Below are 567,634 nucleotides of genomic sequence, written 5' to 3' on the forward strand. Positions count from 1 at the left end.
ATCTCTTGGGTCCCCTTCTTCCTCCGAGAGGGAGAAGTCTTTTCTGCTGTCCTTTAATAAACTTCTAATTTCTATTCTGACCTTGCCTCGGCATGCTTCTCTGGTGTTATTCTTCAACATTGGGGAAGCAAGGACTCGTCACCGGTCAACAGCAGTAACAACCATAGTACCCCACTATACTGTAAGTGCCACAAGAGAAGAAACACTGTCTGGTTTTGCTTTCATATATATCCACCATCTAGCACAGGGCCTGGCACATAGTAGATACACAATAAATACTTGTTGAATGAATATGCACTGTAAGTATATCCTGAACAAAGGTGGCAAGGAATACATTTTCTTGAATATTGATTATATTCCAGGCACTGTACTAAGTTATGAAGAACACAAAGATATGCCAAAAAGATATTTCTGTCAGATTACTGAAACAGACATCTCTGTCTTCATGGATTTGTAACCTAGGAAGAGAGATGTGCATTCACTAAATATTGACACAAATAAATATGTACATTAGGTGCTCTAAAGGAAAAGCAAAAGGGATCATGCAAGTATATAAGGAGTCTTGGTCCTGGTATGGGAGTCAAGAGGCTTTCTTCAAATGACATTTGAGCAAGAGTCTGAAAGAATCAACTAGGAGCAAGCAAGGAGATGATGGGAAGAACATTCCAGATGGTATGAACTGCAGGGACCAGACCCTATGGTGAGGAGGAGCATAAAACATGAGGGGACAGAATGGAGGTCATCAGATCATCAGAGGCAGGGGCACAATAAGCCAGGGAAAAAGCACAACATGAGAAGGCTACAAGTGAAGGAGGAGCAGACCACAGGAGGCCTTGAAGAAAGGACTATCTGTGCCATGTGCCACCACATGCCTGTGATCCCAGTGGCTCAGGGCTGAGGTAGGAGGATCACAAGTTCAAAGCTAGCCTCAGCAACTGCAAGGCACTAAGCAACTCAGTGAGACCCTGTCCCAAATAAAATACAAAATAGGGCTGGGGATGTGGCTCAGTGGTCAAGTGCCCCTGAGTTCAATCCCTGGTAGCACCCCCACCACCACCAAAAAAAAAAAAGATAAGAAAGGGCTTTTTGTACTTTTATAGAACTCTTGTTAAAATGTAGATTCAGGATCAATAGGTCCAGGATGGCAATTAAAATTTTGCATTTCTAACAAGACCTAGGGATACACTTTGAGTACCAAGATTATATTTATTATTCCAAAAGAATGGGAATCCATTGAAGCTTTGAAGTACTTTTTTCAGAAACCAAACAAAATCAGGTATGTCATGACTTAATTACCTTCCACTAGGTTCCACCATACCAAACCATCACACTGGGGGCCAAGCTTGGGTAGGGAACAAACTATAGCCACACTACAGCAGCGTATCCCCAGGGCCTAAGGCATAAAGACTTGCTCACTTCTTTGGGTCTACATTGAAGTCAGGACTCTTTTAAACCTTACCTCATCAGGTGAGCTGGCCCCTGCTGTCACAGATTGGTTGTGAACAAAAGTCCATAGGAGGACAAGGCCAGGACCAGGAGTGCTAGAGCTCATGAGAGTTTAATGGGCATTGGTAAGACCATGGAAAGGAACAGGTATGTACAAAAGAAATAAAAAAGCACTGGGTAGAACTCTGAGCATCACTTACTTTAAGGCGATGGAAAAGAGGAGAAGAACTAGTAAAGCAAATAGAGGGATGGATAGTCAGCAGTGGTTAGGTCAGGGCTTGTGAAGTTAAAAAAAAAAAGACTGCATATGAAAGTCACAAAAGAAGATAGTGATCCATCAGTATAAAAGTGTTAAATGCAAATAGACGATTTATCATGTTTGGAGTCAGAACTTAGCTGGCAGAGGCTGCCATTCTGGTATAGAACTTTATTATACCTGACAACTAAAAGTCCACCCCCCCACTTGCATAATGAGATAGTTTAATCCAAAAGTAAAGGAACAAAAACCACAGTAAAACTTCCCATAATATTCCCTAACAAAAATAGAGAAAAGACATGTTGTAAAAATATAATATTGGGCTGGAGTTAGAGCTCAGTAGCATGCATGAGGCACTGGATTCAATTCTCAGCACTGCATATAAATAAATAAAAGGTCCATCAACAACTAAAAAAAAATACTTTAAAAAAAGAACATAATTTTATATATTGTGTGATAATTGTAAAATGAAATGGGATTTTTCAAAAGATGTTGGAGAAAGCTGAGGTCACCTGGGTGGTGACAAGCAGGGAATACTCAGAAAGGAACAGGGACCTGAACTGGGGAAGGTTTGGTAAATCAGAAGGAACTGATCACTGTATTGTTGGGGAGGGACAGTGGCAGACAGTCCCAGCCCAGCCCATGACAGGAGGCACTAGCCTGCGAGAGTGAGTGAATGAACAAATGAATAAATGGTTTGGGGGTGTCCAAGAGGAAGACTTAAGCCATTCTGACCAGCTGTAGGTTCAGAGGTCAGGTGTCGCTTGCTGGTCTCCAGTCTTAACAGTCAAATATTGAGGTGTTGAGCTGCAAGATTCAACACAGAGAAAATTGAGCAGAGACACAGCAGGAAGGTTAGAAGAAATGGGCAGATAAAGGGGAAAAAAAGTGTAAAAATGAGTAAGAGCTGCATATAGCTGCATATAGGAACAGAAGAGAGTCAATGTGAAGAGGTTGATTTCTCTCTGAGCCTAAAGTAACACAGGATAACTTGGCAACAACATTTTGAATTAACAATTAAAATAAAAAAGTAATTATTTGCATCATTGTTTTTAAAGTCTTCTCTTTACTTAACCAAATTCATATAGTGGCCTTATACTTTGAATTTTAGTGTGGCAGTTCTCTGTTATACCCTCAAATCAATACGAAGCTTGGACTACAGATACACATCACTAAGCCCGGCTAGAAATTTTCTTTTAGCCAGATTTTTATTGTTCTTTGACAAAATTATTTTTAGCCCCCTAACACCTGCTTCTTCTCAACTAGCATTTTGAGTATTTATCTATAAAAAGAAAACTGTAAGGCGAGAATGACATAAGTCTAATACATTTGAGTCAGCCTCAAGGGCTAAGAGGGTCAAAGGTCACCACAGACCAGCTTGCAGTTAGCAGAACCTTCTCCTTGGGTCACCTTTACAAACCTTATGAGGACTTCTCCCTCAGCTTTTGTCTTTGTTTCCCTGAGAACTGTTCTGTTGAATTTCATGTGCACCAAATTAGACGATTTTATTCAGCTCTGTATTAGCTACAGTTGGCCTTTGGCCAACTTCCAGAGACACGAAGCCAACCACCTTCCTTCCAGATCATTGTGTTCTCACATGTTTTCTCTGTTTGAAAATGTGCCCCAACACCTTCATCCCTCCTGCCTTTTCCTTGTATGATAACTTCTACACTTTATTTTTTAACTAGCACCATTTTACCAGGGAAAATGTGGAATGCCAAAGCCAATTTGGAGAAATTTTGACATGAATAAGATTGTTCATTCAAGAAGCATACCAGAACAAAAGAGTGAAGAAATCCTCCCGAGGAGATTATCTGTCTTGCTTGTCTAAAGGAGCAAAAATTGTGTTTAACCTAAGAAACAACCCCTCCTTCGTTTTTGTACTTTGGGGATTAATAAGACCTGACATTTTAATTGTATGGCTTGATAAAATTGTCAAGGACTCAAGTTTTGTCGAAACCAACTGCATGTCTCTCTTTTGTGTGTATACATGTAGAATTTATTTTTTGAGTTCTAAACTTCTTCCCTTTTCTTGCCAAGGGAATATAATTAGCTTTTTATGAAAAAAAAAATTCATATTTGTCTGAACTTGGCTCTCTTGCATTTTTTTTTCTGTCCTTTTTTTTTCTCATTTTCTTTCTCTTGAGAAACTTCAAGGATTAATTAATTTTGAAAAAATGTTTACTTGCATGCTCCCTCTAGGAATATAGTCTAGATAAGCAGTCAATTCCATCTAAAAGAAGAAAATAGTTTTATTAATCTGTGTTTCTTCTTGTTGACATTAAAAAGTATATTTACATAATGGCCCACATAACAGCTAGGAGATAAGAAGAAAAGGCTTTAACTCTAAGATAAAAGCATTTTTGTCACGACTGAAAGTCTGTAAAAATTAGTTTACCATGTAAAAATAATGTCAGCACAACAGTTTGTTCAAAGTCAAGGTCAAATTTCTTTTCTTTCCTTTTCTTTTTTGATACCAGGGATTGAACCCAGGGACACTTAACCACTAAACCACATCTCCAGCCCTTTTTTGTACATTTTTTTAGAGACAGGATTTCACTGAGTTGCTAAGGCCTCACTAAGTTGCTGAGGCTGGCTTTGAACTCATGATCCTCCTGCCTCAGCCTCTTGAGCCCCTGGAATTACAGGCATGAACCACCATACCCAGTAAGGTTAAATTTCTTGTGATTCAATCTTCTTAAAATCCCTACACTGGTTTTATGAATTAGTTAAATTATCACTGCGCCCATAATCTGCTTTAAATTAAAAATTACATGTATACAACTGTATATAACTAGCAGCTATAGTGACACATAACTGTAATCCCAGCCACTTGGGAGGCTGAGGGAAAAGAATCCTAAATTCAAGGCCAGCCTCAGCAACTTAGTGAGACCTTGTCTCAAAATTTAAGAAATAGGGCTGGGGATGTGGCTCAAGCAGTAGTGCGCTTGCCTGGCATACGTGCGGCCCAGGTTCCATCCTCAGCACCACATACAAACAAAGATGTTGTGTCCGCTGAAAACTAAAAAATAAATATTAAAAAATTCTCTCTCTCTCTTAAAAAAATAAAGTGAATTTATAGGCTTTAAAAAAAAAATAAGAAATAAAGAAAGAGGCCTGGGGTTGTAACTCAGTGGTAGAGCGCCCCTGGGTTCAATCCCCAGTACTGCCAAAATGAAAACAAAACAAAAAAACCTGTATTTTCTAAATGAATTGATAATGCATGTCTACTTAAAGGGTTTAATTTTATGAACTTCTTAAAATGTTATAAATCAAAAGGATTAATGTGTTCTCTAAATTTTAACTTCCAAATATTTAATTAACTTTAAGACCTTAGATAAATGTTTAAGTTAATTAATAAATATTTGAATGCAAAGATACTTTCTACTAAACAGATACAAAACACTGGTCATTGAATATAATTTTAAATTATCCTTAACAGATTAACAAAATATGCAAATGAATTTGGAAGATGTTGCCTATATCTATATTTTTAAGTTATCTCCGCCTCTTCAAATTTGTTAGAATTAAGTGAAATATATGTCAAAAAGAAAACAATAGCTATAAAAGCTTTAAATTAACCCTATTTGTATATTCATTTATTTTATATATATGCTGACATGTAATCATATAAAAGCACATTAGTAAGTTCTTTATTGCAAATTGTTATATGAATAATACCAAAGGAATAAAATTAGAATTTAGATTTTTTTCCTGTACAATGAATAAGTCACTTCATGCACATATCAGTTGAGGTTACCAAATTGTTCTGTTAACTCTTAGTGCTTCTTCACATGGTCCAAAATTATTTTTTGAGAATCCTTATTTTTTTTTAAAAAAAAGTTAAATTCTTAATAACCATTATTGTTTATTGTTGTGTGTTTTTACAGTTTCTCAGCAACTCTTTTGTCTCCAGATATTGATGAATAACCTTCTCTTTTTAACCATTATTGATGTTGCCTTTCCAAAATTAGACCTCAAATTTAAGATAACGGTTAAGATGTCTTTTGGGGGGGTAGGGGGTACCAGGGATTGAACTTGACACGAGCAAGGGACGGCGGCGAGGTCCCCCGACCGCTTCCGGGTGGTCCTGAAGTCATGGTCGCCCCTGCCCCAGGTAACCTCTCCCGGCCGACGATCCGTGTCTTGAAGGAAGAAGCCGCCACACGCGAGATGCCTTTTCGAATGCTCGGTTTATTCACTCCAAGGGCATCACATCACACGAGGCACAGGAACAGAGGCTGGCGGGACGCAGTTCGCTCGATGTTGACCCACCACATAGTGGGTCTGAACTGGCCAAAGAGCTCAGCCTTCCTGGCCTTTAAATACTATAGTTGTTTACAACACTTCAAACCAAAAACATGTTTATTCCATAACTTCTATTTTTTATCCTATCTTAACAGATGTCTCTATTATATCACACCTTGCTTACATCTGTGCTTATCTTAGACAATCACACTTGTTTTGTGCTAAAATACCTCAAAACATGTTTACCTTGTATCCTTATCTATTTCACACATTTTCTAGCTTAGGCACCTTTCTTCATCACAACATGTTTACTTCAAACTCTCCTGTCCTTTGTTTATTTCAAACTCTCCTGTAACTCTCCTGTCAGAACTCAAGGGTACTCACTTGATCACTGAGCCACATCCCCAACCCTTTTTGTATTTTATTTAGCTACAGGGTCTCACTGAGTTGTTTAGTGCTTCCCCCACCATTGTTGAGGTTGGCTTTGAACTTTCCATCCTCTTGCCTCAGCCTCCTGAGCCATTGGGATTACGGGTGTGCGCCACTGAACCAAGCTTAAGATATCTTTTGTGCCTAAACTATCTAATGGTTTCTTAAAATGTCTATTAGGTAACAAAGAGAGCTGCTCTATCACCCTACAAAAAAAACAGAAAAAAGAAAACATTAGGTTTGTCCAAAATTCTCCAAAGTTTAACTAATTCAAAAACTTATGAGAGTTGTTTTGTTTCCCAAACTTATAATAATTAATAATAATAATAATAATAATAATAAACCTACAATAAAAAGGGAACTTGCTTCTTTACTCAAATTATACTTAGGTAAAATGTGTTAATATAAATGTCTCTCTATGATTATATATTTTTCAAGTTAAAATGAAGGCATGCTTGTTTATAAGGATGAAAACTGTTACATTAACTCTCTCTCTTTTTTTAATGTTTATTTTTTAACTTTAGATGGACACAATGTCTTTATTTTACATTTTTGTGGTGCTGAGCATTGAACCCAGTGCCTCATGCATGCTAGGTGAGCGCTCTACCACTGAGCTTCAACCCCAGCACCACATTAACTCTCTCTTAAAATATTGTTTCCAAGATTTTGGACTCATAATCAGTATTTTCCTTTTTGTTTATAGGAAGCCTGAATAAACACTGTAGTAATAGTGTAAATACAGGGTGTATTGGTCTGTTTTCCATTGCTCTAACAAAATATCCAGAGCCTGGTAATTGTAAAGAGTTGTATTTTGTTTACAATTCTGGAGGTTCAACTGTATAGTGTTGTCTTCTTTGCTTAACTCTGGTGAGGGCCTAATTATAGATGGCATCACAATGGCAGGACTTGCATGGAGGAGATCACACTGATGAGACAGAAAGCCAAAGAGTAGGGAGAGGTCAGTTTTGCTCTTTTTGTAACAAACTACTTTCCTTTTTTAGTTATACAGGACAGTAGAATCCATTTTGACATATTTGTAAAAGCATGTAATATATATTGTTCTAATTCAGACCCCAGTACCTCTCCTTCCTCTTCCCTCGCCCATCCCCTTCTCTTTCCTCTATTAATCTTTCTGCCATTTACCCATAATATTATTTTTAAAATTAACCTTTTAACTTTCATAAGCAATAACTCACTCCTTTAGTTACAATAATTTCTTCCTAGGGCAACACCTCCAATAACCTAATTACCTTGCACTAAGTCCCACCTTTTAAAGGTTACCACTAGAGACCAAAGTTCCAGTTCATGAACTCTTGGAAGACACAATCAAACCAATCCATAATACGTGGTGTGATCTGTACAGGTCTATTGCTTATTTCAGAATTTAAGTGAGTAGCCAAGAAATAGCCACCTTGTCAAAAAATATACCAGCAATAATAAAATGTGTAAAAAACTTCAAGTCATTTTGTTTTAAGGTCTCTATAAACATAATGATTCCCCTGCTACATAGACTCTTCTGTTGATAGAAAATGCTCATGACTTTTCAGCTCATCACCTAACCTTTATAAAATATTGTTGTTTGCTCTTCCCATATCACTGCAATGCTCACCCAGCCACTTTCCTTCCTTTACTGAAAAAGGAGAGCTTTGTGATTACTTAACTCCTCTCAGGGAACTTTGCATTCCTTTGAAGACCCTCTAGAGACTACCTTAAGTATCCTTGATTTAATTTTGTGATAGTTCATAGTTAAAAAGAAAGATGAAAGATTGCTAAGTAGGCTAGGCTATCAAACTTGAATTTTCTCTTGAGATTTAAGCTTCTTCCAGAAACTAAATAATTTCAGGTGGTCACATTAATTGCTCTTGGGCAGACCTGTCAGTTAACAACAGATAAAAATGCTAGTACTGGTATATGTATTATTTTGTTTAGTTTGTGATTTCAAAATGGTTTGGAAACAAAGAGACTTCCTGATCACTACAGAGACCCTTATAAAATGACACTGAATTAGAAGAAACTTGAGATATTTTGTTAGTACTTAAAGAGAGCACCAAGACAAAAGTGAGAGTTTAGCAAAAATCCTTCATGACATTAACCCCAGCAGGAGGGAGAGAACCAACATGAAATGGAACTGACACTGGTGGGAAAATTTTAAGTATTTCTGATGATGTTACTAATACCCTATTTTCAAATATTTATAGCTGACTCCCTCATTTCCTTTGGGTCTTTATTCAGATATAACTTTATGAGTAGGTCTTCCCAGACCACTGTATGTGAAATAAGAAACTTCTCCCCGATCCTGCCCCATATTTCTTTATAGCAGTTTGTCTACTGCCTGTCTTTCCCTGTTAGAATGTAAACTCCATGAGGTTTCTATTCATTCCAGTTGGGCTCAGTGCATAGAAATGTCTAGCGCACAATAGTACTGAATAAACATTTCTTAAATATTTTTAGTTGTAGATGGACATGATATCTTTATTTTTATGGGGTGCTAAGAATCGAACTCAGTGCCTCACACATGCTCGGCAAGTGCTTTACCACTGAGCCACAAGCCCAGCCCCACATAAACATTTCTTAAATAAATAAATATGCTTTTCTAACTCCACTTCACTTGGAAGCATTCATTAATTTATTCAATGAGCAGTACCTATTATCTTTCAACACTGTGTTGATACCTCGTGATCTACAGTGACTAACCCTAGCCTTTGAGGAGGCTATGTTTTAGAGGGAAACACAGACAAGTAAATTGGCAATTATAGCATGATGTGATAAATGCTGTGATAGGCAGAAATACATCTAGATGTTGTGGAACCATGTACCAGACTCACCTAGCTCCGTCTTGAGGGAACTGGAATTCCTGGAGGAATCAACATCCAACAAAGACATGAAGGATAAGGAGTTAATCCGGGTGAAAATTAGGGTCAAGAATGTTTCAAACACTCTATAAAAAGGCTGGCATCAAGAGAAGGCTACCAGGGGCTGGGGATGTGGCTCAAGCGGTAGCGTGCTCGCCTGGCATGCGTGTGGCCCGGGTTCGATCCTCAGCACCACATACCAACAAAGATGTTGTGTCCGCCAATAACTAAAAAATAAATATTAAAATTCTGTCTCTCTCTTTCTATCTCTCCCTCTCTCACTCTCTCTTTAAAAAAATTTTTTTTTTGAAAAAAAAAAAAAAAGAGAAGGCTACCAGACCTAAAGATTATCCCTCCCCAAATGTGCTGATTCCTTTCCTGTGTCCCGTCTTTGCATGTGTGCTATTCTATCTATATGGTGAATGGCTGCAGTGCCACCCTGTTTACCAAGTACTCACTTCTACAGTGAGTACTTTACCAAGTACTCACCACATACCAACAAAGATGTTGTGTCCGCCAATAACTAAAAAATAAATATTAAAATTCTGTCTCTCTCTTTCTATCTCTCCCTCTCTCACTCTCTCTTTAAAAAAAATTTTTTTTTGAAAAAAAAAAAAAAAGAGAAGGCTACCAGACCTAAAGATTATCCCTCCCCAAATGTGCTGATTCCTTTCCTGTGTCCCGTCTTTGCATGTGTGCTATTCTATCTATATGGTGAATGGCTGCAGTGCCACCCTGTTTACCAAGTACTCACTTCTACAGTATGAAAAACCCTTTGCTCTGTGGCTTCTCTCTATGCACAAAAGCCAAAGGAATCACTCCCTTCAGTGTCTATAACCAGGGTTTTCCTCCATGGCAGCCTTTAGCAATGCTTTTCTTCAACAGTCGGTGGCATTCCTTAGAGAACAGAATGTATGTCTTATATACTTTTAATCCTTAGATCCTAGGAAGCCAAGGGGCCTGGCACAGAGTAGACATTCACCAAATATTTACTGAATGAATGAGTGAATTAATACTGCTTCTGAATATAATTTTGTGATTCCATTACCAGGTAAGGATTGGAAAATTTTAGAATTTTTCTGTGTCAAAAAGAGAAAGATAGTGCCACATGCCTAAAAGGGTCAACACTAATATACATATGGGTATAGATGTAGGTGTAGGTATATCTACTTCTATGTATCCGTATTCTTACTCTTGCTTGATTAATAATCGAGGTAATGAATTACAAATAAGCACATATGACTCCAGTCAGAATTGTCCCATGGTGACCTGAAGCAGGCAGGCCTTTACTCAGGATGCCATCAGTACATCAGCAGTTGGATGTAGGCCTCCAGGAAGGGCATGTGCTTGGGTGTGGCAGCAGTGCAGAGAAGCCCTGACGGAATTGACAGTGGAGGCAGTCTGGTCCCCGCATTCTCCGCAGCCAAAAACAGAAGTCCTTCCCTGAAGCAGGATCTCTGTATCTAGTCCAGTCTTTTTCCATAAACATGTAAGTCATAATTTCAAATGATGTCGGTTATGTTCAAATTTCTCTAACAGGAGTTTACTTGTAAAGGTGTGGAAAATAACAACAAAAAAATAAGATTAAAAGGTGTGGGAAAACATCAAATATGTATGATGAAAATCAGTATATGGGAAATAGACTACAAATATATATTTTTTCAGAGATATTGAAATTTAAAACTACTGCCACGTAGCTTCCTTTAAATTTGATGGACAACACTTTTATGCCAGAATTTTGGTTTACTTCATCCCAAAAGACATCTAATATTTTCCATGCCAGATTGCAGATCACTCTGTCCTCTGAATTTCATTTTTTCCAGCCCTTTTCCATGACATCAGGAGCTGACTATCCAAACAAATTTTACTTAAACTGATTCATATGGTAGCCTTTTACTTTGACGTTTATTTATTTATTTATTTTTATTTTTTTTTAGAGAGAATTTTTTTAATATTTATTTTTTTAGTTTTCAGCGGATACAACATCTTTGTTTGCATGTGGTGCTGAGGATCTAACCCGGGCCGCACGCATGCCAGGCAAGCGCGCTACCGCCTGAGCCACATCCCCAGCCCTTACTTTGAAGTTTAGTGTGTTCCTTTTATAATATCAAATGATTCTTAAAACCTATTTTAAGGCAATGAAGTCAACTGATTTCTTGAAACCTTTTCCATGTAACAGAAATTATTGAAGAATTTTTCTACAGCTGGAGATGTAACTCAGTGGAGTAATCCTAATTACTTAGGAGGCTGGGACAGGAGGATCACTTGAACACAGGAGTTCGATGCCAGCCTGGGAAACATAGTGAGACCCTGTTTGAAAAAAAAAACGGAGAAGCACTTTACTTTTATATTTATGTTTTATTTGAGAACAGTTTTCCTCTGAATCTAAGAAATTTTTTCTCCTTTTTTTCCCCTGCCCACATCATCTTAGATCATTCTATTCTATGTATTGTTCTTTCTTTCTGACTGCATTTTTACTTTAACTGATGTTTCCAGTTTTTCTTGTCTACCTCTATTTTTTCATAACGTACATGGATATGGCTACCAACAGGCTCTAGAGGTCATCTAGAACATACTAAAGGTTTCTGCACTTTAAAAAGCATTAAACTAATACAGATAATTGAAAAATAGTCTGCCAGTCCCTGAACCTCAAGAACCTTGGAACTCAGCTGTATATTCCTCTGTACTTACACTCTAGCTGTTATTTAAGGTTGTATTTTTCTCTCTGGATTTTTACCAGATTTTCACAAAATGGCATAAGGGTCAGTTCAGCTCGGTTCATTACACACTATTGGAGCACTTGTTTGCCAGATATTGTTAACAGGGTTCCTGCCAATGGATGGGATAGACATTCACATAAACATTTTTTTTTCCAATGACTATGTTGTCAATATTAATAGAGGCATACCCAATGTGCTGTGGGAGGACAAAGAAGGACACTTAGCTTAATCTAGGGGCTTAAGAAAAGTATCTAGAAGCAACGATAACTTAGAGTCTTAAAAGATGTGTAAGAGTCAGTCATAGGACTTTTATGTGTGCACCACAAGGGGAGATTGGAAAGGTAGCCTGTGAAGGTAATGAATGTTATATCAAGCAGTGTCTGCTGTGTTCTATAGATCATTGGGACCCAATAAAGAGTTTTAAGCAAAGAGGCCTGTCATGATTTAAATATGACGTATCCCCCAAAAGCTCATGTGTGAGACAATACAAGAAGGTTTAGAGGTGAAATGATGGGTTATGAGAATTTAACCTAATCAGTGCGTTACTCCTCTACAAGTGATTAACTGGGTGGTAACTGTAGGGAGGTCGGGTGTGACCTGAGGAGGTGGATCCCTGGGAATGTACCTTTGGGGATATATACTTTGTCCTTGTTGAATGAAACTATCTCTGCTTCCTGGTTCCAAGTTCTGAGCTGCTTTCTTCTGCCACACACACTTCTGCCATAATGTTCTGCCTCACTTTGAGTCCCAAGTAATGGAGTTGGCTGCCTATGGACTGAGACCTCTGAAACCATGAGCCCCCAAATAAACTTCTCTGAAATTGTTCTTGTCAGGTCTTTTGGTTGCAGTAGCGAAAAATCTGACTAAAACACATAATGTTCTCAAGTTCTTGCCGTTTTCCTGTAAATGATAAAATTTTATTCTTCTTTATAGTGGAATAAAACTTCACTGTGTATATATACCACGCTTTTTTTTATCCATTAATTGGTTGATGGACACCTAGAATGTTTCCATAGTTTGGCTATTGTGAATTGTGCTGCTATAAACATGGGTATGCATGTATCACTATTAGCATGATGACTTTAATTCTTTAAGTTAAATATACCAAATAGTGGAATAGCTGGGGCATATGGTGGTTACACTCCTAGTGCTTGGAGGAACCTCCATATTGATTTGAATAGTGCTTGTATTAATTTACAACCCTATCAACATTGTAAAAGTGTTCCTTTTCCTTCACATCCTCTCCAGCATTTATTGTTGTTTGTATTCTTGATGGAAGCCAGACTGACTGGAGTGAAATAAAATCTCAATGTAGTTTTTTAAATAATTTTTAATATCTTTATTTATTTATTATATGTGGTGCTGAATCCACATATAAATAAATAAATATTTATATATATTTATATGTGGTGCTGAATCCAGCACCTTGCACGTGCTAAGCAAGTGCTCTACTGCTGAGCCCCAGCCCCAGCCTCTCAATGTAGTTTTGATTTGCATTTCACTAATTGCTAATGTTGGTGAGCATTATTTTATGTATTTATTGGCCATTTTGTATTTCTTCTTTTGTGAAGTAGTTTGCTTAGCTGCAATATTTTTAAAAGTTAAAATTAATGCAAAAAAATCCAATACGAACAAAACCTCAATATTGTAAATAAAATCAGGCTGTTGTTGGTTTTAGGCGCCTGTGCTATTGTGCAATGAAGGCAGTTGTTTCTGAAAGTCTAGGGTTCCCAGGGCCCAAATGGATGTTGTATTTCCCATCAGGCAGATTTATGAGAGTGGACAAAAGCAAGTGAAAAGATTGGGTAATGTTGGTTTCAGGGGCAACTCATGAGACTCATGCAATTACACAGAGGACCCCATACTTAGGAGGGCTCCACACTTGGTTCAATGCGCTGCCACCACTGGAAATTCTTCATGATTTTTTAAAGAAGGGGCCTTGTATTTTTATTTTGCACTGGGTCCTCAAAGTTTCACTCAAGCTGTTTCTGAATGTCTTTTTATTTTTTCTTCAAATTTCATATCGGCATTAGACTGAATTCAGTCTTCTTTGTCATTATTGTAGAACTTTTCAGAAATTTTCTATGTGGTTTAAAATATGAGAGGATGTTTTGGTTTAATTTTTTGTTGTTGTTGTTTCAGGCTCCAAGGTAGGTGCTATTAGAATCTACAGATTGTGGCTCAGTGGTTGAGCGCTCACCTAGCACGAGCAAGGCCCTGGGTTCAATCTTTAGCACCACATAAAAAGAAATAAATAAAATAAAGATTTTGTGTCCAGTCATAACTGAAAAATAAAAAATAAAAATAAAATAAAAAGAATCTACAGGGAAGTGGTCAGGGATGCTACTAAAAATCCTGTAATGTACAAAACAGCATCCCAAATCAAGAAGTTATTTGGTCCAAAATGTTAATAGTGCTGAGACTAGGAAACTTTAGGGACAAGGAAGTTGTTAACAATATCTTGAACTGGATCATTGACAACAAATACGAATCTAGAACTTGATGATTAATTAGTTGGGAGGGAGTAGAGTCTGAGGCAAAGAAGGACTCCCAGAATTTTTCCTGATAGAGCACATGTTAATATGGAGAATTCAGGAGGAGAAACTAGTTAGTTAGAGGCAAAAAAGAGGACATCCAAATGGAGATGTTTGTTCAAACACATGCATCTGATGTTCCGAAGACAGAGATTTTAGAATTGTCAACAGATTCCTCTGTTGTGGTTTTCTACCCCATCAAGACCTCTGGGCAGTTCATACTTCCTACCTTAAGAATGGAGGCCACAGCTAGGCACAGTGGCATGAGCCTATAATCCCAATGACTCAGGAGACTGAGGCAGGAAGATTGCAAGTTCAGGTCGACCTTAGCATCTTAGCAAAATCCTGTCTTGATATTTAAAAAATAAAAAAGGGCTGGGGACATGGCTAAGTGGTAGAGTGCAACACACACACACACACACACACACACACACACACACACACACAGCGGCACATCTAGACCAAAGGCAAGAAAGACAATTTTGGTTATTTAATATCCTAAGGAAGTTTTTGAACCTTGTGGTGGAGAAATAGTACATTTCAAATATTCAATCCCTGTGTCTATAATTACGGAGTTCATTGTCATGCTATAAATTACAGGCTGGGGATAACAACCAAGGATCCAAGTACTTTTCCCTGAGAGGAAACAAATATTCCACAGGTTCCACAGGAGGAAGAACAAGAGATACAGAGGAAGGTATGGCTGGAACAAAGGATTGGGTCAGGGATACCAAATGGATGGGGGCGAGATTGGCTTGAAAATCTCCCTGGCTCTACCTAAGCAGGTAACAAGGTGCTGTGTTTTCTGATTGGTGCCACTTTGCTACCTGGGGGAGGGGAGAACAGCACAAGATCAGCAGCTGGACTACACCTAGTAGTGACATCTGCCAATAGGCAGCCTTCCTTTCCAAAAGCTGCAAACATTTGCCACCACAGGACATAGTGAAAACCCTGTCACCTGTTTTTGAGTAGAACTAAAGGGAGCCACACTCCATTACAGATGAATGCCAAAGCAATCAATCTCCCACTGATTTGGGTAAGCTATTTCTGAATGGCTCTCCTCCTCCCCTTCCTCCTCCTCCTCCCCCCACTTCCCCCTCCTCCTCCTCCTCCTCCTCTTCCTTCTTTTGTGTGTGTATGGTAAGCGGGGATTGAACTCAGAGGCATTCGATCACTGAGCCACATCCCCAGCCCCATTTTGTATATTATTTAGAGACAGGGTCTCACTGAGTTGTTTAGCTCTCCTTTTGCTGAGGCTGGCTTTGAACACATAATCCTCCTGCCTCAGCCTCCCAAGCCACTGGAATTTCTTTAATTTTTATATCATCTAAGAGTGAACTCAGCTTTTACCCCAAATATTTTCTACCATTTTATTGCCATCAATAAAAGACAAAGATTTTTCTTGATCTTATAGAATATACCATCTGGCTATGATTGCTTTATACTTCCTGATTTTTAAAACCCTGTTCATTTTCTCTGACTGCACTCCCAGGTGCCTTTGAAAGCAGAGATGTTATCTCTTTCAACATTGTGTCTCTAGGCCTTGGCACAATGCCCAGAACACCATAGGTGTCTGTAGTGGATGCTGGCGGTGTGCTTCTCAGATTCCACTGCCCTTTAGGATTAAAGTGCTCACTCCTCTGGATGAGGTTCATGTTGGCTGCTGCAGCTCCTAGCTGGTCCAGTGACTAGTGGAAGTAGAAGTGCAGAGCTCCCAGGATTGGCTGAGGCCTCCGTTGCAAATTCCTGCCTGTTCAATCCTTTCTGAACAGTTGCCTTTCCCTCAAGTTCTTACACGGGTTGTCCTCAAGAGTACTCCCCAGTCACCCTCCCTCACACAAATCTCCGCCTGGAATCTGTTTCCTGGGAAGTCAACTAAGACAGTGTTTAATAAATACTTGATGAAAAAAATTGATGAAGGAGCTCTTCCATTGTAAACTATGCTGTTCTTCATCCTGAGCAGAAACATTGTGACCTTTATTTGTGTATTTAATATTTTATTTTGTCATCTTAGGCCTTAAAAGTCAGAGCCCAGACTAAAATCATTCATCAGGCCCCTCAGGGTCATGTATGACTTAACATGATTGTATCAATACCCATTTGTTATATTTAGTTATATTGTCATTTGACCACCAGATGGCAGAGATGACATTTGGAAACCTCTCTTTCTGGCCCTGGGTTGCCTACTCAGGTATTTAACATTAAACCCAAATTACCCATTTGGTCATAAATTCCCAAGCCCTTGTAATTATGGCATTGTTTCACTTTGTGGGAAAATATCACTGCCATAATTGGACTCCTTTGCAATGTAAAAAAGTAAAAGCTTAGAATATAACAGAAAGAGCCCCGGACAGAGCATCAGAATCATTGCATACCAGCCACTTGCTCCATTTGAACTGGTTTTTTCATAAAAAAAAAAAAAAAAAAAAGGAGAATTCTAAGCCTGTATGCTTCACAGGCCTGTGTAAGGAAAATGAAAATTATTAGGATTGCGGGAAGGAGCCTGATCAAATTCCTCCATAGCCCAGAAAGGCTCTGGGTATGAGGGACAGCAAGATCAAGTTTGTGAGTGGAGGGGTGGGCTTCTCAAGGCTCCCAGGGTGGGCGACTGGAGACAGGAAGCCCTGGTTCCTGATAGTGCACTCCAACCTAAGCCAGATTCCTGGGCCCTCACGGATTCCTTGAGGTCCCCTGAAGTTGGTTCCCCCTCTTAGACAGCACAGTGGTGTGCAGATAATGTGGCTTTTATCTCCCAAGAATCTTCAGCTTGTGTCCCTTGTGCTTGTGTATGTTCTGAGGGCCTGACTGATAACAGAGTTTGGACAAGTTTTTCACACTGCTCACTGCCTGAACCCCTCCCCCCGCCCCACCTCATTCCCACATCAACGTCTGGCTGAGGGCAGAGGCTAGCAGCAGGAAAGCCAGAAGAATTATCAGCGCTGAGGTGTCTGAGCTGATGAAATGGGCTGAGGGCAGACAGGCGAGTACCCTGGAGCCGGTCTGGGTTGGATACTGGGGCTTGTAGCCTGAGGAGTCTGTTGTGATTTTCCCCCTTCTTTTTTCATTTAGGGGGTGTGCTAATTTTCTCTTGATGCCATAAAAATTACTACAAAGAGAGTGGCTTTAAAAATCGTAGATTTATTGTCCTGGGAGTCAGAGGCCAGAAAATTAATCTTAAAAATGAAGATGCCAGCTGGTCTGTATTCCTTCTGGATGCTGGGGTGGGGAGTGCTCTGCTTGTCTTTCCTAGTTTCTACAGGCTGCCTGTGTTCCTTGATGCCTGGCCTCTTTCTCCAGCGTCAGAGCACACTATTCCAACTTTTGCTTCTGTCATCCCATCCCCTTTTTGACTCTGATGCTCCTGCCTCATTTTCATAAAGACTGGAATGATCACATTGGACCCACCTGAATAATCCAGGTTAATCTCCTTATTTCAAAATCCTTAATTTAGATTTGCAAAGTCTTTCTACCATGTTCAAGAACATGTTCATAGGTCCTGGGATTATCGCATGAGCATCTTTCAGAAGATTTCAATCAACCAAAAAAGAACCTTTATGGTCTAGGATCAAAAGTGAATGAGAAAAGTCAAGTAAGAGACCATTTGTCAAACAGGTATTAGGTGTCAGAAACTATGGTAGGCACTTTACATGTGTACTTCATTTAATTCTCACATTAAAGCAGGAAAGTAGGTGTTATTACAGTACTTTTTTCTTTAAGTGATGAAAAACTGAGGCTCAGAGGGGTTAAAAAGTTTATTAGTCAGTGGTAAAGGTTCACACTGGGGTTTTTTGACTCCTTTCCCTTAATCTCTAAAAAAATGAGTTTTCTTATTGCAAATTGGGCACAGTAACTAGCTCATGGGTTTGTGTGAGGATTAAGCCAGAGACATCTGTAAGGGGTGGAGAATAGGGTGTGGCATGTTGTACGTGCTCCATTAGTGACAGCTGTTATTGTTGCTGTCTGCCAGCCCCAATCTTCCCAGGGCCCTCCTAGCTCAAGTCCCTCCTTTCTTCGGCAGACAGAGCCCTACTCAACTCTAAACCAGTTCTGAACAAAGTAGGCAGATGTCAGCTAGGAGCTCTGAAATTAGTGTGCTGCCACAGGGCTGCCAGGAGACACAGGGTCAGAATATTCAGTTGCCCAAAGAAGGTACTGTTTTTGGAAAATAAAGCTGAATGGTCCCATTTTGTGAACTTTCTTCCAGGAATGTCCACAGAAGTGAACTGGACTTTGCCTAAAATGGACAAGAGTGTTCAAAATGTTAACTGATACCTAAAATCACTCCAAGCAGGTGTTCTGCAGGCTCTCCACCTACTTCTGCCAGAGGATGAGTTACTATCATAACTCAGATAGTAACCACCATGCTTACCATCTGTACTTTCACTTATTACTTACACTCAACTAGTCACTGAGCTATCTATCTGGATTTAGATCTATTTAGGTACCTTTCATAAATATAACCCACAGAAAGGAGGTATCTCCTAGTCCTGCCCATAGGGAGGGCTGAGAATTGGGATAACACATGAACAAGGCAATGCAAATTCCCCATTTGTCTCTCTCAGACCATGAGCTCCAAAATAATAATAATAATAATTTGAGTGGCAGAATAATGTAGAGAAATGAGATTGCTTTTCACAACACAAATTTTTTTAAAAAAGCATTTTTAACCAAGGAGGGTGCTATGCATTTTAAATGTATATGTTTTTCTATCTGTGCCCAACACAATGGCTGCCTTTCTTTAATATAATAATAATAAACTCAAATGGTTAAAAAGGGCAACTTTTTGGTAATTCGAGGATATTCCAATTAGCAACTCTATAATCTCTAAAATCAGGCCTTTAAAAGATAAGTATAGTTGGGCTCCATGGTCCATGCCTGTTATCCCAGTGAGTGACTCAAGAGACTCAGGCAGGAGGATCAGATCGTAAGTTTGAGGCCAGCCTGAGCAACTTAGCCAGAACTTGTCTCAAAAAAAAAAAAAAAAAAAAAAAAAAGAAAGAAAGAAAGGGCTGAGGATGTAACTCAGAGGTAGCCTGCCCATGAGTTCATTCGCTAATAACACACACACACACACACACACACACACACACACACACACACACACCATTAAACCAGTGCTGAAACATTAAAGTTTAAGAAGGGAAAAAAAACCAATTCACATATAATCTTACCTGCCTGACAAACTTCTGTTCCAAATACATTCTCTTCCAAATGTTGTTCATAGCACCTGTATTTTATGAAGCTACAAACTTAATGTATATTTAGTTTTCTGTTCTAATATTTTCAGGTCATATAATTTCACAACTATTTTTTCTTTATTGCTAAATTACCTTTTAAAGTTTAAATATTTTTTATTTTGATGTAAAAAGCAGAGCAATGACATGGATAAATTTTTAAAATCAATATTGAGTAATTTTCACAAAGTAATTTTCTATTTGATAGTTATATTTTATAATACATACATCTTTAAACTGAATTGATAAGTTATTCTAACATACTTTTGGTTAGGAAGTTAATAAGCTAAATTTTTTATCAGTATTTGTTTTATGTACTTTTCTGTATCAATACTATATTTCACATAACAATATGTTATTATTTAAACAATGTGGAACCACACAGCATAGACAGTGAGGTCCCCCTGTAATACTGCTTCCAGAAAAAACATTGTCTCATGAGGGCTGAACTCAAGAATTCTGTAGTCTGCTGCCACATAGTGGTAAAGAAAGCAGCACTGTGCACTACCACTGGCAGAACTTGTTTGCCCTAGTATTCTAGCATAATAATAAACATTTGCCTTGCTACCCATAGTGGGCACTGCACTATGTACTGGGGATCTGAAGATTGTTTCTGTCTTGGAAAATTTCCTAACTTAGTAGACAAAACAAAATTAACAAAATTCCGTGACAAAAATCTAAGTTTGCTGGAGGAAGAGGGACTTCTTATCAGGCTTTATTGAGGAGGTAACGTTTGAAAGGGATTCTCAAGTGTGAGGAGGTTTCTCAAGGGGAAATAAAAAAGACCTCCTGCTAGATAGCAGAGACTGATATAAGGGAAAGAAAGAGAGGAGTGTTACATAGACAATGCCCCGCCCTCCTTTTTTTTGTGATGCTGGGAGTCAAACCCAGGGCCTTGAGGCAAGCACTCTACCAACTGCATTAGATCCCAGCCTCCTAGTGGCTGCCTTTTGAAGTGGGGGAAAGGATAATATTGGAATTTAGAGAGTTTGAAAACCATCTAAAATGTTCATTACTCATAATCAACCTAGTTTTATGTTTAAATTTTGTGCTGGCTTTGGTGAAAGTGTATGCCATTAAAGACAAATAACTTTATATGAAAACATGAGCATTGATATTTCCTTAGGAGACACTGGAGAAATTCAAACCATTCTTTAATAAATTATTCTTTGGTTATGATCCCTTTGTTAGCACATTTTAAACACCAAGAAAGTCTGAAGATGTTTTATAGTTCCATCAGCCTCCTAAATGACCCTACAATGATGATTTTTGTGTAGACCTTCCTACACTGAATATGGATTTTTTTTCTGGAAGCAAGTGCTCTACCGCTGAGCCACAACCCCAGCTCATGTTGTTGTATTTTAAGCCAGATAAATATATAGATAAATAATAGAAGTACTTTGATTTCTTTCACTGATGTGGAAACATTTATATTAAGAAATAAAAATGACAAAGTATCACTTCTGTGGCCATAAAAGTCACTGAAGCTTCTACTTTGCTGACTCTTGTTCTTTTGGGGGAAGGCCAGCCACCATGTTATAAGGTTGCTCAAGCAGCCTGGGGAAAGGTCCATGGCAGGGAGGAGATAAGACCTCCTACCAGCAACTAGCATAAAGGATTGTGTCTTTTTTTTTTTTTTTTTTTTTGTGGTCCTGGGGATTGAACTAAGGGCTTTGTGCATGCAAGACAAGCACTCTACCAACTGACCTATATCCCCAGCCCAGGAGTATGTCACTTTTAAAGTAGATCCTTCTACCCCATCCAAGCCTTTAGGTGATGCCAGTGTGAACCAACATATCCCTCCACTCCCTACTAGGGATTGAACCTAGAGGCATTTTACCACTGACTTATATCCCTGGCCCTTTTTAATTTTTTTAAGATTTTTAAAATTTGGGGCTGGGGATGTGGCTCAAGCGGTAACATGCTCGCTTGGCATGTGTGGGGCTCTGGGTTTGATCCTCAGCACCACATAAAAAAATAAAATAAAAATGTTGTGTCCACCAAAAAAAAAATATTAAAAATTCTCTAATTTTTTTTTTTTTTTTTACATTTCGGAGTCAGGGTCTTGGTTGGACTCAGATGTCCATACTGACCTCAAATTTGTGATTCTCTGCCTCAACCTCCCAAGTCATTGGGATTATAAATGTGCACCACTACAACCCATGTAAGCCAAAATCTTGACTAATAACTTAGGTGTTAATCTCTGAGATAGCACTAAGATTGTTCTGAATTTGACAAGAAACTGAGAGGTAATAAATGTTGTTGTATTTTATTTATTTTTATTTTTTTAAATTAATTTTTAGTTGTAGTTGGACACAATCTCTTTTATTTATTTATTTATTTATTTTTATATGGTGCTGAGGATAGAACCCAGGGCCTAACACATGCTAGGCAAGTGCTCTACCGCTGAGCCACAACCCCAGCCCATGTTGATTTTAGAAGTACTTTGATTTCTTTCACTGATGTGCAAACATTTATAATAACAAATAACAAATAAGAAAATATCATATTAATGAATAACAAAATGTTTATATTCATAGCACTAGTATGCTTTTGGAGTTCATTTTAAACATAGAACTATAAGGCTTTTTATGAGGATTACTTATATAAGTTACCATTCATTACTGACAGATTACTATAAATTATAATTTTAAGAAATATAAAGGTGACTATGAAATGGGAGAGTTTATTACACTTTCTGTTCGGAAAACAACATTTCAAGAGAACCTTATTTTTGTTCAGTTGTATTGCTTCTGAAGTTTTGGCTAGTATGGAGATCTTAATGAACAGGCAACAAATATATACGCAATTAAAGCCTTTTGTGGTCCTAAAAGGCTAGATTTTAATTATTCAAATGTCCTCATAAGTGTAAAAAAATTTCAAAGTTATATCTGAAGACTGGGAATGTAGCTAGTGGCAAAGTTCTTGCCTACCATGTGGAAATCCCTGGGCTTAATCCCACGACTACAAAAATAAAATAAAATGAAATAAAATTATATATGAAAATGTGTCATTCAAAATTTTTAAAATTTCTCTTTTCTAATTGAAATGAAAATACTATTTTAACAGATGCATATTTATAATGGTAAACTATATTGAACAAGATATGGCTATATGGATTACTTTCCTTGATTTTATCTAGTCCATTTTAACTGTGTCATTTAAGTGTTTTCACTTACACTTTCATATACTAAAGATTACTAGTCCTTTAAAATTCCCTTGAAATATTTTTACAAACAAAATAGTTATTTTTTTAAAAAGTTTTTTAAAAGTTTGTGGTTCACTTTTATGCTATTGTGTTCTGCAAAATCTCAAGCAGAGAATTTAAAAGTTTCAGCTTGGTGGTACCACCAAGTGCCGATAGAAACAAAAGGTTTATTTTTCTCCAAATGTGTTAATATTTTAACCTTTAAAACAAACCTTCTTTTGACTCTACTTCCCTAGGAGTTACCATCCATTTATTTGTCCTTTTGTATACTACAAGTACTGGGAGTTGCCTCTACAGTCGTCCCCAAGTATCCATGGAAAATTGGTTCTAGGCTCCTCCCCTGCTAAGAAGATACCCAAATCTGAGAATGCTCAAGTTCCTTATATAAAATAGCACAGTATTTACATATAACCTCAGCATATCCTCGTGTGCAGTTTGAATCATCTTTAGATTACTTATATTACCCAATACAACATAAATGATATGTAAATAGTTGTTACATTGTACTGTGAAGGACAAGGAAAAAAAAGTCTGTTTGTACAAATTGACACATTTTCCCCCCCTGAATGTTCTCAACCCATAGTTTGCCAGTCTGTGGATGTGGAATCTATAGTTAGAGGGTCAACTGTAAATGATTTTGCTAATTCCTCTCCCCCTAGTCTCTTTTAAACTCATTCAAACCTGCTCCAAGTGAACACCTGCCCATACCACTCTGTGGATGACAACTTCATCCTTCCAGCTGCTCAAGCCAGGAATCTTGGAATGATCTTTGACTCTTTCTTCATTTTATCCTTCATAAAATTCCAAATTACATCCAGAGTCTGTCCATTTCTCACAGTTTCCATTGCTAATACTCTGGTCTGAGCTACCAGTACTTTGCCTGCTTGCTTTACAGGAATAGCCTCACCATTGGTTTTTCTGTATCCATCCACTAAGGTCTCTTCTCAGCAAAGCAGCCCAGTGATTATTTTGAAATGTAAACTAGATCCTATTACTTTCCTGCTCAAAATGGCTCTTCATTTCACTTAATGGTGAAAATCAAAGTCCTTATAGTAATCCGAAGGCTTTACATAATCGGAACACCCTGTCTCACTTTGTACTACTTATCTTTTGCTCACTTGGCTCTGGCCATCCTAGCTTTCTTGCTGGTCTTCCAACAGGCAAGCCCCTGCCCCAGGAGTTTTCCTCCTGCTCTTCCCTCTATATGAAAAGCTTTCTCCTCCCCCAAGTGTCTACATCACTTGAGTCTTTATTCAATGTTGCCTACTTGATCACCCTATTAAAAATGGCAACAAATCTCCCTTCCACGCTCATCTTTTGTTCTCCAATTTTTTCCCCATAGCAGTCACTACCTCCTAACATATATGTTTATTATGTTTGACTCCTAGCCCACCTCCCTTTGTGTGGGTGATAGAGTCACAATTTTTGATCCTTATTTTCAAATGGTGTGTTCAGAACAAAAAAAGGGTTGGAAATCATTAAGAGTTATATAATTATTTTAGTGGGCCTGGAACAACACATTTTAAACACACCCCCTTAAAAATGGTTCAGATGATAAATTTTTTTATGTGTATTTTATCATAATTAAACATAAATGTAAATAGAGAAAAGTTAAGAGCTCTTGTGGAGTAACAAATATTTCAAGAAATTTTTGTTTGTTATATGTGCGAGTACTTAAATATACTTGTTTTTAAACAACAAGGTACTCCATACTATTAGTCCTCATCAATAAAACATTTTAAACAATTAATATAAAGTTGTGCACCTACTGATGAGTTGATATGAATAAAATAGTCCACAGCAGCATTATTAGAGTGCAAGCTAGAAATAATACAAATGTCCAGAGATACTAAAATGGATACTTAAAAGAAGTGTAGCACATTAAACAATGAAATATTATGCAACAGTGTTAGGATGGCCTTAGGCCTGAGCCTAAGCAACTCCGTTTTAAAAACTCCAGTTTGAAACCTGCAGTTTCACCAGGCACACCCACAGAGCCCTCCAGTATGGCCACAAACAAGTTACTGCCCCTCATCCTGATAAACAGAGTGAAGCCCCTGGCACTTGATAAGAGAAAAAGGCAAGAAGATCAGGGTGGAGACCACCAGACCAAATGTTTCTGACCCCAGGGTAAATGATATCACTGAGAAATCCAGTGGTAGCTGATAAGAATTGAAAGGGGGGGTCAACCCCCCCCCTCCAATTTAGTATAAATAATAGAGCAAATGAACAGGGATTCAGCCAGCAGAAACAAGGATACACTCAAGCTGGAGAGCCTGATGAAGACCTGACATCCCATCACTTATCACCGTTCCTGCGTGACCCTCACCATTCTTACTTGTCTGGACCTTGGTGAAAGTCGCAACTTCTCCCTACCACCCTCTCCTTAACCCATAGTCCACTCCAAGCCAGGAAAAGCCTGCCTTGGTTCCAGACCTGATCATCTCTGTCTGAGTGAGTGTGCATCTATTGTACACAAAGCCTAAGGCTTAAGACTTCTGAACTTAGCATGCGGAGGGAATGTCTGGCACTAGCCTATCATGATTAAGTGTGTTTTGCAGTGCTTAGAATTGTTTGCTGTGAATTGTTTGATTGTGTCTATTGCAGTGCCTGACATTAAAGATTGTCCTTTTCTTGATTAAGAACCTATAGAGTGAAAGTGTATTGAGTAATTTGAGAGACTAAAACATTGAAAGGGGCAGAAGCATGTGGATATTCTTTATTTCTCCCCTCCACTGTATGTTGCAATTTTGCCCCCCTCACGACAGTGAGGGAAAGAACTACAGTCACCTTTTTATGTGCGTGAATCCCAAAAAACTATGCTGAAGATTGAATTGCTGGAGAATACATATACAATTTAATAAAGCTCAAAATCATACACGTGCACCAAAGCTACAAAGATAAACAAGACAAGGTGACTTAAAATTCAGATAAATTGATTAAAAGTGCAATGTCTTCAACCTGAATGAAGGTTTAGGTTCCTGGAATGTATTTCCGCATGACCCTAATTAATGCCCCTCGAGATCGCATAGCATCTTTTTCCTGAGTTTTCGGCCTGTCCTGCCTCCAAGAGTAGTGTTTGGTACTCAGTGATTTTGTTTAAAGTACTGAATCCTGTGACAATTTCCCTTAGGGACCATTTTCAAGGCTAGAGTCTGACAACGCTCCAATAGTAGAGCAAATTAACTAGTTGCTGAAAAAATAAATGAACTTTGGCATACTTCTCATTTTAGGCCAAATTCTTCTTATGGCTTCGGTTCAGTTCCTGTCCCAATCACTACCCCTATAGAGTCGCTGGGCATCTCGTTTCCTCGGCCCAAAGTGGTTTTGCCCCGGTATCTGCGCTGGAGAAAAGGTATGGGAAAGGGTATAAAGTCGGGGTTGAGACCCAGGAGTGTGGAGGCCACAGTCCAGGGCGCCCAGAAGGGGATGGAGTGGACACGGAGCCCGCAAACGCGGCTAGCCCGGTCACTGCGCAGACAGTACAGTCGCTGTCTAACCAAATTCCCCTGTCACCGCCTCCCCGCGGTGACGTCACGGGTTTCCGAGCTCTTGATTGGAGGGGCTGCATTTGGTCCACTCTCGCGATGATTACTCCTCCAGGTCCCGGCCCTGCCCCTCTCCGCCCCGGCCCGGTAGTCGGCTGTAGACCACGTTGCGTGCCGCTGACACGACGTACACTGGACCAGTTTCCGGGGCTTGTCCAGACCGCTACGACTCGGCTCAGTCTCTCACGAGGTTTGGCTCCGAGGCGTCCTGTTGCCAGACCCGCGATAGCGCGGGAATCTCCACTGCTCGACCGGGCCAGTTTTCTAGGGCTGCCTGGAGAGTCAGTCACATCAGTTTCCATCTTATGGATCGTCAGAATTTGGCGGCTGTGAAACTCATTTCCGGTCGCTTGGGTCTCCATGGAGACAGCCCTTTAGCCACTTTTTCACCTGTCATTCCCCGGACTCCACGTGGTTCGGAAATCGCCCAGAGAATGTTGGTGGGAAGCATGGAGAAAGGTGTAGATGGGAGGGAAGCAGCGATCAAAAGGGAGGCAGTAAGTGGGACCCTTGAGTACAATGTGCTGAGCACCTCTTGGCTACTTACGTAATTAAGGTGAACCGGGAATTTTCCATTTTGGGGAGGTCCAGTTCATCAGGATACACGTTTAGGCATCACTTGAGCATGCATAATCCCTGAGCCTATTTTTGTATAGTCCTGAGGGCTCCAGCATCAAATCATGCTATAGACTTGCTCACCCTTCATCTGGGAATTGTCTCCCCAATTACCTTAAGATCTTTCTCACTTTGCGTTGCTGATTGTTTATTTCCCTAAATCTAATTATAGCACTTTTCAAATTCCTCACTTTTCAATGCTTCTCTAGCTGCATCCATTTTTAATAACACTTTTTGATTAAGTGGTTCCTCACCTGCCATTATGATACTGATACTTTACTTCCCAAACGGACCATAGTTTCTTTTCTTTCTTTCTTTTTTTTTTTTGAGAGACAATTTATTAATATTTATTTTTTAGTTCTCGGGGGACACAACATCGTTGTTTGAATGTGGTGCTGAGGATAGAACCCAGGCCGCAAGCATGCCAGGCAAGCGCGCTACCGCTTGAGCCACATCCCCAGCCCGACCATAGTTTCTTTAGTGGCAGGACTAGCTGTCCCTTTGTTATCGAATGCGCTATAGATACCAGGTAGTCTACCTTTCTGCCATTAAATGTGTATACCCCTTCTAGAACATCTCTGCAAATGCTTGTTAATTCACCAGATATTTATTGAGTACCTTCTATGTGCCAGGTACTCTTTTTAGGAATTGATAAGTCCAAAACTGAACAAAATAGATTAAAGTTGCTCCCTTCAAGAAGTTTACCACTAGGGGAGACAGACTATATAGAAGCGAACAAGATAATGAATTTTAGTTAGCTAATAAGTGCTGTGAAGAAAATAAAGTCATAGCAATGTTAAGTATGGTGTCATTTTAGATAAAACAGTCACAGAAAGCTTCCCTTAGGATGTGGTTATTCAAGCAGAAACCTGAGTGATAACAAGGAGTTGCAAAGATGTGGAATGAATACTAATAGGCAGATTGGGAAATGCACAGCTTCTTAGGTTTGAAAAAGAACATCAGGAAGTGCAAAGACTCTTGAGGTGGTGAAGAGTCGGTTGATGTGAAATGAATAGCAGAGGAAACCAGGGCCTGATTATTTAGGGCTTTCATAGCCAGAGCCTTTCAAGTTTGGATTTTATCCTAAGTGTAATTGGAAGCCCTTAAAAAAGGTTTAAGAAAAACAGCAATTAGATTTGATTAGTATTTTTAAAAGAATGGATCCTTTTTAGAGGCAAGGATAAAGAGGAGACTAGAAGAGGCCATGTTAGGAGTTCAGGAAACTGTGTTCAGTTTCTGTTTGGGTATTCCCATGCTGGGAAATTCTGCTTGAAAGGTTGAAAGGTAGCCCATTCCTTAGTTGGAACATGGAGTTCTTCCTGTGGAATCTGTCTTCCTGAAATCCACTGTTTCTTCCTTGGATGCTCCATTATTTGTGGTGGTTCCTTCAAGTACGTTACCATCCCTGTACATACATGTCACCTCACCTGGTTGGATGACTGAGGAATCAGCACTCTCTTGATCTGGCCAATTTTTTTTTTTTTAATAGTTTTTTTTTTTTTTTTTTTAAGAGAGACTGAGAGAGAGGAGAGAGAGAGGGAGGGAGGGGGAGAGAGAGAGAGAGAGAGAGAGAGAGAGAGAGAGAGAGAGAGAGAATTTTTAATATTTATTTTTTAGTTCTTGGCAGACACAACATCTTTGTTGGTATGTGGTGCTGAGGGTCGAACCCGGGCCGCACGCATGCCAGGCCAGCGCGCTACTGCTTGAGCCACATCCCCAGCCCCATCTGGCCAATTTTTAATGTGGCTTTTAGCAGTCAGATTGTGCTGTTGACTTAGGTATTGCACTATTTCAAGTCAGATTTCACCTCTCTCTGGCTCCCCATCCTGAATTTCTGTGGTGTATGTGTTTTTTTGTTTCTTATTTAAATGTAGCATTTTACTTTTATTTCTATTTTATCTTAGTAAATTCCATGTTGTTCATCATTGCAGTTTATTCATCCGATTCTATCACTCAACATGTCCTCCCAGTTTTTTGTCTTTTACAGAGGCACTATGTTACATCCTCCAGTGTTTGTTTCATAAACAATGCTAAAACTCCTAACTGTATCATGAAAAGAGGCTTATGGCATTTCCCTAGTGACTTTTTCCCGATGGCATGAGATTATTAGTATGTAGTCTTTGAGTATGGTTCTTTTTTTTCTTTTGTTTTATTTATTTATTGTTTGTTTGTTTGTCTATTTATTTATTTTCATGTGGTGCTGAGGAACCTAGTGCCTCATACATGTGAGGCAAGCGCTCAACCACAGAGCTACAACCACTAAGCTATAACCTCAGCCCTTGAATAGGATTCTGTAGCTCATTATGAATCCTTTGATCTGTTAGCTAAAACCAAACTCACAACAATAGTATGTAAAAATTTTCTTTATAAAATAGTTTGCAGAAAACAAGATATAGCTGTACCTTGTGGCTAGTTTGACCCAATTAATTATTTTGGAAAAACTGTTGGTTTCTCTAGTTTTTACTATAATGAAAGTTTGTGTATTTTAAAATACAGAAACTGGTTTATAATGGGTAAAAGTAACTTTAGAAAATAATAAACTCTTATTGAGCTTAAAAAAATCTTAGGTTTCAAGAAAGAAACCCGTAGATCAGTTTTTCTCTGCTTGGGCATTTTGCTCCCCAGGGGACAGCTGCCAATATTGGGAGTCTTCTTGGTTATCACAACTTGTTGAGAGGATGGTACTCCTGCCATCTGCTGGGTGGAGGCCAAAGAAACTCTAAACATCCTGTAGTGTAGGGGACAGCATTCCTCAATGAAGAATTATCCCACCCAAAATGTCAGTAGTGTTGAGATTGAGAAGCCCTCCTGTGAACAAGGCCTTAACACTCTTTTTTCTTACAGTAACTGCTGTTAATTCTATTTAAAATGGGTGTAAAGAAGAAGAGAGAAATGCATGTTGCTGCATTGACAGTTCGTCATCAGGACCTTGAAATTTTGAGATGTAGGTGATTTCAAAATTCATTTACTGAATACCTTTTTTTTCAACCAGTTTGCAAGTAGAGTGTTTTAATCCCTGCGACCCCATAGCACATAATTTTCAAATTCTATTTAATTTTTCATGTTTCTTATATCTAGTTTTAGATGTAAAATGGTTTTCTTGAATTTTGACTTCATACTAAGGTCTACTTGCTTTTTTGGTTTTAAAGATTTATAGAATTCATAACAAAGGGAAACTCATCTACATATAGTTAAATCATTAACTTTTCTTTGCATTTGTTATGTAGCTTTTGCTGATGGGGAAGGGAAAAATCTAGCTTCTTTGCTGTTACATTGTGTGCAACTCACAGATGGAGTGTCACAAATCCATTATATTAAACAGGTAAGGCTGAATTATTACTCATGGGTGTATCCTGAAGGTTATGCTATTATAGATTTTTAAAATTAACTGACAGCTTTTGGCTTAAATTATTCAATGTCAACTTATTGAATAATATCAAATTATTCAATATCAACTAAAGAATAGGATTAAAAAATCTCTTCTGTTTTTTTATATAGTATTTATTCATAGCAGTAATAGAAGCCATATTCAGACTTCTGTTATAATTAGAGCTATATAGATAGGCTAGGAAATTACTATACTTACCTTTTTAGTACTATTAAAAAAATTTCTGTAGATTTGAATCCTCAAAATTTTTCAGCAGGCACATTTAAAAGTTAAAATATAAAGATTGTCCTCATTAGTATTTCAATTACTATTTCAGTTTACCACTTGAGCTTACATAATATTTCTTTGGAAAGAAATTAAATAGATTACCTATACTACCATAATTTTAAGAATGCTGCAAATTTTCTCTACCTTAAGCCTTTAATAGGTTTGTAAGTCTTAAAGAGGTAGGTCTGGTGTAGGAAGAGGGATTTAGGAGCATATATTGAAAAGGTTAATAAATACTAAAAATAGATATTTTAAATCAGTACAATATGGAAAACATTCCACAGTACAATCAGTATAATTGAGATTTAAAAGAGTATTTGTAACCAACCATATTACTTTGTTATAGTTGATATTAGAAAAAATGACTTTGAATTTTTTTGGATTATAGATTGTGCCTCTACTGGAGAAGTTAGATAAAAATGGCCTGTGTGATCCCACTGTTCAAAGTTGTTTGGATATTTTAGCAGGCATTTATTTTTCTTTGAATCTGAAGAATCCCTTGAAGAAAGTATTGGCAAGGTAAGGAAAAAAAGGAAGGGAAGTTGGGTATTATAAAAAGTAACCAGGGCTGGGGTTGTAGCTCAGTGGTAGAGCCCTTGCCTAGCATGTGTGAAGCCCTGGATTCGATCCTCAGCACCACATAAAAATAAATAAATAAAGGTAGTTGTTTCCAATTACAACTAAAAAGTATTAAAAAAAAAAAGTAACCAAAGTTCCTTTCCTGTTCTAATAAAACAAATATATCACTAAAAATTTCATTCATACAATCTCTCTTTCTTCTCTCCCTCTTATTCTATCTCAGTTTCTTTTTAGGTCACAGACCTTAACGTACAGACTGTGGCTTTGGTCTGGGTGATAGTTCGCTGACTCTTAGTTCAGTCCACTTCTTGCTACTTTTTTCTCTATTTGTCTCAGCTGTTTCAATGTGGATAATGCAGCAATACAGAACAATATACTTGATTTAAAAATGTTAAGCAGTATAGAAATACACAAAAAATGAGGCTTATATTTCACCATTTCTGGTGAAATATCACTTAATATTTTGGTATCCATCTTTCTAGACCTTTTCTTTATGTTTAGCATATGTGTGTTGTATTTTAGTTTTTATTTTTTATATAAGTGAGATTATATTCTACATAATGATCTAGAGTTTGTATTTTAACTAAACAGCATCTTAGAGATATTTCCATCTCAGTATAGTCCTTTTTATTTTTTAATAATGGGAATTGAGCCCAGGTGTGCTGTATTGCTGAGCTACATCCTCATCTCCCCTCCCGGCCTTTTTTTTTTTTTCAAATTTTGAGATAGGGTCTCACTTAGTTGCCCAGGCTGTCGTTGAACTTGGGATATTTCTGCTTTATTTAGTTTCCTGAGTTGCTGGTATTACATGTTGTGCCGCTGTGCCCAGCTAGTTAGTTTTTTTGAAACTGTGGTAAACAGCACATAACTTAAAATTTACTTTCTTAACCATTTCTAAGTGTGCAGTTCAGTATTATGAAGTGAATCCATTCTGCTGTTCAGCAAATATCCAGAACCTTTTCATCTTGTAAAACTGAAGCTTTGTGCCCATTAAGCAACTCCCCATTTCTTCCCCAGCTTCTGGCAACCACCATTCTACTGAATGTTCCTAGGAATTTGGTTACTTTAGGTACTCCATGTAAATGGAATATTTGTATTTGTCTTTTTGTGACTTATCTTATCTCACCAAACATAATGTCCTCAAGATTCATCCATGTTATAGCATGTAATAGAATTTCCTTCCTTATGGATATTTGTTTATATGTATATGCCTCATTTGTTCATTCATTCATTGATGGATGTTTGGCTGCTTCTACCTATTGGTGACGGTTTAATGTATCTATGGACATAAATACTCAAATATCTCTTTGAAATCTTGCTTTTTGTTCTTTTGGATATATACTCAGAAGTGGGCTTGCTGGATCATATGGTAATTGTTTATAGTTTTTTGAGGAGTTGTCATCTTGTTTCCTATAATGCAACATTTTACATTCCCACCAACAGTCTTTATTTTAAGAGCTACAGATATATTCCATATTATGGATATATCAGAAATGTATTTTCTGATTTTTTTTAATCACTTTTCCATTGATGGATATTTGGTTCATTTTCAGCTTTCCTTATTTCAACAATTTTGCATTAGTATTTTTTTTGGGTCGGGGGGCTGGCACCAGGGGTTGAACCCAGGGATGCTTAACCACTGAGACACATCACCAGCCTTTTTTTTTTTTTTTTTTTGTATTTCATTTAGAGATGTGGTTTTACTGAGTTGCCTAGTGCCTTGCTCAGTTGCTGAGGCTGGCTTTGAACTCACGGTCCTCCTGCCTCAGCCTACCAAGTCTCTGGGATTACAGGCATGTGTCACTGTGCCTGGCTAATATTTTTAATCTTGTTCATAATCATGTATGTGTATACATGAGAGAATTCCTAGAAATTGAATTTTTAAGACCAAAAGTTATTCATGTTGAAATTTTTATAGCTATTATTAAATTGTACTCCCCAAAAGTTATTCCAGTTTGTACTTCCATCAACAGTGAATGAGTGCCTGTTTCTTCATAGCTCTCTAGCACTGGTGAATATCATTCTTTAAATCTTTAAAATATAAGGATGATAAATACTATCTTGTATAATTTGCATTTCCCATATGCTCATGTAGTCGAACATTTTTTAATGTGTGAAGTTTGTCTTTTTAATCATTACGTAACCTTTGTATATCTTCTCATAATTTTTTTCATTTGTAAGAACTATGAGTAGATTATATGCTATATATTTCTTTTTCTTGTTTTAAGTTTTCTTCATGTTATCTTTTAATAAAAATTAAAGAAATATTTTGTTATCAACATTATTAGCACTTTTCTTTGTATAGATTCCTGAGCTTCTTGCCTTACTTATATGTTTTCTCTAAGATGATGATGATGATGATGAAGAATCATCCTAGGCAAGCACTCTCTACTGACCTGTATTCCCAGCCTTCTTCTAATACAAGATTACTAGAGAATTATTTTCTTGTCTTATAATTATCATTATTTTTTTGTTCAGCTTTAAAATTCATCTGGAATTAAAGCCTGAGTATAATGTGAGACAGAGGCTCAACTTAGTTTTCTTTTTCATATAAAAGTCACTAATCACCAAACTCTTGAATACTCTTATCTTCCTCACATATTAGGGATGCTACGTTATTGTGTTATATATGCTTACGTAAACAAGAGTTTTATTGATTTTAGACTTGGGCATGTTCATTGATGTACCACATCATAGTCTTATTTATTGTAGTTCTATAATGTGGTTTAATTATGTAATTGTATGTTACCTCTCTACTGACTTTCTTTTTCAGAATATTCCAATTTTTGAATTTTTTTCTTCCAGAAAAGCTGTTCAATCAATCAATCAAAAAAACAAAAAGCCTATTGGTTTTGATTTAGATTTTTAAAAAATATAGTTGTTGTTTATTTTATTTATTTATATATGGTGCTGAGAACTGAACCTAGTGCCTGATACATGCCAGGCGAGTGCACTACTGCTAAGCCTCAGCCCCAACCTCTTGATTTAGATTAATTGAATTAAAATTGACATAAGTTTAATTTATCCACTCAGTAAAGTTTTATCGACTACCTACTATGTTTTAAACAACCTTCTAGGAATTGGAGATATAATGAATCAAATAATCTAGAATGGGGTTGTATTACAAGGGGAGATAGAAAATAGACAAAATAAACAACTTACAGGATATTAGATGGCATGGGAGCTAAGGGATGGGGGAAAGAACATCAAAGGTGGGGTAGTAAAATACACTGGCCATTTCACATAACTTTGCTCTATGTGATAAGGTGATTTTTGATTATTGGGTATTTGAGAGAAGAATGTTCTGGGTGGAAGAAATAATAAGAGTAAAGACTGTTAGGTTGTCAGAGGCTAGGGTTGTCAGAAGGCCATGTAACTAGAGCAAAGTAAACAAGGAGATGAGGTTGGAGAGTTAATAGTGGATGGTACAGATTGTATAAGGTCATTGAAAACTGTGTTTGTATGCATGTGTTTTGAAGTTGTTGAAGGCTTTTAGGCAGGTCAGCTCTACATATGTGTGGGTTTTGCATTCAGCCAACCATAGATCAAAATATTCAAAAAATTGCTGGGTGCTACACTTGTACAGACATTTTCCTTGTTACCATTCCTAAACAATACAGAATACTAACTATTTACATAGCATATACATTATATTGGGTATTTAAGTAATCTAGAGATGACGTAAGTATATGGGAGGATGTACACAGATTGTATGTAAGTACTATGCCATTTTATATAAGAGACTTGAGCATCCTCACATTTGGTATTTGTGTGGGATCTTGGAACTAATTCCCTGTGGATACTGAGGGAGGACTGTCACATGGCATTTTAGAATTATCACACTGGCTTTTCTATTGAGAATGGTATAGGAGATGTGAGAGAAGCAATATGGAGCCAGGGAAACCAGAAGAGAAATGATAGACCAGGGAATTCCAGTGATGGTGATATGAAGTTGTAATTTTCTGGCTATACTTTGAGGGTTTAGTTCAGTATTTCTACATTTGGATGATTATCCTCCCCCACATATTGGCAGTACGAAGTTGTCATATTTTTAATATTTGATTCTTTTTCTAGCTCACTAAATGGCCTACCTAAATTTTTTCTAACTGAGGCTGTACACAGTTTTACTTCTCGTCTTCAAGAAGAATTGAATACTACTGATTTGTACTCATATAGGAAAGTAATTGACAATATTTCTTCCTGTATGGAAAATTTTAATTTAGGTAAGCCAGCACTTTTCTAATACTTTTTCTGGATAATACCTTTCATGACATTATTTTTAAATGATGTTAAGTTTAGTGAAATTCCTTACTAATATTAATTTTTCCCCCTATAGGTAAAGCAAGTATTAATAATCTTCTTAAAAATGGTAAGTCCTATTATTTTATTTTGTTCTTAGGGTATTTTGTTGCTTATGTGTCATTTTGGAACTGGTGCTTTTAAGTTTTTTGGCAATAGGAAAAAATCACTAAAGTATATCATGCTGTTTTTAAAATCTTTGCTTCTCTATTATGATATTTTAGAAAACCGATTTAAAATATGTTCTTGTACTGAAGTTAAAATTCCCAATTTTAAGTTCTGTATTGTCATTATATTCTTTTTGTTTCAGTACTTCATTTTCTGCGGAAGAGTTTAATTGAAATCCTAGAAGAAAATAGGCAAGTGCTATGTATTTACATACTTGTGGTGTGTATGCTTATAGTTGTACATTCTCTCTGTACAAAGAAAATTTTCAAAAGTTCTCAGAATGTGTTCTTTTTGTCCTTCTCCCTTAATTAGACCTGATTATTTAAATTTATTCTATAGAGATTTGATATTTAATTTTTTAAATTTTATTTATTTTGTTTTAAAGAGAGAGAGAGAGAGAGAGAGAGAGAGAGAGAGAGAGAGAGAGAGAATTTTTAATATTTACTTTTTAGTTCTCGGCGGACACAACATTTATCTTTGTATGTGGTGCTGAGGATCAAACCCGGGCTGCATGCATGCCAGGCGAGTGCGCAACCGCTTGAGCCACATCCCCAGCTCACTGATATTTAATTTTAAAAGTCAAATTATTATGAGAATAAAGGTGAAAGAGAAGAGCCCTTCTCCTACCTTTGATCCTTTTTCATAATTTACTATTCTTATTTCATGGGGCGAAGTTTCCTATGTTATTTCTCTGATGATATTAATGATGGTTGTTTTTTGTTTGTTTGCTTCAAGTATTCTTATATTTACATGCTTTTATTTTTTGTAAGTTGCTTTTTTTCTGTTTGCTGAGTTTGGTCACTATATTTCCTGCTAGAAACTTTCCTGTCAGAAGTCTAGTGAACTTTTGGGTATTCATATTTAAAAACAGGGCACTGAGGGCTGGGGATGTGGCTCAAGCGGTAGTGCGCTCGCCTGGCATGCGTGAGGCCCGGGTTCGATCCTCAGCACCACATACAAACAAAGATGTCATGTCTGCCAACAACTTAAAAATAAATAAATAAATATTAAAAATAGGGCACTGAAAATTGATTTGCATCTCTGTGCATATGAATGGGGTTGATTGCAGGTTTTATTCTAGGCTGGTCTGGCTGGGCTGTATCTTGATGGAACCCTTTATGTCACTATCTTTAGGTCTTTTTTTGATCTAGTGGTAGATTCACTATGAAAGAATTGTCAGATCACTGTCTTAATATTCTGGTTGCTGAATGAGGGCAGAAAGTTGAGGTCTTGGCTGTAGGCATCTATTGTGCATGAATTTACACAATTTTCCTGTCTGCAATATGACATTGTGTGTGCTGTTATTTTTTCCCAGACACTTGACGGTTTATATTTTCTAAAGGTAAACCAATTGTCTGTTGGCAAGGGAATGTGATACAGAGTTCTCAAGTAGGCTTGTAGCCAGTCTTCCTGTTTTCAGCTATGCATTTATCTCCAATTCAAGGAATGCTTAGTGTCCACAATCTCTGAGCCTTTTAGGCTCAGAATCACCATATTTTTAAAGTATGGTGACTGTCTTGTTTACTGCCCTTATGTATTTATGTCTTTATGTCTTAAAGCTTATGGCTATTGGTTTAGGAAGGTTCTGGAAGGGAACAGAAGTAATACCTGTATGCCATCTTCAACTTGATGTCTCCTTCTGCCACACTAGAAGCTCCTTCTCTGTCTCTTTTTAGACAGTTCTTCATCAGCTCTTCTCTTAAATATGGGTTCAATTCTTTTTATTTTATTTGTTCTGACTGCTTAGAACCATTCTTCTTCTTTTTTTTTTTTGGTATTATCTACCATCTAAATATTCAGGATTCCCAAATTATCACTCTAAGTTCTCTTCTCTGGGTGGTAGGCTTATTTCTGGACATCTCAAGTTGGATATTTTACAGGTACCTCAAATTCAATATATCCAAAAGAGAGTTCCCTCTCCACCGCCCCTAGAACTAGTAGCTTCTATTCTACTTTTTGTAGCTTTTTGAATTTACCTGTTTTAGGTACTAATATAAAGAGAATCATATTTGTCTTTTTGTAATAGGCTTATTTTACTTAAAAAATGCTTTTAAGAGTCATCTCTGCAGTAGTATGTATCTGAAATTTATTCCTGTTTACAAATAGTCTCTCTATATGCCACATTTTGTTTATTCATCTGTATGTTGATGGACATTTGGACTTTCTCTACTTTTTGGCTATTGCGAATAATGCTGCTCTAAACATTGGTGTTCATTTTTGAGTCTCTGTAGAATAGCTGGATCATATGATAATTCTGTGTTTAATGTTTTGAGGAATGGTCAGTTTTTTTAAATTTTAGTTGTAGATGGACACAATACCTTTTATTTTATTTGTTTTTATTTTTATGTGGTACCAGGAATCAAACCCAGTGCCTCACACATGCTAAGCAAGCGCTCTACCACTTAGCCACAACCCTGGCCCCCAAGTGGTTTTTTTTTAACTTACTTTTTTTTCTTTCTTATTTGATAATGGGGATTGAATCCAGGGGGCCTTTATCACTTATTTTGGGACAGGTTCTTGCTAAGTTGCTTAGGGCTTTGCTGAATTGCTGAGGCTGGCCTTGAATTTGTGATCCTCCTGCCTTAGGCTTCTGAGTGGCTGGGACTACAAAACATTGTAGCATGTGCCACCATGCCTAGCTTGTCTTATGATTTTTTTTAATATTTATTTTTTAGTTGTATTTGGGCACAATACCTTTATTTTATTTATTTATTTTTATGTGATGCTGAGGATCAAACCCAGGGCCTCACACATGCTAGTTGAGTGCTCTACCACTGAGCCACAACCCCAGCCTGCCTTATGATTTAATAGGATTACTCTATGTTCTTCTGTGTTGAAAATAGACTGGGGGATAGGGTATAGCTCAGAGGTAGCGCTGTTGCCTAGCATGTGCAAGGCCCTGGCTCAATCCTCAAGAAGGGCAAGAACAGAAACTGAGAGATTGATTGGAAGCTATGGCAGGAATCTTAGGGAGGAGGAGGAGCAGGTTTAGGCCAAGATGGTAACAGTGGAGGCCATCAGATTCTAGATATTTTTTGAAGGTAGAACGAACAGGATTTTCTTATAGATGGAATGAAGGGAGGAAGGGAAAATGATTGCAGTGTGTTTGTAGATAGAGATTCCAGCAGATGGAGCAGGAGTTAAAGATAAGTTCACATATTTTGAGATAGTCAAGTGAAGATATTGAATAGGAAGTTAGTGAATGAATCTGGAATTAAAGAGATCTAAATCAATGAAAGTTTGGGTATTGTTAGTAGACACCCAAACTCTGGCATAAAAAGAGAGGGAGAGGCTGAGAACATTGCTAAGTGGTAGAGTGCCTATTTAGCAGGCATGAAATCCTGGGTTTAATCTCCAGCACCATCAAAGCAAAACAAACCAAACAAACCCCCAAAAACAATTAGGGAGAAAAAGGTAGACTGGTTCTAGTGTTTAAAAAGCGATGTAGGAAATCTAAGAGAGCATAGCATGTTGGAAGCCAGTTCAAAAAAGGGTATCAAGGTTGAAGGAGTATTCAAGTTTAAGTTGTATTATTCATTCTTGAATTTTTTCTTGATTTCTTACCTTTTCTCTAAAATAGGAAGTGAGGTTAGTCATTGGCTAAGAAAGAGGTGCCTGTTGAGGTAAGAGTGTTGAAAATTTACAAAATTGGAATGTTTGGAAGATAGAGGCTTATCTAGCATAATCTAAAATTAATTTTGGCCCTTTGAGGAGTGTTTATTTTGGAGAGGTATAAAAATGGTAACAAGTATTTGAATTTCCTTTTTTAATAATGTCTTTTCTTCTTTGTAGAAAATTTGCTGGAAATCATATTGTTCAAACACAGTTGATGAATGACTTGTTGGTAGGCATTAGAGCTTCAATGATGTTAATACAGAAAGCACAGACTTTCCAGGGGAGTCTCTGGAAGGCTTCCAGTTCTCCCATATGGCAAAGTATGTGTGACTTGCTGAATATTTTCACCAAGTTCTTAAGTGATGGTAAGTGTAACAGCAAACAAATTATGGTTCTAATTGACTGTCAGTCCATTCTTCCTAAAAATGGTCTGCAATACATTTTACTGAGATGTGGAACTTCTTTTCCACTCTCTCAAAGTGGGAGAAAAGTCCTGGATTACATGTTTTTAATGACTTTTTCTATAAAATGTACCAATTCAGCAAGGGTTAATATTGAAGGACTTTTCTAAGTGTGTGTCTATTGTATACAAAAGAAGAATCTTTTGAAGAATCAATCTTAGTGTTGAAAAACTACAGACTTTAAATAGCAAAAGAAAATTCTTTATAGAAGAAATTTCCAAATTTTGAGGGAAGTTTAGAAAGATGAGAACGACACTTACATTTCTCCTTAGCAGCAAGAGCTATTTTCAGATAGTGACAGTTGTTGTTTATTGTGGGCCTCATCAGTACTTCTTCTTTTATCTTACATGTCACTTCTGTCCATAGGAACTGTACTACTAGGATACCAAATAGATGAGAGGAAATTTCTATTTATTTGTTTATGGTGCTGGGGATTGAACCTAGGTCCTCATGCATGCTGGGTTAGTGTTCTACCACTGAGCTACATCCCCAGCCCTGTAAATTTCTCTTTATACAAGTCCTTTAACAGCTGGGACTGGTGGTGTAGATCTGTAATTCCAGCTGCTCAAGAGGCTGAGTCAGCAGGATTGCAAGTTCAAGGCCAGCCTAGGAAGACCCTATTTAGCAAGACCCTATTTCAAGAAATAACAAAAGGCTAGGGTTGTAGCACAGAGGCAGAATGCTCTTGGGTTTGATTTCTATTTAAAAAAAAAAAAGATTCATCTAATAAATTAAAAAAAGAAATGAAGTGATTGAATATCATCAGTTTGAAACTCCCAGTGATTTGATGTAGGCATTATTAAGCATCAACAATTGCTAACATTACAGAAACCAAAAACCAGGCTGTAAGAGGCTATTAAGGAAAGAAGCTATTTTCCAGGACTTTAAAGCTTCATGTTGATATTCAGTGTTTAACAGCAAGTAACAGAAACTGAACTTAAGAAACTTAAGCAAATGTGCCTCCTCTTCCTTCCCTTACAACAAGAAGTTCAGTAGCAGGTGATCCAGAACTGTGCTAGGCACAGTAGGACGCAAATGTTTTCTACCTTCCTTCTCTAGCATGTCGGCTTTCACCTATGTTGTTTGTTGCCTCATGTTTGCTGTGATTGCTGTACTTCCAGACATCATGTCTGTGTTCAAGGCAGGAAGAAAGAGAGCCCACTACATCTGTATCTTTAATTAGGAAAAACAAAGATACCCGAAGAACTTCTGCTTGTATTCTATTAGTCTGAGCGCTCTCATCTGGCTGCATTTAGTTGTAAAAAAAAAAAATTGGGAAAGTGAGTATCCTGCCTTTGGCTGGACATGTTAGATTTGCTATCAACAATAAAGGACAGAATGAATGTTTAATAGATAATTTGTAGTGTTTCTCATGCTTCTTACCCTTGGTCGAATAATCACCATATTATTAGAAGTTAATAAAGATAAAATAACAAGATATCCAGTTAAAATTGTTTGGTTGCTTAGAGTACAATACCAATCATAGTAAAGTTTGTGATTAACGTGGATATAGATATTTTTGCACAAGCCCTGAAATTTCTTTGAGAAAAAGTGTATGCATGTGGGTTGGGATATAGAGGCATTGGTGGATGGGAGGGGACAGGTGGTACCGCTATGAGGCATGCTGGGAGCCTGTAGGTGGAGAGAAAGAGTGGATGCTCTAGAGAGAAAGGAATCAACATTTATTGAGTATATAAAGCCTCTTCATTTATCTTTTTAAACCTTATGAAAATGTGTCAGAGGTTATATTTTCCCATTTTACAGAAGAGAAGGCTGAGTTCTTGGGAGGTTCAATAACTTGTCTAAGACTTACTCATCTAAGAAGTGGTCAAGCTAGAAGCTTTACCCAGGATTGACCCTACAATGTTTGCTTTTTGCATGGCACTGGAAATTCTGTCATTTAATACATGTTGTCTTTTCTTTTGCCAAATAGATGACCTATTACAGACTATTCATAGTACATCGGGATTAGCTGTTATTCTTTTTATTAAGACAATGTTTCATCCATCTGAAAAGACTCCTGAATTGGTAAGTGCATCCTCTCCTTTTGAGAATTAATTGTATTCTATTGAGAGAGTGGGACTGTGGCTTAGTGGTGGAACACTTGCTTCAAATGTACTAGACTCTGTTACCTGTTCAATTCCCAACACTGCCAAAAAGAATAAAAAAAGAAGAATTTGACTTTACTGAGAATTAGAATTTTATTTTTTTGCAGTGCTGGTAATTGAATTCAGGGCCTGTGTATGCTAAGCAAATGCTCTGCTAATGATCTATATTCCTAGCCCCAAAACAAAACTTAGTTTCTTTTTTTTTTTTTGGTACTAGTGATTGACCCCAAGGGTGCCTTAGTGCTGAGCTATAGCCCCAGCTCTTTTTTATTTTGAGTCAGGATCTTGCTAAGTTGTGGAAGCTGGCCTTAAATTTATGATCCTTCTGCCACAGCTTCCCAGGTTTTGAAATTATAGGCATGTGCTACTGCCTTTTGCTTCCCAATATTTTCTTATTTATACAGTATTTATTTGTTTTCCTTCTGTCATACCCTGAGCCAACCACTGTCCCAGGCTGCCTTTGGAGATATAGGAAAAGGAACATATAGGGCAGATAAGACACGGGAGGAAGAAAGCAAGGTGGAGACTGCTCTTTCAAATGGCAAAGAGCATGAGAAAGGCCACTATCTGGCTAAAGAGCCCTATGGCCCCTGAAAGGGCAAAGCCCAGAATGGGGTAGGAGAAAAGCTTTAGAGAGGGGTTTCTCAGATGTCAGTGTCTCTGGTCTGTTCAGCATCACTGCAGATAGTGGTTGGCTCAGCAGCTAAGAGATGCTCCTGACCAAAGAGTGGGTGGAGAGGAATTTGGAACAGGCATACATTTTCATGGGGTCAGGAGACATGGCAAGAGAGCTGCTGCCAGTACAGAGAAGACCTTCCTAAACATATTTTTAAGGTGAAATAAAAAATGCCATGTGTGGTGGCACATGCCTGTTATCCCAGGGACTTGGGAAGCTGAGATAAGAGGATTGCAAATTTGCTGCCAGCCTTTGCAACTTATGAGATCCTCAGCAAATTAGTGAGACCCTGTCTCAAAATAAATATAAAGGGCTGGGGTTGTGGCTTAGTGGCAGAGCGTTTGCCTAGCATGTGTGAGGCACTGGGTTCGATTCTCAGCACTATATAAAAATAAATAAACAAAATAAAGTCATTGTGTCTATCTACTACAATGACTTTAGGATTGTGGTAGATAGAAAGACAGCCCACTACATCTGTACCTTTAATTAGGAAAAACAAAGATACCTGAAGAACTTCTGCTTGTATCCTATTAGTCTGAGCACTCTCATCTGGCTGCATTTAGTTGTAAAAAAAAAAAATTGGGGAAGTGAGTATCCTGCCTTTGGCTGGACATGTTAGGTTTGCTATCAACAATAAAGGACAGAATGAATGTTTAGTAGATAATTTGTAGTGTCTCTCATACTTCTTCCCTGGGTCGAATAATCACCATATTATTAGAAGTTAAAATTATTTTTAAAAAATCAAGAAAACAAAAACATAAAGAGAACTGGGCATATACCTCAATGTAAAAGCGCCCCTGAGTTAAATCACCTGTACCAAAATAAAAAATAAACAGAGTGAAATAAAAAATTCTTTTGCATAGACTATCTTTCTGATGACTTTTTTGTTTTATAATAAGAGAACTTGAAAAATTCATCTGTATTAAAAAAGTAACAATTGTTATAAGTCTATTTTACAATCATCAACATTTTTGGTATATAACCTTTTCTTTGGTGCTGTTTGTTCAGTTCTATATCTCCTCAGTATCATAAAAAATACTTGTAATACCAAAATTATGCAGAAAATTAATGTTTAGATACATACACAGTACAACCTTATGATAAATAAATATTCTTTTTACTAGAAATAACTCTAGGGGCTGGAGATGTGGCTCAAGCGGTAGCGCGCTCGCCTGGCATGCGTGCGGCCCCGGTTCGATCCTCAGCACCACATACAAACAAAGATGTTATGCCCACCGAAAACTAAAAAATAAATATTAAAAAAATTCTCTCTCTCTCTCTCTAAAAAAAAAAAAAAAAAGAAATAACTCTAAATCATTGTAGGAATCATACTACAATCAGTTGTTAAGTGAGTTTGATCCATTTGGAAAAGAGTGTGCATGTGTGTGTGTGCATAAATATATTTGTGTGCACACACATACACACATATACATATATTTTTATTGTGTTATGCTGGAGACTAACCTAGGGTCTTTTGACTTCTAAGCATAGGATCTACCAGTGGGCTACATCCCCTGCACCTATATGGAAAGCATAATAATTTAGACCACAGTACTTACACTTACTGCTTGCAGTTCTTTTTCTTGCTGTATCTAGAAACTCATTTTGACGTTTTACTTAACTTTTTGCTATATTTATTATGTGTGCAAAAAAAAAATATACACACATATACACATACTATTCTATGAGATCACATAGGAATTATCATTAGATAAGATTGAAAAATTCTTTTCTCACATCACCTCTCAAAGTGTTAAACTCATCACCTGTAGGTGGTGGGGATGTAGTGTGCTATACTAGTACATTCAAATCAGTAAAATGATTCATATACCTAGTTTTAATATTTTTCCTTTTAATACTAATATAATTTAATGTCTATGGCTATTTTAGGTTTAGTTACTTTTCCAGGGATATTTCAGGAGAAAGCATTTTTTGATTTGTATTTTGAAGTATCTCTTGGAAAGTTTTAAACCTTTATATATATTAGTTTGTTTTTTTTTCTTCCAGATTAGCAGTTTGCTTCTCCGTTCAGTAGACTGTACCAGCATCCCTGAGTGGTTCGTGAACAGCTGCAGGAGCCTCTGTTGTGCTGACATCTCTGTGTCAGCTCTCTTATTCCTGTGTCAGGGGACACTTGCCATGTTGGACTGGCAGGATGGGAGCATGGGCCTGAGTGGAGAGGCCCTGCTTTTGGACACTGTGCATGTTTTGTTCACCTTGAGTTCACAGTGAGTTTTCATGCTGCTATTTCATATTTTGTTTAGCTTAAAAGACATTTAAAAGTTGTAACTGTACCAGTATACTTAGTAATTACATGAAAAGTGCTCAGGATGAATTCTAAATTAAAAGTAGAATATGTGTAGGGAATGAAATGGACGTGAAAGAGAGATGGGGTGAAGGGAAAGAGTTATAGGGAGTATTAGTACCAGTTAACCTGTAATTAATTTCTAAAATTAATTTTAACATTCAGTTTCTCTGTTACCATTTTTGGTTTGGGGGGTGATGGTAGTACTGGATATTGAGCCCAGTCACTTCACCACTGACCTACATCCCCAGTCCTTTTTATTTTTATTTTGAGACAGTCTTGCTAAGTTGCTGAGGCTGGTTTTGAACTTGTGATCCTCCTGCATTAGACTCCCAAGTTGATGGAATTATACGCGTGTGCCACCATGCCTGGCTACGCTCTCATTTTCTAAAAACTATAAAAATTTGGGACTGTGAGACTGCAGCTCAGTGGTAGAGCACTTATCATGTGTGGGTTTAATTTCCAGCACTAAAATGCCTATAAAAAACAAAAAACTAAAAATTTTTATATGTACAGTGCTAGAGAATTGATGAAGAATTTCAGCATGGATAATCTAATGTGACTTTCATATGTTTGATAGAAAGAATAAGAAATCTAATTTGTTGATTGGTTAAAGTAAAGCTTAGAAGAGTAAATGCTTTCTTAAGTATGTTGCTAATAAGAAACCCAAGCCAGCAACTCTATAAGCTCTTCTGACTTCACAGTGATACACTCTGTGTTTTTCTTTTGTGTATGTTTTTGCCATAATGGCTGAAAGTGCTCATGTGCTTAAAATGTCAAAACTATAGATATGGCTTGATAATAATGAGCATGTGGATAGCAGAAGAAAATGATTATGTTTTAAAATAACTGCTTATATAGCTATAATCTACATATTATACAAGTCACACATTTAAAGTGTGTGACTTTTAGTATATTCAGATTTGTGCAACCATCACTGCAGCCAACTTTAGAATATTTTCATTGCCCTAAACCCCATTTACCCTAACTTTCCCCAGCCTGAGGCCCTTATATTTTAAAACACTTTTGAAACTGTCATTGCTATGAAGATAGCCAGTGATTCATTCACCTCCAGTAGTTTCCAATAATTCATTTTGGATTATTTTTTAGAAGGTGAAAAGATTCATACACAAATTTGAGATCTGTTTTGGCTTTGTAACTTTTTTTAATTGTAAATTTAATAATAACTATTTTTTCTGTTTATTCTTTATATTTAAAATTTTAAATGGTTAAATGCTTATAAAATGAAATGACTTTTATGTGCCATTTTACAATAATATGGTTCATGTTTCATTTTTCTTCAGGATAAAGGAATCAACACTGGAAATGTTTCTATCTAGAAACTTTGCATCTTGGACAAATTCAGCCAAACATATCCTTGAATCAAGTTCCCCAAGCCTGAAGGACAGTCTGAATGGGAATTCAAGCATAGTTGGGAGACTTTTGGAATATGTCTATACACACTGGGAACATCCATTGGATGCTCTAAGACACCAAACCAAAATCATATTCAGAAATCTTCTCCAAATGCACCAACTAACTTTGGAAGGGGCAGACTCAGTCAGTGATACTTTCTTTTTGGAATTGACTAAGAGTGTTCTGCTATTGGAATGGCATATTAAAGGAAAGTACATATGCCTGGGGTGTTTGGTAGAGTGCATAGGAATTGAACATATTTTGGCAATAGACAAAACTATTCCATCTCAAATCTTAGAGGTCATGGGGGACCAATCATTGGTACCTTATGCAAGTGACCTCTTGGAAACAATGTTTAAAAATCATAGAAGTCATTTGAAATCCCAGACTGTTGACAGCACTTGGATTGGCCAGTGGCATGAGACTTGGGTTTCTCCTCTCCTTTCTATATTATGTGAAGGAAGCCTGGATCAAAAATCTTATGTGATTGATTATTATTTGCCAAAATTATTGAATTACAGCCCTGAAAGCTTAAAGTACATGGTAAAGATTCTTCAGACTTCTATTGATACCAAAACTGGTAAGAAAAATATGTTTTTGTCTTAGTTATTTTTATTATGATGCTTAAATATAGGCACCTTGGCAGATGTTGACCATATTCCAATTTAAATATTACCACTTTATGAACAGTATAGGAGAGCTATTTTAGGTTGAGATGAGTATTGCTGTACAATGCTGAATGGAGTTTTTTGACTTAAGTCATTTGTATAAATTAAGGAGTTATTCTAGTTACAGAAACCGGATAAGTTTCCTTAATTATAAGATTTTAATTTATTTTACAAAGTTTTTTCTTGTTTTTGGAATAAAAATATGTGTGCTTTATATAATTTGCTTATTTAAGTGATTGAGACAGTAATTAAAAATTGTTTTAGGCAAGTTGAAAGACAGGTACATTGGCAGAAGCAGTTTTTGTCTCTGGGAGAGAGACAATATTTGGAGTCATAACCTAAAGAAAGAACTATTTGTAGTCCTTTAAAATAGGGGTAAGTGTTCCGTCAAAACTCAAGACACTGAAGGAAATACTGCAATAAAGCATATTTCAGTAAATAATATGGAAAATGATGATCATGGTTCATTATACAAATCTTAAAATTATAATACTCTAACAGCATATCCTGCATAATTTAAACAGTATTTTCAACTAAAAGTTAAAGACTTTTGATTTCTGCATATAAAAATAAGCCATTATTTGTAATTTAAAAAATTTTTTGGAATGGGGTCTCACATGTTGTTCAGGCTGGCCTTGATCTCCTAGGCTCAAGCCATCATGCTTCCTCAATCTTCCCAAATAGCTGGGACCCTAGGTGTGTGCCACTGTGCCTGGCTTTCTTTAGGTCTAAGCTTTTTTTTTTTTTTTTTTTCCCCTTTTTGGTACTGGGGATCAAACCCAGGGCCTTGTGCATTTGTTTATAATTTTTAACAACAGTTTTCCTTGCCTTTTTGAGAAAAACCCTCAATCTGTTCTGAAACAAGGTTGTCTTTATTTTGATATCAAGGTACGCCAGAACTTGCTGTCCCCTTAGTAATGGCAAGTGTCTTAACCCCTGATACCAATAAGTTCTTTGTGATTTTTCTTTTATCTTTATCAGTGAGAAACAGTAAATCTGAAATGTGCAGAGAAGGTCAATGTTTGCTTTTAAAGACACAATGACCTTTAGTCACTGAAGGTTTTTCCTATTTTTGGCAGAAAATTGTTTTAGTTTGTTATTGTATTTCACTTTTTTCCCCTGACTTATTTCCTGGGTTCCCTTTCTAAGTATCAAGGAAAAAGTAAAAATATTAGCAAAAAAGTTATGATTTCTTTGTTAACAATATGAAAATTATGATTACTTTGAAATTATTGACACAAGAGCAATTAAATAATTTTAAAATAAGGATTACTTTGGGAACTTTAATTCATGTTAGAATTTATGTAAAATTTGATTTTTATTTCTGAAAACATAACTTTAATTGGAAACATGAACATGAACATGAAAATTAACAACTGAAAATTGCAGTAGTCATTGCATAACACTGTTAAAGTGCTTTTGGGACAAGAGCAATCTCTTTCATCCTTAGGGTCTTGTGATAGCAGAGGGGCTTTAGGAGCTTTGATGGCATGCTTGCGAACAGCTAGAGCTCATGGACATCTGCAGTCTGCTACTGATGCCTGGAAGAACCTTGTGTCTAGTGCAAGAGTGAAGCAAGGTTTAGTTCATCAACACTGCCAAGTAAGGAAAAAAATACCTGGGGATTTGTACAGGACCCTGATTCTTTCAGTCCCAGTATAGAGGCTCCTACATTGTATGTAGCACTGTTTTAGGGAGTCTATAATGAGGATGAACAGAAAGCGAAAAGTGTCATCCTTGTACTCCAGTTACCTAGTTGAGAGACAAGAAAGCCTTGTGAAATCTGAGAAAATAACATAGATTCAAATATGCCTTATGCATGAGAACTTATCTAGGAGGCTCAGAAGAGACTAATCAGAGGTGGCTGATAAGAAAAGTGAAATATTGGAGCAGAACTACAGATAGACAAGACCTGGAGGAGAATTAAGGATGTTGTCTGGCAGAAGGAGACTGTTTTGTCTGTTTTATAGACAGCTCCAATGCCAGGCTGATGCCTTTATTACTTCCCAGTCACCAGTTAAATGAAGTCTTTCAGCCACAGCCACTCTTTCTTCAGCAAGGAAGTGGCATTAATGGAAACAGAGATGAGTTTCCAGAGTGAGAGCAAAAACAAACCAGGAGACTAGTTAGAAGTGCATGACAGTAGTGTGAGTGTGAGGTAAGGCGGTCCTAGGGTAAAGTGGTCACTGAGACAGAAAGTATGAAGCTGAGCATTACCATGGAATAAAACTGGAGATTGTTGATTTTTATGTATCTCCAATTCATACAATAAGATAAATTAATAGAAAAGAGCTACAGGATTTTTGCAAGTTACATATGGTTAAATTTAGTTTTATTTTTGTTGATGGCCTGTGCAAATAATTAGACATTTCAAGTGGTTTAGGCTTTGCTTATCTCAATGAAAAATTAACATTTCATTACTTGGTATTTTAGGTACGGATAGATACATTAGGCTTGCTTTGTGAAAGTAATCGGAGCACAGAAATTGTTTCCACAGAAGAAATGGAGTGGATTCAATTCTTTATCACATACAATCTTAACAGCCAGTTTCCAGGAGTGCGGCAGCAGATTTGTTCTCTTCTTAAAAAGGTAGAATTGAGCATTAGAAAGTGGTGAACTTTGCTCTGGATATTGTTTTGAGGAAGAGCCCAGATTTGGGAGAGTGTAGGAATGATCATGAGATTGGGCTATCTCTTCTTGGTCCTTCTGTGACTTGCTCTGTGATATTGTAAAGCTTACATGTGGTATTAAAATCCAGAGTAAAAAGACCGTTCATTTTGGGGTGGCAAAACTGGAGGTTTTTTTTTTTTTTTAAGCCTTTTATTTACTTTTATGTGGTGCTAAGAATTGAACTAAATGCCTCACACATCTAGGCAAGTGCTATACCACTGAGCTACAACCCCAACCCCTTGTCCTCTTTTTTTGATAGAAAAAAATCTATAGTGTTTGGGCTCTTGGAATGTAAGGTGGTTTTAAGAAAACTTTGGTAAATGGAGGAGGGAAGCATTTGCATTTTTATAGTTCTCTAAGCACCTCACAAAATGGTCATTTTTGAATAATTGAATTTGAATTCATCACACAACACATCCATGGGGTGAAGAATTGGTATAGAAATGAGTATATAGTCTTTAGATTCATGTTGACTTAAAGGAAAATGTAAGAACTGTGGTTTAATGGCTGTATTCTAGTTGCACTAATACTGATTTTGGTTTTAAAATGTGAATGTTAATTTTTTGTCAAAAAGAAATACTGTAGATTTTGAGAGTTTAAAAACCAGTACTCTGTTTGCCTTAGATGTTCCCTTCCAGGGCTGACAGTTTAGTTTAATGTGAGGTTCACAGATGCTTTTTATTTTTATTTTTTGTCTCCAAAGTTGTTTTGTAGGATACAGGAAAGTTCCCAAGTACTTTACAAATTGCAGCAAAGTAAATCCAAACATGAACCAGAGAATGAGTTAGCCAAAGAAGAGCCTTCTGTTTCCTTACAATTATATAAGGTAGGTGATATCTTTCTAGACCTAGAGTTTTAAGAAACCTAAAATAATTGTACATAAGCATTAGAGGGAAACAAATGGAAGTCTCTTGGTGAATTGTGTTCCTGTGCTTTTTCCTTCAAGCTGGGTGTTACATATTTCTTTTGGTGCTTTGGTACTCCAGGAAAGGTAGCACATGACTCGGGGACCAGGCTGCACATGAGGACTGCTAGAGGATGACATTAATGGGCTCACCTCAGTAAGGCTCACCTTACAGCTTATATGGGCCAGGTGAAATTAGTACTTTAACAAGCAGGTAATTGCTGGCTCTGGACTTCTCCAGGCCTCCCCAGGGTAGGAGGCTACTGTGGCTGAGCCTTCTTCCTCTTGAGGCTGACATGACATTCAGTAGCTTGACGTTACTGACCCCTTTCCCATAGTTCAGCAGTGGAAGGAGGTTGTGTCTATTTGTTCGAGTGAGCTTGGAGAGTAGAGCTGGTTCAGGGCATACAGTTAATGGGAAGGATGGAGTCCGAAGTACAGCAGCTCTGGTCTGGACCAGGGCTCAATTTGACAATCTTCAATTTATTTTCAGCAGAATATTCTATTCTACTGAAAATCTAGCCTTTCAGAAGCAGACCCTTATTTTCTCCTAAGGTTAAAATCAAAGACAGAGTTAATAAGAAAAAACAAGGGTGGTGGGAGAGAAGGTAGATCTCATATCTTTGTGTTTTAGTTTGTTTAGGGGAACAGGTGTAATAAATTAATGATACATTTGAACTATGGCATACTCTCTACCTACTCTAAGCATTAGTATGGATGGTCTTGGTTTTTAATTTTACATTTGAAAGATAAAAACCCATTCAATGAAGGCTTTTCTCATATAAAGGCTGAAATCAGCTTCATCATCTTAAAATCCCAACAGTAAAGATTAGAAAGTCATAGCCTGAACATTAAGGATGTAAGATGAGTCCCACTTCTGCTGTTACTAGCTGAGTGCCTTGAGTCTCTTCCACTGTAATTGGGATTAGTAACTCCTCTGAAAAGGTTGGTTTTGAGGACTAAGTGAGAAAGCCCTTTTTAAACTATAAATCACTCTAAAAAGCCTCAGTGGGAGTCATTAAAAATGACTTAGAGTATATGTGGAGCCCTGCTGTGCGTGTGACAGTTTTTGGTTAGCTTCTCAGAACTGCTAGATTTAAGAAAACACATCTCTTTTGCTTCTTTCCACAAGGGTTAAAATGTCATTTGTGAAATCTCAAGTATGTAAAACATACAACTTGTTTTTTGGATTGAGGTTCTGAAATTTAATATATTCACGGTTTCTTGGTTTGAGCTTAAGGATATGTATTTTCTGAACATTGGTTCTTAGAGACTTAATCTGAGTCAATCTTGTGGTTATGATCTTTTCTCCTGACTGGTAGTCACCTGTGGCTTCTAGAGGCTGTGGCCATGGCACTATGTTGTCATCATCCTCATAACAATGGCTGTTGTACACAAAGTGCTGGGGAGGACAGGAAGCTATTAGTTGAAAAAAATGCCTTCTAGGCTAATGAAGATGATTTCATACCTTAATAATTAGTATTAATAACTAAATTTTAAATATATTTTCAATGTTGATGGACCTTTATATTTATTTATTTATGTGCAGTGCTGAGAATTGAACCTAGTGCCTCACACCTGCCAGGCAAGCACTTTACCACTGAGCTACAACTCTAGCCCTAGAGTACTTTTAATTTTATAAAATGCTTTATATCCATTTTCTTATTTCATCTTTAATAAAAAAGGCTGTGGGGTAAGCATTATCCCCATTTAAGAAGTGAGAAAACTGAAACTCAGTGAAGTTAAGTAACCTGCTCAACATCCCTCAACCAGTGAGTGAGTAGAGCTAGAGCCCAAATCAGATCTGCTTTTTTAAAAAAAATATTTATTCTTAAGTTTTAGGTGGACACAATATCATTATTTAACACTTATGTGGTGCTGAGGATTGAACCCAATGCCTCGTGCATGCTAGGCAAGCACTCTACCACTGAGCCACAACCCCAGCCCCTCAGATCTGCTTTTGACTGAAACATCTCAGTAGTTTTTTCCATGAGACTAGGTTAAGTGAATGTTTGGCGGTGAAAAAAGAGGGAGAACTTGGGGAATGGTGAATTCTCTGGTGTAAATGACTTAAGATTTGGAGGAATGGAGGAGTTGAGTAATGGGGAATGAGTTTAGAAAATCAAGTTGAGTGTAGAGAGTTTTCCATGGAAGGCCAAGGTGTTTGGAAGCCTCACTTGGAAGCATTAAAAGAGACTAGGGCATATATTGAGCTCCACCTGAAATGTAGGATGCTGTGCTCAGGACTAGGGATCCTAGTGTATATATGTGGTCTCTGTCTTCATTATGGTTACAGTATGATTTAGGGAAAGAACTGTATCTAAAAATGTAAATGACAATACATTTAGGGTAAGATAACTCTTAAAAGACGAGTTTGTGGTTCTTTAATGTGAAGGCTGTTTTATTTAAAGTTAGTTTAACTAGGATATTTTTTGGTAAGCACCCTATTCCTTTGAAACTCAGAGTAATTAATAGGCGAGTAAACAGGGCTCGTGAGGGCCTAAAGGATAAATTCTTGAGTTTATATGCCCACCAGAAAAATGCAGGGATTTTTGCATTCTTGACTCTTGTCTTGAGCCATTTGGAACCAGGGCTGCCTGTGTGCTGCTCAGGGTGCCGTAGTAACAGGATGCTTGAGACTCCTAGTCATTCTTTATAATTTTTCTCTTTATCTTATATAGAAACCATTATCATTATTATTTTAATTAGAGAAAAAGACTTTATCCTGGACTAAGTATTTTCCACTTTGTTTTTTCAAAATTGCATTTTATTATAAGCTTTCATTTTTAATCATTTGTATAAACAGAATAGTAGAGCAGGAGTTTCAAAGGGCCAGGCAGAAAAAGACAATGGAATAGTTGGATCTTTGAATGAATTATATTATAGCCAAACTTATCAAGTAGTCTATATTGGGTATTTCTTTGTTTATTTTAAAACATTAAAAAGTATTCATACCTTTGACACCTGAATGCCTCTGGTTAGGGAAATCAATATTCATATAGCTCTGTCAGAAATCAAGAGCTCAATAGATCTTTCTTTCACCAAAAAATATGTTTTTACTTGTCTGAGCTATAATAGGAATTGTATTTCTTTTTGACTCTGCTAAGATAAGTTCATTAAATCATATAATAGCTTATGATCATAGGTATTGTCTCAGTCTGTTTTGTTTTGCTATAACATACTACTTGTGGCTGGATACTTGAGAAAGAAAAGAGGTTGGTGGCTGGAAGGTTCAAACATCACAGTAATGACATCCAGCAAGGACTTCTTTGGCTGTGTCACAATATGGCAGAAAGCTTGCACAGAGTAGAAGCAACACGTGTGTGAAAGAGTGAAAGCAAGAGAGCAAGCCAAGAAAGTTGAATTTGTATATAACAAACTCATTCTCATAGAAACTAATTTAGTCCTACAAGACTTGACTCATTTTTGGGAGAGAGCTTTAATCCATTCAGTAGGGTGGAGACCTGAGTAGGCCTTGCCTCTTGGGGGTACTGCCGTCTCAACATCACCACATTGGGGGCTTTGCTTGAAGCACATGAACCTTTGGGTGACAAGCTGTATCCAAACCATAGTTTGTGCCAAGCTGAATTATCAAGAGACGTGAACAACCAGTATTAGTTTTAGAAATCTTTTAATTAAAAATGAAAGAAACACCCACTCTTGAAGGTGACACTTTAAAGATAACCTATTGTGAGTTAACTCAGTTATGCTTACTGTAAATTTTTTTTTTTAGAATTTCATGTCATCCATTTGCAACAGTCTTTTTGAAGCATTATTTCCTGGATCATCCTACTCAACTAGATTTTCAGCTTTAACCATTTTAGGTTCAATAGCTGAAGTTTTTCCTGTCTCAGAAGGTAAGTTTTCAGTTATGTTTAGGAAAGGTTTTCTTTTAAGACACATACTTTTCAACATTTTTTTCTTAAAGTTTCAGTTTATTGTCTTGTCTTTAGATTCATTTGTACTATATAGTTCTTATGTGTATAAGATCAAATTTGCCAGTAAAGGACAGAAGGGAAAGAAACTATGTCTCCTTTCCATTGATCATTATTTGCCAACTCCACACTACAATTTTCTGTGCTTATTATGAGAAGAGGGAAATGTTTTACCTCCCTCATTTTTTTTTTTTTTTTTAAGAAAGGGCCCCAATCTATTCCTCCCACCCTCCCACCTCAGTATTGGTAATTGAACCTGTGGCCTCACATTGTTCTTTCTGTTTTAAAAATTAGAATAATAATCGTTCCTTTTGTATTTAATATTCCTTAGTGAGTCTTTGTGGTTAAAATGTGGTTTCCCCTGTATGCTATCTGTTTCATATGCCTCAATCTGGTTTCGAAAGACATTATGAGGATGTCATTGCCAGGCATTCTGGTTTAGTGATATTCTGTTTTCCTTCTGTGGGGTACTCAAAAGGATAAGCACTTAGCTTCCCTCTTTGAATCATTTTATTTCCTTTTTGACAAGAAATGATTCTTTGTCCCTGTACATGAGTGTAATGTATAATTTAATATGGGTTTCTTTTTTTTTTTTTTTTGGTACTGGGAATTAAACCCATAGGTGCTTGACCACTGAGCCACATTCTCACCCGCCTTTTTATATTTTATTTAGAGGCAGGGTCTCCCTCAGTTTTTTAGGGCTTTGCTAAGTTGCTGAGGCTGGCTATGAACTTGTAATCCTCCTGCCTCAGGCTTCCAAGCTGCTAGGATTATAGGCATGCACCACACGCCCGGCTTAATGTGGATTTCTTGTTTGTTCTGAGCCTTCCTTGACTCTGGTCAAGTAGGAAAATACCCTTCTCAGCTGCTCTTTAGCAGGGAATGGCTAGAAGACTGGAGAATGTCATATTGTATCTGTTGTTTTTTTTTTCTCTTTTTCTAAAAAATTATTAGGCAAAGTATTTTTTTTTTTTTAGGTGGACACAATATCTTTATTTTACATTTATGTGGTGCTGAGGATCAAACCCAGTGCCTTGTGCATGCTAGGCGAGCACTCTACCACTGAGCCATAACCCCAGCCCCAAAGTATTTTTTTTAAATGGGAATGTGAGTTGTTTGCTGTTAATACATGTTTGCTTCATTTGAAGGACACAAATTTTTCTCCAGTTTTTATTAAAAAAAAAAAAATCATCCCAGCAGCAAAGTTTTAGTAGTAGTTTAATGAATAGCCATATACCTTCTACCCTAAATTCATTTGTTTTTAATATTTTGTCATGTTTACTTTATCTGTTATCTCTTATTAGTTTTATAACCATCACATAATGATCAAATTCAGGAAATTTAATGTTGATAAGTGCTATTTTCTAATATGTAGTCCATGTTCAAGTTTTGCCAGTTGTCTCAACAAATGGCCTATTATCGGAAAAACAGATTTCCCATGATCTGGGAAACAACCCTAGCTCACACATTGCATTTCAGTCTTAAGCTTCTCTTTACCTTCCTCTGATCTGTAAAGTTTCTTATCTTATGCCATTGACATTTTGGAAGATCATGTCTTAGTTGAGTGTTGTCTCATTGTTTCCTGATGATTTGATGCAAGTTATGCATTTTGGGCAGGAATATTACATAGTTAATACAATGTTCTCAGGGCATCCTAGCAGGAGATATGTGAAATTGGCTCATTCCATTATTCACAGTGATAAACACCTCACTTAGGTAGGGATGATAGGCTGAGAAAAGGTCCCCCAAAGCATCTATGTCAAATCCTTAGAACCCGTGAATGTGAACCTTACATGGAAAAGGGGCTTTTGCACAGATGTGATTAAGTTAAGGATATTGTGATAAGTTATTATCTGGGTGGGCAGCACATGCCATCAAAAGTTTTCTTTTAAGAAAGATGCAGAGAAAGATATGGCACACTGAAGAGCAGGCAGGGTGACAGTGGAGGTGGAGGTTGCGGTGAGGTAGCTACAAACCATAGAATGCAGGCAGCTACCACAAGCTAGAGGAGGCTCCTTTAGAGCCTGTGGAGTGAGCGTGGCCCTGTTGACTCTTTGGCTTTGGACTTCTGGCTCCCAGTACTATGAGAATGGATTTCTGTTGTTTTTAAACTACTAAATTTGTTACAGTATCCACAGAAAGTGAATACCAGGGTATCCATTAGTTCAGGGAATTTCAGCGGTGCTACAACTGAATTTGAGGTTTATCTGAGAGTGATCAATTACTTTACACATTCAACAAAATTTTTTTTTTGCATGTTTAATGTATTTATACTAAATCTAAGTGTATGGGGAAAAATACTAGACTGTATTAGATATGTATTTTTCTGTCAGGAGAAAAATTTAATATATTTAAGTATACTTTGAAAAAGAACAACTTAAGTGATCTTCTTAACGGAAGATGGAAAGTTTTTTATATGGAAACTTTATTTTATATCTATATGTATCTTATTTTTTTAAAAAATATTTTTTGTTTTAGTTGTAGATGGACACAATACCTTTATTTATTTTTATGTGGTGCTGAGGATTGAATCCAGTGCCTTGCAAGTGCAAGGCAAGCACTCTACCACTGAGCTACAACCCCAGCCTTATATGTATCTTATTATATACTTATATATAATATACATAATTAGGCTGTTTCTGATGTCATAAGTACTTATATTAATTAAACAACGTGGGGATAATGCAAATGTAGCAAGCCATACTACATCCATAACTTTTAAAGAAGGCTGAAGAGCCATGACTTTGAAATATAGGATGGAAAATGCAAATTCATCATTCATTTTCATCATAAGAGCTTTATTGTGGGGATTTTACATTATTTTATAGAAGAACTATGATTTGGTAAAAGTCAAAATGATTTCTGCCTTTTCTCAATTATATTCTAGACCATGAAGAATAGTCCACATGCATTAAGTAGAATTAAATGTCACAATATTCAAGGTGAGAAATTGAATTCTACAATTAGATTAAGAGGATTTGTTCCGGAAGTATTAATTTAGTGCTTATTATATGTCAAACATCTAAGGATAATGGAGTGTATGAAAGCAAGTGTTTCCTTTTTTGGAGTTTGTATGTTAGTGAAGTGAGTCGGACAGTAGTTAACAATATGTAGAAAATCAGATGGAGATGCGTTCTATGAAAAAAACATTTCAGGAAGATAAGTGGGAGATAAAGAGTGCCAGGGACAGTGGGGAATGCTAGCACTTTCATACAGTAGTGTAAGAGAAAACTTCAGATTTGAATGTCTCTTACCCAGTTGGTCAAAGAAAAAAAATCATGAAGCAAGTTAGAAAATACCTTGAGATCAATGAAAGCAAAAACATGACATACCCAAACTTATGGAATATAGCAAAAGCCGTGCTCATAAGGAAATATGTACCTGTAAATTCTTACATTAAAAAGTAAGAAAGGTCTCAAGTCAGTAACCTAACTAATGCCTTAAGAAATTACAAAAACAAACTTAACCTCAAATGAGGAGAAGGAAGGAAATAGTAAAGATTAGAACAGAGATAGATAAAATGCAGAATAGAAAAACAATAGAGAATCAACAAAACCAGAAGTTAGCTTGTTTTTTTTTTTTAAAAGATCAACAAAATTGACAAAATTTTTAGCTAGGCTGGACTAAGAAAAAACAAAAAAGTTGCAAATAACTAAAATCAGCAATGAAAGTAGAGACATTTCGGACTGGGGATATAGCTCAGTTAGTAGAGTGCTTGCCTTGTATACACAAAGCCCTGGGCTCAATCCCCAGCACCACAAAAAAAAAAAAAAAAAAAAAAAAAAAAAAAAAGAAAGTAGGGACATTTCTACACTTACAACAACAATTAAAGGATAATAAGCCAATACATTGAACAATCTCCTGGAATGAGCAAGTCACTAGAAACAAAAAATTCTGACTTGGTTAGAAATAGTAATTTGAACAAACCTATCACAAATGATTGAAATAGTTAATCAGAAGCCTACCAGCCATGACTAGAGTAACATCACATCATGTACAACCACAAGAATGGGAAGATATACTCCATGTATGTATGATATGTCAAAATACATGCTACTGTCACGTGTAACTAAAAAGAACAATAATAACAAAAAGCCTGCCAAAAGAAAAGTCCAGGCCAAGGGGCTTCCCTGGTGAATTCTACCAAACATTTATAACACCAGTCCCTCCCAGCCCCTCAAAAAATTAGAGAGGGATGACCTCCTAACTCATCCTGTGAGGCTCTCCTTACCCTGATACCAAAGCCAAACAAAGATACTGAAAGAAAACTGCAGACCAATATCCCTATGAATACAGAAGAAAAATTCTCAGCAAAACACTACTAAACACAACAGTGTATTAAAAATATTGTATACTGTGACCAAGTGGAATTTATCCCAGGAATATGGGGGGTGAATATAAAAATAATAAGACATAAGAATATGCCCTATTAAAATAAACCTCAAATAAAGATAAACATAAAAATAACATTATTCTGTCTCATTTCATTCTAAAATACAGTAGGACTTTGGATTCTAGGTCAAGTTTTTAAAAAATTAGAAAATGTTTTATTGGTGCATATTATTTATACAGAATGATGGATTTCATTGTGGCATACTAGATCAAGAAGTTTTATGAAGATTTTTCAAAAGATATGTTCCTAAATTTATTTGGTTTTATATATTTTTAAAAAATTACTTAGAAATCTTTTATATGATACCTTTTGAAAAAGAATGAAATTGTTTTAAATTTCTTTATAAAGCTTATTTCCTATTTGGAAAACCAATTTTTTTAATTTTGTCATATGAAGAAATAAATTAATGGAAAAGTGTTTTTATGCTAGTGTGGCAAAGTATGAAGTAAAGTAGTATTGTGATTGAAGTATGAAGTGTGGATTTTTGAACTAATTTTGTATAAATTTGATAACTTCAGAAGGTTTTCTTTTTCTTAAATTCATTTTAACTTTTTAAAAAAATTTTTTAAATTTCAATTTTAAATTCATTTTAACTTTTTTTTTTTTTTTTTAGGTAGAGGCCAAACAGTGTATCAGCTGAGCCATGATATTGATGTTGATCGTTTCCAAATACTAATAGAATGTTTTACCAGTACTTTTGAAGACGTGAAAACTTTAGCATTTGATCTTCTGATGAAATTATCAATAGCAGCTGTACAATTTCAGGTATTTGGACTTTTCCTATGGAAATGTAAATATGATATAGGCATGAAAATGTACTATTTTAGCATAGATAACGCAGTCTGAGAATTATCTTGATTCTTTGTGTCTGTCCTCTTATGTCTTTTGACTGTTTCTTTTAGTCATTAATGTCTCTGTTGTTGTGGGGTAGAAATATTGCAAAAGAGAAAGTCCAAATCAGTGAGCCTGGTTTCTTCTTCTTTTTCTTTTTAAATTGCTTTGTTCAAAGGGGTAGTATAGAAAGCAGTAGGTTTTATTATTTATAAGATTACTAGTAGATTTCAGTTAACGATAGTCTCCCCAGTTCACGTGCCCACGTAATATTTGATCAAAACATATCACTTACAGTAACTTGAGTTTTCTAAGTTAATCTTCCTGTTCCTGGGAAGCTGAATGTACATAGGGTAGAGAATATGCTTCTGGTCTTCCAATAAGCAATAGCTAAACAGAGACTGAAACTCAAAAAGAGTATTTGAGGTTAGCAACTATTCTCTCCCAAGTGTTCTGCTCTGACTCTGGCCTCAGGCCTAGCCTCCGCCTAGCTCAAGCCCCTGCTCTTCCTGTCTTGGAGTAGGAGCCAAATATGGGCTTCAGAGTGAAGGCAGTGAAGGCACAGCATGGGGTGGGTCTGCAGGAACCCCTTCACTAGGCTTTTCACTTTATACTTGAGGTGTATTCTGGGGCTGTCTGCTGGGGTCATCAGCAGAGTACTGGCTCTAGAGTTTTACTATAGCTCTCTGTTAGAGTGCTGTAGAGATCAAGGTTGCCTGCTGCTGAGCTCTGCATGGTCAGGGCATTAGGATGTATTTAGGGCTTGCCAGCTTGTAGGTGTAGTGGTATTCTGTAGGAGCACATGCCAGAGAGCACAGTGTTTGTTTTTGTGGCTTTTATGGCATTGCAAGATCTCAGGGTATCTTTTCTGATTTGGATCCAAATTGGGAACTGCTCTCCAGTGTCTACCTGTGCCTGTGATCTTCCAGGTGCCCTGGTGAGCAGAAGGTTCTTTGGTGCTTAGTTTGCTAACTCTTGTACCCAATAGAGTTTTAATATAAGAGACTCTTTCCTCTCTTAGCTCCTACTCCCTTACCATTCATTACTTGTAGCCTTGTATCACATATAAGGCTATGCTTCCTTTCTGGCAAAAATTTTGAGAGTTTTTGGAGTGAAGAAGGTATATTGTAGCACATCTATAAAAGACCTGATTCTTAGATAAGCTATGCAGGGCCTTTAGGGAGCCTCTACATCTCTAATTTGATAAAAATGCACTTGGTTATAAAGACACTAATGTCAAATTCAGAAAATTTGGTGCCACATGTGGCTTGCTGTAGGCTTTTGCTTATTCTCTCTGGTCTGGCTTGCATGTTGGTAAACTGGTCATTTGAATAGGTGTTCAAGATTTTTAAAAATGTTAACTAAGAACCCTATATTTAATACATTTTTGTGATGACATCTTTCTAAATATGTCTTTACCACTCACTTGGTTTACTGCCCTTCTTTCTGTGGAGCTTAGGTCTTTACATTGTATTTTGATTGATCTAAGATGGTAGAGCAAAGATATTTAGATTTCAAAGTCTATTTATTCTGTTTTGTTTTTTTTAAATAATTGCCTAATAATACCATTCAAGGACTTACTATCAGTTGTCAAAATGTTTTAGGTGCTTAATTGTTCCTTTTTATATTTATTTAAATTTGAGTTGGTTTTTTTTAGGAAGTACTGGTGACTTCCTAAAGTAGGGGTGCTCTACCACTGAGCTAATCTCTAGCCCTTTTATTTATTCAGAGACAGGTTTTATTGAGTTGCCCAGGCTGGCTTCAAACCTGTGTTCCTCCTGCCTCAGCTTCCTGAGTTTCTAGAATTCCAGGCGTGCACTACTACACCTGGCTAGCCACTATTTTAAATTTAGGTCATAGAAAATTAAACATATCAAATGACAAAGAGCTTAAACTGATAATCAAATCAGCACATTAGATATCTACTATTTTGAAATTATAAGACATCTTTAAATATCTATAATAAGCCTAAAAATTGAGGTTCTAAAATTTTTCCCCATGTACTAGACAATTATGAAATAATCCTAGTAGAATAGTATTGAGAATTCAACCCCTGATTTTTCCAGAGTGGTGAGCACATGGCCTGACAGCTGTTGAGTTAGAACTGGGACCCATGACTCGTGTTGTCCATCCAGGGCCTTCCATGACTATTGCAGTGAACCATTCTTTGTTCTGGCTTCTTTAGACTATGTGAGTGGATATTTATAGGAGATCTAGGTGTAGGAGCTCAGATGCAGATTTCTGAGGCTGATCTGATTACTTCAGTTCCCATTTTTATATGTGGAATTTCACAATGAATAACCTCCCTGTGGCTTTGTAATTTTCTGCATTGAACTACCTCTATGGGAAAGGGGACGGAGAAGAAGGGCAGACATATAACTTGGCCAGGTAAAACATAAACTGTGAGGAAAAAGATTACATTCTGTAGAAACAATGAAGGTGATTTGGCTGTAGCCATAGTGAATTTCTATAGGAAAAAATACACTTTTGCTGAAGAAAGACTTCAGTTTTAAAAAAAATGATAGCTGCTGGGTGTGGTGGCACATGCTTGTAATCCCAGCTGCTCAAGAGGCTGAGGCAGGAGGATCACAAGTTCAAAGTCAGCCTCAGTAAAAGTGAGGTGCTAAGCAATTCAATGAGACCCTGTCTCTAAATAAAATACAAAATAGGGCTGGGCATGTGCCTCAGTGGTTGAGTGCCTTTGATTTCAACCCCTAGTACCTAAATAAATAAATAAATGAATAAATAAATGATAGCTTGTAGTGTTGAATTTTCCAATTGAAAGCATTTTAAGCATCTTCATCTCTGAACTAATAATAATTATCATCAATTGCTATAAGAAAAACCAACATATTCAGGGAGAAAATAAATTAATCTTCATATTGAGTTAGTTATATGGTAGGCTGTGGTTTTAATTATGTGTTATTCCATCAAATTTTGGAACTCTTCCGTGTCAGTGACTGAGACTGAACTTCATTCTAGGATTCTGAGAAACTGCAAGGCTTATTCCAGGCAGCTCTGGAGCTCAGCACAAGCACGAAACCCTATGACTGCGTAACAGCCTCCTACCTGCTGAGCTTTTTAATCTGGCAGGATGCTCTGCCCTGGTCCCTTTCTGTGGCTACACCCCAGCAGGACGCATGTGGTGATGGAGAAAAATCTGCTGCCGTGGTGGAAAGGAATACACTGATGGGTTTGTATTGAGGAAATGACCTTTTGCTCCTTTTTTGTTGTTGTTAATCAAAACCATTATCTTATTCTCTCACCATTCATTGGTTAGACTATCTCATGGTTAAATATTTACTCATGTTATTTTTTTTTATAATTTTTTAAACATTTATTTTTTAGATGTAGGTGGACACAATACCTTTATTTTATTTTTATGTAGTGCAAAGGCTCTAACCCAGTGCCTCACGCATACTAGGCAAGTGCTCTGCCTCTGAGCCACAACCCCAGCCTTACTTGTGGTTTTTTTATTTAAAAGTTTAACAGCATATAAGTGCCTGCAGTTCCTTTTTTTGTGAATAAACAGTGAACTCAGCTATAATATTTGTTTCTAAACAGAGAATTTTTGTTAAATTGATATACAAATGTCCATTAATAAAGTACTTTTTTAAAGAGAATTTTTATGAGAGAGAGAGAGAGATATCTTTCTTTTTAGAGAGAGAGAGAGAGAATTTTAATATTTTATTTTTTAGTTCTTGGCGGACACAACATCTTTGTTGGTATGTGGTGCTGAGGATCAAACCCATGCCGCATGCATTCCAGGCGAGCGTGCTACCGCTTGAGCCACATCCCCAGCCCCAATAAAGTACTTTTTTAAAAAAAATATTTTTTAGATGTTGATGAACCTTTATTTTATTCATTTATATATATGTAGTGCTGAGAATCGAACCCAGTGCCTCACACATACTAGGCAAGCACTCTGCCTCTGAGCCACAACCCCAGCCCTAATAAAGTACTTTTTAAAAGAAGACCTGTTTCTCTTTCGAATGTCTACTCTTTTATTCTGCATAAATTTTACCACATTACAGACAGATCAGCTTCATTATTTCTATACAGAGCAGAGTTCCCTTATCTGTTGGAATTTATGTTCTGATTGACTGTCGTGGTCCCTTCCCTTTTATATTTTTATATAGCCTGTTCTAAAATCTTGGCTCTGAAATGGGTTAGATCTAGTGGTTTTCAGCAGATATTTGTTTGGGATTTATAGTCTTAATTTTATGCTAGTAAATCTTTATTTTGGAATTGTAGTGCGTATATGAATAGATACTTTTTTTTTTTTTAGTACCAGAGATTGAACCAGGTTAAGCACTTTAACCACTGAGTCCCCTTCTATATTTCATTAGAGACAGGATCTTTACTGAGTTGCTGAGGGTGGGTTTGAGCTCGCCATCCCTCTTGACTCTGCCTGCTGAGCTGCTGGGATTATAGGCATGGGCCACAGTGCCTGGCTAGATACAAATTTTGCAACTCAGATATAGGTCAGATATAGAAAGAAAGCTGCAAATTATTTTTCTCAAGATGACAAAAAAGGCCATGATGAAACCTGTAGTGGGAGAAAAGTAGGAGGTATAGGTAGTTCTGGTGGGAACGTGGCTTTTAAGTCTTCAGAGAGATGACAGAATCATAGAAGATGACATTTGCCCACTTTAGTTGCTTCAGGGCTAGGTTCAAAAGGAGACCCCGGTCGGAAGAGGACTGCAATTGGGGTGTGCTGGGGAGCGCATGCATCACAGAAAGTCTTTTAAGATATTTTATTTTTAATTTTTTAAACATTTAGTTTTTAGTTGTGGTTGGACACAATACCTTTATTTTGTTTTGTTTACTTATTTTTATGTGGTGCTGAGAATCAAACCCAGGGCCCTGCATGTGCTAGGCGAGTGCTCTACTGCTGAGCCACAACCCCAGCCTAAGATATTTTAGAACTTCATTTCAGACATGCAAAGAACACTTGAGTAAATAAGGTTTAAGTAACAGAAATAGAAAAGCTTCATAAATTTTGTTCACTAGCTAGATGACGACAGCTTAAGAAGTAGAAGAAGGGCTAGAGGTGGAGCTCAGTGGTAGAGCATGTGCTTAGACTGCCTAAGGCCAGGTTTGATCTCAGAATAACAAAACAAAACAAAATAACAATAGTAAAAAACCTCCCAAAACAAAATAAAAACAAACAAACAATTCCTCAGTTTTCTTAGCTGGGTGCAATGACCCATACCTGGGATCCCAGCTTCTCTGGAGGCTGAGGCAGGAGTATCCCTGCCTTGAGCAACATAGGGAGACACCCATCTCCTAAAAAAAAGAAAAAGAGGCCTCTTCTTTATTCTACTTAATCTTTCATTTTGTTTTCCTTTTTAATTTTACCACCAATGTATTGTCATAAATTTGGTTTCACATAATTTTGAATTTTATCTAAGTAGCATTGTATATGTTATACAGATTTACCACAATTTATTAATCGATTGTCTTATTTCAGAGAAGCAACAAATGAGCATAACACATTGGTTGAATCATCATGATAGCAATCTAAGTCTTCATATTTCCCACAGTACCTAAAATAAAAGTAGAAATATTAGACGTATGTTGGGGGTTAGGAGTAGGGACACAAACATTTATTCCTTAACAGACAAATACCTAGAGAAATGAAAATATGCCCAAATAAAAATTGTACAGGAATGTTCATAGCAGAATTATTTATAGTAGCCAAAAATAGAAATAATTCACATGTCTATCAACTGATAAATGGATAAATAAAAATGTATGGCCATACAGTGAACTATTATGCATCCATATGAAATAAAGAATGAAGCATCTGTATATGTGGCAGCGTGAACATGGAAAATGTTATGCTAAGTGAAAGATGCCAATTACGGAAGACCTTTTATTGTGTAATTCCACTTATGTGGTATGTCCAGAATAGCAAAATCTATAGGAACAAAAAGTAGGTTATGATTGCTGAGGGCAGAGGAAGGATAGAGGTGCAGAGAGGAAGAAACTGCAAATAGGTAAAGGTCTTTGGGTGGATAAAGAAAATGTTGTAGAATGTGGTATATGCCTATATCTCTGACTATACTAAAAACCATTGACTTGTATGCTTTAAATGTGTGAATTGCATGGTGTGTGAAATATGTGTCACCAAAGCTGTTATTAAAAGTTATCTCTTGACCAATTAGCACATGCCACACGGACCTGGGCTTTGATACTCCAGCTAGAGGAGGTTCAGAGTGAATGCATAATGAATCCAGGCAATTAGGGAAGATACTCAGTTCTTTAACTAGTATCTGTAACTAGAAATGGACAGTGGGCCAGATAACCTTGAAAAATCTCTTTCTGGTTCAAGTATGAAGTTCAGTTGAGTGTTTTTCGTGGGAACTGTTTTGCTGTCCATAAATTTATAAATGTGTTTTAAAATGGGTATTGTTTTCTCTTTGCTTTTTCTAGTTATCAAGTGCTTGATGGAAAATCTTGAGGAAGAGGTAGCTCAAGCTGAAAATTCCTTGCTTCAGGCAGCGGCATCGTTTCCAATGTATGGGCGAGTTCACTGTATAACAGGAGCCCTGCAGAAGTTACCACTAAAGTAAGAACATGCACAGCGCCTCTCCTCTCAGAAGCACACTTAGGCCCCAGCTTTCGCCTCTTATCAGTGTGTCCTGGGAACGGAATGTAGTCTGCTGCCTTAAAGAGAATAGAAAATTAGACTTATAAATCTGTTTATACTTTTTTGAGTTTCAAGTATTTCATGTATTACACAATTTTGAAACACATTCTTTAAACTCCTTTTATGTATCAATTTCCATTATTAATATTTGTTTTTTGCTTTTGGTATAAGTGTCCCTAATGTCCTTGTTGCAGCAGCCTGCAGTTGGTGAGTGAGTGGAGACTTTTGGTGGAGAAGCTCCTGTCCATGTCCTACAGGCTTTCTGCTGTGGTGTCTCCGGTCATTCAGAGCTCCTCCCCCGAGGGCCTCATCCCCATGGACACTGATTCAGGTCAGCAGACAAAGAGAGCTATAGTGCTGTTGTTTGATTATTATATCATCTGTCTCTCTTCTTTGGTAATCATATTTTGGAGAGATATAAGAGCTAAGTTAAGAAAATAAGAAAGGCCTGTAGGAGAAGAAAAATAGTAAATATTTATTGATTATGAGTATATTAGTGAATGAACAATTACTGAAAGGATAGGAGCCAAGCTTAGTGTCTGGGAGGTCCTACTGTGGCATGCATAGGTACTTGAATAAGTCCAAAAAGATTGGCTATTAAAGATGTGCACAAACATAAAGTGTACTTTAAAATGAAGTAAATTTATATTTCAGGTTAAAGTTTGTGAATGCATTTTGTAATGCAGATGAGAGCCTTTTATTAGGAAGAGTCTGAGTATATTATGAACACATGCTGTCCATACAATGAAATACCTTGGGATGATATTTAAAGTGGCCTGGAGCAGTGTGTTTTACATAGAAAATGTTGGCTTTTTTAAAAAAATAATAATAAGTTGGATAATGTGTTGGTTCATGATGCTAAGACACATTTATTTAGGTTAATGTTTTAGCTTTCTTTCTTTGTACATGAAAAAAAAGTAGTCTTTTTTTTTTAACTTTTGAAAATTATTTATTTTTATGTGGTGCTGGGGATTGAACCCAGTGCCTCACACATGCTAGGTAAGCGCTCTGCCACTGAGCTATAGCCCCAGCCCAAAACATGTAGTCTTATAGCTGATATTTGGATTAGGCAAATACCAGATTATTCTGGATCAAAGGTTTTGAATATTTCAGTTACCTATTGTAGAAAGAGCCTATAGGGTATGCTAAAATTCTTTGTGTAGGGAGTTTTAAAATATCTTTGGCTCACAGACTTTTTAAAAATTCTGTCTCATCTTTTGATTGTCTTTATTTTTCCTCCTTCTTCCCCACGTTATCTGTCATGCATTCTGATTTTCTTGGAAAAAACCTCCCAAGAACCATAGAATAAATGAACAAGATCCTTGAAATTTTATTCTGATTTTTCCTCATCTTTGTATGGTATCTTTTGGGCTAGTGTTACTTTTTCATGGCTATTGAAGTTTGTTTGGGGCAAAATTTCAGTGAAGAGACAAATGAGCATAACACATTGGTTGAATTTTCATGATAGCAATTTGAATCTTTATATTTCCAACAGTACCTAAAATATAAGTATAAATAATAGATGTATGGCTAATACCTGTTCTTTGATTTGTTCATCTATTCTGCATGATTACCTGTTGGTATTTTTAAAAAGTCAGAGCTTGGGGGCTGAGGTTGTGACTCAGTGGTGGAGTGCTTGCCTAACATGTGTGAAGTCCTGGGTTGGATTCTCAGCACCACATATAAATAAATAGATAAATAAAATAAAGGTTAATCAACAACTAAAATGTGTATATTAAAAAAAATGTCAGAGCTTGGCTAACTTCTTACTACCTAGCCATTCATTTATTTGCTCAGCCCATGTTATTGAAACTTGGCCATGAACCAGTTTCTGTTCTAGGCACTGGTACTCCACAGTGTACAAAGTGTTGCATTCATGGAGCTTACTCCTAATCTAGTGAGTGCTCATTGAGTAAAAATGAAATTTAATGTAATACTAGGACTGTAAACCACACTGAGAAAGCAGTATATTATATGATGTATTTAAAGCCAAATATGGAGTCTTCATGATATTCTTATGAAAGACTGTTTGGTTGTTAATTTTAAAGAATTTTTTAACATTTATATTTTTAAATTATATTGCAGATAGGGAAACAACCTCTTAAAATTAATTGAAGTTTATTGGACTTCTTTCACATGATAAGCATCATGTTTGAGATTCTTTTTTTTTAACCTTTATTTATTTAATTATTTAAAGAATATTTTTAGTTGTACATGGACACAGTATCTTTATTTTGTTTATTTACTTTTATGTGATGCTGAGGATGGAACCCAATGCCTCACACAGGGGAGGCAAGCACTTTACCACTGAGCCACACCCCAGCACACCTTACCTTTATTTTGCTGAGGATTGAACCCAGCACCTCTTGCATGCTAGGCAAGTGCTCTACTGCTGAGCTACAACCTCAGCCCCGTGTTTGAGATTCTTAAGACAACACAGAAGCAATGTAAATGAAATGGCAGCCTTTGTTCTGTGGATGGTTATGGTTGTATTTTTTATCATATCTTCAGCCCAAATTGCCATGTTTTAAAAGTACACTTAAAGGGGGCTGGGGATGTGGCTCAGTGGTAGAGCATTTGCCTAGTATGCACAAGGCCTCAGGTTCAATCCCCAACACTACACCCCTGCTTAAAAAAAAAGTCTACTTAAATATCATGAAGACTCTATACAAATAATTTTCACATTACCTACTCTGTTTCTTCTAATAGAGGTTATTATCAGGTGTTGAAAATTACACAATTTTTGAGTGCAGGTACCCCCAAGGGAATCTGCATGTGATGTGGAACTGGAGTTTCGTGTCTTTCTTGCAGAGTCAGCAAGCCGCTTACAGGTGATTCTCAAAGAGATTCAGCCACGAGATACTAACGATTACTTCAACCAAGCCAAAATACTGAAAGAATGTGATAGTTTTGATTTGGAGGACTTGAATATCAGTGTGTCAAATATTGATACTTCTGCAGAAATCAAAGGTAACATATATAAAGTTGATATGTAATCATTGTTTTTTCTTTTTTTTGTATGGTACTGGGGATTGAACCTGGGTCCTCATGCGTGCCAAGTAACAGCTTTATCTTTTAGATTTAGTTTCAGCCCCAGGTGATTAAGTAATAGTAAAATATATGGAATTTTTTAATATAATAAATGAAGTCTTTCTTTAAAAAAAAATTGGTTTTGGAAATGATCTGGTTTTAGGAATGAATTTATAAGACTTTTAAAACCAGAAAGTGATGTGTTCCAGTTCAGCATACAAGGTGGTATAGCAGAAGGCTTTTGAGTGCTAAAATCCTCTTGACAGGCCAGGTGCTGTACAAGCATGTTGCTCCTTGAATCTGAGTGGGGCCGCAGTCATCTCCTTGCAATGGGGTTCATTGGTATCTGCTGTGCAAGTTCTTAAAGTAGAACAGCCTTTTAATGGAAATAAACTTTAGCACTCATCAAAATGTGAGGTGCTTTGTTTTACTAGGCTACCAGAATTCCAGTCTCTACCGCTTGTTTTTATCATTAGTTGTTACTATTGAATTTTCTGTGGTACTGTGAAGTCATCAGAAGCAGTAGTTTCTTGATTTATTACATATTCTGCATTCTCCACTAGGTGGCGATATGGTTTTACAAAATTGTCTTTGCAATTATATTTTTAAAATTACAAAAACTATTATTATGTGTTTATTGTAATAGTTTCACACAACATAGAGATAAATACAAATTAAAAACAAATTACAGCTGACTGTTATTACTTCCTTTTCCACTTTCCTGTTTAGTATATGTTCTTTTATACCTATGGTATGTTATTTATATATATTTAATCATTTAAGTTTAGTGGAATTTTTTTTAAAAAACATGGGGTTACAGTATAAATATTATTTTATTATTTTGTTAATTTGTATTTTTAATTTAAAGTTTATTTTGGATTTTAAAAATGTCAGTACTAAAACACTCCTAAAGGGGCTGGGGATGTGGCTCAGGTGGTAGCGCGCTCGCCTGGCATGCGTGAGGCCCGGGTTCAATCCTTAGCACCACATACAAACAAAGATGTTGTGTTCGCCGAAAACTGAAAAATAAATATTGAAATTCTCTCTCTCTCAAAAAAAAAAACCAAAAAAACAAAAAAACAAAACACTCCTAAAATACTCCTAAAGCTAGAATAAGGTAGTAAATCAGGGTAATTGTAGCTTATTGACCATGGGATTTAAATATATCTTGAAGGAGATTTTGTATTTTTCTTTAATTTATTTTTCTTCAGTACTAGAGGTATCAAACCCGGGGTGCTCTACCATTGTGCTACAACTCCAACCCTTTTTATTTTTATTTGAGACATGGTCTTGCTAAGTTACTGAGCCTCGAACTTATGAGTCTCCTGCCTCAGCCTTCCAAATTACTGGGATTACAGGTGTGCACCAATGCACCTTGCTTTTTCCTTTGATTTTTCCTTTGGATAGGACAAAGGGGAGAGGGGAGAGGGCAAAGGGGTAGGAAAGACAGTGGAATGAGACAGACATCATTACCCTAGGTACATGTATGATTGCATAAATGGTGTAACTCTACTGCATACACAACCAGAGAAGCAAAAAATTCTGCTCCATTTGTGTACAATGAATCAAAGAGCTTTCTACTGTCATGTATAACTGATTAGAACTAATAAATAAAAAACAAAAGGAAAGAAAAAATAAATATGTAGAAATAGAAAATAAAGTTCTTTTCTACTCAACTGATATAACAGCCATATTTGCCAAAATAAATAAGAAGTGTATTTATTAGTCATTCATATAATACTTTATGGATATTAAAGAGGCAAGAGAATTTGTTTCATTAATTTCCAAAAGTTAGACTTAAGTTTTAAAGGAATATTTTGTTTTTTAAAAAATTGATTTTGAAAACAACAAATTAAAAAATACTTAGCATGATTTCTCCTCATGGCACATGCTTGACAAATATTAGATTTTTTTCTCCTGAATAAATAGAACATATAACAAATTGGTTTGTTTAAATGGATTATTCTTGGGGAAATTATGAACAAGCTTGTTCTAAGAAACCTAGGGTGTGAGTAATCGAGTGTCTAGTGTTGCAATAGTGTTTTTTTTTTCCCCTTAAGGTAAAGAAGGAAAAACATGTGATGTAACTGCTCAGATGGTGCTGGTGTGTTGTTGGAGAAGTATGAAGGAAGTTGCTTTACTTTTAGGCACACTGTGCCAGCTTCTACCTATGCGGTCTATGCCAGAATCTTCTGATGGATTATTAACAGAGGATCAGGTAAGGCTCCAGCAGGTATCATTTTTGGTCAAGATGTAAATCACAAGCTTCTATTTATGATCCAACTTTAAAAAATTTTTTAAATTTTTCTTGAATAAAATTTTACAGCTGTCAACTGAAAAATGTTCACAATAACTTAGGATTTTAGATCTGTAGTACATTTCAAAACTATGGCATTTTAGGAATATTTTTATATAAGCATAGTTTTTAACCTCACTTTTTACTGCGATATTATTATTTTAATTCTCTTTCTCCATTTAACATACATAAACTTAAATTTTAGTTGAAACTCTCTGCTAAAACTCTCCAAGTCTCTTAAATTTTGCAGAGGAATACAAAGTAACATATTGGTTGATTATGGATCTTATGTTTCCCACTACTTCAATAATAAAGTTGTAGTCACTTTGGTTTTTTTGGCTGACTTTTATTTTAAGACCACAAAGTTAGTTCACCATCTGGGACTGTTCAAGGGACTTGAGTGCAGTGTTTACAAGAAATTAGTTTACCACAAGCATTTCATTTGGAAATATTTTAGATTTATTAGATTTCTGTTTTTAATTGATTCCCTCTTCCTTTCCATATGGTTTCAACAAATCCATTTCCCACAATTTTTCAGCAAAGATATATAACACATACTTTCATTTTTAACCTTTTTCAAATAAAGATAATTTTTTCCTCTAGGGTATTACAACATTCAAGAACAAAACAAATATTGTAGTATGCTAATGCTGATTATTTCTATAATCACCACGTGACTCATTCCATGGAAATAATGCTAATATTTTTATTCTCACACTCTGTGGCTCATGTGCTTGCATCTGGTTAACAGCTGGCCTGTGATGTTGCAAGGCCCCAGGAAGGAGAGAGGCAAAGGCGAACACTACACTGTGGGCAGCATTATGTTCCTTATTCTCCTCCAAATCAAATAGGCGTTAATGTTCTAGAGTTATTTGGAGTGGTTGCTGGTAACTGGCTGTAGCGCCAATGCCAACATCAGTTATGATTAATGATTACTTCACTGTTGTTTACCATCTTGCTATGAAATAAACATGTGCCTTGATTTCTCATCTTCTCTTTCCAAGGACAAGTTAAAACATATAGTTTTGGGGAGGTTGTTGGAGTGTATTAAAAATAAATTAAGGGAAACATTTTGTTTCCACTATAACTGAGGCAGACCTGAGAGCTTCCTATGAAAATTATTTTGCCTTGACACCTTTTCTGATGCATCCAAAGTTTTATGCAATGTAAGTGAATTTATGTGGGATAACTATGTAAAAAATCTGAATTAAGATGAAAGAGATGTTTGTAAAAAAACTCACAGACTAACAATAACAATAATAAAAAGATGGGCTCTTAAAAATCATAGAGTACTTCCAATGGTGATTTGCTTGAATAAAAATAGAATTCTGACTTTTTTTTTTTTTGGTTAAACCTTAGTTTCCATTCTAATGCCCTGCAGTCATTTTTCCAGTGCGTTGTTCTGTGATAACTGTAGTTTTGAGAAGAAACTAATGGCTTAACAAGGGATCAAATATATACGTGATAATTGTGTTCTAGCATTGAAATACTTCTCTCTATGGAAAACTTTATTCTTGATCTTGCTGACTTTAAAGAAATGTCTCAGTTTAGGAGTATTTGGTCCATGAAAATCCAAAGTCATCAAGAAATTAGTTACATGACTGTTTTTAAACAAAAATTTTTGCTTCTTTAAAAATACTCTCATGTCCTTAGTGCCTTTAAAAATATAAATGACAGAGAAGAATGTAATTTACATTGGAATGGCTGGCCACACCTCAGGTATACCTTGCCAAGGGCATGGTTGCCCTGTTGCAGCTCGATCTGCTGTGCCTTGTGGCAAAACTACCAGTTTAAGAGTCAACACCTTAGGTGAATGTGACTCCAACAGACCTGGACACATTGAGGCCGTGACGTGACTTGTAGGCAGAATTCCAGCCTCATGGTGGAGAATGTGAAACCTAGGTTTTATAGTACCAGCAATAACAACTATGGCGGCTTTTACATCAATGAATGGAGGACGCTGTTCCATATAGACTAGCATACTGATTATTCCCTCCACTTTTGAAAAAGTAATATAATTCTATTATAATTTGAAATTTCATGGCTTGAGGCTAGAAGACAGGGAAGATTTCTTTTGTAGCCCAGTTTTCTTAAGACCATCCTGATTTTATGGCCCTTTTGTTAAAGGGAGTGGCCACTTAAATTCCACATATGTGAGTATATCTTATAATAAGGCTAACAGGAAGTAACATTACAATTTGAGGGCTTTTGTTGCTGTTTGAAGAGAAGAACTGAGGCTTGTTTGTAATTCTGAGTTTTCAGTGTTGTAGTCACAAACTATTGGAGCGGAAAGGGTCACAGAGATGATATTCTCCAGCTCCTTTGGACAGGAGGAAGCTGAAACCCCTGGATGCTACCTGGTTCTCCCAAGTCACAAAGCTGGTTTGTGGCAGCTCTGGACAGGAACCTGATTCTTCTCCTTCACAGACATGTTCACATGGCACAGTGCTGTCTTTGTTCTGTACTGCTCATTTAATTTTTCTTTAAATTGAATTTTTTTTTATTTCTAATACTCAAGCAAATATTTTCAAGCAGCAAGGCAGTAAGACAATTCCCTACTGAACTTTTTAACAAATGATCTTTTCCTTAGATCACTTTTTGTGAAGCAGTATGCTCTCACCCGCTGCTCCACGAGGCAAATGTGTTCATTCAGTGGCATGTCTGACTTTCCTCCTGCACTGTAATCATATAATGAAAGGTTCTTTCATAATGTCCCTGTATAAGAGGCAGAGATAAAACCAGCTTTGAGGGATGTAAGTGGAGACCCTTCCAGAGTGGGCAGTGCACACAGCCTTATCGCACAGCTTCCTGGATAGTTGGTGTGTGTCTAGGTTTCTAGCTTGATGTTTTGCTGATACAGACTTTTGCTTGATACATTTTCTTGGTCCTCTTTCCATGGGATATCTGATACCTGTTGCCTACTGATTTTTTAAAACAACTTCCTCTACCTGGAGTAGCAATACGTTTACATATCTTTTCTAATGTTCCTAAAAAGAAGCTTTTGTGCAAATTTTTCATTCCTCTTCCCTCTACTCGTAATTGTTGGCACAGAAATCATATGAATAAAAATAATTGCCAACTATTAGAAGAACTTCTACTTTATTTTTATTTTATTTTTTAATATTTATTTTTTAGTTTTAGGTGGATACAATATCTTTAATTTATTTTTATGTGGTGCTGAGAATCAAACTCAGTGCTTCATGCATGCTAGGCGAGCACACTACCACTTGAGCCACATCCCCAGCCCAGAAGAACTTCTACTTTAGATTTGGTTATAACTTGCATAATGCACAGGGCTAACTGGGTTGATATATTCCCTCTAGGTTTTTCATTATGGTTTTAGATTTTTTGAAATGGACTACAAATGAAGTATATGTTTATTAGCATTTGTAAATTTAAAAGTAATTGCCTTTGTATTTTATTTTGCCCAAGATTGATTAGTTTTTAGAATTTGAATTGTGTTGCATGGAAGTTACCTTTTTTTTTTAAATTTATTTTTTAAATTTTGAGACAGGGTCTCACTAAGTTGCATAGGGTCTCACTAAGTTGCATAGGGCCTCGCAAAGTTGTTGAGGCTAGCCTTGAACTTGCAGTCTTCCTGCCTCAGCCTCTCAGTTTGCTGGGATTATAGGTATGTGGCATCTTGCCTAGCTGGAAGTTATCATTTTTAAGTTTTGAAATAAAGTTGAGCATGAAACCACATCTTTTAGTCACCTATTTATTGGCTACCTTACTATATGGGTATGGTGGGGACATAAAAAATAATAATTTGTGGTTTTTCTGACCTCAGAGAGCTTAGAAGGATGATAAGGGGCATAAGACAAGTTCATTAAAAAAATTCAGACTAAAGGGCAATGGTTAAAATGGCTCAAGATTAAGAATTTGCTAGAAAGCAGAGAATAAACATTCTGGTAAGATATAGGTGAACACCAGAAAACTATGGCCTTTGTTGTTGTTATCCAGGAAAACAATGTTTCAGCTTTGAAGAAATCACTGTAGTAGAGAATGTACAGTTGAAAACATTAATTATCTTACTGGAGGATAAACTTTTGTAAAACATCTCATTTAACCAAAGTGGAATTTGAAACTCAACTGTTGACATTCTCAAAGTTATAAGAAGTGACCTTGTCTTGAATCGAGTCTTATTTTTTAAAATAGAAAGTAAAGCCCCAAATGGACATTTCTTGATTGCTGCTGTGCCAGGTACTCTACTAAACGCTTATATGCTTAATCTCATTTATTTCTCACAATCATCCTGTGAAGTAGGCTTTGGTACACCACCTCCTGGCTTCAAAGTCTCAGATCTTAACCACTGTATGTGCCCTTGATAGAAGTGTCCCATCTGTACTTAAATCTTCTTGGGTTTATGTATTTATGAATGGAATGAGTCTTGATTTGTCTACTATATTTATTATATAGGTAAATAGTAAGTTTTAAAAAGTGTTGTTGTTATATTCTAGATGAACATTTAGCATCCCTGATTTGTCTGGTGATAAATTGTAGATGTCTGGAGACAAGCATGTAGCAGTGTTTCCCTATGGCAATTTACATGCTATAAATACAAAAAGCATATTAATTTGCCTGCAGAAATAAGTTTATAAAAAGTTAGAAGCAAGATATGCTAAATTAAAAGACAATCACTTGAATTTAATTTAATTTTATTTTATTTAAAAAATTTTTTTGAAGTTTTATTTTAGTTGTAGGTGGACACAATACCTTTTATTTTATTTATGTGGTGCTGAGGATTGAACCCAGGGCCCCACACCTGTGAGGCAAGCGCTCTACTGCTGAGCCCCAGCCCCAACCCCTTGAATTTAATTAAAAAAAGAAAGAAATCATTGCTATTTGTTCTTCATTTTTAGCGTGATTCTTTTTTTAAAAATCCTGAGATGTATGCTATTTATATAAAAATATTTTGCAAATACATCATTCAGAAAGAAGGCATTTTTTTTTTAAGCCAGGTGTGCTCTACCACTGAACTATTCTCCCCCCCACACACACTTTTTTTCTTGTATTTTGAGACAAGGTCTTGCTAAGTTGCTGAGGTTATTCTCAAACTTGAGAGACCCTCTTGCCTCAGCCTCCCGAGTGGCTGTGATGAGAGGTGTGTGCCATTACAGGCTTTTATGAACTTTAAATAGGAACTCAATGGCACCTAATGAAAGGCAATTGAGTTAGAGTTTTCAGAGAAGTTTTTAATTAAAAATTAATTAAAAATTTTTTTCTTTTACCCTTCCATTGATTGACATATTGCTTAACTGATGTGATACAGCAATCTGTATACGGGGTAAAGTTGGGAGTTCATAACCCACTTGAATCAAACTGTGAAAGATGATGTATTAAGAACTGTGTAATGTTTTGAACGACCAACAATAAAAAAAAAATTTTTTTTTCTTCCTCTATTCTTACTTTTTAAGTGGTTTGAATAAAATTTGTTCTCCAGTCTGAGTATCTGCTGGGAGATGTCTGGAGGGCCCTTCTATGTCTGCTCATAGACCACATTGCTCACTACTCCATCCCAGTAGTTGGGTTCATCTCTTCCTTGCATCCCCATCATCCACTGTTTTGTAGCATGAAACCTCTAGGTCATTCATTCAGGTCTGCTAGCCTTAGCTTTGTTTATGTTGCATCCATTTAGATAAAAAGACCTAGCTCAGTGTCTAACAGGTGCTTAGAAAATGTTTATTCATTCATTCTAGCCTCCCAGCCTCTTCTCATGTCAATTATGCCTTTCCATTTTGGTCCACCCAAGTGTGTATATCCTGTTCAAGGTCTGGGCATGAAGCCTTTTCTAATTCTAGTGCAGAAGGATCTTTGATTTCTTAGAACTGGGTACCTCTCTGCATATTGATTTTTCTCTGCCAATCTGAACTAAAAGCCTACTGAAGACAGACATTTGTTTTTATCTTCTTTATCTACTCCAGCCATTAAGCTGCTAAGCATTTTGCAGGGTTCCAAAGAAGTACTTGTTTTCTGATTAACAGTACTTTTATATATCCTACAAAAGCAAAAAATTCATAATAAGCTTGGTTACTATCTGTGTGTGTTTCTTGGGAGATGAAGAGCAGAATAAAATGAGGAAAGACTCTTTTTTTCTTTAAAATGTCATTCTGATTTCTGAGGCCAAGATTAACTAAGGCAGAGGTCCAATCTTAAGAAGACTGGTCACCCTACTAAGGTCTTTATTATATGCCTTTTGGTTTAGGTCCCTTTGGAGGAAGTTAGGATAAAGGAAGCAATGAAAGTGGAATTACTGCTTAAGGAGACTGCAAATCATTACTGAGTCCACAAAGAAGCACTTTTCTAATAATATTATGTTTTCCTGAAGTATGTTTTGATATCTGTGACATTTTGGGAAACAGAATTAACTAAGAAAGAAAGAAACTATCTCTATGATTTCCTGTTTTAATTTTCTCTGATTTGAAACACCATAGAAATCTTTTATTTCTCTAATAATAGAAATGGTGGATGTGATGAGTTAGCTAATTGGCGTTTCTTCTGCTCCCCATTTTGTAGGATTAGATATTGAGCTTCAGATCTATTTTGAGGATGGAATTTAGATTTAAGTCTTGATAATTTTGTTCAAAATATATTCTGCAATTACTGTTTTGAAGATGAAATAAGACCTATTTTGTGGCCTTTAGCCTCATATAAAGTGACCTTTAAAAATATTAAAGGAGTAACATTGGGATATGAGGTGAATCATTAGATGGTTATAGGAAAGCTTTAACTGAAGAACATGACATATTAATCTTTGGGATCTGAAAGTGTTAGAATTTTAAAAATTTAACTTTATACTGTTTTTCTGGATCTTTGTTGGCCTCGTTTCTGAGTCTTCTTTCTCTATACATCACTTGTTAGGTCATCATAATCAGGTAACACTATGAGCGTGGATACTTTCCCTCTGTTTAGAACCCCAGAAGGCTTATGTCATACCAAATTAGATTATAGGTTATGGGCTGGTTCTGAACTTGGCAATTTATTCATTCTAACAGAACAACTTATGAGGTAAGTTCTGTTACAATCCCTAGAATGTAGATGAGGAAAGTGAGATGCTGCCTGTAGTCACTTTTTTACTCCTTGTGCCTCCTATCACCTCTGATATATGCAGAACACTAATCTAGTCACTCTGCTGAGATGAAGGCTGTTTCAGGGTAAGCAGATCAAAATATCCTGGGATGACTTGCCTTTCCACTCTACTGAGATCTGTGGAGATGTGGATCAAGAGATAGCTGATAACAGCTTTGGTTCTGAGTTTTTTGCAAAACCTGGATTTTCTAAATCCAGTAGCCACCAGATATAATGGTATAAAGCCCAGTCAGACTAACCAGTTTAACATCATAAGAACCAAAGCCACAATCACAATGAATTGTTAGTTGTGTTTTCTTTAAATAATCAGTTTAAAATTTGTTTGATTTTACATGGAGAATAAGTGTGTTGGAAAGTGATTGGCATTCTAGCATATCCCATGATTCTGAATCACAGTGGATAACTGTTGATTTTTTTAGGATATCCTTTGTACTAAATCTTATGTTGCCATTAACAGTGTATCACTGGAAGGCAGTTATTGGGGGTTATTGTTTACTGAGTGTATTGTTTCAGTTTGGGAAGGTGAAAAAATTCTATAGTTGGATGATGTTGAGGGTTTGGTTATACAACATGTTCCTGACATGTACTTAATGCCACTGAATTGTAATTGAAATTAATAACTAATTAATAATTTAATTAACAATTAAAATGGTTAAAATGGTAAGTTTTGTTATGGATATAAGAAAAGGAAAAAAAAACTTTTATAGAAAGCATGATTATTTTATCCAGGCCTATGTATGTGAGTGCTGTTGTTTGGTGTATTTTATATTGGTGTTGAATGATAGGAGCACACTTTGAAGTTTATGACTCTGGCATAGGAAGGCAATTCTAGTGTGGCACTTAAAGATGGCTGACTCTGGAGTCAGACTGCCTGGTTGTGTGTCCTGGCTCCACCACTTACTTGCCATGTGACCTTGGGAAGCTACTTACCTTTTCTGGACTTCAGTTTCCCCATTGTGGAGTAGAGATAATAATTGTACTGGGGCTGAGGTTGTGGCTCAGTGGTAGAATGCTTGCCTAGTGTGGGTGAGGCACTGGGTTCAATCCTCAGCATCATATAAAAATAAATAAATAGAAATAAAGGCATTGTGTCCATTAACAACTGAAAAAAAAATATTTTATAAAATGTACTTATTTCATGGAATGTGAGGATTAAATGAGATAATAATAAAAAATGCTTAAAACACCATCTGTCACACAGTAAGTGTTAAGTGGATGGACATCTAGGGGTAGGTTCTAAGTTACATTACTTATATACATATAAATGTAAGCATAAATTGAATATTTGTTTTTTATTTTTTTTAAAGGTAAAAGAAATAGGAGATTACTTTAAACAACACCTTTTACAGTCCAGGCACAGAGGAGCATTTGAACTGGCTTACACTGGTTTTGTGAAACTAACTGAAATACTAAACAGGTAAAACAAATATCCTTTTGTGTAGGTTTTTAAAAGACTAAACGTATAAACCATATGCTTGGAGTATAATTTAGTTTTGTCTTTTGATGTTGAAAAGAATAAAGACTTAGTTGGCTACAAAACTCTTGGAAGGAATGGTTTTCTTAGGTCTCATTGTGTGATTTACTGCAGATGATTGAGTGAAATGTCCATACCAAGTTGCTCTCTCATTGAAAGGTGATCTGAAGTCAACTCAAAAGTTTTTGCTAAAAATAGCTTTGAAATTACTATTTCTTTTCATTGAACAAAATGAATGTTTTGTCTGTTTGAAAATTACTTGGCATTTGGAATAAAATAAGCCCTGGAGTTTTTTGCATTTGTATGTATTACAGACAGAGAAAAACACTTAAGGATTTTGTCTTTTTCTTCATAATTTTGTTTTATAGAAAATGAAAAGGAGCAAAAAGGAGAAAAGATTATTTCACATTACCTAGAAAAATACTTAGGTATATTTCATATATTTAACCAAATGTGTATTTTTGACATAGGTGTTGGTAGTTTCATTCATTCATATAATAGATTTCCTCCAAAGAGCTTGTGAGGAAACCTTAAATTACTTAATGACTAAGTGTTCATGGCAAGTGTTCTCTAAATAAAAGGTAGTATTTTCCAGGAAAACATTTCTTTTGCCTGGAAACTTTTTGAAATGAAGCAGAGTTCTGCCAGCCTTGTAGCTTCAGCAAACATTTTATTTTGGGCTGTTAAGACATCTACTCCTTGAAAATTTTTAAAACTTTTCTTTCACACTCCTGGTGAAAACATTTATAAAACATCTTGGCAGTTATGGGCTGCACAGAATATCTTTAAATAATCCTTTTAAAATGTCCCTGACATTAAACTGCTGATCTTGAAAATATTTTGTTATCTTTTAAACTTTTGTTTCCAGTGTAGATATGACTTATGAATATTTTTTCTCACAATGCAACATTTTCTATTCCTTCAAATCAGTTGACCAATACATATTGAATGTTAGCTGTGTGCTTGGTATTGTGTTTATTTTAGAGAATATAGTACTTATTTGTAAGACATGGTTTCTGTTAAGAGTTTATGGTTTCATTTGGGAAATAAGCAGGGATGAAGTTTACAATGTTTAAAAAATGGTGTGCTGTGGGCACCGACTGGTTAGAACAGACACTGGATATAGGCATCCAGCATCTCTCTGTGTGTATGGGGTTGTGCTGCTTGCATAGCAGCCTGGAACGTTAGACCAACACACTTGAATAAGATGAAACTGCCAAACTTTTATATGAAATTGACGTTCTGTTGTAATGGCATAAGAATAGGCTGGTAGGTCTTCATAGGAAATATAATTTGTGCTCATGCTTGGGTAAGGTTTGAATGCATAGGAGAAGAAAGCAGGAAAAATCGTTCAGAAGCTAGAATCAGTATGGTTTATTGTTAGGTAACTAAGTCTTCTTGTAGTGCTGCTGCTGCTGCTGCTGGGGTTAGTTATTAGCTAGATAGATTGAGGCCAAATTCTTATCAACCTTGAAAGTAAATTTGCTGTGTTAGGGATGGGGAGAGACATCAATTGTTTTTGATCTGATTCAGATCATAGTGTCATAGACAAGAGAAACAATGATGGGATGTAATTTAAGCTCTTAGTTCTTGTTATACCCATTCTGTTAATTGATAGTGAACTGGTACAAAAGTTAACCTCCTTAGCTTCTTATCTCTTCATCTCTAAAATAAGAAAAAGAATATTTGCCCTCCTGAAAGATCTCTTTGGCTTTGGTTGTATGTAGCAAATAAAATAGATTTTATAAAAACTCTTTGTATTATTTAATTTCCTACAAATGTGAGATTCTGTGAGATTTGTTTTGGTTGTGGGGCTGGTTGTATTAAAGTAGTTTTTGGTTGGAGGTGTTAGGTTAGATAGATTGTGATGATAGATTATAGTGAGGAGAGTCTGGATTCAGTTATAATGATCTAGAACCCAGGTGATTGGGGCTTCCTTTATGTCAATGGCTGTGAGAGTGGAGACAAAGATGTGACATTTCAGTTAACTTATGACCTCAGGTAGTAATGGTTCCATATGACAGATGGAGTGATTAGAAGAAGACTCTGGGCATATTTTATTACATTTTATGAATTTGTGTGCCAGGAATTAGGGCAGGCTCAATTGGGTTCTTCTCCTCAGGATATTTGCTGAGTTCAATGGGTAGAATTTAGCTGGCAGATAAACTGTTTGGAAGGGATCTAAACACATTTCTTTGATGGGGACAGCTGGAAGATTGGGCCTAATTGGGACTATGTGTGACCTCTCACTCAGCATGGCAGTCTTGATATAGCTGAATTCTTATGTGGCAGCAGGCTTTACCCACAGAGAACAATCCAAGAGAACCAGGCAGAAGCTATCTGATCTTTTCTGACCTAGCGTTGGAATTCTCACAGCATTTTGGTTGTTAGTAAGTTTCTAGATGAGGCTGGATTAATTTTCACCTTCTGATGGCAAAGTGGCAAGATCATGTTGTAGAAGAATGTATAGATGAGAGATTCTGTGATAGCCATCTTTGAAAAATGAATCTGCTGCATGAATCATTGAATATGGGTGATGTAGGTCATCAAGGAGTGATTGCTTCTCTGGTTTTAGTTTCTAGTGACTAGAAAAATGGGATTGATATTGCCTAAATTAAGGAAAAATTGGCTTTGTTCTCAAGGAATGAGGTAATTGGTTTGATAAAGATGAATATGTTTGTTTGGTATGGATCAAGTGTGAGATAATGATGGCATATCCTGGTGGAAATATTTAAGTTACCAGTTGGAAATAGGGAATTAGTTTAGCTGATGTAGCAAAAACAGAGATGTAGATTGTGAGTTTTTTTCCCATAAGCATTGTAGTTAGTAAGATCAAAGTTATTAGAGGAGAGCAAAAATGAGAAAAGAAGAGAGGACCAGGTACAGAGGCTCCTGAACTACTGTGTTGGTATAGTTGAAGACGTTCCAGATACAAGGAATGGAGAGACTAGGGAAGGCCCCTAATCTACTTCAAAGATCTCCCTCATGGCTGTCACTGGTGGCTTTTAACCCACCTGTTATGAATTCTTGGCTGTTGCTTCCAAACCATGTGCTTTTTTCTCTTTTTGGAGACATTTCAAATCTGCCAAACAGAATGTTTTACATAGAATATGTTTATAGTATGTGTGACTTTCTTTTGTTTGGTTTTTATTTTTAAGAGAAAATTTTCTTTTGGACTCCTTTTGAAAGCTTTTTATAAGCTCTTTAGTTATGAAAAATTTGTTGAGGCATATAGCATTTTTCAAACTTGCTAAAAAGAATTCTGGGCGTTCATGAAAACCCACAGAAATGGAGGCCAGCTGCTGGCCAGCTCTTGAACTACAGCTGCGTCAAGGAAGGAAGCACTTAAAGAGATTAATGGGTACATACCCAAAGAGGTAAACATGAGCTATGCCATTTAAACTGGTTTTTAATAGGATTATTCAGAATGTCTTCAAATGTAAACTGATTTCACTCTCATACAATCATCTAGGAATAAATAATGAGGGGCACTCTTTTTCTGGGAAATTTTTTGAAGTAACACTTGTACACATAAGATACACAAACAATATGTTAAATTTTTATAATCTGATTTTCTTATGTAGTGATTTCTATTTAGAATTTGAAAACAATCATACTTTCTTTGAAAAACACAGTTACCTGTCATGCATAATTACCTGCCTAAACATTTGGTGGTTAATGGTTAACTACATTAAAATCATAACCCTAAATTGAAGTTCTGATAAAATTCACAATTGCTTATTTACTATATACGATAGTAAATTTCTTAGTATTTGAAGTTGTTCTTTCAATTGAAATGACCAGAATCCTACACTAGGGTGTAAAGTTGCAGAATCTAGTTTTCGTTTATCCAGCCATAAATTAAATACTTAATTATAAGTGGTCAAAATTATTGACTGCAATTCTAAATCTAGAAGGGATGTTTGTGACTACTTGGCAATATCTTATTCTTTGTATATTTGAATTGCTCTGCTTATTGCAATATTGATAGGGTTTATAAGATGGTTGCAGTGCAACCATTTTTCCACTGCCAGCTTAAAGATATAAATGCTGGCATTTAGCTGTTTTTGTCATAAAATACTTCTGCTGAGTCATGGAAATCAACACTTATGGTGGACAGAAGTAATTTAAATATGTATTTAAACTTCATTAATCATAGTTATTATAATTCAATAGAAAGCCTTTTAATGAAAAATTGAAATATAATAGTAAAAAAAGCCAATTTCTTTTACCTTTCTGGAGATAGAAAGACTATGTCTTTAAAGAAAATGCAATTGAATAAGAAATAAATGTTGAATGTTAATATATGAGAGTTTTGGAGGGAAAGTCATTCAACTCTGAATGAAAGAATATACAGTCTTGTCTAAAATTTAATCACTTTTTTTTTTTTTAAGTACAAGTGTCAAAAGGATTCTTATTTTGCACTGGACATCCTGTGAATTTTAATTAATAAATAAAGAATAACTAAGTTAAGAGCCACCTTGGGGAGCCATATGAATTCTTCATAGAAGAACAGTCCTGTTGATACTCTGAAATGGATTAAAACAATCTGGGGAAAAGCAGAATGTCTTAATATTCACCATCTAAATCATTGTGTCTTTGGTTTATGATCTGTTATTGACTCTTTAATTTTTATTTTTAAGTCTACTCCTATAGTGGAGTCAAATATTATATTTTTTTCTGGAAATTTGTACACTGGGTTTCAAAGTCCTCATAAAAATCCTGTGTTATTTCAGCCACAGCAGAGAGACGTATTCTCAGTGAATAATCTCTATCCTAGTTTTTTAGAACTTATTTTTTTTTTCCTTGATCTCAGGGAAATTGTATTAAGAGAACAACTATCTGTATGTTCTTCTTCCAACCACTTTTAATGGCCCTCTGGTTGCTAATTCAGTTTAGATGTTGTCCTTGTTACTGTTGTGTGTGTCTGTAACAGACTTTGGAGTCACCCCTGAGGTTTTAGCCTGTAGTAGACCTTGGCTGTGGGGCTGTGGTGAGGAGGCTAAGATGGCCCGTGCTGATGATGTAGCTTTCTCACTGGGTCTCATTAAGTTTCTCCATGCTTCAGGGTTCTGTTCCCTTTTAAAAACAAGCTGTACACACACACAGCCTTCCTGCACACATCTGTCAGCGTTTAGTTTAATTGAAATAATAAACATGAACCTTGAAATAATAAACACGGTACTTGACCAAAGAATAAATGGAGTTGGAGAATTTAGCTTATGAAATAATTGGAGATTGGAAAAATTTCTAAATTAGGAAAAATAACCATGCTGAAATAGTTTAAGGAAATAATAACCTTTCTCAATTAACAATTCATAAGTGATATAACTAATTGGAAGTATCAAAAAATAGCTATGTTGCCACCTAGGTGGATGGATGAAACCATCAGAAAGCCACTTTGTAGTCAGAGAATCTGATTTATTAGCATAGAATAATCTAATGACCAATTAGGGGAGTATACAGCACATGTAATTTGATTTTGGTCTGCGGGTTTTATGCTTATCTTAGAATACTTATCCACTACGAGTGAGATAGCTCTGTGGATAGAAGTTGGACTAATCTGTTTATAGAATAATAATTTGCTTTAGTGATCTGCTGAAGACAACTCAAAGGCCTGCGTACTGGCTCCTGCCCTGTGTGTTTCTGTAGGGGCTCAGGCCATAGCACTTGGCTTAGGAAAACAGCATTTTTTCCTGTCAACATTCTCCTCCCCCACCCCAATTTTTGGACCCTTCTTGATTTTGATGAGGAAAATTAGTGGTTCTGATTGTCCCCCCCCATGAAAGAATTTGGAGCTATGAATTTGAGTGAGTAGATCTATCTATTGGCTTGTTAACAAGTAGAACCATTTACCCTCACTGGGATTCTGTTTCAGCTCACCATGAGAGAAGCGAGTTGGGCTGTGTAAGCTTCCTTTGGGCATTTCATTGCACAGTGCTGTTTTCTAGTTTCCACTCGGGAAAGTCTGGGGATTTGGGGTGTGTAAGATTGTGGGAAGCTGGATACATTTTAGAAAGCTTCTTTTAGAACTGGTAAACTGATCTCATAGAAATATTTTGTACAATAATATTAATGTACAAAACACATGGTATTAGTGAGTTGTTAATGATAAAGCTTAGAGCACTGGGAAGAAACTTACCATTTTCTCTGTGGCAAAAGACACAGCATGTGTTGTATTAGTTTGAAAGGACAAATAGAAGAGCCTTCAGACAGAGAGGATGTCTGCCCTTTTAGCAGAGAGGCAGTCGCTAACAAAAGCAGGATTTTGGAATTCCCCAGGACTGTGGTTGGTGACTGCATAGAGCTGGCAAGGGTCCAAGGGCTGCTTCTTCACTCAGGAACCTTTCCCTTTTCCTTACTGACCCCTGGGTGTGTGATGAAGAACCAAAACAAACAAGAAGGGTTTTTTGCATTGTTCTTGGGATTCTTGCCTGTTTTTACCTCTCAGTCCCTTCATTATCATAAACACCAGCAACACTAGAGCTTTGCAGTCACTTCCTTATAAAGTCATCTTTCCTTGCTTGGAGTACACAGAATGTTCATTAACTGGCTTCAACTCTAGATGAGGGATATTACATTTTGTTTTATTTTATTTTATTTTATTTTATGATGTTTTATTTTTTGGTACCAAGGCTTTAACACAGAGGCACTTAACTATGGAGCCATATCCCCAGCCCTTTTTATTTTATGTATTTTTAATTTGGAGACAGGGTCTCACTTAATTGCTTAGGGCCTTGCTGAATTGCTAGGACTGGCTTTGAACTTGTGATCCTCCTGCCTCAGCCTCCTGAGAAACTGCACACCTGGTAGGGTAGTGTATTCTTAAAGGCATAGTGACTTGTCACCATTGAGAAGCCTTAAATTCCAGCCCCCCTTTTCCACACCTGCTTTTCAGTTTTGTACCTACCAGGGGGCACAGCTAATGTGCAGCAGCAGTACCAGTGCTAGTTGGGCCTTAATAACCCCATTTAAGAGAAGGAACATCTATTGTGTGCCAGATATTGTGTTAGATCAACTCCTTTGACAGTTACTCTGAACCTGGAGATAATCAATAGGGTATATATTTAGGGACAAAGGCTTATGTGGGGTCATGATATAGATAGTTGGGTGACATTCTCATCAGGAGCTTTGGGCACTTGTATATTTTAGGGTCATTGCCTTCAGTAGGTCAGGGAATCACATCTTGTTGGAGTTTTAAAGCATTTCTTTAGTGATTTTATTTCATTTTTAAACATTGAGAAGTGAAGTGATTTGTTCATAGTCACATAAGTAGGTGACAGAACTAGTACTAAAATCAAATATTTTTCTGGAATTTTCTTAGAGATTAGCAATTTAACAAAAGTTTATTGATAAGCTGCTTTATATACAGGATTGTGCCAGGTGGGCACTATAGAGGGTAAGAGTACTGGTAAAACACAGACCTTGTTCTTAGAGGAACTTCTAGCCTAGCATTTTAAACTTGGGAATTAGATAAGTGAGCTAGAGAATTTATAGACTCAGACAAAGGTCCACTTGTTGAGCTATTCCAGGTGATGGGAAAAATCATTAATGTTAATAACCAAAAAGCAAGGCAAGAAAAAAAGTGCTCGATGGGAGGCAGAATGGCGCTTTAGACGCATCATTTGGTGTTGGGGTGCTGCCTAGAAGGAGGACAGACGTTTGGAAATACCAGTCAGGAAATTGGGAGAGGAGTCAGAGTTGGAGATAGGGTGACCTGAGACTCCCCCAGTTTTTTCGTACTGAAGTACAGTGTCCAGGAAAGCCCTCAGTCCCAGGAAAAAAGAGAGTTGGTTACTCTGACTGGAAATATGTATTTGAAAGACAAACAAGAAATAGTAGAAGCCATGAGCTTGGAAGGAGGTCTCCTAAAGAGGCTTAAGACAGAAGGGAAGAAGTTATAACCTTGGATTAATGTTTTATCTATTGCTAAAACTTGAAATATTGGTTTGCAGCATAGTTTTTACCTCACTAACAACTGTACAACACTTTTTATGAACCTGAACTATCCTTGGTTTTGAGCCCTATACTTGGTTTTGAGCCCTATACTTGGTTTTGTTTTGGATTCTGGGGAAAAAAAAAAAACACAAAAAAAATATCTTTTGGGGCAACATTTAGACTAATGTTCATTTTGATAGGCTACTTGGAGATTTCAGTAGAAAATTTCATCTTGATGTGAATGCTATCCCCTTGGGATGTAGAGATTTGCTTAATGTGTTTATGCTTGATTTAGGAAGCTAAGCAGCTGACTCCATCACCGAAGAACATGTGTTTATGCTTTCTTCTCTAGTTACCATAGCTTCTGTATTTGTCAGCCTGGCTTATTAGAATGCATACTCAAGGCAATTGGTCGATCATAGACCATTCATTTATTTATTCAAAAATATTTCTTGAGTTCTCTGTTAGATGCTAGGCCCCATTGTAGATGCTGGTAATAGAGAAAAGAACAGAAAAGAGTATGTTTTTATTTTGAAGGACACATAATAGTCACAAGAAACTATCAGATTGCAATGGTATTTTGGCGTGATAAAGGTTTGGTGGCAAGATAAAGCTTTTCTTCTTGGACTAAAGTACCATTCTGAGTAATGAGAAGCAGCAACTTTCTGGGGAAGAATTTTTCAAACAATGGGAGCAGCTAGGCAAAAGTGCTTTGCGTATTTAAAGAACAGAATGGGATGAGATGAAGAAGAATGAGGTTGTCCAGATGCGCAGGGCTTTGTGAGCCACTGTAAGGAGTTTGGATTTTGTGCTCCCTGGAAATTATTTTTCTTTTTAAAATGTTCCACATGGTGAAAAATTAAAAGGTATCTTGGGAGCTGTACAAACAATAATGTTGTGGATTCTCATGAGTATCTTTGAGATTATGAACAAATAAAGTACGTATGTGTGTTACAGAATTGCCTATAATGAATGGGAAGGAATTGGATTGGATAATGAGAAATTTTGTTAATGTATAAAATAAATGCAGATAAAGTTAGCACTGGTCCCTTCTAAGCTGTTCATATCTTGTTCCTGACTCTTTGCCTGCCTGTTCTTAAACTTGAGATCATTTGCTTTGGTATCATTGGGAGATTGCGTGTGTGTGTGTGTGTGTGTGTGTGTGTGTGTGTGTGTGTGTGTTGTTGCTGGGGATTGAACCCAGGGCCTTGTAAATACTAGGTGAGTATTCAAACACTGAGCTATATCCCCAGCTCTAGTAGATGGTTTTAGACACATAGACTATTTGAAGCAAGTAGCTCATGAAAGCAAAGATATCTTTTTACATAGAAGATAATTTTTCTCTTCTAAATCTATAGGATGTACTGCTACAAGTGTTAGGGTGTAGAAAGGCACCCTCCGACATAGTTCAAAGTCAATACATTTTTTTATGTTACAGGCAGATAAAAGCTTTGCATGACAACATTAATATGATATGAGTTTGGAGGTGATTCTGACATTATCAGATTATCTTTCCATTTACTTTTTCTGAAAGATTCTTTTTAAAAATACATAGATACGTGTTTTTCAGTCTTTTATGATTTCATCTGTAGGGAAGAAAACAGCTCTTAGATCTTTACCAATTATCCTCCCCTTGGTTATCTGTGTATCATTTACTCTGAATGTATTGTGAAGTGTTTTAACAATCTAAAAGAGTGCTATCGTGAGTAGCCAGTCTTAGAGTTTGTTATTGTTGAAATTATTGTTTTCATTCAGATGATGCTGTTGATGACTGATGATGTTGAGTTTGAGTAAACATGTATCATTTACTTCATATCAAGGATAGGGACAAATTCTTGTTCTGACCCCAGAACTTTCCTTGGCATAACTCAGAATTGTTTAAATGGTTGGTAAATGAAAAATAAGGGGAGAAAAATAAGGAATCTTTGTAAGTAAACATTTATTAATAATCAGCAAATAAATGGCTGTGTTATTGATTTTTACTTTTCTTGACATAGTAGAAAGCCTTTAGTGATGACAGCATGGTAAGCAAACAGTTTGGTAAACAGAGGTATAAGCACATCTTTGCCTTTACTCATGATTAATTTCCTAGCAATTGGGTCATGGTACATTTCTGGGAAATTGCTTCATATATTAGCTTTAAATGTACTTCATGTTTCAATGTGAAATTAGTTGCTTTGTGTTTGTAGGTGAGATAATTCCTTGAGGCCACCATGAATCATTCAGTTAATAAAAGAAAGCAGTTTATTAACAGAAATGCATTTCCCAGTTCCCCAGGGGTATTGGAGTACCTCCAAAATGAATGAGACACAGTTCATTTCATGCCAGTCACAGTGGGTTATCCACCAAGAAGATTTTCTGTAAGATTTTCTGTATTAACTCGATGATATAGATGGTAACTTTCCATCTATATCACCGAGTTAATTTAGAACCATTTTAACCCCACCCTGATAGATGTTCAAAGATTGAAAACAGTCTGAAAGACAACCTAAATAAAACAAGGTTAGGAAGATAATTTCTTAAAAGTAATATTTTCTGATAATACATCCCAAAGCCACATGAAAATGCTTCCTGATTTATATGCTGCTCAGCATTTTTATTCTATTGTTCTGTTTCTAGAGCATAGGATTGTGCAACATAGGTAGTAGATGCATCATAGATCATTTTTTAAAATGAAAGAATGAAATCCATTGAAGCAAATAATAGAGAGTTGATGGTATCTTTATCACAAGACAGATAAGCCAGAAGTGTAACTGAGCATTTATAGCAGGTGCCTTGAAATCATGCCTTCTTGCTAAGCAAGAGCTTTGGTGTCAGTCTCCATTTTAATTCTCTTTCTGCACTTATTCACTCTATACCATTGGGCAAATATTTAACTTCCCTCCACCAATTTAGATTTTTAATTTTTTACTCAATTTATAAAAATAGATGTGAAATAGTTGAACATGCTGGAAGGTCTAGTGAAAACTGTCATCTAGAGTTTACGGCCACATTGTCAGTCTCTGGAGGAAGAACATTCAGGGCAGAGAGATGTCAGGTGCAAAAGTCCTGAGAGGTATGGACTTAGGGTATTTAAGGAATCAGGTAAATATGACTGAAGTGGCGTGCATCAGGGAAGGAGTTGTTGATGAGATCAGAGAGGTAATGGGAACTAGACATTGTGTAAGGACTTGGCTGTTCCTTTGAGTAAAATGGAGAGCCAGGGAAGGGTTTGTGAATAGAAGAGTGAACATTTGTGGTAGAGACTGAACATTTAGTTGGTTTGCATCTGATTCTTAAATAGAAGTTATCCCTTCATTTATCTTAGGAGTGTACTCAACACAGTTATTTTAAAGCCTCTATCAGACTGCTTCATAAGATCATTTTCATAGGGAGTAAATTTATGTTCTAATTACTGGATTTTAAGATTGTCTTAATATAAAATTTATTTCTGTAATCTGAATTTTGGTTTGCTGCTGTGATGGGAAGGCTTTTGGTTTGTTTACTTATTTTTCTCTTGGGAGCTCATTTCTCTATCTAAGAAACTATATTAGATGGTGACATTTTGCTCATCCACCCTTGATTCCAGTTTGTTCCCCAGTGATATGGGGGATACCCCAGATCAAGTCAGAGTTAGTAGCCAGCCTGATCCAGGGTCTTCTGGTGCCCACGACTTTCCTCGGCTGCAGCCCCAGGCAGCTTTGGCAGTAGCCCTTTTTCAGTGTCCTTTCATGAGAGAGGATGCCACTGAAATTCTGTTTCCCAGGAGAAAGGCAAGTTACACCATGAAAATGGACTTTGTGGCCACCACTGTTGCTTATAAACCTGTCACCCAGCAAGCCTCTGGCATCAACACACTCAATGCTTTGTGTTTTCATTCAGTGTTACCCAGATGATTATCTTGTTTTCCAGCTCATCTGGTTTTAGTGTTTCTATTTGTATATTTTGGGTATTTATTACTAGGATGTGTTGTGTGTGTGGGGAGTGTCTTGTTAAAATGGAAACAAAATAACTTTTGAGTCTTTATCACAAATTCCATTGAAACTCTTTAGAACTTGCATTTTTCATTATCAGATATCATATTTTTAGAAAACAACTGTTAAGAAGAACTTATTAAACATTTTACAAGAATCAAGTCATTGAACCCTTCCACCAACCTCATTTTGATAGAAGAGGAAAGTGAGAAATGGAGAGGTTTAGTAACTTACCTGGATCACACAGATGTTAGGTGACAGAGAAAGGATCTAAACCTGATAACTTGACTCTAGAGTTGCTATTTCTAACCATCATGATACATATTCTCTCATCTGTCAGTTGGGAAAAATAATAAGTTTCTCACAGATTTATTGTTTGTAATAATGAAGTAAGATCAGATATGAAAAACCTGGTGTTGACCGGATGTGTCATAATAGAATTTAATAAATGTTTTTCTTTTCTTTGTAGCAGGCAATATAGTTCTAGTGTTTCATAAAATATACTAGGTTTCATTTTAGTGAAAAACATGGGGAGTCCTGTTGTTGAACCAAATTCTCCTGTATGGCTAGGAGGATGAGGGGATTGGCCTGGAAGAGTTGTAGAGCTAGAAAGAAAGGGAATCAGAAAAATAGGATCCAATGGTAGAGTCTAAATTGGAAACCAAACAATTCAAAGATTCTGCAGAAAAGCTTATTTGAATTTGGGGAATTCCAGAGCAGAACAAGAAAGTCTGGACTAGATAGTAAGAAGTAGTGCCTTGAGCATTTCCCAGAATTCCTGAGGTTCCTAGTTTTCAGTAGTGGGCAAGGAAGGCTCTTTCTGAGGGCACTTTGCCAGCTATGACCTTGTAAAACATTCTTCTGACTTTTGTTTTCAAATTCCCCAAATTAGCAAGGAGCATTTGGTGCTTAGTGCACAATACTCAAGGGAATAAAGGGCCTGGCCAAATGTTTACACTTAATATAGCCAGGAATCTAAATCAGGGCCTTGCCTGTGAGGCCTTGACTTTCACTATTCCTACACAACCTTCAAAATGTAGCTCAGATTCCACCCCTTCTAGGATACTATATACCTTATGCTAAGGAATTGCTATAGATAAATTAGAAGGGTATAGAAAGAAAAGGTTCTTGTGAGATGCAGTTTATTTGGAGAAAGTTTTATCAATTTGGATGAAGAGGGATATTTGTAGAGAACAAAAACAAATGCTTGGAAATATGGCACATCCCAACATTGTGTTGTATGTTAGCATGGAAACCATCAAAGAGAACAACCTTACCAGAATCTTACTTCAGTCTATGTAGGAACTGAAAAAGCTGAGGTTTGATTTAAGGAAAAGGACTGAGTTCATATCATTGGTGATCTTTCAGACTAGGAGAATTTGATCAAGTTGGAAGAGGAGTTAAATAGATCAAGATTGGTTAAGAGTCAAGAGCCATTGTAAGTTCATGCAAAGGAGAGAGATGCATTGTGAGACAGCCCAGTCTGAACTCAGACCTGCCTACTTTCTAGAACCTCTGTATACCAGGCAGGCAGGCCCAGGAGTGACTCATTGAACATGTTGAGGATTATCACTGAACTAGGATTTGATGTATTCTTATTTCAGTGCACTGAACAGAAGCAAAGAAAGTAGGAAAGTACCCCTCATCTGATGCTGTTCCCTTTTCCCTTAGTTTTTCCTACGTAGTGAATCCCATGCAAGACGTCACCTTAGATGACAGTATTACCTGTACTCCAGTTAGCCCTGTGTTGGGGAAGAAAACACATGTAAATGAAATCCATTGATAATATTAGATCAATAGTTTTTATCTATCACCTGTATAGCTCCAGGTTTTTCTCAGGTGGTGAGATCACAAAAATGACTTATGCATTAATTCTCTTTCTTTCTTTTCCTTGCCCACTCATTATGGACTAAATTAATCCAAATGCACTATTTTTTTTTGACAGTAAAGAAGGAACAAAATAAAGCAGTTATATAATCTACAACTTTATCATTAGAACAAATAATGCTTGGAGGCATTTGGATTTCAGTCTTTTTTTAAAAAAATTATGTTTTAGTTGTAGTTGGACACAATACCTTTATTTTATTTATTTATACGTGGTACTGTAGATCGAACCCAGGGTCTCGCATGTGCTAGGCAAATACTCTGCCACTGAGCCACAACCCCAGCCCTGGATTTCAGTTTTTGATTGAGCCATGGTGTGAGGATTATACCAACTTGGCAATGTTAGTAATAAACTAAATAAGTTATTCTATGAAGCATAATTTTAAAAATATACAAAATCCAGTGGTTTATAATTTAATTTCAATCCTCAAAAATGTAAAAGGTATGAACATTGTTTTAATTATGAAAAAGTTCAGACATGTATAAGTGTATATCCTAAAAACATAAGTTTAAAGGAGAGAGACTAATAGAATGAATTGCCTTTGTTCATCACCCAGATTCATTGGCTATCAAAGGTTTGCCATATGTGGCTTTGTCTGTTCCTTTGCATTGTTGTTTGATGAAGCATTATAAAGTTCATCACAATTTGTGATTTGCACTCCTACACATTCCAGCATGCACCTCTAAAATTGCTTACGTTTTCACATCCATACTGCCATTGGCACATCTTAAAAATAATTCCTTGGTGTCATCTCATATCTGGAACTTGTTTTTGTTTTTTTTTTTTAAATATTTATTTCTTTTTAGTTATTGGCGGACACAACATCTTTGTTGGTATGTGGTGCTGAGGATCGAACCCGGGCCGCACGCATGCCAGGCGAGCGCGCTACCGCTTGAGCCACATCCCCAGCCCCTAATACTTGATTTGTTTAACTCAGGATCTGAAGAGGGTTCACACATTGCATTAAGTTCTGTGTCTTTGAATCTGATTTAATTCAGTGGTTCAGATTTTTATTTTTTTTATTTTTATTTTTTAAGAGAGAGAGAGAGAGAGAGAGAGAGAGAGAGAGAGAATTTTATTTTTAGTATTTATTTTTTAATTCTTGGCGGACACAACATCTTTGTTGGTATGTGGTGCTGAGGATTGAACCCGGGCCGCATGCACGCCAGGCCAGCGCGCTACCAGTTGAGCCACATCCCCAGCCCGGTTCAGATTTTAGAGAGCTGGTTTTGATGGCTGAGGTGGATGGATTTTTTTAAAAAAAAAAATTCTGTGAGAAGCAGGATTGACATGATAGCTTTTAATCCATGCTAACGTGAAGGAAACCTTTTAAATCACAGAGTCTGAGTAGGATGTTTTGATTATAATGCTTATGGCCAAAGTATTTTTGAAGTCCCTGTCAGATTTTTTAAAGCGACTCTTTTAAAGTAGTATTGTTTATATATAATCTGTTCTATGTGAAACATATGCCTGAATGTAAGCTGCTGTTTGGAATGTGTGTTGGTCAGTTTTTCTTCACTGTGACCAAAATACTCTATAAGAATAACTTAGGTTCCATGGTTTCAGTTAGTCCTTGGTTGGCCAACTCCATTGCTCTGAGCCTGAGGTGCGGTGAATATCATGGTGGAAGGGAATGGTGGAGGAAAGCTGCTCAATTCATGGTAGCAAGAAATTAGAGAGAACATGTAAGGAGCCCTCCCCCAAATATAATTCCCAAATGTAACGCCCCTAGTGACCTAATTCCTCAAGCCTTGCCCCACCTTCCTCTAGTTGCCACCCAGTAATCCATTCAGATTATTAAGCCATCAGATGAACTAACCTACTGATTAGGTTACAGCTTTCATAAACTAATTGAATCACTTCACTTCCAAACATTCCTGCATTAACACATGAGCTGTTTGGGGAATACCTCATATCCAAACCATAATATTCTGCCCCTGACCACCAAAAACTCATTTTGCATCTTACGGTTCAGAATGCATTCAGTCTATCTCCAAGAGCAAATGATTAGTCAGAAACTGAATTTATTGCTGGCCATGGTGGCACATGCCTGTAATTATAGTGACTTGGGAGGCTGAGGTAGAAGGATTGCAAATTCAAGGCCAGCCTCGGCAATTTAGCAAGGCCCTAAGCATTTTAGTAATATGCTGTCTTAAAAAGAAAAATTAAAAAGGGGTGGGGATGTGGCTCAATGGTGGTAAAGAACTCTGGGTTCATTCCTACAACCAGGAATAACAAAAACACAAAAAGAAAAAAAATAGGAACTGAAGTAATCTATTGTTGAATAAGGGGGAAAAAGAAATTCCAAACATGTTTCTAATTCTCAATACAAATCAGAAGCCAGTCATATTTCTGCAGATTGTTTTCCTCAATTTAAAAAAGAGTATATTTTTCTGACTTTTATATGTTTATTTTCACATATTAATTACAGTTATGTGTAAGTATTATACTTCTAAGAAAATTGTGTCTACCTATCACTGAATATGATATTTCTTTAGATAATGTTATATTATCTGATAGGGTATATGTTTAAAAATTACAAAAATGTTCTTAAGTACTCTAGGAAAACTGTAAAAGGGCAGAAACCCACTGATACAATGTTCAAATAACCTCGAAATGTTCTTGCCTCTTCCCAGATAGCTTTGATTCTTAATGTACCACAGGTTGTGTTGAAAATTTTATTTGTGGTAAGCCACATTTTGAGAGAGTTGAAAATAGAATTTAAAACATGTTTACTTTGTGTGTAATCTCTATAAAAATAGAACATAAATTATAGTAAACTGTAATTATATTCTCTGTTGGAAATCTTGAGTCTTACGTTAATCTTCTCTTGAACATTATGAATATGGAGGCAAGACTATGTATTAAAGCTTAGTTTGCAGATAAGACACTTGCTTGGTACATAGTAGTTCTAAGATGTGGAATCTTCAATAGCTTCAAATCCTAAGACCCATAGTAAAGAGGAGAGTAAATGAACAGTACAAAGGAGGGATTTTTTAAATAGCATCCCTTCTGCCCCCAATGCAAAGATATTTATTATTTTCTAACAGGGTTAATATATAGGACTAATTTGCACTTTTTTCTCTTGGTACCTGATAATTCCAAATGTTTGCTCATATGTACCTTTCAGGTGCCCTAATGTGAGTTTGCAAAAACTGCCAGAACAGTGGTTATGGAATGTTTTGGAGGAAATCAAAAGCAGCGATCCTTCATCTAAACTCTGTGCTACAAGGCGCAGTGCTGGAATTCCCTTCTACATACAGGTATGTATCTATAGGACCACAGCTGGCTGTTTGTTTTTTGATAGTGTATTCTAACCTCCTTGACATGTGAGTGAGCTTATTGCATAAGGGACATTTCTGTCTCCTTAGTACCATAGCATTTATGGCTTTGTTTTAATGTGTGGACAGTGTGTTCTGTGACAGCTCTTTCTTGGAATGAACCCTCCAAGAGGTCAATCTTGTAATATAAACAGAAGGTGGTATAGATTTCCGCCTGTGGATTAAGTAGACAGATATCACTGTGGCACATGCATTGCTCACTTCCAGGAAGTATGTGTTGCCCCACCTTCCAAATTGCAAAAGAATAGTTTTCCTCTCTTTTCAGGACCCACAAGATTTTCTATAGGCAACCAATGTTAATAGGTTCTTTTGAATTCTTCCATGAAATGACTGACCATAAGGTGATCATAATCCTAATAGTTGCTAACATTTATTAGTGGTTATTTCCTGTGCATTTCCTCATGTAATCTTTCCCCAAACCCTATGAGATAGCTACTGTTATCATTCTATATGTTCTAGGTGAAGAAACTGGGACTTAGGAGAGTTAAGTGACTTGCCGAAGGCCACTGAGATAGTAAGAACTCAAAAACAAAACAAAAAAACACCCCAAAACGTGAGCCCAGACCACTTGACTCCTTATCCCCTCTGGATACAAAAATGTCTGTGTGCACACAGTTCCTGAATGCAGAGGAAATCATACTAGAGCCACTGTTGGCTCTGTGTTCTTTTTCACAATACTTTAAAGATTGCTGCATATCAGAATACTCACGGTTCATTTTTAATGCCCCAGTCTGACCCATTTTGAATCTGTGTGGTTCTTTTGACTGTATCTCTTTCTTTCTCTGTGTATTTATGCATCATTCATCTATTTCAGGACAAATGTTAAGGTGACAGTGAGGTCATGCTGCATATTGTGCTTTGTACTTTTTCTTTCTGTGGTTTTCAACTAGTATGAAGTATTGATCTTGGTGACAGAGCACTGAGCAGGTGTTCCTTTCTACTTCAGCCTCAGTAAAAGTGCCATGACTTTGCCCAGTACTTTGGGGGAAAAAAGCTGTGGTTCCAAGAAGATATTTTGGTAATTGAGTGTAGCTTTTTTTTTTTTTTTTTTTAAGTTGAGTGAAGTCTAAATTATTAGAAAAATATGCTCGAAGATACTCTATTTCTCTCAGCAGGACTTACCAGTAACATTATATATACTTTGTTCTGATGAAAACTTCTGCCTAGTGTTAGCTATGGAGAAAAACTACCTGTTTAGTTTATAAGTTTACTTTTGTTTAGATAGATATAAATTTTTTTTGATAGTTATTAAAATAATATATATGTTTTCTGAGCATAAGTGTACTGTGAGAAATTTCTTTTAAACTTGTTTTGTGGTTGTCTCTCCCTCTGGAGATGGTCCACATTCTCCCTGGAGTGTGTATTTTTTGCTTTATCCCCAAAGCTTCTCACTCTTTTTAAAAATATTTATTTATTTTCTTAGTTGTATTTGAACACAATATCTCTATTTTATTTATTTATGTAGTGCTGAGGATCAAACCCAGGGCCTTTCATGTGTGAAGCGAGTGCTGAACCGCTGAGCCACAACCCCAGCCCAAAGCTTCTCACTCTTGAGATAGCCTGCATTCTCTCTTGAATATGTTGCTGCTTTCACAAATAACCTCTTCCTGTGTCTCTGACTGATGTGTACTGCAATTCTTTTCTTCATGTGTAAGTGCCATGGACCTCACTTGTCTTGAGTCAAAGTCCCTCTCTCAGGGATCTCCTCTAGTAATAGGTTCAAATCAGGGTGTCTCCCTCTGTTCTAGAGTTTCAGGGCTGAGGGTGTAGCTTAGTGGTAGAGTGCTTACCTAACATGGCCAAGGTCTTGGGTTTCATCCTCATCACTCCCCAAAATTAAAATAAAAATAAACTTGCATCTTTTAGATTTTCCTCTTTTCTGGCTTATAAATGCTTAGAAAATGTTGATTAGCTTAAAACTTTTGCTCTGGGGAGCCAGAGGTTACATAATTGAAGAAAAGTAGATATGGAAGAAGGGAATCTGAGAAGATGACTAAGTGATATTTCTTTAATAGCTTTGGGGGATATAATTCACTTATGATACAATTCGTACATTTCAAGTGTGAGTTAATGATTTTTAGTATATTTGCAGAACTGTAAACCATTAGTCCAATCTAATTTTAGAATATCACCTGAAAAGACCTCCAAACCCATTAGCAGTTGCTCCCCATTTCCCTCTACCGCTGCAGCTTCTAGCCCTAGGCAACCACTAATCTACCTTCTGTCTCAACAGATTGGTCTGTTCTGGACATTTCATGTAAATGGAATCATACAATATGACATCTTTGTGTCTGGCTTCTTTCAGTTAGCATTATGTTTCAAGGTTTATCTGTGTTGTCACATGGATCAGCACTTCATTCCTTTTTACTGCCTCAAGTGGATTGATATTCCTTTTTTATGTTTCTTGGATTTTGGTGAAGTGTTTGTTACAAAGTGAACGAGCAGCTCCTGCAAAATTCAAATATGAGATCCCTTTGGAATTCGCAGTGTTCCTTCTTGTCCCAGGGAGTTTCAAATACAATGATTTGATTAGTCTTCCAGGAATAGAGTCTTCTATGAAAAATTAAGAAGTTGATCAATCTCTAGGAAGCCTCAAATTCCTTACAAGAACTCTAACCCAGAGAGTTTAGAGTTTTGTTGTTGAATCAACCGAAGAGAATTTTTTGTTGGATAAATTTGTTATTGTATCTGATTCTTGCCACCTAATTGTGGCTCTTAAGGACTGGAGTAGTTAGAAAGAGCTGGGTGTGCTGTAATCCTAGTGACTTGGAGGAAATTGAGGCAGGAGGATCACAATTTCAAGGCCAGCCTGGGCAATTTAGTAAGACCCTGTCTCAGAATAAATAAAAAGATCTGGGCATTCAGCTTTGGGTAAAATGCCCCTGAGTTCTAACCCAGTACTGGGGGAAAAATAATAGCTGTATGTTTTTAAGAGAATTTTGAATATGGGAATTGATTATTGACGCACGAAAGCAAGAAATTGCTGTATGTAAAATAAGAGCTCATTAATAGCTGCATTTTAATTTTTTTTTAATAGGCATTGTTGGCATCTGAACCGAAGAAAGGCAAAATGGATTTGTTGAAAATAACAATGAAAGAATTAATCTCCTTGGCTGGGCCTGCTTGTGACTCACAAAGCACAGTTCCTCAGGTAATAATGAAAATAAATAAACCCTGCTAAGAGGGCAGTGATTTTAAAATCTTTGCTACATATTTATTTTCTAAAAGTATCTGGTAAAAATAAAGAACTCTAGAAGATCAGGCATTCGAAGTTTGGATTTTGTTTTCCTGTCCATAAAATAAGCTGTTATTTTAGTTGATATGTAGGTCAAAATATTTTTAGCCTGTTGTGGTGTCACGGGCCTGTGATCTTCAGCAACTCAGGAGGCTGAGGCAGGAGGAAGCAAGTTTGAGGCCAGCCTAGGCTGTTTAGTGAGACCCTGTCTCAAAGTTAGAAAGAAAAACAAAACAAAACAAAACAGGGCTGGGAATTTAGCTCATGATAGAGGGCCCCTGGGTTAAATCCCTAGTACTATTAAAAAACCCAAACCAAACCAAACCAACCAAACAACAACAACAACAAAAAAAACTATTTTTAAACTCTGGTGTAAACATAGATCTGATATAAAATATTTTATAAAATTACTATTGCATCTACAAATTGGAAAGTAGATATACAATTACTTTAGAATTCATGTTGTTTCTTTGAGTTAATGTACATTTTGAAACTAAGTAGTTGAATCTTTCCCTAAAATGTAATATCTGACTTTTTGATTTTAACTAATATTTTATCCTTTTTAGTCACTTCCTCTGTGTCTGAACTTGTGTTAAACATTCCTCACAACTCCACTGTAATGCTAGGTAGTAATTTATAATTCTTGATCCTTGTAATCTACACTTTCATAGTAAATGCTTCAAAGTTGGATGTTTCTACCCAAATGCAGGAGGCCCATGCTCAGTCAGGGTACAGTAAGTTTTTGTGTTTCTATTTTAGAACCTGTGGGAGGTGTTAAAAGGAAGCCATGGGTCAGAATATAGTTGGGCTAGGGGAAAAATACAGTGTTTATTAACATGTGGTACATAGTGACCAATGACTGTAAGATACTTTGTTTAAAAATTTAATGTGTTAATTAAGACCTTTCAAAAATTATCATTTCAAGATGTTTTCCAGTGAAATGTGAAAAATATAATTGTTTATATTTTCTTATACTATCATTTAAAAAATTCCTAGTTTTGTAAGAACATCTAAAAATAAAGGGGTTTAAATGTGGCATATACACAATGGAATTTTACTCAGCATTAAAAAAGAACAAAACCATGGCATTTGCAGGTAAATGGATGGCGCTGGAGAAGATAATGCTAAGTGAAGTCAGCCAATCCCCAAAAAACAAATACCAAATGTTTTCTCTGATATAAGGAAGTTGACTCATAGTGGGATTGGGAGGGAGAGCATGGGAGGAATAGATGAATTCTAGATAGGGAAGAGGGGTGGGAGGGAAAGGGAGGGGGCAGGGGATTAGCAAGGATGGTAGAATATGATGGACATCATTATATAAAGTACATGTATGAAGACTTGAATTGGGTGTCAACATACTTTATATACAAACAGAGATATTAAAAATTGTAGTATATATGTGTATTAAGAATTATAACACACACACACACACACAAAGAATAGCATTACCTTAGATTAGGTAGAGGGAAGTGAAAGGAGAGGAAGACAGAGGATGTGGGGATAAGAAAGATAGTGGAATGAAACAGACATTATTACTGTATGTATATATGTGACTGTATGACCAATGTGATTCTACAATATGTATACTCAGAAAAATGAGAAATTATATCCCATCTATGAATGATATATCAAAGTATATAAGTGTATTCTACTGTTGAGTATGACTAATTAAAACAAAATATTTTTAAAAAGCATATAACATAATTAGAGGAAAATTTAAAAAAAAAATAAAGGGGTTTTCCTTTAAGTTGTTCTGTATGATTATTGCTGTCCTCTATTTCAAGGTGATTAATGGCAGTTTAATTGTTTTTAGGAAATTAGGGAAATTTTAAAATTTAGTCTGTGATTTGTCTTCTAGGCTTTAGTTGATAATTTTCTTTCTTTCTCCCCTCCCATGGCTTATTTATTATATTTACTATGTATTTCCAAAATATGTCAGCATAAAATAAACTTTTCTATGCTGTGAATAATGGACATCTATGAAACCAATTCAGTATAAGAAATTAAATATTAAAGATACAGTTGCAGGGCTGGGGATACAACTCAATGATAGAGCACTTGCCTACTGGGTTTTATTCCCAGTACCAAAAAAATAAAACAAAAATTAAAAAAAAATTTTACAAGCATATTCGTGGATTTCTCCCCATCTCATTCCTTTTTCTTCCCTTTCAGTTGTGATCACTAACCCAAATTAGTATTTATCATTCCCATGCATTTTTGCTAGATTGTTAAAATCTTTTACCCAAATGGCATTATCTACACATCTTTTTTATAGTTTGGGTTTTTTCAGTCAACATTATTTTTTAAGATTAGTAAACTTCACTTCATTTTCATTCCTGAAAAGTATTTCAGCATCTTATTCCAATTCATACCTTCTTTGAATGGACACTATTTGCGTTGTTTCCAGTTGTCTTCTATTATAAACCAAGTGCAAACATTCTTTTGTTTCTCCTTATACATAGTGTGTTGCCACAGGTTGTGTACCTAGAATTAGAATTGCAGGGTTATAGGATATGTACGTATTCAACTTCGATGCTGTCATTGTCACCAAAGTGTTTGATGGAATTTACATTCCTACCCACAGGTATGAGAATTTCTGTTGCTTACCAGCACCTTGGTATTATCAGACCATTACAGTTTTTACTTTTCTGTATGAAATGGTGTTTACTAGTTTTGTTTTGTATTTCTTTGATTATTAGTTAGCTTTAACACTTTTCATATATTTACTAATCTTGTGAATTCTGTGAATTACCTGTTCAGAGATTTTGCCTATTTTTAATTATTTGCCATCTTTTGTAATACTTGTTGTTTTAAATATTTTTATTAGTTATTGATGGACCTTTATTTATTTATTTGCATATATGTGGTGCTGAGAATTGAACCCAGTGCCTCACACATACTAGACAAGCACTCTACCACTGAGCCACAACCCCAGCCTTACTGTGTTGCCCAGGTTATCTCTAAACTCCTAGGCTCAAGCCATCCTCCTGCCTCAGCCTCCTGAGTTGCTGGAACTATAGACACGTGCCACTGCACCTGGCTTGAAATATCATTTTTCAAAAAAACAAAAAGTATCAAGGAAGATCTGTATAAATAGAGAAATAAGCCATATCATTGTTATTATTGCAGAGGTGGGGGGGGGGAGTTTCAGGGGAATAGAATCCAAGGCCCCATTGCATGCTTCGCAAGCCACTCTCTTGACCTACATTCCCATACCTCATGGAAGATTCAGTATCAATAAAAGAAGTCATTTTCCCTAAGAAGCCAATTTTTCACTTTAAATTCCAACAAAAATTTCAAGAGGACATTTTGTTGAACTTAACAAAGTGATTCCAAAATTTAGATGGAAATGTAATGAGATGAATATAATCAAGGTAATTCTGGGGAAAAAATGATTCATCCTATATGATATTATAAGTTATTATAAAGTATAGTAATTAAAATCATCAGTTTAGTCCAGTGATAGACCAGCAGATCAATGAAATGGACAGAAACGATTGCCTGTGTATGCAAACAGTACATGATAGAAGTAATGTTACAAATCAGTATAAATGAGGAAGAAATAACAAATTGTATCAAAAATGCTTATATGTTATTTTTCTAAATGGAAAACAAAATTATTTTCATATTTTATATAAAAAATCAAATTACAGGTAATATAAAGAAGTGTGACAAGCAAAACTTTAAGACTTTTAAAAGAAAATATAAAATATCTTTCCGACCTTGGGGTATGCAAGGATTTCTTAAATAAGTTCCAAATGCACAAACCATAAAGGACAAAGCTGACATATTCCACTTAATTAAATTTTAAAACTTCTCTACAATAATCGAAACCATAAGCAAAATAAGAGAAGTCTCCAATGAGGAAAATATATGTGTAATTCAAATAACCGAAAAGGAATTACTATCAGGAAAATATTTTTAAAACAACAAGTCTTGGGCTGGGGTTGTGGCTCAGTGGTAGAGTGCTTGCCTAGCATGTGTGAGGCACTGGGTTTGATTCTTGGCACCACGTATAAGCAAATAAATAAATAAAGGTCCATCAATAACTAATAAAAATATTTAAAACAACAAGTATTACAAAAGATGGCAAATAATTAAAAGTAGGCAAAATCTCTGAACAGGTAATTCACAGAATTCACAAGATTAGTAAATATATGAAAAGATGTTAAAGCTAACTAATAATCAAAGAAATACAAAACAAAACTAGTAAACACCATTTCATACAGAAAAGTAAAAACTGTAAAGGTCTGATAATACCAAGGTGCTGGTAAGCAACAGAAATTCTCATACCTTGTGGGTAGGAATGCATATTTTTTCCTCATAAAAGTCTTACGGATCTTTTGTGAGATTTATTTCTATATATTTTTCTTATAAATGATATTTCAAAATTTTATATTATCTATTGTTGCTCTGTGAGAATGAAATTGATTTTTTGGTGATTGTTGTGCTTATGTTTAGCAACTTACCTGAACTGCTATAATACAACTAATGACTTGTCTATAAATTCTTGGGATTTTCTTTATAGATAATCGTATCCCTAGTAGGTAATCCTAAGTTTGTTAGCTTTCTAATGCTTAGTCTTTTAAAAATTTTCCTTATCTTATTTTGCTGCTGGAACCTGTAGCACAATTTTGCTAGAAATAGAGATAGCCGGCATCTTTATGTTGTTGTTACTTCTTGAAATTTTTAATCTGTCCTTTCTCTGATTAAAAAAAAATTCTTTAGTGCTTTCCTGCATCATTTGAAATAAATACGTTTTGTTTTTCCCTAGAATTTTCAAATATCATGAATTGCATGTTATTCTTTTTGTTGTAGTTTTCAGTGCTGGGGATTGAAGGCCTTGTACACGCTAGGCACGCGCTCTACCACTGAACTGCATTCCCAGCACTTATGCTGATTTTTAAATATAATATATTTGCATACTGAGAATGAACTCAACTTTGACATGTTTTTATACATTATTAAATTTTCTTTAGAAAGGATATACATTTATGCTTCTCACTGGGTTCATAATTGAGATTGGCTTATATTCTTCCTTTCTCATGCTGTCCCTGTCATATTTTATATGCATTTTTAGATTTATTATAATATACAGTGTGCAAGTCATTACAGCTTCACAAAGTGATCACATTTGTGTAACAAGAAAGAAGCAGAACTTTTCTAGGACACCAAGGCCCCTTCATGTTCTCTTCTAATCAGCACTCTTTCCCTGACAGTAACCAAGATCCTAATTTCTAACACTTTAGTTTTACCTTTTACTTTAATGTTATAAAAATGAAATCCTATATTATAAACCATACTTTTGATGTTTTTTTTTCTCAAATTAGGTTTATGACATTCAGCCATAAATACTATGATTTATTCATTCTTGTTACTATTTAATAGTATAAAATTTATCCATTCTGTTCTTTTGTGTGTGTGTGTGGGGTACGGGTACTAGGGATTGAACTCAGGGGCACTTGGCTGCTAAGCCACATCCCCAGCCCTATTTTATGTTTTATTTAGCTACAGGGTCTCACTGGTTTCTTGGTGCCTTGCTTTTGCGGAGGCTGGTTTTGAACTTTTGATCCTCCTGCCTCAATCTCCCCAGCCTCTGGGATTACAGGTGTGGGCCACTGCATTTGGCTTATCCATTCTATTCTTGATGAACATTTTTATATGTTTTAGATATGCTTAGTGGTGAACACATATATATTTTTGTTGAATATGCATATATATTCAGCTTTAATAGATACTACCATTTACACTCATATAATGCTGCTGGGACTGCAAATTGGTGCAACTGCTCTGGAAAGCAATTTGGAGATTCCCCATAAAACTTGGAATGGAACCACCATTTGACCCTGTTATCCCACGCCTCAGCATATACTAAATGACTTAAAATTAGCATACTAATAGTGCCTTGGCCATATCAATGTTTATAGTAGCTCAATTCACAATAGCTAAGCTAAGGAACCAACATAGGTGCCCTTCAACAGATGAATGGATAAAGAAAATGTGGAACATGTACATAGTGGAATGTTACTCAGCCATAAAGAAGAATTAAATTATGGCATTTGTTGGTAAATGGGTGGAACTGGAAACTATCATTTTCAGTGAAATAAGCCAATCCCCATAAGCCAAAGTCTGACCTGTTCTCTCTGATATGCAGATGCTGGTTCAGTAGGCTTGCCGGAGGGAGGAGTGGATGTTCACTGCATTGGACAGGGAGGAGTGGTGGGAAGGGAGTGGAGTTGGGAATGGGAAAGACAGTAGAATAAATTGGACATAACTTTCCTGTGTTCATATATGAATACACGACCAGTGTAACTCCATGTCATGTGCAACCACAAAAATGGGATGTTATACTCTATGTATGTATGATATGTCAAAACACATTCTGTTGTCATGTATAACTAAAAAGAACAAAGAAAAAATTAGAAATAAAAAAGATACTATCATTTCACCAAAGTAATTATTTATACCTTGTTTTGATAGTCAGGATATGTTAGATTCAAATCTGTGAGTCTTCTCTTGATAGCTTATCAAATGGCAATTTTCTATTCTTTCAATATTTATAGAATTCATTTATAAAATCGGGTATACCTTTTTTTGTTACTGTAGTTAATTTATTTGATTTTTTAAATTAAGTCTGGGAAGATTTTAATTATTGATTTTATTTAATGGTAGTATCTAGGTATTCAGTTATTTGTTTTAATAAATTCTATTTTTAGGAGATTTTTTATTTTATATATAATATGTAATATATAGTATGCATGATATTATTATTTTTACTGATTAGTATAGGATTAGTCTTGGTTTTGTTCTTTGCTTTATTCTCGACTTTGTCTGTAGTCATGTTCTCATTGGTAGTCATAATATTGTGTTTGTGCCTTCTCTTGGTTAATCTTCTCAGGTTTGTTACAGAGAATCAGCTTTTGGTTTTGTTTGCCCTTAATTGTATTTGTGCTGTTTAAAAGAAATTTCTATTGTTCTTTTTATTTTCCTTCTCTATTTTGAGTTTATTGTAAAAAATTATAATTGTCATTGTAAGTGGACTTAGCACATCCGATTTTGGTCTTTTTTTTTTTTTTTTTAAACAGACCATTTAAAGTACACATTTAAAGCCTTTCTTCCTTCCTTCCTTTCTTTCTTTCTTTCTTTCTTTCTTTCTTTCTTTCTTTCTTTCTTTCTTTCTTTCTTTCTTTCTGTTTTTGTTTGTTTGTTTGTTTTTTAGCTCCACTTAAGGTGCAGCCTATAAGATTTGATATGTAGCAATTTCATTATTGTTCAGCTCTAAATATGTTTAAAAATTTTCTTTGACCAGTGTTTTAAATGTGTCAATTTTAGAATTATTTAAAATTTTATTAGTTCTTTTTAATTATACATAACATTTGGATTCATTTTGACATAATTATAAAAACATGGAATATAATGTAATGTATAAGTAAAAATTCAATTTCTGGTATTTCCATTTTCCCTTCCTGTCTCCCTCACCTTATTCTCTTCCCTCTACTCTACTTGTCTTTCTGCTACTTAGTTACAGTTTTTTGTTTTTTTTAAAATAGTACCTGTGGGTATACATAAAGATGAGTTTCACTGTGGTATATTTATTCATATGTAGACATAGTAAAGCTAGGTCAGATTCTTTCTACTGTTCTTTCCTTATCCTGTCCCTCTTCCCTATCCTCAGTCCCCCTCCTTAACTCCATTGATCCTTCTTCTATTGAGATGGAATTCCCTCCTCCTCTCTTTTTTTGTCCCCCCCCCACCCCCTTATCTTGGACTATTTTCTGACTATCATAGAAAACATTCAGCCTTTGACTTTCTGGATCTGGCATATTTCACTTAGCATGATGGTCTCCAGTTCCATCCATTTACCAGCAAACACCATAATTTCATTCTTCTTAATGGCTGAGTAATATTCCGTTATTTGTATATACTACTTTTTTTAATCCATTCATCTGTTGAAGGACACCTAGGTTGGTTCCATAGCTTGACTATGTGAAGTATGCTGCTATAAACATTGATTGATGTGACTGTGTCACTGTAGCATGCTAATTTTAGATCTTTTGGATATATACTGAGGGATGGGGGATAGTTGGGTCATATGGTAGTTCCATTTTAGAATTGTTTTTGAAAAACTATAACTCACTTCCACTGTGATGACAGCATAATCTATAAGGTAATAATTATTTGGTATTTTATTGTTACTAAGTTTGAAGCCATTTTAAAAAATAAATGTTCCTTGTAAAGAATGTGTTTGTTAGATTCAGGATTCCTCATAGGTTCATTGGATCAAGTTTTTTTTTTTATTACATTGTCCTTACTAATGTCTAAAAATTATTTTTATCAATTATTATTTTATTAAATCTACTGTTTCATTTGCATATTATTACTTTCTTCTTGTAATTTTATATACAGATTTAGAATCACCATAGTTATTTACCCACAGCTAATTTTGAACTTTTTGTCCTAGGTTCATGCTTTGAATATCCTCAGAGCCTTGTTTAGAGATACACGTCTAGGAGAAAATATCATTCCGTATGTTGCTGATGGAGCTAAGGCTGCGATTCTGGGTTTTACCTCACCAGTCTGGGCAGTGAGTGTTTTTGCCATTTACTTTCATTGATTTAATTGTACTTCTGATTAAGTTTTAATAAACCTTTCACTAGATGATAAAAAATATATATATTGCATTTTATCAAGGAATTTCTCTAGGGAATAAATTCTTGGATCAGGCTATATTTTGATTCTTGATGTTTTATGGCTTCATTTTATCTCTTTTGTTGGTTTATTAGACTTAAGTCTTTTATTTTAGTGCAGTAAGGTATAACTTTAACTTATCACAGTCTACCCTTGAGTGATATTTTGCTGTGCCACTTAAAGTATAAGAACTTAATATTTTGCTTTCTTTTTCTTCTTCCTATCTTGATATTATTGTTATTGTTATACATTTTACTTTTTTTGTATGTTGTAAGCCTACCCTAGGTTTTACTTTTTTTTTTTAACTTTTGTCAGTTATCTTTTTAAAAAATTTGCCATTTTAACCATTTAACATGGCATAAGTGTATACAATATTCATCACATTACACATTTTCAGAACCTTTTTGTCATCCCCAACAAAAGATCTATACTCATTAAGTTTTGACTTCCTGTATTTTCTCATCCCCGGTAACCTCTGTAATACCTTTGGATTCTATGAATTTACCTGACCTAATATCTCTTATAAGTGGAATCATAACAAGATTTATTAATTTATGTTTGGCTTATTTCATTTAATATAATGTCTTTAAGGTTCAACCAAGTTGTAACGTGTCAGAATTTTATTCCTTTTTAAGTCTGCATAACATTTCATTGTATGTGTGTACTTTATTTTCTTTATCCACTCATCTGTTGATAGATTGTTTCCACATTTTACTTATTGTGGTAATTCAGCAGTGAGCATTAGCATATTCAGTTAATTTGGGTGTATTATAGGGTAATTCTATGTTTAACTTTTTGAGGAACCATCAAACTCTTCCATAGAGACAGTATCATTTTACACTCATATCAGCAATGCACAAGAGTTCCAATTTGTTTCCGTCTTCACTTAGGATTTTCATTTTTTAAAATGATAGTTCTTCCTGATGGGTGTGAAGTGGTATCCCCTTATGGTTTTGCTTTGCATTTCCCTACTGATTAGTAATATTGATCTAGAAGCAGACCCACTCTTTCTTAGTATCTTAATGTATCTCTTTTTGGATGTTGTAGATTCTGTATATCATATGTTGAGTGAGTGGTACCAATATATTCTATCAAAAGTTGAAAAATCAAGCACAAAGCATTAAATAGAAGTATAAATATTGAGTCACTTTTTTTTTCCAATATAACACTGTCCAGAAACCATTTGACTTAGAACTCTATAAAGACTGTGAGCAGTACCTAATGTACTTCTTAGATTTAAGAAAGGAAACTTTCATGTGTCTTTTTCATGATTCCTTGGAGAAACCCTTATTTTTTTTTCTCCTATGTCATTGTGTCTTCTAGAGTAAAGGACAATAACCTATGATTCATAGGCGCTTGACATGTGGCTTTACAAAAATGCTTGGCAAAGGGGAGGGGAGGAGCAAAGAAGCTAGGTCTTAAACCCACAGAGTGGTGGGGTGTGGTGGTGCATGCCTGTGATCCCAGCAGCTCGCGAGATCTGAGGCAGGAGGATCACGAGTTCAAAGCCAGCCTCAGCAACAGTGAGGCATAAGCATCTCAGTGAGACCCTGTCTCTAAATAAAATGCAAAGTAGGGCTGGAGATGTGGCTCAAGTGGTTAAGTCCCCCTGAGTTCAATCCTTCGTAACTCCCCACCCACAACTCCCACAAACAAAACAAAACCCACAGAGTGGAGTATTTACTAGAAAGGCAGGCTTTCCAATTAGTAGGCTGCACAAACCATTCCGTATCAATATGATAAGCCTCTAATTGAGATTCAGTCTGTTGCAGTGGCTGCCAAAGGCACAGACTCCCAGTGTGAGGAACACTCCTCAAGGTTGCCAACGTTTGCCTAGACAATTAGGCATCTTGTAAGAGATGCAGACTTTTGGAATTCTGTCTAGGAGCATTGCATAACTACCTTTGAAGGCACAGTGTTTACCTTTTACATTTATAGGAAGTAGAACAATACCCATATACCGTCAGTGTAATCAGAGATGTAGGAATGTGGCTTGATCATCAGGAAAATTAGAGATGGTAAAACTGATTGCCAGCAATATTAATATTTTTTTCTTCAAGTCTAATCCAGATAATACAAGAAACATTTTCTGTGAAAGGGCTTTACCAGTGTGAAACGTGGTGATTTTCCCAACTTTTTGCCAAAGCCAAAAGTGTCAGAAACAAATGATTCCTTTTGGAAGTCCATTTGTGAGACCCAAAGCAGTAATGCATGTGCCTGAAAATTTTTTAAAAATAAAGGAAAACATAAGAGAAACCTTAAAAATGAAAGTTACCTGTTAAGCCACCACAGAGATATCATGATTCTGATGCATGTTTTTTTTCTGTGAGTTTTATACATGAATACTATCCATATCCATATATATATCCACAAAAGCTTGCAATAATATAAGTGCTTATGATAATTTTATTAACTGGAATCTTCCTTTTGAACACTGGTTTTATAGGAATATTTTGTTTCTATTTGCTGTTCTTGCTTTGTCAGACAAAGTAACATCATAGCTGTGAAAATCTATACTGTTGCCATAATTTTTTTTAACTTTATAACAACAAAGGTTTATTTAGCTCACAATTTCACAGACTCCAGGCATAACATTGGCTGCGTTCAGTTCTGGTGATGATCTTCTTGCTTGTAGAGTCCTGAGCAAGCATGGGACTTCATGTGGGGTGGGAGGGAGCTCATGTTGCCATATGCTGATTGCTGTATTTCCTTTCTTATGAAAACCTAATGAAATTATAAGTCATCATAATCACTGGCTATGAAGAAACCTTCATTTTACAGTAACAGTTTACTATAGCATTATTTGTTGAAGTCATTTTAAAGGGTGATTTTCCCCTAGTGCTTGTGAAATATGGTTTGATTTACAGAAATTTGATTTGTGTGCATCCTCTCAGGAATATATTGTGCCTAAAGCTGGCTACATCTGTACTTTTGACTTAATTGTTTTTCCTGATAAGTTGGAGAGGCAAAAACCCAGGTAAAGTGAATTGTTTGCAGTAAAGGGGCATTTTTCAGAGAGTATTCATGTATAGATTTAATGTGTTTTTACAGATTACTGGCCATTTGTATTGAGACCTTACAGATCTTTCAATCTTTGCTACTTAGTTGGAATTTTTTTTTAAAGAGAGAGTAAGAGAGGAGAGAGAGAGAGAGAGAGAGAGAGAGAGAGAGAGAGAGAGAGAGAGAGAGAGAGAGAGAATTTTTAATATTTATTTATTTTTTTTAGTTCTCGGCAGACACAACATCTTTGTTGGTATGTGGTGCTGAGGATTGAACCCGGGCCGCACGCATGCCAGGCGAGCGCGCTACCGCTTGAGCCACATCCCCAGCCCGGAATTTTTTAAATACAGAGAAAATGTACTATTGTAAACATTGTAGGCATTAGGCATACCTACAGTGTAGTAGATGACATATTAAGCACTGGAAATACTAATATAAATAATGTACCTGGCATCATTTATATTACATTGATTAATTTCAGAAAGTTTTATTATACTTCATATTTTATATATAAATAAAATAAGGCTAAGAGACATGAAATACCTTTGTCTAAGAATGTGCAACTATTATCTGTCTGACTTCAGAATCTGAAGTGTGGTAAAGCAGTTTTGTGTGTGATAGGATTGCAGAAGAGGTCATTTTAGCTGCTTTGTAGGGCTTGGGCCCTGTGTCCTCAGAAAGCAACTGGAGGTAAGGTTTTATTGAGAGGTACAAACCCAGAGCAACAAGAATGAAAGAAAACAATAAATGAGGCAAGAAAGGAGGAAAGATGCTACCAAGTAGGCCTTAATCTTGCAGGAAAACTGAGCTGGTTGTCTTGTCACATGGTACATCTTCTACTATGTGAAACTACCACCTCTTAGAGGAGTCCCACTGCTTGTTTCTTGTTGGTCAGAGTTTACCCCTTGGGGCATTAACCCAACTTGGGCAGGTGTTGGCATAAACACTTGAAATGCAACTGTGATTCCTTCTGCTATTGAAAAGCCTATTGAAAAATCCTTCACAAGGGGGTTTTATAGTAGGGAATGATGGGTTTTTTATTAATCTAGATAAATGGGGACATGATTCTAAGGTGGCAAGAAGGAAGGAGGAAGACCAATCAGGAAGCTATTATAATAGTTCTGCCAAAAGGTGATGATGGCTTAGAATAGTGAAATGTTAGTAAAGATGGTAAGAAATGATTATATTTGACGTACATTTTGTAGATGAAGTTAGTTTACTCAAAATTTAAGTTACATAAAATGATTTATAGATACATATGCATAGATCCTTAGAGTTTTCTGGGCAGTTGTTCTTTTAAAATAGCATCTGATTCTCTTCATTATGTTTAGTGACTGTTGGACACCTGATTGCCTTTCCCTAGGCAACTCTCAGCCTTTCCAATAGAGCTTGCCAAGCAACCCAACTAGGGTCCTCCTATGACCCACCCTGAGGTTATATTTTTATCTAGTACAATTTTATCTTGCTTCTCTTAAGTCAGTTCTGATTCACAGCATGCAGGGGATTTCAGAGGAACATACAAAAAAGACCCTTTCAGATCTTCCTGGCAGCACTGCCATGGTTACTTTGTGTCTTGTTGGCACCAATGACTGCCCTCTGGCAGTTGTGAAGTTGCTATGAAGGTTCCAGGCTTAGGGCTGTGTAGTCTTTAAATCCAGCTGTGCTCCACTCATCATGCCATATGCCTTGGAATGGAGCTTCATTTACTCAGAGGAAGAGGTACTTTTTTTCTAATTCACTTATAGATGCTGTATGGATTAGTGGAAACCCTTTCTTTACTTTTGACCTCTCATGGGAGAAGTATCTTATAGCTTTGGAAGACAGTTACCAAGAACTCAAGTATTGCTGGTCTTCTCCTTAGAAGCCCAGAAAATCCGGCATGGTTTTTCTGGATTATAGGTGTAGGATTTCTTCAAAGTCATATGGCTTAGAACTCAAATCTCATTTAATTTTTTTTCAAAAAATGTCTCTTTTTGCTATAAACCTGTATCACATACCCTCGACAGAATATTAAAATGTTGTATCTTGATCCTATCCTTGACTGCCTACTAGGGGTGTATGGTGTCAGTGATCATGCTACATAGCAATTGCACAGGTGCGCTCCCCTTTCATATTTTTTGAATATTTATTAAGGGAGTTTATATGTTATGTAATAAAAAAAATGAGTGTACATATATGCTTGTACACACACATACAACCTAGTATAACCTAATTTTCTAATAAATTAGAGCTAATAAATTCTTCTATCTCTTATATAAGTCTATATATAGAAGCTTTCTTATGCCAAGAAAGAAAGAAAAAAATTATCTATTCAATGAATAGAGGAGAAATACTTTGGTAACAGTTGTCACTTTGCAGCTGACTACCAAGTCCCTACCAACCATATGTTGGAGACTCTGTGGAGAAGGAGGTAGAGAGTAGGAAGTATTCTGGTTTTCCCTGATAAAAAGGATTGTTTATAGGTAGAATTACTTGACAGTTGTTCTAATTTCTGCATGTTCAACTTTACCACTAATTCTGTCTTTAATCTTTTTTTAACTTGCATACTCCTTCATTCATTTTTCCCAAAAGGAATTTGCTTTTATTGTATTACTGTTGCTATAGTTTGGATCTAAGATTTTCCCCAGAGGCCCATGTGTGAAAGGCTTGATCACCATCCTGTGGTACTATTGGGAAGTAGTAGAACCTTTGGTAGGTGGGGCCTAGTGGGAGGAAGTTAGGTCATGGAGGCGTGCTCTTGAAAATCCTGTTGGGACCTACACCCCTCCTCTCTTTTCTTTTGCTTTCTGACTCCCATAAAGTAAACAGCTGTGCTCTACTACATGCTCCCTGCCATGATATTTTGCCTTGCCACAGTCTCAAAAACAATGGGACCAACTGACCCTTTATAATAACTATTTAGTGGTCTGTTTTTTAACTTCTACAGTTTTAAAACAGTATACACCTCAGCATAGGAAATCAGCTAATGTAACATGTAATGAATAAAGGGCAAAAATTAAATGATGTTTAAGCAGATGTAGAAAAAGCATTTGACAATAATCTAATTCCATTTCATGATTAAAAACACTCAATGAATTAGGAATGGAATTTTCTCAACCTGATCAAGAACAGCAGTGGAAAACATAGCATATACTTACTGGTAAAAAACTGAAAGTTCTCCCTTAAGATCCGTAAAAGGTCAAGGGTATACACTCTTGCCACTTATGTTCAGCATTACATTGGAACTCCTAACTAGGGCAATCAGGCAAAAATAAGATGTAATAAAGGAAGGTGTAACTGTTTTTATTTTCTGATGCCATGATCTTTTATGTAGAAAATCCTAAGGAACACACTCACATAAATTAGAGCTAATAAACAAGTTCAGTGAGAAGATATACAGATGGTCAATAAGTACATAAAAAGATGTTTAGCGTTATACAGGATAAAAGTTCAAAAATCATTTTTACTTGAGCAATGAATAGTTCAAACATGAATTTAAAAAAAATTTAAAAAAAGAATAAATGAAGAGAAGAAAATGTATGGCATATGTACACAATGGAGTTCTACTCAGCCATCAAGAAGAATGAAATTATATCATTTGCTGATAAATGGACAGAACTAGAGAACAACATGCTAAGTGAATAAGCCAGACTCAGGGAGACGAGGGTCAAATCTTTTCTCTCCTGTGTGGAAGTGAAGAGAAATAGGGAATAATAAAAGGGAATCTCATGAAAACAGAAAGGAGAGTAGTATAATAGAGGAAGGTCATTGAAGGGCAGGGTGGAGTGGAGGAAGAGGAAGGTATTGGGAGATGAAATGGACTAAATTATGCCATGTGCTGTATGCATATATCACAAAGAACTATAGTTTTATGTATAATTATAACGTACTTATTAAAAATTAAATAAATAAAGGTAATAAAATAAATAGAAGAAAGATCAGTAGAGAAAGAAGATTCAGGAAAGGAGGAAGGGAGGGAAAGGGGAAGTCTAGAGAATGAAATGGAGTAAATTACAATATATGCATGTATGTACATGTCACAAAGAATACCACTATTATGTATAACTATAATGCACTAATAAAAATATAAAGAAGAATAAAATACTTTAGAAATAAATTTAACAGAAGATGAGGCTGGGGTTGTGGCTCAGTGTTAGAGTGCTTGCCCAGCATGTGTGAGAAGCTGGTTCTATTCTCAGCACCACATACATATAAACAAATAAATAAAGGCCCATTGATAACTAATAAAATATTTTTAAAAGGAAATTAATTTAACAGAAAAAGTGCAACCTTTCACACTGAAAATTTGAAAACATTATTCAGAGAAATGCAAGAGGACCAGATATTCCATGTTCATTATTGGAAAACGTTCTATCACTAAGATGGTAATGCTCCCCAAATTGATCTACAGATTTAACATAATTTCTGTTAAAATTCTATCTGAATATTTTTTTTGGCATGAATTAATATGTTGATCCTAAAATATGTTTAAAAAAATGCAAGGGTCCCATACTAGACAAAACAATCTTGAAAAAACAAAGTCAAAAGGCTTATAGTCCCCAATTTCAAAAATTACTACTAAGCAGTAGTAAATTTGATTATGGATTTGACATAAGGATAGACATATAAATCATGGAATAGGATTGATTTTTCAGAAATAAATCTTCACACAAAATTTAAAAAATAGTGCTCAAAGATCAATGGAAAAAGAATAGTTCTTTCAACCAATAGTACTAGTACCACTAGATAGCTATAATGCAAGAGAATGAATTTCATGTTTGAGGAACTAAAAATGGATCAAAAATCTAAATATAAGAGCTATAAATATTTTAGAAGAAAACTCATGTAAGTTTTTGTACCTTGGAGTGGGTTAACAGTGTCTTAGATACAACACCTAAAGTACAAGCAACAGAAGAAATAGGTAAATTAGACTTGATCAAAATTAAGAATATATAGAAAACTCTTAGAACTCAATAATAATAAAAAGACAACCCATTTAAAAAATGGACAATTCATTTGAATATATTTCCCCAAAGAAGATATACAGATGGTCAATAAGTACATAAAAAGATGTTTCCATTAGGGAAATGGAAATCATAGCCACAATGAGACACCATTTTGTACTCACTAAGATTAAAAAGATGGACAACAAAAGTATTGAGGAGGATGTGCAGAATCACAGAATTGGTGAAACTGAAGCCCTAATATATTGCTAATGAGAATATAAAATGATACCACCATTTTGGCAGTTCCTACAAGCAGAGTTACTGTAATAATTTACCATACTACTTCTGGATGTATACCTAAGAGAAATGAAAACATGTTGATATAAAAACTTGTGCACAAATGTTTTCAGTAGCATTATCCATAATAGCCAAAAAATGGGAAACAAGCCAAATGTCCATCAAATGCTGAACAGATTTAAAAAATGTGATATATCTCTATTATGGGATATTATTTACCATAAAAAGGAAAAACGTACCAAAAAATGCTAGAATATGGGTGAATCTTGAGGATATTGTGCTGAGTGAAAGAAGGCTTACATAAAAGGCCACCTGTTTCATGATCCTATGTATATGAAATGTCTGGAATAGGTAAAATTTTTAGAGACAGAAATAGATCAGTGCTTTCCTACTATGGGTGGAGGGAAAATGATGACTAATGTGTGCAGGGTTTCATTTTGGGGCTATGAAAATATTTTTGATTTAGTGGTGATAGTCTCCCACTTTAGAAATATAGTAAAAACCACTGACTTGTATACTTCAAAATGGTGAATTTTACAGTATGTGTATTGTATCTCAAAGAAGGGAAAGTCATTTTTAAAATATTAAAACCAAGTATCATCAATTGATTGCTTTCGGAGGTTTGCTCTGCCCTGAATGGAAAATTGGTTAATACATGCAAATAATTCTGTATTGAGTGAACAGGATAACCAAATAGATGATTAGGGAAAAATTTTTAAAAGTTTTTCTGGGAATGTTAAGTAATTAATGCAGAAGTCCTGATAGAGTATCATCATTTTGCTACATGTATCAGAATAGGTGTTGATCATCATTGGCTACTAAATGGGGGAATTTTATAATGGATTTCTTGGTCTGTTTGAGCTGCTATAACAAAATGCCACAGAACGGGTGACTTATAAGCAGCAAAAATTTATTTCTCATAGTTCTGGAGGCTGGGAAATCCAAGATCAATGTGCCAGCAGATTCAGTGTCTGATGAGGGCCTGCTTTTTGGTTCATAGAGGTGCCTTAACTTGTGAAAGGTTAAAAGGGGCAATGGGTCTCTCTCTCTCTCTCTTTCTCTCTCTCTTTCTCTCTCTCTCTCTCTCTCTTTGGTCTCTTTAATATGAGCATTTAATATCCCATTTATAAGGGTAAAGATTTCATAACCTAATCATATCCTAAGTACCCCACCTCCCAATGCCATCACTTTGAAGGTTAGGATTTCTACATATGTATTTGGGGAAGGAGGCACAAACATTCAGCCCATGCAGGATGGATCAAGCTGATAGTATTGGTACCCATTGGTTCAACTTTTTTTTTTTTTTTTTTTAATTTAGAGACAGGGTCTTACTAAGCTGCTCAGGCCTCAGTAAGTTGCTGAGGCTGGCTTTGAACTTGTGGTTCCCCTGCCTCAGCCTCCTGAGTTCCTGGGATTACAGGCGTGTGTCACTGCCTCCATTTATCCATATTAATATTACTAAAATGCATTATCTGTCTCCTGCCTTCAGTCTATTGATTAAAAAAAATAATTTTATTTCTGCGTTGTGCCTGTTCACTTTATGAAACAGGCCCCTATGGTTTTGTTTAAAGTGTGTATTCTCAACATCTCCAGATGTTTAACTTTAGTGCATCTGGCAGCCTTTGTCAGAGAGTTTGGTTTAGGGCAAAATGGAATTTGTGTTTCTGTTGTGTTTTGTTTATTTTTTTGTTATTACTTGTTATCACTGAGCCCTACTTTTAACCTTTCTTTTTGTGTTTTATCATTGTTATGATTTGAGGGAGGTAATGGTGTCCTAAATGTCCTTACCAAGCCTTCTGAGACTGGGTAAGATAATCAGACCTGAGCTAGGCAGAGGTGATACTGAGAGTGACAGGATGGATCTTTTGTTACAGTTTGGGCATATTAGGCAGGGCAGTAGTAGGGACTCCATTAATGTTTGCTGACTATTGAATGGACCTAAGTAGATCTGTCCAAGATTAGGGTTTCATTGCAATTTTGTTATGAATTTTATTTGGACTCTATGGTCATTTTTCCACCACCCCTTTTCTTTAATTTGTTGCCAACATTTCAGAATAGTGAGACTTCACATAAAAATCAGGTTTCTGGCTTCTGTTAAAAAAGCAGAAGATCTGGCAACATTAGGCTTGCATTCCTTCATGGCAGCTAGTCAGCTGAAGCTGAGCAGGGACTACATTAGACACAGTCCACTGCTGCCTCTGTTGCTCCCCGCTTCTTCTGGGCGTTTGAGTTTGTGATCCTTATGCAATGGTTTCAGGAAGTGGTTTTCTAAATCTCGAGTTATTACTTTTTTAAAAAAAATCTTTGTTTATTAATTTATTTTTGTGTGGTGCTGAGGATCAAACCCAGTGCCTCACATGTGCGAGGCAAGGGCTCTACCACTGAGCTATGGTTCCAGCCTGCATTATTACTTTTAATGACTTTTCTTCTTATATTGCTACTTAACATACCATATGATCACTTACCTAATTAAAAAATAAGCTCTATGATGGCAGCAATTGTGTGTCTTCTATTTCTAGATATTCTCTGTGGTGCTGGTATATTGCCTTGCACACCATAAGGAAGGCAGTACATACTTAAACCTCTCTACTCTGATTTGGCAAGGTGATTGAGGAAGACCAATAATGCTAGAATATTCAAGACATTGTCGTGAAATTCCAAAGTATCTTGATGCATTGGCTTGGAAAAATATACTCTGTAGTGTCTTGGAGAAATGATCCAAGTTTATTAACATTAATTCTTGCCTCTTGTTTTTATTAGTCAGTTCTATCATATAATTTTAGGGTTAATATCCCTTGGTTATATTATTGGCATTGTGAAGTTAATGGCATTTGGAATATTAAGTATTTTCTTGACTATTTATTACATGGATTCTTTGAAATTAAGTCTTACAAGTATTTTCTCACAGGTAGGTAAGTACAGAAAAATAAGTGAAAAGAGTTGAGGTCTAGAATAATCATTGTCAGGAAGGATATGAAAAAATAGTTTTTTTTTTCTTAAAGTACTGTTTGATGATTCAATTCAAGGACATAATGAAATCAATTGATAATATTAGAATAGGAAAAAACTATATTGTGTGGTTGGAGTTAGGGCTTAATTTAAGAGGTCATTGAGTCAATTATTATTAAGTTTTTTTTTTAAAGTTGTCTCATTTTGTGAAAACAAACCATGTTTTCTTTAGTCCTATACTAGCCAATGGAATACCTAGTTGACCATTATACATGTTGATTTGATGCTATAAATATTCCTTGACCTATATTGTGTGTTTATTTTTATAATAGGTGAGAAATTCATCCACTCTTCTCTTTAGTTCCTTGATCACAAGAATTTTTGGAGTTAAAAGGGGAAAGGATGAACTTTCCAAAACAAATAGGTAAGTAAGCTTCATCTAATGCTAACTTTTCTTTTTACACAAAATTGTCCTGGCCAAAAATAATTGGTGAAATTTTGCTTACTTTTACAGATTCATCTGTAGCATAAAACTATAAAAATGGTATAATGAATTAACCAGTGCTGCCAAATTCTAAATCCTTGGGCAAAAATATCAACTGATTACAAAGTTGACCTTTCAAAGCAACAAATGTAAAGCAAGGAAGCCAGGGCTGAAATATAGACTTGTTTCTCACTGCAGTAACTATTCTTTTTTCTTTGTGTCTTCTTCAAGTATTCCTGAAATGTCCTACATTCTTTTTTCCTGATGTGTTATCGAGTATTTACTATCTGTGCAGTATCTTTAATCATATAGGCGAAAGTTTAAAAGATTGTGAAACTCTTATCAGAACACCTTCCAGACTACCTGTGCATTCATTACTCTCCTAAACGAAAGGAGAAAGTTGGAGATGTTGACTGTGTGATATAAATAATGCATTTACTTTTTGGACTTTAATTTACTCTATTTTTTTCAGTAAGGCTTTTTAATGTCTGGAAGGAAATCTATGGAACCATTTTGGTTATTATTATTATTATTTTTTAATATAATGCACAAGTTCTGTTTGTTCTTAAAGAGAAGCTTTGGTTAGTTCTTCAGCATTTGAGGATTTAATAGTAGTGTAGTTGGCTTGCAGCTGTTAACACTAGATGTCACTATCGCTGCATGTTTAATTACTCCTTTAAACTTTTAGAATCCAATTTGACATACAAGTCATTGTCTTAAGGACCTAAACATGAATTCAAGCCCAGCTTCTCTCTTCCCTAAACAAGTTACTATGCTTTTGCCTCAAATTTAGATTTTAAAATGGTATTTATTAAAATATGTCTTCTTGTGATGAAATTAAGTTTTAAGAACTAAAAGATATGATGAAATAATTTTTTGATATGCTTGTGGTAATTCTCGTGAAACCTGCTGTGGTGGTTCTGAAAATTGCTACTTATCAGCCTGTGAAATTGACCAAATATTTCAAAGAAAGGTAACTGGCTCTAAGTTTGAATCCCCTGAGTAAATGCAGGAATACTAAGAGATTTTTTTTTCTCCCAGAGTTGTATTTTTAAAATAAATATTACTATTTTGGTAGCATGATTATAATTTTTACTTTTTAGCCTGTTCTTTTTTTTTTAAAAAAAATATTTTTAGTTGTAGATGGACACAATACCTTTGTTTATTTATTTTTAGGTGGTGCTGAGGATTGAACTCAGTGTCTCACGCATGGTAGGCAAGTGCTCTACCACCAAGCCATGACACCAGCCCCTTTAGCTCGTTCTTAAAGTAATTTTTCCTGTCATTAACTGAAAATTACTAGTATTTGTTTCTCTTTAACTTTGTCTAATTTGTTAATAATTCTACAATGTGCTTAAGTTTAAAATAGTTGTATCTTTTTATGAGATCATGATGATGTTTAGTAGTATGAATAAAATATGATATTAAGTAACAATTAAAGTTAATGTTCAAATTGCTCTTCTTGAATGTGTATATAAATTTTACTGTGCACCAGAGAAAAATGATCATTAATTTCATTTAGGTTGCAACTGAAAGAGGATAGAAGAATAAAAGGGCGATGAGATCACACAGTTTTACTCTTTTAGCTAAAGTCACACTGATGGAAATTCATTTCTTTTGAATAGAGAAGATTACAAAATTAATAACTTTCCTAGAAGAAAGGAAATGGAATATTTGTATAATTATTTTGACTAATGGTGGAAAGTGAAATGAAGGAATTAGGAAGTTGATATTTTACTTAAGTGTGGTGAACATTTTTTAGTTAGAGCCTGTATTTCAATAATCTGAAGACTGGCATGTGTCATCTCCTATACAGGCTTCTCTTTTCTGTTTAACTCTTGAATTATCAGTTTCTTGGCAGGTCTTTTTAGAAGTTCTGCAAAACATTTAGTTTGTTAAATTTGCAATTGTTTGTGATTATTCTACTTTTGTAGTTTATTTAATTTTGTCACTTTTTGTTGAAATATTTATATGCCCATTCTCTACATATTAATTCCCCAAAGGATAGGACCAAAACGTTTCCATCTATTCTTTGTATATATAAAGGGCACTTTAAGAATGCTACTTACAATGTCTTGTTGGATGATTACTCAGTCATCAAATAACTAACCTCAGCTGATGACACCTCACAGGCCAGTTAAATTTGCTTTCACAACCACAGATTGTTCTGCATGCAGTCTTGCAAACGTGTGCTCTTGGTCAGAAAGGAACTGAACATAAAAAGAACATCTGCTTTTTTTCCATCTAGTGTGAAAAGAATGTCTATCTTGGAGTAAATAAACTTGGTTTCTAGGTATTTTGCTGCCACTGGAGATGACCTTAGTAGAGTCCCTTATTCACTCCATCCTTCAGTTTCTCAATCTATATGACAGGAGTAGTAAGATCTAGATTTTATCTTCATGGGGTTATTAAGAGTCTACAACAAACTATTACAACTTTATTATTAATTTTTTAAAATTGAAGTCCTAAACAACTAGAGATATGGTTTGCTGTTTCTGTCTGTTGCCTTGCTGTTAGACTGTGCCTTTTGAGGACAGCACCAGGGTCAGAATCCTGTGTATCTGGTACCTTGTATACTGTCTGGTGTGTAGGAAGCATATAGAAATACTTACTTAGTAGAAAAAGTAAATTTTATTACTGGGGAGGGGGGGATAAAAAGTTTGTTTTCTACTCCTGCCTTTGTTCTCATAAAGCCACAATAACCAACGAGGTTATCCTCTCTGTGCCTTGAGTTTCTTCTTGGTCAAATAAGAGGTTGGGCCAGGCCTGAGGTCTCTTCCCTCTAAAATATATAATGTTACTAGAATTGCATGTTTGATAAAATGCCAATGCCTTAGACAGTACCTGACACATAGTAGGGACAAGAAGTTTTCATATAATATGTGGAGAAAGGAGCAGGGGTCTGCCTCTCTGTATGAGTGTGTGGAATGCACTTAAGATTGAGCTTTTGAGCCCATTGGTCTGATCTAGATGTGTTCTTTGGATTATGAACAGTGAGAAAATACAAGTTTTACAGTCATGTTATTACACTGTAATTTCCTTTCTGTTTGCCATTTAACTGACTTGGTCTGACAGAATGAATAATGGATTCCATGTAAAATCAGAACATGCACAGTCCTGTTTTCTGGGGAAAGTGTTGTGCTTTCTGCTTTTCTATAGTAGCTGCCATCTGTATGTGAATGGACCATCCTTGATAGCTGCTCATTCTTTATAGGGTAGCAGCTAAACCAATTGCATCTTTAACTCTGGGTCCCATGTGTGTCTTAACCTTCAACTATGTTAGTTGCAGCTAAGTGGCAAGTGCCAATATATAGTAGTCTGAGAAGCTTTATTTTTGACTTTGTGGAGTGTCTGCTTTGCCAAAACTTCATACAGGTGCTCAGTGTGCAGAGTTAAATAGTATAGCTTTTGCATTTTCCTTTTGCTTAAACTCAACCTGTGAGCCAATAAGAACTTAATGATGAATAAGTACTTACCTTGAATTCAGTTTTAACATGAGGGCTCCAAAACTTGGGCTTTTGAGCTTACAGTTCAGCTGGGGAGAAATAAATTGTTACTTGTGAATCAGATTGAAAATAGAAGATATCATTTACTAATCACCTGCGCAATATGATATGGGTAATGAATGCCTTGGACATCTGTAAATGGAAAAAAAGAGTGATGTATTTGGGGGGAAATAGTATTTTTTATAAGGCTTTGGGGATGAGTAGATTTAAGGTCATGAAATAGACTGAAAAAGAGAAATGAATAAATAATTTTGTTTACTGTGTTAAGTGCAATCCCTATTCTGTATTATTAAGGAGAGCTCATATTCAAATTAAGAGCTTAGTACAGTTTACCATAATTTAAGAAGAAAATGGGTTTGTAAAAGCATCACTAGATCCAAATAAAATAATTTTCAATGACTGTATTGGGAGATGTTAGATTTATTTTATTTTCTTGGACATAAATGACAGAATTATTAGAATTATTTTTCTTAGTGGCATAGGTCTGGAGGAACCTTTCAAGGGGCATCTAACTCAGCCCAACTTCTTGCTTATCAGCAGATTTTGAAGCCATTTTCAGACTGACTGGCTTCTTTCCTGTTCTTCGTGTTTTCTAGGAAAAGAGATTCCACAAGTTTCTGTGGTTACCCACTCCATTGTTTAGGAAAGAATTAGTTTTTCAAAACTAAAATTGAGAGCTTTAGGGCAATTGAATTTTTTATATTTTAGAGAATGTAATTATTAGAATTCAGAATAGCTTATTTGCTTTGAACTACATAGAAGCTTGCGGTAAACACCTATTTGGCCAAACTGAAAATTGGAATTTTCTTTCACTGGGTCTGGGATAATATTAACATCCTCAGACCCAAAGAATTCTCATTTTCTCCATTGAATAAACGTTCATAATGTTTTCACTCTGGGCCAGGCCCTCTGCTAGGTACTAGCATACAGATATGAATCAGAAATATTCTGTGCCTAAGGGGAACTGACAGCCCAGTGAAAAATATGGCAGCTATCTGTTGCATTGGATTCTGTTAAACTTACGTTGAGAGAAGGGAGAAGTTTTGTAAGGCAGGTGGCATGTCTTTTAGTGTCTTTTGCCTGTTCCATGGTTGGCGTGTGCCAGGCCATTTTTATGTGTCTAATTTAACCTTCACGAGATCCCTGCAAGGTGAATAATATCATCATCACCTTACAGTGGAGTAAAACCACAGGGAATGAATTTTAGTTATTTGCCTGCTCTCGTATAGCCAGAAAGTGGCAGGACTGGAACACAAATTATTTTCATGTACAGGGCACTTATTTATCAGTACACAGAGCCTGTCATGAGTGGTATATTACTTTTTTGGTGTATGTCTTTAGATTTTACATTGTCCTAACTGTGGGAGATAAGCCACTTCATTCATTCATTCAAAGTCTGAATGTGGACCAATAATCACACATTTTTAATATGGTATGTTGATTTTAGTGGGGGCGGGGCGCAGGGGAGAAGTTTGCTTGAGTTGACTCTAAGATCCTTTCTGTGGGTGTTGGAGTCAGTATGAATTATGTAGTTTTTTTCGTTTGTGGATTTTATGTTTTTGGTGGGGAGGTTATTAGAGCAGTTTATTGCAAGTAAGACAAAGGCAAGAGAAAATACAATATACCCGATAGAGGGGCAGGCAGGTAGGCTATGGATGAGAATGCCCATAAGTATTCTTTTTTTGAGTGAGCCCCACTGTTTTCATGTATATAAGAGATGAGGCAAGAGTAGGCCTTAAAGTTTCTAACATTATGCTGTTAAACCAGAAAGGTAAAAATCATACTTTTTTGGTTGGCAAGTAGGGAATGAATTAAATTAGCCCAGGAGGTTATCAGTTTTACTAATGAGAAATTTAACTTTTTCATAGTTAACTCTGTAAAACTCAATTGTTTGGTGCTTTGAGAGAGGATTTGGGGTTTACAAAAATTCTTGGCTGTGGTTCAATTTCTTTTAGACTTAATGTTTTACAGAATCTTTGGTTACATTTTTCAGATCTTTAATTAAAATGACATAAATGATAGCAATTATTATTTGTTTTTATTTTCTAAAGGACCTAAAAAGTCACCCAATCCCATTTTCATTTAACAGATAAGAAAACTAAGGTGCAGAAAATTAAGTGATTTGCTCAAGATCACAAAGCTAGCATTAATATAATTTAATGGTTATTTTTAGCTTATAGCATGACTAGAACATTTGAAAAAATATTTAGAAATGAAATTTCTATTAGCAACAATAATATTCATTTGAATTTAAATGATTCTAATGTGGAATATGAAGTTCGTTCTCCCAAAGAGGCACTTTACTTGTCAGAGGATTTTAAATAATAATGATTTAAAGTTAAGAGCCCCATGATTTGATGTAGTCTGGAGGTGTCATTCATGCATTTACCACAGATCTTTGTAGAACATTCGATCTGTTGCTTTAGCCAGGGTAGATAAATGAGTATTTTTGGAGACTGAGAAGTAAAGTACAAGTCTTGTGTAACCTTGTTGAGATGGTCTAGTCAGAATTAAGTCTGTACTGACATTTTTGTTTACTGGAGAGTTTCGTGTTTCAACGTTTTGTTCATTCATAGGTTCATGGATTATAGGTAGGAAAACCACAAATGAAATTTGTAACCAAAAAGAAGTTCTTGAAAAGAAATATGTTCATGAACTTGAAGTGGGAATTACTCATTGTATGCTTAAATATTGACGCTTGCATGGACCAAGTAATCTTTGTTCCTAAGGACTGCTTCAGGCCATTGCCCTCTCTAATAACTGAGGCATTGTTGCTCTCGTTTGAGCTTGTTCTATGGAATCTTGGCAATGCATGCATCCTCTTTCTGCATCTTAGTAAAAGCATGAGTAAATATTTTTTCTTAGCTTTGGTATTTTTGTAGCTTACATTTTATATGAGCCAGACTAATATAATGTAATACCAGGATTACATAATTTAAGACGTCAGGATTGCTTCCAGGGCTATGAGATAAAGTATTCATTTATCAGGAAGTTTACAAGCTGTATTTGTTGCCCATTCACTACCTGTAGAGAAACACCACAGAACTGTTTTCCAAATGAGAAAATGGAGTCAAAGAACTTAAGGCCAGAGGGAATGGTTTCCTTAGAACTTAAGATGACATTTATAATTTGTTCAGAATTCAGTCCTAGTAACTATTGATGTTAGTAACGTATAGTTTTGAAATTCCAGAAATTTCCAACTATTGTTGTTACACACAAAACTATTTTTGATAAAAATATGATCAATAAAATTTTTTATGTGTGTCTAATTTAACCTTCATGAGATCCTTGCAAGGTGAGTAATATCATCATCTCCTCACAATGGAGTAAAACGACAGGGAGTGAATTTTAGTTATTTGCCTGCTGTCATATAGCTGGAAAGTGGCAGGACTGGAACACAAATTATTTTCATGTACAGAGCATTTATTCACCAGTACACAGATCCTGTCATGAGCAGTATATTACTTTTTTGGTGTTTGTCTTTACCATTATTAGAAGAAGATACTTTCCATTTTCCTAAAGTCATGACATGGGGAAAGTAGTACCGCCAGTCTGGATGATGAACTGGTCAGCAGGCTGAGGACCTAATCTGTCAGACTGTGGTATGTGTACTTATGTGTTTGCTTGTAAGTGGGGAAGGAGGGGAGGCAAATAGTGAGGGGGGAATAGAGTAGTAAACACCTTTGAAATATAATAGGCTTTAGGATTCACTAGGAGTACTGAGTTCTGTACCTTGGGCTAGATGTCCTAGTAAAAAATTAAGTAGCTATAGGTGGACACAATATCTTTATTTTATATTTGTGTGGTTAAAAAAAATTAAGTAGCATAGTTTTGTCATTGTCATTTTTCATCCCTCAAATAATAGCTCCATTTTTAAATATTTAAATGTAAGTTTGAAATAGTTCAGACTTAATAGTAGTTAGAATGCTTTTGGATGCAACTAATAAAAAACCCAAATCAGAATTTAAACAGGGGAAAGTTATTACATATGTAACCAGGATGTTTTAAGGGGGATTTATTTCTTTCAGGTTGAAGCATGTGTTTTCTCTGTGTTTCTACTGTGCCATCCTAGACGTGAAGGCATGGACCCAGGGGGCTTTTGGATGGTTACAAGATGGCTGCCATTATATAGATGTTGGAGCCATCCTCCAGATGTTAGAGTTGAAACACAATATTTAGAAGCCTTGTGTCTCTTATTTCTTTTTGAAAACAATGACACCTCCTCCTATGTGTGTTTCTATGTCCCCACCTCCACATCCTACAGGTTTTTATTCACATATTATTGACCAAAGTTAATTTTTAACATGTCCAGCTTAACCCGGGTGGGGGAAATAGATCTGCCATAATTAGCTTAGACAAATCAGGGTTCTTCAGTTGGGCCTAGAATATATGTTAGCTCTTCCTGAAGCACATGACTAGCCTGAGAATGGTAAATTCGCAAAGTCAAGTTCCATTAAAAGGAAGGACAGGATGGGGGAAAGAGTGTTAATTAAGCAATATGTGTTACTACATTGATGTCTGCTACTACATTGTTCAAGGTCATCTCAAAAGCATTGAAAATGTTTTCATTAGGAACAGTGATTTAAATATAGGAAGATAATAAATATATTTTAGCCTAATATGAAAATTTATTTCCTTTACATATTTCCTACATGTAGTTGTAAAGAAATATGAAATAGTACAAGGGTCTAGATATACTGTTCTGTATAATTCATTCTTTTTAAATTTTTTTATTTGTTCTTTTTATATGACAGTAAAGTATATTTTAACACTATACATACATGGAGTATAGCTTATTCTAATTAGGATCCCATTCTTGTGGTTGTACATGATGTGGAATTATACTGGTCATGTATTCACATATGAACATAGGAAAGTTATGTTCAATTCATTCTACTGTCTTTCTTATTCTCCTCCCCACTCCCTTCTCTTCATTCTCCTTTATCTAATCCAATTGAACTTCTATTCTTCTCCTTTCCACTTTCCCTCACTGTGTATTAGCATCCACGTATTAGAGATAACATTCAATCATTGGTTTTTTGGGGGACTGGCTTATTTCACTTAGCACGACATTCTTTACTTCCATCCATTTACCAGCTAATGCCATAATTTCACTCTTCTTTATGGCTGACTAACATTCCATTTTGTATATATACCACATTTTCTTTATCCATTCATCTGTTGAAAGGTACCTAGGTTGGTTCCATAGCTAAGCTATTTTGAATTGAGCTGCTATAAACACTGATGTGGCCATAATTCATTCTTGTAAATAGCTTGCATTTAAAAAAATTTCATGTAATTTCTTAGTCCATTTCATGTTGCTATAACAGAACACCTGATGCTAGGTAGTGCATAAAGAAAAGAGATTTATTTGGCTTATGATTCTGGTGGTGGAAGGTGGTCCAAACAGCATGGTGCTAGTATTCTGGAAAAGTTCCCTCCCCCACAGCCATGGCTATCACAACATGGCCAGGAAGTAGAAAGGAAACCAATGGACTGCGTAGAAGGGCCAACTGCATGGTGTGGCTTTGCTTTCCAGTAGCCCAGTTTATCAAGAACTAATTCAGTCCCATGAGGTTTGACCTATTCCAAGACATCATTAATCCATTCATGAGAGTATAAGTAACCCTGTAACCTAGTTACCTTCCATGAGGCCGTACCCCTTAAAAGTTTACTACTCCAACATCATTTCATTGGATACCAATCTTCCAGCATATGTCCTTTTGAGGGACAAACCATATCCAGAACCATAGTACCCAGGAACAAGGTATATGTATGTCTTCACACATGAACCAAGTTTTGTACAACATTAAAATAGAGATTCTGAATCCAAGCTTGAAAATGCTCTTTGACATTATGAATTATCTTCCTGGTTCACAGCTAATCTCTAATAAGCTAACAGTGTTAACATGTTTGTTATCACAAACTCTGGTTTACTTTTGGAATTTGACCAATATATTATAATATTGGTTTTCTTATCATAAGGCCAAATAGTGTGAAGTCAAATGATCTTTCTAAATTTATGGGAATTGGCATTTAATTATTTTTGTTTCTGTGTCAAAAATCCCTGTTCTATTTCAATTGAATGTGGTATTTTGATGTGACTTTTTTGGCCTCTGAACTCAAATTAGGCCAATTGTCCTGAATAATCTCTCTTTCTTTTTCTGCCAAGTTTCTTTCTTTTCTGTCCTCTGAACTCTGTTTTGTTCTCTACAAACTGCCTCTATAGAATTGGAACATGAGGCTGTCTGGGTCAGGGCAAACCAGCTGGGCTTGACAGAAGTTAGGGTTAGATTAGCTTCATTTGACAAGGATCAGTACGTCTGATCCAGTTGCTAAATCTTGGAAGACTAGAATTTTCCACTCTGTAAGCACAATTCCATGACATCTTGCCTTTCTTTTGCTCTTAAGACATCTTCATCTTAGTTGTATCTATTTCTACAACCTCTCAAATCTGAATAATTGACTTAGATCCATCTAACGGTCAGTTACATACTCCTGTCCCTTAATTCACTTGATCCCCTCTGTCACCCCTTTAATCAAAGCTTTCCTATGCCTGTGGTTCCATTTCTGTGTAACTGGTGTCCAGGTTAGGCATTCTGACATTTTTTTTCTTCATCATTCATTCAGCAAGTATATGAGGTAGGTTTAAGCACTGAGGGGATGAGGGGATGACAGACATTTATAAAATAGGATGCAAATCTTTGAAGAACAATGGAAGAGGAGAGGCAAGACTTGGACTCAACTGTAAAGTTACCTATAAAGCAAGGTGGGAAGCTGAAGGTAACTGTGGACTTTGCTTTCCCTCATGGGAAGAGCCTGGGAGCACCGCTCCTCACGTCTCCTCATTTCTGCTGCACTGTGCAGACGTGGCTGTAGCATAGCTCTTGCTAATGTCTTTTAAACACACTTTCTCCCTGTGTCTTTTCCAGTTCTTCCATTAATGTGGGAAAATCTTCCCTCACCTTTTGTTTATATTGCTGCTAGAAAATGTGGTCAACGCAGAGCAATACTGGTGCTCTGCTTCCCCTACCTGCATTTGGAAATGGAATTATGTGTATTAAAAATACTGTGCCACTGACTTCTAAGGGTCACAAGTGCCTATTTTCCCCCAGAAACCCAGCACAGGTCATCTCCAACTCCTTCATGCTTTAATTGAGAACTTTCCCTGAAGCTTCTATATTTCAGAGAAAAGAAGTTCTTTTAGTGGTGTTCTCCTTGATTGCTTTCCAATATTTCAATGAACTAGTTTTCAATTTTTTATCATTATAAAAGTATATTGTTTCAGTGGTGAAGTAAGAAACTTCTGTGGGCTACCTGCAATGCCACCATTTATAACATTATGTATTTCGTTTGCCATATGACTATAAGTTGTGGCCTTCCACCAAGGAACATACTGTCCCTAAATACTTTTTTGTGTATATCCTTCCCGTTTTCAGCTCTGGCTGCATTTAAAATTGTGCCCTCACGCATTGCCAAACTGGTTGGCTTGTCCATGAAAATTGAATCCAGTGGAATCCCTGGCATTTTCTGTGGATGTTTTTTCCTGCTCCCCATTAAATAGAATTTTTAATGGTTTTTCAGGGCCTTTTGTGTAATAACCTTCTTTTCTTTCTTCCTTTCTTTCTTTTCTTTTTCTTTCTTTCTTTTTTTTTTTTTTTTGGTAGTCCTAAGGACTACACCTGGGGCTTCATGCCTGCTAGGCAAGTGCTCTACCACTTAGCTGTATCCCCAGCCTTCTTTATTTTTTATTTTGAGATAAGGTCTGTTAAGTTGCCAAGGCTGCGATCCTCCTGCCTCAACCTTCCAAGTAGCTGGGCTTACAGTCATGTATAGTGACACCTGGAATAATGTCACTCTTCATAGAATTTTTTTTTTTTTTTAAATCACAGTAGCAGAAGGAATCATGTTTCTCAGTTTACCTTAGTCTGGAATGACTTTGAGTACCTAGCCTGATATCTATCAATAAATATGTATTAACTGTCAACTGTATACAGAGCTTAGTACTAGGTGACACCAAAAAAGATATAAGAATAGCCTGTTCTCAGAGAACATATACTGTGCTTACAATGAAATAAACTAAAACACAATCAAGGAATAGGTCAGTCTTATTGTGAAGTGACAGCAATGATAAAGAAGAAGAGAGAGGAATCAAATATTATACCATTATTCTGGTATAATCCAAGAGGCAAGCATCTGATGATTCTTCTGTCCTTCTCTATGGTATATATGCTATAGCTCATGTGGTAGGAAGCGCTTAGAGGTAGGCCAGCTCTTTACAGGAGATTTCTCAGAGGGACTCCCTGATTTCTGGTGTGTATTCTTTATAATCAGAGGTACTCTGTAATTGGCAATATCTTATTCTCTATGGGGAACAATAAATGATATGTCAGAGTATTTTCTCTTCTCCTTGTTCTGTATTTTTTGATCTGTTTACTTAGAAAACTCTTGAATCTTCAGAGACCTGGGTGCATTTGTGAATTAAAAGAAAACACTGGTACATTTTCAGTAGGTCTTTGGACTCCCAAGTCTTTTCCTATACTCTTTCTTTTCCAACAGTCAGCCTTGGTTTTTAGTCCTTCAGGTACTTACTGGTTTCAGTGCCATGGCTGAGCTTTCTTTCCTTATAGTCAAAAGGTTTGCTTTCCAACTAGTATCTCTCTTCTTTGTGGCCAGTGTGCCGCTTTGTCATTGGGTAGTTAAGTATGGACAGAACCTTGGTGGGGGGAAGATGACGCTGTGGTTTCCAGGACTTCACTCCTACTGTTCTGTTTCACTCTTCTTCTCTCTTTGTATGTTGAAAGTAATATGTGCTTATTAAGAAAAATATGGAAAAGTTAGGCAGTTTTATTGTCTTCACCTAGGCTATTGCATTGCAGTTGTCATTTTGCTGTGTTTTCTGGACCTTTTTTTTATTCATGAGTATTTATTTTTATAAAATGTATCTGTAGTTATTCTATACACACCCTTCTTTTTTCACTGATAGGAATCACTTTTCATTTTTGTTTGATAATTCATATTCCTCCTAGTTTAAAAAAAATTAACAGAGTGGTGTGTATCTTTGTTTATAAAGTGTTTTAATGGGTAAGCCTCTTTTCTGCAAGTAGAGTCTCCTGTGTGTGATTTCTAGGTCACAGGACACGACTTGTTGTTGCATTCTATACCTGTTAGGTTTTACATATTGTCATATTTCTTTTCTTTCTTCCTTTTTTTCAGAATTCTTTATTATTTATTTATTTTTTATGTGGTGCCGAGGCCAAGGATTGAACCCAAGGCCTCACTTGTGCTAGGAAGGGCTCTGCCACTGAGCCACACCCCAACCTACGTGTTGTCATATTTCTTAATAAATTAATTTTCTTGAAAAAACAGGTTCCATTTCACTTCCAGTCACACGTTTCACTTTCCATTTCACATAGTATAAAGTTTATCGCTCTAATTGGCCTTTTTTCTTTTTAAAAGACTTATTTTTATTTAACCAACCATCTTGAGCATTTTTTTTTACGAGTGATTAATCATTCTTTTATTAAGCATTAACCATGTGCTTAATAAAATGGATGGATTAGGCAAAATCTGTGTGAGCACCCTGATTTGACCAATGAGGTGCTGGAGTGTCGAAGAGATTAAGTGACAAATACAAAGTTAGTGGCAGAGCAGACGTTCAAGCCTACATCTACTGACTCTCAATCTGTGCAAATTCCATCAGTTTGCTCTACCCACTTGTCTTAGTGGTAATACCCTGTTGCACCCTGAGATGCCCCACCACTGCAGTCAGGGGCAAAAGATGCACACAAATACAGCTGAATCTGAAGGTGAGGGGCTAAAGGAAAAGAGCTGGCATTTTCTGAGGCCGGCTGGCTTGGCAGAAAACTGTCCTGCATCACCATCTTGAGCATTTTATCTGATTTTTCCCCACTATAGATAGTGATGCAAGGAATATTCTCTCATGAATTTTATCTTTGTCCTTTTTTTTAAAAAAAAATTGTTTTTTAGTTGTAGTTAGATACAATACCTTTATTTTATTTATTTATCTTTATGTGGTGCTAAGGATCGAACCTAGGACCTCGCACATGTGAGGTGAGCATTCTACCACTGAGCCATAACCCCAGCCCCTGTCCATGTTTTTATGATTATTGAAAGGGAGATGCTGAACTGAAGAATATAAACATTCCATGAAACTAATAGCCAAGTTTCTTTTAACTGATACCAATTAACACATTTACCAGCATGTGCAATCTTCCTAGTACTAAGATTAAGCATTTAAAAAAAATATTTATTTTTTTAGTTTTAGGTGGACACAGTATTTTTATTTTACATTTATGTGGTACTGAGGATGGAACCCAGTGCCTCATGCATGCTAGGAGAGCACTCTACCATTGAGCCACAACCCTAGCCCCAGAAATAAGTATTTTTTTAATGCAAATTTCAGGGAATGTGAGAAGGAAAAGACCTTGGTGTTTCATTGCTTTTATTTACATTGCTTTTATTACTAGGGAGGCTGAACATTTGCTCAAGTTATTTGTTGGTTAATTGCATTTTCTTCAGCTTTGCTTTCAAGGCCCTCTATAATTTAGACATCCCTTTTCACCTTATCTCGCATTATTCAAACTTACAAATATTTATTAAACTCCTGCCAACTACCTTCTCCCATTCCAAACATATACCCACACACTAATCAAGCTAATCTCCCTATTGTTCCTTTGAATGTTAAGCTTTTACTTTGAGTGCTTTTGTTCATGGTTTTTCTGCTCCTAAATGCCTGCCTCTCCCTTCTTCTTAAGCTATGCTGATTCCCATCCTTGGGTTCAGCCCAATCATCTTCCTAAAACTGGTTTTCTGGAGAACAGGCTCTGGGACTACAGCTCTGTAGTAGTCCACACTGCCTTCTTTAGGCTCCTGCGATAGGAGCAGGCAAAGAAGATGAATGTAGAAATAGTCATGTCTACATTTGATTTCTGGTGTAAGTGACTTAGTCCCCTGAGCCTCCATTTCTTTGTCTCAGCATCCTCATAAAATGTGAATGACCATAGAGTCTGCCTCTGGAATTGTGAGGAGCAAATGTGATAAAGCTTGTAGAGGGCCTAAGGCTGGTGCTTGGTATATAGGAAACTCTCCTTTAGTGCCCATTGTTTTAATTGAACAAATATACCTGTCATCTCAACATTTGTTGTTTTTTTGTTCCATAGGACTCTCCTGTACCACCCTAGAGGCTGTCTACTGTCTCTTTCTTGTAAATTAGTTATGTACTCTCAAGTGAACAGAAGGTTCTAAAGGAGAGGGATTGCATTTTAAGTCTTTTGTATGTCCTAATGCACTATGCTGCTTGAGTGTAGTTGGGTAGCTTTGGTAGTGGTGGAAATTAGAGGAAGGCAGTGATGAGGACCTCATTTTCAGCTTTTTATAAGACCTTTACTAGGAGAACTTTCTCCTAGGGCCTTTAAAAAAATGTTAGCTTTTGTTGCTTATTCAGCCAACTGGAGTTACTCAGTAGAAAATGTTTAAGAGATCCAGATTATACCACCGGATTTCACTTTTCCATATAGTGTTTCAAAGTGTTGTATTCATTAATATTTGTGAGAAACCTATGGTTAATATACCACAAGAAGCATAAACTAAACCAGATTCTTTCCCCTTTTAACTTTCACATGCCTTGGATTAACGGCAGTGTTACTCCCTCATTTACACCTGGGATTTCCTAGCATTCTCAAAAAGCTGAAACAATGATTCATGTTTAGTCACCATGTAACTGGCTATTTTCATTTATTTAAAATATAAATAACAAAAAATATCCTGGATAAAGATCTCCACGTATTTTAACTAGTGACAGATGCTCTGATCAGTATTTCTACTTAAGTCAGGCATTTTTTACATACACCTCAAGCCTTGCAATTAAGCTTTATGCCTTTCCAAGCATAACAGTTAACCAATAAACCAAAATATCAGCCTGGTCTGGCTTAGCTCAGCGGTCTTTTGATTTCTTCCAGTCTGTTTGATGTGGAGGCTTATTGAGATTTATCTACTGAGCTGTTCATAGTTTGTAGGGCTGGGAGCATTGACTATATTATATAAGATTCCATTAGTGACAGAAGAGTGTGGACAGTCTCTGCAGTGTAGATAGTCTAGCCAGTTGTACTGGTCATGATTTTGTTGAAACTTTTAAGACTGTTGTTGAGCTTTTTATTAAATACTCAATGGTTTTTCTTATTTCCCAGTTTATACTCCAAGCCTCAAAGCAGATGTGCTTTGATTGGTTCAATTTAGTAGAAAGTTTCTTAACTTTCAGTATGCAGATTTGAAAACTTTTGCAGTTATTTGGACTAGTTTATCATCAAGGGAAGTAAAAATAGAAATATACAGTAATCAATCATAAGTATTGCTAGATGGGGAGGTAAACATGCCATTATATTGTTCAAGGTAGAAACAGCATTGGCATATCCAACTTTATAACAAAGCCTGAGAGGGCTTTCTTATCTTATGAATTCCTAATAGGAATGTCCAATATGGTAAGTATTATTGTCCTCATTCTAGATGACACACTTGGAGTTTAGATGATTAATTTGCTACATGCCTCATACCTAGTGTGAAGCAGAGCTGGTGTTTGAATTCAAATGTGACTCCTAACCCAGTTATTTTTCCATTACATCAAAGTTTTTTTGCTCAATAATATACAGTATTTCTAAAAGTAACAAGAGTTTTGCCAAGCAGTTTTCCAGTGGTTTAATCATGTCCTCTTTCCTGAGAAGTTGAGTAGAATTACTCATGTGTACCCTGCAGGAGACAAAAAAAAAAAAAGTGTCATATTAGAGGAATAATGAAACTTACCATTTTTTTCTCCTTTAGTTGCTTCATGTACAGAATTGGGAAACTACCTGTAGGGCTTTTGTGTGATTGAGTAAGTTAGGAGTTGGCACGAGCAAATGCATGTTAGCATTCATTTGCTCAGTTAGGTTAATTGACGTACTCCTGTGTACCAACAATGTGCTAAGCATTAAAAGGCACATAAGTGGAAAATCTTTGGTCTTAAGCATCTCAGAATCCAGCAGAGTAGATATGTTCCAAACTACATGACCATAGTAAGGTATAGAGATGGCAACAAGAAATTTAAAAGCTTGAAATGGAGATAAATGGTATCTCTCAGACAGGCTTCCTGTAAGAGTCAGGGTCTGAGCTTGAAGGATGAGTAGAGATTAGCTAGATAAAGAAAAACTGTGTGGAGAAAGGGAGCCAGGAGAACAGTTGTGGCATAGATGGGTTGGTGTGAATGTGTATCTTCAACTCAGGCTTTCTTAAGCACTTTAATGTGAGCACTCATTTAAAATGTTGAGTCATGGGCTGGGGATGTGGCTCAAGTGGTAGCCCGCTCGCCTGGCATGCGTGCGACCCGGGTTCGATCCTCAGCACCACATATAAACGAAGATGTTGTGTCCGCCGAAAACTAGAAAATAAATATTGAAAAATTCTCTCTCTCTCTCTCTCTCTTAAAAAAAAAATATTGAGTCATGGAATTCTTCTTGTGGGATATTTTGTAAAGAACTGTGTTTTAAAGAACCCATTTTGGAAAACTGGATGGACCAAGTGGTGAGAAAAGAAAGTTGTGCTTTGGGGAAAAAATGAGGCAGGCAAAGAGGATGGAGAGGGATATTGATTACAAGAGAGCGTATAATAGTAGATTTGACAGGACTTGATGGAAAATGAGGGGACCAGGCAAGAGGAAAGATAGTGGAGTTTTGGCTTGGATAGTTTCTGGGACTATTTGTAAAGGTGAAGATTTAGAAAGAAGAACAGATTGTTGAGGGAAGATTTCAAGTTCAGTTTTGCAACTGTGTTTTGAGATGCTGAGGCATGTGGAGTGGGTCATATCCATTTGGCAGTTAGATATGTGAGTGGAGTCTGGGCTAGATGAAGGAGTCATCTGTATGGAGATGGTATACCATACCAGGAGTGAATGAGATCACCAGAGGGGTGAGGATAGACACCAGGCGACATCAGTAAGTAAGTGATGTGTGCAGGAAGAGGATCTGTCAGCTCACAAGCATTTCAATAATCTAAAATTGTTTGGGATATGCTTTTCTGTTTCAAGATCCATCAGTTGTGTTTTATTTTGTTACAAAGTGCCTGAATCCACCCATGAAGGAAGTCTATTCTGTGGATTTGCCCTCTCAAGATTCAGGGTAGTCGTGGAGGAGGTGCTTCACCCACACCCTAAGCTCGCCAAGGAGCACAGTGTGATTCCCACCCAGCCCTTCTGAATTCAGTGGGAAAGGTGGAGCCATCTTGCATTGTTAAGTTTTTGAGTGTTGGGTTCCTTAAATGTAACTGGAGAAATAATGAAAGAGAAGTAAGTATTCCACTGGATTAAATGAATTCAATGGATTTTAATTTTCTCGATAAACTGTTATTAAGAAATTGTTTTGGAGATTTACTCCCTGAGTAGGATTAGCTAACCTACATTTTTCATTTGGATAAGTAGTTCTTTAATTAGAAAGCAAGATTGGAGTAATAGTTTCTCCTTGCTTTATATAGTGTAGAGAAGATATGTGAAACTGCCAAATGAAGGTTTTCCTCACAGTGGTGTGAAGCAGGGAAAACAAGAGGAAATTATAATGTTAGGGGAAAGGATTCTCTTCATCCAGTGTACCTGCTTTTATCTTCAATTCTGGAAGTCTCACTGGAACGGTTTTTTACCCCCTTATTCTTGTCATACTAAGAGTTGCATATTTTCTGGCAAAACGTTCATTACTGGCTAGGAGTGCACAAGAAATCCTTTGCCAGAGAATTAAGCAAGCAGAAGTCTGTCAAAACAAATATTCTAGTTTGAAAATATAGTCCTGCAGGAGGGGCGGGGATGTGTGGGTAGTGGAGGAGGCCAGGGCATGTTCTAAGACTGAGTATTTATTTCATAAGAATTCTGTGTTCTGAAGGACTGTTGTTTGTAGGAACTCTGGAGGAATCAGGATTGTGCTGCATTAAATATACTGATGAGCACGGATAGCTTTTCTGGGATTTGGGGTTTGCTCTTGTGTTTAGTGTGCAGCTCATATGATGACAGCCTTTACTATGAGCGAGACATTTTGATAACAAATAGCCTTTTAAATTTAATTCAAGAGGCATGTAACAAAACTTTTGTTTACATGGAAAAACTCTGAGGCTTGAGAATATTAAACACACATAAACAAACATGCACATAAACACCAGTCCACTTCATAAGCATTTATTTGGCTAGGAAATGCCAACTTTATGTAACTCCAATCTATTTGTTGATTGATTCTTAAAAGCAAAACCTTGTTTTTCCTTCTAACTTTTCCTTCTACCTTTTCCTTGTTACTTTAAAAAAATCATCATATAAATGAATAAGAGCATAGACTGGATAAATAGAAGTTTTTTAGACTTCCTTGCTATATAGTTGCTCTAAACAACTACTAGAGAAGTCACTTTTCAAATTGGAGAAATATTTTTGTAAGTTAGCTGACTTTTTTTTTTTTTTTGTCATCAGTACCCACTGTGATGGGTGTGGGCGCTAACCATGTTAAGTAAGTTTCAAGATAAAAGTTATTGCTTGCAGAAGTGGACTCGAGTTCTTCTACAGGATTTCCTGACTGTATATTTACCTGCAGCTGACATTATTTTCTGAGAGAATTTTTAAAATAAAATATACTGCCTTGTAATATTGCAATAAGTGATCACACATGATAGAATGTATAGATAAAAATAAGCCCTCAAAATAATTTTAATAAAATACAGACCCTTTATTCTTTTCTCCTTCTGGCAGATTTTAGACCTGTTGCCATAAGCAGTTCAAGGAACACATGCTTGCATCCAGAGCACTGGGAGGAAGTCTGCCTGCACTTTGATTCCCTGATTTGATACACGTTAGTTACTGGAAGAAAGATGAATTAATGTAAATTTCTTTAGTTTTAGTAATTCAGAAGAGTAAAAATTTGTTGAGGGCTTGAAAAGATCATGGTGCACCATTGGAATTTGACTTTAGTAAATGTAACATTTGTTTTCTAAAGAATTATAACAACATACTTAAATTCCAGAACAGTAAGCAAAATAGCTTAAGTTCACTGACTTGAAAAAACATTCTTTTATACTGCACGGTTCTAAAATAAATACTTAAAAGAAACAGAGAGCAAGCCATTCTATCTTGGATTTCATTTTCCTTCAGATAGAACAGCTAGAACAAACATTCTTGCTAGTTAACATTGCCTGTGTTTTTATGAAGTTAATAACTGACCTGTCAATCACGCCCTATATAAATACGGTAGTTGAATGCTTTCTGCTTTAGAAGCACTTTTATTTACAAGAGCTGCCAGCCAAGATTTCCAAAGGACTCTATGGGCTGTTTGCTTTGATCTGTTTTGAGGGCTGGTCTCTTTATACCTGTTGGTTTGTTCTTTATGATACCTTTGTGTAATCAGGTATGGGGAGAGCAGATGTGCAGAATAAACACATCTTAAGGAAACCAAAGCTCAAGAGAAATCATGTAATTATGAACCAACAGCTCTAGAAAAGAGAGAGAGAATATTTTCTTAAATCAACTTAGTTGCTATTATGAAAAGAGAACAGATGTCATGATATTCACCCCAGAGAAGCCTCAGCTTTTCTTTTAAATCTCAGCTTCTAATGGATGGAGGTTGTGTGTGTCCCTTACCCCTTAAACTGTTGCTTTTCTTAAATTTGTAACTTGCTGAGATGTTGCAGCTCTTCTTAGTTGACTTTTACCTTTGACCTTTTTTCATTTCCCTAGGAAATGTTTACCACATGTCTCTATCCAAATAATTGTTGCTCAGTGGGAATCATTACCTTTGCATTTTGAACTGGAAATGCCTTTTAATATTTAAGGGAGGTTTCAAAACAGGAGAGCTTTGGATTAGTTGTTTTAAGATTTTGATTTTGACTTCCCCAGCACATGAGTGTATTGAATGATTCCATTTTTTTTAATCCTTCAGAATGCCATACATATTAGTCAGTGAATGAAAGAATGATGGAAATGAAGAGAAACCAGAGTTCTTGGTTCCAGAATAACCTATTCCAGAATAACCTATTCACCTTTCAATTAAATGTAGCCCTAACAATTCCTATGTATTATATTCACATATTACTTTTCTTTAGGAATCTGAATGTTTGGACATGTTAATTTGATTATTTTTGTTAGATTAAAACAGTTTCCCCTACTTTTTTTTTTTTTAAAGAGAGAGTGAGAGAGAAGAGAAAGAGAGAGAGAGAGAATTTTTTTTTAATATTTATTTTTTAGTTCTCGGTGGACACAACATCTTTGTTTGTATGTGGTACTGAGGATCGAACCCGGGTCGCATGCATGACAGGCGAGTGCGCTACCGCTTGAGCCACATCCCCAGCCCCCCTACTTTTTTTTTAAACTAGGAATTTTATCATCAATTTTATCATCTGGGCTTTAGGAGGAAACGAGATTTCCAGGCATTCAGAGCCATGTGCTCCACTACTTTGGGAGGTTCTCTTGATGCATTTTGTGTTGATTTCGCTGACATTTTTTAGTCAGCACTTTTAGCCTTTTGTGATACTGGCATCAACTTTAGATTTCCTGTGGAAGTAAAAAGCAGGTTTTTTTATTAATCAGTTTTCTCCTTTCTTGCTCAGAAAACTTTCAAACTCTAAAGTCTTTTAACTGTTATTGCATTTTATTTTGTTTCTAGTTCTTATTTTTTGAATACTGGTTTCTCTAGGATAACAAAGTATAAAATGCAGCCCCAAATACCCTTGGTTCAGCAGCTTTCCTCAGATAATCACTTGCCAGAGTCAAAGTATTTGGTGAATGTTGAGGTGCGTTAAAGCCAGGTTTTAAACTCTTGTTTCCTCTGCAAAGCCTTTGGGGTCAAAGGTGGGAAGGCTCTGAGGTTGCCTGGAGCCAGTGCACAGGGGCACAGTCCTAGTTGTGCTGCCTGCATTGAGGCAGAAGGGTGTATAAAACTCTAAAGGGTATAAAACTGCCAAAATTATGGTTTAGCATCTTTGGGCCATTGGTTGCAGAGCCCTTTGTCAGATATGGTTGTTGTAGGACAGCCAGAGATCAGGCCAGAGAAGCAAATTAGGAGTAAACTAGGGCAGGCCATGCTACAGACAACAGGGAAGAAACTGCCTCTACAATGCACCCAGGGACGCTCCTGAAGGCGCATGGGTCCACTTAGTTGGCAGATTAGCTGAGAGTCCCCTCCAGTGTTTTCCTTTTGCATTCATCCAAGGTTCAAACCTATAATTAAATTTTCTGAACAAAGACCCTATTAACCCACACCATCCAGATTGATGACTAACAGCTCTTCCTTCCAGGTACATAAAGAAACCTGTAATGCTTAAAGGAAAATAAAGACCCTAGTCAGGTTTGTGGGGGAGGGTGAAGTGAGGGAGTGGGTGTAGGAGGATTAGATTTGCCTTTCAGAAGTCATTTTTTAGTGCTGCTTAAAATGGATCTTTCAGTAGTTACAGCTCTTATTTAGGTATGTGTGATTTACTGCATGATCTAAAATTTAGTCACAGTGATATGACTTTATTTAAATATCTATGAAAATATGTTGGCTTTTCAATTTTTAACACATTAAAAAAAATTCGCTCTACTTCTTTTGTGTGGGCAGTGTAGACTTACATGAAACTGTTTAGGGCAGACCCAAACACAGTTCATTGTGATACTTCTGGGCCACAACATCAAGTATCTTACCAGTAATTGGAAATAATTCATTAGTTTGGAGTTTGAGGTCTCCAAGGTCTGGCCTGCTCTCCAGAGCCTTTTGCTGCAGCCTTCCCCACCTTCCCTGGCTGCCTTACACATCTCTGCCTTAGCAGTGTTCTCAGGCTCTCCCTTCTCCACACATTCTCTTCTTCCTCCTTCAGCCTCGCATGGCCCAGGGAGAGGTGATTCCCAACTGTCCTTTAAGACTGAAGGGCACCTGGAACAGTGTAGGACCTCTTCTCTGCTTTTCTCAGTCTGTAAACATCCTGGTGAGTCCCACTCCTTGTGAAACCAGCCTTGCTGAGCGTTCCTCTTTGGGCTCTCCCCAATTGATTTGGCCTCCAGAGCAACAATCTACCACTTCTCTGGCTCTTAGCATGCCAATCTTTCAATCTGGTTTGCATTTTTTTGTTTTTCCATTCATTTCTGTCTTATTTTGTAAACTTGATTTAAAGTTCCTTAAGGTCTAGAATTATATCTTTCTTATATGTGTGACTATGCTTCAGAGCACTTAGCATAGTACATAATACTGGCTTGTCAGTTGGTTGATGGATTGGTGCGTGTCTCAATCCCAAGGCTTGATGTATTTGCTGTCTGTAAAGACAGTGAGCTATTTTCAGAACCACGGGTACCTTTGTACCAGGTTTATTTTTTGGCTTTGAACTTGGTAGTGGAGATGTTAGGCCCCAGTTCTGCCCAGAAAATCTGTTTTCCAAATCTTTGCATGAACAGAGTGGTGTTACAGTCACATCCTGGAGCAGTTTCACCTGGGCACTGCCAACTCTTTCTTATGCTGACTGGCTGACCTGTGTTGAGTGTTCCTCAGATCTTATTTCAGCTTTCTGGGTTATTTTTATTTTTAATTAAAGGAAAGCTTATTTCTAAGACCTTTCTTGGACCAAAGGCAAGTGAATATTCATTAAATGTTTACTTTCTTGACTTTAATTTACTTCAGCAGGTGATAACTTAGGTAGGATTAGGCCTTGACAGTGATCTGACAGGGTCCTTGTTCATGGTAGTTATTGACTTTTCCAGTATTAACCTTTTATATATAGCATGAAGCTAGCATTCTGGTGTCCAAACCATATAAGGAACTGGCTTTCTTTTAATTTCGTGTTTTGAGTTTGAGGAAGATGCACAGTATGCCAAGTTGGGACTTTCGAGACTTCAGTGCTTAACTCATTTGATCTGAAAATTACTGGTAAAATTATGACTTTTGCCAACTGTAAAACCAAGTCTAAGTAGTGAATGGCCTGGTATGACTGACACAGCATGCTTTAGGCCTCTGAAAGCTTAGACCAGACTCTGAGAAGAGGTTTTCATAGGCCATACAGTAGACAATACTTCACATTCACATAGCACCTTTTCACACTGCTGTATTTATTCATTCAGTAAGTATTTTTTTGAGCACTGGCTAGGAGCCAGGCATTGTCATAGGTTCGTGGGATATAATGATGAGCAATCACCAGATATTCTACTTCTTTGTTATTATTTTGACGTTAATTTCTAGTCTGCTTCCTCTTACTAGAATGTCATCAGCTCCATGGGAAGGAGTTCTTTGACTTATTCCCTGTTGTATCTCAAGCACCAAGGGCCGGGTCTGACAGAGCAGAAGCTCAGTATTTGTCAAATGTATGAATGAAGGTCTTCAAGGAAGGATTTAAGTGTTGCCATGAGAGCATGTGGGAAAGTATGTTAGAGCACATGGGAATGGTCTGGGGCATCAAGGAAAACACCCAGAGAATGGCAGAGAGGAAGGCCGGGAAATGTTTGACTGGGAAAGAGAGTGAAGGTGGGGGTGACCGCTTCTGTGTAAAAGCCTGAGGATGAGGTGTGCACAATGCAAGGAGGGACAGCCCGAGGTGAACAGAGGACCTTGTCAGCTAGCTGAGAGCAAAGAAAGTATTTCAAAGCACAGGTGTAACAGGATTAGCTTTGTTTAGTATAATAATTTTGACTGCTGCATGGATGATACACTGTAGCTGGATGGGAAGTAAAAGCTGAAGACTGGAGACATCCATTTGTTTACGTGGATGGTTTTGTTAGAACAGTATTGAGTAAGGTACTCAGATTTTGGAATTTTGTGCATCAGTATTTTTTTTGTTTTTTAAATTTTGAAGATCAACTTTTTTGTTAAGTAAGGACAGTAAAAACTGTCAGAGTCAGAGCTGGGGGTGTGGCTTAGCGGTGGATCACTTGCCTAGCATGTGCAAGGCCCTGGGTTCGATCCTCAGCATCACATAAAAATAAATAAATAAAATAAAGGTATTGTGTCCAACTACAACTAAAAAATAAATATTTTTAAAAAATCTGTCAGTCATTTCACAAAATAAAGGATACAACTTATCTATACCTACAAACTTATCCCTTCCCTTCTGAGTCTCAAATAAACATTAGGTATCCAAGTGGAAATACTTTTAGCTTTTTACAAAATTTACTACATTGCCCTGTTTTTCCTATTTTCCTCATAAATGGGTGCTGACATGTGGCCAGATATTTGTAAACCAGTGATGTAGGTTAGGATAAACATCATGGTGTTTGAAATTAGCATAGTTGACAGTGGGGACCAGAAGAAATGAATAGAATTTGAAAGATGGAAAGCAGATTTGGCAGAATTTGGTTGATTTCAGAGTTCCTTCTGGTCTCTTACCTCATCTGATACTTCTAAAGGGGTAGTTACATTAGCACACTTATTGCTGTTTAACAGACAGGAAACAGACTCAGAACTTAGGTGACTTATATAAGTCACAGCCCTGATGAATAGCAGAATTGAAACACCATTCAAGTGGTGTTAGACTCTAGATATGGGGCACCCTCACCTTTTATTTATTTATTTATTTTTTAATTTGTTCACATTTCAGGGAAGAAAGGAAAGGGAATCCTGGACTCTGTGAGTCATGTCTTTTAGGTCAAAACATAGGATATAGCCTGTCCTTAAACTAAAATAATATTTTAATGATGACTTTGTTGATTCATCCTTATCTTGCAACATCTTTTGTTACCAATCCACGAACTTGAGTAACCTTATGTAAATTAAGCCAGAGGATTCAGAGAAGCTTCTTCAGCTGTATTTTCAATTGCACTGTACTTTCTATAAATAAACCTTGGCTGTCTTATTTTACTGTTTTTGTTGAGAGGAAGGCAGAGAGGAGTGAGGCTTTGTGTGTATGTAAGGGTATTTATCTCCTATTACTGCTTTCTTTTATTTTTGTTTCTTTTTCTTTTCCTTCCATTCTCTTCCTAGTATACTTGGAGATTAAGGTAATTTGGTTCTATATAAATTCCAGAAAGAATGGAATGGACTATAATGTCTATCCCTTGTAGAAGGGCAAAGGAAAGAAGTGGAAAGGAATTAGAATAAAATTGGACTTAAGAAAGGAAAAAATGAAGTAATAACAATTTGAATTGGACAAAAGGAAAAAATGTGTTAGAAAATATTTGTGGGCAGTTCCCTGTAAATGGCTTTATAAACAACATTTTTGGTGTATAGTCATAAAATCCTCTGACCTATGAAACACCAGTTTAATGGAATTAATTTAAAATGAGATGGATGCCAAAATTTGCATGTGAAAACTATCAGTAACTGTTCCCTCAATTAGTTGTTTTGTTTAGTCTTTATATCAATCATTTTTGTAGGCTCCTGTTTTCGGGCAAATTTGAAGACATTTTTAGAAAAATGTTAATAGTGACTTTAAATTGTTTCAGTATAGACTCAACCACTAGTCAATCCATTGTAATTACAAATAATAATGAGAAGTATGATTTCCTTTTCAAGGATGAACTATCCTTATTTTTTAAGTATTTGCATCTATTTCTGTGTATGCTCAGTTATAGAAGTGTCCACTTTTACTGCTAGAGTGGACACATTAAAAGTAAATGCTGGCCGGGTGCATGTCTGTAATCCCAGTGGCTCAGGAAGCTGAGACAGGAGGATATTGAGTTCAAAGCCAGCCTCAGCAATGGTGAGGCACACTCAGCGGACCATGTCTAATACATAAAATACAAAATAGGTCTGGGGATGTGGCTTAGTGATCAAGTGCCCCTGAGTTCAATCCTCAGTACCCTCTGCAAAAAAAAAAAAAAAAAAAAAAGTAAATGCTGTTTTCTTGTAGTATGTGAGTGAAAACAGCATTGTATACCTACTACCATTTTCATCTCTCACATATAGTGTGTGTGTGTGTGTTTTCCACCATGGTTTTTTTTACTAGTAAAGCTGTCTATCTTATTTTATAGCTTTCTTCCTGGCCTTTGGCGCATTCTCTCCCCACCCCCCAATACACAGAATTTTAGTTTCTGATTCCTGATAATTATAGGTGTTAACTTATTCAGAATACTATGTGAATTTTTTTATGCCAAACCCACATTTTAATCCTATTTTCAATACCTGCATTTCATTTTTAAAAGCTATTTGTACTGCAAGAGCACAAGTGAGTTATGTTCTGTGGTACTGTGGGGTCTCAGAGTCTCAGAATGTGTTGACCTTAATGGTAATTTATACTAATCTCTCTATTCCTTTCATCTCCTCTTTAAAGTGGGGAGGAAAAGAAAAAGTATTGGAGTAGCAGGAGCCAAGGCCAAAGAACAATGTGTTTATAATCTGTTGAGAAGAAATAATGTTAGATTTGTGAATGTATTAACTCATTTCTCAGAGTAATTCCACAAAGTAGCCATGAGTATTCTCATTTTATAGAGGAAAAAAAAATGTGGAAAGGTACTTAACAAGGGTGAACAAATCATCTTAGGTCATGCGGCCAGTTGAGTAGTACTCCTCTGGTAAGGCTGATTCCAAACCTTGCTCATTTTCAACACTGTGTTTCCTCATTCCTGCTTTACCACAGGATAAATAATCAATGGAACATGGTTTTAGATTTTATTCCATGGTATAGTAGCAGCCTTTTCTAAAATAAAATGCTGTGCATATTAGTTTTTAAAATTGCCATTTAAAATAGGCTTAATGTAGGCAGATAAATAGGATTTGAACTACCTTAGTTTATGTGACATATTATTACCTTTGTCTGAACCCATGGTGTTATGTTACTTTAAGTATGATTATATAATTAAGATGGGTATTTGGCTTAACATTGGTAAGTTTTACACATTTTTAAGACTACTTGGAGGTATTTATATACTTCAAATATTTACTGGGAAGTATCTTTGCAAGCTTAGGTAAAACATTTTACCAAACTCCCAGTTTCAATGAGTCTCTGTTGGGAAAGGTTAAATACCACTGTGGAGTAGACATTTGGAATTCAAGCAGTTCCTCTGCTCAAATAACAGTGAATATAATTGATGGTCTTAGTAATAAGGTCAGAAAGTCAGAAAGAGTTACCACAGCGTGGTCAACATTTTGACCATGGGGAACAGTATGTAAAAGTTGGTTAGCTAGAAGGATTTCCTGCCTCCTTCGTAACTATTGTGTCTGCATTTCTTTGGAGTCATGGCCGAATTGGAAAGAAGGGGAAAATCTTTTAATTTTGTGCTCAGATTAGTGTTCTTTAGATTCACATAGTGGAAAGCTTGTGTGGCCAAGTATAAACCAGAACTTATCCTTTGAATGAATGCCTTTATGCTGTATTGCTTATTCAGGTGGTCTTCATTTGGGTCCTCTTCTTGTTGGTCTGCTTTCTAACCTTTCTTTGACACATTATAGCACTTAATATGTTTCTGTTTTTAACTGACAGAATTATACTTTGTATTATAGGGTGGGGGTCGTGGGAGAGGAGTACTATAATTACCAAGAAATTGTGGCCACAATTATAAATTACGATTATCAATTATCATTATAGATCACTAATTGAAGGAAAATAGTGATTAAAAGAGAAGGAGTTAAATAGAAGCAGACATTTAAGGACCAGAAGAAAACTTAAAAAAAAAAAAAGTAATATTCTCAGATTAGAAGAAATTAGTTGTATGAAATAGGACAGATTGGTAATTTTAAAACAGCAATCTAAGATTAGGAAGTGTGGGAGATTTAAAAAACACGATAGCCCAAATAAAAATTTTAATACATTGGTGGAAGAGTAAAACTTACTTTTTATGCTAACTTAAGAAAAACCCCAAACAAGAATAATAATAATTCATCTCAGAGGATTGCTGTGAAGAGTGAGTTAAATGATGTGAAAGTGCTCTGTAAACCATTATCTTTTGTATGCCATGGAGAATGGAAAGGAAAAAAGTGTATATTTTTTCCAATTACAAAAGAAATCAAAGTTAACTATAGAAACTATAAAACATATGGGTTAAATTAAATTTGGTTTGAGAATGCCTCTGTACCTTTTGAGAGATTGAATGGGGGGGGCATGGGAGTGAGAAAATTAGGAGAGAAAAATTAGAAAATTATTTTAGGCAGTTCAGCATCCAGCTTACACGAATTCCAAAAAGAGTAAAGTGAGAGTAGGAAATTGTCAAAGAAATAGCACAAGAAAACTTCCTAGAACTGAAGAGTCCCATTACAACGAATGAAAAATGAATCACGTCAAGACATCTCATCATGAAATTTCCAAAATTTTGGAGAGACGGGGGAAAGAAACCCAAATTATTCACATTGATCCAGATAATTAAGGATCAAACAGCAGTGGACTTAGAAATTAATGAAGCATTGCCTTCAAAATTCTAAGGACATACAAGTGGGTTCCTTCCTGTTTTTCTATGCTCAGAAAAACCAAACTTGAAGATAAAGTTTTCATTTAAATTAAGGACAAGGAAAATGATACCTTTGTCCTTCTACTTTTGAAACATAAATGAGGAAAGTATCTAAATATTAATAAAAAATAAGTTGCCAAATAATATGTTCAACTGGCCTTTATTTGCCTCTCCTAAAGCAACAGTATGTATTATATGTATAATTTGATGTTTTTATGTGCATGTACAAAAGGTCCATAATGGACATGTGAGATTTATTTTACTTCTGGTTTGTGTTTTGCTCTTTTGTTATTTATTTATTTAAATTAGATATATATGACAGCAGAGTGCATTTTGATTCATTGTGCTTTGCTCTTTTAAGTGAGCATATTTTAATTGTAATTACTAGAATATAACTAAAAAGAAGGAAAGAAGAAACCTGATTTATTCCTCCACTTGTTTTTTTTTAATGTAGTTAGTATGCACTGTGTCTGTATCCTCTTCTAGGTGCTATAGGAGATGGAGTTGAAGTAGCAAACACAGCCTCAGCCTTTGAAGGATTTTTATTTTGGATCTGGCTGTTCTGAGAAAAATGCATGAAAGGGAATGGCTCCCAGTCATGTGGAAAGACTGCCTCTGTGTGACCTCAATGTACAGGCTGCTTTTTGGCCAAGCAGATAGCTTTTCAGAGTCTGCAAAGGGATGGCAGCCTTCTAACTTCAGAGTACTTTTAAAAAACCAGTATTCGTGAGAACACTAAACTCAAGACCCTGATTTTGGAATGTCTAATTTAATAAATTTTATTTGCATTTATACAGAAACCAACATGTTTCCTGCTGCCAGCCCCAGGAGCCAGAGGTTAGGGTTTTTAATAATAATAACAATAATGAGTTATACTTATTCCAGATTAGTTTTCTGGCTCTCCAAAAAACAAATGGCTAAGATGTCCAAAATGTTCCTTTCACAGCTCTGCCAAATGCTGGCTTTTCTCTCTGTCTGGAGATCCAGCCAGTCTGTTGAAAATTATCCCATATTTTGAGTACTTCCAGGCAGTTGTTCAGAGGGAAGACTAAATCCTACAGTCTGAGATAGTCACCCACTAAATGGGGACTTTTTTCCTACTGGTCTGTAGCAGAGGAAAATTACACTTAATATTCTGAGTTTTATTTCTTTTAGTTGTGAATTTGAGAAAATATATCTACACTGGACATGACATCATACCTAGATTTGGACAACATTGTGTATTAATTAGGAGTGTAACATTTACATGGTGACTGCTTGTTTTTTTGTTTTTTATTTTCCTTGTAAATACCCTCAGCCTGAATATCCCCAGATTTATAAAAAAAAAAAAATATTCACTGGGGAAAATGAAGCATTGAGCCCAAAAAAGAACAAATGTACACACTCTTTTCTGGTTTGATTTGCACAGCTGAGGGGAGGCAGAGGGTGATTAGGGGTATTCTAGTGTGTTAGTAAGATTTTCTTAGTTTGAATACAGGAGAGACAGGAGACTTATTGGACCAAACAGAATTATTTGTGGTCCAGTGATCTCTGAAAATGCTTTGTAAGAGCAGATGAGCAGATTTTTTTTTTTTTTTTCAGATTAGTTTAACTGGCAGTTTGCCTACTCATCTTCTGCATTTAGATTCAGTGGGTGGTCCTGGCTCAGTGAGTGGAAGTGAAGGCTCAGGTAGGGGACCTTTTTCTGACTTGACCATGCTGATTGACAGAAGTGGAGAGATTGCTATCTGACCCAACCATGGGGGCATGAGCTCCTTTGAAAACTGGCCTGTCTGGGTCACAGTGTGTTCTTTGCTTGTTAATCAGATGCCTATCTCAGGGACATTTGGGTTACCTGTGGAACAGAAACTCTGAAGCATCCAGTGATTGGGTTGGGAAACAGGAGAGTTGGGTTCTAGTCCTGCACTTGCCTCCAACCTGTATTTTTATCTTAGAAGGCTCACTTAATTCCTAATGATTAGTGGTTAGAGTGGTAGATTTTTTAGTTCTACTATGTTCCTTGAAGACTGAGTCTCTACTGATACCTCCCCCTCATTTGAAAAATGTGAATTGACAAATTAATATTAGCCTTAGTGAAAATACCTATATGGCTTAGGGCAGGATCTTGAAAAACAAAAGAAACTGAAGAAAAATTCACAGTCGTGTATTTTTTCTTCACATCCTCTCCAACACTTATTATTGTTTGTATTCTTGATAATTGCCACTCTGACTGGAGTGAGATGAAATCTTAGAGTAGTTTTGATTTGCATTTCCCTAATTACTAGAGAAGTTGAACATTTTTCATATATTTATTGATCACTTGTATATCTTCTGAGAAGTGTCTGAGCCCATTTATTGAAAGGGTCATTTGTTTTTTTTTTTTGTTTTTTTTTTTGAGGTGTTAAGTGTTTTGAATTCTTTAAATATCCTAGAGATTAGTGCTCTATCTGATGTGAGTATAGATGTTCTCCTATTCTGTGGGCACTCTCTTCATGTTATTGATTGTTTCCTTTGCTGAGAAAAAGCTTTTTAGTTTGAGTCTATCCCATTTAGTATTCTTGATTTTATTTCTTGCACTTTAGGAGTCTTGTTAAGTAAGTCAGGATCTAATCTGAAATGATGAAGATTTGGGCCTACTTTTTTTTCTACTGGGAGCAGACTCTCTGGTCTAATTCCCAGGTCCCTTATCTACTTTGAGTTGAGCTTTGTGCATGGTGAGAGATAGTGGTGTAATTTCATTTTGCTGCATATGGATTGCCAGTTTTCCCAGAACCATTTGTTGAAGAGGCTATCTTTTTGCCAATGTATGTTTTGGCACCATTGTCTAGTATGAAATAACTGTATTTATGTGAGTTTGTCTCTGTGTCTTCTATTCTGTACCATTGTACATGTACATTGTACAAGTCTATTTTGGTGCCAATACCATGCTGTTTTTGTTACTCTAGCTTTGTAGTATAGTTTAAGGTCTGGTATAGTGATGCGTCCTGCTTCACTCTTCTTGCTAAGGATTGCTTTAAGCCTTCAGACTCTAAACTGTGCCTCTGGAGCTCGAGGTGGTGTTTCAGGGCTAAGAATAAGAGGGAGAACAAACTGATGATTGCTTACCTCAAACCTGCTTCAACCAGAACAGATTTGGTTTGTTTGTTTGTTTTAATTTAACACACACTTTTTATTGTGGTAAAATATGCATAATAGAAAACTTACCATCCCAACCATTTTTTTAAATAATTATATTTTATGTATTTATTTTTATGTGGTGCTGAGGATCAAATCAGGGCCTCACACATGCAAGGCGAGTGCTTTACTGCTGAGCCACAACTCCACCCCTTCATCTCAACCATTTTTAAACTCAAAGTTCTATGGTATGATTTTCTTATTGTTGTAGAGCCATCACCACCATCCATCTCCAGAACTCTTTTCATCTTGTGAAAAGAAACTCTATCCCCATTAAACAATAACTGCCTATTTCCTCTTCACCCACCCCAACCCCATTGGTAACAAACATTGTTTTTTGTCTTTGTGAATTTGACTACTCTAGGAACCTCATGTAAGTGTAATCATACAGTATTTGTCCATTTTGTGACTGGCTTATTTATAGCCACTCTTGTTCTCTTCTGACTACTTGCATGGAATATCTTTTTTCATCCTTTTGCTTACAATCTGTTTGTGCCTCTAGAGTTAATCTCTTATAGACAACATGGAGTAGGATAATGTGTTTAAACCCATTCTTCTGGTCTCTTTTCTTTAGGTTTGAGAGTTTAATCAGTGTACATTTAAAGTAATTACTAGCCAGGCATGCTCACCTGTAATACTAGTGCTTTGGGAGGAGGATAGCTAGTTTAAGACCAGCCTCAGCAACTTAGTGAAGTCCTAAGTATCTTAGCAAGACTCTGTCTCAAAAATAAAAAAGGGCTGGAAAAATGACTCAGTGGTTAAGCACCCCTAGGTTCAATCTCCAGTATCCCCCAAAGTAAATTATTAGTAAGGGGGAACTTATTTGTATCATTTGACTGTTTATTTTCTACGTGCTTTATAGCTTTTTTGTCTCTTATTTCCTACATTACTGTTTAGGTGTTTTTTATAGTAAAATGTTTTCTTTCTCTTTTTCTTTCCTTTTGTGTATTCTTGTATGTACTATGACTATTTTCCTAGTAGTTACCAAAGAGATTACATTTCATATTCTAATTGTAATATTCTAATTTGAATATAATTTAAACTACCTTAAACTGGGTGATAGCTCAGTGGTAGAGTGCTTGCCTGGCATGCACAAGACTCAGGGTTTAATCCCTGGCACTGCTTAAAAAAAGAAGAAGAAAAAATAAGGAAAACAGGCAGGAAGGAAAGAAAACTGAATTTGTATCAAATTATATGCTAACTTCAAAACAGGGCTGGGGATGTGGCTCAAGCAGTAGCGCGCTCACCTGGCATGCGTGCGGCCCGGGTTCGATCCTCAGCACCACATACAAAAACAAAGATGTGTGTCCGCCGAAAATTAAAAAATAAATATTAAAATTCTCTCTCTTTCTCTCTCCCTCTCTCTCTCTCTCCTCTTCTCTCTTTAAAAAAACAAAAAACAAAAACATACAAAATCTCTGCTTCTATACAGTTCTAGTCCCATCACCTTTTTAGTTACTGATATCACATATTTATATCTTTATACATTGTATTTCCAAAGCCATAGTTGTTTTGTACGTGTATGTGTACCTTAATCTCAGATTATATGAAAAGCAGAATGTGAAGTTACAAACCAAAGTTAGAATAGTGCTGGCTTTTAAACTAATAATATATTTTAAAAATGAATTAGTCTCTTAAATCATGTGGAATATAAAAAGTGAAGTTACAATCCAAACTAACAAAAACACTAGCTTTTATAAATGAGATTTTTAATTCTTTATTGGCTTCAGTTCCTGTCTAGTGTCTGTTCATTTCAACCTGCAGGATTACTTTTATCATTTCTCTTAGGGCAGATCTAGTGGTAATGAATTAACTCAGTTTTTGTTTAATTTTTCTCTCACTTTTAAAAGATAGTTTTATCAAATATGTGATTTCTGATCGACAGTTTTTTCATCCCATTATTATGGATATATCATCAGCTCACTTGTGTTCTAGCTTTCAGAGTTTCTGATGAGAAATCTGCAGGTAATCTTATTGAGGATCCCTGGTGATGTGAAGAGTTGCTTTTGCCTTGCTACTTTTAAGCATCTCTTTTTATCTTTGTCTTTCAACAGTTTGATTATAATATGTCTTGGTATGTTTCTCTTTTAGTTCATCCTACTTAGAGTTTTTAAGCTTCTTTTATGTTTGTATTTCTTCAAACTTGGGAAGTTTTGCCTATTTTTTTTTCTCAGATTATCTCTCTGTTCCTTTTGAAACTTTCACAAACCATATGTTGGTCTGCTTAATGGTATCCAATGGGTCCTAGAGGTTCTGTTAACATTCCCTAAATCTTTTTTCTTTTTTCTTCTCAGACTCAATAATTTCAATTGTCATAACTTCAGTTTCATTGATCTTTCTGCCTCCTATTCAAATATGTCTTTGAAGCCCTGTAATGTATTTTTCATTTTGGTTACTATAGTTTTTAGCTCTAGAATATCTTTTTGGATTTCTTTTAGCTTCTTAACTTTGTTAATATTTCCATTTTGTTAGTTTATCATTTTCTTGTCTTTGCTCATGTCTTCCTTTAATTCTTGGAGCATCTTTTCTTTTTTTTTTTTTTTTTTGAGCCACATTCCCAGTCCTTTTAAAATTTATTTATTTTAATTAGGTATATATGACAACAGAATGCATTTTGATTGTGTAGAATGCATTGTACACAATTGCAGCACAATTTTCAATTTTTTGATTGTACATGATATATCATCACATCATATATATATATATTATATATATATATAGTCACATCATATATATACATATGTATACATGATGTATTGTCACATGTACCTAGAATAATAAAGTCCATCTCATTCTATCATCTTTCCCACCCCCATATTTTCTTCCCACCCCGCCCTTCCCTCCTCTTTGCCCAAAGTTTCTCAATTTTATTCCATGCCCCATGTGGATCAGCATCCACTTAGCAGTGAGAAAATTTAGCCTTTGATTTTTTGGGGGGATTGGCTTAATTCGCTTAGCAGGATATTCTGATTCTTTGAGCATCTTTTTAAAAAAATTTTTTTTGTAGTTGTAGATGGATAGAATGCCTTTATTTATTTTTATGTGGTGCTTAGGATCGAAGCCAGTGCCTCACACATGCTAGGCAAGTACTCTGCCTGTGAGCTACAGTTCCAGCCCTTCTTTGAGTATCTTTAAGTCAGTTGTTTCTAGCAAACCCACCATCTATATGGTCTTTCTCAGGGAAAGTTTCTGTTGTGATAATGTTGTTTTCCTTTGAATGGGCCACACTCTCTGTTTCTTGGGATTTTTTTTTTTTAATCTGGACATTTAAATCTAATAATGTAGCTCTAGAAATCAGTTTCTTTCTCTTCTCCAGAATGTGTTGATTTTTGTTTGTTTGTTTTTATTGTTGCTGTGCTGGAGATTAGCCTGAAGTATAAGCTTAAGTTCTTTTCAGTTCTTTTTCAACCTCCACCTTTTATTGGATGTGTGTGGTGACTTTCTAAATTTCCTTGTATATGTGGTTGCTTTTTTTAAATGTCTGACTTTCAATAGGGTAAGAAGTGAAAAATGAATGGGTAGAAAAAAATGAATGAGTAGGTTAATAAAAGAAAGAAAAAGGTCTCTGGTTCATTAAATCTCCTAGATTTTTCTTCAATCAGAGGAGGAGGAACTTGATTAAGTTGGGGGAGGATTACAACAATGGCTGCCTGCCCATGGGTTTGTGTCTCTAAAATCAGAGTAGTATCTGTCATTAATCAGAATGTAGATCCTCAATTTTTGGACAGAGTTCTTCTTGTCCTATAAATTTGTGCAGGCTCTCCCAGAGAAGTTCTACAGTTGCCTGCCATGAGACTGGTGCATAGGCAGGTGCTACAATGCTGTGAACTGAAATTGGCCAAAATTTACTACTCTCCAAATCTTAAGGTTGACTCCAGAGTTTCAAAGTACTTACATTAGATACATTCTGCCAGTGCATTTGTTGTCTGAGTGAGGAAACAAGTTCCTGGTGTTTCTTACTCAGCTATCTTCCCAGAATCCTCTCTTCATTTTTTTTAAGAGTTTTATTTTTTATTTATTTTTTTATTATTTCATTTTTGTTTTTAACTATTGGGATTATATTTGGGTGAAGTAGTCTATTGCTTTAAAGCTTTAGAAAACAACGGCCTTGGACTAAACTAGTATGTTCATTCTTGTGCTTAACTCTTGTCTGAGCAGTTGTGACAGGCAGAGTAATGGCCCCTAAAGAGACCAAGTCTCAATTCCTGGAACCTGTAAACGTTACCTTGTATGGAATAGATGGGGTGGGGCTGTTTGTTAATGTAACTAACTTAAGGGCCTTGAGATAGGGTAATGTATTAGTCTATTTTTGTTACTACAAAGAAATACCTAAGGCAGACTAATATTTGGGAGGCTGAAAGTCCAAGTTCAGGTGGCCCAGTTGGTTCAGCTTCTGATGAGGGCTTAATGGTGGACAGCATGAAATGGTAGGGAGCATGTGTGGGAGCCAGAGATCACATCACCAAACAGGAAACCAGACAATGAGTAGGGGTCTAGAGGTTGGGCTTGCTCTTATAACAACTCTCAGGAGAGTTCGGGGTTTTATGAATTCTGAGAGCAGCTACTTAATAACCTTAGGACCTTCCATTAGGACCCCCACCTCTTAAACAGTGTCTCAGCTCCCACCTTGCCACATTGGGACCAAATCTCCAACACGTGAACCTTTGGAGGGTAATATTTTAAAACTATATCCAAGGCATAGCAGGTGACTCTTTTGTATAATTTGGTTGGGCCCTAATGTAATCACTTATAGACATGAGGTAGAGGGAGTCTTCAGAGACAGAAGAGGAAAAAATGGCATGATTGCAGAGGCAGAGATTGAAACAATGCAACTTCTTATGGTTTGGATATGAGGTATTCCCAAAAAGCTAACAATGCAGCTTCTTATGGTTTGGATATGAGGTGTTCCCCAAAAGCTCGTGATCCTGGAATGTTCAGAGGTAAAATGATGAGATTATGAGAGTTGTGAACTAATCAATGGATTAATCATTTGAATGGGTTACTAAGTGGTAGCTAAAAGCAGGTAAAGGTTGGAGAGGGTGGGTCACTAGAGGTGCCCTTAGGGATTATGTATTTTGTCCCTGGCTCCTGCTCTCTCCCTGCTTTCTGGCTGCCATCAGCTGAGCAGTGTCCTTCCGCTACACCTCTCTGCCATAATACTCTGCCTCACCTTGGGCTCAGAACAATTGAGTTGACTGTGGACTAAAGCTCTGAAACCATAAGCCAAAAATAAATGTTTTCTCCTGTAAGTTGTTCTGGTTAGGTATTTTGTTCAGGGAATGAAAGCTGATTAACATAGCTATAAGCCAAAAAATGCTGGCAGATGCTAGAAGCTGGAAGAGGTAAAGATAAGATTCTCCAGTAGAGCCTCCAGAGGTGTCATGCTGACACCTTGATTTTCATACCATTGATACCATTTAAGACTGCTGGCCTCTGGAGCTCTGTTCCTTATTATCAGCTTTTCTTTTATTTATTATTACTTTTCCCTGGAGTTTAACTCAATGCTTTCAGTTTTATAACTCTTTCACTTTCGTATTGCTGCATAACAACCATCCCCGAGTTTAATGGCTTAAAATAGCAACAATTTATGATTTCTCATATTTTTCTGAGCTGACTAGATTCAGCTGGGGGTGGGGGTGGTTTCTTCACTGTGTGATGTCCTATGGAATCACTCAGAAGCTGCATTCATTTGAGACCTCAACCAAGGTTGGAAAGACCAAGATGACTTCACATTTATGTGGCTGGAACTGGAATTGCGGGCATCAGTGACTGGGGACTGATCGGGCTTTAAGAGGATAAACACGGAAGTTGCCATGCTTATTAAGTCCTAAGCCAGAACTAACACAGTGTCACTTCCACTGCTTTCTGTTGATTAGAGCAGATCACAAGGCATCCCAAGTTGAGGAACAGGGATGAAACAAACATATAGAAAGGAGGATTGTGGGGCCGGGGATATAGCTCAGTTGGCAGAGTGCTTGCCTTGCATGTCCAAGGCCCTGGGTTCAATCCCAGCACCATTAAAAATAATAAATAAATAAATAAATAAGGAGGATTACACAAGGGAAGGTAGGAATTTGCCAGTCATCTCCAGAAAGTATACAACAGACTGTTTAGAAAATGGACTTCAGTAAGAAACATTTTTTTCTCTTTCTTTCTTTAAATATTATCTATCTATCTATTTATTTTTATGTGGTAGTGAGGATCGAACCCAGGGCCTTGCACATGTGAGGCAAGTGCTCTGCCGCTGAGCCATAACCCCAGCCCCTTCAGCAAGAAACATTTTCTAAGAAATAATTTCTGGTGAGAAAAAAATCCATAGAAACTGCCTAAATAGAAAGTTGCACACATGAGGCGTTTAAGAGATGCATGTTTTCTCTGGGTGCAGTGGTGTTTACCTGTAATCCCTGTGACTTGGAGGCTGAGGCTGGAGGATTACAAAGTTTGAGGCTAGCGTCAGCAATTTAGCAAGAACCTCTATCAAAATTAACAGCTACCAGTGAAGTGAGTGCAAATATGTTTCTAGAACTGCTTCTGGACCAGTGACTTCCTTGGCAAATGGCAGAGCACTTCCAGAACTAAAACCTTTCACTTTCTCCCTGGATATGGTATCGTGATAGCCAGTTTAGCCATTTGGAAATTCCCCATCTTGAGAACAGCTTCTGAAAGGGAAGGGTTACAAAAGCATTCACCAAGTCCAGCAATCTCTCAGTCGTCTGCAGAGGATTAGAGGGGAAATGAAGAGACTGGGAGGACAGCTCATTAGTCAGCACTTAGAGGCCCTGGGGCAGATCCTTTCCTCAGCTTCCTACATGGTTTGCCTGTAGCTGAATAAAGGGACTTCCTGGTAGAACCACTGCTTGGGGTACGAGGGCTTGGTTTTTTGTTTGCATTTGTGGTGCTAGGGTTGAAATCCAGGACCTTGTATGTGATGCTCTTTATTCCTGAGCTATGTCTCTAGCCCAAGGGCTTTGTTGAGTATGAGATTCTGACTGTGAGACTCCTGATTTCTTTCTAATCATTCTTTTCATTTAAAAAAAATCTTATATAATCGTTATTCACTCCTTCTTTTACTCATTGCTGCTCTGGGGAATATGTGCTGGTGTTAGCCTAGTCAGAGGTAGGGAGAGGATTCCAAGAACAGAGTCAGAGATGTTCCTCCTGGAGAGGTTCCAAAGCCAGATTTCTCTTTTATGAGTTGTTTCTATTTTATTATTTTGCATTTGTTCATATCCTTTGAAATGCTTGTATGTGCTTTGTCTTCCTTTGTAGGTTTGTTTCCACTTGGGGGATGTTGTTTTTCTTAAGATGAGCTTGCTATTTTATCAGCAATCAGTGTGGCAAGGAGACAGGCCCTTTTGCTGATTTCTGTCCTCTGAGTTGGTTTTATTGGCGCAAATCTAGGGAGTTGCTCCATTTTAATAGTTTATTTGGTTCCCATTTGAAACATCAACTGAAAAGCTCCAGGTTTTTGCCTTTAGCCATTGTTTCCATCTAATGACTAGATTTAGAGTGTTTGCTCCATGGCCTGTGAATAAGTCCTGTCCTTTTCAAAGCTGGGCACCACCTATGCTTTTGCTGCTGTTCCCCAGCAGTTCCTCATGCCTGCAGGGTTTTGTTTGCCTTCTCTAGTTTTTTCCTTTTGTATCTTTGTGAGTTGCTCCATTGATCTTGGTTCCTGGGATGATTGAGAATGATGTGGATGTATACATAGGGACTAGGGGTGAATATACCTTCTTTTTCCTTAACACATTTTGCAAATTCTTTGTTTTTTTTTCATTGCATAATTGTTTTCATCATAATAACGCTTTTGTTATGAAGCATATACTTCTGGCATTTTAACTTTTTCTGTTTATGGCCGATCTTAAGGTTTCTAAGATAAATCAAAGCTTGATTCAAGTTTTTTAGACTATTAGACTGTATTCTGGATCCATTGTCTAACAAAATGGCCAAGTGTCAGATGCTTTCATAAAACTCAAGAACTAGACTCTTAGCATTTACCAAGATTATATGTGGCATGTGCAAAGGGATGTTTTAAACATAGCCAGAGTAAGAACTGCATTCCGTACATGACTTAGCCAAGATGGGGTGAGTCCTGGTTTGATATCTAGGGTTGATGCCCTGTGAAGACTTGATGCAAACCTTGGAGAAACCTGGAGTGTACCACATAGAGGGTACCCTGAAAAAGAAGTTCAGATGGATATGGAATATATTCTTTATTTATTCTTAAGTGTGAAAAAAGCATATTATAGAACAATATAAAAAAGGTAATGGATGTAAATGGGCAGACATCAAATCATAAGACTGGTGGCTAATGGGTGGTGAGATTAGGGGGAGTTTAGATTTTTCTTCGCAGTGTTCTTTATTTAATTTTCCCTTTGTAAACAATGGGGCTTGAATTATTTTAATATGGTTTTTAAATTAAAATGGTGTCAGGAACATATTTTCATTGATTCATTGATTCTCTATTACCTTCCTGGCTCTGTTCCAGGCCCTGGTGAGGCGCTATGGAATCAGGTGAACAGGTAAGGTGGAGGGTGCCATAGAGGTGAAGCTCCCAGCCACTGTTGCTCCCTACACTTTATACTTTATGCCAAGCAGGCCGAGTTCTGTATGTAGCTTCCATACTCCCCCAAGCCCTGTAAAGGAGGAAGGAATGGATACCGCCACCCTTCTAGGTTCTTTGACTGGGTTATGAATTAAATTAACATAAGACAGATTAGCAGGACAAATGCCATTTTAATTATGTGCATATACATATGAGAGTCCCACAAAATATGAGACTGGGAGAAGGGCCAGATGACCGAAACTTATGAAGTTTCCCAAGCTCCAGAGAGGAACAGGGGATCAGGGATTCTGGGGAGATGGGAACAAATATAGCAGGGTGAGAGGAGAAATTATATAGTGAATAAAGACTGTCTTGTGTGCAGATCAGCAGTGTCTCAGGTAATAAAAACTGTCTCTGAGCAGCCCTCTTCCTGAAATAGATCCTTTCACTAACGTAGATTTCCTTTATGGACAGAAATTATTTTATGAAAGCTTTTTTAAAGTTATTCCTGTGACTGTAGTTTCTCTGAATAACCAGATGAAAATATGGCAGTGAAGCGTATTTGGGTGTGGTGTGTCTGATCTGTCCTCATACGTATAGTCATACTCTTGGGTGGGATTCCCTGGGCCCAGCAATCCTCCCTCCCGTTGTGCCTGTGTATCCTCCCCGGGGGGCTAGGGGATGTGCACCTCTTGCACAGTCTGGCATCCTCAACTTAAAGCTGCCTTATTCTCACCCTGTGTCCTGGCTTGTGTGTTTTCACCTATGTCTGCCTGTTTATCCCATTTACAATTTTTGGTTGTCTTTTCTCTTCCTGGGAGCTTGAACTTACAGAGGTTTAGCTTTTCCCTTTTGGTTATCACTTCTCTTGTTTTCATGAAGCTGCTGAACTAGTTTTGACCATATAAATAAACAGGTTTGAAATGGCTGTCACTGGAGAATTCACCCCCAGGGCTTGTTATATCTTGTGGTGGTAACATCAGTCTGTTTGCTTGTTTGGATGAACTCAAATTGAACTGTTTATAAACCAGTGAGACAAGCTTTATCTATTTGTGTTTAAGAAAATGTCAAGCCCTGGCAGGATACTCAGTTTATTAACTCAAATGATGATTCTGCCATTAGGTGTGGCTAATGGTGAGCTTCATGAGATTATTCTGTTCCCGTCTTCATCATAATTCCTTTCTCTTGGTCTGTCTTAAGGACTCTGTCCTTTTCTTTGCTTCATGCAGTAAGTTTGCATTGGATACAGTTGTGAACTGGACATCATACTTAGTTTCAGAGAGATTGTGGAAAAAAGATTAGTTAGAATCTCTGCCTGGGCACAATTTATCATCTGGTGGGATAAATACACAAACAAAGAGGAAGTTCAGTGTATGACATGCTGCAAGTTCTGTGATGGGGAGAGCACAAGTTGCAGTGCAAAACCAAGGACAGGTACCTAACCCAGATGCTATGGTTTGGATGTGGTTTGAGCATGTCCTCTAGGGGTTCATGTGTGGGGAGTTTGGACCTCACTGCAGCAGTGTTTACAGGTGGTGGGACCTTTAAGAGGTAGAGCTTAGAGTGAGATCATTGGGGGTACTGCCCTCAAAAAGGATTAAGGTCATTCTCCAAAGAGTGAGTTGTTGTAAGAGTGAACATGACCCCAAATCACTCTCTGGCTTCCTTCCTGGTGTTTTAGAGAAAGATCTCTTATCACAACAGAGTTACATTGAAGCCGGTGGTGGGAAGCAAAAAGGGTATTATAGCATCTGGGGCAGCAGCAGTAAGGAGGGAGAGAGGTTGACTCAACAGACCCTCTGGAGATAGAAGCAGCAAGATATGCTGGTTGATTGTGCATGGGGCGTTTCGTTTCTGACTTGGGGAGTCAGATGGCAACTGGATGGATAACAGTCACTGAGAGAAATAAAAGGACATTGAAGGTTAGGTTTGAGATCAACCATGTTAGAAAATTTTTCTTCTCTAATTTTATTTATTCATTTATTGCCAAAATATTTTCTGGCCCAGTGGCATTTATGTAATATTGTGTTGTGTATCAGGAGGGACCTGAGGAAGTGTGAGTTCCAGTCTTCTTCAGAAATTCAGCCATAGTTGAGGTAGCAAGGTAAACATTTAGTGAGTGACTGTTGGGTCGGCAGGTTTCTACTCTCTCCCTGCCTCATCCATCTTCTTTGTCTCTCTGTGTCCTGCTCATAAACTTTTCAGCCCAGGCACAGATTTACATTTAGATAGGAGAAATAAGTCCTGGTATGTGATCGCAGAGTAAGATGACTATAGTTAAAATAATGTATACATATTTCGAAATAGCTAGAAGAGAGGATTTGAATGTTTCATCATAAAGAAATAACTTGTTTGGAGTGATGGATAGATATGCTAATCATCCTGATTTGATCATTACATAGTGTACACATGTAATGAATCATTGCATTGTATCCCATAAATTTGTACAACTCTTATGTCAACTAGAATTTTTTTTTACAAAGGAAACTTTCAAAGCCAGTAAAACATAAGTGACGCTGCTTAGCTTGGCATTCACATTTTTAAAAAACTTTTGCCAGTCTACCTTTTCTACCTTCTCTTGTCACAAAGTCCTTTTGTCTTACATCCAGCTGGGCCTACCCACTCTGTTTTATCTTGTTTTTAATTCATTGTTACTAGTATTTCAAGGCTCATTTTGTTTTCCCTCTTTCCCACAAAACTTTCCCTAACCTTTTCACCCCCAATGATATGTTTTCCAACTCTGAACTCTTATTATAAACATCATTCATTTGACCCTGACATACATATCTTGTTTTCTAAACAGATTTTAAGCTCCAAGAGCAGTAACTATCTTATATTGTTAGTTATCTCCCATAGGATCTAGCACAGTGCTCAATAGGAAGCTTGTAGGTACTTTTAAAAAATATTTGCTACCTTTGTGAGAAAATTACAATCTAATGATAATTTTAATTAAGTAGCAAGTGAAAAACAACAGTCAGGATTCAGAGGAGAAAGATTCATATGTGACCTAAAATGGTACCATGATCTTAGCCTTTTAAAGTAAGACTGTATTACAGACCTGTATCCAGGTATGGTCACACTGCCTATAATTCCAGCTTCTCTGGGAAGATAAGGCAGGAAGATTGCAAGTTTGCAGACAGCCTCAATAACATAGTGATACCTTATCTCAAAATAAAAAATAAAAAGGGGATGGGAATGTCCCTTGGTGGTAATCTTCCCAGGTTTTAATTCCTTGTACAAAAAAAAAAAAAAAAAAGGCAGACTTATAGACACCCCCAAACCTTTGAACTACGTCCACAAAGAAGCACTATTGTAAGTAGTGACTTTGCACTCAGTGTGGCCATAAAAACGAATATAGCCATTGTTACTTGGAATCTGTTATTAGCAGATTATCATTCTAAGCTCTGTATTCAAGGTGCTGTAGACTTTTGGATTTGAAAGTTATAGATGAGTGAAGTTTGAATTAAGTCCCTTAGATAACAATATCCCCCTGTCCTCTACCTCTTGGGGCTTTTTATAATACACAGAATTGTTAATATTACTTATCTTTCAGGCACAGTATATAAATATTTAGCCAAGTCTTTAGGAGCTTTTGGCAGATGCAGAGTTGAGATGATGCTTCCTGGCAAGCACACAGAGCTCAGCTCTTTTGTTTGTAGTAAATGGAATCCTGGTCCTTCAAGTGAGCCGAACCAGAAATAGGGTCAACGTTTTCTTACAGGATGGAGGAACCTAAGAATGGTGGTCTTGAAGAACACCTCCTATGTTCTCAGAGTGCTCAGGTGAAGTTAAAATTCACTTTAGAAAATAATTTTGGTTTTCCTTAAACACTGATAAGTGCATAGTTAATTCTTGAAAGTCCTATGCCATCTAGCATGGTGACAATGATTTTAACAGTATATAGTCGGTTCTCTGTATATACAAGTTCTGCATTCATGTATTCAACCAAGGATGGAATGAAAATATTTTGGGGAAAAATGCATCTGTGCTCAACATGTTCAGGCTTTTTCTTCCTATTAGCCCCTAAACAATACAGTGTAACAACTATTTACATAGCATTTATATTGTATGAGGTATTATTAATCATCTAGAAATGAATTAAAGAATACAGAAAGATGTACATGGATTATATGCAAATACTATGCCATTTTATATAAGGCATCTATGCATTTGGGACCTGTGGGGGTCCTGAAATAAACCTACCCACCATGAATACTGAGATACAACTGTGTACTTTTGAAAAAATGTAGTCAAAATCCTACTTAGCTTCTAAAATAATTAAAATATCCACCAAATGTTTACCTTTGAGTAATATACCTTCTTTATATATATATCTATCTTCCAAGATAAACTAGTTGGTAAATATTTGATAAGGTATCTGAATGAACTAATTTACTATTTGGGACAGTTAGCTTTAATTCAACTGTTTTAGTTGAGTTAGTTGTTTTAGTTGTTTTAATGACTTCAATCTTCAATAGTAGTTCTGCAGCCCTTTTTCATGGCAGTATTGTGGTCAACAGAGCTAGTTACCTATCAGGACACTTTCTTAATCAAAGTGTGAGAATCATATGATCTGCACATGTACAATTGCTTATTTTTCTGTCTCAATCAAGAGATACCAGGCCAAAAAAAAAAAAAAAGATACCAGGCAACTAAGAAGTGGCTTATTCCCTTAGACATTAATAATTGATTCCTCAAGAGGACATGTCCACTGACCTTTTTAGTTGTATATGAAGAGTTTCTATTGGGCAAGTGCACTTAGAGATTCTTCTGTGAGTTGTGATTTCGATAGGTATGTCCATCTTTACATTGAGTTCATTTTTTGCTTATTGATTCCCTAAAGTTCTTTATATATTTTGGGTATTAATTATGTAACTCTTAGATACATTTATTATAAATTATCTCCTTAATTGTGACTTGACTTTTATTTTTAATTAAAAACAGTTTTATTATGAGAATTTTCAACATATGTAAAAATGAAGAGAGTAGTATAATTGACCCTTACATACTCATCACTTGGCTTCAGCAGTTAGCAACATTTTGCCAATCTTATTTCCCCTGTTTCTTACCTTCCCATAAAGGAGATTGCAGATCCATGTCATTTTTTTTTCCTGTAAATTTGCTCATTATGTATTAATGAGTGATAAAGAAGTTTAAGAAGAAATACCACCGTCCTATGATCATGCCTAACAAAGTTAATAATTCCTTAATATTCAAAATTTCCCTTTTCTATAAATATCTTTTTACAGTTCATTTATTGGGATGAGGAGGAACCAAAACAACTTCCACACATCGCTTTTAGTCTTTAAAATTTTTTTTTCTTTTCTTCACTGTCCTGGGGTTTGAACCCAGAGGCATTCTACCACTAAACTATATCCCCGCCTTTTTAAAATTTTTATTTTGAGACAGGGTCTTAATAAATTGCTGAGGATGGCCTTGAACCTGTAGATCTTTCTCTCTCAGCCTCAGGAGCAGCTAGATTACAGATGTGCACCACTGTACCCAAAATATTTTTTAGATAGTATGTGTGCTTCCTAATTCATGAACCCTTTAGATGCATATGGCATTTTTAGTAATGCTGAGGTTGATCAGTGGATTTATTACAGATTGTGTCATCTTGATCTTTTTACAAAATTCCTTTCACTTAATAGTTTTAGTGTCCATCAGTAATCTCTGCCTAGACTCATTAGTTTTTTTTTCTTTTATCAGGTGTTGTAAAATGATGATTGTATAATTGTATTTTCTTTCAACATTTATTAGCTGGATGCCCCTCTACCCGTACCCTCCCAGTACTGGGTGCTCTACCACTGACCTACTTCTGTAGACCTTTTTCATTTTTTCTTTTGAGAATCTCACTAAGTTGTCCAGGCTGGCTTTGGAATTGAAATCCTGCCTCAATTGCTGGGATTATAGGAATGGGCCACTGCACCTGGCAGAATTCTTTTATAGAGGAACTATTTTTCATCAATTACTTGTTCGTATATAATGCAGGTTTTTTAGGGAATGTAGGAAAATGCTTTTATTACTAATTTTCTTCATTTTAACTTTCATAATATTAAGTTGCTGTCTTAGCAGCCTCCATATGGTCAGCAATTTTATGTTAGTGTCCTGAACTCCAGTGACCACAGGAAGTAAGAAGAGAGACAGAAGATACCTGTATGCTCAGTAGGTTGCATCACAGGAGTGGATCTCAGAGTTAAGGAACCAGAATCTTTTATAATGGGTAGTATACATGTCTGCCCTTTGCTCCAGATGGAGATATTCTGTCTCCTAAGGCTATTCATTACATAAACATCCTTGAATAGAGTCCAAAACATAAGTAGCCACTGCCTTACTTTTCAAGATGTATAGTAAGGAGAATTTTCTCTCAATTTTATCCATCCCTCATTTCTATACTATCTTGATTTTTGCAGAATTTTCCCATGAGTACGTCATGCTGTCAGCTTTTTTGATTAATTTAACTGACAAATTGGGACTAAGCCCATTCATTTTATCTCATACAACATTTCGTTTAGGTTACTGTCAACAGGGCTCCAAGCAGCAGGATAAGTATAACTTTCAGTATAACATCAACCATGCCCACCGGCATCTCAGATCCAATCAGTTGCACAAATTAAATAAGCCAACAGAGTCTTTGGTTTTCTCTTGAATTTTCTGTATTGACCTTTCCACTTAGCCCAAGGATTAATCCAGATAGCTTAAAATGTATCAGTGATTGCACAGGGTTTGTCTTAACGTATAAATTGGAGGTCAAGGACAGTTTTTCATCCATAAGAATCCTGTTCATGATTTGAAGCAAACCTGAGTGACCTCAGCTGAGGTACAATGAAGACTTCAGTTGAAGTCAGATGACAAATATGTTGTTTTTTAATTAAAAAAAAAACATGTTTTTTAAATTGGAGGACTCTCATAGTAGTATGCGTAAAAATTGAGCGACTTACATCTTTAGGAAGCTTCCTTGAATGACCAGCATGGCCTTGTTTTGAAGTCATCTTCACAATCATTGGAGGGCACATGATCAACTGGTGGCATTCCCTTAAACATTTGAAAGTCTTTTACAACTGCACCTAAGGGCATATTTTGAGGAGTGAGGCAAGTTAATGCCTGCTTTCTAAAAAGAATTACAATCCCAGGACACGCATGATGCCCCTGTAAAAGATAGCATTTGGACTTTTTGGAGCTCTCCAGGATCCTTCCAACATTACCTAACAACAAGCTCTAACAACAAAAAGTTTATAAGTGAGTCCAAGTAATTAATTCTAGTCTTTGGATTTGGAGATACTGCTTGTAGGTGGTATGTCTAACTTGTTTTGTTATACCACCACCTGAGAGGCATTCACCTCCCTCAGACAGTGCTTGAGTGGTGGCCTCAGAAAAGGGGAAGACATCCAGAGTTTTTGACAGGTGTTTTGCATAGAAGGGTCAGCCATTGGAGGCAGGGCCATTATGTACAGTTTTTGATAGATTTTTCAGTAAGGTTAAGGGGAAAGGAAGTCAAATTGTGAGCAGATGGAGGATGACAGACCCAGCAGGTGAATTTAAAGTGGTCACAACAGTTTGGGAGAGACATAGCAGAGCATTTTCCTAAGTGAGGAAGACTGTAGGGGCAGTTTCTTTCTTATTTTTTTTTTTAAATTATTAAAGATACTTATGGTCTAGGGTTGTGACTCAGCTTTAAGGCTCTCGCCTAGCACCTGTGAGGCTCGGGTTTGATCCTTAGCACCACATAAAAATAAATAAATAAAATAATATAAAGGTATTATGTCCAACTACAACTAAAAAAAAATTAAAAGAGATATTTATTATTCCTGATTGCATAATATAGGTGTAAGTGCCAGCTACAGAGTTTCTGTTTTGTGTTCTTAGTTATATGCATGAGAACCCTACACTTTCTTCTCATTGCAGTCTGCGTCTGTACCTGCTACTCTAAATCCAGCAAGGAATTTATATGGTGTGACACAGCTGACTTTATAGAGGATGCTTCTTTTTGCTGCTTCTGTTTAAAATTTTTCTTCCACGATGTCTGTTTTCTGCTTTTTCTCTTTTTGGAAACTGATTTTTTTTTTTTTCCTGTAACAGTTTCAAATGACACAGAACATTGGCATTCTTCCTTCTGTTGTATCTTCTAGGGTCAGGGATGTTCCCCTCCCAGGTGTCAAAGTTGTTCTCCCTCTACCTCCAGAGAATCAACTGCCCCACTTCGTAGCTTCACCTTTCCCCCATCATTCTCTACTGCAGCAAGGCTTTTTGTCTGGAATGGTCAGGTATAAGAGGGGCAAGAAACTTTTATAAAACTCCACTTTATCCCACAAGGGCCACCAAAGATCAAGGAATGAATCAGCAGCGTACTCAAAAAAGTGGTTATTATCTTATGATACAGAACTTAGCCTCGGGAGAATTCAGATGTGGTTGAACAGAATGAAGTTTGAGTCTTCTGGACACCCTTTGGCTAGAGTATGCAGAGGATGTACCAGCTATCTCAGGATATCCTTACTGGAAAAAAAGAAGCAGGCCAGGAATAATCAGGACAGAGCCATAAATTTCCAAAATAGGGAAAAATCTTCATTTATTATTTGTTCTTTTACTTTATGGCTGTTTTTGAGTCTTCAATTCAATGGAATTTAATTTTATATGTAGTAAGAGGGTAGGATCCAATTTTAATTTTGTTAGATAATCTATTACCCTACCATCCTTTTCTCTAATCTGCAGTATTAGCTTTTCCATTAATCAAGTTTTCGTGTGTGTGTCTGTCCTTGTGCTCTTGATCCTTTTTTATTGGCTTAAAAATTGTCCCCACACTGTCCTAATTACTAAACTTTTCTAATATTTCTGGCTATCTGATTGGTGAGTCTTCCAAACTTATTCTTTAAAATTATCTTGCTTGTCTTAATTCTTATCCCTTGGTGTGTCTATATTAATTTTGGAATCTGCTTTCGTTAGATCACTCTCTCTCTCTCTCTCTCTCTCTCTCTCTCTCTCTCTCTCTCTCTCTCTCTCTCTCTCTCTCCTCTCTCTCTCTCTCACACACACACACCCATTACTGTTTTTATTGGAATTGCATTGTCTTTATAATCAACTTGGGGAGAATTTCATCTTTATAATATTAAATCTTTTAAGCCATGAGCACAGCACACCTCTCCTGTTTGAGGAACATCTTCTTAAAAACATGATATACCAGTGCGGGGGTGGGGGGGGGAAGAACCTGACTTCTCTGTCACCCTATACACAAAAGTTAATTTTAGATGGATTGTAGACCTCAACATAAAAGCTAAAACCATAAAGCTTCTAGAAGAAAACAAGAAATGTTTTACTTTGAAGTAGGCAGAGATTTCTTAGGCCATGAAAAGCATGAGACATAAAGGGAGGAAAAGAAGGTAAAGTATTAGACTTTACCAAATATCTAAAATCCTCTGCTTATCAAAAGATTTTAGGAAGAAAATAAGTTAGCAAACTACAAACTAGGAGAAAGTATATGCAGTGCATATTTATGACTATAAAAGAAAGGAAAGAAGCAACCTGTTTTTAAAGTGAACAAAAATCTTGAATACTGTTAGTCAGCATCTATATATCAGAGAGAACATTTGACATTTGGTTTGGGTGAATTGGCTTATTTCACTTAGCATGATAATATCCATTTCTATCCATTTACCAGCAAATGCCATAATTTCATTCTTCTTTATGACTAATATTCCATTGTGTATATGTAACACATTTTCTTTATCCATTCATCTGTTGAAGGACACCTAGGGTTGGTTCCATAACTTAGCTATTATGAATTGAGCTTCTGTAAACATTCATATGGCTGTGTCACTATGGTATGCTGATTTTAGGTCTTTTGGATATATCCTGAGGAGTGGGATGACTGGGTCAAATGGTGGTTCCACTGTAAGTTTTCTGAGGAATCTCCATACTGTTTTCCATCGTGGTTGCACCAATTTGCAGTGCCACCAGCAATGTATGAGTATACCTTTTTCTCTATATCTTCACCAACATTTATTGTTACTTATATTCTTGATAATTGCCATTCAGTCAGGGACCATTTTATTTCACTGACTACATTTGGCAATGTCTGGAAATATTTTGATTGTCATGATTGGAAGGAAGAGTGTCATGCTATTGGCATCTATTTGGTAGAGACCACAGAGGCTGCAGGGCACAGGACATAAATATCCTGCAGTGCACAGGATGTTGCCCCCCACTGCCCACCAAAACATAGAGTTATTTGGTTCAAAATGATTGGTACCAAGGTTGGGAAACCTTGTTCTAGAACCTACCCTTATCACCAAAGCTGACTCAACATCAATCATATTTTTGACTGTACACATAGTCCAAATCAATTGCTCAAACTTGTGGCATTTTCACATGTTAAGTATTTCTTCCTGACAGACTTAGTATTAAATTTTTATAAATATATGTAATCTGGGCTGGGGATGTGGCTCAAGTGGCAGCGCACTCACCTGGCGTGCTTGCGGCCCAGGTTCGATCCTCAACACCACATACAAACAAAGATGTTGTGTCCGCCGGTAACTGAAAAATAAATATTAAAAAATTCTCTTTCTCTCTCTCTTAAAAAAAATAAATATATGTAATCGTAAATTTGGAGTTAGAAGTCCACAAATCCAAACATGTCCAAAGTCAAAATTATATGTATCATTTCTGTTAAATTTAAGTTGCTATAGGTTTTGTTTTTAACTTGCATTAAGTATCCAAACAAATGACCTTTGTTATTATTCTTTAAAGTGTATATGAGGGGAATGGATCAGGGAAAATACATGATAGTAATTGATCTTTTTTCTTTCTCCACAGAATGACAGGCAGAGAGTTTTTCTCTCGTTTCCCAGAACTCTATCCCTTCCTTCTCAAACAGCTGGAAGCTGTAGCCAGTACAGTGGACAGGTAAAAAGATGAAAGGGTGCGGCAAAGTAAAGTTAGGGGGTGAAGTACTTTATTAATCAAGATTTTTCTCCTAGGCAATAATTTTTAATGAACTTCTTCCTTATAAATGACAGTTTTTTAAAAAAATGGTATTTTTTTAATAATTATATTATGTTGCCTGGCTCTCTATAGTAGATTTGTACCTGAAAAGTTATGTAAAATCCTGTTTTTATATTTGATCGATATTTTAAAAACCCTGTTTTATGTCAAATTTTGTTAAATTGAATCCTCTTTCAGTGTTACATAGAAACTAGTTTTTCAGAAGCCCATGATGATTTCTTCTGTTAAGAGTTATTTTCTGCCAGGTGCGGTGGTACAGGCCTATAATCCCAGCAGCTCAGGAGGCTGAGGCAGGAGGATCAAGAGTTCAAAGCCAGCCTCAGCAAAAGTGAGGTGCTAAGCAACTCGGTGAGACCCTGCCTTTAAATAAAATACAAAACAGGGCTGGGGATGTGGCTCAGTGGTCCAGTGCCCCTGAGTTCAACCTCTAGTACCACCCCCCAGACCCCCCCAAAAAAGAGGGCTTCCAGTCTCATCAGGGCAGATAGAGAAGTTCATCGTTGCCCTTTCAACCACACCCTATCACTGGTAGTGGTTGTGGGATTTTTAGTATGGACATTAGAACATGTGCCGTTGTATTCTGCCAGGGGTGTTTGCATATTGTGTGAATATATGTGAATAGTCTGTAATAGGAAAATAAAATTATATCAATGAGTTTTCTTCTGTTTATGATACATTTCCTCATATTAGTAGTTTGTGCAGACAGACTTTGGCCCTAGTATGTTCATGCCTTAAATACATTTGGACACCAAAAGTTTCACATTTCATACAGAGTAGTAGACTCTGCTTAAGCAAATGACTGACTTTGAGAAGAAAATCATGTGCAAAAGCCAAATCCCTGAGTTTTCCTGGAGTTTTTTCCCTTTTGATGAATACTAGGAAGATATGAAAGGAATGGAGAAAAAAGTGAAAAAAAAGGAAAACTCAAAAGAGTCTCACTTCATATACAGAATTAATTAATTACTTAATGAGAAAGTGTTTGAAGATAGTGGCTCAATACTTAAAGTTCAGATCTTTTGTGTAAAACCACTTTTTTTTTTTTTTTTTTTTCAGTGATCTGGGGCAATTGGACCGTCACCCAAGCATGTTCTTGTTACTTTTGGTGCTAGAGAGACTGTACCCCTCCCCGATGGATGGCACCTCTTCTGCTCTCAGCATGGCACCTTTTGTTCCCTTCATTATGAGGTAGTATCATCCTACGTGAAAATAGTGGGGGTGATCATGGGAATTTTGTGAGGATATTTTAGTTTGTTTTTATTTCAGAAATTATTATATAATAAGAGATGTTAATTAATTAGTTTATTTTTTACCTTGGGAAGTATCTTGTATAGACAGGAGCAGGAGGCTTATTGCCCCTGCCCCAGACTCCCCTCCAGTGTTTTAGCTGAAGGTTCTTCTCTCATGGGTGCACCCACTGTGTAAGTAGTGTTTTCCTTGGATACCTGCCTGCTAATGGGTGTGTGGTACTGATACAAGGTACTCTTTTGAAAAACATAGCCTGGGTATTTGCATTATCCCTGTGTTAAGCTCACCCAGCATGGTGCAGACTTGCTCCTGGCATATAGCCCCTGTTCACAGTTCAAGAGGACATCAGGACACCTGGCTCTTCACTTGGAGGAATGTGCTAGGGCATGCAGGGGTGGCTTGTTGATGGCAATGCCATGTAGTACAAGTTCCCACTCATCTCCTTCAAGCTTGGAGTGCCTGAAAAAGAAACATGAACATAGAATATGCATGGAATTCAGAAACAGGCTTTCTTGCTTCTGGAGCTCGGGGCCCCAGTTTTCATTTTGGATTAAACACCACAATAAGCAGGCCTTCAAAAAGTATTCACATTTTCTTGAGAAACACTCTGGAAGCCTATAGTACTGGTTAACTATACCTTTCTGCTTACTTCTTGACAAAACGGCAACTTCATTTTATTGTATCCACTGAAAATTGAAATGGACTTGGAGCAAAAGGATAAGAATACCAAATTCAACAGAGTGTGTTTATTATTTATGTGGTACTCTGGGTTCCACTTCCGGTTTCACAGAGCTGACTTACGCAGTTTAATGTGAGAAACCATTAAACATGAGATTCTGACGTGTGATTGCTGTGGCCATTTGTTTGCAACAAGGCCTGGCTGTGGCTCTGTTATCTTTGATCACAGAGATGACTCACTCAAGCTCGTTTTGTTTCCTGATATACAAAGTTACCAGTCTCCCTCATCTAGCATTTGGTGATTCATTTTAGGAATTTGGGTGGTCAGTTTTACTTTCAAGTTCCCTTTTATGACTATCTGGGGGAAAAAAAACCCAAGATATAGTTTTAGAAAGTTAATGTAAGGGGGAAAGGCAGAGAATCCCAGTGTACATTAGAAACAAAAATATGCCATAGAACTTGGTCATCAGTCTGTGTTGAAAACATTGTTTGCAGAAGTTTTTTTTTTTTTTTTTTTTTTTTACTATCAGACTATGATGTGTTGGATCCTGGAAACCAGAAATTACTGCATTAAAAATATCTTTCTAAACTTATTTGTTTACATATAATCAGAATTCACATACTACTTATTATCTTCAAAGCAAATATTATATACAACAAAATTGCATTAATATAGAAAATTTAAATACTACTTTGGAGCTACTGTACTTAGTGTGTTTTTCTAAAAAAAAAAACTAAAAAGACACAAAGTAAGAAGTTTTTAATCATATTGTCCTGATGAAAATGTTGTAGTCAATAGTTGCTTTCTGCCTGAATACAGATTTATAGTGTACCACCAGAGGAGAAGCTCTGCAGTGGATTCTTTAGTTGGTTAGTAGGCTGGGATTCATTGAGGGTACGTGTGTCATAAAGCAATGTTTCTCAGATTTTAAGTTATAAAGATACCACTTGGGAATCTCATGAATTCTGATTCAATAGAGTCTGGGATGGGCCTGAAAATCTGCCTTTCAAACTGACTTCCAGGTAATATGATACTGCTGGTCTAAGGACCACACTGTGAGTAGCAAGATTACATTTGGGATATTAAACATCAGAGTCATGTACATGGAGACATTTAATAAACTAGACAGGAGTAGGGTCACGCTTGGATGTACTTGGTTAGGCTATTTAAGGAGTTTTATAAAAGTAGATTTTGACTCAGGAGTGTAGAATAAGCAAAGATGTATTCTGAGCAGAGAGGTCATTAGAAAAAAGCCTGCTTTTCTTTTTTTCTTTTTCTTTTTTGCCAGGCACTGGGCATTTTGTTTACCATGACTTCTAGAGGAGGAGTTTTCACTCCTATTTTTCCCATCGAGGAAATTGAGGTTCAGAGAGTGAGCCAGTTGCAGAGTTGAAATTTGAACCCAAGAGTGCAGAGCTTTGTCAGGAGTATTATATGTACTTTTTCTATTACACCAGAATAACCAGCTCCCTTTTGAGTTGCCATGCACTTAAGCCACTTTGAATGTGCCTGTGAGGCTTGAATATTATGCAATGAAGAGAGACTGAAGACTATGTCCCCAGTCACTGCATCTGAATACAGGTCGTTTTCAGGGTGTATCCATTGGTGGGATTGCTCCTCATTTTGCTTTTCCAGTACTAAAGGTTAGTTGATTGGGTTGATCAGCCATATGTAATCAGACACACATCTGTGGGATGGTGGTCCATGGCCAAATACACTCTTGTCCCTTGACCATCTACTGTGGTAAATGGAAGGAGCCTAGATTAAAATTAGAATACCCAGTTCTGAGTAGCATCAATTTGCTATAGCAACAACCTATGCTACCCCAAAATGTTCACTGGGGAGATGAACTATAAGTGGATCTTTAAAAAATAGCAAATTTGATAAATCTGCACACATTTGACTTAATGACCTCTGAGAACATTACTCATTAAGAATGTAAAAGATTGATTGTGAATCCTATTATTCCAAAGCAATGTTTGTGGTTCTGGTGAAGACTGGGCAGTTTTGATTTGGGGTAGCTGCTGAAAATATGGATGTACACATAGGAAATACGTGGTGTTTTATCTTGATAGCTTCATTAATGGGAACATAAGTACTTGGAAGAGCTCTCATTAGACCCAAGGATACTCTGAATCTAGCTAAAGAGAAAATTTTCAGCTAGTGGGAGTTGCACAGTTGCTTTGACCATACTAAAGTGAATCCTACAATGCAAAGATGATTAAAAGCCTAACAACAGCTTTTATTTCCCTTGATTTATGTATGCTTACCTGCTATTTCTATCCTCTCTGCATTGCTAAATACCATTTGTATTTTTAGTCCTTTGTTCCACATTTAAGAATATATCCAAGGGCTGGGGATGTGGCTCAAGCGGTAGCGCGCTTGCCTGGTATGCGTGCGGCCCGGGTTCGATCCTCAGCACCACATACCAACAAGGATGTTGTGTCCGCCGAGAACTAAAAAAAATAAAATAAAATATTAAAAAAAAAAGAATATATCCAAGCTTAAGGTTTTTGTTATTGTTGACTGAAATCTTAGAAATCTCTGGTTTGGATTTTCTAGTTGCGTGTGTGTGCGTGCATGCACACAGTTATAATTGTTGCAACATCTTGGACAGAAATAATAATATTAATCCCAACATCTTGTTTACAAATTTTCTTTAATCCAGTGTATTTTATGTGCCTGATGTTTTGCTGGATCCAGGTCCGCAGTCCTTTACCATATTAATATGATAACGCTGATTTAGGACTATTCACCCTTCAGTTGAAATACCACAGAGTATAGTAATTCATGTTTTCAAAGGAAATGTGACTGGCTTTGTGACACAGCTCACTAATGCCCACTGTCTGGGGCTTTCTAGACACTAGAAGTCTTTTCAGAGACTAAAAAGTCTCCTGACATGCATCTTTGAATTCCTTTTCACAGGCAAGTTTCAAGTTTCCCTTGAAGAACTATAAGAAACCACATATGCCCCAAACCTAGGATCCTGGAGTCTTGAACAGAGCAAAGACCCAGGACTCAAAAGACTGGGTTCTGTCCGGGTTCTGCCATTTACTAGTTGTGACACTTGGACAAAGCTCTTTATTCTCTGCAACAGCCTGGTGATCTGTTTGAGGGAGCGAGGGCAGTTGGGAAAGTGGCTCTGTTGCTGAAAACTGAAATTGCAGCAACTGATTAATATCTGTGGAGAAACTCTGTCGTTGCCTTTCATTTGCTTTTGAAGGTGCTTTTAAAAGGTCTTCCCTCCCACCCTCAACACTACACCTTTGGGCTTATTTTCATTACAAATGACTTTCAGCACCTCTTTTTCCCAATCCATTTTAGTCATTGTTCTCTTAAAGAAGTTTTCAGTGAAATCTACTCTTTTTCTGACAAATACTAAAGTACAAATAGCAATACAGTCTTAAACACATGGTATAGGAATTACCTATAGGGACCTATGTAGTAGAAACTTGTTTAGATGAAGTATGAAAATCTAGCTGACAAAGAATGGAAAAATACATGTTTTATGTATTTTAAAAATATTTCATGGAACCTTTGGATCATACCAATCTTATAAGAGAGGAAGGTGGGAATATAAAAATTGAGAGAAAGGATGGGAGAGGAGGGGAGGAGTAGGGGGGATAGGAAGGGCAGCAGAATAGAATAGACATTATGATTGATGTATGTACATTCCATGTATGTACTATATGTCAAATTACATTCTGCTGTCATGTATGACTAAAAAAAAAATAAAAATGAATCATATGGTTAAAAAAACAAAACAAAACAAAAAAACCTCTGCAAGATTACAACCCCACCCCCCCCAAAAAAAGGAGTTGATTCTTTTAAGCTTGTGTCATTGGGAAATAATATTGACTCTTGTTTTGTTTTCTTTGAAAGTTATCACTTTAGTCCTTACCCAGGCTATGAAGTGAAACAGCTCATTTTCCACGGTAGTGTGTTGGGGCTTTTGCAGGAGACAGTAGCTGACTTCTCCTTCTATTTGTGATTGTAACACTGGAAACTCTCCTTCAAGATTGCACATCACATTTCTATCGGCCATATTCCCAGCATCCTTATAGATAAATAAAGGACAAGATTTGTTTTACAGAGAAATAAAGAAGCACAGAGTGGCTACAGCACTGCTGAGCTGGAAGTCAGAAAAGTCCTCATTTTCTGACCATCTCAGCTCCGGATCACCTCCCCTCCTCTATAGCCTTTGTCATTAAACCTCTTTTCTTGCCATTCATCACAACTGTAATGTGCTGTCATGCTCAGTGCTTAGTCTCTCCAAGTAAATCTTAATCTCTTTGCACACAGAAATAGTTATGGGGTTTCTGTGTTTTTTTGTGGGTTGTGGTACCTTTCTATACTTCGTTCAGGTTTGGATGCAGAGCTAGACAGAGTCACGTAAAAATGAATCAAATTTTGAAATTGTGACTTTTTGTCTGAGCAGTTGTGTATCTCTGAAGTACACAAGGGATTGCTAGTCCTACTATATTGGAGCCACATTTTGTATCCCACTGGTTACTAGTTATGTAGAAAAGAGGCCCTGATAAGTTTCATATTTTACCTGGCTTTTGAGGAGTATTATGTTCTAATATAAGCTCTGACATTTTGTTTATATTGTGACTTCCCCTCTTTGACCCTGTTTCCTTTTCTGTCAAATTAAGATATTGGCTTGGTTGTTACCTAGGTCTGCTCTGGCCTCATGAGCCTGTGACCTGAGACCTTCCTGGACTGTAAACTTCTCTCCCCTGATTGCTTTTTAGGGACTCCTGTGGAAGCCCATCTTTCTGTCCCCTGCTGCATGTTTTAGAGCCATATGAGAGAAGCCTGGATTGATAAGAGTAGGAGAGGGGGTAATTTTTCTGTTCAAAATAATAGAATTATAAGTAAGCCAAAACAGGTGGGAAAATCCTCTCAGGTTAATGCAGCTTGAATGGAAGACTCATGCAGGAGAGCCCCGTGTGCTTCAGGCTATAGATCTGTGTGATGGGAATAAATAATTCTGCTTATGAAATAGTGCTCCTAAGTTTGCTTATTAAGAAAAATTTTAGAGAGAGGAAGGGGTTGATAGTATGATGGAGAGAGAGGGTACTTCCTTAAAAATATTTCTTCAACATTCAGTTGATAAATGTGTATATGTAATTTACGTAGGGCAACAGTGTATCCTTTCAATACATGTATACATGTATACAGAGTTCATAATCAGATCAGGGTATGTGGCGTATCCACCACCTTATGTTTCTTTGTGTTGGGAACATTCAAAATCTGAGAACAGACTTTTTCATCCTGCTTTGGCATGTCTCTGCTAATAAACTAGAAACTCCTGAAGCCAGATATAGGTAAACTGCTAGAAAAGAGACATCGTGGCCTATGAGTGAGACCACATGCCTGTACCCAGATAAATGAGGTGCAAGTGAGCCCAGAATCATGTCAGTAATTTGAGGGAAGTGTAGGATGGGAATGTTATGCCTAGGGCCTACAGAAGGATTTTTCACTAGCAAGGAAAATATTTTATTAATGACCAAACCAGTTGTGTTGATATCAGACTGGATCATTAAATGTATCACTTGCTGAGAACTAGTAAGGATTCCCTAAGAATAAGTCATGCCTGAGTCACCTCATTGTTAATGGGATTACTAGGCTGGTGGAGATATACAGTGCAGCTTTATTTAATATTTGATTTACTTAAATGAAAACAGACTAGATTGCATGTTTATCAAATTTGTGTGTGAAGTAAACATTACCGGCAAGGGAATAGAAATTCAGAATAGTTTTCAAGCATAGGCATGACAAACACAAATTCAGCCTTGTGGCCGTTACCTCTGTGTGGCTCTTACCTCTGTGTGGCTGTTACCTCTGTGTGGCTGGAGGGGAAGGGTTCAATTGAGAAGCCATATACTCTAGTTTCCATTTAATTTGTGATGTGTTGTTTTTGTTTGTTTGTTTATATGTCTGATATAGTCCATAATTGAAAAGTAATATTTAAAATAGCTTTAGATTGATGGACTGAGACTATCAAGATAACATTTAATAGAGATATGTATCATATTCTGATTTTTTCAATTAAAAATCATACAATGCAAAATGAGGGATATCTGGCTTCATAGAAGTTTTTATGAAAAGTAAACAACAAAAAAGTCTTGTGGAATGGGATTTCCTTGTGACCTGTGACAATTGTAGTGTGACAATTGCCACTTTTTGATAGCAGAGGCAATAATCCCCCTGAATTCTGTTGCTTAAACTAAACCCCATATTATTCTGTTTATTATTCTGCTCTGGGATCCCCATTTTAGAAGGGTCATTGATAATCTAATATTTATCCAGGGGAGGTGACCAACATAAGGAGGAAGCTAAACATCTGGAAATCATTAGAATGTACAAGACTTAGAGGCAACGTGGTGATTGTCTTTACATACTTGAGGGGCCGCCATATGGCAGAAGGCACATAATTTCTTTCTTTCTTTCTTTTTCTTTTTTTTCCTTCTCGATAAAATAGTTGGAGATTTCAGCTTTTAAAATAAAGAAGAGTTTTGTGAAAGTCAGCCTTCTCCATCAAGGACATAATTTTCCTAATGCTGAGCTGTCCATAGTGTTTGAAGAAAATTGATCATTTGTTGAGAATATTTTCTGAAGGATTTCTCTAGTGTGTCTATATTTGGGTTAGATGACCATCCAAGGCATCTATTTGGGATGTCTTATTTCAAAACAGTGGAACCACTCGGAATTTAGTAGATTCTAAATGGGCAGTGAATTACATGATAGAGTCTTCCTTTAAACTTTTGATGCATATTTGCAGATTTTTAAATGGATCTTCAGTTTCCCAAAGAAAGGGGTGCAGTTTTTAATGTGGCCTGCAAGGTTATGGTGATCTGCTCCTAAATGGTGCCCTCCAGGAATTAATTCACTAAATTTAACTTCTAAATAACTTCTATAACTTTGTTCTGAAAACATTTTTTTGGCCTATGTGATGTTATGTCTGAAAAGCATTCCTTATTAATTTAATTATCTTTTTTTTGTGTGTGGTTGCTATATTTTTCTCTATTCCAGATGTTGGCTTAAGCCACATTTGTTTTCTGAGAAGCATAAGAAACATCTGAGTCTTTGAGAAGTTAGAGATGGTTTTCTGAATTGATTGAAATAGATAACTCTTTGTGGTCCAAAGTTACCAGAGGAACTGTTTGAATGGAGATACCTGCAGAGAGAGTAGCAGAGTCCTCAAGCCTTGCCCATTACAAAAGTAGAAACACCCAAGAATAGGGCTTTCCCAGTACTGTTAATGTAGAATATCCTTCTCCACCCAGCATAAAATTCCCAGACTCCACCCTTCCTGTGGTTACCACTGAGTTCCAGGAGGCTTAGGGAAACAGGGTACAGGGAATGAGTCTCCCTACACCATCCTCATTTGCTAAGAGTTGTTGGTAAAGAAGGAACCTGCTACCTCATCAGTCTGGAAACCCTGACCTCTCGGTTTAAGTAGTGTGACTATGTGACACCAGGCCAGGCTTTGGGCCAGATGTCAAGGTGCAGATGTTCATTTCTGCTCAAGGGGTTTTCAGTTGCTCACTTTTCCTCTTTGCCTATAGACTAAATTATGCCCACTCTTTTTTTTCTCACAGACATGTCAATGACCCCAGTGTTAGTTTCTTTGAAGCTGATTGTATCACAGGGACATATATTTGAAATAAAGCCATGAGACTTTGGTGATGGCATTTTAGGACTTAAATAAAGAAGACATAGAAGCAGCGTTTGGAAGGTTCTTTCTCAGTGTTGGTGGAATCACACTGGGCAACTGCCTACTCTGCCTCCTTACTATGGCTCTGCCTAGTTTTTATTTGTAGAGCTGTGCTTATGGCCTTCTGAATTCCATGTAGCAGTAACTGAGGTTCAGCATGTGAAATGAAATCATGTTTTTTGTATTCTATGGCTGTTTGCATAAAAATATACTCTGTTGTCTGACACAACAACTTTTTTTTTTTTCCCTCTCGGTTCCTAGAGAGGGCCCAGCCAATTTCATCTCTGATGCCAGATCTCTTTAAGACCTTTTTCTAAGTATGTCTTTGAGCAAGAGGAATGAGGAGTTCACCTCTTATGGAATGCATTGACAAAACAAGCTAGAAAAACAAAACTTGTAGGGACCAGCTTTTCTTAAATGTTATCTGTTACTTTAACAGGCCAATTCAGGTCATGTTAGAACAAGTGATTTGATCTGCAAACAATCTCATTCTTAGGTGAAATTTCTGACAATGATGATAATCTGTGGCCTATTGCTGTCATTCACTCTAAAAGAATCCAATCAGTTGATTGTTGGCTAAACATTCCTTGTGTACTTAGTGGTGTTAGGTCTTGGGCAAAATGCTAAGTAAAGAAAAAGGTCTTCATCCTCAAAAGAATATCCAGTCTAGCTGGTGAGATAGAACAACAGCCTATAGGCCTGACCATGTATATTAACCACTTCCTTATAGGATATCTATCCTAAGGATAAGGCTTAGTGGGTTCCAGAAAGTCCAGAAAGCTTCAAGTAGCAGAGCAGGGAAAAAAAGGAAATTCAGCTTGCCATCTCGAGGACTTTTAGAAGTCACTCATAGTGATTTCATGTGAGAACAAAGTCAGGCCATGCACTCTGCAGACAGTGGGGCCCAACAAGGGGGAGATTGTGATAGAGCTTTATGATTCATAACTTGGAAGTCATCATAAAGAGCTTTGCTTCCACTTGAACCATGGGTGACCCAAGAAATTCACAAAATAAATGGCTTGTTGTTTAACAGGAGAAACCGTTGATATGGAATAAGAACAGTATTTGCCCCAAAGATGGCATTTTACTCTTGTGGGAATACTGAATAGTAATGGGGGAAAGTTTAAATTTAGTAATATTAAAATTTTTAAATGGTTTAGCAATATTTTTCCATAAGGAACTGTCATTTTCTTGGCCATAAATATTTTCTCAAAAATAGTAGACAAGGTGCTCAGCAGGCATTTTAAATTCTAACTTAAGGATTTCACAGTACCAAGTTCCAAATGCTGACAATATGCAGTTTTTTTTATCCTATGTAGTAGGGATCATTTTAAGTCCAGAAATATATATTTATATTTTTCTTTTCAAACAGAATATGAATTAGGGAATAAATAGGCAGGCAAAGATTAATTATAGTAGGCTTCAAATGAAGACATGGAAAAATAACATTATAGTAGGTTTTGGTTATCTTTCCCTGACTGGCATAGTTTTTTCTACTCTGCTTCTGAGTCTTGACCCTTGCTAGACTACAGTAGACCCTCCTTCCCAACCTCATTCTTAGGGGACAAGTTCAAAACCCCCACTGGTGCCTGAAACTATAAAGTACCAGATCCTACGTATACTATGTTTGTTACTATAATACCACAGACTATAGCTGTAACTTGAATTGTGGCAGAAAAACTAGCATGAATTTCTTTTTTCTCTCTTTACAGTTTCACAGGGACTACTTCATTTGTTCTTATCATAAATCTTACCACCAACCTGATTATTCTCTTTCCTTATTAAGTTGAGAACTTCCGCTTTTTAGGAAGCACCTTACAGCTTGTCTTGGACATATCTGAATTGTGAGCATCACTGTTGTTATGACTTGAACACAAGCACTCATTACTGCCATGGTCAGTCTGATAAGTGAGGTGGCTGGCTGTTCACAGGTGGGTAGCATCTATAGTGTGGATATGCTGCACAAAGGGCTGACTCACGTCTCTGGTGGAACAGAGTAGGGTCGCATGAGATTTATTCATGCTATTCAAAATGGTACACAAACTAAAACGTATCAATTGTTTATTCCTGGAATTTTCCATGTAGTATTTTTGGGCCATGGGTAACTGAAACTGCAGAAAGCAAAACCTCAGCTAAGCAGGGACTCCTTCATTTATAATCTAGTTAAAACAAGCTTCATTAGTCACATTGGCTGAACTAGATGCATTGTGACCTGCATGCTTTTTTTTTTTTTTTTTTTTTTTTTTTTTAAATTTTTTTTTATTGGTTGTTCACAACATTACAAAGCTCTTGACATATCATATTTCATACATTAGATTGAAGTGGGTTATGAACTCTCAATTTTACCCCAAATGCAGATTGCAGAATCACATCGGTTATACATCCACAGTTTTACATAATGCCCAATTAGTAATTGTTGTATTTTGCTACCTTTCCTATCCCGTACTATCCCCCACCTGCATGCTTTTGCTTGTTCCTCCTTAGCTTATTTTTCTCACTCACCTGGAACATTGAGACATTCCGCTGCTTGTCTCCCTCCAAGCCAGTTACAGACATCCTCTTTTTTATAGTATATGTTCTCTTTTTTATGTTTATGATCAAGAAGTTTATTTATTGTCATTGGAGAATGTTTGCACTATTGCATGACTACATGAAATGAAAATATGTAAAATATATATGAAATTGGATGGGCCCCTCTCATGAAAAAGAGAACAAGAGTAAATGGACACAGGTCAGCATTAATAAGCATTTTACCATGTATTCTCATCTCACTTGAATTTGTGACTATTCTTCATCACCATTAAATATATTTACTGAGGGCCTGTTCTGTGCCCTTGTCTAACATCCTGGGTCTCATCTCTTGTTTGAAAGAGAAGAGAGGTATGCAGTCCATCTTCTGTGGTCAGATGTTGGAAAAAGTTCTGTGTTCATAGGCTCCTACTTCCTCCCTTCCTATTCATTCCTCAGACTACTGCAGCCAACTCCTTCTACCACTGTGCTGAAACTGTATCTAGAAAGGTGAAATTGTGGTGACCTCCTAGTTAAAAAAAGCAATTGGATGCTTTGCAGTCATCTTTTTTGGTTTGTATCTGGAGTTGACACTATTGCAAACTTCCTTTCATATGATACTCTTTCCTCAGTGACCTTTTCTGGCCACTTCTTTCTGCTTCCTCCTGCTGCCTTTCAGACATTGATGCATCTCTTTGTCCTGCCCTCAGCCCACTTCTTTTTCGCTTTTATGCACTCTGGAGTTGCCACACACCTACACTGATAAGTCAATTCTAGATCTGGAACTCATAGAATCAAATGAAGCTTGCCCACCCCCCCGCCCCCCCACCAACTGGGAATTAAATCAGGGGTACTCTACCACTGAACCACATCCCCAGCCCTTCCTTCCTTCCTTCCTTCCTTCCTTCCTTCCTTCCTTCCTTCCTTCCTTCCTTCCTTCCTTCCTTCCTTCCTTCCTTCCTTCCTTTCTTTCTGTCTTTCTTTCTGTCTTTCTTTATTTTTTGGAGACAGGATCTCACTGAGTTGCTTAGGGTCTTACAAAGTTGCTGAGGCTGGCCTCAAACTTGAAATCCTATTACCTCAGTCTCCCAAATCACTGGGGTTATAGTGATGTACCACCTATTGGACAGCTTCTTCTGCCTGTGCCACAGGCACCCATAAGTTAGCAGTTTCAGTTACCTTGGCACACTGAGGGCTGAACATCCAGTCCTCTCCTCGTCACATGTAATGTCTGACATCACACTCCATCCACCTGGCCAGAAGTTCCCTTCTCCAAAGAAAATGATGGAATCTGGACTCACAGAGGCTTCTCCACCGTAACTGACTGTTCATGCTTGCTCGGTTTTCTTTTCTTTCCTTCTCTTCCTCCTCCTTCTTCTTTCTCTTCTTCATTTTTTTTGTCCCTCTAGTGCTGGGAATGGAACCCAGGCCTGATGCCTGCTAGGCCCTGTACCTCTCAGGGGCACTCCACCACTAAGCTACACTCCCAGCCCTCCTGCCTACTCAATAACAAAGGAACATTTGTCTTTAAATATATATATATATATATTCACTTTCTTCCCAAAGCCCTTTAGGGAGTGTGAAATGATTTTTTTTTCTTATATTGAGTATCATCAGTTTGAGGTAGCAAGTGTCAGGAGTTGGTAACTTTCTTTGGAGATAGAAAAAAACAGATGACACTCCAGAGTCCAGAAGGAATAAATCTAATGTGTCCACATTAAAAAATTGACTGTGGAAGGAGTCAGGGACTGTGAGTCACTCACTCAACAGATATTTATTGGGAACATCAAAGTGTCAGGCACTAGAAAAATGCAGTGTTGAGTCAGACCCAGGGTTCTGTCATGATGTGCTGTGACACTTCTTGTCTCTATCTTTTGTACTCTGATTTTTTTCATCCTAATTAGTGATTAATGATAACAATTAGCAAATGTTTACTGTGGGCCAGGCACTGTTTTAGAACCTTACACATACTAACTCATTTAATCATCACAAAAGTCACTGTGAGCTTATTATCCTTGTTATTATTATTGAGGGAGGGCGAAGGCTGGGCAGAAGAAAATTTAGAAATATGCCCTACCTCAGTCTGCTGGTAAGGCGTGGATTTGAATCCAGGTGATCTGACTTCAGAACCCATCTGCCATTGTCTTGGCTATCCTAACTCCTCACCCCATTAGCAAGTCCTTCCACTAGCTATCCATGATGCTCTGTGATGTAAGACAGGCTGGTTCTCCACCTGCCAGAGTTAACCTGTGGTTTTAAATAACAAATATTTAGACTTTGCTTTCTTGAAATACTTGCCCCCTTGGGCATTGCATTGGCAGTGGTCTCTTTTTCTAATCTGAAATCCACAGAAAAAGAAGAAAAAGTTGCAGTTAGGTCCAAGTGGTTATGTCAGGTTGCTAAATAAAACTGACTTAACTGAAGTTCTGAGATTGTTGAGAAATAACTGAGAATTTCTTACAAAAGAAAATTTCCTTAGTATAGGAAATCATGGGTCATTGCAGTTATAAGTGTCTTAGTAAATAGAAAATGTGGCTTGAGGCTAAGAAGCATAAAATCTTAATGAGATTATTTGTGGGTTGCTATTTATGCATACCTTTTAAACCATTAGAAAATGTTTCCTATCTGTCTTCAGTGTGTCATGTTAAGTTTCCACTGTTGAAATCTTACATAATTTTTGAGAATCTCCAGAGTTGCTAAAAGGAAAGAAAAAAACAATAGTAACAAAAATTTATGTAGAATTTGAAATTTACAAAGTACTTCACATACAGTAACCTTTCTGATCATCCCTGTTTTTATTCTCTTAGAAAGAAAATAGAATCACAAGGCTATCAATGAAAGTTTTTAAAATTGCCCATGTTTTCTTATATGATAATTCTGAACTGATTTGGAAAAACTCAAATCTGAATCAGTGATGTGTTTAAATTACTAATGTTACTCCAAATTGCAGGTAGTAACTTTGGGGAACTGCTCTGACAGATACATGACAGGAACATTTGGCTGACTGTAAGGTCTATGAAGTGGTTAAAACCTCCTTTGGTTCCTTAGTTTTGAATTTTCCTTGTGCTTAGTCCCACTTCCCTCCTTCACCAACCTGGGGTGAGGGCACACTGAGGGCGAGGTAGGCTCCTCTGAGGCTTTTGGCAGCAGGGAGAACACTTGGCTAGGCCATTTGTGCCCGACTACCAGCTCCAAGAAATCAAAGATTTCTCTCAGCTGTAGATGAAAACTCTTAGACCCATAGGAAAACTTTATATGTCTATATAAATATCATATATATATATATATATATATAGTTGTAGATGGACACAATGCTTTTGTTTTTATGTGGTGCTGAGGATCGAACCCAGGGCCTCACACTAGGCAAGCACTCTACTACTGAGCCACTACCCCAGCCCCCATAGGGAAACTTTAGTTCAGCCTCAGAATCAAAATTAGGCATGACCCCATTAGTGAGATTTTCCTGCTCAGTATATAAAGTGAGAGCATTAATAAAGTATATATTTGTATGAAAGGTGCTACTCTATAAATAAATCTGCTCCTTTTTGATTATTAGAACTGTACAGGAAGAAGTCATCTGTTTTGGCACAAACTATGGAAATATATCTAGGTAGCCAAGGAAAAGCTGAATTGTTACTGAAGGATGTGTCACACAGAAAAGAAATAATTTTCAAAGCAGTGGCCAGAAACTATTTTCAAACACGAATCAAGGGAGTCCCTTGAGCTGTCTGTGTGGGTGATGGGTGAGTAGTATTGGTTTGGTTCTTGCCGGGCTACTTATTTATTTATTTTCCCCCAAAGAATCCTTCTTTCCTGTGAAACAAGAGTTGAAGGTGCAGCTCCACTTCAGTGTAGATTAAACAAAAAGTAGAATTCATTTATACGTACTATAACTTGTATAAATCTAGTGAAGAGAAACAGGTTTTCTTGCTAAGCTTCAGTGTTATATAATTAATACAATACAATTATTTTCTTTAACCTTTTTTTAAAAACTACATGATTTAAGATATTTAAGAATTTAATTCATAGGAGATTGAAGCTGGACATAGGAGAAAGACTAGAGAAGGATCAGCATTCTGCTACCTGGTTGAACACATCTCTAAAGTGGAAGCCTTAGAATACCATGTCCTGATAGAACTCCCTGTTGAAAGCCAGCCAGCAGAGCCACTTCTTTATGCCCTACTCCTTACCTGAAGCACTGTGAATTGTCACCAGGGCCCTGAGTATGAACATAGGCGACTCCACAGGATTGCTACTCAGCCTGACAGAAGGGAACTAGTGTCACTGGGCAATCCACACTCTGGTTTAGAAACCCCAGGCTGTGGGTTTGGAATTGGCCAGATACCCTGGCTCAACCTTGAATAAATATTCCTGAGGCCTAAATAGGATAGGGAATTCAAAGCCCTATTTATCCCAAGTTCTTCCATAACCAATCCATGGCTGCTTGTTATGAGATTTAAGTGGAGAGGCCATGTTTTGGAGGGGAAACTGGGGGTCATTCTTTACTATAAATTAATTCTCCCATAGCAGTTCCCTTTTCCCTTAGAAGTGAAACCATTAGAGGGGCCAGATCAAACCCACTCTAGTCATTGACCAGGGAGGGCCAGCTTTATCACACACCCTGCCCAATGTAGTAACAACCTGTGTGAAATGACTTGAGAAATCTTAGGCAGTGCCCTCTCCCCACCCAGATATCACAAATGCAGCCTTCCTCTTAAGCCAGGTCTTGAAGACTCAGGTAGACTTTTATTCTTTTAGTATTTGGATTTCATCCCTTCTAAGAAAATGGACATCACAGTGGGAGGTAAATGACTTTTATGTTATTATTAGTCACTTATGCCATGATATAAATTAGTTTAAGTTTCTTTGGTTTTGAAAGAAAGATAATTAGATGACAATGGGGAGAAGGTGCAGAATTGGAACAAAGGCGGGAAGCACAGAGTCATCACTCTTGTGGCCTGGCTGAGGACTCTGTGACTTCTTTCCCATTAGAACTTGCTTCTTTGCTTTCAGGGAAACAGGGCATCCTATTTTCCATTTACCTCTCCCTTCTGGCAAAGAAAGACTTGGAGGTCTTTTTACGGCTTTGACTCTTCCTTACCCCTTCTAGATGTAGTTCCATTTCCTTTCCAAGATGAAAGCGTGTCTTTGTCCCCTCCCAGAATAGTTCCAGGCAGCAGAACACAGTGAATCCTTCCAGATAAAAGACGCTGCTGATAAAATGCCAGATTGTTATCAGAGAAGCAAAGTGAGGGGAGTCAAGTCCCTACCATTAATTACCTCGTTACAGCTTTGTTTATATCCTGTTCATTTGGGGCATGTTTTTCTTGGACAGTTTCTTGTCTGTGTTCTGAACTGCAGTCTGAAATTTGCAAAACTCCCAAAGGTCAGGGAATAGTGGGTTCCTTCTTTGCTTAATGGCAAGGAAGAGAAGATCAAAGTTTCTATCTTCCATCTGGAAGGAAATAGACAAATGCTTGGTTTGGGCAGCCTATTCCTCACCTCAGTAGACAACTCTACTGTGCTGATTGAGCTCTGGCTCTGAATATTGAGGAGGTTACCTGGAAATAGAATGGTATTTATCTCTGTGAAGCCATGAGCATCAACCAGTGATTGACTGTATATCCAGACATTGAGGCTGGAGTCCACTTGAAACTAAAGTAAAACTACTTGGTAATTTTAGTAAACATACTTGATGCCACGGAACTGTACTCCTAAAAATGGCTAAAATGGTTGACAAAGTTATGTTTCTTTACCAAACAAGTTCATATCTGACCTCATGTTGTCTTATTTGGTTTGGTCTTCAGCCCAATCCATCTTTGCTAACAAGACTATGGACATAATTCAACCCACCCTCTCAGCTCATTGGTGATGTGGGCTTCTGAAGACCAGAGCATTGTGTTTTTCATAAGACAAAATCCTACAAGCATGTTATCTGGTAATATACCTGCAGTACGAATTTGAAGAATAAAAGAAAGAAAAAGCGAATAAGAGAACATACCTTATTCTAAATCATGAAACTTAGTTCTTATTAACTCCAAAAGCCCTCGCTCAGAGCTCCAACGTAAAAAGTGTCTTGTTTTTACCTTGTGTGCATGTCTCCTGGTTCATCCCTGTCATCACTTGAAGTTAGCTGATAAAGTCAACTTGATTTTTGCAGGCGCTTGATCATATTTAAATTTAGTATTTCCTTAGAAGAGTCTAGAAAAATGAGGGACTTAGGGAAAAGTTAAGGTAAATCTTGAAATATATAAACAAGCCCTGGCCTTCTCATAGGTAAGAAAAAATTGGAATGGCGACAGGGGATGTATTCTTTAGGAAATAAAAACTTTGCCAGAAATAGCATGAGTGGTTAAAGCAATCTGGTGTGAAAGTTGCGTCGTTTAAAAAATAAGATATCTTTACTTTCTTCTTGACTAATGGTTTTGTCAGAATAACTGTTTAGATAATAAATGAAGTACTTTGAAGTGCATAGGGGAGTGAACATTTCTGTGCCTTGTACTAACTGGTGATACAGATTATAAACTAAATGATGCCAAACTTCATCAGTTTATCCCGGATCTGCACACTAGCAAACTTAGTCAAAGCCATAGAAAATCTACTGAGGAAATCATGAAAATGAATGGAATTGATCCAGAATGTTTTAATTTTCTTCCGAAATGTTATATTTATTAGACCTCAACACCCCAAAGTTAAACAGTATTGAATTTCACACATAGCACTTTATTTGTAATCTTAGGTTAAAGGTTATGGCCTTGGCATGACTGAAGAATAATGACTCATACATTTTGCACTGACTTTATTTTATTTCTGATAGGCATAGAGGAGAGCTAGGGAGTAAGATGATAGTGCATTAAGGCTGAATTTATTAGTTGATTGGACACAAATGGAAATACAGAATGTCACTTAATGATTTTTTTTGTTGTTGTTTCTTTTGATATTTATATGTATACTTTGGGTGAAGACTGTGGAATGCTAACTTATACTTAAAATGCAGTGTAAAATATCTCTTGCCTGTTAAAATTAGGAGTGAGAATTAACGGTGATTTTTTTTTTCTAGTAAATGTCTTAAACTATAAATGTCTTGTGGACATTTTGGAGAATGTGACCAGTACTCTGCATTTAAATGTGCCCCCATCTTAAAATATAATTACCATGAAATTAATACATTAAGGCATGGTCACAATCCAGGAAAAGACTTGAAGGTAATATGAGTCTCCCCATAATTAGTAACCTAATTAAATGCTAGATAGCTTCAGCTTTACAATAATGTACCATGCTTCTGAACAAAGATAACACCACCACTGAAACTGTATACTTGTAACACTAGTATATTTTTAATTAGTGGCAGGGTACGTGTGTGTGCTCAGTTTTGTTTCATCTTTGGACTTTGCACAGCCGTCTCCATTGTGCATTCATTTGGACTATATCCAGTGAGGACAGTCACTGATTTGGCTTGGTTTTTTCAGAATTTGGGATTATTCAAAGAAAGTTACCTTTTTGCTATGGAAAAGGCAACTTTGGGGGTATTTAATATATAAAACTGGTTTAATCTACTCAAGAAGAGGAGAAAATCTGTTTTACCTTAATAGCTTACATGGAAAATTGTACTACCAAATGCAGATGAGTTTATTGAAGACGGTCCATCAGATTTGGCATCTCTTGGTTGAATAATTTGAGTTGTATGTACACTTAAAAGTAATACAGCTGAATTTCTTTTAATATGTATTATTGTTCAGTTCTTTGATGGTAAAAAAAAATGCCTTAGAATTGGAGTGCATCAGTTTCAATAGTTAGTGTAGGCTTTTTTTCTTTCTTTCTTTCTTTAGTTGTACATAATACCTTTATTTTATTAATTTATTTTTATGTGGTGCTAAGGATCAAACCCAGGGCCTCACATGTACTAGGCGAGCGCTCTACCGCTGAGCCACAACCCCAGCCCCTAGTGTAGGCTTTGAGTTAGAGGCACCTGACTTTGAATCCAGCTTGTTCACTCACTTCCTTTGTGAGCTTGGGCAAGTTACTTAATCTCTCTGAGATTATCTAGAAGAGAGCATGTGAAAGCTTCAGAACATTGTCCTAAAAACATTTTTGGTTTTTAGTTCTTATGTGATTATTAGGACTTAAGTATTTATTGATTTGATTTTTTAAGAGAGCACAAGGAAAAGTTAATTCTGGTTGGAAAAGTTTAAAAGAAATAGCTGGACTTGTTTAATCTGAGGGAGAGAAGACAGGATGTTCCAGAGATAGGGCTAGAGGAAGAGAAGAGAAAACAAGACAGGATTATACCTCAACTTTTATAGTGGATATGATAGGATTTTCTTTAAGAACAGTTTCAGTGAGGTCTGACATAAACTGCACATGTTTAAAATGTATAGTTTGATAAGTTTATATACAACCTAAAACCATCACCATCGTCAAGATAGTGAACATATTCTTCACCCTTTATAATCCTTACACAGCCACCCCATTGCTGGCACTGGCTATTACGGGTTCTGTCACTCTAAGTTAATTTGCACTTCTTTGTATTTCATGTAAATTAAATCATACAGTACGCGTAGCGTTCTATTTTGTCTGGCTTTTTCACTCAGCCTAATTATTTTGAGATTCAGCCATTTGTTACATGTACCCATGATTTTTTTTCCTTTTTATCAACAAATAGAATTCCATCATATTGATCTACCATATATTTATTTATGTACTCAACTGTTTATTTATGTACTCAACTATTTTAGACATTTATGTTGTATCCAATTTGGGACCATTATAAATGAGTTGCTATGAAGATTTCATGTACAAGTCTTATTCTAGATATGCTTTCATTTCTCTAGAATAAACATACAGAAGTGGAATGGGTGAACTATATGGTTGGTGTATGTTTGACTTTTTAAGAAACTGAACAATTTGTTTTCCATTTTACATTCCCACCAACAGAGTATGAGAGTTCCAGTTGTTCCATGTCCTAGCCAACACTTCGTGTGCTCGATGTTTTTCATTTTAGCCTTTCTAGTGAGTATGTAGTTATGTCTACTTGGGATATTAATTTGAACTTCCCAAACAACTGGGGATGTTGAGCATCTTTTACATGTGTTTATGTGCCATCCATATATCTTCTTTGCTGAAGTGTCCAGAGCTTTGACCCATTTTTTTTTTTAACTAGGTTGTTTGTTTTCTTATTTCGAGTGTATTCTGGGACCAAGTCTTTTAGGCATAGATTCATTTATTTCTCTGGCATGTAGAACCAGGAAAACAAAATTAAATTACAGCAAGAAGGAGTCTACTTACACAGAAGGAAGTACTTTTTGACTGTGGCAGTCTAAACATGGGCATGGGTCAACCAAAGGAGGATGTAAAACTTTCCCTGGACTTATTTTTAAAAGGGCTGACTGTAGTCTATTTGGGATACTGTAGGCATGCAGAAGTATGACTCAGTTTACCTAGCTGAAGTTTTCATTTGAGAAAAGATATCTTCCCTGGGATGGGTCTCTTGCTAACATCTTAGTATCCCTTGCTCTTTTGTGCTATTTTTTCCAGGCCAAAAAAAAGAAAAAAAGTGCAATTTCTTGGGATTTTTCAAGACTTTCCATGTACTTTATGGTTTTTAAAAAATCATTCTTTCTGATTTTAGCTTGAAGTGTTGCTACGAAACATGAGGAAGGTCATTCAGGGGCATTAATTAACTTCAGCAAAAACAAATTGCAATCTCTACAGAGCAATCATATTAAAAGAAATGCTCAAATTTCTCTCATCCAGCAGTAGCACCAATCATTGTTTTTGCTGATGGTATTGGACAGATTAATTTAACTCTCTGTAGAGGTAAAATAATTAACTAGATTCTAGAGAGGAGGTTTTCTGTGATTAAAGGCCTTGGGGTTGTTGTGGCCCTTGGATGGGAAGAGTCAGGGGTGCTTTAATGACAGGATTCCAGTAGAGCTAATGAAGGGTTTTCCTGTATGTAGAAAACACTGGTCATTTGTTCTCCACAGATTGCCCAAACTGGAGGATGTTGGCTCCAACTGTAGGGAGATTGAGTATGGTTAGTGTTAGGCATAAAATTTTTATTATCAGCATCAATATTATTATGAGATTAAGCAATGGAACAAGTCAAAAGAGACCATAAAGATATGTGAGAATAAAAAAAAGATAGCTATCTGCCTGGACTGTTTAAATGCCCATTGATTTATAGGATCTTGTTATTGAAGGAAACTGTAGAGATCACTTCTTCTAAAATAACCTTTTACAGAAGGGAATATGAGAGGACATTATGTAACTTGCCTCTGGCTACATTGTTAGATACTAATATTTTAATTTGAGGATGTTGCAAAAGTAATCTCACTTAAAAGACACACAAAGGAAACCATGTGTTTCTGCTTCATGAGAAGATTTCACTTCACCAAAATAGTCCCTTTAAGCTGATGACTTATTATTTTTTCCTAAGCCCATGAAGATTCTGACCTATGTTTATCTTTGCTTGTCATTAAAAATATTAAAGATTTTTATTCAGGCATTTTGAACTTCTCTCTAAATAAATATGATATTTCAAGTGACTGAAGGGTAATTTGACCTGAAGTGATCAATGATGATAGAGGACAGCAGGGGACATTGCCAAATCCTTTGTGGAACCTAGCCCAGTATGATATGGATTCTATATTTTGAAGAAAGTATACAATTTGGTGGATGCCTTTGGCTCAAAGTCCTGTGACTAATTTGCCTTTTAAAAGGTAGTACTTTATAAAGCTATAAGGCTTTGTTTCGTTAAAGACTAATTAGATTGGTAGAAAACATATTTAGGCTGTCAATTCATTGTGAATGAGGTCTGCAAATACAAATTCTAATCATTGGAATTAGTAGGATAAATTGCTTGTAAAGGATTCCACATCCACAGTCATGACAGAAATAAATCAGTACAAGGCCTTTTATTTGGTTGTGGTTATGTTTTATTTGGACTCATCATTTTGTACATGTTCCCACTAAAGTGAAAAACCAACATATATTTATATAATATTGTGTACTTGTTGTATAGGGTTTATCTGAGTATAAAAGTGGGATAAAATACTTGAAAGTATCACCCCATGATAACCAATGGATTTATTTTCAAATTGCATTTGTTGTCTAGGCAAAAAATGATGAAAAATTTAAATGAAACATAATTTTCATACTTCATCTCTGTTTTGATAAGAATGAGTAACAAGGGATTAATATACAGAAATCATGCATCCTTTCATTTATTTAAGAAATATTTGACACAGTGGGCATCATGCTAGGCGCATGCCTGTAATCTCAGGATCTCTGGAGATTGAAGTGGGAAGTTCACAAGTATGAGGCCAACCTGGGCTACTTGGTGAGATTTTGTCTCAAAATATAAAGTAAAAAGGGGCAGGGAAGTAGCTCAGAGATAAGACATACCTGGGTTCAATCCCCCTTACTGCAAAACAACAATAACAACACAACAAAAAAGTGTTAGGGATGCAGCTCAGTGGTAGCGTGCCCCTGGGTTCAATTCCCAATTCTGCACAAAGAAAAAGGAAGAAGAAGGAGGAGAAGGAATATTAGTAATTCCGATTTTCTGTGTGTGGGGTGGGTACTGGGGGTTGAAACCAGAGCCTTGGCATACTAGGCAAGTGCTCTTCCACTGAGCTTGAGACAGGTTTCTCTATGTTCCCTCAGCTGGTCTTGAATTTGCTATCCTCCTGCATAATTCTCCTGAATAGGTAGGATTACAGGTATGTTTCACTATACCTGGTTGTAATTCTGTTTTGTGGCTTTTTACCCAGTCCCCATACTGGGGATTAAACCCATGGCCTTGCACATACTAGGCAAGTGCTCTACCACCTGAGCTACACCCCCAGCCCCTGGCTGTAATTCTAAATAATTAAAGCACATTCTTCCAAAAGCTTTTTAAAATAACTACCACACTGTAAACCTTTCCCTTTCTTTGGTGGAAAAATTCCCTTACTTTATTTCCTTGCACTAATAGGAATGGCATGAATGCTAGCAGCCATTATCTCTGTGACCTTGTGTCCTTGCCACATTATGTGGCTGAGTGCTGTGCTCAGTTCTTGTAGGATAGTGTAATGCCACATCATGTATAACCATAGAAATGTGAAGTTGTGTTGCAATTGTGTACAGTGAATCCAAATGCGTTCTTCTGTCATATATACCCAATTAAAATTAATTAATTAATTTTTAAAAAAAGAGAGAGAGATATCAAGGTGATGGAAACCACTTTCCAGCTCCTGGCAGCTCCTATTTTCATAGTCTAGAATTTACATTCTGTGGCAGATCAGCCTGGGCAAAAGCCTTGGTAACTGAGAGCCAGAGTCAAGGTGGCCTCAAAATCATGCATCTGCTAAGGCCCAGGCTGCTGTTAGGCTTGTCCCAATTGGTCATGCACTGAAGTTTTAAAATATTCTATCATGGCTTATTATTGTCAGCATAAAATGTCACTGCCATAAAAGTATATTTAGAAAGGTTTTAACATGATGAAGAGTCTTAATTTTTAAAGAGCAGTATTACTTTTGAGCTACTTGGTAGGTCCAGGGATTTAAACTAAACATTCTACCTCAAAAGCATAATAGGGTTTTTGTTTTGTTTTGTTTTGTTTTTTAATATTTATTTTTTTTAGGTGTAGATGGACATAACACAATGCCTTTATTTTTATGTGGTGCTGGGATCGAACCCAGGTCTCACCTGTGCTAGGCAAGTGCTCTACCACTGAGCCACAATCTCAGCCCCAAAAGCATAATAATTTTTGCTTTATTTTGTTTGTTAGATCTAGAAGGCTTTCCACCCAGACTTCTGGAGATGTACAGTTTTTAGCTCAGTACTCTCTACTGTTCTTACTCTCCCCTTAATACCCAAATGAAGGACTTTAGAAAATCAAACTTGAAAAGTCCTGAACCCACTCCTTTTCTAAGAAATATATTTAAATAAAGAAATTCATGAGTTGTGCAGAGTGCACAATTACAGTAAATGCAACTTTTTTGAGTTACAGGAAAGGAGCAAGTAGTTCAGGTGGTGGTAGATCTTTTGATGACTTGAAAATGGGTCTAGAAAGGACAAGTAGAGAATCTGGCAACCTTGAGCATTGCTGTATTCTCCAAGAATGCAGAGAATGGTTTTAGGGATGCCCGGAATTGCAACATGGTTAATAGTACCAAAACACAGAGAATGACTGCCTTTTCATATTCACTAGATACAAACTTATTTTTTTAGTATTTCTCTTTTTTATACATGTATATGTATATACACATGCTTTTAAAAGCACATGCTTTTCTCAATGCAAGATTTAAACCACATGAAAAAGAAGTCTGGTGGAATATCACCAGAATCAACAGAAAATAGATTTGGACCCTGAACCCAGAGAATAGTCAGTAGGTGCCAAAGAAACCCCAGCTTCCTGCGCCTTGTTGCAGCTCGTTTGGTGAGGAGGGAGAAGGGTAGGTGTAGTAAGCATGAAGAGCCTCTTTGGTACAGGCAGGGCTGTTTCCTGGACAGTTGTTGAGACAGAACACTGGAGAAAAATAGAGAGAGTGTATATATGTTAATGGAGGTTTTAAGTTTTCACATTATTCCACTTATTAGATTTGATAATAGCTACTTTTTGATCACTACCTGTCTGATAGGCATTGTGTTTTACATGCTTTATCTCATTTAAGCTTTACAGCGGCCCTTTGTGGTATATGAAGAATTTAGAAAGTTTACTTGCTTGTACAGGGTCACACAGTAGTAAGTGGTAGGACTTAGATTTAAACTTAGGTCTGCTGGATTCCAGAATATGTTCTTGACTCCTGTCCTGTGTGCTCTATGAAGACCCTGTTTCTGTTCTCAAGATCATTTCATTCTAGTAGACGTGATGGCCCGAGGGATACTGTGGGAAAGGTAGATGAGTCCTCCCCTGCTCTGACAGCCAACTGTGCAAGTGCAGTACCTGCACAGTGATTGATTCTGAGGTCATTCCTTAGCAGAATTCAGATGAGACGTTTCCCAAGGATGCAAGGGTGAAAGGACATTCATTTCAAGTGTTCAGGGAATTTCAGATTAAATGGTAGTTGGCTTGACAAAATAAATATAGGGAGAAAGTTTTTTTAAGAAACAAACAAAAACCAAAATGAGCAGTATGACCAGGAGGCTGCTTAGTCTTGCCCTACCTTCAGCAAAAGGGTCATCCCAATTGTGGGTTGCCAGTGGGTGACCATTTCCCAAAACCAGGCACCATACCATATGAGAAACAGTAATGGTCAGGCAGTCTTGAATTCCCTCAGTAGGTATCGTGAGGGTGGTCAGACACAGCTTATTTGAACTCAGCTCAGCTCCCAAAGTGCTAACTTTGATTAAGTGGGGGCTCCTGTCCATCATCATCTGAACTTTGGGGACCTTTACTATGTATAGAGTATAGCCTAAAAATCAAAGATCAGCACTGGAGGTAGGGGTCTTGGATTAAGGAGGAACCAGGGGAGCATTAATAATTATGTTAGTGAGGAAGAGTCGAAGAGGATATTGGCTAGAGCCTGAAACCAACTAAGACTTTCAAAGACTGAGGTTCCTGTGAAATAGGGGAACTCACCTTGAGATAGAATGATGCTGACCTTGGCCCTGAGAATTGTTGTTTCATTTTTTCATCTTCCCCACTAGTCTGTTGGTTCCTTGTGGCCTAGGCAGTAACTTTTCTCTCTACTCTGTAACCTAGCCCAGTGTGTGCATGCGCTGGGTACTTAGTGGATCTCCCTATAGGCTGGGTGGGCAGAAACAGTTTTGATGCTCTGCAGCCACTTAACCTTTGAATTCTTTAGGAAAGGAACAGATTCAGAGGGTGAATGTACAAGGGGAAACACCTTATAAGTACTCCGCTGCGCCCTGTGAAAGGGGAAGTTAGAATGGTCTCGGCAGAATAGTCCTCCTGTGCTCAGAATACTGCATTCTAAACTTGCCTGGTTTCTGAAGTGTTAGGTACAAAGGTTGGAAGGATGATATATACCTTGGTGCTCTCTCCTCCAGAAAGCCATTCCAACTCTCCCTCCCACTTCCCTTTGTTATCCTGCTCCATAGCATGTGTGTCTCCGTGGGTACCACAGATTTGTGACCAGCATGTATTCCCCTGAGCTAGTGGTTCCCCATGAGCAGTGTCCTAATTCCATTGTTATATCACATGAAATAGAGCACACACCTGACTGCCACACTGTGTGGCCATCCAGTGTGTGCCAAAGAATCTGGGGATTCTTGACCTGGATAAACTATATGGGAAAGTGTGTGTGTGTGTGTGTGTGTACACATATATGTTCATAAGTCTCTCTTTTGAGGAAGTCCATAGTTTATATTAGGCTCCAGTGTGTTTTCATAATCCTGAAAATGTTAATAAAAAACTGAACTTATTTGGAGATTTTCCATATACTTGTAAATGAATGTGTGTGTATTTGTGTGTGTATGTGTTTGGGAGGGCGGATTGAACTCAGGGGCACTCAACCACTGAGTCACATCCCCAGCCCTATTTTGTATTTTATTTAGAGACAGGGTCTCACTGAGTTGCTTAGTCCCTTGCAGATTGCTGAGGCTCGCTTTGAACTTGGATCCTCCTGCCTCAGCCTCCCAAGCTGCTGAGATTAGAGATGAGTGCCACTGCCCCTGGCATGAGCGTGTGTTTTTATATCTGGTAGATACTTTTATGCTTCCTTGACTTCCAGGTGTGAGCAACAGCTTGGGGTAGCCAAGGAACTCTCTCTTGGAGCCATGGATCCCAATTCTGTCCTGGGCACTGCTGCTTACACATCCTGGCAGGGGGGTCTACCTAACCTTCCTGAGTTTTGTCTTATTTTTCACCTGTTAATTCCCTCTTGTCCTACAGGAATGTTGCATAGTAAAGAGATTACAGGTATACAGGCATCTCATAAACTGCCAAGAACTATACAATTGCAGAATACAAGTATTGTAATTAAAAATACATCATTTTTCTTGTCACACAATGCCAGGATAACAAATATGTGATTAAAATGAACATTGGGCCAGGTGTGGTTGCACAGGCCTGTGTGCCCAGCTAGAGGAAAGAGGATCACTTGAGCCCAGAAGATCAAGGCCAAACTGGGCAACATGGCAAAACCACATCTTAAATAAATACATAAAGCGAACATGGAATGAATTTATTGGAGTGAGAGACTAGAAGTTGAAAGGCATTAGTATCTGCATGTCTTGTAGGCTTTGTAGATTCCCAGAACGGGCTTAGAGTACACACAGGGCTATTGAGGAAATGATTTTCAGACAATGATAAAAGTTGATATGACCTTCAAGACCTCAATTTGTTTGCTTTACTTTACAGAAGAAGTGGAGTCTGGGAGATGGAGGGTATCCTTTTTTTCAGAAAGGCTAGAGATGGGCAGGGGATGTAGCTCAGTGGTACTTGCCTGGCAGGTGTGAGGTCCTGAGTTCAACCCCCAGCAGTGCAGCACACACAGAGGCTGGAAACTCTTCCTCATCATTGTTAATAGAGGCCAAAGAAAGAACCCATTTGTCTTCATGTCATCAGTTTATTGTCTTATCTTTTTAAAACAGTGTAGAATTACCCCATCTCTCTTTGGGGCTACCTAGAGGCCAGCAGTTCAGCAGTGTGCTAGCACTTGGCAAGCCATGGGCACTGTGCATCGAAACAACTTTGTGTTTCCAAAGCACCTTCTTGGAGCGCTCCCTGGAGAGCACATCAGAGGGCTGGATGTAGATTACTGCACGCCTCTCAACTGGACTGAGACTCAGAGGTTACTGGGACTTGCCAACTTAAAAAACTCAGTGTCCAAAGCAGAGTGAAAACCCAGATGTTCCAATTTTTTATCCTGGTAGTCACTAGGTTCTAAATTTTCTCACTACTCCAGCTCCCTCCTCTCAATAGCTTGCAAAATGGTAACCTGGAAATGTGTTTTTGCTTAGTGTTTATGTATACATATATGTGTAAATTCAACTATCATCTAACCTTCCATTTAAACAATTTGTACTAGAAGGAAGTTTGAAATTACATTTAATCATTGCTTTATAATTAATGTCATTTAATTAAATACTACTTTAAAAAATGGCTTCTTTCTTCTTTGGCAATTACATTACCTTTTGAGCAGTTTTGTTTTGCTTTTTAACCTGGTTATGGGGTTTAGAGAGTACCCTAGTACAGGGTATCTGAAAGCAGAAAGTTCTGGCATTTTTCCCACTTTCCATTCTTTCTCCTGTATGGATGCCAGATTCCTTTGGGAAATCATCATTTGCAAAAGGTCAGGAGCTAAAGGAGGGGCATTCTTGAGTGTAGGGTTACTGCTAATTGGAAACTAAACATCTGTAACCATGTCAGAGTTATTTGTATTTGAAAGGAAACATTTATATACAAGAGCCCTTTCGGTAACATAAAACACACTATAACACAGAGTGTGTGCGTTGGAGGGGTGGGGATGGGGTGGGGAAGGACAGCCAGGGAAGCTTCTGACAAATGACTGTGCTGTGCTGAGTGAGGTCACTTGCTAATTAAATCTCAAAGCATTTTCAGAGTATTTTCTTTTCTTTGTCAAATGAAGTTTTCTTCCCCCATAGGCCAAAGCAAACATTTTACTGTGTTTGCCAATTACAAAAGAAACATTTCATCATTTTAAAGGAAAAATAAGGAGAAAATGGGTGTGTGTTCAGAACCTAGTCAAAGACCAGTGGGAACTCTGTAGCTACCTTCTAGAACCTTAGCTCTCAGCATCTTCCCATGGTATGATGTGAGACTGGTGCTTCCCTTCCCTGAAACTGTGTGCCTGTGGACTTCCTGATGCATCTACCCTTTCAGGGAAAAAATAAAACTGTTTTCCACCTGTATGTCTTTCTCCTTTCTTCCTAGTTTCTTCTTAGAATAAAATTTCTTGAGAATTCCTTTGAAGAAAGTTGGGAATCTACCCCTTTCCCCCATAGAGTCTATCATCTTCTGATTTTTCCCACCCTTGCCCTTGGCATTTAAGACATTTCTGTAAGTTTTTTTTTTTTTTAATTGGTTGAAAGATCACAAAGTCGAGAGAACTTACTTAAGCTAGGACCTATCATATTGTACTCCCCTCTCAAATAATCAATTCTGTGTCTGTGGAGGCTCTCCAGTGCACAGCTTCTGCAAAATGGTTATGGCCTCTTCGGTTCTGAGCTTTACAAAGTCAAATGGCGCTTAGACAACCTGTCTTTCCAGTGACTTTGTAGAATCTCAAAGTACCAGTTGTTCCAGGTTTAAGGCAAGGATGTAGTAACATGCGGCCATCTCTTGTCCTCTTAACAATAAGTTCAGAGCATGAGGTCTGGCATTTGTGGCACTCCCAGGGTGGCCTGACCCACTGCTCGCCCCTACCTTCCACTGTTATTCATCAGCCTCTACTTGAGCCAGACACATCTACCTATGGGCATTTCTACCCTTGCTTTATACAACTGTCCTTTTGTATAAAGCAAGGGTAGAAAACTGTTTTCTTTTCATTTACTTGAATCATGTTTTCCTGATTCCCGCCCTTCCTCCCCAGACTTCCTATAGGCATAACGTCACAATTTCTTGCTTATCATTTTCCCATATTGTCTTGTGCTTTGGTCAGCTTTTCAAATCGTACCAACCAGAGCATGGGCTCCCCAGAAATACTAGTAGTGATCTTATTTTTCACTAGCATTTACCAGAGTGCTTTTGCTCATACTAAGTGCCCAATACATATTGTTTTCATTATTGAGGAGGAAGCCATTTTTTTGCTACTACCTGTTTATTGTCTTATCCCTAAAACCTATCTACATTTAAACCCGTATGACTTTGCTTTTGTTAAGTACACAGTTATTAGCATCATAGGACTAATTGTTTGAGAGAGAAGTCCACTATGGCAAGTCCTAGCTAACAATGCTAAAGTTGTATTGAACAAAAGCAAAGTCACCCATAAAACTAAGACAAACATAGAGGAAGCATCATTTGGAATAAGTGTGATATAAAAAACATCATTTGGGATAAGTAGCAGCTGCAGCCAACCCACTTCCTGGGTTGTTCTAGGTATAGCACTGACATATACAAAGGCACAGATGTAGAGATGAGCACTGAATGGTCTTGTGTTTCCTTATCTTCTCAGGTGTGGTCACTCGCCTATCTACCGCTCCCGTGAAATGGCAGCTCGTGCCTTGGTCCCATTTGTTATGCTAGACCAGATTCCTAATACTATCCGAACTCTGTTGGCCACACTCCCCAACTGCACTGACCAGTGTTTTCGGCAAAACCATATTCATGGGGCACTTCTCCAGGTGAGTAAAGTTACTTTGTGTGACTTCTGTTGAGTACCCAAAGGTGCACATTAGTTTCTCATATACCATTAGTAGGTAAAGATTTGATATATAGGATTTTTTTAAACTCTGTCTGTACAACTTATTTCTATTGAGAGATTACCTGTCTCTAGGTATGCTTTTTTCATTCTAAACATGGATACAGTGTTACACTGTGATTCTGGCAGATTATCTTTTGCATTAAATTAAACCCTGTTTTCTACAACATACTTTTCCACTAAATATTCCTTCAGAGCATTCTGAGCTACTACTCCCTATTGAGGGTGAAACTGAGCATTCCTTAAGAGAGAGACAGGCTAGCCAAAGAGTCACGGGGGGACAGTTACGCACATCAGAGAGAGTTTGCCCTGTGGCACAGAGCCATAGTGCCTGGAAATATCAATCCTTTCTTTCCTGTTTTCTCTATGCTACAGAAGAAACTTTTTATTTTGAATAAATATGCAAGCTTATTTATTTCTGTTAAGATTTCTTTTGGAGGGGCTGGGGATGTGGCTCAAGCGGTAGCGCGCTCGCCTGGCATGCGTGCGGCCCGGGTTCGATCCTCAGCACCACATACCAACAAAGCTGTTGTGTCTGCCGAGAACTAATAAATAAATAAATAAATATTTAAATATTTAAAAATTCTCTCTCTCTCTCTCTCTCTCTCTCTCTCTCTCTCTCTCTCTCTCTCTCTTTCCTCTCTCACTCTCTCTTTAAAAAAATATTTCTTTTGGAAAAAACTTAAGCACAACATATGAATGAGAAATAGACTTCTTATTGAAACTGTCCTATTTAAAACCTGTCTTGGAGAAGGCAATGTTGCATGACCCATGTGTTCACTACAAGGGCAAGGGTAGGGGCTATTTAAATTTGAAATCATGTTTTCAGTTTGTGAGAAGAATTGAGGATTGACCTTGAGATCCCAATACAAGTTATAAGTCTGAGGTCTACACTGCTAACATGGAAGCCAGTGTGAGGCTCATAGCATGGGACTCTGCAGCCAGACTCTCTGGGTTTAAATCTGAGACCCACCCTTTACTCCCTGGCCATCTGTACTTTCCTTTCTGAAATTAGGGTAATGATAGCATATACGTCATAGGGACTTTGTGAAGACGAATAAGATATATAGATAATCATTATTATCATAATTTTAAGAGCCTGTCCTATAATGAAAACTAAAATTTTTATTTTTATTTTTTATTTATTTATTTTTTTAAAAGAGAGAGTGAGAGAGGGAGAGAGAGAAAGAGAGAGAGAGAATTTTAATATTTATTTTTTAGTTATTGGCAGACACAACATCTTTGTTTGTATGTGGTGCTGAGGATTGAACCTGGGCCGCACGCATGCCAGGCGAGCGCGCTACCCCTTGAGCCACATCCCCAGCCCATAAACTAAAATTTTTAGTAACTAATTTCACTTAGATTAAAATGCAAAACAGACCTGTCTTCTCACCTGTCTTCTGTGAATGTTTTACATATTCAGTAAGTATTTATTGAATGCCCACAACACAATGCTTTGTCACAGAACAGTGACTTCCTTGCTTGGAAGGAGACAAGGACAAAAAGACTAGAAAATAGGCAATCATAGTATAGAGTGCTAAGTGCTGGGGGAGCTTGTGGCAAGGCCACCTGACTTGTTGTAGGTGTCGTAGCATCATTGCCCATCTGAGAACTGCACGTTTAGGCAGGACTGAAATCCAAGGTGGTGATTCTCAAATTGTTCTCAGGACTTTTTTATACTCTTGAAAGTCATTGAGTTGTGGAGATGGGCCACAGAGACCCAACGATCACCATTTGCTCAGTGCTACAAGTTAGGTCCCTTACACTCTGCTGCCTCTTTGAGGACAAGGGGCTGGTGATAATGAGAGATGCAGAAGAAGCTTTTCAAAGTGTGTGCCGCAGCAGAGTTAGAGGGAAAGGCCACATTGTCCAGGGGATCAGCCATCAGACTTTCTTTGTTGAAGGACTATTCTTGGATGAACTTTGCCAGTAGTGTAGTTGCGACTTCTCTGCTCTTTCACTGTTGTATGCATGGGCCTCCTCCCCTAGTAGTCTCCCCTCCACCTCTCCCCCAGCATTCTGGCTATTTCACCAGTCTGTCCAGCAACCAAACGTGATCTGTCACCCTGTCTCTGGACTGCCTTTGGTTACTCTCATGTTGACTTTGTCTTTTATAATGGGAAAATCTGTGGAAAGGTAAAAATCCTCTAATCTGGGGTTGTGTTGCTGTGGCCCTTTTTCCTAAATGTTGGTGAGATAAAGAGCTTGTTAGAAAATAGCCAACTGTATGGGTATTGGGTATTGTGCTGGTGTTTGTCAAACAGACTCCTGGCTTTATCGAGGTTTGTTGAAAAAAGGAAGTCAAAGGTGTGTGCCAGGTCTTTCTGTTGTGTCCATTCAGGTGTTACATCTGTGTTGTAAGAGCTATTTCAGCCTGTGGTTCTGTATGGGAAAAGCATAAAGGGTTAAATCAGGGAGCCTCTTTTCTCTCCTTTCTTTGGCTTGTGTGTTCCTTCCCCGTGTAGCTGCCTTGGAAACCAGTAAATGTCTGCACCTGGAAAAGAGATGTTAGGCACTGAAGGGAATGATCATCTCCATGGGACCTTCAGAGCCAGCTAAGTAAATATAAAATTGTTGTTTTTTCAAGAGCAGGAAATCATTTTGTAATCAGAAAACAAATTCTTTCACAGAACATTTTCTTGAATTATACATTTTGACTTCTTTGAAAATGTTTACATAAATATATCAAACCTCAGAGTATTTCTATAGTATACCCTGAAAACAAGAAATGTGCTGATCTCTGAATTTCTGGGACTATGAAAGACAGACTCAAATTATAGGACATGCAAGAAAAGAACATGTGGGATTCATTTCTTAATCATTTTCAAAACCAGAGGTTCATAATTGCAATGTTGAAATGGATGGAAATAACGCACATTAGAAAAGGTGAGATTATGCAGCAGGTTTGTAAGAGCCAGGGGTAAATGACATTAAATCTCAATAAAGGCTAGATAAGAGCCATGGACATTACCTCATTTGGAAATAACACTGGCAGGGCTGCCCTGTCTTTTAAGTAGAATTAACCGTCTGTTTCCATTGCCAAAAATCTTCATGTCAGGGACATTATTACTAGGTTAGTTGTCACTCCCAAAAAATCATATTGGAGTTCAGAAAGTTCTCTTGTTTTGAGAATGAGTTTGGTTAACAATCATGAGGAAAGATTTATTTTGATTCTTGTGTATTTAAAATTCATATTTTAGTGTTTCATAAAGAAATGTGTAACATTTGATAGAAAAGTTTTGAGTTTGCTCATTTCCTGACTCTTTTGGTTATTTTTCTGATAGTTTAAGCACATAAGAGGTGATTATGGGCATAGTGGAGCATGCAGTTGATAGCTTGTGGAAAAGCAGAAAAAAAAAAACACTTCTGCATTTATCTGAATATGGCTGGGTAAGAGGAATCCTTTTTCTTCAATTAATCCAAATAGTCCTCCCGGTGCCATGCTTCCTTTTGCTGGTACAAACATAACCTATACTTTTCTTCTAATGCTTGTATTACATTTTCTCAGTTTTTACTAACAGAACATGTTAAACAACTGAATTCTTTCTTTTTTTTTCCTCCAACTTAGAGCCTTGATTTCTGCACTTTGAGAATTCTGAGTTGAAAAGATTCTGTTTTTCTGTACAGTTGAGCAACAATGCTGCCTACTTGGCCACCAGTCCATATTAGCCATGGGTGGACTTCAGATGACCAAAGCTCATGCATGTGGGAAGTTTACCATAAGAGAAATAGACAGGCATAGTGGCATATGTCTCTTATCCCAATAACTAGGCAGACTGAGGCAGGAGGTCGTAAGTTTGAGGCCAGTCTCAGCAACTTGGCAAGGCCCTAAACAACAAAAAATAAAAAAATTAAAAGAGCTGGGGAGGTGGCTCAGTGAAGCACGTCTGGGTTGAATCCCTAGTATCAAAAAAAATAAAAATAAAAAAATAAAATGAGAGAGAAGTAAAGTTAACATTTTGGGCAGCTGTATTTCAAGTGAATTACATATGTGATTTTATCCATCTTCTTAGAAGTCCTGCAAGGTAGCACGGAAGGCATCAAATCCTTTGTTTCTGTCTCTCTAAATGAAGAAATGGAGAGAAGACTGAGAGGGTGCCATGTAAAGGCAAACTTCTCTGCTCTAGTTTATCCCTTATCACTTGATTGATTCCTTAAATCCAGTGTGATATGCCACCTCAACACTGGAAGCAAAGTTGGTCCATCAGTGCTGTAGAGATGGACGTTGCAAGTGACAGACCCCCAGAGGAGTTACAACTGGGAAAAGACTCATTGTGTCCTCCCTCCCCTTGTCTCTTGTCCTCATTTCTCTTTGTTCTTTCATTTAAGACTCCTAGCCTGGAAATACAGAATCCTCCCATGTCGCCCAGGCTATAGCCAAGTCCAAAGCTGCCATATTTTCTGTAATCCCAAGCGCTTGATGAAATCTCTCCAACTTGGGCAGTGATAGGAATTATGGATCCTGGTTGTGGGAGTTGAGGAGGCCACCAGAAACTGGATAGAATTTGAATTTCATTTGGCCGACAGGGCATGCTTACCCTGGTCGAGGTGCTGGTGAGACACAAGGAGCTTGCTGTTGAAACTCTTACCTTCCAGCATAGGGAGCTGCAGGTTAGAAGCCAAGGGAGCACTAGTGACCAGGGAGCACATGAAGGAGAAGCAAAAGATAAAGCTGCCAGGCAAGGCATCAGGTGTAAAAGGAGAATGAAACTGAGACCATTTCTGCTTCAGTCTGGAACACCCTGGTAGCTGTGTGTGAGGCTAGAGGGAGGGTCTTTCTATGGGAACAGCAGTGCTGGGCCAACAGGGACTGCATGCGAATTGAAATGAAAGATCTTGGTATTACCTTTGTGGAAAGAAAAACAGAACCCTGGATAAAAGGAAAGGAAGGATGATTTGACCAACTTGTGTATGGCAGTCACTGTTCATGAAGCAGGGATTGGACTACCTAGCCTTCACTCTCTGCTACAGACACAAACAGTAGAAGCAAACAGAAAATCAGTGAGAATAGCAATCTTAAGGGTAAACTCTACTGGAGTCTCTTAAAAGAATTATTATTTCTATCTTTAAAAAGTGTAATCATAGGAGACACCTTACATTGTAACAAAGTACAAAATTGTGAAACAAAATAAAATGCTCAAGCTGTCCAGAAATGGAACATTACTTGATGGATTCCATTTGATTACTTAGATGTTGGCCTTGATCCATTGTTGTTTATTTTATGCCCAGAAAATATAATTTCAGAATGGAAAATCAAAAACAAAAAGCATGAAATTATGCTGATGTCGTAAGTTATAAATGGTTTGCTTGTCACTACTTTTTTCCTTTGGAATGAGTCATAATTTAATGGAAATGCTCGTTTTTGTCACTAGTGGTCAGATTCACGCTTCCTTTTTGAATACTTGTGTTAGTATGAAAGGAGAAAAATATTAAGTTCCTGGGAAAGTCCCCAGTCCAAGATGGGCTAAGGCAGAGCCTCTGCAGTGGACTGTCATGTGCCCAGGTGTTTGTTGGTTCTTTAGCTCTCGGGGAGCCTGAGTGTGGCCTATGGGGTGGAGACTCCGAGCACCCTCATGCATTTTACCCCAGAATGCTCAAGAAAGATTATTTCCTGCGTGTGTCTTGATGTGAAAAGGATTGGGAAGCACTGGGCTCTTAAAAAAATTAAAGAAAGAACTAAACCTTGTTAAATCTTACCTTTTGGCAATATGGTCCTTACTGGATATAAGCCCAGAAAAGTCATTTTTAATTAAAATGCTACTTTTGAAGATGAATTAATCCCTTCCTTAAAAATATCCAAAAGCTTTTATTCCGCATGTGTTATTTAGGGAGCTTTCCTGGGGTATTAGAGATAGCTCTTGGCTGCCAGTTCCCAAGCATTGGCTGTCCTGCATGGTCATTGTTCACTGGCAGTGCCCTCTGTTGTTTTGTCATGCTCGGAACTCAGGGCATCAGGCAAGGGTGGACCCTAGGGGACGGCCAGTCAGTGTTTCCCCAGGACTTTGCTACTCTTTAGAATTTGAGTGGGAAAGGAATGGTGACAGAAGAGAATATATTTTCCCCCTGTAATTGAGTAAGAGAGAGAAAGAGAGAGAACGCACCATGCAGCATGGGATATGAACTATTGAGCACCTACAGAAGTTCTTCTGGAAAATGGGTGCTATTCCCATGTCACTGATGTGAACAACAAGGATGAAAGATCTGTGAGATGTCTCTAAAGTTTCAAGGATAATCAGTAGAAAGTAGAGCTGAGATTTTCTCCTAGGACTGTTTGATGCCCTTGAGCTTGTGCACTTGACCACTCTATTATGCTGTTTTTCTGGATGAGGAAAAGAATATTCTCAGAGCAGAGTAACTCTCTCTTGGGGCCTTCAGGGTGTGAAGTGAATGGAATTTGACATCTTCTGTTTATTCACTTGTCCAGCAGTTATTGGTGACACCGGCTGTGTGCCAAGGACTATTCTACTTGGAAAACATCAGAGAACAAGAGGTAGATCCGTGCTCTCAAGATCACTGCTCTCCTGGAGCTGACATTTTAGCAGCAGAGAGACAGACAATAAGTAATGATGATATAATAAAAAGCACTAGAATTTATTATAGTAAATATAATAGGTAAATTATATAGTCTGTTAGAAAGTAACAATTGCTGTGGACAAGAACAAGTGTAAGGTGTAAGTTGGTAAGAGGATTCAGGAATAAGTGGAAGAAGAGGGCAGATGGCAAGGTTAAATGAGGGAGAAGAATGGTCACTGTTGAAAAGATTGATTCTGAGAAAATTCCACCAAAAGACAAGGGAAAACTTTGGGAGGATATATATCTTTTTTCCTGAAATTAGGTTGGTTATGGACATCTGTGAGCAGGTATGCTTGTGTGTATTGGAGACTGTCTTTACCATAGAGAAGTGCCAACTGGTAGGGCTAAACAAGGCCAGGGAGGACACCATTACTTTTAAAACTCAAGAACTCTCTAAAGTGGTCCCAGTGCTCCAGGGGCCAAGTTTCCTGGTGCCTCTCTGAAGGTCTTTCCCTTAGGGTCACTGTGAGTCAGATCAGTCTTCCTTGGTTCTGATGAGCTCAGGCAGAAAAGGAGGTAGCCACCACATCACCTGTTCTGCTCTCCAGGATAAACTTTATCTTAACTCTTTTACCTCCATCTGAGAGATGCAGAGTAAATGTAGTTTATGTTTTTATTTAGCAAATATTTACTGGGTGGTTATGAAGTGTATAATACTGTGCCAGGTGCCATGTAGAATACAAAGAGAAGCTAATTTATAACATGTTCTCTACCCTCTAGAAACTTGTGAGCTGCTATAGAAAATTAACTCTTGACACTGAGCACACAGCCACAATCACACATCTAAGAAATGAGCCCAGGATGGGCTGTGGTGATCAGAAAAGGCTAAACCTTTATACTACATTCCTGTTGCCGAGACAAGGGACTTGGTGTGAAGTAAAGCACCAGGAGGACATCAGGAGCCAGGTACGGTGGCGCACACCTGTAATCCCAGCAGCTTGGGAGGCTGAGGCAGGAGATCACGAGTTCAAAGCCAGCCTCCACAGCTCAGCAAGGACCTAAGCAACTCAATGAGACCTTGACTCCAAAAAAATATTGAACAGAGCTGGGAGTGGCCTCAGTGGTTAAGCTCCCCTGAGTTCAATCCCTGGTACCTGTCCCCCCAAAAACAGACATCAAGAAGTGTTTGTAGGGGGCCATGAGCAAACCAGTCTATCAGGTTTGGGAGTGTGTTGGAGAGAGCAGGATATGCAGTTACATGGTGAGTGCAGGTCAGCTTGACTACAAAGGCCAGGCCACACAGCCTGACTGTGGGTGTATAGCATGAAAGCAGGTGCATAGCATAAAAGTGGATACAAAAATGCTCATGTATGGGCAAGGCTATGTTAGCATTATCTTTCTTTTCTTTTTTAAAATTTCATACTGTTAAGTGATATGCTAAATAAAACATACAAAGTGGCTATTGGTAAGTAGTCTATAATATCTAAACTAAAAAGTGCTTAAAAGCTGGGAGCATGTGCTCAAAGAGCTCATTTTTGGGGAACAGATTTTGTAATCAGCTCATCTTGTGTAGATTCCATCTCTGCTACTAGCTAGCTGCATTTAGGTAAGTTACTGAATGTCTTTGCCTTGACTTCTTCCTCTGTAAATGGAAAACTTCATAGGGGCTGGGGTTGTGGCTCAGTGGTAGAGCACTCACCTAGCAACGGTGTGAAGTGCTAGGTTCCATCCTCAGCACTACAGAAAAATAAATAAAATAAAGGTATTATGTCCAACTACAACCAAAAAATAAATATTAAAAAACCCAAAACCATTTATGTGGTGGATGATTGAATGAGTTAATACTTGTGCTGTGCTTAGCAAGATCATATAGTAAATGCTCTGCAAATGCTGGTTGCTGTTATTACCCCTTACTGCTGCTGCCTCCACCACCACCATCACTACTTTCACTCCTGTTCAGGAGGGTTCTGTGAGCCACAAACATGTTTTAGGAAAATTAATGTTGTACCAAAATAATACTGCAAAATATGAGGATTTCTCTTGATGTGTCAGTAGGTAAGTCAATTTTCAGCACTTGACTTTATGTGTTAACATGCATTAGAAAGAGGTTCCTCTGGTGAGTCACCATATTCCTTGCCTTCCTGGAGATCATACTAAAGATCATAAGAGCCAAGATAAGCTCAAATTTTTAAGAGCAGAGTTCCTGCCTATCAGATTGTTATTCCTTGCACCTGTTTTGTTTTGAATTACATCCTGTACCTCAGACCCCATCAGAAATTTGATGAATCAGGAAAGGAACACTGTCACACTGTCTTGGACAAAGGACTCTTTTACCATTCCAAGGGGGAAGTTTGAAGTTCATAAAGTAGAAGGAGATACAGGATCTTCCTGAGTAGATTAATCTAGCACTTTTCCAAGTTTCTTTTTCATCTTTAGAAAGTTTGCTTTCCATGCCCTCTTAGCCATCTTATTTTTATTGTGTGAGACTTTTTATGACTCAGGATAATTCAGAATATACTTTAAAAACACAACAGAATAAAGCATCACACCGTGTGTGCACTGCCAGTCTTCTCAGTTCCTAGAATCCCTATAAAATAAATGTCTGATGGTGTGTGATGGGATTTCTTTGGTGGTTACCCATCCAGTGAAAATATAACAGAATATTATGTATTGTATGATTTTAGCATATTCCAGTCTATCAGCCAAAAAGTAATATCTCACTGTTTTTACTGGTATAGCATTTTTGAGATTTCCAAATGTATATGCTTGTTCCCATAATGCTTGGATTTATTTAGGGCACCTAGTGTATTCCAGTTATTAAGGACTTGATTGGCCATTTAAAGTATTGTGGTAGAGGGTGGCCATGGAATTGGCAGCGAGGTAACTTGGCAGTAACCTAGATGGCCAAAGTAAAATGAGCATATGGGCCTAAAAGTAATAAAACTCTTTTCCTATTTTAAACTATATTATTGTTTGTGACAGTTTTATTTTTCTCTCTACTATATCTCTATCCCCTTCACCATGTCTTCTGTGGCAGGGTCTCAACATTAGCACTGCTGCCATTTCGTGTTGTGGGTGGCCCGCCCTGGGTGTTGTGTGTTTGGTACCATCTCCCCACTAGATGACAGTAGTAGCCTCATCTCCTGCTTTGTGACAACAACAACAAAATGTCTGCATATATTTCCACAGGTTCTCTGTGGGGCAGAATTGCCTCCTCTTGAGAACCTTTGTTCCATGGTACCATGGATTGATCTTCTCCATCATTCTGTGGGATGAGGTGTGATGCAGTCTTTTAAAAAACATACCCATGGTCATGAAGGAAACTATTCCTGACCCAGGGACAGGGTGTGGCTCAACAGGCTTCAAGGAGCTACCTACAGAAATAAAAGAAGAGGAGGAGACAGAAAACTCAGCCTGGAAATCACAAAGGGAGTTCTCCTGGGAGTGCTCCTGCTCCTGGGAGGTCACGCTCTTCCTTTGTCCCTCTCTTCCTCCGACTCTTGCCAGCTGCTCTCCTCACCCAAGTGCTGTGAATGTGTGAGCTTTCTTTTCAAGTCATAGCTGCTTGGAGTTTGCTTCATGTCCTGTCCCAGCCTGTCTCAGATGCACTTGCACAATTCGTAGCTGAAATTTTGTTCTGCCCTCCCCAGGCTGCAGGAGCCTAGTAAAATTCTAGGCTCTGTTTACCTAGGGGGACTTTAGAAAGTAACACACAATTAGAATTTTCTCACTTCTTGTACTTGAGACACCAGTGTGTTGCCTGGTGCAATTGTTGTCTATTTCATTGAGCCTCTCCCAGGTTGAGGCAAAGGCTGTGAGGAATCTCCTCTAAGAACAGAGGCTCTGCTGAAAACTAAATCCATGACATCAAAATTTGTGTTAGATTCAAAGCTTTCTCCAGATTCCCACATTTAGCCCTCAAAAAGGAAACTAGTGAATAAATCTAGAAATACATGGTGGCAATTGTAACTATATTAATTTTATTTTTATTCCTAAATGTTGGATGGGCTGTATCTGAAAATGTCTAGTAAGCCAGTAATAAGTTTGTGACTTGATTCTCAAAAATGTTATCATATGTAAAAAATAAGGCTTTTAAAGCCACATCCTTATACAACTTTTAGAAATTGTCAGATAATTTTTTAGCATGTTTTCCTTTGTTTAAAAGAGAGGGATAACTACATGTATTGCAATGGAATCTTTCTGTTTGGGATCAAGACATTTGTTTGGGAAAAAATAATCAAGTCTTACCTGAATTCCTCTAATTGCTGTCAGTAGTATGCATTTCCTGTTCCTCTTCACATCATGTAAATTGGGTTGATAATCGAGGTAAGGACTTGCCCTCACAAATGCTCACATTTATTTTTTGCCAGATGAGGGTGGACTGTTGCCTTCCTGCTTCACCCTCCCCTTTTTTTTTATTAGTATTAATGAATGTGATCTGTGTGATATGCTTGGATTGGAGCAGTTGTTAGGTGTGTACAGGTATCAGATGTTTTAATACTGGACCGTGCTCATATTGAACAGGTAATTTCTGTGTTCATTTTCCTATTTGGGATACATTTTTAATCACTGTAAAGTGAAATTTTTGGTGAGGGAATATTTTTCATTAACTTCCTGAGAATCATATTTCTAAAAAGGGGTCTAAAATTGTTTGCTTGGAGATCTTTTTTATGTCAAATGGATTTAACAGGTTTTTTTTTATTGTGACTTTGGAGAGTTTACAAGTGCCAGAAAATTCCATCACCTTTGTTAATCTTCAAAGAGATCAGTATAATTAACTGATCTCTGGCATGTGCTGTTTGACTTTTCTCCCCTTATTCACTGCTTAAGCCTTTAAAAGTTCTTTACTTGTAGATAGTAAGACAGGTTTTACATGTTAGTTTAAGTTCATTTATAGCAGGTAGGCTTTATGCCTTTCCTTCTTCTTGGATTACAGGATACATAACAATTTTTATATCTTAACGTGTTTCTGAAATGCAGTATCAGTTTCCTGCTTTCTAATGATTTTTTTCAAATATGTATTATACGTACTTGTTCAATTACCAAAACCATTCTTAGGCTGAAAAGCAGTGTTCACTGACCACTTTATTTAAGAGGAAATTTAAGTAGTCATCAGGTCTTATTTTCTGATGTATATTTAGAGAACAGAGATACAAGGTAGTAATTTATATTAAAATTCATGATTTTGTTTTGTGTTTGTGTATATATAAGATTAAGGTCCTACAAGTGTGAGCCCATATTCTTCAAAGGAAACTCTGAGAGTGACTTAGTGATGTAATATAATCCACACCCACCAATCCAAAGGGCATAATGTGAAAATTTCTACAGAAAATCAATACCAGTCCCTTTCTACCTGTAACTCCTAAGCAGTGGTGGGCTCTTCATGGCCTGATTAAAGGAGGAGGGCCTTAGTATTCTATATGTCTTAAGATCATTGTTTTGTCTATTCTTGGTCAATGTGTAATTTATTTGTTAATTTCCCCTGGTCCTCACTTTCTCCCTTTGTTGCTTCTCTAATTTTTACTCTTTCTTGCTCCTGAAGGAATGCCCAGAATGAATGGATATGTACAATTTCTGACCACACATCCATTTCAGAAATTAAACTTTCGATATCATTGCATTGGTCACAGTGAATCTTGTCATTTTAAAATTCATATGTAAACCAACTCTTCTATTTAATATTTCTTGATATATTTTTTCATCTTTTTTATGTTCATTTCTCTTGTCTCATTAAGTTTTAGTTTTAGTGTCTCTTATAAACAGCATATATCTGGTTTTGTTTCTGTATACAATCTGGTGGTCACTGTCTCTTTTTAAATAAACTTTTTACTTTAGAATAGTTTTAGATGTATCAACAAGTTGCAAAGATAGTACAGAAGGTTTCTGTATATCTCTCACCCAGTTTTCCCACTGTGACCATCTTATATTACTATTTAACATTTGTCACAATAAAAGAAGCGGTTGGTAACTTTGCTGTTACCTGAACTCCACACATTTTTTTTTTTAATTTTACTGATTTTCATCTAATGTTCTTTTCCTATTCCAGGATCATCTTCAGGTTGTCTCCGTAGAGTCCTCTGATCTGTGACAGTCCTCTAGTTTTCAGTTGTCTGTGTCTAGTGACGCACAGGAGTGTTTCACACTACCATGGAGTTTTCTATCTGCAACGAAGGGATTTTTTTTTCCATGCCTAGACTTTTCCCCAAAACCTGCCTCTTATTTCCTCAGGATAATTCCATTTTTTGCTTATGGCTTTCATTTTTTCCATAATCATTTGACTATTCTAAACACATTGATTTTATAGTCTTTCCAAGTTGTTGTTTCCTGCAGTTTCCTGCAGAGTATGAGTTCTGCCTGTTCTGTCTGCTGCCTTTCCTGAGGGTTGCAGTTGCTTTTTAGCTCATCCCCAGGAGCCGCTTTTGTTGGCATTTCCTTGTGCACTGGAAGGTGGAGGCAGTTCTGAGGTGGTGCTGCCTTTAATCTTTTAGGGCCTTCCCTGCAGGTTTCACAGGTCAAGTCCCGTGTTAGGCTGATAGTTTGTTTCATACTGCATACTCACCTCTCAAACCTGGAATTCAGCTTGTGCATGAGAAACCAGTTATCCACCTCTGGCCCCAAACGGTAACTGGATTCCTTGCTATGGCCCCTGGCCAATTGATGGCATTTTCTAGTGAATAGAGCAGCTTTTCATGGCTGCAAGCTTTGTGTGGGTTCCCAGCTCAGGATCTAATACCCATGGGTCATTCTACCTCATTCATCACTCTTTGCTGTGGCTCTGAGTTCCTTCTTTGTGTCTGGTACTTGGAGATTTCCTTTCTTGCTTTTGAGCTGTGCATATTTAATATTTTTTTTTCTATTTAAAACATATCATTTATTTGTGTTTAAAGCAAGGGGGGAAGACCTCAGTTGAGCATTATTGACTGAATTTCCAAATCCCTTGGGGTCTGGGTTAGTGGCATATATGAGTGCATATTAAATATTCAGATAGGGGGCTGGGGATGTGGCTCAAGCGGTAGCGCGCTCGCCTAGCATGCGTGCGGCCCGGGTTCGATCCCCAGCAGCACCACATACCAACAATGATGTTGTGTCCGCCGAGAATTAAGAAAAAATAAATAAAATGTTAAAATTCTCTCTCTCTCTGTGCCCCCCTCTCTCTCACTCTCAAAAAAAAAAAAAAAAAAATGAATGGAGTTTTTAAAAAAAAAAAAAAAAAAAAAAAAAAAAAAAACAAAAAAAAAAAAAAAAAAAACAAAAAAAAAATAAATATTCAGATAGGAGAGGACTGTTTCACAGACCTAAACAGTTATAAACAGTCTAGGGTTTTGCCAAAGGCATTTTCAGTTCCTCTACCTGGTAGCTTGGTGGAGATGCTGTGTCTACGCTGACTCAGCACTACAGACCTCTCTGTCTTTGACATGATTCCACTCTAGTCACAGTGTTGAACCCATAGGTGGCCTTTCAGCTGTGGACTCCATGAAGAAGAAAAGAGGTCTTTGGAGACCTAACTTCCTTTAGGCTGCTTACAGTAGTCCACTCACCACTTAAATTCCCAGTGTGTAGCACAAGTGGGGCTCCTGTGGGACTTGCTAAGTATGAAGTCACATGAGCAGTTAGGGGCCAGAATCCATGAATCTTAATTCTCAGGACAAGTTCTTTTTCTAGCACAGCCTACTTGTAGTCCTCTCTCCCTTTGAGTGGTGAGGGTACAAGAGCATGCTGTGTGTGTCAGATGGTCAAAGCCTCTTCATTTGAGTATGGCATTTGGGTCTCAGTAAAGTAGCCACAGAGGCCTCGAGGTTGACTCCAAGCAAGTATTGTTGTTTGCTTCTGAGACAGAATTAGGCTGTGTTCAGTAACATGTAGGCTTCAGTAACTGAGGCTGAATGTTTAGAAGGGTCTTTATCATCATCTGAGAGCGCTCTAGTAAATCTAAGACACCAAATTTAATTTGGGAAAGGGACATTAATTCTGTTTTCAGAAAATGAATTTGAAAATGAATTGAGCTAACTGGAGACCATTTTAGAAAAGCAACGATTTTCATGTATGTTTTAGGTCTTAGCTCCATTGTCTCAGCTGCTTGAGGAGCATCTTCTGGGGTGTATGCAACAGTGCCTGTACCCCGATAGTCTATGTGTAGCAAGACAGGAGGAAGGTGTGTGCTTTCTGAAGTGTATCTTTACACACCAAATAAAGCAGGAGAGGGTTTGCTGGGTATGTGTGGAATCCCTAGAGAGGGTAGACACAGAGAAGGGCCATTCTGTTTTCTACAGGTACGATTAGATTGTAACCATGCTGTAAATATTGGCTCTAGGGGCTTCCCATGTTGATCTGGCTTCAGGGGCCTGTTTCAGATTTAAACGGCTTACAGTGGGGTGGTGTTTCTTGTGTTGGGTTGTGAACACTGACACTGATTTCACAAAATTCTCTTGCAGAGTGCCTTTTTGCTTGCTTTACTTCCTTTTCCTTGTTTTCTTCCTTTTCTTAGAGACCTTACTGGTACAGGCTGGGGGCTAATTTGCCTGTTCTCTCTTACCACTGTCAGCAGTTCTATAATAGGATTAAAGGGACACCTCAATTTCCAAAAATAGAAGTTCAAGAGTTTTACTGCCCACCAGAGGGAAGTCAGAATAACCAGCATGATATTCTTTTGGCATACAGATATTTAGCTTCCCACATTGTGACCTTGTGTATAGAAAATGAAAACAGTTACAAAATTTTCCCTGGTATAAAATTTTGTTGAGGTTCATGCTGACTTCACATTAACTCTCCTCTTTTGGAAAGAATTTCATATAAGGTAGTTCATCTGGAATGTCTTCCAGTAATTGAAATGCCAAGAAGCTACCCTGATAAAGTATAAATCAGATAGGGATCCTAAGTATACTTACCATTTTAAAATTTAAAAGCCTATAAAGAATATACTGTGTTTTATTACAGTTACTTCATGGTAACTGCTTGGAATGTACAGTCTGTAATCTGGCACTGTTTTTGTTGCTCTGATTGAAGAGTTTTGTCAACAAACCGGATTATTTTGTGGATAGAAGGTAGTATAGTGGAAAAAGATTTTGGAGCCAGGAAGACATGGATGTGATGTTCTCTTCTGCGTTTTCTAGATATTTGACCTCAGGCAAGTCATTCAGACTCTGAGCTGAACCTTGCCCATCTGCAAAATTAGGGGAACACATAATTTGCAGGGTTTCTATAAGGAGTAGACTTGTTATTATATGTACAAATTCCCAGTATAGTGGCTGGCTTGGTACATTTTCTTAGTAAATGGTAACTGTTATAATGATGACTTAAAAATAACAATATGAAAATTACTGAATATAGAGAGAAATTTTTAAAAAATCAATGGACAGCTACTGTATGGGGGTTTTTTGGTCCTGTGATCATTTATTGGAAAATAAATCTTGTACCTTAGGCTATCATAGTCTTACACTGAATTTCAATATGTAGTTGCACTTGTTTTCTAGATTTTTTGAGAGCTTATCTCTTTATGTATTGGTTGCTCACAGTAGCTTTATGTTTTATAATTTGGTAGGAATTAATTCTCCCTCATTGTTTGTCTTTTCTTGTACCTTATGGACTTTAAATCAACTTGTCTAATCCTGATCTTCAGTTCTGTTGTCATTTTTCTTTGTTAGCATGATTAAGTTAATGTATTAACTTATTAGTATATGTAACATCTTTATTATGTTGTCCTAATTAAGAAAGGGGATTTGTCTCCTTTTGTGTTCCTCAGTTGCATTACATTTTAAAATTTTCTTCATATAGAGTGCATATTTCTTTTTACATTTCTTGTTATCAGTGGGTACTTGTGATTGGTGGGTTTATCTTGTGGCTTGTGCTGTCTTTTTTTTTTAAATGATTGACTTCTGTGCATTCACAGAATGTGATGACTAATAATATTAGTCATCACTTGTATCACACTCTATGCCAGTCACTTATGTGCACTGATATGTATTTGCTCATTGAATCTTCATCCTAATTCTAAAGAGTGAATACTACTATTTAAACTGAGGCTCAGAGAGGCTAAATAACTTATACAAGGTTATACAGCTAGATTCAGGGTTTTAGAGCCTCTACTCCTAACTTTTCTATTAGACTGTACCTTATTGCTTCTTATTTATAATAATATCATTTGTAAAGATCCTTTGTTTCCCATTGATTCTCTTAGATGCTCAATAAAAATACTGAAGCTTTTTTTATGGAACTAAATATTAATAGAGATTCAAATGTTAATTTTCTCCAAATTAAAAAAGGGTTTAATGCATTTCTAATAAAAACTTTAATTAATTTTTTTCATTTAAAGATAATTTCACAGTACAATTCCAAAACTCATATGAAAGAATAAATTATAAGAGAATAAACAAATTGTGTTAAATCTATGGAGCAATTTGGGGGAAAATTGACATTGTTAGAGTATAACTTTCATACAGGTAAAATCATCACTCTCAAATGAACATGTATAAAAAAGATTTTGATCAGTATTTAATAAGGGAACCAAAAAGATGTTATGATCAGTTTAAAAAAAATCTAAAAAACCAGTATAGACAATTTAACAGGAATATTAGGATAAGATTACTAAGTTAGATATAAAGTGGTATTCAGTATTCAACAGATCATAGCTCTTTGAAGATATCCATTCCACTGGATAGAAATGGTTCATATCTCTACCTCACAAAATGCTACAAGTCCATAAGTAACTTCACTGGGACTGGGGACTTTTAATCGGTAGCAAACAGTAAGGTGTTCTAAATGCATCATCCTACAACACAAGTTGACAAGCTACAAGCTGTGCTCTACAATCCAAATCTAACCTGTTTCCTGTTTCTGTATATTGTTTTATTGAAACACAACCATATGTATTTGTTTACATATTTTCTATGGCTGCTTTTACTCTTCAGGACAGTTTTGAGTAGTTGTAAGATAGAACGTATGACCTAGAACACCTCTAATATTTACTCTCTGGCCCTTTTAGGAAAAGTTTGTTGACTACTATTTGAAACAATCCTTAGATGATGAATCTTATACATATTTTATTAGATTTAATCCATAATGCTTCATGTTTTTGATGTTCTTAGAAATGATACTGATTTTTAACTTTAACTCCCAAATGTTCATTGAGATTATACATAGGGAATATAGTTAATTTTCATATATAGATTTCACTTGTTAAATTTTATTAGTTTCAGTGTCTTTTTAAAACAGATTCTTGAAAGTTTCATTATATAGCTATATGATCTCTAAATAAAAGCACTTTTGTTTTTTTCCAATTGGTATGTCTTTTATTTCCTTTTCTTGTCATATTGTACTGGTTAGTAGCTCCAGTATAATGTTGACTAAGAACAGTGAGAATAAACATTCTTGTCTTCTCAATGTGGGAAGAAAGCATTAAATCTTTCATCAATACAGATAATTTTTGTTGTATGTTTTTCTGTATTTTATGAATTTTCCTTCCATTTATTGTTTTTGAGAATTTTCATCATGAATAGATACTGAATTTCATCACGTTTTTCTATATCTAGTGAAGTGATCATGTATGTGTATATATGAGTATAAATAAATATTTATGTATACGTGTGTGTGTGTGTGTGTGTGTGTGTGTGTGTGTGTTTACGTGTGTATATTTCTTTTTCCCATGCTGGTGATAAAACCCAGGGCCTCATGCATGCAGGGCAACTGCATTACCACTGAGCCACATAGGGACCCCATATTTTTCTCTTTTTGATGGGCTAATGTGGTGAATTACATTGATTTTCCAAAGTTGAATCAATTTTGCATTATCAGGAAACATCTTAGTAGTTCTCTTATAAATAAATAAAATTATTTACACTTGTTCATCTTTTCACCTAAACTTCAGTAAGAAACGTCCTAGATGATAGTTTGGAAGAGAAGAAGAAACATTTTAAGTAGGCACAGCACCTGTTTTCAACCTTCAAGGAAAGAATGTTCCTGGTAAACAGTACCCAAGTTATAATCATCAGAAGCTGCCCTGGGGGACAAAAATGCATAAAGAGGAAATAGGCTCTGTACCACATCTACTGCAGGATCTTGGGTGAGGAGCTATAACAGACTGTGATGTAAGACTGTGAGTGTACATGCACATGCACTGGGTATAATGAGCATATTTGTAAGCCCACCCACCTACCCTGCAAGAGACAGTGAGAGTTGGATCACAACGTGCTTTGGAATGTTCCTTTTGTCAGTGATTCCATGATGAACTGGGCATGGTGGTATGTGCCTGTAATCTTAGCGACTTGTGAGGCTGAAGCAGGGGAATCACAAGTTCCAGGCCAACCTCAGCAAATTAATGAGGCCCTAAGTAACTTAACAAGAGCCTGTCTCAAAATAAAAAAAATTAAAAGAGCTGGGGATAGTTCTGTGGTAAAGCTCCTCTGGGTTCTGTCCTCAATATCTCCACTGCAAGAAAATGTCTGAAACACATAATTAAGTAGTAAATATGCTATGGCATTAAATACACAAATATCAGTATAAAGCCACATACAATATTTACCTAACTTTCTAGATAACTGCCTAAAAGGAAATAATCCAAATGTTCACAATATTGCATGTGGAAATGTCTGCCCCTCATTTCTTCAGGGGCAGGAATGCATCCATAACATGCTACATTAACAAAGAGGTTCTCAGGGCTGCCAGCCTTATAGTAGAGGCTGAGTGGTAGTATATTTCTCCTACATAAAGAAAAACAAAACAAAGTGTTCACAGTAGAGATTCATTATAGGCTTTTTTACCTAATCAGTTGCTAAAAGATAATTTTAGATGTAAAATAGAAATTACTGGATGTGAATAATGAGTTGCATCAAAAGACTAAGCAGGCCAGGCATGGTAGCTCATGCCTGTAATCCTAGTGACGTGGGAGTCTGAGGCAGGAGGATCTCGAGTTTGGGGCCAGCCTCAGCAAATTAGCAAAGTCCTGAGCAAACTTAGTGAGGCCCTATCTCAAAGTAAAAAATTAAAAGAGCTAGGGAGGTAGCTCAGTGGTAAAGCACCCCTGGGTTCAAGTCCCTCAGTACCAAAAAAAGAGAAAGTTCCATTACGCTGTTGTTTGTTTTGTGATGCTGGGGGTTGAACCCAGGGCTAGGTAGGTACTGTACTGCTGAGCTATATGCCCAGCCCCTCCCCGCCATTAATCTATTTAACTAGTTAATTTTTACTTTATTCTGTTTATTGCAGGCCTGGGGTTATAGCCCAGGGACACACTGCCTCTGAGCTACATCCCAAATTCCCGCCCCCCTTTTTTTTGGAGACAGGATCTGCTGCTTCCCTAGGGTGGTCTGGAGTTTGCGCTCCTCCTGCCTCAGCTTCCCAGGTTGTTTCTGATTTGTTTTGTTTTGTGTGCCCAGCCATGTTTAAGTAATAACATTCTAAGTAGGCACAGCACCTGTTTTCAACCTTCAAGGAAAGACTAGCTGCTCTTTAAAGCTCCATTTTTGTTTAAATGGATATCTTGTGAATTGTAGGTGTGTACTATCATGCCCAGCCTCCATTAATCTTGTTGAAGTTCAAAGTTTTGGTAGGAATACTGAAACTATTGAGCTTTTTAATTTTTTAAATTAATTTTGTGTGTGTGTGTGTGTGTGTGTGTGTGTTGCTGAAGATTGAACCCACAACCTTACCGCATGTTAGGTAAGCACTCTATCAACTGAGCTATATCCTTACCCTGTTTTGGTTTTTTTTCGGTACCAAGAATTGAACTTGGGCACTCCACCACTGAGCCACATCCTCCGCCCTATTTTGTATTTTATTTACAAACAGGGTCTTACTGAGTTGCTTAGTGCCTTGTTGTTACTGAGGCTGGCTTTGAACTCTCAATACTCCTGCCTCAGCCTCCTGAGCTGATGGGATTACAGGTGTGCGCCACGACTCCTGTCATCTCACCCTGTTTTAATTCTTAAATCATCATTTGTAATTTAGGAATTATATATTGTCTAATTTGGTTTTTTAACGAAATAAAATTATGTGAACTTCTCATGATTCTTTTGTATGTTCACATGGCATTTAACCATAAATACTTAATATAGGATTGTTGAGTGAATGAATTAGATTAATGCTATTTTGAGTAATTCAAGGATATGATACTATTTTCTTCTTTTCCTCTGCTTTTCTAGCATTAGAAATAAGTGTGTCTAGGGTAAACTAATGGGGAGTTTAAGTACGTATTAGATTAGTGCTCTACTTTTGTCTCTTGGTGGTTGAACTCTCAACCACTGTTTTTTTGTTTGTTTGTTTGTTTGTTTTGGTACCAGGGATTAAACTCAGGGGCACTCAACCACTGAGCCACATTCCCAGCCCTATTTTGTATTTAATTTAGAGACAGGGTCTCACTGAGTTGCTTAGGACCTCGATAAGTTGCTAAGGCTGGCTTTGAACTCGTGATTCTCCTGCCTCAGCTTCCCAAGCCATTAGGATTACAGGCGAGTGCCCCATGCCCGGCTTTGACCACTTTAAAATACAGTTTAGATAGCCTGTTTTCTTTCTGGTGAAATGAAACAGGAATGTTGCAGAGCAGAGCAAGAGAACTCAAGTTGTAGACACCCCTCTGTTGGCTATTGATTTGGTGGAACTTTGGGGACCTTCACATCGTATAATTCAAGTTTTCCAAGTGTAGAAACCCCTGACCTTAGAACTCCAGGTTTAATGGCCTCTTCAGCTCTTATATCATTAAAAGGAATGAGATTTTTCTAGATTAAAGAAGAAATCTCATTAATTTGAATTTTACTGTTTTAGAATTTTATTTTAGTGTTGTAATTCAGATATCAGAACTGCCTAAAAATTTACCTTCATCCATGCTACTCATTATAAGTGAATTTTCTAAATGTCTTTAGGTTCTGAACAAAAACATTACTTGACAGACATTTGGGGCTTTTTAGTGTTCGATTTGTTTGTTTGGTGCTGAGGATTGAACCCAGGACCTCCTCCTGCATGGTAAGCACATGTTCTACCACTTAGCTTCACCTCCAGCCCCTCAGTTTAGTTTATGTTACCAACCACATTTAAGTAATAAACTCTTGGCTCTTTAAAACTTATTTTTGTTTAACAGATTTAATAGTTTTATTTTGTTAAATAGATTTCTCATGCATTCATATTTATTTTCTTCCCTGTTACTTTGTTTTAGCCAGAAAGTGTTACTGTTTTTAGATATTTACCACTGATGGGTACATTTGTTTAGCTGAGCACATAGTCATTGTAACCTACCAAGGAAGTTTATACTGTGAGGGTGACAACAGGTGGCCAAAAGATGGGAGAATGTGTTTGGATGAGTGGTGACAAAAGCTCAACACTTTGGGTGGAGTTATCGCAACACATCAGAAAGAAATCCAGGATACATTTCGAGTGCAGGGCCTGGGTTTTATAATCTTTTGCTGGCTTGTGTGTGAGGGTAGGCATTTAAACAATGGGAAAAGTTAACCCATAAACATAGCTGCAAAATGACAAGTGATTTTTTAGCACACCAGACAAGGGAAATGATAGCAGACCCTCTTAGCAATTAAGTGGCCAAATTGTGTGTGGAGGTTTGGCAAACAGACGGAAGTAATTCAGTCCATAGACAGTAAAACAGTTTTAGTCAGGGAAACTGTGAAGGTTTAATTTATTTTGTTTGCCAAAGAGTTGATATATTCAGGAATGCATTAACAAAAGAATCAAAAAGAGTTTGAAGATCAGTCTGTGACCTCTCCCATTTGTAGCAGAAGATTCACATTTTTTTAATTTATTTTTTCTTAATTTTTGTAAGAGCGCTTTCTTTTTTTTCCTGGATATTTTTTAATATAAAGAGGCAGATTCGTTCCCTCTCCCTACAAAAAGTGAGCACTGCTATTTCTTATCTTATCAACAATGAGGACCTCCGCTTAACATGTTGGGCCACTGCGGGAATTCTGTTGTTTAGTCACCGGTTCAAAAGAATGTTATAATATCCTTTTAAAAACAAACGTGATGTAACAATCTTATGTAATGGAATTATTTATTGGGTTATTGCAAGTGTAATTAGTGTTAAAACTCATCAAGCTGTACATTTAAATTTGGCACTTTAAATTGTATTGAGTTTTAAAAAAACCTTGGGAATCATGGTGAGGGCTAGGGAATTCTGATAATTTGGGGGATTACATTCTTTATAATAGTTATGAAGAGGATGTTCTTTATCTTAAAAGTTCTTCTAAGACTAAAGCATATAATGAATTAAAAACAAAGGAATATTTTCAAAATCTACCTTCAAATCACTACATAGAATACTTGGCACAATTGAAAATGCAGAACTGAAAAAAAAATGTGTTGTGGGCAGGTTTTCCAGCATGCACTTCAAAGCAGAAATGTAGTATTCCTTAATCTTGTTCTTTGATGGTGATGCTAGCTCTTTTGTTGCTGTCGAGTTTACCTTGGCCTGAGTGCTGGCAATTAAATGGCACAGTGAAGATTACTGGAAAACATTAACTTGTTATTGTTAGTTCACCTCGTGCTGAGGTTGATGGGAAGTGGAGTTTATTAATAGCCTCGTTTGTGCATTGATTTTGCAATCTACTGGGTTTCAGGGATGAATCTCATCATATGGGCTATTCATTATTTACATTTGAAGCTTTTAGCTTAATAAAGAATGGTTTTATCCTTTTGAAAAATGTAATATTTTACATAGCTGTAATATATCCCCATTGAAACGTTTGTTTTTAAGTGTTCTTGAATAAATTGACTTCCTGTCATTTGTTTATCTTTTGGATATTCCATAAGGGTGATCTTTCACTTTTTACATTCCTTTTCATTTGATTTAATTCACTGATGTTTAATCTAGAACAGTCTTCATGTTTTCAATAAGCATAATCTCAAGCAAGTATTCTTGAACATTTGCAGTGTTCCACATGAAACTTCTGTTTCTGAGAAGGGCGTTCCAGTACGTCCCTGCTTGAAAACAGGCCTGCTGCTTAAATTTTCATAATGCTCAATCAGATGCAAACTGCTAACCGAGACCTCCATAGCCTGATGGTGAAGAGCACGGAGTCAAGGCAGTAATCCACGGGGATGAAAGGAAGTTGACTGTGGTCTGAGAAATTTAGGTAGATCAGGTAAAACAGTTTCTGGAAGTCTGGCCAGATTGCTACTTAACTGCCTTATACTTTCAGGCCAAGACATAAACCCTAAGTTTTTATTCTCATTCTTCTTATTAATTGATGGTGAGGAAAGAATTCGGTAGTACTCAGTTAGACTTTAAAATATAGAGTCAAGGGCTGAGAATATGGCTCAGTGGCAGAGCCACATGGCTCACAATGCCTGGCATGTGCAAAGTCCAGGATTCCAACCCCAACACTACCAAGAAAAAGTTATGGAATTTTTAGATCTTTTTTTTTTTTTATGTTGGATGGTATGCTGGCCATAGTGATGTACACCTTTAATCCCAGCAACTCAGGAGGCTGAGGCAGAAGGTTCACAAATTCAAAGCCAGCCTCATCAACTTAGCAGGGCCCTAAGCAACTTAGTGAATAAAATAAATAAAATAAAATAAATAAAATGACTGGGGATGTGGCTTACTGGTTAAGTACCCCTGGGTTCAATCCCCAGTGCCAAAAGAATAAAGTTGGATGGTGCCTTTACTGACCAATCGGTAAGATTTTAATTGAGTTCCAAGTGAATGTTCAAGACTGTACTAATTCGGCACTGGATGGATATAAAAGAGCATAAATTCATCACTGGAACCTTAAAGCTTGACTGGGGAGACATAACCAATAGACCTTAAATAGAAAAATTAGACTGTACAGCTACAAAGTATTGGTTTCAAGTGCAAATTAATTGTAAGTTTCTTCTCAGCATGACTGGAACAGGCAGGATCTTTGTGGGCTAAATGATCCAGGCCTCTGGTTTTTAGGACACTGAAAAAAATAGAAGATTTGATAGGTTGTCAGTTTTGCCCACACTTCCCCAGTACAAGAGTCACTTGGGGCATTATTTGAAATACAGATTCCCAAGCTTCTTTCCTAAGGTTTTGACTGTGGCATTCTGAGGTTGGACCCCAGAATCTGCCTTGTTCATTGGAAATGTAGGTGATTCTTGTGATCAGGCAAGTTGAGTGGAAGAGAGGGACTCAGTGTGCAAAATGAGTATAAGAGACAAGTGATTCTTGTGTCAAATCCGAGGAATAACAGGTTTATCCCCCAAGTGATGAGTATTACATATCAGCAGGAAATGTTCCTTTGAGGTTAAAAGAGAAATAAGAAAATCCTGACATTTCTAAGTTTTAGCAATTCGGTGGACAAAAAGTATTCTGGATTTCATTTCATCACTTACTTTCTATCCCAAACCCATCCTGCTCTAGGGAGGGTGTGCTGCTGGTTATTCATGTGGAGAGCAGGCAGAGAGACATGAGTAAGGAGGAAGCTTTTGAAATAGTTCCTGGTATTAGCTTGGCGGTTGCAAGGAGGAGACTCCTCCAAGTTTAAAGGGCAGCTGGCAGGACTCTCCAAAGGCAGGAGTGGAGGAAGCAGGAGACAGAGTGAACAGTTTAGCAACATAATCTTTCATGGTCATGATCAAGGGGCATGAAGTAAGAGTTGTGAGAAATGAAACCAAGATAACAAAAAATAATTATAATTGCTTACAACACATCTCCTGAGGATCAAGGAGGTCACCAGTGCAGGACCTATGACTTCTTCATCTTGAGAGACAGAAAAAGGATGAAAATATTATTTCCATTTTAGCTTTTCAAGAGATGCCTTTGCTGTGGACAGTGAACTAGAAAAGAAAGTAAGAGGATTGGAGCCCAAGGTTTTCTGACCTACGATGTTAGGTTGCATGACTGTTGGGAGGTTAAAGAAGAGCAGAAAAAATGCCTTGCTATTGAGTGGAGGTGGTGAGTTGAGTTGTAAAATTTTGAGCAGACTTCAACATAAGACAATGGAGAGAAGTTACCAACTGTGTAACAAGTGGTGCGGATGGCGATGATGGAAGCAGGGGGCTGAACAGGTTGAGAAGGCTCTTAGCTGGGAGCGGAGAGAAGACAGATTTTGTATGGCAAGAAAAGTTGACGGTTCAGCAAAAGTGTGTAATGTAAGAATAAACTTTTGTATCTCCCTAACATGATGCAGGTGACATACTGATCGTAAGAATCTCTACCACATCTTCTAAAATCTGCAATGGAGACCTTTCCTTTTCTTTTCAGTAAAACTTTTCTGAAGGTTTGCTCTATGCCATGCCTCCAATATAGTAGTAGACAGGTGGGAAACAATGGATTTTTAGAAAAGCAATAGAGCAGGCCTTCTCAGTCCACGCAGACATTCCAGTGTCTCAGAATCACTTGAGAATTATTCCTCCTTCTGTTACTGCATAGTTCCAGCTTGCCTCTTGTTATAGATGTTATAGTTCTAGCTTGCCTCTTTTTTAATCAGCACCTTATACTTGTTGTCCTCTCCACCCCCCTTTCTCTCTCAATTTTCCTCTCTCTCTCTCTTTAGTAAGGGATTGAAAAAATCAAAATGGGCTTCTAAGAGGAACAAAGTATCAGTTGGTTAATCTAAAGTAAATGTGTAGTTCATCCATAGACTTTTTAATAGATGAATTCTATAAACAGAATCCAAACACATCTCAGAAATAATATCAAATACAGTATTATAATATCAAATCATAGGGAATTTTTTTAAAGGCATTAAGGACTTATGCCTTTATTTGGTTTTATGTGGTGCTAGGATCAAACCCAGTACCTCATACTTGTGAGGTAAGTGCTCTACCACTGATCTACAACTCCAGTCCCTAGGGAATGTTTTTTAAATTTTCTAAATGGCCAGGCACAGTGGTGCATGCCTATAATCCCAGCAACTTGGGGGGCTGTGCAGGAGGATCACAAGTTCAAAGCCACCCTCAGCAACTACACAAAGCCCTAAGCAACTTAGTGAAACCCATCTCAAAACAAATAAATAAAAAAATAAATGGACTGGGGATGTGGCTCAGTGCAGTGGTTAAGCACCCCTGGGCACTTCTGGTACCAAAAAAACCCCCAAAACTTTCTGAATGTTTAATTGTGATAAAGTACATATTACAAAAAAATTACCATCTTAGCCATTTTTTGGTTTACGGTTCAGTAGAGTTAAGTATATTGATATTATTTTTTTTTATTTTTTTGTTTTAATTAGTTATACATAACAGTAGAATGCATTTATGCACTTTGATATATCATACATAGATGAGATATAACTTCATTTTTTCTGTGTACTTGTTGCAGAACCATATTGCTCATGTAGTCACATACAGTAGTAATGTCTGTTTCATTCTACTGTATTTCCTAGCCCCAATTCCCCTCCCCATCCCATCACTTTCCTCTACCTAATCTAAGGTAACGCTATTCTTCCCTAGTGCCCCCCACCTTATTGTGAATTAGCATCCGCATATTAGAGAATACATTCGGTCTTTGGTAGTTCCATTCCCAGTTTTCTGAGGAATCTCCATACTGCTTTCCATAGTGATTGCACTGATTTGCAGTTCCTGAGTGTTCCTTTTTCCCCACATCCTCGCCAACATTTATTGTTGCCTGTATTCTTATCTATCTATCTATCTATCTATCTATCTATCTATCTATCTATCTATCTATATTTATTTATGTGGTGCTGAGGATTAAACCCAGTGCCTCACACATGCAAGGCAAGCACTCTACCGCTAAGCCACAACCCCAACCCCTTGTTGCCTATATTCTTGATGATTGCCATTCTGACAGGAGACTGAAATCTTAGGAGTTTTGATTTGCATTTCTCTAATTGCTAGAGATGTTGAAAACTTTTTCATACATTGTTGATCAGTTGTATTTCTTCTTCTGTAAAGTGTCTGTTCAGTTCCTTAGCCCATTTATTGATTGGGTTATTTGTTGTTTTGGTGTTAAGTTTTTTGAGTTATTTATATATCCTAGAGATTAATGCTTTATTGAAAGTGCATGTGGTAAAGATTTTCTCCTAATCTGTAAGCTCTCACTTTATATTATTGTTTCCTTTGCTGAAAAGAAGCTTTTTAATTTGAATCCATCCTATTTATTGATTCTGATTTTACTTCTTATGCTTTAGGAGTCTTGTTAAGGAAGTCAGATCCTAGGCTGACATGGTGAAGAATTGGGCTTATTTTTTTCTTCTGTTAGGTGCAGGATCTCTGTTCTAGTGCCTAAGTCTTTGATCCATTTTGAGTTGATTTTTGTGCAAGGTGAGAGATAGAGGTTTAATTTCATTTTGCTACATATGGATTTCCAGTTTTGCCAGCACTATTTGTTGAATAGGCTATCTTTTCTCAAGTGAATGTTTTTGCCACCCTTGTCTAGTGTGAGATAACCATATTTTGGTGAGTTTATCTTTGTGTCCTCTATTCTGTACCATTGGTCTACAAGTCTATTTTGGTGCTAATACCATGCTGTTTTGTTACTGTAGCTCTCTAGCATAGTTTAAGGTCTGGTATTGTGATGCCTCTCACTTCACTTTTCTTGCTAAGGATTGCTTTAGCTATTATGGATCTCTTATTTTTCCAAATAAATTTCATGATTGATTTTTCTATTTCTATGTAGAATCTCCCATGCTCCTGGATAGGCAGAATTAATATTGTCAAAATGGCCATATTACCAAAACGTTATACAGGTTTAATGCAATTCCTGTTAAAATCTCAGTGATATTCTTCATAGAAATAGAAAAGGCAATCATATATTATTATTATGTAGCCAATCTCCATAAATTTTTTCATCCTGCAAAACTGAAGCTCTGCACACATTAAACAATTCCCTGGGCTGGGGTTGTGGCTCAGTGGTGGAGTGCTTGCCTCGCATGCGTGAAGCCCTGGGTTTGATCCTCAGCACCATATAGAAATAAATAAGTAAAAATAAATATATTGTGTCCATCTACAACTAGGGAAAAAATTTTAAAAACAAAAACAAACAAAAAAACAATTCCCTATTTCTCCCTGCCCTCAGCCTCAGACACTCACCATTCTACTTTCCATGCCTTGGAGCTGGACTACTCTTGAATATCTTGTGTAAATGAAGTCAAAGAGTGTTTGTCCTTTTGTGACTGTCTTACTTAATATTACATAATATTCTCAGAGTTCATCTATGTTGTACCATGTGTTAGAATTTTCTTCCTTTTTCAGGACGAATAATATTCCTTTGAACGTATGTGCCACGTTTTGTTCATCTGTCATGGGACATTTGGGTTGCTTCTACATTTTGACTCTTATGAACATTGCTGCTATGAACATGGGTGTACAGCTATCTCTCAAAACCCTGTTTTCAGTTCTTTTGGATATATTCCCAAAAACTGTACTGCTAGATCATGTGGTAATCCTGTTTAAAATGTTTTTAGGAATCATCATACTGTTGTCCATAGAAACATAGGGAATCTTGATTTCCTGTTTTACTTAGATGGTAACTTCACTGAAATCCTGGTAGTTTGCTTCTTGGCCTCCAATTCTTCCAATATTAGGAAGTATTATATATAAACTTTTGCTTTCCCAGTTGTCCTCTGTACTGTGTGTGGATTCCAACCCCTCTCTGCCCTACCTTCATATCTCAATCCTATTGAAACAGTTAAACCTCCTACATTTTCCACTTAAATTGTTTGAAGATCTGGAGAAGTAGTTGGAGATTGGAGATTCAGGTGGTCACAAAGGGAAATTACTAATAATATGTATGTAATTTTAGGTCCTCTCTTGTCTGTGACTTTTTCCTAATAAAATTCCATGACCTTTAGGTAGTGAGCTTTCCGTCTTCACTCACCTTCCTCAGAACTTTCACTAACTGAAACCCCTGAGGTTTTGTGTTCAACTTGTTGGACAGTAATTTTTGCTTACTGGTATTTTTTACTTCTTAAGTGAAATTAATCTCATTTTGCATTTATTGGGATTGCATAGAACATATTTAATTAGTTCAGTCTGCACTAAATTAAGAAATATAAGGGAGAAAAGGATTAGCAGTTTAAATATTCCCTTCTCTCTCAGTAAGTATGTGCCCTGGAGTTAACAGGAGATGGAGATTGGGACTATACTGTCTCTTTAGTGTCTCTGGCTGTCCTGAATATGATTCAGTGCTGATTTTAACTGTATATACAGTTGGTCACTGGCTGTAGACCCTACTTTCCATGTAGGATGTATGCTGTTTCCTTAAATAAATCATAAATTCATAAGATTATCTTCCTTGCACCTCCAGGTCAGGAGGCAGTATCTATCCATCTGAGCAAATGTAATCTAACTCTACCCCTGGTCCAGCCACAAACCTGGCCTTCCACTGATCTTCTGGTCCTCAGTAAATAGCACTGCCATTCACCCAGCCTCTCAAGAGGAAATCTGGGGATCACGTTTTGATCGCTCCCTTTTCTCTAGCATAGTTTCTCATCTACCAGTATCTGTACTTCTCTCAACCTCCACACTGCTGTTCTTTTCCAATGCTCACTTTTTCCTCAGACAGTTGCATTTGCCTTGAATCTGACCTCACTGTTTGTTCTTTCTCCCTTCAAACCTATTTTCTATATAGAACAGAAGGGCCTTTTTAAAACAGGTGAGATTAACTTAATTCCCTGCATAAAATCCTTTTGTCATTTATCATCACACTTAAAATCATCTTTCTTACAATAGTTTAAAGCACCAAAAAGACCTGATCCAGCCCACGTCTCCAGTCTCACCCCTTGCTGCTTTCCTCCTTTTATTCAACCCTAATCCCACAGGCCTTTCTCTAATCCCCAGGCCTTTTCTTGCTCCTGGGCCTCAATACTTGTTCTTCATTCTGCTTAGAAAGCACGCAAGCAAATGTCAACAGATACTTGCAGAGTGAATGAGTGCTTCATAAGGACAGAAACTGTACTAAATGCCACCTTCCCAAAGTGGCTGTGATGTGTGGGTGCATACAGGCTAGAGTGCTTAGTGCAATGATTCTCACATCCTATAATACACAGGACAAGACCCACAGCAAAGCATCATCCAACCCCAAATGTGAGTACTGCTGAGTATGTAAACTCTGCTTAGGCTAATAGAGTTGAGCTCAGAGAAGTCAGGGTTTTTATTCTTGTGGGGTTTTTTGGTACTGAGAATTGAACCTAGGATCTTGTGTATGTTAAGTAAGTACTCTACTACTGAGCTACATCCCCATCCCAAGAAGTCAGTTTAGTAGCTCTGCTGGGCCTTCAAGTCTATTGTATTACATTAAAAGCTTACTTGACTATGAGGAAAAGGAATCCTCCTGATGAAAACCACCCTCCCTTGACCTCAGAAATGCTTCTCTCTAGAAGGGTAAACGTACCTAGTCCACAAACTTATGAACCAAGACTTCCTTGATGGTGGGCACCTTGCTCATTTTCTCATAATGCTCAGCTGCTGTACATTTCTTTTCCTGATGATAAAGTAGCTCACTGACCACTGAAGTTGAAGGCATCCCTCTGGATCAGGTTAGAAATCCCTCTCTCTCCCTCCTACCACTTCAGAGGTTTCTTGAGTGAACAACTTTTTCATGATAACCAGGATTCTTCCTTTTGTGGAGACATGGTTCATGCATACATATTCATACACCTTAAAAATAACACTATAATGGTGATCATAAGCCTAAATTCATTTTATAAATACCCAACTATCCATTCTTTGAGACTAATGTACATAGGAAAGACACTTGGCTTCCTTTGAATAAAGCAAGGGCAAACTGGACAGATTCACCCAGGAAATGACCTAAGTGGAAGCTGAAGCATTTGTTAAAGTGTTACCTGATTTGGGTCATTTGGGAAATACTTAGGAAAACAAGAGTGTGCTTACATTACTTCACCTATTTTAAAAGAGTGTGCCTCTTAAAGCAACACAAAGGAGCTCAAAACTGTACCTCTGAAGATGGGAATTTATAGAACATGTGCAGTTGGGAGACTATCAAGGATAAACCTCTGGAGGGTCATAACTAACAAAGCTAATACCTTCAAGAATCACCAAATTATTCTTTTGAGACATCTAACGGCACAACTTACTCTTAGATGTAAACCACAAACACTGAAAATTTAGCTTTAAGGCAAAAAGGGCAAACTTGGTAATAAGGACTATACTTCTTAAAGCACCCAAGGGATAATAATTATTTGTCTTTGCCATACACCTGTCATTGTTGGGAAGTGTGGTAAGATGATTAGCCAAAAAGCATAGTCTCTGGAAAAATCATCAGAGACCACTAAGGAAAGTAAGTGCTGCTAAGGAACATGCCACAAAAAAAGGAAAGAAAGAAAAAAAAAAAACAAGAAGAGTAGGTACTCAGAGGCATAGGAAAGATTCTAAAAGAGCAGTGCCAAGAGATGGCTAGAAGGAGTGAGGAGAGATGCCAACACAGAGAGATGCCGCAAATTGCCCACGTAGAGCATACCATCCATTAACACGGTAGACAAATTTCTTAAGGAGTAATTACAAAGCACTTCACAGCATCCTTGTTAGATGAGTTGTCTTATTAGCTCCATTTTAGAAGTGAGAAAATGAAGGCTCAGAAAGGTGAAGTAATTTTCTAAGTCACTAGCCTACTCTTGGTTACAAAGCATGTGACCTGACAGTTGTCCTGGGCTCCTCACCTCAGTGCTTGTGACAGTTTGGGCTGGATAATTCTTTGTTCTGAAATGTTGTATTGTGCCTTGTAGAGCGTTGAGCAGAATCTTTGGCCTCTACTATGTGCTGGTAGTTCCCACTTTCAGTTTTGACTCTCAGAAATGTTCTAGACATTGCCCGATATCCCCCAGAGGTACAGTTACTGACTTAAAGACTGAAGTTTATCAGTGTGAGTCTGGTGGAAACCAAGAACGTCCTCTTGTCCCACTGCTGTCAGTCCCAGGGGTGGGGGCCGGGGTATTGTTTAAAGGGAAAATCCATAACAGTTTTGAACTTTACAAACCTGATGCTCAGAACCTTCCAGCAATATAGTGAAAAAGGAAAGTCCAAAAAGGTTCATAGCATGGTGGGTGGGTAGTGACGTCATTGTTTCACTCAGCTGTGCGTCCAACAAATAATAGCTCCAGGGAGAATGGTTTCATAGAGGCATCAGTGTTTTCAATGGAGCAGATTTAGAGGAAAGATTCTGAGTTTCCTCAAATGAGTTTGGGAGATGATAAATTCACACAAATCACATGGCCTGTCAGTAGGTGAGGAGGAACAGGCAGATGGTCTGTCACAAGCATATCCAGTCTTAAGACTTGTATTCATTGGGCATCTTACCTTGTCCACCAGCCCATTTGCAAGGAGTTTCACTGTTTACTTTCACTATGGAGTTAACTATTGCCTTGCAAGTAATGTTTATCTCAGCCCGCAAGGTAATTGCCTTAAATTTAAAATCAAATCAACAAACTTTTGCATTCCGGCAAGGCTATGTAGGAGATAGAACAGCATGGTTTACTTAAAAAGATAAATAGCAATCAAGGCAACATTTCTTAGGTGCCAAATGAGTGGTTCAGATAATAAATACTGTGGGATGAGAGGATGGAAAGATTGCCATGGCCTGGAATCGTCAGGGAGAACTTTGCAGAGGGAGTTGGGGAGCTGAGCCCTGATGGACGAGGAGAAATGATATGAAGTCTTTGCTGTAGACTGAGAATTGCACTTTGGTTAATTCGCTTAGCATGCTGATGTAAAAAGTATCTTTTAAGTGATTATTTTAATACCATGTGGGGTTTGTTATCATGCAGTATGCCTAGTAACAGTTACAAAGTTCAGTTAGAAGCTCATTCATGATGACTGCTCAGAGTTCATTGTCAGCTCACCTAAGAACACTCCTGAATCAAGAGGTTTTGATCACTCTCAGGGATCCAAGGAGGCTCATAGGATTGATTTCACTGGCCCTTTGCTTCGTTTAGATCTTACAGAGTTGCCATTCTCTGAACAGTGATACCCTCTTAGGAAGCGGGGCTCAGGATTTGGAAAGACCTTACTGCAACTTGTCTGTGGGATGTTGGATGTCGCATAGCTCAGCAGGATTGTGGGAGGTTCAGTTATCAATAAAAGGGCTACAAGAGGCCTTCACTTGAGACACAGAAGGGTTTATTCCACAAACCCCAGCCATCCAGTAGACTTGTAATTCACACAAAATGTCCACACAAAATGGACACAGCAGATGTTCCTGGTCCTGGCTGCTGGAGGTGTTGAGTGGCAAATGAACAAACAAACTGCAGGGAGGGGGGTGGAGTGGCCACCCCAATCCTGTCTCTCAGGGCTTAGAGGGATAATTTTTTTTCCCTTCCTCCATTTGAAAATATAAACACTTTATAAACAGTTGTCACTTTTTGACTTTTAAAGATTCACAGTCTTTTCGTTTTGTTTACTTTGATGACCTTTGAAATAAGCTGCAACCAAAAGAGTAAAAGAAAAAAAAATTTCATCCTCATTTTTCAAAAAGAGGAGTCTGTTCGTTACCACAGCACACAGGAAGCCCACAGACTCCAAGGCTGCCACAGACCAGGCCCAGGTTTTTAAATTTTTTTGCCCCAAACCCTTTCTCTGGACAGCTCGGATAATGTGAGTTACCAGCCTGAAAACCAGATGCTGAATGCTCATCTATTTTCCATAATTAAAACTCTTTACAAGGCAAATTTTATAGCTGCCTTAAATTCTGGAAAGTGCAAATTAATTTAATAGCTTTACATGTCCTTGGACCTTGTTCGCTGGAAATCTCACTGCCACTCTCGAGAATGCTGCTGTGTGTCCACACCAGGGGCAGCCTTCTCTCCCCTCAATGGTCTTCTCCTCTGATCTGCCCTTCCAGGGCCACAGGGCTGCAACTGAGATGTCAGAGGAGGACACCAGGGAGATGCCTTGGTGATATCATGAGGTCTTCGTTGTACTGATGTCTTGAAAATTCCTTGTCACCATCTTTTGGTGAAAAATACCACATAGCCACCTGTCCCAATAATTAGTATGTGGATTTTCATTCTAAGTATGGAGTTAAGAAATATATGATTTATTGTTTCTGGTTCCAAAAGTAATATACTCTTCCTTTGTGACCACACTGTATCTTGATTGTGGTAGAACTTACACAAATCCATACACTGGATAAAATTACCCCCTGCCACAATGCGTGTAAAAAATGGTGAAAACTGAATAAGATGCATAGCCTAGTTAACAGTAATGTTCCTGTTCATTTTCTAATTTTGATATAAACTAATATAAGGTAACACTGTTGGAATAAGCTGAAGGAAAGGTACACAGACTACTGTTTTTACAAATAAAATGAGTATAATTCTTTCAAAAGAAAAGATTTTAAAATAATATATTCTTACTGTAAAAGCTTTCTAAATTACAAAAATATGAACATTGAGTATAAGAATCCCACCCAGGCTGGAGATGTGGCTCAAGCGGTAGCGCGCTCACCTGGCATGCATGCAGCCCGGGTTCGATCCTCAGCACCACATACAAACAAAGATGTTGTGTCCGCTGAAAACTAAAAATAAATAAATAAATATTAAAAATTCTCTCTCTCTCTCTCTCTCTCTCTCTTTAAAAAAAAAAAAGAACCCCATCCCCCACTGTTAATAAAAATGAGATCACAGTGCCTTATAGCCTGTCTTCACTTAAAAGTGTGATTTGGGGCTGATATGGTGGCACATGCCTGTAATCCCAGCAATTGAGGAGGGTAAGGCAGGAGGATTGCAAGTTTGAGGCCAATTTCAGCAACTTAGCAAGATGCTCAGAAACTTAGTGAGATCCTATCTCAAAATAAAAGAATTAAAAAGGGCTAGAGATGCAGCTTAGTAGTAAAACAACCCTGGGTTCAATCTCCAGCACATCTCTTCCTCCACAACACCCCCCAAAAAAAGTATGATTTTGGGATATTTCCAGTTCTGTCCATATATATCTCCAACACTTCTTTTGAATGGCCATATAGTTTGGCTCCACGTGTAGGAATATCCCATGATTGATTTCATCTGTTTTGTATTGGTCATTTCTAAACTTTCCTGGTACAACCAGTGTTGCTGAAGGTTATCCTTGAGCATCTGTATCTTAGTCTGCCCCTGGAAGGATGTCTGCAAATAAACTCCTAGAAGTAGATATTGCAAGATTGAAGAAAGTATATGTTTTCCATTCTGATGGCAACTGCTAGACTTCTAGGTTGCTGCTTTGCCCCAGTACCATGGGGGACACATTGTGTATGCAACAACATGGCTCTACTGGTTACTCTCCAAAGAGGTAGTGCCTATTTATATTCCCACCAATGATGAGTGAGTATTTATTTTCTTATCCAGATATTAATTAGGTCTTACCCATTCAATAAAAAAAGATTCTGTGCCAGATTTATGAGTTTAAAAAAATTGTGGCACTTCTTTAAACAATAATGAAATTAAACATTTTCTCATGTTTATTGGCTATTTGTATTTCATCTGTGAATTGTTTGTTTATATTATTTGCTAAATATTTGCAGTTCCCAAAGTGTATGCCAAGGCATGGGATATTTTAAATTTGGGGGAGAAGCATAGTGACACTTGCCATCTGTCAGATGATATGTGAACTACTTACTTGAAGTAATTTAGAGTTAACAACATTGGCTTATATTACATTCCTTTTGATAGTAGTAAAACTGAGTATTTGATAGTTACTGTGATAAAAAAAAAACAAGTGCCATGAGAAATCAACATGGAACAGGAATTAAAGTGGTACAGTCTAGTGATTCTAAGGCTTGGGCAGTTATGAAGTATCCAATAGGCACACAGGTCCCATGAGTTAAGTATTGTGGTTATTTAAGAATGAAGTAATACACAATAAGTTCTTTTAACTTTTATGTGTCATTTTTTAAAACAACCATTACTTTGTAAAGGCATAAATACTTATTGGGTTGTTTGGATATACCTACTTAATGAAACTATTAGGTATTTCCTTTGGTCAAGGGAGCACCATGAAAATATTATTGAGGTACTGAACGTGCTATGAACTGAAAAACTCTTAGAATCCCGGCCATATTTAACTTTATTTTTGTTATTGATAAGGAATCAGCAAATATTTTCCCCAGTTCTACCTTCACTATTGAATATTCACAGTAGATTTTGGTATGCAGAAGTTCTCAGTGCTTTTTACACAACCATACATCTTTTGTATCCATCATGGCTGCTTCTTTTGTGTGTCTGTGTGGAGGGTTGTGGATTGAACCTAGTGCCACTCTACCTCTGAGCCATTCCCAGCCCTTTTTATTTTGTATTTAAGATAAGGTCTTCTAAATTGCTGACAATGCCCTTGAACTTGTGATCCTCCTGCCTCAGCCTCCCCAGTAGCTGGAATTACAGAGGTGTGTCACCACACCCAGCTTCTTCATAAAAACCCTTTTTACCTGAAGATTATAAAACATTTTTTTTCTCTAGCATTTTTGTAGGTTCTTTTTTACATTGGACTCTTTTTTTTCTATCTGGAATTTATCTCAGTACAAGGCTTTAGGTAGTTTTCCAATTATAGTATTTCTCAAAGGACTGATTGGTTGTTTTAATATTTTTTTCTTGAATAAGTCAGTCTTTTCTCTACAGCCTGAATGTCATTTTTATCATGTATTCTATTTCTATATGCAGAATTTCCAGCAAGTTTATCTCTGGACCTTGTATATTCTATCTTATAGCACTTATATTTTTTCCACTTAAACTTCAGTTATTTATGCACATTTCTTATTTCCTTCACAAGATCATAGCTCATTATTAATTTCATCTTTGTATCTTATATACATTTTACTGTTTTTTCTTTTCTTCCCTCTCTGAATATTTTAAACTTCATATTATAGAAAACTTTAAGTGTATACAAGTAATATAATTAATCCCTGTGAATCCATCACTCAGCTTCAACAGTGATCAATTATTAACTGATTTCCTTTCATTTATTCTTCTGTCCACTTACCCCCTCCTGCATTGCTGTGTTGTTTGTTTTTTGGGGGGAGCGGATACTGGGGATTGAACCTGGGGAACTTGACCACTGAACCATATCCCCAGCCCTTTTTTGTATTTTATTTAGGGACAGGGTCTCACTGAGCTGCTTAGTGCCTTGCTATTGCTGAGGCTGGCTTTGAACTTGAAGTCCTCCTGCCTCAGTTTCCCAAGCTACTGGGATTACAGACGTGAGCCATGGAACTCAGCTCTGTGTTGTGTTTTGACTGAACAAATTGTCTATTATTTTTCATTAATAAGTTTTGCTACATCAAAGAGTTCCTTTCAGATCTCGGTACTATCTTTAAGGAAACTCAATAGTTGAAGATCCAGATAGACAGAAAAGATAAATTAGCCAGTATAGAAAAGGGTTCTCCTAAGGAATCTAAACAGAGCCTTATTTTGCAAATAAATATAACTTAATTTTTTATACATAGTTTCTCATAAGTAAAATTAGAAATTCTTTGGTTAGAACCAATTTTATGTCAGTGTAGGGGCCTTTGACACTACTGCTGGGTGACAAGACTCCTAATTGTATTGAAAACTTGAAACATCAGGCCAGAGATGATCCAAGATAAATATATACTCACTCTAAAGCTGTTAGGTTGTCAGGAATGGGGAGTCATCTCCTGTGGCCACAGAACTGGTTTATGCAATAGAGAATGTAGGAAGTGAAACTAGAAAGGTTAGTTGAATCTTCAGTTCCCAGTAAGTTCTTGAGAAGATTGAAAGTCATTGACAGATTTTGAACTTGGGAGTGATACCTCTGAGCTTGGCTTTAGAACTTCTGACAACTGTGTAAAATCAGTGTGGGAAAGGGGAGACCTGCCAGATTAGGTTGTTCTCATCATCTGTGTGCAAGGTCTTTTGGATTCTGAACAGGACTGTGGGAATGTTCTGGAAATGAGGGGTAGATTTGAGACACAAAGTGAATTGCTCATTTCTCACAGAGTTGGTATTTTTGTACATTTTAGTCCTTAAAGATATTTATGGCCTATTTCCTACGATTCTCTTCCCCCAGCCAGAGCTAGGTAGGAAGCAGTTACACTTTGTAATTAGTGTCCTCTTCCTGGTAGCATCAACATAATATAGGTGAAGTCACCTTTTTGGAACTTACCAAGACCTTCCTAAGGATGTGGTCTCATCTGGTAGACAGGGAGCAACCACTTGAAATGCTTCCTGGCCTGCCCTCTGGGTTCAGTTGGTGGGTGAGTGTGGGTGGCACATGCCCACTAAGTCCTTCTTCTAGGGAATAACTGGACCAAGGGGCTCCAGGTTCTTAAGGTTCTGTCTGTAGCCCACACTGACCCTCAAGACTGGTAATAGTTGGTCTGTCAATAAAAAATAGGACATGAGCTCTCTGTTCTTGTGACATAGGCAGGTACATACGTCCTGCAAGCATTGCCCTGAATTTGGAAGTCTGTAGCAGAGGGGTGCTCCTGAGAAAACACAGTTGGGCTGGGATTTGATTGATCTGCCTGAAGCAGAAAACAAATCCTAACCCACCTTGTTATGATTAGAAATGACATATAGGTTAGACAACTTTTCTCTCTCTTGCTTTCCCATCTCCTCCACACACATATGCAAGCACAGATCTGCCTTTTAAATGACTTTTGCTGTATCCGTTTCCCAGCAGTTATGTGATTAGGCATGTTTCTGTGAATTAGAAAGTTTAGATCCCTCCTTCAACCTCCCCCCACCCCCAGCTTGCAATCTGACTTACAGCCATAAAATACTTCTGCCTGCCTGCCTGCCTTTAGTTCTGTTTGTATGAATTAAGTCGACAGGATAAATATTCACATTCCCAACTACAGGCTGAAACAATGTTTGCCTGTTCTGCCCAGTGAGTCGAGAAAAAAAGGGGGCCTGACATCACCCTATACTGTACATTCCCGGCATAGATCATTTATTTAAGTCCCTGAAAAAATACAGATGTTTTACCAGCCGAAATAAAACCCTGTGTAAACACTGAGCTTGGAAAAATGCAGCACTGACTTAGCTGGGGGGTTAGAGCAAAGCAGAGAGAAGAGGCAGAAAGGCAGAGACAGGACTTTTATACTTGGCTGAATGTGATAGGGTCAGAAGTACGCACTCACAGTCTGCATGCTGCAAAAGGAAAAGACTGAATTTGCTTTTAAGAAAATACAGTTTCAAAAGTGGAGGAACTGGTTGATCTTGAAGAGTTTGGGATTGCTAATGGTTCCAGTTCATTCACTCCATAGAGATCTAGCCTTTGAAACGAGAATCTCTTTTCTTACTAGCGTTGGCCTTTTTCATGGCCTGTCTCACTGTCCTGTTATTGCTGGATCCTGCTGGTTTCTGGAGCTCAGCTGCTGTTGATTTTATAAGGGGGAAAATTGCCTGGAAGCCATGCTTGGTGAAGAGGAAAACCCATCTCAGCGTTGCATTCCCAAACAGCCATATATCATCTTGATCTTGTCTAACACAAGTCACTATTTTAGTCCAGCAGCGTAAACCAGACATATTTTACTGGTGCAGTGTGAGTTTTTTCAGGGAACTGCCTCATGACTCCTTTTAAGCCGGTGGCATTTATTCAGAGAGCCTTATATTTTGCTCTCTGGAGTTGCTTTTAAGATTTTGTACTGCCCAAGTGGACCCTGAGCTTTGCACAGATGCCTGGGGCTCCCCTGGCCCTCTCTGTTTAGAGTTGGGGCTGGGGTTGGGGACAGAGGGCAACCACTTCCAGGTTCTCCACATGGAGTTTCATTGAGCCTTGTGTCTTAGTGGCAAGAAATCCAGCACATTCTCTGGCCCCCTTCTGCATTTCCTGCTTCTTCAGTGACCACCCCTCTCCAAGGCAGGGCTGACCGTCCCATGCCTGTAATAGTCATGGGCAGTGCTGTTGGTCTTCTGTACTTTTGATCTCTTTGTGATTGGGCATAAGGCAACAAAGCTTTTCTTTGTTTTCTTTTGTTGACAACTCTTAAGTCTACCCCTCACCCTTCTCCGAGGGGCATGCTGTAGCTAGGGGTAATAACTATCTGTTCTCTGTTTGTTCTGATGTGATTATTAATTGAGCTTTCTTTCCTCACAGAAGAATTCCTGGTTTTGCCCTCATTAGAGCAGCCATAACCTTGATGTTCCCAGCCAGACTCTTTAAGTCCCCTCCCTCATTCTCAGACCTGTTGTGTATTATCTTGTGAACCTGGTCCTGAAAGATGCCCCTGGTTCACCAGCTGCCCCTCAGCTCCGTGTCCACAGCAGTTGTCAAGCCCTACCTTGCAGCCCCCAGAAGAATGGATCCTTTCCTCTGAATCCACTGCTACTGGAGTTGAGATGGGGTAGGTGAGATGGGAAAGTTGCAAAATGAGAGCCCTGCTCAGGCCAGGTAGCTAAGTGAGCCAAGAAGGGCAGTGAGGATAAACCCATGGCCCTCTCTGTCCACATTTGCTCAGCCACAGCCAGGTGACTGTCAGCCAGCAAGAAGGTGGGCCAGCTACAGCTAGATCTTTTGACTTTCCAAAAGAACTGGGGAATCAGGATGATTTCCATGTGATCTCCCAATTCATAAATGTTGGTTTAAAAGTACTTCAGGGGCCAAGTAAAGCCTCAGCCCACAGACTGTTGGCCTTGAGCCCTGGTTTCAATGCGCCCATCTCTTGTCTAGACTCTTGCTGTGGTCCTGGCCCTCCACACCTTACCCCCACCCCCCGACTTTTCCTCTCCAGGTCACAGCTCCCCCACTGAAGTGCTCTCCGAAGAGGCCTCTGCTGTCCACAGGGCAATGCTCATCCCAGCAGGTTACCTTTAAGTACTTTCTCAGTCTGACCCCACCACCCTATGCACACCCTGGCTGTGCTCTTGTCACACAGGATGCTTGCTGTCCCCCAAGCTGTATCAACATGTATGTTTTTTAATGACTAGACTATTTTCAAGAATAATTTTAGATTTATCAAAAAATCAAATTGATAGTATTGGAAGTTCCCATATACTAACATAAAGTCCATAGTTTATGTTAAGATTCACTCTTTCTGTTGGCAATGCCGATATTTTGATACCATTTAAATTTTTTTTTTTTTTTGTCACAGTGGCATGCACCTGTAATCCCAGGGGTTCAGGAGGCTGCGGTAGGAGGATCACAAGTTTAAAGCCAGCCTTAGCAAGTTTGGTGAGGCCCTAAGCAATTTAGCAAGACTGTGTCTCAAAATAAAAAATAAAAAGGGCTGGGAATGTAGCTTAGTGCATAAGCACTTCTGGGTTTAATCCCTGGTACCAAAAATAAATAAATAAATAAATAAAAAGATATAAAATAAAAGAGAAAGTGATGGTCATGCAGCTGAGCAAAACAGCAATTTAGAAGGCTGAGACAGGAGGAGCAAAAGTTGGAGGCCAGCCTGGGCAACTTAGTGAGACACTGTTTCAAAGTAAAAATTAGAAGGTCTGAGGATATAGTTCAGTGGTAGAGCACCCCTTAAGTTCAGTCCCCAGTGTCACCAAACAACAACAACAAACCCCACCAAACTTCTCAGAGTTCTCATGTGTGTTTAGTTAATTACCCTCCACCTTGGGTCTAGCAGCTTTGGATTTTCTGTGCTTGGTTCAGGACAGTGTGGGATACAGGCTGTTTGCAAATTATCCCAGGCCTGGGCCCAACCATGCTCTTAGCCCAGAAGTTCTTCTGGATCAGAACTGTAGGCAAGAGGGAAAAGGAGAAGGAGTAGCCTTGCCTCTGGCAGCTTAAGAGCTGGTGGACAAATGACCTTTCAGGTTGGAGCTACCTAGTATGCCTGGATCTCACTGTAGATCCCAGTTCCAGAGGCCTGGCTGTATGCCTGAACCTCACACCAAAAGATGGCCTCTTTTTCCTTGAACCCAACACTAAATGTCATGTGAGGGTGGTTGTGTGTTCAAATATTTTCATAAAGAAAAAAATATTATCTAAAAATTACTAACTTACTTAATACATTTGCTTTTAAAACTTTTCTTCCCTCTCCCCTTCCTCTGTTTTTCTCCTCCCTGTCCTTTCTACTCCATTTCCTCTGTGACTGCTCCGATTCTGTGCTTCATTTATATTACTCTTGTCACTCTGCTTGCTTCTTTCTGCCAGTTCTTCTAAGTGTACCTCTCTGTCCATTTGACCCATGGAAACAGATCACTCTCCCTTCCTGATGAATAACCAGGATCACAATTGTTGTCTGGTTTCTGCCCAGGGTAACAGAACTGATGGGCCTGTAGGCTGATTTTCCTAAACCAGAGCTACCAAGCGTTTCAAAAACAGTCTTGTTTTTGCCAAGCAAGGTGAGCAAATATAGGACTAAGTTTAAACATCCATCAGGAGTTATTTTTGAAGTGATTGCTTCTAAATGAGAAGCATTTGAAAATCTCACAGCTTTCTTTACAAGTAAATTCCAAAGTCATGTATTTTGCTGGTGTCTGCTGATTAATTACAATCCTGTGACACCATGAAAAGCCCTGGTGGTTGGTTTTGTGCAGCTGTGGAGAAAAGAAAGCAAGGCCCAGTGACTGTGCCAGCTCTTTCAGGACAGTGGGGATTGAGGCTGAGGGAGGTATTTTTCCCTCTGGCAGTTACCACATAAGAACAGAAGCCCCAGCCAGACCCACTTCTGCAGACTCCAGGCCGGGTGGTTTGGGTCCCTGCGGGGGTGTGGTGAGGGAGCGACATCTGATCTGTTGCTTCTGAAATAACAGATCCTTTATTAGAGAAAGCATTTCCAGTCTCCACACTAGGACTGTGTGCATTCTTCTATACAGTTACTTCTGTTTCAGAAAAAAAAATAGTAGTAACATATAGCAGAGTAATCAAAACTTACTTTGATTCTCCAAACAGAATGTGCTCAGCATGTATTTCTTGGTAGTGATTGCAAATGTCTGACCCCAGAATACCTGGCAGGTCACCCAGCAAGGTTCTGACAGCTCTGGGGGGTTTTATTTGTTTGTTGTGTGGTTTTTTTTTTTTTGGTTTTTTTTTTGTTTGTTTTTTTTGGTGGAGGGGGGACTGGGAATTGAACCCAGGAGCATTCTACCTTTGAGCTATATCCCTAGACCCTTTTATTTTATTTTGAGATAGGGTCTCCTTAAATTGCCCTGTCTGGCCTTGAACTTATGATCCTCCTATTTCAGCCTTCCTAGTTCCTGGGGTTACAGGGGTGTACTGCTGTTCCTGACCTGATCTATTTTATCTTGGCCTGTCACATTTCTTATTACTCCTTTCCATATTGAACTCTCAATTTTTTACTACCGTGAGCCCAGCCCCTTGTTGGCAGATGGGAAAGAAGAAAAAGTTGATTCTGTTTACTTAAAAAAAATTATCTGCAGCTCCAGCAAAGGATCTGAATAGGGAAAGAAAACAAATACCATTAAAATAGGCTTCAAAGTTCTTGGTGCATTTATCTCTTCTTGCTTTCCTCCACCCACCTCTTCCCCTGGATTTAGATAAGGGAGCTGAGACCAAGGATTTCTCTGACATGTATCTTTCTCCTTGGCACTAGCTAAGGTCAAAGGCTCTTGCCCACCCCTTATTCTCTTTCATTCCCTGCAGATTTGTACTCCTCTCAGAGGCTTCATGGATGTCATTGCTGAGTGTGAATTGAGCACACACACTTGCACTTGGCCTTAGTCACTTATCTGTTGGAACTATGGCCATCATTCTAAATATAGGCACCAGAGAGACAACAGGACCTGCTTTGCTCTGTTTAATTCTAGTGTATAATGTCATGTAAGGCTGGGGGTTATACATCTGCATTGTTGTCCCCACTTCTGACCCCTAAGGATAGATATGCTAAATATATATAAAATTAAAATTATCATTATTCAATATTTGCAAGGCAAGCATTGGTGTGCCTGCTTTTTTAGTCAAAACTATTCTGATGAACCCACAGTATTAAACCAGCTTGGACACTCAAAATTATTTTTCCTATAAGAAGACTGACTTGAAAATGCACATTTTATTTTCATGTAAAACTACTGACATATTTGTGTTTCTTTGCTGAAATAAATGATAGATTGTTTCTAATAATAAATTTTTGTGTGGTCACAGAATAGTCCCCAATTTTTGGAATTGTGTGAGGGACACAGAGCACAACTATGGGTCAAGGCCGCAGGTTTGACACCACTCTCCCTCCTCCAAAATCAGCATGCTTTTCTGCAGAGAGCAGCACCACATTCTGCAGGTGTCTGTCTTCTCCAAGGGGAGTATTTGGAGGAAACCTAAAGACAGGAACTGAGCATTTAGGAAAGATACATTTTCACAGCAGGATGTTGCTTTTTCTCTCTCTTGGCTTAGGTTTTTCATTTGTTGAAAGCCTACACGGACTCCAAACACAGAACGAGTTCAGACTTTCTTCAGGAGCTGACTGACATCACTGTTTGTACCAAAGCCAAACTCTGGCTGGCCAAGAGGTATGTTAAAACCCCACGTTAGCAAGGAGTTATTGGGGTTAGCAGCACATTTGAAAGTTGCCATTATCTACTTGTGGAGAGTTTTAAAAGTCATTGGCATGAGTTTTCTAAACTTACTGGAGTATGTATCTTTGTAGAACTTTGGGTTGTAGTAAAGAAAGAAGAAAAATATTTTTCTGATGATTTTTCTAAAATTACTGAGTTACTAGGAGGGCATGTAATATGGATTTTAAAAAAAATCTATGTAGTTTTTTTTTCTTTAATATCTTTATTTATTTATTTTTATGTGGTGCTGAGGATCGAGCCCAACGCCTCACACATGTGAGGCAAGCGCTCTACCACTGAGCTACAGCCTCAGCCCCTGAGCTACAGCCCCAGCCCATAATATGGATTTTTACTGCCCACCAAGTAGCTAATACCCATTATGTGCCCTATGTTAGAAATAAACAGTGAAAGACAGTTATGCTCTCAATCATGTGCTACAAACTCTTAAGTACCCTGGCAGCTCACAGCTGTGGGATTGATGTCAGACTTGAGCAGCACTGAGACTCAGAGAGATATCCTAGGGCAAGAATAGGAACAGGAGAGGGAAGTCGCCATTTCCAGGTGGGCACTAGGATAGCTTGACAGTGCAAGGCAAAGAAGGGGGCTACTTTTTTTTTCATCCTTGCCATTGTTCATTTATTTTGGAACTTAGAACTTTTTGTATGTGAAAGATAAAGGAATAAAAAGAATTCTGCATTTAATATACAGGAAGGGTTGTCTGTAACACTGTGTTCAAATGTATGTTGGTGTACCTGATACTGGTAGGACGGTAAGTGCCCAGCGACTGGATCCAGAGGAGACCCACGCACTTCCTCACCACATTCCATGCTGCAGTCTGCTGAGAGAGCAGCCTCTCTTCTTTATTTTTTTAAAAAATGTGCTTATTTTTTACTTTCGTTAGGTCCCCAATCTTATATGGCAAATCAAGTAATGGGTGGCATGAGGCCCACAGATCATTTTGGTCCAAGAAAATATTGTTAAGCAAAGGCTACAGGCCAACTTTTGTCTTAGGAGAGGTGAGGATACACAGAGAGAAGTCGTTCTAGCTTTAAGGGCCACCAGAGGTAAAAGATATGTAAGTAGATGATTTTCATTCACCATTTTTAAGTGACAAATGTATGTGGTACAGGAGTAGCCCAGAGGAGGAAGCAGGGAGGGCTGACATTGAACCAGCCATCAAGAGATGATTTGAATTTCTGCCAAATTGGCCACATACGGTGTCATTACCTTGTAATTCCAGTGTCTTGAGAGGCTGAGGCAGGAAGATTGCAGGTTCAAAGCCAGCTTCAGCAACTTAGTGAGGCCCTGTCTCAAAATCAAAAATAAAGGAAGGGCTGGAGATGTGGCTCAGTGGTTAAGCACCCCTGGGTTCAATCCCCAATACAAAAAAAAAAAAAAAAAAAGAAAGAAAGAAAGAAAGAAAAGAAAAGAAATTTTTGCCAAATGGCCAAGGCAAAGAGGAGAATTCCAGACTTAAGTAATAGCATAAGCAGAACTATGGCAGTTTGAAATGACAGGATAGGTTTGAAGAAGTGTAAGAAAATTAGCTCTCCCCTGTGGCACAGAATAAGGCTGAGGAAACATGCAGAAGCCACAGAGAAAGTTCCTTAAGGAAGCTTGGGAAAGGGGAGCCAGTGGCAGATATCCCACACAGCAGGCCTTAGTGATTGACCAGCAATAGCTTTGGACAGGGATGTTGATGGGGAAATTCTCTAGCATCTAAAATGCCAACAAAGTTATGTTGAATCTCTCATTTTTAATCTAAATTTTGTTTTCTCCATTTTATTTAGAGGGTAAAAATTGCCTAACCATAAACTCTTCCCCTCAGCCTTGTCCTATTTGCCTTCAGTGGACTCTTAGCTCCCCCAAAACACATTTCCTGGGAGAACAGGGACTTGTGGTCACATTTGTACTCAGCTGGTTACCTATTAACAGGTCAAATCCTCTATAGCGAAGAAGTTTCTGGCTCCTTAGCTTGCTACTCTGTCATGGGTCTCATAGAAGGTCATTGCCCACCTGCTTCCTGAGTCCAGCCTTTCTTGTTGCCTGGGATGGAGAAGGCGTAGTGACCCACCAGGCATTGGCTCACAGAGTCACCCCAGCTTCCTGTTCAGCTTCCTGTTTGAATTTCTTTATAAGCCTTCCTGGTGGCCCCTATTATTACTCTCCAATTGGGCTTCTCATCATCTTCATCACTGTCCCACACCCTTCTCTTGATTTTTCTCCATGCCCTAGAAAATAAAGGCATGAATCACTGCAGTTCACTGGGCTTCTACCTTCCTTGCCCAGAATCCAGGAAAGCCACTTTCTGTTGCCAGTACAGTCAACTCTCTATTATCCAAGTGTGAACTTTCCACTTGGTGGGTGGTCTGTGGATGGTTCCTAACACCAGCTTCCTCTTGCTCCCCAACTCACTTCTACCAGTATTAGTCAGGATGTGTTTAGAGACTGGAATAGAGTTTGGAAGGAAAACATGCTGCCAAAGCACAATGCGTTCCAAAGCTTTGTATCTGTCTTTCTATATTGTCTACACCATTGACAGGATAACCCTGATGATCCTGAAGAAGAAATTATAGAATTGGGGACAAGTGATGAAGCATCAGCCTGCCCCATGCCTGCCATGTCCCTAAGGACGTCTTGCTTCAGGAGGTGTTTGTCTGCACCACTTAGCTCCATGCTCAGCTAACCCACTCAGGTCCTAGTGGTCCCCTCTGAAAACAGACCCATCTTCCCTTCACCTGCCTTTCCCATGAAGATGTTACAATGCAGAGTATTCCAAATTCCACTACTCCTTTATGTCCCTTGAAATTTACACATGAAAGAAGAATGATGTTCTTTTGAGCCCACTAAGGATTTTCTGTATCTTTTTAATATAAGCTATGAAAAAATGATGTTATGGCAAAAAGAAAATGTTGGTTTAAATTTTAGCACCAACACCTTTTTCCTCCTAAATTTATTTGATCATTAGCCTCAGTTCATTCAGTCCAAAAAGTACAAAAATTTTAGTGGATGTGTCATTTATTTGTCCTTTTATTCCCAGAAAAGGTTTTTAAAAAATTCATTGGAGCCATGGGATCACCAATTCAGTTTTTAAATTTTGACTCTGAAATTGAGGGCACATAAAGACTTTTGTCGTGTATTTGGTATTTTGACTTTGCAAGATTAATAAGGATTTATATGAGGTGGTTGAGCAATAGCCATGGAGCTGTTGGGGAATTTGGGGTGATGAATGGCCAGCTGGCAACATGGCCTAAGTAAAGGACTGGGTTTCTGCTCTTACAGGCTGCTTTTCATCCCAAGATGTCAAAGCCTTTATGGAAATCAGCTCATTAATCCTTCAAGTCCCTTCCTTCCCATTTTCCTCCATCCCTCCCTCCTCAATCTAGTTCACTGTCTCTTCCCTGGTGCTAAGGCAATTTACCAATTATTGAAAGAAAACTAAGCTGACCCAGGCCAGGGACTCCGTGAGAATAAGGGTCAGCCACTGGCCTGGAAAGAGCGGCTAGGGGCCCATGAAAGAGAATTCTACGCAGTCCCCAAAGGTAGACAGTCTGCAAGCCTTGCTGTTTGCAGATTCAAGGTCAGCTGACCCAGCTGGATCTCAAGACCTGCCTGAGTAGGAAAGACTTTTAAAAGCCCTGTCAAGTAGGACTAGGAGGAGGAAAAGACTGGCTGACTTAAGCCGAGGGCTGGGATTACTATTATAATGGGCTAAAAATTTTGAGAGATGAATTTAGTTATCTAGTGTTTCCTTCTTTGGTTATCAAAGGGGAAAAAAGGTCTTGTGTGTGTGTGTGTGTGTGTGTGTGTATGTGTATGTTGTGTGTTCCCTTTAATAAACTTAGTGAACTGAACAAACTATTCTGACTTAGCACAGTGTATGATGTGTTGACCAAAAGTTTTCTACTAAACTTTTTTTAATTTTTTTGATCGTCAGTGCAGCATATATTTAACACAGAAAATAAGTGCAAAATTTGGAAAGGAGAATAGAAATCTGCTCCTGACCACAATCCAGTGGAAACCACTATTATTGGTTAACAATTTTATGTAGTTATTTCATCTTTTTTTCCTATGTCTTTTTTTTTTTTTGCCATAGTTAAGGTTAGACTGTATGTGTAAGTTACAGCTTCCTTCTTTTACTTGACAGTATCATGAAAGCATTTGTCATTACTATTATTACTAAAAACTCTATAGTACAGCTACTATGGAAAATATGGTGGCATTTACTAAAAATAGAAATTGAAAATAGAATTACTATAATCAGCAATTCCACTTCTGGGCGCATACCTCAAAAAATTGGAAGCAAAGATATCTATATAGCCATATTCATAAGCAACATTATTCATGGTAGTCTAAGTATGGAGACAACTCGGGTATTCATTGACAAATGATAAATGACTAAACAGAATATTATATATCTATGTATATATGTATACACACACGTATGTATAAATGTATAAAATGAAATATTGTACAGCTTTAAAAAGGAAGGGAACTCTGACACAAACTACAACATGGGTTAGGGTAGTCAATAAAAGAAAATGTTGTCTGGTTTCACTTATAAAAGGTACCTAGAGTAGTTACATTCATAGAAACAGAAAGTAGGTTGCTAGTTCCTAGATACTGGGGGAGGAGAGAATGAGGAGCTTCTAGTTAATGGAGGTAGAGTTTTAGTTTTATCAGATGAAAAGAATTCTAGAGATTGGATGCACAACAGTATAAATGCACTTAACCCCACTGAGCTATACACTTAAAAATTATTAAGATGGTAATTTTTATATTATATTTTGTTATGATTTTTAAAAATTGAATGACAAACATTGAAATCATAAAGCCTTTTACCATATCAATCCTTCAAGCTTTTCATTGTTTTGACTTTCTGTGATAATTCTTAGCTTTTATTCCCTTGTGCAACCCCAAAACTAAAATATTTTGCCAGTTTTCAAATGAAGAACATCTTTGAAAACATCATTCGTTGAAGGCAGCATATTTCTGTCACCTGAATAATCAGTCATTAAGTTTACCTAACCATTATTTTATTGCTGGCTATTTAGTTTGTGTCCCATATTTTAGTGTTGTAAATAGTGTTTCAGTGAAAATCTTTGTGGTGATTGTGTGCGTGTAAACGTGATTGTCTCATGCTTGATTTCCAGAAGTGGAATAAGTTGATTGGGAGACACAAAAATGTTGAAAGGTCTTGATATCACTGCTAGATTGTTTTCCAGAAGGAAAGTTTCAGCTCATCTTTCCACCAACAATGCTGTGGGAGACCTCTACCAAAATTTTAATAAGGATTTTTAAAATTAAAATTAGGTTAAGGAAACTTTTCCTTTTTGAATGCCTATTTTTCTCTGTATGAAGAGATTAGTATATGTTATTTCAAGAACTCTCCTCAGAACTTTCTTAGTATAAGAAATCAAACCCTTTGTGTACAACACCCAGTTTAGTTAGCCTTTCACCTTGGCCTCAGTTAACAGATAAGTCAGACAAGCATGAGTAATTTTTTCTTTCAATTTTTGCTTCCTGTGTCACAGCACAGTCACTGCTATACTTGCGAAGTATTGTGTTTTATTTGATCTGCCTAAGAAGGGCTCTTCCCCCAAGCTCTGCACAAAGTACTGCTCAGCACTGGGCAGACTGCACTTTCAGCCAGAGGGGCCAAACTGTCAGTGCATTTGGATCACGTTGAACATGCATGTACTTTGTTCGGCTTGTACAGGATTTAATTTTCTTTCTTTCTTTCTATCTATCTATCTTCTGATCAAGAAATTTCACAATAAATCAAGATATTCAACTTTTTTGAAAAACTAGAAGTTCTGGCAGCGTCAGACCCCTGTTGCCACCTGGCCTTGGTGGGCCAGAGCTCTCTGGATGGAGCATGCTCTTCATGCATTACCACTGTCCCCACCATTGCTCCCTGCTGAGCTCTCTTGGAAATAGGAATTTGTAACTATTGGTGTTGGCATTTATCAAGTACCAGGTTGGCTGATGGTCAGTTTTTACTCCAGGCAGTAATTCTTAGTGCATGTTAGAATTGTCTAGAGAGTTTTTTAAACCTATGCCAGGCCCCACCCCAGAGGAGTTTTTTTTTTTTTGGGGGGGGGGGTATACCAGAGATTGGCCTCGGTGGCACTCAACCACTGAGCCACATCCCCAGCCCTTTTTTGTATTTTTATTTAGAGACAGGGTCTCACTGACTTAGTGCCTATCCTTTGCTGAGGCTGGCTTCATGATCCTCCTGCCTCAGCCTCCCAAGCTCTGGGATTATAGGCATGTGCCACCAGCCCAGCTAGAGTTTTTGATTTAGGTATTTTGTTTCCTTTGCCCTCAGAAGTGTCATTTAACCCTGATGGATACTCTGGTGTGGTGGTTATCCTGGCAACTCGTGGCACATTTTCATTTTTTGGGTGAAGCTTGAATAGAGGGGACTATAGCTATGTCACTTCATTTGATGATTTAGTCAACTTTTTCATTGCTGTGCCCCAAACACCTAACAATTAGAGGAGGAAAATTTATTTTGTGGCTCAAGGTTTCTGTGGTCTCAGTCCACAGATGGGTCCCTAGGCGAGGTAGATGTCAGGGAAAGTAGTTAGGACAGGACACCCAGAAGCAGAGAGCAGCTCTCCTCACCAGATATAAACCCCAAAGGCATATCTGTCCCCAAAGAGCCACCTCCTCCACCACACCCTACCAGCCCACAACTCAATTTCTATGAGGGGATTAATTTGCTAATTAGTTTAAGGTTCTTATCATCCTATCATTCACCTCTAAACTGTCATGCATTCTCACACATGAGCTTTCAAGGGGACACCAATATCTAAACCGTAACATTCAATAAACTATTTCTTAAGCCCTGCCATATGCCATGCTGTATCAAACACTGTTCCTGGTTATTAAAACCACTACTTCATTGTAAAGAGGGCAGAAAATTAGAGTTTTCTGAAGTACACTCATAGACCTGGAATTTTAGATCTAGAAAAACCATGCAGCTTATTGTCATCCACTCCCAGCACTATGCATGTGGAAAACTATAGCCACGGAGGTTGGGGACTTGTCCATGTCCCCCAGCTGGCCAGGAGTAAGATCCTCCTGACTACTGCTAGTATTGTTGGGGACTGAGCTCCCAGCTCTCTGTGGGACTCACTCCTCTGGGCCACCCTGCCTTCATCTGTCCAGACACAGTTTTTATGTCAAGGCTTTGAATGGCAATAACTTCAGCATCTGATAGAACAGTACTTCTCAGGGGAAAAAAAGAAGAAGAAGAAAAAGAAGTGCCCATGAATCCCTTGGGGATCTTGTTAAAATGGAGACCCTCATTGACTAGGTCTGGGGTGGGGCCTGGGAGCCTGCATTTTTTTTTACTAGTTCCTATGTGATTGACTCCACTGCTGCTGGGACTCAGTAAGTACTTTGAGGAGCAAGGGCCAGCCCCTTTGATGGTCCAGCCCCTGGTCAGAAATACTACCACCCTTATGCTCTCGTTCCCCAGGGATTGGGGCTGCATCTGGGAGCTCAGGAGAAGGCCTGAGGTTACTTAAGGTGTCCGCCCAGACTTCTCTCCTCACCCACCTGAGATAACCTGCACTGAGGAGCTGCCTGGCGTGAGTGCTGTCAAGGGGAAGTCACATTCCCTGGTCCAGGTAGCCATCCCTGTGGCCTCAGTGCCTGGGATAGGACCAGTGTTTTGTTGGCATGCAGTGAGCAGTTATCATTTTGGAAACTAACAGTTTGATATTGTGGTGGAAAAAACAGCCTCTCAGGAATACAAGAATGGGTCCCAGGGTTACTAGGAAAGCATGCTTGGGAATAAATTTTTGAATAAAATAGTGTTCATGAAGGGAAGAGATGATGGCGGGGAGCTGGTGTTTGCCAAAGACCTAATGGTTTGCTACCCTGCATCGAGTCTAATTTACTATCCCAGGTTAATTCTAAATTGCAGGCTGTGTATGTACCGGGTAATCCAGCTACTTCCTCAGAGCTTTCCCCCAGTGCTCCTCACTCTTCTTTGTGCCCCTCATCTATTTCTTCTCCCCAGGACATATGCTTCCAGCCACCTTCTGGTCTCTTCCCCTGGCCACCCCTTATCCACACTCCCATCTTTTCTCCCTTTTCTGTTACTTACCAGTCCCTGCAAGCTGAGTGGTATGCCCCTTGAGAGCATGTGGATTTAAATGCCTAAGGAAAATATGCTTATAGACAGAGCCGGGCTTGCTTTTGTGTGGCAATCCCGGTTCTTCCCTAAGGGGTCTGTGGCCAGCTGCAGAAGATCTGGTTTAGGATTCTGTTTTGCTCTCCAGCAGCTGAAGACAGCATTTATTTTCTAACCACCAGATTTATTCACACAAGAGATTCACTTCCCAGGCAGAAATACAGGGGCTTAGGTCTGATTTCACCTTCCCAAATCTGTCCTGCCTCCCAGACCCTTTCCTTCCCCAAGAAAGAGGTCCTTCTTTCGCAACAACTTGAAATAAAGAGAGCCTGAGCCCTCTGCCAAGCTACAGGTTGCTGTTTCACTTCCATGCCACTGCTGAGAATCCCTTCCAGGAGGGTTGTTAAAATATTCAGATGATGTGGCATTTTAAGGCTATCATTTGTGGTCCCTGCCAAAACTTTCAGGGAAGCAAGTCTCAACAGGGACGGTTAGTCATACAGCAAGTTTCCAGGCATTGCTGGTGGTTGTGTTTTGCTTTTTAGTTTCCTTTCTCTGTCTCTCTCTGCACATCACCCCCCACCCATCAACAGCCTGGGCTCATGGAAACTAGTCTGGGTAAAATCAGTTAAAACTGATCAATTTGTTAAACTGAGACTTTGAGCAAGTTGCTCAAGGTCAAATCTTCTTCATATCACAACGAGAAACACAAAATCCTTTTATACAACTGCACTCCAAGAATTCACCCCCAATAGTGCCCTCAACTTTTTTAAAATATAGAACTCTGTAGCCCTAACCTGGAAATCATAATTTATTCAATAGAAAGCTCAAAAACATCTTCCTCCCCTTGTAGCTGTTGGCTCACTGGGCTCTTGTTGCTGGAAAATTCGGACAATGTTGTCATTGTCTAGCTCACAAGGAGTGCTGCCTTAGTGTCCTGAGCACATTCTCATAATGTTATGTGAAGCCCTCATGCAGTGGGATACTTTTTTCCCTTTGGCATGTAACTCGTTCCATCTTTTGAGTGAATCAGCACATTCCTTACTTTCATTGAGCCTTTCCTGGTGAACTAAAGTCAATTCAGATGCACAGACAGAACAAAGCAAGGTAGTAGGCAGAGTGGGGAGTAGAAAGGTGAGCAATGCGTCTGTGTTTGAAAAACTATGTGAGTAGGACAGGTACAGATTTAATTAGCTATGAACAAGTAAGAATTTAGTAAATATTGGAATGAGTCAAAGCGTGTTGCAGGAGCTGGGAAGGGAGAAATAAGTGCCAGCTCATGGGGGTAGAGGTGCCCAGGAAGTCTTCTAGGAGGCAGGGGAAGTCTTTAAATGCTAGAGGAGAGGTAGTTATTAGATAAAGTAATCTTAGATTGCATAATGAGGAAGGTGATGCTGGGATGGAGCCTGGTGCTAAGATCTCATTGCCCAGATACAAAGAAGGAATCTTGGAATAGAGCTGAGCATTGGTGGCCAGCACATTAGGCATGTATAATGGAGCCATAATAGGGCCTCAGTTGTCAGAATTGAGGTGAGAAGAGAGCTTATTCCTATGAAATTATTAACCAACAGTGGAGCACAAATAGAAGTATATAGAATAAGTACAAGAGTTTGGGGGTGGGGTAACGAGTGTGAACTGAGATGGGGAAGACTTTCTGGGGGAGGTAGGTATTGAGCTGGGCCTTAGAGCAAGGGTCTGATTTGGAAATGCCAAAAGCAATGCCAAAAGAGCAGGTCCCCAGGGGGAGCATACAGCGAGTGCAACGTGGCATACTGCAAGCAGTGCACGTCGGTCTGTTGTGGGCCGCAGGGAAATAAAGGTGAAGAAGAGGTGCTATGCTTAGGGAGCAATGCAAGATTTGATACAAGACCCATTGTGTCAGCCCTTAAGTGTCAGCCAGAGGAGTATGGCCAAGGGTGAAGAGGAAGTACTAAGCTCAGGCAGATACTGGTGAGAGGATGCTATGTGTGCTTACATGGAACCCGCCCAGAGAGGCTTTAAGGCTTTGGTCAACAGAATTTCCATTCTTTCCTGGTGGTCAACCAGAAGCTCCCTAGTAGCAGTCTACCCACTTCCTGTCTTGGTCATCTGGAAGTCCTTGTCATCTGCTTGGGCCACTAGTCATGGAAATAGAGACACTTGTATATACCTGAGACCACATTGCTTTTGTCTTCCTAAGCTTGCTAATACGACCATAGAACCTTAGAATTTATAGCAGGAAAGGGAATTTAGAGTCACTTAACCCAATGGAATTCTTTCTTCAAACAGAAACTTTTGTGGAAATTCAAGATGGGAGATGTTGAAGATAGTAGAGGTGGTAAATACAGTTTAAGCTGGGATCGGGGCCAGGAGACCCACCTACATGACTTCCTTCCTATTGGAAGCCTCAGAAGGGACTAAGAGAAGCACTCCAACTCCCTATTAATTTAAAAAAAAAAAAAAAAAAGATCTAATCCAAACTGATATTTGCAGAAGAGGTAATTAGACACGAGGTAGGGGGAGCAGGTGTGGCTGGCCCAAGAGGTGGCTCAAGTTATTGAAATGTAAATAGCAACTTTGCTTTTTTGCTGTTTGACTTGCTTCCCTCTCCTGCTTCTTGATCATCCTTTTAGAAAATCCTGCAACCCCTGTGCCCCAGAGCTGCCTGGGATCCTCCGTCAGTAGTTGTCCTTGCTGGCTAGGGTACTCGGCATCAGTCCTCTTTGCCATCAAAATAACTATTCCAGATCCTCTTTCCTTAGCAATCCACTCACAGGGGCTGTTGCTGGGGCTCAGCAGCAGAGCGGTCACCTAGCACGTGTTAGGCCCTGAGTTTGATCTTCAGTACCACCTAAAAATAAATAAATAAAATAAAAATATTAGGAAAAAAAAAAAGAAAGAAATCCACTCACAGATGGCTGACTACCACTGGATCTGACCAGCTAGTCATGCCAACAGGTTCTGAGTTCTAAGTGAGAGTAAGTTAGTTCTCCTGGGTTGCACAATTGTTTACAGCAGTGATCCTTTGGAGATAGTACATTTGATGAAGTTAGTAACTGACCAAGGCTTTCTGGCGGTGTGCAGACCTGGTGGGAACATGTCCCTGCCCTCATTTTGAGCTGACTCAGCCCTAATATGTTTGTCCTGAGTGGCCAGGCTTTAGGCTACCTTCAGAAGGGCTTGTGGGGAACGTGGACTGTTCTTACGTGAATGGGCCAAGGGAGCAGCTTGGAGAGGGGCCCTCCTCAGCTCCCTGTTCTCTCTCTCCTTCAGCTACCCCTGCTGCCCAGCCTTCCTGAGTAATTGGACAGACTTGCAGCCTCATGGAGTAACACCATCCCACAAAAGTTTAGGGGCCATTCCAGGACTCCCTGAGCCAGAGAGGGCCCCCATCAGCCTGTGGGCTCTGTATTTTGGAGTGACTATGCAGAAGGTCTCTTCTAGAGGTGCTTGGTGAATGGAAAGCCTCTAGTCTGAAAACAACTCTGTGCTGACATTGAGAGAGGCAGAGTATTCTTGCTGTCAGAAGGTCTGGGTTGCCCACTAGCATGGTGTGGCTTTATCTGTCTTCAGTCCTGAGTTTTCATCTGTAAAATAGAAAGCTCTAAAATGTGGGTGTGAAATACCTGAGGATGGAGAAGACAAGGTAAATAATGGCTGCAAAGCATGAAAGAGTATACAGATATGGAAAGTATCTGTTCCCAAGTTTTGGTTTTTTGTACTGGGGATTGAACCCAGAGGTGCTCTACACTGAGCTACAGCCCCAGCCCTGTTTATTTTTTTAAAGTTTGAGACAGGGCCAGACATGGTGGCACACAACTGTAATCCCAGTGACTCTAGAGGCAAAGTCAGGGGGATTGTAAGTTCAAAGCCAACCTTGGCAACTTAGCAAGGCCCTGAGCAGCTTAGAGAGACCTTGCCTCAAAATTAAAAATAAAAAAGGGCTGGAGATATAGCTCAGAGGCAAAGCACCCTTGGGTTCAATACCTAGTAACACCACCACCCACAATCTTTTTTTATTTTTTAAAGATAGGGTCTTGCCAAGTTGCCCAGAATGATCTGGAACTTGGGATCCTCCTGCCTCAACCTCCTGAGTTGCTGGGATTACAGGTGTACACAACTGTACCCGGCAGTAATTTGTCATCAACATCATCAGCATGCTGCAACAGGCCCTTGGGCCGATCATCACCAGAACAGCAGTGCTTGGAGCCTTGCTTTTCCCCAGATTGGCTCTCAGGCACAACACCAGAGCACGTGGGTACAAACTAACATGCTGTAATTGCATAGCACAGTATCTTCCCTTCATCTGATTGTGTTTGGGACACAAAGATAGAATTTGTTTGTCTAGAAAACCTTAATTTTATTCTTGGCTTTGTGCTGATCCTGGATAGATCACTTGAGCTCTCCGAACAACTTTGATGGTTTGCAAAAAAAAGGAATATAGGAATGATATTGCCTATTTCCCCTCCCTCTTAAGAATTTTATAAATATTAAATGAAATAGAATAGAAATATTTTTGAAGATAAGACTTTTAGTAAAAAAAATGCAGTTTACTATTATGATCATGATTACTGTTATTGATGGGGCTGAGGTCCAAGCATGTGCCAAGTTCATGTTACCATGGTTCTATGGAGCACGCTGTGAGAAATCCTCACCTCGATGTTTCCAGGCTTCTCATGCAACATCAAGAAGCTCCATTCTCCTCACCTATTTATCTTTTTATGCTCTTAGAAAGAAAAGGGACCTCTGTTAACATTCTGTGTAATAATTGACGCTATATATCCTCCAAGCCCCAAACTGTAAATAAAAGTTTTCTTGGATACTACTTTTCCCCCATAATTCCCAGCACATAGCTTATTAAGTTATTAACCAGCAATTTCTCTGGCAGCATATTAAACTTTACTTTTAAACAAGTCACAGAGGGAGGGAAACATGCATCTCTCATAAAAGGAATAAAAAACATACACCCTCTAAAACAGTTTCCCCGGGCTTTGAACAAATCCCAAGCCTCACACAAGGTCTCTTTTTCATCATTCTCTGCACATAGCTTGAGTGTTAGTGCATTAATGAGAAAAAGATGCCTAATAGAAAGATGGAAAAATACGAGGGCCTCTGGGGGTGTGGGTGGCTCCTGAGGTTCTCTGAAAAGGCAGGTGAGCCTTCACGAAGGAAAAAAGGCGAAGCTATGGCTTGAGGCTCTGGGCTTCTTCTGCAGCAGTGGCATTCCTAGGGGATGCAGAGCGGGCCATGGCTTTGGCCCTGCCCTGGGAAAGGGACCCTGGTACCTTCTGCAGACTGAGGGACTTGCAGAATGCCTCCCTGTGAGTCTGGTAAAGGGGTGAAGGCCCTCTACTCCCATGGACCCCACCCCTTGGAATGAAAGGTGCTTTCTCGAGGGAAGCCCATGCATTTGTAGTGCATGGACCAGGCCTTTGCTCTCTTTCTGGACAAACTCACAGCTCATGGCTCTCTTTGTGCATGGTGACCATAGAGAATTCCCTGGAAACTGGTCCACCATCAGAGCAGGGCAGCTTGTACCTGAGGGCAGGAGTATAAACACTGGCAAAGCTCCAGACCAAGGAAGGCTGGGTGGTTGTAGGAGCCTAGCATAAAAATGCAGCCCTGCCGTCACACCTCCCCTGGTGAGGATGAGGTAAACGTGCAGGCCCAGGTAGCCTGCCAGACCCTGCATGCTGCCTCCAGCTGGCCAGCCTACAGATTTGAATTCCCACTGTTACGGTAGAGGGAACCAGCCTGTGTGAAAAATACATATTCTACAACTCATGACCATTTGGCATCTTGGTTTAAACAAATACCCCTTTGCTTCTCCGGGAATGCCATATGATGGTAACTTGGCTGGGGGCTGTAGTGAAAATGGAAATCAGAACAGGGGAGGGGCTTTTTAAAAATTTAATTTACACTTCAACGTTTACTTGACTTAATGTGGCCCGCATCAAAGAAGGACCTCCTAACTCCTGACCACAGCAGCTCTTCCTTTTATAACCAAATGGGATGAGAGGCATCGTCTGCTCTATCGAGAGCCACCATTGCAAAGACCAGAACTGCCAGCACTACAAAGATGGCCTGTGGGATCTCTGGGAGACCAAAGGATGGTCAGCAAAATATCTGGGGTCAAGTCAGCTGTTCAGATTGTCTTCCGAGACTGTTTTTGATGGTTAGTCAGGGAAAGTTCCCTAGAGGACAGGCTTTGAGGAGCATTTTAAATCAGGGCATGGTGTGGCTGGAAATGTGTCAAGTAGGGGGAGTCATACAGCATGTAGGAACATGTGTTAGACTTTTCCCTCTCCTCGTCCTGCCTCCTGCACCCACTCTGCCTCTTCCCAGCCTGACTCTACAGCCCTTTCCCTCTTCCCTGTGGCTTCCTCCCATCTCTGTGGGTGTTCTGAGAGCCCCGGATATGGCTTCCCTTGCTCTCTGCTGGTGCCCTGCTGGTGCCTCTGGTTCTTCAAGGGCTGTGTCAGAGCCTTGATTACAGAAGATGGCTGTGATGAGCCCCTGTTGGGTCTCAAGACCAAGAGTCATTTCAAGCCACTAGCCTATTGGCTACCTGTTTGATATCTAGAATTCCTTCTCCTTCCTCTTATCAGCCCAAATCCTTCCATGTCTTTAGACCTTTCCATGGAATTCCTTCTGATTGCTTTATGTATATTTTGTTTTCCTCCACATACATCCTTCCCCGTGTCCTCAAACCATAAGACTGCAAGGCCAGAACCCTGCTCTCTCCTTCTGTTTCCCACCTCAAGAATGATACCCCATGGTTCTCACTAAGTTTCTGGATTGAAGAAAGTGAATCGTGGCTCTAATCAGTGTTGTAGGGGAATAGTTCACTGGGGACCAGAGTGACCCAGGCCCTGACTGTTGAAGTCCAGATTGGGTTTCTTTACTTAGAACTTAACATACACCAGCAGTCTACAGCAGTCTACACCAGCAGTCTAGGTCAGCTGTTTCTGACCTTCTGAAGATGGGAGTGAATTCTTCAGGAAGTTTGCCGTATCCAAAATGAATCATCTGTTTCTTCCAGGAGCCCACAAAGGCTTCACAACATTTTTTTGTTTGTTTTTTGTTTTTGGTACTGGGGATTGAACCCAAGGGCTTTGCTACCAAGCTACATCCTTAACGCTTTTAATTTTTTATTTTGAGACAGGGTCTTGTTGAGTTGCTTAGGGCCTCACAGAGTTGCTGAGGCTGGCCTCGAACTTGGAATCCTTCTGTCTCATCCTCTCCAGTCCCTGGGATTACAGGCATGTACCACCACTCTGGCAAGCCTTCACAATATTAAACAGGCACCTGAGCACTCCAATGTGATTGAGCTGATGAGGCCCCACTAGACTCTTAAACCCTTTGGAGCTTTGGGAACTCTTAAAAATCATTCAGAAGCTCTCCAATTTTGGGCCTCTGTTCATACATTCTGTATCATTTCCTCCTGTCTCTCCCCATACCATATCCCTTTAGCACTTACTATTATTCCCCAAACCTGTCATGTCCCAAATCTTCAGACCTGCTGCTTCCATTGCTGGGGTCACTGCCTGTGACCTGCTTCCCTGGCTCTCCTGAGTCTCCATCTGCCCTGGGGCCTCTGACTCCCTAGACAAACAGAATGGTCTCCTCTGCCATCATCGTTCAGTTTTATTCTGTTGTCTCCTCCTTGGAGCACCTGGCGTAGTCTAGCCTGAGTGAATATGTGCTTCTCTTGCTAACCTAGTTAGTGGCTTTCAATGTTTTTTTGACAGCCATTTTCAACAAGAAATACCTTTTACATATGGCTAGATGAACATGTGTGTGTTTATGTTGTATAAATACACACACATATCGTCCCATGAAATAAGTCTTACACAGTTTGAGATTTTAGTAATAGCTATATATATAAATAGCTGTATAGATTTTAGTAATAACTATATATAATAGCTATATATAGCTATTTAGTAATAGCTATACATAAACTTCAAAAAAAATTGCAACAGAGAGGGAATTTCTCCAAGTAGTTTATCATATTTAATTTCAGGAATGCTACCTTTCAGCATATCCACCATCATGTTGGATGCCAAGCATGACTCTGTTGATACCATCCAGTGTAATGTGACTTATTACCTAGAAAAGGAAAAATCAATTTTACCTAAAATTGTTGTATTTCACTAATTATTTACATCTTGTTTAAAGTTATTTATACATAACATTAAAAAATTCACTCGGGCCAAGGACTTTATAGAAATCCTGTATATAACAAATAAATTAATGAAATAGTGCTTACCCCTAGGACTTTGCTACACTGGTTTGATTTTCCTCTTTTTTCCCTTTCTCTCTCCCTACCTCCTTTCCTTTCTTCCTTGCTTTCTTATGCTGGTCACCACCCACTATTTGATTTCATAACTAATTAAATGAATCATAACCTGCAGTTGGAAAAACACTATTCAGGACTCTAAGTTCCTTGAGGGCAGTGACTACTGTCCCTGAATCATTTTATCTTTATATTGCCAAACTCTGACACTATTCCTGGCTCTCAGTAGCTTCTTAATAAAAGTTTTCTGAATGAATAGGCCCCAGTTTAAAAAGATCTGCAGCCACTGGGATTCCGGAAGGGACAGGAGAAGTGAATAATTTATCACAGACTTCCCAGGAGCTCCTGCTGCCCTCCAGACACTAGGGCCATTGTGGCCATGGCTGGGAGGCCTGCTCTCTGCCCTGCTTTCTGCTTCCCCCAACTTCCAGGAGAGAGGGCGGGATATTTATTGAAATGTAGAAACTTCCCAGGGCAAAATTATTCACCAAGTTCTTGGGTAGATATTTGTCAAGAGACAAACGATTAAAAAAAACAGTGGAAGAAATCAAGATTCTTAAAAAGACCTTCGTTCCATTTTATGTATATAAACTTGGTCCTCATACCTGATTCCTCATACTCTAAAGCCACTAACATGCTGTTTTTCAGTCTGTCTGTTGGACCCTAACGCCTTCTGATTTTTTTCAGGCACTATAAATCTTCATTATACTATGCCCCATGCCAGGATTTTTCCATTTGGGGGTAGAGAAAAAAATCCCCAAGCCCACCAAAACCCTGTGGCTTGGTTTCCTGTCCAGCTGGCTTGCTGTTCTCGGGATTTTATTCCCATCATCAAAGTGGCTTGACAGACCAAGAACAAACCTCTGGCTCACCCTGAACTCACAGTGTACCGTTTCCAAGTTAGAACAAACACCAAGTAATAGCAAGAGAAAAAAATTATTTTCCTGACATAGAAGCCAGTCCAGTGAAAACCCAACTCTGTGACTCCAGACAGTCCTGTTATCTGGAGGGTGGAGCCTTGAATGGGTAAGCAATAGGCCAAATTATTCTCTGGGCTATCCTGAAGTCATGGATGGACTCCACTGTGCCCCAGATCCTCTGCTCCTGGGCTCGAGAGCAGCAGTTTTGTGAGGGAGCCTCCCATGGTCCTCTTGATCATAGCAGACTTGGCCTGAAGCCTCTCAGTCATGGAGCGGTCCCTGAGGTGTGCCACAAGGCTAGTGAGGTCGCCAGCATGTGCCAGACCTAGGAAAGATGCAGAACACTGCAGCCTGACAGGGGGCTTTAAAGATTTTCTTACTTTTATTTCTTCTATTCATTTAGGAAAAAAACATTTTTTAAGTATTAACTAAAAATCTCATGGAAACCAGGCTCATCATCAAACTTGAAAGACAAACCAGTTTCCCACAAACTTTCCTTTATTCCATATGGCTCCACAGAAAAACATCCTGAGCAATAAGCTGACTGTGGAAGGCCACATGGTGGCAGGCAGAAAATAACGACACCGAGGAGCACCCAATCAGTGTGAAGTAGCCCATCTTTTAGGAACCTAGCCTGCCCTGTTCTTGTTCCTGCCTGCTCAACACATTCTCTAGTCCACCCAGGCTGGTGTCCATCAGTCCCTGGACAAGCCAAATGCATTTCTTCCCACATCGGTTGCCCCTTTTCAAAATGCTCTTCTTTATCAACTTTGTCGATCTAAATTCTTCCCATCATACACTGCTCAGTTGGAATTATATCTTCATAAGCCCTTTCCATGAAGTAGACAAAATTCTCAGGCCAGAAATTATCTCATGTGTGTCTCCTACTCACAGCCAGCTCAAAGCTGAATGCTCAGGAGACATTCCACCTGCTCTCTGGAGCCATGTTTTCAGCCCTGTGTGAGGTGTCTGGCGGCTCACCATTTCTCTGTCCCAGAACCAGCCCTCTGCTTTTTGGTTTTTTTCCCTGAGTGGCCCTTTCTTTGGAGGGGAAGTTCTCAGCTGTTAAAACATGGCTGTATAACCAATGTGATCCTGCAGTCTGTACACGTGGAAAAATAAGAATTCATACCCCATTTGAATCAAATGTATGATATGTCAAGATCATTGTAATGTTTTGAGCAACTAAAAAAAAAAAAAAGTGGAAGGCCCAGAAATGGGAATGATATCATCAAAGAAGTTTCTAGTAGATGGTGGGCTTTCCATAATGGGTGGGAGAGTGATAGCAAGAGGTTATGATTGAAAAGCCTGGGGAACTAGAGAGAGACAAAAGGAAGAGGCAGAATTGGAAAAAAAAAATTGGGGAGGGGGTCACATTTTATTAGGCTAAGATGCCTCCTCCCTGTCAATGGGAGTGCTCACAGGCACATCAGGCACGTTCCCATCATCTTGGAGGGACACTGGGTAGTTGTAGGGTATGGCCTTGTTGATCATGATGGCATACTTGGTGTAGGGGCTGAATGGGGGCAGAATTCAGAGAGACTTCCAATGGCGAAGGACACAACCACCAGCTCCTAGGCCCAGGCTTTCCTCAGAAAGGCAGCAAATTTCACAGCCATCTTGTTCCTAATAATTGGAAAACTGAATTAAAAAAGAAAGAAAGAAAAAATAGAAGTTGCAAATAGTTTTTAAGTGGAACTATAAAGTACTAGAAGACAATATGGGCATTAGAAATTTTTATATAGCTGGGCATGGTGGTGCACACCTGTAATCCCAGCATCTTGGGATGCTGAGACAGGAGAATCACAAGTTAAATGGCAGACTCAGCAATTTAGTGAGGCCCTGTCTCAAAATAAAAAATTAAAAGGGCTAGGGATGTAACTCAGTGGTAAAGTGGCCCTGGCTTCACTCCCCAGTACCAAGAAAAAAAATTATCTATATAAATGTGTGTGTGTGTGTGTGTAAATATCAGAGAAAAATTGTACTTTATAATCATAAAAAAACTCAGAAGATATAAAAATATTAATATGTTTAACACATAAAACAATACTTTTTAATTGGTAATGAAATTATAAAAACATGAAAAACTATAAAAACCATATGTGACAAGTGTGCAGATTTCCTTCATATGCAAAAAACTCCTATAAATCATTACAGGAAAAAATAGCAATGAAGGATTTGAACATAAGTCACAGAAAAGGAAGTTCAAATATCCTTTTTTTTTTTTTTTTGGTGGTGCTGAGGATTGAACCCAGGGCCTCATTCGTGCTAGGTGAGTGCTCTACTGCTGAGCCACAATCCCAGCCCTCAAATGTCCCTTTTTTGAAAGCATTTGAAGAGAGAACTGGGGACTGGCTCAGTGGTAGAACACTTGCCTAACATGTGTGAGGTGTCCTGGGTTCAGTAGCCAGCACCACAAAAAGCATATGAAGACCAGGCATGGCAGTACACATCTGTAATCCTGGCTACTCAGAATGCTGAATCAGGAGGATCCCAAATTCAAGGACAACCTGGGCAACTTAATGAGACCTCCAAATAAAAAGAAAAGGACTGGGGGTATAATTCAGTGGTAGAGCACTCGCCTAGCATGCATGAGCCCCTGAGTTCAATCCCCAATACAACAAAAGAAAGAAAGGGAGGGGGAAAGAAGTATATAAAGAGGTAGTCAACATCACCCTTAATGAAATTTTAATTCAAAACAAAGAGAAATTGTTTTTTACTTATCATCTTGGCAAAGGTCATAAAGTTTAATAATGGACTGTGGTGGCCAGATTGTGGGAAAATTGGAACTCTTAGTCACTGCTGGCAAACGTGTAAATTGGTTCAGCCTCTTTAGAAAACATATTACTAAAGTCAGTGAAAAACTTAAATGTGCAGATACCTCAATTCAGCAGTTTCTAGGAAATTTTCCTGTGAGGCTATATCCATATGCACAAAACCATTGAACAAATATATTTGTAACAACACTGTATTCAGTAGAAGATTATCTTAGTCTGAATTCTGTCAAAAAGGGACAGATAAGTTCATGAAATGGAGTATTTACTGCCATTAAGAAAATGAGGCAATCTTTATGTCCCTAACAGGATGGTGTCCAAAGCATATTAATGAAAAACAGTAATGCTCAGAACTTAGTATGTAGTAAACCACCGTTTATGTAAAGATAAACAAGTGGGTTATAAATGAATAGAAGGTGCCTGGAAGGATCAGCCAGTAAGTAATAACAGTGGTTTCCTAAGGGAAACAGACTGTGGGCAGAGGAGAGAGTCATGGAAGAGGGACTGGATTTTCACTGCATGCCCTTTTGTACTATTTGAATTTTTTTTTTTTTTGTACTGTGTACATGTGTTACCTATTTTTTAAAACTAAGTTTTAAAAATAGCTAATCATAGGTATTTAGGCCATACCTGAGGTGTCATGTAAACTAGCAGTTTGGGAGGTAGGAGTCAGTAAGCCAGCAGGTACTGTACCTGGACAAGTCATTGGGGCTCAGGTAGGGCAGGCAGGTCAGCAACAAAGAGCCCACCTGACCATTTTGCTTCAGGCCTTCGTGTCAGAATGTACGCCAGCTCCAGGATGTGGGCAGGTAAGAATAGAGGTGGGAATAAGCTTTAGAGAAATGGTAAAACTGTTAATTTACAGGGAATGAGAAGGTTGGGTTTAGGAAATCCACTAACTGGTGCCAGTTTTGGTGCCATCACACAAGTGGCAGACCTAGTGATATCTACTATTTTCACCACCCTTGCCAGATCATTAGCACACCGAAGAGAGTTTGGCCCCTTCCTTGATCACTATAACTTGGAGCCAGGGCCCTTCAAGAACTGTGCTCAAAAAAAAATCCCTTTGGGAGGCTAAGACAGAAAGATCACAAGTTCCAGGCCAGCCTAGGCAACTTAGTGAGACGAGACCCTGTCTGAAAATAAAAACTAAAAAGTGTTGGAGATGTAGCTCAGTGGTAGAGTACCACACTCACACTCAAACAAGAGGGGGATGGTACAATATCATCTCTCCCGCCCCATCTCATTTTCAATGAACTAGGTTAGGATCTTGGGTTTTGCTTGATTTCCACTTATTTTGTTTGGAACCAGAGCATAGCATTTTATGTGTTTGGTCCACACACAGCCCCAGCCTCCACCATATGCTCTTGGACTCTCACTGAATTGCTCATTTGCTTACCTCATGTTGTCGTCCATCTTATTTTAGCATTTGCCATGACTGCCTAAGCCTCCTGATGCGCCTGAGAGAAAACACCCATTTTCTTCTTCCTGTGACTCAGGCCTTAGAGAGAGAAAAATATCAATTTATTTTCTGTTCTTTTCCTTTCTAGGCAAAATCCATGTTTGGTGACCAGAGCTGTATATATTGACATTATCTTGGTGTTGACATACTGCCTCGACAAAGCCACAAAGGGCAACCAGCCAGGTATGATTCATAGTTATATCATTTTGGAATGGTCACAGGTCTTTGAAATGTGGGTGGGGTTTGAGTAGCTCCACCACACACTCCCACCTACTTCAATAAGACCAACCATCCGTCAGAATTCAACCCAGTGCCATATGGCTCCCTCCTAGAAGCTTCTCAAGGAAACTTGTCCTTGTTTACTTGGAAGTTTGCTGTTAAATATCTTCTATTTGGTCATTCAGAGAAGAGTATGAACTCTACTCAGATACCCTCTGTGTCTCGCAGACCTTGACTTTTTCCTGTTTTATGCATTTTCTTTAAGGTCATCCTTTTCAATGACTTGTTCGCTCTGTTCCGTGCTGTGGAGATAAGCGAGCTGGCTCATTTGGTGCTGGAGCCAGAACATTTGCGCTCCTGTCTCGAGTGTACCCTTACACACTGGTGCATGTCACAGTTGCTGCCTCAAGCTTTGAAATCCTCTGTGATTTTAGGTCATGTATGTTTCTGGGCATGTGCTCCAGACCCACATGCAACTGTTCTATTTTAATCACAATTCACAAAGTGATTTTTTTTTTTTTTAAGGGAGAAGGGCAATTCCAAATAAATTTTTTTGATGTGTTTATATAAGAAGCTACAGGAAGTGCTGTACATGAGTTCCAGGCCACAGACTGAAACTGATTTTCATCAACACAAACTGGAATGCAGGGTAATAAGCCTGCAACTGGTTAAAATCAGCCTCTTCTAATTGATTAGGCCTGTCTAAAGGGGGCTTCGATTACAAAGTAACTTTCTGAGTACAAGCAGGCCAGGCCTTTCCTCTGTTACATTGAGTCTGTCAGTGATTTGTTGTCTTCAGTAAATACATTCAGGCTGTCAAAGTCCAGCTCTGTCCATATGGAACCCTGTTCCCAAATTCAAACCAATTTAAAATGCTTTATAGGGGGTTTGGAGTGGGAGTGTGAAACCACCTCATGCAGATCCATGTATGCTAGCCCACAAAGCCCCTTTGGCCATACAGAGGTAATAAGAACACACTAGACTTTCCTCAGATACACTTCCCTGCATAGGGGCAGTTGTTGTATCTATTCAGTAGTATAGGATTATATAATTTTACAGCTATAAAACAATCCTGGTTGATCTGGGCATGGTGAATACACCTGTAATCCCATAGTGAGACTCCATCTAAAAAACAAAACAAACAAACAAAAAAACCAGTCTTGGTTTATGCCTCTTGTCCCAGCATAGTTATGAATAGTGTCCCCATTTTATTCTTGAGTGGGTCCAAGTTTGCATAATAAATTATAGGTTACCCTAGCTATAAGAGATTATTGCATCCACTTGTACACTTGAGTTAGCTGCGGTCCATAGATTTATAAAGAGATTATACAGCTGTTACCAAGTAAGGTGTTTCTATATTTCAGGTCCAAATTTCATGTAGCTTTATAATACATATCTGTTTACATATCTAAAGGACCTGCTTACAAATCTATCCAGTGGGATCCTGGCAGAGTCATGTAGTTGACTGTATCATTAGTTGATTTGAACTGAGTTTTTCTTGGCTCATTTAGCACCTTATTCCTATCTAGAAGAGGGAACCTTTGAGTGTTATAAAATACCTTCCCATCCTTTCCTGATAAGCTGGGCTCCATGGGGATGACTTTGGCTTTTATTTACATAGATAGATAGATAGATAGATAGATAGATAGACAGACACAATACCTTTATTTATTTATTCGTATATGGTGCTGAGTATTGAACCTAGTGCCAGGTATGAACCTGCCAGGCAGGTGCTCTACCACTGAGCTATATCCCAGCCCCAAATTTGGCTTTTTTAAATTGTTCTTTCCTCCAAACTCTTAACCTTATTTGAAGTTTATTCCCAGTTAAATGTGATCACAAATGGTCTTCATTCCTCTGCAGCATTGAGCTTGCAGGCACACGCTGCTCCTCTTAGTGTCCTTATTTGCAGAATAAGTTGCGACGGGAATGGGCACTTGGACCCTGACTCTAGGTGACAGCCACAGTTCTGAATGTGCTCTGTACTTTTCCATGAGGCAGCCGCTAGCCACACGTGGCGCTTGAGTGCTTGAGATGCAGCTGGTCCAAACTGAGATGTTCTGGAAGTACAAAGTACACTCCAGATTTCCAAGGCCAAGTGTAAAAAAGTGTAAAATTTATCAATAATTTTTATATTGACTAGATATTACAGAAATAATGTTTAGACATCAGATTAAAATTTTAAAATTTAAGCCTCACCATGAGTCCTGAGGAATGGAATCAGCCATCTGTGGACTGAGACCTCTGAAACTGTGAGCCCTCAAGTATACTTTTCCTTCTATTTAAAATATATATATATATATATTTTCAAAATTAATTTCACCTGTTTCTTGTACTTTTTAAATGTGATTACTACTAGAATGAAAAGAATAAGGAAAACAAAACTATTATTAAAATATGTGAATTTCACTTTGTCAAATGGAAAGATGTAAAAAGTTGTTAATAACTTATCACAGAAACCAAAATGTCACATTAAAGTAATATTATTGATGAAGGAAAACATGGCTACTATAAATTTTCAAATTACATATATGGCTTACACTATATTGAATTGTACAGCACTGGACTTTGGGAATTGCCCTCATAAACCACAGGATAAGTGTGCATGTAGCTATATCTACCTATAAGAATGTGTGTATTCATGGGATGCATCCACACAAATAGTAGTAGTAAGTTTTCATCCTTTGAGTTTGGGCTAGATTTTTAAACTAACTAAATGTCAAGTAAGTCAGTGATTAAGATGGATAGCACTCCTTGGGATAAAAGTAGTGACCTTAAAGTAGTGAAATCTGTTCTTGTATGTCTCATAAATTGTTTCCAAAGGCAGTTTGAGCAGTAGATAAGTATCTCCCCAAATCAGATGATCACTTGTCTGGATGTGTAGATTTTAGTATGCTTTCAAAATAATGTCATGATATTAAGCTCCTTGGAAGAATGGACCATGTCCTATAGTCTTTGTTACCCAACCAAGCACATAGTAAGCCCTCACTGAATATGTTTGTTAGTAACTGATTGGGTAAAATGCAATTTTGCTCAGTTTTTAGGATAGTACAGTTATTATTGAGTTACAGGTCTTGATTTAAACTCATGCATCAATCATATATGACTTTATTTTCTGAATTCAAATGAGATAATTAATTTTGTGTGCATGTTTATAAATCACATATATATCTACCTCCACAGAGTAGGAAGCATACACACAGACTCTGAAGCCAGATCCCTAGGTTTGAATCCCAGATCTGCCATTTATTTTTTGACCTTTTTGAACTTCTTTAAGACACTTTGTCTCCATTGTAAGTGGGGATAATAATAGAATCTGTATCTTAGGGTGGTTTTCAACTATATGCATAAATCCTTATGTGCAAATGAGCTTTGCATAGCACTGAATAAGTGCACAATAAAAATAGCTACTCTTATTATTATTTATCATTAGCTGGAAACCGTGTGTATAATACAGTCCCCTGCAGCCTGGCAAAACTGTGTTCAACCCTCACCTTTATAGTCCTCCTCATAGTTTAAGCATCTTCAGGAAAGAAGAAATGCTTGCACACCTGGCATAGATTGTCTGGAATCCTCTTGATTAGGGATACCCTTGCCCCTCAAATTGATCTAGAAAAAGATCTTTTTTTTCTTTTTTGTTTATTTTTTCACTCATGAGATATACTAGCTAGCATCAAACATATGTTGAGCACCTGTCTGGACTAGAGAGGAATATGTCTTGTGCTTTTAAATAAGCACAGTAAGGGATTATAGATGCTGTTCAAGAAGCATATGTGGGATATATTTGAGGCACTAAAGCAAAAAGTCATTTCTCCTTGGGAGGAGAATGGCTGTTAGAGGAGGAATTGGTTGAGCGGATTTTGATGATGATAAGCAGGGATTCACCAGATGAGCAAGGAGCAGGTGGGTATTATTGATTTTAGGGAGCATGGCCAGAGGGCATGGATCACCACAGCCTTCAAAGAACTAGGACAGGGTGTCTGAGTGCTAGGTTCAATACCAGGCAAGAGAGATTAGAGGTGAGGCTAGGGAGGCAGAAACTCACTCCTGGAGGGCCCCACAGGACACAGTCTAAGGGGCTTGGAGTTGACTCTGTAGACTAAGGAGATTACTGCAGGATATAAAACAAAAAGTTAGATCATGTGGTTTTTAAGACAAGGTGGTGGCATTTCATTCTCCACCCTCATCCTATAGCTTCTTGCACTCTAATGTAACTGAAAATTCATTCACCAACTATCAGGGAGATTTGACCAGTCTTTGTGATAACCAGTATGGGGGGCCTGGGAGGTGGGACATGGAGAGTGGAGGACTAGACAAGAAGGAAAGGCAGTACAGTGCTAAAAGCAGTTGTTTAGAATGGTGGGATTCTAGCCAGGCAGCATGGTGGCGCATGCCTGTTATCCCAGTGTCTCATGAGCCCGACGTAGAAGAATCATAGGTTCATGGCTAGCCTAACTTAGTGAGGCCCTAAGCAACTTAGTGGGAATCCTGTCTCAAGGTAAAAAAATAAAAAGGGCTGGGGATGTAGCTCAGTGGTAGAGCACCCCTGGGTTCAATCCCCAGTACCCACCCCTCTCAAAACAGGTGAGATTATAGAGGACTTCCTCCTATTTTCTATTTTCATAACTTTATGCAATAATTCTGTTTCGTGTGTGTGTGTGTGTGTGTGTGTGTGTGTGTGTGTGTGTGTACACATTTAGATGTTAGGTATTTAAATATGAATCTAGAAGGGGACTAGTTATTCTCAAAGAAATGAAGTAATAATTGCAGGGAAACTGTTTTCATGAAGGAGAATCTGCCCATAGCCTCTCACACCTTAATCTGAAAGTGACCTTAGAAGGCTATTCCTACCTCAAAAGTGTTCTCAGAACCACATTGAAGGCTGGGGGCATAAACAGTGGAAAACACAGTGAAGGAAAAGGCAAGGAAGAGAATTAGAAAAGCTTACGATAATGATGTGTTTTGTGTAATTCAAACTTTTATCTTAGTACTTCCCAATCATTTGAGGTTTCCTCAGCCATTAACTAGGTTTTGAAAAGTCCAAATGTGGGGGTTTGTTTGGAGTTTAAAAGTGATTTAAACCCACAAGGACTTTCTGTCCCCTGTATTCTTTTTCCTCTTCTGCATCCAGCTGTCACCAGTATATATCAGTTTCCTGCAGGAAGGAAAATTATAGTCTCCAATTGGAGTTGGGGAATGAGGGAGAAAAAGTCCACCACAGGACGCTCGGGCTGGGTTACAGGCCTGAGAAGGGACTGGAAACAGAGAGCTTTCATTCTAATTTTAAATCCATCTTAAGTTATTTGCTCCCAGATCGGAAATTTTCCATTGAAATATCTACCTACTAAAATACCCTCTGAGACTTGACTAAATATTTACCTCTTTTACTCTGAGAGATGGACTTTCTGTTTCTATCTATGCCCATACCCTTAAATTTGGTTTAAATATAGTTTTTCATAGCTATTTTCATAGCTATTTACCAAGTATTTAAACAAATGTTATACCGACTTACACTTTCAGACTTTCATTTGAAACTCTCCTGATGAGTTTATGAGTGGGTTGTTTTTTTTCCTCCAAGGCTCCAAACTTTAAGCAACCTGGTTCTTTTATAATAATATGCATATGTGACACATTGAAATATGAATCTTGAAGAGGATTTGTTAATTCAAAAGAAATGAATAAATGACATAACAATTTCATAGAAATGTTTTACTAACCTTGCAAGGTGGCCCACACAACTCAGGAGACTGAAGCAGGAGGCTGATGCAGGAAGATCACAAATTTGAAGCCAGCCTGGGAAACTTAGTGAGACCCTGTCTCAAAATAAAATTAAAAAGAGCTGGGGATGTATTATAGTAGTAGAGCACCCCTGGATTCAATCCCTAGTATCCTCCCTCAAAAGAAATTTTTTTTAACTGGAAAAAGATTTGCATTATACAAGGAAACTCCCCCCCCCCCGTCCCCCCTCCCCACTGGGGATTAAATCCAGGGGCATTTTATCACCAAGCTACCTCCCCAGTCTTCAAAAACATTTTTTTTAAAGTTATTTTGAGGTCGAATCTCTCTAAGTTGGCATGGTTTCCTCAAACTTGTGATCCCTCCTGCCTCAGTCTCCCTGATAGTTGAGATGGCAGGTATGTACCCCATACTGGCAGGAAACACTGTTTCCAGTATCAGCTTCCTTGAAGGAGTTGATAATAATGGCCAGCATTCTTTGAGCCAAGCACCACCAAGTTCAACATATGTCACATATTTATGTGCATTAATGAAGAGTAGGGGGTACCAGTGTTCCTTCATTTTGGACATGAGGACTCTGAGGCAGAGAGAACTCTGTCACATGAGTACTAAGGTGGCAGAGCTTGAGCTCTCCAAGTATGCCACATCAGGAAAGACCAGTCACTCTCCTCATGGATCCGGCTTTCCAGGCTTCTGCCCCTGCCATAGAAGCCCCAAGCCTCAGGGAGGGATCCCCTTTACAGGAGTTTATAAATCATGGGGCCTTTCCTGCCTGCGTTTGTTCCCCATCCCCAGGGTGTGTAGAATAATACGAAAGCATAGCTGGGACTGGAGCATGTTACTAGAAAGAGAATACTCGCTGCTCCGGGCAGCCACCTGCCTTTTTCCTTTTGATTGTAGACCTACGGCCACTGCACAAAACACTTCCCAGGACCAGGCTGCTGGGGACTGGTTTTGTGGTTTCTTTGTTAGTTGGGATTTATAGTTCAGATCCCATCATTCTGCCAAGTGCAATAAACATTTTGTTTTAACTGGAATGTAACTTTTATTATTGTTATTATTTTTTCTCTAAATGCCTTAAAAGTGACCAGCTTGAGAGTGAAGTCAGAATCCCTAAATAGTCTAAACACCAAGTCAGTGTGCTTTGTAAATCAGGAGAAGATTAGAAGACAGGCTTTCACTTATTACTGCTTTTATTTATATAATGGAAGTTGGGTAACATAATCCCTCCCACAGGCCAGCTTAGATGTTGCTCATGGTTAAATGGTTAAATCTGTGAGAAGTATTCAACAATGCCTTGTATTTGTACTGCCTAGAACATGAATAATATATGTGTGACATGAATAAATGTAAGGTCAGTGATTTTTATGACATATTAACTTCCTTTACTTAAGTTCTTGGGAAATAGAGCCGAACAATTACAGAGAATAAAAACATTGGCAACTTACAAACACCTGCTTTGATTATTTGGTCTAATTAGGTTAAATTTAACCAATTCCATCTGAACAAATTGAAAACAATTCTTATCTGTTCCTCAGTCATACACTTTTATCAGTGTTGAATGCAGATGTGTTTAATATGACACAGTTGGTGTGATTCTTTCAGCTCTGGGTGGGAGATAGAAAGGAATTGAGAACATATTTTTGAGAGTCTTCTTGAGGGGGAACTAGGGTTGTGGCTCAGTGGTAGAGCACTTGCCTAGCATGTGTGAGGCACTGGGTTCAATCCTCAGAACCACATAAAAAATAAGTAAATAAAATAAAGGTATTGTGTCCATCTACAATTAAAAAATATTTTTTAAAAAAGGAGAGTCTTCTAGGAACTTAAATTTCTGGGCCTGTAGCCATGAAATTTTCAGAAAAGGAAAAAAAAAAAAAAGCTTTGTTGTCAATAAATTAGTTGGTTTTCTCCAAAACATTGGGACTGTCCATCTAAACTATTACTTCTGTCAAAAAGTGTCTTACCCAAGGAACAGTGAGCTCTTAAAATAAGCAGATGATTCCTGGCTATCTTTTGGAAGTTCAAATAATATAGGGTGTTATTAGCTTGCTAGGTAATGTAGTGTTTGTTGCTTGTTAATTCTAGACCTGATGATGCAGGATACGTAGGCTGTCAATTCTTGGAATTTTAGAGATCATTTAATCACATGTAGATGGAAACTCAAGCAATTAATTGACTTCCTCAAGGTCACACTGTTGTTTAGTGAAAAAGCTGAGCTTTCCTGACTCTTGGTCCAACTGCCCATTTCGGTGATTCAAGTTAAGGAACTCATAGTATCTTGGACTTAGTGTCTGTATCGGTGACAGAACCATGTCCTGAAACCTTATTTCCACTCCAGCAAGGGTCTCAGAACATTTGTGATTTCAGTGTTTCTGAATGTCCCTTCCTCTACCCATTCTAGCCCCTCATCAAAGATAATCTGAAACTAGTTGCCCATGCCATGTAGTTTTTGAAAGTCTATTGTAAACATTTTGAATAAATGGATTCATAGCTTTGTGGCCTTTCATGTCTGGGTTCTTTCACATAACACCGTTTTCAAGATTCAGCCATGGTGTTGTATGAACCAGCACTTGATTCTTTTTTTGACTGAATAATATTCCGTTGTATAGATGTCACTTTTTGTTGTTATTGGAATGCTGGGGAGTGAGCCCAAAGCCTGATTCCCACATGCTAGGCAAGTGCTCTACCACTGAGCTACATATCCTCAGCTCTAGATATCATGTTGTTTATCCATTGCATCAGTTGATGGATATTTGGGGGCTATTATAAATAATCCTGCTGTGAATGTTCATGGGCAAATTTTTGTAGAAACCTGTGCTTTTGGTTCTTTTTGATACTTATCTAGAAGTGCAATTGTTGAGTCAAATGCCAACTCTTAATTTCAACTTGTTAAGGAATTGCTAAATTGGCTCCAAAGAGACTGCACTGTCTTGCATGCCTACTAGCAACATGTGAAGAAAGTGGATCTCATTGTGCTTTTCTTTGCGTTTTCCTAATGGTTAGTGATATTGAACATCTTTTCTAATGTTAACTATTAATTTTTAGAGAAATGTCCATTCAGGTCCTTTGCCCATTTTTTAATTGGTGTTGTCTTTTTTATTCTTGAATTATAAAAGTTCTTAGTGTGTTCTAATTTTAATCCATTATGAACTACACAATTTGCAAATATTTTCTCTTGTTATGTAAGTTGTCTTGACTTTTTTTTTTTCCTTGTGTGTGTGGGAGATACTGGGGATTGAAGCCAGGGACATTTTACCATTGAGCCACATCCTCAATCCTTGTTATTTGTATTCTGAGACAGGAACTCTCTAAATTACCCATGCTATCCTGAAACTTGAAGCCGTCCTGCCTTAGCCTCCTGAGTCATTGGGAATTACAGATGTGTGTCACCACACCCAGCTGTATCTCAAAAATTTTTAAATAAATTTTAAATTTGAGACCTACTGGCTTCAATCCCAAGTATGCTCTGGGATTATAGGTATGCACTACCATGCTGGTTTGTCATTTTCCTTTTTTTGGGGGGTGGGGGAGTACCAGAGATCGACCCAGAGGCGCTTAACCATTGAGCTATATCCCCAGCCCTTTTTATTTTTTGCTAAGTTGCTTTAGCCTTGCTAAATTGCTGAGGCTGGCTTTCAACTTGCAATCCTCCTGCCTCAGCCTCCCAATTGCTGGGATTTCAGGTGTGCACCACCATGCCCAGCTTGTCACTTTTCTTGATAATGTGCTTTGATGGCAAAAGGTTTTGGTTATAATGAAATTCATTGTATTTGTTTTTTTCTTTTGTTGCTGTGCATTTGATGTCATATTTAAGAAACTATTGCCCAATCTAAAATCATGAAGGTTTATTCCCATGTTTTCTTCTAAAAAGTTTTAGCTCCTAGGTCTATGATCTGTTTTGAAGTGTTTTTATTTTGTTTTGTTTTGTGTTTGTTTTGTTTGTGGCCTAGAGGACTGAACTCAGGACCTCATACATGTTAGATAAAGTACTATACCACTAAACTACCTCCCCAGACCTTTTTATTTTTTATTTTGAGACAGAGACTCACTAAATTCCCAAGATTGATTCCCCTGCCTCAGCCTCCTGAGAAGCTGGGATTATAGACACGTGTCACTGCACACCCTGTAGGTTAGTTTTTATATTTGTTATGAGAGGTAGGTCCATCCACATCCTTTGCATGTGACTGTTCATTTGTCCCAGCACTCTGTGTTCAGAAGACTATTCTTTTCCCATTAAGTTGTCTTGGCACCTTGTCAAAAAATTGATTAACCATAAATTATGTGTTTATTTCTAGATTCTTTTTTATTAGTTGCTGATGGAACTTTTAAATTTTATTTATTTATTGGTATGTGGTGCTGAGAATCAAACTCATTCTTCATACATCTCTAGGCAAGCACTCTACACTGAGCTGCAATCCCAGCCCTGTTTCTAGATTCTTAATTCTGTTTCATTGATCTGTATGTCTGTGTGTATGCCAGGACCACACTGTCTTGATTACCATTGTTTTGTAGTAACTTTTGAAATAAGTATAAGTTCTTCAGCTTTGTTCTTTTTGGTACTAGGGATCGAAACTCAGGGGCACTCAACCACTGAGCCACATAATCAGCCCTGTTTTATATTTTATTTAGAGAGAGGGTCTCACTGAGCTGTTTGGTACCCTGCCTTTGCTGAGGCTGTCTTTGAACTCACTATCCTCCATCTCAGCCTCAAGCTGCTGGGATTACAGGTGTGCACCACCACACCTGGCTGAATTCCTTGAATAGGGATTGTGTTAACTGTGTAGATCAATTTGAGGAGTATTGACATCCTAACAAAATTGTGTTTTCAGGTCCATGATCTCAGAATGTCTACTTATTTAAAAGTCTCCTTCATTTCTTTCAATGATGTTTTATAGATTTCAGTATATACATCATGCCCATCTTTTATTTATAGATCCTTTATTCTATGTCCTTATAGAGCTGGTTTATTAGCTTTAATAGTATTTTGTTTTGTTTTGTTTTGTTTTTTATAGACCCCTTAGAGTCCCTTTCTATATTTGGAATCATGTCATTTGCAATAGAGATAATTTTTACTTTTTCCTTTCCTATCTGGATGGTTTTAAATTTATTTTTCTTGCCTAATTGCTCAGGCTAGAATCTCCAGTACAGTGTTAAATAGAACTGGCAAAAGCAGACATCCTTGTCTTGTTCCTGATCTTAAAGAGAGAACTTTCAATCTTTCGCCATTAGGTATGTTAGCAATGGGTTTTTCTTAGATGCCTTTTTTTTTTAATATTTATTTTTTAGTTTTCGGCGAACACAACATCTTTGTTTGTATGTGGTGCTGAGGATCGAACCTGGGCCGCACGCATGCCAGGCGAGCACGCTACCACTTGAGCCACATCCCCAGCCCTCTTAGATGCCTTTATCAGGTTCTATTTCTAGATTGTTGAGGGGTTTTTTTTGTTATGAAAGGGTGTTGAATTTGAATAAGTGCTCCTCTGTGTCTATTGAGGTGATCATGTGATTTTTGTCCTTCATTCTGTTCATGTGGCATGAATCATTGGCCTTTTAATTGCCGAATAGTATTTCATCGTATGTTTAGTTTACTTATACTGATTTGCTAGTTGATGGACGTTTGGGTTATTTCTGTTTTTGGAGATTTTCAATAATGCAGCTCTGAATAGTCACATAGAAGCCTTTGATCAGGCATTTAAATTTCTCTTGAGTAAAAACCTAAGAAGGTAATTACTGGGTCATATGGTAAGAATACATCAGTGTTGTTAGAAACTGCCAAAATGTTTAGCAAAAGCACTTTTCACTTTGCATTTGCATCAGCAATGAACCAGAAGTCCAATTGTTCCACCTTCTCTCCTAGACTTATCCCTCTTGTTTTGGCTATTCTACTGGTTACATAGTGATGTTGCATGATTTTAAGTTGCACTTGCGTAATAACTAATTATGTTAAGCATCTTTCATGTGCCATACTTGTCTACATATATCTATTTTTGGTTAAATATCTATCTGAATCTTTTGTATTTCCCTCCTGCCTGCCCCAGTATTGGGTATCAAACCCAGGGGTACTCTGCCACTGAGCTACATCCCCAGCCTTTTTTTTTTTTTTTTTTTTTTGAGACAGGATCTAACTAAATTGCCCAGGCTGAACTCAAACTTCTTAAGAACCTACTGCTTCAGCCTTCACTAGGATTACACACATGTACCACCATGCCCAACTAGTTCTCTTTTAAACTGAGTTGTTTATTATTGAGTTGTAGTTCTTTACTCACATAAATATTTTGCAAATACATTTCACCTGTCTTGAGCTTGCCTTTTCATTTTCTAAACAGTGTCTTTTGAAGATCAGATATTTTTAATTTTGAAATCCAGTTGATCTATTTTTTGTGTATGTATTTGTTGTTTTGTGTGTCCTAGTTAATGAGTCTTTCTGAGCCTATTCCCAAAGTCACAAAGATGTTGTCTCTTGATTTCTTCTAAAGTTCTATAGTTTTAGATTTTACATTTAGATTTTCTGATCTATCTCAAGTTAATATTCATGTTGTCATGAGATATGCTTGAAGCCCCCCCCACCCCGTTTGGCATATAGATATTGAGTTGTTCCAGCACCATTATTTCTTTGAATAATCTTCTGTCCAATTCCCACTTTCCTCTCTTTCAGGGATTTCATTCATAAAAATTACATAACTTTTTTCTTCTCTCTCTCTCTGTCTCTCTCTCTCTCTCTCTCTCTCTCTCTCTCTCTTTGTTTTGTTTTGGTACTGAGGATTGAACCAAGGGGAGCTTTACCACTGAGCTACATCCCCAGTTCTTTTTATTTTGAGATAAACTCTCACTAAATTGCTGAGCCTGGTCTTGAACTAGCACCCCTCCTGCCTCAGCCTGGATTATAGGCATGTACCTGGCTTAAATTAGGTAACTTATCTGTTCCACAGATCAGTGATGCCCTGGTTTCTTTTTTAAAATCTATGTTTCATTTTGATAATTCTATTTCTTTATCTCCAAATTCACTTTTCTTTTGCATTGTCTAATGTGCTGCTAATTTCATCCAGTGTATTATTATTTCAGATTTTGTACATCTCTAGATGTCTGACTTATGTCCTTTTATATCGCCTATATTTCTCTTCATGTTTAGTTTTCTCTGGATTCTTCACCAAGTGTAGCATATTCATAATAGCTGTTTCCGTGTCCTTGTTTCTTTTTCTTTTTCTTTTTTTTAAAGAGAGTGAGAGAGAGAGAGAGAAATTTTTTTTAATATTTATTTTTTAGTTTTCGGCGGACACAACTTCTTTGTTTGTATGTGGTGCTGAGGATCGAACCCGGGACGCACGCATGCCAGGCGAGGCGCTACCACTTGAGCTACATCCCCAGCCCCGTGTCCTTGTTTCTAATTGCATCATCATTGTTATTTCTGGGTGGGTCATTTATTTTTGTTAATTTTTCTCCAAATTATGGGTCCTGTTTTTCTACTTCTTTGCACACTGGTAATATTTTATTAAATGTCAGTATTAATTTAATTTTATGTTTTTATATGTTGGATTTTGTTTTATGGCTTTAAAGTGTTGGTCTTGTTTTGGCCCACAGTTACTTAGGATCTGTTGGAACTATCCAACAGATGGTTTTGTTAGGTGGGTTCAATCTTTATAGGAGGCTTTTAAAATCCATTAATAAGATAAGACCCTATTAAATTCTCTACCTGATGCCCCATGTATTACAAGTTCTGTACTTTGGGTCAGAGAACCAAACTATAGTGACCCTAGCTGTGTGAGCTTCAGGAATTGTCCAGCCCACTGCTTTCTTCTTCTTTCCCCAGCCTTAAGGAGTTTCACTCCAAGCATGTATAGCAGCTGAAAGAGTCAAGGGGCTCCTTGCTCTGCAGATGTCCAGATGTCCAGGGTCCCCTTATTCACCAATTCCAGCTGTCTCTTCCCAAATTCTGATTTGTTGTCATTTCATCATTTCAACTGAACTGGACCTTGGGTTCTGGGTTCCTCCTCTCTATGCCTCTCTGCAGTAGGCTGGGACAGTTGTAAGGCTTGTGTTTGTTTTTTCTCCCAAGGATCTTCAGTCCTACACCGCTCATGTCCGGTTTTCTAATTATTTATATTAGAAGGCAATTCCTGTAATGGTTAATCCTTCATGAGCAGAGCACAAATTACTTCCACTACCTTGTTTGGGAAATTCAAGAGCATGGCATCAACATCTGCTTGACATCTGGGAGGGCCTTCTTGCAATATCATCACATACAAGGGCATCACATGGTGAGACCCAGCCTCCTGACTCAGGCCTCTCCTTGCTTTATCAGGTCTTCTCCTTATAAAGCCACTGTTCCATTGGGTTAGGGAGGGCCTCAGTAGCCTCCCAAAGACCTCCACCTCCAAATACCAAGGTCACATTAAATGTCTCCCCTCCTAATAACTCATAACGAGGATTCAGTTTCACCATGAGCTTTGGTTGGGACATTCAAATCATAGTACTGGGTACACTTACCAGACTCACCTCCATTGCTCACTGTGCAGAATTTATTTAACTCCTCTCTTCTAAAAAAAAAAGTCCAGCCAGATTCTACTGTATCTTGCTGTCTATAATTGCACCCTGCCCATCACTCCTGCTGAATGTTGGTTTGCAGTCCAACAGTGCCAGAAGCCTCTTCCTTCTTAGATTCTGTTTCTCAAATATAGACCCCAGAGCCCAGATGCACTCCCAGAACTGTCAACTGTAGCAGTGGCAAGGGACTGAGATGAGTGGTCCTACCCTCTCTTAATATTAGGAGGAATAAGGAAGATTTCAAAGAAATCCTTTCCGCCAGCTGGAGGCCCTCCTGTTAGTTTCATGCTACATCTGATTGTCTGAGGGTGTCAAAGAAAGTCTAGTCTTGTGGGCAAGAAGTTAAATTAAATGGGGAGGTGGGCATGGTGGGGAAATTTTTTTATATCTAGTCCTGCCCTTCAGAGCAAGTCACTAAAAGAAATAGAAGCTGTATAATGCTGAGAAGTAACTTTATGTCTATGTTTTTGGATGGTCATGTGTTTCTCCACAATATTTCCTGACTTCCCTCTTATTTGAGCAAAGGCCAAGACAGGGTGGTGCGTAGAGGCAAAAAGTAAAAAATGTTGGTCCTTCCCAGTGCGTGATGAGCTCATCTTTAGCCTCCCCAAATCTTTTCAGAACTCTTGATCACCATCTCCCAAACCAAAAGGGCTGTGCTTTTATTTTATGGAGTGAAAAGATAGTCTTCAAATAATATTTTCAGATGCATGTTCTCCTTCAGCAGATAAGGAATCCAGAGCTTGAAAATACACGCCTTTGACATTGTTCCAGCAGCTGGGCGAAGAGGGAGTGTTTTCAGAGGGGTGTGTGCAGGGGCCACACCTGTGTAAGCCACAGTGAAGGGGTTCAGAGAACTAGAAACAAAAGTAGACAACAAATAAACAACCAGGATCTGTTCCAGGGGAGACAATGGTGTGAATCCTCTACCAGGTCCTTCTGCGTGTTTGTAACTGGAAGGGCCCTTGAGTCAGGATTACAGTTTACTGGGAGGGGCAGAGGATTAAATAGAAGAATGGAATTTCCCTTGGATAAGGAGAGGCCAAGATTTATTAAATCAGTTATTTTTGTTGTTGTTGTTGTAGTTCCTATGGTTTCTTCTTGTCCTCAGATAATTTTTTTTTTTGCTAAGAAGTTGCATGATAAGTCATTAACATTCACAAAGAGGACAAATTATCAGCTGTGATTATTTTTAGAACCAGTTTATCAACCATTTCAGATAAGAACTTTTTTGCTCGATCTGATTACAGATCTCTATGACCAGAGCTACAATTCTTTGAAATAGAAAAAGCGGGCCTTCCCGCTTCAAGGGAAATCTGCTTTGGATTTTTCTCACCCCCACTTTCTCAAGGAGGGCGGGTGTGCTGGTAGAGAGAGAACAGGAAACTTGGGAACAATTGTCTGCAAAGTTTTCTTGACCTACTGGCATCAGAGAATCAGAATCTTGACAGTATTTGAAGGACAGAATTCATGTGTTTGCTTGTTGGTCCATTTGAGGCAGAGGGAACAGCATGTTCAAGGTCAGACAGATTTAAAGCTCAGTGGCAGGTGAATGGCATCAGCAATATCATTGTCATTTGCACAGTATCCTCATAAGTGACTTATTTCATAGCTGTGGAACCGTTTTTGTATTTGGCTGGCCTTTGCAATCCTGTGGAGGATTCTTTCTCATTCATAGATATGGATTGCTGCTAATCAGTACGATAAGTTTGCTGATTCCCAGGGCTTTTGTCCCTCCACCCCTAGCCTAGCCCCCTAGTCATCTCTGCTGGGACCAAGAAAATGTCACTCTGGACCCCGACACTTTTTCTTCTTGCCCTTTTTATTTTGGCCAGTTCAGCGCAAGACTGCTGGGCTGTCTTGGTGAGTGATGTATCAGCAAAGACCAGGCACTGTATACCATACAGGGGCTCTGCGCATGAGCACTAGATGAAGGGGTTGGTTTGTGATTAGGGGCCATGGTGTATTAGACACTAGAATTACACACACTGAGTGCGGCAAAGAGTTTGTACTGAGCAGCTCAGATGATCTCAGATGGTCTGAGGTAAAGCCTCCTGTAGTGTGTGTGGTCCCTGCACTAGCAGCATCAGCATAACAAGAGAGTTTGTTAGAAAATGTGATGGTGGGGCGTGTCTTTCCCCAGAGTTACTGAATCAGAAACGGTGGGGATGAACAGGTAAAATTCAAGAACCTCTGGTCTGAGATGACGTCACAGCCACTCTCTGGGACATTGCTAAGATGTGAATGCCAGAGGAAATTGTCCTTTTTCTTCTAACTGGTGTTTCTCTTCCCATTTCTCCTTTCCCCTCCCCTCACTCTCTCATTAAATCCACCTAAATTAAACCGTTGTAATGTGGTAACTCCACTGTATTCATAATTATGAGGTGATATGGCCTCGAACATTTAGCGAGGCCCTAAGCAACTTAGCAAGACCCTGTCTCAAAATAAAAAAGGACTGAGGATGTGGCTTAGTGATTAAGCATTCCTGGGTTCAGTCCCCAATACCAAAAAAGGGGGTAAGGGAACAGGGTTGAATTTCTGTGGTAGAGTACTTGCCTAAAATGCGTGAGGACCTGGGTTCCATCCACAGTACTATAAAACAAAACAAAAAAGAATTGTCCTTTATGATGATACTATATTCCATTTCCTGCTTTGGAGGTAAGATAGCTTTTCTTTAGTGAACTAAAGTATATAGTGGGTTTTAAAATCCTTACTTTGCAAAATAAAATGTTGGCATCTTATCCATGTCTTGTCACATTATTTATGACATTTTATTGGGAATTATTTCTCCAGTGAACCAGGACATAACACAGTAGGAGGTATTGTCCGTCTATGTGAATCCAGCCATTGAGCCATTCCCTTGAAGGCCAGAAATATACTTGCCCTAGGAAAGAGGGGAAAAAAATTCCAAAAATGAAATCAGATTGGATGTTTAGAATCAGTCACACATACTTGGGTGACTGAGATGACTGCACTGGTGGGAACATGAAAAGACTTTCCCAACAGAGAGGTCTGAAAACAGCTCCAACCAGGATGGCTTTGCAAGAAACATCCTAACCTAGGAAAAATACAGTGGGGCCAGTCAAGAGGAACTTGCTGCTTTCAGTGGAACCCTTGGCTCCCCAAGAAAGTAGGAACCCAAAGCATTCAAAGTTGAGATTATAAGTGGAAAAGTTAGTTAAGAAATGATTCTCTGCTAGAGAAGAAGCTGCTAAACTTCAGACTGAGGAACTAATATCATTTCTTTGTGTTCTACAGACAAAAGGCACTCATAGAAACAAAAATAAGTACCATCTGTTATCTAGACTTTGAACTGTATTTGATATGGCAGAGGCAAACATTGCTTCACCAGGGAGAAATCCTGGCTGTGAAACCACTAGTTGAGTCTACCTGTAGAGTCACTGTTGCTTTTCGTCCCAGCTACACACTAGAATGACCTAGGTTGCATCAAAACCAGACTTGCAGCTAGGCATGGGGGCACATGGCACAGGAGACTGACGCAGGAGGATCTCAAGTTCAAAGCCAGCCTCAGCAATTGCTTCAAAATTAGAAACAAAGAGGGCTAGGGATGTGGCTCAGTGGTTAAATGCCTCTGGGTTTAATCTCTAGTACAAAAAAAAAAAAGCAAAACCAGACTTGTGTTCTCATCCTAGAGATATGATTAAGTGTCCCCCATCATAAGTACTCTTCTAAAGCCCTTGGATGGAGTTAATGTGCTCCCCAGGCTGAGAGCCACTACACAAGAACAGGGCAAGGCTTCTTTTGTCAGTCACTGCAGCTGTTCATGGTGAAATGTGGGGCATTTCTACCTTCAGCCTCCTGGCCACCTAGAGACCCCACACTGCATACTGTGGTGTGGTGGGCATGGTTCTGGGGTTCCCACTGGAGCAGAGCCTGGTTTTTCTAGTTCATGACACTTCTAGTACTTCAGAGAGAACCTAGTGAGCAACGTCCCCACGGCTGCCTGCGGCAAGCCACTCTCTATGGTGCTTGTTCATTCCTTCTAATGTCTTTTTTGCTTGCTTTGGATTTTTTGTTTTGTTTTTTGATGGCACAAGGCATTGAACCCAATGGTGCTTTAGTATGGCACTACACCGCCAACCCTATTTATTTATTTTATTTTGAAACAAATTCTCACTAAGTTTCTGAGGCTCGCCTCAAACTTGTGATCCTCCTGCCTCAGCCACCTGAGTCACAGGGATTACAGGCGTGTGCCACCACGCAGCTCATTCTTCTACAGTCTTGGTGACTGTCCCTCTTTTGGCGTTTTTATTAGTGGGAAAAAAACAGTGCTTGGTGAGATTCTAGTTCTTCTGTACTGTGAGAAATGGGGCTGAAATCAGCAGTGCTCTGCTTGGAACCACAACCCCATGCTCACCATGAACCCCCCCACCCCAGAAAGTTATCCCCCAGGAGTGTGGTGCCCAGCTTGGGTGGAAACCAGAACCTCTTGCCAGCTTCTTAAAGTGACAGTTGTCTCACCCAACTGAATCAGAATGTATAAGAGTGGGATTCAGGACTGTATGGTTGAGGCAGCAGTTTGTAAAATACCTGGGGCAGCAGATATTTTGTGAACACTTTAGAAATGATTGTTCCCAGTGGGGCACCGCACACACCTGTAATTCCAGCTACTTGGGAGGCTGAAGCAGAAGGATCACAAATTCAAAGCTAGACTCAGAAACTTAGCAAGACCTTGTCTGTTTTTGTTTTTGTTTTGTTTTGTTTAAGATGGGGCAGAGAAAGCTGGGGCTGTAGTTCAGTGGTAGAGCACTTGCTCTTGGTTCAATCCTCTGCCTCAAACCAAAAAAAAAAGAAAGAAATGTGTGTTCTCAGCCCCACCCCCGACCTCCTAAGTCAGAGAACTTTGGGCAAAGGCCAGGATGTCTGGTTTAATAGGTCCTCTGGGGATTCTAGTGCACACTCAAGTTTGAGAAGCTCTGCTCTTGGGCATCTCTTTGGGTCAGAGTGTTGCACAACAGAGAATATTTTTTCTAAGCCACAGCTTGGAGAAAGTGCCCAAATGAATGTTGTTTGATAATTTTTCTACCCTGCAGTTCAGGACTAACCTCTCCTGCTGCTCCTCTGTTGACACATAATTCCTCAGAACCCTTTGGAAGGTCTCCCTGGGTTTGTTCTCTCCCAACTCTCCCAGGAGCAGTTGTCCTTTGCTCTCCAGCCAGGCGCCCAGCAGCCTTCAGGACCCATCTGAAATTTCCTTCCTGAAAGCCCTGCTTTTTATTTTTTTATTTTTTTGTACTGGGAATTGAACCCAGGAGATTTTACCACTAAGCCACATCCCCAGTCCTTTTTTTAATTTTGAGACAGGGACTTGGTTATCAAATGCTGAGACCAGCCTCAAACTTGCTGTCCTCCTGCCTCAGCCTCCCAAGTAGCTGGGATTATTATAGGCTTATACCATCACACCCAATCCTGAAAGCCCTTTTAAAACCTTTCCAATAGAAATTAAGTGCCCATTGTATTCATTTCGGTCTTTCTCATAGTTTTTGTATTCACTTTACATAACAAGGCTTTTTGTGATCCTGGTCAAGTAATTTAACCTGTTTCCTCATAGGAATGAGAGAGAATAATAGGTAAATAGTAATGAGAATAATAGCTAGAAGTGTGGCACACACCTGTAATCCCAGCAACTTGGGAAACTGAAACAGGAAGATTCCAAGTTCAAGACCAGCCTCAGCAACTTAGTGAGATCCTATCTCAAAATAAAAACTAAAAAGGGCTGGGAATGTAGCTTAATGGTAAAGTACCCCTGGGTTCAATCCCTAGTACCAAAAAAAAAAAAAAAGGAAGAAGAAGAAGAAGAAAAAAAATAGAGCCTACTTAGTTAATAAGTTATAATGTGCTCAGAGTAACACACAACAAATATCAATTCTTTTTTTTAAAGATAGGACACAATATCTTTCTTGATTTTTATTTATTTTTGTAGTGCTGGGGATCAAACCCAGTGCCTCACATGTGCAAGGCAAGCACTCTACTGCTGAGCTATAACCCCAGCCCCAACAAATATCAGTTCTTAAAGTAATGTTTATTCACTGCATTAAGTAATGGGTATACAAAATTCTGTAATAACAGAATAATGGATGGCAACACAAATACTCAACAAATGTTAAGTTTGGTCACTAACACTTTTAGGTCACTAAGCATTTTATAATTTTTATAGTTATCTTCTCATTATTATTTTATACTTGTCTAACCTTCTGTTAGTCTTAAAGCTCTTTGACAACAGATCATTCTTTCTTCATTCTGAATCTGTATATCTCACAAAGTACATAGCATGTGCTCAGTTAATGTTCACACTGGGCTCACAGGCAGTATGGATCAAGAAATGTCCAAGGAACCCTTGCTGGGCATGTCCCTTTTTTTGCTTTTCTTGATGTGGTTCCCTCTCCATGACCCCAAAGGAAGCCCCTGAGTCTGGATGTGCAGCTCTTGAGTACAGCAGACTATATACTCATGAAAACATGTCTTTCAGATAACACTTTCCTCTGAAAATCATCCAGAATGGCCTAGACCATTTTTCCTGGTTTTAATTACCTTTTTAAGAACAGATCTCTGAGCCATGTTCCTGACTCTTCACCAAACGAAATTCCTTTTTAATGAAGTATTGTCCTCAGGAAGCAGTGGGTGGGAAGGACAGGAAACCACGGGGAGCCTCTTTTCTGGACTTCGTTGTAATGAGGTTGGGAGTTTTAGGCACTGAATATGAAGATGACAAGAAGGTCCAGGATCCCCACTCCTGCTGCTTGGTGGGTGACTGCCACCTGCTCCAGCCAGAACTTTATGGAGTCTGAGTTAATAACTGAGGGCAGATCTACAACTACAGGTGGCAGATGGTGCCCTCCATGGGCCTCATTATTGCAGCCTTAGTCCCCACTCTGCCTCCTAGACTTCCTTTTTGAAAAAATTTGATGTTTTTTATTACATATTTCAAATTCCTGGGTTACTGCAAGCCTGTGTAATTTTTAAATTTCAAATAAGTTTTCCAAGTGTTAGCTTCATCTTTTACATTCTGTTGTGTTTATGATAGTTTTCTAAAAGTCAGCAGAGTTCACTGAGTAACACTGTGATGATGAATAGAAATAGCAATTTATATCTTAAACACTCCCTGGGAAGCCTTTATAAGATAAACTCATTAACTTTGGGGATAGACTTGCAAGTTAGGGATTTTCAGAGAATGCTATAGATGTAATATCTAAATTTTAGGACTGATGAAGTCAGTCGTAATATTTTTATAGATAAAACTCAGGGCAGAACGGAACCATTGGAGAATAGAGAATGACAGGAACCAATAGAGCTGGTTAATGAACTGATTAGGGCTTGCAGTGTGGGGTCAGCAGCAGGGGCAGGCACAGAACCAGCCCTAACACTCACCCAGGCCTCTGTCCTCCACCAGACTCAGTGAACATTATTAGTAATTTGATTTTGGTATTTATCGCATGCCTATGACATTGAAGTTTCCCCAATTTCTGTTAGATGATGACTTCATTATATAAAAAACCAAGTCCTGGGAATTGCCCAAGACTCCTCCCCTGAGTCAGCCACTGCCACAAATCCTGCCTATTTTATCTCCTTTAGTGCTTTAAACCTTCCTTCTCTCTCTCCATTCTGTCTCAGACCATTTTCTGCTGTTGTGCAGAATATCATGAACTGGGTAAAATATAAACAGTTGAAATTTATTCAGCTTTCCCATCAAATGGCTGGCAGGTCCAAGACCCAGGGGCTACATCCAGCTCATCTTTCTGTGTCATAACATGGCGGAAGGGAGAGGGTAAGAGAGGGATGAATTTATAACTGGCCCACTCCTGCAACAGGAGGGCAGAGCCCTCGTGCCAATCACCTCCTCAAAGCCCTCTCCCCTTAATACTGTTAGCATGGCAGTTAAATTTCAACACGCATTCTGGAAGGGACATTCAAAGCATTGCACCTTCCTTCCTCTGGGCCCTCATCGTTTCTCTGCTGCACTGCCCCCTGAGCAGTAAGAACCCCTCACCTGGCCATGTTGCTGAAAACATTCCCTTGCCTGCAGGCTCCTTCAAGTGTCTAGGAGGAACTCTGCATCCTGCCTCATGTGTCTTTCCCAGCCTCATCTCTCCTGCTCTTCCCCGTCTTGGTATGTTCAGTGCTCTTAGGGGACCTGTAGTTCCCATCTGCTCCCTTCTGGTTCATGCCTTTGAGCCTTTGCTCAGGTTCCTCTGCCTTGGGTGTTCCAACACATTCTCGCCTCCTTTCCCTCTTGAGACTCAGGCTATCATTTGTAACACCCTATTGGAATCATCTGTTCATGCATTTCTCTTTCTCTGTAAACCTCTTGAGGGCTGTGATTTTATTCTACTTAGCACCTAACACATAGGAAGCAGGATAGTGTTTTTTGATCAGAACAGAAAATACAAAAATCTCTCAACAACAAAAAGGCAAACCATAAAACTTAACAGGGAGATAAAATTTAACAGGGATATACTTGAGATTAAAACCAACGAAGAAAACAAGTCTCAACCTATATACAGGAGTGCTAGGTGGGAGAAGGGTGACTCAGCGCCTCAGCAGAGCACAGACAAGAAGGGCTGTGGTTCCAGCTGGCTAAATGCTCCGAATGAGTCAAAGGTGTGACCAGGGGTCTCATGGGCAGAACAAGGGAAGTTAGTAGTCCTGCTGGACAGACCATGCAGGAGTCACACTCTGTTCTGTGGGTCATACTTGAAGAGAGGAGAGGCCTGTCCAGAGGAATGCAGCTGGATAGTGAGAGGAGGTGAGCCCCAGCATGCAGGGAGGAAGGAAGAGGAAGAGGAGAGCGTGATCATTGTAATCAGATGCTTAGAGAGCTCTTTGGGAGCCTCATAATACAGAATCAGGCCAGCGAGTGGAAATTCCAAAAAGAACTGTATGTCAGGTCCATCTAGTGATGGAAGAAGCTGCCTGTAAGCTCCAAAACCCCAATATAGAAGATTGGAAAGAGGTGCTGTAGAGGAGCTCTGAGAAAAAGTTTGGACTTTTTAGTCATCTTTGAGGCTCAATGATTCAGGAGGTTGCTGCGTTCATATTTATTGAATGCCAAGGAGTGGTTCAGAAGCACAGTTTCAGATAGTAATGCCTTTGTCCCTCTGGGGAGGATAATTGGGAATTACTTAAGTAGAAATCACTTCTGGGCCCAGAATCCAAATCCTAGTGGGCTAGGCGCCTACTACATAGTATCTATGAGATCTACTTAGGAAGGATATTCCATGATCCCATCCCTCCCAGTGGGTTGAGAGCCTTCTATTCTCTCGTGTCCTTTTGTGGAAAGTTGAATAAGATGATTACCTCTTTCCCTTTCCTTTTCTGCTTTTTAGTTCTGGAGAGTCTTGGCTTCTGGGAGGAAGTCAGACGGATCATCTTGGGATCAGAGCTAGTGACAGGATTCCCTTGTACCTTCAAGGTGCCAGGCCTGCCACAGTATCTCCAGAGCCTCACCAAATTAGCCCTCAGTGCAATGTGGGCAGTGCTGGACAAGACCAAAGAGCAGACAGGAGGTGTTCCTGTCACCTTCTCGCAGCTGCTAGAGTCTTCCTTTCCTGAAGTTCGCTTGCTGACATTGGAATCCCTGTTGGAAAAGTCCTCATCAGTAGCCTCTGGACCAGGAGAAAAGGGACTGCCATCCTTGCTATGCAGTATGGGAGAGAAGTTCCTGCTGTTGGCAATGAACGAGACCCACCCAGAATGCTTCTGTAAGGTAAAGTCTCTGATGGACCAGTGTTCCCTCCACTCCCCGTTTTCAGGAAGAAGATGGCTTTGGACTCTTCGTATGGTAATGCATAGAGGGGTACTAAGAATGTAGTCGATGATGGTGGTATTGATAGCATAGATGTCCACCAAAAACAAGTCCCTCTGGGATGCTTAGAAAACAGATTATTGAAAATTGGCTATAGCTGGGGCTGGGGCTCAGTGACAGTACTCGCCTAGCAAACCTGAGGCACTGAGTTTGATCCTCAGCACCACATAGAAATAAAATAAAGGTATTATGTCCACCTGCAACTAAAATAGAGGAAGAAAAAAATTAGCTCTATCTATATTACCTGTATCTATAAATGTATCAGAGGTCATCTTTGCTAACATGCCAACTGAGGCAGCTGGCCACCTGGGAAACACAACCAAAAGGAAAGGGCACTGGCCTAGCAATCTGGGCGTCTAGCACAGATCATGAGTCACTAGAAGTTTGTCGTTGCTTCATAGCACCTTAGTCCCTCAGAGGTTCTACAGGGAAATAAAAGGTCAGTTGGGAGCCTTTTGAAAGATAGGCTTCCTTATTGGTACAAGCAGTTATTATTTAGCAGCTGGAGTCTTTTGCCTGAATATATTCTCTCTCTCTCTTTCCCTCCCTCCCCACCCTCCCCTTCCCTCCCTGCCTTCCTCCCCCTGCCTTTTCCCCCCATGGATTTGGCTCACACAGATACTGAAGATTCTCCACTGCATGGAGCTCAGTGAGTGGCTTCCCCAGACAGAGCGCTGTGTCCACCTAACCCCAAAGGAGTTCTTGACCTGGACAATGGATATTGCTTCCAACGAGAGGTTTGCCCCCTGTTCAATGGAGATACAATGTTACGATCCCATCAGTCATGCTGTGAACCTGTTAACACTCCTGGCCTAAGGGGTCAGGTCCTGCATTTCTTTCTAAACTTCAAGCAACAAATGATATCGGAGTTTTATGTTAAAAACCAAAGTTGGGCTGGCAGTATAGCTCAATTGGTAGAGTGCTTGCCTTACATGCACAAGTCCCTGGGTTCGATCCTAGCACCACCGCCCCCCCCCCCCCCCCGCTGCAAAAAAAAGTAATGAATAATTGCTTCGAGAGGCATTTGTATGGCCAGGAGGTGGACATATCCAATGTTCACATTTACATGGATCACAACTATCTGCAGAAATTATCTGGGTGTATAAAATATATTTGATTTGAATTTGTGTGTTTTCTTACTCTTTCCAGATCTGAAATACAGAGTGTGGCTCTGAGACTTGCCTCCAAAGTGATTGCCTACCACTTGCAGACATGTGAGGAGGTAAGACTGACTCCTTGCCAGTCCTGGGGCCTGGGTTTTTGTGCTCTTAATTACTTGGATGGTGGCAGTAAAAGTTCTAGCAGGAAGAATTACTGTGACCTGTGTACATGGCCTCTACTAAAAGATTGTTCCTGTTGATTACTCACTCAGGGAATTACTAGTGAAGGCTTCTTGATCCCCACCTTTCTTTTCTCTTGTTTTGGGTATTTTTTTATTAGAGTCCACAAATGTAACACAGCCTCCCCCAATATACACATGTCCATTGTTTTCCCCCATTTAAAGAAGAATAAGCAAGTCAATTAGAATATTTAGAATTGCAATCTAGTGAACTACAAATGAAAATAAATTGCTGAGGCTTAAATGCTCCTCCAGAACATGGCCTAGCAGGCTCTGGGTGGAGGCCCAAGTGTGCCTCACCTGTTTCACATATGCTTTGGGGGTGAATTAGAAATAAACTAAGCAAAACAACTTCCTGGGAAGATGCTTTAAGACAAACGTATATATACTTAGGTGCACACAGGAAAGGTAACCATCACAGAATAATGAAGGCATGGTGGCCAATACTGCAGTAAAATTACACATTTAAAGATCTTAGTCATAGCTGAGTGCAGTGGTACGTACCACCCAGTCCTAGCTTCTCAGGAGGCTGAGGCAGGAGGATGGCTTGAGCCCAGGAGTTCAAAGCAAGCCTCACAACATAGTGAGAACCCATCTCAAAGAAGAAAGGAAATAAAAAATCTTGATTACACATTTCCACAGTGAGATACGAGTGGCATAGCCCTGCATTCTGAGTCCCTACAATAAACTACTACCAAGATACGTGCTGAAGATGCAAGGGTGACAGAGACTAGAGGTGCAGTCTAATGAGAGAGAGGGCATTGAGTCATCACATCAAATGCACAGGTAGGGCTGTGAGAACCCAGAAGAGGAAGGGACAGTTTGGGAGCTGAGGAAGACTTCACAGAAGGAGGTTGTTAAGTTTAGAGAAGTAGAGTCCCAGGGCTTGCTGTGGAGGTTAGGGAGGTTCCAGGTGCCTTCCCCTAGATAGCCACTAGATAGGCTGCTAGTTTCTTTCACAGCATTTACTTTGAGTGTCCTTGGGACATGGGAGGGGAGATATTTTGAAATCCTAGCTGGTGATTAATCACCTAGCTGGTGATTAGCCCCTGCCTCATGTCCCTTTCCTCCCTGCTGTCTGCTGTGCCTCAAGAGCAGTAATCATGTAAATGATGTCACCACAACAGTTAAATTTCAACATGACTTACAGAGGAAGCGTTCAAACCATAGCAAGCAGTACATCTAGAACAATTCTCTTTCTAGAAAAAGTAAGAAAACAAAGTATAAAAGATGGCAATGATCCAAATGTCCATAAACTCAGAATGGAATATTACCTGGCCATAAAGAGCACTGGAGTACTGATCTATCCCACAGCATGGATGGACCTTGGAACATTAACCTGAGTGAAAGAAGCCTGTCACAAAAGACCACACATTGAATGATCCCATTTACATGAAATCTCTGGAAAAGGCAAATTCAGAAACCAAAGGTGGACTAGTACCTGTTTAGGGCTGAGGGATGGAGGATGGAGGAGTGATCGCTAAAGAGCACAGGGTTTGTCTTTGTGGTAATGAAGGCATTCAAAAACTGAATAGATAGAAACAAAAATTGAGTAGATAGAAACATTTACTGTTTGAACATTACACAAGTATACATGTATCAAAACATCACATGGTACGCCATAACATGTACAATTTTTATGCATCAGTTAAAAACTTTTTAAACAGTTTTTTAAAAAGCAAGATACAGCTTTGAACAGGTAATCCCAGGAATTTGGGAGGTTGAGGCAGGAGGATCACAAGTTCAAGACCAGCCTGAGCAACCTAGCAAGACCCTGTCTAATAATAAAATTAAAAAGGACGGGGATAGGGCTGGGGTTGTGGCTCAGTGGTAGAGCGCTTGCCTAGCACGTGTGAGGCCCTGGGTTCAAACCTCAGCACCACATAAAAGTAAATAAATAAAAAAGATGGGGTAGAGAGAGAAGAGGGGAGGGGAGGGGAGGGGAGGGGGGATAATAGAGGATAGGAAAGGCAGCAGAATACAACAGACACTAGTATGGCAGTATGTAAAAAAACGTGGAGGTGTAACCCATGTGATTCTGCAATCTGTATACGGGGTAAAAATGAGAGTTCATAACCCACTTGAATCAAATGTATGAAATATGTAAGAACTATGTAATGTTTTGAACAACTAATAATAAAAAAAAATTGGGGGGGATGGAATTGTGGCTCAGCAGTAGAGTGCTTGCCTAGCACACACAAGGCCCTGGGTTCGACCTCACACCACATAAAAATAAATAAATAAATAAAGGTATTGTGTCAACTACAACTAAAAAATAAATGTTTTTTTAAGAAGTGGGGAGTGACTGGGAAAAAGCTCAGTGGTAGAGCTCTTACCTAGCATGCACAAAGCACTAGGTTTAATTCCCAGTACCAAAACAACAATAACAAAACCCCAAGGTATCAAAACATGTAGTAATAAAATAGAATGTGGTGGCTGCACATATTTCTGAAATGTACCAAAGTTCATTGAATTGTTCATTTTAAATGGGTAGATTGCATGGTATATGATTATATCTCAATAAAGTCATTACTATTAAAAACAATGGGTCTTTGTTTAAACAGAGTATCAGTTAGGTTAGTGCTTTCAAATGTTATAACAAATTCATAAACACTATGGCTTAACCCAGGTAGAAGCAGGTATGGCGTCTTGACAGTGTTAGGCCCCAAGCCTTTCTACTTTGAAGTTCTTCTGTCCTCAACATGTGGCTTCCATCTTATGGTTCCAGATGGTTCCTCCAGCTCCAACCATCTTGTCCAATTTAGCTAACAGGAGAGGGAACCCCAGAAAGCAAAGATCATGGGCATTCCCTAAGGCACATCCTGCCCAGACACCACTTCCAGTGACATCCCATGAGTTAGACTGTAGTCACATGTTGCTTCTACATATGAGGGAGGCTGGGAAATATAGTGTTTGGGTGGGTGCCCACAGGCCCAGCCAAAAATCTGGGTTCTGTTCCTAAAAATAGGAGGGATATCTGGTTATCGGGTTCAGCAAGCTGCTCTTTGCTGCTATAGTCTTCCTCACAAGGTTGGTCTTTAGCTGTTTAATACATGGGTGTTGTGATAACCTGATACGTCAGAAAAGACTCGAGGAACTTGCTGTCTCCTTATAGTGACTCTACATTTCTGAAAGACAGGTCAGATTTGCTTCCTCGGGTTTGTTTAGGTCTGCCTGGTTGGTATAGAAAACAACTAAGAATCTTCTTCCCACTGAGGTAGGAGGTGGTTGCAGAGCAGTTTGGTGGAGCTCTCCCCTCTTCCCACATCAGCCCATGATTTCCCCTTCAGGGATGCTGATAGGTACCTTTTGTGCTTTCAGAGCAGGAACTCAATGGCCCCTGAGCTGAAGCAGTGGGTCCAGCTGGTCGTCTTGTCCTGTGGAGACCGCCTCCCCACAGCGTCAAGGCTGGCCGCTGCCGGGGTCCTCACCAGCACGACACCACTTTTCCTCACCAACCCCCACCCCATCCTTGGTAAGTGTTGAGGAGGGGGCCTGTAGTACCAAACTCAATGAACTCATGGGTGGGTTCTCCAGGCTGCAAGAGAAGGGAAGGTGACAAGTGGCAGCGTGATCCAGGCCTTGACGTCTTCCCGTGTGTTCCTCCCCTGCGTTTGTTCTCTAGTCACTTTTCACCTACAGCCTCTCAGTCCTCTTTCTTTGAATCTTATCCTCCCAGCCATTCTCCGTGGAGGTCCAGAGAGCCTCTGCGGTCTGTGTGAAGTGTAAATGTGATCCTTTCTGTCAACACCAGCCAACAGAAATGTTGACAGTCCTCCATGGGTTCCCACTGCCTTCAGGAGAAAATCTAAGCACCTTCCACGGGCCTCACGGGCCTCATGGGCCCTTCCTGTGCCGCTCATGGCCTAGCCCTCCTGCCTCCTTGTCCCCACTCCCCACACAGGCCCTTGGCGTCAGCCTTTCTCCATCAACAAACCACTGCTTGACCAGCTTTTGTCTTTCAAGACTCGTCCCAACCATCCCCTCTTCCAGGAAGCCTCTTCCATGATTAGGTGATGAACATGGGTGAGCGTGAAGCTGTGGAGCGAGGAAGAAGAGGACAGGCTCCAAAGACAATCCGGAAGTAGAGTCCCAGGGCTCGCTGTGGAGGTTAGGGAGGTTCCAGGTGCCTTCCCCTAGATAGCCACTAGATAGGCTGCTAGTTTCTTTCACAACATTTACTTTGAGTGTCCTTGGGACATGGGAGGGGAAGATATTTTGAAATCTAATGGATGTATGAGTCCTAGCTGGTGATTAGCCCCTGCCTCATGTCCCTTTCCTCCCTGCTGTCTGCTGTGCCTCAAGAGCAGTAATCATGTAAATGATGTTGAAGCAAACCAAACTGGAGGAAATCATCAGGAGAAAAGCATAAGGGACTTTTTGTTCTGTTTTAATTTTTTAATTATGTTGGTTTGGTTTTAAACATAGGGTTTAATCAGAGGAAAGCCATGCTTCAGTCCTCGCCCCTTCCTCTCCTGCCGTGGTTAATCCTGTATTGCCATGCTCTGGTGTACTTCCCATCTTTTAGTGGAATTTCTTTCTTTCTTTTTTTTCTTTTTTTTTTTTTTTGCTGCATCTATACACAGCCCTCAAGAATAAGACATGTCCCCTGCCTCCAAGGAGTGTTCAGTATAGTTGCAGAGAAAGATTTCCAGAAAAAAGGAAATAACTGGTTTTTAGATGATAAAATTCAAATCTTGAATGTCACTCGAGTTCAGAACAATGAGGTGTCTCATATCCCTGGATCTCTCTAGGAGACAAAATTTTATTTAATATCCTTTCCCATCTTCTTAGTGACATCTAGGCACTTTTCTTATACCCAAAGGGGGATTAAGAAGGAACCTTCACTGATCATGATTTAATCATTGGACCCAGAGGAATATGAACAAAGGATTATAAACTTTAGTGGGGGTGGGAGGTACACCTGTAATCCAGCACCTCAGGAAGCTGAGATGACATACCCAGGAGATTGAGGCCAGCCTGGGCAACATAGCCAGACCCCAACTCTTAACAACAAAATGGGGCATGGATGTCAAGTTTCTCCAATAAGATTAATACCATTTTGCAGTACATTTTCTGGGTAACTGGCTACTCTAGCCCTGATTCTTAGCAGCCAAATTTGTTTAGAATAACCTGGAATTCCTGTGTGGAATTGAGTCCTGGACAAAAGCTATTGATTCATAATGGATTGCTGATGCAGAGTGAAGCATTATAGAAATGAGGAAGGAGATCAGTGGTAGCTGGTGGCATATGAGAACATGAAAAACAGGCACTGATTAGAGAGGCCAAGGGTGTATGAGGACAGGTTGAAATGGACTAAAGAGGGGAGGATTTTAGCAATATAGATGGCCATGTTAAAGAGGGAAATGTTACTAAGGTAGGAACCCTGCAGACAGAGGATGGATTCTGAGACTGAGTAAAGGGCTGGTGGGGCCACTCAGTGGGAAAGTGCTCGCCCAGTGTGCTCAAGCCTCAGTTCAACCTCATACCACCCAAAAGGAAGCTACTCAACTCTGAAAGACTGAGTAAAATTTAAAGCCAGATCTGAAACAGAGAACAAAACCCCAAATGGAACCGTTTGTGCTCTTGGTTTGACTAAATTAGCGCCAGCAGCTCTGAGATAGCAGGTTCTCTGTGGACAGATGAGAGAGAGAGAGTATACCAAGAGGAGTTCTTGGGACAGGAGGACTTTCCTGTTGCAGGAAGAAGGTGACAGGTGGTCTGCCATGTCTCTCCACTGAGACCCTCCACACAGCTCTGCCTGTAGGATAGGGGTCCTGTCTGTGAGGCCTGCCTACCTCTCCTTGTCCTTGTGAAGTTTGTCCCAGGTTCAGTAGTCCTTTGTGATCTTTGTGATCTTTCCCTATTGTAAGTCACTGCCTCCTATTTCCTCCATGACTACTCATGGCCTTGTGTCCTGGACTTCATATTCTTTTCTGTTGTTCAAGGGCAGATACCATCCTTAGCAGCACTTAGCACAGGCTGACCAGCAGAGTCAGTACCCCAAGGAATGGCAGCATCAAGAGGACTCCCTGCCCTGCATACAAGTGACATAGGCTGGTGCATTTTTCCTTGCACTTTTTTCATTCTTTCCCCAAGGCATGATCTTTTTTTTTTTAGGTACTGGGATTGAATCCAGGGGTTATTCTACTATTGAACCACACCCTCCCCCCAACCTTTTTATTTCTTATTTTGAGACAGAGTCTTGCTAAATTACCAAGGCCTGCCTCAAACTCCTGATCCTCCTACCTCAGCCTCCTGAATCACTGGGATTACAGGCATGCACCACCATGCTTGCCCAGAGCAAAATCTCGATTAACACTTTGTGGTCATAATTGATGCATATCAACATTGGGCTAGTTTCTCCAAAGCACTTTTCATGAATAAAGTCATGACAATCATGACACTGGGGAGAACTGGGACTAGAGCCTTTGTCAGCCGGGCAGTATCTTCCAGGAGCATTACCTGTGACTAGTTGCCTCCAGAAACCCTGCCCCACCCTCACCCCCAAAATAGACATTTCCATTAGGACCCTCTGTATCCCAGTGTTAGTCCGACTCTCAGGTCCTCCTATCTTGCCATCCCCAGAAAAAAAGGAATGGCTGTTGCTCATTCCATGTACTCTCCTCCACCGTGGGGTTGAGCCTTATTGGTACCTACTTGCCGGCTACATCTAGGTAATTTGAATTCCCTCTGGTCTCCTTAGAGTTGCAGGACACACTTGCTCTCTGGAGGTGTGTCCTCACCCTCCTGCAGAGTGAAGAACAAGCTATCAGAGATGCAGCCGCAGAGACCGTGACGACAGCCATGTCACAAGAAAACACCTGCCAGTCAACAGGTACCTCATTCTTATCCTTTTCATTGCTTATTGCTCTAGGACAGAGTTTTCTGTAAAGAGCCAGAAAGTGGGTATTTTAGTTATTCTTGACCATTCAGTCTCAATTTCAGTTCTGCCACTTTAGTGGGGAAATAGCCATGAATAATAGGTAAACAAATGAGTACAACTGCATTCCAATAAAACTTTATTTACAAAAATAGGCAGCTTCCCAGACTTGATCTGCTAGTCATCATTTGCTGACCCTTGCTTAGAACATCCTAGAGAAAAAATTGTTTCCTAAAGTAGAAATTTAATAAGCAATGTTTGGTCTTTTGTTAATTACATTGTCATCTGTTTTAAATAAAGCCAGGTCTTTATTACGTGTGTGGTTACATAACCCAGGAATCACAGAGCCATCCTTTTGTTCCTACGTGAGTTTTTACATGTGACAGACACATGTAAGTTAAGTTTTCCTCTTTGTGTCTTGGCTCCTGATTTGGTAACAATATTAACCCCAGAGGCAGAAGAGGGGAGAAGGAAGAAGAGTGGCCTTGATGGGTAGCTTGGGGCTCATATCTGCAACATAAGCTGTCACAGCCCTGGGTCTGGGTTTGTCTGTATACCGTAGAAGCAGAAGGGGACTCGCCCATGGGTAGAAAGGGGCTGCTAGGTGGAAGGGACAGGAAGCAGATAGAGTACTAGCAGGGTCACATGTTTGGACCTAGGAAAGTGGCTGCTTTGGTGGACTTGGATTCCCTCTGCTTAGGGCTGGATGTCCAGAAAGGTGGCTGGGTCAGACCATTCTGAGGCAAAGGGTCACAAACTGAACAAAGAAGTTCCCCTTAATGGACATATGAATGGGAGAGGAAGAAGCCATTCATGGGCCCTATAGGGCCCTGCGTCCTCATGGCAAAGGCTGCTCACTAAGGCAGTACACAGGGCGATGTTCCCTAGAGGGTCCTGTGGGAACTTGTCCGTTTCTGAGTCCTTAGTCTTAATGGCCTAGGTGCATTTCTCTGCATATAAGGAAGAAACTAGTTTTTGCATAATCTCTCGGTGACACTACTAAAGGGCAGGTTTAGCAAGCCCAGCTTTGCTACTCACTAGGAGAGCATTCAGATGGTGCTTCCAGTAACATAAAGCCATATCCTTCCACCTAGCCCCTAACGGACTTCCTCCATATCTAAAATTCTGCTAATCCCCATTCATTCCTCTTTCCAACTGCAGTCTTTCCTTGCAGTGCTTTCAGCAAGTGCTCAGTAAATTGTTGGTGGAACATAATACTCATTCCCTAGGGCCCTTTCCACTGAAGATGGAAGGAATTTCATAGTGAAGTCAGAGTGGATTTCTCTCTTAATCTTTAACCTGCAATATTTTCCCTACTACTCTAATAATTTTATTCAGAGTTTTTTCAAGTTCCTTAATACAACTTGATTTTCTTAAGCATAGAATCTTTCTGCTATAGAGCCAAAGTTGTGGCCCAGTGGTAGAGAGCTTGCCTAGCACATGTGAAGCACTGGGTTCGATCCTCAGCACCACATTAAAAAAGAAAAAGTAAATAAAATAAAGGGAAAAAAAAAAGAATCTTTCTGCTTTAGACAGAAGGATAGCTAAGGACTGAGAATCACCCCTGATTTTTGACTTTTGATGGTTTAGCCAGCTGATTTGCCAGATTTGTGGTATTGTCATGTTTTAGCATTTCAAGGGTATGAAGCAACTGACAGTAACTTCCCCAAATCCTTCAGCATACCAGAATTTTGTAGAATGCACTGCTGATAGTTTTTCTCTTTGATGGTCCAAGGAAGTTATCCCTGTTAAATCTTGAATACCATAAAAATACCTGTTTATTTTGTCCTACAGATCAATGATTTGGTAAATACAATGGTAAAACAATATGATTAAATTATGTTTATAATTAATGTCTTCTTTGAGAAGTCAAAATTGCAATGAAAAAATTAAATTAATTCTTACTTTCCATCCAAAGAAAGAAACCAGGAGCCCTCCACACAGTAAATGGAGACTGGATACAGAAAGAAAGAGCTTTGCTGTTGAACATCTACTGATGGCCTGCCTGGGGACCAGGGAGAGGTGTGGGGTGATTCTCACTGTGGGGTCTAGAAAGGGTCTGGAGAGTGGAGCTGTCCAAAGAAAGGAATTTTGAATGGGACACAGATGAGAGCAAAACAACACAAAAGGCAAAGCTGAGCCAAACCTAGAGTTGGCTAGGAGTTAGCGGGACTTGGGAGCTGATGGAGCAGCTGCCAGTGGACATGTGTGGTTAGAGGCCTGCCTGGGGCCTGCTGAAGGAGGGGAGCAGGAGGTAAAGCTAGGAGGGAAGGAAAAACTGAATGCTAGGCTGCAACCTCATCTGTAGGCAGCAGGAGGCTGCAGGGGTTTCAACAGGAGAGCAACATGCATGTGTTGAAGGAGCTCCCTCTAAGAGCCAGGTATAAGATGGATCATGACTGGTGGTGAGTGAAGGGAATCAAGGGGAAGGGAGACCAGTTGAGAGGTGGTGTTGACAATCCTCATAAGCTGCCATCAGTGGTGATGGATGGGGAGGGGAGGATGTATTTGTGAGAGGATTGGGGGAAACTCAGCAGACTGCTGCTCATGGGAATTGAGAGAGAAGGAAAGCATGAGATGAAGTCAAGGCTTCAAACCTTCAAACCTGGGAGGCACCCAGGGAAATACCTGGCTGTGCCTCTGGCATTGATGTTGAGCTGTGGCATTCCAGGAAGTGAAATTGCCAGGAACCAGGAAAGGCACTCAGGCTACAAGGCATTGTGATCTGGGACAAAGTATTCTCTTTTTTTTTTTTTTTTTTTTTTTGTAATTTTTTTTTCATTGTAGATGGACACAATATCTTTATTTTATTTATTTTTATATGATGCTAAGAATTGAACCCAGTGCCTCATGCATGCAAGGCAAGCACTCTACCACTGAACTACAATCTAGCCTCTGGGACAAAATACTCTTTAGGCCTTGGGAAGATCACAGTGGAAATCGAGAGGGCAAACGGGGACCTTTATCTCTGGCGTAAACAGAATGAAGTGTGCAGGCTCTGTCCTGTCCTCTCCAGAACACAGCCCAGCTATCCAAGGGCCCCTCTGCTTCTTACCAGAGTTAGTTGTTGGTCCCAGTGGGCACTGGCTACAACCTGTAGAAGAGCCAGCATTGACTCCACTTGTTTACACTGCACCACCTAGCACATATTTTTGGACACAGTGGCTCTAGGTATAGATTTGTAGTATGAATTGGTTAATGATTCTAGAAGACTTAAAAAAAATAACTCAGTGCTCAAATGGCCTCCTGGAGATGGACGTGTTGGGTGCGTTGTTGTTCTTTTTTCCTGCTGGTTCTCCTGGTGTAGTGTACACACTTCACCGTACCTGGGCCACCTGGAAGTGTGAAACTAACAGCCTGCAAACAACTCTGTCACATCTGAAGCTCCCTCAGCCTTGGTAGTCATGTTAAGGAAGACCCACAGTAGGCCCTCCCAGCCCACCTCTTCCCTCCATGTCAGTCACAGAGGCTACAAAAAGGGGACAGAAGAAATGGCCTTTCTAGGACTTAAGAATAGGGGAATGGGGCTGGGGTTGTGGTTCAGTGGTAGAGCACTTGCCTAGCATGCATGAGAAACTGGGTTCGATCCCTGGCACCATATAAAAATAAATAGAGGAGGCTATCTTCTCCACCCAAACAGTTCACCTCTTTTATGTGCCATATTGGGTTTAATGTCAGAGTATGTTTGAAAAGGCTTTCATGTGGGGAACAAACAATCTGGACAATACTTTATTAGGAGACATTTCTGTGTGGTCATAGGGGTCTCTGGAAGCTGGAGAGGCTGTGGGTGATGGGGCAGGGAGGGGCCGGCCTCCTGAACCCCTCCCTCCCCAGCACTGGCTCTCCCTTTCCTCCCCTCTCAGCCTTAGGTAGGGTTTGCCACCCGATCCAGATGGCCTCCTCCATGTCTCCCTTTCCATTTGTGAAATTTGGGGGGGAAGGTTTCTGTGGAACAATGTCTGATATAGGTTAAAAAAAAAAAAAGAAGCCATTTAAAAAGGAATTTTAAAGGGCTGCAGACTTCATACCCAGTGTCAGTGTTTAGGTTCAAGAAGGTTGACTTCACAATGGAAACTTTCTTATGAAAAAAAATATAAAAGACTTGGAGAAAGATGGAGAGGAAAGGAGGAGAAAGAGACACAAACACAGATATAACAACATGGGGCTTTTTTCTTTGGAGTACAGGCTTCAAGTCATTTTGATCCCATCTTCCTGCAGATCCTTAGTCATGCTCAGCTTCTGCTCATCCTCCTACCCCATAGGAATGTTTGGTGGTGATGTACATCCCCCCTCCTCCATGACACCTCTGCCCTCCAGGATCTCCCCTTTCTCTGAACCACCATAACGCTGGACATCATGTCATCCCATATAGCCCTTGCTTTCCTAATCACTTGTCATTTTTCTCTTTCATTTCATTTTCTACCTCCAACTAGCTCACGAGCTTATAGAGACTGTCTTCTATTAGGTACACAGCAGGTACACAATTTGTGTTGATGACTTAATCTTTCACCCTAGCCAGTTGCTTGTCCCCAAGGAGACTCACCATGCCCTTTGTAACAAGAAAGCTCTGGAATAAGCAGACAGACGCTCCCCGCTAGAACTAGTTCAGGGGGCACCACTGGCATGAATTCGTGCACACTGCCGTGGCAGGCTTTCTAAATCACTGTCTGGGTTTTGTCAGTTCAGGAGTTTGCAGCTCTAGAGTTTGGCCCCTCCTTATTTTACCTCTCAGGTTTATATCTCAGACTGCAAAGCCAGGGAGCCAGCCTGGGGCACTGGGTTCCTGGACTTGGGTTAACTAGGAGACATCCAAGGAGCCTCCAGGCTTGGCATGATGATTCATAGAGGCTCAGGAACAATGATGAAACCTAGCAGAGAGGTGGAGAGTGAGTGAACACAACAGAGAGGACAGTATGAGACTCTGAGGTAGGAGAACAGGGCAGAAGGCAGGTGGTGTCAAAGGCTGCGTCCAGTCACAAGTAGGCCAGAGCAAGGTAAAGTGGAATGAAAACCAACGCTTGTTCAGTTCCCCCCAGGTGCATTTCTCCCATCTACACTCCTCCACTATGTGCATGCTGCATGGGCGCACACACACACATACACACTCACACACACATGCAACATTGTTGCCCACACATCTGTGATCCAGTGTGAGATGATGAGCACTTCTCACATGCTCCAACTGTTGAGCAATCAGGGAGAGAGGCCTAGGAAAAGAGATAGGGAGTGCTGGGTCACTGTGACATTTCACATGGCCCCACCATGAGACAACTCAATCAGCAAAGCCTCCAGACTGTGAGGAATTGTACTGAGTCACAGATGGTTCCACCCTGGAACCTCTAAGGCTGCCCACCAGATCCGACCTGCAGGAGGCCCCATGTTTTGCTCTGTTCCTGCCAGTTCACAGCGTCAGGCCCCAGAGGGCTCTCCAGGCATCTCCACTTCTCTCTTCCCTCTGCTTTGCCATCACTTTCTTCCTAATCTACTCACATACTCTCAAGAGTGGCTCTCTGTTCTGTAGTGCCAGATCTCAGCACCAGACTCGGTTCTATGTACGTATCAGGTACCTTTCTCTAAAGAGGGGCCCAGAAAAGTTAACCATTCCACTAGAATGTGTCCTGTCTCCCCATCGGATCTAACTTCCTCTTTCTTCCAATAATTTAAACTTATTTACCTCCATAAATTTTTTGTGCCTATTTTTAAATTCTAAATTGTTTCCTGACTTCTTTCACTCCCACCTAGATGACCCACGATCCCCTCGCCCCACAAAGCAAGAAGTGATCAGGGGCTGGGCCTGTAGCTCAGTGGTAGAGTACAGTGATCTGATGAGCATATTCATTCCCTATTCAGTCACCAAGAACTTACACAGCACCTGTGTACAGGCGTCCAGGCTACCATGTATCCTCTGGATTTTTGTAGAAACCTCCAGCCTGCTCCACTATTCTTGGAGCTAATGACTTGAGGGCTGTCCTGGAGGATAAATCAGATGGAGCTGGAGCTGTTCCCCTGCTCACAGCACTCTCTTGGCTTCCCATCTGACTGAGGGAAGCCCAACTCTCAGAATAGCACCCAGCCCTCACCCCATCTAGACCCTGCCTCGCTCTTTCCCTGCTCTTGCTCAGGGTACCGCAGAAGGCTGTAGGTTCTCCAGTGCACCAAGCTCATTCCAACCTCAGGGCCTCTGCCATAGCTGTTTCCTCTGCTTAGAATATTCTTCCTAGTGTCGCATTGCAGATTCCTTCATACCATTCCTATCTGACTTCAGGATCATCTCCACAGAGCACCCGCATTGACCACCCAGACCACAGTAACTACCCCAATCACCCTGCTGATTTAATTCTTTGCATAGTTTTTACTTATTGATTTGTTATTTGACTTCTGCCGCAAGGATAAAGATTCCAAGAAAGTAGGATTTTTGTCCATTTTGTTCACTGCTCTATTCTCAGATCCTGGCATATAATAGCTAGCTCAGTTTAAAAAAAATAAAATCACTTGTTGGGTGGTTAGTTGAATGAAGAATGGAAGAATGTATCAATCAAGGTAGTTGAACACAATAAGGAGATTGGTGTTTTTAAAACTGACTTGTGGGACAATGGGGATGGAGCTGTTAGGAGTCTGAGTTGTTATGAAATTGCCCTGTGGTGGTAGATCCTGGTTCTAGCAGGTTAGTACCAGTTACCTTAGGCCCTACCTCTTCCCTGGAACAGTAATTAAGCGAGGACCTGACTGAGTGTATGCGAAGACTGGGCAAGTGGCAGATCCTAAAGTAAATCCTTCTCTCCCTCGTCATGACATACTGTCTCACACAGGATGGAATTTCTTGAGCAAGAGTTTCATACAGGAGGGTCCGTGCACCTGGCACAGGGCTGCGCTGGGAATCCCCCAGCAGGGGAAAGGGGCCAATGCAGATGAGTCAATCTGGAAGACTTGGGGAAATGGCAGCAGTTCTGAAAATAGTGGCCCCTTCCTCTGGGGGCTCCTGCCTGAAGTCTCTTAACCTCTCTGAGCAGGCCAGTGGCAACGCAGGGGTCAGACGCATCCTCTCCATACCCTGGATGCTCCTGCCTTACTAGACCTCCTGTAATCCCACAGCACTCTATGAGACATTCTAAGCTTTTCTGTATTTTATGATGGGGTCGAAGTAATGGGCCCTAAGTCCTGTGGAAGTTAGTGTCAGCGCCAGAGTTGGAGCTCAGGTCCCTGTGGTGACAGACACCTTGCTCTTCCAGCCCCTCTTGTAAGACAGAGAAGTGCAATCTAACCTCTAGAAGCCAGTGGTGCCTGGAGGTATGTTTTCTTCCTTTCTCCTTCCTTCTTTCCTTTCTTTCACACTGGGAGTTGAATCCAGGGGCACTTAACCACTGAGCCACATCTCCATCCCCTTTTATTTTTTATTTTGAGACAGAGTCTCACCAAGTTGTTTGGAGCTTCACTAAGTTGCTGAGGCTGGCCTTGAGCCTGCAATCCCCTGCTTCAGCCTCCCAAATCACTGGGATTACAGGTGTGTGCCACTGCACCTGACTACCCTGGAGGTTTTCTAATGCCACTGTTGGGTTTGAAGGAAGATTCTTGAGTCTGACCCAGGAAAATGGAGTGGGGACCCAGCTGAAACAACTGGGAACAGAGTTGTCAGGAGGCATCATAGCAAGAGCGAGCACATCTCTTACACAAATCTGCTGTGTTCCTGTCTAGATCCTTTCCTGGAGTTAGGGAACCATATAAGCCTCTAAGCATCAGAGTCTCTGATCTATGGCATGGTGCCTGGAGCCTGATAAAGGTCAAGGATCCCCTGTGTCACATCATTAGTAGAGAATGAGGTCTAAAGCACAGATCCCAAGAGCCCCAGTGCAGCACTTTTGTTCTACTGCCCCAACCCTTGATTCACATCGAAGGAGCGACACACGGAGACTAGTCCAGGCTCTTGGGAGGAATGAACTCAGGTGCGAGGAGGGCAGACAAGATATTGCCTCCAAGAGGGCTTGGAGCAACTCCAGCAGCATCGCATGGGAGGACAGAGTGTGCTGTGAAGCCAGCATCTCCAGCAGTAAAACCACAGGAGCCACATCCTGAGGCCAACCCTGAGACTCGCTTGGCTTGGTGTGTCCTGGGCCTCTGTCTGTATTCCTCTCTACTATCTGGAAGGTTCCAGTGGAGGAAGCACAGGAAGTTAGAAATTGTAATTAGAACTGCCAGTGAGCCTCTGGCTCTGCCCCGTGAGAGGGCACTGTGGTTGTGCAGGGGCGAGTGACCTGATTCCTCGCTCGCTCATTCCTTCAGCAGAGATGTTTGGTTGAGGTAGGCAGTATTCCCTGCCCTCTGCCCACCACCACCAGCTGCCATGGGCTGTCTCAGTGGAGTGCCAGTGGCCACACACCACAGTGCCTTTCCCATCTGTCACTGTTCCTACGGAGCCAGGGCCCCTCACCTTCACCTAGATCTCAGCAAGTGCGTCATTGGCAGCTGGTTCCCATGACGTGCAAAAGCAGATGCAGACTAATGCTCACATCTGAAATCTGGGAGCAGATTGCGAGCGCCAGTGAGCACCCTGGCTGGGCCTTGTTGCTGGGGTGATAGGATTGTTTCCATGGCCTCCCAGTGACTTAAGCTCCAGAGAGACGACAACAGGCTCCTTTCGAGGAAATGCAGGTCATTTCTGCATCATTTTGCCTCTACTTTTGCTGTGCCTGAAAGCCAAGCTCCTTGGCCCCAAGGTGACTGACCTCTATGGGCGGCGATAAGCCCACACACAGCCTGGGGCTGAGGCCATCTGGTGCTGCAGGGTTTTGTCTTCCCTGTTGGTCACTCCACTCTCCTGCTCGAGGCCTCCATGCTCCTCTGCTGTGCTTTCCCTCTGCTCAGCCAGGCCCTGCCAGAAGCAGGGCTCTCTTTTCACCATGGCAGCATTTTTCCTCTTTGAACATTGCCAGTTTAGGGAGTTAGGTGACCACTCCATCAAGAGTAACCAGAGAGGCCCCCATTCTCGTGCACCCTTGATTTGGTTAAGATGATAAAGAAGCCTGCTGGCTAGCAGCCCTCTGCTACCCAGGCCCAACTCCAAGCCTGAGCCCTAAGGGAGCACCCTTCCTGAACATTCCAGCCACAGTCAACTGGTCCTTTTCCTGCCAGAGTTCATTCACTTCCGGACTTCTTCCTCCAATTCCAACAGACACATGATTTTCAGACTCAGACTGTCACAACATAACTCCTGAAAGTGCTGACTATATACACACTAACTGCTGGGGAAGAAGAGATGAGTAAGATAGCGACTCTGGCCTTAAGCGGCTGGGAGATTGCCTTCTGAGGTGTTACACCACCTAAAATCAACAGGTTTTCCTTTACTTGCACCAAATTGTTTTTTTATTTATCAACTCACATGGCTAGTGAGTTGATAAAAGGAAATAGTCATTAATAGATAATAAGAATAAGTTGATAAAGGAAATAGTCATTAATAGATAATAAGAATTTTGTTCTAAAAGTTCTAACTTGATAAGTTTGTTTTGTAATCCCTGTTCCATTTCTTAGGACCACACACATGACCTAAAATGCAAAAGCTTCACTCACAAGCCTTGTAGTTCCATTACCCATACCAGAATTTACTAGAAAGAGAACCCTAATGGGAGGGAGGGGCACCTAGTGGAATCTAAAGAATGGAAGATTGGCAGTCACTGGAGGGACCAAGAATGGGGAAGTGGGGAATGGAGTCCAAGGTCATCTTCTTTGTAAGCTTTGCCCATCCCTCTGGATCTCTTCCCAGGACTTGTCTTCCCTGCTGGTCATTTCTCCTAAGTATTTCCGGATTCTCAAGGCCTAGCACCAGGCCGTCCTTCTCCACCAAGCCTTTCAGGCCCAGGCTTTCCTTTTCCCTTGTCAGACCCTCCATATGCAGCTCGTAGGTTGTTTCTTGAGCAGGCGTCTCATCCTCCCACCCATACTGCAGGTTTTTTAGGGTCAGGCCCCCAGCACCACCAAGTTGGTGTGTAAATTCTGGAGGGACTCGCATCAGGCTGGCATATATCTTCTGTAGCTCAGTGGTTTGATTTGAAGTTGAACATGAACCTTGGGTTTGGGGGTAGGCAGCTCCCCTTGGGTTGGGGTTCCCTGCCCAGCCTCCCAGCAAGCCCCAGGGCCTCATGATGCAGCAATAAGCCTTTAGATCAGAACAGGTTGACAGGGCTTCCCAGGTCCAGACCAGAAAGTGAATCTCCCCTGTTCTTGGAAAAGCCAGCTATAGAACATAGGGGTTCTGCTTCAGAGTCGCAGGGATGTTAATTTTTTTTTCAAAAGTTTAAAGAAAGAAAGAAATCAAATTCTCACCCTTATATCCCTTAATCTCTTCCAAATGACAGAACCTTTGAGGAAAACTCCCAATAACTTACCGTCAAGAAAATTAGATTCTTCTGTGGCATTGGGTCGAGGCAGGGAATGCCATTTGGGAAAATACATGGAACCTGACATAGAAGATTCCGTTGGTGTGTGGAAAAAGATTGAAGTTGCTTTCAGGTTTCGAGTTACACTGTGGGAAGCAGAATTGAGTGTACCTCAGTCCACAGCCTGCATGGGCTTCTCTCAGTTCCTCCTGCCGGGACCATCTTGTTACAGATGGTCACACTGGCCAGGAGGCTTCCCTCAGAAACAGCTCCCTGGGCAGGCGATAAGGGTGGAGCAGAGCTGCCTGGCTGGGCTGCCATGGGCTAAAGGAAAGGCCCTGCTCCAGCCTGGCCCTGGAGCCTCCCTGCCAAAGCGGGTGCTCTTCAGGTTTTCAACTTGGTTACTTTAATTTTATTATTTCTCTAACCTTTCTCTCCAGCAGAGTGGTGATGGTGAGTCTTGTTTTTCTTCACACTCTATTTTTATGCCTTGAAAATGTGGTTATAAAATCCACACTCAAAAAATGTTAGCTCTGCACCCACAGGACCCAGGAGGCCATCACATGCTGTGTCAGGCAGCATCCAGCAGCCTTGCCCTGCCCCACCCCCCTCCCTGGAGGGACAGGAGTGTGAGCAGGCTTCTGGCCAAGTATTTTAGATTGGACTCTTGAGAATCTGGCAGGAATATTTTTCTGGTGCCTTCCCAAGCACACAGTGAGGGCTCAGGATTCCTAGAAGCAGAATTCCCAATTTAAGATAAAATGTTCCTTCAGCCCTGCACATACCATTACCCCAGCCCCCACCTTCCCTCAGCACCTGTGCAGGTGTATACAGCACCGTGAACATTGTGCCTGCAGGGCTGGTTCCTTGTCTGATTCACTGCCACCACTGCGGGTGGTGGGTGGTCGTTGTCATGTTCACTTTACTGTGGCACTTGGAATGGGCCTAAGAAATCTAATCTGGGGCCTCTTGCCTCCTGCCGCCTTCCTTCCCAGCCCCTCCAGCCCCTGCTGGGGCCTCTGGCCTTCTCTTTGCCCCAGGCTCCTCCCTTCCCTCTTTGCCTCCCAACCCAGAATAGATCTAGGAATCTCCTGCCCTCTCCACCTTGGCTACAAACAGCACTGGGTCTCTTTGAACAGACTTGTCCATAAATCTTAAGATTGTTTTTCATCTTTGAAAAAGCTGCATCTATCAGCAAGTCATTATTCACATGTGAGGGGTAGGGAAAAGTTCACCAAATTTCAGACTTCAAGGTCTCTTCACTCCATTTCACAACATCCACTCCCCAGAAACCACAGGAATTTTTTTAAAAATTAGTCCCCAGTAGGCAAGGTGCCATGACATAGCCTACTGGATTCAGGGCCAGGCACCTGAGGAGGGGGGACATAAACAAGGGTGGATTTGCCTGTCACGGGCAGGCTGGCTCTTATCCATGAGGGAAAATAATTTCAGAGTCTCAGAGAACTAAAAGCCACTGTTCTTATTTTAGAGTAGTGGATTTGGTGGGTAGGGAGATTTGGGAAGACCAGAGTGATATTTACAATGAAAGCCTTAACTGAGCTGTTACTATAAGAATATAGTATATTGTAGCTAATGGGCCAGATATCTACCTCAATTCTATGTTACACCAGCTAAAGGAGAGATGAAGGGAGAGTGAATTTGGAGCAGGTGGGAAGAGAAAGAAGGAATTGGGGGGAGATAAACAGACTCAGTCAAGGACTCCACCCTTTTTCCCCACCCCCATCTCTCATCCTCTGCATGTTGGCTTTTTGACCTCATGCCTGTCCTCATGGTTACAAGGTGGCTGTTGAACCTCAGATATCATGCCAACATTTTAGTTATTAGGAAGGGGCAAGGACATATTTTTTCTAATCACTAGGTTCATTTTATCTAGGAATAAAAAATGCCCCCCCAAGCCCTCAGCATGTATCACTGCTACCTTTGTGACCATGTCAGGGAATGTGGCCACCTGAACTACAACAGATAATGAGATGAGGCCAGACACATCGCCTGGAGCTGGGTGCATCAGCTCCTAGAACAAAACTGGGAAAGAAGGTGTGGCTGTTGGGTGGGCTCCTAGGGGACCTGTAAGTAGTCCAGGGTGAAAACTAGAAAATGGGGGTGAGGGGAACAAAAACTAAAACGCTAGACAGGTGAGAGCCAGATAGATGGTCAGAGGCCAAGGCTGTCCCACCAACAGCTTCCCTCTCTGTTGGGCCTTCAGAGGTTCTTGGCAGGGAGGGGACCTATATAGGACCTATGAGCGCCCCCTATAGCAAGAATTTTCACAATTGAGAATGTACACAGATCACCTGAGAACCTTGTCAAAATGAGATTCTGACTCCTTGGGCCTAATAGGGCATGAGATTCTGCATTTCTTACAAACTTCCAGGAAATGCTGATGCAGCTGGTCAAGGGACCCTGCTGGAAGTGGTAAGATCCTAAAGGATGCTCCTGGGAAACAACTGTTCAAATATGCTTGTTTAGCTTTGTTTTTTTTTCCTCAAGTTTCATGTGATCATAATAGATGTTTGTTTGCTAGTACTGGGATTGAACCCAGGAGGGACAAAAACTAAAAAGCCACCGTGCCTGGCTTTATTTAGCATTTTCAAATAATCACTAATATACCTGAAATTAGGAATTCATACTTTTTTAGGAAAGTAAAAGAAAAGAAGACAATAACTTTTAGATTGAGTTTTAAAATTTAAAAAAAATCTGATGTCTCTTCTGGGAATCCAGATGTCTTCATGTAACAGAAAAGTCAAACCGTGATTTAGATACAGTAGAAGAGCCAGGCTGGCTGGTAGCTCTCAGTCATGAGGGCCCAGGCTGCTTCTGTCTTTGTGCCTCACTGTCCTGGTATGTGGTTTCATCTTCAAGGTGGCCTCTTGGTCCCAAGTGACCAACAGAAGCATTAGCTGTGCCATCTTATTGACGATAAGAAGGAAGGAGAACAGCAAAGAGCTTTAACCCTCTCAAAGTTCCATGAAACTATATTTAGCTCTCACTTAATAACACGGTCATACTGAGCTGCAGGATGTACAAAGAAATGTGGTCTTTTGGGCTGGGCACATTACCTACAGTGCTCTTGCTAAGGACTGAAGGGACACATCCAGCTGTACGTCACTTTGATACAAGAGATACACCTTACGTAATATGCAGTCATCGGGAATAAAGAGATACCTAAAACCATTCCAGGCAAATGAAAACGAAAAGAAGGAAGAAATGGTATTGCATATGGCAGGAAGTAAGGGGATGATTAAAGTATGATTTCACAAATCACAGTTTCTTGCCATACCAAAAGAACTCTCCATAGATTCCTAATGCTTAGAGAGGGAGAGAGTGGCCTGGCTCAGTGGTAGACAGTTTTGCCTAGCATATGTGAGGCCCTTGATTCAATTCTCCAGCACCAGCCCCACATAAAAGGGAGAAAAAAGCATGCACAACCCTCACAGGGAATACACTTGCTAGACAAGATCCATCAGCCATGTAGTGAGTTTCAGAATCATTAAGGTCTAACTGCTCCATTAGGCTGGAAGCAGGACTCTGTGAAAAGTGAAGTCTAAAAATTTAAGGTGTCCCTTCCTACTAGCAGTTCTTTAGAGAAGCTGGCTTGACTACCATAGTGGACATATGATGACCCATGAGGTCTTGGTGTTTTAGTAATTTTTCAAGGTGGTAATTTTTAATGATTGTCAGTACCTCACATGTAAGGGTGTCAATAAGATTTAATGTCACATTCCTAAAAGGAGTACACATTTATTCCAGGTCCTCCCATGAGTTCTCAAGATTATGTACCTCTCATTCTGGGAAGCAGTGGGAAGGACACTCCAAAACCAAAATATATAGCAACTCATATGTGTGAAATCATTCCAGTGCTACATAATAATAGGTGGCACTAGGGACATCAGTTAATCAAAAATGTAAGACAAAAAGTATAAAGATGGGTAGGAAGGGAAGCATTGAATAGTGATGAGGAATGATCCATAAAGAAGCTGTAAGAGTCCCAATCCTATAACAGGCCAAATAACTTCAAAATTTACCCCAAAACATTAGAAGAAATATTGGGAAAAATTATTAAATCATAGTAATAATAAGATAATTTAACTTGCCCTTTGCAGAATTTAAAGGATCAAGTAGACCAACCATAAATAAAGTCACAAAGGATTTGAATATCCTATTTAAAAGCTTGGAGAAGTGTAAACCTTTTACTCTATAAGCAAAATAGAATTATTCATTCCAAATAGGCACATGACATTTACAAAAATTGATCATATTCTAGATCACCAAGAAAATTTTAATGCCATAAAATAGAAATATTTCTAGGCTACCTTTTGAGCAAACTGCAAGCACACTAGAAATTTAAAGTAAAAATAAGGACTAGGGGTGTGTCTCAGTGGTAGAGCATTTGCCTTACATGGGCAATGCCCTAGGTTCCATCCCCAGCACCACAAAAAATAAATAAATAAAAATATCACTTAGCTATGTAAGCACAATTTTCTAAATATATTATGCCAGTGACAAAGCAAAAATTAAAGACTCCTTTGAAGCCCAAACGTTGAAAACACTATCAATATTTAAGTAACAAATTGGACACTATGGTGCATGCCTGTAATGACGCTTAGGAGACTGAAACAGGAGGATTGTGAGTTCAAAGCCAGATTAAGCAACTTAGTGAGGCCCTTTCTCTGAATAAAAATATTAAAAAGGGTTGGGGATATGACTCAGTGGTTAAGCACCCCTGGATTCAGTCACTGGTACAAAAAATAGACACGCACACATGTATGTATATTTAAGTAGATGAACTAGGTGCAGTGGAATACATCTGTAATTCAGCTACTGAGGACCCTGAGGCAGGAAGATGGCTTGAGCCTAGGAGTTTGAGCCTGGGCAACAGCCAGACACCCATCTCAAAAAAATAAAATAAAAATATTTAATAAATGCTGTCCTCAAAAGAAATATTTGGACATATTAGACAATTAAATTGTTAACCACAATATACAAATAAGTCTTTAGAAATTAATATGATGATAATAGGAAAAGAGGCAAAATATAAAAAATCAAGTCCTTTATACAGGGATAATAGACTTGAACGGTACACATATAAAAAGTGTTCATCTTTACTACTAATAAAGAAATGCCAAGAAGAATAGCAGTGCCCTGCCATTTCCTCATATCCTACTGACTCAGAATTGAAAGATTGCACTCTGGCGGATTGTGACAGCTGTGGAGGAGCAGGCGTGATCAGACCCAGGTGGAACTTTAAATTGGTCTTTTGTTAGAGAGCGTTTAATGTTATATATGGAAATTGTAAAGGTATACACCAACTAAGCCAGTAATTCCACTTCTAGGAATTTCACCTATAAAAATATTTGTGCACATGGGCAAAGATGTATGTATAAAGTTATTCATTTCAATATTGTTTAGAACAGAAAGAGAAGGAACAACCTAGATGTCCATCAAATGATTAGATTAAGAAATGTTCGTTCCTCCACACACCAGGCACCAGTTAAAAATCTATATGAACAAATGTGCAAAGGTATTCATGATATATCATTGCCTAAAAAAAAGTAGAACAGAATATTTGGAATGATTCTACTTTAGCCATAATGAAAGTTATATATAAATAGTACTTTTTGTGCGTCTAGAAAGCTTTATTATGCACTCTACTTTCTGCTGCCTACAGGGTCCTGGCAGAGCAAAAGTACATGAGCTGGCTGGGCATGCAGTCAGAGCCAGTAGTGGGGACTGGCTGGGAACAGATGATCACATGCAGTCTCAGATGTGGCCAGTTGTTGCAGTGTGTAACCTTGCCAGGTTTCCCCAGCCAGCATCCACTGACCAGAACTCCACTGACTGGGAGCAGCAGCCTCAAGTCAGCTTCTTTTGGCCCCTTAGCAAGTAGTGGTGACCCCTGTCGACCTCCCTGTGGGTCCTGCTTAGCCAGTGCTGGGGGAACCCATGGCTGCAAGCTAAGGGCAGCTTCATACCCTCTACCGTGGCTGGTGAAGTGACTCAGTCCTGTCCTTCAGAAAGTTGTAGCGGTTAAGATTGATTTTAAGTCTTTTTTAAACACCCTAGGACTTAGGGACGGTGTTTCGTTTTGGCATTGCAGGTTTCTTCATGCTCCCACAAGCTCACTTCCTACCACAAAACTTCCAGAATTTTCCAAGGGTCCCACACAGGCCCAACTTGAACCTTGGTGGTTACTGTTTTTAGTCTCTGTAACCCTTGGCAGGGAGAGGGGGCTGGAATAGTCTAGGCTGAGAGAATAGCTGACTTGGGGGAAATCATGAGGATTGCTGTCCCCTGGTTGCTGCTTTCCATCCCACTTAGCAAATTCTCTGTGCTCCTTCACTTATTTCTAAAAGTCACCTTAACTTGATTCCCCTACCCCCCAGAGCCCCCATATGAGTTTGGCCTGGTCACTGGGGCTGTAGTCCAAAGAATGGTCTGATCTCCTATGTAAGGTTGCCAGACTGAACAAATGAAAATTCACAAGGCACCTAGTTACATTTGAATCTCAGATAAACAATGAATAAATTTTTGAATAATTTATTAGTATAAGCATGCCCCAGGTAGTATTTGGGAATACTTATGCTAAAAGTTATTAGCTGTTCATCTGAAATTCAAAGGGAACTCAGCATCTTGTATTTGACCTAGCAGCCCTTCTCCAGTGAGCTGTCCTGACTCTCCTGTTCCCTGGGAGCATCTGAAGGTTGAGGATAAAGATCAGGAGAGTTGTAAGCAGTAGTTTTCCACTAATAAGCACTGTCCAGGGTACGACTGGGGCACGCAGTCCTGGGATCTCCCAGCCCCCCACTCCTGCCCTTTGCCCCCCTCACTTGTCTTCTTGGTTCTGAGCTTGGGCCTCGCTCCTGCCTCTGGAGTTCTCGGTTACTCTGTGGCTTTCCCCCACCCTCACTTCTCCTCCTTTTTCCTCATTTTGCTCTCACTGGTCCAGAACATGTAATTAAAGTTTACATATTTGAATGTTGGTTATAATTACTAAATAAGGTTTTGTGTTCCTTGCTACAATTTAAATAGCAGGGGAATTTAACTTTTTGTGTGTTTTGCTTTTTTTTGAAACTTTTAGCCATGTGACTCATTGACCTTCACCTTGAGTGGGAAGAAAAATCTCCCATATCTGAAACAAACTCATGCTCATCTTTCTGGAATAGACACCGATGGAGAAAGTGGGGAGTAGGGTAGATTGAGGTGGGGGCCAGAAGGGGATCCCACTAAATTGACCCAATCAAAGAAGAAGACTCAGAAGTCTCCTGCATTGTCCGATGCCTAGCCTGTTAGGATTAGACCAGGCCGACTCGGGGCCGTCCACCTCTCTCCACATCATGATCGGTCACCTGACTCACCAGCCAGAAGCAGCTCTAATAGAGGGAAGCATGGTTTGGGCCCAAGGACTAGGGCTCCCGTGGCCTTCTACTTTCAGTCTCTGCCCTTCACAGTGACAGCTGACACTTCATTCTGGCTCCCTCCCCCAAACAGGTAGGGTTTGGACAATTCTATGCTCTTCCTCTACATTAGAACCTCTGGTTTCTAATGGCTGCCTTGAGGAATTCTGATGTCTCTCTGTCTTCTCTGCCTTTGTTTCTCTGTCTCCCACCAATAGAGGGACCTTTACCCATAGCCAGGGAGGTGTTTTCTATCATGGAGAAGAGGATACTGATCTGGCAACCAGGAGTCACCTCCATCCTGAACCAGTTGGTTTCACTCTCTTAGTCTCAGTCTTGTCATCTATAAAATGGGGGTAATGAATTGTCTCACAGAATATCTATAATAAGAAACAAAAACAAATGTCAAAAAATAGAGTGTTAGCTGGATGGCACATGTGCCTAATTCCAGCCACTCAGGAGATTGAGGGAGGAAGATGGCAAGTTTAAGGCCAGCCTGGACAACTTAACAAGACCCTGTCTCAAAATAACATGGAAGAATCAAAAGGGCTAGGGATGTAGCTCAGTGATAGAGCACTTGCCTAGTATGTAGGAGGTCCTGGATTCAATCCCAAGTACTGCCCCCAAAAAAGTTTGACCTAATGGTTTGTGACTGAGGGGAAGTATCTTAACCTGTAAAGGAGGTGGCCACATGAATTTGAGGGCTATGCTTGCCAAATGGCTGTAGTTACCCAAAGAATTTGGATCTGCTCTGTCACCTCTGAGGGGAGTGAAACAGCATGCCACACCCACTAGAGCCCTCGCCTTTGGCCCAGTGAGGTCCTGCCAGCCAGTTAGTGCAGAGGTTTAGCCCCAGTTGGAAACTGGTAATGAGGGGGGCTAAGAACCTGAGCTTCTCGGAGCATGTGGAAAACTGAGTATGAGAGGCCACAGCATTCCAGCTCCGATACTTGGACTGAGATTGTGTGTTCCCTTGGTTACAGCCATTTAGGGTTCCAGAAGGCACAGAGATCAGCCAGACTGTTCTCTCAGTGGTGGCTGGGGGGCCCAAGCCCCTTGTCACCTTGCAGTTCTTTTCAATCCTTCACCCTCACAGCAACACCACAGCAGTGAGAACAATGGGAATCGGCCACACCCATGGAAGTTCATGTGGAGGGAAGAAGGCAGGAAGGATCAAAGCCTCCTGTAACCCAAGAATTCCTCAGCAGCTCTAGTCCCCTAATAATTATGGTTTGGAGATTTGCCAGAAAGCAAAACCACTTAGCATGCCATATTTAACAATGAACAGTTTTCTGTGTTCATAATAGTCCCTGCGGAGAGCAAATAGGCACCTTGAACAAAAGATAGGATATTTATATGTGTATATAAAATAACCTGCACCTACCTTAAACCTAAACATGCTTTCAGGGAGGAATGCATTGCTTCCCTGTGTGCAGTGCCTGTTTTGTGAGTGCGTTGGAGAAAAGCTACATATAATGTTTCCCTCTCCCCACCTCCCTGAGCTTTTCTTTTTTTTTTTTTTCCCTCTCCTTTTGCTTAACCCTAAATCACCCATACTTATTTAATGGCCAAATCCCTCACTCCCCTTTGTTAATTTTGAGGTTTGGGACTTTACGTTTTATTTTAAATATCTGGCCTAAAAACCATCATCCCAAAGAAAGCTACTGGAAAATGATACCAGTGGGATGGAAAGCAAGAGTTTTGGGAGGATGGAGACACAGGTCCAGGCCCTGAGGACCATGTGTGCTAGAGGCCCAAGCCCCTGCATCTGGTTGGAGGAACCCAGGATCCAAGTTCACCGTGTTTGTGTTTATTCAGTTCATTTGTCTAATAAACGCTTGCCATGGTGGGACACTGGAGAAGAATGGCCACCTAGAGGAAAGTTCATTAGAATCAAGCCTTAAAGAATGGGCAGAATTTTAAGGCCAATCATGGGAAAAACGAGAGCATTGCAGAAAATTTGAGGCCTTTTCAGGAAAGGAGTAAATTAGAATGGCACAAGTATTGGGTGTGTGAGTAGAAAAGAGTGAGACGAAGCTGGGTGGGAAATGGAGGGCCTGGGATTTTAAACTGTAGTTGAATTAATGTTAATGCATAGCTCTGATCGTATTTCTTATTTGTTAAAATCTTTATGGGTTCTCTAATGCAAATGATATCCAGATTCTTTGGCCTGGCATTTCAGGTTTTAGTGAACATCTGTGGTTTCTGCTGCTGAGCTTCCATTCACCCTCCCTTGGATAGCTGGACCCAGCTTCCCCCTGGAGAAGGCAGCCTCTCCCCACCTTTCAGTCCGTGTGTTTTGGGTGGGCTATCCCCAAGCAGGATTTTCCTAGATACAAATGGAGGAAGTCCACCCCAACCTACTTCAGCACAAAGGGGCATGTAACCGAGAATCCTGGGCTAGGGCTGGCTTCAGACATGGCATGATTCAAGGGTCAGATAGTATCCCAAAGACCTGGCTTCTTGCCGTTTCTCTCTGCTGCTCCTAGATTGGCTCTGTTTTCAGATAAGCTCACATTTCCCATCAAGTTCAAGATAGGTGCGGCAGCCCTGGCCTTTACATCTTCATTTATTCAAGTCTTGTGTGGGTAAAGGCCATTGCATGTTATTGGCTATAGCTGGGTTTCATGCCCATTCCTTGAACTAATCTCAGAGGCTCAAACCTGGGGCGGTGCCCATGCCTGGGGTGGGAGTAGAGTTAGTCCACCCAAAACACATGGACTGAAAGGTGGGGAGAGGTTGCCTTCTCCAGGGGGAAACTGGGTCCGGCTATCCAAAGGAGGGGGAATGGAAGCTCAGCAGCAGAAATAACAGATGTCCGCTAAAACCTGAAATGCCAGGCCAAAGAATCTGGATATCATTTGCATTAGAGAACCCATAAAGATTTTTTAACAAATAAGAAACATGATCAGAGCTATGCATTAACATTAATTCAACTGCAGTTTAATAGCTGCCATGTGCTTGGCATATGGTAGGCCTTAATTAATATATAGAATGAGTGAATGAAAAGAGACATACGTGGACGGTTTGGAGGGTGGGGAACCTTCTTGGTAGGCCATGGGAATGGTGTTGAAGGGAAGCTAGCAAAAGAAGTAATGAAGATCCATCAGGAAAGCCAAGAGGTCCATTTCTTGGAAGCCCACAAAGGGAAAGACTCTCAAGGGAGGAGGTGGGCCAGTTGTTCCAAGTACTGTCAAAAACCAGGACACGGAGGATGAGGACCAAGAAGAGTTCCCCAGAGAGAGTTGAGACGAGGTTGAGTAGAGCAGGTTAGAGGTCAGCTTCCTGGAGTTTAAAAGCAGGCAGTGCCCAAATAAAAGACCAGCGTGTTAGCTGAGCTGTCTTCTCAGCCTCCCTCCTCAGCACCGTGTAAAAAGTTGCTCCTGTGCCTCCGCACACCCCTCAGGCAGCACCTCGGCCTCCCCTGGCCTTTGTCCAGCCACAGTTCCCTTTTCTCAAGTATCTTCAGGCTCCACGCACCACCCCACCCCAACTGCCCTAAAACAGCGCCTCCTAGATGCTGCCCCGCCTTTCAGTGAATGTTTCAAAGGAATCATTGGAGACATGTTGAAGTCAGGGAGGACGGAGGCTTGAGCTCCTGTCAGGTGTCCTCTGTAGAAGACAGGCTTGCCAGTCACAATGAACGCTAAGGACAAGCGGCCAGAGCAGGGAGAATCAGTTCCAGAGTCCAGTGAGGAGCCACTGAAAAACACAAGAAGAGTCTGATAGAATTGCCAGGGGGTAGCAAGAATCCCTCCGAGATTAAACTGTGAATAGAACAGTAGAATGGAATGGGGACAGGTGGTGACAGAGCACTGCTGAGCCTGCTAGCAGATCAGGCCGACCAGGGCTTTGGGGGCTAAGAAAAGTATCATAGCCCTGGGAGCCCTGGATGTGTAGAGAGAGACAAGGTCCAGAGAGAGGAGCGAGGTCCAGGATGTGCTCAGGGTCATGTGGAGGGGCATTTGGTGGAAGGGGCAGAAGGTTAGTGATGTTAGGGATGTGAGAGGGGCCCTGTGCAGCGGGAGCCATGGTGAGTAAACTATTCCAGATCTTAGCCTGTGTCTCTGTTGTGCCTCATTTATAAAATGAGGCTCATAAAACCTACTTTAAAAGGTCATTGTAATTAATACACTTGAAGCACTTACGATCGTACCTCACACATAAGTGCTTGATAAATAGTGGTGATGCTGAAGATGTTCACGTCAAAGCAATGACAAAACAGAATTTGGGAACTGGAGTTAAGATGATTGTAAGTAATAACAAGTTCTCAGACCTCAGAATGGTTATTGGGAGTGCAGCGAAATTGGAGATGGGAGAGTGTTGGAGTTGAGGAGGCTGAAGAAGAGTGAAACCAGATAATGGCAGGGACATCTTTGTGAAGTTGACGTCACTGACGGGGGCGTGGGGGGGGGTGACTGAGTCACTGAGAAGGCCCCACCTGTAGCTCAGCTTAAACAAGAATGAGAAATTAAGATGGACTTCAAAGGACGAGAATGTCAAGTTAAGGGGAGAGGCTGTCTGCCACAGGAGTGTGCTGGACTGTGCCTGGCAGAGACTGAGGACAACAAGCGACAGCCTCGACTGGAAAGTCAAGAGCATGGTGGCTTCTACCAGGAAGAAGAAACACTTGAAGTTTGCAAAAGAAGAATATGCTCACAAAAGAACAAATTTTGATTGAAAAGAACTATTTCACATAATAGGTTTTTGGGGTTTTTTGGTGCTAGGGATAAACCCAGGACCTCACACATGCTAAGCCTGTGCTCTGTCACTGAGCCACACTCCCAACCCCTTCATAATCCTGGCCATACTAGCTTTTAAGAAAAACTCTCCTCTGAGCCTGAGGACAAGTCTGAATGAGGCCTAAGGTAGGGGGAAATTATAGGAGGGTTTAGGGTCGGCTGCTGAGAAAGCTGATGGAAGGAGTCCCTTTCACCTCTCTTGAGTGTAAGGATGTGTGGCCGACAGCCTGGTTCAGGGCTGTGGGCGGGTGCCGGGCTGGACTCAGCTTCCCAAAGGCCCCACCACATCCCCCTGTCTGGGGAGCACACGTTCTGCAGTATTTCTCAGCTCAGTGCCCCTCCGACAGAGAGAGGGACCAGGAAAGCTGGGATCGGGGACTTCTCTTTGAGAGCTGAGAGCAACAAATGGCTTTAAAGGAGAGGAAACAGGACACCAGCCAGCTTCGTGGCTGCCTTCTTTTCCAAGAGCGCTGCTCTGTAATGCAATTGTATTTGAACATTTTTTTCGCATGATGTCAGGGAATAGCTTCCCTTAAAAGCTTTCATGAAAAAGCACAACTATAAAACAGACTCGGCAAGGAAATGGAAACCAGATGAGTGGGCCTGTGCGATTCGGGCGAAGAGATTGCTCTCTCTGCAGCTTTGTGATCCCATCTCTGCTCCCTGCACACTCCTCTGTTTCACAAGTTCTACTTTCATCCGAGGCTGGCATGCAGGTGATTTCAGAAGTGAACTGTCCTGCTTTATTACTGCACGTGATGAGGTACAGGAAGCAGCGGTTCCCTACCTGATGGTCCCACAGACCACCTAGTCATCCCCCTCCTCAGCATCTTGTCCTTGTGTGAGCCCAGGCCTCACTTTTTTATTTTTCCTTTATCTTTTTGCAGTGCTGGGGATTGAACCCAGAGTCTCATGCCTGCTAAGCAAGTGCTGTACCACTGAGCTGTACCTCCTGCCCTCATTCTTTTTTTAACCTCTTCATCTTTTCACCCACCTACTCCTTCTCAGGGTTGGTCTTTGAGGACTATGTCTTTTGGGAGCTTGCTTGTGTGCATGTGGGGGAGTACTGGGGATTGAACCCAGGCACTCCACCACAGAGCTACATCCTCAGCTGTTTGGGGGGAGGAAGGAATACTAGGGATTGAACCCAGGAGCACTTTAACACTAAGCGTCATCCCCAGCCCTTTTTTAAAAAAATTTTGAGACAGGGTCTCTAAGTTGCTTAGGGTCTCACTAAATTCTGAGGCTGGCCTTGAACTTGCAGTCCTCCTGCCTCAGTCTCCCAAGTCAGTGGGATTACAGGCATGTACCACTGTGCCCACTCTCAGCCCTTTCTAAGTTTTAAAAAAATATTTATTTTTTGTAGTTGTAATTGGACACAATAACTTTATTTTATTTATTTATATGTGGTGTTGAGGATCAAACCTAGGGCCTGGCACGTACAAGTTGAGTGCTCTACCACTGAGCCATAACCCTAGCCCCTCAGCCCTTTCTATTTTGAAAGAGAGTCTCACTAAGTGGTCCCCGGGCTGGCCTTGAACTTGCGATGCTCCTGCCTCAGCCTCCTGAGTTGCTGGGATTACAGGTGTGCCACTATGCAGAGCTGGAGTTACTCCCTAGGTCTGTTCTGACAAGGAATAACAGGCATTTACTAACCACCCCATCCCTGCACCCCCGAGTATCCTCTGCTAGATCGAGAAAGAAACTGAAAGAATAAGGCTGAGCTACCAGAAGTCTCTGAAAATGAATAAGGTCACCAAGGAGATCTTCATAATCAGTGGAAACATGATCTGGATATGGGTGAGAAAGCACTGAGAAGATTTGGAGCCACTAGAAAAGATTTGACTAGAGGCAGGGGTACAAATTCAGTGAGAAAGGGGCTCAACAGCCCAGGATGAAAAGAAGATATGTACCCCAAGTGCCCGTGGCTAGAACAGCAGTCTACTAGTGAAGGGGGAGTTGATTCCAGAGAGCTGTGATCTTTTTTTTTTTTTTTTAATTTGGGATTGAATTCAGGGACACTCAACCACTGAGCCACATCCCCAGCCCTATTTTGTATTTTATTTAGAGACAGGATCTCAATGAGTTGCTTAGTGCCTCACCATTGCTGAGGCTGGCTTTGAACTCGGATCCTTCTGCCTCAGCCTCCAGAGCTGCTGGGATTATAGGTGTGTGCCACCATACCTGGCAAAGAACTATGGTCTTAATTATTCCTGTAACAACAGGTGACAGGGGACCTGGAAGAAAGAGGCTTTCATGCTAAAAAGGGAGGGTATTTGGGCTTTGTGGGGCCACTGAGGGCTTTTAAACCGGGGCACAATCAGGTCAGAGTTGCTTTCACAGGCCACCCTTACCACAGGGCAGGGGAGCTCGGAGTCAAGGAAGACAAGACTTGAAGCCAGGAGGCTGCTGTGAAGGCCGCTGTGGTTTGTAAAGGAAGAATTAAGAGGATGAACCAAGGTAGTGGCAATGGGGGTGGAGCAGAGAGTGTGTCGGGTGTTCTGTCATCAGGACTGGGAGCCGTGAACACAGAAGAGAGGGCAGAGGAGGAGACACTGCTGAGGGCTGAAGGCAAACCAGAAGGCAGCAGAGGCTTCAGAGGGCTCCAGAGAGTGCCGTGGCGCTGCGCCCGCTGCCAGAGATGAAGTGACGCAGGACTGGGAAGCCCAGAGGAGAGGGACAGGGCTGAGGGGACAGGCGGCTTCTGCTCTAGCATGGGCCGCTCACACGTGGGGCTCACCTCCTTTCCTATCTTCAGGCCACAGACATTTCAAGATGACTGCAGTGTGGCTGACCTTGCCATTGTGACCTGGAGGGTGGTGCAACTAACTACCTTTTTTTTTCTTTTTTTTTTTTTTTTTTTTGTTGGTGCAACTACTTTTCATCAAGAAATTCTTTTTCAGTGAAACTCCATCAGGCCAATTTAGTTCCTTGATCCATGTTCTAAAGGGAGCAGCTAAACCTTTCTCAGGTTCTCCCTTATTTTATTAAGTAGCAACTCTTTTATGTATAAATTTAATAAGAAGAAGATTTTATTTTTGGTCAATAAGAATTGACTAAAATTTTCAGTCAATAAGAATTTGACTGCCAGGCCTGGTGGCGCTCACCTGTAATCCCAGCAACTCAAGAGGCTAAGGCAGGAAGATCACAAGTTCAAGACCAGCCTCAGCAACTTAGTGAAGCCCTGTGTCAAAATAAATAATTTTTTAAAAGAGGCTAGGGATGTTGCTCAGTAATGAAGTACTTCTGAGTCTGGGTACCAATGACAAAAAAAAAAAAAAGAAAGAATTTTTCCATGCCCAGTTTTAGACTTTGTCAGTTTTATTTGTGTGTGTGTGTTTGTTTCCACCAAGTCACACTTGACCTGGGTATTGTTGTCAGTATTTGCAATTTTTAGTGTTATTAACAAAATGACTTCTTTGGTTATTGTGAATTTTATCATGAGCTATTGCCATTGTCTGTTTAGTTTTGTGCTGATTATTTTTTACTAGTAACATTCATGGCAAGGTCAAAAACAACCTGCTTCTTTCCTCCTCCAACCCCACCCCCCTCAACACTGCCAAGGACAGTACTAGGAGAGCAAAGCTTTTCTACTTGATGGGCACAGAGTCTGACAATGCTGAAGACCCAGGCTCTTCTTAGCACCCAATTTAAGCCATTCTGCAGCAGTTTGTTCTTTCCCCCCTGTTCAACGGGCTGAAAACCCAGTCTGGCTGCCCTCCAGCCTCTGTTCTCTCTTCCATGGCTTGTTCTTGAAAGAGAGAGAGGTTTTTGGCTAGGTGTGGTGGGTCCACCAATAATTCCAGTGACTCAGGAGGCTGGGGCAGGAGGATTATAAATTCGAGGCCAGGCTCAGCAATTTTATGAGACCTGGTTAAATTCCCAGGACTGCCCCAAAAGCTGGGGGTGGGGGGGGTTGTATTCCCCACACTCCCTTCCCTCACCCTAGCCCCCACTTTCAGCAGCCTTGGGCCATATCCACAGGTGGTTTCCCAGGCCTTTGGGAAGTGACTATAATTTCAGAGCAGTTACTGGGGAATGTTGGTCACAGGGGACAGATAGGAAGGCCTTGACAGGCCTGGGAATAAAGATAGAAAATTTCTTACCTCAGTGGTAAAATTGCTTGCCTAGCATGTACAAGGCCACAGGTTCAGTCCCCAGCACAAAAAGAGAAGAGAAATTCCCAGAAACTTTGAGAATGTAGGCACTTAACATTTTGAGCACTGTTTATACATCTTAAAAAAATCACTTTGTGACAAAACACATAACAGTGTTTCAGACAGTGACAGCTGACAGTGGCTCTTAGATTATATCACCTAGTGATATTGTAGCTATCTTAGTTTTTGTGAATACATTATGAATTTTGCACAGCAACAGAATTGCCTAGAGATTGGTTTCTGAGAAGATGTCCATTTTATTAAGGGACCCATGACTGTACCTTGGTTTACTCGTGGAGTGTGTTTATTCTATTTAAAGCTATAAAATCCTGGTGGTACTTATAAGGGAACTTTCTGGATTCTATATAAGGCTGGGAGATGGTAATGGTAAAGTCCTCAGGAGAGAAAAATTATCTTCCTGAATGTTTCTAATTAAAATTTCTGGTTTTCAGTTATACTTTAGGACCCTCTGTTCCCAACACCCTCCGTGTCCCTCCAGTGTGTTGGGGGATCTGGGAAGCCCCTCCTAGAGCTCTGTGCTTGGTGTTCCAGGCAATGAGTGCACCCAGAACTGGGGGGTGAAGTACCCCGAAGGGCTCAAAGCTGGTGAGCTGCGCAGGCAGTGAGCCCTGGGAGGACCTGGGCTTTTTAGCAGGCAATGTCACTTGAGGATGATTGTTGTTTAAATCCATTCATTGCTCCTCAGTGTGGTTGGAAGTGAAAAAAATCGAAGTATTTTTATAAGCTTTTAGCCAAGCGTACTATTAACCAGCTGTAATTTAATTTATCAGTCCCTTTTCCATGAAATATTGCCCTATGGGATAAGAAGTGCACACTTTTAGCTTCTATGAAGTGTATATTTGTTTTCATTCATATTGACTGTATCCATTTTGAAATCAGTTAGAAAAAAAATATATTTACTTACTCAGTGATTTGAGGTAGACCCACATTTTTTGAATTATAGTTATTTTAACTTAAAAAATTTAAATGATCTTGTCTTTAAAATGAAAACAAAGGATTTCTAGGGTAGTTCTGGTTTCATAATCAGGAAAAATGTTGACATCAGACAGGCACAGATTTTATGGCATATAACCACATCTGTGGGGAATCTCATCCTTTGGGAGCTAGGCCTACAGGAACTTTCCAGAACCTAGGCCATTTGTTCCATTTGAAAATAACTAAGAAAATGAAGAAAAAGCAAATTTTCTAATAGTTGAAAGGGTTTTTTTTCCAAAATATTTTTAAAGTTTCAAATGATAGTGTTTTTAATCTCCTCCCTCAGATTGGGAAACACATTCCCACCTCTGCGCAAAAAGGGCTCTGTAGCAAGCTGTTTGGCAGAAGTGGCTGTACCTCACCTCTCTACCCAGAGGGCTGTTGGGGATGGGTGAGCTACAGGACACCTTCCAAGAAAAGGAAGGCAAAGAGATGAGCTTCTCCATATCTGGCCCAGGTGAAGGCCTGGCCTCCCCTTCCTGGGGAATGCTGAGTTTCATCCACCCGCCTGCTAGGCTGCTCACCGCAAGAGACTTTAATGAAGGGGCTGTTATGGTGCTGGACGGGGGTAGGGTGGGGTGCGGTGAGATGACTATAAACCAGTCCAGAAAGTTGGAGGGAGAGGCCAGGGGCTGGCAGGGAGGACCTGGTGAGGGTCTCAGTGTTCTCCTCTGTCAAGATAAGGGGCTGGTACAGAGCAGACTGCCTTCCTCAGTACCCTGGAGTAGGGGTCACAAACTCGTAAGTCCAAGGGAACAAACCTGCGTATAATGAGGTGGCAAACAGTAGGCCTCCCAGACTGAATGTGCATCTACCTGCTGTAGGGCACGGCCACTGCTCTGCTCTGCACAGACCTAGGGACACTAGACTAACATTCTGAAATTTGAAAAGGTGCTGAAGGCTGGAGGTGTAGCTCAGTGGCAGAGCATTTGCCTAGGATGGTCCTGGGTTCAATTCTGAACCCAGAACTGAAAGAAAAAAATAATATAAATGTGGATTTTTATAAGAAATTTTCTAATTTTGAAAACAGTCAAACATATGAACTGTTCCAAACTTGTATGAAGAGCAAACAATTCTATTGTGCCCCTGTCCGAGTGCTTCTGATGGGTCCCTTGGGGTCTGAGAAACCCTGTGTTTGGTTGGGTTCTGCCTCTTCATGCCCTTTATTTTAAATAGTGGATTTCAGTGCTTAAAATCCAAAAAGAAGGAGGAAGAGGGTCTACCTGTGCCAGTCTTGCGTTCCCCTGGGCACTTAGCACCATAGCCAGGAGGGAAGTGGGAGAGAGTCTGCTGTCGTCCAGGGACAGACTTCAGCATCAAGTGGGTGAGCCTAGTCCTCGGACAGCACACCCGGGCACTTGGCCCACTGCATGCTGAGACTGGGGCTGCCCTTGAGACCTCTGACTGGCACAGACATTCTCTGATGACATTTTTTAAATATTCAGATAAAGAACAAAGACCAATACCCATCCCCCACCCACACAGTCCCCCACCCCAACTTTCTGCTGAGTTCTTGGAAGCCTGAGGGGCCACCCTTCTCCACTGAGGATACCAAACTTCTTCTGGGCCATTTGTCTCTGGGATGGGTCATCTGGGAGCTCTTTTTGAGGTTGCGATGGGCGTTTCATGGTACAGACATGAAGTGCATTCCCTGGTGGGCTGCCTGGGAATCCAGCTCTGGACCCTAGCCCTGAGGACCCCAGCAGACAACCCTGGGCTTCAAGGGTGAAGGGCAGGGGAGGTGGGGACAGAAGGGCTTCCACATCCCTAGGAGGGGGAACTAATAGAGGCTTGTTCTCCATGGCTAATTAAAATGCAAGTTCGTGCCCTGCCCAGGTGAAGTGAGAAAGCCTGTGGAGTAGACTAGAAATTACGGGGTCATCTGGAAAGGACCCGCTGAAACCCGAAGATGCTCTGCTGAGGAAGAAGCAGGCAGAGTGATGCTCAGATTTGATCCCCCATTGCCTCCGGGCCTGCCCCAGCCTGTCGGCTCCCCCAGCCTGCACCCCCGCCCCACAAATATTCCTCTCCATGTGCAGATCCAGTGTCCTTGCTGCGGGACCTCTGGGCTCCTCACTTTTGTCCCAGCTGTGCTGGGCCTCCAGTACCCTGCCAGGCCCCTCCATGAAGCACTGCCTCCTCCCTCTCCCACTTCTTGAGTTTGTTTTCATTTTTGTTTCCTTTTCTGTCCTTTCATTACCACTCCTAATGGTATAATTAGTCTCTGTCACGCACCATCTTGAACTGTTTCCTGACGCTTCCTATGTGTCAGCATGCCTCTGACTAAATTGTTCACTCTCTGAGGAAAGGGACCAGGATTTTCTTTCTGTTTGTCACAGTATCCCCACACATCAGGTGACCAGTAAATACTGTGGGTAGATAAAAGCTTGGACTGATGGGTGCATGGTGCTGGCAGGGCCACCCTACTCCCTGGCCAGACCCTGAAGCTGAGGGATTTTCCACTAAATTGGGATTCTCCAGAGCTGGAGGCAGAGAGGATTCAGCCCATCACCACTCTCTCACCATTGACTGTGCTGACTTGACCTCCCTTGGGAAGGATTGGGAAGGAGACCTGACCAATGGCCTTAGTCTGAGAGCATCTCCACATGTCCTTAGAATCAGATGTTCTTTCTTCCCCCTGCAGTACTGGGGCTTGAACACAGGACCTCACACACACTGGGCAAGAGCTCTGTCCCCGAGGTGCTCCTGTCCTTTTTATTTTTTGAGACTGACGACTTGCTAGGAGGACTGTAGGTCAGTTGCACTCCTCCTGCCTCAGCCTCCTGAGTCGCCGGGATTACAGGTGTGCGCCGATGCACCAGGCTAGCTTCATTTTTTGTACATATCCAGTGTCCTAGCACCACTGGTTAAAAAAAGTGATCTCCCCTAATTCACTTATTTTGGCACCCTTGTCAGAAATCAGTTGACCAAGCCGATAGGTTGAAACAGGAAGATTGCAAGTTTGAGGCCAACCTGGGCAACTTAGCAAGACCCCGAATCAAAATAAAAACTTTACAAAGGGCTGGGGGGGTGTAGCTCAGTGCTAGAGTACCCCTGGTTTAATCCTTTTTTCCTTTTTTTGTAGTGCTGAGGATTGAACCCAGGGCCTTGTTCATGCAAGGCAAGCACTCTACCAACTGAGCCCACTTTAAATCCCCAGTAATTAAAAAAAAAAAAAACCAAAACATTATTTGTAAATGTGAATTTGCTTCGGGACTCTCTGTTCCGTTGATCTACATTACATGTCTGTCCTCTCCATTCTATTCATCTGTACTGTGCATCCTCCTGCCGATGCCACACTGTCAAGCTGGGGTGCTGGTAAAGAGCATGCTTAGAATGCTAAAGACCCTGGGTTTGATTCCCAGCGCCACACTGAAACAAAACAAAACAAAAACAACACTATACTTTCTTGATTCCCAAAGCTTTGTGGTAAGTTTTGAAATCAGGAAATGTGTGAAGCCTCCATTTTTTTCCTGGATTGTTTTGGCTATTTTGGACACATAGCCAATTCTTTGTTTTTTTTGAGGTTTTTTTTTTTTTTTTGTGGGAGGGTGGGGTGGGGTACTGAGCCACATCCCAAGCCATTTTTTGTGTGTGTATTTTATTTAGAGACAGAGTCTCACTGAGTTGATTAGGGCCTTGCTTTTGCTGAGGCTGGCTCTAAACTTGTGATCCTCTTGTCTCAGCCTCCGGAGCCGTCAGGATTACAGGAGTGTACCACCACTTCTTGAAACACACGTGTTGCTTGGCTGCTTGTTTTGTTTATCTGGGGGAGTGCATGTGTAAGTGAAAGTCCCTCGCCCTCCTCCTCAGCCTCCCTTCTCAGGGCACTTGCTAATAGAGGTCTAGGCTATTCTACTGAGCTGTCTTAGTCCTGGGCAAGGCTGTAAACAAGGAAGCTTGTGGGATGCACCTGGCCCTTCAAGCAGGTGATCTCAAGCCAACCAGTCCCACCTCATTCCCTCTCCTCTTGTATGGTTGTGCTTGGCTAATTTTAATCCACTTCAGCACCATCACCCCAGCTGCCTTCTCCTGGCCCTCCCTACACATGATTTACGACAAAATGTGAAGAACACTGTCTGTCCTGTCAAGAGGGGCTAGCGTGGCAGCCTGGCCTTCCTGGTGGCATTTCTGGTCACCGTTTTGTGTTCCTTCTGTACCCAGTGGGAATGTCGCCTGAGTTGCAGGCACTGATTTTTCTGGTGGGTGAAACTTTTTTTTTCCCTGAAGAGCTTTTAGTCCTTGCCTTAAGGGGGGAGGGTGCGGAGGAAAGCGTAGGAGGAGTGAGTCAGAGGGTAGAATTTTCTGGAAGATCTCAAAATCAGCTGACCTACTGCTGGTTCCACAATATTGTGGACTTTTTTCAAAATACAGCCCCCAGCTGACGGCTATTTTTTTTTTTTATGACTAAAGGTGATCAAGGCAAATACACCTTCATCGTGTCTGGGTGGGGCAGCTCTCCCCTCGACTTCCTGCAGGGTAGGTGGGGGTAGTTTGTGCCTTGAGATGGATTCACGCAGCACCACCGCCAACAATACATACTTGCACCTGCTCCCAACCTGCCCATATCAGCACTTCCTCCCTGGCTAAATAGGGATGGGGCAGTAGAAGCAAGTGAAGATCCAGTAGGAGGAAAGCATTCTTATTATCAAGAATAATACTAGTTACTATTTATTGAATGCCTTCTTTGTGCCAGTCTCCATGCCAGTGCTGAAACTAAATCAAGTGGGATAAAGGAAAGATTTCCTGCCAAGCGCCATGGCGCATGCCTGTAATCCAGCATCCTGGGAGGCTGAGGCAGGAGGATCATGAGTTCAAAGCCAGCTTCGGCAACTTAGTGAGGCCCTAAGTAGCTCAGCAAGATCCTGCCTCTAAATAAAATATTTAAAAAAGGGGCTGGAGTTGTGGCTCAGTGGTTAAGCGCCCCTGGGTTCAACCCCCAGTGCCAAAAAAAGAAAAAGAAAAGATTTTCTTGTATCCAGAGCCATAAGCAGGTATGTTTTGAGTATCTACTCTGTGTTGAACCCTAGTTTTAGTTCTTTAGAGGTCTGAAAGAGGTCCTCTCCATGCAGATTCTCAACCAGTTGAAAACTACACAGGCCATCAGCTAGAGATCAAAATGGAGATTAGATTGTAGGAAAAGGCTGACCAACACATGGCTCAAACCTACAGCCAAAATGCATTTTTGCCCCTCTTCCCCACCCCCTCCTTTTCTTCTTGTTTTCCTATTTCCCAGTTGAAATCCTGTTTCCAAGGATTGCTGCAGAGCAAGAAATGTGGAGAACAGGACCACTAAAGGGATCTGAGGACAGTGAGATCCATCCTTTGGGCTGCCTCCATGAATCTAGGCTCGGCTCTGTGACAGAATTCTAAGTAGTCCTGAGCCTGCCTGATGGTCACCCACTCTGTTTATCTCACCATAAAAACCTGCATCTCTGGAATGTTGATGCGGATCCTCCAAGTCTGTGCTTTGCATGCTCCAGGAAACTTGTTATCCATTCTGATTTCTTTATAGCCACTTGGCGTTCTATGGCTGCACAAGTGGGTTACCCTGTCTGAACCCTGCTTTCTCATCTGTGAAGCAAAGATGTTAATACCCAGTTTATAGATGTTGGGGGCTGGTGATGTGGCTCAGTGGTAAACACTTGACTAGCATGCACAAGGCCCTAGCTTCAATATCCATACCTCCCTCCCTCCCTCTCTCTCTTTCTCTCTCTCTCTCTCTGTTTTCACACACACACATACACACACACACATACACACACACACACACACGTGCAATAGTGCACACCTGTAATCCCAGCTACTTGGGAGGCTGAGAAAGGAGGATTCCAAGTTCGAGGCCAGCCTGGGCAAGACCTTGTTTCAGAAAGGAGTAGGGATGTAGCTAGCATTCACTGGTCAAGCATCCCTGGGTTCAATCTCCAGTACCAACAAAACATCATAGGTGTTGGAAGGATTGAAGATCAAGCACTTGATCAGGGCCTGACACATCATAGGCCCATGGTAGGGCCACATCAGTAAGCCTGGTTCAGTACCCTGGGGAAGCCTTCATCTATTCTCTACTCCAACTCTCAGCTTTCTCCCTGTGTGCTGAGCAGGTCTAGTTGGAGGCCAGATGATGGTCAGAGGCAGGACTGTGTGCTAAGATTGGAAGTGTGGATCTGGAAGAGCTTAGGTCTGGACTGAAAGGCAGGTATTGGTGTGGGAGGGATCTGCAGAGCCCACTGTCAAGTGGGGGACAGCAGAGACAGAGTTGGAGGAAGTGTCAACATTCAGCCTCCTGCAACTCCATATTTAGGACTGTCTGAGGTCAAACTGTGAAGTAAGCAATGGTTTTCACAAGGGACCTCACTTCCTCCTTCTACACCCCATTCTACTCTTTCAGCACCCCGCCCTCAGGAAACCAGAAAGTCAAGGGTCTGAAACACAAATTCACTCCAAGACAGCAGCAAACTATGAGTGAAATCAAACCCATAACCTGATTTTGAATGGCCCCTGAGCTATATATGGTTTTACTTTTTTTCTTCTTTTTTTTTTTACAGTACAAGGAATTGACCCCAGAGGTACTCTACCATCACTGAGCTATAGCCCCCTTTTTATTTTTATTTTGAGTCAGGGTCTTGTTAAGTTGCTTGTGCTGGCCTTGAACTTGCTATCTTCCTGCCTCAACTTCCCAAATAGGTGGGATTATAAGCATGCATCACTGTACCTGGCTGGTTTTTACGTTTTTAAATGGTTGAAAAAGATCAAAAGAATAATATTTTGTCACACATGAAATTCATATTTCAATGTCTATAAACAAGTTTTATTGGAACACAGCCATCTGTTTACAGAAATGTCTAGTTCTGCAGGTGGAACTAATTCTGTCCACATGGGAATAGGGGCATGAGATGCCAGGGTACAGCTATGGCTCATTCTAGCAGTGTAAACAGTAGGACTCAGGAGGGGATTCACATTTACCCACTCCCTTGCCCAGCTGATGGCAGGGATTTTGTCTGAGACCCTTCATGTTCTCAGAGTCCTGAAGGATTCCCCATGGTGGCCCCGAACAGTTCATTCATTGCTCTCTCCTCCCATCTCTGCAGAATTTGCCTTCTGCCAGGTGGATGCCTCCATAGCTCTCTCCTTGGCCTTGGCTGTCCTGTGTGACCTGCTTCAGCAGTGGGACCAGCTGGTTCCTGGACTTCCCATCCTTCTGGGATGGCTGTTAGGAGAGGGTGATGACCTTGTGAGCTGTGTGGAGAGCACACACCAGGTAATCCTGGGGACCGAGGGCACCAGGAGGTGGGCCTGAGTGTCCTAAACCCACTGGCGCTAAGAGGCTCGATGGGCCTAGTGAGCTGGCTGCTGAAGTGTGCTTCTGAATGCTGAATGCAGAGCAGGGATGGATCTGGAGATTGCCTGCTGGTGCTGCTGGGGGCACTGGGAACAGTCCCGCACTCACTCCTGACATTCCAGTGGCAAGCATTCAGGAGAACTGATGAGGGAACTTTGAAAGAATTTACTTGGATGCTGAGAGTATTAGTCAGCCTTGGAGTTAGTGTGGGGCTCCCCACAGTTAGATCTAGGGGTGAAGCATTTCCAGAGAATTAGGGGTCATTCCAGGGAACTTGCTGCTTAAAGAAAGTTCCCTGGAACTTTCGTGGTGCAGATTCAGGTGGGAAACTGAGGACCCAGCCACTCAGCAAAAGTATCCTAAGAACGGAGATTCATCAGACACCAGTGTCTGACTCTGCTGGCCAATTTGGCATCCACAGCAGGCCAAGAGTTCAAAAAGCAGCCTGTTTACGGGAAATGTGGAGACCGTGATAAAGTGTTTGTGATAAAATGACCTTGAAAATCTGCAGCATTTTAGAAATCAGGTCTCATACTCAGAGGCTGCTGTCTTGAGCTTCGTAATTCCTTGTCCTTTTGTCTGCAGCTAAGAGGTACCTTCCTCCCTCTTCTGTTCCTTAAGGTCTAGGGCCTACTCCCTTGTGGAGGTCTCCTTTTCAGCATCAGGCCCCCAAAATATCTTGGCTTTGAACTACAAACACATCTTTATCAAAGGTCATGTTAAGTCTGGGGGAAAAAATTCCTCTGTGGTGGAGAAGTACAAGGAGTGAAAATAGACAGTGACCTTCAAGGCTGCAAGTGGTGAGGGTGTGGGTGTTGACAGGTGGGAGTGGGCCCTCTGTCGGGTGGGAGAAGGGACACACCTCTTGCATCTGGCAGGGCACTGCTTGGTCTGACTGGGATTCATCAACGTTCCCCGTAAGGTTGACTTTGGGTGTTTTCATTTGATACAGGAGGAAGAAGACTACCTGTTTGAAAAAGCAGAAGTCAACTTTTGGGCCGAGACTCTAACTTTTGTGAAATACCTCTGCAGACACCTCTTCCATCTTTGCAAGTCTAGGTGGCCTCCCTCTAGCTCTGAGAGGCTATGTCACCTGCAGAGGACAATGTCAGAGCAGCGCCACCACCTCTCTCAGCTCTTCAGAGAACTTCCACCCACTGCTGAGTTTTTGAAGACAGTGGAGTTCACCAGACTGCGCATTCAGGAAGAAAGGACATTAGCTGGCCTGAGGCTGCTGGCCTTTCTGGAAGGAAAGGAAGGAGAAGCCCCCTTGTGCTCAGAGCCACAATCCTTCCTGCAGAAGCCAGTCAGCTAACTCCTAAGAACAGAAGCAGCTTTTGGCTCTGGGTACATTGGTGCTCACCCAGCCACTCTGGAGGCAGAGGCAGGAGGATTGCAAGTTTGAAGCCAGCCTCAGAAATTTAGCAAGACCCTATATCTCAAAATAAAAATAAAAGAATAACTTTTTTTTTAAGGGCTGGGGGATGTAGCTCAGTGTAAAGTGCTTGCCTAGCACGCATAAGGCCCTAGGTTCAATCCCCAGTATTCCTCTAAATCTGCAAGAAACATGTCAAACATGAATTCAACTATTTTCCCTTCATGCCTGCCCCATTTCCGTGAGTCTGGGCTTGCAGAAACACGTCAAACAAATTCAACTGTTTTCCCTTCATACCTCCCCCATGGCTGTAAGTCTAGGTTTCTGTCATTTCCTACAGGGGAGATTTTTCTTCAGTTCACTCATTCAAGGTAGCCTAGTTTATTGCAGCTACTGTAGGAAGTGAGGCTACCACACTGAATATTTATTCTGTCCCCAGGTGCAGGCCACCTGCAGGCCTGAATTAGCCTTTTCTGTCCCCCAGGACTGCTAATGTCCAGCCATAGCCACCCTCTATGTGAATTGACTACATAGAATTGAGTTCTAATATACTAATAACTCCCTACTCCTTTTGGTTTTTTCTTTTTTTTTGGGGGGGGGGTAGAGTACTGTATGTAGGGGTGGATTAGTTGGAAAATAGCCCATTTGGTCAGATTTCTAAATTTTATTCCATTTTAGCAAAGCAGAAAGATGTTCCAAATGTTGGATCCTGAGAGAATTAAGAAAGGATCGACCTCCTGCAAATAATTTATTTTTATTATCTGTACGTGTAAGTCCTGAAGTGGTACACATTCCATCCTAATTATTAAAAGAGTCATAGAGAGTCCCTTCTGTCTCTCCCCAAAATATGTGCTAATGTTAGGGAACCTGATTTTGCCACCCTGTGAAAACCTGTAGTTTGGTTGTTAGAAGGAACACAGGGAAAGGAGAGCCAAACCAAATGATTTTTCCATTTTTATGCTCGCACTGTTTACCATCATGTGCTTGGTGGCAGTAACAAGATTCTCATTTAAGATACCAGCAGAGGGCTGGGGATGTGGCTCAAGCCGTAGCACGCTCACCTGGCATGCTTGCGGCCCGGGTTGGATCCTCAGCACCACATACAAACAAAGATGTTGTGTCCACCAAGAACTAAAAAATAAATATTAAAAAATTCTCATTCTCTCTCTCTCTCTCTCTCTCTCTCTCTCTCTCTCTCTCTCTCTCTCTCTCTCTCTCTCTCTTAAAAGAAAAAAGTATATAAGATGCCAGCAGACACTATCCATTTCAATGATTTAATCTAGAAACCTTAAAGGTTTTTCTGCCTTTCCAAGCCCAGCCCAGTCCTCTTCCTCGGATACCCAGCAGGTGGCACTCTTGCATACATTTTGCTGCTGGTCTTGTATCTTGATGGGCTTGCCATTTTTAATTTACACTTTCAGAGTAAGTGTTACCCACGGTTATCTTGAGATCACAGCCCCATCCACCTTAGTTTGAATCATAGTATATAAAGTTTTAGGGCCTGTGAATTTTTACAAATACTTTTCAGGGGAGTCGTCACAGAATTTTATTGAGGGTCTAAAGGCACAGGTTAGAGAGGAAAGAGTTCAATATGCCATTTCTTATGGCAGAAGAGCAGCACTTTCAAGTGTAATTTGTTTCTCTGAGAGAAAACTATCCAACCAGTGCTGGGGATGTGGCTCAAGCGGTAGCGAGCTCGCCTGGCATGCGTGTGGCCCGGGTTCGATCCTCAGCATCACATACAAAACAAAGATGTTGTGTCTGCCGATAACTAAAAAATAAATATTAAAATTCTCTCTCTCTTTCTCTCCCCTCCTCTCTCACTCTCTTTTAAAAAAAAAAAAGGAAAAGAAAAGAAAGAAAGAAAACTATCCAACCCTAAAAAAGCCCTGCTAGAAGCATGGAGAAAGGGCTCTGCAGGAAGACGAGTAAAGAAGTCAATTCCATATCCAAAGTTCCATCCTGAAGAGAACAGGAAATTCCCTGGTTGGTTTCGCAGCCATTCAGCCCCAAATGTGGTTTTTGTGATCCTGAATTAATTACCTAGTTAGGCATCTATGTAGCCCACACCTGATGGAGAGTTGCCAACCTAATACTTTTTTGTTCTAAGGCCTTGTTGGTTTGAAGTCAGGGATTGCTGGGGTAATTTGGTGATGACCATGGGAGAATAATTCTGAGAGGGACCCAACAAAGCCTGGCTTGTTGGCAGAGGACAGTACTCCTCCTTTCCTTATTTGAAATGAAATAAAAGCAGTTATGTAATAGTAAAAATATTTCACACTAGCAGGTACTCTGTACCACAGCATGTATCAGAACATGTTTACATGTTATCTCTAGAATCCTACCAGGTCTACACAGTGGGTGTTCTCACCACTGTTGACTGGGAATTATCAGATTTTTATCTTGGCTGGCTATGGCCAGTCTGGGAGGGCTGGAGGGACAGATGTTTCCACTGGTTTTGTATCTGAAATCTTGTCATTAACCTGATATCAGTAGCTAGGGAATTAACTGGCTGCTCCACACGTTCCCGATCATTTCCCAGAGAAACCTTGAAGACTACTCTCAGGCTCTCAAACTCTTATGCTTGTGGTCATTTCAACAAAGAATAAAGAAGCAGCTCACCCTTGTCTGGAGGCCAGTGCAGCATGGGTGCAAAGAGTGAAGAAGTCACCTCTGCCAATTGTCACTTCCTACTCTTGGTGCTGAGCTCTGGGGTCCAAGATTTGGGTGGCCCCTGGCTCTGTACTCATGTTTCTATAGACCTCCATCCATCTAGTGGTAGCCAAGGCCTGGCTTTTTCTATTGGCATGCTTTGTCCATCTGTTTTAATATGTAAGATAGCTTGTACTTTTGAGTCTTTTATACACCTTTACAGATATCACATTTGCACTTTGACAAAGGTGAGGGATGAGTAAAGAAAGAATTTTATCTTTTTTGTCTTTGTTTTACAAGTAAGGAAACCTGAGTACCAAAGAGATTATGTGATTCAATGGACCATTCAATGGATACCAGGGACAAGGCCTGAACTCCAACCCTACATTTCTGATTCTAAAGTCCTCCCAGTCCTGCCTGGACTCCAGCTTCTTGAGCAGTAGGGGATTACAGAGGTGGGACAAGCACATGGGACTCCTGTTCCTTGAGTGACAGGCCTTCCATCCCAGGATAACTAACCAGCAGAATGGACAGAGTACAAGCAGACTAGAAAGGTCAACTTAGGAAGGAGCTGTGGGTCAAGGTTCCTTCCCTGGCAGGTCCTGGACCGTTTAGCTAAAACAGGCCTAAGTGGGTGAATTCATGGGCCAGTCTCCAGCTTTGGGGCAGCTGGTACTGAGAAGTGCCCTAGCCCAGACTCCAGATCGGCAGAGAAGGGCTATTGGCGGCTTTAGCCTCGCTGGGCGCTAGGTGGGGGTGTCCGCTCCGCCTCGGGTCTGGAGCGGGGGCCGATTGGCAAAGCACGTTTCCCAGAGCAAGCTCTTGGGCTGCGGGTAGGCAACACTGGGTGCCCCCACCTGGGCTGCGGAGCTGCCGCTGCGGAATTCTACAGACCGCACAGAGCCAAGGCGGAGCACTGTGACCCCCGCGGCCGGGGAGAGTGAGGACTTGGAAGGCGCGACAGGTCAAGGCTAAGCTGGGCAGGAAGCCTCGGCCGGCAGCTGTACCCCAATCCCCGAGAGGGTTAGGAAACACCAAGCCGACCCGCAGACTGAAGGGGTAGAGGAAGTCGCTTCCATGCCTGTACTGCTGTCCCGGCTTTTCTCCTGTCCTCTGAGTCGGCTCCCCCGCCCCGGACGCCCCGCGCCACTCCGCGCCTTTGGCCCAGGCTCAAGGTCTTGTGATGTGATTAGCAAAGCCAGCGCCTTGTCCTCAGACACTCAGCCCAGCCCAGCAGGCCCGGGCTCTCAAGCCCTGTTTACAGAGCTTGGGCGGGGAGAGGGGCGGAGAAACGGGCCCGGACTCCTCCGGGCTAGACTGCCGTGGCAGCCGCCCGCGTGGCCGCTCCTGCCCCCACCCCCACAGAGTCTCCACGTGCAGCCAGGCCCGAGCTGCCACCTAAGGGACTCAAGCCTAAAGCCCCTGCCCCTTGTCCGGGGCACCCTTTGCCAACCCGCCACGCCAGGCGGACGGTTGCAATATTCTTGCATTTTGCAATTCCCGCGCCCAGTACAAAACCGAGGGTCGAGATAAAAGCTGCGCGAGTCAGCCTAACAGGATCGGGCGGGGAAAAACACGTCCAGAATTGCAGAACCCCGGCCACATTGAACGTGCTGGGGCTTTCCAACACTGAAACCCCAGAGGCGGAGAGAGAAGTATCTTCCCGCCGCCACCCAGCAGAACCCAACTGGGCCGAGCTCTGCATGCCGCCCCGGCGCCCGGGCAGCCTGCCCCGCCCCGAGGCCTCCCCGCCCCCTCCCTCGGAGGAAAAAAATTGGCGGCGACCAATAGGAGGCCAGGAAGGCGCTTGACGTCCGCCAGCCGGCGGGCGGCGTTGCCTGGAGACCCCGGCGGGGTCATCGTTCTGTCCCCTCCCCCGGCGCGCCCGCCCCGCCGCTGCTGCACGCCTGGGCTCTATATAGGGCGCGCGCTCGCGGGCCGCGGAGTTCCAGCAGTCCGCGAGCTGCCGTCGGCTCCGCGCGGGGGGGCGGGCCGGGCACCCCGGGGCGCCAAGGAGCGCTCTTTGCTTCTTTTCCTTTCCCCCCACTCCGCACTCCAGGGCACCCTCTGCCCAGTCCACGCTGCTTCCTTCTCCCTCTCTTCTCGGACCCCAGCAAACTTTCGGTCCCTCCCCGCCCCTCGCCCGTTATTCGTCGTGGCTCGAGCTCGGCCGCGCCGCCCCGAGGGCTCCTCCCAACCACCCTGCCTGCAGCTCCGACCATTACAGGACCCAGAAACATGTCGACCACACTTCTGTCGGCCTTCTACGATATCGACTTCTTGTGCAAGGTACGCGGGGGAGCGGGGAGGGAGGAAGGCAGGCAGAAGAGCCTCAAGTTCCCAGACTTTGCTTTCCGACCTCGGCTTTTGGAGGACCTTTTCCACCTTGACTTTTCGGGTTGGGAAAAATCCTGGAGTTTGCAGTAGTGTGTGCTAGCGCCTTGTGGGCGGGGAGAAGGCGCAAGGAGGGCGGAAGGGAAGAAGGGAGCGGCTGTGGCTGTTTAGATTCTCCGGAGCCGGCCGCGGCCACGCTGCCCAGGGCTTCCCGGACAGTGTTTGCGCCGCCCACCCCACCCCAGCGGCCCAAGAGCCGAGGATCACATGTCGAAACCCAGCGCGGCCCAGGTGGGCGTCCTCCACTCTTCGTTCCTCGCAGCGTGAACTTGGTTTCTTTTGCGCGAGTATGGGTGTAAGCAAAGTCGAAATCCGCAGGGTGGGGGGGAATGGAGGGAGGAATCCAGGCTGGGAGTTAATTAATCTGCAGCCCCAGCACTTCTTCCCTTCCGATTTTCACCCCTTCCCCGCTCCCCCCCTGGCAGACGGAGAAATCCCTGGCCAACCTCAATCTGAACAACATGCTGGACAAGAAGGCCGTGGGGACGCCGGTGGCCGCTGCCCCCAGCTCCAGCTTCACGCCCGGCTTCCTCCGACGGCACTCGGCCAGCAACCTGCACACGCTCGCCCACCCCGCGCCCAGCCCGGGCAGCTGCTCGCCCAAGTTCCCGGGCGCCCCTAACGGCAGCAGCTGCGGCAACACGGCAGCGGGCGGCCCGGCCTCCTACGGCCCCCTCAAGGAGCCGTCGGGGGGAGGCGGCGGCGCGGCGCTGCTCAACAAGGAGAACAAATTCCGGGACCGCTCCTTCAGTGAGAACGGCGAGCGCAGCCAGCACCTCCTGCACCTGCAGCAGCAGCAAAAGGGAGGCGGCGGTTCACAGATCAATTCCACGCGCTACAAGACGGAGCTGTGCCGACCCTTCGAGGAGAGCGGCACGTGCAAGTATGGGGAGAAGTGCCAGTTCGCGCACGGTTTCCACGAGCTGCGCAGCCTGACACGGCACCCCAAGTACAAAACGGAGCTATGCCGCACCTTCCACACCATCGGCTTCTGCCCCTATGGGCCGCGCTGCCACTTCATCCACAACGCGGATGAGCGGAGGCCTGCGCCTTCAGGGGGCGCCTCAGGGGACCTGCGCACCTTCGGTGCCCGCGAGGCGCTGCACCTGGGCTTCCCGCGGGAGCCGCGGCCCAAGCTGCACCACAGCCTCAGCTTCTCTGGCTTCCCATCCGGCCACCACCAGCCCCCTGGGGGCCTTGAGTCGCCCCTGCTGCTCGACAGCCCTACGTCGCGCACGCCTCCGCCGCCCTCCTGCTCTTCTGCCTCATCCTGCTCTTCCTCCGCCTCCTCCTGCTCCTCGGCCTCTGCGGCCTCCACGCCCTCGGGCGCCCCGACGTGCTGCGCCTCGGCAGCGGCTGCAGCCGCAGCTGCGCTGCTCTATGGCACCGGGGGCGCCGAGGACCTGCTTGCGCCCGGAGCCCCGTGCGCCGCCTGCTCGGCTTCCTGTGCCAACAATGCCTTCGCCTTCGGCCCGGAGCTGAGCAGCCTCATCACGCCGCTGGCCATCCAGACCCACAACTTCGCCGCCGCAGCCGCCGCCTACTACCGGAGCCAGCAGCAGGGCCTGGCGCCCCCCGCGCAACCCCCGGCGCCGCCCAGCGCGCCCCTCCCTGCCAGTGCGGCTGCGCCGCCCTCGCCGCCCTTCAGCTTCCAGCTGCCGCGCCGCCTGTCCGACTCCCCGGTGTTCGACGCGCCCCCCAGCCCCCCGGACTCGCTGTCGGACCGCGACAGCTACTTGAGCGGCTCCCTGAGCTCCGGCAGCCTCAGCGGCTCCGAGTCCCCCAGCCTCGATCCGGGCCGCCGGCTGCCCATCTTCAGCCGCCTCTCCATCTCCGACGACTGAGGCAAGAGGGCGCCAGTGAGAAGAGGAGGGGAAAGACCGTTCTGGGGTGTTGGAGGCGCCCTCGCCATCTCTTCCCCCGGTGGGGGCCCGGGGTGAGATGACAAAGCCACAGGAAGACTTGCAGGCCCCACCGAGCACTTGGACTCGAACTCTGTGCTGGGAGGGACCCCCTCCCTTTTCGGTTTTCCCTTGTTTATTATTATTATTTTTATTATTATTATTACAAAGTTTCATTCTTGTTGAGCAAAAAATGCCAACGAACTTTTTGTATTGATGAACAAAATATTCACAACAGGGCAGTTGTGATGCGAATAAGAACAAAAAAAACCAAACACTTAAAACTTTTTTAGGTCTCCAATGAATTTGGGACTCTAGGAAAAATCAGCCCAGCACCAGCAGCTATCAACCACCATTCCAGCTCTTCACTTGAAAAGCATTAGTTAGAGTCCAGATGTGGGAACTTCCTATCTTGAAAGAAGTTCTTAATTATCTCAGACCAGTGTAAACAAACCAGCCAGCCACCACCTTGCTAAAACTATAAGCTTTTAGAATTCAATATTCTGCCAAGAATATGCCTTGATAGTAGCCCTCAGCCCCATAGGTTTTTCTGGGGGAGGGGTTTGTTTGTCTGCTTGCTTTTTGTTTTTAACAAAGTGATATATGTCTGGGGGAGGGGGACAGACCCTTGCATTCCAAAGTTTCATACTGGTTTCATTACCACCACTTAGTGGAAGTTTAGTTTAGGACCATTTTTGTCTGCTCTCTGGAAGCCTTGGGCAGAGCTTAGTTTGTAATTGTTGGGGAATAACTGCTGAATTTTTAGCTGTTTTGAGTTGATTCGCACCACTGCACCACAACTCAATATGAAAAAAAAAAACTATTTAACTTATTTATTATCTTGTGAAAAGTATACATTGAAAATTTTGTTCATACTGTATTTATCAAGTATGATGAAAAGCAATAGATATATATTCTTTTATTATGTTAAATTATGATTGCCATTATTAATCGGCAAAATGTGGAGTGTATGTTCTTTTCACAGTAATATATGCCTTTTGTAACTTCACTTGGTTATTTTATTGTAAATGAGTAAAAAAATCTTAATTTAAGAGATTGTATGTAATATTTATTTCATTAATTTCTTTCCTTGTTTACGTAAATTTCGAAAGATTGCATGATTTCTTTACAGAAATCTATCTTGATGCTGTGGAAGTAGTTTGAGGAATATCTTATGAGTTTTCTTAGAATGTAAAATGGTTGCAGCCTATCCAACTTTAAAGGAAAAAAAAAGAAAGGCCACATACTTTGCAATCAGGCTTACATGTGGCATACTTTTCTAATTCCAACTTTATAAACTAGCAAAAAAAAATGTATTTGCTGATTCCACCAGTTCTACTGTGACATACTCTTGGGTATAAAGACATGTAGCAATAATGGGGGGGGTAGTCTCACAGTGCCTTCAGAAGGGCCCAAACTTGCCTTAAATCTTCCTCAACCAAATAAGTATTTTGTTTATTAGTGCTTGAGAGAATTTGAATGTAGGATGGGTTCAACTGCACAAAAGGAGAAGATTTTTACCACTTTTTTTATATAGCTATAAAGTGAAGAGGCCACCTCTTAGTGCTGAAATGGTATGTAGTACATGATATGCCTTGTTTAATTACAGAAAATTCCAAAACTTGTATTTTTTTTTTTTTTTTTTTTTTGGTGTAGAAAGGCAGGAATGTCTCCCAAGCTTTCCTGGACATCGGATGAATGAGTAGTAGCTTAGTTTGTATGTAGGTACAGTTGGAGCACTATGTATGTACTCTCTGGACTACTTTGACAGAAGTAGGTTTTTGAATGTAACAAGATAAGTCAACTTGAGTTGTAATATATTTTGGGGAATCAGTTCACTACAAATTGTGACTGTAAACATTGTACTGTAAATGTTTTGTAGTTTTCCCCCAATAAAATCTTTGGGAAAAGAAATGTGTAAAGCAGCTTTCTTTTTTAAACAGAAGTGTCTAGCTTCATGGTCTTGTCAGGCAGTCGCCCAGGTGGAGAGGGTGGGGAGAGGATGTGGGCAGCTGGCAGGGCTCAAAGAGCCTACATTTACTTGTATGTGTATTTATTTTATAGCAAGTCCTTTCAGCTGAAAAAAAATGTTATTTGGACTGTCAAGGGCATTAGTTAGCTGTTCCCTAGTAATAAGATGCATCCCAGTGTTGGCTAACTGGCTAGTGGCAGGGCCTGGCGGGAGACCTCAAGGGGTGTGGCCCGCCTGTGAGTCACCCTGAGGATCACATGGCTGCAGTGGCAGCTGAAGGTCTGATTTTTCTCTGGGACTCCTGCCCGCTGGTGGCCCAAAGGGCCTTAGAGTACTGAGCTAGAAGTGCAGTTTAGGCCTGGCTTGGAGAACTGGGGCTTTGCCTGGACTTTGGAAAGCCCAGTTGTGTCCTTGTTGAGAGAGGAGGCGAAGGAAGATTAGGCAGGTTAAACTTCTATCTGGTGTTTGTTTATGCAGACAACTTCCTCTGGGAATGAGCAAATACGAGTTATTTATGCAAAAGGAATTAGTGTCTGGGCTTTGGATGATTATAAGGAGGCCAGAAAGCAAATTCAACCCAGGCCTCTAGAAAAAAAAAAGACTGCATCAGTTTTCCTGCTGGTTTTCTAAACAGTTGAACACAACTTTTACTATGGTGACTCCAGTTTTTTTTTTTCCTACTCACTTTAAAACAATCATTTTAAAAACAAACTCAAGTTCATAAATCCTGTTTTTCTTCTCGACCCCCTTCCCCCCAGGCTCGCACACAGAAATCAGACACTTTTTCCAAAGTAGGTAAGACATTTAGCAATATGCCTTATCAACAGCTGGGCTCTATCAACCAATCCCCTCTCGCGTGCATCCCCTCTCGCTGGCTCTGCACGAGCCAAGGGCTCTTGTGACTCACAGCTGAGCAAGGAGGGGTGGGGGCGTCTGGTGGATGCGCCAGGCCTAGGCAGCTGTTTCGCGTTAAGGATGATGGCGCTGGTGTTCACTGGAGCGTTTTGGTGCTTGGCCCACGCTGCCAAAGGGGATGGGGAGCAGTTTCAAAGTTCTCCCAGATGCTGGGCCTCAGCTGCAGGGGAGGGGAGGGGAAGCCTGGGGCCAAAGAGGGCTCAGACTGGGTGAAGACCCTGCAGCTCACTGGCCTCTCCACCAAAAAGAATGTGCAATGGGAGGAAACTTCTAAAATGTGGTGCTGTTTAGGCCAAGCTACATTTCAAAGGCCTTGTTTCCACTTCACTCCCAGGCTTCTTTTTCTGAACAAGTACTTCTGATGAGCTGGAATGTTAGAGTTCTTATTGGCTAAGGCCCATTCGTTTTTAAAAATTGATCTGTTTGAAAGCCCAGCTGCTAGGATCTGAAGTTTTGTATTTTACATCCAGTGGAGCCTGGAAATCTAGGGGGATCATTCAGAAATCTCCTCTCACTGCATATCAATGGCGGGTACTGGTCATTGTCCTTCTGCAGCGGCTGGAATTAACAGCAAACACAGCTCTGGTAGGGCTTCATCACCCTCAGGACGGTTTTCTTGTAAATTCAGGAAGTAGAAGTAAAACTTGCAAGTAAGGACAAACCAGCATTCCCATCAGGGACTGGAGAGTGGAACTAAAACTGACTGGCTCCAAGGCTGAGTCAAGATCCAGGTCATTTGTGAGAAGGAGCCCAGGAGGTGACGGTGGTCAGCGTCTTCACAGTGGCATTTCCTACCGGCTGTTGGAAGACGAAGGTGTTTTTTTTTAAGCTGCCCAATTGGTGTGCGCCACCTTCTTAATTATTTCAGAGAAAGAACGCGTGCGTGTACATATTTTCCACCCCTCACGCTGTCTGAATCTCCTGCTAAATGTGTAAAAGGAAGAAAAAAAAAACATACAAAAAAGCCATTGAGAGGCCAAAGCTGTGCACTGTCCCTTGGGAATAGATGGAGGATTGTGAGCCCTGCGGTGGCTCAGGAACCAGGATAAGAGCCAGGCCTGGTGGGCTCCGGGTGCAGGAAAGGCCAGCAGGCGTAGGTCCTGCCTGCCAGGTCCGCCCCAGCACCAGGGCACTCGGGGTTGAAATCGGCCTGGAGGTCGCAGAAGGATCGCAGGGTGCGCATGTGCAAGAAGGAACGAGCACCCGGCCCCAGGGCGCACTTGGAAAGGGCCGTCCCGGGCACCCGCTGTGCTCCAGCTTTGCTTTTGAGGGTAGACTCTCACCAGAAACCGGAAGTTGGGTCTCTGCACAGGCCTTAGAGGCTGCCCAGCTGCGGGGCTGAGGCCGGTCAGACTTACCTCCCAGCAGGGACCCAGAACCACTCTCCATTGTCACCCATTTCCCAGTATTTTTATTTCTTGTGCACTCCGGGGCGGGGTGGGGGAAGCGTTCAGAGCTGAGGCCGTGGGGCACTCGCAGCCCGGAGCGGCTGGCTGGGCCAGGGGGAGGGGGACAGGCGGGGAGCGCGGGGCGGGGCCAGGGCCTGGTGGCCCGACAGGCCTTTCCCAAGCGGGCCCTGCGGGGAGGAGAGACCTGCAGGAAGGAGGCGGGCGCTGGAAGCCACTGCACCAACCTCTCCCAGCAGTAGACTGGACCCTGCATGAGTGTGTGAGTGTGTGTGTGTGCAGGGATGTGTCTCTGGAGAGAGCTGTTGCGGGAGGCTGTGTGGGAGGTGTGTTTGTGTGTATCTGGGTTCTTGTCCTGTGGGTGCCCAGTGTTTGCAGTGTGGCTGTGTGCAGGTGTTCAAGAAAAACACTGTGTGGCCCGGTGTGTGTAGTGTATGCAGGAAGGACGGTGGGTGGATCTGTGCTTCTGTGTATAGGTGTTGATGTGCGTGGGGTCTGTGTGGTGTGAGGATCTGGGGGTTCAGGGTCTGGATGTGTGTGTGGATCTGTATTAGTGTGTCTTGTATGAGTAGGTATTGGGGTGTGGGGGTCTGTGGGTGCTCATCTGTGTTTGGGTCATGGTGTGGTGTGTTTGTTGTGATGTGGGAGTTGAGCCATTCACAGTGCCACACACCTATGATCCCTAGTTACTGAAGAGACTGAGGCAGGAGGATCAAAAGTTGGAGTCCAGCCTCGGCAACTTAGTAAGACCCTGGCTCAGAATAAAAAATAAAAAGGGCAGGGGTGTGGCTTAGTTGTAGAGCACCCCTGGGTTCAATCCCTGGTATCAAAAAAAAAGGAGTGGAGGGGGGGATTGGGGTTGTGGCTCAGAAGTAGAGCGCTCATCTAGCACGTGCAAGGCCCTGGGTTCGACCCTCAGCACCACATAAAAATAAATAAATAAAATAAAGGTATTGTGTCCAACTGAAAAATAAATATTAAAAGAGGATGGGGGCCTGTATACAGGGGTGTGTGTATATGTGTGGGTTGGTGCACGTGTGTGAGTTTGTTGCTGTGGGTTTGGGTGTGCCTGTGTGTAGCTATCAGTGGGAGGTATTGAGCCTGTGGGGAGTGAGGAGCTGCTGGTAGGCTGTGTTTGGGTCTGTGCGTCTGTTGTGGTGTGGAGGTGTGTCTGTATGGGGTGTGGGTTCACCTACCAACACCTCCAGAGGAAAGGCCGTCCCTCTGAGCAGGCCTCTTTTGAGTTTAAAAACTGCTTTCAAAACCCGGAAATGACTGCCAGGCTGCCTTCCACTTCCTGCTGGGTGGTGGCAGGACAGGGCTGAGTGGGAGCCCCCAGGCCCCCCACTTTCATTGCTGGGCACACCTGCCAAGGACAGGCCTCATATGCCCTTGCTGTCTCCAGGGACATTTTTAGACACAATTCATTGGGGGGGGGGGTGGCTTTTATTTTCATCTGGGCAGAAATAGCTCTTGTCAGATAGGAGTTCTTGTGCCCAGAGAAGAGCTCTGAAATAGAAGGAAAGATATTAAGGACTCGAGACAGACCAGAAAACTCCTGAGCTCTCCAAAACCAAGTTTAAAATATTTCTCTAAAAATAAGCTTTGTTTTCCTTGTGGATTCCTCTGGCACTCTGTCAGGGTGCTTAGCTGGCCTGGGAAGCCAGGCGGAATTTTTTTAAAAAGCGAGTGTTTCCCAGCTGTGGCCTTGGAAAGTTCTCTGTTTTCCATTTATTAAACTCCTAGTTTCCGGCTAATTAAAATTATTTTCAAATAAAACTCTGTAGCCCAGCAATACTTGATGAAACCCAGAATTCCCAGTGACCCCTCTGCAGGAGGCAGGCCAGCTGTGGGGCAGCACTGGCTCAGCGGCTGGGTTTATGGGCAGGGGGCCCCTGGCCTTTGAAATGCAGGCCTGGGTCTTGTGTTCTAAATCCCTCTCCAGCCTGCCCCAGCGGAGACTGGTGGAGACTGGTGGCGGGTTGGCAGCCAGTAAGCCCTGCCCCCTGAGGAAGGGGCTGCTGCGGGGTAATTGGAAACCTGCTGTCTCCCCCAGCCCGCCCCCTCCCACAGCCCTAACAACCTGAGCGAGAGGCTGCTCTTCGGGGGAGGGGAGTTTGGCTGGGGGGTGTCACCTGGTAGTGCTCCACTACCTGGTGTCACTCCCTGGCCTGGCTACCCTTGAAGCAACAGGTCCAGGGAGGCCAATGTACCAGGACTGTACTGAGCACCTACCTACAGGACGCCCAGGCCAGCACCAAGTCCCAGAGTAGGGTGGGACTTGACATATGTCCAAAGCCACATGTTACGCAGATGGCAATCAGAGATGCTGTAGGGCGGAGACAGGACACGCTTTGCAGAGGGCCAGAGATGGTGTGATTCAGACTTGCTGGTGGATCCCGCCCACTGAGTACATAGGGGCACACTGCTGGGTCTGCTGGCTGGACCTTTCCTTCATCCCACGAATAGCTGCTGATTGTCTGGTAAATGCCCGGTTAGGGGGTGAGAGGTGGGCTGACAGATGTCATCTCTGCCCTTTGTGGAGTGCTGAATGTTCCCAAGATCTACCCATGCTGTGGCAGGAGTCAGCTCTTCCTTCTTTTCTGTGGCTGAAGAATAATATTCCATTGCACGGATGTACTAGGATCTGTTTATCCATTCATCAGTTGATGGACCTTTGGGCTGTTCCCTCCTTTTGGCTATTGCTTCAGAGTGTACCAGTGAATGTCTGGGTACAAGTGTTTATGTGAACATTTGCTTTGTTTGTTTTTGTTGTACAGGGGATTGAACCCAAGAGGCACTCAACCATGGAGCCACATCCTCAGCCCTTTCTAATTTTTATTTTGAGACCAGGTCTCACTACATAGCCCAGGCTGGCCTCAATCTTGCAATCCTTCTGCCTCAGCCTTCTGAGTCACTGGGATTACAGGCATGTGCCACTGTGCCAGCTAAACATGTACTTTCAGTTCTTTGGGGCATATACCTAGAATTGCTGCTAAACCATATGGTAAATGTGTGTGTGTGTGTGTGTGTGTGTGTGTGTGTGTGTGTGTGTGTGTGTTTCAAAGCTGGATTGAACCCTGAAACCAGGGCCTCATACTAGGCCTGTGTTTCCATATGAGCTACAGGCACAGCCCTGTGTTTAATTTTTTGAGGAACCACCATACTGTTTTTTCAAAGTGACATGTCAGTTGTTATAATTATTTTGTTAATATCATCTCCCCCACATAATCTGATTTATAATGTCCCATAAGAAGCTTGTACACTTATTCACAATAGCCCAAATGTCCATTAACAAATTAAAAATAAACAAAATGTGGTATGTCCATACAATGGAATATTATTCAGTCATGAAGACTGAGGAAACACCTGCCTGTGCTACACCATGGGTGAACCTTGAACGTGTCGTGCTCAGTGAAAGAAGTCACGTACAAAAGACCACATATTATATGACTCCGCTGATATGAAACAATCAGAATGGGGGATCTATAACAACAGGAAGTAGATTAGCAGTTGCTAGGGGCTGGAAGATGGGAAGAATGGAGAATGACAGCTGATAGATACAGGGTTTCTCTTTGGATTGTTGAAAACGTTCTGAAATTAGGTCATGGTGGTAGTTGCCCAACCTTGGGATGAGGTGAACATCTGTACACTTGCATACTTTAATTTGATAAAGGTGATGGTATGTGAATTCTATCTCCATTTTTTCAAAAAATACACTCAAAAGCTGAAATGCAGGCTCTAATGAGAAAGGACAGGGTAGTAAGGGAGACAGGAATCCTCTGAAGAAGGTCAAAGGACAGTGGGAATGCTTTCCAGGCAAAAGGGACAGCTGGTAGAAAGGCCTGGGGGCAAGGGATGGTTCCAGAGAGGGAAGGAGGAGGTCTGGGGTGGAGAGCAGAGCACAAGGCACAGGATGGCACTAGGCCCAGCCCCCCAAGATCTCTCACTTGCCCTGTGCCCACTAATACTCCCGCTAGAGCATCATATACTTGGGTCAATGATTTCTACACTGATCTTTTATTTTATTTTCTTTCTTTCTTTCCTTCCTTCCTTCCTTCCTTCCTTCCTTCCTTCCTTCCTTCCTTTCTTCCTTCCTTTCTTCCTTTCTTGTACTGGGGATTGAACTCAGGGGGCACTTGACCACTGAGCCACATCCCCAGCCCTGTTTTGTATTTTATTTAGAGACAGGGTCTCACTGAGTTGCTTAGCACCTCACTGTTGCTGAGGCTGGCTTGGAATTCACAATCCTCTTGCCTCAGCCTCCAAGCCACTTGGATTTCAGGCACACGCCACCACATCTGGCTTACACTGATGATTTTTTATATTATTTTTTGACCGACTCTAAATATTTTAGTTACATTGTTTTTTGTTTGCTTTTGGTGTTTGGTTTTGTTTGCATGGGTAGTTTGGGTGCCTATAGTGATCTGGGGCCTTGCACATGCTAGGCAAGCACTCCACCACTGAGCTACATCCCCAGCCCTAGTTCAACATTTTAAATGAAATTTTTCAATTAAAAAAAAAAAATGCCCTCAAGCCTGGCAGTGTCCAAGAGCACCTGTAGTCCCAGCTATCTGGGAGGCTGAGGCAGAAAGATTGCTTGAGCCCAGGAATTCAAACTCTCCCCCTCAAATGCCATCACCTTTGTGGGGGACACCTTTAGAGCTTACAGCCCAGATCCTAGAAAGCTGTCACAAGTGGAAGAGCTGGGACTCTGGAATCAGAAGAGGGGATGGGTCCTGCCCGTTATTCACTGGGCAATAGTGAGCACAGTCCACAGCCTCTTATTTATTTATATGCGTTGCTGAGAATCGCACCCAGTGCCTCACACGTGCCAGGCAAGCGCTCTACCACTGAGCCACAATCCCAGCCCCAGTCCACAGCCTCTTTGAGCTTCAGTTTCTTCATGTGAAAAATCGATACTATAGTAACACAGCCACATCAGTGTTTATAGCAGCTCAATTCACAATAGCTAAACTGTGGAAGCCACCTAGATGCCCTTCAATAGATGAACGGATAAAGAAACTGTGGTATATATACACAATGGAATATTACTCAGCCTTAAAAGAATAAAATTATGGCATTTGCAGGTAAATGGATGGAGTTGGAGAATATCATACTAGTGAAGTAAGCCAATCATAAAAAAAAACAAAAACCAAAGGCCGAATGTTCTCTCTGATAAGTGGATGCTGATCCATAATGGGGGAGGGGGTTAATGAGGAAAATGGAGGAACTGTGATTGGGCAAAGAGGAGGGAGGGATGGGGAGGGTACATAGGGGCAGGAAAGATGGTGGAACGAGATGGACATCATTACCTTAATACCTGTATGACTGCACATAAGGTTCGATGCTACATCGTGTACAACAAGAGAAATGAAAAGTTGTGCTGCGATTGTGTACGATGAATCAAAATGCATTCTGCTGTCATATATGCCTAATTTAAATAAATTAATTTTAAAAATGGATTAAGCCATTGTTGTTGTTATAAAGATTAAGTAGCAGAAGTAGTCAGTACTAGAAGTAGTCAGTGGTCAGCAAGAGTTAACTGGCTGCAGCTGGGCATGATGATCCCAGATACTCAGGAGGTTGAGGCAGGAGGATCCCAAGTTCCAGGCCAGCCTCAGCAACTAAGCAAGACCCTGTCTCAAAATAAAAGAACTGGGGATGTGGCTCAGTGGTAAAGCATCCCTGGGTTCATTCCCCTATAAAAGCAGATTTCTAATAGCTGCTCTTTATGGTGTTCCTATGATATCCAAGAGTTTACCTATGTTCATGGATGTTCTCTAGACTAGGGCCTCTTACTACTCCCATTTCTTTCTTTCTTTCTTTTTGGCATCATGGTTTGAACCCAGAGGCACTTAACCACTGAGCCCCATTCCCAGCCCTTTTTTATTTTTTATTTTAAAATGGTCTCACTGAATTGCTTGGGGCAATTCAGAATATGATGTTGTGCGAGAAGTGTCCCAGAGAGCGCCTAGTTGAGGGTCCCACATCAGAAACTTGTGCAGGCTAGCATAGTGGTTAGCAGCCTGAGCCACTCCTGGGGGTCCCGGCCAGCTCTGCTACCACCACTGTAAGACCATGAGAGAGGGGCATTACCCTCTGGGCCTTGATTTGCTCATCCCTGAATGCTGAGGCCTGTTTCAGAAGGTTATCGTACCCATGCAGTCAGAGTAGAACCCGGTCCTACAGACACTGTGGCATAGTTTTTCTGGGTTTTTCCCCCACACCCAATGAGGGGCATCAGGAGGGTCCCATGACAAACTCCCACAGGTGGCTATTCAAATTCATTAAAATTTAAATTTTAAGCTCATTTCCTCCGTCACACAAGCTACATTCTTCGTGTTCAGTTGCCATAGACAGCCAGAGGCTACTGCATGGAATAGCACAGAACTTTTCTGTCCTCGTGGAGAGTGGCAAAAAGTGCCAAGTCTAGAATGTTCTATTAAAATGCAAACAGCAAGCCAGGCGCAATGGTGTGCGCCTGTAATCCCAGTGGCTGGGGAGGCTGAGGCAGGAGGATCGTGAGTTCAAAGCCAGCCTCAGCAAAAGCGAGTTGCTAAGCAACTCAGTGAGACCCCTGTCTCTAAATCAAATACAAAATAGGGCCAGGATGTGGCTCAGTGGTGGAGTGCCCCCGAGTTCAATCCCTGGTACCCCCCCACAAAAAAATGCAAACAGCATGGGGGCTAGGAGTATAACTCAGTGGTAATATGTACAAGGCCCTGGATTTGATCCCCAGCACTGCAAAAAAAAAAAAAAAAAAAAAAAAAATGCCAACTGCTACAAGGAGGCCCCCATCATCCACCTCTGGAAGAGTTGTCCTTTCCTGCAGGAAGCCCCGACACACCCATGATGCCTTTGATGACTGTTGTCTTTTAGGAGTCAAGAGAATCTACAATCCTCCAAACCACTGCTTTGTCCTACAGACTGAATGCACCCGTGACAGGAAGGGGAGGGACGGAGCTCCACCTGGCCACCCACCGTGTGATGGGACCTCGAAGCCCTGCCCAGCAGCCTGGGACCCTCCTCTTCTAGAGGCTCCTCAGGCCAACCCCTCCAGCTATCCCAGTCTCCCACGGCGGAAGACCATGTCTGCCCATCACCCACGCCCACACCTGCCTCCCCTGGTCTTTTCTCTCACCCCTGACACCCTTCCCTCACAGGTTGCCATGATCTGAACTCTGCTTCCTAACTTTGCCCCCTTCCTCTCTGCCATGCTGGCCTCCCCTGCTCTCACCTGGACAACCGGGAAACCAGGAGCCCTGGCTGGTCCCCTTCCCGGCCAGCAGGCCAGCATTCCTCTGGGACGAGCTTCTAAACAGGTGGCCACACCCCCACCCTGCAGGCCCCCCTCACTGTGGTTCACATCCAAGATTCCACAGTCCCGGGCAGCCGCAGGGACTTCCACCCCTGCCCAAGCTCACTGCTCTTCACCTGCCCGTGAGCTCCAACAATCCCGACCCTGTCCCCCACCCCGTGGGCTCCTCCTTCCCCACCTCTTCCCTCAGCCTCCAGCCCAGCTGCATCTCACCTCCAGATAGAGCTGCCCGCCCCCCCCCCACCAGACCCACCTTAGGCCCCAGTTCAGGCCTGTAGGGGGCCAAATCACGTGGTCCTAATGGCTGGTTATGGCTCTGTCTCTGTCTGGCTGCAAGTTCCTTCAAAGCAAGTGAGTCGCTCCCTCAGCCCCCAGCCTGGCTCCTAGCAGGGCCCCAGTAACTTCACCCAAAGAAACCAGCCTCCCTCTGGGATGGGCTCTGTTCTCTTGCCTTCGACAGATGAGGAAAAGACACCTTAGAGGAAGACACTCAGCCCGGGTCTCCCAGCATGACGGCCACAGACTCAGACCCCTGGGTCAGGATCAGAGGAACCCCCCGGATTAGCAGTGCTGGGTCTCGGGGAGCTAGTGTTCCAGTGATGCCTTTTAAAGTTGAAACCCGCCATCTTAGTAACCCTCCAAAGGTCTTAGACTCAATACCCGCTACCTTGTGTGCCTCAGAGGACAGGTCCACCCTCTGGTCCCCCGTGTGCCTGTCCCGAGTTCCTGAAATCCACATAAGCAAGCGCGCTTTCTCCTCCTCCCCGCCCTGTTCTCAGATTCTTCTATAGCTGTCCACCACCCAGGCTGGCACAAAGTCTGGAGCTGTCACCTGGGAGCCCTAGGACAGGCCTGGGTCAGTCCCCCTGGGCTCAGGGATCCTGGGGCCCAGGGTGAGGAGGGTGGGAAGGTGCCCCTACTGAATCCATGGGAGAGCTACCACCTGTCTGACCTGGGACCACAGCGGGGCCCGTTGAGGGAGTGTGTGAATGTGTATGTAAGCGTGCAAAACAGTCTGTGTGTGTCACTGCGTGCGGCCGTGAGCCTGGCGTGACCTGGCACACAGTGGTATGTGAGAGAGAGTGTGAGCGGGCTTTGGGGCGGCCGTGCCGGGCGTTATGTAATGCCAGCGCTCTCTGGGGCCAGCAAACCGCCGTGATGTAACCTCCTGGCCACCAGAAGGGAAAGGAGGGAAAATGTAAGCCCGTGCTGGGCCTCCCTTCCTGCTGCACCTGGGGCAGGCCTTGGACCGAGGCCCTTCTAGTCCTCCGTGCCCACTGCCATAGCCCCTAGGGGCCGTCTGGGGTGGTGACAAAGGAGGCCCTCAGGCCTGGGCCAGGGTCACAAGCACTCTACAAGGACTGCAAGTCCACAGCTCTCGAACCTGCTCAGGGTAGGACCAAGAGGAGGCCCAGCGATGGTCTACCGGCTTCTCCTGGCCTGTGGTGGGTGGGCCATGTGTCCTCCGTCCTCACCCACAGCGGCCCTCTCCTTCCAGGCCTCCTGTGTCCCAGAGTCCTCTGCCTGGCATTGGAGCCCCTCTTCCCGCAGTGACCCTCAAGGCTCACCTGTCTCTGTAGGGGCTCAGGGCTGCTCTCACTCTCCCTGAACCTCCCATTCATCCATCCATCCATGCCCAGCCGGGTGCCCGCTTTGCAGCCAGCTTCCAGCTCCCTTTAGCCCTGTACCTGAGGCTGCTGCTTCCAGGAACCCCGCCTCCTCCTCCACCGCAGGCCAGAGGCCTGGCTTCCTGCTCGGCCCTCCTGAGGAGCCTCTGGATGCACAACTGGAAATGGCCATGCCAGGCCAGCCCTTGCTCTCCAGCTATCTATTTGAATAATAAAGGCCACAATTTATGGGACATACTCTGCCAAGCTCAGTCCCCTGAGATGTCTTCATTCTGGCTTGTCATCTGCACACCGACCTCCCAACATGCTTACCGCTATTAGGTGGGCAAGAACCTCCAGTCACAAGCCCACGTCACACGGCCACACCCTGCGAGCGGCTGCTGGCAGAGCCTGTGTTCATGACCTCTCAGGGCTAAGCCCTGTGTCCCCACGCCTCCAGGCTCTTGGAGGCCGGAGCCTCTTCCCACCCCAGCCCCACCCTCCCCAGCATAGAGCCAGTTGGAAGCCACAGGTGAGTCCAGGTGAGTCTGAGTCGTTGCTGCCTTTTAACTGCTAGTTAATTGAATAACTGCCTGAACAGAATTGACTGGAACCTTTTACTCAGAACAGTAGGGTATAGGGCCGGGGCTGCAGTCTCCGGAGCACTTGCCTCACATGAGCCAGGCCCTGGATTTGATCACCAGAACCTCAGTGAACGGAGAGTAGAGTAGCATGTGAGGAACGGGACCTCTGGAGTCACACAACTATATGACTTTAGGCAACTCATGGACCCCTCAGAGCCTCAGTTTCCTTGTCTGTGAAATGGAAATAGCCACTACATCTTTCCCCAGGAAGTTACTGAGAGATTACAAGCCTTAGTGCTTGTGGTAGGCTTGGTTCAGTGCCTGGCAGACACTTAGGGGTCAATAAATGCCAGCTGCTGTGGCTATACCCTTACAGGGTCTGGTTGGGGCAAGCATTTACCCTTATTTTACAGATGAGGAAACTGAGGGTCAGAGAAATGGCTTCCCTGAGATCCTGCAGGGCCTGGGCTGAAACTGCAGATTGTTGATTCTTAGCCTACAACTTCTAACTGCACAGGCCAGTATTTATCTCCAAGTCAGGGCAGGTAGAGGTAATGGAGCCAATCAAAGGAGAATGTCTTTCTAGATTTTAAAAACTTTTCTAATGCAGGGCTCGTTGGTGCACACCTATGATCCCAGCAGCTTGGGAGGCTGAGGCAGGAGGATGGCAAATTTGAGGCCAGCCCCAGCCACTTTAGGAAGACCCTCAGCAACTTAGTGAGATTCTGTCTCGAAATAAAAAAGGCCTGGGGATGTAGCTCAGTGGTAAAGCACTCCTGGGTTCAATCCCCTGTACCAGAAACCAAAATAAAATGTGACAGATTCAGATTAGCCTGGTGCAGTGGTACACACCTGGAATCCCAACCACTCGGGAGGCTGAGGCAGGAGGATTATGAGTTCTGGTCCAACCTTGTTCTCTTACTGAGATCTTGTCTCAAAATAAACTAAAAAGAGCTAGGGATATATTAGATTGATAGAGGACCCCTGAATTCAATAATGAGAAAAAATAAATAAATAAAAATCTAAAACTCAGCCCCTGGGCACTGTCCTCTCAGAAGATGGGCACCCTCATCTTTCAACCCCAGTAAGGGAAGGGTTAACCAGGAGAGCTTCTGGGGAGAGGCAGCATCAGGGCAACTCTGTCCCCTTAAAGGAGGATGACACCCACCGTGACACAGGCTCCAAGTGCCGGGCAGTAGGTCTGACTGGGGCCTCCAACCTCCCTCATGCTGGGTTTCCCTCTGGTGGCAGAGACAGGGCCACGGGCCTGGCTCTCACAGCGGGAGGTGCCACTGGACGACCTCCCTCCTATGCTGACTCTGGAGCCCAGACCCTCAGGGGAAGCCGAGACTACCCACAGGGTGACCTGCCCCACTGGCCCGCCAGTGCCTGCTCTGGGGGCCACAGACGCGTCCTAGCCCTCAGACCCCCGTCCCGGAGCAGCACTGTGAGGAAATCACCCTAAACCCCACTCTGTCACTGTCATCTCACTCACATCTGCTCACGGTCCAGTCCCAGCTTCTACACCCGGGGTCCAAGGGAAGGCCGCACCCCCGGCTCTGCAGCCCCACAGCGTTCCGCCCATCCCTTCCCTCTTTACCCCTTCTCTCTCTTACTGTCCCCAGGGCGCTGTGGCACTGTCACCCACCGTCTAACATGCAACACTGTTTACCTATTTGTCTTTATGGTCTGTTTCCCTTAAAATGTCAGCTGCAGGGCCGGGTGGGGGGCCAGGTCTGTGTCCCAGGTGCTTTTGCTCTTGTGGTGCTGGGCGCTGGCGATCCAGGCAGGGCCTCGCCGTACTCACTGGGCCACGCAGCCAGCCTTCCAGGGGCTCAGCAGAGCCCGACTGTGTGCTTACGAACACTCCTGCCATTGCACACTCACGCCCGTCTGCATCCCTGCCTTGATTTCCCTGCTCTGATTGCCCTCCCAGGCCTTGGGCTGAACCGTGCCCGCTCTCACAGAAAACCTCCGGAGATCACACCTGCCCGCAGCTCAGCCTCTTGTCTGTGACACCCCATGCAGACGGTGCCAGGCCCTATCGTTCTCCCCTTCTCAAGGCCAAAGCCAATTCCAGAGGAAGAAGGAAAGCCCTGTGGGCCGGCTGCCATGGGCTTGCAGGGACTGGGAGTGACCGGTCCAGGTCCTGGGAGCAGGGCTCTGGTATCCAGCAGTTTTGCCCCAGGGCAGGAGAGGAGGCCTATGCTTTCTTCTTTTGACCACGAGTCTTTTGCTCCAAGTGTGACTCCAGCCAGGCCTGTGCAGGGGAGTTCAGGGTTGAGGTGGGAGGTGTTTTGTAACCCAGGTGGGCTTCTCAGGCCCAGTGAGGCCCGGCAACCCTGAAGTCCAGGCTCTGCCTTGGGGGCTTCAAGTGGGCTGAAGGTTCAGAATCCCCTTGACCTTGGGGTCCTTCCCCGAGAATACTTTGAAGAAGTTATCACCAGCAGGCTGTTTCCTGTGTATAGAAGGGGAGGAGAGAGAAGATTAAACATAGAAACCCAAACCAGGCAGGCCGGTGAGTGAAAACCAGAGAACTGGAAAGGGAAGAGGACTTGAGGGAGAGATGTGGTTGGGACAAGGTACAGGGCAGCAGGAAGAGGAGCCCCAGAGAGTGGCCTGAGGCTGACCCTGTGTCCACAGGCCCAGGACATGGTAGAAGACGCAACCTGTTGGATAGAAGTAGGCCTGCTGGGCTGAGAGGCCCTGGGTCCCAGGGTTCCCTCTCCACCTGCCTCACTGGGCCCATATGGTCACCCACCCTCATGCTTCTTGGGTGAGAAGGGAAGACATGTCCATGAACCGCAATGGCTTGCAGTAAAATAGTCTGTAGTACAAGGAGTAAATGACATAAAATACAGAAAACACACCTTGCCTGGCACAGTGTTGCTATATAATGTCAGGGCCTCCCCCAAGTCCCTGACTGGCACTGTCCCTGCAAACCTTCCTGTGGTCACTTCTAACAAGGTTGGAGTCCACAGAGAACCTCCTGGTGGTGGGCTCCATGGAGCGGGAAGGAAGCTGAGGCACTTGAGAGCCCTCGCCCTGCGCCAGGTGTGGGCAGTGCTCTCGCGTACCTTGTCCGGTTTGGGAGGTCCCTTGGCTTCCCTTGGCTCCCATCCACCCCCTGCCCTTTCTCACCCAGCTTCCTCCAGCCCGGCCCTTCTGACTCTGGACATGCCTGAATGGCTGTGCCTCCCCACGGCCATCACCAGCCAGCCAGCGTTCCAGAAAGCAGCCTTTGGAACTGACTGCCTTCCATCCTGGGTTTCCGAGCTGTGTGACTTTGCACAAGTTCCTCAATCTCTCTGTGCCTTTGCTGCCTCATCTCTTATTCCCCACCTTTCCTGTTCTCTGGAGATCCAGGTGGGAAAGTTTTGTCTCATTTCATCAAATGACCAGCAAGTTCTAGAAGGGTACAGGAAACGCATTTATTAGACCATTCTGCCTTTTTAAAATCTCTACCTCCAGCCTGGGGTGGTAGCTCAATGGTAGAGCCCCTGACAAGAGGCCCTGGATTCAATCCCCAGCCTGGGGGTGGGGGGCTGCAGGGGTTAAAAAAGATCTCTGCCTTAAGGGGGAAAGCTCACTCTATGTTATGGAGGCAGAACCTGAGTTTCCAAGAAAGCCTGGGCCCTGCCCAAAGCCACCAGGCCTCTCTGCCTCCGGGGCTCTATCTGCCAGCCTTGGGCCAATTGCAACTTGATTTCTGGACTATGAAGTGGGCCAAAGAAATTCCAGCCCAGAGGTGGCCAGGGGTGATAAGGAAAGATGTGAGCGAGCATCTAAAATGCTTTCACAAACAATAAAATGAAATGAGATGAAACGTTCTGGCAGAGGACAGTCACCCTGCAGAGGCCTGTTTGCGGGGGACCAGCCCACCTGGCATGTCTGTCAACTGGTCGATGGTGAGAGGACAGGAAACGGCTGTGTCTGAAGAGCTGTCCAGAGGTTGTCTAGGCAGTGAGGGGGACTTGGGACAGACCTGGCCTGTGCACCCTCTTGGCAGACACACGTGCCTGTGTACCGGCGTGGACAACTTTCTTCTGGCTGGCTCCACCAGACACTGTTAGCCAGTCACCTTCAAAGAGGTGGGGAGAGGCCGAGGGAAAGTGTAATTTCACTTCACACCTTTCTCTTTTGTCTGTCTTACATGTGCATCTATTCTTGTTGTCTTTTAAATGTCCACAGATGTTATCTGAGCATACGGGATTATGAGCCATTCTGTTCTTTTTCTGTGATGTCAAAAAGGAAAGAGGTAATGACCACCTGTGAGGGGGGCAGGTATGGTTCTGTGGGGTCTTGTTATTGAGGCAGGAAGGGCCTGGCTGGGTGCAAGAGGCCAGAGGACCCCAGAAGGGGACTGCACCCACTGGGAGGCTAGAGAGGTCCCTGAGGATGCCAGGCCAGGCCTTGGGCTTCAAGAACTCTTTCCTGCATGAGCTGAACTCCCAGAAAGCTGGCTCCTCATTTGAGGGCAAGAGCCAGACCCCCTCCATCTGTCTGCCTGCAGTTTGTGTGTCCTGCTACTGCCTGTCCTGCTTTCTGAATGTCTGGCCCCAGGCTGGTGCTGAGGATGGTGGCCAGATGCTTTCTCCTGAGTCCTGTCCTCCTGTTATCTCATAGGAACCTTCCTGTGTCCCAGTGGCAGGGGCATGGGGCAGGGCCCCAGCCCATCAGCCAGTCGTGGGGGACCTGGGCTGATGCTCCAGCTCTCTCCTCGGTCCTGGCTGCTTGTATTCCCCAGTTTGCCGTCGCCGCTGGCGGAGCACAGATGCAGAAGGCTGTGGTCTCTTGTCGCTCACTAACTCCTGAGCACCATGCCAAGCCTCGCCTCTCCTCCCTCGTGGACAGGTAGGTGGGAAGAGTGCTGTGAGCTCCGTGTCGTAGGCTGAGAAACTGAGGTCCCAGTTCTGCTAAGGCCAACGGGGAGCCGTTATAGAACAGAGCCTTAGATCCGGTATCTCTTCGTCTGGGTGTAGGACCCCCAAGGGGCTGAGAAGGAATGAAGTTAGTACCATCTCAGGATTCTTTGAGGAAAAACTTGCCTTAAAAGTGACCGAGATTGCCAGGCACAGTGGAGTACACCTGTAATATCAGGGGCTCTGGGGGCTGAGGCAGGAGGATCACGAGTTCAAAGCCAGCCTCAGCAGAGGCTTGGTGCTAAGCAACTCTGTGAGACCCTGTTTCTTTTCTTCTTTTTTGAAATTTTTATTTTTTTTAGTTGTTCCTAGACCTTTATTTATCTACATGCAGTGCTGAGAATGGAACCCAGTGCCTCAATCACACCAGGCAAATGCACTACTGCTGAGCCCCAGCCCAAGCCCTCGAGACCCTGTTTCTAAATAAAATACGAAATAGGGCTGGGGATGTGGCTCAGTGGTCAAATGCCCCTGAGTTCAATCCCTGGTACCCACCCCAAAAAAGTGACCAAGCTTGATCCCCAGTACTATCGGATCCCCACAAAAAGTGACCCATCAATATTGTATGTACCCTTAATGCGTTTTTCCCCTCTGGGGTGCTGGGGATAAACTCAGGCCTTTATTCACACTAGGCAAGCACTCTACATTGGGCTACATCTCCAGCTCTGTTTTAAATTTTAATTTGCAATTCCCTAATTGCAAAGGGCTAAGTATGTAGCTTCGTGGTAGAGCACTTGACTAGCATTCACAAGGTCCTGGGTTGGATCTCCAGCACCACAAAATATAAATATAAATAATAAAATAATAATGAGATGCCACCACACACCTCTTAGAATGACCAAAGTCCAGAACAATGGCAACACAAATTCTGGAAAGGACATAGAGGAATAGGAATTGATTGCTAATAAGAATGCAAAATAATACAGCTACTTTGGGAAGATAGTTTAACAGTTTTTTTATTCTTTTTTTTGTACTGGAGATTTAACCCCAGGATGGGGGCGCTTAACCCCTGAGCAACATCCCCAGCTCTTTTTATTTTTTATTTCGAATCAGTTCTCACTAAGTTGCTTTGGATCTCACTAAATTGCTGAAGCTGGCAGTGACCTTGTGATCCTCCTGCCTCGGCCTCCCAAGTTGCTGGAATTACAGGTGTGCACACCTGGCAGCCGTTTCTTATAAAATGAAACATACTCTTATCATAAAATCCAGCAATCAGGCTGGGGATGTAGCTCAATGGCAGAGCACTTAACTAGCACATGCAAGGCCCTGGGTTCCATTCCTAGCATGACAAGAAAAAAACAATCATAACCCTTTGCATTTACCAAAATGAATTCAAACATGCTCATACAAAGATCTGCCCACTGCTGGATGCCCTGGCACACACCTGTAATCCCAGCTATTTTGAAGGCAGGAGGCAAGGATTGATCACAGTATTGCAAGTTTGAGGCCAGCCTCAGCAACTTAGTCAAAATAAAAAATAAAAAGGTCTGGGGGTGTAGCTCAGTGGTAAAGTGCCCCTGGGTTCAATTCCTGGTACCAAAAATAAATAAATAAATAGGGCTGGGCATATAGCTTAGAGGTAAAACTCTCCTGGGTTCCATCCCCAGACTCCTGCCTACACATGTTTATGGCAACTTTATTCATAATTGCCAAAACTTGGAAGCAATCAAGATGTCCTTTATAGGTGAAGGGTATAAAATTAATTGTGGTATATCCAGGCAATGGAATATTATTCCATGCTAAAAAGAAATGAGCTCTCAAGCCGTGAGAAGACATTGTGCGCAGGAGCTTCAATGCCTATTTCCATGTGAAAGAAGCCGGTCTGAAAAAGCTCTGTACTATATGATAGCAGCCAAGTCACATATGGAAAAGGGTCAACTATGCAGGCACTGAAAAGGGGGGGGAAATGTTGGTTTCTAGAGATCAGTGAGGGAGAAATGGGTAGGGCACAGAGGATCTTTAGGGAAGTGAATCAGCCTGTGTGGTATTATAATGGTGGCATGTCCTTATACAGTCATCCAAACTCATACAACATGCACCACCAAAATTGAACCCTACTGTAAGCAATGGACTGTGAGTGGTAATGACACATCAATGTAGGTTCACGGTTGTAACCAATGGGCCACTCTGGTGGGGCTGTTGATGCCAGGGAGGTAGGAAGTATATGAGAACTCTTCATTTTTCTCAATTTTGCTGTGAACCTAAAACTATAAAAACTAAAGTCTATTTTTAAAGAAAAAAAACAATAAAAAGGGCCTGAGAATGTAACTTGGTGGTAAAGTGCTTGCCTTTGCATGTGCAAGGCCCTGGGTTCGATCCCCAGCCCCACCCCAAATTATAATATCGTAACAGTCATAATAATGATTCAGGAGGGAGAGTTCCAAAGAGTCCCCTCTAGACTCTTTCCCCAGGGTCCTTTCTGGTCCCTAGCACCGGGGAGGTGGGTTGGGGGGTGCCTGTTTGCTTTGGAGAATAAGGAAGTGAGAAGGCTTGGTGGGCTCGGGGCACTGGGGGCTGTAGGAGAAGAGTCCAGCTTTGATCCCTCCCATCCCACAGTTTCCTGGGGGAGGCTCAGAGATCCCCAGGCCGTTGGCCTCCTTCTACCCAGCTTCCTGTTTGGGTTCCAGAGAGACGTTTAGCCGTTTCTGCAGCTGAACTGGGAGCCAGTTGGTCTGATGGGAGGGAGAGCACCCGAGGGTCAGGGGGCTGCCAGCCTGGGGAGGGAGGAGTCGGACGCCGGAGGCAGCCTCAGCTTGTAATCGCTTAATCACTGGATGCTCAAATCCTCAGACCTGGAGGCCTTGAGGGGTCAGTTTGTCCAGCTCTGGCCTCCACGGAGAATACATCTGCCGTCAGCAGAGGCCCAGGACATCCCCCTCTGCCCTGGCCACCATAGCCTGCGCAGACAGACCTTCTTACTGATCTGCAGAAGGAGTGAGCCACGTTGTCTAGCTGAGCCCAGCTTCACGGACACACAAGTTTCTAAGTGGCAGTTAGGCCCCCTACTTGAGCCACGGCCTCTGCTCCCACCGGCCTCTGCTCCCACCTGCCTCTCATTGTGGGCCCCAGTCTCACTGCCCCGGCCCCACCCCCCATCCTGACCCCAGCTCCAGACTTGACAGGATCCTGGTGCCTGGATGGCAGCCCCACCTGCCACCAGAAAGCCTGAAGTGGATCACACTGCGCTCATGCCCACCGTGGGAGGCGGCACGGGAAGGCCGCATCAGGGGAGGATTCCTGGGGAGAGACGTTCTCCAGTCAGGTGTTCAAGGGGAAGAGGAGTTAGCCTGGCAAAGGAGGCTGGGAAGGGTGCCCCCATGGCGGAGGCCCAGAGGCAGGTGGGTACTGACGAGGGTGGGCTATGGTTACAGAGGTGCTGGGAGGGGGAGCCAGAAGTCTGGTGAGGATGGTCTTCAAGCCTGGGGTCCAGGACTGACCCAAGGCCTCTGTGGCCCTGGGGTCTGCAGGAGCACACCTGCCGGCCTGGCCCTGTCAGGCCTTCAGTCAGGCTCCCTGGATGAGCAAAGGCTGAGGCCACTGCCCCACCTGGAGGGCGGGGTGGGGGAGCTGATTCACTTGACGGAGAAGAAGGCAGGCCCCGCCCCAGGGCAGACCAGACCACATGCCCTCAGGGGCCAGGAGGAAGGGCAGGGAGGGGGCTGCAGGGTTCAAGCCAGAGAGAACCATTGGTGTGGATCCCACCTCAGTGAGGCCATTCCCCTATGCCCTAAGTGGGGTGTGGAGGGGAAGCTGGTCTTTGGGGGTACAAAGAAGTGGGAACTTTGTGTGGGGGAGTGGTACCCAATTTCTGCTTCTCCAGCCCCAGGAGAGCCACATCTCCTGCCACCATTCCCAGGAAGGGTCCCAGGTAGGCCAAGGGTGAGACCCAAAGCCTGGGTATGACTCTACCCCTGTGGAGTCCTGGCATGGACCCAGGGTTTCCTGGCCAGCTCTTGGCCTCTCCCTTAGACTAGGGCATTCTGGGAATGTCAGTCCTGACAGTCCCCATGCCCTTGTCCCAGGTGACGCAGGTCCTGGGCCCTGTCCTGTGCAGAGGCTCTGTGCTTTCCCCATAGGCACTTAAAGTTGGCCCTCTTTCGGCAGACCTCTCTGGGAAGGTGGGCTGAGGAGGGGTTCATGGAAGGAGAGATCAGGGCCACCTGCATAATTTGCAAAGCCCCATACAAAATGAAAAGTTGGGCCCTTTGCTTAAAATTTTAAAATTTCAACCCGGGACCTAGGGATGTAACTCAGTGGTACAGCATTTACCTAACATGTGCAATGCAAGGCCCTGGATTAAATCCCAAGCAACACACACACACACACACACACACACACCCCAAAAATAAAAGAAATAAATAAAAATAAGAAAATTTCAGGATGGAATCAACAGAGCATTAAACCAATCACTGGGCCTGTCTAGGCTTGTGCCAGGTTCATGAAGCTGGCCCTGAAGGAGCAGGCAAATGTTCCCGAAGGAGGCAATTGGTGAGGATAGGAAAAGAGGCTGGAGCAAGGATTCAGACAGGGAGGAACTGGCCCTACTGGGCACCAGGAAGGGTGACTGATTAGGTTAGATAATACCAGATTCCAAAGATCCTGAATGCTTGAATTTGAACTTGAGGTAGACACTGACGATTCCTGACCCCCGGGAAGTTAGAGAGACTGGGCTAGGGTGGCCCAGAATGTCAGACCTGGGAGGGCCCACAAAATGCATCTGCTCTCCAGTTATGAAGCAAAGACTCCCAGAGAGGGACAAGTTACCCAGCAAGAGGTGTGGAACCAGGCCAGAGCCTTGGCTTTCTAGAATCATCCCTCAGGTTCTATGGAAACAATTGGAGAATTGCTGTACAGGGCGGGAAGGCAACTAGTGTTGGGCTCTGAGGTCATTCTCCTAAAGAACAGGACCTCCGCATCCTGGGGCCTGGGCCTTCTCCTCGGTCCCCTTTTCCTCAGGTCTTGCCTCAATGTCTCTTTATTTGGCCACTTTTTTTGTGGGGTGGGGGGTACTGGGGATTGAACCCAGGGCTGCTTTACCACTGAATCACATTCCCAGACATTTGTATTTATTTTTATTTTTTAAATAAAATAATTTTTAAATGATTTATTTTATTTAAAAAAAATAAAAACAGTCTCACTAAATTGCTTAGGGCCTTGCTAAATTTGCTGAGGTTGGCTTTGAATTTGCACCATGCCCCACCCCCCATATACACACTTTTTTTTTTTTTTTTTTTTTTTTGAAGCAACATCTTGCCCGGGCTGGCCTCAAACTCCTGAGCTCTAGTCATCCTCCTGCCTCCTCCTCTCCAGGAGCTGGGGTTACAGGTGTGCACCACGGCACCTAGTGGCTCTGTGCCTCTTAGGTTCTCTGTCTTAGGTCCATCCTATTAGGAGGGGCACGGGGGTGGGGGGGTCCTTCCACACTAGGCCCCTAGGAGCTGTGCCTTGATATGCCCTAGGCCTTTTAGGCCCCCTGCTTTCAGCCTGGCTGGGTAGTGGCCTGCAGGTGGAGGGTGCACAGAGTGGGGCCTCTGCCACAAGAAGGCAGCCCAAGGCCCCCAGGGTTTCTGCTGACCCCAGTCCAGGCGCTTACTCCGGAGCGGCCGCTGCAAATGGACTCAGTGCTGGGTCCCCTTTCTACTCTCCCTCAACCCCAGGGCGTTGGGAGACCTTGCTGAGCCTTGCTTGGTGTGCTCTGGGGCCCACAAATCCGTTACTCTCCAGTGCTCTTTGGGAAATGGAAAACTTCCACAGCAGTCGATGCAAATGTATGCTTAAGAGATGCAAATATAAGAACAACATCCCCGTTAAAACCAACACGGGCTTTGGTGTTGCTGCCCTCTTCTCTGCTCTGCCTGATTCACCTGAATTTGTGAGTCTATGTGGGTTGGGGACAGTAAGAGCCCTCTCTTCCCTGCAGGGAGTCCTGAGAGCAGTGTGGGTTGGGGGTAGGAGATCTGAACAGTGTTTAAGTACATGTTTACTGGGCTCCCAAGTACCCCCTGAGAAACCTAGGAGGGGTCACTGTCACAAATGAGGGGAGCTGAACTCTGGGAGCAGTGGTCCAAGCAGAGGTGCCACGGCAGAAGACCCCTGCCCAAGGATGAGCTGGGTGTTCAGCTCTGAGTCTGTGACAGGGTCTGTGGCCATCCTAGATGTCGGCCTGGATGCCCCCATCAGTGCCATCGGGAGGCCATCCTTTCCGTAGTGCCATCACTGCCCTGGGGAACTCACGAGGGAGCCACCTGGCTAGCAAGCACTTGACCTCCAGAGGCCTCGGTTTCCTCATCTGTAAACATGAGCGATAGGGTGAGGAAACCACAGTGCAATGTTGATTCTACTCAGTCCTGTTCTGCTAAGATGATTTACAACCTGCAGGAGAAGGAAAGCAACAGGACCTTCTAGAAGTTGCTGCAAGAAGCTTAGAGGAAATGTCTGAAAGTAATGAGCCTCCCTTTAGGGGAGGTTAGAAGCCCCGCCCAGAGCCCTGGATTTCCACGCTGGGTCTCTTTGGGCCATGTGCTCAGTGCAGAGGAGACAGACGCACCTCTACCTAAAAACTGAAATCCCTTCTCCCCTCCAGGGGAGACGGGAAGGGACTGTTGAGTGTTCAGGAATTGATAGAGGTGACAGAAGTCAGGCATAGTGGTGCAAGCCTGTGATCCCAGGGACTCAGGATATGTAGCAGGAGGATAGCAAGTTCAAGGCCAGCCTGTGCAACTTAGCAAGACCCTGTCTCAAAATAAAAAGTAAAGGTTTGAAGGGCTGGGGATATAGCTCAGTTGGTAGAGGGCTTGCCTTGCATGCACAAGGCCCTGGGATCAATCCCCAGCACACACACACACACAAAAAAAAAAAAAAAAAAAGAAAGAAAGAAAGAAAAGAAAAGAAAAAAAAGGTAAAGGTTTGAGGGTATAACCCAGTGGTAGAGTGACTCTGGGTTCATTCCCCCATACAAAAAAAAAAAAAAAACCAAAAAACTCATAAGACAGTCCAGAGCTGCCCTTGCACTTGGGAGCTAGAGCTAGGAGAGAGTTGAGCCTGGAGTTGGGGTGGCTATGGGAAGGACAGCATTCTGGTCTTTAACATTGTGCATGGCCTTTGGGTCAGACAGACCAGCCTCTGCCACTTCCTGGCTGTTTGAAACTGGCTAAGTCCTATGACCTTGTCCAGCCTCAGTTTCCCCATCTGCAAACAGGGCTAATGATGAGTGTCATTGGGTTTGCAGCAGCAACGCAGTCCAGCAAGAGAGTAGGAGGGGCAGTTTAGGCCCAAACTCAGTCACTCGGGGCTTCCCCTAGAGCAGAGACAAGAGCATAAATAGAGTTGGGACTTGAGTAAGAATTCAGTTTTTCTAAAAAAAGGCAGAGCGAGCCCTGTGTGGCTCTGTCTGTGGCTGTTGTGGGGAAGCTGACCACCAGCACCAACTGGCTCACCCAAGGCTGGCCACAGGCTTGAGAGTGACAAGGTGCTCCCTGCCCCCAGCCTTCCGAGGGCCACAGGGGCTGAGCAATTGAACTTCAAAGGACCATTCTAACAGACACAGTTTCCTGCAGCTGTGCAGCCCTGAATCTGCCAGGCTCAGAGAAGCTGGTGGAGCAGAGATCTTGCAAGTGCTTAGAGCCAGGTTGATCTCAGAAGCTTCCTAGGGCCTAACAGCCAGAAGAAAGAATGGCTTGTTGGGGGATGAGCAGATCCTTTGTGATTCTTTAGTGAAATAACCCCCCTGTGGCTGAACCCTGGGGTGCTGGGACATGGTGCCTGCAGATGCAAGAGGGATCTTCAGGTGGAGAATGACTGTAGGAGAAATGAGAACCCTCACAAACCGCTCACACCTAAGAATGTGACCTCCCTAGTCCCAGGAAACACACAACAGCTAGGTCTTCCTCCTGAAAGCCCACCAGGAGTGCTTCCAGGGGTGTGGCCTGCAGCCACCAGGCTGCAGGAAATATCCTTGGGAGTCTGCAGGGACATATCCCCCCCCCCCCCCCCCCCGCAATGCAGTGGCATGGACCAGGTGGGCCGAGATCAGGGCCAAGGCCCCAGGTGGGTGCACAGAGAGGAGGTGGCCAGAAGCAAGGGGCTTAGAGGCCCTGTGTAGGGCTGGCCCACAGCAGGTGGGAGGTATTTTTAGGTGCAGACGGAGACATTACGCCATGGCCCGACAGGTGGTTAATATTTAATCCCCTCCTTAATCATTAACTCTCTGGCTGGCTGGGGAGGAACGGAGCTGTTGTCAAATCAGTAACCACAGGCGAGGAACAATGTCCACAGATCTCATGGCCTCTCCTGCGACTGGGGGTACTGGTTGGGTGAGGTCACTTCTGGTCCTGGGGGCTCTAGTGCAGTGTGTCTCTCTCCCATGGTGACCTCAGGACATGGAGAGAGTATGAGATCAGAAAGAATCTCCTCCAGGGCTGGGGATGTGGCTCAAGTGGTAGCGCGCTCGCCTAGCATGCGTGCGGCCCGGGTTCGATCCCCAGCAGCACCACATACCAACAATGATGTTGTGTCCGCCGAGAATTAAGAAAAAATAAATAAATGTTAAAATTCTCTCTCTCTCTCTCTGTGCCCCCCTCTCTCTCACTCTTTCAAAAAAAAAAAAAAAAAAAAAAAAAAAAAAAAAGAAAGAATCTCCTCCAGGCCCCAGGATCACCCTCTAGCCCTGAGGCGCTCACTGGTGGCCAGCGGCTGGGGGTGGTGTCCATTCAGGCATGAGGGTTCCAGTCCCTGCCCCCTCCTGCTAAGCCACGTGACCTGGGGCAAATCACGAAGTCTCGCTGAGCCTCGGTTTCCTCATCTGTGCAACGAGGACAATTATTTATAGCGCGGAGGATCGTCAGGAGGTTTGAATGAGAGGTGGGTGTATAAGGAAGTACTTTCTAAAGTAAAGATTGAGATAGCAAACTACTTACAGTACAGCCAGAGTCACTGTAAGACGGCCCGGAAAGAAGAAGAAATTGAAGCCACCCTGTTTCCTTTCACTGAAATGCAGTTCTTTTCGATGGAGTTTAATTCTGTAAAGTGTTTCTGAACAAGGCTGGGTCTCCAGTCCCAAGCTGGGCCAAAGGGGTAATTTGAAAAGGAGTCAACCTTGCCCTCAGGGAGCAAGGGTGACCAGGCTCCAGGCCTAAACCAGAACAAGATAGGCAGTGTTTGTTTGCGAGGAAGGTTGGCAGGTCGGGGCTGTGGGGTCAGCGGGATGCGGGGTGGGAGGACAGTGTGGGCTGGAGATCAGAGCAGGCTTCAGGGTGCGTGGGGCAAGCCGAGGTTCCTGAGAGATGAGTAGGAGTTGGGCATGGAGGGGGAGGGGGGCCTGGTGCCATGCAAGTTCACACGTACCGGGGCTGGGGGGTGGCGTTTGTGCACATGAAGTCCAGCATATCAGTAGACTGTCCAAATATGTGGCCTGTCGTAAGAGCGCATGTGACTCAGACTTCCACTCGCTAGAAGCAGCCAGCCACCCACACACACAATGCACACAGTCATCCCAGTGTGGGGACACTCATAAGCACCAACTGAGTGCACCCACCACCTCCGCCAGACCCTGCCCCGAGACGGGATAGCTCCGCCCAGCCCAGGCTCTGTACCTTCCGAGCTAAACTGACACCCACAGAGGATGGGAGACTTCTGGGGCCCTGAAGTCTTGGGGCCAGGTCAAGAAGATGTGGTGTCCACCTCTAAACAGCCAAGGTTCCAGCTGGGACCCAGTGTGGTGTGAGGGAGCAGGCAGGAAGTTCAGAGTGGACCTGGAGACTAGACATGGCCCCAGATAGGACAGGAGGCAGGTAGGAGGGGACATGCCATAAGGACAGGGCAGTCCCTGTACAACAGGTGGGCTTCTTGGAGGAGGTAGTCTTTGGAAAGTTGGGATGTGAGAACAGGGAACTCCTGGGCAGCTGTTGTAGCCCCTCGCATCCAAGCCCCCAGCCCTCCTCTGGGGACCCCACCAACATCTGAAGCTCAGGCTTGGCCCAGATCCCTAGAGCCAAAAGAAGCCGGGCAGTGGCTCCTGAGAAGTCGAAACAGAATAGATACAGCATTGGGTTCCTCTCCATGCTCCCTTCCAAATGGGGCTCTGCAGGTGGGATGGGGCCTGGGGAACTTCTGTGAGCGCCCTTGGTACCCGCTAAGACTCCTGCAACAAGCCAGTCCTGATGTCCAATCCCCGCTGTAGGGATCTTCTCATTTATTGTAGCCAGGACAGGCAATAAGATACTAGCATATCACCCAGGGTGAAGGGTCCCTAAAGGAGGTACAAATACCACCAGGGCAGGTCACTGGTGGTTTTGAGTTCAGACTCTGAAAATCCTGAGTCTAGAGACTGAATCCTGCCTCTGTCCATTTCCAGCTGTGTGACCTTGGATCTTTTGTCTGACGTCTCTGTGCCTTGGTTGGTCTGTGTGGTGATGATAATAGTAAAGTCCTTACTGCTGGTGATTGTGATGAGGGTTCAATGACACCCAGCAAATAATCAGTACTACAACTGTTAGAAGGGCAATTCAAGAGAGCTTCTTGAAGGGAAAGACATTTGAGTTGGTCCTTGATGCACCAGCAGGGGCCCCACAGTTCCCAGGGGAAGGAAAGGGATACCTTCCCTGTGGAGCGGCCAGGGCAAGCAGAGGCGGAAGGGACAGGCATGGTTGGGCCACTGCCACTGTCGGTTGAAGGATGGGGTGGTGTTTGGGAAGGGGACTGCTCAAGGAGGGTTTGGAGTGCCAGCTGCCCTGGAGCAGGGAAGCCTTGGGGACTCGGGGGTGGGGCTCCAGTGACCTCAGGGCCCAGGGAGAGCAGGCCTTGCTGGAGGGAGCATCCCAAGCAGAATCCCCCCAGGGACAGAGCCCTGCACCAGAGAGGCCCCACAGCTCTGGGCTGGGGGGCGGGGCAGGACACTGGCCTAGGACCAGCCGGAAGTGGGGGGCACGCTAGATCTTTTGTGGTCTGGTCTCTTTAGCTGGACTCAAGCACGCCCTCCACGAAGCTCCTTGGTGGAGCCTTTGGGCGTGCCTGCCGAGGCCCCACCTGCCCTGACATTCTATGCACTTGGCCCCTCACCTTGGGCAGGTCCTTTTCCATCTCTGTGTTTTCATCTGTGGACACAGGAAGGCCTGTCCCCATCCTTGTCCCCCGGTGGTGGGGAATTGGTCCAGGATGCCCTGCTCCCTCTCTGGACCATGTCTGGCCAAGGGTCAGGCAGGGAAGTTCATGGCTGGGGAGGAGCCAGGTCACAGCTTCGCCTCTTTTCTTCCCAGGGTGGCCCCTCGGCTTATCTGGGTCGGGGCAGAACTGGGTGGGCAAGGAGGGGATGCTCCTACAGTGGCCAGATAGCGCCAGGGGTGATAAAGAGCACCGGCCCAGCAACTGGCTGGAGAGAGGTGGGACAATGGAGCAGGCTGGGGTGGTGTTCCAAGACGGAGGTGGACTTCTCTGTCCCCTTCCCCACTAGCCACACCCTCCAGGTCAGCGGGGTACAGCCCCAGTCACCCACTACCCTACCATCACCCCCACAGGGCAGGGAAGAGAAGAGCATTTAAGGTTGGCGGTGGCCTTTGAACACTCTCAGGGAACCAGTGGGGGCAGAGGCCAGCCCATGGGGTAACCGCAGGGTGAGCGACTTGTCCTGGTTTGCCTGGGGCTTTCCCAGTTTTAGTGCTGAACCTGGGAAGCCCCGAGGTCCTGAGCAACCAGTATGGTGTGCCAGGGACTGTCCAGGTTTTAAAACTGAAAGCCCTCTGTCCCGGGAATCCCCTTGATCCTGGGCAAAAGAGAGTGGGTCCCCTTGGAGTAAAGGCATTTAGCTGGGGGTGGGTAATCAAGGAGGCAGACAGGGGCCTGGAGAGCTGTGAGCAGGACGGGCTCCTTCCCTGGATCTGCTCATGCCTTCTATGGAGGGGGTGAATGTGCAGTCCAGATCCCCTTCTCTAGAGGACTTTTGTTCTCTAGAGGCGGAGGCTGGCTTGGCTGGAGGGTCAGTGGGTGGGGCCAGGCCTCCCTGCCATCCTCAGCTACCTGTTCCTCTGCTCTTGCATCCTTGGGAGGGAGCCACGACCCCTGGGAGGGCTCTGCCTCACACACCACTTGCTGGTCTGTGAGCAGCCCCAATGCTGCGGAGGTGACCAGCAGCCAAACTGGGAGCAGATTCACTCAGAATCAAAGTCAGGGCACCTGAGCCGCAGGGCTTTCCCCCTTTTCTTCCCAGGGCTTCTGCTGACCTGGACCTGCCCTGCGTGTGCTTCTGAGGCTGATAGGGAGGTGTCAGGAGGGTGGCGGGGAGAGTCAGGGACACCCTCCTAGAGGGGACTCAGAAGGGAGGCTTGCTGCAGCCGGCCTTCAAGCCTGAGCCTCCCTGCCGGCCAGCTTCCACCTGGCTCTTCTCCCACGCCCTGAAAACAGGATGGCCCTTCCCTACCTCCCTGCTGACCCAGGGATGTGGAAGTCCCAGAGACCCTTGCCCGTAGCATCCCCGTCTCAGATGGGCACTGGACAAAGCCCATGGGAAGATGAGAGCAGGGCCTGCTGCAGGAAATGGCACCCTGAAGGGAGAGAGAAGGCCCTGGACTTTCTATCTGTGGCTGGACCTGAGCGGACAAGAGAGGAAGGCGGCACCCTGAGCAGCCCCTCAGTTAGGCCAACAGGTGAACTGGAGAGACCTTGTGAGCTCTGGGAAGACTCTGATTCAGATGTCCCCAGAGCCACAGTTTCCAGACTGGATGGGAAGTCTCGCCCACTACCCCTCCCAAGGATCCCAGGTGGGTTGGGTGGACAAAGTCTGTTAGCAAAGCTGACTGTGGTCTTCTGTCAACCTCAGGGTTGGCAAATGGGCATTCTAACTCCAGGCTCCTCCTGCTTCCAGAAATTCTCTCCTGCCCCTCTGCTCCCCCAGCCTCGCACTGTCCCATCTGCCCCACGTCACTTCTGTCGCTGTGGCCCATTCAGTCATCCAGTATCTCCCCACAGCCCTGGTCCTCGTCTGGTTACCTCTGAATCACCAACACCTCCCAGGTGGTGCGCTCAGAAGGTGTCTGGAAGATTCATGTCTGGCAGGAGATGGGACCCCCAATGGTGACCATGAAGTTCCAGACAGGCTGGGCCCTGGGGAGAAGGGCTGGTGACAGGAGCTCAGGGAGGGGCCCGGGGCCAGTCTGGGTGTCCTGGGGGACAGGCAGCCAGAGTGCCGAGTGGCCCCCGCTCCTGTTTGTGTCTAGCTCAGTCTCTTCTCCTGCCCACACCAGACTCAGCCACAAGACCAAACTGTGCGGACAAATGGTGCTGATGGTCCAGGAGCCGAGACAGAATCCCCCCCAGACAGGCTGGCCAAAGGGTCCTGTCCACCAACTTCCTAGGTCTGCAGGGAATGGGGTGGCCCAGTCTTGGGGAGGGGAGAGGCTGGGGGAAGGCCCTCCTCGAGGGGAGAGGTGCTGAGGGCAGGGGAGCCTGGCCCTCTTGGCCTTTGAAGGGCAGGCCTTCCTGAGGAGGACACTTTAATGCCCCCAATTAAACCATTGCCGGAAGCTTTTAACAGCCCCATCGGCCTTTTAAGGCCGGCCCTTTTGTTAGGCAGCCAAGCTGTTATGCAAAAGGAGAGCGGGCCAGGGCCTCTCACCACTTTCCCCAGGCCCCAAGGCCAGCCAGCCCCAAACTGCACTCAGCTCCAAAGAGGCTTCTTGTTGGGAATCAAAGGCTGGGGAACCTGCTTTGATGTGAGGCAACCCAGTCCTTCCCTGTTTCCCCAGCTCCCCTTCCCGAAGGCTTCAGGCCTTGGAGGCACTCACGCCCACAGTTCCCAAGGTGCCCAGGCTGATGCCCAGGATCCTGGGAGGCACATAGCCCCTGCCCCTCACTTGGAGAAGCAGCTGCCAGGGTGGTGGGAACTGTCACTGCCGCTTGGGGTCAGGAAGCCCTGGCCTCGCCTCTTCCACCTGCTCGAGGTCCTCTGGGCCCTTGTGACCAGGTGTGGGCCTCAAATAGATGTCAGCTGGGATCCCCTTAGAAATGCAGGCTGCAGACCCTTGGAATCAGAATCATCGGCTTCTCCCAGGAAGGCCCGGGAGGTTGAGGGCCCTGCTCTAGTGTCTTCCCTCCCTGTCCCCTTCCTCCCCGCAAAGCAAGAGGAAGTGTAGGGATGATATCAGCCCTGGTAGACTGTGAGAGGCCTCCCCCTTTGCTTTCTGAGTTTTCGACAACATGTATATTTAAAAAAACATCAGAGCCCTCTGGGTAAATAGGAGATCCTGGAGGAGTCCAAATGGCAGGCTTCCATTTGGTCATTTGGTTGATGACAAGATTCTCCACCACGGTATCTACATCTGCTCCCTCATTACTGCCTGAGGGAAGCCGGACAGGCCTCCTTATTATCCAGAACGAGAAGCCAAAGCCCAGGAAGTTTCCTGGGACTGGCCTGAGTCCGAGGCAGGGTTAGGAGGGAAACTCAGGAAACCTCCTTCTTCAGGTCAAGCAGGGCTGCCAGAGACAGCTGTGAAGGGGATGCACTGCACAAAGTCACCTGGAGTGGGGGGAGGTGGGGGTCATATAGCTCCCACTCTGCTCACCAAGGGTGTCCTTGTGTGAGGGCCACGTGTGCAAAACTCCACCTGGGCAAGCAGAAGGTGGAGACTCCTAAAATCCTCCATTCTCCACCCCTCCCTTCTCTTCACCAAAGCTAAGGGTCATCAAGCACCTACTATGTGCTGACCTTCAGGCTTGGTGCTTTCTTTCCAGACCTCACTTATTCCTCAAGTCAGCTCTCCCACTCCCGATTAAGATCTGTGCGGAGGCTTTCCTTGAAAACCTAGCAAGACCCGGATGCACTCCAGATGAGTCAGAGCCTGTCAGGACAAAGGTCTCCCATGGCAGTCCCTCAGGGCAGAGGGCCTGGCTCAGCCAGGGGACACCCAAAGGGGATGGTTTACAAAACACTTTCTGGATGTTTTCAGGTTTTGGAGTCTCCTCAATTTTTGTAGTGTTGGGGAATGGAGCCCAGGCCCTGCACAGGCTGGGCAAGTGTCCCACCACTGAGTTACTCCCCAGCCCTCTCTGATTTTTATTTTTAAACTTTATTTACTTATTTATTTAGTGGTACTAGGGACTGAGCCCAGGGGTGCTTTACCACTACATTTTCAGTCCTTTTCATTTTATTTTTATTTTTTTATTTTGAGACCGGGTCTTCCTAAGTTGCCCAGGCTGGCCTTGGATGTACAATCCTCCTGCTTCAGCCTCCCAAGTCACTAGGATTACAGGCGTGTGCCACCATGCTGGCAAGGGTCTTGGGGTCTTGAACATCTGATCCCATCATAGGCAAGTGCTGAGTACTTGCTTGTAGGAGGAGAACTAAAGCCCACCTGACCATCCCGCCACCATTTCAAAGTGACCCCCAGAGGCAGGTGGGCATCTAGGACCCCAGAGGGCTGTGGCATGGCCAGTATAAGGTAGGCAGTGTGGTAGAATCCTGTAGAGCACACTGGCACAAACTTGTTCTGTTGAAGGGCAAGTTGTCTAAATTTTAGGCTTTGAGGCTCTTAAAGTCTCTGGCTCTGTCAGGTACCCAACTTTGCCATACCTGATGAATGAATCTGTGTTCCAATAAAACGTTGTGGATACTGAAATTTTAATTTTATGGGATTTCCATATATGCCCAAATTTTATGCTTCTTTCCCCCCACCCCCCAACCATGTAAAATCCATTCTAATTGTTAGGTTGCACAAAAGCAGGCTATGGGCAGAATTTTGGCCATAGTTTGCCGGTCCTGGTCCTATAGAGCAAAGATCTAGAGGTCAGCCATCCTTCTTGCAGTCAAGTGCTGGCTATTTCATTAGCCAGTGGTGTGATTCGGGACACATTAGGCCTCTGTTTCTGTCAGCCCAGGACGGTGGCATCTGTTGCTCAGGAATTTTGTGAGACGCAGTCTGGAAAAGCGCCAACTCTTTTTCCAGTGATTGGCATGCAGCAACCCGTCCCACATGCAAGCAATGACCACTGGGCTGCCTGAGCGTTCAGAGGTCAGTGGGAGGGGACGTGAAGGCTGGAGAGGCGGGGCTTCCTTCTGGAGAAAGTCTGGGTGAGCAGACTGATAGGAGACCTACTGAGATGGAAGAAAGGAGAAAATCTGCAGAGGTCCAAAGATCTGGCCATTGAAGGCTCTTAAGAGGGCCCCCCTTCAAAGCAGTGCCAAGGGGAGGTGGGGTGGGCAGACACTGTGGACTGGAGATGTGAGGAGAGGTTACCCGTGAGTCCATGTGGGTGGGAGCTGGGTAGTGTGGGTCCCAAGGGTGTGTCAGGAGCAATAGCTAATGTCATTGTAGGTGCCAATCCCTTTGCTCCTCCATCCTGATTGGTGCAAGGGCAGGGCCTGAACAAAGCCCAGCTGACCAGAGCCCTTCCCTGAGATCGTGCACCTGTCCCTCTCTCGTCAGAGCACATCACCACGTGAAATGCAGTCCTGGCCGGCAGCTGCGTCCCCTGTCACCCAGGGCAAGTCAGGGAACCTCTGATGTGAGAGGATGGAGTCTATCCCAACAGGAAGCAGAGACAAGAGATTTAGTGAGTCCCTCAAAGGACTGTGTTCCTGCCCTTCCGTGGTTTGTGGCTTGGTGACTGATTTCTTCCTCTGCTGGTGGGGCTATCCAAATCTTTTGAATAAACTCCTGTTTCTCTAAGCTAGTTTGAGTTTCCATTGCAAATAAGGAAAACTGCTGAGCAAATACACGGCAGATTTCCTCACAAGCTCTCATTGCACAACTGTGCGGGGCTCTGGGTAGGTACCTTATATCCACTGCTTAAGATTATGCTGGGAGCCATGGGTTTGATTATCTCCATATTACAGTTGATAAAACTGAGGCTTGGACTTTACCCAACCCTCCATGAGTGTGTCCCTCAGGTTGTGGGCCTGGGTCCTCTTGGGTTAGCATTGACTAGTCTCTCCCAGAAAATTTTTCCATTCCCATGTTTTTAATTCCATCTCCACCATTTCCAATTTCTGATCTAAACCTTTATGTTTGGGACTGATGTATCCAGCTGCCTACCTGATAAAGCTGTCTCAAACATGGACCTCTAGGGCCGACCTCCTGCTCTTCACCTCCCCACCCATTCTGTCCCTCCTGGGGATTCTTCTCTCAGTAACTGGTCCCACCATCTACCCAGTTTCCCAAGGCAGAAACCTGAGAGTTACATTAGCCCTCTTCCCCTCCCACTTTCCTTAGAGGTTTGGATGGCTTTATCAGCAATCCCCCCTCCTGCAGTGCTGGGGATTAAGCCCTGGGCCCTGGACCTCTAGGGCCAGCTAACCATTGTGTTGCTAAGTTACCACCCAAGCCCCTTCTCACTAGTTCCTCCTGCCCCCGCCCCCATATGTTTGCTCTGCTCCTTCTGGAGAGTGAGTGGAGACAAGGCCGGGTGGTGGGGGGCACGGTGTGCATCCCTTCAGAGCTTAGCCTGTGTTGTTGCCTCCTGTACTCCCCAAGTCCCCCCAAAAAGGCTAGAATTCATCTCTTGTTGCAAAGAAATACAGCTCTACTCCCCCTCCCTCATCTAGCCACCTAGACCACCCCCCCAAAGAGGGCCTCCTCCTTCCCCAAATCTAGGCCAAGCCATTATCCACTGACCTATTGGAGGTACTTTTGAGAGAGCTCTGACCATGTCTCCTCACTACTCAAAACCCCTCGACGCTTCTAGTCCACAGTCTCTCCCAGCTGCAGCCTGTCTGCTCTCTCAGACTTCATCCTGGGTCTCTCTTTGCTTATGCACGGTGGCCTCCTTTCGGTAGGATGAGTACCAAACCTTATGACCTCAGGGTCTTTGCAGGTGCTGTTTCTGCTATCTGCACATGTTCCCCTCCCTCCCACTTCCCTACCTCCCAGCATTCCTAGATGGCCATCAGATCTGGCTGACCCTTCAGGGATCCTTTCTCTTCTGCTCTCCAGGAAATAGGATCCCAAAGAAGGTGTCACTCTCTGTAGCCCTCAAAAAGCATGTGTTTGGGTAGGTATTAGACGTATCTCCCTTGGAGACTATTCTCTGAGGGCAGAGAGCAAACCTGTCCTAATTCACTTTTGTGCCTTCTGTCCCCTGCACCATGTCAGGCACAGAGCGGGTGCTCAGAAATATTTGCCAAACGAATGCCTGAGTGACAGAGGCTTGGAGAGAGCCCAGGACTTGTCCAGGATGCTGCTACTGAATCCCCAGATGTCAGCCCCCAAACTCTTGGGCTCTGACGTCCACCCTTAAGGAGACCAGGAAGGAAGAGGCTGAGAAGAGGTCTGGCCTCGGGCACTTAGAGTCAAGGAAGAGCTGCAGGAAGCAGGACGGGGAGGGAGACCTCGCCCCTGCCAAATGGAGTCAGGCTAGAAGTCGGAAGAGTCTCTGGTACTTGGGCCTTGAACATTGAGACAGGTGGCTTAGGGATGGAGTGTGAATGGAGGGCCATGTGAGCCGGGAACCGTGTGCATCCCTACAGAGCTTAGCCTGTGTTGTTGCTTCCTGCGCGCCCCAAACCCCCATAAAAGGCAGGGATTCATCTCTTGTTACAGACAAAGAAATGGAGCTTCAGTAAGAGGGAAGTAACTTCTCCAAAGTCTCCAGTAAATGTCAGAATCACGATGGGGAAAATCAGTCCAGAAGAGAAAATGGTAGGAGAGGCCCCACTGTTGGGGAGAGGCTGTGACCCTGCTGCCCTCCCCCATGCTTCACCCACCCACCCCCAGGCTCATCTGTGGGGATGTCTTTTTGAAATTCTTGGGAAGCTCTTTCTAGAAAGCCCAAAGCCTGCCCTGCACCATCTCAGGTGGGCAGACCTTCCGGGCTGGCGCCAGCCTCCCTGGAGGATTTCTCAGCACAACTTCCATTCCAAAAGGAGCTTAGGGCTTTGGGGCCGATCCTGCTGGGGTCCATCAATGCTCTCGCTCAGGGGTGCAGAGTGAGATCCACTGGAGTGTGGGGGAGGGATGGGGCTAGGAAATCCCCTTCAGGCCTGGTCCTGGGTGTGGGGCTCTCCCTTTGTTGCTGTCTCCTATTTAACCACAACTTACATACAACTCTTAAAAAATACACCGTCATTTAAATGCAGGGAGTGGGGGGATAATCACTCATTAGGTGGTCGAGCACTTGCCTAGCATGTTAGAGGCCCCTGGGTTCAATCCCCAGCACCTCAAAAATATATCTAAACCAGACTTACATGGGACTTTATAAATATGAACTCAGTCTTCAGAACAATCCTATGAGGTAGGGACATTTTATAGAGGTTGAAATGGGAAGGGCAGAGACTTGCCAAGGTCACCAGCAATAAGGTGCAGAGCTGGAGACCCACAGGCCTGAAGCCAGGGGGTGTGAAACCCCTTCCTCCCCTGCAGTGGGGAGTCTCTGCAAAGAGAGGGCTCAGAAGGCCCTGAGCCCCAGTCCGGCCTCAGCAGGAGATTCCTGGCCCCTTCTTTTCACACAGATCCAGGGTTTGTTTACCTCAAGTGAGGGGAGTGGACGCCCCAAACAAAGAGGATGCAAGCAGAGATAACCCAATCGTTCTGGGCCTGGCTGGGCCATTGGGAGGGTCACAACTGAATCCTCCCTGCTCTGGGGCTGAACCTCAAGAAGGTGCCCTGGCAAGGCTGCCTGGAGTTTGTTGCAAAACAATGAGTCAGCCCGGGAGGGGGCGGGGAGGGGGTGGAAGGCATCTCCCCTGCAGCCCAGCCTCCAGCCTCTTAGGCTGCCTTCTGCCCACCCCCACCTTCCCTGCCCTTGGTCTTTAGAAGGCTCAACCAATTTCCTTTTTCTGTTGTTTGGCTGTGATAGGAAAAGTATTGAAAAATAGAAAGTGCCCCAGACAGGAAAACGCTCTGAAAGCTGCAACCTGGCAGCCCAGGCCAACACCCCGGTCAGAGGGGGCCACCAGCCAGGATTCCAATCAGGGACTCCTTCCCAGGCACTGGCTCCTGAGGGCACTTTAAGCTCTGGTAAGTGGAGATGAGAATTTAGAGGTCCAGGGATGGATAGGGACAGGTTAGGTTCAAGGTCAGATAGCTAGTGCCAATGATTGGGAGAGTGGGGCAGATCCTGTGGGAAGGTCCCCGAGACTGGTCCCTAAGTGGGGAACTGCTGGAAACACAGGCTTCTTTTAATTTTTTTTTTTTTTTTTTTTTTTGCGGTCTTGGGGACTGAACCCAGGGCAGTGCACGTGATAGGCAAGCACTTTACCACTGAGCCACACCCATGGCCTATACTTCCTTTTTAAAAAATTAACCTTGCCAAAGGATCATGTGCTTCTCTTCTCTTGTGGCCCCAGAGCTCCCCTCCAAAGCCATATCAGGACACAGGGCCATTCTCTCCCCTGGCCCTCACGGAGGAAGCGATGTGGTTACTCCGGATGGATCCCATAGGGTCACAGTGGGTATCACAAGTCACTCTCTGGGCCTCGCCCCCTTCACCTCCAGGGTTTCCCTCCTAATGGCCCATGAAAGAGAAAGCCTTCCGCTCTTGAGAACAGCACACAGAGAATCTGCTCGAGGCCATTGAGGAAATTCATTAATTTATTTGTTCATCCAAACCTGGTTGGGTTGCTGCAGAGCCAGATTCCACAGAGGAGGAGAGAGGAGATCCAGGCTCCTTGGGATCCAGCTGCACAAACAGATAACTGCTCTTCTACACTAGTGCACTGACCAAGGCTTATCTGCCTTGAGTGCAGGACACTGAGGGACTTGTCCCAACCTGAGGGATAAGAAGGTAGAGGAGCCAGAGAGAGCCACATCTTAAAGAACTAGCAGAAGTGCACCAGAGCAGCAGGTGGCAGAAGCAGGTACTGTCAGGGAGAGAGCATGCCCACAGCTCCCTCTGGTTCATAGAGCCACTCAGTTAACATTATTGAGCTCTGACCATGGCATGCAACCAAGTACAGGACCTGGGATAGGGGATGGACAAGTCAGCCCCTGCCCTCAGAAAGCTTACAGTCTGGTGGTCAGTGATCTTCCATCAGGTAAGGATCCTGTTAGGGACTGGCACGTGTGCTGCTCTTCCTGCAAGCCCTCCACAGCTCCAGGAGTACAAGACTTTCCATATGGACTCTTTTCTAATTGTTTAGGCACAATCCTTTCCCACCACCATCTCTCTGAGGCCCCTGGGAGCCTCTGAGACTTATTTGTCTCTTTTACATTTCCCACAGGACCAGTTACAGTACTGAGTACATTACTGCATATTCATTTAATATTTGCTGATACTAATTAATGTCAATGGAGAAAAACTATTCTCCAGCTACAGTCTGACCTTGAACCCAGACTACAGATAAGTTCTTAAATCAGTCTAGGAAGTTCTCCAAAGGTGCAGATGGCCAGAGAGTCCCTGTTAAAGCAGAGACTGTCTGAGTGAGCCAACACTGTGAGACCGTGGTCTTGTTTTACTGTAGCTTAGTAATGATGACATGGCTGAACCTTGAAGGTCACAGTCCTGTGGTTGGGGAGGGGAAGCAGAGATCTCTGCAGCCTGCCAGTCACCCCAAAGAAGCCATTCAGCATGAGTTCTCTGGTACCAAAAGTTGAGCCAGGTGATGACCGGGGCAGCCAGAAACATCCTGCATTCCCATGAGCCCATCTGCTCTAGCCTTTGAATGAGGCAGCTGGGGCTTAGAAGGAAGGGTCCTTGTGAGGCTATTCTTACCCTTTGTGGACTTCTGTGCAGGCAGCTCAATGGGGCAGGACCTGGGAGTCCTGAGAACTGGCTGTAAAATGTCAAAAAATGCTGGTGTGGGGCATAGTGGCACATGCCTGCAATCCCAGGGGCTCAGGAGGCTGAGGCAGGAGGATCATAAGTTCAAAGCCAGTCTCGGCAACTTAGAGAGGCCCTAAGCAATTTTAGCGAGACCCTGTCTCTAAATAAAACATTTTAAAAAAGGAAAAAAAGGTGGCTGGAGATGTGGCTTAGGGGTTAAGCACCCCTGGGTTCAATTCCCAGTACCTTCCCCAAAACACTGGCATGCATTTGGGGGGCTGATTTTATTTCTTGGACGTTCATGGTTTCATTTCCTCTTTGTCCTTAGGGTTTACTAAAGCTCTGGGGGGGGTGGGGGGAGTTTCAGCAGCCTCCGCTGTGTGTGTCCTGTCTTGTGAGCTCAGATCAGTATCAGGAAGTGAGGGACCTTGAAACCTTGGGCTTTGGTGGGGGGGTGCTCCCTCTTTCCCTGCCAGACCCTGAACCAGCAGTGGGCTGGCGGCCCAGGTCCTGCCTGCGACTACTTCTTCCTTTGATTTCTGGCTCAGGGTACAGGAGGGGAGTTCCCCTTCTCTGTTTGTTTTGATTCTGTTGTTTTCTTCAAGAGAGGAAGGAAAGGCATCATCACTTTTTCGGTTCTATGAACAATAAAGGCAGGCAGAGAGGATGTTTGCCGGGCCCACACCTCCTCCTCTCTCCTCTCCTCTCTCAGTCTCTGTGCCGGGGAGGCCCCCAAATGCGCCTCTCACAGTTCAGGGTCAGATTTAAGTGCCAGCTCTGCCCTTTTAAATGCTTTTGACCTCTGAGGTGTATATAAAAATGAGAGTCATCACATTTGCTTTATAGGATTGTTGAGGCTAAAAGCAAAACAAAAATATGAACTTGTGTAAACAGAGCTAGGCATACAGTAAATGTTCCAGAAAGGTCTTCTTTCCTTTGCTTCATTCTTCACACCGTGCGGTGGGGCCACCCTCCTGTCTTCCGCTTGCCCATACATATCTGGCTTCTTCCATAGCAGCATCTGCAAATATTGAACATGCTGGGCTTCTACAAGCAAGTGGCAAGTGAGGCTGGTTCCTGGAATTGTCCCTGCTGTGCTGGGACACAGGCAAGCCTTGCCCCTGCACTTCTCCTGGCCTCTTTGTTTCACAAACTCCATGCCTTTCCAGGTTGTACCCCTCAGGGCCTGCCCTGCCATCCCGGGACAGGGGCCCTTCTTGAAGAAGATGAGGGACTGTCCTGACCAGAGGGACAGGGAGCCCAGCCCAGCTCCGAAACTTGGCCAAATCATACTACCTCTCAGAACCTAGGAGTCAGTCTGGAAGATGGTTCCTGAACTCTTAAAATAAAAACTGTCTTTTAAAGAGTCAAAACATTTTGCAGATCTTTCCATGAGAGTGGTTTTACTTTTAAAATATTTTGAAAAAAAAAATCTGCAAACGACTATAAGCAAGTGTACATTCAGTGATTCTCTGTGTATTTCATTCAACAGCCTCTATGTCCATTTAAAAAAACTACCCCCAGTGGGAGACATCAGCTTGAAGAAAGAAGATGCTGGATTCTTAAGGGGCTTGAGGCTTCTAAAGGCCCTGGAGTCTCTGAGGGCAGTGATAGTCCTGGAATAGTATGGTCCCCCTTTAGCCCTGCTGGTCTGACCCAGGGACTCAGGGACGCTGAACTAGTAATTAGATGCCCAGATACAAAAGCCCTACAGTGACTGATAAGAATGCAGACAGTGTAGTGATTTCGGGCCTAGGTTTCAATGCTTGCTCTAGTCTTGCATACTACTTGCCTCTCTGGGCCCCAGTGTTATTATCTGCAAAATGGGGTTGATGGTACTTGCAAGTTTTTTTGTGGAAATTAATGAAAGCATGAATTCATGGGACTTAGCACAGGGCACAGTTTGCACTGCACAAAAATTACATTTAAATACAAACCCAGCTTTTCTTCTTGCAGTTGCTACTTGACATCATGTGGGCCGGTGCTGTCCCCTTCTGGAATGGTCCCCTTTGTCCTCTCCATCTTTCAAGCTTGACCTGCTCTGGGAACCCCTCCAGGTCCTGCAGCCTGTCCCTGCTGCCCGTGTCTCCTCTGTGCTCCTTCAGCACACAGAGCTTGCCTTAGCGAGTGTCGTCTCCCAGGCAGCAGGATTCCAGGCTCTCTTGGGGCTGGACCCTGTGGCTTGGCCAGGCCCAGCCCCCATCCCACCTCCTGCCTCCTCTGCCCTAGGCCCCTTCTCTGCTCCAGGCCCAGATTGTTGGTTCCCAACCACATGAAGGAAGGTACACGGAAAAGCCATAAACTGGAGGGCTGAGCGGGATGTTTGTCAAAGGGGGACAGATCTGCAGCCAGGGACGTGGAGGGAGTGTGCAGGGACCAAGCGGAAGCGAGTGTTTCAGGGGAGAAGGGATGAGCAGGGAGGAGCTGGCAGGGGTAGGGCAGGAAGGAGGCCCCCATTAACACTTCGGCCCCAGCCGCGCTTCCCCGGCACCTCAGCCCGGCGCACACAGGCCCGTTTGTCCCACTTTCACTGCCACACTGTGTTCGCAGCAGCCCCAGGTGGGCGGGTGTTGCCTGGGCACAAATGCCCTTTATGGATAGGCAGTGCCAGAGGAAGGCAGCACCTCCTGGGACCGGGACCACCCCCCCAGAATTCAGAATCCACCCTGGAGCTGCCTTCCTCTTGGCACATAAGCACCCCGGGAGCCTGGTCACAGCAGGGACAGGGCTTTGTCCCCAGGACCCTCTGATGATGGGAGTGATCTCAGGAGAAGGCAGCCATGTTTGGAAGGCTAGATGTCCCCAGGAGTCCTCCCAGGCTGGGGAGGGTTCTGTCACTGAGATTGAGGAATTCTCATTTTGAGGGGCTGTAGGAGACCAATGAGCCCCGAGTGAGGCCCACAGAGAAGAGGAAGACCTCTGATTCTTCCTCACCGCACTCCCTCCATGATCCTAGGAGTGGATCAAGAATCCAAGGGACCACTGACCCTCCCCTGCACGGAGCCTAGCCCCTGTTAGCCTGGGAGTTTATTCCCAGAGCCTCTGTGTGCCCTTCCTAAGGCCAGTGGGTGACAGAAGTCACACATCCCACAGACAAAGCCCAGCAGGCCCCACTGAACTTCCGGTCCCTTGTTCACACATAGCCTCAAGCCCCTCTCCCCCTCCCCCAGGCCTGCCCTGTGTTTTTGTTATTGTTTTAACTGTCTTGACCTACCTACCTACAGGCGCTGGCACATGCCTGTCAGCAGCCCCTGGAGATGACCCGAGGATGTGCATCCCCAGCCCAGGGGGGTTCCCTACTGGACTGGGTCTTTGGTAGGGGGATTGGGACAGAGCCTGCGGCGGGCACCCTGCTGGCCACTACTCCAGGCCCACAAGGGTGCAGGAAACTCCTCACTGTGGAGGTCTTATCCCCCATATACATACCTGGGGACAGTGAGGCTGGGAGGAGGGAGAAGAGGCCAAGGATCCGCTGGACGTGGTTATGGGCCCCATGTTCCTAGTGCCCCTTCTCTCCGGCTGGGCTGTCATGGAGGGTGGGCTGCCTGTGAGCAAGGATTGGAGTGGGGGTTGCTAGGCCCTCAGGAAGTTGGAGGAGCTTCCCTACCTTCTGGAGTCCCCTGGGAATGTGCTCTGGCCCCCAACCACAGCCACCAAGGCTGGCTGCCTCACATGGGGTGATCTCTGACACTCTGGCTCCATTGAGGGAAGTAGATAGGAAGATGTGACATTGGTCTCAATGCCAACCCCGGTCCTTTCACATCCTGGAGAGCCAGAGGCCAGGGCTGGCTGTCCAGCACAGACCACCCCCCACTATGGCGAGGCACTTGCTCCTCGCCCGGTCCCCACCTTCTTCTACTCATGCGGCTGAAACAGCCACAGGGAACACCAAGACAGATACACCCTTCACTCACGTCCTGCCCCTGCGGTGGCACAGCAAGCAACAAAGATATACTCCTGTCCACAGTCCCCTGGACACCACCCTCCAAGGACAACCTCCCAGACACAGAGATGCCTCAGCTCCCTGCGCAGATGCCTGTCGTCCTCCATAAACCAAGAGATTCACACACCTGCTGTGTCCGGGGCTGACACGTCTGTACACCTGTGCACATGCCCAGGACCCTAGCAGAGCCGTTCGTCACCCCCACCCCCATGGAGGTATTTATAAAGGTAGATGGAGGATTTTTTTTAAGGGCTGGGTGTCTGTGTGAGAGAGAGAAAGGGAGAGAGGATATGCGCTGGGTGTCAGCAAGCAAAGCAGAGAGGAAGACAAGGAAGGAAAAGCGCTGAGAGTCACTTCCAGCTTAACAATGCCACATCTCAGCTCCTCAGGCCAGGGGACAGCCCATTTGTCAACAGCTGGGGCCTGGCGTGGGACAGTCAACTGAGGTCCTGTCCCCAGGACTGTTGGACCAGGGACTATTCCCCTGTCTGCACCATGGGGGCTGTGAACTGAGCATCCCAAATTCCCAGTGCCTGCCTTACACCTGGGCACCTCCCCGGGGGCTTTGGCTGTGCTCCCCACTGCTGGGTCAGGCAAACTGTGAGACCCTCTGTCTACCCTCACCCTAACTCCTGAGGTCAGGCAACCAACCCGCTGCTCACAGCCAGGCCCACTGCGCCTGCCTCTAGGTTCCTGCATTTGCCACCCAACTGCTCCCTAGTTACCTTTCCAGGCCTTTCTCTCAGCCCTGCCCGCTGCCTACAGGGCCCCTCTGCCGCCCCATCAATCATCCCATCCTCAGCTCCACCTCCTTCCCGGCCTCTGCCTCCAGGCCCTGCTCCCAAATCAGTTCTTTTCCCTTGTTTTCTGGACATGAAGCCACCCTTCCTTGGGGTTGGCCTGTGAGCTTTTAAAGGGCAGGCTCTAGAATTTCTTCTTCTGTCTCCAGAACCCCCCACGAGAGGACCACAGGGCCCTGGAAGCCAGCGAGTGCCCCCATGCCAAGGTCTTAAGAGAGGGGTAGTAAGGAGTGAGAATCGAGGGACCGGGCAGCCCAGTGAGCTCTTCTTGGGCAGGGCCAGTCACTTTTCTGCAGTTCACAGGGGCTGGGACAGTGAAGATGTCTCAACACCCCTGCCCCACACCAGGGCTCAGGGGTGCCACAGCTCAGAGAGCAGAACTGGGCTTCTTCTATGGCCCACCTACTGGGTGCCAGGCCTGTGCCAGCTTTCCTCATGAGCATGCTGGGCTCATGAGGAGATTATGGGCTCCCGTTAGCTTCTTTACAGTTGAGGAAACTGGGAATTAGAGAGTCTTGGGGATTGCCCAGCCCACCTAGGTGGTAAGCAGCAGAGCCCCTGAGCCCGTGTCCCTTTCTCCTACTGTACCCATGTCCCCTGTCCCTCATGCCCAGTTTGCCTTCTGACAGTAATTGTTCACCAACCTCAAACTTCTGCTCTGCCCTGTCTGCCTGAACTGCCACCGTCTCAGCCCCTATCCCTTTTGCCGAGCTACATCTCCTTTGTGGCAGAATAAAGATCACCCGTGGTTGAGGGCATTTCTGTGTGCTGTTTCTCAGTGGGACATGGAAGGCTTTTCTTTATCTGGGATCGGAAGCTAGGGATGTGTCCTTTCCTCTGTTCAGTGTCAGGAGGGGTGGCACTCCACGAGACTTCCCTCACCTGTGTGTACCTCTCTTCCTGGTACACTGTCTCTCACTCTCTCACACACACACACACACACCACAGCAGCTGGCTTGCCTTCAGATCCTACAAAATCCCCGTTGCAAATGTTGATGAAAAAAACAGGTAATGGGTACTGGGAAAGGCATGGGGCAGACTCTCCTTGTGGCACCAACTCAAGTGTGTGATCCCAGACTGCAGATAGCATGTAATTATTTGGTAATAAATCACATTCCAATCCCAAGCCAGCTGTCCCTGGTTTTATTCTTTCTCCCTTGTCCCTGCCAGACCCACAATGTCTTGGTGTCGGGCATGAAATATTGTTCTGATTTTCGTGCCTAAACCAAGGTCAAGGCCGGGTTCCTCCATGAGTTCAGTTTTGCTGGAAGATAAGGACTGACCCAGATTCTCAGGTGTTGGTACTTTGGAGGAATGTTCCCAGGGAGGGGAGAGATGAGTAGCCTTTGGAAGGAGGAGGGGGTGGACTCTGGACCTCAAGGAGGCTTTGACTGGCCCAGTTGGGAGTGGCTGTTGGTGGAACAGGGGATGTTGGTCTTCAGGAGCCTGGCAGGACTGTTGTCACAGCACCCTTGAAGTGAGTGCGGCCATGAGAGGCTTTAGTCAATAAAACGTGAGCGGCAGAATCGATAGATGTCACTTCCAGGTAACAGCAATCAAAGATCAAGTGTGAGTCTTGGTACCGTCTCCTTCCCCTTCCACCTCCCCGTCTCCCACTTCTAGGAACAGATTTTATTTTTTTATTCTTTCATTTTTTTATTTTTAGGGAGCAGATTTTTTTTTTAATTTTTAAATTTTTATTTTCTTGTACCTCCTTCTTACAGCCATGGTTTCGGATGGAATGAACAAATGATGTTGATGTGGTGCTTCAGCCTGTGTCCCTGAGGACAACATAGCTCAGAATCCCCTAGGTGATGGGCAGCACTCATTTGGAGAGAAAAAAAACTTTGCTGTTTTATTTTTATTTTTTATTTATTTATTTTTTTGTGGTACTAGGGATTGAACTCAGGACCTTGCACATGCCAGACAAGTACTAGACTACTGAGCTGCATCCTCAGCTCCCTTCTCCCTTTTTTTTTCCAAATTTTATTTTGAGACAGGGTCTTGCTGAGTTGCCCATGCTGACCTCGAACTTGTGCCTCTGGCCTCAGCCCCCAAGTAGCTGGGACTACGGGTGTATAATGTAGCCATGTAAAATAGCTGTTTTAAGCCACCAGAGTATTGGTATTTATTTTTATTTTTTGGTGGTGCTGGATATTGAACCGAGAGCCTGCCTCAAACATGCTAGGCGAGTACCATAGCGCTAAATCACATCCCTAGCTCTGGGCTGTTTGTTATTGCAGCATAAACTACCCCCTCCTGCCTGACACTACTACCTTATAAGGTTAATGAAAGAATTCACTAACTCATGCACACGAAGAACTTTGCAAAGTGTCCCTAAATGGGCTGCTTTTCTTCCTCCTTTCCTAATGTTATTTCACTTTCTATGCCACTTTGAATCAAGCTCCCAAAACATCACTGGGGCCACTAAGTCTCTGATGCATGAGCACTGGGTTGGTGGAGGCAACAGATATTATATATGCAAGTAACTGTTACGTGACATGCTAAGTAATATAGTACTGGCAGGAACCCAGGAGTAAGTGAGCCTGGGGGGAGGGAGGAGTAAGTTTATTGGGGTCCTCAAAGTGAAGTCTGAACTAAATAGTATCTGTGATGTGGGTTCCACTGTTGTCTTCACTTCACAGATGAGAAAACTGAAGACACTGAGGTTGCAGAACCTGCCCACGGTTGGGCATCTGGTAAACAGCAGAGCAGGAACACAGACACAGGTGTGGTGACTCCTCACTGGCCTTCCATCTAGTGCCTCCCACAAGGGCTACATTCCAGAACTTTGAGGATATTAGTCCAATGTTAGAGTCCAGGCCCCCGTCTACGGCTTGAGTGGGGTTTCTAAAACACGGCTCTGGTAATACCACTCCTGCTCATGAACCCTCTGTGGCTCCCGCTGCATTCTAGACAAGGGCTGGTAGTCTCAGGCTGCCTACTTTGGGCCCCTCCCAACCTTTCCAGCTGGCTACACCCATTCACGTTCCCAGGGTTCTTGACTGTGCAGAACATTCCCTGCTATTTTCTGCCTCTTCAGTTTTGCTCAAGTTGTTTCTCCTTCTGAAATGCCCTTTCCTAATATATTCACCTGCCTAAGGCCCCCCCTTTCCTTCCAAATTTAGCACAGTTCCCACCTTGGCTGTGTGCCCAGGTATCCCTGCTGGAAGGAGACACAGGATGGGGGTGGAGTGTTGAATTGACTTGATCTGGTTTGAATGAAGCGATGAGAATAGATTGTTCCATTGAGGCACAGATTCTTGCTAATATTTAATAACACAGATTTTCCGTCTTACAGCTCTATGATTCATGGGTATATATAAATACATGAAGGTGTGTGTTGAGAACTGTCTTTTACTGCTACTACTGCCTAGACAAACATGTCTAGAGACCATGCCGTGATTTCAGGGGTTGTCTGAGGTTGGTTGTTACTTGCCTGGGTGATAGGGGCCAGTCACTTGGCCTCTCTGAGCCCAAGTTTTTCTGTCTGTAAAATGGGAATTATCTTGGTGCTCACCTCCTGGGCTTAGCCAGGACTCAATGATACAGAGCTAGCAAAGGCAACAGCGCCTCCCTGATGTGCCCCAGGCTCTAGCCTGGAGAGCGACATGCGGGATGCCTCTGGCTGCAGGTGGGTCCTGGTGGAGGTGAAGGAGGGAGAGGAAAAGGGAGGCTGACTGTGGCAAAGCAGGCTGGGCTGAGACAATCCCCATGTTTGATACAAGGCGGGGGCTCTTCTCTGGCCAAGTAAATATTATAAGAAGAGGCTGTCTCCAGGACACCGCTCCCCTCCTTCTCCCCCGCCCCAGGGCCAAAGTCCCCAGGGGCCAGTCTGGAGGCTCCTTTTATGTGACTGTAAAGTAATCCAGGGCCTGGCAGGGTCGAGCCTGGGCGGGCACTGACGCGCAGGGCGGCATTGATATGGTCAATGATTACCTTTTATGCCTGGCCATAAAGGCCACCGCCCAGCCCTCTGGACAATGCCCCTCTAGACAATGTCTTGGGAGGGTGGGTACACACACACACAAACACAAACACACACCTGTCGCTCAGGGACCTGTTTCCACTGAGGTCTCTGAGGACGTCCTCATATTGCTCTGTCACCCAGGGACATTTGGCCCTGGAGCCAAAGGGGTGTGGGTGGCCGTGAGCCTGGTGAGGGGCAAAACGTAAAAGCCAGGGCTCATGAGGTCCTGACTTGGGTGGATCAGTGCAGAGGCAGGGAGTGTCCCCTGCGCTCAGTGGACAAGTCTCTGCAGAAGGAGGGTCTCTTGGACAAATCAGAGTCCAAGCCCATTTTATAGTCGCCGCTGGGGTCGGGTGGGCAGGGACCTGCCCTTGGTGCTAAGGATGGAGACTGAGGCTGAGCTGGTAGTAAGACCCAGGTCCTCTCTGACTTCCTGGGACTCTGGGGTCAATGACCCTGAGGGGTCCAGGCAGGAATCTCAAGGGTCAGGAAAGGTTCAGTCTCAGAGAAGATGTCCGGCAGGAGCTAGGGAGGACCCCAGGCCTTGTCTCCAAGGCTGATGCTGGGAAAAGACCAAGGGTGAGCCCCCGCCTCCAGGAGGCTTCCTAGAGCTCCCACTTCACGCTGTCCTGATGTGTAGACAACTCACCCACCCTGAGAGCAGAGGCCCGGCCATCAGGGGTCAGGGCCGGGGCAGAGATGGCCAGATTAATATTCTACCTCGGGCTGATAAGGCCAGAACCTTTGAACCAAACAGAGCGCCTGCAGGAGCAGGGGCCGGGAACCTGTGGGGAGGTCTCGCTCTGGTAGGTCCCTGGGTCCTGTGGGGTGCTGAGGGTAGGTAGCTCTCGGGAGGCTGGGTCCCGGCCCAGCGCACCCTGTTCTCTGGCCAAAGGGAGAAGCCTGCAGCTGATCTTCTCGGGGAGAGTGCTAATCGGGCCTCGTCTGGAGGAAAGAGGGTGATTATTTACGGGGGTCATAAATGCTCTGTGGGATTGGAGTGGAGTTGCTTTGAGCCCCAGCCAGAATGCTCCAATCAACCTTTGTCTCTGATAAAGATAAGCCGCCCTGGGTGATAACACACAAACCAGAAACTGTCAACAGGAGCTAATTAGGGCACCGGGTGCTGAGCCACGCCTGCCCGCTACACCTGACAGGGAAATCTCAGGGGGAGGATGCGGGTTCTTGGCCTGTACCTCCGTCTTATTGCCTTTCTGTCACCTTCCAACCACTTTCCATCCCCTAGCCCCAACCTTGCTGCTGACATAACATGAAATAAATATATTCCGACGTTGTGCAATCTGACACGATCGCCTGATAGAACACAGTGGAAAGAGTCCCGAGATGGGAGCCAAGAGACCTGGTTCTAGCCTTGCTCAGTCATTTCTCTGTGAACCTCAGTCTCTGCCTCGGTAAAGTGGGTGGGAAATTGGGACAGTTACACAGTCATCCTTTCTTGAGAGCCTGTCAGGGACTGAAGTCCAGTTCTTCTGTTAACAAAGCACTGCAGTCTGTGAAGAGCACAAAACATATCCCTAGTGCCACCCAGCAATGCCGGGGCACATGTGACACTTGACAGAATCACAAATACAGCTCACAGTAGACAGAGGTCACATGGAGTGCTCTGAGGCACAGTCCCCAGAGCTCCATGACTCTCTCTATGCTGCCTGCTCTTGGGCTCTTGGGTCCTATGTGTTTTTTTGGGGGGTGGGGAGGGTACTGGGGATTGAACTCAGGGGTGCTTAACCACTGAGTCACATCCCCAGCTGCTTTTTATATTTTATTTAGAGATGGGGTCTTGTGGAGTTACTCAGGGCCTTGTTAAATTGCTGAGGCTGGCTTCGAACTTGCAGCCCTTCTGCCACTGTCTCCTGAGTCACTAGGATTTGTACAGGTATGTGCTCTGCCTGCTTTCTTGGGGTCTATTTTTAACTTGGTACTCATTAAATGAGTACAGTGTTGGAGCTGGGGTCTGGTGGTTCATCTCCCTTCCCTCCTCTAGATGCCCCCCTGCCCCTCACTAAATACACATGCCCCGAAGTGGCTGCCCACAGGTGGCCTCAGGCAGGGCACCCAACATTCTGGTGCAGGCTGGGCCCCCCTCTGAGCAGGGTGGTGGGGGAGTTCTGGGACTCCAGTCCCACCCCTCTCCCAGGTTGAGACTGGTGCAGTTACTCCTTCCCATCAGCTGAGCAGATCCTGGGATCTGGCAGGAAAAATGTGGACAGGGTTGAGCAGGGTGATGCAAGGATGGCGAGAGCCATGGGAAAGGGGCTGGGGATCTGGGGACCTGGGAGCAGGGAGCAAGTGATAGGAGGTACGGAGGGCTCTGTTGTCCTTCCCAGCAACCACTTGTCTCGCCAGCTTGCCTGGCTCAGCACTAGGCAGGTGACTGGGGAGGTGACTGGGGCCCAGCCGCAGTCTTCAACTCTCATAGCCCCATCCATGACAGAGGGAGGGGGCTGGGGTCACAGCCCAACAGAAGCTGCTGCAAAAGGCAGTGGCTGGAGGCTGGGAGCAGTTGTGCCTGGGCCGCCGTGATGAAGAGGAGGGAGAGTCTTTGGAAGGAGCCTGCAGAGTCAATCTGGGAAATGCACCACTCTCTAACCTCACCGGTTGCCATTTCCTCATCTGAACGATGGGTACATGAGTGGTCCTTTTTTTCACAGGCCTCCTTGAAAGGGGCAAATGGATTGATGCGTGCCATAAAGCCACAGGTGCAGGGCCTGATGGGTGAAACTTAAGTGGGTATGCAGCCACTGCTGATGGGAGTCAGGAGGGCTGGGGGGTGGGGGCTGTAGGCAGAGCAGGAAGCATGGACGTGGAGTGGACAAACAAAACAGCTAGCTTGGTGGCACATGCCGGTCATCTCAGCAACTCGGGAGGCTGGGGCAGGAGGGTCGCCAGTTCAAAGCCAACCTCAGCCACTCAGCAAGACCCTGTCTCTAAATAAAATATATATAAAAAGGGCTGGGTATGTGTCCCAGTAGTTAAGGCCCTGGGTTCAATCCCCTGTATCAAAACAAAACAAAATATGCTTCACAAAGGAGTTGGGTGAGTAGGCCTCCCTGGGTAGGCGCAGGTGTTGTCAGGGTGTGCGGAGGCCACTGTGGCAGTGCTAGGCCCAACCAAGCGGGAGAGAGCAGGTGCCTCAGGGAAGAGTGGGAGGGGAAAGTCCCTGAGACTGGCTGCCAGGGCCGGGTCCCAACTTCGGGGGTTGAGGAGGGGCCCACGGCTCTGTGGAGATTTGATACTCTCTCCTTAGGGCTTGGGCAGGTGCAATGGGACCTTGAGGGATCAGGGAGTCTGTGGGTGGGTGGAGGGAGAGGGAGATAACTGTAGGGTGGGGGGCAGAACTGGAGCCTGTTCTGGGGAGGGCTCAAGCAGCTCTGGCCTCCGCTGTCCAGTACTCGGAGGTTCAGGGTTCCCTGTAGCAGAGGCCAGGAGGCTGCCCTCCCCACACCCTGTTCTTGCTCAGCCCTGTGGCCCTCTCTGGCCTGCCCCAGTCCCATACACGGACTGTTCCTGACCGGAGTGTGCCCGGCGTGAGTGTGTTAGTTGGGGCATGACAGCTCACAGGCCCTCCTAAGTCAGGGGCCGGGGCTGTCCCAACCCCTTAGGTCGTGGCACCCAGCTCCTTCCCACCAGAATCCACTGTGGCACGAGGCAGCTGACAAGCCTGTGAGTCAGCGTGGGTGAGGAGGAGGGACTGGAAGGGCCAGGGCTCCTCCTGGGCCAGGGAGTCATCTGCTGAGTGGCTGCCCCGTGCTTAATCTCAGGGGTGGGGACAGCACTGCCTGCCGGGACTTTCCTGTGGCTGAAACAACAGGCGACCCAGGTCTATGTTCAGTGGGTCCAGGGATGGGGGCAGGGGGCAGGAGAGAACACGCTATTGCCCCCTGAATTGCCCCAGATAGCAGCAGAGCAGGCTGAAGCCGGGGATTGGGTGCAGAGGCCTGTCGTTAACAGCTCCTGAGAGGCTGGGCCTGCACGTCTTGTGTGGTGAGCATCAGGGGCAGGCCCTGCAGCACCAGGCCAGGCCCACAGGCCACAGAGTCTCCAGTAATGGGTCAGGATTGGGTAACACTGGAGGGAACAAGGGCTTGGGGCCTGAACTCTGGGATAACCCAGAAGCAGCCCCTGTCGAGGTACCAGGATGGGAAGGAGCACTCTGAGGAGGGGGGCCCTTGCCACAGAGCAGGAACAGCCCGATGCCCGAGGGCCACTCCAAGCTTTCTGGGTCTCAAGAGGCAGTCTTTGGGGATTGTAGGTGGAACCCCTCTTATCCCAATTCTGGCTGCAGATGCCATGTGCAATCTCTCCTGAAAGAAAGTGCCTTTGGGCTTTCCAGGAATGCTGGGCTGCAGTGGAGCTGGGTGGCAGGGGAGGGGACCGGGTGGGGGTAGTATGTCCCAGAATAGACTTGGACCCAACCTGTTCCCATGGACCTGACACTTGGCTGCAGAGAAAACAGGAGGTCACACGGGTGTACCTGGCAACACCAGGGTGAGGCATGCTTTGTGTGTGTATGACATGGGGCTGAGAATGACCTAGAGTGTCACATGTCTGTGTCCCCAATGCCAAAGGCTACCTGGACCAATGAATGTCAAACTTTTTCTTTTTTTAAAAAAACAAGTTAAAGAGACATGGTATAGTATAATAATTCAAAGTACAGATTCTTACAAGGTGTGGTGGCACATGCCCATAATCCCAGAGGCTCAGGAGGTCAAGGCAGATCGTGAGTTCAAAGCCGGCGTCGGCAACTTAGTGAGGCCCTAAGCAACTCAGTGAGACCCTGTCTCTAAATAAAAATTTAAAAAAATGGCTGGGGATTTGGCTCAGTAGTTAGGTGCTCCTAGGTTCAATCCCTCGTACAAAAACAAACAAACAAACAAAAAAGTAGACTCTGGAGCCAGAGAGCCTGAGTTTGAAACCTGACTGTGATTTCTAGCTGCTGTGATTTCAGGAGGTTAGTTCACCTGTCTCTGGGCCTCAGTTCCACATCTGGGAAATGGGCAACAGAAGAGTGTCTGTCTCAGAGGGCCCTTACAATGATTAAAGGGACAAATATAGACAAATTATTTAGAAATGGGCCTTACACTAAGTAAACATGGACAGGGTGTGTTGGTCCTTGCAGAAGGAATGAAATTCCATGTCAGTCAGTTATTGCCAGACCAAGCCCAGGCTTAGGCTGGTGCGGATCTCTGGCACACAGGGACATGGAAGGGCCACCAACGTCAGCACATCCAAAGTCCTCTGACCTGCTGAGTTGGCAGCGGGCCTGCACTGGCACTCCTTAGCACCAAAGAACAGCCTAGAAAAGGGCCTCAGCTTCCTGAGAAGTCAGAAGGTAGAGGAAACGGGGGATTAGGGGCCTTGGCTGAGGGTCCTTTCCATGGCCTGCTGGCCTCTGAAGCCCTGGCTGTGGGCTAGGCCTGGCTGGTGGGTCACAGCTGTGCACCTTTCCCATGACAAGCAGGGGGCAGGGGGCGGGAGGTGGCCGGTGGGAGGAGAACCCAGGCAGAATGAAGTGAGATCGGGAAGGGCCCTGTGAGTCAGGACCCCTGCAGGTGAGACTTCAACCCCCCAGAGCAGAGGACAGCATTCTTGCCGTGCCAGGAGGCTGGGCCAGGAGCTGTCCAGAGAGCCTTTGCTGGCTCATGACAGCATGAGCATGGGGGGGACTGAGGGTCCCAGTTGCCCCAGCTGTTGTAGACCACATTATTGGCTCATAGTGGAGTTCTCCAGCATGGCAACCCTGCGGCATCTGGGAGCCTGGGGTCTGGGTGTCAGTGACTGCTGCTCACCTGTGACAGCAAGTGTGGGTGGGGCTGCGGTTCAGCCTCTGTGTGTGTGTGTGTGTGTGTGTGTGTGTGTGAGAGAGAGAGAGAGAGAGAGAGAGAGAGAGAGAGAGAGAGAGAGAGAGAGATGCCACGTGGGAGCATGTCCACCATGACTGGGGCATGTCCCAGAAGCTGAGCCTAATTTTGGAGGTGTCAGCACATAGACACAGCCCCTGTCCCCACCCTATTCCATGCCCGTGTGCTCATCTGAGCACACCTGGAGGTGTTTCCACATCTGGGCTTACAGCAGAGACAACAGCAGGACCGTACCTGGCTAGAAGGCGTGTCTCTGGGCACCAGGCCAAGCACGTGTTGGCATCCCTGGCTGGAAGGATACCAAAAGGGACAGAGGCAGGAGGGTCGGGTGGGAGTCGCCTCGGGGGCTCCCAACAGTGCCTTCGGGAGGAGAGGGAGACATCCGGCAGCTCTCTTGGCACGTTTTCCCACCTTTCCACTCCCTGCCACCCCCGTCCCAATACCCAGTCCCCACCCACCCATATCTGCCTTTCCATCTGTCCATTCATTCTCCTCCGCCTTTCTGTCATCTGTCCATTTGTCCATCCGTTGGCCACCTCTCTTCTCTGACTCTCCTCTCGGTTACCTGCCTCCCTCAGGTACCTCGTTCTCAAACTGTCTATACAGACTCTCAGCAGAGCCTCACCCTGGCCCCTCAGGGTCCCCTGGTCAGAGCACACCCTCCTGGTCCCCAGTGCTCAGGGCTGTGCCGTCAACTTCCGCTTCACCCTGAATGTCACGAGACCCTAGCAGGGGTAAGGTGCTCCCTCGCCATCTGCACTCAATAATGGCCCCACCAACAGCGTTAGCTGCCTCTCAACCCTCTTCCCCGAGGTCCTCTGTCCTCACCTGCATGCGGTCCCTCTCCTCCAGGGAGTCTCCTTGACCACTCATCAGTGACGGGTTGCCCCGACACCCTCCCTCAGCTCATGCGTCCCGAGATCTCGATCGCCATGGGAGACAGCTACGTGGGACACCAGGTTCCTTCCCACCAGGGGTTACCCAGGACACAGACCCAGTCAGACGCCCTTCCCCTGAATTCCAGCACAGTCCTGTGCCTCACAGGTTTCTACAGGTTTCTCTTGTAGGAAACCAGGGTCCCCACTCACCTCCCACACCTCACTCCAGGGCTCCGGCTCCCCTGGGGGCTCCCTCACTGCCCTCCCTTGCACTGGTGAGAGGGTCCCCCAGGTCTGAGGGGGGCACACCTCCTGGAGCTGCCCTCTCTAGGACCTTGTAGGACTCTCAGCACCAGGCAGGGGCGGGGTGCGTGGAGTGGGGGGCTTAGTGTGAGAAGGGGTGCACGCGTGTGGCATGAATTTATAGAGCATGTGTTCCCCGAGAAGAGGGACTCGCCAGGCGCTGCTATGGAGAGACAGCAATGACAAAACCAGCAGGGCCTGGCCCCAAGGAGGCTGATGTCCCAGCCAGGGACACCCAGGGGGCCGCGGGTGTTGGGGAGCGTGCGGCTGAGGGGCTGCACACCAGCCGGGTGGGCTGAGCACGGGAGTGTGTAGACCCCGGAGCCGAGCTGGTGTGTGCGCCCAGGTCTGTGTCGGGAGTGTATCTGTGACTGCCCAGAACTGGTGTGCGTGTCAGCCTGTTTGGGGGACCGCGGGGCAGCCACACCTGGCTGACTCCCAGGTTGCAGGGCTCTATTTTTAGAAGTGTCAGCCTGCAGACCCCCCCCCCCCCACACACACACATACACACACACCTGCTCAGGTGCTCAGCCGCAGGGAGGGCCCAGCTGGCCCACCTGCAGAGGGAACCTGTCTCAGCCAGCGCCACAGGCTCTGCCACACAGGTCTACACTCTTCAATGGAGCAGCCTCTGCCTCTGGTTGACTAGGGTGGGCTGAGCCCCGGGCCCCTGCCACTAGATGGGGAATCCCAGTTCCCTGCCTCTCACCTGCTGTCCCACCTCCTGACTCAGGCATGGCCCCTGTTCAGGAGGCCCAGGTGTGGAACCCTCCAGGCTTAGCATCAGGCCCTGCCTGGGCCCGTGAGGGCTGGGCCAGGCCAGGCTGCAGGTGGTAGAAGAAAACGGGGGTGGTTCAGGGAGAGCTCCACCCACTTGCCCCTTTGTCACCCCCTCTTTCCAAGGGGACTTCTTTCCTGGCTGCATCAGAAAGACAGAAACTGGGGTTGCCTGAGTGTCACTCTCCCCTGCCTGGTATACCCCGTCACTCCCCACCTGGTGTCCTGTCCATCCCACCCACCCTGTCCCTCGTCACCTCTGAGTTAATAGCAATGCACGTGAGGACCAGCTGTGTTAGGTGTCGGGGTGCTTTATGGGTATTTTCTTCTTTAACCCTCATAAGGGCCCTTGAGATCAGCACTGGGACCCCATTTTCAGGGGGCAAGCCACATGGCCCAGGGGGATCCAGTCACTCAGCAAGGATGGCTCACAGCTGGGTGCAGCTCAGCACAGGAGAGTCCTTGGTTCAACTTGGCCCTTGGCCACACTCTCAGCTGTTCCCTCCCAGGGCTTTCTTGGTGGAGCAGAGCTGAGGCTCAGGAGTCTCTCCCTGAGGGTAGAGAAGGAGGAGGGAGCCCCACAGCCACAGTTAGGGTCCAGGCAGTGGCCTTGGTGGTAAGTGGCAGCCACGTGATCCCGCCACTCCCATCTTCTGGTCCTGTCCCCACCCCCCCACTGCAAAACCGCTACAGGTATTTAGGAGGCCAAGCCTGGTGCCAAGGACGCCAGGACAGAGACCAATACGTGGCACACATGGGGTTCTGATGCCATTCTCTGCAAGAGGGTGGTGGGACGGCCCTGGTCCTCTGCCCTTTCCCCTCTGGGTTTGTGAGAGGAGGGAGGACCGACAGGGAGGAAGGGAGGTGCCAAATCACCCTCCTCCAGCCTTCAGCCCTTCACACCTGCACCCAGCCCTCCAGATGGCCCCTTTCCAAGAAGGAACTCCATCTCCCTTTAAGCCGGTGGAGGTATGAAAGAGAAAAACACATTTTGTGCTGCAGTTTCAAGATGCTACAGGGGACAATTTGTCCCTTTTTAAACTCCCTGTCTCGGGCTGGGGATGTGGCTCAAGCGGTAGCGCGCTCGCCTGGCATGCACGCGGCCCGGGTTCGATCCTCAGCACCACATACCAACAAAGATGTTGTGTCCGCCGAAAACTAGACAATAAATATTAAAAAATAAATAAAAAAATAAAAATAAACTCCCTGTCTCCATCTCCCTCCTCTTCCACCTCCACCCAGGCGGGTCCTAAGACCACAAAATAGCACCACTCACAACCCCATCCTTCCTTGCCCAGCCACTACCATTGGCTCCCAAATCCCAGTGTCCAGTGCTGAGCCACTAGGCTGGGGCGCAGGTGGTACACGGGAAGCTCCCTTCTCTATGACCATCACCCAGCGGGAGAGACGTCTGGGGTTTCGGTTAGCCTAAGACTCAGATCCGGTCCCCTACACTGTCTCCTACTTTTGTTGAAAGGTGGGCTTGTTTGTGGACCGAGAGCCTCCTGAGGGCAGAGACCTTCTCGGCCTGTTCCATAGGTTTCCAGAATTCTAAACAAAAACCACCAAAGGCCCTCGACGCTTATTCTCAGAGGCCCCGCCCTGAACACATCAGATACTCTCAAGAGCACTCTGAGAGGACTCTGATCTCACAGGGAATGTAATTTTTGTAAAAAAAAAAAAAAAAAAAAAAAAATTTTTTCAAAGGGCTTTCCAGTCCTTGTGATTAGGAGTTTACCTGATGAGAGCTTATTTACTGATTGAGTTTGGGGCTGGGGATGTAGCTCAGTGGTAGAGCCCTTCTCTAGCATTCGTGAAAACCAAGGTTTCACCTCAGCAGGCAAAAGCGAATCCATCAATAAAAAGATTGACTAATTTCTTGAAAAGCATGATACCCTGCATACTTGGGTATTTTTATTATTTATTTATTTGTTCATTGTTTGCAATAGCATTTGGCTATTTGCCCGGGCTGGCCTTGAACTCCTGGACTCAATAGATTCTTCTGCCTCAGCCTCTGGAGAAGCTGGGACTACAGGTACATGCCACCGTGCCCAGCTTTTAACTTACGTGAAGAATTTTCATTGATGGGATAGAACCTGCGGCCTTGCTTGTGCTGAGCACATGCTCTACTGCTGAGCTACACCGCCAGCCCTTCGTTTTACTATTTTTAAAAAAATTTTAGTCATTCTGAGGATTGAACCCAGTAGTACCACTGAACTACATCCCTGGCCCTTTTTTCCTTTTGGGACAGGGTCACGATCCTCCTCCCTCAGCCTCCTAAACAGCTGGGACTATGGGCCTCCACAGGATTATCTGCCTCCACACCTGGCTTAATTTTCCTTGTCTTTCTTTTATGTGTTTGCACTGGGGATCAAACCCAGGGCCTCCTGCAAGCTAGGCAAGTATGGAGTTACATCCCTTGCCCTTAATTTTACCTTTTTAATCCTAAGTACTTACCTCGCTCTCGCTCTCTCTCTCTCTTTTAATGAAAAATGTAGTTAAACAAATAAATGCCTTTGAAATAAAAATATAAAACAAACCAACAAATGAATGAATGGAAGGATACTGGATGGGGAAAGGATCTGCAGCCTGGAGCCCACAGAAAAGGCACAGGGCCCAGCGATGGCTGTGACTCTGGGCAGCGGGGAGGGGAGGCGTCAGGAGGACTCTCCCAGGAAGCCTGGAAGATGGAGGAGGCTGAGCAGAAGGAAAAAGAGGAGTGGTGGGAGGAGGTTTGTGGGTTTTTCCTCCATTCCTGTTAACATCCCAGCTCCTCCCTAGAATGTATTTCAAGTCTGAAAAGTCCCACCTCCCAGCAGGGTACCTGGCATATAGTCTGCGGCAAAATAAATAAATAAATAATGGTTGATGGAATGGATGGACTCAGTCACCAGTCAATCCAGGCCAGTGTTAGTCACTCCCATCTCCTCCCCAGACATCTTCTTCCACCTCAACAACAACAAATAACTCTCCCAGGGCTGTCAGGAACAGCTGTGCAGACCGACTACCGCGCAACTCCAGGAGGTGCCGTTACCATAGACAACCGCGTGAGCAAAGCCTCCTGAAGTTGGGGGACATAGTAGACTTTCGAAACACTATTTATTCCTCTTTTTGAGCTCATTAAGACTGAAGTCACATTAAAAGTGAAAGGGGTAAGGGAAGGGGAACCTTCCAAGCCTGACACTTTGCTCGTTAGTTCCTGAGACCTCCTTCTTTGTTCCTTTCTGACTTGGGCTTCAGGTGATTCAGCTAAATCGGGACATTTGCCCTGTCCCTCGACTTCAGAGCCTGGAATCTGGAGTGCGAACTTACGTCTCAGAAGCTCTGTGGGTCTCAGCGTCCCTGGGTGAGGAAGGAGAAGATGTGGAAGGAGCATTTTTTATTGTGTGGGTTCTCTACCACGGCCCGGCTGCACCCCCCATCAGGCAGCAACTACTCCTGATGGCCTCCCCTGGTTTGAGGGGACCCTTGGGGTTGAAGGAATGCATCCTTAGGGAACTTAGTGTCCTCAGAGAGCCCAGGTCCCAGCGTCTGGCCCAGTCCTGCCTGGCCCTGTGGCTACTTGGGGCCTCAAGTCAGCCTCTCGGGCAGCCTCCTGGCACAGGAGAAAACTGCTGGGAGCAGGTGTCCTGACGGTACCCCAACTCTCAGAATGCCCACCATGCCCCACTGAAAAGCCACAAGCCCTGCCTGTTTCCTGCTTGTGGAAGATGAGCTTCGGCCGGATCAGCTGGTCTGAACTTTTCTAATTGTTGTCTTTTTTAATGACAAAGTTCATTCGTTTTGGAGAAATTTAAACAGTACCAAGCTAGGGGGATCCCAGCCCTTATAGAGAATCGCTGCTAACTTACTGCTTTTTTTTTTTTTTGGTTACCGTTTGATTTGATCTAATTTCCAGTTTACAAAAAAAGTTGCAAGAAGAGTCCAAAGAGCCTGGTGGAACTTTCCCTCGGATTTCCCGATGGCTGGCATTTCACCTCTCCTGCTCTAGCGGCCTCTCTGTACATTTGTGTGTGCGCAGATTTCCCAACGGGAGAGTGAGTTGCAGACTCTGTGCCCCTTCACCTCTAAGCACAGGGGGTGTTTCCCAAGAGCAGCGAGGACTCTTCTCTTAGGATGCAACACTTACATAACCCTGCGCTTTAACAACAGCCGGAAACTCAGCGCCCAGACAAGGCCGTTATCCAATCCCCTGTTTGCATTCAAATTCAGGCATGTTTTCGAGGGTTTCCGGCAAGAGTCGAAAAATCAGAATGACACAACAGTGAGTTTTCCTTAGCTTCATGTGAATTATTCTAAAATCACGTTCACCTCTCCTTTTATTCTATTATTTTTTTAAATTATTTTTTTGGGGATACCGGGATTGAACTCAAGGGCACGGGCCAGTGAGCCACATCCCTAGCCCTATTTTGTATTTTATTTAGAGACAGGGTTTCACTGAGTTGCTTAGCACCTAGCTGTTGTTGAGGTTGGCTTTGAACTCGAAATTCTCCTGCCTCAGCCTCCTGAATAGCAGGGATTACCGGTGTGCACCACCGTGCCTGGCTTTTCTCAGATTTCTTTTGCAGAGATCTGGGGAAGGGCATCCTGGTTCCTAGTCCTCTGATTCCACGTACCTCAGCTCACCTGAGGACACTTTCCTGCCCCTATTGAAAATGGAGCTGCTCCCAATGCTGTGGGGATGGGATAGGCTGCCACAGGCTCCGCCCCCAGGAGCAAATGCTCAGTCACACCAGGCACATCTAGCAGAGTGGACTCCCCCCTGCCCCCGCCCACCAGTACCAGGGATTGAACCAAGAACTTTACACATGGCAGGCAAGTTCTCAGCCACCAAGCTATATTCTAGTTATTTTTATTTTTTTTAAATTGAGACAAAAATCTCATTAGCTGGTCTTGAACTCACAATCCTCTTGCTTCAGCCTCATGAATCGCTGGGATTACAGGTGTGTGCCACCTCACAGGGCTCAGAGTGGACCTTTATACTCTGCAGAGACCCTACCTTGTGAGTCTCCTTAGGAGCAAAGTCCCCCTCCCAGTATAGAAACCAGACTTCACTTTCCCAGCCTCCTTTGCAGCTACAGTGCAGGCACATGACTGGGCTCAGCCAATCAGATACATGTATCCAAGAACCCTGAATTTTTCATAGCCCATTCCCATTTCATTCATTCAATGTTATATTAGTAGATGTGCAAATTACTTGGTTTCCCTATTACAAGTAAGTTAGCACGAAAAATTATTACACACCTGTCTTATTGTGCATATTGAAGGAATTCACCCTTCTAGTAGAATTTCTGGATAATAAAGTTTGCACCCCCACCCTTCCCACCACCCACCATGGTCCTGGTGATTGGGCCCAGGGCCTCACACATGTCCAGCAAGCATTCTACCACTGAGTGGCCATGCTGTCAGTCCCCACCCGATGCCCCTTCTCCCTCCCACTAACCCCTCTTTGGCATCCACTGAGGCCAGGAATGTCCCATGTGTTTGTTCTTCCTGGCTCAAGGTCAGAGCTGAGGCAGTGATAGTGTCAATAGCCCCCTTGCTCAGGACAGATTCAGGCATGGGATGTGGCACAATTCCAGCCCATCACCAGTGGGGGACAGTCTCCAGAATACTTCTGGGTAAAGTTTTCCTTAATCTTAACGTGAGCCATTAAGGATGAGATGCTTCCTGCTATTTGTTTTGCTGCTGACGGACAGACATTGTTATGCAACGATGTGATGTCTGGGGTGGTGGCAGCCAGATTGTAAATCGAAAAGGTGAGCTAGCCAAGGTCAAGGTAAGCATGCTGGAAACAGGATAGGGAAGAGAAAGAGGAAATAACCTGGATCCTTGATGATGTTGCAGGATCCACCTCTCCTGAAACTGCCCTTCCTGTGTACTTCTTGTTCCATTCTTATTCTGATTGTCTATGGCAACTGAATAGAGGTTCTCTACTTCTTATCACTAAGACATCTTTACGGATGTGTGAACCACAGGATCAAAAGAACAAGCACCCAACACGCAGAGCATATCAAATTTGATATGCTAATAGCCGCCAGCAGGAAGAGCAACCGTCTTTTAAATGAGGAAAATCTGATTCCTTGACCAAGGGAGACCCTTTCCCTGCTGGTTCAGGGGGGAAGGAGACAGAGTGCAAGTGGAGACCCCGCACCCTGCACCTCTTCCTAACAGGAGGAGCTCTGGCCAGAGGAGGGCCCACACCCTGCCGGCCAGACTCCCGTTTCCTGTAGGTCAGGGGAGTGGGAGCACAGGGGTGGGCAGAGGAAAGCAGCTTTACTTACTGGATCAGGATGGAAAACAGATGTCTAAGAACCCTGCTGGGGCCAGGCTCACCCCGAACAGAGGCCAGGGCTGTTCTCAGCTCTGACCCGTCCACCCACCCCCGGTTCCCCACATCAAGTCCAGATGCGGCTTCTTCCAAGTTCTAATAATACATTTGATTTGTTGAGACTCAGAGGCCTTTACCTCCAGCTCAACCCTAAACACACCAACTCATGGAGGCGAGGAAGAAGAGTGACGCCGTGGGACGTCTGTAAGGAAACCTGAGTGCCTGAGAAAACTGGAGACTCCAGAGCCAGACCCACCAGGATTAGGCCACAAGCCCAGGATCTCACCAGCCTGTGCTTTCACCACTGTCTCAGTCACCGGCTGCTGCGTAACAAGCTGTCAAGAGACTTAGTGGCTCAAGACAGCAACAACTTATTTAGTTCTGAATTTGGGGCAAGGCGTGGCCGGGACGCTCATTTATTCTCCACACAGTGTGTGTTTTGTCAATTAAGTGTGATGGGACAGTGGAGTGGGTCTATGAGGAGAGGAGACACGTCCAGTCCAGCCCGTTCCCTGCCTCCCATCCTAGAGTGGACACGCCCCTTCTTCTCAGTTCCTCTTTACACATTCGCAAGCCAAAGGTGGAAGATGTGGGTAGGATTTGTGCACAGCAGGAAGAGAAAGAAGACCTTGGGTCAGTTCTGTGGCATTTCCTCTATAGGACAAAGATAAAATAATCTACGCACACTGGAGCTATGAAATATGATTGTGTAATTTTGGCGAATCTATGCAAGAATTTTATGCTTTTGCCTTTACATTTAAAAGTGGTATTGGGCTGGGTGTGGTTGCATGCGCTGGTAATTCCAGCGACCTGTGTGTCTGAGGCAGGAGGATCACAGGTTGAGGGCAACTTGGGCAACTTAGACCCTGTCTCAAAAAAAAAAAAAGTAAAAAGGAAGGACTGAGGAGGTAGCTCAGAAGTAGAGTATCTCTGTGTTCAATCCCCAGTACCAAAATAATATGAATAATATAATAACAAAACTGGCATTGGACAACATAAAGAGGGACATTTAAATATTAAACAAGGGGCTGGGGATGTGGCTCAAGCGGTAGCGCGCTCGCCTGGCATGCGTGCGGCCCGGGTTCGATCCTCAGCACCACATACCAACAAAGATGTTGTGTCCGCCAAGAACTAAAAAAAATAAATAAATAAATATTAAAAATTCATTCTCTCTCTCTCTCTCCTCTCTCACTCTCTCTTAAAAAAAAATATTAAACAAAATACAGCCGAAAATTTCACTTGAAAATTTTTTTTCTTAGGATAACATCAAAAAACAAATTTGGGGAACTCATTATAAGCACTGTAATGAGTTGAGAGAAAGAATACCAAAGAAAGGAGAACACTTTATGCTTCAATACCGCTAACAAAATTTTATTTTGCTTTTTTGAATAAGAGGTCCCACATTTTGGTTTTGCTTTGGATCCTGTAACCTGGGTAGCTGGCTCAGCAGCCAGGTCCCTGAAGACCTGATGGAGCATCAGCTTGGCCACATTATGTTGGTCAAAGCAAGTCATAAGCGCAGCCCAGAGTCAGGCAGTGCGGGAATGGGGTGGGGGGAGGGTTGGCTCCACCTTTTTTTTTTTGGTACTGGGAATTGAACCCAGGGGTGCTTTACTACTGAGCCGCATTCCCAGGCCTATATATCTTTATTCTGAGACAGAGCCTAAGTTGCTTGGGGCCTCACTGAGTTGCTAAGGCTGGCCTTGGTCTTGGGAGCCTCCCACCTCAGCCTTCAGAGCTGCTGGGATGACAGATGGGCACCATGCCCGGCTGGCTCCATCTCTTGAAGGGAGGTACAGCATTTATACACAGGGAGGAAGGAATGGTTGATGGCCATCTTTACGGGCAATGCAACAACCACAGGTCATACACTTTTTGATCTCCAGGCTTCTCATCTGTAGAATGGGAACAATTCTCTTTACCTTTTAGGGTTATTTGAGGAAAACAGAATGCCGTGGTTGCAAATCCTGGATAATGGTGACTGCTTCTTCAGGGTTAGTCCCTCCCCTTCCATCTGCCAGTCTTGTTTTATAAATGCTTATCTGGTTGCTATCTCATTTAATTCGTTCATTCATTCACTCACTCACCCTTCGTTCATTCATTCTTTTTTTCTACTTATGAAGTTCTGTGATCCAGGCGTTGTTGTGGAAACTAGGGATGATAGCACCGAATGAAACAGAGGAAAGTCCCTGCCCCCAGGGAGCCCATTTGACAATAAGTGAGGCACAAAAGTAAAATGTGTAGGATGTTGTAGGGTGTGAAAGATTCTAAGAAGGAGAGAACACAGGGCTGGGGCCGGGGTGCCAGGGTGGGGACCTCAGGGTTGGCTGGTGTAGCCAGATGGCCTGGTTGGGAGGATGTTGCTGGAGTAGGTCCTGAAGGAGGAGCTCAGGGACACTCCCAGCAGAGGGGATGGTCCTGGCGCAGGCTCTGAGAGGGGAGCAGGTCTCTGGGCTGGGAGGTGCCAGTGAGGGTCCCCATGTTGGGGCAGTGAGGGAGCGGGGAGGCACGGGAGCTGGGGTGGGTGAGTGGCACTGGCCGAGATGAGACTGGTGGCCTGCTTGGAGGACAGGAGCGGAGACCGATTCACGTGTGAGAGAGGAGGCCGGAGGCTAGTGGGGTGGTGGCCTGGTGGGTGGCTTTCATGGAGGGAGGAAAACGGCCAGAGTCTGAATGGGCGTGGGGCAGGATTTACCTGGCACCTCCCAGGAAATCTATGTGAAGCAGAGTTAGGAGCAGACTCAACCCCTGGAGAGGCCAGGGGCTTGGTGGCAGTCCCATGGTGCCCATGTGGGAGGTTGCAGGTCCGTCTGAGGCTGGCAGGGACAGGGCGTGGGTGTGTCTGCTGTCCTGCCCTGTCGGGGCCTCCTTGTGGGTCCTACCCGTCTCCCCACCGGGGCTCTTCCGGGGCTTTGCACACACGTCTTGGTCTTTTCTTGAGCCTCTGGGGCCCTCTGCAGTGCCTAGGTGCACCTCTGTGCTTACGCACTGTGCCTGTGGGTGACCCTTGTAGAGCTGGCGTGGCTTCTTTGGGGCCCCTTGGAGGGGGTGTCTGGGTGTCTGCGAGCTCTGATGACTAGACCCACGTGTGTGTGGGGGGCTCAAGGGACTGGGTGGGGTGGGTATGAGTGCAGTGGTGGAGGTGTCCTCTCTCCTCACCCCTCTCTCCTTGTTCCCATCCTCCAAGGACCAGGCCAAGGCCAAAGCTCCAAGCAGCTCCCTGACTCTTCCAGGCCGGGAGTACTCACTTTCCCACTTCCCACGGCCCTGTCTGTGGGGGCTCCTCTCTGGAGGGAGGTGGGTGGAGGGTGGCCCTGTCTCCTGGGGTGCCAGCTGCCCCGGAGCTGCAGGGCAGGTCGGATGCACATGCACCCCTGCGGCCATTAAGCTGGGTGCCTGGTCAGCTGCCACCCCCCAGGGTGATTTACAAGTGCGCTGATGGGCGAGAGTTGACCTCAGGAGGGTCTGGTGGTGGGTGGGGTCTCCGTGGGCTGAGGAGCAGCCAGCTCTTGTCCCTGCTGGGCACCTGGCTGAGCCTCCGGGCCCCAGGATGGGCATCTCTAGGCTGCACTATCCCAGGGAGCTCCCCGGGTTTGTAGGTCCCCAGGACCCAGAAACTTGTCCCCCTCGGTGGCCTGTGGACCTCAGGGCAGCCTTGCTCCTGACCCCAAGCTTCTAGGGAACTGCTCTATGCTCAGTCCCCAGAGTGGCCCTGGGCTCCTCGAACCTTTTGGCCTCTCTGTCCACATTTCCTCGCGACCCTGCTTCCCCTGCTTCCCCCTGCCCCCTCCTGTCTGCACCAGAGGGTCCTTCTCTTTAACTTTTGGGGCATCAGGGCTTTGCTTCGAGCTCGAGTAGCCTGGCAGAGTGCAGAGTTGGTTCGCCAAGAGCTTGGTCAGGCCCTCAGGGGGCCCTGGGGATGTGGGGGACCCATTCAGGACCCTCCCTGCCCTTAGCCAGCCTGCCCTTCCTCAGTCCTGGCCGGGCACAGTGCTGTCTCAGGGCTGTCGCCTCTTTCTGGAATGTTCTTCCCAGACCCTGCTCGCCTCCTGCCTCTCCAGGGGTTGAAATGTTATTTTCTCCTTCCTGGGCCACCCGGGTTAACACGGTGCAGTGGGTCCAGCCCCCTCCTCTCCCAGGCCTGCTCCTCCCTTTCTCTCCCCAGCACCCCTGGCCACTCCTATGTATGGACATTTATCCTGTCTACGGTGTCTCCTCAGCAAAAACAGGGCCCCCACCAGGCCAGGGCCTCTGCTGTGTCCCCTGGCGTTTCTGGTGCCTGGAACCGTGTCAGGCTGTGTGTTTCAGTTGTCCTCGGGGCTGGAGCTGAGCGGAGATCACACTGTGGGAGAAATAGAGGGTCCTCCTCCCCACCAAGTCCCCAGCTGCTCCTGGGAGGGGAGGGCTGGAGAGGGCTTGGGGACTGGGCCTCTGTGCCTGTCCTGTGCAGGCCTGTAGCACACACCCTGTGTATGCGGCTCCACCTCCCACCCGGCCCCTCTGCACGTGCCGCTGACGTGGGGCTGTGGTTTTGAGGCCCCGGGGGTGCAGATTAGAGTCAGAGCGTCCTGTCCTCTGTGGCTGCCGCAGCAGGTGGAGGTGGGGACAGTCCCCCCTGCAAACACGCACAGGCGGAGGGCCCTGCACCCTGCCCTTCTTGCACACACCAGCACACATGTGGGCCCCCAGACAGATGGACAGGCAGGCGGCCCCAGGCTGGCTGCCTGTGGACCTCAGGCCCGGGAGCTGTGCACCGCTGGGCAGGAGGCCCCGCTGGGAGAGGGAGGCAGGGGAAGTGGCTGTGGCCGCCCTTCCTTGGCTCTGAACTTGCACCTTTGTGCTCTGTGCCCCGAGGCGCTAGGCTTTGTTTGTGACTTCTGGCCTTTGGAGGAAGCGTTCTTGTGACAAAACCACTTTCCTGTTCCCCGGTTCCCTGTTCTGTCCTAGTGGGCCCAGCATGCTTGTCCCCGTGGCCGGTCGGGTACATGGGTACATATGGGGGTGTGGTTTACTTTGGGGGGTGCTTCCTTGCCCAGACCCCTGCCCAGCTCCCCAGGGCCACCCAGGAACAGCCGGGCTTCTGAGCCAGTGCTCACACCTGCCTGCTGAGGTCCCCACGGTTCCCCGCTGGCACCCCTGCCTGGAGGGGGGCGCTTTGGGAGCCAGTGCTGCGTGACCTCAGGTAGTCACAGAGCCTCTGGGTGCCCCAGTTTCCTCTCTCGCCACGCTGCCAGGGAGGGTGAACCCAGTTCACAGGCGCAGAGTGCTTAGCGCAGCACCGACGCGTGGGAAATGGTCAGTAAAGATCCGCTGCCCCCCCTTGTTGTTTGCTGCCTGGGAACCAGGGGGACCCCACGGTGGCCTCGCAGGGCCTCGTGGTCAGCGCTGGTCTCCCGGACGAAGCCAGCTGCTTCCAGGTCACCGGGAGCATCCAGAGTCCAAGGCCACCTTGGGGATCCAGAGGCACAGGCGCCTGGGGCCTGGGGCCGGGCCCCACCCCACCTCTGGTGGCCCACCCACCTGGGCCTGGGCTTCACTGCCCCCCAGGCCCCCACCCAGCCAGGACCCTCTTCTGCTGCCTGGAGGAGCCCCCACCTGCCCCACGGCCTGGAGCCTGGTTTCCCTCCAGTAGAAGAGGGTGAGGAAGTCCCCACAGGCGGGGCGCCACTCCCGGGAGGTGGTGGCTGGGGTGCCAGGCAGGTTCCCGGTGACTGTCACCACGGCTGTGCGGGCTCCCACACCTGGCCCACACCTGCTTGTGATGGGGGGCTCCCAGCAGGCTCCCAGAGCCCAGACCGACTCAAGTCTCAGGAAAGACTTGCTGACAAGAGTGGACCCCAGAACCTCCCACCTCCTTGCCCTGGGCCCCCGGAGCTGAGAGGGAGCAGGAGGGCTAGACCTGAGGGTGGACCGTGCTCACCAGAAACAGCCCGAGGAAGGACAGAGGAAGAGGGGGGCTGGGCAACCCGGGGGACCTGAGAGCTGGGCTGTGGTGCGACGGTTCCAGGGCCCACACCGCAGCTCCCCACTGATGACGTCAGCGGCGGGGGTGCCCGACCTCCCCCACCCGTGGGGCTGCCTCGGGCGGCCCCTGGCTGCTCTGCTGCAGGTCCATCCGGGCAACCAGCAGAGCAGGTCAGCATGGCCCTCTCCTGCCTCCCCACCCCCTCACCCCTCTTCCCCTGGGGTGCACCCCAAGAGAATATCTGTTCAACACCCATTATACGAGGTGATTTCACGGCCACACCTTCACTGCATCCTCCACAACAACCTGGCATTTTTAATAGGGCAAAAAACTGGCTCAGAGAGGCTAAGGAACCTGCCTGGGCTCACACAGCCCGTGGGTGACGGAGCTGGGTTTTCCACTCAGGCCCCTGTTGGGCAGCTCCTCTTGCCCACTGGTGAGGGAACTTGCCGCAAGTGCCCTCGCAGGGCCAGGCAGTGAGGCCTTCAGTTTATCAAGGAGGAAACTGGACACCCCGGCTGGGAAGCGAGGGCCCCAGGCCATGCCCCGGGTTCCTGGCAGAGCCCAGCTGGGCTCTAGAACTTTCTTTGGCATTGGGTGCTCAGTGGGAGGGGCTCTGCTGGGAAGGCTCCCTCCTTCCCTGCCTCCGGGCCTCCACCCAGAGTCCGCCTCCTCAGGAGAAGCCTGTCCAGAGCGTCCTGGGTGAAGCTGAGCCCCGTCACCCACGGCTGGCTTGGCTCTGTTTTCCTTGGTGGCTTTTACTATCACTCACTGTTTTATGCATCGAGTTATTTCTTTACCGTCTCTTCCTTCAACACGGAGGGGAACTGCAGAGCTGGGGGAGGCCCTGCCTGTCTGGTGCCTGGCCTAAAACAGTGATCTGTAATTTTATTTAATCTATTTTATTTTTATTTTCCTCGTGCAGGGGATGGAACCCAGGGCCTTACGGGTGTAAGGCAATCTCTCTACCTTAAGTGACATCCCCAGCCCCCACAGTGACCTAGACAGACTCAGTAGTTTTGTTCCATGAATGAAGAAAATAAATGAATAGGGGGAGGGAGGTGGTCAAAGAAGAAGCCTCAGTGTGGGGGGTGGGAGTTTTTTTGTGAGGACACATTTATCAAGGGCAAGTCAAACAGATAATTCTAGGCGGAGTAGGGGAATGAGAAGTAATTTAGAAAAGGGAAGTGGCAGGGCCACCCCGCACAGCCCCTCGGCCTGACAAAATAAACCGTGCGCTCTCCAGTGGCGCAGTTCTCCTCTTGGACAACTATCCATGGCGCCCCTGGGGATGGGGAAGGATGCCACAGCGTTGGCCCCTCAGCAGGGTTGGGGGGAGCAGGTCTGCAGGTGCCTGTCGCAGGAGAACAGACTGTATCTTCCATGAGGACGCCATGTGGCTGCGGTTAGCAGTTTGCCATCCGGTGTTGCCTCCACAGACAGTTGTCCGACCGCAGGGGAGCGACTGCTGCGCTCGCTGTTAGCAATCTCTCTACCTGGAGCTGCGGCAGGACGCGGCGGGACCTCACCGGGCACACCCACCAGCACACACCAAAGGCTGCGGACACAGATAGTACCAAGGGGGAGGGGGCGCTTCCTGAGCGCGCCCCGGAGGTGGAGGACACAGTGTGCCCAGGTCCCGGTGAGGACCTGCCCCAGCTGCGGCTGGCTGCGGTGGCCCGGCCCCCTCCTCCCAGGCCCGCCGCTGGGCACAACAACCATCGCCCTGTGGTCCCCGCGCCTGGTGAGTCACCTCGCCTGCAGCAGCCTCTGGGCGATGTTATCTGCAGCCTGCTTGCTTCATTCCTGGGTGACGTCACCGCCTCCTCCTCTCCTTCTCGGCACGGTAGCCTGCAGCCTGGCACGTCCTGGAAGGGGGCACCGCGCAGGGACCTTGCCAGAAGCTTCCAGGGCAGCCCCGAGGGCCTCAGTTTACCTCCCGCAGTGGAGTCCAGAGTCGCCTCCCTCCACGTGTGGCTGGGGCCTCCACCTGGCCAGGCCACTGGCCCTCCAGGGCCTGTCCCCACGTCCAGCCCCCTCTCCCGAGCCTCTGGGGTGGGTCTTTGGGGTCCCGGTTTCTCTCAGGCCCAGACTGCCACTCTGCTGCCCACCCCCCCACCTCCCCGTCCATCTGTCCATCCACTCTCCTGTTCTCTGCCTCCTGGGAGCAGGGGAGCCTCCCTCCCCTCCTCACCCTTCTCTCTGTGGTTAGTGACACATGGAAGGTGACAGAAGGGACCACACGGTATGTGCTGTTCCATTTTAGAGGCTGCCCTGGCCTCTTCTCACCTCCTGCTCCCTATCATTTGAGCTGAATGGCAAAAGGGAGGCAGACAGGCCTCAAGGGGAGGCTGGACCTCAGTGGGTGCAGGGAGGCTGCAGGAGCTTGGCGGGAGAGGGAGGCCGAGGGGAAGTGGGTGGGGCTGGGGGGAGAGGAGAGCCACCCCACAGAGCTGCCTGAAGGCACCCTCTGTGACCCCTGGAGGCAGCTCTCAGAATGTCCATGCCTGCAGGGGAAGGGGGAGGTTTCTAAAGAGCAGACACTTTTACTCAGGCGATTTGACCCAAAGGAATTGTTCCTCGGAAGGAAAAGAAAAAGGGAGACGCCAAAGCAAACCCACCGGCCCCTGAGGTCACACTCCGGGGCCAGGCTCCCCCTTGGAGCTCTGCTGCCAGCAGCCCCTCCGCAGGCTGCAGAACGCTGGGCCCAGGGACAGGCCTGCAGGAGCCAGCCCCACAGCCTCCCCGCCTCCCAGACTTGGGTTTCCTCTCCTGTCCGTTGGGAACTACTGAGGAACCACTGGGATCCTGAATGTGAAAGGGTTGGGAAGGTCCTCTAGCCAGCCAGGGTCCCGGGGGCAAGGAAAGATGGACTTAGGGAGAGTTTTAGAGAAGAGGCCCAGCCTTGAGGACTTCAGGCCTGTTCAGTACACCTGCTCTCAGATCTGTTGGGCTCCCTTTACATCCTGAGTTGACTTCCAGTTAGTGGCCAAGTGCCCCTGGCTGATGCTCCTAGTGCCACTGCTGAATTTGGCCTGTGATCTTCTCAGACCCCTGGATCCTTTTCCAGAACATAAATTAGGCAGGTCTAATGGGTGTTCTTGCTGTTGTCCCTCTCTGCTTGGCTGCAGACTAAGCAACAATTCTAGTCAACCCCCATTGCTTTCCTGAGCTGGTTAGGATGCATGGCCTGACTTTCGCTAGAGTGCTCATTTAACCCTAAGCCTCAAACTCACCACGACCTGCATAGCCCCCACACCCCTCAGACTCGCTCATCCCAGACTGAACCTATCTCCCTCTCACCAGGCAACTCCTCCATGTGGATTCTAGATCAGAGTTCATGGGCATAATCCCCAATGCCCAAGCCAGAGACCTTGACCACTGTCTTCTACCCACAATATCTGATCAATCCTCTCTTTGGTTGATTCTGACACCTTTTTCTTTTTTTGGTACCAGGGATTGAACTCAGGGGCACTTGGCCACTGAGCCACATCCCCAGCCCTATTTTGTATTTTATTTAGAGACAGGGTCTCACTGAGCTGCTTAGCACCTCTCTGGCTTTGAATTTGAGGCTGGCTCTGAATTTGCGATCCTCCTGTCTCAGCCTCCCGAGGCCCTGGGATCACAGGTGTGCGCAGGCTTCATCTCCTCTCCCCCACCCCCTCCCTGTCTTCAGCCTGGTGAGTGGAAGCCTGCGGGCCCTGGGTCAGCCTCACACAGTCACGGGGTGCGGGCTGCGCAGGGCAGAGGGGCTCTGGCTGCCGCCATGGTGAGATCTCTTTGGGTGGCTCTCTGCCTGTCTCACCAGCGTCACGCTCTGAGCTGGACACAGGCAGACCATGGACATGCTGGAAGCAGCTGGGCCCCCATCACTCCCTGGGGAGGCTGGGAAAGCCCTCCCCTCCCTGGAGGGTCCCCTTCACCAGCAGGCCTCCCTGAATGGAGAGAGAGGGCCGGCCTCCTGCCTGGGCCTCCACCCTGTCCACTCTACCCTCAGCAGACACCTCCCCGCTCCACCCAGACCCCAGGCAGCCCTGAGGGAGGAGGGAGAGTTCCAGGCAGACTGGACGCTCCAGCTTTTCTGGTTTGTTTCCTATGGGGGATTCAGATAAGGTCCTCAAGGTCCCTTTCTCCCTCTGCGACTTCCTTTCCTCATTCCAAATGGGAATGATGACAGATCCACTCTCAGGACGGGCAGAGGAGCCTGCAGGTGCAGGGCACCTGGCCTGGCAGGCAGCATCCCAGGCACCCCCGGCTGGCACCAATGATGGGAGGCAGGGCAGCTAGAGCGGCCTCTCTCCCGGGCTCTCGGGCTCAGCTCTGGGCCCAGCTCACACCCCGCTTCCTTCCCCTTCCCCTTTCTGGCCGTCTGTGTCCACCACCACTCTCCACCCAGACGAGGGTGTGGGCAGAGCAGCCTCTTCCCCTTGGCCAGCACTTCCTCCAGGACCTGGTGCTGTCCACCGGGGCTACAGTCTGGGTCCTCCTCAGCCCAGGGGACAGTACGAGCTGTGGCTCTCCTGCTCCTGGGGTGGTTTGCTCACAAGGCCTTGAAGGTTGTCCCCACCTCCAGAGAGTGAGAGGTTGACCCAGCGCTCTAGTAAATCTGGGTCTTCTGGCTTCAAATCCAGGACTTCACCCACTCTCACGTTGCTGCTCCTTCCACTCTTCTGGGTGTATCTGTATGAACTCAGTCTCCTCATCTGCAAAATGGGCACGACCGTGGTTTCTCCTTTTTCCTTGGCCAGAGCCAGGGGAAAAGAATGGGGTGGGGCTGGGAACGTGCAAAGAGGTGGAGACCCACCTGTGCACAAGGCAGGCAAGACTGGCTGGAGTGGAGGATGAAACCCCAGGAACCCAGGGGGGCCCCACCACGTGGCCAGCCTCTCCGCTTCCAGCTGGGGCGCCCTGTGCCTGAATCCACAGCGCCCCCTGCTGGCAGGCCAGCTCAGAAGCTCCCTGTGGGCAGCACAAGCCTCAGAGCGCTGTTCCCCACTATGAGCCTCAACTTCCCAGAGCTCAGCCGAGTGGAGACAGCACCCAGGCGTCAGGAAGCACAGGTTTGGGGTGGGGGCCCAGGGTTTGGTCTCATAAGGGGATCCCTCTTCCGAGGAGCTCAGCACTTTTGTGGACCCCTTGAAATCTCTCCTGTAGAGCAAGGTCTGCAGCCTGGCAGGAAGGCGGGGGCTCTGCTGTGAGCCTAGCACCCCACGCCCCCATCAGGGGCCTCCCACTACCCCACCCAAGTCCACGTGGACTGTGGGACCCTCAGGCAAGGGCCGGCCCTGGGAAACCAGGGGCAGGGCTGGCAGGTGCTCCCTGGCCTCCGTCACACCTCCAGCACCCAGTGCCCATCCTCCCAGCCCTCCACCTGCCGCCCCGGCAGACCCTCCTCCCCGGGGGCAGCAGCTCTGTGACTGCGGTGGCATTGCCTTGGCCTGATTCTAGGATGGGCACTGGGGGATTTAGGGAGGAGCAGGCCCCTACCCGGCCCCCTGGGATCAGAGACAGGCCACCTCTGCCCTCCCCGTCAACTCTCCACAGCTCCTTCACCCTCCGTGTCTCCCCTGCTCCCGGGGCCAGGTCCTGCTCTGGGAGGGAGGCAAACCACAGCAGATCAAAATCCAGCCAGCTGCAGCCCCTCCCGCCCCTCCCTGCAGGCCTCCCACTCGTCCCCCACCCTGGGCTCTGCTGACTGTCCTTGACCCTCAAACGGCTTCTTCCCCAGACTCTATATGGCCCTCAAATTCTTCCTCCAGGAGGCCCACATGGGCCCCAGCTTCTGGTTTTCCCTTGGCCAGGCTTTGCAAGATCTCCTGGTGCACACTGATTTGTCCTGGGTACTTTCTAAAAAATATGTTTTTAAGCTATTGGTAGCACTTCATTTTTATTTATTAATATGTGGTGCTGAGAATTGAGCCCAGTGCTCCACGCGTGCTAGGTGATTGCTCTACCACTGAGCCACAACACCAGCCCGAGTCCTGGGTACTTTTATTATTATTATTATTATTAGTCCTATCTGTCCCCATAGAAGCTCCAAGCCTCTGGAGGGAAGCCTATGTCACCTTCTTTCCTGCCTGTCTAGTAAGACCCAGGGCGCAGGCCACTGATTTTGCCTTTTAAAATCAGCTGTTCTCGGCTGAGCATGGTTTTGCGCCCACAAACTTGACAAAGTTTGGAGATCATTTTGGTCGTCACAAACTATTGGGGTAGGTGCTACTGGCACCTAGTGTAAGGGACATTGTAACCACCCTGTGATGCCCAGAACAGCACCCTACAATAGAGGGTCATTCAGCCTGAGGTGTCGATAGTGCTCAGACTGAGAAACCTTGATTTAAATGAACCAGTGGTCAGGTGTGGATTCACAGAGTGTCCAAGAAGGGACGTGAGTCATGCAGAATTGTTTATCCCGCAGGAGGAGACAGGACAGCTGTCTCTGAGCTGACACCAGCTTCCCCTTCATGTGGCTTTTACTGCCCCAGGAGCCTCCCACACCTTCCCTGGGCCCACCAGGGCTGGGGAAGGGGAGGTAGAGGAGGATCCAGGGCTGTCTGGAGCCCGGGAAGCGGGCTCAGTGTGGAGAATCGCTGGGGAGCACAGGTGTCTGTGAAATGGGGATGGAGCGGCCCTTTTCTGTTCTAGTCAAAGGTCCTAAACTGTCTCTCTGTTTTGCCCAAGTCATTTCCCTCTAGCAGGGCAGGGTCTCCCAGCGGGGCTAAGGATGGAGTAGCAACTCCCAGCCCCTTGGCCAGATGTGGGGCTTCTCGTGGCTGCAAATGCCCTCCCGGGAAAGAGCTGCAGGACCAAGATCGCTTCGATAAGCTCCATCAAAACTGCCTCCGCGTCCCCTGGGACTCCAGGGGTGGGTGGGTGGGGCTTGGAGGGCCCCAAGCTGCTGGCCAGGCTGCAGGGCAGAGGTGGTGGCCCTAGAGGGTGTCCCCCTTTGTCTGGAGGCCTCCCTGGAGGCTTTCATGGGGCCTTTTTGCAGCCTCCCTGGCTGGGCTCTGGTGACCCAGGGCCCTTGGGTGGCTGAGAGAGGTGGCTTGCTCCTCTAGTAAGCAACTCTTTCACAGCGAGGGGCCTGGCTTCCCAGGTGGGTGTGAAGGACAGCAGGGGTTGTGAGCAGGCCCCCGCAGGCCCTCAGCCTTCTCAGGGTGGTCTCTGCCCAGGGTCCAAACCTAACTGAGAAAAGGACAGTCAACAGGAGGTAGAGCTAGCCTGGGGACTCTCTGCTGCTCAGCGCCTCTTTGCACTTTCCCAGAGGTGCTGGCCCTGGGCCTCTCAGGCAGGCGAGCTGCGTGTGCACAGACTGCACGGGGCTGGGCTGCTTTGTGGGTGGAGGGGTCTATCCTGGAAGTTGGGACTGGGCCCGAGGCTGCAGGCTGCACTGAGACATCCCTAGTTCCACTGCCACAGTCTGCTGCTCGGTTTAACCGTTCCTACCTGCTGGGCAGATGGGAGGGTGGGTGGGGATGTAGGTGAAGCATTTAGCATGGTTCTTGGGGAGCAGCTAGTTTCAAGAACTGTTCGCAAGTTTGGTTTTGTTGCTCACAGTTCAGGTTAACACTTGGTTTCCAGAATGTAACTTTTAGGCAATCTCTCATTTGAGCCGGATGTGAAGAACGTGGGTCTTTGCTTCAGGAGCACTTCAGTGTTTGAGTTTTTCTTTTCCTTCTTTCTTCTCTCTCTTGTTTTCAGCCCGCAGAAGCACAGTTGGGAGAAATTTGAGCCCCAGGAACACTTTGGACACTTGGGGTTCAGGATGGAAAGTCCAGCTGTGGGGTGGCTGGGTACAGAGCTGAGACTGGCCATGTCCCTGACACCTTCAGGGAATGTGTGAGCAAGTGTGGCACACGTGAGGACTCACGAGCTTAGTGTGGGCTGTTTGGGTGTGTGTGAATGTGTGTGGAGGGTGTGCAATATGGGTGGGGGCTGTGCGTGCCTCGGCGAGAGTGCTGGGTGCGTGTACGTGGGCACAGCTTACCGTGTGTGTGAGGGTTCCATGTGTGAGGGTTCCAGGTGTCACCCCCTGGGCTTACCTACTTCCCTCTTCCCTCTGGGATTGGTCTGCGTGTGCGTGGCGGGGGTTACCTGGCCATGGGCCCTACCTGTCCTTGCAGGCTGATTTGTGGGGTTTCAGCTGAGTGCGAGGCCCAGGGCTGGGCTGAGTCGAGGCAGCCCAGGCCTGTTGCTCAGGAGGGCTCTGCTGGGTCTGGAAACAGCCTTTTCATGAGGGAGGAAATTACCTGAAGTAAACAGCACTCATTATGTCTGAGCAAGGAGCCAGTCTGGAGTTCTACCTTGGACTCATTTGACAGATGGGCTTTGGGGCCTAGGGCGGGGAGTGGTTTGAGATACGGGCCACCAGGGCCGTGGACTGCTGTCAGGAACCTCCACCGCCTCACTTCCACCCTGAACAGTCCCCTCCCCTGGGCCAGACCTCTGGCAGAGGCAGGGCTCGTGGAGAATCTGGGCTTGGGTCACCCTTCAGCTGCACCTGGGCTGGGGCTTCTGGAACAGCCCCCAGAAGGCAGGATTCCTGACAAACCACAAATGGGTTTTCAGTGTAAGTATGTCACAAATATTGCATGGGATGTTATTATACTAGAAAGTTGTTTGTCTGGGTATTCCACATTTCTATTTGCTAAGGCTGATATCTCAGTGCCAAGTGGGCTAAGGGACTGGTGGAGAAGCAGGGTGCTCCTGCAATGTCCCAGCCAGCCTAGGTTGCCCCAAGTCAACTCACACATGTGGAGCATTCCTGGGGCCCAGGTAGTGCCGGGAGCATGGTGGGGCTGGCTCCCTGTGAGACCACAGCCTCTGCCTGGGAGATCCACATGGTCTAACTCAGTGGGCCCAAGCAGTGGGTCAGGGTAAGTCTGTGAGGCTCTGGAAACCAGCCTGGCCACTGAGAGCCTTCCTACTGCTGTGGCTGCTGCTCTGCAAATGTCAAGGGATGCTATTGGGATGAGTCCAGAGCACAGTTGTTCCAAGGCAAGCATTACATAATGGCTTTTGGTGATTAAAGCTTTTTCTCAATCAAGAAAGCACCAAAAGTATAAAGAAAAGTGTAGCAAAGAAGAAGCCGCTTTTTTGGGGGGTGGGGCATGGCTTCTCATACTGAAGAGTGTGAAAACCCCAGGACTTGACCTTCCATATATCCTGCACCCCGTGAGCTTTTGGTGAAGCCTATGAACTCCTTCTCAGAATGATGTTTTCAAGCACATGAAAACAATCAGAATTGCCAGAGACACCAAGGACACTAAAATACAGATATCCAAACAGTATGGACCAGTTCCATGATATTGGAATGGAGGTGCTTCTTCATCAACACTTCAGTGGTGATCATTTTACAATGGCAATAAATGGGTATAAATTATACACACACACATGCATGTGCATACATACATATTTTTTGGGGGTACTGAGGATTGAACTTAGGGGTACTCGACCACTGAGCCCCATCCCCAGCCCTATTTTGCATTTTATTTAGACACAGGGTCTCAATGAGCTGCTTAGTGCCTCACTTTTGCTGAGGCTGGCTTTGAACTCACAATCCTCCTGTCTCAGCCCCCTCTCCCCCACCCCCTGCCCCGTGCCGCTGGGATTATAGGCATGCAGCACTTCATGGGTGGTATAAATGATATTTTAAGAGATCTTCAAGAACTCTAAAGTGCCCTAAAAAATGTGATTTCTCCAGATGACAAACTTTGGGTTCTGTTAGCTCTTCTGTAGAGTTTTCTTACATTCCCATTGAAAGGAAGTGCTACATTTCAGTCAAAGATTCTTAAATATATATCTATTTTTTTGCATTGAAATTCATGAACTGAGTTATCTTCGCACACCTCTGGGGGAGAGGGGACATCTGTGAGTCCCAGGTTTAGAGCAGCTGTTTGGGAGGGAAATCCAGGAGAGCAGTAGAAAGGGTGTGGCCAGAGTCATCCCCACTCAGAAAGAGGGGAACATCAGACACGAGTATGACGAGCAGCCTGAGGCGTGGGTCAGGTTGTGGGGTGGACACTCTGTGGCTGTCCTGAGGACCCCAAAGAAGTCCCCTAGTATGCTCCTCCCATGTTGGCTGACTGCGTGCAGTGGTCTTTGGGTTAAGCATTGCCCTCCAGGGTCCTGGCCATGCAGTGTGGAGTGTGTGGTCAGACCCTGTCCTCCCTTAGCAGCCAGCCTGGCAGCTCAGAGCCTGGGACCTCAGGTGTCAAGGAGAGAAGGCTCAGAATTGCCTGCAGTGCTGGTGATGGAGTGAGGCCAGAGGTCCTCACCTGAAAGGTGCTTTGGAGTGGAGAGGGGGAGGAAGGCAGGGCAGGAGGGAGGACTGTATCCACGCCAGAGCTGGGTTTTGTCCTGAGTGTGGTGGTGGTGGTGGTAGGAGTACCCTGGATGAGAAGCATGGGGGAGGAAACCATGAGGAAGTTTCTGGAAATCTGTGCCTTCTGTCTCCTTCCTGAACTTCCTTTCCCGTCTCCCCTTCTCCTAGCAGAAACCAGGATTCCATTTCCTCTTTTTTCAAAATACAACTCCAAAGATTTAATCTCAGAGGATTGTTCTGTGATGAGAACCTGTGAAGGAAAATTGTCTCTGGAGTTGTAAGAGAAACACATAGAAACCCTAAGTTTGGGGGGAAAATTAGCACTCTGTGTTCCAATGATAATGTCTTACATTGGCCATAACCCTTGGTCACATCTATTTTCTGGTACGATTCCTATGGTAGTTAATTCTGTGTGTCAACATGATTGGGTTACTGGGTGCCCAGTTATTTGAACAAGCATTTTGGATGTTTCTGTGAGGGCATTTTGGATGTAATGAACATTTAAATCTGTGGACTTAGTATAGCAGATTGCCCTGCATAATGTGCAGGACCCTCACGCAGTCAGTTAAAGGACTAAATAGAACAAAAGAACAAAAGGTGGACCCTCAGTAAGAAAGCATTCTCCTGCCTGACAGAGACCCTTTGAACTGGGCATCAGTTCTTCCTGGTTTTGCAGCAGCCTGCTGGCCTTTGGACTAAAGCTAGGACATCAACTCTGCAGATCTGGAACTTGCCAGTCCTCAAAATTGTTTGAGTCAATGCTTTATGACAAACCCCTATCTATCTATCTAGGCTGACTGGGACCTGCGGCTCACTGCCTTTATCCAGAATCAATAAAGAAAATCATATCATATATTAATAGTCCAGGATTAGATCAAAATTCAAAATTTGAAATATAATTTTTACTGATGCATGTTGCTTTTGTACCATTGCAATGTTGAAAATTCCTAGGTCAAACCCTCACAAGTCAGGGATGGTCTGTAACCAGTTCCCCACCAGGACTGGTAAGTGAGGAGCTATGCAGAGTCAGGATTTCAATTCTAGCCTTCACTGGCTCATTCCCTCTGCCCATGTCTGTGTTCTACGATGTATCAAACAGTGTCAGACGCCGGGTTCCAATGTGAGCAAAATGGGCACAGCTCAGTCTTCCAGGAGCTTAAGGTTCTGTAAGAAGAGGCGCACTCATCACCCACGCAAACAAACAGCAAGACCGAGGTGTGCTGTAGGGGACGTCAAGGAGGCGGGGGAAGTCCCTGAAATGACAGACCTGAGGTCAGCAGGCTGAGGAGTGAAGAGGGGAAGACAGCTTGCCCTGTGCAGAAGGAAGAGCTTGTGCAAAGGATGCTCCCCCCAGGGAGGGAGTGGCAGGGCTCAGGCCTTGGAAGAAAGCTACCATGACTGCTGCAGAGAGAGGAGGGCAGGGAGGGCGGGGTTCGGGAAGATGCTGGATCTCCAGGTTGGGCAGACTGTGGGTGTCAATCTAGACCTTGTCATTGAGCAGTGGAAAGTCACTGGGTCATCTGAACCTTGGAGTTGGCCTGATCAGATTTGCATTTCCAAAACAGACATAGTCACAGGGGCACTGGGCCCTGCTGTGAAGTGCTCAGGAGCTCAATTTCCCAGGGTCTGCTTTCTTTTTTCCGTGTGTGTGTGTGTGTGTGTGTGTGTGTGTGTGTGTGTGTGTGTGTGTGTGAGAGAGAGAGAGAGAGAGAGAGAGAGAGAGAGGTATTGGGGATGGTACCTAGGGGAAATCTACTGCTGAACTATACTCTCAGTCCTTTTTAATTTTTATTTTGAGACCAGGTTTCACAAAGTTTCTGAGTCTGGCTTCCAATTTGTCATACTCCTGCTTCAGCCTCCCAAGTCACCGGGGTTATAGGTGTGCACCACTGCACCTGGCCTCCAGGTCTGCTTTTGTCTCTGATGTGTCTGTCTACTGGCTTCCCAGGGAAGGGACAGGATGCACATACAGGAGTGTCTGGCTCATATCCCTGGCCCTAGCCAGCCTGGCCTTGGGCTCAGAGAGGGAATGCTGGGTTGTGCATGGCTCACTCATTGACTTGCAGGAAGGACCCCTAATGGCTTTAGGGAACATCTTGAGCTTGGTTTTGGGGTGTCCTTTATCCACTGTCCTGCAGTCTGTGTTTAAGCTGGGCCTTTCCCTGTAGCAGCCGATGCCCCCTGACTTTTATAGCAACTTGGGTGCCACGGATCTTACCACTCAGCTGGCTCACTTTGGGGGGCCTCCTGCGCAGACCTCCCTCAGCCCCGCAGCATCCAGTTCAACCCAGCGGCAGCTTCCGGCTCTCTCCTCCTTCCACTTTCTTGAGAGTTCTGAGTTTCCTGCTGTCTCATGCCACAAACCAACTGCCTTTTCGCTTTTCCCACAGGTTTATCTCTCTTTCTATGTGTGTGTTGGGGGTGCCTCACGGGGCAGCGGTTAAAAGCGTGTGAACTTTGGAATGGGGCAGATTTGAGCAGGCCTTGTAGCTTCTGCCCTCCTTGGCTGCGTGACACCTGGCCAGGTCCTCGGAGTTTACTCCTCTGTAACACGAGCACCTCATAACCTCCCCTGAATGGCTTGATTGTGAGAGTGTCCTGTACCCAGCCATAAATGAGAGTGGTTATCACCCTTCCTGACACCCAAATTCAGGTAGGGTCTCAAAGCTGGGTGCAGGCCCACAGCCCCCCCCACCCCCATTCCCAGAGGTGCCCCTACTTCTGCCGGCCTCCCAGCTCAGTCTGCTTCAGGGCAGAGCAAAACCCAAAAGCCCGGCCTGTTGCGGGCCTTGGGAGAAGTCTGAATCCATGAATGGTTCCTCTGCAGGTGCCAGGGACCCAGGGCTCCACCCTCGCCCGGTGCCAGGGTGCTGCCTGCCAGACCCTTGTCAGCGGTTACAACCTCCAACTGCCTTCTGCGGCCCGAGTTTTATCAAAGACTCAGTTGAGAGAAATAAAGTTCATGGGGGTTATTTAAAGGCCATGCATTCCATCCATTCTTCCAGATGAGATTTATCCCTGCACAGAGTCGGACTCTCACGAAACGGAGTCATTCTTGGACCATGTTATTTAGTCACCACAGAATCTTTCTTAGGACGCTCCCTTAGGATGGATTTTTTTATGGAAATCCGCCAGAGGAGTCCCCCGGTTGCATTTATTTTGGGAAGGCTGCTGTCCTGGGGTTACCCCCTCCTCTAGGGTCTCCTATAAGATCTAGGAGTGGGATGCACGTTAGGCTCCTGATTCCTGGAGCACTCTGCAGAGGAGCTAGTGGGCTTCTGACACCTTCTGGAGGAGGTGACTCAAGAGACTTGTCCCAATTCCCACTTGACCTGGGTTGCCAGGAGGCTCAGAGCCAAATCTGGAGCTCTATTTGAAGACTCTTAGAGGATCTCCTGGCCTGTCACTTAAGAGAGACAACTTCTTTCCGATGCCGGCTCTTTCTAGGTGGTGGTAGGATTATAATAATGACTTTTGTGTCTGTATCTTGTCAAATGCTTCAAGGCCCTGGTGGGGCCAGAGTGGGTGTAAGTAAATAAACTAACGTCCATCCTGGAAAACAGGGGATGGCGCTTTGATCACGGTGGGCGGAGGGGCAGGGAGGGGGAGAGATGGCACAAGGCCTGGTGGCTCTGGACAAGCGTCCCTTTCTTGGCCACTGTGAAGGGTCTGGCTTCACTGACCCAGGGATGTGGAAAGAGAATTTTCCATGAATTTGAAAAGAGAACCATAACCATTGCTCAATTTAACTTCTCCTGTGGTACCCAGGCTCTGGGGGTATTTTTGTAACATTGTGAAACACTGAAACTTGCAGTGTGTCCCTTCCTCTTCCTCTTGGCTCCCTCCTCTGTCACTCCCGCCCATCTTTTTTTTTTTTTTTTTTTTCTGGGTTGCATGCTAGGCTGCCCACCGTGACTCCTCTGTCCTGAGGCCCTTGGCCTGCTGCTGGAGCAAGTAGAAGAGGGCTGGGAGTTCAGGCCTCTCAAGGCACACAGCCCAAAAGCCGTGAAGGTGAGCTGAACATTCTACTGTGCACCATTTCAAAACCATTGTTACTGCTGGTTTTTTTTTTTTTTTTTTTTTTTTTTTTGTACCAGGGATTGAATTTAGGGGCACATCAACCACATCTCCAGCCCCTTTTTATATTTTATCTAGAGACAGGATCTTGCTGAGTTGCTTAGGGCCTCACTAAATTGCTGAGACTGGCTTTGAACTCAGCAGCTGTGTGTCTTCCTTTTTACAAATATTCTCGCGGCTCTCTTAACTGCCCGTTCACATCCTTTGCTCTTTCTTTTTTGTGCCAGGGATTGAACCCAGGGGCGCTTAACCACTTTTTATGTTTTATTTAGAGACAGGGTCTCACTGAGTTGTTTAGGGCCTCACTAAGTTGCTGAGGCCTTGAACTCACAATCCTCCTGCCTCAGCCTCCCGAGCCACTGGGATTACAGGCATGTGCTTTCACGCCTGGCTCCTTGAGCATTTTCTAAAGCAGTTGTATCTTCTTTTGATTTGCAAAGGGCAGCCCTCCTGTAGTCTAGACATGAGCACCACGTTGGTCTGGACTTGTGTTGTCTTCTCCATTTCCTTCATGGGTCTGCTCTCACCTTACAGGTGAGGGAACAGGTGCAGAGCCAGAGCTGCCGATGCTCACCTCACTGCTCAGGGCGCTATCCAGGGTGGGGATCGTGACCCCTGGCCCAGGGACACACCTCAAGTGTGGCCTCTTTTCCTTCAAGTGTGACTTCACAGGAGGGGACGTACGACCAGACCCTGAAGCTCAGGGAGGGGAGGGAGGTGGCTCACTCAGGGTCACAAAGACTGTCAACAGCATCACCTGGGTCCCCTTGAGGTGATGCTCCGTGTCTTGGAATTAGATTTAACATTTCCTTTGGGTTAGGAATGACCAAGTGATCTTGCTTCAGTGTCTGAAAGGAGACGGAAGATCTGATGAGCAGAGGGGGTGGGGGTCTGAGGGGACCTGGCCGGGTGCTCGTTACTAACTCTGTGGAGAGGACACACGGAGCTCAAAGGCTCAAAGCTGGCAAACTTCTGAATCTGGACTTTCTGGCCTGGGCCTCTGTGGGCAGCGATGTCCCCTGTGCCCTGGCCCTGGCAGCAGAGTGCTTCTCTCCAGGCTCAGGGGATGATTGATGGAGGGGAGCCAGGGGGGCAGAGGCGAGGGGGCTTTGTTGCTTGAATGCCATTCACATGACTCTCTGACCTCAAGGCCCTTCCCCTTTCTCTTGTCCTTTTCCCCTTCACTGCATCCCGCCCTGCTTTGCTTTTCCTTCCCTATTTTCCTTTTCTCGGTCTGCACAAAGCCCTCGCAGTGCTGGAGCTGACCGGGGGCCTCCTGCCTCCGGCTTAGGTCAGTTGCCAGTTCCCAGATGCAGCCCTGGGCTGCCTGTCCTGGAGGACCACGGGAGGCCTTGGGGTCCAGGTAGGAAGCAGGCAGCTCAGTGAGCCAGCACCCAGAGGCTGGCCCTGAGGTACCCACTCCACAGGGCCTCCGAGCCTCTTAACTAGACAGCAAATACAGTCACGTCCCCTGCATCCCTGATAGACATGCCAAGCTCATCCCAGGTCTCTTCTGTTCAGCACAGAATGAGGGTGGAAACATGTCACCCCTGACTTCGAGTATCTTCTTCCGCCTCCTGGAGTCTATCCGCCGTGGCTCTCACTCTTTACCACAGTCAGAGTCACCGGGGAACTTTCCAGGCAACCTGATTCTCCAGGCCCAGATTTCATTGGTTTGGAGTGGGTCCAACTACTGGGATGCTTGAAAATCGTCCCAGGTAATTACACTCTGTGGCCACTGACAGTTCAAGAGACCCAGGCTCAAGTCTGGGTGGCCCTGGGCAAGTCTCTTCTCTCTCCAGACGTGGGATAGGAGCATCCTAAAGAAAAATCACCAAGTTGTGGAATTTTAGACTTGGACAGGGCCAAGGAAGCCAACCCTCATCATGTGAATGGCATTTAGGCAACAAAGCCCTCTCTACTCTGCCCCTCCCCCCCAGGCCCCCCAAGATAGCCCCTCATCCCACAAAAGAGAATGGCTGTGTCTGGAGGGCGTGAATGGCTGCCAGGGCCCCTGGGTGCTGGAGCAGGGTCCGACAGAAGCCAGGCCAGCCTTTGGGCTGCCTCCTTCCTGACTGCACTCTCCCGGGCCCCTCAGTAGGTCTCTTTAGATTTGATTGATCTGTGGGGAGGCCGGGCCTCTCCTCTGTGTACTGGAGAAGGACACTGGCTGGTCTTCCAGAGCCTGGCTGAGGAAGTGACATCTAGAGGGTGTGGGTCTCAGCTAAGCTCTGCAAGAAAACTTTTGCAGAGTTGCTGACCTTCTGCAGCTGTCCTATAGGCCCTGTGGACCCAAAGGGGAAGTTTGGCTGTATTTAGAAAGTTGTCCACAAAGAGGAATGGCGGGGGTGGGAGTGAGGCTGAGGAGGGCGGCTGGGTGAGGGAGCTGGGAGAGGAAGGCAGGAGACCCAGGACGGATGCCAACAGGGGCCTGAGGACAAGCGTTTGATTTGGGCCCACATGTTGTCACTTTGGAAGCTTTGAGGTCGGGGTGATGGGGAGTGAGGGAGATTGAAGGGGAGAGAGAAAGAGAAGAGAGGGGGAAGGCGGAGGAGACAGAGTTTCCAGCCAGGGAGCCTGGCTTTTTCTTAGGCTGGGAGCAATGCTCAATGTGCTGGGAGCGTGCCCAGCTGCCCAGAGGCCCAGGCAGTAGTTTCCTCTAAAGGGGACAGAGAGACAGGTGAGGTGCTGGGAGGGAGAAGCTTCAGATGGTCCAGCTCCACAGGAGCGGGGTTAAAAGAGAAACTCTCATCTCTCCCGAGATGCTGTCTTAGTCCATTCAAGTCACCATAGCGAAATACCCAGATTGGGTGGCTTATAAGCCACAGATGCTCACTGCTCACAGTTCTGGAGGCTGAAGTCCAAGATCAAGGTGCCAGCAGAGGCAGAGTGTGGTGAGGGCCCACTTCCTCACAGATAGTGCCTTCTCCCTCTAACCTCACATGGTGGAAGGGGTAAGGGTCTGTCTCAGGCCTCACTTATGAGGACCCCCCATTCACGAGGACTCTACCTCAAAGACCCCAGCACCCGCCACAGGTCCCACCTCCTAACACCATTACCTTGGCAGTGAGGATTTCAACATAGGAATTCTAGAGGGACATAAGCTTCTGGGTGGCCTGGAATGTCCCATTCCCTGTGCCAGGAACATCTCCTCCAGTTCTCCCCTGGGCTGAACTGGGACTCAGGCTACCATGGCCGCAGCAGGAAGACTAGATAGGCTCCTAGCCTTGGCTCAGAGGCCTGAAAGGGGCTAGAGAGCCTGGGAGATCCCTAGGCCTCAGGCTCCTATTGCAGCTAGCCACTGGGAGCAGCCACCCTCTGGCTGTAACAGCATCTTTGTCCCAAGCAGGGGAGGAAAATGAAGTTCCTGTAGACCATTCAAGTCAAACCTCTTGCCTCCAGCAGGCCCAGTGCTTTCTCTTTCAAGCCCAGGTACCTGTGGAGAGCTGCTCAGGTCCGTATCCGTGAGTGGGGATACAGGGAAGGGTGGGGTGGGGTATCATAACTTCAATACAGAGTGTTTTTTTGTTTTGTTTTGCTGTTGTTTTTAGCCCAGGGCTGCTCTAGCACTGAGCCACATACTCATCCTTTTTTATTTTTTATTTTGAGACAGAGTCTTGTAAGTTCCTGAGGCTGGCCTTGAACTTGAGATCCTCCTGTGTGCCAGGTTCTCAAGTGGCTAGGATTATAGGCGTGTGCCTGGGCCCAGAGTGCTCTTACAGAAAGTCCTGCCCCTGCCAGAAATGTGCATGAGCAAAGTTGTTCTTCCCAAGGCAGACCCACCCAGAGGACCATGAGAAGAGAACCTTGTCCCAACACTGATTTTTGTTACACTGGCCACAGAGATGGTGCTTCTGCCTTTCTCTGGGACACAGGACCCGCTCTGAGGATGGGAGTTAGTTAGAAATGAGCAGGTGGGAGAGTCGGCGATAGTTCTAACTCCTCAGCTGAGCATCTGAGGTCAGAAGTACAATTCCCAAAGAGGCTGCTCAGTGTGCCCTGCTGGAGAAGGCTGCTTAACTCAACCCAATTCACCGGGGTTCCCACCCGCTGTTATTCACTGAGTATTTATTGAGCACCAACTACATATCAAGCACTGTGCTAAGCACCAGAGGTAGAAGACATAGTTCCTGTCTTTATGGAGCTTAGAGTCTGGTAGAGGCCCCTGAGAGTTCATCATGAGTCTATCTCTCTCTAAACTCTCATGATGGCCAGGGGAAGGTGGGAGGAAGCAAGGTTCTTCCCTCTGTAAGCTCACTGGGGAGACAAGCAAGATTCACATGCGGGAAACACTCAGAGAATGAGGCAATGATTAGCAGGTATATGGTTGGCTCTGGTCACCACATGTTGAAGTGTGCCCATAAGTGCTCTGGGTAGACCCAGGGGCAGCCTGAATGACTTCCCAAGCTTTATGGAAAAATGCTAGAATGTGATTAAGGGGGCCTGATTACCAGCCTTGAATAAAAACCACTCCAGTTCTGGCAGGAGTGCCTTGGACTATAAAATTCATGTGCACTCTGCTATCTTCCTTGGTTCCTTCTTCCCAGTGACCACCCCTTCTCTACTCCATCTTGCCCCCTCCTCAGAGCTGGAAACTTTCCATGACAAATGATCAGATTCCAGGTTTGGGGCCTGTTGCGCATTTACAAAGCAGCACAGTGCTAGCTGAAGTGGGAATCAGAGATTAACAACACAGGGACCTGAGGGACAATTAAGCCAGTTTGGTCACTAAGTGCTATCCCAGAAGACAGCAAAGGATGTGCGGGTGTGGGTGAGGGTAAAGGAGATTTGGTCCCATTCCTGCATATAGGAATTGGAATACTGATGCTATAATGTGTGTATGTGTGTGTGTGTGCGTGTGCACGCACGTGTGTGCACATGTGTGCACATGTGTGCATTGCCTACTATTTGATTTTTTAAAAATATTTATTTCTTGGTGTAGATGGACACAACACAATGCCTTTATTTTTATGTGAGGCTGAGGATCGAACCCCGGTGCCGCCCGAGCCAGGGGAGCGCTCTACCGCTGAGCCACAATCCCAGCCCTTGCTATTTGATTTTTAAATGTCAAACTTTAGAAAAGTCATGGGAATATTACAAGAGAGTCCTGAATATTCTCTTTCCAATTATTTACACTTATAAAATAATTTGAGAAAAAGAGACATCTTGCCCTTTAATCCTTAAAACAATTCCCTCTACATTTTCAAGGGCATTCTTTTAATATGGTCTGACTTCCTTTCAGCTAAACCTTATTCCTCTCATTTCCAGACAGTATTGGGTTATTCTAGATCTCAAATAAAGTATACTTAAGAGGAGACATATAGATTATTTTTCTGCTTGATGCCATGTTGGGGCCCTGGCCTGGCCATTGAGTTTCCTGGGGCGGGGGGGGGGGGACTCCACTGGCCTCAGGGGCTGTGCTGAGTCTGCTTGTTACTGGACAGCTGGACTGTCCACTTAGAGGCCTGGCCAGGCAGGCCTTGGCTGAACCCTGTTTCACTTTGTTTTCCTCCACTTTGTTCTCCTGGAGCTTTCTGTGCTTTTTCCCACCCACAGATGTGAATGTTCCATGATGTCGGCCTTCCAGAGCCCAGCATGGCTTGATGGAAGCAGAAGAGAGCTTGTGGGGCACCTTCTCTGGGCCTGGAGGCCAGCCTGTGCTCTTCTGAAAACACAGGAGGCTTCCTGTCCCTGCCTTGCTGGGAGGAGTGAGGCTCTGCGGCATGGTCTGGCGCTGAGACCCGTGGTCCTGCTCGGGACTGGCAGTCTTAGGCTGAGGGAACATTTTCCAGGGTACAGTTGAGGGACAGAACGTCTCAGTGAGATGGGTTGGGAACAGGCAGAGTTTTGGAAAAGCCCCTGCTTGTTCTGGGAGGTGTTCAGGATGCTGAGGTTTTGGAAATCCATGGCAGCTCTTCACAACTGCTCCAAGCTTTGGGAGAGGAATGGATGGGTGCCTAATACCTTGAATTCAGTGGCAAAGGTGAAGCCCAGCCTTGCTCAACTGGGACTTAGGCCTCTGCTGGGCCTGGGGAAGACATTGCACTTGAAGAGATGTAGCCTAGAAGACTCAGCCCCTGGAGTCACCAGATGTTGTTATCCTGGGGCAGCTTTGGCTGGAGCTCTGCTAGGCACAAGTCAGTGAGGCCTTTGGTCCTAGACTCAAGGGTGCCTGCCTCTGGTGAAGCAGGTAGAACTCCCAGTGTGCACCCATCAGCCAGAACGTGCGAAGGCATCTGACCAGGCAGATCAGTCTCATTGCAAAGAGAGGCCAGGGAAGGGGTGCTCAGAGTAGGCCTGAGCAATTAGGGAAGGCTTGTGGAGAGGAAGGGAGGTCTAAACATCCTTTCCTAGAACCATCTCCCATTTCTGTTGCACTTTTGTGCACAATCAGCAGCCCAGGGTCCACTGCCAGCCCTGTTCTGTGACCTTGGCAAGTCAGTTCACCACCTTGGGCCTGTCTCCTCATAGGGGAACTGGGAAGCAGTGCATGTAAGCCATCTCCAAGACTGTGCTGAATGATAGTCAAACCTGGGGGGCTTCCAAGGCCTGGACCCCTGCCTCTACTTTGGGAGTCTGATCTCTGGGGTGGGGGGTGAGGTCAGGCCTGTTCAGGTACTGTTTGGAGCAAGCTTCCAGGCGGTCTTGGGAGCAGAAGCTGTTTAACCATAGAGTCACAGCATCCAGAACCCCTGATTGTAACTGCAGGCTCTGCAGATCCAGACTCAGGCGTTTACTCCTTGATGCATTTTCCCTGGCCTCTGGGAAGGCGTGGTCCAGGTGCGGGTCTCTGGCCAGGCCAGGCGGCCTTCCCCCAGTGCCTTCCACTTGGATCCCTGGACGCAACCCTCTCCTTCCCGCGGAGCCTGCCTCCATGGGCGCATTACCATTTCCATGGCGCGCTTCTCGGGGGGGCCCCATGGAAATCACGAGGCGAGGCGCTCGGAGGAGTCGACAGACTTCAGAAAGGCCCCGGGCCGCCCGCCCCGGCCGCCGCCCGCCCGCTCTAATCCCGCGCAGGGCTGGAGACAGAGCTCCCAGTCTCCGCGCCGGCCGCGGCCGCTCATTCTCCCACAGAGCTGACGCTGCCCTGCGGCCCAGCTGGCTGCAGTTTTTAGAAATAACAATATCCCGGGGGGAGGAGCGGCGGGGTGAATGGGCGCCTTTGTCCCCGGCCCTGTGAAGCCCGATTAATTATGCGCCGCGGAGCGCGGGGAGCGCGGCCGCCCGGCCCCCTGCGCGCCTGAAAGGCCGGGGCTTGGGAGCGCGGCCGCCGGCTCCGCGCCGCCGCACAAAGGGCCGCGAATTAGAAAACCGGCAATTACCCCGCATTTTGTATTTGCCCTTGTCTCGCTGACACTGTGCACCGCCCCTCCCCGGGCGGCTGCACTTTGAGGATTTTCAAGTCCTTTCTTGGTTACCAGGGGCGACTGGGCAGAGGGCTGGGGGCTCGGGGAGAGGGGGCAGCTCCAAGGGCCAAGTGGGATGGTGTGCGGGGCGCGGGGAGGGGGGGATCCGGAGCGGGGGAGGGGTGGTGGGTGTCCAGGGACATGGGCCTCAAGTCTAATGCTGTCTCTAAAGCTGGAGATCGCTCAGAATGCGGATTCCTGGGCCCCACTGCCTCGGACTCCCTGACCCAATTGGGCTGGGGTTCCCTGGAGAGCTGTATTTCAAACCGTCCAGAGAATGCTATTTTTAAAAATGGAAGTGTCACAGTGAAGTGAAATGCACGGATCTCAAGTGTGCATTTTGACAAATGTATACCCCTGTGTCACCTACATCCCCGTGAAGATATAGAACAGTTCCATCACTCCACAAAGTTCCATGAGTGGTCTTTCCAGTCTCTTCCCCTCTACTCCTCCACCCTCCCAAGATAAGAAATAGTTCATGTTTCTATCCTATCCCTTGAATTTCACCTGGCTTTTGACTTCACCATAAAGAGAGCCATACAATATATGTTGTGTTGTTTCTCACTTTTATCATTCAACATAAAGTTTTTGAAAAATCCATCCATGGTATATGTATTCACAGCTGATTTCTTTAATTAAGTAGTTTATCTGTTCACCTGTTGAGGGCTGCCTAAATTGTTTCTAATTTGGGGCTGCTATGATCCTGTAGTCCAAGTCTTTTTTGTTAAGGTATGTTTTTGTGTCTTTTGGGCTAATATCTAGGAGTGGAATTGCTGGGTCATAGAGAAGGTGTTTAGTTTCAGTAGATACTGCTGGCCTCCTTTCTAAAGCCCCTGTATGCTGTACAATTTGGCATCTTTACCAGAAATGTATGAGCGTTCCAGTTGCTCTACATCCTTGTCAGCACTTTGTGTTATCGATCTTTTTAATTTTAGCCATTCTAGTGGACCTGAGGTAGTATTTCACTGTAGTATTTGTGACTGGGTGCTTTAAAAACAAAAACAAACAAACAAAAAAAAAAAACAACTATTTTCTGTAGTTGTAGTTGGATACAATAACTTTGTTTTATTTATTTGTATGTAGTGCTGAGGACCGAACCCAAGGCCTTGCACATGTGAGGTGAGCGCTCTACTGCTGAGCCATAACCCCAGCCCATGACTGGGAACTTTTTAATGCATGAGTTCCAAGAACTGGGGGAAAAAAACTCCTGTCTAATCCAATTCTTATATTTGTCCTGCAAAGTCCATTAAGGGATATGATCTCCTGGAGACCCATAGCTGGTTGGGCAGAGGCAGGAGGAGAATACAGGACTCCTGACTACTAAACCAGTGCTGTCTCCTTAATGTCATGATGTCTTGCTGTCCCTTTGGCCTACACCTGGTGAACCTGAATGTATGAGAAGCATGGGGCTTGCTCTGCCCAGGACCATTCAAAATCGACCTGGAAGAGTGTTTATGGAGAGTCCCTGCCTGCTACCCAAGCAGCAGCATCCATGAACCTCTGGATTGACAGATTGGGCTCAGGGCTCAGACTTGAGCGGGGGTGGAGAGGGGAGAGAGATAGTTTACAAGTGTGTATACAGGGGTAGGGGAAGGGTGGCAGGCTACTCCTTGGCTCTTACTCCAAGGACACAGACTAACCCCAATGCTCCCTCTGCTTCAGCCACCCATAGTGCCTTGAGAATTTTCTAATCAAACGCAGAGGGGATGCAGGGTGGTGGGAAGGAGGCAACAGGATTCCTGGGGCTTCCAAAGCCCTCTGTTGTCTATAAGCGTTCTCCTGAGTGTGGTTTTAAAGATCTTCAGTGTATCTTTGTATCTGGATTTCCTCGAGTGCAATGTACTCCTGCAATAATGGACTCCCGTCTATCCATTGTTGCCTCCCTTGTCCCCCCTCATCCATACAGTCCATGAGGTCCCTTCAGACTGTGAGATTGCTTTCTCCAGAGATGCTAAGTATTCATCATGTATTCACACCAACATATTTATCTTCACCACGTGCTCTTCGTCTTGCCCTATAACACTTCTCCCACTGAAAGGAGAGATCTCATTGAATCTGGGCAGGGTCTATAACTACTCTGACCTACAGACTATGGCGAAAGTGAAGATTTTTGATGCTAATTTATATAAAGGTTATCATTTCTCCCTAGTTCTCTCTTTTTTAGGTTGTTCACCCCAGGAACCTAAGCGACCTGCTATGAAGAAGCCCATGTGGAAGAGAACAGAGGCCCCAGTTTACAGTCACTCTGCCATTGGATTTGTGGGTGAATGAGCCTTCGGGTGACTCCCCATCTCAGATTTCAGTGCTACCAGACAAGGCCCCAACCACAGAGAGCAAAGACGAGCTTTCCTGTGTGCCCGGCTTGGATTCCTCATAATAAAGGGTTGTTTTAGTCCAGTATTATGATAATTTGTTTTGAAGCTACAAGAACTGGAATGCACACAATTTTTCTTATACTGTCTCAGTGTTAGTTCACAGTCCCCTCACCCCATACCCAGAGAGACTCCCAGACAGCACCTCAGCACCTCTGCTGAGCCCTCCCTCACCTCCTTCTGCATTGAGTTGGATGTTCCTCCTCTGAACCCCCAGAAACCTGCCCAGATCTTTGTACCTGCCACTCTGTGTTTCAATGTCTCATTTGGATGTTTGCATCCTCCACAAAAATGGGCTCCTCAAGAGCTATCACAGTAGATGTTTCCATCTGGGTTTCTGAGATTCTGGCCTATCACCTGTTTGTTGGAAGATGGCGTGTCCCTAAAACAGAGGGAGTAGGGTCCTAATGAAGCAAAATTCAACTTCCTGTTCTCTGTGCTCATTTTCTCTGGGCCAGAGCTTGAGCAAGAGTAACCAGAAGAACAGGAGAGGGTCTTTCCCTCCAGGGATTTTCACTGTGATTTGGGAGAGTAGCAGAAAGGCTAGAATTAGACTAGCACTTGACGAAATGAGATTTGTAGTCCCCGGAAGGGAGAGTGACGTGCCTAGGACGGGTGGCCAGGGAGGCTTCCTGGAGGAGCCAAGGGCTTGGATTTAATAGTGCCAGAGCTCTAGGACAGGCCCTCCTCCTCTGATAGAATTCCCAGCTTGCTCTCTTCACCCCCACCTTGGTGAGGCCCGAGCTGAAGTTGTGTGTGTGTGTGTGTGTGTGTGTGCGCGCACACACATGTGAAGTCGGGGAAAGGCTATTGGCACACCTCCCTCCTGGGAGAGAGGCTCAAGGACAAGCCCAGTCTTAACTGTCTCCTTGGTGTGCCCGTCTCTCTTCCCCTTCTTGCAGGCTGAAAGAAGAACGGGGAAGAAAAATGAGGTATTTGCACCACCAACTGGATGCACACCCTATGATGTGTGCTATGGTTTGGATCTGGAACGTCCCCCAAAGCCTCCTGTGTTGAAGGCTTGATCCCCAATGCAGCCATGTTCGGAGATGAAGCTTTTGGGATGGGATAGGATCATGAGGACTCTGACCTCATCAATGGAGAATCTCCACTGATGGATTAATAATTTGATGGCGTTATTGGGAGGTGTTGAAAACTTTGTGAGGTGGGCCTTTGTTCAAAGAAGTAGGCCACTGGGCACTTATTCTTGAAAGGTATGGCATGTCCCTGAACTTTTCCTCCCTGCCCCCTCCTAACCCTCCCCCTTGCTTCTGGGCTGCCATAAGCTGATCAGCTTTCTTCCCCCATGCACTTCTGCAGTGATGTTCTGCCAACCAACCATAGATTAAAACCTCTGGAACTGTGAGCCAAAGTAAATCTTTACTCTTTTAAGTTATTTTTCTCAGGTATTTTGTTACAGTGATAAGAAGCTGACTAATACAATGTGGGTGGCCCTCAGAAACAGTGCTGACTGAAGAAAGTAAAGAACAGAATGAAATCCATGGCACAATACCATTTATGTAAACTCAAGTTGCATGCGCACAGAACAGCAGCGTATTTTTGATAGGGTCACATACAAAGATGTGATGTCAAACATATTGATGCAGTTGCTTAACTGAGGGATTGGGGAGACTTAGGGTGTAGTAAATGAAAATTAAAGGAATAAATAAATGAGACCAAAGAGGGTCTTTTCTTAGAACAGTGATAATACTGAGCCATTGAGAATAATTAATTGCACTTCTACACCCGAGGACCAAACAAAAAGTCAGAACCAAACTCAGTCTTGGAAATGACACCACCCTAGTTAGGACAACACTCATATCTGTATGAGTGGGAGGGAGAAGGAACATGGGGCAGGGATTTAGCTGTAGCTGTAGTGTTTTATTTCTTTAAAAGAGATAAGGTAATCTGAATCCAAATGGCAAAATGTTAATATTGGTTCATGTGTGGATTTCTGTTAGATCACTTTGTGCACATTTTAAATATATCATAATTTAAATAAATATTTTACAAGGCAAGACTGTGGCTTGCCAAGCCAGCTAATTCTGGCTCTTTCTTAATTCATTTCTGATCCTCGGTTGGCCTCTGAACAATTTTATAGAGTTGAATGACTGCTCTCTACTTTGGTGACAGTTCCAATAAAGAGAAGAATATGAAGACTTCCACTTTTCTTTGATGCTAAGGTCATTGATAAAGGAGATCTTTGATGACTGGCAAATGTCAATGCTACACAGAGGGTGAAATGAGATGGCTGAACACTCACAGGGATCTTGCTCCTGAGTGGTTAGATCAGATTGACTTGCCAGGACTTATTGGGTAGGTCATACACTATCTATTGGCCTTCCTGACAAATCCTAGACAACTATCTAGAACTTCTGTAGGCAGCTCTTGGAGGACTTCAGAAGCTCACAATAAAGACCTTTTCTCTGGAAGCCACCCTGACACCATGGTGGGGGTACTAAACAGTGACTAGAGAATAGACTCTGTATTCTATGACCCGGCCTTGGTCATAGCTCATTGGCTAAGAGGGAGCATTGGAACCAAGCTGGACCAATCGGAATCTTCCTCTCAAGATCTTTGCATTTTGAACCGGGGAAGAGACTGGGGGCTTTTAGGATGGGGTTGATCCATTGGGAATGTCCTAGTGGAGAGATTCATTGACTCCAGATGCTTAGGTCCTTTGGAACTGCCATAGCTCTGGCCTTCCCAGAGGCTCAATTTCTCACTCTTTTCTTGAAATTTAATAAATTTATTATTATTATTTGTCAGGGTTGATTTCTATGACTTGTCCTATGGAGGAGGTTAGTAGATTATTTTATCTCCCAGCCTCCCCAGTGCTGCAGCTAATACAGATGGTATCTTTATTGAGTTAGAAAAAGGACCCCCCCTTTTCTGGGCAAACAAATTAGAAAAAGCTGTTCTTTCCTCTCAGCCAACACAGCCCCTCGCCAGGGTGAAAGGTTTGGCCAGCGGAATGTGGGGCTGGGTTTCAGGCCTCCTTTTGCCCCTTTGGTGCAGTATGTGGGCTACGTAAGCATTCATGGTGGCCTGGGCTGCCGCCTCTTGTTTCTACGTGGACTTCTCCTCTGCATCAAGGTGTCACTCAATATATAAAGCATTGTTAAATCTTTGTGGATGAAAATGTGTTTAAAGTCAAGCCTTAAAGGAAATTTGGGAAAACTCTCTGCACGGTAAAGTCCATTAAACCTTATCTTCTTCTGATGAATAATCTTCAGGTGTTGGAGGAAGCTTCTTTCAGTCTGCAGGATTTTGTTGTTGTTTTGCCTGCTCCACCACTGAGTTATCCCCCAGGCCTTGGAAGACATTCTTGAAAGATCTAAGAATACTCCTCTATTCCCCGTGGGTACCAAACTAGTGAGAAGGTGCAAGATCACAGGAGCCAGTTGACAAGGAGGTGTCTGCAGGCCACAGGGAAAGTGACACAGAAACCACCCCCGGAGGCACTGATGGCCACAGTGAAGAACCTGATCCCAAGGAGAGAGGACTTGAGAGGAGGCTGCCCAGCTCCGGTTCACTCAGTCCCTTAAAGGCCGGCAGCCGCTCCATACCCTGGAAAACGCTCGCCGTCAGTCTGAATCCTACTACTTTTCTGAGAAAGCTGAGTAGGCCAAAGCAAGTAGGGAACTGTTCCAAGCAAGGGGACGCCCCCGCCCAAACTCCTGAATTATGTAGACCACCTGGGTAATTACAGGAGGCTGTGTAGGGCTGGGCGTGTAGCATGGTGCTAGCGTGCATCCCAGCAGAGAGGTGGCCCTGGGTTCCATCTCAGAAGGAGGCGGGAGGGAGAGGAAGAAAGTCAGTAAGAAGAGAGGAGAAGAAGAAGCACTCTAGACTAGCAGTGAAGGATTTAAGTCCAGGACCAGATTGCCTGGGTTCGTCTGAACCCTTGTCACTTTCCAGCTGTGTGGCCTTGGGTATATGACTTAACCCCTTAAGTGTTTTGAAACATGTACACAATCCTTTGACTTTATTTCCATTAAGAAGGTGTATGTCCCCTCCCTTTGAGCCATAGTGAGAATCAAGGAATTCCAACATTTCCAAAAGTGTGGGGCGGGAAACATAGCAAAAATGACGCTGGGTAATTTCCAAGGCTACCTTGGAAAAGTCCACGCCGTTTTCTTTTCTTTTTGGTACTGGGGATGGAATCCAGGGGCACTCTAAAAACTTTGATTTTTTTTTTTAATTAAAGAAATTTTGAGATAGGTTCTCCCTAAGTGACTGAGGATCTTGCTAAGTTGCTGACACTGGCCTCAAACTTGTGATCCTCCTACCTCAGCCTCCACAGTTGCTGGGATTACAGGTGTGTGCCACCACACCTGGCCCCATGCAGCTCTGAGAGTTCCTTTTGGGCCACTCATGCTGGGATCCTTCAGCTGCCATGAAAAAATATCCAGCTACCCTGAGCTGCGTCATAGGGAGAGCATATATGAAGTGAGAGATGGCCCAAGAAGCCCTGCCATCTGCCCCAACTGATTCCCTTGCCTAGGCCCTAGATATGTGAATGGAGACACATTTGGGGTGATTCTGGCAGCAGTTCCCAGTGGACAGCAAACTCACCAGAGATCATGAGTGAGAACTGTCTTGCTTGGATCTCATCAACCCCTATATTCATGGGCAAAATAAATGACTGTTATTGTTTAAAGACCACTGTTTGGGGTTGTTTTGCTATAATGCAATGAATAGCTGATTCAGACTTTTGATGCCTGGAAGCAGACTGTTACCATAACAATACCTTCCTAATCGTATGGCTTTAAGGATGTGGTGTGGGCAGAAATGATAAAGGCTTTGAAGGTGCTGTTATTGGAAGCTACTGGGAAGGGCTTAATGGAAAGTGAGAAAATGTTATTGGAAGCAAGAGAAAAGGGGGCCTTTATTATATAGTACAAGAAAGTTTAGCAACATTGTCACTTGATGAGACATGGACAATAGAAAATGTGCCCAACGAATTGTTTGGGCTAAGGAAATTTCTAAGTAGACTTTTGGAAGTGCCCATTTAATTATTTCAGTTGCACAAGACAAGGGCAGGGAAAGATGAATTAAAGGGGAAACTTTTGACTTTTAAGGAAAATTTACAGAGAATTTAAAAGCCAAGGACTTGCTGGGTTTGCAAATAAATCTGTTTCTCATGCACAGCTTCCTCTGACGGGAAATTGTCCTCAAGGTATGAAGAGGCTTCAGGACAAAGAGAAAATCCAGATAAGACCCTTCATCAAAACCTCAGAAAAACCTAATGCTTCATAAAACCTTTCATATAGGCCAAGGCCTTCTAAACATCTCACAAATATGCTTCACAGATTCTCTTCATTAAACAGAATCTTTAGGGAATTATCCCATATTAGCCTCACAAGAAGCTCAGGGTAGAGAAGGGTTTATTTTGATGAAATCTGTGAGGGTGACTTTTGACTAATGAAGTGAGCTCCAATAGGACACCCATAGGAAACCCAGTAGAATTATATTGTCAGAAACACCATCAATTTGAACTACAAGGATGGACTAGCACAAAGTGAAAAAAGACCATCAGACCCCCCCCACAGTTCTGTGGAAAAGAAGCAAGTGGGAAAAACTACTCAGCTGCAAATACCAGTGGTATTTTATAGAAAAGAAGGATGATTTTCAGAAAGTCGAACCCAGAAAAACAGAGCCAAGAGCCACGGAAAAATTATCCCCAGGGAGTAAGAGTGGACCCCAATCCAGAAACTGGCAATGGGTACTTGGAGAGATTTCAAAATTGCTATGGTCCAAGGACGGTGGTGTGCCTCCTTTTTAAATGGGAGTGTTCATAACGGTCATCCCAGTCCTGTTCCATCATTGTGTGTTAGGTGGTTTGTGGTTCAGATATGGGGTGTCCCCCAAAAGCTCATGTGTGAGACAGTTGGAGAATCTTCACAGGTGAGATGATTAGATTATGAGACCCTTCACCTAATCAGGGGATTAATCCATGATATGAGTTAACTGGGTGGTAACAGTAGTCAGGTAGGGTGAGATTGAAGGAAGTAGGTCATTGGGGGCATGTCTATTATGTTTATATTTTGTCCACAGTGAGTGGAGCTCTTTCTGCTTCTTGGTTGCCATGTCCTGAGCTGCTTTCCTCTGCCACACCCTTCCATGTTCTGTCTCACCTCTTGCCCAGAGCTATGGAGTGGGCCATCCATGAACTGAACCTCTGAAACCATGAGCCAAAATAAAATTTTCCTCCTGTGTTTTTCTTGTCAGGTCTTTTGGACACAGGGACACAAGGTGGACTCCAACAGGTTAAGTAAGAAACGGATAACTTGTCCTTTTAGTTCTAAAAGTCTTCAGATAAAGAGGAATAGAATCAAGGAGCTGTGCCTGAGGCATTGCATCTGAGGAATCTCCTCTGCACCGGGAAGGTTCGGATGATGGGATTTGGATCTCTGGCCTCAACCTGATACTACACTAGATAAGACTTTCAGAGATCATTGGGAGGGAGGAAGGATATTTTGCTTGTGAGAGGAGTGTAAATCATTTTTATCCAGAAGATAAACAGGGGTGGTTTTAAACAGAGCTTAAATTGGTCAACACATCCCCTATCAAGAAATGGAAGAAATCCTCACCCCCTGTACCTGGACAGGCCTTTGTTCCCATTTTAACAAACAAGACTTGGTAGGAAATGACACTACAGGACTCCAAGGCTGGGTTAGAAGTTGCACAGATTCTATCTTGCGTTCTCTCTCTCTCTCCCCTCTCTCTCTCTCTCTCTCTCTCTCTCTCTCTCTCTCTCTCTCTCAAGATCACATGCCTTTAGATCCCTGAGTTTCTGGGCAGGAAGTCCAGTTCTTTCTTCTGTGTAGGAAGTCCAGCTGCCATGTTGGGGTGCTCATGTGAAGAGGCCACATAAAGACAGAGGCCTGAGGAAGCCCAAGGGCTCCAGCCCCCATTTGCTTGAGCCCTCCCAGCCCAGGTGCCTGAGATGTGAGAAGAGTCCAACTTTAGCCAAGTCTGACCCTGAGTCAGAACAGCCAGCTCACACACAGAAATCAAGAATGGAGAGAAATGGTGATTGTTTTTAAGCTTCTAAGAGTTGTTAGAGGGGTGTTGGTATTTAGCTATAGATAACCTCTTCAAGCAACATCTTATTTGTCTAAAAATAGAGCTGACGATCAGCTTTCCATCAGATGGCAAATGAGGAAGGAGTAAATGAGTTGAAGTTTGTAAAGTACTAAGCTCAGGATCTGGGACATAAACACGTCTTTGTGGAGTTTCTCAGAGGCTGTTTTCCTGAATGATAACTGTGAATCAAACAAAAATGATATTTAATTTACATAAACTCTATTTTAGAAGTAACCTACTGTGTATGTTTGACAGTGACTTTTTGTTGAATAAAGTGATTTTTAATTCCTCAGAGAAAACTCCAGGTGTAGCTCTCCAGGGCAATGTTTTCCTACTTCTTGTTACAGTGGGAATAAGTCTCCTTGTATCTGTAAAGAGAAAAGAGAAGGATCAACTCTGAAGTTGATCTATCCTGGGTTTGAAATTGAGCCCCTCCGTGTCCTGATTGTGTGGCAATGAACTGCTGATCCTGCCAACTTCCTTATCTGTGAAGTGGGTTCAACACCAAGGCTTCAGTGCAAAAAGCCAACATCACATTCTCTCTGCAGCGCCTGGCACACAGTAGGTGCTGATGAGCTGTTAGTGTGCTGTGACAGGGACGGAACTCCTAGAAGTGATAGGGAGCAGAGTTAGTGGATCCCAAGGATATGGACTATTTGTGGTTCCATGTAAATGAAATTCAAAAACAGGCAAAATTAACTGATGGTGAGAGAAATTCGTAAGGGTGGTTGCCTCGAGGGGGATGGATAATGCCTGGGAAGGGGCGCCAAGGAACCTTCTGGAGTATTTGAAATTCTCTGTCTTTCATGCAGGTGAGACATAGGTACAGAAAAGTTTATGGAGCCAAATCATCAAGATCAGTGTGCGTCACTGTGTATATCACTTCCCTAAAGAAGTTGAAAACATGTTAGTGTGTGCTCCTTCACTCAGGAGTGATCTTTAGGAATTCGGCCCTCTGTTCCCCATACCCTTAGAGCAGCCAGAGTAACTGAGTGACAGCAGCTTTTTTTTTTTTTTGGTTACGGGGATTGAACCCAGGGCACTTAACCCCTGAGACACACACACCCTCAACTCTTTTTATTTTTTTAGACAAGATCTCACTAAGTTGCTTAGAACCTCACTAAGTTGCTGAGGCTGGACTTGGACTTGGGATCCTCCTGCCTCAGCCCCCTAAACTGTTGGGATTACAGGTGTGTGCCCTGGTGCCCGGCCTGGGTAACCATATCTGTCTGCTGGCATGAGCCGCCTTTCATCATCAGGCATGGTTTGGGCTGAGTCCCAGCATGGACGCCATGTTCACCCTCTGCTCCTGAGAGGGCAGAGGGGCAGGGTGGTGGGCAATGGGCACTGGGCACTGGGGAGTGCGTGTGGGATCTAACCCATCACACTCAATGACCCAAGGCTGCTGGGGGTTGTGGCGTGTTTGAAATGAGGGAGCAACAGATGCATATCCTTAGCATGATGGGCCTGGTTCCTGGAAGGAGAGCAGGAGGGATGGGCACAGAGAGTCTGAGCTGGGCAGAAATCAAGACCTTGATCTGCTCACAACCCTGCTCTTTGGGTCCCGGAGCCATGACGTCCTTCAGAGTTTCCATTCTCTGAACTGCAGCTGTTGGTTACGTGTTTCATTCAAAGTGCTTCGCAGGAAGCAGCAGGCTCCACATTCCAGAGTTTTTAGTCATTTTTTCTTTCAGAGCTTTGGGGCTGGGATTAGGACGTTCTTCAAACCACACTGTCCTCGGCTGGGCTCCCAAGAGGAAGTGGGTGGATCCCTGGGGGAAGAGAACACAGGCCTAAATTCAGGGATGGAATGAATAAAGATCAAGGCCAGCACAAGTAAACCCCTGGAGATCAGCTGAGTGAGGCCAGGTATGGAGAGCATGTGGGGTGGCGGCTCTTGCTCTCCCCAGCCACAACCTAGGGAACCAGAGTGTCTGGGTGTGTGTGTGTGTGTGTGTGTGTGTGTGTGTGTGTGTGAGATATGTGGTGTGGGACAGAGTAGAACCAGTGACAGCATTTCTCACTCCCTTTGGTCACTCCTTCTGGCTGAGGCAGAGAGGGACCTGGGGCTTCACATGATGGAAGGGCCACGGTGACATACGCTCAAGTTGGGGCACTTTAGCAAATGGACCACACAGATACATGAACTTAGAGAAACCGCACCAAGTGTTTGCTAGAGTGCCTGCTACAGTCCTGGCACGAGGCTGGGTGTTGGGAACGCAGCAGGGGACCAGGCAGACTCCATCTGCTGTGTCACCATAGGCCTGGGAAATGTGGCTTATCAGGTGCTCACTGGGGTAAGGGGACAGAGAGCAGGTTAAGGCAGTGGGAGCTGGTAGAGGTGACTCCAGTGGGCAGGAAGGGAGCAAGAGAGGTGTTGCTGGTGGCACAGGGCATGTAGATGGCACAGTACAAAAGTACAGAGGAGGGTCAGGGCCCAGGCAAGAACCTGGGTGGGAGACGTGATGGACAGGAGCAAAGACCCAGGGGTCCTGAGGCAGGGCTGCCTTCTTAGGTGACGAAAAGCCCAGGGGCAGACGAGAGAAGAGGGGGAGACAAAGGAGTCAGGGGTGAAAGCCACCCAACTCAGTGCCACCCTCTCCTCTGAGCAATTGGGGCAAGAGGAGGAAAGTCCATGATAAGAATCCAAATCCACCCTGGAGGGTAGTGCTCGCCTGTTATCCTGGCGGCTCGGGAGGCTGAGGCAGGAGGATCATGAGTTCAAAGCCAGCCTCAGCAAATGGCAAGGCACTAAGCAGCTGAGTGAGACCCTGTCTCTAAATAAAATACAAAATAGGGCTGGGGATGTGGCTCAGTGGTCGAGTGCCCCTGAGTTCAATCCTCAGTACCCCCCCACACTCCAAAAAAAGCACCCAAATCCAGCACTTTAAAGAGGACAAGTGGTTTTGTTCTCAGTAGCAGGCAGAAGTCTCACTGTGGCTCCTAAGATTCCCCATTCTGATCCTTGAATAGAATGAGGCGGCAAGCCCATGACTCTGTACCATTATGTGGCCAAAGGGATTTCAAAGACATAATTAACAGACTATGAATTAGGTGAGTGAGCTTATCAAGAGAGAGATTGCCTGGTAGGTGGCCTGAAATCCATCCCAGAAGCCTCATAGAGACAGAGGGTTTTCTCTGGCTGGTGGCATGACATGCATGACAAGAAGTCATTGGTTTCAAACATGTGAGTGGGGGTGGGACTCAAGGTACCTTGAAGATGGTACTTGAAGATGGAGGGACCATATGAAGAGGATCTGAGAGAGAGGAATTCTGCTATAACCTGAGTGTGCTTGGGGGCAGATTCTCTCCCACAGCTTCTAGATACTCACTTCTTGATTTTTGGCCTTGTGAGACCCTCCTCAGTGGGAATCCAGCTGAGCCCACCTGAACTTCTGACCAGTGAAGCTGTGAAATAATCAACGGGTGCTGGTTTAAGCAGCTAACTTTGTGGCAATTTGTTCAGCAATCGTAGAAAATGAATATATTCCTGCTTTATCACTGCACCCGAGAAGGACTGTGGGAAAGTCCAGTGACCCTCTCTGTGCAGGTTGGAATCCGGGAGGTGAGGGGTCTGTCCCTGTCTGCAGGTATCCAGTTGGGACTCAGGCCAGACCCCGCTGGTTTTAGGACTCTTTGTATCACTTCTACCCGAACAGCCACAAATGAAGTCTAGACGCTTGGCTTTGGCCAAGGGTGTCTTGTCTCCCCCCCCCAGCGTGGGGGGAGGGTGTCCTACCTCTCCCACTTCCCTTTTTAAGATCCCCCTCAGCTGCTCCCACCCCACAGCCAGCAGGGTGCAAAGCTGCCGGAGCCCTGCCACCTCCCTGAGGAAGAGCAGCACTCTGAGCAGAAACAAGAGAAGGGCAGTGACCTCAGCCTCCCCCTTCCTCTCCAATGACAAGTCTGGGCTCTGTTAAGGCAAGAGACCGGAACTGGGATCCAAGAAGCAGGAAAGTTCACCCCCCTGGCCCCCCGCCCAGCCGCAGCACACAGCATTCTCTGGCTAGTGGGGATGGGGAGGTTTAAAGCCGTACACTCGATTCCTTAGCAATTTGTTGGGTACATAGTCAGGTATCTCCGGGGAGTCCAGAAATGTCTGCAAGGAGGAAGGTTATGTTTCTGCTTCACTGATTACAAAGCCCCAAATGAAGGTTTTCTCATTCCCACATCAGGCCTTTTATAAAAATCTCTAATTCTTCCCAGATGGTGACTAGTTCTCTCTCTCTCTCCAGTCTCTGGGAGGGTAGGGCTTCAGAGAGCAGGAGAGTTTGTGTTGCCAGACCCAGGACCGCAGCTCTGTCACTTACCTGGACGGGAGATGTTGTGGGGGTGGGGGCAACCTTCCCAAGGCTCAGTCTCTGCAGATAGCATCTAAGCTGTATGAGGCCGCAAATGTGCACCCGCCACGCAGGCAAGAAGGAGGCAATCGAAATTGCTGTCCTTATCTGTCTGACTTACAACACAGGATCTACCCTGGAAATATTTTTTGACAAGCAGAAAATAATTTTCATTCTCATGACAGGGAGGCCCGGTCAGCAGCAGGGAAAGTCTTCAGTCAGCAAAGTTGGCTTTCGTGCACTTCTTCCCAAAGCCACTTCCTTTATCTGTAGCCTGGCTCCTTCTTACCGGCCCCTCTGGCTAGATCCCAGGGCTCCGGGGGGGGGGGGGTGGGCATGGGGAGAACCCTCTGGAAGACTCTTGCAGCTCAGCATCCATGAGAGAGGGTCACTCCTGGGCTGATTGGCGGAACCCCAGGCAGACAGGCCAGTGCTGGTGTCTCTTCCCAGGTCATCTAGGTCCCTCCAGGTGTCTGTCTGGAGGCCTCTGGGCAGCACTGTGCGGGCTTGGCTCCTGCCTGGGTCCCTCTTGACCGTCTGTCTGCAGTTTGGCAGGTTTCATCTAAATGTTCTCACATGCAGCCTTTTCCTGTCAAAGACCCTCTGGAAGAAAAATCTGCTCCATTCAAACTTTTCAGAATTCCCAAGGTGAAGTTTATGCGGGGCTAGGCAAAGCCTGGCGACAGAGTTTGGGGTTGTGTGTAGGCCACGGAATTTTCGTGTGCTGGAGGGACGAAGGTCGATAGGCGCTTTGGGTCTAGGTGCAGGACTGTTGGCCCAATGTGACAGAGATGAAGGCCTGGGGTGATCATGGCTGCGTTTTTTTCTCTGTTACCTGTGCAGGGTGGGGGAAGGATTCTGGGAAGGAGGGTGTTTAAGGGACAACTGCAAGTCCCTGGGATGTTGGGAGCAAAGCTGCATCTTCTCCGGGGCTCCCCTCCAGGGTAGAGGTGAAGGAAGTGCTGCTGGGCGTCCATGAAGTGGGGCTCTCTGTCTTGGCTGTGACTTTGAGGCCAGGGCCAGCGTTGCCCTCAGCTGCCTCCCCCTCCTCCCCTGGGCTCTGGGCTCAAAGCTGAGCCAAGCAGAAAACAGACAGCCTCTCTCTGCCTCTCTGTTCCCACCCCCATCCTGCCGGAGTCTGGTTTTCATCACCCATTAATCACTGACGCTTCCCACAGCCTGTGTCTGTCTATCCACACTCACCAGCCCCTGGGGCCCTGGGGGACGGATAGACAGACAGGCAGATGGTCTCTGACTTGGGGAAATTTCGGGTCACACTGGGAACTGCTCCCCACTCCAAGGCAGGGGAAATGCACGCTTCCTAGGCTTGTTCGGGGTCACCCCACCCCCAACCTGGCCTGAAGCTGCCAGCACGGCCCACCTCACCCTGGCAGCAGGCGACAGGGGCCATTAGCTGTCCTGTTCGCCAGGAAGGAAATGGGTTGGAGGGCTGAGGAATTCTAATTAAGCTTCCCCAGCTGGCAGGCCGGCTGGCGGGTGAGAGCTGGCACCTCCACCCTGCTAGAGTTGGTGCCAGCCCTGTCCGGCCTGGCCTGCTTGATGCCCACCTGCCGCTGTGGGAACCCTGTTCTTGGGCTGCCTTGCACAGCTCCCTGAAGATTCCCAGGCGCTGGGGTTTTCCTCTCGGCTCCTGTCCCATCTCCTGTTCTCCATCATGACTTCTCTGAAGGAGACTGTGTCTCCATCCAGAACCGATCTGGTTTTGCCCTGACCCATCGTCAGCTTTGAGCTATTTCTCTGGGCCTCAGTTTCCTGGCTGTACAATGGGATGATGATTCTCGTTCGACTACATGTCTTAGGGTTTCCCTCTTCCTCCTACTAATTAGACTATCTACCATTTATTGGGTTTTGTTGGGTATGAAATATGATATGCAATTGTTTGGAAAGCGTACAAGGTGCTCTGGGAAGGGTGCCCAGGATCGTCACTGATATCATTATTTCAGGACCATAGCATCGCTGCATTTGATGGCAGAATTTGCCTTCTGGACCTATGGTATACACTTGACCCTACTCTCCGCAGACACCAGAACCTCCCTGGCCTGGGTCTCTTCTGCCTCCCAATAGGATTTATATTTTAAAATCAGAGAGAATATGCTGGAGAGTGATATTGGCCAAATTATGTTGTTATATTGCGTGCATGCACAAATATGTAACAATTTCCATCAAAATATACAATTATAATGCAAATAAAAATGTGGAAATAAATAAAAATAGGAGAGAATAGAGAGCAATGCTTGTCCCCGAGGCATGAGTTCTAAGGCTAGACTGACAGGCCTGTCGGAGTTGAGTGGGGGAGATTCTAAGCCAGAGGAGGGGCTTAGCTTCGATGGCTTCCACCTTTGCGTGGAGGGGAAACTCCTATCACTTCACTGGAACTTTCCCCTCCCAACTCTGGACTTGGCCTCCTCTCCCAGTATCTCCCATGTGAGCTGGGTGTATAGGACCATTGTGGCCCGGGAAGGGAAGCAGGGAGGGGCAGTTAAGAGGGACATTTTGGAGTCTGACAAATTTGGATTTGAATCCCAGCTCTACCATTTGCAGGTTGGGTGACTTTGGCCCGTTTTATGATCCATAAAATGAGGATCATATCAGCACTGCCTATGGTGGGATTGTTGAGGACGGAGTGATATATGGTTAAAGGATTCCCTATACTTGGTGGTTCGCAGCTGTGGGGAATCCCTAGGTCTCCTGGTTACCATGACCCACTGCCCACTTAGGGGACACAGGCTAAAGCACAGGGCTGGGGTGGGAGTGGTTGTCACAGCAGAGTTGGGACAGAGTTTGAAAACCCAGAATTGATGCCAGGGTGGTCTTTCCTCCCCGGTCCAGTGCTCCCCATTTCCCCCAGAGTTGTGTCCCCAGAACCTGAGAGGCCCCGGCTCTGGTTACACCCCAGCTCTTCCTCAGGTCAAGCCTCTTTCCCCACAGCTTCCCCTCAGCTAGTCTGCCTTGGTGGTAGAAGCATCTTCACAGAGGATGAGAAGGATGGTTTCCACCGGCGCCAGGATGCCGTGTGGCAGCCAGCTCCCAGCCTCTGCCACGCAAGATTGCATGATCCTCAGCAGACCACCAGCCCCTCGGAGAGCAGAGAACCAAAATTCTGAAGTCACAGGACTCCTTCCCACAAATCCAGCATACACATCTGCATGTCATTGTGGAGTGGTTTGCATACATTTGCATCCATCCAAGGCCACATCCACCCCTCCCCACACTCTGTTTCTACTAAAACGAAATATTCAAGTTGTAGTATTGAAGTCCCCAAAGCCAATGCCATTCATTTCCAATGTGTTTTGAGGACCTGATGTCTTACCAATCTGCATCAGGGGCTTTCAGGGAGGTGGAGGATGAGGAAAATAGAGTCCTTGCTCTTAGGGAACTCTCAGCCTAGCCTGGGAGAGAAGTTTGTGGGTGAGATCTAGGGAAAGGCATCAGAGGGTAGACTCATGAGTGCAGTAGTTGTACATGTGGGGTGCTGGTGTTTGGGTGGCATCTCAGAGTGGGCTGTGAGCTCCAGGGTCTCTGGCACAAGGCTGGCATGAACTGGCCACAGTGTTGGAGAAGAGGTCTGTGCCATCAACCCCCTGGGTCCCAGGGTCTCTCCGTGGAGCAGGCCCTCATGGTGTTGTCTTCCCCTATACCCCTGGCCTGCTCTCAGTCTCCACAGATCGGGCCACGTGGGGGCCAGAGCCCAAAAGCAGCCTTTGTGAGGTGGCTGCCTACCTAATTCAGTGTTGCCACCCCGATCCAGAGGACACAGATGAGAAATCGAAGGTAGAGGTTGGTAACATGTTCAGGAGTCCACACAGGAAGGGAAGGAGCTGGGGTCTGAGCAGAGGCAGCCTGGCTCCTTGGCTGTGCCCTTGACCACTGCACTCCATAGACTGCTGCGGAAGGTTCAGGGCAGGAGCTGACAGTCCAAGGTGCCAGGGTCAGCTCTGGAGACCACTGGCTGTGTTCAGGTCCTGGCTCAACCTATCATCAGCTGTGCAACCCCCACGGAAGCTACCTGCTTTCCCAAGGGAGGTTTTCTCACCTGTGGAATGAGCATGAGAAGAGCACCTACGTTGGAGGAATCTGAGTCACCGGCACCACAGTGAATGTGCAGTACGTGTCTGTGCTGGGTGGGGATGAGGGAGGAGGTATGGGAACGGCTTGCTGAGGGCACGTAAGATCAGCCTGGCTGGAGCACTGCCTGTGCAGCGAAGGGAAGGAGGTCAAGGCCGGGCCTGGGGCAAAGGACCCCCAGTGATTGGCATTGCCCCCAAGTGTCCCCCATCATTCAGAGAGGAAGACGTGATAGATGTGTCCAGAGCAACCTACAGTTTAGCAGCTCCTCTTTACTGGACCTGTCACTAATACAGATACTGGGAAGCTGGCAGCTCTGTCCCTCAAAGGACCCTGGGGGTGTGCCATGCCCTTCAACTCTTTACTCCCCAAGTGACACCCCCGCTACCCATGGCCAGCCTACAGGGACCACAGCTTGACAGGATTTGGAGTTGCCTTACATGGCCCTAAAAGCAATGTCTTAAGGTTAGCTTTCACCTTCTCTCGATTCCATTCAAAAACAAAAAACAACTCAAGGACTGGCTGTGGAACTGAGTGGTAGAGTGCTTGCCTACATGCTTAAGGCCCTGGGTTCGCTTCCCAGTACTGGAAAAAAAAAAGTATCCAAGAAGGGTGAGGGCTTAGTCCTCCACATCCTTGTGGAAAGGTAATCAGACTCCATTGCCAAGACAGGAGGATCTAGGGGCAGCAGGAAGATGGGGGTGACCATGTAAGATGGGCAAGGGTACAGAACAGGGGCAACCCCAGAGAACCCCACTGTAAGGGAACACAGTATGCAGGATACACACACCTAGGTGTGCACTCTTGCCCACTCACAGGCTCACAGATCTTCTTCAAGAGGTCCAGAGAGTGGCTTACCAGCATGATGTTTTCCAGAATATTCTCGAATGAGAGATTCCATCCAGAAGTTCAGTTTGAAACAAGGCTCTTCTTCATTTAAGCACACTCGGGCAGATGGAGTTCGCCTATTATTTGGAGCTAAAAGAGAGGCTTGAGGCCCAGGCCCTTCTTGGCCCCACAGCTGTGGACAGGGAAGAAGGTGGGGCACAGATAAAGGACACTGAAATCTGCCTCCACCTTGGGTCCCAAACCCAAGGTGTGAGCATAGTGCAGAAGACCCACTGAAGGGAACTGATCTGGTTCAGGGGGGGAGCTAGAGGGTCAGGTCCCTGCTCTGTCCTATCTGGTCAAGTCACTTATTCTCTCAAGGGAGAACACCGTTCCTTTCCTACTACCGGCTTGTTCTTGTTCTCTGGCCTTCTTCCCTTGAACCCCTCTAAAGTTGCCCTCAGAACTCCTCCCGTCTACGTGGGTTAGATCCTTTGTGATTTTTCCCTCACCAGTATAATTTTCGAGCAATGGCGTTCACAGAGCTTAAGTGCACAGCTGGACGGATCATCCCTGATGTGTCTACCCTGGGTAACCAGAGTTCAAAGCTTCGAACATCTCAGACTCTGCCTGTGCTTGTCTCCAGTAAATACCACCCCTGAAGGTCACTGCTGCTCTGACTTTTATCACCGTAGATCCACGGCCTTCATACAAATGGTATCATATGGTCTTTTTTTATCTGGCTCATTTTACTCACCATGGGGCCTGGGAGAGTCACCCACGCTGTTGTGTGGGGCTGATGCTTTTTGTGGTGTTTTTGTCACTGGGTCGTGTTCCAGTATATGAGCATATATGGTTATTTCACCACCGTCCTGAGCACTTGGGTACTTGGGTTGTGGCAGTTTGAGGTACTATGACTAAAGTATTCTCGTGTAAACCTGTTCACAGACCCGGCGTTATTTTCTCTTTGAGTATGTAGGAGTGGAATTGCTGGGCCACTTGGAATTTTAAGAGGTCACAGTCCTTCCTTCTCCCTGGATGGGTTCTGGGACACCATGTTAGTGAACAAGTCGTCCCTCCTTTCAGTGTCCCCTAACCAGGTGAAGCTTCTTGGGAGGGTCAGGCAGCTTGTGCATACGGCTGACGGCAAGGAGCCGAGGAGCTGGGTGAGGAGCTGGGTGACGCGTCCTGAAGAGCCTGCGTCTTTAAGGAGCCACTCGATGAAGCCTGGGGTGGTACTGAGGGAGCTGAGGGCTCTTTTCCTTTTCTTTTTTTTTTTTTTCCCAGGGGCTGGAATGAAGGTCAGAAGAGGTCAGAAGAGGCGGGAGCCTAGGGCATAGAGTCAGGAAGGATGCCATTGCCCAACAGGCTGGAGGCAGCTGAAGCTCCAGGATTAATGACCTGTCCGAAGACAGGTGGCCAGTATGTGGCCAGTGGTGATGTCAACTCAAGTGAGCCTCCTGCCATCCCAGAGTCCTTCCAACCACAACAGGCTGCTCCCTCTATGGCAGAGGCACTTAGGGACATCCAGGGACCTGCTGAGTGCTCTGCCCTCAGATCAGCTTCTAGGCAACCCCCTCCTGGGCTCTTCTCCCCCCTCTTGGTCACCAGCCCTGCCTCTGGCCCCGTCCCCTCCCAGGGAGACATTCACAGGCCCTGGACAGGCTGAGTCATGGCCATGAGCTAGAGGAGAGAGAGAGAGAGAGAGAGAGAGAGAGAGAGAGAGAGAGAGAGAGAGAGAGAGCGCGCCTGGGGGCTGGTATTGCCCAAGACCCCATGCCAGGACCTGCCTGCAACCCAGCCACGGGTGAGCAGAGCAGCCCCCAGAGAACATTCCTGGAAAACAGTCTGCCCTTACTAACCCCCTCAGGCTTTATTGGCCAGACAAGCACACTCAGTCTGAGGCTGGCAAAGCCTGAGATGGTGAGGCTTTAGCAGGTTAGGAGAAGCTCTGCCTTGGTCTCCCGGGAACTGACAATGAACATCTCCACCGGAAGGTTCTGGATGGTATGTTCTCAACCATGTGTGACTCTTGGTATGAAGACTTCAGGCAGGGGAATCAGGGATTCTCTTTGTTGCAGGAAGGGAGAGGGTCTGGGTGTGCTCTGCATGCGCGTGTGTGTCTGAGTCATAGTGTCTCCTGTGTGTGAGCATCTATTACTTAGGCATTCCTTCATTTGTTCAGCAAATACTTACTAATTACCTGTTATGTACCACTGGGGATGCCACAGTGAATAAAAGACACAAGGTCTGTGCCCTCAAAGGAGCTCATTAGACCCAGATCACATGACTCCACATGATGCGTGTACACCTGGAGGCATGTATCTGCTGGAACGTGTGGCTGCCTCTGTGTGTGTGTTTGCGTGTCTGTCTGTCTGAAAAGGGGTCTGAGCTTCTAAGTAGTGTGTGTGTTTCAGGGTGTGTGTGTGAAGGGGAGAGAATTACTCATCCACTCAGAATACTATTCAAGAAAGGCCTCTCCCAGAGCAGTTATATTTTCATAAATAAAAATAATCAGATAATGAGTTCATTTCCGATCTCAAGTTTGATGCCAACATTCCAGTGAAATAAGACTCGCGGGCGGGCGGCCTGCTCTCTGTGTGGCTTGGATTAGCTGGGGAGAGTGCAGGGGAGGGTGAGACCTGCCACTTGCAGACTTCAGGGAGTGGGGAGGGGTGGTGACCTACAACCAAAGCAGCAGCGACATGTGCCTGGGGCTGAGAGGGCCCTCACCCTACAGGCCTGCGGGGACTCAGCGGGTCCCCCAGTGGCAGCACAAGGCCCGTGCACGCTTCCTCCATTCGCTCCTTTGGGACTGGTGACAGGCAGAGTCTGCAGCTTTGTAAATGCAGATGACCCCAGAAGTGGCCCACCATGGTTCTGTGAGTCACTGAAGGCCCATGAATGACCTTTTCCCTGGATGCCAAGCCAGAGTTTATGAATGCCTGCTGAAAGCATAGAAAAAGGGGTCGAGAAAGAGGTGGTGGTTGGAGACTTGAAGGGAAATGGAGGGAGACCACACCCAGGCCACAGCCCCTGCTCCTTCCTGGATGAACAGCCCAGGGGGCCAAGCAGACACCTGGGTTTGGCATTCACAGCCTTGCACAGTGCCCCCCCCCCAACCATCTCGATTCTCACCCACTTCCCCTCACCCACGTTCCTGTCGGACAGAAGCTCCCCCTACTTTGCCCGCCCTGTCTTTGCTTAGGCTGTCCCCTATGCTCAGAATGCACTTCCCCCAACTCTGCATATCCAAATCTGTCCATTCTTGCAGATCTAAATGCCACCTGCTGCAGGAAGTCTTTCCTAGTTCTGCCTGCCAGGAGCGCCTGCTCAGGCTCAGCCGTGAGCACCGTTGACTGCCTCCAGTTTTCCCTCCTGGACTCCAAGTTCCAAGCAGCAGAATCTGTGTCTCACACTTGCAGCTAACTCCTTCCACAAGCCCTCACCAGCCTGGACATGGGGCTGATCCTGGATGCTGGCCAGAGAGGTGCACTGAGCTGGCTTCTGCAGCCTGCTGCCATCCCGGCAAGGGAACCTGTGTCCTGAGACATGCCTGCTCTGAATCTGAGATCCAGCGCAGACAGAAATGTCTTGGCAGTTGCATTGGGGGCTGAGAGAAGGGCATTCTGGGGGAATGAATGGGGGACTGGGAGGCTTTTCCTAGGAGGATGGCTTGGACCATAGATGGAGACATCTGTGAGACGTCAGAGGATTACACTGGGGTGAGGATAATCAATTCAGAGGCAGGAACAGACACAAGTAAGAATGAAGTATTCACTGAGGCCGTCTGTCTGTGCGTCCATCCTTCCACCCATCCACCTCTCCACCCATCCACTATTTACTCACCCATTCAGGCGGCATGGAGCATCTGCTATATGCCAAAGCCCTGGGAGCTTTACATACATTAATTCATCTACTGCTCACAACAGCTGTGTGGGAATGTGTCATTATCTCAGAGGGGGAAGCTGAGCCTCAGAGAAGTTGGAGTCAGTGTTCAGGGTCACACAGCTGGTAAAGGCCCGAGCTGGGATTTACACTCAGGTCAGGCTGCCTCTCTAGCCCCAGCTCTTCCCACGCCAGGGAGGAACAAATGGCTTATTTCTCAGTCTCTCCATGGCTTCAGGCTGAGCTGGACCAAGGCCCTTGGGCAATATGATTAAGCCTTGTTCTCTGTCAGGGCAGTTCAGCCTGTGTCCCCCACCAGGTGCCCTCACCGCAATTCTGCTGTAAACCAGCTTGTCTTTATCTTCTAAAATCCTTCCTGACAAGGCCATTTGCAGGGGTAAGGTCCTAACTCAAGGGATCAAAGCTTGGAGAGTAGAATTTCCACCATAGGGACACTCGTACTAGGCCAAGAGGAAGGTCAGTCTTGGCAAGAGGATCCAGCACAGGATTAAGAGCTGAAAATGTTTTACAAAATCACCTGGGATGGTGGTTAAAATGCATATTCTGGGGTCACGGCTCCATAGAGACCACTGAGTAGTCTGGAATGGGCCTAAATGTCTGAAGTTTTTTTTTTGGGGGGGGTTGGTACTGGGGATTGAACTCAAGGGCACTCAACCCCTGAGCCACATCCCCAGCCCTATTTTATATTTTATTTAGAGGCAGGGTCTCACTGAGTTGCTTAGCACCCCGTGCTGTTGCTGAGGCTGGCTTGGAACTCACAATCCTCCTGTCTCAGCCTCCTGAGCCACTGGGGAAGCGTGCGCCACTGTGCCTGACCAGAAATCTGAAGTTTTAACAAGCCCCCAAAGGTTTTTGATGTGGGTGGTCAGAGGACCAGCAAGAAGCTGACTCAAAATAAGGCTTTATTCACTGTACTTGAGGGTCCCATCGTCTTGTACGGAGTTGCCACACAGTTGGCACAGGCCGGATTGTGGGCACAGGCCGGATGCCCACATCATCCAATGTTTTGTTTTTTCTCATGTATCAATGCCGTCAATTTCTTATACATACACAGACCCAAGTCCCAGATAAACATGTCAAGGAGACCAGAACCAAGGCTATGTAAGCCTTTCTCTCCATGCTGCCATGGGCCTTGACAATTGTCCCCCCAAGAGTCACAAGTCTATCAAGGTAGATCCCTCCAGCCTGTAGGTCTCCATCTTGAAGGATGCTCCAAAAGGCTTCCTGGAATTCAGCCATGGGGGACTCCCTCACCTCATCAGCAGCGTACCCCTGGCAGCCTAGCTCAGACTGGGAACTTATTGCTCACTGCATTTTGGATGCACAAACCTGTCTTCTCATGTGCACATCCAGAATGGTGACATCAGGCTCACAGACAGGTAGAGCAGGTTTCTCTCTACACCCTCTCCCAAGGCTCAGGCCTGCCCTGGTGTCCACCATGCAGTTTGACAATGTCTAAGCCAGGAGGCCTACGTACCCGCTGTGATCCAGAAGATGGGGTGGGCAGGGGGTGGGCAGAGAGTGGGGGAGGGATGCCACTCGTGGGGATTTGGGTTTCTTCTGGAGGAAATGTAAGTGGTCCATGGGATTGTCCTGCCCCCTAACCTGTCCATAAGCTTTGGGATGAAATCCCTCCCTTCTCACTGGTAGAAAAGGATGAGTTGTCACCTTCTGCTTCCAGGTGGGAACTTGAGACCCAGCTAGTTATATGCAAAGTGGAGAAAGAGGAAGACAGACTCTGCCACTGACATATTCTGGGCCTGGCTGGGAATGCTGAGAGCAGAAATTTGATCAGGGACTGAAACAGCTCCAGACATTTCCCACATTTCTTGGAGGGCTTTCTCGCCAGAACTTGGCTTTCTTTTGAGTAATCCTGCCCCCTTAACCTGTCCCCACCCTAAGGGGGTGGGGGGCAGGGAAGGAAGCAGGAAGCAAGTATTTATCATGCCCTAAGGGATTCTGGCTGCCTGTCTCTGTAACCACCATCATGAGGCCTTGCAGAAGAGATGGAAGCCCCCGGCACCCCGATTCACCACTGAGCTGTTGGGGTGCAGTGACCAGGCTCCTCCTGCTTCTCTGACTCTCAGTTTCCTTCATGGAGCTCAGGCTAAGCTATCCTCTATCCTGAGGAATTCAGTCGCTCTGCAACTAACACGCCTCTTTTTCTGGGTGCCCATCCTTTGGCCTCTGGATCCCTGACTCCTGCTCTTTCATGGGCCAGAGGACAGAGGGTCCTGACCCCTTGTTCTTTGTCATTACTTTTAGCCACTATCTCTGGGCCTAAGGCTCTTGCCACACCCAGCCAGGGTTGGGGGCTCTTTGTCACCTAGGTCTATCCTTCTCAGGAACTGGAGGAGGCAGCTGCTATTGGAGAGGTGTGGGTCTGGAGAAGGAAAGAACATGAAGATAGTTGGAGGAAGAGAAAGGAGAAGACCGTATCTAGCTGAACAAGTTGCCCTCAGGGACAGCTTTGAGCCATCGCTACACGGTGCCACAGAAACCAGAGACACATCCCCCTAGTTTTCGTTATGCTAGAAGTGGGGACCCTCAGGAGAGGCAAGAGCCACACAGAGACAGTCACACTTGTCCTGCCCCTTGAGAAAGTAAGGGGCCTGGGTTCTTGTCCACTTTGTCATGAGCTGACTCTGGGAACAGATTCCCAACCCAGGCTTGTCTCTTGTGGGTGTGGACAGCTGAGAGTTCACAACACTGTGTCAGGGGTTCCAGATGTGGCAGTGCAAATGTGGCCCATTGTGCCCAGCATCGGGTTTAGCAGATTTATGAAGAATGCAAACACCAAGTCCATTTTTGAGAACACGCCACTTCTTAAACAAATTTCGAACCCGAAGCTCTTCCAGCTAGGCCTCCACATTCCACACACTTTCACACACTTCAGACAAATATAGACCTTCCTCTGCCTAGGATGCAGATCCATCCCAATGAACCCATGGTAAAGTGAAAATGCATGTAATACACGCAACCTCTAAACATCACAGCTTAGCCACACGGCACACTGTGTGTGGAGTGTCTGTTGTTTCCCCCACGTGATCGCCTGGCTGACCGCTGTGGCTGCCTGCTATCCCTGGGAAAGATCAATGCTGAAAATTTGAAGTATGGTTTCTACCGAATGTGGATCACCATTGGTTGCATTATCATACGGTTGAAAAATCCTGTCAGAAATGGGAGGTGGGTGGCTGTCTGTTCACCAATCCTCTGGGCCTCAGTGTCCTTAGCAGAGAAATGGGATAATGCTAATCCAATATGAAAAGAAACTTGTGAGGGTGAAAGGAGGTGGGTGGGGAAGGGCTGCCCATCCTCCAGGGCTTGGAGTTCCTACAAGTTAGTGTAGGTGCCACCCCAGAAGAAAACCCTCACTTAATGGTTCACTGGGTTCCCCGCAGCTGAGCAGGGTGTAACAGTCTTTGTCCACTGAACATAGACTTGGTTGCCCATATCCTAGTGGCCTGCCCTCTCCAACTTGCAGACCCCAGGGCAGGTGCAGTGTCCCCAGCAAAGGGATGGCCTGCAACAGGGCATAGTGTTCAGGCAGGGGCTGAGTAGCTTCCGTCACCCACTCCAACTCCATCTCTCACCTTGGAGAGGCTGGGTGGGGTGAGGGCAAAGGTTTGGGGAAGGGTACCACACATTCTCAGAGTACTAGGAAGGAGACTCTGAGCTGCCAACCTGTAGGCTGAATCTGGAGCTTACCTGTGTGAGTGTGGCACACACCATCCTTTCAAACTTGGAATTCCACCTGAAAAGCCTGATTTTCTTAAAAAGTTCAGGCCTGGCCTGTTTGGCCCACATGGCATTAATGGGCCAAAGTGAGCAGAGATTGCCACCTTTATAGCAGCCTTGGCCACAGTTCTCATGACCCCCAGTGTCTCGCACCATGCCCATCTGTCCACCTCCACCATGGTTATTACCTGCTGGCCACTGTAGCAGGAGGTGTGGCCTCAAAATCTCCTGTGAGGAGAGATGCTTGGTCAGCTGGGGCACAGAGCCCACAGCTCAGAGAGTGCTGTCCACTGAAATCAGAGGATCTCCGACTCTCTGGCATGTCTGGTGGAGCCAGATGGCAGGGGAAGGCCCCTGGACCTCCTCTTCCTGTCCCCATGGACACCATCAGCCCTTTACTTTGCTTTGGAGGGATCCTGGGGCTGCAGGTGTAGAGTTCAGCTGGGACAGCTGGAAAGAAACTAGGTAGCCACTATCCCCAGCCCCTGAGACCTCAGCCCTAGTGCCCCTACACTGCCCCAAGTGAGTGGGTGTCAGTACTCACACACTCCTGTGTGGGTCTCCCACAGACCTCCATGTCAGGTGGGGAGACCCCACTTCCCAAACTTCTCAGGTTATGGGTGGCACATAAGGGTGAGGTCGGGGGGCTCTCTGCCTTTTCCAAATACTTCCAAAATTGTCACTCATTCATTAATCTATTCATTCATTCATCACATAATTGCTGAATGCCTACTGTCATTGAATGTATGAGGCACCCCTTCCTTCCGTGTGACCTTAGGCAGGTCCCAATCCTTGAACCCCACCTCTCTCATCTGGAAAATCTGGATATTATAGGATCTCATTCTTAAATTCCTTTTGCGGATTAACTAAGATGAAGTCTCTCCTGTGCTGGGTATGGAGAGGATCCATGAAGGTTATCCAGGTCGCAAGAGCGCAACGACATTATCCGTGTAGCAGGCACTGGTACTCTCATTACTAAGAAGATTCAGGTCCCTGCCTTTGGTCGCTGTCATCATGCCACTCCTTCTTCATCCTGCTCCTCTTCCTGCGCCCCCAAGTCTGCTCCCCAAGCCAGGATGCAGCCTCCCTGGGGTCCCCGGCCGGCGCGCGGCCCCCGCTGGGCCTCCGCCAGGTGCACAGAGGCCCTATTCTCCCCGCGCGCGTCCCCTCGCTCGCTCCTGGGGGACCCTGCCCGGTGACCTCGCGACCCGCCGTTTGCGCGGGCAAAGAGGGGCCTTTTGTTCCCGGGCCGGGCCCGCGCGGCTCCCGCCCTAATCCGGCTAATTACCGTCCACATGGCGGCAGGGGCCGCGCGCTCGCCCACCACTTTCCCACGGCCGCGAAGAAAGCCCCTCAGTGCGGCGCGGAGAACAGAGGGCGATTCAGCGGCCCGCTCGGCGGCCGGCCCCGCGGCCACCCTCGGCGGCCGCGTCTTCTGCCCAGCTCGCGTCCTCTGTCTGTGTCAGCCGGTTCATCCCCAGGCCGACCGACGATCGATGTTGGTCTCTCTCTGATCCTTTCTGCCTCCGTCTCTGTCCCTGTCACTCTCTCTTGTCTTTGGTGTCTCCCAGGGTGTTCTGTTCTCTTGCTCTCTCTCTCTGCCTGTCCACATGGAGGCTGTCTCCCTGCCTCTGTTCCCTGAACCTCTCCCATGCCAGGGTTCAGACTCCCCAATCACAGGTCCATTTGGGGGATCCATCAAATTGAGCCTCACTGCCCTAGCCCAGCAACCTCGGGCCCTCTGCCTTCCTTCCTGGGGACCCCAGGGTCTGGGCCCCTTCTAAATGGAAGGAAACCAAGGAAGCCCTGGGGCCCAGTCATGTGTCCTGAATGGTTTGGCAGGAAGCTCTAGCGTCTTGACTGGGGGGCAGCTCCACACAGTGGAAAATGTCTGAGATGTTTGTCCTGGGCCAGGTGGGGAGTGGCGGGGTTCCCATAGCAGCCTGTGGGCACAGAGGGCTGAGTGGACCCAGGAGGCTCAGTGTCTTGCTGCCAGGCTAAAAAGGGGAGTGGCACTGAACTCCTCCATTCTTGAGGGGAACCCCGGCCTCGGTGAAGTTGTCCAGGCAGAGGGTCTGGGCTGTGCTTGGCTGAGTCTGGACCCTTCACCATCAAGTCTGGACAACTGCTCTTCTAGAACTCACTGGGAGTACATGTCTAAGAGGTGCTGGGCAGGTCATGGGATGGTCCTTTTGGCCATTTTAGGAGTCAAGACATTCATTCATCCACTGACCAAACAAATACTGAGTGCTCATTGTGTGCCAGAAACTGCTCTAAGCAGCAAGAAAAGAGTCATGAACACAATAAAGACACCCGTGCTGCATCCCGGCAGGGGAGGCTGTGGGTGACAAGTACGCAAACAGACCAGCAGGTGGTGGGAAGAAAGGTGCAAAACCAGGAGGCGTGTTGGGAAGTAGGTGAGGGGACACAGGGCACATCTCTGGGTTGGTGGCACTTGAGTGGAGATTGGAAGTGATGTCAGGGTGCTTTCCCTCTGGGACAGTGACTGGGTTTCTAGAAAGGTCCCCACTGGAGGTGCCTGGCGACTCTTCCCAGGGCGCCCAGGACCTAGTCATAGGGAGATGATGAGCTCTCCTGTGGTCTGGTGCTAGTTCCCAGCTCACTGCGGGGTGGTGACCAGGAAGAGGATGGCTGGAAGACCTGGGCTGTGGGGAACTCCTGTCCTCTATTTTGCTTTTCCACACCATTGTCCACACCATTGTCAGGGGTGTTCTGACGTGGTGACCTTTGAGTAGACAGACCACAGATGAACCACATAGTCCTGGGTGGGGGTGGGGACCTGTCCCAGGGAGAGGTAGGGCCCTTCTTTCTATAGGAAAACCAAGGACTTCTTTATAGAGCTGTGATTGAGGAAATAGGATTAGTGAATTTTGTGAGCTCATAAATTATAAAACAAGTGTTGTAGATATTCAGATCAGGGGAACAAGAATTAAAGGGTCAATATGGCTTCCAGAGAGCTTATGTTGGCCTCGGACAAAGCAGGAGAACCTGGGGAATAGCAGAGCTGGAACAGAAGGAAACACTTAGGACCCACAGTTGCTCAGGGCTGGAATTTAGGCTACTGAGGGACTCTGGGAGCCCCAGCCAGGATGTACAGTTGGGGGTGTGTTGGTTAAGTGTAGTGTGTGTGACATCTGTGGGCACAGAGGAGGCCAGTGCGAACTTTTCCAACCTCTCCCTATAGCTCCCACCCTTGTTACCCTGAACTGGCAGGTCCTAGTTGTGGCTGGACTACCTCTGCATGGTTCCTCACCCTGCCTATCTAAAGTGGGCCTAGCCAGGGTACGGACCCAGACATCCTCCCACCTGAGCCTTCTCCCCATGGGCTGTGCTGCTGGAGACTCTGTGGTGCAGACAAGTACCATGGTCCTGTTTGGGATCAAATGCAGGAAATTCTGGCTGGGTCTGAGGCAAGAGTATTTTCATAACCTTGTCCTTTACTGACTGAGGGACATGCGTATGTCACTCGACCTGTCTGAACCTTGGTTGCCTCACTTGGAGAATATAGATATCAATAATTCCTCCTCACAGGGATTACAGGAAGGATAAAGGAGATAAGAATGTCACATGTACTCTGTCAGCCAGCAACTTCCAATCGTTTTGGACTAATACATTTTTTTAAAGTACTACCCACACTTATAATCAAAACAAAAGTTTATTATGTTAAATGTGTTGGTCTATTCTGGTTGCAACCCATTGGTCTTGGCCAACATAGAATGGCATATAAAAGCATCTGTGGTTTCACTACTTAGAAAGCTTGCTGGAGGTAGGACATGGTGTGGCCTTAGGAGTTGCTACCCTGGGCGCCTTGACCCTGACTACTATGCGTCCTGTCATTGGCCTTGGTTGGCTTGAGCTCTACTTCTCTATCTTTCTTCCCACTTGCTCTCCACACTTCCTGCTGACTAGTCAGCTTCATACCAAAGGCTAGACAGAGCCTGATAGACTTGGGAGGGTTCTCCAGGGGTCACCTCATCTTTTACTTATATAGTGGAAAACAGGCCCAGTCAAGGGACGTGATTTACTCCTGACCTCCCAGTAATAGGTGGTAGAACCAGAAGCAGGCTCAGGTGGTTCTCCATCAGTCCATGACTTATTTTCACTTACAGTCTGCTTTTCTTACTCAATTGCAAGTCCAACCTTTCTTTCTCTCTACTTCTACAGTCTGGGAACCACCCTTGGCCTGAGCAGGAATAAAGCTTCAGGTTTGGCCTAGAGTCTGCACACACCAGCCATGTGGCCAAAGACAAGCCTGTTAGTACTTCTGAGCCTCAGTCTCTTCCTCTGTATAGTGCAACTGATACTCTCTGCTTTCCCCAACACACAGGGTTGCTCTGCAGATTAAATGAAATAATGTACATATAAAGGACTTTGAAAGTTCTTTTAAAAAATATACTTTAGAATCAAAGGGTCCTCAGAGTGGCAGAAGAATTTAATAGGTAAAGTAAGGGGTTTTCTCAGGAGGGTGAAATTATTCTGTATGGTATTGCAATGATAGATCCATGACACTCTACATTTGTCAGAACCCACAGAACTTTATGGTACAAAGAGTGAATCTTTTTTGAAAATTTAAAAAGTCACTGAGGAGTGATGAAATGCAGAATGATGAAAACTGTTTTATGTGAGACAATCTCACTGAAGTGAATGGAGGGAAATTTCTCTGATCTAAGTGACTTTGGAAATGAGTGGTGTCTGTAATGCAGTGGCAAAACAAACACAAACACACAAACAAAAAATCCTGCCTGTGCACTGTACTCTTGTTGATACAACTATTTCCCCTTGGAGTATGGGTTTACAAGCCCCAAACCACCATGTATGTTTATTGAAACTGAATAATTTAGTAAATGACTGGTGGATGGTAGGTTTCTCATTGTAGAAATGGGAAGTTACAGACAAGGGGGAAAGGCTGGGATGATCCTTGTGAGAATGGATTAGAGTTGCAATAGTGTGAGATCGGTTTACCTTAATATAGATATAGATGATTGCATGTAGAAATACTTATGGATTCTTTTTTATCTAATTAGATATATATGCAAATTAGTATACCTGCATCTATTTTCATGCTCTGTCAGTTGAAAGGGTCTAGAAGAAATGACAGCCCAGTAACAGTGAGCATACTAGTGCCCAGATCTTGGTTTCTAATATCATTTTCAAATAAAAGGAATCAGGACTTCTTGGAGAAATGACTGAATCTGGGACTGGGACAGGAAATGTACAAGAGAAACCTGGAGGATCTTCTAGTGCCAGAAAGTTAAGGAAGTACTAAAAAAAAATGTTGGGAATATGTCAGAAGGACACAGAAGTCATGCAAAAGAGCTCCAGTGGTCAAAGCTAGAAGAATTTGCACAATAAAATAAATACAGTAGCATTGGATTATGACCCCAAATACAAATTTCCGTGAGTCCATACATAAATAAATGATGACTAAATAAATAAATGGGGGAGAAGATAAGACTCCAGTGCAGACTTTCAGATGATTTATATAAATATTAAAAGAGGAAAATAACTTAAAAATGGCTGAGCAGAGTGACTTCCAAAGAGAACAGTATAGAAAGAGGAAGAAAAAAGACCTTTATGCATGTGGGGAGAACTGATAGACCCTACTTCAGCCAGGTCAAAGTTAACATTGACAGTGGTAAGTCATGTGGGTGTGACATAAAGGAGGTGGCATATACCTCTATGGTCTTCCTCCCCCACACCTGTAACTCCAATCTAACAATGAGAAAAACATCAGACAAATCCCAACCGAGGGACATTTCACAAAATACCTGACCAGTGCTCGCCAAAACTGTCACAACAAGGAAAGCCAGAGAAATTGTCACTGCCAAGAAGAAGTGATTAGCCTGCCATGCGTGCCGCCCGGGTTCGATCCTCAGCACCACATACAGACAAAGATGTTGTGTTCGCCAAATACTAAAAAAATAAAATAAAATAAAATAAATATGGGCTGGGGATGTGGCTCAAGCAGTAGTGCGCTCGTCTGGCATGCGTGCGACCCGGGTTCGATCCTCAGCACCACATACCAACAAAGATGTTGTGTCCGCCAAAAAACTAAAAAATAAATATTAAAATTCTCTCTCTCTCCTCTCTCACTCTCTCTTTAAAAAAAAAAAAAAAAAAAGAAGTGATTACTACCTAACAGTGGTATCCTAGAATAGAAATAAAGCATTAGGTAAAAAACTAAGGAAATCTGAATAAAGTATGAACTTATACTTTAATAATAACATTAATAATAATGTGTCAATAAAGTCCTATGATAATGTTTCAATAAAGATTTATTAAATGTGGCAAATGTACCATACCAATGTGAGATGATAATAAGGGGGAAGATTGGGTATAGAGACGACGGGAATTCTCCATTACCACCTTTATAGTTTTTTCCTGAAAAATCTAAAACAATGCCAAAATAAAAATTTTAGACAAAATTTCAAATCCCTGGGACAGGATTTCTTGGGGCCTTTCCCAGATCTGGGAAGGCCTTTAGAGGAGGTGAGTGCAAAGTGACCTATTCTGATACTCTTTCTGTCTAGAGGTGAGGGTCACATCTCCTCCTGCCGAATGTGGGTGTATGGCTGCCTCAACAAATAAGATATGGCACAAGTGATGCTGTTGTCTGTTTCTGGACCTAGGCTTTAAGAAACTGTCAGCCTCCACTTCCTATCTGTTGGGATTCTCACCCTTGCAACCCAGGCATCAGGCTGAGAGGAAGCCTGAACAGCCCATGAAGGGCCCATCTATAGAGGTGGAGGCCCCTGGCTCTCGGTCCTGCTCCCAGCCAACAGCCAGTTCTTCTTACTTGTTAACTGTGTGAATCATCTTGCAAGTGAATCCTCCAGTTTGGAGATGAGTTGCCCAGTTCCCATCTTGTAGATGGGAACTTGCAGAAACTAACCTTTCCCACCATGTCCGGTCTACCATGTAGACTCATCAGCTAAATCAATGATAGATGATATTTTAAGCTACTAAGATTTGCAGTTGCGAAGCCATGATCACTTGAACTTGTGTCCAGGACTCTTCTTCCTCCTCGAGGTCCCGTTATGATGGTTTAGTGCATACACTCTGAAGCCAGATTGCCTGACTCTACCACCCATCAATTGTATGACTTGCTGCTTGGTCTCTGTGCCTCGGTTGCTTCATCTAAAAGATGGATGACAGTAGATACAATAGTCTTACTGGGAAGATTAAATGAAAATCACCTGACATGGGCATGATCATCCTGCCAAGTCAAGGTGCCTCAGTTTCAGGGTGCTGGTCTGCTGGGCCCTGTCATCTAAAATGCCTGGCTACTTAAGCCCCCCAACCAGACTTGTCAGGTACCACCAGCCTGTTCCTCCAGACTATGAGCTGTCCCTCTTCTTATCAGTGCCCAGCTGTGCTTGTGAGGTTGGCCATTCTCATTCCCATGACATTTCCTGTCCACCTCACCTCCCGCCCCAACACCTCTCTGGTGCTGCCTGCCTGTCTGGCTTCCTTTTGGCTGGGATGTTAGGGAGTAAGAGAGTTGTCAGGTGGATATAAATACCCTACTATGGGGGTGGATGGGGGAGCCTTGAGTTCCTTAGCTTCTCTGGAAAACAGAAGCCTTATCATCCACACATCTCACGGGAAGACACTGACTTTGTTGCTGAAATGAGAGGCCAGAGAGAAGGGTACATAATATGAGCAGGTCTTGCTGAGAAAAGCAGGAGAGTTGTCAGGGAGTTTTTCAAAGGAAGTGCCTGATGGCATGTGGCTGTGCCTGAGAAAGCTAAGGTTTTTGTCTTAATTAGATTTAGCCCAAGAGAAATGAACTTGCTCCACGAGATTTTCCCACATGTCTTCGTGCAGGTTCTGAGAACTCAGAAGTTCTTTGTACCCCAGGGCTCAGGTTTCACCAGCTCTGGGGCTCTCTTTAGCTGCAGACCACAACAGCCCCAGTCCCCCATCAGAGCTTTTCAAACCCAGGTAGGCATGGGGGGAGGAATTGAGACTCCATGAGGGTGCCTGGGCCTTTGACAGGGGAGCCATTGCCCCAGAGGGGCAGAGAGCAAGATGGTCACCCCACCTCCAGCAGTTCTTCCCCGGGCCTGCAAGAATGACCCACTTCTTCATGCTGGGAAAGCCACATTGCCACTGTTTACCTGCAGGGTGGGAACAGAATTTGTAACTATATCCCACGCTCCACCGGCTCAGGGAGATGGAAAGCAGAAAGCACTGAGAGGTCAGAGAACATGGGGGTCTGGAGGGTCCTGTCCCCAATCGGGTAGGGATCCTACAGCATGAAGAACACGAGTCCAACTAGGCCAGGGAGGTGTATGCAGCAGGCTGCCAAACCCAGGAAGAGTCCCAGAGTATTCCATTCTGGAAGCATCCAGGACATATTGAGTGTGTGTTGGAGGGGGAATGTGTGGAGAGAGTCCCCAGTCTGAATCCACACTTTGCCTTTGCCACTGACCATGGTGATGACAGCAGGCAAATTCCTTAACCTCTGGGAGTTCCATGTATTAAATGGGAACAATCTTGCACACACATGTGTGGGAGCATACACATTCACCCCCACCCCCAACAGTTTCCAGATTTTTTTTTTTTGCTTGAAAAGCTCTTTGATATGTCAGTGTGTCCTATGAATCAGCAAGAGGAGCTAGAACAGGAGGCACTTCCCAAACAGAGTGGCTCTCAGGCCCTTTCCTGTGCAGGAGGGGCCCTTGGTTAAGGAAAGGGCCTCCTTCCCAGGTCCCGTGGCATGCCAGGTGATCAGCCAGGGGAGGCAACCAGATGGCCAGCTCCCTCGGGGCAGGATGGTGTCGGGGCCTCTTTAGCTGCCACCAGCTCCTAGCAGGGTTTGGTGGCTCCCTTCATTGAATGGAGGCTCAGGTTTTTGACCTCCCAAGACTCTAGTTCCCTCAGGCTCTGCTGCCTTTGGAGCTGGGCACGGTGCGGATTCCCCTTGTCTGTCTTGTGTGCAGCTGGCACGAGGCCTAGAATCTGTCAGCAGCTTCATTGGGATGCTGCCCCTGCTCTGCCCTAGTTCAGGGTTTCAGAGCCTTAAGGCCCCCACCCCAGCCTTGCCCTGCTCCCTGCATCACCCTGGAAACAGCTCTCAGTTTCTAGGGGCCCAGGGAGAATGGCAGGCAGGATGGGGTCTGAGTGGGGAGCACGCTGGCTGGCTGAGGCGGGGAGAGGCCAGCAGAAGCAAGGCTTGGCATGGGTTGGGGGTAGGGAAGCCAGGGCAGGCCCACCCTGAAGAAAGGGCCCTTTCTAATGTTCACGGGCTTAGAGGGGTTGTTTTTCTGCGATTTTTCTCCCCTGGTGAGGGCCCCTTTTTTAAATACTTACAAAAGCGTCATATGTCTCAATGGTGAATGGGTGCTTGAACTGCCTTCTGGTAGCTTGTGGGGCTTGGCCCTAAACCACGCCCCCCAGGGGAGACTCTGGCTCTGTTCAGCCCCAGATGAGGAGAGGGAGCACCTTCTCCTCCCTGGTTCCAAGCCAGCCATGTCCCCCACCAAGCCCAGGAAGGTGGGGCCCCCTCTTCATTCCTTGAGCCTGGATCCCTACCCCACCCCCACTGCCAGTGGTTTATCTGTGGGAATCACCAGGTGGGGTCTAATACCCACCCTTCCAACTTTGCTGTGAGAGTCCAGGGCACGTGTGGATTCTCTCTAGAAATGCCTGCTCATGCCACAACCAGCATGAAATGGCACAAGTGGATAACCCTAAGTTCAAGGCCCTGCTCTAGAAGCAAGGGTGTTTGCCTGGGTTCTGGATGTGGCTCTGCAGCTCTTTCTTCTCCTGCTCCTGGGGCCTCTGTGTGCCATCTGGAGACACGGCTCTTGCCCTCCCCTGCAGGGCTCCAGGTGAGTGTCAGGGCCAGCACCTGTCTGGCCAACTGGGAGCTCCCCACTCTAAGTGGGGTCATGTAGTGGCCACTGCAGCTGCCCTGCCATGTCCCCCTGCCAGCCTGCAGTTTGTATCCCAGTTGCTGGGTGAGAGTGCTACTAGAGCTCACTGCTGACCCGAGAACAGTCCTGGCCAACAGTCTAGAGATTGTCCCTCCCAAGGGCCCACCTACTGGCCTCAGTCCATCCTCAAACCAATGCCTCACTCAGGATTTCATAAGCTGGACCTTTGCCTTCAGGTGGGACGGACCCACCGGTGGTCTCTGAGCTCCCTGGAACAGGCTGAAGCTCAAGGTCACGGCCTTGTTTAAGCATCTCCTGGCCCTGTCCTGCTTCTATACAACCCTGCCCCTGAGAGCACTACCCCATCAACCACGTCCCCAGGGACACCCACCTCAGCCTCTGCTTCTGGGCTCCTAATCCTAGATACAGAACTCTAAGGCCCTGCAGCTGCAGCAGCCAGGGGCCAGGGGGTGGGGAAGAAGCTGGTCAGGGCACACACTGCCCTTGGCCTCAGGAGCTCAGAGTGTGTGAGGAAGGAGTGGGAAGCTCTGGAGTCTGAGCTGGGGCAACAGTCCGGGCAGGAGGCAGGAGGAGCTGCTCAGCCTTTTTCTTTCCCTCTCTCGACCCTCACCCTGAGCCTCGCCTCTGGAAGCCACATATTTTAATCCTATCTCATGGATGTGGCAGCCATCAGCCAGTCACCTCTGCTTTAAACCTGGGTCACCCAGTGAATTGAGTGCGTCTGCCAGACTCCAAAGCCTGTGTCCTGCTGGCTGCCCCCAGTCCTTGCCTAGTCCTGCCCTGCAGGGTTGGCAGAAGCAAAGCCCTTGGCAGGAAAGTACTTGGGGGAGATTGAATCTGGGCCCTTCTTCTGGTGTGGGAAAGGGCCTGGCCGTGTTGGAAGGGCTGGAGCAGCTGGCCCGACCCACCCGCTGCAGCCTCCTGCCTCCTTCCTTCCTCTTTCCTGCCTTTAACTTCCCTCCCTCCTGCTGACTCCCTCCCACCCATCCTCCAGGGGTTGGTGGGTCAGGCAGTGCACAAAGGGGCAAGGAGACTGAGGTTCAGTGGGGGCACGGCAGGCCCCATGGTGAAATGGGAAACTCTCTCAGGATAGAGGACTTGGAGCCCTTCACATCACCCTGATCTCAAACAGCAGGGAAGGCCTTTGACACTTGGACCATTCCCACCTCCTGACCCAAGACCCCTGCACATACCACTGGCTGCCTGAACCTGGGGTCGCCCTCTGGGCACTTGGGGAAGGGGAATACAGAAGAGGCTCAGGGGAGGGGCTGGGTGTCCATCTGAGAGCACTGAGGCAAAGGAAGAGGAAGTGCTGGGTGTTTTGCTGACCTGCTCACATTCCCATGTTGGACTGGTCTGCATCAGCACCCCTGGGCCAGTGCAGCTGGTCGCTTACGTGCTTCCTGTGCCCAGACTGTGCGGCAGCTGCAGAGACCAGGGCTGCCAGCACCAGTGAATGCTCTGGCCCTGCGGCTGCTCTGATAAGCTCAGTCTTGGGCAGCAGAAGAAGGCCAGTGGTCCTGCAGCCTTGAGAGCCTGGGCCTGAGAGCTGTGGCGGTTGTGCTCTGTGGCATATCGACCCAGCACTTCCTTCCACTCTCTGCCAGGAAAGCTGTGGACTCCAGGGAGGGGGCAGGCCATGCTCAAACATGAATGATTTGGGGTCGAGGAAACCTCTTTCACAGGCACAGGTGAACAGCAGGAGGGGACTGATGTCAGCTTTCGTGGTTCAACTTAGCAATGTGAGTCTCAAACCCTGAGAAGTACATGGCTTCTGACTCAGCAATCCACTTCTGGGAATTGATCCTAAGGAAATAATAGTGAGTTCATACAAGGAGTTTGTATAAGGATGCTTATCTCAGCCTTGTTTAGAACTGATACCACTCAATGGGAGATTGGAACATTTACACAATAGAGAACTTGTGTTCCATTTACACAGTGATGGAATTATCAATAAAGCTGCCAAGAACATTCTGGTACATGTCTTTTGGCCGGCATAAGCATGCCTTTCTCATGGGTATAGAAGGGATCGCTGGATTCAAAGGATTGTGTATATTCGATTTGAATTGATGCTACAAAACAGTGATTGTTGCAGATGCTCCCACACCCAGCTTATGAGAGCCCTGGTTGCTCCAGTACCTTTGCCAACACTTAGGATTGTCAGCCCATTTCATCTTGGCTCATCCAGTGAATGTGCAAAGAGGTTGCATTGTGGCTTTAATCTACATGTCAACAGGAAAGTAGATAAACAAATTGTACAGAAGATGGAAATCCACACGGCAATTCAAAAGAGTGAATTACTGATCCACACAACTTACATGAATAAACTTTTAAAAAAATTATATGAAAATTGTATTTAAAACAATTCATACCATTTGATTCCATTTTTCTAAAATTCCAAAACAGGGAAAGCAAACCTAAGGTGACAGTGGTCAGAGCAGTTGCCTATGGGGAGGGGGAGTACAGGTGAGGAAGAAGATGAGGGAATTTTCTGGAAATGCTTGATACCTCGGTCTAGGTAGTAGTTTAATGATTGTATACTTATGTAATTTTTTGTGTCAAATTTAATAACTTCACATAACATCTACTCATATAGAAAAACTTTAAGACACTTACCAAAAAGAGGGAAAATAATGTATCTATATTGATGAACCCAGAATTATGTTCAAAATAAAATGTAAGAAACAGATCACAAAATTCTAGGGCTTCCCTCATGAGATTTCTTTGGTGAAAATCCAGTGTATCTTTCTCTTTCTCTTTTTAATGTGCTTCTAGGGATCAAACCCACGCGGCCTCACCCATGCTAGGCAAGTGCTCTACCACAGAGCTACATCTCCAGCCCCCCAGTGTATCTCATTTTAAACTGATATAAAAATGTGAGTTTTATACTGAATAATATTATTTGAAAAGGATTCAAAGGACATAGAAAGCATTACACAGAGATAAGAAATTCAATGGTACATTGAGGAGGAATTCAAATATTTTAGCTCTCAGTACCCTTTTTGGAGAAATGATAAAAAGTAATATATCTTTAGGTCCGTTAGAATACAGAAAAATCTGTAAATTACTCAAAATGGAAACAGTTAAAGAATTTGAGACATGTAATCTGGAAAAGAGAAAACTTAGAAGCAAGTGTTTCCTAGGATTTAAAGACCAAATGGATGAGGTCTTACACTCAGTGGTGGAGCTTGTGCTTTGTAGGCCCAGAATCCTAGGTTCAGTTCCTAACGCCAACCCAAACAGACAAACAAAGACAAAACATACAAAAGAGAAAGGAAAAGAAAACCAGACATCGCCTTAGAGAGAGGGCCTCTATAGGGTGTTGGATGAGTTGGTCATTAGGGTTCCTTCCAACTCTGATTCATAAAATCAAGAGCCAGAGGTGTACCCTGTGGGAGAGGCTTAGCATACCTGCGGCCTCAGGTTCAAACCCCAGCACAGCATTAAGAAAACAAACCAAAAAAAAAAAAAAATCAGATGATAGGGACAAATGAGATACCCAGAGTCCCCTGCTGAGGATATATATAGTTCAGTAGTACAGCATTAGCCTAGCATGTGCAAGGCTCTGGGTTCCATCCCATTTCTGCAAAAATAAACAATGAAATTATCTCCAGAGTCCCCTAGGGAAGCGCTATGGCTCGATTCTTAATCCGATGCTCTAGCAGTGAAATTCTATAAGCAAGCACATGGAGAGGAACAAAAAAGGAGTGTGGTAGATTGCTAGCAAAGCCCTCTATTTCCTCCCATCCCTGCAAGAACACTCTTCCTGTGCGACTTTTTAGCTTCTCCCGTCAAGAAATGGAGTCTTATTTTTCCACCCCTTGAGCCTGAGCTCATCCCTATGACTTGCTCTGGCCATTAGCAATCATGAAGAAGAAGGCAGAGGCGGGAAAATAGCTTGCACACTGGGGCTTTCCTTCCCTGCTGTTCTTGTGGTTGTCATCATGTGAACAAGCCCAGGCTGGCTTGCTGGAGACATATCCCAGCCACTCCTGTTACCCAAGTGGTAACCAAACAATGGCCAGTTCCAAACACCAGACACATGTGATTGCCCTAGCCCAGCTGTCCCCAGCCGACCCACTAGTTGACAGTGAGCCCGGGTGAGGACACCGAAGAATCATCTTGCTAAGCCCAGCTCCAATTGCTGAGCCCACCTGCAGACTCATGAACTACTAAATGCTTGTCTTTAGTCATTAAGTTTTGGGGTGAGAAGTAAGGTAGAAAAAGCTAACTTATGCACAGACATCATTTTTGACAAAAAGTCATAAAAATCATGCATTTCCAAAATTTCGAAGGCAAGAAGTAGCTTAATTAATCATGATGGACTTTTAAAATCAGGAGTCTCAGCCTTAGATGGGGACAGAGAGATCCCTGAAAACACAAAAAAGAAACCCAGGACAACAACAGCAAGAGCACTGGTTCCTGACACTACGGTGCCAGGTGCACACACACCTGAGCCCCATCCAGGCTCATCTCACTTGATGAGTCATCATAACAAGCCCAGGTTTTGGTTCTACAACAAAGATATACCTGGTAGAAGTACCAATGGCTCAACCAAGCCGGTGGGGACAGGAAGTGGCCTCTTAGAGCAGATGTGGAGGGAAGGCACATTCTCTTAGGCTGGGCTGCCTGCACCTGCCTCCCCTGGCTGGAGGTTGCCACCTTGCCCTCTCCCTTTCTTCAGCCTCCTCCTCCGTCTCCTCCATCCACCTCCACCTTTCCTCTCTAGGAAACCTTCTCAGTAATTTCCAGATTTCACAGTCAGAAGATTACTCTTTCTCAGCTCCTGTCCTCCCCAGCCCCTCTCCTTTTATATAATTTCAAATCTAAAAGGACTTTGGAACTGCTCTTTGCACAGAGACCAGGAAGCAGAAAAGTCAAGGGACTGGTCTAAGATTGCCCTGCTGGGCACTGGAGAGCTCGGAGGACCCAGATGTCTGGGGTCCTAAGCCCAATATTTTCCTACCACATGAAAGCATCCCAGGGCTGTAGAGTTGGGCTGAGCTGAGTTCTGGACTCTGAGCTCTGGATCCAGAGGAGATTGAGACAATTCTTAAAGTCAAAAAAGATGGAGAAGACAGAGACAGTTTCATCGTTGCATGTCTTCCAGTTGAAGTGGAGATGGAAACTCCGGGATCTGAGGATTTTCCCACAGCAGGGGCAGAGGTTTTCCTGTTTAGCCTTGGATTGCTGGATTTTCTTCCTTTGTCGTCTGAAACAATTCAGCCTCTCCCAGCGGTGGCTTTGCCCACACTCCTGGTTGAGGAGAACTGGCAGGGTGCCACTGTGTGGTGTGTGACTGGGTGGGGGTATCTGCATGACTGAGGCATGAGCACACATCGTGGCGCATCTATCTGTCTGTCTGAGTGTGATGTGACTCAAATGCTGAGGCTCCCAGTTTCTTAGCACCACCCCTACCAGCCCTTCCCTATCACCCTGCAGCTCTTGTAGCAGCTGTATCCCCCCCTCCCCTGGAAAAGAATGTTCCTGGCATCCTTGATGCCCACCCCAGGCTGGGAGCAGTGGCACAGGTGGGGTCTCTGCATCCAGCTGGCCCCAGCCCAGGTCCTCCCAGGAGGAGTCTCCCACTAGTACTGCCTGCAGCAGCTGTTGTCCTGGAGGACAGGACTGCCCCAAGAGAAGGAGCCTGGAGGCCAGGCCAGGCCCCTGCTCCTGCTGGACCCCTGTCCAGGGGAGTAGGTTGGCTGGGAACCCCTGAGGGTACTCCATCACCTCCGCACGCCTTGGTGCCCACCCGTGGACATTTCCTCAGCTCCTGCTGGAGCTGGGGCCTGGCTGGGGAGCTCTCCACAGGGGCAGGCAGATGTCCCCATGTGAGACCCAAGTTGGGGGATTCCTGGGGTTGGGGACTCCTTTTGGAGAAGTCACTGGTTCTTCAAAGTCCCAAACCCACAACATAAAGGGGATAAAAAGAAGACACAGTTAACTTTTTATGACAACAGCAAGTAGGACCTGAGCAGGGCTCTGAAATAAAGCCCAGTTTGGTGGTTTAGAGGAAGGCCTGTTCGTGCTTAGTGGGAAGGAATGGGGAGGTGGGGCGACACCTGCGATGGGTGGTAAAGGGTGGGTGAGAGGCAAAGAAGGTGGGAAGAGCATTCTTGGCAGAGGCACAGCATGAGCAAAAGCATGGTGGCCCAAGGAGCACTTCCAGTGTAGCTGTGGGACCCAAACTGGTGTCAGTTAAACAACCAGTAAGTGCCATATAAGGACAGATATCTGTTTGGAAGGTGCAGCAATTATAGTGAGAGGCACCTGGTGAGACCTTAGTTGAGCTGGAAAGGCTTTGTGGAGAAGAGGTCTCAGCAGGGGACAGATGAGTACTGCAGGAGGGTAGCATTTATAAACTCCATTGGTCCCCTCATTGCTAGCCTTGAACTGGAAGGTCAGAGACCTAGGGATTGGGGACCAAGGGAGCTATAACTGAGACAGCCGAGATTCTTACTTTGTCCCAGTGAAGATGACCATGGCTTAGACTAGAGAGATGAGGGCTCAGCGTGTCTCAGGGACTCAGGCCTAGTGTAGCCGTCCTCTGGCCCCTCTTCTTCAGCTCCTGGGGAAGTTCTCACGCTTACGTGGACCACATCTGTGAAGCACAGAGCAGAGCAACAGCTTGAATGGTGCCAGATGACCACACAAAATCATCCTCTCTCTGTGCCTCAGTTTCCTCACTAGGTCCCCACCTCCCTTGCTAGCCCTGATTAGCTGGTCATGCTGGAGGGCTGCGTAGAGGATTTCAAAGGCAAGTCCAGGCTTGGAGGGACAGAGGCTGTGATCACTTAGTGCTGTCTGTTAGGGCCTGAAGGGTATTGGTGGCACATGGGTCTTGTATCTCCCATCTACACAACACCCATTGTGACATCCTGTGCTCTAACCGTGGGCAGAGGACCAACCTTCCATGAGAAGTGGATCTCCGATTACTGTGACAAATCTTATGTGTGTTCCCCTAGAGCCAAATATCTAATGCAAGGCAGGTGTCCCCTAGCATCCGACGCTTGGCCTCATGCAGACCAAGGCAGAGCCAGTTTCATAGGGAAGAGGAGGGAGGGTGAACACCACAAATCAGAGTTCTTAGTTCATTTATTTTTCTGGCATTTCCAGAAATTTGTGCCCAGCCACATTTATTTATAGCTAATAGGAAGGGAAGTTTAGTTGTTTTGTTTGTTGCTAAAACCAAGGGGCGGGGGACCCTGCAAGTATTGTCAAGAAAGAAAAGAACAGACCGAAGGAAACGGATGAGTTCTGTAACTGAGCTTTAGTAGAACCCCCAAATGAAAAGAACTTTAATCAGAAAATGAGAGTATGTTTGTGAAATGTGTATGTATTTGGTTGTGTGTCTATCTATTGGTAAGGGAACAAGGTTTAGAGAGGACTAGAGAGACTCCCCAAATTACATGTATGTGTGTTTGTGAATGTAGGGTACGTTCACTGTGTATGTTGATGTTCAAAGCGTTTTTTCATGTAGCATAAACCTGATGTGAATGTATGAATTTAGTGTGTGTGTGTGTGTGTGTGTGTGTGTGCGTGTGTGTGTGTGCGTGTGTGTGTGTGTGTGGCCCGCAACAGGCGTATTTGTAAAACATGCAAGTGTATGCTTTCAGCATATACACAGTGTGCATGTTATATGTAGTAAACATACAGAAAAAGGATTATGGGATGAATGTGTAGAGGGTGTATATGTGTTATATATGTGAATGTGACCAGTGACATGCATATTCCAGGGAAGCATGTGGTGTCCTTGCTCTGTGAGGCCTTGAGCAGAGCCCAGCGATGACATGAAGTAACACAGGAAGTTGAAATAGCTCCTGGTAAGGCCGCACCACAGAATGAGAGCAAAGAGCTCTGGGAAGTTTTTCAGACTGATTCTTCTAGAAGGAAGTCAGAAATTTCTGAAGTCTGCTTGATGTTCCCTAAAAACCCAGACAAGCATAAAGTGACCAGAGTCCAGTGGAAACCCAGCTGCCAGCTCACGAAGCCTGATTAAAAACTTGTGGTTCGCAGTTTCCAGGAAACATTGCATGTCAGACCTTCCAGAATTTTCTCCCCTTCAGCAAAGATGGGGAAAGGGTCCCATTAGGCTTCACTGGAAAGTTGAGCAATTTCCATGATGGATTTGTGGCCTTCCTTGGTGATAGTGAAGAGGAATTTTTAGGAAGAGCAGTAATGAGCTGACAGACCGTGGAGTGGCCGAAGCAACTGTGCAGGGTAAAGGTGGTTATTCCCCAGCACCCTGGAGCCACAAAACGGGGCCAGGGGCAAATCCATCTCTCTTAAGTGCCCTCAGGCAAGACGTCTGGAGGTTATCTCTGCCAAGGGGCCTGCTCTGTGTGTGCCGGCGTGGAAATCATGGCTTCTGGTTTGTCAAGAGGGGCTGTTGACCTCAGATCGGCTGCCACACAGGACCGTGGGGTGAGCCCAAAGGCAACAGCTGTGAATGTTTTTGCGGAGTGGAAGGGACTGTCCCGAAGGGCAAGGTTGTTCCTGGCACAGGGCCCAGTACCTAGTAGGTGTCCAGTAAATAGCTATTGAATGAATGAGTGGCCCAGCAGGGGCTGTCCAAGAGAAACAGTCCCATTTCCACCGACCTTGGAGCAGGGCTTCCAGGGCAGGGCTGGGGGCGGACGCTGCTCCCTGTCTAGCTGCCTGTTTTCCTCCCCCCCTTTTCCGGCCCCTCTCCCCAGAACCTCGGCTGGTTCCCACGGCCTCACTCACTCTAGGCTTCGGCTGCCATTGTCTGGCTGTTATCTGGGTCCAGGCCTTCACCAGCCTAGACACTCACTGGACCAGGAAAAGAGGCAGATTGTGGAGAAGGGAAGCTTTAGGTAATGAAGGGGGGAAGACTCAAATTCCAAATGCATCTGATTGGTAAGGGAACAAGGTTTAGAGAGGACTAGGGAGAGTCCCCAAATTACATTGAAAGGTAGTAGAATAAAATGTTTATCGTAATGGTCCAGTGGGATACTAGGACGGTATATAGAAAGCTATTAGCTAGTATTATCCTCCTGTGTTTTCTTGAACTTAGCTCTGCCCTCGCCCCGTGTCCTTTAGCGAGTTTGCTGAGGCATGCATGGAGAATGTGAGTATTTAGCCTTATACAGTGGTGTAAGCCTGTAATTCCAGAGATTTAGGAGGCTGAGGCAGGAGGATCGCCAGCCTCAGTGATTTTAGCAAGGCCCTAAGCAACCAAGCGAGACGCTGTCTCAAAATAAACAAATAAAAAGGGCTGGAGATGTAGCTTAGTGGCAAAGCACAAAGCATCCCTGGATTTCAGCCTCTGCATCAAAAAGAAAAAAAAAAGTATTTGCATGGCTCCTGGATTACTGGAAGGGACCTCATGAGGCTGCCGGGGGCTAGAAGTATCTGGGAACCCTGGGTAGAAAGCCTGAGCTTGATCTTTCAGTATTTGTCACTTTAAGGAAAAGGCTAGAATTCTTGAATATAGGGTTTCAAAAAGCTGGGATGGGGACTTCTAAAAAAAATAGTGATTGGAATTTAAACTCAATTGGGTTAAACAGAGCTGAAAAAGGAGATCTGAGAACTTATCCAAAATACAGAAGAAAGAGGTGAATAAATAGAAAACAAGATTAACTTTTTGGTCGAGAAGTATGAAGAACAGAACGAGAAGTTCTAACCTCTGCCAAGCAGAATTCCAGGAAGAGAGACTGGAAAGGAGGAGAGGCATTATCCAGGCAGACAATGCTAAGAATTCCCTAAAAATAAAGAAAGGCAGAGGTTTCATGTAGAAGAATCATGCCAGGATCTGGGCCATGTTGTGGTGCAATTTCAGATCTCAAAGAGAGACCTTTCAAAACTCCTGCTCCCTGAGATCCCTTTCTCCTGACCTCCTACAGCCCCGGCCACCCTGCTCTCCTGCAGCCTGGGATCTCAGGTGCCTTTCAGTGGTGATTCCTAGGTGGAAGAGTTTCATCTCCAGCATGAATCAGATCTGGGAAAAGATGCCCAGATACTGGATCAGAGAGCAAGTTAGAGTCCCTGGCAGTCAGTCCAACTCTCCCAGTTTCTTCATCTGACCAGGCAGAGAAAAGCCTGGTCAGAGCATTCTGAGATTTGTGCACTGGGTGATTCTCATGTACATCCTGTTCCTATTCCATTTATTCCATTGAGTTTTTCAATCTTATTGTTTTTATTTCTAGCTTTCCTGACAATTCTGCCTGTTCTTTTCTTTTCATATACTTGTGAGGAGCCATAAAGCAATGGCTCTTGTCTTAGGTTAGCCTGGAGGATTTATGAACAAGGAAATGTATTGCTCACTGTTCTGAAAACTGGGAGGTCTGATATCAAAGGGCCCACAGACGACATGTCTATGAGGGCTTCTCTCTGCTTCAAAGTGGTACCTTCTTGCTACACCTCACGTAGCCAGAGGGCTCCTTCAGAGGGATCTTTTATAAGGACACTACTCTCCTTCTGGAGGACTCTGCATTCACAACAACTCAATTTCCCCTCCCCACTTCTTACTGCTATCACCTTGGATGTTAGGTTCCCACCCATGAACGGCAGGGTGGGGGCACCAACTCAGGCAACTCTGAAGCTTAGTTTTAGCAGCAAAGCCCTTTCATCAAGTAAAAATGTATTGTCAGGGACTCAAAGCAGAATAGAGGACTGGTGGTTGAATTGGGGTGCGTGGGCAGGGTGGGACGAAGACACAGGGCAGCTGACTCAATTTCCCCCTTCTCCTTAGTTCACCCTGAGGCACCTTGGATGGAGCAAAGATAGAAAACCACCCATCAAAAACTCGAAAGCCGCCTTCCCCCAAATGTAGGGGACACTACTTCATGATCTTATATCCCACGAAAAAGGGGTTCTATGGTTAAATAAGTTTGAGAAACACTGAATTAACCAAACCGAGTTGTGTTTCTGGGGTTTCTTGTGGACTTTGTTATTCATGTTGAGCACTGGGAGCCCCTTGAGAGGGTGGCGGATATGCTCAGCTCTGCAAACCTACCTGCTCAGGCCGGTTCTGAGCAGGGAAATGCATCATGGGAGAATAATGATAATAATTGTTCCTGTGTTACCCCCCAAACCTAGTAGATGATTAGACATTAAAATAGAGGAAGCAAATAAACACTCTGGATTGACTATAAGCTTTAGTCTTCCCTGATGCCAGAACTCAGTAATTCCGGGAGAAACCAGAACTTATGATATTAATAGGTTCTTATTTATGTAATAAGTTAAATAAGAACTTATTATTAAATAAGTCCAGACCATTTTCTTCCTGGGCCAAGTGCGGCCTGGTCTGGCATGGATATGGTGAGCCCTGGGTCCATTGGTCAGTTCTTCCTGACATATCTTTGTCCTAGGATGAGCTGACCCTTTGTCCCAGGCAGGATGTCCTGGATTTCTGGTCATGAGAGCTCTGGGGATCCCCTTCAAGGCCACCCAGGTTTCTCTCCCTTTTCTTAATGGCAGGAAGAATTTCTGGAAATGTTGGGAGCCAGCGACAACGAAGCAGGACGTCCCCACTCCCCTTTCCAGAACATCTGGGTCCGTAGAAGTTAGGGGCAGGGCCTCTAGAGGTAAATCTGGGTCTCCCTCTCAGAGGGGAGGGCCAACCAGCCCTTCCCCATCTCAGTCTTCAGGAACAGAAGAGCACCTCAAGCAGGAACAGGAAGGAGGGAGGGCACGCTGGGCCATCTCCAGAGGCCAATCCCAGGATGGGCCTCTCTGGCCTTCTCTGGCCCAGTCCTTCCCTCTTCCATATCTTGAGGACAGATGTAAGAGGAAGTGCCTCTACCAGATGCCGGCATGTCACGGTGACCAAGGCAGCTCTGTCTTGGGGACAGGGGGCAGGGGTTGGTTGGGGTTGGGTGATTCAACATGCGAGTTGGGGACATCAATATGACCTTCTAAGGGCTTCTTCAGTCACCAATGCTGCGAGGGCTTTATTCCAGCCAGGGGTCGAGGAAGGCCTTCCTGGGACACCCGCTTGTTGAAGAGCTTCCTGGCTTCAGAGTCCAGGATACGCGAAGATCCCTTGCTTTCAAGGAATTTCCATTGTGTCACTCTTCCGCCCACGCCTTTCTCTCTTTTCCTCTTGTTTGTTGGACTGGCTTGTGTCCCCACTTTTCCCTGACCTCGCCATGCCACGGGAAAACTGCTATTACCAGGAAAGGGAGCAAATGCTAGAAACTCCGCAGACCCCTCCCCTTGACACCCTGGCGGGGGAGTGGGAAGGATGGCGCCCCCCATCCAAGCCCACCCTCTGGCCAGCTCGTTCACGTATTTCTCTCTCCTGGGATTCCACGGCGGTGGCGACAACCACTCAGCCATTTTTTTCCCGGTGAAAAGTTGGGCAGGAATTTTCATACTTTAAGAAATTTTTATCGTCTGATAAAGGACTGGACTTTGGTTTTCCTCATAAATGAATGGGGTTTTCTGAGGAAAGGATGGAAGGGGCACTGGAGCCCAGAGTGAGCAGGAAGGACCTGGGAATTCTCTCTCATAGACCAGACACCCCGTAAGAAGGAACTGTGAGCAGTGACTCTTCCTCCTTCTCAGGGGCTTTCCAGAGATCATGATCTCGTCCCTCTGTCTGGCTCCTTGAAGGCAGGAGCCCTGACTCGGCCATCTGACTGGAGGGGGATGATGCAGAGGCCTGCACCATGCCCCAGGCCTGGCAGGCACTGGGAGCCAACGCTGTCCACTGATGTTGGTAGGACCGGTGCTCCCTGGGCTTGCTGACCAAGGCCTGTCTTATCCCAGATTGCTCTCCTCAACAATCCCTGGGCCATCCCAGCCCTGTCCTATGTTCCCAGTTCCCTAGAATCCCCTGTGCCTTTGCCTTGGAGACCTGGCCCCAGCCCTGGCCTCCTCAGCCTGGGCTCTCTTGCCCATCAACCCCTCTAGCCTGGTTCCTCTACATCGCCCCAGGCCACCCCCTACACACACCCACTCCCTGCTCGTGCCGACCTCTGGGCCTGGAGCACCCGTCTAACCTCTTCATCTGTCTGTTCTCACTATCCTCCCTGGCCCAGGACTAGCCCTCCACCTCCCAGCGGCCTGCTCTGACTGCCCCCTCCGCCCACCTGCACTCTACGTTCCCTTCAGGGCCACGTGCCTGTTCCTTTACAGGGACTGACCCCTCCGTACTCAGCTCCACAAAACCCACAGGCAGGGGAGGAGGGGCAGCACGGCAGAATGATGGACGAGGCTGCGGCAGCTTCATTCCCTGCTGGGGCTGTGGTTAGTAGATCTCCCCTCCAAGAAGCCTGATATTTTCCAGGAATTTCCTGAGAGGAGGGGCCAAGCACCCTGGAATGAGAGCCAGCTGTGGGGTTGAGGCCTGGGGTTGGAGATGGGGGCTCTGGGCTTCCTGGCTGAGTCAGCGACCATCTCTAGGTAATTTATGGGCTGAGTCAGGGCCAGGGGCTGTGGGGGTGGTGGGGTGGGGTGGGGTCAGGGGCTTTCGGTCTCTAGGCAGTCTGTTGAGGGGAGGGCAGGCTGACTGCCGGAAGTGAGTCTGGCCGAGTCTAGCACAGACCTCTCCATCAGCCTCCCCTGGCCTGGTGCCTGCTTATGCTGCAGCCGGGGTGGGGGACCATGGAAGATGGACACAAGATGGCAAAAGTGGGGGAAGACCGAGGGGCATGCTGGTAGGGGGTCAGGTGGGCCAACTTCGGGGCTAACTTGGGGTTGGCCTGAGGAGTGCCCAGTCCTTTCTTTGGTGGCTCTTGTCTCTTTCTCAACAGGCCTGGCCTGGACTGAAAAGCAGATCTGGCGTCTGATGCGCTGGGCCACCAGGCTCATTACCTTCCGCTCTCTAAACCTCAAGTCCTCACTTGGACAAGGTGGTCTGGTTCCTCCTAGTCCTGATTTGGGGGGGGGGGGCTCCAGTGGCTCTGGGAGTCCAGATGGTGGTGGCCTGGAGAACAAGGCTAAGCGAAAGCAAGCCCAGGAGAGCCACCGGACAGCTGCCCTCTGAAGGCTACTACAGGGACATGGCAGGGACATGGGGCCAGGCTAAGAGGGGAGCAGGCAAAGGCTGAGCCTGGTTACTGCCAGCTCCATGTTGGAGGAGCTGGGAGGGGAGGGGAGGAGGGCAGGGTGTGTAATTACACACACACACCCCACAGAGTTCAAGTTCTGTCCAATATCTCCCAGCACCAAGGCTGGGATCCCACAGAATGTGTCCTGATGCAAGCCCCCGGGAGGACCCCTGTCCTGCTGATAGAGCTTGATGGCAGGGTCCCCAAAGGAGATGAAGCCTGCTTTCCCATGTCACTCATGGACATCTGTTGCACATCACATCTGTTGCAGAATCATGCTGTAGCAGATTCCAAGAGGCGGCCACGGTGTTGGCCTCCACTGACCCTGGCCTCAGCATCTTCAGAGGGGCCTCCAGACCGCTGTGTCTTGCTCTGAATCAAGGCTGAAAGTTTCCAGGCCAGAAAGGAGTTCCTATGAAGATGGTAGATTTCATAAATGCCAAGTTAAGACGTGAGATCCGTAAAAGAATTTAGGGACTTAAACTTTGTGAAGTGTATGAAAGAAATCTTGTTCATCATCACTAACAGCTTTTCTTTGTAATAGCCAAAATGAGACCAAATCTGGATGCAGGGTCTCCTCATATGAGCACAGATAGGGCCACTGGCATAGCTTGACCCTGGACTAGACTGTCCCCCAACTCTATCATGGCCCGCTGACTGCTCTGTTGAACAGAGATAGAGTCAGGAGATTGCAGCAATAATCCAGGCAAGAAATGACAGAGCTGAAGGAGCAGTTCTGGGGAAAGCTGGGGTCTATTGGACAGGGTTCACTGATGGATTTGATGTGGGTCTAAGAGCAAAGACTCCAGGACAGCACTATAAGGTTTGGGCCTCAGCAAATGAAGTGAGAAAAAGAATTTTGTTGTACAGAGAAGAAATGGCTTTTATTGTCCAAAGTCCTGGACTGAGCAGGGCACCTGTGGAGTCATAGGGACATCACCCACCCTAGCAGGTTCCTGGAGGAAAAGGGAGAGGGTCACCTTCCCACCCATGGAACCAGGCAGGGGCAGCCGCATGGAGGAGGGATGGGGCCTTTCTGAGTCCCGTATGCAGGCAGGAGGCCTAGGCCAGGTAAGGGTGTATTAGAACAGGAGGGGTGGGGTGGGGGTGGGGTGTCTCTGCACAGTGCATCTCTGGTCCGAATGTGTTCCTCCTCTGATCAAGTGTGCTGTTACCAGAGCCCTATACAGTGCTCTCAGGAGCCAAGGGCAGCTTCTTGAATTCTCCCAGGACAAACCCCTGCAGGCCGGCCGGGCCAGAGGGATGCCAATGCATCCCTGACAAGCAAGTGCCCAGGCCACTCAGCTAGACAGGCTGTGGGGTGGCTGTTTGCTGCTGTGCCACGGCCAGGAGAGGCCAGCAGGGCTGCCCCACTTCCTGAACTTAGCTTACCTGAGGAAGCCGCTGTGTTTCTCATTGCTTCACCACCTGGGGCCTGCTTGACCCGTGGGATCAGTGCCTTGTCCCCACTCACCACATGTGTGGAGATGGGGGACAAGAAGACAGCTCTGCCGAAAGTCCAGGAGGACCGCCCTTTGTGAAAACACAGGCGTTTCTCCAGACCTACAGTCTGTGTCTCTGGAGAGAGGCCCTGGCCCCTGCACATTTACCCAGGTCCCCGGATAATCTGCTGGGGTTTGGGAAGCCCCAGCCTCAAGGACATACTCTTCACACTATCCTCATGAAAAAGCACCAAACTGGGACACCTAGGACCAGTGACAGGCAGGGTTAGGAGGTGTGTTCTAAAAACAAGAGAACCCGGATTCCTGAGGGGTCTCCAGGAGCCTGAGTCAGGGATGACACCCCAGAGATGGGGAGGGCTATGGGTGCTCAGGTAAACCCAATGCCCCAGTAGGACCCCAGGGCCCAGCACCCAAGGCCTTGCAGAGGTAGGTAGCCACTCAGAACAGGGGTCAGAGACTAAGTCCGCCTCTCTCCTGAGGATAGATCTCAGCGCATTATCTGGACACTCGAGTTCTTTAAGCAGCAGAACCCTCTCTGCCAGCCTCAGCTGTGTGACGAGGAACCAACACCCACTCGGGAAGCTGGTGGGGACGTGTGGTCCTCTCTGGCCTACGTGGAATATACCTTGAACCGGCTGCTCTCTCTGCCTCTTGTGACTTGTCCCTCCTTCCCATAAACTCTTAACCTCAATCTGGAGAAGGTGATCCCTGAGGGCTAGGACTTGCCTGCCCAGAAAGACGTTAAATAAATAAATAAGTGCGCTCCTGCTTAGATGTTATCTAACCAGGATTCCTGAGCCCCAGACTAATGGCCTCCTGTCCAACTGGCAGGTGTAATCCATTCTCCAGGGTGAGTGTGAAGCCTGAAGCGGGTTGGGGAAAGAGGGACAGGATGGCTTGAGATGTGTGGGACATGCAGACTGGGGGATGGGTAGGCCCTGGAGCTAGGTGTGCAGGGCTCAGTTTCAAGACCTCCTGAAAAATCAGTCTAGCCTTCCTCAGGACCTTCTCAGGGGTGGAAAGAAAACCTAGTATCCTTTGATTCAGGGTCTATTTCTGGCACTTATCCTAAGGGAATGTGCTGTAAAGATTTAGCTACAATGTTGTTCTTCGCTATCTGACTTATCAGCCTGAAAAACTGTAAGCAACCTGAATGTCCAACAAGAAGGGATTGGTTAAATAGATTATGAAACATCCAGAAAATAACACACAATGCAGCCTATAAATGATCTTGTAGAAGAATATTTAATGTGGCAGAAATAAATTTGTCACATAGTAAGCAGAAAAAGAGAAGGCTGATAAATATACAAAATCTGATTTTTAAAATGTCAATTCATTAAAAATGTTGGAAGGATATGCAACAAAATATGGATGAGTTGAGAGATAAGGGGTAATTTTAGATTCCTTCTTTTTCTTTGCTTTTATTATGTTTTTCTTGCCTGAATTTTTACCTTTTTTTTAAAGAAAAATTGATACACAAAAGATGAAAATAACAAGTTGTTATTATTATTATGATTCAAGCCAAAATCTACAAGATATAGCTCAGGAAGAAGAATTTTCTGGTGGAGAGACAGCGGGATCAAATAATCCCGCTCTGTCTCCCTCTTCTCATCCTATCTTTGGTCCCTTTTCTTCCCACTGCCTCTGCAGAAATGTGGCCAAGCACAACCCAAGGCAGAGACCCTAAGAGGAGGCCAGGCTTGAGCCAGTTTCGTTTTAAACACGTATTTATTGAGCACCTATTTGTTCTAGGCACTGAGGAAGTGGCAGGACCCCAAAAGAGAGGCAAAGCTCCTGCCCCCAAGAAAATGAACCTTCTAGTGGGAAATACAGGTAATAAACCCCAAACCCATACTTGATGGGTTCAGAGCAGAAAACAGCAGATAAATTGATGGAAAATGTCATGGAAACTTTGGGATGGGTTGATTTTTGAGCACAGGCCTGAGTGAAGGGCAGGAGCACCCTGTGGGTGCCTGGAACCCATCGAGCAGAGGCAACAGCCAATTCCAAAGGCCCCGAGGCAGGAGCAGGAGCAAGATGGACATGTGTGAGAGACGCAGGTACCAGTGTGACCAGAACCGAGTGAATGAGGGGACAGAGTAGGGAACAAGATTCCCAAGCTAGCCAGGGCCCCACCAGACCACAGGCTCCCACGTGTGAGTCATCCTTGGGACACTAACACTCTGTGGCTCCCTTGGTGTCAGTTCTCGTGAGTCTGAGATGGTGGCCGCCTGGTCTAGGCCAAAGAGGACGGCAGAAGGCCGGCACCCCACTTCTGACACACTGGCTGGGGTCTCCATCAAGGCTGGGAGAAGGAAGGCATGTCCTAGTGCTGGGGTCCCCTGTGCCCCTGCCGGGGTCTGCAGCCCAGTAGGCCACGACTCTGCTTCCAAGGGGCTCTCCATCTCAGGGGCTGACAGACGGGCACTGTGAACAAGTCCAAGGCACGACAGGCAGGGTGGACTTCCTGGAGGAGGGCACGTCTGACTGGGGTGCTGAGGGAGGAACAGGTGAGGTGCATCTCTGCCCGGGAGGGGGGAGAGGGTGGGAACTGCGCTTTAGTAGAAATTCTGTGGAAGGGTATGGGGGGCCCTTCCAGCAGCTCGATATTAGGGTGTGGAGGGCAAGGCCTGGATTTAGGATTATCAGTGGGAAGGAGAGAGAGTGATGGAGGAAGAGGCTTGGGGAGGGTGACTCGGCCTAACTGGCCAGCGGTAGCATTCAGGATCCCCCCCCTCCCAGGCCTGTTGTGTCTGCTTCTGGCTCTCCTTCCTCAAACCCGAAGGGAAAAGTAGGCCCAGAATCCACTCTGTTGATCCCATAGGAATTGCTCCCTCTCACCCCTGACACCCATGACCTAGGGGGCCTTCCAAGTTGGGTGAGTAGGTTGGGATGTTTTAAACCGTAAGGAAGAGACACCCAGAGCTATCAAGGATCATATTTTATTGGCTCGGGATGAGTTTCGGCATCTGGATTTTTACAAGCGACCCAGGTGATTTTGATCATCAGTTTGAGAGAGTTTCTTTTTCTTTCTCTCTTTCCTCTTTTTCTTCCCTGCAGTAAACTGTTTTTAAAGTTGTTTTTTTTTTTTTTTTTTTTTTTTTTTTATGAAAACCAGGCCCTCCTCACAGTGGAACAGAGACTGCGCCCATCTCTCCCACAGCACAGTCCCGTGTCCTTGGCAAAGGACAGTGCTCTCCTCTGTGCCTCTTCACCTCCCAGAAGCAAATCAGGCCCAGTTACCTGAGGTAAGGAAAGCCCCGTCCCCTGCCATGCACGGGGAGGAGTGACATCCGGGAGGCCATACTTGTCCCCATCTGCAGCTTCGCTTTCCTCCTCTGCTCACGTTTTTCCAGAGCAGCTCTGTTCCAGGCCTTGGGGGGAGCCCAGCCACGATCCCCTCCCCAAACCAGCAGCTCTGACTGAACACACAGAAACGCAGGATCGGGCCCAGCCAAGGTCTCCCAGTCACGGGGGAGATGAGCCGAATTGGGACAAGACAGTTGTTGGCCCAGGGAGGCAGGATTGGGGTGACCTTGTGCTGGGCAGAGGTGGGCAGCTGCATTTCCTTGGCTCCCAGAGGCCTCCTGTCTGGTGGGATCTGCTGTTCCTGCCAGTGGCCACCTGGCCCAGCGTGGGGAGATGTGGAGAATGAATTTCACAGTGATCTCCACTGGGTCAGGGCACCAAGACAGCTGCAGGAGGGGACACAGCTGGTGCTTCCACTGGAGGAACGCCACCCTGCCCCTGGGGACCAGGGGGCTTACTTGCTGTGGTTCCAGGGGCCGTGGGAAGGTACCTCTAAGCCACTTTGGAAGGCACAGGTGGCTTTCATTAAAATAAAATCCCATCCTGGCTTATCCCAGCGGCTTCCAGTCCTGGCTAACATCAGGATCACCCAGGATGTTTATTTAGAAATGAAGATTTAATAAAAAAATAAAGCATATGAGAACCCATCCCAGACCTAATCAATCAGAATCTCTGAGGGTTGGCGTGGGCTGGCATCAGCGTGACTGGGTTTAATCCCTGGCTTCCCTGGTTCCAGAAGATGGAGTCCGAAGAATGAGAGAAAGAGATGGCAAGGCCGGGGCTTAGGTTGGTGGAGAAGAATCCCTACCGTTGCCATCCGTTAGAGACCCACTGCGGCCGGAGATGGTAGACGTCTCCTACCTCATCTTATGTGGTCTTCAAAATCGACCCGGGAGGTAGGTCCAAGTATCATCCCCATTTGCCGTTGAGAAGCTCAAAGGGGCCACACACAGAGCTACGGAGAGGCAGAGCCAGAACTCGGATCCAGATCTTTCTCCTAACCCCTCTGCTGTGGAAGTGTTGATGTGAGCCCTGGGCGCCACCTGGGGAATCAGGCTCATCCAAGACCAAACTGTGACAGTAGCTCCGTTGCTTTCCGGAGGCTCGTCTCTGGTGGGCCCTGTCTGGCTCAGGGTTCAGCTGCCCCTTGCTCTCTCCCCTCTCGTCAGTTCACCGTGCACCTGGGGACACAGAGGAGGTCAGGACGTGGCCGTCACGGAGGCAGGGTGGTCCCTAGGAAGGAGCTTCTGGGACCACTCCCTACCCCAGAGCTCTGAGAGGAGCCTCAGTGTCCTTTCTGCACAGAGGAGTCTTGGCCGGGTGATTGCTGGGGACATATTCGCTCTTAAAGAGCAGAACCTGACCCACCTGCCCCGGTGCTCTGCTCTGCCACAGCCCCCCCCCCACATCTGTCTGCCCAAAGAGGCTGGTGGGTTGTGTCACCTGACACAGCTTCTGGCACATACGAGGTGTTCAGGAAGGTGGCCCTTCACTGACAGCAGTTAGGATTAAGCACCTGTTGACAGCCGTGGGCAGGAGACTAAAATACTAGGGATTCCGAGAGGACCCCCTACCCCCGTGGAGCTTAGCCCCTAGAGAGGGAGGAAGACAGAGGGCAATGAATGAGGGAATGACAATTGTGCTGAGCGCTAGGAAGGAAAAGAATAGGGTAGTTTGAGAGTGTGGTTAGAGTGGGGAGGGGGGGTCATAGTTTAAACCGAGGGACAGAGGAAAGGCCTCTCTTCATTAGAATCATTTCATCTGAACCCTGAAGAAGAAGAAGAAGCAGCAGCCCTGGGAGTCAAATGGCCACTGAAGGTGAGGTGGGGATAGGGAGTGTGCTGTAAGCTAAGGGAACAACAGGTGCAAAGGCCCTGAGGTAGAGATGATGGACACACAGACTGACAGCCAGTGGGGCGACAGCCAGGTGAGCAGGCAGGAGGGGAGCAACAATGGGCACCAGAGAAGAGGGCTGGGCCAGGTCATCAGGGTCTTATAGAAAGAACTTTGAGCGTTCCCCTTCATGCAATGAGAAATGCTTGAAATTCACAATATCATCCTGAGTAGGACTTCAGGATGTGTGGTTCATGCCCTGGCCAGGCAAGGTCACTTGGGTGGATAATGGATGGAGAAAACTCAGCGGGAGCTGCTCTGGGGATTCTGGTAGGATCACAGCCCTGGTGGGGTGCACTGACGGCACGAGCGAGGATGCCAGAAGAGGCAGGCGTGCCGGCCCTACACACGCTCGGCTCTGGCTTTGTCCTACCCTGAGGCCCTTGGCACCTCCCTCTGGGGATCAGGTGGCCTCCCACCTAGGTCCGAGCTCTGTTTGGCAGCCGTGCCTCTGTGAGAGAGAAGAGAAGGGCCACAGAGCAGCCCAGCAACAAGAAACCTCGGTTGAGCGAGGTCCTAAAGCCTTCGCTGCTGTCTCTGGGTCTGCCTGGCTAGAGGGGCGCACCTGTTACCAGAGAGGGGTCCCCCGGGAGAACCCAGAGCCAGCCCCCAGACGCTGCCCCTCTCTACTCCAACCCCCTCCACGGCAGTAGTTTCCTCTTGTCTGAAGGTTAGGATTTGTCCCTGGCCTGGGCACAGCAAGCCCCTCTGTGGCGTTCTGGGGCATCGTGGAGGACATTAGACCCCTTAGACGTCAGGAAGGGGTCCCTGGAGGGTGCAGCTTCTGAGGAAAGGGAGCTATCCAGCAGGGCCCCAGCAGGAGCTCTGCCCACAGGTGGGCAGGTGGACTAGGCACGTCAGTGTTTCTGGGCCTAAAGGATAGTACCACCTGTCCCCAAATATCCCCTGACACCTGGCTTCCAAGGGATCCGGGGCACTCTGGGGAGCAGTGCACAGCACTCTGCTGGGGAGCCCGAGCTCCGGGAGGCTGAAGCCCTAGGCCAGCTGCCAGGAGTGAGCTCCCAGAGCCCTGCGTTGGCACCCTGCCTCCCCCAGCCTCCTCCGACAGGGTCCAGGGTGCTTCTGCCCACATCACAGATGGGCAGCTGAGGGCCCTACCTTGGAGAAATTGATAATGAAAATCCTAAGCCTTCTCCGGGCTGGAGTGAATTTGTCACAGATGGAGGGTGCACCTCAGGTACAGACTGAGGGCAGAGGGCCCCAAAGTGGGGCATCAGCCTGCTGGTGTTGGTGGCAGAGCACAGAGAGGAGATGGAGGAGAGGAGGGGGTGGGGCGGAGCCCATTCTTCCAGGGTCCAGTAAGACTCAGTGTCTTAGCTCCAGAGCTGGAGATTGACCCTCTGAAGCCAAGAGGAAAAACTGAGACTTCCAGGGAAATCTTGCTGCAGAAGGCTGAATAACGAATCCTGCCCCCCCTTATGTTCATGCTCTAACCCCAGAACCTGTGGATTATTACCTTAATAGGTCAAAAGGGACTTTATAATTGTGATGAGGTTACAGATACTTTTTTAAAAAAAATTATGTGTTCTAATTAGTTGTACATGACAACAGAATGCATTTTGACTCATTATTCACAAATGGAGTGTAACTTCTCATTCTTCTGGTTGCACGCGACGTAGAGTTACACAGGTCATGTCGTCACATAGGCACATAGGGTCAATTCATTCTACCATCACGCCTATCCCCATACCTCCTGCCTTCCCTTCACTCCTCTCTGTCGAATCCAAAGTACCTCTATTCTCCCCCTCCCCTTGTTATGAATTAGCATCCGTATATCAGAGAAAACATTCGGCCTTTGTTCCTTTGGGATTGGCTTATTTCGCTGAGCGTAATATTCTCTGGTTCGATCCATTTACCTGCAAATGGCATAATTTCTTTCTTCCTTAAGGTTGAGTAATATTCCATTGTGTATAAATATCAAAATTTCTCAATCCTTTCGTCTGTTGAAGGGCATCTGGGTTGGTTCCATAGTTTAGCTATTATGAATTGAGTTGCTATAAACATTGATGTGGCTGCATCACTGTAATATGCTGTAAATTACAGATCTTGAGATGGGGATTACCCGGGTGGGCCCACTAGAGCCCCAAGTATCCTAAAGAGAAGTTCAAGGGAGTCAGAATTAGAGAAGGCAGCAATGCGGAGGAGGAAGTGGAGGAGTGATGCTCTTGAAGATGGAGGCAGGGGCCACCAGCCAAGGAGGCAGGCAGCCACTAGAAGCTGAAAGAATAAGGGCATAGGGTCTCCTCTCGGGCCTCCAGAAGGAACAGCCCTGCAGACACCCTGGCTTTAGTTCAGTGGCACTGATTGGGACCTCTGGCTTCCAGAACCATAAGAGAATAAATGTGTGTCAGCTCAGCCCCTGGTGTTGACGTGCTTTGTTACAGCAGCCACACGAAACTAAAAATACTTGCCTAGAGATGCAGAGAGAGCTGGTGGCTGAGGCTACTCTGGGAGCCCAGCTCTCTGCAATGCCCCTTGGACACTGGGTGGGCTGGACAAGAAATGGAGAAAAGACCCTAAGGATGCCCATATACCCAGGCTGGTAAGCCTGGGCCTCTGGGAGGTGTGTGTGTGTGTGTGTGTGTGTGTGTGTGTGTGTGTGTGTGTATTCATTATAGTCAAGGGAAGAATGTGTCTTCTTCGTGCATTAGGGGTTTTCTGGGCAGATGATCCTTTAAAGGCATGTCAACATTTTTCTCTCCAGGAAAAAATAACTCAGTCTCTATTGAAAAAAAGTCAGAGTTTCACACGCACACACGGACAGACTTATGGGTCCCAGTGAGACACAAACCGTGCGGCTTGCTCCAGGCATCTTTAATTTTCGCAGAACTGGAAGTAGAACTGAAGGGTAGGGGGACCCACCAGATTGAGGTCTGTGGACTTGTGGTGACATCTGGATTTCTCCAAGACTCTTGGGGTCCTGTGGAGTGAGCCCCCCTCCCCAGTGCCTTCTGCTTCCACGAAATCTGTGGGAAGATTTGACACATTTCCTAGCAGTGTCGAGCAATTGGAATTTCCAGGCTGATTCCAGATGTGGGGCTGAGTGGGGTGGAAGTCTGGCCTTGGGAAGTATCTAAGAGGCCACAAGTCCCCTCGGATCCCTAGTGCTGGCCAGGGCCATCATGCATGTCCCCCTCCTCCTCACTCTGGGCCCTGTAGTCAGGCTTTCTGTTGAGCATTGAAGGAAGCCACGGGTGTGGTTTTCATCCCTGCAGAGAGGGCTAAGGAGAGGCCTGAAGCTGGCCGGCTGGAGCTCCATAGTCAAAAGCCCCTTTGGGGCTGGGATTGGGGGCCATGACGGGACAGAAGGAGAAAGGGAGACTGAGGGAGAGCTGGTGAGGAGCCCACTTGGAGAACGCATTCAGGCCCAGGCCTGGCCAGAGATTGGGTATGAAACAGGTTTAAAGGGGTGAGGGAGTTCAGGGGGGCCAGGGGTCAATCTGAACCAGGCTAATAGTGGATGCCTGGCCTGGAGCAGCTAGGAGGGTGGAAAGAGGAGAAGGCCCTTTGCCCAGCCAGAGAGCCCTTCTTCCTGATGCCCAGGACTGCTCGATCCCCCAGACCAGACTAGTAGAGCCAGAGGACTCCTCAGGAGGAGTGAGGGTCCTATCAGGTGCCTCAGTGAAATCATGAATGGATTAAGAATGTCACCTTCTTTTGTCAGCCTGTCTGTGGTTGCCCTCTTTGGTAATCAAAATAATGCCCCTCCCAAAAGATGTCCACATCCCCATGCCCAGAACCTGAGAGTGTGACACACCTTAGGCAAAGGGACTTTGAAAATGTGATTATGTTCAGCATCTGGAGACGGAGAGATCACCTAAGATTATCTAGGAGAGGCCATGTCATCACAAGAATCCTCACAAGAGGGAGGCCAGAAAGTCCAAGGCAGGAGCCAAGGCACAGGAGAGCCATCTGAAGTCCCTGCGTGCTGCTGACTTTGAAGGTGGAGAGGCTGGGAAAGGCAGGAAACTTCCCCCAGAGCTTCCAGAAAGAACCAGCCCTGCAACTCCTTGGTTTAGCCCAGTGATGCTGATTTGGGATTTTTGCCTTCCAGCGCTGTATGGTAATAAATTTGCCTTGTTGTAAGCAACTCAATGACAGCAGTTGCAGGAAACCAACAGCTTCCCATGGTGCAGTGGCCCCAGGGCCTGCCTACTCCTGCTGCAAGCTGCCACGGGGTGAGGGAGCCTCCTGTCTCTGCTGTCTCCACACCCCTGGCAGAGCACCAGCACAGGCTGCATTCAGGAGACCAGAGCACTAGCTGCCCTCCAGCAGACCCTGTCCCCACGGCAGCTGGGTCCCTTCACTCACAGGAGGACCAGCCCTGGGTGCATCGTTCCTCCAGGGCAGCTCTCTACCTTCTCTCCCATGCTCAGGAACACCACTCCCCTCTCCTTACAAGGAAACAGTGTCTACAGGGAATCAGGGGAGAAAGACAGAGAGAGAGAGAGAGAGAGAGAGAGAGAGAGGTGCATAGCACTTTGGAAACCTCCACTTCTGGGAACTGGATGTGAGTAACACCTGCTGGAAAAGGAGTTTCTACAAACAAACCCAGGGGTTGCGCTGAGTGACTGGCAGGAGGTGGCCAGTCTGGGTGAGGGTATGGGGTTATGGGGCTAAGAATGTGAGGATTTCAAAAACCCCTGCCCCTTAGGCAAAGGGACTTTGCAGATGTAATTATGTCACTTATTTTCTCCTCTCCTTACAAGCCCAAGCAGAGATACCTATGCAGCCAAGTGCACACAAACATACACATGGCCACAAACAGTGCCAACATGCACAGAGAGGAAATGGGCCAACACATGCACAGCCACTCCCAACACAAATAAACAGCCATGCTTGTGTTTCTAGATACACACCCACAAACGCAGATAGGTTCACTTCACACACACACACCCACAAGAATGCACACAAACACAGACACACCCATGCACTAGTAAAGACCATCCATGCATGGGGACAGCTGGACACCTGTGACCAGGGCGGAAGGGCCAGCACATCCTGTGACACCCTGGCCCGTGTCAAGCTGTCCTCTGCTCTGCTCTGGAGACCTCTGCTGGTGAAGCCAGGAACTGGCCACCAGGCCCTCCTTGGCCCTGGCGTTGCTCTGGGCTAGACTGAGGGAGAAAGGACAGAGGAGAGACCCTCCAGGACCAGCTCCAGGAGCTCAGCATTGCTGCCTGGACTTTCTGCAGCGTCCAATCCAGCACAGAAGGGGAGATTTCTCCCACAAAGACTCCCTTGGGCTTTTTTCAAGGCCCAGGCCTACCCTGTCCTATCAGCAGGCACTGCTAAAGGGCCCGGCATGGAGAAGGGACCCCAGCCTGGCTCATCTCTCTCCAGAACAAGATTTATCCCAACCCCAACTCTGGGAGACTCCCCCTGCTCTCCTGATCCCTTCTGGGCTTTTTTGGGGGTGCAGCTGGGCACCAAGACCCCCTCCTTGCTGCCTACTGGGTCTGACTCAGCTTGATATATCTTCTGGTCCAAACCTCCACCTCCTATGCCCCCTCACAGGTCCCAACCTCCTACTCTCAATGGCCTTTCCTGTCCATTTCCTCTTGGGGTGGTAGTGGGGAATGAGATGGATGAACCTGAACTCAGATCTCAGCTCAAAATCAGGGTTCGCTCAGCAGCAATGGCCTACCTGGGCAGCACCCTAACATCCCTCGGCCTGCTTCACCAGGCAGAATGGGGATCAGGGCATTTCTGTGGCAGGTGAGATAACCCGGGGCCAGGCAGCTGTCTAGGGTGCCATCTTTTTGAGGCACTCCAATGTCACTGGAAATATGGGATGATGAAGAAAACCATGTCTGGAACTCCCGATGGGACAGAGGATATCCTTGCAGTGGGGTGGTAGGGGGACCTCAAAAGAACAGGCTAGTGTAGCAGTCTCTAAAGGAGGAGGTGCATAGGGTCTTGGCAGTTTTTGCTTGTCTGATTGGGAATGTAAGCCTGGGGTCAGAACTGCACTGCTCAGAGGAGATGGAGTGTTGCTAACAGGGACTCTCTCTCTCTGCTCCCTCATTCCTCCAAGCAGAACTCTCTTTCTACCACATTAAAGTGGCGTTGAAAGTAAATAAATACTGATTGGTGGGACGTGGGCTATTCGGCTGCCTTGAGTACCCATGTTGGCTGTGTCTCTCTGCTCCTCTGCCCTAAGACTGCTTTCCAGCCCTCCAGTCAGCTGGGCCCTCTCTCAGCTTCTCTCCCTGGTCTTTGTGTCCACAGCGTCACTTGCTTCTTCACTCAATAATCCCGCCTCCAACTTGAGGCCACTGACCCAGCACATTCTGGAAACCTCAAGGATTCTAACAGGGATCATGATTCCCATTTTGGGGGGAAATCAGATTGTTGATATATATATATTAACCTGTTTAAAACAACAACAAGCACCGAAAGTACTTCATTATCTTTCCTTCAAATGTCTACAATCAGGCTGTCCCACCTTACCAATCGCTTAGAGTTCAAAACTGTTTATGGGAAGTGGTTTGGCATTCCAGACAATGAGCTGATAGAAAAACCAAGGGTTCAGTGTTTTGAATGGAGCTCAGTTTTCCACGTTGAGCCATAAATGCTCATTTAGCCCATCTCCAAGCTGGGCAGCCACACACCTACGGTGGAAAAATAAAACCCTTACTGTTGCAAGATGTGCATGTAGAAATTGAAAAAATAATGATGTGGATCTAGAAAAGTCTGCCTGTTTTTAATTGAAAGCTGGTGTTGGAGAAAAGAAGAAAGGAGTATGGGTAGACAGGTGAGGCTTTCTAAAGGCAGCTTTGAAGCAGTTTTCAAGGGTATTAGAAGTTGGAAGACTTCGTTCTTCATTACCGGGTATCTGGAATTGAACTCAGGGGAGATTTACCACCAAGCTCCAAGCCACATCCCCAGCATTTTATTTACTTATTTGAGACAGAGTCTCACTAAATTGCTCAGACTGGCCTTGAACTTGTGATCCTCTTGCCTCAGCTTTCCAAGTAGCTGGGATAACAGGCATGCACCACCACACCCAACTCTTCTTCGTTATTCTAATTCTTTTCCTGGCTCTTGGCCTGCCTTTTTCTTGACACGGGGCAGGTCTGGCTCTCTCTCTGACAGTCAAGATGGGTTAGGTAGACAGGATACACTATGGGGGAAGGAGCTCCCCCAGGTAACAGGGGTAGGGTGGAAACATGGGAGATAAGGAAGTAGCTTCAAGGCTGGGTTTTAAAGAGGGCCTGCCTGCAGAAGCACAAGTTAACCCAAGCTGATCATGATTTTAAAAACAAAAACAAAAGGAGAGAAAAGAGATTTTTGGTACCTGCGTGACCCCCTCTCTCCTAGTTGGTTCCAAGAGTAGCCACCAGGTGACACCGCAGGCCCAGGACAGCATGGTTGCAGTCTGCAGCAGGTTGAGGGGACCCGGGAGGCCTGAGGGGAGTGGGGAAGGCAGCCAGGGAATCAGATCCATCTTCACTCTGGCTGTGTTGGAGGAAGGTGGCCACGTGGGCATCCCCTGCCTTCCCTAGCCACCACCCCAGACTCCCTGAGGGGTTAATACTGCTGTACAAGGTGAGGTGGGCATGGGATGCTGTCCAGAGCGTGGGGCCAGAGAGAGAAGGGTGAGGGACAGAAGAGGAAAGGGGATAGGGAAGGCTTTGCACAGAACCTCCACAGCTGAGGGGACAGAAAACAATGAGCCTCTATTGAGAGTCCGCCCCCACTCACAGGTCCCAGCAGAGGGAGGCCCAGAGGCAAATCTAGGGGCCCCACCCACGGGAGGCAGATGCAGGTGATTCAGATTTAGGCTTGGCTGATAACAGCCCCCAGCAGTGGAGAATAGGTCCTTTGTAAGGGTGCACCTCCTCAGCCCCCTCCCCACAGCTGGCTGGCTGGAGCAAGCCTGGGGGCTGAGGGCACTGGCTGGCAAGAAACAGGTTGATGGGAAAACGCAAAGAAGGCCTGGGAGGCCTGTTAGGATGCAGGAGGCTCTGGGTTCCATCCCCGGCACAGATGGGTGGGAGGGATCTGCAGGGGGGAACCTGCAGCAGGAAGAGAGAGCTAGCAAGGGCCCACCTGCTTTCCCTCTAGGTTTGAATCTAGCTGTGTCCACCCCTGCCCCTCATTCGCTCATTCCCCCAGGGAGAAAAACCACTTTCCATCAATACTGAGGATTGCCCATGACCCCAACTCAACTGGAATCAGCTTGGTGGAAAGGGAGTGCTGATAACTGGCTCAATCAGGGCGAGGGGGCGGGGCAGGTCCCAGAGAGGCCTGGTGGAGGCTGACTACCTTTTCCTGCCTCTTCTCCAGGCTTCTCTCAGGGGCTGGCCACACCTTTTCTTCTGCAGATGAGCTTTGCTTGCCCACTCTGCCCTTATCCTCCTGCAGGGAAAATGAGCATGGTCAGTTCAGGGGTCTCATGACCTCTCATGGTCTCATGGGGAAGCTGCCTAGGGAGAATTTAAGGGGGAAAAAAAACCCCTACACTTCCCAGACTCCCTAGAAGCTAAGCGTAGCCATGTGTCTAAGAGCTCTGCCAAGGAGATGTGAGCAAAAGCAATGTGGGCAACTTCCATGATGCCTTAAAAGGGATTCAGTCTTTCTTGGCCCCCTTTCCTCCTCTTGGTGCAGGGGGGAAGTCTGTGTGCTGGTCAACCACCCAAGATCACGTGGGTAAGGACAGGACCACAGGATGGCACAGCAGCAAGTTAGAAGCCTGAGTCCCAGATACAATTTTGGCCCCAAACTGTTTGTGCTTGGACTGTTACCCAAGAGGATTAATCTGTCTTGTTGAAGTCCCTTATTTTTGGTCTCTGTTCTATCAGTCCTGGCTATATCCTGGGTGATCCATCTTGGGACCTTCTCTTGGTACCCAGGGTTTTAGGTTGAAAACCATCTTTTGCACGGGGACCAGATTTGTTCCCCGTTATGTATTCCTCCACCGGAACCTAGAAAAGTTCTGCCACTCTTTGCTGAGAGTGTGACAAGTTATACCATGGGACCGGACCTGTTCTACTTCACCTTAGAACTTATTGAAATTCCTTCTCCCATTCCATATCCCAGGTCCATCTCACTGGTTAGGTTCCAAAGTGTTCTACCTATGGGTTAGATCCGTCTCTGCCCCAATTCAGGAGCTCCTGTAGGGTGAAGGCCATGCTTTCTCCTTAGACGGGGGCCCCTGGGTGCTGGAGCCATGGGGAAAGGTAAAACTTCCCTGGGGATGGGCGCTGCGGGCCTCTTGTCAGTGTAAAGGCTAACCCAGCAGTCGGCCCATCTTCCCATGAATTGGGAGACTGGAGGCACGTAGTTACCAAGAGCTGAGCAGTGGGGGGCTTGGGAGAAACCACTGCTAATTGTCTTTTGTCCTGTACCTTAAAATGTTCCACCCCTGGGCTCCCACCCAGACCCTCTATGTCCCCTGGGCCTGAGGCCACGAAAGCACCTACTTGACAGGTCCTGGGCCTCTGGAATGGGGGAGAAGCAGTGGCTTTGTTTTGTTCTAGGTCAGTGTAGGAGATGAGGCACCGAAAATAATTGAATGAATGTGTGTCTAATGATTCCCCACCCTCATTCCTAGCTTTTTTCTTTTTTTTAAATGTATATTTATTTGTATCTACAAATAAATACCTTTATTTATTTATTTATTTTTAATGTGGTGTCAGGTATCAAACCCAGTGCCTCATGCATGTTTGCCAAGCTCTCTACCACTGAGCCACAACCCAAGCACCCCCCCCCCGCCATTCCTAGCTTTTATAATTAGAGAAACAAAATTGAATTGAATTTGATTGGGAAAATTCAGAAGGAAACATTGCCTTGGACCACAGAAACACAGACTGGGCTTGGGCTGGGTTCTTCCTCTATTTTCGTACTGACTGTATTATATACTGTATTATATATTTTATACTGACTGTATTATAAGGACAATGACAGGCAGGCCCCCATCTCTATTAGAGCCTTCCTTGGCTCCCAAGTGGCTGGCTTCGCTCACTCTTCTCTTCCTCCAAACCTCTTTCCTTAGATAGAGTCTAAGAACAAAGAAGATGTACCTCTCATTTCAGACTGTGGCCAGAAGACAGGCTAGCCAATGGAATACAGTGGAATAGAACGCAATGTTAGGTTTCCAGGATAGACCTCTGCTCCCACCTTTAACCAAGACAATTCTCCATACTGGTTTCCCCTGACACCATACTGGTAGTCTCCTGATTCAAGGGGAGAATAGTACACTTTTAGTTTCCCCCCCAACCCCATGAGATACCTCAAGTCTGAGGCACAAACAGGGCTGGTGACATAGTGGCATAGGGGCAGGATGCTGAGTGTTGACCCTTCCATAACTACACAACTCTGAGAAGCAGGAGGCTGCTCATGGTGTAGAACCAAGGCTGAGCATCCATGTGTCCTAGGACAGATGAAGTGCGGCCCAGTCATATACAGCATCATAGAGCAGGTTAAACAAATCAGCCACAGCAACATGAAACTCTAGCCACATCCAATTAAGAAAAAAAATGTACCGAGAGATGGTATGAAGAATGGTGCCCTTTTCATGAGGTTATAGCAACTCACATAAAAACACATTAATAAAATTCTACAAAATGGAAAGTATGGGATGTTGCACAGAAGATTCTGGATGTTGGCCACTTTGAGTGGAAGGAGGCAGGAGAAGGGAGGGGAGGAGGAGCCTGTGGTGAGACGTGGATCTTGGTCAAGGCTTTTGTGTGGGTGGTGTTTTTGCAAGAACTTATCATATCACTAAAAACAACAAATTAAATAAAATTGAACCAGACACGGATCAATGATGAGTGTGTCAGGGAACCAGTGCTGTGTGGGGGCGTCTGTGGGTTGCCATAACTTGCTCTTTTGCAAATGTTCTGAGCCTCCCTCACCATCCCACCATGGAATCCACAGTTTCCCTGTATCCACACCAATCTTTTCTTAATATTCCTTGCAAGAAGAAAGCTAGCCTCCTGTATCAAAGGATTCCAAGAGACAGTGTTCCAAACAAGTAGAAGGTTAACTCTGGCAAGCCAAGTCACTACTAAAGAAGGTTGTACAGGGGTACTATGGTGGCCCCTTCCATCTCTTGCTCTTATACCACATTCTCCCTCCAAGGTGAATACTTAGGCCACGGCCAGCACTTTAATGGTCCAGCCAGAAAGAGAGTGGAGAAAGGAGGAAGAAGATATGCCTACTTCCCTGGAAGGGCTTGGCGTGAAAGTTTCATATATCTGACCACTTCTAGACTCGGTCATAAAGCATATCTAGCTGTGAGGGAAATTAGGGAATAGAGTCTAGGTAGCAATGTGTCCATTGCATTCCACCTAGGGTGGTTCTAACAAAAAAATCGATCATAACAAGTGTTGGAGAGAATGGGGGAAATCAGAACTCTCATATATTGCTGGTGGTCATGTAAAATGGTGCAGCCACTTTAGAAAAACAGTTCGTCAGTTCCTCAAGAACTTAAGCAAAGAATTCCCATGACCGTGTGATCCCACCCGTAGGTACACCCAGCTAAGAGAGTTGAAATCACAAAACCACACAAAAACATACGCAGGAATGTTGTGCAATACTATTCATAATAGTCAAAAAAGTGGAAACAACCCGAATATCCCTCAGCTGATGATCATCCATAAAATGGAATAAATACTGACTCATGCTGCCACATGAAGGAACCTTGAAAACATTGTGCTAAGTGAAAGAAGCAGACCCCAACGACTGCTTATTGTACGGTTCCACTTCTACAAAATGTCCAGGATAAGCAAATCATGGGAACAGAAGGTAGATTAGTGGCTACGAGGGATGGAGGGGTGAGACAAGGGAAATGGGATGAGTGCTAATGCATACAGGGTTTATTTTAGTGATGAAGAAATGTCCTGGAACTGGATAGGGGGGATGGTTGCACAATTCTGTGACTATCCTGAAAACCACTGAATCATACACACTTTACAAGGGTAAACTTTGTTGAATGGGTACTATATCTCAGTATAATTTTTATTTTCAAACAACATAATATACTTCTATCTATTTGTTTCCAATCTATTCCATGAGCAAGTAGTCCAGCCTGAAAGCTGTTCCTAACATAATTCTTATGCCTGGAGACGCACATATGCACATTATTTACTGGCTCTTCCCATCCCACCCCTGCTTGACTTAATGCCAGTCCATTTGAGTTTCTCTGATGTTGGCCTCAAGAAAAAATGCAACTCCTTTATCTGATATTGGTTTCTGGGCTGTTCTCATTTTTGGAGGGAGGGGAGGTGGAGCCTGTGGTGAGGTTTTGGTGCTGGAGATCAAACCTGGGGCCTTGTGCATGTGCTCTACCACTGAGGTACAACTCCAGCCCCTGACAGGGAGGTTTTTTGTTTGTTTGTTTGTTTGTTTTTTTAATTTGTTTTTGTTCTTTTTAGTTATACATGGCAGTAGAATGTATTCTGACACAGCATATATACATGGAGTATAACTTCCCGTTCTTTTGGTTGTATATGATATGGAGTTACGTTGGTCATGTATTCATATATGAACACAGGAAAGTTATGTTCATTCATTTTACTGTCCTTCCCATTCCCACCCCTCCCTTCCAGTCATCCCACCCTGTTCAATCTGGTGAACCCCCCTTCACCCACATGTATTTTGAGTCAGCATCTGCATATCAGAGAGAACATTCGGCTTTGGTTTTATTGGGATCAGCTTATTTCACTTAGCATAACATTCTCCAGTTCCCTCTATTTACCAGCAAATGCCATAATTTCATTCTTCTTTATAGCTGAGTAATATTTCATTGTGTGTGTGTGTGTACCACATTTTCTTTATCCATTCATCTGTTGAAGGACATTTGGGTTGCTTTTACAGAAAAAACTCAATGAGGTGAAGAAAGAGTCTGTATTTTGGGAGCAAATTTTTGCCACACACATGTCAGACAGAGCACTGATCTTCAGGATATATAAAACACTCAAAAAAACTTAACCCCCCCCCACACAAAAACAAGCAACACAATCAATAAATGGGCTAAGGAGCTGAAGAGACACTTCTCAGAAGAAGAAATACAATTGATCAATAAACATATGAAAAAATTTTCAACCTCTCTAGTAATTAGAGAAAGGCAAATCAAAACTACTCTAAGATTTCATTTCACTCCAGTCGGAATGGCAGTTATCAAGAATATAAGCAACAATAAGTATTGGTGAGGATGTGGGGAAAAGGCACACGACTATGAATTGGTGCAATCAATCTGTAAAACAGGATGGAGATTCCTTAGAAAACTTGGGATGGAATCACCTTTTGGCCCAGATATCCCACTTCTCCATCTATACCCTAAAGACTTAAAACAACATACTACAGTAACACAGCCACTTCAATGTTTATAGCAGCACAATTCACAATTGCTAAACTGTGGAAGCAAACTTGATTATTTTATTTTATTTTTTTAAAGAGAGAGAGAGAGAATTTTTTTTCAGAAAACATTGAAATTTATTGTTTACTTTTTAAAAAGACTTAAATAATTACCAACACATATAAAAAGCTGATTCTGTATGGTTTTCTGATGTAAATTTTTAAGTTATTAATTGATGTCTTTGAAGAAAATGAAGAGAGAACCTCCCTATGCATATGTCTTACTATATGCATCTATGTTTAACAGAACCTATGTTATTATTTTTTTTTATTGTTGGTCGTTCAAAACATTACACAGTTCTTAATACATCATCTTTCACAGTTTGATTCAAGTGGGTTATGAACTCCCAACTTTACCCCGTATACAGATTGCTGTATCACATCAGTTACCCTTCCATTGATTGACATATTGCTTTTCTAGTGTCTGATGTATTCTGCTGTCAGTCCTATTCTCTACTATCCCCCCTCCCCTCCCCTCCCCTCCCCTTTTCTCTCTCTACCCCTTCTACTGTAAATCATTTCTTCCATTTGTATTATCTTGTCTTACCCCTCCTTTCCTCTTATATATCATGAGAGAGAATTTTAATATTTATTATTTTTTAGTTTTTGGCGGACACAACATCTTTGTTGGTATGTGGTGCTGGAAATCAAACCCGGGCCGCACGCATGCCAGGCGAGCGCGCTACCGCTTGAGCCACATCCCCAGTCCGCAACCTTGATTCTTGATTTTAGTTCTTGCACTTTAGGAGTCTTGTTGAGGAATTAGGTTCCTAAGCTGACATGATGGAGAGTCTGGCCTACTTCTTCTTCTAATAGGTGCAGGGTCTCCAGTCTAATGCCTGGGTTCTTGATCCACTTTGAGTTAAGTTTGTGCAGGGTGAGAGATAGGGGTCTAATTTCATTTTGTTACATATGGATTTCTAGTTTTCCCAGCACCATTTTTTGAAGAGACTATCTTTCCTCCAACGAATGTTTTTGGTGACTTTGTCTAGTATGAGATAACTTATTTATGTGGGTTTGTCTCTGTGTCTTCTATTCTGTGCCATTGATCGTAATGTCTGTTTTGGTGCCAAAACCATGCCTTTTTTTTGTTAATATAGCTCTATAGTCTGGCATTGTGATACCTCCTGCTTCACTTTTCTTGCTGAGGTTTGCTCTGGCTATTCTGAGCCTCTTATTTTTTCCAAATGAATTTCATGACTGCTTTTTCTATTTCTATGAAGAACATCATTGGAACCTTCATAGGAATTCCTGCCAGGGAGTCTTAACTGGAGTTGAAAGGAAACTGAACAAAGCCACAGTCTTATCCCCTGGTCTGGCTCTTCGACTTCATACAAATGGTTTAGCAGTTGGTTTCCTCAACGTGTTGAAGCTGCAAAAACTGGATTCCCAGTCAACTTAGGTTATTGGCCACAGTCAGAAAAAAGTCTGTATTGGAAGAGGTGCAGTCACTTTCATCTCTGCCTACACACTGCTGCCTCTGTTCTGAGTGTCTGACAGGACATTGCTAGTGTAGCAAGAGGCCAATACTCCTCCATATTTGGATCTTCTCTAACCACTTCCTTTACAGTTAGAAGCTCAGTAGGCATGTGACTGCCTTTCAAGATATCACAGGAGATAGTGTTACAAAAATGTTATGCAAAACATACATCACCAGCTTTCCAACCTGAGATATCTACCCACCGTCGGATAACAGCCTCCCAAATTTAAAAAATATTTTAAATTTTCCCATACCAACACTCTTCTTGTAGATATCAAATTCTAAGTTAATTGGAATATCATTTAGATGGCTGTCACAAAAAGACCTCAAACTATACTGGGTTAAACAAAATAGTTTGTTTTTCTATCATATAAATTGATGATGGTCTAGGACTGATGATTATGACAGCGGTTTAGTGGTTTTGGAGGACCTGGGCTCAAGCACCCTATTACTTCATTATTCTCCACGTGCTTCCTCCATAACAGAGTCTAAGTCAAAGAGCTTCCACCCGAGGTTGGGTTTCTTGGGAAACAGGCTCTGGGACAGGGATTTGCAGGTAGGTGCTTGGTTGGGAGTGCTCTTGGGATCGGCTCCATGGAGGGGAGGGAAACAGGTCTGGACAGAGGGAGAAACTGAACCGTGTTGCAGTTGCGACCAAAGCCTCAGCCACCCCACGGGAGCTCTGCAGCTGGGGCAGCCACTGAATTCAGGCTCCATTTGATACTCCCTGGGAGGAGGGGTAACTTTGGGCAAAGTAGTTTCTGGGAAACCCAGCTGAACGGTGAGCTGACAGCACTCCTGGCAGTTGGTGGAAGGAGTGCCTGAGTTTTGAATGAGGTTTCTGGGAGTCCATGACATCATCTGCTAGAGCTCCTGTGAGTCTCACTGTGGAGTGTACCATCCAATGGGCAAAGAGATCATTGGCCAGAGTTAGCAACCTGGTCAGTGGTATCCACCTGGAAGAGACATAAGCTCAGCTAAAATCTCAAGGGGGAAAAAAAAAAAAAACAACAACAACTCCAAAAATCCCCAGAAGCAATAGCAAATACTGGGGTCATCTGGGAGCCTGTGCCTCATATTCCTTGACTCCATGTTCACCCCCAGGCTTTGTCCTGTCTGTCCTCAAACCTTGCCTTCCTCTAATTCCTCCTCTACTTCCTCCTCTGTCCTTGGTCCCACTGCCCACCTGACATCGCCTCTTGAATGCTGCTACTTGAATTAGATCGCCTCTTTCACTTGCATGTGACAGTATTAAACTTAGCTACAGGGAAGTAAAAAAGATTTTATTCATTCCTATGATGGATCAAAGAGTGAATCCAGCTTGAGGCATGGGCAGATCCAGAGGTTCACAGGATGTTGTCAGACCTCCGTCTCTGTCTCCCATCAGCTGTCCTCTGCACTGGTTTCCTTCTCTGGCCACCTCATTCCATGTAGTGTGCAGCAAAAAATGCCCCGACAGCACCCCGCTCACTTTTCCATAGAGCTCACAAACTGAAGGAGGAGTGCAACCCTCTCTTCTTCAGCCTACCCCAGTGGCTCTGGGCCAATCTCTGTGACCAGGGGGTTGGGTTCTCAATTATCCAGACTAAGTGGAACCCTGCTGTATGGTGCAGAATGTGAGACCATATAACTGATAGCCCAACCGGGAATTTTTGCAACAGGGGATGGTTAAAGCCCTTAAAGAAAAATAGGCAACTATTTCTAAAAGGAAAGGGAATGGATGCGGATGCTGGACCATCTCAAACTGAACATGTCCACAAGTGCACCCTAGGCTCCCTACCCAGCCCCCCAAATGTGCTGATCCCACTCTTCCCATGTGGTAACTGGTGTCTCCATCTACCCAGTTGCTCATGTCAGAAACGGGGTGGGGTGGGGTCATCCTCCTACCTCTGTCCCTCTGCCCAGCATCCCCACCAATCAGTAAGGACAGATTCTACCACCTGGATCTCTTAACCCAGTCCCCTTTCTTCCTGTCAACACCTCATCAGGCCTCTGTCGCCTTTTCTCTGTGCCACTCCAATGACTTTCCTGACTTCCTCCACACATCAGTGCTCACTCTTGTTGCGGATTTTTACACAGCAACCAGAGGTATCCTTTGGAAACATACAAACGGACTGTGTGTAACATGACCAATGGTGTACCTGGAATACATGGACTTCAGGGTGATGAATCCAATTCTCATATTCACTGGGTGAACCCCGAATCAGAATTCACTTGTCACTTCCCACAGCACTCACCACCTGAAGACTGCTTCAGCATCTCTTTCCTCATCCATCCTGGAAGCCCAGAGGGAAGAGGTCTTGTCAGTTGCACAAACCACCATGCCCCTGACACTATTTGGAGTCCATACCCTGGGGACTTGATAGAATCAGGAAAGTATTCTTAGCAAGGGACCCTAGGCTCTGGAGAGGGGACAGAGGGGCTATGCCATTGAGAAAGGCTGCTCTGCTAAGGAGAGAATTCAAAAGAAGCATCTCCAATGAGGAAAGCCTCTCCAGGTGAAGGGGGAGGGGAGGGCAACTGCATAGCTCCCATGGGTCTGGGTGCAAAGCGGAAGGTTCTGGCTTTTCCCCAGCTGCACAGTGGGGATATCATAGCATCAAATATCCAAATGTTAAGATATGATGATCCAAATGATCCAGGAGCAGGAGGAGGTGACATGATGTGCCGCAGTCTGGCTGGGAACAATTCAGGAGCCACTTGTCAAAAGAAACTAACTTTATTTTTAGAACTACACACGCCAAACAAAACAGCTCCTCAGGAAAAAACCCTCAGAGCCCAACTGCCACCACCGGCTTCCCACAAGCCTCTCAACCACACAAGCCTCACCACCTCCCCCAATCCTCCTGCTCTTCAGGCCGATTGGCTGGGTCGCGTGGGCGGAGCCAAAGAAGTCCCCCAATGAGCAGCTCCGTGGTCTGAAAGGGCAGGGAAACAGCCCAATGAGCATCACTGCAGAGGAGCCAATCAGATAGATGTTGCTGGGCCTCTGTGAGCCAATCATCAGCTGGCAGCTGGAAGTTTGTTGGCAGCTGGAAGTTTGCTGGGGCCCCTTTGGCTGTGGCTCTCAACAATGATGGGAACACAAGAATCAGGATGCCCCCACACATACCAGCTTCCTCATTGGGACAATAGTATAGCTCCCATATCCTGCTCACCTCCCATATCTAGAACACCATGATTGGGCACCCAACCCAATCTGATAGATCGCTCTGAGAACCCTGCAAGGAGGTTGTCATGCCCCAAGTTCACTGTAATGTTATGTGATATGTCCCACAAAATCTCATATGTGAGACAATCTAAGAAGGTTTGGAGGAGAAATGATTGGGTTAACCCAATCAGTGAATTAATCCCCTGACAGGATCAACTAAGTGGTAACTGAAGGCAGGTAGGATGTGGCTGGAGGAGGTGGGTCATTGTGGATGTGGCTTTGGGGTATATATTTTGTATCTGGAAAGTGGAGTCTCTCTCTCTCTCTCTCTCTCTCTCTCTCTCTCTCTCTCTCTCTCTCTCTGTTTTCTGATCATCATGTGACCACCTCCTTCCACCACAGCCTCCTCCATGATGTTCTGCCTCCTCTTGAGCCCTAAGGAACGTAACTTGCTGTCTGTGGATTGAGACCTCTGAAAGCCTGCGCCTCCAGATAAGCTTTTCCTCCTCTAAAATTGTTCTTGCCTGGTCTTTCAGACCTAGCACCTCTCCCTTCAACTGAAACCCACAGTGATAGAGCTCTCTTCACATTTTGGTCCACTGTCCAGCTGGTAATGATGCCTCATGTCCCCATCAAATGTAATTCTACATAATTAGTTCCAGCACTGATGTTGGTCAGTGGTGGGGCTGGCAGGTATGGGCAGGGCCACTCAGGGCCATGTAGGAAGCCGTAAGAATCTGTGTTCCACAAGGTGAAGATGCCAGTCTACATGCCCTCCTGCCCATCAGCCCCCTCAGGTTGTCACCTCCCAGAACTGAAACTATCTTCCTTTTTATTTGTCTTCAACATCTTTTTCCTGACGTGATGGCCAGGCTCCAATGTGTCCCCCGATGATCCATGTCTACTTGCATTCATGCTCCTCTACGCTCCCCTCCCTGTTTAAACAGTAGGATATTGTGGAAAGAGCCACATATGACATCTAAGGCAAGGCCATAATAAAAGACATTGCAGCTCCAGCCTTGGTCTCTCTGATCACTAGCTCTGTGGGAAGCCAACTTCCCCTGCATGAGGATGTTCAATCAGTCCTAAGGAAAGATCTATGTGTCCGGGATCAGAGGCCTCCTGCCAACAGCCAGGGCTGACAGCTGGTGTGTGAGTCCGCCATCTTGGAAGTTGATTTTCTAGCCCCAGAGCCTTTGATGACTGGAGTCCCAGTTGACATGTTGCATGTATTTTCACAGTAGAGCCTGAGCAGAATCTTCAGCTAAGCTAATTCCAAATTCCTGACCCCCAGAGACAGTGTCATATGGTAAGTGTTTATTGATATTTTAATATGCTGAATTTTTAGATAATTTGTTACACAGCCATAGATATTTGATACACCAAGTCTCTTCTGTAGTCCATAGCACAGCCCAAGCCCTCTGGCCTGCTGAGGAGAGAGAAGCTCTTCCTCTGGAGTCAACCATGCATATGGGGAGAAAGATTCATCCTGAGTCCATTTGGGGGACCATGAGGGTTCAAGTGGGGTCTGACAATGTAGTCTAATAGCCCAGATATAGGACATTAAAAACATAGCTCAGGAGGTGCTTGGGCAGGATGTTAGAGATCCTGGTGGGCTCAGAAGGATCAAGGTGATAAGAAGAGAAAGTATTACAGGTTAGGGAGCAAGATGCTTGTCTAGGAGCCCTCCAAGGTTACAGTCACATTACAACTCTATTCTTGCTACTGCTACTAGTCATAAGGACAATCAGCAGAGCTGCTGCCTTTCTGCAGCACCTTCTATGAGCAGGTACTTCTGCATTTTCTCTCACACTCTTTTTCAAACCCCCGGTGAGTATGAACTTTTATTATACCCATGTAACAGATGGGAAAACTGAGATTGTGAACTGTTAAGGAAGTGACTTTCCATCTCCCACTCAACTAATAAGTGTAGAGCCAGGATTTGAATCTGAAGGATCTGACTCCAGCCTCAGAAGCACGAGTGTGAGGGTCCTTGGTGCTACCTCTTGCTGTGCATCACTGGAAGTAAAAAGGGTGCCTGGCTCTGAAGCCACCTTGTTCCAACCAGGAGAAAGCTGAGTGGCAGGGCTCTGAGACTGTGCCTCTGGTTAAGTCATCGTTTCCCAAAGACCCGAGCTGCCTCAGCCCTTTCCTGGCTGTTTCCTCCTCTCTGGCTCCCAGGCCCCTGGGCCTGCTGTATACATCTCTTCCCAGCTCCTCAGACTCCTCAGGCTCCTCAGTCTCATGACAGGTTCTGCAAGACAGGGCTCATTCATGTGTCCCTGGGCCTATCTGCTTGCTGTGACCCTTAACCCTCAACACAAAAGGTCTGAACGGGTGCAGAAATGAGGCAACTACTAAGAGCTACATGCAGAGTGACCCCAAGGGTGGCCCCAACTATCTCCTGAGCACAGCCTGCATTACACCTGCACAATGTGATCCATGCCAGAGAGCTGAGCCGGCTTGAAGTCCTTGAGGCAGGAAATGAGGTCCAGGCCCTGTATGTGCATTAGAAAGGTGGAGGGCTGGCCCTGGAGTGGAGGGTTTCAAGCCTTTAAGCCTCTTTCCTTGGAAGATTCTATAAAGACACCATCCCCTTGCTAAGGAGGCCTGGTGTCCAAATCCTCTCTGGAGGTGTCTCCAGGAGTGTAGATAATGTGGCTCCTTTTTCCTCAAGGGAAGCAGGCTGTGGGACACCCCTGGGCATGGTTCTGGAGGCCTGATGAAGATCTCTGTGCTGGAGGCAGAGTGGAGGCAAACAGCAGCTGCCCCAGGGGCCTGCAGAGTGTTCACCAAGGGCCCCCCACAGCGGGGTCTCCTACATTCAAAATGGGCTTGGAAGAGCGGCTAAAGAGTGGGTAGGCAGACACAGGGCAGTGACAGAGGCCCCAGAGGAGGGTGAGACCCAAGGATCCTGGGCATGTACAGCCCTACTCCCTGCAAGGTCTCAGGGACAGCGGCACACCTCCTGTGCATAAAAGGGCAGGAGGAAGAACCACCTGACTCTAGCGAGAAGGGAGGGGGGCAGGGCCTCCACCGACACCCCCAGCACCAGGAGAGGTGCGGCTCTGCCCGTTTAGGCTGATGCTGACCTTGGCCCCATCAGAATGAGGCATGGGTCTCGGGTCATCTGCTTATCCACCACACCTTTGATTTCCCAGGGGTCAGAGTCGGGGTGTGCAGAAGAGACAGCAGAGCCCCCTTTTTGGGCACATCTGAGTCTTTTCCTCCACGGGAAAAGACCCAGAGAGAGTGAGAAAGATGGGAAGAGAGAAGCCAGGCCTGAGGCATGAGGGGGGCTGAGCGAGAAGGTAGGAGAAGGGAGGAGCAGAAGTGAATGAGAGGGGTGGAGTCATCCTAAGAGAGGCAGCTGGGGAGGACAGAAGGTGGCCAAGGGCGTGGAGTTTCTTGGTACCAAGGATTGAACTCAGGGGCACTTAACCACTGAGCCACATCCCCGGGGCTTTTTTATATTTTATTTAGAGACAGGGTCTCACTGAGTCGCTTAGGGCCTCCCTAAGTTTCTGAGGCTGGCTTTGAACTCACAATCCTCCTGCCTTAGCTTCCCAAGCCTCTGGGATCATAGGCATGCGCCACCGCCAGGCAAGCAGTTCTTTTTAATGGGGAGATACGAGTTCCCAAACCACACCAAGTCAAAGGTGGGGAAGCGGAGCCTACCTGCTTTGTGCTGAGGCTTTCCCAGTCAGTTCAAGCCCATGGGGAAGAGAGTGGTCGACACCCAGCCAGAGCCTCCCCCAACCAGGAGCTCTCACAGTTGGTGGGGTCTGCCCCAATGTCCCAGGTCAATGTTTAACCATGGCTCAAGCCCAGGAATGCCCTATCTGTGACATGCAATTACAGGGGCTGGGTTTCAGCCCCAGCACTGGCAAGGGCTCAGTGGCAGGAGATAAGCAGGTGGCACCAGGAAGAGTTGTGTGTGTGCTCAACTGTGGGCTCCCAGCACCCCCACCAGGATCCACTCACAAGGCCTCCATTGTTGAGGTCTGGCTCCCAGCCCATCACCAGCCAGATAGGAGCTGCCGTTCTGACGAGGCAAGAAAAGCACACCCCAAGATGCCGTTACCCATCCTTATCAAGCGGAGGGAAGGGAGCCAGGCGAGCTAATGTTGATCCAGAGGAAAAAAAGGAAAGAAAGTATTAGCAATCCTGGTGAAAGTCAGTTCCAGCAACAGGGCAGGGGTCAAGGGTGCTCACTGGCCCAGCTGGAGTTTTTAAAATGAGCAGCTGGAGGAAACTGGAGGGGTAGGACAGTCTGGCTGGGAGAGGAAGCTCCGGTGTCCTGCCCTATGCTGGGTGTCAGGGTGCAGGGGCGGGAACGTGACATTCTGCTTCCTAGAACTGAGGTCTAGTTACGAAAAATGCTTCATTTCTTCACCTAAATGTGATCAGGAGCCCACCACATGCAGACACTGAAATAGATCTTGGGGGTGAAGTTCAAGTTGGAGCCTTTCTGTGGAATATAGCTGAAAAGAGAGAGCTGTGAAGCTCAGCACCTAGCAGGACATGGGGCAGATCAGACTGTAGGAGGCGGGTGGTGTCTCTAGAGTAGATAGTTGGGTAAGGCCTTGAAGATTGGACCAGGGCTGGGAGCTGAAGGAGAAATGCAGATTATTCCCAGGAGGCCCACAAATCCCTCTTCTACCCATTGATACCAGGCAAGGAAGTTTGTCTCAATGGGCCATCGCCTATAAGATGGGGGAGCTGAGAGGAAATACCCATATGGGTTCATGCTGAGGGCCAGAAAACAGCAGGTGCTGAGCATGGGGCCCAGCACAGTGGCATACCGTGTCCCCCAGGGAAATCAGGATGGGCAATCTGCAGGCAGGTGGTGACCATCTAAGGTGGGAGACAGGACGTGGACCATGTGGGCTAGACTCAAGCTGGGGTGGTGGGCTGGGGTAGCTTAGTGGGCAAGGAGGGGAAGGCCACTCTGGAGGAGGAAGAATGTGAGCAAGAAAAGGAGGAGCCGGGGCTGTGGTGGGAGAGGGTCATTCACAGGCCCATTCACCCCATTGCAAGGGACATGCACCTGGAGGGCCCTTACCTCCCACTCTTGCAGATGGTGACTCTCCACACCACTTAAGCATGCTCCAAAACTCAAATTTGGAAGAAAAGAGCTGGGCAGATCAGGTTAAAGATGAAAAATCCCTAGAAAAATGTCAGCTGATAGAGTCTGCGGCCCCCCAAACAAGGAGTAAAGCCGCCCATTTGGTGAAGGTTAGATGTGGATTTGGAGGCAAGGGATGGACATGGTGGCAGGCTGGCTGCTGATTAGAAAGGAGCCTTGGGCTGAGTCCCGCCCTGTGCAGGCAAACCGAGCAGGCAGGTGAGTCTGCGACAGAGCTGCCTTGAGGACAGACAAGGCCCAGGGGAAGGACAGAGGTCGTACTTGTCGGCTCAGGCTGCCTTAACAAAAATACCACGGACCAGGTGCTTCAAACACCAGGCATTTATTTCTCAGGCTGTGGAGGCTGGGAAGTCCAAGGTGAAGGTGGAGGCAGATTCAATGTCTGGCGAGGGCTCTCTTGGCTTGCAGACAGCTGCCTTCCCATAGTGAGCTCACAGAGCCTTTCCGCAGAAGAGAATTCTCATGTCCCTTCCTTTTCTTACAAAGACACCACCAGTCCCCTTGGATTCATGCTCCATCTCTATGACCTCATTTAATATTAATTCCTTAGAGGCCCCCATCTCCAAATACAGCCACACTGGGGCTTGGGACTTTGATGTGTGAATTCTGAAGGGGCACCAATATTCTGTCCATACCAGAGGCTTTCTTTGGTGTGCAAAGTAGAGACAAGATTATATGGTATGCAAGGATTTAAGGCTCTCCCTTCCTGGGAATGGCAGAACAGTCCGGAGGGTGGGGTGGTAAAAAAAAAACAAAAACTGAGAAGAGCCTGGTGTGGTGGTGCACACCTGTAATCCCAGCATCTTGGGAGGCTGAGACAGGAGGATTTCGAGTTTAAAGCCCGCCTCATTAAAACCGAGGCGCTAATCAACTCAGTGAGACCCTGAGTCTAAATAAAATACAAATAAGGCTGAGGGTGTGACTCGGTGGTCAAGTGCCCTTGAGTTCAATCCCTGTTATCCCTCCCTCCAAAAAAAAAAGAAAAAAAGAAAGAAAGGCTGAGAAGAGGTGGAGAAGGTGCCTTGCTCCCTGGAAGCGCGGAGAATAGTTGCATAAGACATTCTTAAATGAGAATAAAGGGGCAAAAATAGCTTCTACTGTCATTAGTAAGAGTAGAAACTTAATGATGGAAATACCTGACTGCCCAAGAGTCTGTGTTCTTTAAATCTTAACCATCAGTGGATAGCAAATCTTTATGGTTCATAGTTTAGGGGGAAAAATGTAATTATGGGCAAAGCACACAAGGGTAAAAAAAGAGTTCTATCTTTCATCTCTCAATTATGAACCCTCAGAAAATCTTAAGTGGTTGGTTCACATTATAAAAATGCTGCTTCTATTGTTATTCATGTCGTGACTGCTGAATGAATAGCAGGCGTGGTATTTGGAGGGAAAGAAAAACAAATCTTCTTGGAGCCTATGTGCCTGTTATTGTATATACATCATCTCATTTAACCTCATGACAACTCTGCAGAATTAACATTCGTTCAGTTTATGGATCTGTTAGCTTATTTGTCTTGAAGCAGGTTGGATGAAAATTTCCTCATTTTGATGTTAAATGATTCAGTGTTGGTTCTCTAGCTAGTAAGCGAGAGTTGGGATTCAAACTCAGGTCTTTTGAAGGCTGATGTCCCCCGCCATTACACTCTTTGCTGCCTTAGTCTTGTGCAAGGCAACAACAAATGGGGCACACACATAAGGCACACACACACACACACACACACACACACACACAGGGCTGTGCCTGGTCGTCGCCCCCTCCCCACATCCAGCCACAGTTTGGCTACCCAGGGCCCAGTGAGGGACCAGCTTTTGGAGGGGATGATGCAAAGTAGTATCCTTCCCATCCTAAACCTCTATAAGTCAGAGCCCACAGCACACAGCCTGTCTTTCCATCCTTACCAGAATCAGAAAATGAGATTTCAATGCCACTCAATTACCTCCAACAAATCTTCACGGAAGATCTTCCAAGCACTCGGCTCTGTACCGCTGGGAGGTGTGGGGAGAGGCCCGTTGCTGGGCCCTGCCTCCCTGGTGACTCCAGGTTCAGGAGCTAGAGTCCCCACATGAGGGTTTTGCTCCAACAGGGAGACACCTGGCTCTTGTCCTCCTGAGTCTTAAGCTCTCAACCTAGAACCATGGGCCCGTTTTTGCCTCAGCCTTTTATAGAACCAGAGGTTATACCGCACAGCCGCTGTGTCCTTTGTCTCTGTCCAATCTAGCTTGCTGGCCTTTACTGCAGCTCCTAAATACCTCCAGTTCTGGGCCGGTTGCCCTCACTCAGTAGACACTCATTTAAGGACAGGGATGTCTGCATCCAGCCCAGAATTGTGCCTTGTAGCTCCCCCGATCCAGTGCTCACTGTGGCCATCTCCCACTTCATTTTTAAGACTTAATTCTACTCCCTGTCCATTACTCTGTCTCTGAGCTAGAGTCCCAGACTTTTTTATTATGAGACAGGGCTGCTCTCAAACTTTGATCCTCCTGCCTCAGCCTCCTGAATAGCGAGGATTACAGGCATGTGCCATCATGCCCGATTGAACTAAATCAAGAAAGCTAACTTCCTCCAGGAGGGCTCCTCTGACCTCCCAAAGCCAGGCTGGGTTCCCCTTTCCTGAGGACCCTGGCACACTAAAATTTCCCTATAAGAGCCCCCTTTCCTTGGGGTATGGACCTCTTTATTTAGGGATTTCTTCTACTACACTGGGAGCTCCCTGAGGGTGAGCCTTGAGCCTGCCATCCCTGTATCTCCAGAGCATGGTTCACAGTCGATACTCTGTTAGGGCTGCCAAATGTAGCCCATAAAAATGTAGGATGCCTAGTTAAATTTGAATTTCAGATAAACAATGAAATAATGATTAAAATATTTCCTTTCTTGGCAATCCAAGGCACAATAAATATTGATCGTATTACCTAATGTCATGAGCAAAAAGCACAGAGAAAGGAAAAGCAAGAAGCCATTTGGAAGAAAGCAACAAATCAGCCTCAAGGCTGGTGCAAAGGGCTGGGGATGTGGCTCAAGCGGTAGCGCTCTCGCCTGGCATGCGTGGGGTGCTGGGTTCGATCCTCAGCACCACAATAAAATAAAGATATTGTATCCACTGAAAACTAAAAAAAAAATGAATATTAAAAAAAAGACTTGTGCAAAGATGTCACAGGCAGCAAAATGAGAAAAGTCCAGTACCTGCCTGTCCAGTCTCTATAGTGATTCCAGAGCCTGAATAAAAGAGCACACACCAAAGAGGTAATATTGAATGGTAGGAAAAGAAGTGAGGATGTCAAAATAGAAAGGGTTAGGGTAACAACAGAGGCTTTGGTCAAGGGGCATCTGAGGAGGTTAAGTGACCTGTAAGCTATAGTTGCTACACTCCCAAAATTTGGACTCAGAGTGGCCATGGTCTGATCTGATGAGAAACTGGGACTGTCCTCCCAGGCATAGAAGGGGCTTGTGCCCACCCCGGGCAGGGCAAGCAGGACTTCCCCCCTAGGCCTGAGCCTGACTTGATCCCCCAAAGGCAGGACAATGCAAACACAGATTCTCCCCACCTTCTCCAAACACCAGAAAAGCCCATCCGTTCCCTGGGGTCCTGAAGGCAAGAGCCACTGTCCCCTATTAGACTGGGGCTCCCCTAGAGCTCCTCAGGCAGAGAAAGGCCCAGGGGGAGTTTCCCTAACCTGAAAGAGGCCAGTGGGCTCCGGGGCCCCAGGCTGCCAGGCGGTGTGGTGGAGAGAGGGACGGTGTCCAGCTCCAGCAGGAAACAAGCCCTCATTGTCCCCCTGGGCTTGGCCGCACAATGGGAGCCTGTGTCCTGGCAGCAGCTGTGCGCAGCTCCGACTGAGGTGGACACCAGCCTTGAAGAAGCGCACAGCCTGGGGGACCCCGTCTGTTTCATGTCCTTCCCGGTGGGACCTGTGGGCTGGCCCTCTGTGCCTAAGGGACAGCATGTATCTGGGGGCACTGGCTGCAGCAGAGGGTGCATGCTGCAGGTGCATACAGCAGGTCACACTGAGTGCAGGCGAGTGTATGCTCAGTGTCTGCCCGCATGCGGGTCTGGGTACGCGTGCGCACACGTATCACACGGAGAGCAGGTGATGCTTCTGAGCACGTGGTAGCACACGTGCCCAAATGGGGCATCCTCCCTGAGATCCAGGCCAGGGAGGGTGACTGTCTGTCAAGCTTCCTTGGGTGAAAAGTATCAGAAGATGGAGAACATGGCTCTGTCCATTGGAAACTCAGGTTCTGTGTGAACATACACACGCACAAGCAGAGTGGAGGTGTTGAGTTCTGGCCAACGGGGTTAGGTGGTGGGCACACAGGGAAGGGGGGGTCTTCTGTAGGGTAACAGCTGCCCAGACACTCCTGTCACTCCGCAACACCCCAACACACACACACACACACACACACACACACACACACACCACACACACACACCATCACTTGGCCTCTCCCTCTTGATGATTCCCTACATCAGAGACCCTGGTCTAGGTTGTGATCCTGGGACAATAGTGACAGGTGGCTGAAGCTCTTCCAGGCTCACAATGTCCCCTGAGGGCTGAACTGTCCAAACTGTCCTTGTATCCTTCCCACCCTAAACCCCTATAAATCAGAACCCATGGCACACAGCCTGTCTTTCCATCCTTACCAGAATCAGAAAATGAGATTTCAACGCCACTCAATTACCTCCAACAAATCCTCACGGAAGATCTTCCAAGCACTCGGCTCTGTACAGCTGGGAGGTGTGGGGACAGGCCCCTTGCTGGGCCCTGCCTCCCTGGTGTCCAGGTTCAGGAGCTAGAGTCCCCACATGAGGGTTTTGCTCCCACTAACCTCACAACTGTTGCTGGCACCCCAATCCTGCACCTGAGGGTGTGGGGGGGCCTTTCAGAACTAATGACCCCCCCCCAATTCCAGGGCCATCTTCTCAGCTGCCAAGGCACAAAGGACCTGGTTAAAGGGCTCCAGAGAGGAGGGGCATGGGACAGGGTGTCCCCTGCCCATTATATGAGATGGTACAGGTTGAGGAGGAGCTGGGAAACCTGGGCCCTCCTTCTGACTAGACGGAAAAGCTGTCATATCCCCCAAGAGGGCCTCCTGCCCTCAAGGTCCCACCTGGCGGCAGATCAGGGGTCACTGCCTAATGGCAGGCACCTCCCAGCTCACCCCACTGAAGTGTCCCCCCTCTATCTTGGTCTGCAATGGAAAAGGTGCACTATGATCCTCTGGGGAAGACATGAAAATAGTAGGAGTCAGTGTTTTGTTTTTAATCTAAAAATTTAAGAAAGGCTTAAGAAATCCTTAATAATGGATTGTCACTGTGCCCTCCTCCCTCAGTCCCAGTTTCAGATTGCCCTGAGTTCTGGAAGGTTCTGTAGGGGTTCTGGGGTGAGGGGAGTTTCCCCGTGTGCGGTGCGTCGGGCGCCTTCCCGTCCTGACTCACCGTCAGAGCATGGCTTTGCTCATCGCTGGGCAAGGGCTGCAGGCCGTGCCAGTGTGCTGTGGTCGGCTTTGTAAAAAGGATGCCCCAAACAGAGGGTTCTCAGACTTTGTAAACAGAGGAGCACCATGGGAAACTCTTCCTCGGTCCTCTGGGTATCACATTGGTGGGTTTTGTGGTGTTTGTGGTTGTGTTTTATACAGTTCTGGGGAGGGGACCCAGGGCCTCAAGAATGCAAGACACGTTCTCTGCTACCCAGCTACATCCCCAGCCCTCTGTGCTCACTTTTCTTGGACAGAAGGTAAATGGGTTCTGAATTCACTCACCTCTTCTATGACAAATGGCCATTCGTAGCACGTGGCCCCAGTCAATATTTCAGACAAAAACAGTCAGTGAAGACATTTAAACAGTCAGCGAGAGGAAAACAGCTTTTCAAATAGCAGGTATGCTGGGGAGAGAGCAGTTTGAAAATGATTATTTGGAAATGTTTTCATCGTATGGAGATCTTATTGCTGAAAACTATGTGAACATGTCACTTATTAAAAACGACGTGGCTAAAAAACTAAACTTGAAAAATTTTCCAAAGAGAGGATTTAAGAGAATTTCAAATCAGTTTGTTAAAATTATAAAGTTATGCCCTCTTAGTTATTTTGTAAGCACAATAATTTGATATCAGGAAAGATGAAAACTTACTAGCTACATGTGCACAATTGATGACTGGGAGTGGAATCCCAATGTCATGAATTAACGGGCACAGTCAGTGATAATCCTCTGTCCTTTGAGGTCTCTCTTACAATGGTGGCCATCATGAATATATATCCAAACTAAATTGAACCAGGTCTCCACTGCTGTATCACAAAGTATTTTTTTGAAAAGAGATTTGAAAAAATGCAATTCATTCAACCACAGAGAGAATAGAGCACACTTTAATAACAAGAACTTTGATAACATCCCGAGAACATGGATCCATCTAACCAAAGCCTCCTACTTCTGACCTTTCTGTGCCATGAGATGATTAGGAAGTGTCCTTGTTCTTCAAAACAGCTTAAATCGGATTTTCTATTACTTTTGCAGGCAGAAGCTTCCTGAGTTACCACTTCAAATCAGTCTGTCTGTCCCAGATTGGTGTTAGCCTAAGGGCTTCACCACAACAGGGTCCTGGGGTGGCATCACAGAGGAAATCCCAGGGGCCAGTTTGTGAGATTAGGGGGCAATAACAGCAGCAGCAAGCAGACATTTTGGAGTCATCTTCTGTTGAGAGTCACAGCTCTGTAAGAAAATGGCAAACTTTTCCAGACTGCTGTAGCCTATGACCTAAAGATGACAATAAAACAAATAATAGAAAATAACTATTTATTGAGCATTTACTATTTGCCAGGCTCCGTCCTAAGTGTGTGGCATGTGTCATCTCATTTCAGACAATGACAATCTGATGAGATGATGCTACTGCTACTGCTGTGTGCATGTCAAGAGGTTGTCCAAAGTCCTCCAGCTATGAACACCAGGGCCAGGATTTCCACTCAGGCCACCCTGTTCAATTGCTCTACTCTCTTTTTAAAAGCAGCTCTCTTGGGGTATGACTGATGTACAAAAAGTTGCACATATTAAAACAACTGGATGAGTTTGGAATATGGGTACGCTTGTGAAACCATCACCACCATCAAGGGAAGAAATGTAGCCATCACTTCCAACCGTTTCTTGGTGCATCTTTGTCCGGTTTTTTGTTCTGTTTTGATGTAACAGGAGATCCACCCTCTTGCCGCCCCACTTAGCCACTCTGCTGTCTTGCCCTTAATCCCTGTGTTCTGGCTTGATCACAGGGAGACTATCTAAATTATAGGGATTCCCTGCAGAGAGAAGTCTCTGTTTATTGAGTTCTACCTATGACTATCCATAAAATTCAATCCATCTGGCTGTCCCAACCATAATGACATCATCCACTCCTATTTGAGAACATGAGTCCCACTTTGGGGACTTAGCATCTTAAAGTGAGCAGAGAGCCCTGTTCTGCTTTTTCAAAGAAACAACAGCAGCTCAAAGGCTGCCCCCATGTCTCTTCAGAATTTCCTATGAACGTCTCCAAAAGAGGACACAGAAATGCTCCCATTCCCGGGAGATGCTCCTTTGCCTAATGAACCATGGCACGAGGAGGCAGGAAAACACTCTTGGGCAAGACGGCACAACCATGCCGCTAGGAACCTAGGTAACTCTGGAGCTGGCCATCTGGGACTCATCCTGGGGCGGCCAATTTCTAACTCAGGAAACTTGGGCTAGTTACTTAACTTTCTTATATGGCAATTTCTTCATCTATAAAAATAAGGAAAATAATAGTATCTACACCAAAGAGTTTTAAGAAGACAAAAGTTGATATTTATAAAGCATTTAGGACAATGCTGTCCAGAATATAGATAAAAGAACTTTTCTTTTTCTTTTCTTTGGTACCATGGATTGAACCCCGCAGTGATTTACCACTGAGCCACATTTCCAGCCTTTTTTTTTTTTTTTGAGTCAGAGTTTCACTAAGTTGCTTAGAGCCTCACTTAGTGGCTAAAGTTGGCCTTGAACTTGTTATCCTCCAGCCTCCGTCTCCTGAGTTGCTGAGTTGACAGGCATGCACCACCATGACTGGCTAGATAAAGAACTCTTAAACTCAATAGAAAGAAAATACCCAGATGAAAAATGGGCACAAAATTTGAACAGATGCTTCACCAAAGAAGACAAGCAGATAAGACCAAACACACACACACACACACACACACACACACACACACACACACACACACTACTCAAGCTCATTAGTTATTAGGGAAACACAAACAAAACCACAAGGATACACTATTACATGCCAACTAGAATGGCCACAGTTTATAAGACCAATAATTCCATGTCCTAAGGAAGATATGGAGCCACAGGAACTTTCATATATTGCTGGTGGGCATACAGAATGGTACAGCCACTGGGCAAAAAAGTGTGGCAGTTTCTTATAAACTTAAAAATTCACATATGAAATGAAATGATCTAGCAATCCTTCTTATATGTATTTAAATAAGAAAAATGAAAGCACATGAATATAATATGCAAATGTTTATAGCAGCTTTATTCACAATTGCCCCAGGCCAAAACAACCCCTATATCCATCCCCTAATGCGTGGATAAATGAACTGTGGAATGCTCATACAAGGCAGTACTACTGTGTTACCTTCATGTTACTATAACAAAACACCTGAGATAACTATCTTATAAAGAGAAAAGGAATATTTCAAATATTTCAATTTTGGAGGTTCCTGTCCAAGGTGGGCAGTCACATTGCTTTGGGTCTCTGAAGGGCCTGCCAGATGGCAATGGCAGGGTGGATATGGTGGAGCCAATTTCCCACCTCAAGGCCAGGAAGCAAAAGAGGAAGAAGAGATCACCATTTCACAAACCCCTTCAAAGCACATACCTCCTCCACGTTCCATCTCCTCCCCTCACGACCCCCTTAGGGATCAAGCCCTTCACATTTGGACCTTTGGGAACATTTAACATCCCAAATTATGGCAACTACTTAGCAACAGAAAGGAACAAACAGCTCATACACACAACATGGGTGGATCTCAAAAGCACTACGGCAAGCCAAAGAAGCCAAACACAAAAGATTACATAACACGAGTCCACTGGTATGTCATTGTGGAAAAATGCAAAATTATAGGGACAGAAATCAGAGCAGTGATTCTTGGGGGTAGGAAGAGGGAAATGACTGCAATGGGATATGAGAAACTTCTTGGCGCGATGAACATGCTCTACATCTTGATGGTGATGGTGGTTACATGTCTGCACACATCTGTCCAGAAGCAGTCAACTGTACACTTGAAAATGACAAATTTTATGCTATGTAAATTACCTTTCAATAAATCTGATGTTAAAAAACAGTGCTTAGCTTATCACAGATACTAGATGTTACATAAACATTCAATAAAATGGGCGTTTTAAAGCATGAAAATGTCTAGAAGTTGACACCCAAAGGATCATCAGGAATTATCTCCAAGTGGCAAGGTTACTATGATTTTTACTTCTTTTTTTTACGCTGGCTGAACATAAAGTAAACAGGCTTTTCTAAAAAATAGAAATTAAGTCATGCCTGTCATCTCAGGTGCTTGGGAGACTGAGACTAGAGGATTGCAAGCTGCAGGCCAGGCTGAGCAATTTAGGGAGACCCTGTCTCAAAATTAAAAAAAAAATCAAAAGATCCGGGGATGTGGCTCAGTCATATGCTTGCCTAACATGTGTGAGGCCCTGGGTCCATCTCTAGAACCACCCCCTCAACCCCCCAAAAAAGTTTTAACATTTATATGGAATTGCAAAGGATCTGGAATATCCAAAACAACTTTTGAAGAATACAGCTAGAAGACAAACACTCATTTCAAATTTTATTATAATGCTACAGTAATCAAGACAGTGTGGTATTGAAATAAAAAGAAGACAAAAAAGATCATTGGAAGAGAATTGAGAGTCCAGAAATAGATCCACTGCAAAACAGACAAGAGATTTTCAGCAGAGACACAAAGACACTACAATATAAAAAGGACAGTTTTTTTTTCTACAAAAGCCCTGGAACAATTATCAATCCATAAACAAAAAAGTAAACTATACTGTGTCCCATATAGAAAGTATAACCCAAAATGGACTCTGGGACTAATTGTAAAATCTAAAACCACAAAATATCCAGAAGAAAAGCTCTGTGACCACGGGATAGAAAAAAACTTCTCAGACACCACCCCAAAAGCTTAGTTTGGAAAAGACCAAATTGATAAATTGGACTTTAGCAAAATTTAAATCTTTTGCTCTTAACAGACACCAATCCAAGGATAAAAAGAAAAGCCCCATGTTGGGAGAGATGATTTTCAAATCATGTATATGATAAAGGAACTGCATGTAGAAAATATAAAGAACTCTTTAAAACTGAAGAAGAGCTCGGCACAAAGGCACACGCCTGTAATCTCAGTAGTTTAGGAGGCTGAGGCAGGAGGATTGCAAATTCAGAGCCAGCTTTAGCAATTGAGCGTGGCTGTAAGCAACTTAACGAGACCATGTCTTAAAATAAAACATTTTTTAATAGGGGGCAGGGATGTATTGGGGATGTGGCTCAGGGATTAAGTGCTCCTAGGTTCAATCCCTGGTACAATCAATCCATCAATCAATCAATAAACAAACTAACAAAAATAGATAAAAGATTTTAGGTACCACTAACTATTACTATAGCTAAAATGAAAAGGACTGACAATATTAAAGGTTGACAAGCATATGGAGGAACTGGAACTCTCAAACACAACTGCTGAGATTATACAATGATTCAACACCAACCACTCTAGAAAACATTTTGGTAATTTATTAAAAAGTTGAATGTACACATACCATGTGATTCATTCATTCCAATCCTAGGTATTTATTCAGAAAAACGAAAACACATGTCTGTGCAAAGACTAATTCACAAATTCTCATAGCAATAGCCTAAGACTTAGGAACAACCGAAATGTCCATCAACATGTGAATAGATAAAATGCTTTTTTCTGTACAATGGAATATTACTCAGCATTAAAAAGGAATTCACTATTGATACATGCTTCAACATGGACGGTATCAAAGCAATAATGCTGAGAAAAAGAAGCCAGACCAAAAGAAGAGTACACATTCTATAATTCCATTTATATATAATTCTAAAAAATGCAACCTAACTTGTAGAGACAGAAAGCAGATCAGTGGTCTTCTGGGTATGGGAGGAATGGGGGAGGGGAAGAAAGAAGTATTACATAGGAGGAAACATAGGGTGATGGGTAAATTTATATTATTGAGTATGATGATAGTTTTAGAGCTGTATAAATATAACATATCACTTTAAAAATGTATAGAAAAAATTGTTCTTGTAATGAAAAACTTTTAAAGTCAGAAATATGAGAATAAAAACATTGCATTTTTTATCATAGAAACATATTTTTGCAGTTAGTTACTGTGTGGCCCTATTTGATTATTCATACCCTACTTAGAAATTTTTGTGATGTGCAGATTATGGGTGCATCTTTAAAGCTACTTGAGTTTGGTTCTGTGGTCAGTTTTGTAAAAATTTGCATATCAGGCCCCTGGCCAGGAACAAAATCCTCTATTATAATACTGTTTCTATGGGAAACTCAGAATTGATTTACATTACATTTACATAGTTCCTTCCCTCTGCCCCTAGATTTTCTTTTTTCAAAGTCATCTTAGATGCTATTGCCAGACCTAAAGAAAAAAAAAAATCAAATCCTATTACTTCTCTGTTAAACCCCTCCAGGGTTCCCAATGCTCAAGTCTAAATTCCACAGCACAGCATTCGAGATCCTTCACAACCCGTCTTGCAGTCCCTTCTCCCAGAACTTCTTTTTATGCCTCTGAACCCCTCCTAGGTGCCTCCCCAGCTTTGAGTGCAACTCTCTTCACCTGCACATCTGGAAAAGCCTCCCATCCTTCAAGACCCATGGCAAGTACCACCCCTTCCTGGAAGACTTCCAGACTGCTCCCAGACAGAATTAATCACTTTTCACAGCACCCTACACCTGGGTCCCTGAGAGCACTTATATCGTACCGAGCTGCGGTGATTTAAAGTGCATCTGTATTTGTTTGGTTAAAGGCTCAGCTGCTCTACCAAGAAATCTCAAAATACCAGTGATTTACACAAGTTTATTTCTTTCTCACATTAAAGTCCCAATTGGCTCGCTTGCTCGGTGCTGCAAAAATGTTGGAATCCAAGCTCCTGCTATCTTTTCTTCCACTGCCCTCACGAGTTTGCTTTGATAGGCATGGTCCAACATGGCGTCCAACATGTCCACCTTCCAGCCATCATAACAAGGCAAAGGGGAAGGCAGAGTGTCTCCCACCTTTTTAAGTATGATCCTGAACTTGCACCAACTAGAATCAACCATGCACTTAGTTATAGCTACATATCACTGCCCAGGAGACTGGGAAATCCTTTTATGCTGGCTGGCCACATGCTTCACTAAAAGTCGGTGCTGAATGTTTATGGGAAGGAAGAGAAACATCAATCTTGGGATAAGTTAAGGGTCTGTCGCAGTTCACCCCTTTAACCACCCAATATCTGTAATCACAACACAAAAACACAAGCACGACCTCAAGTGCCATTCCATCCTGCACCCAACACAGGTCCCCTGCCGCCTGGAGACCAGCACAATAAAGACAAGCTATCTGTCCCCACCCTCCTCCAACACACAGGGATGGAACAGCGTGTGATGGAATGATGGGACAGGAACCACACACCACAATTTAAAAACAATGCTTACTCGGAAAATAAAACAATGGGAACTCCACAGATGGCTCCAGTCCATAGAGATTACCAAATCATTGCTAGTTAGAAGTTATAAAGACTCCTTGTCCTTCTATCTTCCGGAAGTAGCGCCCTTGTCCACTGCCTTCCTTGGCCCTTGGTTTTGCCCTTTGGGCCCTTACTAGGTCATTGCTCTCCATACCCACCGCTGAAGCAGGCACAGAGTAATACGCCTCTCCCAGATTTCCAGATTCTTTGCTTCTAGTCGGTTCCATTGCAAGTAAAAGTTCTTGTCTTCACAGAGTTCTTCTGACTGAAAACTGTGTCTATGTTTTTACTGGCCTCCTTGCTCTGCCCGGGCCCCTCTCTCGGCTTACCGGCTATTATCTTCAGGCCATCGGAGACAATAGGCTTGGGTGGAAAGGCAACACCCTTAATCTGATCTTGGCTACTGGGCTGACTCCCATTGTTTGACAGAGTTCTTAGCTGGGAAAGCCTGAGAAAGGCTCAGGGCCATAGTCTTAACTTCCACTGAGGCTGTCTTTGCAGAGCCGATTTAGGTCACTCCTTCCATTTGGGATCCAGAAGCACTTGGCTTTAGAGCTCTTCAAGCCTCCAAATCGCGGGACTCTCAGTCCACTTAGATCACAGGCAGCCAGCAAGAGGGGCACACTTGGTTAAACCATAGTCCCTTCCCTCTCGGCCTGCAGATGGGCCAACGAGACAAGTCTAACCCGAGTTCATCTCTTTCTTCTTTTTTTTTTTTTTTTTTTTTTTTAGGAATTTGCTGAAAGTTGCAAAAAGTAGTAATACTCGCCAATTCCCAAATTCTTCTAGAGTTACAAGCCCAGAGAGTAAGTAGTCTTCCTGCCAAAGTATCAGAGGACGGTTTCACTAAATCCTTTTGCCAGAGCACGAGAAGGGTCACCAACTTTCCAGTCTGCAATATCCGTGTGTGCTCCACCTGACGGTCAAGCCAACGCCACGTTATGTGAGGCTCTTTCTTGACCGTTACCCTCCTTCTGGTGGTCTCTCAGTATCCGTGGGAAATTGATTCCCGGATCCCCCTGGATACTGAAATCTGAGGATGTTCAAGTCCCTTCTGTAAAATGGCAGGGCATTTGCATGTTAACGCCACACATCCTCCGATGCACTTAAAACCCTCTTGGGATTACTCCTAATACCTAACACACTGCATACGCCGCCGTGTAAATACATGTTACACCACACTGCCCAGGGAATGGTGAGGAGAACAAATGTCCACGGGTGTTCGGTACAGATGCTTTTTATCCTTTGAATATTTTCAGTTCCCGTTAGTTGATGCCGTAGATGGAGAATGGGTGGCCTTGGAGGGCTGACTGTATTCTAAATGAGTTGTGAAATAGATTTGGGCAAGTTGTAACGGGGAGACCAAACAGAACCATGTGGCCAGGATGGAGGTTTGTTTCTCTGTCACGGGGGAGCCTGAGCTGGTATGATGATGGTTCTGCTGGGAGAGGTCCTCAGGGCTCTGGACGGCTCTCATCTTGAGCCTCCACCATCCCGGGATCTTGTCCTCATCCACTTGGCCCAACAGGGTTCACCCCCAAGTTCTCATCCCAGTGAACAGGAAGATGAACCAGCAGGGGCGTGTGCAATCTAGAAGTTGTCGTCATCACTTCTGTGCACCTCTGCTGTGTGGGTCGTGCCCTCCGCCATCCCTACATTGCCGCTCGATAGCTGGTGTGATGGGTTAAGAGATGGGGCCTGTAGGTGACTGAGGCACCAGGGCAGAGTCCTCAGGAACAGGTACTATGGTTGGATATGGTTTGTCCCCCAAGGTTCGTGTGCTAGAAGCTCCTCTGTGTGGTGGCGGTGGAGCCTAATAGACAGTAAACAAGTCATGGGGGCTCCACCCTCATGAATGGAATAAGGTTGGTCTCAGAGAGTGGGTTGTATCTGGCGAGAGTGGCTTAGTACCGGTGAGAGTGGGTTGTTTCAAAGAGTGAGCTTGGCCCCTCTCCTCTCTCTTCCATATACCCTGCTGCCATGTGATACCATCCACCATGAGGTCTTCACCAGAGCAGAGAAGATACCAGCATTATGCTTTTGAACCTCCAGAACTGTGAGCTAAATAAACCTCTTTTCTTTATAAAATGTCCAGTCTTGGATATTTTATAATAGCAAAATGGGCTAAGACAATAGAGTTAATAACATCATAATGTAGTCTCTTTTAATTCTCCCGCTTCTGTCCTTTGAAGACATGACCAGAAGCCTCCATATTTTTTTTTCAAGCAACAGAAATTTATTTCTTAAAAATCTAGAGGCTAGAAAGTCCAAGATCAAGACATTTGCAGATTAAGGGTCTGATGAGGGCCTTTCTTCTTGGTCTGCAGATGGCCGTCATCTCATTGCATCTCATATGGTTGAGAGAGAGATTGACTATCTCTCTCAAAAAGAAGGCTCCATTTTTAAAGTAGAGAGCAGCCCTCACCAGACACTGAACCAGCTGGCACCCCAATCTCGTACCTCCTGAGCTGCAGAATTTGTGATCAAAAAAAAATCCTGCTGTTTATAAATTACCCAGTGTCAGGAATTTTGTTACAGCAGCCTGCCTTTGGCTAAAACGTGGTTCTGTGGCTCAACTTAGTTGCAAAGGAGGCTGTGAAATACAATAAAAAAAAAAACTGGGGGTTCTATTACAATGAGAAAAGCATGGAGAAAGGGATGCAAGAGGTAACTGGTCATCCCTGCCATGGTCTGTCTTCCTTCGAGAGGACTATTTGAGGGGTGAAGACTGCATCATACCCTTCATGTTGTCATTCAGAGTCCAGCCAAGTGCTCACCTTTGAAGCAGGGTAAGCAACTGCATGTATTCAACTTCCATTCTCCTAAACCATGACCAAGTGCATCAGAGGGGTCATCTGTAGTAGGACTTACCTTTGAGAGCTACCTTCTTCTCTGAGGCTAAGGTGTGTCCAGCTTCCGGGTCTCCACACTTTCTAGCTATGTGGGATCACCTTCCATCCAGGCCTCCATATTTGGGAGGACTTCTGAGGTGGACATTTTGGTCCTCCTGACTCCGTGTGGCTCCCCGACGACCTGGCTCCTTGTGGCCCCCAGCCCTGTGCCTGCCATCCCCTCTCTAAGCTGATGCCAGTCTCCTGTTTCATCCCTCCCATTGTACCTCCCATTGGACCAGGCACCCAAGGCCCTTTCCTGCGGCAGAGGTTGAACCCAGTTCAGAAGTAACGAGGGGAAAATGACTTCAAATTCAAGGTCACTTTACTTCCTCAGAAGGTGCTGGTCACTCCAGAGGGACTTCTCAGGGACCGTGTCCCTCTTCCACTCTGCTCTGCGTCACAACTGCTCTTCACACTGCTCTCTCCTCGTGCCGGGTCTCTCTCTTCTCATCCATCCCTGGACCCTGGTTATGCCCAGGGTTCAAAGTTCCTTTTACCTTATTATTCGGAGGCGATCTCTTGCTCCATCGCAGGCTTTCCCATCTCCTGGGCAGGGCCGCCAGGGCCCCCCAGTTTCCTAAACCCTAACAGCTCATCACTATGGTTCCCTAAGCAAAAGGCCAGTCAACCTCAGAGAAGAATTTTGCTCTTTACGTAGGAAGTGGAGGCTACAGTCTGTTTGAATTTTAGTGATTTTATTTTGTCCCCTCTATAAGTTCAAGATCTCTTTGGGTCCTAGAAACCACCCTGGAGGAGAGGTGAGGCTCCCGAGACCCAGAGGTATTAAGCCACCTGTCCCAGGCCACCCAGCAGTCAAAAGGCAGGACTGGGTCACATGTTGGGCTCCAAGGTCCTTGCCTTTGAGAGAAGAAACCCACATCATTTAGGTTCATCTCTGTGTGCTGTGTGACATCCTATTTCTTCTTCCCCATGGCTCCAATAGGCAGGGCACACTCACCCTGCCAGACCGTGCCCCGGGCAACCTCTGTTCCAGAGATGCTCTTTAAACACACCCCTGCCGACCCAGCCTCAGATTCTTGTCTTTGTGTCCAGAGTTAAATAGCCGCTTTCTTCCCACAGGCTCCCCAGCGGTCACTGATTAACCCTTCAGACCAGATAACCCACCCCCTCCATGGGAGGAAACCAAGTTTTGCTCCTGGTTCACAAAACACCAATATTGACTCCTCACACATGAAGCCAAAGGGAAGGGGGAGGTGGAGGCTGGGGGGAGGGCAGGCCTATCTGAGACACAGAGGCCAGCCCCCTGGGTCTCCTTCCCTGGGGAGAATATGGGGGCCCATGCTTCAGTATCTGCAGAAGTCAGAGTCCTGCCCCACCTTCACCTCAGAGGCCTGCCCCGAGCCTGGCTCTCCAGGTCTCTGCTCTGCCATCCCCGGCTGCTCAGGGCCCATCCTCCCTGCTCGCCCTCCACCCCAGCCCAGCAGGCAACAGAGCTTTACAGCTCCTGAGTCTGGGCTCAGAACTTTGCTGTGTCCTAACTCTAGGACTTGGACAAGTGACGACATGGGCCTCGGTTTCCTCACATGTAAAGTGCCATGTTCTTGGCGCCCAGCTCACAGGTCATTCGGGATGACTGATGGCGAGCGACCACTTAGGTTGGGAGCTGGCGCTCCTGGGAATAGTCTCACTCTCCCTTCTCTGCTCTGCTCTTGAGATGCCCATCACTTTATGGTCTTCCTCCCTGCTCCTGGTTGAGTTCCCTGATAGTGACCCGGGGGCTGACAGTGCTATGCTCACCCAGGCCGGAAGCCAGGTCTCATCCCTCTTCTCTCTGGCCCAGAATGCATCAAACCCCCAAACTCCCACTCAGCCCATGTTTTCCATCAGAGGGTCTGGGGAGGGCCTGTGGCCAGGTGGAGCTTGGTGGGGCCACCAGGCTAGGAGCGCAGCTACACACTACTCAGAGAACCTGGCACCTTCCTGCCAGGGTCAGCACGGCATCTCCCATCTCCCTCCTCTTTAGGAAAAAGTGCTTCTCCTGCTCCCCCTGTCCTTCTGGAGGGCCGGTTTGAGTGTACCAGTCACTCTGGGCTGGGCATCTTCCACAACTCATTAATGCCAGGCTGGGGAGTGTAGAAGAGGCATTTGAGCCTCCTTGGGCCTCACCAGGGGCCAGAACCCTCTATTCCCCTGGACCTGACCTCTTCTCCTGCCCCAGGCGAGCCCCACCTGATGCTGCAGGAGGCCAAGGCTGCAGGTCCAGGTGCACCCCATCAGATGGCCTGTCCCTTGGGCACCTGGTCAATGATTAACACTGAGCAAACCCAGGCCTCAGCCAGGCCTCCCAGCAGGGTCAGGACCAGACAAAAGCCCTCCTGTCTAGCTGAGCTGCCATGTCAGTGGGGGTTAGTGACCGCTCAGTCAATTCAGAGTGACAAGCACCCCTGGCTGCTGCAGGGAGCTGGAGTAGCCATGACCCAGCAAGGACCTGGGTAGAGGTGGGCCCTGGAGGAGGAGGACAAAGGAGTGGGATTTGGTCACTGCCGTGGCTTTCAGCCCCAGCCTCAGGTTTGTATGCACACCTAGGATGGAGGCTGATGGGACGAGGGTCTGCTTGAGGGGCTCCCCAACTCGGGGTGCTCCTACAGCTGTCGCCACAGGGCCAAGGAGGGCGGATGCCGGCCTGTGAGAGTAGTTCCCAGTCCCTGCTTCTTTCCCTGTGACTCTTCTGCCTTCCTTTCAAAACCTGTTGTCTTCTCTGGGCCAGCCCTTAGTGTCCCACCCCCCACCTCCCGCAAACCCTCCCCGTATTTCCTGCTGCCTTTGCTAGCAGTCTTCCCACAATCCTCTGCATCCTCATCTCCTTCTTCCTCTAAGAAGTCCCCCTCCATCCCTCCTTATCCCATCCACCCCCGACGCCGATGATAGGATGCCTCAGACCTCACTGCACATCTGCTGAGAGGGGCTCCTTGTAGCTGGGTGCCACCACCCCCCACCCCCCACCCCCGCACCCCGCCCCACCACACGCACAGTGAGGTTTATCAGTCACCCTCAACCGCAAAGCAGGCAAGAGGTTATTTTTCTTACAGAAGCAGCAACTCAAAAGACTTCCACATCAATCAGAAAATTCCAGACTCACAGCAGGATTCCCAAAGTTACCCTTGCCCACCAGGCCTTCCTCCCTCCCATGGCTGGCTGGGAGGTTGGAGAACTCTTCACCATAATCCTCTTCACTGGCCCAGCCCCGCCAGTGCCCCTGGTTTTGAAACCGACAAGGACATCTCTGGCTGTCCACCAGAACCAGAGTCATGCTGTCCGTCCCTGCTGCCTTCTGGCCCTTCCTCTCTGGGGTAGCCCGATGCTCACAGCCAGGTGCCACAGGTGGCCTTTCCTCAGCAGTGACAGGGCAGCTGCCAGTGCCAGGCTCCCCATCCTGGATGTTCTTGCCCTCCCCCCTCGATGCCTGCTCATGTCCCCATGGCACCATCCCACCTGTCCCTGCCCAGGTGTGCTTTGTCTGCCATAAGAGTTCATGTTTGACACAGACTCCCAAGTCCTACAGGCCACTGACCACCTGAAAGTTCAAGTTGAACCAGCTCTTTACAGAGAGGGCTGCCCATCGTTAGATCAAAGGTGAGAAGTGATATTTATTTAAGCGGAAATAGAACCAGGGTGCAGGGACCTGCAGCACCCTCTTCCCTGCAGCTGAGGTGAGGAGGTGAGTGGCAGCTCAGGGTGGTGCATCTAAGCTGGGGGAGGGGGACAAGAGGCTGGGGGAGGGGTATAGGGGGCAGAAGCCTCTGTGCTTCCAGATGGCCCTTCTTTAAAAATTCTGTCTCCTGGTCTCCTGAGTGTCCTCATTCTTATCAAACCAGCAACACCAGTGTAGAGTCTAGAGCTGTAGTTGCTCTCCTTCAGAAATCCAGGATCAGGAAAGAACAGGTTGGGACCCCACCCCAACCAGACCCTCTCCTTCCTTGCCTCTGTGTTCCTCCCCTGCAGGCCCCCCTGACCCTAAGACTCCACGCTGGAGACCATGGGTCCTTGGAGCTTTCCCTAAATGACAGCCCTACAGCCCTCACCTGCTCCTTCCAAGGGTCTTCCTGCTTTGGGCATCCTCCAGTTTCACCTCCCACTGCCCCGCTGCAGCCCACCCCCCCATGGGGTCCACTACCTACCAGGCTCGCCTGGAGAGTGGGCGGAATTAGGACAAGAAAGGAAGAATTGGGGAGGGGAGGAATGCCAGGAGGCCTGGGGGCACCAGAGACTCCCCCGGGCTCCTGGGATTTTCCTTCTGGACTAGAGGTTCAGGAGGACATTCGCACCATGCTGTCAGCTGTTGTCATTTATGTTGTCCTTCCTCCGCTGAGTCCCCCTTGCCGCTGGCAAACATCCCAGGTCACCTCCTGAAAATCCCTGGCCCAGCAAGGGGCCCCTGGGTGCCTCCTATGGACTCAGGAGGGGGCAAGCAATTGGAAACTGGGGGCTGCTTAGAGGACACCTCCCAGGGACTTCACACATTCCCTACTGTCCTGGAGTTCCCTGTACCACTGATGCTGCCTACAAGTGACTCTGCTCACCAGGCCCTCTCCCTGGACCCCAGCTGAGGGCAGGATTGGAAGGGTGAACAGCAAAGGAGTGGGGACCCTGGGAGGCCAGAGGAGCAGGTGGTGAGCAGGAGCGAGTGCAGCAGGCAGGCCAGAGTGAGGGTCCAGGGGACAGGGCCCAGCGGGGAGGCTGGGGTCTTCACTTCCACACCAAAGAAGTTTCCTGGCCAGACTGACTCAGGCACCAAAATCCAACCCCAGCAGGCTGGCGCCACCTGCTGTGGGGAGGGAGAAGCACCGCTTTCTTCTTGCTGGAAGGGAGATTTGGGGTGAGAGTAACTCCCACCACAGGGACCACAGCCTGTTTGCGGCTACAGGACATGGACTTCAGTGTAGGCCATTCTGCATCAGCCCAGCTGTCCCTCACACAGCCAGAGTGCTGGAGAGGCAGGCTCCTTCCCCTTGCCTTCCAAGGCCCACACTTAGGCCACCTGAGGGGATCTGGAACCCTGGACAGGCCTCTCTTCCATGACTGAACCTGACCTTGCTCTCTGCCCGCAGCTTTGATCTCTCAAAGCTGATTCCTTCCACCTCACTTCAATTCCAGCAATTCCTCTCCTTGAGCTGCCCTGTGTCCAGAGCCTCCTGCCTCTCCTCCTGCCTGGCCTCCCATCCTACTGGCTCTGCCCTGGGCTGCCCAATTCCCAGTCCTCTGGGTGCTCCAGAGAAAGCCGAATTTGCACTAGACTGAGCAGCCACAGGGGAGCAGGGCAGAAGCTGGGGCCAGGCTGCTGGGGCAGTCTGGGCTCCGGCTGCTGGGTCAGGAGCTCTTTCAAAGTAGAGGGGTGGGAGGTTTAGGACTTGGGATTGCTCATTCTTCCACAGACCCCTCACGTCTCCCTGACTGTCCCCGTCTGCATAGTTACTACCTCTATCCTTTCTGGTGCACATCCCCGGCCCCTCCAGGCCATCCTCCCTACTCTCCCGTGATCTCTCAAAGCTGATTCCTTCCACCTCACTTCAATTCCAGCATCATCTCACTGTTTTCTTCTGGAGGAAATCCAAACCACCCCACCCAGCCAGCCAGCAGAGCCACACCCCTAGCACCCTCCCAAGTGTGTGCCTGCCCGGCCATCCGCCACCTCGGTGCCAGAAAACGCCATCCCTGACTTCACTTGCTTCTCCACCCTTTGGAGAGGCAGCTCCGACTCTCATCAGTGCCCCCCCAACAGGGTGTGTGCCCAGACTTATGGAGCCCCACGCTTCTCTCTCTGCCCTTGGAACATGTCACAGATGGCACCTCCACACTGGGGTCCTCCCCACTCAACTGTGAGCTCACCGAGGACAAGGGTCTCACAGTGGTCCCACAATGGGCAGTCATGTAGGGATGAATGAATGAATCTGTGGCCAGAGATGACAGCCCAGAAAAATGGCATGTGAACAGAGGACCAAGAGGGCCCAGCCTGGATGTCCTGCGCACCTCCTCCCTCTCTGGGCTCTGTCCCTCACTTCCGTGTTGCGCTTCTGAGTCCCTCAGGAGCCCTGCCCTGCCTCCCCTCTGAGAGTTCCCCAGAAGCCCCTCCATTCTCAGAGTGCCCCCCCTCCCACCCATTACGCGTACCCCTGATGCCCAGAGGCCAGAAAGGAACTCCCAAAGTCTTCCCCTTCTTACCAGTGGAGAGGTACCAGGCCTCCTCCTGCAGGGAAGGGCCCCTCAGAGCAGGACGAGGGGGCAGGGCTCTTCCGCCCACTCTCAGAAAGGCTACCTGACCGTCTGATTGGATGGCTCGCTCAGAAAGTCCCTGTCCCTTTGTTTAGGCCTCAGAGGGCTTGCTGGTTTTGAGGTGAGGACCTTCCCTGCAACACCATAACTTCTTTGAAAGCAGTCCGCACAGGGGGACATGTGGCCGCCAGGGCTAGGTTGTAATGAAAGACACCTCAGCTTCTGCCTTACCCTTCCAGATGGCTTATTCTGGAGGAAGCCGGACATGGCCCTGATGCACGCACAGCCCTATGGAGAGTTCTGTGTGCTGAGGAATAGACACCTCCTGCCCATAGCCAGGGCCAACATGGCAGGTGTGTGTTGGAATCTGAGCCCCCAGCACCAGTCGAACCTTCAGATGCCTGCAGCCCCGACCCCCCATTGACATAGCCCCATGACGTATTCTAGTAGAACCTCCCTGTTAAGCTGTTCGCAAAATTCTGGCCCACCACCCGAGGAGTGCAAAGTCATGTTTTATGGTTATTTGCAGCTGTTGAGGTTCAGAGCACTTTATTCTGCTAAAGTAGATAATTAATGCAGAATTTGGTGATTTTACTATTTTCAACTGCTGACCATAAAGCAAAGCCCAGAGTGGCTCTCCAAAAAAAATGTCCGATACCTGGGATCCCAAATACAAAGCTTTCCAGATGAAGTTACACAGACGTGCATGTTGCAGGGTTGAAAATCACACACGACTCAGACAGTTAAAACCATCATCTTCAAAAGTGCTGTCTTGTACTCACCTCGATCTAATAACATCATTCCTGCTGTTCACAGGCAATGAACAACTGAATGAATGAATGAATGAATGGGAAACCAACAAATCCTTAACCAGCCCATTATGGGTAACTATTTTTGCATGTTTAACTCAGTCAGTTTTCAGTAACACGCTGTTTCCCTGGGTTTTCTTCCCATTCCCCGTGTTCTTAGCCCCGTGCAAGGAAATATTTATGAACTGGGTGTGAAGAAGGGCTCACAGTCGGTGTGGGGTCTTCTTTGTTCTTCCACACACAGGACAGGACAGGGCTGCACCGGCCCAGTCCCTCAGGCTCGCTGTGGTGGTGGTGGCCATGGTGATGAGGTACTGTTGAAGTCTGTGGTCCCCAGGCATGACTGGGGTGCAGATTCTGCCTCTGTGGTCACAACACCTAACCCCCAACGCCACCCTGGGGACCTAGGACTAACTGTTCTTGTTCTCCCGACTACACCGGAAGAGGCACATTCTGTGAAGCCCACTTCCCAGACCCCATCCTCCGCCATTTCTAAGCCACCTCCTGCGTGGCTGTGCACAGTCCTGAGCCCCTGCTCTGCAGAGGAGGTTTGCTAAACGGTCTCACAGCTACCATCTGAGAGTCCAGCCCCACTCCCCCCTGGCAGTGAGATTTTGCTCACAGAGGGATGGAATGACCTTTGCTTCTCACCTTTGTCCTCCTCCTGCTGTTCTAGCAGCTTCTCACAGGGCGTCCCTAAGGTGTCTGGGTTTGAGTCTGTCCTCCATTTGCTCTCCTGGGTAGGAAGCCTCACCTTATGGGGAAGTGAAAAGACATCCCTTCACTCTGTCCTGAATACCTCTGCTCATTTCCAGGGCAGCTCACATTTGCAGGCAGAAACAAAGTCCCCTGGGGAGACAAGGCCACTCCACGATCTGCTAGGCCTGGAGCAGGCCTTGGGGCCTGTCTAGACTTCTCAGCATTATCCCAGAAGATCCCCTCCTGGCCCTGGCTCTTCTCTCTCCAGATATTTTTCCAGACCTTATTTCTCCAGGCCTTGGAAGCATGGTAGAAGAAGAAGTTCTATCTCTGGTCAGACCTTCCTGCAGACACAAACCTGGGGATGCCCCCGAGCTAGCAGACTTCCAAGGCTGGATCTGCCTCTGTCCCTGAGGGCGCTCAGAGGCATATCCAGCCAGTTCCCTCTGCTGGGCTGGGTCAGCTGCTCCAGGACTTCTCCAAAGTCGCCTCCAATTCAGCTCATCCCAACAGGCTCACCCTCTTCCTGGGCCTGTTCCTCTTCTTACCACCCCATGGTATTCCACCTTAGCACTACTCAGCCCTCCCTTTTTGGTCACTACACTGGGCCAGGTTCTCATCTGCTTCTTCCCACCTGGTTCTTCTTGTTCTGCCAGCTGCTAACCCCTTCATGGTGACGAGAGTCTGATCTTGAGAGTGGGCCTCATGGGTTTGAGACCCCTTCACAAACTCCCCGGTGTTCACTGGATTCTCTTTGGCAGAGAGGAGAGCTCCTTCCTTCTCTGGACCAGCTAGCTGCCTCATGGCACAAGAAGGGTGCTCCAGCTCCAGCAGCAGTGAGCTTCTCCTGCAGGGCCTGGCTCCCTTTCACTTCAGCCAGCCAGGAGCACACAGTGCTGGAGGCTCTGGCTCTCAGGAGTGACTTTTCAACTTCTCATCTTTCATGATCCTGCTTGAGTCAATGGGCCCCTGATTCCGGAGAAGTCCTGAGTCAGCACTAATCATCCTCCTCTCCCCATTACCATGCTACCATGCAACCTCTTTTGAGTTTTTCCACTGGGCACCTCTCCCGTCCTCCACTGTGATGCCTCTGCCGGCTGCAGGACAATGGCCTCTTGCTTGCACAGGCATAGTTGTCCCCTGACTGTCCCCTCCCAGTCTACTATAGACACAATAGTCCAAGTGGTCACTCAAAAATGTCAATCAGTACATGTCTCTCTACTCAGAACTCTCTGGCACCTCACACTTAGAGTAAAAACCAATCCCCACAGCGTCCTGTGAAACCCTCCTTGAGCCCAAGGGCTCTCTACCACTAAGTGACACCACAAGACCTTTTTATTTTTTATTATGAGACAAAGTCTCGCTAAGTTGCCGAGGCTGGTCTCCAACTTGTGGCCCTCCTGCTTCAGCCTCCTGGATGGCTGGGAATGCAAGCCTGCACCACGGAACCCAGCTCTTTCGCTCAGGTATTAATTTTGATTCTTCTACAGTTCTGACGATCAAACCCAGAGCCTCACACATGCTAAGCACGCACTCCACTGCTGAGCTCCACCCAGCCTCTATTTTTATTGTTTAGAGTCTGGTCTTCCCTGCAAAAAAAATGCCAGCTTCGGAACCTTTGCCTGTTTTGTTCACCGATGGATCCCATAGCCTAGAACATGCTAGTGCTTTGGTACACACTCTGTAACCAATCAGTCAATTCGTCCTGGCTCTTTACTGGTTTTCACGCAGGCTTCTTTAACCAGTAGCAAGGTCCTGGAGACTGAATTCATGCCTAGTCACCTCTGGATCCTAAGGCTTTAGTTCACTGTCCTGGCCACAGTGGGTGTGCTAGAACCAACTGTCACATGTCCCTTCATGTAACCTGAGCCCCCCACCCCCACCCCGATGCAGCATGAGTCTGCACCCCAGCTCCAGAGCCACATTTTCTGTTTCTGAAAGGAGAAGGGGGCTGGGCGTGGTGGCCCACTCCTGTAATCCCAGTGGCTTGGGAGGCTGAGGCAGGAAGATCTCAAGTTCAAAGCCAGCCTCAGCAAAAGCGAGGCACTAAGCAACTCAGTGAGACCCTGTCTCTAAATAAAATGCAAAATAGGGCTGGGGATGTGGCTCAGTGGTCGAGTGCCCCTGAGTTCAATCCCTGGTACCCCCCCACACCAAAAAAAAAAAGAAAGAAAGAAAGAAAAAAAGGAGATGGGGGAGGGAGGAGAGGAAGAGGGAGGAGTAAGGAAAACAGCCTGGCTCCATCGGCTGAGAAAGAGATCCAGATGGATCCCATAGCCTAGAATATGCTAGTGCGAGGTCCACACTCTGTAACGAATCAGATCAGATCAGATAGGCATACTAATGACACCATTGCCAAGTTATTCACAGGCTCCCCCTCGCCTGTGCCAGGACCTCACTTTCTCCAGAATCCTGCCCTGCCTGTCCCCTCTTTGGCCCAGTCCGGGCGGATGCTGATTTGGAAGGAGTCATATTTATTCCCACCCAGGTGAGGCTACCTAATTTGCCCAGGACAACATTTGACTGGAGAAGGCGAGACTCGTCCAGGGCCCTCCCCTTACGCCAGAGCTTCAAGGCAACACTGGGGTACCTCAGGTGCCGGTGAGGCTGCCAATGGCGCTGGGGGGCCTGGTGTAGGCCCCAAGCCAGCCCTGGCTGGAGGCTGCTGGTGGCTCTGCAGGGGTGGCCGTGCCCTTCCTGGGTGTCCTCCTAAGGACAGATATGGTGACAGGGGCCCGACTCAGAGCTGAGGAGCAGAAACAATTCCACTCTGAGCAGGGTGAGGCCCTGTTGTCCCACCACTTCCTGTGTCACCGGCTTCTTCCAGGCTCTCTGGGGCGCTACCAGGAAGTGAGGGGGTTGGCAGGGCTTGGCTTCCCAGGCCCAGGCTGGACCCCGATATGGGCTTTGGGCGTTTTAGGCCGTTTCTGTAACCACAGTCACATGTCCCTTCATGTAACCTGAGCCCCCCGATGCAGCATGAGTCTGCACCCCAGCTCCAGAGCCACATCTGTTTCTCATTTCCGCCCCAGGAAAACGGCCCAATTTCCATGAGCTGCTGGCCCAAGCCAAGCCTCAAGCCTCAGCCTCTCTGTGGCCAGCTCCACCCAGCTGAGCTCCAGGACTGAGGTGGGGGCTGAGAGCCCTGGAGGCCACAGTGTGTGTGGAGTAGAGCTGGGCGGGGGCCAGGAAGCCTGGGTTCTCTGTTGACTCCTTGCTGGGTGTACATGGGGGGATCCGTTACCCTCTCTGAGCCTTAGCTTTCTCAGGAGTGAAATGTGTTACTCTACTCACAGAAGCATTATCGGGATTCGGGAACCAAGGCAGCTCCTTGGAGATCACAACAAATAGGACAAAGAAGGGTATGGTGGATGGAGTGGTCCGGGTCAGGAACATAGGGGGGCAGAGCCACTGTCCTGCCTGGGCAGTGGCTCAGGTTCCTCCCTTGGTAGTTTGGTAGAATTTGGACCCGTGTCCTTGTGCTGGGCAAGTCTAACTCCAGTCTAAGTCCTCATCTACCAGCATTTATTAAGCACCTAGTGTGCCCTGGGCACACTGAACCTGGGCAGTGGTCAGGAGACCAAAATGACCCCTAGTTGAGGAGGTCATTAAACAAATAAACACAACTCAGCCCAGCAGGTTGGAGGGTAGCGTGAACAGGATGAAGCAGAAGCTGTCTCTGTTCTTTGTCTGGAGACCTTTAATTTCCAAGATGGCCTTAACTTGATATTTTTTCTAACCGTCCAAAGCAGCCCCCATTTTCCTCCCAATAAGAAGCTTAGCACACTCCCTCCTGGCTCTCCCATCCTCTGCCTCACACTCAAACCAGCTCCTCCTGGTAGGAGCTCATCAAGGACCCCCCCAGAAGGAGGCCCAAACCTTGAATGCCACCCTGAGGTCCCTGGTGCCACCTCTGCACACTGCTCCAGCCATGCCCCACCATGCCTCCTGCTGCTGGCAAGAGGGCAGGACCCGGAGATGTAAGCACTCCGGGAGCCAGTGGGCAGTGAGAGGAGGTGCCCAGAGGGAGAGCTGCCCCTCAGCTGCGCTCCGCCCTGCCCCGCCACACACAGAACAGCAGGACCAGAGCACCCTGTGCAGTTAGCTCCGGAGGCTGAGCCCAGGCCATCCTCACCCGGCCAAAGTGTCCCTGAGAGCACTAAATCCAAACCCTGCAGGAGGCACTACCTCCATCCCTAGTCTATAGATGAGGATACAGAGGCTCAGAGAGGCAGTCTTTTTTTTTTTTTTTTTTTTTTTTTGGAGGGGGAGCACCAGGAATTGAACTCAGGGGCACTCGACCACTGAGCCACATCCCCAGCCCTATTTTGTATTTTATTTAGAGACAGGGTCTCACTGAGTTGCCTAGCATCCCGCTATTGCTGAGGCTGGCTTTGAACTCATGAACCTCCCATCTCAGCCTTCCTAGCCACTGGGATTACAGGTGTGTGCCACTGTGCCCTGTCTTTTGCTCAAGGAAAAGAAGCCTGTACATGTGAATGCTCATCTTTCTGACCCATGATCAGGGTCTTTGCACCCCTGCGGCACTACTCTCAAGTACTTTGGTTAAAATTCCAGCTCTGTCACTTACTAGAAATGCCACCTTGAGAAACTGCACAATCCCTGTGCCCCAGTTTTTGAACTATGTTCCTCTAATAATATCAGGGGATAATTTACATACCAACAAGCACACAGATTTTGGTACTAGGGTTTGAACCCAGGGGCATTTAATCACTAAGCCACATCCCCAGCCCTTTTTCATATTTTATTTAGAGACAGGGTCTCACTGAGTTGCTTAGGACCTTGCTAAATTGCTGAGGTTAGATTTGAACTCAAGATCCTTCTGCCTCTGCCTCCTGAGCTGCTGGGATTACAGGCGTGTGCCACTGCGCCTGGCTAAGCACACAGACTTTAAGTGCACAGCTTGATGGACTTTGTCCAATTTACCCTCCCAGAACCACCTCACCATCAAGACATGGAGTGCTTATCTCACTCCAGAAAGCCCCTCATCTGAGCTTGATTTTCCCATCTATAAAAGGGCCAACAAGAATATCAACCTCAGTGTGATAGGAAGATGGAATGAGATCATCCAGGTCAAGTCAGCGCCAAGACCTAACATCAAGTAAATGTCGGGTAAGAGCACACAGCGGTCACTGTCTCCTGCTGCACTTTGTCCTGTCCCTCTCCTTGACTGGGGCGGGGACCAGTGCACATGCTGAAACCTCCCTGCTTCCCAACCTGCCCAAGAGAGGATGTGGGAAGACCTCCTGGAGGAGGCTCGGGATCGTCTCTGCCACCCTTCAGCAGGGTGGAGATGGGGGAGAGCCAGCTTTTGCCCTAAGCCTGGTGCAGATGATGGGTCCTCTGTTTTGTTCATTTGGGAATTTTTTGTTTTTGTTTTTTGAGGCCTTCAAAGATTGAAGATGTTTGACCCATGGGTTGGTGGCCAGTGCAGTCACTGGCCCCATAGTTATAAGGGTCCCTCACTTGGATTAGTATTCTGATATCACTCTTTTGAAATTCTTAATAATTTTTAAACAAGAAATGCTGCATTTTTATTGGGCACTAAGTCCCACAAATTTCATAGCCAAAGGTGATGGTGGGGAGGACAGTGTAAACTGACCGGTCTCCTCCCTAGAAAAGCTTGTGTCCTTGCCCTTCCCCTCCCTCCCACTCATACCTCCATGGTCCGCTCTCTGGCCCTGCCCACAGCAGAGCATCAGGAAGACCTGGATCATGCAGGACCCTTAGCTTGCAGGAAGCACTAAAAGAACCTGGGTGCCTTCTTGGCCTGGAAACCCACTTGGGGACAGTTCCTGCTCACAGGGCCTGCTGGCCAGGATACCCAAATTCCCATCCTCTGACAGTCTTCTTCAGCCGCCTCCACCCGACTGCAGCTCAAGTGCAAAACCACAGCTGGGTGCCCGCCAAGGGGGCTTGGGTTTCATCACATTCAACTTCCCACACCTCGGCCAGAGGCCAGGGTCCAATGGAGCTGCTGGCCAGAGGCCTGGGCTGGAAGGCAGAAGAGGGGGTGGGCTCTAGTCCTAACCTAGCTTCCTGTGCTCCCCAAAGTGCCCTCTCTCTGGTCTCAGTTTCCCTTCTGTTTAATGGAACAAGATTCCATAGAGCTGGGGCAGATGCTAAGGGAACAGACAAAGTGCCTCAGAGGCCAAGGCATGGAAAGAGATTCCAAAGCTTCACTATCCAACATGGTACCCATGAGTCATGTGTACCCATTTCAATTTAAATGCATTTAAATGAAAGAAAACATTTAAAATTATAAAATTTTATGATTTTTATAAAATTATAGTAGTTGCTCTAGCTACTATAATTTTCTAGCTAGGCTCACGGCTTCTATATTGGATAGCATAGACATAGAACAGTTCCATCCACTGCAAAGTTCTATTGGTTGGGAAAGCAAAAGTGCTGGGGACTTTGATGGCTTTACTGTCCTGAGTAAGGAGGTAGAGGAGAGGGTTGTGGATGAGAAATATTTGAGAAGCGCTCCCAGTCTTTTTCTAACTGCAACCCCGAGGAGATAGACCTACGATGCAGAGAAGGCAGGAGCCTAACTTCCACTGGAGGTGTGGACACCTGTTTCCTGGCGTGGAAAGCAGACTTTCTGGGTCCCCAGGTGAGTGACCAGAGGTACCAGGAAAGACTCTGAGAGGAAGCAATTGCCCTTCCTAGCAAGGGATTCCCCAGGGCAACCTAGGAGGAAATGTTATCCCTCCCTCTTGCCTCACCTATACATAGTCAAACATCATCTCCCTCTAGGCATGGGGAGCCCTTGCAGGCTCTAGAACATTGGTTCTCAAACATTAGCTCACATCAGAATCACCTGCCAAAGCATAGCTAAGTAAAAATCTTCTAATGTGCCTACTTTTACGTAGTTTATGAGTCAGGTCAAAACATGGGTAGTTCTGGGTTTTCTTCTGGGGGTTTGTTACTTGGGGGGACTGTCTGCGTCAAGTCATCGAAAGATAATGGGTTGGTTTAATCTAGACACATTAAAAAGGGACAGTGGAGAAGAAGGTACCGTGGGCCTCAGGAAAGAGAGAGGTCAGAGGGTGGGGGTGGAGGGAAGAGGGGAGGGAAGGAGGCTGTGGAGAGAGATGTCTTGTAGTAACTACTGAAGTCCTTCTCTCTATGCATCATCTCATCTGATCCTCACAGCAACCTTACAAGCTGGTGTGGCTGGGAGAGGCCCCGAACCTCCCAGCAGACTCACAAGTTGCTAGGGCATTGGCTGGACTCCTTTTCCTTTTTCTCCTCTCCCTCCAGCTCTGAATATTTTCAAATGGAATAAGCCTGAGAAAGCAGGGAAGGTTCAGATCTGTGAATACATTTTTCTGTGCTCTGGGCCCGTTCGCCTTTGACAGGAAGCTTGGCTGGGCGCAGGCGTCTGAGGCCTGGCTTTCCATGGTGCTTTTTAGGCGTGACTTTATACGGAATGTAAAGAGTCACAGTTATAAACATCAGCAGGCCTCGGTGGCCCACTGGGTCCCTCAGCCCCACAACCCTACAGCAGGGACAGGTGGGACTTTCAGGCTGCCCTCTTTCCCCACCACCCTCCAGCCAGCACCACCCTCAGTACATCTGGGAAGGGTGGGGAATAACGAACGGATGGGCTTTGGGTTGGGAAACCAATGAAATTTAATTTTTTTTTTAAATTTTATTTTTTCAGGAGAAGGCTGGTCACAGCAACGGGAAAACCATAATCATATGGCTGGCTGTGAAGATTCTAGAACGAGCCTGTTTTTCACTGGTGAGAGACAAAAGACCCCCCACTCCCCTGGAAAACATGTGAACATCCTTCACGCCCCCCTAAGTGCCCTGTGAGACAAGCATGGGCCCATTTTACAGATGGCCAAGAGTCGAAGTGGACACACAACTCATCCCTGGAGAATTGCCTGTGTGCTTCTCCCGAGAGCCAGCCTCTGCCCCCACGCCTCCCTGGGGCTGCCCTTAGCAGCCCCTATCCCTCCCCCCAGGCACCTCCTGTCTCCTCACCGAGGCCCAGGAGCACGGTTGATTTAGAATTTCCTGCCCTCTGACAATCTCTGTGCGCACAACAGGCCTTATTTAAACCACTTTGGAGGGCATCTCCCCAGCCCCTTCCTCCGGCTTCATTAAACGGACTAATCTGAAGCAGGATAAATCTTCCAACGTTTAACTACCTGATTAGAAACGTGTTCCTGGTTCCTGTGCCTGCCCTGCTGGGAAGCACATTTCTCAAAGGGTTAATTAACAGCCTTCACACAGGCCGCATTTAGCCACGAACACAAAGCCACACACATAAATAACGTCTAGGACGGAAGAAGAGGTGCAGATGGTTTGTGACTTTGCCGTCTAGGGTTTTCTAAACCGGCGTGAACCACGTCCTGTCGGGACCCAGGACCATGAGTCAGGGTCAGGCTTCGAGGTGGGCCAGGCCAGAGACACTGGTGGCCAACTCTGTGCTCTGTTGAAAGAAAGTCTCAGAGGAAAACAGAGCGTTGAGCCAAGAAGTGGGGGAGAGAGGGAGGGGCCGGCTGGGGGAGAGGGCCTGCTGAGGTCCAGGAGCCAGAGAAACAGGCAAGAACCATCCTGGAGAACCATCCGGGTCTCAGCTCCCTGTGGCTGGAGGCTACACAGGGAATTCAGACCCCAGCCTGCCGTGAATAGGATGCCCAGGCAGCCCCAGGCCTAAGGAAACCTCATGGCACTGATAGCATGGACGAAGGGACAGCCCAAGGAAGCCTGGAAAGTTCTGGAAGTGGCACGATGGCACTTGCAGTGTTCTGCCTCCTCCTAGGGTAAGGCCTCCTGCCCTATGTTGGTTGAAGCTCATCTCCACTGGGGGCCTCATGCCCACCTTCCCACAGCCCTGGGATTGTCTCCAACATGTTATCCTAGATGGCAACCGGAACACAGGACTCACGTCACAGAAATCAGCTCCGCTATGGAATTCCTGAAGCCAAAAGAGAAGACAAAAGCCAAGAAACAGAGAAGGAGCCACACAAATAAGTACACATTGGCCATCAGCAGGAATGAGAGTCAAGGAAAGGAGAGGAAAGAAAGGATGAGAAAGCCCCGGCCTCTAGCCGCTCACACTCTCTGGACTTCGGTGCTTCCTCCATATTTGCCCTCCGCAGCCCTTGAGCAGGTCCCCCTAGTTTAGAGAGACCCTCCTGTCATGCTCACTCAGACCCAGTCAGGAGTCAAAGGAGTGGGAGCCACTGAGGATTTCCACCCTCAAGTGAGAGCTCCCCCTAGTGGCAGGGGTCCTTGCTGCAGTACGACCAGGCTGAGCCGTGCCATCTCCCCATGCCAGGTTCAACGTCCTGGGGGTGCACATGCAAAGAAAGATGGGGGCCAGCGATAGTCCTAACAGCAGTGCCCTGTGTCTGTCCACGGCCTGCAGTGGCTCCCAAGTAATTTTCCACAGTTTGGCCTCCCTCCACACAGTCCTGCTCACAGAGTTCAGATGGTGGCTGCCACCCTCCAGAGGGTTACTCTGGGCCAGTCACCTGCTCAGTGACCTTTCCTGATTTGATTTCTGCTCCCTGTCACTCAACCACCGCCAGACTTCTTCTCAAAGCCCTGTACCCATCTCAGGGATATGACCCCCTCTGAACCCCAGGACCCCATCGGGCTCCAACAGGGCCGGGTGCTCAGCTGTTGTGGGAAGCCCCAAATGCACCATCACTGATGGGCTGGGTCAACATTTCTGTTTTCTCAGAAGGATCAAAGCTCCATTCTCCACCCTGCCAGGAGGAAGCAGTTTTCTGACTCGTGCAAATATCTGAAGTCCATTTGGGATTTTATTCTGGTGAGAAATAAATACACAGCCATCTGCAGATGATGGAAATATGACTTAAGTAATTTTTTGGTCGAGGATCTTGGGCCAGAGCCCAGATGGAAATAAGACCTTGTATCTCAGTCTCCCTTGCACACTTTCGGAAAAAAAGAAAAAGCAGAAGAGAGAGAGAGAGAGAGAAAAAAAAAAAGTTGGTGGAAACAGAAGTTCAAAATGGAGTGTGCTAAATTTCTTGGCCTGGGAAAGGAAAAATAAACACCAAACAGCGTCTCCATTCAAGTGTGCGTTATCTTGCTCATCCTGGCCAAGAACCCACTCTCCTCCCTTCTATGACCGGGAATTACTGCGCCTACGAACAGCCCCCACGCCCACCCTCACCCGAGCCAGCCAAACAATAGGCCTGCAAACCCTGCTCAGCCAAGGCCTCTCCCTGCAGCCCCCAGAGGCCGTGAGATTGGGAAACACAAGGCTATTTTTAATGTGTTATTTGTCTACTAACTGCCACTCCACGGCCTGAGAAACAGTATCATCTGTGGGAGGTGGCATGGATCTTTTTTTTTTTTTTTTAAACTTGCTCAGACAAAGCCACATTTTCGCAACTTCCAGAAAAGCCAAAAAAGCAACACTGTCCAAGGGTGACCTCTTCCCTGGCTTACCCTCTGCCCTACAGGGGATTCTCCCTGGTGTTTCTAGGAAGCAGCCCCCCGCAGCACTGTGATCCAGGGCCTGGAAAGGGGGAGTCAGTGAAATAGGAGGAGGGAGGGATGAAGAGAGAGGGGGAGAGAGAGAGAGAGAGAGAGAGAGAGAGAGAGAGAGAGGTACAGATGAGGGGAGATGGGTAGCATCCCCAACTGACAAGTTAGACATAAACCCTGCCCTGTGGGTCCCTAGTGTAATGGGAAGATGGGGACATCCCTAATGGAAAAGTGTGAGAGATCATGCACAGAGGAAATGGCTTCACAGTAGCCATCAGATCCCCAAATCCATGGATGGGAGACTTTGTGCAGTGGGTGTATCTAGGGGCTGAGAGGGTTCTGCAGGGGCAGAGCCAGGACTCTGAACGGGAAGGATCCAACTTTTAACAGTAAGAGCCTTTCTGCTCCTGGGGCTCCCAAGGGCTTTGACTATAAGGATATGCTATGATTTGATTAGGAGGGGGTCCCCCCAAACCTCCTGGGTTAATGCAGGAATATTCAGAGATAAAATGACTGGATTATGAGAGCCATAACCTGATCAGCCCAACCTAGTTTGAATGAACTGGGTTGTAACTGTAGGCAGCTGGGCACGGCTGGAGGAGGGGGATCACTGGTAGGGGTGGTATCCTGGGAGGGTCCATCTTCCCTGAGCCCTTTCCTCCCTCCGTCTCTGCTTCCCCGCAGCCATGAATGGAGCAGCGCTCCTTCACCCTGCCCTTCCGCCATGATGTCCTGCTCATCTTGGGCCCAGAGCAATGGAGCCAGCCCACCAGGGACTAAACCTCTCAGACTGTGAGCCAAAGTAAACTTGTTCTTCTTTTACTAAATTGTCTGTGCAGGTATTTTGCCACCTTGACTCCAGGAGCCTCTCCAACCCTGCTAGGACAGAGACAGAAAGATACATGATGGAGAGAAAAGGGTAAAATGAAGAAATAGAATGAGGTGAGGAGGAGAGAGGAAAAGATGCAGATTAATGGACTGAGAGACGGAGAGACATCAAATGAGGCAGAAGAGGGCGTTCTCTGCTGACCCCTACATGGCCCAGGGCTATCAGGACAGATAGAGGGTGACTGCTCAAGAAAACCTGAACAGGGGGACCCCAGAGCTGGCATTTCCATCAGCACCATGGCCATGACCTGGGGGGCAAGAGCATGAAGGTTCTCTAGCTGGGAGCTGTCCCCACCCCTCCACCATCTCCCTGGACACAGCAGAGACTCCCAGCTCTGTCCACACTGAGAACCCAGGCTGAGCCATGCAGGCCCTCCCTGCTCATGCTGGTCGGGTAACCTTGGATGAGTCTCTTCACTTCTAAGTTTTAGGATCTGAAGATGAAGACAATCACACCTTCTACACTTAGGGTGTCGTGAGGATTCGCTGGCATAGCGTGAACACGTGTGCTTGTGTGTGTGTGTGCTTGCGTGCATAACATGCCTGGCACATGAGTGAGGGCTTGATAAATGGCAGCTTTAATGTGAGTCGCATGTAGTCAATAATTGGCAGCTGGCACTGCTGGTATTCCTGGGGGAGAAACAGGGTGGGAATGCTGGCGAGGAGCGTGGAGGGGGCAGGCAGAAAGCCTGGCAAGAAGGGCCAGGAAAGAGACAATGCGGAGCTAATGGAACCATATGTCCCAAAGCTGGATGGGCCTCGAGACCACCCTGACCCATCTGTAGCCCCCTTGCTACTGATGGCATCAAGGACACCCTGAAGGACTTGAGAATACCCCCTGCCGATGATCCCAGGGCTCCCAATTCTGAGAGCCAAGCTCAATCTCCAGCCATCCATCCCATGTCTCTCCTTTGATGCAATGTTCTGGAAAGCCCAGGGCCTAGAGGAGCAAAATGGCAGCCAGATGAGCCAGCAGATTGGGGCTCAGGGCTCATGAAATTCCCCAACACACACAAAGACAAGCAGGAGACCAAGGAGAGTCCATTATCCGGACTGTCTCAGAACCAATTCCTGGTAAAGAACTGCTCTCAGCAGCCACATTAGCTTCCCGTGGCATCACTGTGAGGGGTCCCAGGAGACCCAGGTTGCAGGAGGGGACAGCCCCTCTATGGAGCGGTCAGAACTGGGCCTGGTCCCACAATGGCCACTATGAAAGTAGGGCAGGCTCGGGGTGGAAGTAAGTGGTTGTGGAAGGCTGGTGAAAGGAAAAGAAGTGGTTTAGAGGAAGTCCCTCACTACCAAGCACTCCAGGGCTGGGCCAGGAGGTGGGTGCAGCCAGGGCTGGGGACTCCATGGATCCCTGACACCTGGCTGAAGCTGTTGGGAGCAGGAAGGGGCCTTGGGAATATGGAATTGTCCATGGATGAGACACTGGAAAGGAAAAGGAGAGATTCAGCCCAAGGAAGGGGAGAGTGAGGGGTACAGACCACAGCGAGGGTGTGGCAAGTGTGACCTGTCATGAGGCTCCGGGAGGGATATAAGTCAGGTATCTCATCCCAAAAGCAACTCTGTGACGTATTTTCCTATTCAGACAAGGAAACAGAGATCTAGAGAGTTTCGGGCAGCTGGACAGATGCCAAGGAAGAAGCTGGACCTCAGACCCAGACTTCATGGCTCCTCCTAACCACCCCTACCTGCCTAGGACCTCCTGGGCTCGGGACTGGCCACCTTCAGGTGCACCCTGTTCATGACCACTGACTCGAAATGACCACAGTTTAGCTCAAAATCCTACTGGCGGCAGCACACGTAACCCGAGTCCCTCCTCCAGAATGTCGCCACACTCATCAGATGCCCAGAGGCCGTGGGCAGACTGGGAAGGCTGGGCTTGGGAATCCCCTAGGACTCCATGCCCCCAAAACTTCAGGGGCACAAGCCTGGAAGAATGAAAGCGCTTTTCATGGAATTCCAACAGGAAACCCATGAGAACATTCCTGCCCAGTGGATTCCAACAGGAAAACCGCGAGAACATTCCTGCTGGTAGGTTCCAGCTGGGAGCTGGCGTCCATATTCCCTACTAAGGAGGCCAGTCAGAGGTGGAGGGGGTGGAGAAGAGGGCTTGCCCCACCCTCAGATGCACCCAGAGATTCCCTTCCCCTGGAGCAGAGGGGCTGGGGACCTCCATTAGGAAGCTCTTTAGAGATCTGAAAGAGAAATACCCTAACCATGGAGGCTCAAAGCCATCCACCTCCACCCGTTCATCTGGCACCTGCCAGGGCCCAGGCACCGTGTCCAGCCCAAGGCAGACTGCCAGAACTCCCCTGTCTAAAAGCCATTAGCTAGTGGGCGAAACCAGCAAGCCAACGGCTCTTTCTGGGTGGCAACCAGGGTTTGCACAGGATGCACACTGACAGGACAACCCCGAGAAGCGGGTGCAGGCCGAGGGCAGCTTCCTGGGGGAGGGGTTAGTTGTACTGAGGGGTTGAGCTGGGAGAACTCTGGGCCTTCAGGGAGGGATGGGGAGGTGCTGGGACTGAACCTAAGCCTGGGTGACAATGGTTAGGATTTGGGTCATGGAACCTTGATAAAGGCAGGGAGAGGGGGCTAACAGGTTTGAGGCCCAGGAGAGCAGATCCTGGCAGCAGATAGGATGGTTTGAAGGTGGGGGCTGGAAGGACAGAGGGTCCCAGGGAGCTGGAGGGCAGGTAGATCAAGTCAGGACGTGTGTTTGTGCTCAGCGAAGGAGAGAGAAGAAGAAAACCCAGGCAGGGGAGAGGGTCTCAAGAAAAAGACAGAAGGGGATCTGGTCTTGTCAAGGGAGTCTCTGAGCTGGTGAGGGGTGAGTGGGGCTTTCAGGAAATGAAAAAACCCAGAATGAACTCCCAGGCCATTTTCTTCTGCAATCATCCAGAATCCCACTCCCAAGTCATGGGGGTGGCATCTCATTGCCACCCAAAGCATTAGGGCCGCTCCCAGCTGGCAGTCACAAGAGGCAGCCATGGCTGAGGTAGGAGGGAATGGGTGCCACACCAAGCCACCCAGCACACCACCAAGAGGGGCCGGGGGCAGGAATCTCGGAGCCAGGATTAAGTGGAAGAAAAGATAGGAAATCAGAAACGAAGTCAGGAACACACATGATACCATCAAGCTGTGAGGCCAAGAGCTGAGGCACCACAGCCAGGGTCAAGGTGGGGGAGGACAGACCTGGCACCAGGGAGAAGAGGTCTGAGCCTCAACTGAGACAGGGATGGGAGGAAGAAGCCAAGGTGTCAGGCTGGCAGGGCCTAAAGTGTGCTGGGGCTAGTGCATATGGGACCCATAAGCCAATTGTTCAATGCCGGCATCTTTGCAAAATCCAGCCATTATGGGAATATTTATATGGTGGAAACTAGCAAATGCTACAAAACCAAGGCTACATCCCCCCTAGCCCCACCCCAAGGCAAGCCCACCGGCCAGTCCAGAAAGGTGGCTGAGATCCAGATTCTCGCTCTCCTCCACCATGTGGCTTTGGGCCTTTGTTTCTTTCTGCAAATGAGTGTTCTCACCCCTCCTACTGCAAAGAACTCTTGGGGGAGGTGGGGAGAATAAGAAATTACAGCTGGATGTGCCCCTATGGGACAAAGTGTTGCAGGGTGAGAGACCATTGCTAGTGACTTCCTAGCGTCTTCCTGGATGTCTGATCTAAATTTAGGTCCTTGCAGTCTAAGTTGAATCCCAGCCACGGCCTTTCCTTCCTTCCTGCAGGCTCTCCGCAGCACAGAAGCAGGAAGCCACTGCCGTAAGGCGCTCTGTCCTTTGTTATTTCATCTGTGACTTTGCGTGCATGCTTTCTGACCAAAGTGCCCCCCCCCAGCCTTCCCCCGACCATCCCTCCCCTCGCTGCAAATCTTGCAGTGGATCCCCACTCCTCTTCTGGTGTTTCAGACTGCCCCGCCCCACCCAAGGTCATCCCCTGTCTTACCTGTAGTCATGCCCACTCTGCTCAGCCACTACCTATTTAGGTCTCATCTCTTCTCTAAAGATGATGCCTGCTCACCAACTCTCACGGGGCCTCTGTGTTTTTCTGCAAGGCACAGAAACTCTGACAGGTACTTGAACTGTAAGGAAAGTTATTTATTGCTTACAAAGAAGTCTTGAGGTAGGTACTTCTCAGGTTGACTTTGCAACTCCGAGAGGCCAGCATCTCTAAACCCTCTCCATCTTCCCTTATGGCTACGAGATCCACAAGATGGCTGCCACCGCTCCAGATATCACATCTTAAGACTCCCTCTAAAGTCAGGAGGAAGGGTGATAGTCAAGGTGGGAAGAGCTCTCTTCCTGTGCTTTTTTTATCTGATCAGATATCTTTTTAAAAAAATATTTGTATTAGTTGTTGATGAATCTTTATTTTATTTACTTATTTATTTATATGCGGAGCTGAGAATCTAGCCTAGTGCCTCACACGTGCTAGGCAAGAGCTCTACCACTGAGCCACAACCCCAGCCCCCAGATATCTTATATATATCTCAGAAGCTTTCCTATTCCTACTCCCAAAACTAAATGCTAACTTCTGTAAGGTTGTCAGCGTACAACCTTTAGCCATTTCCATATCCATTGCTCCTCTGTAAAATGGGGATGATGATACTTATCCTAGGTGGTTGAGTGGGATTGAATAAGAACGTCTAGGCTGGCCATTCCCAGTGCAAAATGCACTTGGCCAACTTTTGGGTTCAGGGATGGACATGTAACCTGATGGTACCAATCAGAAATGTGTTGAAGATCTGGTTTATTCTTTTCCTCTGGGATATTGAACAATAAGGACCAAGAGAGCCTGAAACTTTTGCACTTCTTCAGAAATCATTATCATTTGTCTTGATAAAAAATAAATTGCAGAAATGTGAGGGTCCCCAGACTCCATTTAACCTAAGGATGAACTGCATTAAGAGGTTTTCTAGAGCAAGTCCTCTACTGGAACCAGCCAAAAATCTCACTTATTCTCCTTGAAATGATCAGATCCTCTCATTATATGGATTCACAGCAACTTCTCTTCATAGTTTGTAACAATGTGTAATTAAATATATTGAAAATTATGTCATGCCACAAAATTTAGAATTCAAAAGTATGGCATTTCTTAAATATTCCAAATTAAGTTACATCTAGCTAAAAACCTTTATTTGTCAATATTATAGGAAGTTGATGCAGAAAGTTCTAGAAGAAACCCATGAAAACAGATGGTAGTGACTTCATGGTTAATCCACGGTTGTCCCTGGTGCTGCCTATGTGTCTTGTGCAGAGGGGTCAGCTCCATTGTGAGGTAAGGTTGACCTGGGAACTTTCCTGAGCACCTGCGTCCCAGTTCTCAAAGGCACAGGGCAGCCCTGCCACCATCCAGGGCCCTGCCTCCTTAGCAACTCCACAGGAATGGATTCCCCCACAGACCCCCCAACACATCTCCTGCTCAGGCCAGAAGGCCTCAGGAGCCTTAAAGGTCATGTGCGCCCCCCACTCCCTCACCCCCGTCCTATCTGCAGACACTCTCTTCCCGCTGAGGGGCACAGGCCTTCCAGTCTCGGGGTAGCCCACCCAGCCTAGCAGGAAACACAGACCAAAGACTGTTCCTTCCTTCCTCGTGATAAGGAAAGTCCAAAACTCAAGAACTCCAAAGCCAAGCTCTCTAGAAGGCTAAAGGAAATGGTGCGTATTTCCTCCTTTATCCTGCTCAGCCTGCAACCTAGAAAAGGAAAACTGAGACCAAGCTTCTCACCAGGCTGCGGAGCTGCTTTACCTAGAAACGAACCCACCGCTCCATACATTTACATAGGGGGAGCAGGAGATGCTGGGGCTGGTGTCTAATTAGCTCTTCATTTTATCCCAATTTGGGGCTCAGAACGTGAGCAGTGAGGCTCAATAACTATTAGTTAAGCAATTACCTATTAAATAAAAGCCTCAGTTTCAAGTGACAGAAATTCAAACTGCATCAATATCGTAAAAGGTAATTGATTAGTTCTTGGAACTGGGAGAACCACAGGCAGGTCCAGCTTCAGAGGCAACAGTGTGATTCTCTGCCCCTTGGCCTGCTTTCCTCCTCAGGTTGGCTTTTCTCTGCCCGACATTTCTTCCCCGTGTCCTTGGGCAGTGACTGCAGCATCTCCAGGGTCTTGGTCCTTACCAATCAGCATCTCAGAGAAGGACAGACACTATCCTCCATATTTTTCCAACATCTTGTAGCTTGAATCTTTTTGTGTATGTACCAGGGATTGAACCCAGGATGCTTCAGCACTGAACCACATTCTCAGCCCTTTTTTATATTTTATTTTGAGAAAGGGTCTTACCAAGTTAGGACTTCACTAAGTTGCTGAGGCTGGGTTTGAACTAGCAATTCTTTTGCCTCAGCCTCCCAAGCCACTGGGATTACAGGCATGCACCACCGCACCCAGCCTTGTAGCTTGAATGTTTAAAAAAAAATTTTTTTTTTAGTTGTACTTGGACATAATACCTTTATTTTATTTATTTCTATGTGGTGCTGAGGATTGAACCCAGCGCCCCCCACGTGCTAGGTGAGTGCATTACCACTGAGCCACAACCCCAGCCCTGTAGCTTGAATCTTAAACAAGACTTTTATTGCATTCATATTGTGTCTATCCCAGAAACAATCACCTGACCAAGAGGATTGTGTTTTCAGACTGGCCACCGGGATCACTTGCCCTGGCAGGGTGGCAGTGGGGAGGTATTCCCTAGAAACAGCTCTACTAAGAAGAGGGTGGTCCTCTAATAAAAGAGGGTCATAACCAGACAAGGAGAGAAAGTATCTACACAGACATCAAACAGCATTTGCAGGTGCTTTGATTTGAATGTCCCCCCCCCACCGCCCTAAACTCAAAATGTAACTGCCACAATAAGGGTTGAGTGATTAGATCATGGGAGTTCTGTCCTCATGAATGGATTGATGCTCTTATCAGGAAAATAGACTAGTTATCATGGAAATAGCTTTGTTATTAAAGTGAGGTCTCTCTCAACTAATGTCTTATGAGGCAGCAAGAGGGCTGTCCCCAGATGCCAGTCTCTTGATCTCAGACTTCCTAGCCTTCAAAACCATGAGAAAGAAATTTTGTTCCTTTATAAATTACTCAGTCTTCAGTATTCTATTATAGCAGCAGAAAATGGACTAAGATAGGAGCTCAGGTTGGGTGGGATGTAAGGTTCAGTTGTGGTGGGTGTATTAGGGTAAGATAGATGCTGTAACAAACAACCCCCAAACCTCAAGGCTTAACACTCAAATCCACTCATGTCACAGCCCAAAGCAAGGAGATATGGTACCCACGCATCTCCATCGAGTCATTCAGGCACCCAGCTGCTGTACTGACCCTCATCTTCTAGAGCCCTGAAGTCCTGTGTTTCCAGTTAAATAGATGGCAAAGTACATAATATAACAGGAAGTTTTCAGGGAGCAGGTTATGAATTACTATACATCTTTTCTGCCCAATACCCATTGGCAGGAACTCAGTAATTACACATTGAAGATAAGCTAGAAAACATGCCCAGAAAGAAAATCAAGCAATATTTGGTGAGTTTGTAGTCCTGATAAATTGAAGGAGTGTCCTTCACAGGACTGAATTTGGGAGGTGGTCAGGCAGCAGGGTAGGATGGAAGGCCTAGAATTCCAAGCTGCCAGCCTCTCCACTTCAGGTTTTTCACCCTGGACAAGTCACTCTGCCTCTCTAAGCCTCAGTTTCCTCATCTGTCAAATATAGTGAAAGCCCTTTTGCAAGCCCTTTCCCATGCAAAAGTCCAGTTCTGTAGCACTCCTGTTTCCCGGTGATCTCATCATCTCCAGCCTCCGCTTGAACTTCACCATCCCCCATACCAGCCCTCTTTTCTCTTCTCTGCTTTATTTTTCTCTGCAACCAAATGCTCTCCCCATTTATTCACTATCTCCCTGCCTGAGAATGAAGTTCCCAGAAGGCGCAGCATTTTGTGTTTAGTTCACTGTTGTATCCCAAGTACCTAGAAGAGTCCTTGGCATATTGTGAACACTCAAAAACCACTTGTGGAATGAAGGAACGAATGAATGAGTTTCAAAACATTTCACAAAATAGCAAAAAGTACACAATTCGTAACAGAGCAACACTGCCATCTGGTGCCAGAAATATGAATTGCAAGCACAAACTCTGGGTTGGGGCAGATGTGGGGGTACAGGAAAGAGTCTCCAATGACAAGCCTTGTCAAATCAACCCTGAAGCCATGCAGCACCACCATCTGACTTTGGATAGCCCAACAGGCCCAAGAGGCCTGACTTTCTGTCGCTTGTGTGCTTCTACTCTGCAGAGCACTCTGGGACCCCAACCAACCATATTCATTGGGTCTTCAGATTGATCAGGCACTGGGAACTTTCCCTGATGCTCCTAAAACCAACTCCACATGGGAAAGGCTATCCCTTAAGATGCAATATTAGGAAAAAAAAGGGCTATATCTCTGTGAGCAGAAAAGAGAGAGAACCCATGCAAAATGGGACCAACAAGAAGAACCGAGGGGAGGGGGGAGAAGAAGGAAAAGCCTTGAGGAAGGGCCAGGTTAGACCCACCTCCGACCTGACTTCCAGTTTGCTTTTGCTTCTCATCCATCCTCATGGCACTAAATGGGCTTTAGACCCTAAATTTAGCCTAGCCCTAAAACCCTACCATTCTTGGGAGGAAAGAAGGGTCATAGTAACTCCAATTTCTGGAATTAATGCCTAGAAAGTGGAGCCCAGCCACTGCTCAGACACTGGTGTCCCCAGCTCGGGGTCTCCTCACTACTAGATAGTTGTTCCAACATGGCGTAGCCTCTCCAAGAGGGAGTGGATGTTTATTCTAGTTTCTCTCACAGCCTCTCCCCTCCTGGGCCTTGGTGGATGGCCCAGTATCCTCAGTGCCATAGCAACCAGGAGAGAGAGAGAGAGAGAGAGAGAGAGAGAGAGAGAGAGAGATACACACACACATACACACACACACTCATGTTTGAGCTACTCCTTTCAACAGGACTGATTCTGATTGATCTCTGGCTTCCTTTGGACTTCTGAGTGTTATACTAGAAAGGTCTGCTCTCCCTGCCCCTTCATGCAGGTCAGCTGTCCTGGGAGATGAAGGGAAGTGGCCCTGGATAGAATTTGCCCCCTCTTTTAGAGCCTTGGCCATCAGTGACCGGAGCAGCTTGGCCTGCAGATCTTTCCTTCTGACCTCTGCTCAGCTTGGTTCAGCCCAGATATGTGGAGCACCTTCCGGGATTATGCAGGATTTAAAAGATAGGTCAGGCCCCTGACCCCAAAGGGCCACTGGCAAGTGGGGGCTCAGCCCATGCAGAACAACCAACAAGCTATGACCGTGGACGTGAGCAAGTGTCAAATCAGAGGTTCACGCCAAAGGGAGCGTTGATTGAGAAGCCTCTGGACAGGGTGGGATTCCTGTGGCCTCTGTGTTCACCCACTCTGGATGATCAGATGGCCTTGAGAACAGCCATCTTGTCCCAGCTCCTCTCAGCACCCAGAGTTGAGGGGAGTGACAACTGTGAGTCCCCTCGTGCAGGTGTCATTGAGACACAGTCCTGGCCAGCACATGACACTGGAACACTGGATGCCCGGAACACTTCAGAGGACCCACAGGGACCGACCTTCCTTGTCCCTCCATGTCCCCTCCTCTGATTCTCTTATTTTCACGGGTCTCCTCTTTGTCCCTTGGAGTCAGCTCCCTCAGAGTCCCCTGCTGTCTTCCCTCCCTGCTGGTTTAACTCCCTCTCAGAGCCGGCCAAGGCGAGCTCTGACCTGACATTCAATCATTATTAACTCTAAGTATAGATCAGGAGTTCACTATGAAAGCTGATATGTGTTGCAAATATAGAATGCATACCAGATTTTGAAGACTTTGTATAAAAAAATGTTAAGTTTCTTAATACTTTCCACAATGGTTCTGTATTAAAATATTTTTTTGATATATTGAGTTAAATTAAATCTATTATTAAAGTTAAGTTTGTCCTTTTGGTGTGTGTGACTACTAGAGAACTCTAGATCATATCTATAGCTCGTGTTTTATTTCTCTTGGACTGAGCTGGTTTAAAGTGTGCTTGGGGAGAGAAGCTGAGCACACTGTTAAATAAAAATTATAGGAGGCCATTGTTTTGGGTTAACTCCGGCACCAGGCTCCAACAGATTAGACTAAAAATCAAAATGTATGCAGTCATACTAAAAGTCAAACTGAAACTAAGTATTATCTGACCTTCCAAGAAACAAGGGAAAATGAGATGACAGCCAAATTTCCCAAACAGGCCAGTTTCAATTGGCATGATAGTAAGTTCCTAATCCTTACACCAGAAAGATAAACTGCGGTAGCTTGATCTTAACCAGTCAGTTGTTTTTCTGTTCCTCCGACTTGCTATCCCCACACTGCAGGGAAAGTATCTTCCAAATGACCGATCTGCTTTGCCTTTGGCTGGCTTTCTTTTCAGTTCTTTTCTGTCTTTAAAACCAAACTCCTCTGCTCTGCTCCTTGGAACACATTCTTTTTTAGAGATTGAAGTGGGGCCCCATTCTAGAATAAAAAATAGAGCCTATGGAGACCACGGAATTGCTGTAATCTTGTCCTTTAACAACACAAAACAGTTCATAGCCACATGACTGTCACAATGTTGAACATGGATTAATGCAACATCAGTAGCCCAGTCCCAGAGTTAAAAAGCTCAAAGGAGAAGAAAAGTTTCCTGACCATTCCAGGGTAGGGAAGAAAGATAGAAAAGGCAGGATGAAAACACCCCGAAGAGCAAGGATAGAGATGGGGTAAGGATGCAGAGGTCAATGGATTCAATGTCTAAGAGAAGAATAACTCAGGCTTGGGCTGGGGTTGTGGCTCAGCGGTAGAGTGTTCGCCTAGCAGGCGCGAGGCTGTGGGTTCAATCCTTAGTACCACATAAAAACAAGTAAATAAAATAAAGTATTTGTCCCAACTACAACTAATTTTAAAAAAAGAAAAACTCAGGCCCAATAAGATGCAGAGACCACAAAGCCTCAAGCCAACGTGCAGGACTGGCTCACTGTTTCTGTGTACCCAGTTACAACCCCATTCATTTTACCATGTGTCCCAAGGTGTTGGGGAAGGGATGAGGCAAGCAGGAAGTTCCTAAATTGAGCACTGGGAACACAGGTGCCATCTCCTAGTGATCAAGGGGCCTTTGAACCCCCTTCCCCCAGTCCCCTAGGCACAATGCAAATTCAAATCTAGGCCAGATACTTCCTCTGGCTTGGTTTAGAATGTGGCTCCTCAAGGAGCCATGTTTTCTAGGGGTGCTGGGGCTGAGAGTCCAGGCTCTATTGGACCAGATGTTCTGTCCTGGTTCCTGCCCCATGGCTTAGCCTCCCTGTCCAGCCTTGTTTCCTGATGACTATGGACCTGGGTCCTGGGAGAAGTCACAGGGGGAAGCACGTGTTCCTGTCTGAGATGAACTCATTCCATCTACACGTTATGGAGCTGGGTGGAATAAGGCCGTGGGGACGGGAAACACAAAGCCGCAGCTCAAAAGTGCTTGTGCTTGCATTTTGCAGAACTTCTGGCCTGGTCATCTCTGGTCAGCAACAGATCTTTCTGAGAATAGCTGGGACTTCTGTGGTCCTTGGCCAGTCCTGTGGGACTGACTGGCTGCCTAGAGCCAGGGGCAGGCGCTGAGTCCAAATTGGATATTGAATCATTTTAGGAAGGGCCAGCTGTGTTTTGGAGCCAAGGCCAGAAGGTGGCCCAGAGACTGGACCAAGAGAAGCGCCAAGGGCAGCCAGGCCAGAGGGGACACCAGGGCATCTGTTCTCGCCAGGGCCTAGAAAACACTGGGATTCTGCAATCCTGAAGGTGCTTTGCCTCCCAGGGGTCTCCTCAAGGGGGGAAATCTTTGAAAATGGGAGCTCTCTTCCAATGGCCCTCCATGCTTTCTTCCAGAAAAAGGAAGGCTTAATAACACAATAAATGCTTCCTAAAAGCCTATCTCATACTCAACACTTGGTCAGGCCCCATGGGGAAAGTGAGAGAAAGGGCTAAGGATCTTTAAGTGACAGGGCAGAAAGAACCTTAAGATGCAAAAAAAAAAAAAAAAAAAAATGAATCTCAAAGTAGAAATTCCTGCAACAACATGCCTAGCCATCAGACGTGGTCTGTGAGGGAAGCTCAAGCAATTTAGAAAAACCAAAGATGCAAGTGGCATTAGGAGGAATGACAAAGGACACACAGAGGAGCAAAAGCCTGCAGCCCAAAGTCTAAATGCCATGGGAGTCCCAAGCTGAGATGACCAGATGACTGGGGTGATTGACATGAGAGGGACCAGGCAGGGAAGACCTCCTGGAACAGGGACTAGAAATGAGCCATGTGAGATTTAAGGTCAGGAAGAAAAGAGGGGAGGGGAAATTGTTTTAAAAGGAAGAAGGTAAAGATTATAGAGAGTCAGCAAAAAATTGAAGACAAACTGCCAATCACACAGTTTCACCAAAGATCGACCAATGCAACCAGCTGCCAGTCATGTCAATGAAGCTGCGATGCAGTACAGAGAGTGAGATTGGATTGGCCCAGGGATCAAGGGATGCCTCATAATCCCTGTGGATCTTTACCCGACTGACCTCAGGAATTGGCCCCTGACATTTCCATTTCCCCAAAACTCAGCCATCCACAACATCTGAAGAAAAGCAAGGCCACTCTCACGCAATGAGTTCTTACTGTCCTGTACAGATTCTTGATGATCTCAACTTTTCTTCCAAAGAACTAACAGGAAAAAGGAAAAAATAAAAATAAAAACTTGAGAAAAATTTTACAGCAAAATTATTAAGATTCCAGGTTCTGGTCAGATTGCCTAAGCTGGAGTCCTGGTTAAATCTACAACCTTGAACTCCATCTCTTGGAAGCCCAGCTTCCTCATTTGTAAAATGGAACTGATAATAGTACTTAGGGTGTCATGAAGACGAGACAATAGAGTGCACATGAAATAATTGGAAGGCCAAGCACTACTCTTGATCAATGTTATTATTATTATTATCATCACTGATTTTCTGCAACCAACCAAAGAATCCTTTGTGGACCTAACCAGAATATTTTTAGCTTCAATCTTTCTATTCATTCAATAACACTGAGCACCTGCTATGAGTAATATAAAAACCACAATGATAGCTTGAGAATCTTTCCTGTTCTAAAGGAATGTACCACCCATGTAGGAATAATAAGTTATAGCTTCAAAGGACTACACACACCGTGGTGCAGTGGACAGTGGAGTATGTCCAAATCTACAAGGTCCCTGTATCTTTTGGGATTATATTAGGCTATAAGCACCTGCAAACCCCTAAATGATGATGGATTAAACAAGGTGGAAGTTTGCCTTTCTCTCCTTTAAACAAAGTCAGAAGTTAAACAGTCAATGGCTAGTGTAGTGGTTCAAACGCCACATGATGTCAGCTTTTTATTGCTGTGACCAAAATACCTGATAAGGACAACTTGGAGAAGAAAAGAATTATTTTGGTTCAGGTTTCAGAGCTTCAGTCTATGATGGTCTGAATCCAATGCTCTGAGCCCAAAATGAGGCAGACCACCAGGGCAGAAGGGCATAAAGGAGAAGCACTGTTCACCCCGTGGCAGCCAAAGAGCAGAGAGAGAAAGGCAAAGAGGATGCAGGGAAGAGGAACCCTTCCAGGGCAGCACCAATAGTCCTGTGACCTAGATTTTTAAATGCCCATTTTACTGTCAACAAAACTGTGGCACAAAAAGGTAAGTTTTCCAAAGTCACACAACACACAGGTGACAGGACCAAGATTTGAACTTGGGCAGTCTGGTTCCAGAGTCTGGTGAGCAGGAGGAAGCAAAGAAGGGCATTCCCCACTGTTTCATGGCACTTTGGCCAGAACTTGGTCACATGGCCATAATCACTCATTCTTTCTTTAATCAGCGCATCATAAACCTGGGAATTCTGTTGTTGAAAAAAGACTAGCAGCAAATATTAGGGACTACCTGGTAGTCTCTGGTGTGGACCTCTCTAAAGGCAACCTTTCATCCAAAGCAGGACATCACAGCTATCATTCTGGATGGCATGACCCCTGTCCCTGCCCCTGATCCTGGAGAGACTAGCCAGAGCTTCTGGGACCAAGCAAGAGATTCCATCTTTTCATGGCATGTACCCTCAAGTGGCATGTACCCTGGAGTGCTGTGGGGTGGATTTCAGCCAAGTCTGTGAGGCTACAGTCGACAAAGAGGATAATTAGATGGATGTTCCCAGAGAGAACTCTACCCAAACAATATTTCCAGATGCCGGTGCCAGGGTTCCTGAGTTCCTGCTGCATCCTGCCCCTGAAGACGGTTAAGATCCACTCCTAGTGTAGTGATCCATCCCTCCTGGGCTCCAGTGGGCTTCTGACAATTGTTCAATTGTCTTCAGAGAATTCTACCTTTGTAACCAGGCAGATGTGGTAAGGGCTGCTAGCACAGTCAAGGAAAACTGTGGTGGAGGGATGGAGGCGGAGAGACTGAGGAGACTTGGGGGTCAGGGGAGGGATCACCATCCGGGGTCTTAGAGCTGAAAAGTGTTGTTGAGTGCGTCAAGTGCCGACCGCAGACCAGACACTATTCCAAGTGCTTGGGTGTGGTCTCGCTTAGTCTGCACAATAGCCAGTGAGGCAGGGCGACTATTATTATCCTTGTTTCACGGATGAGTAAACCAAATCACAGAGGGTTAAGGAATTCCCTCAAAAGGTCAAAGGTACGTAGAGTAATAGAACTGGGTCTTGCACCTAAACAGCCTGATGCTCTTAACCATCTTTGGGTTGGGCTTAGATGTTGGTGTCTGGCCTGGGTCTGGAACCAAGGTAGGGCACAGATAGGACCATCATGCCAAGCAGAAGGCACATGGGAGCCACACCAGGGAGTCAGTGGGCACAAGGATGATCCGGGGTGTGGTGGGGAACACAGAGTCTGGAACAGCTGACCCACATGGTTTCTATGGAGCAATAGTAAGCAACCAGGCTGGATGGCAGAGTGGGGAGCAGTTCAAGGAGAGGACTATGAATCTATGGTAAGGAGTTTGGGTGCTCCTGGGGAGGCATTCAAGCTGGGAAGTGACCTGCTCGGGGACTGGCTTTGGGATGATCGCTCAGGATCATCCCAGAGACGGGGAAGACAGGAGGCTCTTGGAATAAATGACCCAGTGCTTGGGATCTCAAGGAGGATGGAGAAGAGAAGATGGAGATGTGACCTCTGGGGCCACCTGAGAAATAAGGGAAACGGAGGAGCCAAAGGCCCTTCCAGAGAGGCTCTGGGCCTGCTGGTGGGTAGGGTAAGAGCCATGAGTTCAGGTTGGACAGCATGAGCCCCAGGTGCCTGTGGGGCCGGCTGATGGAGAATCTTACAG

At 44.0% G+C, this 567,634-nt stretch overlaps 2 protein-coding genes, 7 long non-coding RNA genes, 1 other non-coding gene and 1 pseudogene across 13 annotated transcripts; 6 read left to right on the plus strand and 5 right to left on the minus strand.

Moving 5' to 3' along the window:
• Positions 1–26,521: 26,521 nt before the first annotated feature.
• On the plus strand, positions 26,522–341,128 carry Thada (THADA armadillo repeat containing). 3 transcript variants are annotated; one of them, XR_013429010.1, is made up of 38 exons: positions 26,522–26,665; positions 29,935–30,034; positions 30,318–30,412; positions 31,134–31,264; positions 35,399–35,547; positions 35,661–35,693; positions 35,934–35,982; positions 39,584–39,771; positions 41,801–41,895; positions 44,659–44,879; positions 46,261–46,952; positions 48,491–48,642; positions 49,474–49,629; positions 50,414–50,536; positions 54,348–54,471; positions 59,556–59,707; positions 62,756–62,966; positions 66,212–66,347; positions 66,623–66,759; positions 69,240–69,398; positions 71,519–71,676; positions 80,151–80,260; positions 97,224–97,356; positions 100,472–100,585; positions 109,131–109,253; positions 120,861–120,952; positions 172,365–172,454; positions 173,607–173,738; positions 203,794–203,962; positions 248,659–248,774; positions 270,488–270,582; positions 294,240–294,619; positions 295,337–295,455; positions 295,868–295,940; positions 299,379–299,532; positions 302,764–302,895; positions 304,859–304,962; positions 337,703–337,831. XR_013429010.1 is itself a non-coding variant. In XM_013358268.4 (38 exons), the coding sequence occupies exons 2-38, from the start codon at positions 29,959–29,961 to the stop codon at positions 339,266–339,268; spliced, it is 5,802 nt and encodes a 1,933-aa protein (XP_013213722.3). In that variant the 5' UTR covers positions 26,522–26,665; positions 29,935–29,958; the 3' UTR covers positions 339,269–341,128. The 3 variants fall into 3 exon arrangements, 1 of the variants encoding a protein (XP_013213722.3); XR_013429011.1 differs by lacking the exons at positions 304,859–304,962; positions 337,703–337,831 and adding exons at positions 320,404–320,813; positions 320,938–322,241; XM_013358268.4 differs by lacking the exon at positions 304,859–304,962 and adding an exon at positions 338,906–341,128 and having other exon boundaries at positions 337,703–337,872.
• On the minus strand, positions 42,510–42,806 carry LOC144369390 (ATP synthase F(0) complex subunit C2, mitochondrial pseudogene; annotated as a pseudogene).
• On the plus strand, positions 223,118–223,252 carry LOC120885117 (small nucleolar RNA U109). The gene has a single exon (XR_005727633.1). It is a non-coding gene; the product is annotated as a small nucleolar RNA U109 (small nucleolar RNA).
• Positions 267,523–270,539, minus strand: LOC144369392 (uncharacterized). The gene is made up of 3 exons (XR_013429013.1): positions 270,337–270,539; positions 269,631–269,769; positions 267,523–267,804 (listed from the first exon to the last, which is right to left on the minus strand). It is a non-coding gene; the product is annotated as an uncharacterized LOC144369392 (long non-coding RNA).
• Positions 341,129–343,900: 2,772 nt separating the features above from the next.
• Zfp36l2 (ZFP36 like 2 zinc finger CCCH-type) lies at positions 343,901–348,189 on the plus strand. Of its 2 annotated transcripts, none has more exons than XM_005324524.3 (2): positions 343,901–344,269; positions 344,800–348,189. In XM_005324524.3, the coding sequence occupies exons 1-2, from the start codon at positions 344,219–344,221 to the stop codon at positions 346,216–346,218; spliced, it is 1,470 nt and encodes a 489-aa protein (XP_005324581.1). In that variant the 5' UTR covers positions 343,901–344,218; the 3' UTR covers positions 346,219–348,189. The 2 variants fall into 2 exon arrangements, with proteins under 2 accessions (XP_005324581.1, XP_040126973.1); XM_040271039.2 differs by lacking the exon at positions 343,901–344,269 and adding an exon at positions 344,276–344,669.
• Positions 348,190–360,099: 11,910 nt separating this feature from the next.
• Positions 360,100–374,373, minus strand: LOC144369393 (uncharacterized). Its single transcript, XR_013429014.1, has 2 exons — positions 373,918–374,373; positions 360,100–362,538 (listed from the first exon to the last, which is right to left on the minus strand). It is a non-coding gene; the product is annotated as an uncharacterized LOC144369393 (long non-coding RNA).
• LOC144369391 (uncharacterized) lies at positions 373,634–388,056 on the plus strand. Its single transcript, XR_013429012.1, has 4 exons — positions 373,634–373,861; positions 380,859–380,997; positions 381,412–384,939; positions 387,853–388,056. It is a non-coding gene; the product is annotated as an uncharacterized LOC144369391 (long non-coding RNA).
• A 41,674-nt stretch (positions 388,057–429,730) lies between these two features.
• On the plus strand, positions 429,731–439,736 carry LOC144369604 (uncharacterized). The gene is made up of 2 exons (XR_013429395.1): positions 429,731–429,861; positions 439,501–439,736. It is a non-coding gene; the product is annotated as an uncharacterized LOC144369604 (long non-coding RNA).
• Positions 439,737–446,989: 7,253 nt separating this feature from the next.
• LOC144369394 (uncharacterized) lies at positions 446,990–451,402 on the minus strand. Its single transcript, XR_013429015.1, has 3 exons — positions 451,111–451,402; positions 450,133–450,208; positions 446,990–448,572 (listed from the first exon to the last, which is right to left on the minus strand). It is a non-coding gene; the product is annotated as an uncharacterized LOC144369394 (long non-coding RNA).
• Positions 451,403–457,347: 5,945 nt separating this feature from the next.
• LOC144369605 (uncharacterized) lies at positions 457,348–459,841 on the plus strand. Its single transcript, XR_013429396.1, has 2 exons — positions 457,348–458,061; positions 459,329–459,841. It is a non-coding gene; the product is annotated as an uncharacterized LOC144369605 (long non-coding RNA).
• Positions 459,842–508,275: 48,434 nt separating this feature from the next.
• Positions 508,276–523,350, minus strand: LOC144369395 (uncharacterized). The gene is made up of 3 exons (XR_013429016.1): positions 516,006–523,350; positions 511,318–511,452; positions 508,276–510,132 (listed from the first exon to the last, which is right to left on the minus strand). It is a non-coding gene; the product is annotated as an uncharacterized LOC144369395 (long non-coding RNA).
• Between the last annotated feature and the right edge of the window lie 44,284 nt (positions 523,351–567,634).

Source organism: Ictidomys tridecemlineatus, chromosome 12 (assembly GCF_052094955.1).
Source record: "Ictidomys tridecemlineatus isolate mIctTri1 chromosome 12, mIctTri1.hap1, whole genome shotgun sequence".
NCBI classification, from domain to species: Eukaryota; Metazoa; Chordata; class Mammalia; order Rodentia; family Sciuridae; genus Ictidomys; species Ictidomys tridecemlineatus.

Bases quoted from the DNA above. Each gene is read 5' to 3' on its own strand.
- Thada (XM_013358268.4), top strand. From the start codon at position 29,959: ATGGGTGTAAAGAAGAAGAGAGAAATGCATGTTGCTGCATTGACAGTT. The intron at 39,772-41,800 runs GTAAGTGTAACA...TTTGCCAAATAG, and splicing joins CACCAAGTTCTTAAGTGATG to ATGACCTATTACAGACTATT. The intron at 62,967-66,211 runs GTTTGTATTGAG...TGCTTTTTCTAG, and splicing joins GGAAAGGAATACACTGATGG to TTATCAAGTGCTTGATGGAA.
- Zfp36l2 (XM_005324524.3), top strand. From the start codon at position 344,219: ATGTCGACCACACTTCTGTCGGCCTTCTACGATATCGACTTCTTGTGC. The intron at 344,270-344,799 runs GTACGCGGGGGA...CCCCCCTGGCAG, and splicing joins ATATCGACTTCTTGTGCAAG to ACGGAGAAATCCCTGGCCAA.